Consider the following 538,022-nt stretch of genomic DNA (forward strand, 5'->3'; position numbering starts at 1 on the left):
TAAATAAAATCGCTGCCCATGCTCTGCTTGTAGCTCTGCAACTCTGCCCGCAGCTGTTTTTGTTGTTACTGCTTTGGTTAAACTTTGTGCTGCATACATACACGCAGAGACACGATTCTTATGTAAATGTATGCTGTTGAAACTGTACATGAACATGTCTTGAATAATTTGCATTTAATGTAAATAAGTAATTTAATGAATATAATTTCTTTAAATTAATTAAACATTTTTTTAATTTTTCCTTTTTGGTGTATCCTTTCTGCTGCACTTTTTTTGCAGTACTCGAAAAAAAAAAACAAAATCACAAAGTCTGTATGGACAGATATTTCTCTTGTTTGTATGTATTTATTTAATGTCTTGGCTTAACACCATAATTCCGCTTGCCGTACAATTCCCGCACTTGCTTCAATGTTGTCATGGACTCGACTGTCATGGCGCAGGGTGCTTCGGCGCCACACTCCTCACCTCTGCATGTCCCCGACGTACCGCTGCCATTGTTCTGGCAACCTCCCGCCCTCACCATATCCGTGCGCTGGGATATATTAGGGGTGTTGGTTGGCGAATGAATTTCAATATGCCGATTCGACTCGCTTATAAATTTAAAATAGGCGCAGCAAAAACATAGCGTAAGAAATATGGCCAGTACGACGATCGGCACGCCTATATAGAGCCAGGGTTCTGACTCAGCTTTCTGACACAAGTCTTCCAAAACTGCCGTGATATTCATTTTTAGTGTAAAGTACCGTAGGACCGTGCTTGGCAAAGTCAACAATCAAACTGATTGTAAAAAATTGATCTTTATGAGGGTTCCTTAACCACATATGTAAGTAAAATAATTTTTTATGCCAAGCTGCTGACCACACTCTTGATTCACAGTTTTTATCAGAATGTCATAAGTAGGTAGTGGACTTAATGTATAAATATGTATACAAATAAAAAGTTTTTAGACGTTTAATATGGAATTAAATTAACCATAATCCGAGTCAAATTTTCGATAATTTCTGCAGTTTCGATACTTAAAGCCCTATCGATTACCTGGAATTTATATAATTTTTTTGACTCTTATTTAATACTTATTTAAGAATTTTAATTTTAATTTGTTTTCTTTTATCTTTTGTTGCTATTTTTAGGTCTCCACTTCTTCTGTGTTAGGTCTAATAACGTATCGGACTACTCTCTGCTATGTATCGGGGCATAGCTGGCCGTTTGGCAAATAAAATTCCCCCACCTAGTCAGATTTTAAAGGTTTTTTTATTTTTTTAGTTTTTTTTAGCTTAAGTTTTCTATTGTATTGATTTTTCTTTTTTTTACATCGAGAGCATTGTTTGTCGATGAAATAAATAAATAAAAAATGTTTGGAGCTACTCGTCTTGTCAAGCTCATCAAGAACATACATACACGTACATATATACTCTGCGGGCTTTCTGAATGTTACAAAAACTAAATGATTCCATCATACTCTTTTATCTTTTAGCTGCAGGTTATAACATAACTCTCGATACAATCTCGAATAGCTCTTAAGCGAACCAATCGACCAAAGAATAATTATAGGCACATTATTAATAGGAAATTAAAAAGAAACAAAGCATTTTCAAAACCACAAGCCATGAACGGGTGTAAAAATATTTAGAAAAATTAAAAGTTAAAAATGTGCCATAATATGTTCAGTTTTTTCAATACTTTCTGTAACTTAGATGGACTATGGCTACAACAAGGTACATATATAAAGAAAAATTTTAAGTAACTGCATATAATTCATAATATCTTACTTTAATGAATTTCCATTTTCTGATTGCAGTGAAAATTTCTTCAAAATAACTCGATTGAAATGCTTAGATTTTTCACAAACGAGAACTTCTGCCCACGCTTGGCATTTAAAAAGCTTTGTATTGGAAAAATTGTTTGGCCAACTATGCCAGGCTGCCGGCTACTTTTCTTTTACTTTTTTCTTCCTTTTCGTTTCGGTTTTTTCCCCCCTTTTTCTCGGTGGAAATAAGTTGAACAAAGGAAATTTCCCATTTGATTCGGCAGGTGTTTTGAGTTGGTTTCACAATATCTGTCTGAGTGTGTTTGGGTTTGTCTGCCTTTGCCGATTGAAGCGTACGTGGTTTTCATTTAAGCGGATTCACACATATGCTAGAGAGATGTGCAATTGATAGATAAAAGACTCCGAATACACATACTCTTCTTTACTAAAAGATAAAATTCAATTAATGTATAAATTTTAATATGAAATATTTAATTAACACTAAACATTGCGCTTTAACTATTGTCTGTGCTATGAAAAGAATAGCTACCAGATGAGCAGCTATCTGTTGAAAGTGTGGAGAGACTGCTGGTGCTAGAATTGAGTCTATCTCTCCCAAGTTTTTTACAAACAGCATCTGGCAATCTCAGCAGATCATGTGGTTCGAATATGAGAAAATTCTGCAACGACTTGTCATCGTCCAATATCTCTTTAGTGGGTGATGCAGTTCTACTGCGCCAGGCTCTAAACTCAGATCCTCTGGCTGATAACAGAGAGTTATTTTCTTCAACAGACTGAGGTATAAAAAGCTCCGTCTCCCCCTCTCCAAAAATTGTACGAAGTAATCCACCAAGGCACATGCTGGGAACCTTAGCGTACACTCCGAAGTCGAGAAACTAACTGAGGTTTGAAAAACAAAACCCAAAGACCCGGATATTAAAAATTTTTTGCAACAAATAAAAATAGGTTTTGGCTTTGCAACGATACATTTTTGCTTAGAATACTGGGCGAGTTATGAGGAACAAATTTCCCCTACAATTTAAAGTTTTTATCGGATATTTTGATGTTTGCAAAAGGAGCTATTGGCATGATGAACGAATCGATTTAACATTTCCGTTTATATTTTTCTACTACTTCATTTACTTTTATTTAGAACAAAACATAATAATAAATCAAACGCTGACTATTTTTCAATGCCACCTGGTCTGTCAATTGGACTCCGAAGCCGTCTCCGACTCTGACTCCGACTTAGTTTTTGACTTAAATTTCAGCCACTGCTTCGTTTTTCTGCCTGCTCTGCTCCTTGGATTGCGACTACGGCTGCGACGGGGCTTTTGACAATGTCCTTCGAAGCTGAACTTGCAACTCCAATCGCCCGAATCGCGTTGAGAGCCACAGCACATCAGTAGAAGTTGATCAAAACACATCTCGAAAGATAGCTTGCAGTGTGATTCAAAATTGAAACTGATTTCTCCGAAAGCATCCCCATCGTTTTTATGCTCACCTGACAGTATGATTTAGGGATTATCCACCATACAAGTCGGGCTCTTCAACCCCTTTTCAGAAATGTACTTAATGATTTTTTTATTTTTTATGCTTTGGTTGTAGTTCCAAAGAATTAGTTGAAACATGGTATTAGTCCCACATATTTATTAGTTGGTTTTCAACCGATGGAGAAAAAAGCTATAAAAAACATTTTATATTTTCATATTTTATATATCAAACTTTCAGGACATAATTGTGTACTTGAATTGATGACCATTGATGGCAAAAAATATATTAAAGCAATACCAAAATCATTTATAGCAGACTCACCGATTAATATAAGATTTTGTAATTAATTACGCAAGAAAGCTGACCTCGACTGGTAATTTATTATTGTAGCTTGTTATTACTTTTGTTACTTTAGACAGTAATTACCAAGTTGTTCTTCTAGGACAAAGTTTTTTTTAGGCATTTTCTAGTCTAAAGAATATCTAGCATATCTATACGAAAGAATTGGTATATATATGTAGTATAAGGTATAACTTAATAAGAGACCAGGTCTCGACTGATCTCAGCTGATCTCAAGTCCCTATGCTATTCTTTTTGTAACTTTTGACAATAATTCTCAAGTTGCTCTTCCCTGACAACATATTTATGAGCTTTTGCTAGATTAAATAGTATATATGTAGTATTACTATATGAAATATCTGGTATTCATAGCATATAACATAGTATAACTAACTACTAAAGAGCTGGTCTCGGCTGTTATCAGCTGATCTCATGCTCTCTGCGGGAGCTTGCTATTCTTTTTATTACTTTGACGAAGATTCCCAAAATGTTCCCCCCCTTAGTGTAAAGTGCTAACTAAATCATTTAACTATATCGAACAGCTGTCATGGGAATGATTGATACCACAAAGTTCATTTTATTGCATGATTGTAGCAGGAAAAGCGTGGGTATTCAAGAGTCGAGCTGGCACAACTTTAACGCTAAGCTCGTAAATACTCTTAATTCTTTTAGCTTTAAAAAGGTCTTGATTTAATTGTTCTATTTATCATTTGGAGAAGAAAATTTGGTTGAAGCGCCTATGAAATCTCTCCCAACAAAATGTATTCCCTTTTAGATATGATTTTGAATTTGACGGTTTTTTTTAAGCTCTACCTATTGACTAATATGTATTCTTTTGGAATGTTTTACAGCGTTAGTCTTCATTGTTTTGTCCAACTCAGTAACTGGAGGCAGTTTAAAAATATAATAGCTTGATTTTTTTGTTTATTTTTATTTTATTTTTTATTTTTATTATTATTATTATTATGGAGTTATAGCTTCAGAAGGCATACATATATGTGTATGTATATTTGTGTGAGAATGAAAGACATACTATATATGTACATATATATACAAGTATGTATGTAGGTTGAATGCGTTACGGGGTTGGTCTCCCTATTATTTCACCTTAGATTTCCTTAATGGGAAATAAACACTTGGTTTAAGTTACAAATAATATATTATTAAACGTTTACTTCAGCGTTTAAATTTAACAAAATCCATGCGACAAATTCCTCCTGTCTTTACAACTCGACTTCTCTTTTTTTTCTTATACTATCGATAATTTGTCTTAAAGTTAGGGCTGGACGAACATTAACGTACCAGGGCTACATAGTCTTAAATAATACCTTATTCCTACATGTATGTACATATGTATATTGTAAGATCAGATATAGTTCAGAAATCTGTGTACTAATACTGCCAGCTGATATACTTGATATGTGCCTGAACCTACTACTAAGTAGTATGTAGATTCGCAAATAAATAACTTTGTGCTGCTTTTTGGCAATGGAATGCCATTGGGAAAAGCTATGCGGATGATAAACAAACTCGCTGACAAAGGCAGACAGTGGAGTCGACGTACGTCTCTGTCCGTCCATTCGTTCATCCATCTCTCTGTCTGTCTGTCTGTCTGTCTGTCTGTCTGTTTGTCTGTCAGACGACGACTCATTCGGTTTGCCAGCATCAGGCTCAATTCAATTCAACTTTGAAATTGTGCGATGACTGCTGCTGACGTTTCATATTTTATGATGAAGTAAAAACGCAAGCGCTGTGCCACCAACAGCAACAACAACAACAACACCAGGAGTTTTTCACACAAAACCGCAGCGGGCATATGCGATAAGTAAGATGACAGCCGAACAACAACACCAACAACAACAACTAGAAGCGGGTGCTAAATCACAACAACAAAAGCCAACTCACTTGCTGGCGCAGGAGCGACGACGCTGATGAGTAAAGTTTTGATTAATTTAAATTTAACCGCAGCATTCTCGCTGCCAGCAGGAAAAGGCTTTGTTTTTACCTCGCTTCTTATTATTAATTTTTTTATTCATTCCATGTTAAATTGTGTGAGAAATAAAGCATCGTTTTTTTAATTACCACTCTTTGGAGGCTGACCACAAATCGAAACTCTAAGTATTGGTTTAAAAAATTCTTAATTGTTATTGTGTTAATTGCTTATTAAATAAAATAAAAATAAACGTATAGTTGCAATTGTTTTCTATATTCCAACTTATATTTATTTTTTATACATATGATGGCAACGAAGATATCCGGATATCTTAATATTAATACGGGCAGGTGCCCTTCCTTTGAGTCCAAACCAAACAAAAAAAAATTTAAAGTGTGACGATATTAAATGATGATGTAGATGATTTCACGCCAAAGGTTTATTTTTTATAATCATAAAATATTTCTCCAATTTTGTTGTCTATTCTACTGCATTTAACTCTTTTCAACTAAGAAATTTCAATAATGCATATTTTATATACACATATACTTGTATTTTGTATTGAACCATTTTTAGTGGAAATTCAAATTCTTTTGATTATTCATTCTTATCAATTAATTATCTTGACGGTTTTTATGCCTTTTATGTAGTTTAAATCAATATTAATATTAAAAAGTGGAGAAAAGCTGATTGAATACAGTAACTAGATACATACCTAACGACCACATATGTATATTTGTATTTATATTGAATATTATTCATATTGAAATCACTAATTGGATAGGTTTTTAGTAAAATTTACGAAGTTTTTATTTGATTTGAATATGAAATGGTAGAACATTAGATATAATATGATAATATTCATCTGTACTATGGAACTTTTTTTATCAGTGTATATGCATATGCATTCCTGAACAGTACGAAAAGACAAGCAATGTCCGTCTGTCTGTCCATCTGTTCGTATGAACGCAAAAATCTCAGAATGTATAAAAGCTAGAGAAATCAAAATTGCTATCCAGGTTATCTTAAGGACAAGTTTTTTTTAATGCCCCCCCCCCCCCCCCCCTTTTTCCCCCGCTATTAGTGGTTTTCCATTAGTCCCGAATTTCTTTCTGTTTGTGCCGTAGGTTCAGCATTATATTTATCTTGAATTGTTTTAAATCGACTTCTGAAGATATTGTATGCCGCTACTGCTATTTGCAATAATGATTATTTTTATGAAACCTTGGGAAACGGACTACACTGTTAATCAATTCTTTCAGACCTGAAATGGTAAATATTTAAAACAATTAATGTCGGTTATTTTGGTTATTTTGATGTCAATTTCTGTTCCCTATTTGCATCAGCTTTTCCATCTTAAAAATCTAATTGAATTCATTTCCCACTTATGTAAATGGAAATAATTAAAGTGCTGCACTTTAAGTTGTTGTAAGAGCTACTTCATTATTGAACCGCTTTAGTTTCTGTGGTTAAAAATTTGTAACGCCGAATGGCCGCTCTTAGAGGAAAGGCCCGCATCTGAAACTTCTATAAGTTTTCGTTACACCACAGCTGCTTGTTTGTGTATTTATTTGTTTGTTTAAAGTAATTTGAAGGCAGGCACATTTACAGTCTACACACACACACACACACACACACACACACATGCACATGTGTCTTAACAGCTTTGGCAAACGTGTTGCATACTTTGCGGCTGCAGGTGCTGTTTGTTTGCCTTTTGCTGACATTTTATGGCGTCGCCATCACCGCCGCTGTCGCTGCCACCAATGCCAATGCTTGTTGATGTTCACGATAATGATGGTTGCCACAGACACATCAACAACATGCCACCAACGCCACACCAACAACTATTTTCAGCTCCACTTGTAATTAGATGCATAAGTTAAGTTCGTGTCTCTGTGCATGTGTGCATGTGTGTGTGTGAAATTAATTAAAACTTTCGCTGCTTAAAGTTTTTCACGTTCATTTAGCCACAAAAAAAACAAAAAAGAATAATAAATAAAATAATACCGTCGCATACGAGTACATATGGAGCGTGAAAATTTAAACAGTAGGAGCTGCTACAAACTCTCAAAAGAAAGTTATAGGAACCTTAACCTTAAGCAGCTCTACAAATTGGCCCAATGTGGGTAAGAAAAAAAACGAGAAGAGCGGGAAAATTATAGCACAAAGTCAAGGGCAAAGTGGCGAGCCGCTTACAACATACAAGCATGTGTAAATAAATAAATCAACAGCCGGTTGTGCCAACCGGGAGCGCTGTCTGTTGATTGTCTATCAGAGCGGGCCATCGCCAGGCCATGATGTGGCACAAGTTGCAATGCTGGCTTCGACAACTTTTCGCACTGGCATCCCTTTGGCGTTGTTTTCTTTGCTACTTTCCTGGCTCCCCGCTTACTGCCCTCCTGCCACTGCAGTCTGTGGACTTTTCGAATATGCTATGCAACGTATTTATGGCATGCCACAAACGTTTATCTGAACTACATAAAGCAATAAAAGTTAAAAGTCAAATAACTGTGGTACTTGCAGCACTTCTGCTAGTACTTTGTTTGTTGTTGTTGTTGTTACTGTTGTTGTTTTCGCTTTTTGTGCTTTAGGTGTTGCAAGTGGCGGTGACTGTCTGCATAGCCTCTGCCTGCCACTATGACTTGCGAGCACCACTTTCAACAGCAAAACAAGTTTCGCCAATTGGCCTGGGCATCGAAATGTTTTTGTGGCGACTCGAATGAATTACAAGACAGGTAGACATCAGATGAACGCACACATTCTATACTTATATATACATACATACTATATATTGATATAGATTACAAAAAACATGAACACTAGTTGGCATTACTAAAGTGATATAGCATTTGATTTAAACAATATTTGGGTCTAATTTTTGGTACTTACATTTAGTTTAAGCCTTTTCTGGGTCTGTATATTTTGGAAATCGTTGTAAATCTTGCTGAAAAAATGGCTTCAAGCTTAAGCTGATCCTTAATTTAATCTACAAGTATATTATCGAAAAAATGTCTTTGTTAGTGTTTTTAATCAAAACTTCTGGAAAAACAAACGATATTAGAAACCTCCTTTCTGTGGCACCGAAAAATGGTTTTGGGGCGAAACTTAAGCGGAAGAGATTTCTGTGGCACCCCTGATTATGTTTCTTTACAATTGGCATGATGAACGAATCGATTTATCATATTCATTTAAATTTTTCTTCTACTTCAGCTACTTTTATTTATAACAAAACCAAATAATACATCAAAAGCTGACTATTTTTCAATGACATTTGCAAAATATCGCAGCTTCTTCTTCGTTTTTTTACAATAGTTATTACATTGTACATATAATATTATGTATGTTCCTTAACACTAGCAAATAACCAGCAGCAAAGTTTGTGCCAAGTAAGTCACAGACAGAAGGAAGCATCTCCGACCCAATAAGGGACATATACATATTTATACAGTGAATACTCCCTTGGGCGAACATTCACAGTCGGCCAACTTTTGTCCGCCCAAGGGGATTAACGATAAAGGGATACTTAAATACTTAGTACAAACGAATGTTCTAAAAAAGTAACTAATACAGTATCCCTGTTATACAGTAGCCCTGCCTATGAACCAACAGTTCACAGATGAATAAGTAAAGAGACAAAGAGAAGAACAACGAAAGAAAACCAATTAGTGAGGGACAGTTGTTGAGGAAGGCTCAACTAAAATGAGATATAGAAGTGAGCAAATGTTAAATCATCATAATCCAAATTAATATTACTTACACAAATTAAGCATTGAATTACTAATTTACTTAAAGAAAAGCCCTCGACAACCCATGCCCTACAATATTGGGGCTTCAACTGTTTGTTGCCCTTAAACCTTTGGTAATCAACCGTTTGTTGCCCTACATAGATATATTTGTTAGACTTTAATTCTAACTAATAAAACATTTTGTAAATATTGGTGCTAATATTTAATATTTTTAATAGCCATATATTTGTATTTGTTTCCATACATGTTGAAAAAAGAGTCCCACATTATTTGAATGCATGTAAGAATGAAAGGATGCTTCGATTGGTAGAACAGCAGAGAAAAGCAGCAGATGAATGTTCTAGAAGGAGATATATAACAGTGGAAGAATGTAGAAGATCGTCAGTCCTTAGGAAGTGTTTGCAGCAGTCAGTCGTGAGAAGCATCCTGTTCCTGTCGTCAAGCAACACGTTAACAAAATCGTAGTCTTAGTCTGTTTTCGCAGCTATTTTATCCTTTTTATCCTTCTACACTACTAAAGTTTGACGGGACTGCATCATCTACCATGAGCTGCTTTGGAACTCTACTGTCAACAACTATACGACCTTGATTGGAAGGTTTTAATGCATCTACCATATATACCCTGTCAGGCGCAAAGTGATTATAATCTTTATTTTTATCAATCCAAATTTATTTGATCAAGGTTGACCGAGTGTTTCAGCAGCAAGAAACAGATATTTTGGATGAGAGAAAATTTGAAGCAACTCATGAACCAAAGGAACAACACAATCCTTTTTAAATATAATTAGAAATAGTGTAAAAAGGAACACAATTCCTCCCCTCAAACCTTATATTTGCCGAAATAAGATAATATTTTGAATAGTTGATTTAATCTGTTTATTTGTTAAACAAAAGCTAAGCTTCTTTTTATATAAATTATGCGAATAAAATAGAGTGTATAAATATAATTATTTATGTTTAAAATGACTGTCCGAATAGTACATACTATATCCACTTAAGATGTCTCTTAGAACTGCTCCAGAGAAATACGAGTACCATCATTGTTTGTCTGCGAATATATTTTACACTCAGCCCAAGATAAGTACAACTAAATAGCTACATATAGTATATGCATTGTTTAGTTCCTTGAATTTTATGTGTCTGTTTACACTTACACGCGTTCAATGTCGATGTCGAGCTGCTGATATGAAGCTAAAAAAAGACTCGCGTAGTCAGAGGGCGTATACGCAATGCATGATGTAGCCAGCAAAGCGCTCTGTCTGTATCCTTTTAATCCTTTTGCCATTGGTATTGAGTTTGATTTCGCACGCGAGCACAAAAACAATAATATTATGCCACAAACACTCGATGTGGTGCAGGTCCTTGGTGGTGATGGTGGATGAAGCTTCCGCTTCTGCTGCTGCCGCTGCCGCTGCTGCAACGAACATGGCCATGTAATCACACTTGAGCCGGCACACATACAAACACACACATACAAACACACACCTCACACACCACACACATGCAATTGCAGTCAACGAGATTGCGAAACTTCATTATATGTCCGTTGGCAGAATCCTTTAGTTCCTTCTGCCTCCCCCATCTCCTTTGACTGCGCCTGACCATTTCCTTGCTATTTTTGTTTTCCGTTTCTGTTTGGCTTTGTTTTGTTGTTGCTGTTGGTGTCGGCGTTGCATTTTTGCCTGGCATTGGACTTGAAAATGTGTTTATTTCCAGCCAGCATATAGAGCCTGCCACAACTGACTGCCGGCCGCCCACGGTTCCAAGTGCTGCCATAAAATCGCTGAGTCCTTGCGACGCAAACAAGCTGCCGAACAGGGACTCACCCACGTCATGGCATACGAGTATGTGTTACACCAGCGGTTAGTTCAATAAATATAATTGCTGCAACCATATTTTCTCCATTTGTGCCAACAATTACAAAACTCCTTTAAAACTAGTTCGAAAATTATAAAACTCATGTTAAAATTGAGAGGTTCGAGGTTCCTTTATTACAAAAGAAATACAAAACATAATTGATAAAGAATTTTAATCAAAATAGTTGGGAGTCTATCTATCTTAAACTAATTTATAAACTATAAGCTGTTTCAAAACTATAACAAGAAAATCTTCTTGCATTATTATAGAGTTTGAATCCAAAAATAATCTGGCAGAAGAAGCTTGTAATTCCAAGCAAAAAAATCTTCTTGCATTATTATAGAGTTTTAATCCAAAAAAAATCTGGCAGAAGAAGCTTTTAATTCCCAGCTTTGCTGGGAAAAAAAAGTACTAATCAAAAATGAAATTGATTTTTTTTACATTTTTAACTTAAAATACTTACAAGCTATATACATAATGCAGCATTGGCAGGACAATTTCTTGAGTGAAAACTTCGAAGTGCCAGTCGAAGAGGGAGCCTGAAACCATACTCTAAAAAAATATGATTGGCACAAAGAAATTGTTCGGGCTCTAATTCTGCAATGATGAGACTGTGAAAGACATCTCTACATGGGGTATCTGTGTGCATAATTTGGTGTCTCTAACATTTATAGTCTCTGATATCAAGGTGTTCATACGGACAAACAAAGATACGACCAGACAGACAGGCATCTTGTGCCAATTATTACCTTTCAAGAATAGTGTATAAATGGAGTATAAGTATATGTTTGTATTAAACAAACAAATTGTTAAAGAAATGTTTTACTTACATAAGTATGTTAGAGTATATAAGAGTATAATTCTATTTCCATATTCGTATTTGATCACAATTTGTCCAAAATATATTTTTCTAATTTCTCCAGCATTTAAATCATTTCATCATTTTTAAATAAAACCTGTAATTTTTCGTCCAAAATAATTTTGCTAAATTGTTTGATTCTTCAGCATTCAAATCATTTCTAACTTTCCCAAAAATAAAACCCTTTTTTTATTAAAACCTATAATTTGTTGTCGTAAATAATTTCCCTAAATTGTCAGATCCTTCAGCCCTGAAATCATCTCAAGCTTTCCCAAAAACGAAACCTTTTATTTTGTTATTAATCCGGCTCTATCGAATCAATCTTTAACTCATGATCTTCAATGTTATACCAGCCTCCATTAAAACTTTATTTATTCATGTTTTTTTATTAATACATTTACTCTATGTAATTTTTATTTATGATTTATTTTCTCTTAAAAGTAGTCACTGAGAAGAGAATCGATTCAAAATCGATTTAATCGATACTTGAAAATTTTTTTGGAAAATCGATTAATCGTATAAAATCAAATGCAAACTTAAACTTATATCACATCTTTTATTGATAAAGACGCATATGATGCACGAACGAACATGATTGCATTAATTTAAATTTGTTCAATTAACGATAAATAGATTTTTTGAGAACATTAGCAGCTCTTTTTCTTACGACTTGCCACAAAGGACTGCCAACTTGTCTGTCTGATCAGTGATCGCATAGAAATGCCAACCTTCTTACATATAATTGATACAAAATAAAGCACAAAGTTTTTCAATAGTTTCTCTTCCAATACTATGTACCTATTTAAGTGTTCATCACTGTCTGCCCACCTCGTGGCTTTCGATTGTTGTGCATGTTTTTGTTATCTGTTGGTGCGTCGATGGTTGGGTGTATAGCTGGCTGGTTGGCTGTAAGGAATGCTAATGCATGCCATAAGTACACCTCAGGTGTTGCCAGCTTCTGGCTATGTTTTTGGCTCTGTTCAGTTCTGTTCTTATGCTGATGACATTTCAAATGTTATTTCTTAACTTGCCTGTCTTGAAATTAAATTTAGTTAAGTCGAGACGTGTTGTTCAGAGCGTTGCTCAGACGCTGGCCAGAGGTCGAGTGGGAGCAAGTATTTGGCTTAGCTCCTCTTTAGCCCCATCATTATGGCCACTTGCTCGTATTCTCAGCATTTCCAGTCACGCTTTCGTTTGTGGCATTGGCCAATATATCAGCAGGCACTCAAAGTGATTGCATTTAGTAGCGCGTAGGGTCAATTTCGGGCATGGAAATGGGTATGGGAATTGCAATTCGAGCTTATCGTTGGGGTGGCAGAGGGAGGCGCTTATTATGAGCATCAGGCGTTGCAGCGGCACGTTCTGTAGCTGGGAACCTTGTTGCATCATTCGTTTGTTTGAACGTCTGTCCACTTGTTTGTTTGTTTGCTGGTCAAACTCAACACGTCGTCAATGGCCGGCATTGTCGTCATCAGCGTCAACACATGGCATTTTAATTGCTGCACAACAATGATGGGTCCAATAAGCGGGCAGCACCCGAAATTGTTCCCTTGTCATCGTCATCGCCAACGCCATCATCGAAGCCCCATATGATGACGCAAGGCGACAGCACCCATTCGAACAGCCCATGAATTGTGCATGACGAGCTGATTTAATGGACGACATAGTATGTAATCCGACACTCTGTCAACAGGCGCCTATTTGAAGGAAATGTATGCCTAAAGACTGATTCTCAACTGGGCATATGGACAGTAAAAACTCTCCATTAATGAACTACATTAAATCAAGCAGCAGAAGACGTCGACTGCTAATGAAAAATTCTTCTGGTAGAGCTGAATGGTTGCTTACAGATTGAAATCACTGTTTAATAGGCCTCCGGAGGCGATTACTTCGAAGGCCATCAAATAAGTACATTTTACTATGCAAGGAAATATTTTGTGAGTTACAATAGATAGTGCGGGTAATATTTGTACACAGTGAGATTGATTGAGATATTCTATAATCATACCATTAGGTAAGTCTCTGAATAGGAATTTCATTAATTATATCTTTCTTTAATTGTACATAAAATTTGCACATAAACTCCTATTACATATCGTTGAATGTTTATCCAAACGGGTAGTATTAGCCACCGCAGTATTTACTTTATTTTCAAAAAAGAGTCAGTCAAGCCCATTAAGTTTTTAAAATCCTAATTTTGAAGGAATACTCCAATATATCAACCGAACATCATATTTCAAAAGCTTGAAATTGCTGCAACTTTATTCTATTCTATATTTTTATTCATATTATGATAATATAATTCCTTAAGCTTAATTGAAACATACTATAATTTATTAGCTATAATTATAAATCACGAGATTCGCCAAAGGTCCAAAGGACCGCATTCTACTGAAAACAGTGTAATGTTTAATGGTCTTATAGATAGTCTTCGTATTGCATTGCTCCTTTTGAATTTATCTAACGTATTGCTTTCTAGTTCATTTAGGGAATTGTACGACTTAATACTCATCAGACGGTGTCCGGTTAGTTTCGGAATTTTCTAGCGATCTGTACATTTCTTACTTTACGTAATGGATGATATAAATAAAGAGGAGTTACCTAACGGACAATTTTTTAATGAACCGAAAAGCAACTCAAGGAAAGTGAAGGAGTGGCTTCGATCTCACAAAATTATTCACAATCGCCGTACCTTGTTTAACTTTTTATATTTCTGCATTTTCTTTAATTAAGTAGAAAAGTCTGTACTCTTAACTAAGTATGTAAAAATACCATCGATGTGTTGAGTATCGACGATGTTTTTACCACGATGCATCGATGTTTTCCGATGGATTTTTGCTTCGTCGATCCATCAATGTTTGTCCAAACATCGAACATTATTCATGTTGTGTTGGGCGGTCGTATTTCTTTGTGTGGTTTACCCAAGAAGATACATTTGTTTTAAAAAATATTTGATGTTTTCATTAAAATGTGTATTTTGTACTATTTTTAGATTGTTAAGCATTTGATCTTCATTTGTTCGTATATAATTAATATGCTTTAAAGGCGTAGCTGCAACGCGTCGTTGTTTTTAAAACTATAGATACTCTTTTTTTTTTTAGTACGCCACACAATGTCAATACTACGAGTAATTTATTGATTAACAACATTAAGTAAAATACTAATAAAATATGTAGATAAACATTTTTTATTTCAGAAATCTCTGTTGATTTTCTCCTAATATTCCTAAATTACCTCTAATATTCGTTTTTTTTCGTTTCTATGGGAAGTTAATTTTTTAAAATGCATGACCATGCATCGATTTTTTATAAAGAGACATCGATGCACATCAACATCGATGTTTTCCCTTCGACTTACATCCCTACTCTTTACACTATTATATCTTTACCTCACTTGTAAATTCATAATGTTTTTACGAAAAGTGAATAAATTGAAATTGGAATAAGAACGAGTGGAGTTTGCACTTTTGTTGTTGCTCCGAAAAGGCTGTACATATGCATATGAAAAGCGTAATTTGTGTTCTTGGCAGGCAGCTTCCACTGTCGCACAGTTCAGGGTTAAACTTTGCATATGCTGGGTCGGATTGGGGTCTTGGTATAAGCGCATCACTGACCGCCATCACTTTCATTTAATTACATGGCGCCAGTTGTTGTTGTTGTTGCTCTTGCTGTTGCATTCTTTGCTTTTTAAGAGCTTACCAACAACAACAAGAACTTGCACGCTCGCTCGCTCCCTCGCTTCTCAATTTGTTGCGTGCGCACGTAACTCAAATTCCAAACACCTGCAGTTAACACGTTCGCTTACACGACGCAAACACAGACACAAACAAACACACACACACACACACACACATACTCACAGAGAGGCACAGACAGGCGGGCGTTAAAACTGCACTTAAGTCAAACTTGCCAGACAAGTGAGCAGCTACCGAATGCTCTGGGGGTGGTGGCGGTGGTGGTGAGAGGTTTTCGTGAATGGGGGTGCATTTGACAGCCCGCTGAAACGACAAACTAAACGGCTGTAAGCTGCTGACGTGGCAGCTCGTCTCGCCGTTTTATGAGGAGGAACGCGCGCGCGCTCGCCCTTCGGGTGTAAAATTTCATTAGAAGCTAAATGATTTTCGTGTCTGACCAAAGGAGCCCTGTCTGGGCAGATCATCATACATACCTATGTACTTGTACGTACTGGCCAGGCTGTGGCTCCTTTCTTATGCTAATTCTTGGCGCTGCTCACTTAGTTGATTGGTTTTTGTCGTCATCTCCACATTCATCGTCATTCACCGTCGCAGTCAACGCAGTCGTTGACTGATTGGATTTTGGCCATTTGCGGCAGCAAAGCAGCTGCCACTTACGCAGCCATAATGACACACTGCTGTTGTTGTTGTTGTTGTTTTAGGCTGCGTTGCCTAATCAGGCACGGGTTGCCATTCTTCTAGAAGTTCTATTTGCTGGCAGTTTTTCCAAATAATATGTATGTCTGTACTCGTATGTGTATTTATATCCATTGGAAATGCATTTATTTGCATTTCCGTGGCTGCTGTGACCTTGGCCTGCTTTTCACCCATTTTTGTGCTGCCCTAATTGTATCGCATAGGGGCTATTAAACAAATTGTGTCAAACTATTTCAAATAGAAATAAAACATTGTCTTAATTATGATATATTCGTTCAAAATTAACACTTTTTCGTTAATCAAATTAATAAGTTTACATTTTTTATAGGTAAGCCAAAAATTGCATTAAACCTCTTACTTGTATTTTATAATTGTTTACCATCCTTTTTGTGTTGTAAATAAATTAAAAAGACCTCAAGGTTTGAAAACATTTAATTTAAAATCGAGTTTTGGAATTGGAATCTATGTATGCTTATTTAAATACTTCCATTTATTGTTATATATATTATTTATAATTAGGTGAGGTTAAAATTATTTACCTCTCCGAGCAGCCCTTTTGTAATGGGAATTTTGAAGCATAAATTGGCAGTGATTGTAGTATTTGCATCGCATTTATGTTTTATTAGTTAGTATATTATTAGTTAGTATATATTTTATAGTATGTATCTATGTACGTTCTTCGTACATACATACATTTATCTGTTGGCTGTCGAAATGGATTTATTGACTTGTCGCGATGAATATATTCGTCCCAAAGAGATATCTTTTGAAGCTACTTGTGTGCCTTTTGAATTGACGAGCTTGTTTAGGTCTTTCTTTTTAAATTTCTTAATAAATCTATTGTGTCGGCTCTTGCTTTTTAATATCCATTACAATATTATATTAAGTTTGTTTAAACAAGAGCATTAACTTGTAAGCAACTTCATTCAATGGTCATCAAAGTATTGGTTTTAATTGTACCTAAATTAATTTTAAATTGTCTGCTCCTTTTTGAAAACAAAAGTACGTAGAGAATTAGGAAATTACCTCAAAAAAAACTAATATACATATGTACATATGTATAAAATACAGGTTAATTAAAATCTAAAATTACAACGAATAAGGAAAGCTACGAATTTCTTAACACATTTATATAAGTTATAGCAATAAAAACATTAAAATGAATATAGAAAAGAATGAAATATCTTACGCTCAAATACGAATTCCATTCGTATCCAATAAAATATTGTTATAAGATTAATATAAGTAAATATTTAATCAAAACAAACTTATCTTATTTGTTTTAATGTTTTTTCATCAAACAATAAGGAAGCTGCGATATTTAATCAAAACAAACTTATCTTATTTGTTTTAATGTTTTTTCATCAAACAATAAGGAAGCTGCGATATGTCGAAAAATTGCTGTACATTTAAAAATATATTGAAAAATGCTCGCATGTTACTAAATGTCACCTGTATTACCTAGCTTTTGGGTCATTAATATGTTTTAAATTTGCATTTTAAGCAATTCCAAAAACTCAGCAAAATTCGCTTTACTTGTTTTTAGAACATCGAGTTCTATTTGCCAGGAGTCGATAAGGAAATGACCTAAAAACTGTTGTGTGCATTGTTTTGCCCATATTTATTGCTCGCAGGAATATAACAACTTTTCAAAGAAGCCCCCCTTCCCATTGAAGTATACTCTCTGCAGAATCGATAAACATTGAACTTTTTACAAGCAGCTGCAATGCCAAGCCCATCTCCGAACTCTAGCTCTGGCCAGGACCAGTCATATAAAAGAAAATTATCCTGGACACAAACATGCAGACCCTAATTTATTTGAATTAAAAAGCTCATTTTCAAATGATTAACAATCGCTATGTAGTTAGGACTTAATTACTTTAAATAAGAAAAATTCATTTTTCAAATTATTTTATTTCCATTGATTTGGAAAACCATAAAAATTTACATTAACTAGCTAACGACAGTTAATTTTTTGCTTTTCATATTCCCACTTTAAAATTGCCAATGTGCTTGATTTAATTTGATTTTGTATGCCCCTCATACCAAATTCAAATTTGTCATACTTTGCGCGCTTTTAAGCTGCCAACTCGCTCACAATAACCCCATTCCCACTAGCCTTTCTCTGAAAAATCGAACAAGCAACTTGGCAGTGCCAAAGATGCAAACGAAACGAAACGAGAAACGGAACGCGGCACATACAATTTGTTGTGTCTCTGCGGTCGTCTTAAACGCCAGCCGTTGGATATTTTGTGTTAAATTTCCGTTGCCCCACAAAGTGCAAAAAGTTAATTAATTAACAACAACCGATCCGAGAGTTCATGTGCAGTGCCAGCGAAATAATTGTGTAGTTATTTCTCCATTGGCATAAAAAGCAAACGCCGCTTTGCATTGCCAGCGCAACACCAATACCAACCAACCACCCCCCTTTCGCACAAACGAAAAAAACGTTTCGTCACGCTGAACTTTCAATTGCGTTCATTTGTCCGCTCTCTTCGCTTCTCTCTCGCTCAGCTGCAGTGCCTTCTGTGCTGTGGAATTTTAACGTGACTAATAGTATTGAAATTAAGGCTTTCGGCCCAAACTACAGCAAGCAAAGCGGTGAAAATCAATTATACATCTGGCTTACAGGGCGAACGGGCAACAACACGGAAACCATCATCCATATCTTGTGCCTGGTTTGTGCCAATTGGTTTTTAATCGATTTTGCCGAGGACTGTTGTGGTGCGGATACGGCGGCGACGACGACTGTAAAGGAAAAACAGGTTGGTTCTTGCCTATTCTATTCATTGTGATTGTTTATGTATTGCTGCTTCATTTAAATCTGTTTAACTGGTTCTGGCAAAGTTGTGCGTTGTTTCCCCATCGTATGTTGTTCACCCTACTTTAGCATATTTTAGTTGACTTTGCTTTTTAAACATTTTATTCGTTGCAAATCAGTGGTGAGCGCGTTACAGTTCGTGCTCAAAATTGATTTTGCAAATAACTCAAAAAACAATTTTGTAAAAACATAAAAAATTAAGCAAGCCAATCGAATTTTAAATAAATACATATAGTATTAGCTTTCTTTACTTATTTGATTAATAATCTCATACTGCATTGTTTGTCGATGAAAAATAAATAAATAAAAATAAAAAATTAAAAAAAAATATGTTTGCATATATGCATTTATTTATTTAAGAAAAATATAACTTTAAATGATTAAAAACATTTAGGTGTTAGTTAATTGCCTTCGTTTTTTTTTTTTTTGAGAATGTTTGGATAATTAAATACAATTTTCTTTATCAATTGTTTTTTGAAAGGTTAACAAAAATATAATTGGCTAACCATATGCATATGTGCAATCAAAAGTGCTTTGTTGCAAAAACATTTACATATTCGTAATGTTACGTGCGTGCTTTGTAAAAAACAACTCACGCCCCATCACTATATACGATGCAGAGCACGGAAATAACATGAAAACGAAATACCGGCTTGTTGTCGTTGGCCGTCGCTCTCGTGCTACGCTCTCTCTTATTCTCTCGGTGACTCAGTGCATGTGTTTGTAGTTGTGTGAGGTTATGCTGGTCACAGCTGGAAGTGGAACACGCATGTAAAGACAGTCACAGTGGCGTCAACACATATTGAGGCCACCTACCTCAGTTCACATGGTGCACAAAACGCAATTTTTGTATTGAATTGCAGTCCAAGTTCTTAATTGATACGAACTTCAAATGTTCAAACGTATTTCTTATTGGTGTTGTTGTTGTTGCTGTGTGCGCTCAGCCGAGCATAGTCAACTAGTTTCAATTAGTTGCTTTCTATAAATTTCACCGAGCTCTACTTGTTGTTGTAGTCGTGGGTGCAGTCGCGTCATTTGTGCTGTCATCTGTTATTGTTGCTGTTGTTGTTGTTGTTGTTGCGCATTTGCATTTCAATTGCTAACTGCAACTAGAGACTGAGAGAGAGAGAGAGAGACAGAGAGAGAGGTAGAAAGAAGCACATTATTCAATAGTAATTTTGTAAAAACTATTTGTTATTGTTTTTATTGTTGTTTATTTTTTGTGACTTTTATTGTTACTGTTGCTGCCTCAACTCATCACTAAGGTTAATTTTCTCACACTAATTTTTGAAGGTTAATTGTAAACAATTTGACCGCCATTTGTCGTCAATATGATGATTACTTACTCACACAAGTACTGGCTGCGGTTACCAACTTAGAGCCTAGCCAGTACAGATAGATTTCCAAACTAACAGTACACGCCAGAGTCGCGTGCACCAGAGATTTTTCAAATGCTATAGTAAATATATCTGATCTGCTAATTCAATTGATCAACGAACGCATTGATGTAACAGTCGTGCCATTTACACCTGACGCCTGACTCTTTTTATTGGCTGCCAATTTGTCTTTACAATTAGTGGCATCCGTTATTGTCCCACCCAGTACCCCTCTTCTCCCCTCCCCACGACCCACCTCTTTTGAATGACACTCGCTCGGTCATGTGAGAACGACGACACCTCCTCCTTCAATAGTCAATAATAAAAGCTCACGTGCAAGCGCCGGCTGCCTCCTCCTTTATTGATTTCATGCAATTTCAATTTCTAATCAATTTGCCTCTGTTTAAAAATAAATTGTTGTTGCTCGCATTGGGGTCCATTGTACTTTGGCCACGCTCCTCCGTGCACCACTCGGCAGAAATTCTCTGCAGTTGCTGATTAAATGGCGCCATCTGTTTGTTCTCGGGGCAGTTTAATTATTGAGTTGCCGCGGGTGGGACGATGTACGGGGACGTATGTACGTTCATTGTTAACCACACATACTTATACATACATATATATATTTACATATTGATAAGACCTCGCTCTGACTTGTATTGTGGGCCGTTACTGCTTCCTACAGTTGGTCAGAAGTCAATAATACACTCAGAAATATAAATTCTTGAATAATTAATTGCTTTTTTATACTCTGTACATGAAATGTACAAGAGTATATTAGGTTTGCGGGAGCTGAAAAATGTAACAGGCAGAAGGAGGCGTGGCAGACCCCACAAAGTATATATATTCTTGATCAGCATGACGAGACGAGTCGATCTAGCCCTGTCTGTCTGTCTGTCCGTCTGTCCGTCTGTCCGTCCGTATGAACACCTGGATCTCAGAGACTATAAGAGATAGAGACACCAAATTTTGCACGAAGATGCGTTATGTGTGTATTCTATACGAGTTTGTTTTATTTTTTTGATTTTCCCCCCCACTTCCCCCCTATGGGGGTTTTCCCGATTTTCCATTCGTATAATCGCCTATATCTCGGAGACTATAAGACCTAGGAACACCAAATTTTAGTCCCAGATGTCTTATGTGAATACGCAGAAAATGTATATTTTGGAATTCCCCTCCCTCCCCCCTCTACCCCGCAAATCGTAACTCCCATAATTCTTGGAATTTCGAACTAAAATTTTGGAAATACCCCCAGTTAGTTATTATGTGTCCGTATGCCAAATTTCATTATGATAGACCGATTTAACAAGAAGTTATAGCCATAAATATATTTGCTGATGCAGCGCTGCTGCAGCGCTGCTCAAGCGCTGCCCGCGGCTGTTGTTGATGTTGCTGTTTGGTTGACTGCGAAAATGCTTACACAGACACGAATAGATGCGCATAGGCATACATACACTCACACAGACGCAATTGCTATGTAAATGTGCAATTATACACCCTTTACGTGAGTTCGAATACCGAGAGAGGTAAAATCGATCAAATTTTTTTTTTATTTTCTTAATTTTTTTTATTTTCTATAATTATTGTAAACATATGTACAGAGTATTTCAAAGTCGGGACACCCGACTTTAGCTTTTCTACTTGTTTTAATTTCATTTTTTATTTCTTCACTGGAATCAAATCTAATCGTAATTATGTTCTGCAGAAAAAGGTCTATATTCCTGCCACTAATTGTTGAGAAAAAACGGGATCGTTTTCAAAAATTAAAAAAGATAAAATAAACTCGTGTTGTCGAACGACTTGGAGAGTTTGCATACAAAGATTTGGTAGATTTGGGCTCAGTCGTTTTCGAAATAAAGGCGTTCATTCAGACAGACGTACTTTTAGAATATATATACTTTTGAACGTTGAGATGCCTTCTTCTGCCTGTTACAGGCTTTCCACTAATCTAATAAGTTCCTTTAGTCTTCGATTGAAAGATATTAAAAAAGAGTTCACAATCTTAACAATAATTTCATCGGGAAGTGGAAATTATGCTACTTTCAACATATTAGCAAGCAAGCTTTAAATATAAATTAGAAGAAAAAATATTCCTGCACTGCGACACCCAAATTTATTTCACTTGGAATGTAGATTTTTTAAAACTATGGTCCGATGTGCAATTAATTTGCACACAAATTAAAATCAACTACAGTTCTATACATAACTATTGTTTTCTCCCCCAAAGAACCTTTTTGGAATTTAATTTTAATTTATTGGTTCGCAAATATCACTCAAAAATTCTTTCAGTGTACACGCCACTTATCTCTTTATCCGATTCACATGGCAAGTTTTTCGCATTTCACTCTCAGTTTAGCACTTTGGTTTAGTACAGTTATTGCCCTCAGCGCATTGTTGACATGAATTTCTGCAAAAAAAAAAAAAAAACCTTCAGATCTTCAGATGTCTGCTGCAATATATATGTAACCTAAAATACTAAAGCGCCCCTCCTGACCGCACACTAGATACTAAGTAGAATTAAGCCTACTTGCCATTTATTTATTAGTCTACGAATGTGTTGCCATAAATTTTCCTCAAAAGTGTTGCTGTTTGTTTTTCATGTCATATTGTTGTCCACAAAGATTAAATATTTAATGCGCTCTCTGTGGCAATTTCATCGTTTTGTTTTATAGCCAAAAATATATGTATTTATGTACATTTTTAATTCATTTTACAGCACGTGCCGCCGTCATTCGTTTTTCAAATTTTCATTCTTTTCTATGTATTGTTTCCCATTATTTTTGCAAATTGTTGCATCTGCTTTGTCGCAACCATCATGGCACTTAATAATTTTTTTTTTTTGCTTTGACTGCAGTTGTCTGACAAATTATTATTATTATATTGAACAAATTAGGCAAATGGCTCGTCGAACATAAATTATGTATTAAATGGAGAATTGAAATAGGGTTTGGGATTTCGATGCCACAAAAAGGAAACATTGCTTTCTTTAGCTTAATAAATTCTCAATTCTTCCGCTTAACCCTTTGGCATATCTGTAGAGGTAAAGTTTCCTCAAATATGAAATGTTACATCACTTCTCCGTGATAATATCTTCAATGAACTGGGTGGTATATTGGGAATTAAAGGACTCTGCTTCTTTCCACCTAAAGCTATTGAAATGTTTGACCCTATAGGCAGAAAAAAGGGCTCAGCGCAAGGCGGATGCTGACTTCACAATCAATTATACAGTTTTAAGCACTATAGCATTTCTATCACATTCCCGCCTTTTGTACACATTTTGTTTACAAAATAAGAAGACATTGTTTAAATCTCAGCAGTCGGGATGCAAAGGCTTCAGTCAAATAAATATTCCAACAATTTACAATCAATTTAGTCACATTTCCAAATAGCTTTCATTATCAATTTTTTCTCAAGTGAACTTTTAAAAGAAATTTTTGTATAAGTTGCTTTGAATTTGTTGCTCATTCTATTTAAAAAAATAGAACAAGTATTGTTTTTCGTTTTGAAAAAATGTCTCAGCCCGCAGATCCGAGCATATTGCGCGCCCGTGTTATAAAGGTCCTTGGCCGCATTGGTGCCTGCGGTACGACAGAGGTGCGTTTGGAGCTCCTGGGTTTTCCTCGCACCCAAATCCTGCACTGCGTGAAAGGATCTGTGCGTGTGGGGGATATTATCAATATTAAGGACAACGAAGTGCAAGACGAGCAGGATAATTGGCAGTCTTCAAATGTTGTTAATAATTCCAAATTTACATATCATTAAACCTTTTATAAATAGAATATGCTGGCAAAATTTAAATTTAAACAAACTGTAACTACTTTATTTAAATGAATGATTGACTGACGAAACCGCAAATTGCACAACAATAATCCGGGAAATCACTATTACTGGCTACTGGTATTTCTCTCAGTATTTGATGAACTAATCTGCATTCTTTTTGTTAGTACCCTATCTTAATATATTTAAGCTTTTATATCCAAGCGAGACCATTGTAATTTCTCTGATATCTCACGCGAATTCCAACAAACTGACTGTAGTAGCCAGAGGAGCACTGTGCTAGAATCTGCCCGGAATACGCGTTCACGGCTGTACCTCGAGTCTTGGCATCTTAACTCAGTAATCTCATCGTTCTATATCGGTTATATGTTGTTGTTCTATTGTTGCATCAAATTTGCATTCTGATCGTCAAACTTCTTCAAATGTGTCAAAAGTTTCATATACCTAGAATGCTATAAGCCCCAGATGATTATACTCTGTACATGAAATGTACAAGAGTATATTAGGTTTGCGGGAAGTGAAAAATTTAACAGGCAGAAGGAGGCGTGGCAGACCCCACCAAGTATATATATTCTTGATCAGCATGACAAGACGAGTCGATCTAGCCCTGTCTATCTGTCTGTTTGTCCGTCCGTATGAACACCTGGATCTCAGACACTATAAGAGCTAGAGACACCAAATTTTGCACAAAGATGTCTTATGTGTGTGGGCTATACGAGTTTGTTTTATTCTTTTGATTAACCCCCCCCCCCACCCCACTTCTCCCCTATGGGGGTTTTCCGTATCACCTATATCTCGGATACTATAAGACCTAGGGACATCAAATTTAAAGTCCAAGATGCCCCGCAAATAGCGATTTTCTCTAGCTCGAATACCGAAAGAGGTAAAATCGATCCAAATTTTTTTTAAATTTTCTTCATTTTTTTTATTTCTATAATTATTTTAGACATATGTACAGAGTATTTCAAAGTCGGGACACCCGACTTTAGCTTTTTTACATGTTCATATACTATAAACATTAAGAGAGAACATATAGCTCCCTACCTTTGAACCGCTTACCTCCACTCGGAGTTTACCTTAATGAGCATGCTTAAAGAATAAGAGTGGAGCAAATAAGAGTGAGCTCAAATGAGCTCCTTATGCTCATGAGCAGAATGTGAGCCTTCAGCATTGAGCAGCGAGTGTGCCTGGCAATACTGATTAATTTCCTTTCTTTCATGGCCATAACAAAGAAGTGAATCATTAAAACAAAATTAAACTTACTAATTCATTTAAAATTATTCTATAGTTCATTTATTTACTCTCTCAGTGCTGAAAGCTCACAATTTGCTCATGAGCAACTTTCGAGCATGAGCACAAAAATGGGCAGAATGAGACCCTGCCTCCTATTGTGACATTTATTTTATTTATTTGTATTTATTATATTTAACAACTAAAAATTGACTGTCGACAATGGAAAACTATATATAAAGATTATAAAAAAAACCTTATAAACTAGAAGAGCCTAAGGAGAAATCTAATTAAATTACAATAGTATCTAATAAACGCCTCCGCACCGGTGGGGGAATGTAATTTGCCTTTCGGGGCGTATTGTCTCACAGCCAAGTGTGGACGGAGGCGTCAATAGATAGACATAAACAGATCATTTAATGATTTATATTGGAACCAAACAAAAATGCTGGGCTACATTTTTGAAGAAAAATATTAGCAAAGTAACGTAAATATCATACAAGTATTAATTCATTAATCATTATATAGCTGCTGTTAAACTTTCAATGAAGCATCTCGCTTATTGAAATGAAAGTACACTTCAGCTTTTCAGCTGCTAACAACAACTATTTAAAGCAAATAGTTAGTCATTTATTATTTTGTTCATACATCCAGCAAACAGCATTATCTGGAGCACAAAACCATTTTATAGTTATAACAATCATTGGCTTGCCACATTTTAGGACCATCTCTGGCCATTCATCTCAGTCTATAGTTGCCATTAAAATCAAATTAAAATCTATATCAACAATTTTCCACGTGCGATTTTGCAAAAATTTATTACCATTGCGATAGGCGCGCAACCAAAATCATAAATAATTAGTGCACATAAATTTTGATTTGTAATGTACATATATAGTCGTAGTATGTATTGGGGCCGACCAAATGCATTTGATTTTATAACTTTTTTGGCTCCGACACTAAACAAAATAAATTTGCGTTTTTCTTTTGAAATGTGGTTGAGCTTATCTGCGGGCCAATAAATATCAAAATTTATCCAAATATAAATTATGAACCAAGGCAACAACAACACCAGCGAAAAGTTGTTGTGTCGATGGCGTCGATAGTTGCGGCTCATTAAGGGGGCCTTAGGAGGCGCGCACCTGTTGCCACAAATTAGGCAACAGGCCACGATGTCTCGAATCGTTGCGCCATGCCGCATCGCATTCGATGGCGTGCAAAAATTAAATAAACATCAAATAAATTAGGAATTTATCAAATGTAGCCTCAGCTCAAATTTATGTTTGCCAAAATAAATAAATTTTTATACTATACTCCTATAGTATAGCCGAACACACCACCCCCATACTAGAATAATGGGTTCGACTTTATTTGTTTTCTCTCTCAAAGATTTGTCTTGGTTTCTGTTTCTGTATTTATTATGATCATAATAAGTATACAAACCGAAAGATAAAGCATCAGCGTCAGCGTCTGCTGATGAACATGTGCTAAGTATTATAATATTTATTTGCCCATTTCGGTGACGTCTGCGCTGTTTAAATATTTCGACTCTCATTCTGTTTTCAATGGGTTGTGTTAAGTGTGTCAATAAGTCAACCAAATGGCCCGGCATTTGGAAACTTTCCAGGGCTCTGCGCATAATTCGAATATAATTACATGGACACATTATTAGGGTCACATTTCTCAGTAATGGGTGTGTAATGCAGAAATCAATAATGTCTGCCTGCATTTGTATGTATGCGCTACGTCTATGCCTATAATATATACTTGTATATATCAGGGATATCAGAGGGAAACCAAACAAAAAATGCGTCTCTTTTGATTAGGCTTCAGGTTAGAAAATGTACTTTTCCTTTCGTTGCCATGCTACGCAACGATGACGTTCAAAAAGGAGCTACCCTTCCCTATAAACGAACTTAACCTAAAATCTGCCAATGTCTTTATTCCACAATGAAGGATGAAGGATGAAATACAAGCAATATGCTTTAGAGTCTAAATAAGGAATGCATGCAATAAACAGGAGAAAACTGTTCTCTAGGTACACATCTGAATCGATATAATTCATCCGTCCGTCTGAACGTCGATAACTTTGAACCCTTAAACGCTAATGACACCAAACTTGGTATGTAGACTTGTTTTATCCATACATAAAGCAAGTTTATTACAAACCACATATAACATAATTATTTTCCATAGCTGTCATAGGAATAGGATCGGTGCAAGAATCAATTTAAGTAAGGTAACTTCTTTGTTTGTTAAGATATTCCGAGAAAAGTTGTTACTTTTGAGTTTTTTATTGTTTATGAAGATAATTTAAAGTTTGATCAACATCAGTGCATTATATCATATAGCTGCCATAGAAACGATCAGTGAAGTAATCACTCTTAGTATGATAGCATGGTTGTTTATAAAGATATATCTCAAGTAATTTTGTTAGTTCTACGTTCTCCCAAATGCATATAACACTATAAAGCTCCACTAAAATCATTGCAGTATACCCTATAGGAACAATTGGTGCACAAATAAAACCTAGCATCAAAAACGTGTTGCTTTGCAAAGATATATATGTATATTGTGTGGGTGGCATAGGAATTATTGATACAGCAATGTTTATTTCAGTTGAAAGGCTGTTTTTGGGGAAAAGGGTGGTTATCCTACTTGTATGTTTTAAAGATTTGGGATCACAAGTAATATATAAATATAAAATTTTAAAAAATAATAAATAATATATTCTTACGAATATTAGGAGTCCTCAGACGAACATAAACAATAATATTTGAGTTGAGTTGGGTTTTTGCATGCAGGGAAAATGGTGGTTATTCCAGGGTTTTCAAAAGTTGGGATCAGAAGTAATATATAAATAGAAAATCAAAATTTAAAATTAAATAAAAAATTTAATCTTAGGAATATTAGGCTAGCATTAAAATAAACAATAAACGAGAAAAGGGTGGTTATTCCAGGGTTTTCAAAAGTTGGGATCACAAGTAATATATAAAAAGAAAATCAAAATTTAAAATTAAATTAAAAATTTAATCTTAGGAATATTAGGCGAGCATTAAAATAAACAATAAACGAGAAAAGGGTGGTTATTCCAGGGTTTTCAAAAGTTGGGATCACAAGTAATATATAAAAAGAAAATCAAAATTTAAAATTAAATAAAAAATTTAATCTTACGAATATTAAGCAAGCATTAAATTAAACAATAATAGGAATTTGAGTTGTGTTGGTTTTTTGCTTGCAGCTTGACTCGTCACTGGCGTGGATTGGCGTTATAGCTTATAGAAATGATTTGTGTATATAAAAAGCATACTTGTAGTAGGTTGACCTTCAGTCGATATCTGTCAAGAACAGCGCTGTATAATTCCCGTTTATATAAGAGCTCGCACACCTGTTGTAACTCTATATTTTGAATGCAAAAAACGTGCCTATTCTCTAGATGTTATATGAAAAAGGAAAAGATTATTTATTATATTTTTTTCATAAATATGTATTTAGAAAACTGTGTGTTTATTTTGACTAATAAATCATTGCATTTTTCTGTTTACAGCTACAAACGGTTGCATTACTGCGGGTAAGTTACACAAAACCCACTCCGAGAGTAGTACATAGTCGGAATCACACTAGCTGACTAGTTTATGGCAGATTATTCCAGGCATTACTGGCTTCCTTTGTTTGCTTGGCTAAGATTTCAGTAATTTTCCAATTTAGACCCTTTTTGTTTGCCACTCCCCCATCAGTAGTCCCCCACACTAATTGCTTACAGTCGGAGATAAAAATCTGTATCTAAATTAAAAATCTAAACCACAATACTCACTCCCTCTCTTTCACTCGCTCTCTATCTTGTTGCCTTGTCTATCGAACGTGACAGACGGCGCTAATCGCTTCATTATCCACCAAGTTGATTGACCAAAAAAAAAAATAAAATAAATGAGAAAAAAAAGTGGCATGTAAAAATCTTCATACAAATATTGAAATACGGAAATATGTGGGAGGTTTTGAGGCAGCAATTTAATGAAATTTCCTATTGTTGTTGTCTTTTATTCTTGCTTTTTTTGCGACAATGCGCCAACGTTAATTAAATTTTTGCTTGCCAATTGCACGGCGCTCCCAATGGCAGGCAGACTTAATTTATTTGCATGCTCAGTCGAGCAGAAAAACAAAAACAAATCAACATTATGTACATGATCGTCCGCTACGGCTGATGATAATGTTGATGCCGATCGTCATCATCATCATCAACAACATCATTGGACTGCGGCTGCTCAATTGTTGTCCCAACTGACATTTACATTTATACGAGGGTCAATCCATAGGTATTTCTGCTTAAAAAATGTTTTTAATGCTCTATGAAGCCACTAGAGATTAATACATCGGTATTTGAGAAACTGATTATATTAAAAACGTATAACCCTTAAATAATTGTCTTATGTTCGGTTCAATGAGAATCTGCTAGACCTTCTCTATTATAGAAGATAGCTAGAGCCTTCATGAATAGGGACAACCCTGGAATATTGGTCTTACACGGGTTTAAATATGGATTTGCTAGGCCTAGAATACTTATGTCTGATCTCTGACTCGTAGTTGACGTGGAGATCTCTGTCGAATATTTCTCTGACGTGTCGACAAGTAGACAAATAAAGTATAGATAAAAATAAAGTATAGATATCTGATGCGTATACATATGACGTATACTCACGAAAAGCGTAGACATCTCTAGTAAAGATATCTGATAGCTGACGCGTACACCTCTGACGTGTAGATCTCTGACAGGTAGCCTAATATCGTTAAGTGTAGATATCTGATATGTGACGACCTCTATTGACATTTAGATATCTGACATGTGGATATCTGAAGTCTAGCCATCGCAAGAGTATGTATCTGATGCGTATATATCTGACGTATAGACTTCTAAGGCGTAGACAACTAATGTGTATGCATCTGATGCATATTTTTTGCTGGTCCTAATTTTTGTTATTCTGTTTTTACACGGTAGATTGGTTCCTAAAAAAGTCGTGTTAAAAAAACCGCGTAAAAAAGACATTGATCATATACAAAATTAATCGTGCTAAATGGAAAAAATTCGTGTAACGATATATAAATTTAATAATATTTTAATTTTCAAACCGTGCTAAATTAGGTGTACTGTACTTTGAGTGTAAAATACATCTGACGCATACACATCTGACGTGTAGAAGAGATGTCTTCTTTTGTTATCACACCCCATCTAAAGCAACAACAACATTAAAGAAAATCTGACAACGGCAACTTATTGATGAGCCCCCGTATATATGTACATACATATTTATGTGTACAACAGATTTGACTTTGAACTTGTTACTACTCTTTGTTTTGATTATTTGTTGCTGTTGTTGTTGTCTGTAATTTGCAATTTCTGCTACAGGGTCAGCATGTTGTTGCTGTTGGGGCTATTGTTGGGGTCGCTCGTTCGCATTGCTGTTCATCGGCAGTAAATTTCCTATACATATATGTACATACTATATGCATACATATGTATATATATGTGTATACCTAGTTGCCCACTCACTCCACTCGTACAAATGAAGTGACGTTTAATGTTTTAAATTTAGCAACAATAAAAACAGCAATAACAACAACTACAACAACAAACACGACCCGTACACCAGACTAACCAGCCCGGCCTGAGTCTGACATGAGGCTTTGGCTTTATATGAACCGACATTTCAATTGCGGCTGCTATTTTAAGGCATTGTCATCAAGCGAGCAAACATTTTGCTTACTTGTTCGTTTCTTTATGATGATGTGCATATACATACATAAGGTATATGTATACTTATATACATACTTATGTACTATATACTATGTATGTTGGCGCATGTATGTCATACTATGTATTTGCATATTGAGGAAAATGGCATGAATTGGAGGGCACCGAAACGTGCTCTCCCAGGCTTCGGTTTAAAAATAAACCGTGATTTTACGGCAAGGTCAATTGGACTAAACAGGCATTATTACATGGACGCAGACCCGAACTAAATATGTAATTGACATTTGTCATGTGACAATTGGGTGCGGGCCACACTCTGCTGGACTTTTGGGTGTGGCTGTGCTTGGAAAATGGCAAAATAGCCAACTAATTAATACTAATATGCAGACCAATTTTCCAAAATTGGTTGCTCGACTGAAATATGAATACTTGGCGGGCTAATTACTAATTACAACACACAATATTAAATGCCTTAATAGTGTTATTCTGGTTAACATATATTTCTAATTAAGTGGTTACAAGTATCTTGAAGCACAGGCCGCCTAATTCTGCACTGATGTGTTTGTTATTCAGAACCTGTTCTTAGTAAATACTACTTCTCTTTTTACACGGTAGATTGGTTTCAGAAAAAAACCGTGTAAAAAATACATTGATCGTATGCAAAAATCTCTAAAAAATATTAAAATTGGTAGTAAAATTAGTATTTTTTAAGAATAAGTTTTCATGTTTATTTTATTAAATCACATACATATATACACATAATTCTGTTTTTACACGGTAGATTGGTTCCAGAAAATCCGTGTAAAAACAGAATTGGGTGTAATGTGACTTACACAAATAGTTATTAAAGAAAAAAAAAAGATATGCACTCTGAGCTTAAAAGTTCAGGAACATAAAACAATTATGTATGTATGTATAGCAACTATGTTGTTAACTAAAAAAAATAGGTTAATCAAAAAAATTGAAATGATAATCATAAATACAGAATCACAAATTTAAGTGCTGTCATTATCAGTTAGTCGAATTCGTTTGCGGCGAATCCGTAGAAAATTACTATCATAGCTGAAATAATTTTAACTGGATTTTCTATTGCTCGTTCGGCATCTACATTTTTATTCCCTGTACCTGTGTAAAAAGTGTATATTAGGTTTGTGCAAAAATATGTAACAGGCAGAAGGATCTCCAACGCCATAAAGTATATATATTCAGAATCAGCACGACGTGAGAATTCCATCTAGACATGTCTGTCTGTCTGTATGAACGCCTGGATTTCGGAAACGGCTGAGCGTACATAAACCAAACTTGGTCCCTAGTCCCGAGTTTATTTTACTTTTTTGAATTTCCAGTAAACTCTGTAATGAGCCGTTGTTGGCCAATTGTTGTGTCCTCTTTGTGTAATTCCGTGTAACGCCCCATACAAGAATGGTTTCTAGCTGTTTCGGAGCTGTGTGTGTTTTTATTTATTTGTGTTATTTTGAATCGTGCTAAATGGAATAAAAACAGAAGTAGATGTAGATTCATTATCTCTTTGATATAAGTAATGAGACCAGGTACCGCACCTGCTTTCGTTAAGAATAGTCCAATAGAAGTAGGTGCTTAATATTGTCGGGAAATATAGATAAGTTTGGAGTATGATTTCATAAACCACCAACAGGTTTGGAACAGGTATAAAGCACCATCTTCCAGGTTCCTCCGTTGACACTAAAAATTAACATTTTAATAGAAAATTCAAAGATTATAATAATATATTTCTATGCTGAATAAAACATCTAGGAAAACCCTTAAATGAGCTTCATTTGGTTTATAATTTCTTGAAAAATTTATTTAAAAAATAATAAATTTACTTGTACGTATAGTTGCAGAATAATTTGAATATTTTTGCATAGCAACATTTAATAAATGAATAAAAATAAAAAAGTGATTATTTAATTTCTAGTATACATTTGGTATAGTTTTAAGATAAAGTAAATACATTTTAAACCTAATTGAAAGATGTGAAACATTCACTTTAATTGAAAGACCAGTTTCGAGCATAATAACAATAGAAAGGTGCTTTAAACAACACATATTCGTACAGAAATGAGTTCTTTTAATTCAAAATGTGTTTCTTAAGCAGCACATAATTCTGCACAAAACAGCTCAGTATAGGTGTATTGCTTACCAGTTCTTTAGAAGTATTACTAGTATTTATTTGTGCCTTTGAGCTCTAAAGTTAATTATCAAGTAAGTAAGCACTTAGTGTGGCAGAATTTGGGCGCCAGTGTGGCGTATGAGTAATATTTTAAAACCATTAGACCCTGGCAATGTATATATTTATATAAATGTGTTTAATTCATCGTGAATAACTCCCAGCTCTAGCTTAGCTCTCCCATCAAATAGAAATTGAAACCGAAAGCTACCGCCAATTTTTAATGAGGATGGTAACTAAATGGTCTGGAAAGTGTATGCCGCATTTTTTGGTTTTACCAAATAATATTATGTGTGCTTTAATTATCATAAGTAGCCGCTTAGTTTCGACAAATTTGGGCGTCAACGTGGCGCATGAGTATTATTTTCAAACCACTAGACCTTGGCGCCTTAGCACTGTATAAATTTGTCATAAAAAATCAAACCAGATGTTTGACTAATGACTAGCAAATGTCCTTCTAGAAACACCTGTATTAGACGACATTCTATTTATCAGCTGTCAAAAATTTTGCCAAAGCACAATGAACGAAACTGACCTCGCAATGCAAAATCAAAACAACAAAAAACGCACACAAATAATTAAAAACTAGTAGAAAACAAAAGTATTGCCCAGCATATTGAAAAAATGAATGCAAAATTGTTGGAACACCCACACAGATCAACGGACAGTTGTCCTTGCCTTGGGCGGGGCTGCTGACCAACAGAGTCAAATTATATACAATATTGCGCACAATATTTGTCCGGATTATGTTTTTTGCGCGCTTGTCGCATTTCTCATAAATCCAGACAGTCATGTGTTTATAACATTAGCCGATCTCTGCGAAAATAGAAACGAAAAACGCGTCGGAAACGCGCGCAAAACGCAAAAACATCTCAAAAATATTTACTGTGACGTACAGATCCACACATGCTATGAGCATCTTTGTATAGGTACGACTATATATACGAGCATATAGTACAGATCTTTAGTTTAATTGCTATTGCCTTCCTGTCAATCTTTTTGTTCATTCATTCAGTTCGTTGTCGTCGTCGTCGGTCATTCATAGTTTCGCCTTTCCATTCGATGTTCGCTGCGACTTTGGCGCGCGTGTGTGTCCGGCTGTCCGCATATCGGTCTCTAAACATTTACTTTAATTAAAGGCAGCAAATTATTTGATAAAAAGTGCGCCATTCCGGCAACCTTTGGCCCGCCCACGCACGTGCCATAAAAACGAGGTGCTAATGAAGAACACGCAGGCTTAATCTTAATTGTGTTGAATGCGATCAGTTGACTTGTGTGGCCAGTGCACATAAATAAACGCTACGATCTGCCTACCATATCACCTATAGACGGGACGCAATTCCGTATTTTCGCACATTTCGAGGCTCCTGGTAACTCAAAAAGTACAACCAATATTAACAAAAAAAAAAAGAAAGTCGTATTGTGTTAAAACCAGAAAAACGTTTAAAAATAGACTTGCAAATTGTTAAGAATCATAACTAATGTTGACCTGCTACCTACAAGTATATGCCTACAAAAAAAATTAAACAAAGCACTAGTAATAGTGCCTCTTAAAAGTATTCAGACAGCTGCGCATAACTTATTTACTTACTAATTTTAGCACATTATGCTTTTTAATCCATTAACGCAGCTGAGCGAAATTAAAAAAAATTTAATTTTAAAATTAAAAGTTCGAGTCGGTCACGACAAATGGCAGAACACGCTAGTGACGACAGCCCGACAAGTTCAATTATACAATTCAAATGTGAACAGTGTGAAGAGTATAGAGCTTTACACAAGAAGAATTATACAAATAAAATTTTGAGATTATAAGTTCACTAAATAACGTTGACAAAAACCAACAAAGTACCGCAAATGCTTATATACTTTGTCGAAATGTTGAAGCCTAATTATAAAGCATTCTAGTATTAAATAAATTAAGATCTATTTTCCCAGAAACTTAACCCATAAGTGAGAAAAAAGTGAAGTCAAGGGTAAAGAGAAACTTAAAACTTTTATAAAAAATTACACAAATAGAATTGTTAAATAATAGGAGGAATAAGTACCGATAAATTACAGTACAGGCTAGTGACGACCTAACATTGAAACAAATAAAAATATACCGAAAATCTAGTCTATCTTACTTTTGTTTTTATTAAGACTGTCCCATAGATTAATGGCAGTTTAGTATTAAATATATGTTCATTGATGTACAAGTAAAGAATGTAAAGCTTTCAGAAAGAGAAAGGCTTCAAGAATATATCGAAGCTAGTGGTGAATTTTCTAAGATTTATGTCATTCAAAGAGAACTTAACTAAGAAAATGAAGACAAAAAGGAAAACTTCAAAAAGCCATTGAAGTAGTGCAACTACTGACGAAGTCCCATATATTTTTCTCACAAAAAGTTTCGTTCAAGACTGGGTTATGCGATCCCTGAGTGGTAAAAAATGAAGATCTTATAGAAGAAGACCTTCTTATAACAGAAAACATTTATAGTTCCTGGCTAGCCTACAAGATATAAATATTAGCAAATATCTTCACCAAATAGAACGAATACCTTTGGATGAATTTCAAAATAAATAAAATTCCTTTTTCACGGATTAGTTCGTATTGACGAAAGTGGGCTAAAAATCCACGCTATAGCGATGCTGACAATCCTACTTTCTACACAATAAATGGAGTACAATAGAGACCTTAGATACCAACGACTCTTGACGATCGTAAAAACAACTACCGCCAACGCCTAGGCAACAAATGTTTTTTTTTCGCACATTTGCCGGTCACTTGTTGTCATTGTTGTTGTTGTTGTTGCCGCTGACGTGTTCCGCCATTTGTTTTTTTTTTTAACTTTTATTGTTGTTTATGGCAAAACGTTTTTTTTTTCGTTTTATTTTAAATGTTTGATTACAACGTTTTGTGGAGTTCAGTCGAATTTGTGATTTGCGAGCTGTAGGATATCTACGCGCTACGTTCGTCGAGCGGGCAAATGCTTTTGTTTTTGCCGAGCTACAATACTCGACATTGGGCGACAGCACTATCGAATGCGTGTTGTCCCTAGCTTATCGAGAAGTGCCACCTGAAGTGACTTGATTTAGTGCAATATACTCGTATACTCGTACTTACAACAAGAATATAATTTGAAGTGTCGCCTAAAATCGCAAAACGAACGCAATGCAGTTTCTCAATATGCTTTGCTTGAAACAAAGTTGGTTCATAAAATATTAATACTAGTTTTTATTGCTTAAAAGTGTTGTGTGTGTGTGCGTGCGTGTGTTAATTATGTGATTATAAAAAGAGCACACAAAAATTTGCATTTGCATGCTCGCTGCCCACACATTGTGACTAACAACATTAGCGGCATTATTTGTGCCGTTATCGAGGCTCTAAAAAATATTTCATACGCTCACATTTCGAGCATTTGTCATTCATACAATAAGCCAGCGAAAAGGCTCACTAAATGCAAATGGCAAACATAATGCATACATACTATAGTATTTTCTACCCAAATATGTCAAGTGTTAAGCATCGTGATTTGCCATAAATGAGATTGCCGCGAGTACATTCATATTAGCATTTTCATTTGTTTGCTGAAATTCGCATTGAAGGTGACTGCGGAAAATATAAAATGGGGAGCACAAATGCAAATGCAAATTGTCCGTGATAGTTAGATGGAAATTTATAAAATTGTATAACTGTTTAGATTGTGGTGGCGAACTAAGGCAAATGTTTTTCGTGTGCATTCACTAACACACCTGAATAAATCACGGAGCACAACTGAGAACAAACAAATGCAAAATTTACTTATCTTTTAGGCATTATGTAAAGCAAAAAGATTTAGTTAATTGCCGAGGATATCCCCTGATTGACTGCTTTATGCTGTATTCATCAAAACGGCATTTAAGGCTTAAAGATTGAGAAAATTAAGCCCCCAACTGGGGAAAAGTTTAAGTGCAGAGTTTTTAATGAAATATTTTTGCTTCTGCTCAACTTGTAACCACTTATGATAACTTCCAAGATGAAAAACCGTTCCTTAAAAATCTCTTTTATTCATCATTTATTCGGTTTTTGGAGGAATTCCGGCTTACTCGAATGAGCTTCCAATAGTTTAGAAAAGTTTTTCTAATCTTACTCCTTAAACTCCTTACTCGCTCAATCAGTTCTCAAGTTCCTTTTAGCGATTGTCAATTATATAAATGGGATCTTTAATATTTGAAAGACTGGGAAGTAATATTTGAACATCAGGATAAAATAATTAGTTGATTAATGAATACATTTTAATAAGAAAATACAAAATAAAAGTTCATTATAGACAGAAGACTGAAATATCTGTCAAAAATAGTATATCCAAGAAAAACAATTAAAAGTATGGAAAAACGTCTTCAGCATACAAGCTAACAAGTAGTTAAAAATAGTCATTACAGAAGCTTATATATTTTTTATTGTTTTAATACAAATTATTCACAGCTTCTTAAAATGTTGTTCTTCATCAAATATGGCATACAAAATTATAGTTTTAAATACTCCACAAGTATATGACATGTTTGTCGATTTGTTCGCCTGCCACTCTGTATACATATATGAACGGAACGATCTCCGAAAATATTGGAACTCGAATCACCAAAGTTGATATGCATGTTCTCCTAATGCCGGGAAAAAACAAGATAATGTTTCTTTTTTTTATGAAAATTAAATGAAATACATATGTGTACGCAATATTCGTGGCAAACTTTTAAAAGTTATAGAGCCTCACTGCCAGCTCCTTCCATACCTATCGGTATTTATTCCATTAAATGAATTTATTTCATTCAAAATTATTCTTCTATTGTGTGGTCAGCATACGGCTAACTTAATTGATTGCCTGCTGATGCCAAAGAATTTTGCTTTTACCTCTGATTGATGTACAACATGTTCCTTGCTAAATTCTGCACAAATACTGTTATAATATGTACATATGTTTTTCAAAAATCCTGCTATAATATCTAGATATACGTACTTATGTACAAATATTCGAATTATTAGGCGTCTGGCATGCTCACTGCATTTATCAAAGTCATCAAATCGTGTTGAAATATAGTATGTAGCTGCAAGTCATTGCCATTGCAGACAGATACATATCAATTAGTGTGCGAAACAACTACTACACACTGGGATATAAACTATAATCTGATGAAAAGCCATTTGGCACGTCTCTAAGACTAAGACTAATCTAAAGGCACCAGACTTGTCACGATTAATGAAATGAAATTGCAAATTTAGAAATGCAATTAAAAGTTCAACTCGTCGCTTCCATTAATGTGTCAATATTTTAGCAACAACTGCGGCGGCTATAACTACAAAATAAAATTCTATGGAATATGTTTCGGCTATAAATACAATTTTTTATATAGTATACTATTTATATAGACATATTTATTTGCTGTCGCTTCTTCATTTTTCTGCGGTTGCTGCCGCTGCTGTTGTTGTTGTAGTTGTTGTTCGCTTACAAAGTGCAATACACTGCAAATACGTTGTCGACTGCCCCCAGAGACACTAAAACACACACTGACATACATATATTTTCAACCGTCCATACATACATACATACATATGTATATCAATTTTTATTTACAATCTGCCGATGTGCACGCACAGACAACAACAACAACAAAAGCAACAGCAGCAGCCGAGCCGTGTCGTCGCTGCATTGGAAATGATATGCAAAAAAAAAAAAACGAATAAAAAATAAAAAACACGATTAGCTAAAAATAGACAACAAGATGAGAAATGTGCGCATGATTTTATTTTTAAAAGTCGACGGCGCATAAAAATGCAAAGCATTTTTTGCTTGTGGGGCACGCAGACGCCTCTATAATTTCCACCGCAGACACAAACACATCCACATACTCACTATAGCATTGATAGTGTAAATCTATATACAGTAGTAATCGTTTAAGTAAAAATTTTCTAAACGTAGCGAAAAGTATCTGGTACTATACATATTTCTAAAATCAAGAATTGTTTTTCCAAATTGTTATCCCCTTTTTTTTAGATTATGGATGCAGAGCTTCATCCACCTTTTCCAATGCTGCAGCTACTACTAAAAGGCTGAGTTTTGAACATATAAATATCGTTTTTGATACTAATATTGGTTTTTGTACCGATCTTTCTTATGGTAGCCTTCTGATATAGTTGACCGATCTCATCGATTGATGAGATTTTATTGAGACACAAAAAAAATCATAAACTCCAAATTGAGTTAAGATATTTTAATAAACAAAAATATTTGTTGTATGAAGATATATATAGTACCGGTCATTTCTAAGGCAGCTATATAACATAAAACATTAAAAAAAACATAAAACAGATATGTATGTTTTGTAATAAACTTGTTGTGCATATGGATAAGATAAATCTACATACCAAATTTCGTGTCTCTAGCTGTAATGGTTCAAAAGTTCTCGGAGTTCATACAGACGAACAGACACACAGGCAAACGTGTCTATAGTATACAGATTTATGTTGGTATGTTGATCATATACATCTGAACCTATAACTTGTAGTCTGCCACACCTCCTTCTGGCTGTTATTTATTTTGGTGTTAAGACTTTCTAGTACATATACACTTTTTCGTTTCGGCTACGGGGGATAAGAGCAATACTTACAATCATCTTCATTAGTGGAACGAAATGTGTTTCTCTAACCTTAAACCGAAACCTTCAATACTTGCTTTAAAACGGATGTAGAAGAACAACTAATAGATTTATGGGAAATGTATTCTCAAATAAACATTTTTAATATTCCTCTAAAAAATTATTGTGTTTTAAATTTTTGAAAATATTTAGCTAGATTCTATTTACTCCTAAAAATTGCAAGTTTTTATGGATTTTTTACTTATTTACTTAAAATTTAATGTAACTCATTGAAACAAAAACTCTCTTCAAATTCAATCAAACCTCCACAATTTTCAAATTATGATAAAAAAAAATATCTTAAAATATGAAATATTCAAGTGTTGGTTCAGTAGACTGCTTTTAAGCAATTGCCACTGTCTTATGAAAGTTTATTTTATCTATAAGCCTGCCATGCATTAAAATCATCATCTAAAAGTCAGACAAATGCGTCAGACGAAATGGCCATATGTTTTTCGTTTCCTTCAGTGGCTTGCAACAATTTTTTATGTCTGTAACAGGCAGCTAAAAAATGTTGAGTTGGTTTTAATACAAATTCATCTGGGCGGCATTAAATGGGGGTGTGGGAGTGTGGTTTGTGTCTGGCGCCTCAAAACCCATTCATGCATTTAGTCTCTGCCTCACTTTTGTGGTCTTATCGCCACTAATTGCTTTCGTTTGTCATTATTCCCGCTTTCCATTTTCCAATTTCATTTTCTTATTTATAAGATATTAAAAAAAAAAATTCTTAGAAAAATTGGAAAGCAACCAAACAACAGATATCATAACTTAACAACAACGAAAACATTCAAATTAACTCAGGAATTGTTGTTGCTGGGTTGCTAAATTAAATAAATAAAATGTTTTGAAGTTTTTAAAAATCTAGATATTTCAAAAATAAAATAAAACCCAGTATTAACTTGGCATACAATTTAGATTTTTACTTACCACACTGTTTTTCTTTATAATAATAATATAAAAATAATATTAATAAAAATAATTTCTACTCAGGGAAGTTTCAAGTCAAATTTATGTTTCCAATTTTTCATTTAATCCAAAAAATGAATATTAAAAAATCATTTTACTTGTAATGCCCTAATTAATTAATGAATGATCTAAAAACTTTAAAATCAATTCAATTCAATTCAACATTACAATACCGCTAGAAAATAAAATGAATATTTTAAAATGTACAACCACTTTTCCTGTCTACCTTTTGGTAACAAACATATTAAAATATTTTCTGACATGTACCTCGTTTAAAATTAAAAAAAAAACAATGACATAATTAAACCAATAAATAGTTTCTGCATTAGGAAAGATTTATAATAAATTATTACAATTAAATTGCTTTAAATGAATATTCCCACTGCATACATACATATGTATAAAGTTTCATTGATCAAAATCGCGTAGCATAAGACACTGTGCACAGTGTCATAAATGGCTAGAAAAGCAATTGGAAAAAGCTAGAAATAGCTAATCATATTATAATGCTATTTTATCATTTTTAATTTCTAACTTCGACACTTATTCGTTATTACATTATTTTAACAGGATCAATATCTTTACATTAAACACGTTTTCATGCAAAACACATATAATTACAAGGAAATAGCGATCTCATTTGGTCAATATTAATATGAATACACTTAAAAGTGCAAATGACGCCATTACCAACAAATAGTACGAAAGCTCCTGCACAGGCGAAAAAATAGCTAAATTGGCAACACTGACTGTGCATAGAAATGGCGCTCGCGCTCTCTTTTATTATTTCCACACTGCCTCTCAAACGTAATCACTGAATTCTCTCCCTCTCACACTCACTTGCTAGGCTACCCTTCCAACTCACCGAACACCACCTTCTTCATCGTTGATATTTACTCAATAAATTTATTTTTGTATTTTTATACTCTATAACCGCATGGTCTAAGGGTTCTTTTATACATACATACATACATACATATGTATATGTAGCCGTCATAGGACCGATCGATACAAAAATTACTGCTAGTACCAACCATTTTTTTTATTAATTTGCAATCAAATGTGGGATTTCTCACTATAGAAACGATACACACGAAACGTTGTACACCAACGATTTGTGACTGCTAGAGAAATGGGTACAGGGTATACAAAAGTCGCGCTGATGCGACGTCTACGTTCTACTCGTTCCTAATATACGTTTTTTCCCAGAAGAGCTCCCCTCAGTCGTTGGCGCACTTGCTGCGCGCCACTGTGGCCGCCGTCGCCGACGTAGGCGCCGCTGCCGTCATTGTGGCTTTTTTGTTTTGTAGTGCCTTCAATGCTGTGGAGCGCTCAGTTGTTGCGCGGCTTTGAAAGCGAGCGAAACGTCGAAAACGATACGAGTGGAGCGCGCGCGTGCGTTTTGCGTTCGATCGTCCCGTCTACACACCAACACACACATAGATAGACCAGCTTTTGCAGACTACGGCGCCATACAAACAAATTAACAAAATGTAATTTCTTTACTTTACTATTTTGCGTAAATTGTTTTGATTTCTTTTGCGTGAAATCAATAAAATCACAATAACAATAATAACAACAGCAACAACAATTGGCTTGATGAAAATTTATTGATCTCTTGTGATCGTTCGTTCGTTGTAGTGGCTCCCGAGGCGTTTCGCAAAAGAACCGTTGCTGCTCCAGCCTCGATCGGTCGTGTGACCAATAAAGTCGGTCACATAAGGCGCTTATCACTTGCGCATGATCGTGTGACTAGCGAGCGGGCTCCCCCCCACCTCGTTTCTAAAACCCACAAGAACCTAACAATTCATAGTTACGATTTGTTCATATTGATTATTTGTTGTATTTTTTCTACACCGCCTCACGTCTTTTAACCACTCTCCCTCTCTCTCTTATTTTTGTTTGATTTTTTTGTACATTGCACGCGCGTGTGTTCTTGTTGTTTTTATTATTACTTTTTTTTGCTTTCGTTGTTTAGCTATTTTAAAGCGAATTCTTTAAACAAATTTTATTTCAACGTTATTCTTAAATTAGCATATCTGCCTCCTCTACCTACTACCTACTTTCTGCTGCTTCTTCTACATTGTTGCCAAGTGTTTTGTTTGGTGTGTTGTTGCTGTTGCTGTTGCTGCTGTTTTCACCTTTTCACCACCTTCTTCATCGTTGATATTTACTCAATAAATTTATTTTTGTATTTTTATACTCTATAACCGCATGGTCTAAGGGTTCTTTTATACATACATACATACATACATATGTATATGTAGCCGTCATAGGACCGATCGATACAAAAATTACTGCTAGTACCAACCATTTTTTTTATTAATTTGCAATCAAATGTGGGATTTCTCACTATAGAAACGATACACACGAAACGTTGTACACCAACGATTTGTGACTGCTAGAGAAATGGGTACAGGGTATACAAAAGTCGCGCTGATGCGACGTCTACGTTCTACTCGTTCCTAATATACGTTTTTTCCCAGAAGAGCTCCCCTCAGTCGTTGGCGCACTTGCTGCGCGCCACTGTGGCCGCCGTCGCCGACGTAGGCGCCGCTGCCGTCATTGTGGCTTTTTTGTTTTGTAGTGCCTTCAATGCTGTGGAGCGCTCAGTTGTTGCGCGGCTTTGAAAGCGAGCGAAACGTCGAAAACGATACGAGTGGAGCGCGCGCGTGCGTTTTGCGTTCGATCGTCCCGTCTACACACCAACACACACATAGATAGACCAGCTTTTGCAGACTACGGCGCCATACAAACAAATTAACAAAATGTAATTTCTTTACTTTACTATTTTGCGTAAATTGTTTTGATTTCTTTTGCGTGAAATCAATAAAATCACAATAACAATAATAACAACAGCAACAACAATTGGCTTGATGAAAATTTATTGATCTCTTGTGATCGTTCGTTCGTTGTAGTGGCTCCCGAGGCGTTTCGCAAAAGAACCGTTGCTGCTCCAGCCTCGATCGGTCGTGTGACCAATAAAGTCGGTCACATAAGGCGCTTATCACTTGCGCATGATCGTGTGACTAGCGAGCGGGCTCCCCCCCACCTCGTTTCTAAAACCCACAAGAACCTAACAATTCATAGTTACGATTTGTTCATATTGATTATTTGTTGTATTTTTTCTACACCGCCTCACGTCTTTTAACCACTCTCCCTCTCTCTCTTATTTTTGTTTGATTTTTTTGTACATTGCACGCGCGTGTGTTCTTGTTGTTTTTATACCCTGTACCCGTAGGGTAAAAAGGGTATATTAGGTTTGTGCAAAGTATGTAACATGCAGAAGGAAGCATCTCCGACCCCATAAAGTATATATATTCTTGATCAGCATGACGAGAGAAATCGATCTAGACATGTCCGTCCGTCTGTCCGTCCGTCTGGATGAACGCAAGGATCTCGGAAACTATTAAAGCTAGAATAACCAAAGTTGGCATCCAGATTCTCCTAGGTCCGAGTAAGGACGAGTTTATTTTTTTTTTTTTAATTTCTCCCCCCTTCCCCCGCTACAGAATTTCGTCAATAGCGTCCACATTTCAAATGCTACCTAAACCAAACTTTGCACACATAATTTCTATACAATTATCTACTGTTGTTTAAAATTTTATCAAATTCGGTCAATTCTAAGAAAAGTTATTAGCAAAACAAATTCTCACCAGTACAACCCCCCCAAACTGCAGCAACAAGTTCGCTCTTCTTCTTCCTCTTTATGCTGCTGCTATGGGCGCATATAACTCAGTGACGGAAGTTTACCTGGGTACAGGGTATTACACTGTCGGGCTTGCTCGACTGTAGCGTTCTCTCTTGTTATTATTACTTTTTTTTGCTTTCGTTGTTTAGCTATTTTAAAGCGAATTCTTTAAACAAATTTTATTTCAACGTTATTCTTAAATTAGCATATCTGCCTCCTCTACCTACTACCTACTTTCTGCTGCTTCTTCTACATTGTTGCCAAGTGTTTTGTTTGGTGTGTTGTTGTTGTTGCTGTTGCTGCTGTTTTCATTATTGTTGTTGCCGGCATTAGAGGCGTTTCCTGTGCTGTGCGAACGGTTCGGCATTTGTTTGTTGTGTAAACATTATTCTGAAGCATTTTATTTGCCATACTCATTATTATGGCTTAATTTTTCCACTGTGTCTTGAATTGCAAAATTCGTTAAGTGTCGAGGTCGAAAAAAAAATCTATTTGCCTAAAATTCAAAATATGGTTTCTGGGCGAAGCTCTTGACATAATCGCTCGCTGGCCAAGCCCAATGACGTCTGTGGGTCATATGCAAACAGTCAAGCGGGCAGACGGGCAGAGAGACAGACACAAACACACGGACTAGATACTATAGATAAGTGGAAATGGAGGAGGATGGCAGCTTTTTTGTGTCAAATGGTGTTTGGTGTTTTTATCGCTCGCTGCTGTATCCCATTAAAGATAGAGGTCTCTTATCTACAAATATTTGGTTTCCGGTCCTCCGGGCTGTGACTATAAACATACATAAATAGTAGGTACATAGGATCCATGCAATGGAATTGTACAGTCCAAAGAACGAAAAAATCTCTTCTATAAATATTTATGTATAGTAAATATGTATATATGTACATACATACATATGTATATATATAATTTAATTTCAGGCTAAAGACTCGAAAATAGTACAGTCTTGACACTAAATACATATTATTCCTTATCATACATACATACATATGTATACATCTTTTGAAAGTCTTTAAAATTTATTGTGAACTTCTCACTTTACCTTTGAAAAATTTTTCCAAAAGTTTTGCAATCACGAGATTTAAATTTATCGAATCAATCTGATTGTAATCAAGATCTAGGAAGTGGTAGGATTGATAGGATTATTAAATTATCCCTTTAAATTCATTTAAAATCATTCCCCACTCCATTAGACATACGAACTTTACAATGTTAATACATAAATAATTTCTAATCTCGCTCTATACTGGTAGTAATAATTTGATCCAATATATTGCTTTACAAATACTTCAAGCTAACATCATTTCGGTAAACGGTCAGATCTAAATACTGTTTGCTTATTATAATGATATAATTATAATTTGACTGACTTGTGAACTGTTTTGGTTGTGTAGGGGTCCTCAAATTCCTAGAATCATTCTTTTAGTGCGAATAGTTTGAAATTTAAATAGCAATTGCTAAAATTCTGAATCCAATATCATCATTGGTTGATATAGAAAATCAACCACTGAGTTGCTCAAAAAATATTTTAATAATAATACGCGTATACCAGCAATTTACATATATTGATGAGTCATTCAGATATCCGTTTAGTCATTGTTGAATTTCTTCTGAAATGTTTTTAGAAGCTTCAAATCTGAATCACTGAAATTTTTTTTAATTTTGGAACCACTCTACAAACTTATCAATTAAAGTACGCTCATATCTACTGTTTTAGTGTTGACTGTTAGTAGAAATGGTGCTCTTCATATCAGCTGACAAATGTATTTATATACATGCACATACACGTATATGTATGTATATCTGTACATACATATGTATGTATGTATTTATGTGGCTTACAACATTCAAAGAGCAAACGTTTACCTATCAGCAACAATTTCAAATTTGATATAAACATTTAAACTCAACGACTAATTACATATTGCGCTGTTTATTGTTGTTGTTGTTATTATTGTTGTGTAGCTAAAAATAGCTGAATGCGTTCATTGCTGTACCACCTCCTCTCCCCTCCCTCCCCAACACTCGTCACAATCTCTCTTTTCCTCTCTCCATCTCACTTGCTCTCAGTCGCTAGGCGAGTAATCTTTATGCTGCAGCGTCGGACAGTCTCTTGATTAACGGTCAGACACTCGTGGACAGTCTCGTCTAAAATTATGTGAATAGTGTCGAAAAACAATACAAATTTGCGAGCGTCGCAGAATTTATTTATAAAACACACATGCTTTAAGACATATATTGTGAAATAATTAAACGGACGCGGTCGCTTATCAGCGATACGTGGAAAAATTCTACATTAAGCAAGTGTGCAACTTATCAGTGGTGCGGGGAGGCGGTACTGAAATCAGTGCTAGTATTGTGGGCATGTTTTACACCTTAAAAAATTTTCCTTTGTGTGTACCGAATGAATGAGGGCAATAACCGCACTGGGTGAGCTAGAGGGAGTTGCTATTCCAGGAAGCTATATACATATGTATGACTGTCGCGACTATAAAAGATGAACGAGAATCGCCGATTTCTCTTAAACCCCCCAATTGAATACATACATACATATACAAGTGTACGCTCCCTAAAATATAACGCTTTTAAACAATTTCTCTATTAATCGTAAATTGAATTGAATTACTTTTATAAATCTAAAGATTCTTTAAGCCTGAAGCTATTAACTACATTTGATCGCTTCGGTCTTTTGTAAGACTTTACTTAACTATAAAAAAATACTTTAAAATCAGTTTACGATTACTACTCTTCCTGGGAAAAGAAATAATAGTTGAATCAGTTTCATATTCACATTGTTGCGAAATATGCTTGTCATTAACAATTTACGTATGATTGTGAAGACTTGTAAAAAGAGTTTATATCTGTAGGAGAGAAACAAACATACCTTTCCTCTGGGAAGAAAGTTTAATGTATTCGTTCTATAAGTTATCGAAAGTATAGTTATCTTACCTTTCAACGGTTGCATGCTTAATCATGAATTGTAGAAGGATCCTTCATATTAGTGCTTCTTCTAGTTACTTTCTTTTGCAAATCTTGTTTCGTTATTCGCTCTCCCACACACACACACACACACACATACACACGTTGTTAAACAGCCGCAAGGTCTTACTTGACTCTTACTCTCTTTGCTCTATTGCAGAAGTTGCATATTTCGCCAACAACAACAACAACAGCAGCGACAAAGAAACGCAACTACAACAACAACAACAGAGCTCAACTGAGCAAAGTGAAGAGAGCGGCTTCAGTTGTTTTCGGCAGAAGAGCACATCAGCATCACAGGAGCAATCGCTAGAGCGCTCCGCGAACTCGGGAAGTTACACGGTTCAGCAGATATCGGGGAGCGTTGTGAGCTTGCAACCAAGCTTGCAGATATACAGACAGCACAGCGAGGAGAAGAATCGAACGCCCAGGGGGAACCACTTGAGTGGTGCATCGTTTCAGTCGACACCACAGCGTCGATCTCAAAGCCAGCCTGCCATTTCGCAGCAGCCGCGAAAGCGTCTCCCAGCAGTAGGAACCCAAAAATCTCCAGCCAGGAGCATGGCCTCAATACCCGTTGTATTATCGAGCAACAATGTGGCCGCCGCTGGCAGCGCCACCACGATAGGGGGCGCCACAACAGAGAAACAGCCGTGGCCGAACTCCAAGGATGATTACGAGCTGCGCGATGTGATTGGTGTGGGCGCCACTGCGGTGGTGCATGGAGCCTATTGCATACCACGGAACGAGAAGTGCGCTATAAAGCGCATCAATCTGGAGAAGTGGAACACTTCGATGGATGAACTGCTCAAGGAGATTCAGGCGATGTCGTCGTGTAATCATGAGAACGTTGTAACCTATCACACATCGTTTGTGGTGCGTGAAGAGCTGTGGTTAGTGCTGCGCCTCCTCGAAGGTGGCTCGCTTCTAGACATAATCAAGCATAAGATGCGCACGGCGAACTGCAAGCAGGGCGTCTTCGATGAAGCCACCATTGCGACGGTGCTAAAGGAGGTGCTCAAGGGTCTTGAGTACTTTCACTCGAATGGTCAGATCCATCGTGACATAAAGGCCGGCAATATACTGATCGGTGACGATGGCACCATACAAATAGCCGACTTTGGTGTCAGCGCCTGGCTGGCCACTGGGCGAGATTTGTCGCGCCAAAAGGTGCGACACACCTTTGTCGGCACACCCTGCTGGATGGCACCCGAGGTGATGGAGCAGGATCATGGCTATGACTTCAAAGCGGACATCTGGTCGTTCGGCATAACGGCCATTGAGATGGCAACGGGTACGGCACCTTATCACAAGTACCCACCCATGAAGGTACTCATGCTCACGCTGCAGAATGATCCGCCGACGCTGGACACCGGGGCGGACGATAAGGATCAGTATAAGGCATATGGCAAGACATTCCGGAAGATGATAGTCGAGTGCCTGCAAAAGGAGCCCTCGAAACGACCGACTGCCAGCGAGCTGTTAAAGCATGCGTTCTTCAAGAAGGCCAAGGATCGTAAATATCTCACGCAAACCCTGCTGCAGTCCGGCCCAAGCATGGAGACGCGCGTGCACAAGGCAGCTAAGCGGCAGCCGGGCGCTTCGGGGCGTCTGCATCGCACCGTAACGGGCGAATGGGTCTGGTCCAGCGAGGAGGAGGACAATGTTAGCGGCAATGGTGGACGCAAAAATCCCTCATCCGACTCAGAGTCCGAGGATCGTCCCATCAATCGCCTAGAGCGCGCCGACTCATCGGATAGCGATCGTGAGGAGACAACGCCCGAAATAACGCCCAGTGTCTCATCGGCCACGGTAACGCCGGGCACAGCTGGCGCTACGGCAGCCTTATCCCCCGATGAACTCAATGCAATGATGGCTCAAATGCCGTCACCGAGCAGTGAGGGAAGTGGCACCGCCGCCGCCGCTGCTGCTGGCGAAGCACCACCCGTCAATTTGGTGCTACGGATGCGCAATTTGCGTCGCGAACTTCACGACATACGATTCGAGTTTGTGATTGGCAAGGATACGGCCGATGGCATTGCCACGGAGCTGGTCGACGCTGGCCTCGTTGATCCATTGGACACACGACCGATGGCCATACATCTGCAGCAATTGATAGCACAGGTGGCTACCATGAAAACGATAACGTTCCAGCTGAGTTCGGGCATCCAGCCCGGCGAGGTGCCTGACGAGCGCTCCCTGGTCGGCTATGCGCAAATCTCTATAACGGACTAGGATACGGAGTTGGCGCCCCTAATGTCGGCGTCAGCGATTCCCTAAACGTGTGGAGAGCAACCCATTATCCTGCAATCCCTGAAACAAAACAAAACATAAATTCATACGTAATGTGTGCATTGCTACCCGGAAGGCCAGCGCCGCTTTTTAGTTAGCACTACTACTAGACTCTTAAAAACTAACTCTAAATGCTAGTGATAGGTCTAAAAGAAACATTGAAAGAAAAAAAAAAAAACATAAAAACGCGATGGAATGCAGGCTGCACTTCGTTTCCCATAGAAATTAAATTATGCATTGTAATTATTTCATATGATCCGCCCTGGTCCCTGTCCTATCTAGCTCCTGGGCGACAGCCCCCCACTAGTTAGTTAGTTGCAGTATCCTTGCAATTGAAAATTGTGTACTTATGTATTTCGTTATTGATTCCTTTATCGTTTTCTCTTTTCATTATTTTGTTTAAGTGGCGCTAACTGCTCTGTATATACATATACTATATATTATATATATTAGCCTCGACATCCAACTCCCCTATACACACCCACACACACACACACTAGCGCTCCCCCTTTATTTATTCTATTTAGATGTCTAAACTAAACCCATAAGTTGTAAATCGTAGCGCCTAAGTTGTTTTTATTATTATTTTCTCTTCTCCTTTTTAAAAACAAAAAACTGCAACCACTTTTTTTTTAGTTCGTAAGCACGTCGAAGCTGCACTTTAGTCTTAAATTTTTAAATGAAATTTTTAATGGAATTGCCGAGCAGTTGAATGGTTAAAAGTAAAACTTGTTTGTGTTGTCGTAAGCTAATTACCAGTTAAAATACCAAAATTGTAATCAATTAAAAAAATCCCCCGAAAAGACCACATAGGGGCCGGTTTGTCGTGTAACCCTTGGCCCGGTTTCATCTAATTTATTTGCTGGTTGGAATTATCTGCAAAATACGAAAACAATCCATACTCAGTTTAAAGGTTTTCTGCGCCCCCTGCCTGTACATTTTACTTTCTCCTAAGAACTTAAATTATTTTAAACAAATTTTGTAGAGTATTTAAAAAAAATATTTAAACAAAACTATATAAAATTGAAAAGAAGAACGCCTTTGGTACATACAAAATATTGAAAAAGAGTACATACTATTAAAAATACTTTGATAACAAAAACAACAAAAAACAAATTGATTTTGTGTTTTTATTGGCTGGTTTTTCTTCATCACGACTTTTGAGTTCAAATAGGCTATAAAAAGTATTAAAGACCTCATAGTATCTCGAAACTAGTTGGCATGATTCGAATACTGAATTCATTTTAGATATAACAAGTAAATAAAGCAGACTTTATAGTCGGAAATTGTGTTACATGCATGCATTACTAGCCCATTTTCATCCAATATTTCAGCATATTCTACAATTGAAGACGATTAGTTTTGAATCATAATTCTTTTCAAATAAACTTCATACTACTCTGAACTACTGCCCATGCTGATCGACTATTGTATTTAGAGGACTATAACATATAGTATATACAAATCGGCAGACCATAACATATAACAATAAATTACACATCATCGTCATATCGCTTTGAAATCGAAGTATGCTTTGTGTGTGTGTATATGAGAACTTATATCTCATACTATCATAATTCCGTAATTACATAAAATCAACTTAAATTCGGAACGTGTCTGCACATACCTATATGTATTTATACAGTTTTAAAACTACATATTTGCTCGAATTGCATTTAATGGAAATAAATATTGATTCTGCCCCAGACCCAACGTTAATTATCGTCAATATATACATGTGTCGTAATAATATAAAGAAACAACTACGATTTCATTTCCCCCTTTTTCGGCTTTTAAATGCACTTCTGCATCCACTTTCTCATTTCATCTTATTTTCTATATACATATGTAGCACATCTGTCAGATCTGTCTTTCTTTTCCCAGAAAGTGAAATTTATAGCAAACTGAAGAAAGCCAGTACATGCCTGCAATTTAGACTAGTGAACGTTTTAATACTAGCTAAAAAAAACCAACAAACAAACACTATATAACTAGACTAGACTACGTTTTAAATGCAAAGACCTCCTAGATACCTAGTTACTGCTCAGTTCTATTTTACTGATAAGCTCGAGTTCTGCAATATTGTATACGAGAATCTTAATAAATGAAACTTTGCATTTGGTTTCCATTCAAAACTGAGTTCTTCCTGCAGCAATCCATGTAACTCATGTCTATTAAAGCCATTGGCATTACAAAATCGAAATTATCTAAACTTTTCAGTCAACAAAAGCGTTTACAGCAAGATGGCCGACTACTTTGAGGAGCTAGGCCATGAGCCCACTGGTCCGGAAGGCGCCAATGACTTTGCTCGCCACTTCCGGCGCCTTCAGGTGTTGGCCATAATGAATGGCATCGACATGGAAATTGAAGTTCCAGAGGCTTCCAAGAAGGCCATAGCCGAGCTGCCGGTCCACAAGATTGCCGCTGAGGAGTTTTCTGACGAACTGGAATGCGCCGTGTGCAAGCAGCCCGCTGAGGCTGGGGAGAGCTACAAGATCTTGCCGTGCAAGCACGAGTTCCATGAGGAGTGCATCCTTTTATGGTTAAAGAAGGTACGTGCGGTCAAAAGTTGCTACCCAATTGTTTCCATTTTTAATCCTTCTCCATTGCTTGCTGTTTAGGCCAATTCCTGTCCCCTCTGCCGATACGAGCTGGAGACAGATGATACGGTTTACGAGGAACTACGGCGATTTAAACAGGACGAAAACAATCGCCGCGAGCGCCAGAACACCTTAATGGATTCCATGTTTGGCTAAATTTAATGCAAATCAAAAGAAAAATACTTTAACATATGTTTTTTGTATGTGGTTTGGGGTCTTCGGTGTAGTGTGCAAATAAATACATACATAAAAAATACCTAATATGTCCACTTTGTTGAGCTACTTCATCGAATTTGTATATCTGTAATGGTTTTGGAATAGTATAAAGGCAGGTCCCGCTTTAAACAGCACTATTAATAAAGAAACGAGTTTGTTGCGCGTACGTTACTTAGTATTTTCGACACTGACACATTAATTATCGGGATGAATTATCGAAATCACTCTATCGATATAGTCGCAAAACTGCAACGCATTCCCGTCACTAATAAAGTAAGTCGTTAAATTGGTAAGTGGGTTCAAGTTGGAGTATTATGTTGTGTTATCTTTATCAGAATATTATTCAGATATTCACTGCAATCAACAGAAAGGTTATTTTTAATTTTTTGAAGCAGCATAATCAACCTAGAACCTGGATTAATTTATTTTTTTGCTCTTGTTATATATAACACAGGAACAGCGTATAAGTCAATAAGTGGATTATTTGAAATAATTGTCTAGCGTGGATGCACAAAACATAAGTTTGGTTGTAATTATCTGATTAAAATAGGTAACAACATTAATATACCACTCTGAGTGGCCAAACGTATTTTATAATTTTGTATTTTGCCTATTACTATATTATCGATCTCATCGATATATAAGCTTTGCAGTATTTATAATTATCGAATTGGATTTACAAAATTATAACCATCTCTAGCTAGTTTCAGTTCATTTTTTTTACCGTACGGTGTTGTAAGCGTTAGTTTTCTAGTTTAATTTTGGCATTAAAATGGTCCTTTAATTCGAACAAAATCAGAGAAAACCTTAACGTAAATTAAAGAATAAACAACAAAATGATCAGCAGTGAGAGTGGGTTGACCATTTTTGATCGCAAATTCATTGCTGAACATTTAAAATTGTTCCTAAAATGCGCTAAATGTTCACACCATTTCTCAGACCGATATGAAGTATCAAGTAAGTAAATCAAACAGTTAATTACTCTTTTTTAGCCATTCAGTGTAAGTGCAACAACGACATTAGCATTTCCAATTGTTAATGCAGTTTGAATACACATATGTAGATATACATATACATATGTAATATGCATACCATATATTTCCCTACGCGCACAGGGTGTTTCACATTTGCATGCCGGCCGGCACAGTTACTGTATCGAGTTTGCTTTATGAGAAAATGGGAAAAATTCTTTGGCTACGCAAAAATCCGTTATTTGGAGTTCTCTTTAGAATGAGTTCTTGAAATGTTTTCAAATTGTCGCTTTTACTATGAATTATGTATGTGTGTATGTATATACTTCTCCGCCGTTAGTCTGTGTCATTGTTGTATGCCCGCTGCGATGCGTAGTTTTTTTTGCATTCCCTTTTACTCTACCATTTTAAACACAATACACACATACATGCATACATACATACATGTATATTAAAATAACGCCGCTTTACAATTTTTCTTAGAAAATAATTATAGTGGCCATCGTCCACTATTGCTTCCTTGCGGGCACAGTATGTGCGAGAACTGCATTTTCAAGCATCGCCATAATCTTGAGTGCGCTGTTTGCACCTCCCCAGCCCCGCCTACCATCGGGCTAAAGGATCCCAATACGAAATACAAATTCAATCCACGGGACTACTACGAAATTGATTACCACGCTTTGGGCGCTGCAAGATGTTTGGATTACTATCGCCGCTTCTCTGAGAACTCAATTAACAAGTCGCTGCAATGCACCAGTTCCAGCGAAATTGTTGTGCCCATCCAATGCGGCGAATGCATCAACCATCCACCAATTGGCAAGTGCAAGCAGTGCAACAGCTTCTATTGCAAGCACTGCTTTGAAGCGGTGCACAGACATAATCCGGTGCTCAAGGGGCACAAGTTATCGCGTATGGAAGACGAAAGGAATTTTGAGAAAGTTATACGCGTGGGAAAGGATGCCTTTCAAGTGCCCACTGTACACCATTGCAACATGCACGATAAGACTAAAGATATATTTTGTCTGAGATGTCGTCGCATCTGCTGCGAAAAATGCTTGCCCTGTTTTCATCGCAACCACCAAATATGCACTCTGGCTGAAATGGTAAGTTATGCTAAACTCATAACAATGTTATCAGTTAAACTGATGACTTAAAAGTTTCTATACCGACTCTCAAATATCATTTAAATATTTGTGCATCGATTTAAACAGTCACAAGAATTTCTGATAGAAAGTAGTCGTAATCTGTGTAATAAAGAGGTTTTAATTGTTCTCAAATTTGTTGTAATTATATGTACATGTAATTATCCAACATATTCGATAGTTAAGCATCAGTTTTATTTTCAAACTAATAACGAAAATTGAATAGTCTCAGTACGATATTACAAACAAAACATTACTATGTCTGTCCATACTCGCTACTTTCTGCAGACTTCGCTGCACTGCTTGGTTTGCCAGTGTGACCATCAATTGCAATTACAAACTATAAGTACTATAACTATTTGCAGAATATGCGCCATCTGACCGAGATACCGGCATCCATTAATTGTATCAATATAGCTCTATTCCACATTAACAATTCTCAGCAGGTAAGTCAGCAATTGTTACTTTCTACTCTCAGCTTTAATTCTATTCGTAACTATAGTATATCATAATTTTTTTGCTAAATAATATAGGTATACGTACATAGTCACTTACACATAATTATTATATACACAAGTCGTTCGTTAAAAAATAACAATTTAGGGCATACGACAAACGAACAATTCGAAGAATTCTCCTTATAAATATGGCAAGCTCTCGATATTCTCGCAAGTATAGTTGATCGAACTATTTGCGTGTTTGCTCGCTACTTTCTACAGATTTCGATGCACTGCTTGTCACGGGCATTAGTTGGCCAGTGTGACCATCGGTTTTAATTTCAATTACTTCCAGTCTTTCTACGCTCACTTTTGTGGTCTCTCGCGGGGGCGTTGGTTGTGCCACTTGTTTTCGTTGCTGTTGCTGTGCAGCACTCGTATCCCTCAAGTTTTGTAATTTGTCCTCCTCGGCGCTTTCGGGTCCCCCGGGCTCCGAATCCAGTTCTGGCTCCGGTGTTGAAGATACCACAATTGGCTTGAGACTGAGCGACAGTGTTTCGTGTGAGGTCGTTGGGGTGGACAATGTGGTTGGATGTTGCAACTCATAGTTGTCGTAAGTGCCGCGCTCCGATATATCATCAATCTCATCGTCGATAAGTAGATTGCGCTCGGAACTTTGCTCGTAAACTTGCGCATTGACGCCATGCTTTGGAAATGGCTTGTGATTCTTGGGCAATGAAGGCGTTGCGGCATCTTCACTAGCATCAGGTTTCTCTGCCTGTTGCTTACTTTTGCGCTCCTTCTCCAAACGCATTTTTTCCTCCATTTCTTGGAATTTCATAGCTAGGTATCTAGAGAATGAAAGGAGGTTTAGAAGGCAGCCAATAACATGAATATATTCTAGCTCATACTTATCCACAATGGGTCCATTGTAGTCCTCTGGGAATTTAGGATTAAAGGGCAGTATGTATTTATAGAGACGCTCATTGAGAACATAAAGTTGTGGCGTGGTTGAACACTTGACATTGAACCACCAGTCGCAAGTCAATGCAATCTGAAATGAATGGTTTAGTCAGTGATAAAATCTATGTAGAAGCAGAAGCAACACTTACTTGACTAAAGATGGTGCCATTGGGGCATAGAAAGGAAGCCTTGCCACCATTTAGATCACAATAGTGCCACACCTGGCAGTTCGTTTCGGGGTCACCAAAGAACCCCTTGTAACGCTGTTCGGTGCAATCAAAGCTAGTCTTCGGAATCTCTGCATAGTTGGGATAGTCTATGCCTGGACGACCAGTGCTGGGACCAGGATGCTTATCTGTAAAATGTTCGAAATTATAGTGAAAAAGAAAAACACACAAATCAATCTATTTATAACTCTATTAGCTCTGATTATTTTAAAGCAACGAACAATTCCGCATTCTTTCTGAACTAACTAATAAAGGCGGTACTTACTTGGCCCCGCCAATGGCACGAGTCCAGCCAAATCCATATCCTGTGCTTGGGCCGTCGTTGTAGAGTGCTCCTCAGTACCCGTATTATAATCGTAGTCCCCAGCCACTGCTGTCTCATGATCCTGAGGCGGGCTTGACGCGATGCTTTGCGTTTGTTTCAAGTTCTGCAGAATGCGTATTAATGTCTTGATGGAATTATCTATGTTATCAGGAGTCAAGGTTTGCGGCAGGTGATTGCTAGCCTGTAGCTTGTGTAGAATCTCTGCCAACGATGAAGTGCGTATGTCTGGTAGCTGATCCTCATCATTAGAATCAACATAGGTGGGCCTCGGTCTTGCTGCTGGAGGAAGGGGAACAGGGGCAGATGGAGCAGGTGGTGGACCAACAGTTTCATGCGCCGCCACATGCTCGTATTTGTGGGACGGCTTGAGCTTGATGGGTGTCGAGGTCGGTGGAGCTCTACTTCCAGGCTCATTGGTCACTGATGGCTTCCTAGTCACGTACACATATTTGGGCGTGATCTCGACCATTTGATGGGGTGTGGATGGAGGCGGCGTACTGACATAGATGGGGCGTCTGGTGGCCTTGTAGTTGTGCGGCGGCGTCAACGGTTGAAGACGCAGCGTGGACTGCTGTTGTTTATATTGGTTCGGTGGACGTTGAGCGGGCAACTCATGCAGCTGTGGTGGCGTATGATGGTCGGTGTGGGGTGCTGCTGTGGTTACCAAAATGAAGCCATGTGGTGATGGTGGCGGTATACTAGGACGCAGTAGACGTGTTGGTGCCGGAGGAGGCGGCGGCGGCCTACGCTGGGGCTGTTCGTGCTGATGTTCCTCATCCAGTGATTGACGCGGTCCATCAATGAGGTAGTCTATGAGTTGTGGAGGTGGCGATGGAGTGCTGCTTAATGAAAAACAAAGGTGATCAAATAAAAATGATAAAAGGGTCGTTTTTCAAAAGATCCAACCAGATCGCGAGTATTTGAAATACCATTTTAAACTGGTTAGAATTCGTAGAATAAGATAATTAAAAACTGGATGTGTATTGGATATGGTTTAATAGAGAATCCTTTATAATTATGATATTTTGTAGATAATTCTTATATAAAGTTTGTTTGGGCTTCTGTTGATAAGCGGTTTACTCCGGAATTATAAAATATTACAAATAACAGCTAGTAAGGCTTATCAATGGCTACCAATTGAACAGCTGTGTTTCAGATATTTTTTATTGACCAAAAAATTCCGCCATAGGTTTTGTTGATGCGGCTGTGGATATTCTCTTTAAATTGGAACTGGAATTCTACTTATCATCCATATTTTATAGATACAAAAACATTCTCTTTGAGCTATTTTTGAATAAATACTGGAACAATTATAGAAATAATGATATTATGCTTCGGATTTCAGATACAACTGAAACTGACTCCATCGATGTAATCAGTACTGGGAAGTAATTTTCTATTGCCTAGAATTGTTTATTTTCTCTCTAAAAGATCTTAAGGAGAAAACATTGAATGGATGTTGGAAAAAATTATGACCAGCACTTGTTTACAATTTTAAAACCCTTTCTTGTGCACTCAAGATGGCTACCACAAAAAAAAAACGGCTTATACTCCTAATTCTGTTGTTACTGGTAGATTGGTTCCAAAAAAAAGTCGTGTAAAAAAAGACAAATTTTATGTTACACCTAATACTGTTTCTTTTTTATCAAAATAGTGTAATAAAAAGACCGTGTAAAAACATAATTAGGTGTATTTTAAATCGTGCTAAATGGAATAAAATCGTATAACCATATATAAAACCTTTAATTTTCAATGCGTCTTAAATCGAAACCGTGTAAAAACAGAATTAGGTGTAATCTAATTACACCCAATTCTGTTTTTTCAAGGTCTTTTGAGGTTTGAAAATTAAAAATGTCATATATGTATAATTCTTTAGAGATAACCAATCGACCGTGTAAAAACAGAATTAGGTGTATACACCAATGTCACCAAATGGTTCTTAAATTTTATATAAAGCTGCTTTAACATTATTTTATGCTTAAAAATGATTTCTTTTTTATTAAGATTAATCTGTTAAAGATAAATATTTAAAACTTGGAGTAACTTTTGTTAATTTCAGAAATGTCTGAAACTTGAAAGCAGCAGAAACATAAATGAGAAAAAAGTTTTTTTTTGTGCATTTGTCGAAGTTTAGAAACGGAACCCCATATTTTGTATGGAGTCCATGTCTCGTTTAAAACGATTTCGCTTAACACGAGGTTTTCTAGGAACGCAAACCCCGTTAATAGCTACCACCTATTAACATTTTAATAGCAATAGCGTATCTCCATTGATAATTAAAATAAAAAAAAGGATGTTGCTTACCCAAGCGTCGCATCCTTGACAAACTCAAGGTGCGGCGTTTGCGGCTGCTGCTCATGTAAATGCCCCATGAGTGCCCGCAGGGGTATGTGAAGCACCTGCTCTCCAGGTCGCCCGTAGAGCGCATTGTACTTCTGCGATTGACCCGTGGATTGTTGTTGGTGTAAATGATTGGGATGTTGTGGCTGTTGTGGTGGTTGTGGTTGGTCGTGTGGAATATGGCTGTGAGAATGCTTGCCGGATTTCGTAATGCTGTGAACAGGCGGTTGATGGTACTCGTCAGGAGCTATGTGAGATGATGATTGATAAGATGTTTGTTGCTGGTGCTGTAGATGATTCTGTTGCTCCTGCTTGTGGAGCTTCATGCGCTGCTGCAAGTAGAGCACATATTTCTGTTGCATGGTCAGCTGTTGATCCGAGGGTGGTGCCATGTTGAAGTAGCTCTCGTATTTGCTGGAGCTGGAGCCATAGCTGTTGGGCGATTTGTGGTGTATAATCAAAGCGCTGGTCCCCGCCAGTGCCGATGACGCTGATGATGAGGATGCGGATGTTGTGGGGGGCCGCTCTGCGGGCTGCTCTTCATTGTAAACATGAAAAGTGATGCTGTGGTGTCGGGATGATGGTTTGTTAATTGGTGGGTTGACTTGTAAAGCTTTCTGTAAAGGAGCAGCCTGCCGTCGACCAAGACCCCCCCTGATAATTTATGACATGAATTTGCAATTACGGTCAAGAACGGACACCCCTTTGGCAGCGCCTCGACGCGTACATTGAAGTGCAATCGTTGTGCCACCCTCCCTCCTGCCCCCTCACCCATAATACCAATACTTCCCATTCTCAGTCAACCTGCTACTGAAGCTGGCCTTAATGCGGTCGGTCGCCTACGCATAAGTCTGGTATTTAATGCAATTGATTTTTGTGCCCAAGGGCTTTTCATACAACGAGTGCAACATCATTCTGTTGCTGCTGTATGAGTGACATACAGAGCTACATACATACATACATAGATACGAGTATTTCTTAAAGTTTCTTTTTCTGTCAGAGCAGCAATATTAACGTGGACGGGGCGCTCGACATGCTTCGGTTATGGTGTTGACGAAATACTCGTACTACAAGTATATTTTTGTATGTACGTGCAGCATTTTTAATTTCTGTTCGTGTGTTCTACATGCAACTGCCTCGTCGTCGCATGACTCTGATGATGAAGACGACAAGTGTATGGATGTTTCTTTTTTTTTCTGTGTCTGACGTCGCCAGGTGGGCGTATCTGTGAGAATGTGAACTGTCTACAACGAATTGCAAAGCATGGCACTGCTAATGGGAGCTGCTTCCTATACACTCGCCATGTGGGAGTATCTCGATTTTGTGATACCTCACATAATCAGTATAGCTATAAAGTACAAGTATGTAACTCTTAATGGCTTGGCTTTGAAACTTGGCCGATCACGATCATTGCTTGCTGACCTTCTAATACGCCCCTACACTACAATGATCATCATGCCCAACATGGAATCGTAAACGCAACAAAGCAACTATGTACATATGTATGAATATATTTTTTAAAACTTTCTTTTAAGTGCGCAATTACTAGGGAGTTTTTACTAAAAATTGCAATGAATGATCAAAATCAGATTCTTCATGGTCTAATGACAACACACGTTTAAAAACTTCACTTGCGCGGGTCTGCTTAAGCGAGAAGTCAATGCAAAGCATAGCGTCGGTATAGCAGTGCAAAATAGTACACCTAATTCTGTTTTTACACGGTCTTTTTTTACATGATTTTGATATAGCACTGTTTGAAAATTAAAAATTGCATATATACAAGTATTTCATCAGATATAACGAACCAATCACCTATTTTTGAATATGATCGATGTCTTTTTTTACACGGTTGTATCTGGTACCAATCTACAGTGTAAAAACAGAATTACGTGTATACGTACAGCCGGGAGGTGTTTGCCCAAAGCTCCGCGAATAATAAATAATAGTGCTTGTGTGGTGCGACACTACATTTGGGATTTTCTTCTTCTTCAATACACCTTATTCTGTTTGTACACGGTAGATTGGTTCCAGAAAAAGTCGTGTAAAAAAACCGTTTCAAAAAGATAATCAGTGAAGTTGATCAAATCAACATCATATATAATATTTTTAATTTTCAAACTGTGTATAAAAAGACCGTGTAAAAACAGAATATTCACATTAGCGCAAATGACACGATGTTTAATTTTCAAACTACCATCAAAGTATATAACTATATTTAAAAAGCTCTTCATCTTTAAGTAGTTAATCAGCCTTTGTCTGAAGAGCTGCTCTGCTTTACCTATTTTTTCAATCCTCAGTAAATTAGCTCTGAAATTTAAGCCTTTATATTGAGGCAACAGAAAAGGGCAGTTGATGGATAAGTATGCTTTCTAATTTAATTTTTGTGGGGTGTGTGTTTTTTTATACTCTGTACATGAAATGTACAAGAGTATATTGGGTTTGCGGGAGCTGAAAAATGTAACAGGCAGAAGGAGGCGTGGCAGACCCCACAAAGTATATATATTATTGATCAGCGTGACAAGACGAGTCGATCTAGCCCTGTCTGTCTGTCTGTCCGTCTGTCCGTCCGTATGAACACCTGGATCTCAGAGGCTATAAGAGATAGAGACACCAAATTTTCCACAAAGATGCGTTATGTGTGTATTCTATACGAGTTTGTTTTATTTTTTTGATTTTCCCCCCCACTTCCCCCCTATGGGGGTTTTCCCGATTTTCCATTCGTATAATCGCCTATATCTCGGAGACTATAAGACCTAGGTACACCAAATTTTAGTCCAAGATGCCTTGTGTGAATACGCAGAAAATGTATATTTTGGAATTTCCCTCCCTCCCCCCTCTCCCCCGCAAATGCGATTTTCTCTAACTCCCGTAATTCTTGGAATTTCGAACTAAAATTTTGCAAATACCCCCAGTTAGTTATTATGTGGCCGTATGCCAAATTTCATTATGATAGACCGATTTACCAAGAAGTTATAGCCATAAATATATTTGCTGCAGCAGCGCTGCTGCAGCGCTGCTCAAACGCTGCCCGCGGCTGTTGTTGATGTTGCTGTTTGGTTGACTGCGAAAATGCTTACACAGACACGAATTGATGCGCATAGGCATACATACACTCACACAGACGCAATTGCTATGTAAATGTGCAATTATACACCCTTTACGTGAGTTCGAATACCGAGAGAGGTAAAATCGATCCAATTTTTTTTTATTTATTTTTTTTTTTATTTTCTATAATTATTGTAAACATATGTACAGAGTATTTCAAAGTCGGGACACCCGACTTTAGCTTTTTTACTTGTTAAATGTATCTAAATATAAAAAACTGCAAAATTTGAAAGAATTTATGTGACATCCTATTTAACAAGAATGTTTAAAACAATATAACTTGTTTAACAGTCGCCTGAAGCTCTCCCACGTCGCTTACTGGGTCCATAACAGCTTAGGCACAGATTTCGCCTGTGCACCAATTAAACCGTAAAGAACTAGTTTTTTTTATAAATAGTATAAATAAATAAATGCGTCTCAGTGGAAAAGGGACACCTTATTTCAAAGATGATAAACCTTTCTTGGTCAAAACTATATGTGTACACCTAATTCTCTTTTTACACGGTTGATTGGTTCCAGAACCGTGTAAAAAAAAAACATTGATCATATGTTATTTTGAATCGTGCTAAATGGAATAAAGTCGTGCAACCATATATAAACATTTTAATTTTCAAACCGTGTAAAAACAGAATTAGGTGTAAACGAGTAAATGCCAGCTTCAAAGGGTGCGTCTACTTATTTTGCCCTTTGGCTTTTAGTTATTTTCTCTTGCAACTATTGCATGAGAAATTTGTAAACAGTAGCGCCCCCGATATATCTTTTAGACGATCTGATTCCGATTGGGTCTCTGGTAGAGTTTCGCACGGCCATCGCATTCAACTTACCCAGCTGTTGGCTGCACCGGCAGAGCAGCTACGGGTGCTGGCGCTGGTGCCTCATCCTCGCCAGCTGCCGGAGGTTGCTCCTCGGAAGATGATGATGCATAGTCCGTAACGATTTGTGTTTGATGGGAATTTTTATGCTGCTCGTATACTATTTCTGCAGGCTGTTGATTGTTGTTGTTGTTATTGTAATTGATTGTATTGCCATTATGGGGATCGTTGTTGTTGCTGTTGCTGTTTATGGAGTGTTTGGCACTAGTGGAGCCGCTACTGCCACTACTGCTGCTGCTGCTGCTGCTCACTGGCGTATAAATAATGGGTATAAACTGTCCCGGCAGCGTGTTCTGTGCTGTAAACGGTGTTAAATTGATTTTCGATTGTTTGGTGCGTTGCCTGTGGAAGTGTGGAGGAGGCGGGGAAAGCAGCTCGAACTGCTGTTGTTGTTGTTGATATTGTTGCTGATGTTGTTGCTGATGTTGTTGCAGTTGTTGTTGTTTTTGTTGATGCTGCAGCGGCGGAAAATGCTGCACCGTCTTGTGCTGTAAATTATGAATTTCACGATTATTTGGTTTCTGCTCAAATGCTCCTTTGCGAGTATGTATGTACAGTGGTGGAACAAATAATAGAAACGACAAAATATTCTTCGTTTATTCCAATTTTCTTCCATACAAATTTTTTCATTCGGAATGCAATTATTTTTACTAAATATTTATCAGATAACATGTTTAAATTAAAAAAAAAGCTTTTTGAAGATTTAGATCGCAAAAAAACGTATTGTTTTCTTTTTGGGTTGCACAAAAAAATAGAAACGATATAGTTTAAACTGAAAAAGAATTAATTTTTTATTTCCAAGACATAAACCATGTACAGAATTTGTTAATATTTGATAGTTTCACCATGGTTTTTGAAAGCTTCTGCACTTGGATGACCCATAGATTCCGCCAGTATGGACAACAAGTTGGGGGATCAATGGCATCCCATACGGTCTGCACATTTTGCCATAAATCGTCTCTGTTTTTGGACTTAAGCCCAAAAATATTCTTTATTTATATCCCCCATAGGGGCCTTTATGGGATTTAGGTCGGATCATTATGAAATCCGTTCCATCAAAGCACATTTAATTTCATGAAACCTTGCGAAGTGTGTTTAGGGGTATTATCTTGAAAAAAATCCACATACCGGCATTTCTTCCTCAGCATATAGTTAAGTATGTTAACGTATTGCATAGCTCAGATTTCGTCCTTAAATCAAAATATTGGACCAACATCCAAACGATGAAAAATATCCCCACTGACACTTCCATCTTGAATAGTTTATATATATATATATATATATATATATATATATATATATATATATATATATATATATATATATATATATATATATATATATATATATATATATATATGTATTCCGGATCATGAGCTTGCTTTTTGGGTCGTCTTGCCATCAGATCCCAACAAACTAAGCTTAGTCTCGTCTGATCAAAGCACGGGTTTGCAATTTTCTCGCCCTAAATGCCTTTTGGAAAAGTAATGCGACCTCTGAATTTTTTTTTAAGTCATAGTACTTTTCTCACAGAATGTGCTTTCAAATCAGCATCTATGACCTTATTTATTATTGTACGACTAGAAACAAGTCCATTTAACTGCTTTCATAGATCTCCTGATGAAAAGATCGGGTGTTTTTTGGACTGCTGTAATAGAAATTTGTACAATTTTTATAGCCTGTACCCAAAGGGTGAAAGGCTATACTAGTTTTGTGCGCATGTATGTAACACACAGAAGGAGGCGTGGCAGACCCCACAAAGTATATATATTCTTGATCAGGATGAGAAGCCGAGTCGATATAGCCTTGTCCGTCCGTCCGTCTGTCCGTCCGTCCGTCTGTCTGTCTGTCCGTCTGTCCGTATGAACGCAAGGATCTCAGAAAGTATAAGAGCTAGAATAACCAAACTTGGTTTCCATATTCTCCTAAGACCGAGAAAGTACGAGTTTGAGTTTTTTTTCGATTTTTAATTAATTCATTCATTCATTTTTTTTAATAATTTAATTTTTTTTTTTAATTTTTTTTTTTTAATTTTTCTTTTTTGTGGAGAGTACAGGCTATTTTACTGTCGGGCTTGCTCGACTGTAGCGTTCTATCTTGTTTAGACTTGGCTAGCTTTCTACTTTGTTTCTTCCGTTTTAGTTCAAAATGAACCGCAAAAAACACATTATTTTTTGTATCAATGCAATAATATTGCAACTACAGCCATTGGTTTGCTTTTATTTTTGAGTTTAATTATGATTTTCCTTTTCGTAGCTGTGAAATGATATCCCCGACCCATTCTTAACCTTATAACAATATTAAGAGGAAAATTGTACAAGAATTTTTACCCTTTACTTATAATGTTAAAATATTACCTACCTATTTTTCCAAAAAGTGTAAAAAATCAGAGCACACACAAAATATTTCTGCCAGAATACGTATTAAAGCGAAATCACAATGAAGTACCTTTAACCAGTTAACTTGTCCAGAAATTAAGGAATGAAGCTTTTAGTGAAAAGTGCAATGTCGTTTCTATTATTTTGTACGTCATTGTATGTATGAATGTATGTGTATGTATTTATGTGGAACTTGCCTTGTGCGTCGAGTGCAATGGCTTGTAGGCTATAAAAGTGGCGCCATCGGGCAATCTTGCCGGCGCTGCCGGTGGTTGTGGGGGCGGCAGCTTTGCCAAAGCTTCCTTCACAACGACAGGTGGCAGAAGCTGCTGTTGCTGTTGTTGCTGCTGGTTGCCTATGGCAAGGGCATGATAGACCTCGCCTGCACTCGTCTGATAGTGAGGCACATGATGATGCTGCTGCTGATGGTGAAGTTGACGATGTGGCGGTATTGGGGGCGGGTGTGGTCCATGCGGTTGTGGCATGTATGCCAGCGGCACTGGTATTCGACCAGCTGCAGGTGCCTGCAGCTGTGAACCGCCTCCGGCATCCGGTTGCTGTTTGGCATATTGTTTGTTGATGGGCAGCTCAGGTGCTGGCAAGTAGAATGCCATGTAGGGTATAAGGCGTCGATTACGCTCCGAGGCGCTCAGCTCAGAGTCCCCATGCGTTCCATTGCCGGCCTCATTGCTTGAAGGCAACAGGCATGCCACTGCCAAAGAAAAACATGTATAAATAAGCACAGAAATAATTTACTTGCTCAACAATATTAAAAGGTAAAGCAAAAGAAAAACATGAATAAATAAGCACATAAATAATTTACTTGCTTAACAATATTAAAAGGTAAATCATAAAGGTAACAATTGACTTAACTAAACGTGTTTTCTTTACAATGATGACACTGTCCAATAGACTTGTATGTGGCAAAAAAATGTATGTCTTTATCTAGGGTTTTAATTATTTCCACATTTCCACATACAATATTTATATATTTTGTCAACTTCTAAAATAAATGTAAAAAAAAAATCTCATTTAAAGCTTTTGCTTTGTAACTTTAAGTCATGTATGTAAATCTTTTAATACAGCTAGAGAACCTTAAAACTGGAAAATGACACCATTTCAGAGTTTAAACCCCATTGCCATATTGCTTTCTATAAATTTGGGGCTTCAGTTCAATTTTTGCTATGATATTTTACATTATATGGCAACAATTTAAAAATACATACATCCCATTTTTCGAAAACTACTGTTCATTTTATTTTCTTATTTGATTCAATTCAAGAATTTTTTTTTGCTCAAAAATTTGGCTGGCATCTTGTTTCTGAAGTGTATATTTCTAAAGCTGGAAATAATACAATGACTAAGCAAATGAATAATAATGCAACCATATTTCAGACAAGAAAAATAGGGTACTAAGGAAAATTCTACCTAATCTATACGAGTTTAAAACTTTTTGGTTTTATCGCTAATATTTAGCATCAAATCAATACTGATAATGATCCCTAATTAAGGACATATATTTGGAAAGCCCCATTAAGCAATGAAACCGCTAATGTTTAGTCACATTCACTTAAAATTGTTTTTTAAAAAACCCCTCAAATTGCAGTAGATCTATTTAAAACAAGAAACAAATGATAAAGTAAAGCGAGCTCGGCTCTTAAATACCCTGTACCTACCACAAAAAACAATGGAGAATTTGTATACCAAGTTTGATTATTTTACCTCTTATACTTTCTGAGATCCTTGCGTTCATACAGACAGACAAACAGACGAACAGACGGACATGGCTATATCGACTCGTCTTGTCATCCTGATCAAGAATACTTATACGTTGGGGGTCTGCCTCGCCTCATTCTGTGTGTTACATGTACACTCGCACAAAACTAATATACCCTTTTACCCTTTGGGTGCAGGGTATAATTGTCCAAACAGTGTCAGTCAGTTTTCATTTATACTCGATGCATCTAAGTAGCATTTAAATTAGTAGTCATTTATGAAATCGTTTTGTTATTTGTTATTTGTCTTTCCTCTTTCACATCGTTTGTTAATTTTGTCAAAATTTCTGGATTGGAATAGCAAATTTCGTCAGCTTTATATGATAGTACCATTAAATTCAAAGTTTGTGAAGTCAACCAACGCAACGGTAAGCATGCGAATGCACTCCCTATATATTTGATTGAATCCATACGCTCTAATATTTCGACAGTTGATCAAAATTTGCACACACACAGCACAACACAAAGGCCTTAGCCGATTCACTAAACCACATTATCATATTGAAATAATCGGAACTAAAACATTATGTCGAAATTTGCAAATAATACCGGAAATCGTCAGTTGAGCACACGCAGCTCGGACATTGACGCCCTGGCCCAGCGTGGCTATAACATCGGCCATAAGATTGGAGAAGGATCTTACGCTACTGTGATAACCGCTGGCTATGCCGACGATGCGGGCCATGGTGTTAACTTGGCCTGTAAGATCATTGACAAGGCCAAGGCGCCCACTGATTTCGTGCACAAGTTCTTTCCACGGGAACTGGAAATTTTAACCAAAATCGACCATCCTAATATTATACAAATTCATAGTATACTGCAGCGTGGTCCAAAGATTTTCATCTTTATGCGCTATGCCGAAAATGGAGATCTGTTGTCCCATATTAAGAAGTCGGGAGCCATTGAGGAGAAGCAGTCGAAGGCTTGGTTCCTACAAATGGCCAAGGCCCTTAAGTATTTGCACACTCACGATATCGCCCACCGGGATCTCAAGTGTGAGAACATTTTGCTGTCGAAGCGCCTTAACATCAAGCTGGCGGACTTCGGCTTTGCTCGCTACTGCTGCGACGACACCGGACGTGAGATGAAATCAGAAACATATTGCGGTTCGGCCGCCTATGCTGCACCCGAGGTCGTCTGCGGTCGTCCCTATGATCCCAAGCTGGCTGATGCCTGGTCTCTGGGCGTCATTCTATTCATCATGATGAATGCCAAAATGCCCTTCGATGACAGCAATTTGACGAAACTACTTGAAGATCAACGCAATAAGAAGTTCGCTTTTCGTCGCAAGCTCCAGGACTCTATAACGCCTCAAGCCAAGGCCACTGTATCCGTTCTGCTTGAGCCAGAGCCGCATGCGCGTTGGAACCTACGCGAAATACTCAATTGCACTTGGCTGCGTTCCTCCGATGCGGAGGCCCAGCCATCTCCATCGACTAACTGACGGGAAAATACCGAAATCCTAGCTAGCAACCAGCGCAAGAATGCATCGATCCCGAACTTAGTTTAAAAAAAAAACAAACCCCCACATAAGAAAACATATGAAAACAACAAACGAAAAATCTAAAACTTTAAGAAAAAGGAAAGGAGCATACGAGCGCGTTGATTTCACAGATAGTTGTAAATTGAAGTAAAAGAGAAAATCATTGGTATTCATCAGATAGTTTTGTGTAAAATTTCTCTCAACTGCTTAGAGCCAGTATTAAAATAGTAGCTACACATAGCTTGCTTATATATTTTATAATAGTCGCCCAATCTATATAAATAGTCCCCACATATTGTATCTATATATATGAATATTCCAATCTGTTAATGGAATTTCCCATTGTTCGAGGAATAAAAGACAAATTTTCATGTATTGATCGCATTGTTTGCTGTTGCCTTTTTGTGCCCAACCATGGCAAAGTTTAGCAATTAAATGCATCGCATATGCTCCAACATTCAACGAAGCCTAACCACCTATAATGTGCAGTCGTCGTCAACGTTAAACAGTGGTACCAAAGCTGTCAAAATCATGGTACTTTTACTTGTTATATTACTTATAGGAAAAATTATCGTTTTCCCCTCTTTGAAGGTAGAATTTCCAAAAGCCGAGCTCAACTGCGCTGTAAAGGAACAGTTGTGTTCAAATTTTGTAAAACTTCTTAGATGTTACCGTTTTGGCCTGAACAGTGATTTGTTGGGGAACATTTGACCCGCAAATGGGAAACAACCTTTTATGAAATAATGCAATTTAAATTTCATATGTTTTCTTAACTGCAAAAATGAAAATGGTTTATCTGCCGCTGTCATATGCCGTTTTTTGAAAGCAATAACCTTGTCGAAAGCGAAAGCTTATGGGCGGGATTTATGGGCATACTGGTGGTCAAAAGCAGAACTCTCTACCTTTGAAGGATGTATCAGAAAAAGTGCTATAGAGGTGGTTTTAGGTTTGAGATTAAAAAGATTGTCGGAATTGCCTTTGGGGTTGCAAGGAAAATGCTGATCTGCAACTCACTTTTTAAACCTAAATGCCGGAACCCCATGTATTATTTGTCTGGTCTAATGTTTATTAATATTTTTAAATAAACAAAATAAGGGGTTACGTTCCTAGAATTCGACAAATGCACGAAAACAAAACTTTTTTTTGTTTTTCTGGTGTTTTTAAGCTTCAAACATTTTCAAAATTAACAAAAAGTTGAGTGTTGAATATTTATGATTAAGTGATTTATCTTATTAAAACGGAAAATATTTGTAAGCGTAAAAAATGTTAAAGCAGCTGGCAAGTGGCATTGGCATATATTCGAATTATATGTAAGCCGTTTTCGTGGTAAATATGTGTGTGGATTATTTATTGGCTTTTAACGGATTTTTGTAGCCCATCTTATAATGTAAAAAAAAGTATTATTATCAACTGGAATGGTCTTTCCAAGCTATGGTGTAACAATGAGGTTTTCAGCGTGTTAAAAGAGAAAATGTAGAAAACTTTGAAGATATCGTGTTAAGCAAGGGCCAGGTGTACTAAGTTTGGTCATTTTAGCTCTTATGTATATTTCTATATTCTTATATTATTTATTCATCCTTCTATATGTTGGATATCTGTACAAACCAAGTGCATGTACCCATTTACCCTTTGGGTATAAGAAATGGTAGCTGAAAAATTGAAGTTGAAAGCAGGGCTGCCTTTGAATAGATTTCAAAGTTTTCATGTTACTGCTGCTTTCAGCCCACTGTGCAGTGTCGACGGCATTGTCATAACCATAGAGGAAAACTATTATAAAATAGCATTAAGCAGAATTTGCAAATTTTTCTTTATATTTTGTATATGGTGTGGTTTATTGTGCAGCAGCGGCACAGCTTAGTGAGGCGAGACTAAGTCGTATTGGAAGGTCCTGTTTCTGCCACTGCCACTAGCACTGCTGCTGTTGCTGCTGCTGCTGTTGCATGTGTTGCAAACAGTAACCATGACGACAATCTCTCAGTGAGTGTGCTTGAGTCAAAGCTATACACAAGCTATAATGTGGCATGGCCACGGAGTGCGCCTAAGTGGCTGCCAGGCTGGCCCCAAAACTTGCTTTAGATGTTGTCTGTGACGTGTGCTCTGTTTTCTTCGACACCCACTGGCCAGTATATTCTCTACATACTATATATGGGGGGTAGTGTGCATGTGTCTCGTGTCTATCCCAATGCGCCTTAATTTTGTATCTAAATGTTTATTGCTATTGTTTGTTGTTTGGTTGGTTGGTCGGTCTGTATCTGGCTGGCTGGCTGCCTCTGCCGGCTTCGTTAGTTTGTTTTCTTTATTGCCAAAGTGTTTTTATTTTACGACTCTTTTTCATGTGTTCGAGGCATGTGCCGGAATACGATATATAAGTATACATAGATGCATGGCCTGCCACAATAGCTGCACACCTGTGCGTATGCGTAATGCAATTTTGCATTAATTAATATATGTACATATCTATGTGTGTGTGTGTGTGTGTGTGTGTGCGTTCGTCCCAATGGCCTGCAGGCACTAAAATGTTTTGTGATGGCTCATCTGGCTCTCACCCCTCCTCCCCCCCCCCCCCCACGCTCCGTTGCAAATTAATTTCATGCAACGTGTCAGATTTATGCCCGCAACACTCGCTCCATTGTTGCTGTTGTTCTTGTGCAGCTCTATTAGGCTGCACATCTGCCGCTGCATCCAGATGCTCCTGCTCTGGACGAAAGGACACACTCGCTTCCATTTCGACCAAATACTTAAGTATGACAAAACGATTGTTTGCTAGTTGGTTGTGCCTTTGGCTTTTTTGCAATTTGTGAAAATTACTTTTGATTTCTGTTTCTGCTTTTCTCTTAATAATGACGCTGAGATTTATAAATGGTTTGCTTGTAATTATTGTGCGTTATTGTGGGGGTCAATAGATTTGCCGACTGCTGCTAATTTGATTGCCAATTCAAGCAAGTTGTCTGCTGCTGCACTCAAATTGAATTGCCAATCGTAGCAGCATTAAAACAATTAAAGCAAATGTGACTAAATCAGCATGAAAGTTAAACAAAGATTGGCTGGCAACCAGCAACATTCGCATGATTAATATGCAAAAAAAAAATAATAATAATAATGAAAAAAAAATTGTATTCAACGAACAAGTGAGAAACCACAGCAATGACTGACTTAGCCAAGTTAGCAACAACGGCTTTCATGATTGCCGTTACAATTAAGTCTTTTACAATTACCAACTCTGTAATTTTCCCAGGCAGCCAATACTAAAATAATTGCCATGCAATAAAAACGCAAGCGTCGTAAAACCGCATTAAAAATAAAAGAAGCAACGTATAAAAACGTAGCCGCACGTTTCTTATGCGAAGCAAAGACGTTTCAGTGCCTTAATTTTGTAGGCTTGGCAGGAAATAATAAATAAATAACTAGACGTATTTCGAAAATATATTTTTCAATTACACCCAAATATTTGGTCAACAAACTTAATTGGTGTGTATGCCAAAAATGCAATTAGGCGTTAAAACGGCGCACAATACAAATACTCTGCTCGTACAAAACCCAACACAATAAGTTGGCAGACTATGAGGCTGGCAGGCAGACAGGCATCCGTGTCATTTGTAGTTGTTTATACCCCAAAAGTAGTTTGAGTTTGATGGATGCCAAGCAGCGAGCGAACCGCTCAACAACCAATTCCATGACAGTCAAAATGCGCGAAAATGCATTGCACTAATCCCCCAATCCCTCTGCCCCTCCGGTCACATACCTACCCTACCAGTGTTGCCAATTTGGCATTTTTCCCGTCAAATCTAGTTCTTGAAATGAGATTGCGGGAAAATATTCGAAATTGCGGAAAGCGAGAATTCTGGCTTTTTAAAAATATATTTAGCTATTTTTCCGCTTTTTTGTAATTTTGCCAGCAAATACATATTAAAAAAAAAAAAGTGGAAACGGGGCAGCTTTATCATTATTTTTTTTATCATATGTGGTAAATGATGATGGTCCAATGAGCTCTTGTTGTACAAAAAGTGACTTATGTACTAACTAGCAGGTATTGCCCGTCTTAACCCGACTCAATATATAATGTTTCAAATTGTATTTATTTTGTGTGTGCATGACCTACCCATATGATTTCACCTTATTAGTTACCAGTACAAAGATATTTAACGTATTTAAATGAACATTTTCTGTTCTTGACAAAAAATTGTTTAGTAGTCCGTTACATTTTTGTTGCTGCCAAAATATTTCGTTAAACGTACACACACATGACCACTATAACAAATATTTTTAAAGCTTGTTTTTCCCCACTTGGAGCTCGAATTTTCCAAAATCCCTTCTTATTGCTCACTACACTATGATGGGATACGTGAGCTCAAATTTCAGCTTCCTAGCTCTTAGAGTTTGGACTGTGTGGTGTGGATTGTGTTTCAATTTTTCCACGGAAAACCCCCCTTTTTCATGCCCTAGGAAAAATGGCGAAAAACCAATGCAGTGTTTATACTCTGTACATGAAATGTACAAGAGTATATTAGGTTTGCGGGAGCTGAAAAAATTAACAGACAGAAGGAGGCGTGGCAGACCCCACAAAGTTAATATATTCTTGATCAGCATGACGAAACGATCTAGCCCTGCCTGTCTGTCTGTCTGTCCGTCCGTATGAACACCTGGATCTCAGAGACTATAAGAGCTAGAGACACCAAATTTTACACAAAGATGCCTTATGTGTGTACGCTATACGAGTTTGTTTTATTTTTTTTGATTAGAAGTGGTAGAAGTGGAGCCTACGTATTGACGAACAAACTGTTATGGTTATACTACACATGACATCACTAAAGATGGGAATGCATTCATGTCGAAAGAATACAATGAAAAAAACCGAGATGTTTGGCTCACTTACAAAGAAACACAGACGTTCTATGGATCGTTTTAGGGGAAAAACAAAATTGCTTTTGTAAAGCTGCCAAAGCAAGAAAAATCTTGGAAAATACATTTTTCTAAGCATTTCTTTTTACAAAAAAAGAAAAAAAAAAAATTTAGCTTTATTTACTCTCCTTCCCGTCAAAAACAGATTTTTTACCCTCTAAAACGTTGGCAACACTATACCCTATGTTGACGCCGAAAGCTGATATAAGTTAAAGTTACATTAATTCCTCATGGCCGGGAGAATATTTATGTAAATACCTTGTTATAATTAGTAGTATTGTAAACAGAATTGAATTACTCAACCGATATTTCGTGGTTTATGTAAATAGCTGAATGATAAGGAACCCACAAAATGTAATTGAAATGTAGCAGATATCGAATGAATTTGAGGTATCGATTGTGTGCATAAAAAAGACACACGCCCACCCCTAGGCTAAGCACATTATTATAATAAAATTCGTTTTCCGACTTAGTCGAGTCAGCAGCCATTCGGTTTTTTATTGCGAGATTTTTCGATCCGCACCTGACTCAGAAGTTGCGGAATCATTTGGCGCCCGAGCAGGGACTTCTTGGACAAAGTTCTAACCCGATTGGAGCTCATTGTTGGAGCTCTAACATATTTGGACATATATCAGCCTGGAGATTGGATGCTGGTGCACATTGGAGTGCAGCTTCAACTCTAACATTCGACTGTGAGTAGTTTTCTGCATGGTGCTCCTAGTATTTTTGCACGGCATATACATATTCTCAGTTTGATGTGTTGACTATTCAAATATTGTAAGTAAAATATAATTGAAATATTTACGCGGCATACAGTGGTACATTGGTGAGACACGTGTTGTGAAAAATTCGCGAAGAGGTTAATTCATATACATATGCTGTACATACATACATATATATGTATGTATACGTAAATGCAAGCGGCAACTACTTACCGTTTAACCTTGAATTGATTTTGAGTGCACATGTACTGAGAGCATCAAAAGTAAGGCAACGAAATTCTTGCTGTTCTTCTTGAGAAACAGTTAGAATAGCTGAAGCTGTTGCTGCTCTCAAACATTGTTGTTGTTGTTGGCGTAGATAGGAGTTGTTGCGGTATAATTAAACGCACATAAATACATACCTACACGAACATTAAATTTGGTCATATATTCGTCTGTAGGCTCGTACAGTTGGTACAGTGGGACTAATTCGTTGTTTGTTTGTATAAAAAAGTCAAAATTTCTAGTGGCTCCTATTAATCTGGTTAAGATTATAATAATATTAATATTAACTAATATTATTATTGAGGGGTAATTGAATAAAAATAAAATGGCTCCAAAAAGAAACATGAAAGAAATGGAGTTTTATTCTTCGCGCGAAAGTTTAATGAATTCTCTTAATCGTAATAAAGATTATGTTATAAACAATTGCCAGTCAATGACTGCAGCAGAGCTAGAGGCGCGCTTGAGCTTAGTTGAATCAATTTTCACGCAATTATGTGACATCCAGAGCCAAGTTGAGACAAAAATTGAAGATGCCAGCCAATACGAAACACGTCAAGTTATAGAAGATATGTATTGTGATATAAAGGCGAAGATTTTAAGCTACTTGACACAAAGGGGGCGTCATTCAGTAATCGGAACAGATCCATCGGCCAATTCAACATTGCTAAATGGTGCTGCAGTTTCCCGAGTAGGTAAATTGCCAATGTTGAAGCTGCCAGAATTCTCTGGCAAATATACAGAGTGGACTAGTTGGTACAACGCATTCACTACCTTGATTGAGGCAGACCATGACATTGATGAGCTGTCAAAGTTTATTCATTTGAAGTCATGTCTAAGCGCTGTCCCATTGAGAACTATAGAGTGCTTGGAATTATCTGCAGTCAACTATAGGAAGGCCTTACAGTTACTTAGGGATCGTTTTGAAAATAAAGCTATTATCGTACAATCGCATGTGAGTGAGCTATTCAATATTCGTCGACTTAAGAATGCAGACGCAGAGTCACTTGGCAGTTTGGTAGATGCAGTGAATTCGCAACTTGTAGCCCTTCGATCTCTAGGCAATGAAGGGGAAATTCTTGAGGCCCTCGTGTTCCATTTGGTTCGTAGCAAGTTGGACGATGAAACACTAGAGAAGTGGGAGAGCGAATATGATTGCGCCAAGCTACCTTCTTGGCAGCTGCTAGCACAATTCTTATGCAATAGAGGAATTAATCTAGCCGGGCGAGAAGTCAGAAAGGCAGTCATTGCCAAATCAAATGCTAAGGGTGACAGCAAAAGGGCCAGTCTAACTGCTGCATTGGGAAATACTGCAACTAACTTGTGTTATAGTTGTTCGAGTTCACATCACTTGAAGATGTGCCCAAAGTTTAAGTCATTGTCACCGTTGCAAAGATATTACGAAGTTAAAAAATTTGGAATATGTCTTGTCTGTTTTAGTAAGCGTCATCAAACAAAGGATTGCAGCGCGCAGCGTTGTTCGGCTTGTAACAAGCCACATCATGAGTTGCTTCATAGATCAGCAATGGAAGTGGAAGGTTCAAGCAATTGTCCTGTCAGTAGGCAAGCTAATCCTAGCTCACTGCATAGTGCGATACTGCCAAGTCGGACAACAAGCTTTTTGGCAACGGCGGTAGTTCTTGTGCAGAATTCGAACGGTAAATATTCGCAATGCAGATGCGTACTAGATTCAGGTAGTCAGTTGAATTTCATAACCACCAGTTTGGCATCACAGTTGAAACTCAATATAAAGGATGTTCAATACTCGCTAAATGGAATAGGAAATGCCAAGTCGAGAATTTTAGGTGAAGTTCAGACTACCATCAAGTCCAGGGCAACAAATTTCGTAGCTACAGACAAGTTCAGTGTATTGCAGGAAATAACGCGATACAATCCGGCAACAAGCGCGTCAGCAGAAGGCTTTTTCGTGCCATCAAAAGTAAAGCTGGCAGATCCCTTCTTCGATTCAGCTAATGAAATATCTATGCTGCTCGGAGTTAATTTGTTCTTTAAGCTTATCGTAGCAGGCCAAATTAAAATGGGCATAAATAAGCCATTACTTCAAAAATCTCTTTTAGGTTGGATTGTTGTAGGTGAATGTATAACAAGTGAAAGGAATGCCTTAATTGTTAGTCGAGTACCAAGTTCCGACCAAGAGGATACAAGAAAACTGCACAAGTTGGTGCAAAGATTTTGGCAGTGTGAAGAGATTTCACAGCCAGAAAACAGGTATACAGAGGCTGAGCAGACGTGCGAAACGCAGTTTGTCTCATCTGTGAGAAGGACAGCTGCTAATAGGTTCGTGGTACGTCTGCCCTTTAAAGTACCCAAAGAGGAATTAGGAGAGTCTTATAGTATTGCTCTCACCAGGTTTTTGAACCTTGAAAGAAAACTCATTCGTAATCCAGAACTCAAAAGGAGTTACACAGAATTCATAGAAGAATATCGGATGCTGGATCATTTAGAGGAGGTAGGGTCTGAACAGGTACAGAATGTTAGATACGTGATGCCTCACCACCCAGTAATTCGACCAGAAAGCTCAACGACTAAATTAAGAGTCGTATTTGATGCTTCATGCAAGACGAGCAATGGGCTCTCATTGAACGATATCATGTTAGTAGGCCCTACCTTGCAGCCGGACTTATTCGATATACTCACTCGTTTCCGGTTCTACAAGTATGCGCTTACAGCTGACATCTCAAAGATGTATAGACAAATCTTAGTAGAATCTGGTGACTGTAATTATCAGTGTATTTTGTGGCGACAAGAGCGTACTGAAGCTGTAAAGACACTGCGGCTGAAAACTGTAACATACGGTACAAATTCAGCACCATTCCTGGCAGTTCGCTGCTTATATTATTTAGCTGAGCAGGCTGGTCATCAATATCCTTTAGCTAGTGAAGCAGTGAAGCGCAACTTTTACATGGACGATATGCTCTGCGGAGCTGACTCCATTAATGAGCTAAAAGAGTTAAAACAGCAAGTGACAGAGTTGTTAAAGTTAGGGCGATTTGAACTTCATAAATGGCGCTCTAATTTCAAATTTGCCTCTCATGATGAGAGCACCGAGCCGTTGGAACTTAAAGTTACCGACGCTGCAAAAACGCTTGGGATACGTTGGGCGTCGACTAGTGACAAGTTCCAATTCGCTTACGGTGCGCAGTGCTCGGACGTGGTCACTAAGCGCGTAGTATTATCGGAGCTAGCGCAATTATTTGACCCGCTTGGGTTTTTGAGCCCCATTATTATATTAGGTAAAGTTTTCATGCAAGAGTTATGGCTATTGAAGCAGGGTTGGGACGAGGATTTGCCACCCAGTCATGCCATACAGTGGAAAAAATATCGTAGCGAGTTAAAACTCATACACGAATGTTCGTTGCCTCGAGCTGTCATCCCAAATTCAGGGGAAATAGACACGGTTGAGTTTTATGGATTTTCGGATGCGTCCTGCCGTGCCTTTGGGGCAGCCATATACGCTCGGGTTATAGACAAGCTAGGAACCATATCTGTCAATTTGGTGGCGGCAAAATCCAAGGTAGCACCAGTTCGTGTCACATCGCTACCTCGTTTAGAACTTGAGGGCGCCAGACTGTTGGTCCAGCTGATGGCCAAGGTTAAGAAGTGTGTTCCTAGATATGTTTCTAGCGTCAGGTATTTCACAGACTCTACCATCGTGCTTAATTGGATTGCCTCTCATTCTAGCCGATGGACCACCTTTGTTGCAAATAGGGTCGCTTTAATCCACGAATTATCTAGTATAGATGAATGGTTTAAGATAGAATCGAAACTTAACCCAGCAGACATAGTGTCTCGTGGTCTGCATACGAGCGAATTGAGAAACTCGTCGCTGTGGTGGAAAGGTCCTAAATTCTTGCAGCAGCCAGAAGAGCAGTGGCCCGCGGTGCATTGGAATCGCTCTGATTCACTTCCCGAGCAACGTAATTCTAAATTCACATTAGTAGCCAGTCCCCAAAGGCTTGTGGAGGATATCGTTAGCAAATGTAAATATGCAAGAGATTTTGTTAAGTTGACTCGCGTGTTTGGCTATATTTGTCGCTGGCGTCGGGTCATATCAAAAATTGAATTAGCTAAATCCAAGCCGCTGACAGCCTCTGAAGTAAAGGGTGGATTAAACTACATAATATTTAATTTGCAAAGTTTGAGTTTTCACGAAGAGATCGTAAAATTGCACGATGGCAAGCTTATTCGATCCGCGAAAATACAAGCGCTCAATCCGTTCCTAGACGTAATTGACGGGATAGAAATTATTCGGGTAGGTGGCAGGTTGTCTCAAGCTAATGTACCATTTGACACAAAGCACCCAATTTTATTGCCGAATAATCATATTGTTATAACCGCTTTATTTGAGTACACACATCGAACTAATATGCATGCCGGAGCGCATGCATTATGCGCTTTTGTGCGACAAAGGTACTGGGTCATTAATGCTCGAAAGCTAGCTCGCAAGACAGTGCGGAGTTGCTTGGCATGCTTTCGCCAGCGCCCAGTAGCGGCAAACCAGATTATGGGCTCGCTGCCAGCGAGCAGAGTACAAACGGGTGTGAATCCGTTTCAACGAGCAGGATTGGATTTCGCCGGCCCGTTTTGGATGCATTTCCACCAGAGAGGACGACGTCCAACCAAGATGTATATGTGTGTCTTTGTATGCTTCCTGACAAAGGCTTGCCATCTGGAGCTCGTGTCGGACCTTAGCACAAATGCATTTATTGCCGCCCTCAAACGTTTTTTTGCGCGCCGTGGACTCAGCGCAGAGCTATTTTGCGACAACGCCACAAATTTTGTTGGCGCAGCTCGTGAAGTAAAAGAGCTGACTGATCGTATGTGGAACGAAACTGGCAAACGTCGAATCGAAAACCAATGCAGCAGCCTCGGGGTTCAATTTCATTTTATACCCCCTCGCTCGCCCCATTTTGGAGGGCTTTGGGAAAGCGCTGTGAAGGTGGCTAAGCAGCTGTTGGTGCGGTGCTTTAATGGAACGGCGCTAGACTATGAGGAACTCGCCACGGCCATTGCACAAGCTGAAGCCGTTATGAATTCGCGGCCACTCTGTCCATTGTCTTCAGACCCAAATGACTTGGAAGCCTTAACGCCAGGTCATTTCTTAATCGGACGTCCGTTAAACGCTATGACCGAAGCGTGCGATGAGGATATTCTGAAATTATCAGTAACGAATCGATGGAAGAGAATCGTAGCGGTGCATCACTCATTCTGGCGACGCTGGTCGCTGGAGTATTTAACTTTATTGCAAGAAAGGAGAAAATGGGCATCGACGTGCAACAATCTACAACGCGGGACCTTGGTTCTTATTGGAGAAGACAATACTCCCCCAGGACAATGGGTACTGGGTCGAATCCAAGAAGTTCATCCTGGCGCTGACGGAGCTGTTCGGGTCGTCACGGTGAAAACAAAGGCGGGATTGTTTAAGCGGAATATACACAAGCTTTGCCCACTACCGATATCAGACTGACGAGATGATTGTTGGAAGGAGCTTCCAAGGCCGGGAGTATGTTGACGCCGAAAGCTGATATAAGTTAAAGTTACATTAATTCCTCATGGCCGGGAGAATATTTATGTAAATACCTTGTTATAATTAGTAGTATTGTAAACAGAATTGAATTACTCAACCGATATTTCGTGGTTTATGTAAATAGCTGAATGATAAGGAACCCACAAAATGTAATTGAAATGTAGCAGATATCGAATGAATTTGAGGTATCGATTGTGTGCATAAAAAAGACACACGCCCACCCCTAGGCTAAGCACATTATTATAATAAAATTCGTTTTCCGACTTAGTCGAGTCAGCAGCCATTCGGTTTTTTATTGCGAGATTTTTCGATCCGCACCTGACTCAGAAGTTGCGGAATCACCCTACCTATCTAACAGCCTTTCAACCAACTCTAGACCAAATAAAGACCAGCCAGCTCAGTTCACTTAGTACTACCAACGTTGTTGTCATTGTTTATTGTTGCCCCGTTGCCATTGCTGCTGAATTGTGAATTTTTGGTTTATGGCTAAAACACATTAAGCGAACCGCATAAAAACATTTTAGACTGACTGACTGCTGCTACTGCCACTGCCCCTGCCCCTGCCCCTTGTCTCTCCCCCAACTTCAGTTTCAATTTTTGACCAGCGTCCATTGAAGCGTTTGAAAAATGCGCGCACGCTTCTCCATCTCGCTGTTAATGTTGCACGCTTCGTACATCAGACTCGCAGGCACTGCCATGGGTGGCATGCCACGACTATATTTGCAAAACACTTTTGCATAAAATTTGCAAATGAATTGTGCGAGCGTCCGTATGTGTGTGTGAGGTGCTTCTTATTTTGTGCAGTTTTGATTTGATTTTTGGACAGGTGATGATTGTTCCCTGACCAGCTCATTGAAGCACTCTCTCAATCATTTGTTAATATACCTTGCCCCTAGGGTGAGGCCGAGCAAATTGTGGCAGGTGCGTGCATCTACCCTTACAAAGAGTATTTTCATTCCGTTAGTAGGCTTGCAATAAATATAACAAAGATTATAGATCAAATGTTTCTAGAATTATGTGACGTTTTGAAATTTAATTTTAATTTAAAAAAAAAAGGTATAATAGTTTAGTTGAGAAATGTTTCCTGATGGTTGATGAAATATTTCATTAACAACTTGTCTACAGTCGGAGGTTCGTTTAAAGTACGGCAGATTAATAGTGGATATAGAGTTTTTTTTATAAAATTAATAGAAGAATTATTAAGTTCGTTTGCTGGACACACCTATTGAAATATTTGCTTTTTATCATTTTTAAATAATATTTTAAAGTCGCTTTTATCCAATTTAAGCTTTAACCGACTCGAGCTTTTATTGATGTTTGCGCAATCAACAAAAAAAATAGTCTTAAATATAGTGTACATATATATTTCAATAGCAGAGTGAGTGAGGAAAAGTAGGAACATAATTTGCCTTTTAATATATGCCATTATTGATCCGGCGATTAATTTACAGAGAGCATATAATATTCGGCCAATCTACTGTTAATTGCTCCTTCCGCTTTTTTGTATTTTAGCGTATAATTTGATTAGATTTTTCAACATCGACATCATCACCATTGCAAATTGTTTTGGTTGATTTGACTGACAATGGCTGTCAGTTATTCTCATTGGTCTGGTTGGCAATACTTCCAATTGCACGGTGGCAGTTTTCTAATTTGATTTGATTTTAGCCAAATGTTTTGCGGCATTTGACGCGATTTGTGGCACAACTGCTGCCTGCCTGCCTGCCTTCCTAGCTACCTGGCACTGTGAAAATGCAATTAAATGCAAATTTATTGCGTAAATATTTACTTGAGCGTAAATGAATTTTAATTTTGTCATCCATTCGATTGAGGCACCGAATGCCTGAGGTTAAGCGCGCTAACTGATTTAGATAGATGGCATCTAATTGTTGGAGAGCATTATTTCCCACACCACTCTACCTCCCGCTCCAATATCCATGGATTTGTCTGTACCTGGCAAGGACTGTCTGTTGCGACTCTGTTGTCAGTTCTTTGACCATTTTTGGTGCAAATTATTTGAAAGCTACCAAGCCATGCGATTTTAATAGCGTTTTCTACAGACCATAAACCGTTCAGTGAGCATTCATTACAACAAACACAACAACAACAACTACTACTATATGAACAACGACTTGTACGTGCTCCCGAGGCCAAGAAGTCAAACTCAAACTCAAATTGTAGACTTTCAGCAACGGCCGCGCATGCGCCAACACGCTGCTGCCTTCTCGGACAATATCGAGACAAATTATAGGTGGCCATAAAGTACTAAAAGCCTAAGCGAAGGTGGCCAAGCATATTAGTGGACTAAAGTGCGAAAAATTGCTACTCTAGTTCGATTCATAAGATATATAAGAGCTGACGAGGTCAGATGTAATCTGCATGAAGATTATAAGCCAGCGATTGATTTAAGCCCTGAGGCCTTGCAATTTCCACGAAGAGTTTAATCAAATAATGCAAAACTTATGTTTCGGAGCACAAAGTGGAAAATTTAATAAGCAACATTTCAAAGATCGAAGAAAATCATTTTTAGGTGTTTACCAAACGTAACTACAAGATGCCAACTTAAAAATAAAGAGATGCGTCCTTATCGAGAATCCCGCTTGATTTGATCAAAAGATTATTGTACACAGTAGTAGCAAGTTAACCGAGTCAAAAGTATAAATATTTAAAACAAAAATAATTTTTTCATATGATCAATGAATAGCGCGTGATAATAATGAACGTGAGGTCAACTCTATATAGGGCAACATTTTTTGTAGGGGGGAACGGCTCCCCTGTCCCCTTCCTGCGTGCGCCCTTGAAAAGGAATGTTTATTTTAGTGCTCATTCTTTAAAATGATGATTTTTTTTTTTTAATTTGTAGTCTAATAAACCCAACAGTAAAATCCTTATCTTTATCAAATATGTAATTTAAAAAGGAAAGCAATGCTAGAGTCGAACTCAACTCTTTAACCACCCACTCCCATACAAAATTTTAAACTTATAAAACTTTTTATTAAAAATAAATTTATAAAAAATTATATAAATTAAATAAAAAATATTCAATAAATACATATATGTATAAGTAATGAGACACATGTTTAAGTACAGTTTTTTTACCCTTTCAGCACAAGGTATAAAAAAATATCGAATCGCATTGACTTTTGCGTATGGATTTTTAAGCTCTTTCATTTATTTAAAACGAATATATTTTCGAGATTGCAAGATTCCAGTATAATTTAAAATGGTGCCCTTACAAAAACCCCTAGGGACAGCGTTGGCGTCCAAAAAAACATTTACGAAGAGACAACTCAAAGCTGACTAATTTATGCAACACTTAATAATGCGTCGGGACTCTTTTTAAGGTCGTTATAATAGGGGATGCTTCATTAGAAAACAATTAAAGTGTACTATTTTAATGTATATTTATGTTTAGTTACAATTAGAAAGTTAATATGCTACTATTAATAAATTAAACTTGCCTTCCGAATGCTTCGATTGCACCAGATGTTCATAAATAATTTCTACGTCTACTTATCACATCTAAGCTTAGCAGCCTTATTGAACTGACTGATTAGTTTACTCTGGCGAATGCGCCCATTATCTTTGGATAACGCTCTATGAATATGTTTTATAAATTTGGCAACCAGTCTCCTCGAATGCCTACTTGGTTCAGAGAATCTTAGAACATAGAAATATGATAACTCTGGCGTTGTCATAGAAGATTTGGATTCGTCTCATCATGCTTTAACGTTGCCCAAAAGAAGTGAATTCTCATTTGTGATCAAATATCAGGTTAAATGCTGTTTCTTCTTCCCCTTCATAACAAAGTATGATCAACTGCCTTTGAATAGAATTTGAGCTCTGGGCGTGCGCTCTTTGCAGCTGCTGCCAATGATTGCTAAACAGCAAATCAATATATAGTTTGTATATTCATATTTCTGATCTAGCCGCCGCTACCTTGCAGGTGTCTCAAACGAATCAGTAACCGCAAATACAAAAACATGACGTGGACGACGGGCTCTTAGATCAAAAGAACGAACATCCGCCTCGAGCAAAATGGCTGGCAATTGTTTAAACTTTAAGCGCATTTAAAAAGTGCGCATTAATGCCGACGCCAGCGACATTACAAATTTAGTCTAGTAATACAAAATAATACAACAAATATCATTTGCAATTGTTTTGTTTTATTATTTTTTTTCTCTGCACGTTTTCCGCTCGACAATTGGCTGACAGAAAAGTGAATGGGTTTTTTGGTTTGCCTGCAAATGTCGCAATATTGTCCGTTTTCTGTTTAGTGCCTGCCTTGCCTGCCTGTGTGGGGGCACCTATTATAACTCTTTATAGAGTGGAGCTGGTGACGTTTGTCAGGCAGCCAACAACCCGCCCATTAAATAAACATGGAGCGATGCAATCGCCGAGCAAAGTAGCGTTGTTCATCAAACATACCATTCGAGTACGCGGTCACGTTGTCAAACAGAGTTGTAGAATTTCTGGCAAATTTGTTGCCAATCGCCAAGTGACAGGCACCAGTAGTTTAATTTGTAAAAGTTGCACAAATCCTTTCCCTCCTCCCCTACCTTAAAAAATAAATCCAAAAATATGTAAGTCACGCGACTAGTGAGCGAGTTGTTGGAGCATTGAATGATGGATGGGCCACGCCATTTTAAATTAACAGTAGAAACAATTGTTTTAACTGTTAATAATGCTGCTGCCTTTTGTTTGTTATCTTCATTGGCCGTAAATTGTATGCAAATGATATGCGGCAGTGCATTAACCTGCCTTCTTCGCCTGCTTTTGTTACACTTTCCGACTGACTTGACGGACTGACTGGCTGGCTGTCTTGTGGTGGTGGTATGTCTAAAAAATTTACATTTTTATATGCCGCTTCAATTTTGGGCAGCGTCTGCATCTCATTTTGTGCTTGCCTGCATTTTCACGGCCAACTTGCCAACTTCCTACTTTTTAGGGCCGCCAGTAACAACAACAGGGCTGGTCCATGCTGGCTCTTCAAAAATAAAAATGTAAACAAGTTTTAAGACTTGAATTAGCTTCTTACATGATTTTGCTTTAGAATTTGACATTTATTTTAGATTGGAATGAATAATAAAGCACAAATAAGTTCTGAGCTACATTACATTGTATTATCGCTGATCATTCAGATAACTGGGAAACAACTGAGAAACCAACTTTAAAATAATCTCAAATCAGCTTAAACTCTCTAATATTTACAATTGTCTACAATATTCACACTTGAATTTGAATGCCAGCTTACAAAGTCGCACTATAAACATATTTTCTCTTGATTAAAAAGTCTTTATTGTTTTTGAAAAAAACGACATATAAAATGGGAGTAAACATTCAGTTTTTCAATATTTGAGAAATTATAAATTTTCTAAAATGAATTCAACGTTTTTCCGAACGACATAAGTAGCTTGGTCAAGTTCTAAGTTCAAGTTCTTTTATTTTTTTCTTAGCAATAAATTCCTAGATATGTTATCCATTTCTATTAATCAAGCGTTTCAGAGTGAAGATATTTTCTCTTGATTAAAGAACAAAAGTCTTTATTGTTTTTGAAATAAAACGACATATAAATTTAATTTTTCAATATTTAAGAAATTATAAATTTTCTAAAATTAATTCAACGTTTTCCCGAACGAAATTAGTAAGGTCTGCGAAATAAGTCACCTTATCATGCTTATAACGTAATGCCACAGATTTACCATTTATGTTTTCCACTTCATTTTTTGCATAGTTTGCTTTCATCTAATTCTCTTGCTTAAAACAGTAAGGAGAAGCAGAAATCCGTTATTACTACCGTTATTTCTATCGAAAATTGCTGCTGCCTCTCTTTCCACAACGAAATAATTGAGCTGATCAAATCAGTTTTTGTCATTGTACCAGTGCATTCAAGGGCCATTTTCATCAAAATTTTGGGATTTATAATTAAAAAAATTAAATAAGTGAGTTTTGACTTTAATCCAGGCTTAGAATATTAGATCAGATTATAATTAACCATAATTTTAGTAGAAATGCATCAAAGCCGTTACCTATCTGATAAAGAAAGAGCTAAAATATTAGCATATCGAGAAACTGGAATGCCCTTACGTGAAATTGCTTCCAAAATACAAAGGAGCTTTTTTACTATACAAAAGTTTTTGAAAGACCCCGAACACCACGGAAAAAAGCCACGCTCCGGTCGCCCGCCATTGGTACAAAATCGCGATAAGAGGAGAATAAAATCGTTAGCACTCAAAGAAAACCTGAGCGCAGGCGAAATTTGTCAGGAATTGGATCTCTCAGTGTCAAAACGTCGCGTGCAACAAATTTTACGAGCCGATCAATTCATTTCATATGAAAAAAAAACCGTCAAATGTGAACTACTTCCTCGGCACAAAGTTGCCCGCATGAACTTTGCAGAGATGCATAAGTTTTGGGACCTGGAGTGGAAAAATATTATTTTTAGTGATGAAAAAAAAATTAATTTAGATGGACCAGATGGGTATCAATATTATTATCGTGACCTCAGGACCCCCAAACAAATGAAAGTGTCGCGCAATTTTCAAGGAGGATCACTAATGGTGTGGGCTGCATTTTGCTTTGCTGGAAAGAGTCCTATATGCTTTGTCTCACACAAAATGAACTCCGAAAACTATGTAGAGCTATTGGACGAAAACCTGATTCATTTTGGAGAAGAAATGTGTGGAGATTATTGGACATTCCAGCAGGACAATGCTCCAATCCATGTCTCAAAACGCACAAAACAATTTTTTGAGGATAAAAAAATACCACTTTTGATGTGGCCTGCAAAAAGTCCAGATCTTAATCCCATAGAGAACCTTTGGGGAATCCTTTCCAGTAAGGTTTACATGCATGGCAGACAATTTAGATCCTTGAAAGAATTAAAAGAAGCAATCGTAACAGAGTGGGCCAAATTGGACGGATCACTTCTTCAAAACTTGGTTAGTTCAATGCCAGATCGCATGTTAAGAGTAATTAATAGTAATGGAGGACATATCTAAACAATTACCGCTAAAAACACAAGTAAATCGAGATATAAATATAGTTTTTTGAATTTGATCAGTTCAATTATTTCGTTCGGAAAAATTTTCATTTAATTTTTAAAAAAGTTTCTTATAATTTCTTAAATATTACTAAACTGAATTTAAACTGTCATTTTATAAAGTTTAAGGAAAAATTACAATCATTTTAAAATATCGAAGATTTTTGTTTTAATTAAGAAAAATATGTTGATAAGGTGACTTATTTCGCAGGCCTTAGCTTGGTCAAGTTCTAAGTTCAAGTTCTTTTATTTTTTTTCTTAGCAATAAATTCCTAGATATGCATTCCATTTCTATTAATCAAGCGTTTCAGAGTGAATTTGGCCTATTCTACTTATTCTTTCAAGTAGCTTGTTTTTCTTCCAACCATATGTATAAATTTGGTTGGTAAGTATTCTTTAAAGATTCTTTATTTAATGAAGATCTGGACTTTTGGCAGGTCAAATCAAAATTTTTCTGAGAGTCTGCACATTTTCTCCAATATGAATGAGTTGGCTTCACTTGTTCTTTTTATTGCATGATGCTTTTACTCGTCTAAATTGTATTTGTTAATTGATTTTATTATTTTTTATTTTTATTATTTATATAGTTAAAAAGTTATTACGCTAGTCAGTACTTATTGATAACAATATTTCCTAATATTCATCCCTGAAAATTTTTGGCTTAAAAGGTGTGAATGCTATTTAATTATCTCAATAACAATTATTATTTGATTTTATTTGTTTTATTTTTACTATTTATATACATATTTTATTACTCTTTTTTATTTATTTATAAACATAACACTAGCGTTACAAGTACCAGATTACTTTAAAGTTATTACGCTAGTCAGTACTGATTGATAACAATATTTGTTAATTTTCATCCCTGAAAATTTATGGCTTAAAAGGTATGAATGCTATTTAATTATCACAATAATAATGGTGGTTCATGAACGGGGCCCAACCCTAAGTCCGCTCTTGTCCTAAAAAAAAGTCTCTTGCCTGAATTAGTTGATACATTTTCGGGCCATTTATGACTCATACTCATATAGTATCTCGACAGATTAGTCTTAACACTCGCATGCACACAGTTAGTTGCGGTTTGCAGCAGCCGCAACTGTTTTTGACCCCAACGCTTGACCCCGCCCCAGTCTCTCGGCAATAACGTGCAGCCCACGGGTCGTATGCGTCATGTTTGCGATTTGTGTGGGCCGCTCTATTCGCTGTCGAAGCCGCAGCCACAGTGCTGACAGTTTTTGCAAATGTGGCAAATTTATCGTTTCTTACATTCAATTTTTTGGCATATAGCTGGGCCAGCGAAGTGGCTGACAAGAAGACGGAAAGAAGGAAGGGTCAGGCGTTTAGTCAGAGGTTAGACTAATTTATTGCTCTGCGCTTGGCATTGAACGCTCATATCCTGGCTTTAATTGCATAATAATGAACCCATAAAGCCATTGAGAGATTATTATTACGCAAATTAAATTTAATTTCCAACGGCAGTCAGTCAGTCGTGGTGGGGGAAGTAAAAGCAAAGCCAAAGATGTTTATCTCTTAGAGCGCAACGAAGCTAAAAAACGAAAAACAAATTTAAAATCTAATTCACTTACATAAAAACAGAGATCAGAGTGGTTGCATAAAAATGATTGTACAACTTCATTTTACGCCCCAGATTGATTTGAAGCGGCCGGCCAATGCACAGAAATCGATCAGCAGAGTACAACTGATTCGAAACAGCTCGGACTTACTTCAAATTGGATTGCCACGTTACTTCGCATAATTCGCACAAGGTCGACTCGACCGGCTGGCCGCAAAAAGCGGAGCAACAATAGCCGCCATGTGATCCCAAGAGATTGTTTATAAAACGAATAGATATGCGATAGAACTCTCGCGTCTAATTTGATTTATAGCTTATAGTTTACAGTTAAGACTTGTTGGATTCAAGGCGGACACCGCTCAGATCATTCATTAGCCTTATTGTTTCTGCTAATAGCAGCTATCAATTTATAGTTTGCACGTTCATTTATCTGTCTTCCAACTTTAAATCGCCAGCTAACCAAATGCTCAGAATTAATCGCCCTACATTTTCAAAATGGATTGCTGGCTGGCTGAGAGCCCGCCCTCTAAGGTCGTTGCGTGTTGCATGAACTTGGCTGCTAATTTGGTGTCTAGGGCGCTGCTAATTAATTCCTATGGTCATATTTATTGGGAAATGAAATCATTATTTAAAGCCAATGCAAACTAACTTGTATTATTAATTATCATGTGTGGAAAATAAAAACTAAGGAACTTGTTTAATTAACCAAAACGAATGCGTCATTTTTTGATCGAATTAAACTTAGACCCGAAAGTTATTTTGATAAAATGGAGCGTGGCATAATTTTATTAAACAAAATATGTGATAACTGGTTTTCAAGATTCACTATTTTAGTGCCTAGCTAAGAAATTAAGTGTGGAATACTGCTGTAAATATAACAGTCTAGTTTGTTCATGTTTGTTCATAATGAATCGAGTACTATATTTATTCCTGTGTAAATTTAATCAAAGTAAAGTTTATTCATAACATGTTCACAACGTCTTCTCGAAGTCAAACTCTTACTCCCATAACGATATACATTATTAGCCTACCCTGGACTGACCATAGCGATAGTTCGATGATTATCTGCTGGTATAAGAGCTATCAAACCTACATACAATAAAAAAATTATTTTAAAAAATTTAAAATATTTAAATTATTACTGTTTTTGTAATTTTTGAACATTTAATAAGATTAAGAGCCATTCAAAATATACATATGTTTATTTAAATGCAATCCAAAGACAAAATATTGGGTTGAGAAAAAATAAATCTATTTTTTCTTATTGGGTTCAGTTTCTCATAATTCCTCTCCCATAAAAGCTCTTGTTCTTGCTGCTAAAAAATGCGACCAACCAATGGTGTCAGTCCTCCACTAAATGCGTTTTGTCACCCGGAAAAATTTGTAATCACACTAATCCACTAAATGGCAACCAAGCTTCCAAAGTTTCCGTCTTGTCATTACTAATAGTGTGATCTGGCAATGTTTTGGTTTAAATCAGACTTTTCCGTGGCCAATTCTGGTCGTTTCTTGGCTATCTCTAGCTTCAAACGGTCTTATTGTGGTAGTAGAGGAGCTAATGGTAGATGATTCCTTTGCAGTGCCATCAAATGCTCAAGAAGAATTATATTTCTGTCAGTCCTGGCTTGGACATCGCATGAACTGCTTCACCAAACTGGCCATTATTTGTTTGTCCATCGATTCCCAGATGGAAATTCGATTGATTATGTTCTTTAAAATTGTTATCGAGTCGAATCATTCAAATTAAAGCCTTGCTGAATAAATCAATGCAGTCTTAACTTATGATCTCTTGTAAAAAAATGTGAAAGTGTAGAATTGTGGCCAAGGCTGCAGGTCTATTATATACACAATAAATTTAAAAAAATAATAAAATAATTCGTGTGGTTCCTATTAATTGCACTTCTTTTATAACAATGCTTTTTGTAAACGATTTAATTCTGGTTTGTGGTTCATTTCAATTGTTGTTTTTTTTTTTCAATCAGTTTTACGATTTGTTTGAAATTTGAGCGACGATGCATATTGCATCTACCACATTGTAATTTCAATTTATATAAGAAATTTAAATATTTAAAACAACTTATCTCACATATGAGTTGAATACCATCACGATTTGAGGCACAACTTTTTGTTGCAGATGGAAGTCATGCCACATTTTCAATAAGGTCGAGCATGAATTAATACGAATTATAACATTATGTTGGGCCGAGAAAAACAGGATTCATTTTGATTCAACCCAATATGTATTTGTATTTTTTCAAACTCACTGAAATGTTATTAGAATCCTATAGAGTAACTAATAGCTACGCAGATGTAACGCACCTTCGACGTAGTTGTAGCAACGTTTAATAATGTAAATGTTTTTCTTCGAGCGAAGTACAGCTTGGGGCTACCACTTACTAATTGTGGACATGAGAACACCTTAAATACAAGGTAGAGACTCGCAGTTATTTATTTACAGTTCAGTCTAATTGCTATTAACAAGCAAAACATGAAGCCGGTCAAGGCGCACGAAACACGCCGACTGACTGACTGACCGACCCTGTTTGGAATTTCCCATAAACAATGACGAGAATTGTGTGGGTTTATTATTATGTACAAGTATGTATGTATTATTATTTTTTTTTTTCTGACCCAAGCCAAGAGCACCATAAAAGACAATTTCCTGCGTGAGCAATGTCTAAATGGCGTTGACAATTTTCGAGCAGTTTTGGTTGCCAAATGTGAATGCACGCGATGTTGTGTGTGTCGCGCTTAGAAAAATCTGCTGCCGAAGAAAAAACACGCGCAACCTTTTAATTAATTGCACTTACATTTAAGGTGGACTGGACAACTGGTAATTTATTATATGCAGTTTCGAACATGCGGCTTTTCGCCGCCGCTATTGTCATGTGTCACAGCCGCCTCTAAATGCCGCCCCTTAATTTATGGTCTTAATTGAGGCATACGCGCAGAAGTTAGTTGCCAACCGACTTGGCCAATACTTAATTGCTCACTCGAGATCGTTTGCATTCGATTGTGGGCGCCTGCCAATACATTAGTGTTAACCATGCTGTTTAAATACTACATATACGAGTATACGAGTATACGAGTTGCTTTACTGTTGTTTTACTGCCCAAAACAGAGACCCACAACCAATTTGCTATGATTGGCTAAGAATTTAAATGAAATCAATTCGAGTAGCAGCTGCCAAATGGCTGAGCTTAAAAGTTATGCAACCTATTGTGTTCAACTTTTGTTTTTATCTTTTCACATATTTTTCTGTGGCCATACAAGTATAATTAACATAATCAAGCTTGACCTTCAACTTGAGCAATTAGCAGGCGTATGTACTCGTATTTAGTTAAATTGTGCATAATTTTTACCTCTTCTTGCTGGTAATTGCTTGTAACTGAACAATATTGCCTTTCCATGCCGTTGGGCCTTCGATATTTGAAAGTGCAGACGCACATCCGTTCGGCAGATGAAGTAAGAAGACATGTAGGCCTATTATTGAAAGCGATTATAACTTTATTTGAAAGTTATTTGAAAGTTAATTGTTTATTGGCCACAATTTCAATTATTTCTGTGAAATCCAAGCAACTGGCCATTCAAATAACCTTGCCATATTTGACAAAATGCTTGGCAAGTTTTCTGCGATTAAATATGTTTGGTATGCGCCTCAAGTTAATTTAAATTGCTATAATCAAACAATTTTATTAACGTTGCCACAGCCGTGATGGGTCTTCATTCAATAATTGTGCCCCTGCCATCATGCCGCTTGCCTGCCCCTTCTTCTTCACACTCACTCCCAGAGCTGATTGTGCAATTGCCGGCAGCTGCTACTGCAACTTTCACTCCGGCAAGAGTCTCTCAGTCAATTCCATATATCACTCGTCTTATAATTAGGCTATTAATTAAAGCACGTTGTGAACAACAGACAACACTTCTAGGTGTAATTTTCATAACAACAAATTATGTCACACCGTTGACGTGCCTCTCTACCCATAATGCCAAGTGAAACGCGTGGCAGCGACTGCTTCATTACTTCAGCCAAATCCAACAACAACAACCACAATAACAAGAGCAGCCAGCAGTACAAAGCGCAGTCAAGCCCCCTGAACGACTCAGGGGGCTTTGATGCGCTTACGCACGAGCCACCGGCACGACGCACAGTGGTTGAAGATCGATAGCTAGGTAGAAGAAATATTGCTCTCTGTATAAACTTTAAAGATGTAATGAAATGTTTATGATCGCTCCCTATTTTATTTAATTTTTTTAAATTTATTTTATCGTCGATTTGAGAAAAAAAATCAAAACAATACAGAACTTATACTAGATAAGACTAAAGAAAAACAAAGCCTGTAGAAATAACAAAAATGTTTAATAATCTACATATTGCGGCCCCGTCAGTATTAAGACTACGCCACCTCTTAACAAAATATCTATGATAAGAACTCAAAAATATACAGAAACAAGTTGGTTTTAATTTTTAAATACGGATATCTAGTCCGGTGACTGTCATTTTCTTGATAGTATACCCGAGAAAATCTGTAAACCTATAAACTTTTCAGTTAGAATAAAGTACCGTTTTTCTATGTATTTTTTTTTAGCATTTTTATGTTTATTTATAGTTGGTACTTTTATCTTGTCTAGTTACGTTGATTCAGGACTGCGTGTTTTGTGGGAATTAATGACATCTGACGCGTACAATTCTGACGCAAATTTTGCGTTTCTTCTTATTTCATTCCCCATCCTAATCTACGTTTAAGATCATTTTCTTACATATTAATTTATTGATATTCATTTTCTATGATATAAAGTTCCCGGATATGTAGCAAAGATAATCTTTTTCTATTTTTTTGGCATTTAAAGTTTCTTTATAGTTGATTCAGAACTGTTAAATAGTGAGCGCCATTTGTGCCAATTAAGGACATCTGACGCGTACAATTCTGACGCAAATTTTGCGTTTCTTCTTATTTTATACCCCATCCTAATCTACGTTTAAGATAATTTTCTTACATATTCATTTATTGCTATTAATTTTCTGCGATATAAAGTTCCCGGATATGATAATCTTACTTTGTGTTCTTCATTTCCCTTCCATTTCTTGTACCTCTTTAAATTGGATTCCTAATTGTATTGATTTCCCTCATCAAGCTGAGTAATATAAATTGTTCACAAAGTAGGGACTACAAGAGGGAAATACGTATGCATCCAGAATACAGTCGGAACTACAACATTTGTTCACATGCAATTACAATTTCGACCACTGTGCGACGTCTAGACTTTGCTGACTTAACCAATTCAGAAATACAACAATAACAACAACAATGTCTAGTCTTGCCAAACGCCTCATTTTGTTTAAATTTTACATTACATTATCGTTTCATTTTTGTATCGCCCCCAGTGTCTATTTTATAATCAACTTCAAAATACAAAAAAAGGCTGTCTCATGTGTTGACACTTTTTCAGACTGTGCCAAAATGCGTGTAATAATAAGTGAAAAAATATTCACACACCACTTCTTTGCACCTCGGCGCACAGGTGCCCTTTTCCCACTCCAGTTGTTGGCCATATACTGGTAGTTGACTTCTCTTTCATATTTTGGCTGTTAAGCGTTGCATGAAATATTTTTACGTTACAGATTTTTTATTTTGATGGTAGAAAAGTCGAGCTCCACTGCAGGCGTTGTTTTCCCTGGCTCTTTGCTTTTGCTTTTATGTAATTGTTGGTACGTTTTGTTTATTACACATTTAGTTTGCATGTCAGGTCCAAGCAGAAAACTTACTGTTGCTAGCTGACGATGCAGCAGAAATAATAAAACAAATAATGTTAATATGCTGGATATAAGATTTGCTTATAAAACAAATTTCAAACTGCAGCTACGCCTTTCAGTTAGTAGTTAATGGCCATAACAATACAAGGTGCCGACAAAGTCGATATTGTTGGAATGCCCAAAAACTGAAAACAACAAAATATATTAATAGCAGTTATAAGCAATTTTATGAGCTTTGTTTCTGCCGTTTTATGGTTTTATGCCGGTTTAGCGAACTTTAAGCAACGACTTCTATAACACAACAAAATTGTAGTAACTATAGAAATATTGGCAATAACCGAAACGCCAACGGTAATTAAGTGCTTGATTCACATTGTTGGCGGGGGCGACACGTTTAACCAGTTTGTCCGATATAAATTGGCTGGCCGCTCCGTTTCTTTCACTCACGCCTGCATACTTGGCTGGCTAAATCTTCCGGACACACTCCGAAGAAAGACGGAAAAACACTTGACTGATGCAAAATCAGGAAAATTGTGTAAAATTGTGCTGGCCGAAGGCCATAAAGCAATCAAGCCGCTTGGGTGAAAAGTGTTGCAGAAATGCATGTAAATGAAAATGTAATTTAAATGAAAGCACTCTTCGCACAGTGGAATAGAAATACTTTTATTTAATTCAGCTTCCTATATTCTCCATCTTAATACACAAATGATTTAATGTTAATATATTCGAATCCATTAGGTGCGGCTTTGTTGTGATATAAAATCGCCAAATGAATAAACATTCTGAAAGCCATAAATATCAAAGGCCAGACACCTACGATGTAGTTATTTTTTCGACATATGCTAAATGACTTTAAAACATACTCGTATATTTAAAATGACTTGCGATTGTTATCGAAATTCATATACATTCTTTTCACAGCAGGTAGTAAGCCGATAATTCAGCAGTAAATAAAATATGTATATTATTTATTTAAAAGAAACTAGAAAGTTTAATGAAATGGTTTTTAAAAAACTGTCAAACAAAATTTATATTTATTTGGAGAAGATCCGGGTCTTTTGTTAAAATATCTTAAGTTTTCTCTTATACTTTGCAGTTGTTTAGAAACAGAAGAACATTATTTACGAAAGTATTTAAATTTAAATATACCCTAATAAAGATACCGTAATTTTTGAGCAGTTCTGTATAACTTTTTTGTACAGTAATTTATTTGAGATCAAATCAAAGAAATAATTATTTAAAAAAATATAAATTCCAAAATATTTTTTGTTAATAAAAAATATTAAGACCAAATTACAGCTTTCAGCCCCTTGATCTGTGCGTTGGTTCGTGTTCCAATTTTTCCATAGGAAACCCCCAAACATCAAATTCACCAAAAATGTTCCAAATTTAATGAATTCAATTTGTTTTGTATTCATGTTTAGAGTATACAAAATCAAGATTGAAATCAATCGCTCGAAAAATTTAGATTTTTCACACAAACTGTGGGGCCGCTTTCGCCCACCTTGGAGCTCGAATTTTCACATACACTGTAAAATAAAACTTTCACCCTGGGTCCTGCCGTTTGGCCGGTTTTACACATATAGTATATCTACACAAATGCTTATTTAAAATTCTGATTTAATTAATTGGTATTTTCAAAATTTTAATTATTATTATTTATTTTATTTTTATAATTTATTGTTATAATTTAAATCATTTAAAAATTTTTTAAATTATAAACAAGAGAGAACGCTACAGTCGAGCAAGCCCGACAGTGTAATACCCTGTACCCAGGTAAACTTGCGTCACTGAGTTATATGCGCCCATAGCAGCAGCAAAAAGAGGAAGAAGAAGAGCGAACTTGTTGCTGCAGTTTGTGGGGGTTGCACTGGCGAAAATTTGTTTTGCTAATAACTTTTCTTAGACCGAATTGAATAAAATTTTGAACAACAATAGACAATTATATATAAATTATGTGTGCAAAGTTTGGTTTAGGTAGCATTTGAAATGTGGACGCTATTGACGAAATTCTGTAGCGGGGGAAGGGGGGGGGGGGAAATTAAAAAAATAAAATAAACTCGTCCTTACTCGGACCTAGGAGAATCTGGATGCCAACTTTGGTTATTCTAGCTTTTATAGTTTCTGAGATCCTCGCGTTCATCCAGACGGACTGACGGACGGACATGTCTAGATCGATTTCTCTCGTCATGCTGATCAAGAATATATATACTTTATGGGGTCGGTATAAAAAGAGCATAATTTTATTAACAGACTCAAAACTCAAAATATTTAAAAATATACGAGTATACAAGTATTTGAAAAAATTTTTCTTTTCTCAAGTCTTCAACTCTGCCATCTTTCTGTTCTGATAGTGCCAATAAAAACTGAAGAAATTCAGAATTAACTGCAAGTATTCCTCTGCGTCTTTTAACAGCAAATTTTTATTTCTACTGCATTTCGTTTTCCAATGCTCCTTTGTTCCAAATATTCTCTCTAAAATAAAATCTGTAATAGTAGAAATGTTGACCAAGCTTTTCAATTCGTCCCTCGATAAATAAGGTATACAAAAATATTTGCTATCAAAAGAAAAATGCAATAAATTGATTAATCAATCAATAATTCGAGCATTACCTATATGCATGCATATAATGCACTTTCCCGCCTAAATTTCCAAATGAGATCACTGTGCCTCTTAATGGCAACACGCAGCATTGCAACATCTATCTGGTGGCCAGCATTGTCCAGTTTCTCGAGCGCGCATAATTGTGAAATTTGCCTGCAGGATAAAGCGAGCAAAAGAGACCAACTGGCTAGCTGGTTGGCTTGCTGGCTGGTCGAGGCATTTAACCAGTTTCTCTGGTACTTGCTCGTTACATGCAAAAACAATTTTATGAACAAATTTAAAGCGCAAAATGCTTAATTAATATTTGAAAAAGCTGCCAGACACACGAGAGGAGTGGTCGAAACAATCTGTATGGCTGTGTGCAGCATGTGGCAGGAAATGCAGCAGCAAATCGGATTTCAAGTAGGCCGTGGAAAAACCAGCATTGAACTTGAAAAAGTTGTAAAGACAATAACAACAACAATCACAAATAGTAGTTAAGGGGTCTGTAAATATTGAAAGCAAAAGTTGTGCAACTCGTTTGCGACTCACAAGATGTTGCAACACAGGCGATTCCCGTTTTATGGCCACAAATGCATATATACAGATATTTATTAAATAACGCAGTGTGCGCGCGTACCTAAAAGGTGCGATTACACTTTCTGTGACGTCACATAATTGGGTTAATTTATTTTAAGGCAAAATCAAGCATACCAAAATGTCAGTCAAAAGAGTATGTGAGTGAGTGACAAATAACTCTGATTATTATCGCAGATACTACCTGAATTGAAAACGGCACACTGAGCAGCTAATAAACCACATTCGAAAGTTAAGCCAGGCTTTCTTTTTCTTTGCTTTTTTTCTTCTATCATCATTCACATCTGATTATATCAATTATCCAATTGCTAATAGAGTCCACGTACGAGTACGAGACTGACCTGCCGCGTCGCTGAAATGGAAAACTCTCGTTGAAATCATTTCAAAGTCATTGACACACGACCGCGACGACCAACGGAACTGGCTCGCCATCGTCTTTATGTCTGCGTCTGACGGACGTTGCGGTTCCAAGAGCTTGTTGTTATTTTTTTTCTTTTTTTCGGCAATCATTTTACTTTTTCTTTTCACTCTCTCACTCTTCCGCTCTTGGGTGAAATATCTTGTTTTACAATTACAACATTTTCCTCGCAGTCTCCTTTAGGCGACCGTAACCTGATAATGGCCATCATTAAAACTGCTCACAAAAAATTACCATTACACTGATAAAAAAGTTCCATAGTACAGATGAATATTTTCATATTATATATAATGTTCTACTATTTCATATTCAAATCAAATAAAAACTTCGTAAATTTTACTAAAAACATATCCAATTAGTGATTTCAATATGAATACTTGTAATATTCAAAACAAAGTGTAAAACTTCGTTATTACAGTGTGTCATATTCAATTTAATGTTGAACCATATTAAATATTAATATGCACACACTTCAAAATACATACAACATATTCAATTTAATATTGAACCATATTAAATATTAATGTGCACACACTTCAAAAAACAAATAGTTTAATTTACTATATTCCATACTAAGTTTTAATATTTTTCTCAACTTTAATTTGACGTTTTTTGTAGTCGATTTAAATGTACTAGAAATATATTAAATTTCAATTGACCAGAATTCTCAAGTCGGTTTTTAGCGTTTGTGTGGTATAAATACAAAGTGTAACCCCTTGACATATACAAATGTGGTCGTTAGGTATGTATCTAGTTAGTGTATTCAATCAGCTTTTCTCCACTTTTTTATGATTTAAACTACATAAAAGGCACAAAAACCGTAATTAATTGATAAGAATGAATAATCAAAAGAATTTGAAAATTGCTTTCCACTAAAAATGGTTCAATACAAAATATATGTGTATATAAAACATGCATTATGGAAATGTCGTAGCTGAAAAAAGTTAAATACAATAGAGTAAACAAAAAATTGAAGAAATATTTTATGACTATAAAAAATAAACCTTTGGCGTGAAATAAACCCACGTCCACATCATCACTTAATATCGTCACACTTTAAATTTAACATTTTAATATTGAACTTGAATTCGAAGTGTGCACACTTTAAATCTACTAAAATATTGAAATTTCCGTGATTTTTTTTATCAGTGTACCCATGACTACTCGCCCAACAAAGTTGACAAAAGTGTCGCGACAAGGATTATGTAAAAGTGCAATTGTTTGCAAATCTTGCACAGCTCCGCTAATTTGTCAACTTAAACTTAGCTGATGCGAATGGAAAAAGTTGTTAATGGGAGGAAAGGGTGTGAATTTTTGAACAACTACGAGCATTGATTGTTAAATGATTCCACTTTGTCATTTGGGAAAACAGCTTTTCCCAGAAATTTTTAATGCTATTACAGCTAACTGCAGATTTTGCGATAGGTGTAGAGAAATCATCAATTAGTATTCTACTTAGTAGTTAGAACATCCAAATTTTTGAACAGCATTTATCGCAAAATTTTTTCTCTTTGTCATTTGGAGAAAGTGCAGATTTTGTGTATTTTGTATTTAAGTGGTAATATTTGAAATCATAATCACATGCTTATTTCTGGAACGTGCTCACATTTTCATTTAATGTCTATTCATTCCAATCAAACAAAGACATGTCCGTGACATATTTGAAATTTGTATTTTTACTCTAAAACATAAAATCCTACATTATGAAAAATGAATCTACATTCAATAAAGCTTGCGTTATGACATTGCAAGCTATAAGACTTTAAATTATTTACAATCAGGTCATGCTATTATTTGAGATTACTAAAATGTTGTAGCAAAGCCGATTAATATAGTAGAACGAATCATATCTAAATGCATATGAATTATTGGGTCAATCGCTGGCAAAACACATTTTTATTAGGGCATATAATTTAAATTCAAAATGTTTGTAAATAGCTTAAAAGTAATTCAAATTACAAATAAATATAATAATAAAATATAGAGAATATAAGCTGTTACATAGCCTTAGCCAAATTTGTAACAGGATAAATAATTACTTTATGTGATTTGCTTGTATGATCTGTAACGGAAACGACTTTTTAAAGGTTTCTGTCTGATTGTTTAAGTATTGAGGTAGCAGTATTGGTGTTGCAGAACTACCAGAAAATGAAAATGTTGTTCAAAATCTATTTTGGAATGCTCATAGTAGTTGGTTGTTTTGTGTGTGTCTGAGGAAGTGGTAACTCGTGGAGATTTATATTCGAAAATCAATTGAAAAACGTATGCTGGAAATGCTATTGATTTTAGGAATGTAATAATGTTCTGGTCAATTTTCTGGACAATTAGTGGGTAGTTAATTATTCCTTTAACAAAGTAAAGCACAACTTGATCTTCTTTCGCGATGTAAGTCAAAGTTGTAATTTAATACTTCGCTTACAATTATAAGTTTATTTACAATATGCTATTTCTCTTTGGACACTCTCTAAAGATTCTAAAGGAACTGCTAATAGCAAATTACTTTGGTACGTTCCGAAAGCTAGGGCACCAATTTCTTTAAAATAAAAATGATAATATTTTGAAATTAAATTGTGAAATTTCTGATAAATTAAATAAAAATATTGTGGGCGCCTTCCTCTGCGATTCTCATACCAAGTACTAATAATTAGCAAAAAAAAATAATAATAATATTGTGGAATTAAATTGTGTAATTTTTGATAAATAAAAAAAATTATTGTGGGCGGTCTCCTCTGCAACTCTCATACCAAGTACTTAAGCGCTGCCAAATTGAGAATTAAATTATTCAATTTCTGAAGAATTAAATAATAATATTGTGGAATTAAATTGTGCAATTTCTGATAAATTAAAAAAAAATACTTGTATATATTGTGACCGCCCTCCTCTGCGATTCTCATACCAAGTGCCTAAGCGCTGGCAAACGAGGATTATATTGTGAAATTTCTTAAAAATTAAATAGAAATATTGTGGATTTAAATTGTGATATTTCTGATAAATTTAAATTTAAATCTGACGCTTTAACAGAAAACTTGTGTCCAAATTTCAGCTTCTTTACGCTTACCATTTGGGCTTTGCGTTGATCGCCAATCAGTCAGTCACAGGACCAAATGTTTTATTTATATAGAGATTTTAAATAAATTGCTTTTTGTTTAAATATGTGAATGGTTCATCTCGATTGAAACTGAATAAGTCAAGTGTCTATCTGCTATCTGCCTGCAAAGCTTCTTATACCTGTAGGCATTACTTGTAGTTAGGCAACTCAAATATAAACACGATCTAAGTGGCTCAGCGGCTGTAATGTGTCCAGTATAATGAATGTATGCCCAAGAGAGTAAACGGTCCAGCTGGATTGTTGTGAATCGCAGCCAGAAATGGGCATATTTACACTGAAATTGCAGGCTGCATAAGTAGGCTTAAAAATTCAGCTGCAAATGCCGCGAACAGAAAATGGCGCACGTTTAGTTTCAATCCCTCACTTCCCTCTCTACTTAAATCACAATCGGCATCCTCCTACTGCTCCCTAAGTTGTTGTAAAGTGTGTTTGGTGGCTGCTGTCGATAATCAGTATTTTCAAGACCACTCCATCGTCAATAACAACAACAAACAACAACGGCAACAACAAACGGCAGCAGCAGCAGCCCCGTAAACCAAATGACAGTGCAACAGAGCAGCAGTTTAGCCGCAGACCCAGCAACAACAAGCTTATATCGACGAGGACGTCGACCAAATCCGTTGATGCGCGAATATTTTTGCAACAGACAACAACAACAACAACGATACACAAAATAAACGAAGCTCTGCGCACGTATTTGGGATTTTTGCCATTGTGCGTTGTCATCTCGACGGAAAGGTATTTAAACTTCATTTTCATATTGGCAGTTGGTGGTCGTTGTTAGCCATCTAGTAATAGGATGGAGGGAGGGAGGGAGGTTTGTTGACATTTCGTAATGCATTTGCTGCTGCCCTAAGGCCTGTCTGCCACTGGCCATTGGTCAGCAGCGCACATTATCGATCTTTGCCAGAGCCAGCTGTGCTCTGGAGGCTTCGATTGCATAATTTCAGTCAACTCTGTAGCCGTCCATCCCCCTTCCTTGCGGCTATTGCAATAGATACATTTTCCCCGCGACATTTTCTAGACGACCTTGCACTCGTTCAAACGAGTTTAATGCCGTTAGCTTCCAGTTTGGCGCTGTCTGACAATTTTTGACTGTGTTTTTCTACTTACCAAATGCCAATGGCAATATCCATTGGTTTCGCATTTTTTCGATTCCTTTGGTCGCTGGCTTCGTGTTATTTGTCTTTTTTCTCACTTTATTTTTAGTTATTTGCTGCAGAACTCATAGATACTTCAACTTTCAATTCTTGATCGATAAAAAAAACGAAAAGAAAAGAAATATTCAATAAATTCTATTGATTTATTTTCGAAAACTTGCCGCAGCCGCGAACCAAAACAATTTATACATTTTATTTGCATAGAAAGCAAGCATATCGTTGAAAAAAAGTGACTTGTTTCTTGATGCTGTTATTTTTGGGGTGTTGTCACCTTAGTGCATAAATTAGAGTAGTAGAATCCGAATCGCTAACAAAAAACAAAGAATCAAATAAAATAAAATTCTATGCTTGAGTGTAGTCGGCTATGGGATGCACTCGAAAACTTGAATGAAATATAAATCAAATAGTTTTCTAACTACTCCTATTTAAATAATGTAGAATTGATTCTAAAGTGAAGATAGCCTAGGTCTTGTAGGCAAATTTATATGTACTTTTCAAAAAGTTCTAAATTCAGTTTTTCTATATATAATGGGAAATATGAAGAGCGATTTGTCTTAGGGATCCGAAATATAGTCGTTCATACAATCGAACGTGTGAACAAATAAATAAAATTACATATGCAGCTCACTCTGTTAATTAAAGTAATCCCTTAACCATTTGGGTGCATACCGCTTTATTTAGTCTATATACTCGTATAACGGGAAATATAAAAAAGTGATTAGGGATTCAAGATGTAGACGTTCATACAGTCGAACGCCTAAACTACTAAACAACAAAATATTCTAGTCAGTCCAATCTGTTAACTAATGTACTTCTAATACCTTTGGATGTGAGGCTATCAAAAGAGAACGTCGACTTCGGCTTTTAAAATATATTTTTAATTTAATTTTGGGTGTGTTTCGTTAAACCTCATAAAAAGTAACCGTTTTGGACAGTTTTTATGACACCAACTCGTCTAATATGGATGCACTATGAGTCAACTATGAGCAATTAAGATATCTTGAAAGTAACACGATCTATCTTAAACAGCTGCAGCTAAAAGTTAGAAAATGATGATAATGAGAGAAAAAGGCAAGGAATTTGGAGTGAAATTTTAAAGCTTCTCCATATAAAGCATTGTACGATGCACATAAACCCACTGACACATTTTTGTTGTTGTATTGCTTTAAAACTTTAAAGCCAACTCTATATAATTGGCAATGCTTTTGTTATACGATTTTCAATTCCATTAGGCCTCATAAAGTGTGTTTTTTTAACACCTTTTGTAACTAATAAAAGCGATTAAACTAATTTGTTGTCGCTCTCTCCCTCACAGCCTGGCAGTGCCGATTAAATCTGCCAATATATGCAAAACGCCGAAGGGGCATAAAATATATAAAAAGTTTGCATTCGAAACAAATTAGTGCATAAATCTGTCACTTTTTTGTTGTTGTTGTTATTGTTTGTTGGCTGCTCAGTTCGAAAGGAGGGTCGCTTTTTTGTGTGAAGAAGTTTTGCAGGTCAGAGGTGTCGTTTTATTTTTGGCTTTTTCTATTTTACTTTATTTATTAACAACAAACGCGTCTCATAAATTTCATAAATCAATGCAGAATAATTTCACTTTTTCTTCACATCTTTTTATGTAAACGCACAATCCGCTTTGGCATGCAAATGGTGTATTGATCAAGAACTTTTAGTTGTTCAACTTTCACGAACATCTGTTTGTTTATTTAAATGGCAAATCAATATTGAACAATTGCCTATTATTTTTTCAAAAACAATGCAAAAAATATGCGCGCGTTTTCATTGCTCTCTCTTAGCAGTTATAGTTGATTATTTTACATGAACTACAAATTGTTATAACACGCTGCAAACTACCGTTAAATGCGCGAAAATACGTTCGAAGTGATGTTGGCCTTTTCGTTGTCGTTTTCGTTGCTCGCGCACGCGCAACGTTCCAATTGAAACTGAGCTGTTGACGCGACGCGTTTGTTTATTTGAACGACTAAAGTCGCGCGCAGAGCATGGCACTGCTTGAGTATCGCTCGCGCACTGCTTGTGGCTCTCTCGCGTTTCTGAGCAGCTGTTCAATAAAGTATACAAAATACGCGTGCTGCGATCACAAACGTTGTTGACTGACGACTGGCTTTTTGCATTGTCGTAGGTCAGGTTTGTCGCTGTTGTTGTTGTTGTTTTTTTTTTTTGTTTTTTCTCACTTTTTTCCTTTGCTTTTTGTTTTAACTACTACATACTTTGTTTTTGATTTTTTGTTTGTATTGTGACTTGCAGCTTATAATAAAGTCATTAACTGTCAATTGAAGCTGGGCTTAGATTTTGGATTAGAAATGCTGTTGAACCTTTTTAGTATTCAGTTCTACACTTACTTTTTCTTTTCACATTTGAACTTTTCCCTCAACCACAAAACACAATTTCATTTTCGAATTTTCAATTCAACCACGCAAACTCATATTTTAGGGAGTGCTTTATAAGTATATTTTCTTGCAATTTACGTTCAACATGCAATGGTGTTATAAAAAGAGTTGATGAGATCACAGTCTTTCACCCACCACTAAATAATTTAATTAAAAATTACATTTGTGTTTTATGGACAGGTGAAATTTTTGTGACACGCATGGCAGTCGGTATTATCGCTTTCATTTTTAAAATCTCATGACTTGTTTCACAAAATTTAAATATGTAGCTCGCTAGTTTTTCAAGTTCAGCCATAAACAGTCTTTTTTTTATTTGATTGCATGAATAAAATATTATGGAGATATAAATAAAAAATGAGCAAACATCAAAATATTGGCGTCAATGAAAGTGACGTTTTAAATCGCGTGCTAAAAGCTGAATTCGCGATTAATATCGCTGTAATTTTCTAGCTATCTTCACAACTGCTGCTGTTGTTATTGTTGTCTGTTTTTGTTTGTTGAGCCTTGCCATTGTCTAAGCAATTTGTTTTCCAGCAATTTAAGCTGCATTACATTTTCATAGCCATTTTTAAGTGCTCACAATCCTTGGCTCCATGGCACCACGGGCGCCGCCTGCCCGCCTCTTGATTACTTCACCAGACGAGTGGCCTTTGGCGCCTCTCTATTTTTTTTTACAACGTATTATGATTGTTTAAACACCCTGTCGCTAGAGGGTGTACTAAATGAGTTAAAATGTTTCTAACTGCAACTCATTTATAAACATATTAACGGTCAAGTAAATACTCATTTTTTTGAAAAGTTTGCTTTAAAAAATGCTAAAAAATTTTAAATTCCCTGAAAAGAATTGGACATTCAATATAAAAGGTTAAAGCCATACTATTTTAACAATTTTAAATACATTTATTAAAGTTTGTACGCTAAAGCTGCGGTCAGACATGCAGATTCGTCTGCTTGCCGACTCTATGGCAAGCGTCTGATAATAATCGGGCAGATAATTCCTGTTGTGTAGACCATGTTGTGTAGACAATGTTACATCAGACGATTACAGCTGCAAAATTTTTTTATCGATTTTGTCGAAACGGTGTGAATTCGCAGGCAGAGTTTATCAAAGACATTCACCAAAACAATCTAGAAAAACAACTAACAAATTAATAAAAGACCAGACGCATTTTAAATTTCAAAATAATTATGTTTTCTTTTCATTTAATTTGTTGTATTTTATTTTTAATTTTTAATCTGGGGCTAATTTGTTGATTCTTCTATACTTCTTACAAGGCAGCAGCAGACTCGATTCGGCAGATATTTGCTTACAGATTATTGGAGGGGGTTCACACGTGCAGCTGACGAGTCAGCGCGAGCTTAAATTTTCTGCGTTTAATTGGGTTTCTTTTGTTTTTGTGCAAACAATTATTTGGCTATCATCAGCACAGATTCTTGTTTGTTCAATGTTGCTTTTAAAAAGTGGCAACTAACTAAAATCAATTGAATAAGCACGATGTATGAGGTCATATTCCATAGACACTTGTTTGGAGCAAAACGATTAAATTGTTAGTTAACACATTAGTTTCGCTAATCATTGTGAATATGTTATTATTAAATTCTTTTACTCCTGTTACTCAAATAATCTCATTTGATTTGATGGAGGCACTAAATTTTTCTCTACGATGCGAGTTCTAGGTTTGGTTTTTTCCAATTTCTATTATAATTCAGTGAATATTTGAAAAGGTTGGATTACCAATAAATTAAATGGGACCTGATCCAAATCGGCTGGCAAATGTAGAAGTTATAGACATTTAAGTAAATAATAGATACCTTTTCCAAGTGGACAAGCTCTGTTAAATAAATTAGTCAGCTTTGTGTATCAGCTTTGTTCCCTTTCCAAGGAACTCAGGGTATTGCAATAGATGTCGCATCTAAAGGAGTAATAAGAGCATTAAACTGTCAGATTAACCGACTATGGGACTAAGTACTACCAGTTTTATTGTTTGGGTGGAGTGGGGGTCCGCCTGTCAGGCACTGTAATTTCGCCAAGTCAAAAAACACGTGCCAACGTAAAAACGTTTTATAATTTCTGTTTCGGACAATTTTTGCAAGTAAGAGCCGCTCGAGGGCTCGTAATGAGCAAATGGTTTGTAAACTACATATTTCCTATTTCTATTTGAAAGCCAATACACAGTCAGTGCAGTCACACAATAAACAGAAAGGAAAAAAAATAACCCATTACTAAATTCAATTTAGTCACAAAGCGCCACAGACAGACACCTTTGTAGCATTTTTCAATTATAAAGCTGGCCAAAGAAATATGCCGGGCAATATTTTTATTTGCTTCAAGCAGATGCTTAAAAAAAATCGACTGAAATATTTGTAGATGGGGAGGGGACAAGTGGTTGGCATTAGCAAAAAGGCAAACGCACAGCCAACAACTGAATCGTTGCCAAAGGCGTGAAAATAACCCGGTAAAGAGAAAAGACCATAAAAAGGGAGCAAAAACAAAGTTAGTGGCCAGCAGCAGCAATAACAACAAGAACAGGAGAGAACGCTACAGTCGAGCAATCGCAACATTGAAATACCCTGTAAGCTTCCGACACTCAGGTATATGCGCCTCTAGGAGAAGCAAAAGGAAGATGAAGAGCGAACTTGATGCTGCAGCTTGTGGGCGTAGTACCGGAGTGAAATGGATTCGCTAATAACTTTTATTAGCATTAACCGATTTGAATGAAATTTGAAACAAACTTAAATAATTATAGACCTAATTCTGTTTATACTCGGTAGATTGGTTCTTGAAACAACCGTGTAAAAATAGGTATTGATCATATGCAAAAATAGCTGATTGCTTCCTTATCTCTGAAGAAATAGATATGACATTTTTATACCCTTATATTTTTTAATTGCTAGCTATTTTAAAACTTAATCCAAAACATTGGATAAACAATATTTACTTTGTTTTTTCCATTTTGAGCATGAACAAACAAACGGCTGGGGGTGCTGACTCTGACAACATAAAGTTGGCCATGTGAAAAACATGATTCCCCCAAATTCACACCCCAATTCCCATCTGAAAAATGTTCAATTTGACAGAAAAATCCCCATTAACAAAATGATCCGCCATTTATTGAAGTCATTTGTTACAACAAATTTGATAAATGAACTTCACATAAACCATCTACTAAATGGTCCGAACAAAGCCTAAACATTTGGCTTGGATAGGTGAGTCCATTCTTGAGTTATAAAATTACAACGAAAAATAACATTGATTTATATATATGTACAAGTATATACTAGGTGGGGTGAAAAGTAACCTCCTTGACCAACACAATGCGGTACTATCGCAAAAATGATTATGGCGCCTTAAAGTCCATTCATATTTAGGTTGGCATGTCGTATTTCAGCACGATACAGATCTTGGTTGTGTTTTGATAGCTGATAGTTGTTGACGTGTTTCGCATCATGTTCAGAATGGAAACAAATTAATTTCGTTCTCTCACAAATCATTTTTTTTTTTGTTCAGAAGCAAAACTCCTAAGGAAACTAAACAAAAGTTGGATAAATATTATGGAGCTAATGCTCCTTCAGATTACACCGTGAAATATTGGTTTCGAGAGTTTCGTAGTGGCCGAAACTCCACTACCGATGAGGTGCAGCAGGCCCTCCGATGCGGTTACTAAGGAAAATGTCCAAAAAATACATGAAATGGTGTTGGCTGATCGAAAAGTGAAACTGCGTAAGCTAGCAGGGGCCACAAGTATTAGTGGGTGGGAATGGTAATGTCGTCGGTTTTCTGGGATTGTCTTGGCATACTCTTCGAAAAACGATCAACAGCGAGTATTACTGCGCATTATTGGAGCGATTGAAGGCCGAAATCACTGCGAAACGGCCTCACATAAAGCGAATTTTTATACTCTGTACATGAAATGTACAAGAGTATATTAGGTTTGCGGGAGCTGAAAAATGTAACAGGCAGAAGGAGGCGTGGCAGACCCCACAAAGTATATATATTCTTGATCAGCATGACGAGACGAGTCGATCTAGCCCTGTCTGTCTGTCTGTCCGTCTGTCCGTCCGTATGAACACCTGGATCTCAGAGACTATAAGAGATAGAGACACCAAATTTTGCACGAAGATGCGTTATGTGTGTATTCTATACGAGTTTGTTTTATTTTTTTGATTTTCCCCCCCACTTCCCCCCTATGGGGGTTTTCCCGATTTTCCATTTGTATAATCGCCTATAACTCGGAGACTATAAGACCTAGGAACACCAAATTTTAGTCCCAGATGCCTTATGTGAATACGCAGAAAATGTATATTTTGGAATTCCCCTCCCTCCCCCCTCTACCCCGCAAATCGTAACTCCCGTAATTCTTGGAATTTCGAACTAAAATTTTGGAAATACCCCCAGTTAGTTATTATGTGTCCGTATGCCAAATTTCATTATGATAGACCGATTTAACAAGAAGTTATAGCCATAAATATATTTGCTGATGCAGCGCTGCTCAAGCGCTGCCCGCGGCTGTTGTTGATGTTGCTGTTTGGTTGACTGCGAAAATGCTTACACAGACACGAATTGATGCGCAAGGGCATACATACACTCACACAGACGCAATTGCTATGTAAATGTGCAATTATACACCCTTTACGTGAGTTCGAATACCGAGAGAGGTAAAATCGATCAAATTTTTTTTTTTATTTTCTTAATTTTTTTTATTTTCTATAATTATTGTAAACATATGTACAGAGTATTTCAAAGTCGGGACACCCGACTTTAGCTTTTTTACTTGTTTTTTTTTTTTTTTTTTGCAAGAATATGCACTGCCACAGAAGATCATCGGAACCATGTTAAAAATCAACGATATAGCACTCCAAGTGCTTCCCCATGCACCTTATTTGATATGGCTCCCTCGGCCTATTATCTCTTCCCAAACATCAAAAGATGGCTCTTCAATAAAAAATTCAGTTCGCGCGAGGAAATCATCGACGCTGCAGGGGCGTATTTTGTAGACCTTCCGAAAAATTAATTTTCAGACGGGATCGAAAAGTTGGAAAATCGTTGGAATAAGTGTATTGACCTAAAAAGAGACTACATTGACCAAAAAAAAAAAAAATAATAATAATTAAAACCATTTTTTTCATGCCCAAGGAGGTTACTTTTCAGCCCACCTAGTATACTTGTAGATATATAGATGGGGTCGGAGATGCCTGCTTCTGCTTGTTGCATACTTTGCACAAACCTAATATACCCTTTTTACCCTACGGGTACAGGGTATAAAAACGAGAACAAGAACAACAACTACAATAATAATAGTAACAAAACGAACTCGGTTGCATTTCAAAGCGCTTAAATGATTTTGAATTGTGGGCAAACATCAGCGACGCCGACAAAAACGACGACGACGACGACGATGACGATGGTGGCAGTGTCGGCGGACGTTGTCAACGCCGATGGTTGGCGCTTGGCTACAATGTAGCGGCAGAAAATGTTGCGGTTGGGGCTAAAAAATAGTGCTGCTAGATGGGAGGTAGGGAGGGCGGAATTGAAAGTGGGTGGAAAGTGTGCTTGCGAGGCTGTTGGGCAGAGAGCGGACAAATCCCGCGCACAAGTTGCAAAATCACGCGCCGTGAATGGAAAACGCAATTGAATGGAACTGGGTGGGCGGTCCGAAACCGAACGGTCCGTCATTCCTGGTATCGGACTGTGCTGTGCTGCTGGCCTGGACTGAGTCAGCGTCGTCCGTCCGTCCGTCCATCTGTTTGTCGTCGCCGTGGCCTGACTTTGGCTTTGTCAGTTGAATTTGCAAAGCGTGTGCGGTTGATTTTTGCAGCGTTTTTTTTTTCTTTTTCTTTTTCTGCTGCTGCTGTTGCCGTTTGTTTGTTGCAACTAACAAGAAGAGTGTTGCGACTGGCGAGCAGAAATTGTGTGCGTTTTTATTTCCAATTCCCGATGTTTTTTTCTTCTTTTTTTTTACTTTTTCAGTCCACGGCAAAATCAATTGGCATTTGAAATTGCACGCCTCTTTGAGTTTTGCGTTTCGTTTGAGGTTTTTCATAATTGAAAATTGTTAAGATAGCGCATGCAACAACAACAACGGTAACAAATTGGTTAACAAAGATGCAGCACGTGTGGCAAATTTATTTCTATTTAAGCTGGATCTGCAGGTGTGAAGACAAATAGAGCCGCATAATTAATGCGGATGATGTTGCATTTAATGAAAAGTGGCAGTCAATTGATTTTAGTACAAAGGAAAGGCATATCTTACAATAGAAATTGTTTAAGGAAGTCGGAAATGTAAATTTCAGGAAAATTAATGATTATTTTTGTGAGTGCTTTATCATAAAATGCCTGCACTTTTTTGCTCAACAAATATAATTACTAATAAGATATACAACTAGTCCGCAATACTATATTTATGCTAATGAACAATTTTTATCATACAATAAGGCAACGGCTCATTTGTCTACATCATCTTTTTTAAAGTTTAATAAAACCTGAAAAATGATGGATCGTGCTTTTCTATAACTTACATTTAGTAATAGCTGGCTTCTTTTCTTGCAGCTTCTTTCCCAAAAGAGATCTTTTGAATAATTATAAAGTTCATTGGTACATAGAGATAGTAACTTTTTAAAGCTGATACATTTTATTATTCTAGTTCATTATGCCTGCAAATAGTTTTGCTTGAACTTATTCTTGGATAACTGCATTTATACTGGGTGCATTTGTTTTTGTTATTGATTCCAATTTCTACATCAGCTGGGATTTGTATTTGCCACTAACGAATGATAAATTCATGCTCTTAATCCGGCTCAAACGACCAAAATGTATTTATCACAAACAAATGGGAGTAAAATTCTCTAAATGCATGATCTAGATCCGGTTCAAATTAAAGTGGAATCAAAAACAAACAACGCGACTAAATGTTAGTCTTCGAAATTTGAGCCCTATTCTAATGTTCTAAAGTCCCGTGTAACATTAGCTTCTTTTTTTAGCGAGGGTCTCAAAGCCTTTTACATTAGTGCCTGGGTAAAATTTACATGTTTATACCTGAAATTCGTCAAGCCCTTGACAATAATGTTTGCGGACAATTGACTTGTTTTGTATTTAATTTATTTATTAATATTTAATTTATTTATTAAGATTTAATGTATTTATTAATATTTTATATTTAATTTATTTATTACTGTTTAATTTATTTATTAATTTTCAACTTATTAATATTTAATTTATTTATTTATATTTAATTTAATAATATTTCAGTTATTTATTAGTATTTAATTTATTTATATATTAATGCTTAATTTATTTATTAAGATTTAATTTATTTATTAATATTTAACTTATTTATTAATGTTTAACTTATATTTAATTTATTTATTAATATTTAATTTATTTATTAGTATTTAATTTATTTATTAATGTTTTTTAATAACAAGACAATTTTGCAAGCTGATTTTTTTCCATATGGGAAACTGCGTTTATATGAGATTATTTGAGTAAAAACCTTCTTACACTGCCCATAGTTGTGATGAGTAACAGGAATTGACTCGCTGGCTATGTGTTGCCAGGTCTGACACTCTGTCAATTCATATAGAAGAACAATGTATGGCAACAAGTTTCACAGGCTTTCTTTATTAGGCAGTCCACTCACAGGGCTGATGCTGGCAGACTGTCAGACAGACAGGTCAGGTCTAGGTCCATTAAAAATCTCATTTGCTGTGAACAAGCTGGCCGACCTGTCCTGACCTGTCCTGTCCTGCTGCCTGTGTCTAGTCGTCTGTATATTTGTCCAACTGATTCTGTCGCTTGTCTGCTTGTGTGTCTGTGTCGTCGTCTCATCATGTTTGGTTTTCCAGCTTGTTTGGTTGCATAAATAATTTTAGAGTAAATTAATTTATTCGCTGACATGTGTCCTGCGTTTATTCCAAAATTGCATTGTCATTATGCAAATGCTGCCTGCCTGCAGTGGGGAAGAATGTCGATTCTCTCAGCTCATTGCTGGCGTCTGTTCATCATTTTTGTGTTGTGCTGTGCTGTGCGTTGATTTATTTGTTTATGCAAACGAGTTATTTACACTTAATTTGACAAGAGGTGTAATGGCCAGCTATTTGCACAGAGCTACGAGTATGATATAGTATAGTATGTGACTGATTCTTCCCAGCATCATCATCGGGGATTACATATTTAATTTGTTGTTATAGCCAGCTCTAGAGGCTGGCTTATGAAATTCGAAATGTGACAACTGTTACGACAATCCCTGAATATATGTATGTATGTCTGCATGTCTGCCCAGCTGCTGACCAAGTAACCAACTTTTGACGCCAGCTAGCATTACATGCAGTCCAACTATCAAAGAAGTAAGTCTCCTACACCCTGGCAGCTTTATTATGAAACCCAACAATGCTTCGGTTGCTTCATTGCAATGGAAAAGTGGAAAATGCGCACGCTTTTCATTGCGCGCCAAGGCAATTTATGAATGAAAAAAAAGCAACAACAACCACATATAGTGTATATGTAATTTTACACTTGAATTGCGTGACTTGCCGCGATTCTCACATTTCACAGCTCGATATTTGTTTGCCGCCTGCTTTTTTCTGTCTCGGCCTCCGACGCTGATACTCTGAGCCCGCGATTCCGCAATCCAGCACGCAAATTGAAAAGGCATTGATAGTTTAATTAGCTGTGAAATAAGCTATAATTACTTAACTCTGGCAAGCACAAAGAAGTTTTGTTCAACGATTCAAATTGTTTGTGCATAAATAAATAAATAATAAATCGTTGTTATACCCTGAACCAGAAGGTTTAAAAATGTATATTAGGTTTGTGCAAAACATCTCCGGTCCCATGCAGATTCAGAATTTATATAATCTGCATGACGTGAGAATTCGATCTAGACATGTCTGTCTGTCTGTATCAACGCCTGTATTTCGGAAACGACTGAGCCTATATTGAACAAACTTGGTGTGTAGACTCTCCTTAAAACCATGCAGCACAAGTTTATTATTATTATTTTTCTTTTTATATATATATATATATATATAGATATATATATATATATATATATATATATATATATATATATATATATATATATATACAAGTACATATTTTGTATTCTTCGCCCCAAAACCATTGCATTGCTAAGTGGCCTGTGAAACAAATCAAAATCCAACCTGCTTTCACTTTCTTCGGAATTGCTCCTTCTTCTAATTCAGTCCACGGGCTATCTCTGTCATAGCAGCTCTTCTGGCCTTGTTTGAACTGACTTCCTAGTTCGGTTACGATATTGGTTAAACCTGATAATTTCAATGTAATATTATTTAAGAAAAGATCAAGATCTTTACAAGGCAAGTCGGGTATTCTACGTTGTTATATGATTATTTTTGAAGCTAATTTGAGTATCATTTGAGAATATAAATAACTGATTCGAAGATCAATGTTTTTCTTCTAATAATAATATTTAGAAAAATAAATAAGTAATTACTAAAACGCTTCAAAGTAGATTGCAAATTACAAATTTCAATTTAATCTTTAAATATGACATGAGTAATAATTTAGTGGCCTATTATTAAGGCGGGTGTTCTTTATTTTGGCTTACACTGCGCCCCCGTCCCCAAATATTACTTTCACTGCCACATCGATGCATTCACTTTCCGGCCAAATGACATTCACTTGCTCTGCTGGCCAACACTAATAAGCCATTTTGATTGTGCCGACTGACTTGACTACCTTCTCTGCTTATTGTCTGCCTGCTGAGTCTCGGCTCATTAAAAGCGTTTTCATTGCAACTGCATTTGGTGGCTGGCTGCCATTAAAAGTCATTAACAGTTACCAGAAAAACCACACCTGAGTGGGCCAAGTTAGTGATTAGTAGTCCGATCCGATCCGGACCGGCTCGGTCCAGTCGAGTCGTTGCTGGACAAGTACTCGTATGTATATATTTACAGTCTATAGTTGTTCGTGATTTGTAAAGTGCAGCGTATGGCAATCGTTCATTGATTTGATATCGTCGTGCCTTTTACTAAACATAAATGTTAAATATTACACATACGCCGTGTTGTGTTGTGATCTGAATTGCAACCTCAATATAGCATATAAGTTGTGTGTACTTGATTGTTGGTTTGTCTCGCTGTCAATACTTTTATGTTCCACAGAAACAGAAAAAGCAACAGCAACAGCAACAACAAGAGCACTGTCATAACTTTAAAAAGTAACAAGACGTTAAAAAAGAGTTGGCATAATATGCTTAGTAGTAGCAGCTCACAGCTGGCTGGCCGGCAAGAAATAAACACGGCAACGTGGCCAAATACCCCAGGCCGCTGTTAACTGACAAATGTTGTTGATTGTGGCTGCACTTGTTGGTGTTGTTGTTGCTGTTGTGGTTGCTGTTGTTGACTTTGCACAAATCGCAACGCCACCGACGTTTGTTAAGCCGCAAACATTTGGCCATTTTGGAATGGCTATAGCTCTTATTGCTTAAGCAGCAGCCATCGCCAGCTGCCTGCCTGCCTGGTAGTCGTCCTGCTTTGGTATTTTGGCGCGATGGCCATCATTTGACAGCACTCTGCCATCAAAAATTGCATATCTGGCGTTAAAATTGATGCTGCAATTCATTCGATTTGCTGCAACCAGTCGTCACAGTGAAAGTCATTTGTGCCGCATTATGTATACTATTTCTGGATGCTACATTTCAATCAAATTTGGTAACGAATTTGGTAATCAAATTGAGGACGTCGCGACGTCGTAATAGTACGTCCACGTCCATTAAAAATTATGAATAGCTGCCCGCTATTCTTCTACTATTATTGATGGCTGTGTGTGTTGTCGCTTTTCTATGCAGATGAATGCGAACAATATTTTTTATTCGGTTATATCATCATCGGGCCCAAAAGTTGCAGCTCACAAATCTTCTGTCATCATCTCACCACACATACTAGTCCACACACTAAATCTTCAATCGGCGCCCCCAGTCAACCAACCAACAGACTAGACAATTCATTGTTCACTTTTTCCCCAATTGTCGGCAGCAGTTTCGATAAAACGTTCCGACTTATCGTCGTCTCGGCAATCGCACACCTTCCAACTTGCTCGGCCAACAGGTTCTGCTAACGCGGTTGACGTCGACATCGACGTCCGTCCGTCCGCCCGGCCGCTGTCCTCTAATCAGCATGCAGCCATCGGCACATAGGCGGCTTTAAATAAAAATAAAAGAAAAATTGCATGCGGTAGCTTTTCAATTTCGCTCGCGCCATATCTTCATTTGCCAATCACTTGTTTGTTTCTTTAATTAAGCCAACATAGCAAGGCATTAAAAAAATAATAAACGCGATTAAAATATTTAAGTGCCGGGCTCAACCGGGATTTGAACCCGGGACCTCTCGCACCCAAAGCGAGAATCATACCCCTAGACCATTGAGCCGCCTGCACAGTGCACGGCCTGTTTCTATTTTATTTGCTCGCTCTCTGTCTCTTTCCCTCTCTTGGCCAACTTTATTTTGGCCCATGCTGTTGACGTATTTTTGTATGATCCGGTTTGCAACTTGGCTAAAATTAAATGTCCGCAAATTATTGTCATTATTTTATAATGACTAAATATTTAGCATTTCTCTTACGATTTTTTTAATATTTAATTAAGTTTTGTAAATGTAATTATTTTTATTTTGGGCAAAAAATACTTTAATGCTCGCCGTGAAGTATGCAGCACACTTTTCTGCAACTTAAAACATCATCTGCAAAGTATGCCACACAATTTTGTAAACTCTAAATAGCATATTCAAATATATTAGGGTACTCTCGACTTTGCTAAACGCTGCAAAAAAAACTTACTTTGAACAATAATTATATTTACTGCATATATCTATATATATTAATGTCTGATTAACTATTATTGCTCTGCGATAAGTTTTCCTTGCTGGTCTAGGCTTACTCTGCACTAGACGTGCCTTTGAGGCTAGTTTAACTCAAGTGGGGACAAGTTAAACAGAATTGCTGTTGTTTTTTTTTTTTCGCCTTTTGATTTCAAGCTCAGTTCGGTTATAAAATACTAGCGACCCGGTACGTGCTTCGTCGCTACGTATAAAGTGAAATATTGAAAAATAAAAAATTAAATTGCAACATCATATTCATTTGTTCAAACAAAAAAATAGTTTATTAATTGATAGCTATTTTAAAACTTAATCCAAAAAAAACATTTCGATAAAAAATATTTTTTGTTTTCCCATTTTGAGCATGAACAGGCAACATAAAGTTGGCCGTGTGAAAAACATGATTTTTCTAAATTCATACCACAATACCCATCAAAAATTTAAATTTTACACCAAAATCCACATTAACAAAATGATCCATCATTTATTAAACTCATTTGTTACAAAAACTTCACATAACCCATCTACTAAATAGTCCGAAATAGGACTAAGCCGAACAAATTTGGTTTGGTTAGATGAGCCTGTTCTTGAGATAAGCAATTACAACGAAAAGTGGCATTGATTTTTATAAATACTTGTATATAGAAGAAGAAGATGATAATCTAAACGATAAGTGTGCTAAAACGAAAAGAAAACAAAAAGAAGGCAGACCCTTTAAAATTGATCGAGTTTTGATCATCAAAGATTTAAATAAAATAAATAAAATAAATAAAATAAATAAAATAAATAAAATAAATAAAATAAATAAAATAAATAAAATAAATAAAATAAATAAAATAAATAAAATAAATAAAATAAATAAAATAAAATAAATAAATAAATAAATAAATAAATTAAATAAATAAAATAAATAAATAAAATAAAATAATTAACATCAAAAGTACTGAATTCGACAACTAATCGCCTAACTATGTGACCACGCCCGTCGATAAGGTTGCAGAAGAATTCTAAAGGGAAAAGGGATCCAAACCTAGCGGGAAGGTATAAAACATATTTAAGCAACGCGCATCTTTGGAGTTGGACTACAAGGAAAAATATTTACTGTGCTGCGATCCGTATAGCGGATTGGCGGATAGGAGCAGAAACCTAGGCCCCACCTCAGTGTATAAAGCGACAAGCGAATGTCCATTATGAATGCTGTAAATAGTGGACCTAGATTATGACGCTCGTCAATATTGTTAAATGAACGCACTGATAGATAAATCGGTACGATCGCCATCCTAGCATCTGGATTGACTACAAAGGAGAAACTGCCCTTCAATAAGCACGAATATAATCTGCTACCTAGTTCCATTAAGTTCATTAAGTATTCAGTATTTGTCTTAAGAATAGTTGTACATTTATTTATACAAATAATATTAATATATATACAACACTATATGTATGCAAATCTAAGTGTAAATAATTAAAATTAGGAATGAATGCAAATCCAAACTAAAAAGGTATTCTGAAGCTTGTTTTTTGCAAACTCCGATAATGAAATCATGTTAAAAAAATACTTTTACATGCGCGCTTAAGAGCACTCATATGTTAATAATCTGAAGGATATCTTATGATTATCGTATTGTTAATATTTTCAAGCAAAGACATTTTTCTGCAAACAAGGCAATGAAATGACCACGAATTGTAAATCTACAAACTAATAGGCGCCATCAATTTAAAACTATTTTAAATGCTGTATGGAATTAATTAATTAAATATATCATCGACCAGCTCCTTGGTAATAATGCGGTGCGGTCTCGTTGGATTCACCTTGGGGCGCTGATATAGTCGTGCATTGATGGCGTAGAGTCTCGGCGATAAATCACAGCGTACATTGAACCACCAGTCGCAGACGAAAACAGCCTGGGAGAATTGTGTGCCATTTGGGCAGAGGAAGGAGGCCTGACGTCCATCGATGTCGCAGTAATGCCAGCCTGAAATATCAGATTGTAAAGATATGATATGTAAGATGTGTGTGTACTTGCAAACAAATTTCCATAACGCGAACTAAGTATTAAGGTTGGGCACAAAACAAAACGGGTTTGTACCAGAACGTAATACGAACATATATTTAGATGTTAAGTTTTTAGGCTTTAGTTTTTTAAGTTTTTAAACCAACTTGAGAGGACTGTCAACCACACTGATAAAAAAAAACATCGATTTTGCACCATCGTGTGTTTTAGTAAGTATGAAGTGTGCACACTTAAATTTAATATTAAAATATTAAGTTTAAAGTGATGACGTTTCCACTTTTTTGTCTACTCTACTGTTTTTTTTTAACTCTTTTCAATATTGACAATTGAAATTTAATATACTTCTAGTATATTTAAGTCGACTACAAAAAACTTCAAATTAAAGTTGAGAAAAATATTATAATTTACTATGAAATATAGTAAATTTAACTATTTATTTTTTGATGTGTATGCATATTAATATTGAATATGGTTCAACATTAAATTGAATATGAAACACTTTAATAACAAATTTTTACACTTTGATTTGAATATTTTTCGTATTAAAATCACTAATTGAATATGCTTTTTAGTAAATATTTACGATTTTTATATTTGATTTGAATATGAAATAGTAGAACATTAAATTTAATATGAAAATATTCACCTGTACTATGTTACTTTTTTATCAGTGCTGTCACGAGGACTGAACAAACGGTTTAATAATAATAATCGAATTTTGTTACCCAAGCAAATTTTCACCACATTTTCGAAATGTAGAATTTTAGACATTAGTTTTGTAAATTCGTAAACCAACTTGAGAGGACTGTCAACCAGTAACGAGGACTACTACAAAAAAATATCGAATTTCGTTACCTAAGCAAATTTTCACTACATTTTCTAAATGTGATCATTGGCTTTTTAATAAATATTGAACTTTAAGGAATGTTACAAGTATATTGAGAAGTGTTTGAGCTCAGGAAGTTAAACCTGCATTTGTAATTATTGCACTCACCTTGGCATCTAGTCTCCATGTCCGCAAAGAAGCCGGGATAGGGCTGCTCATCACAATAAAAGTTTGTATAAGGAATGGCAGATAATATCGGATAATCGACACCGGGGCGACCTGTAACAAATATAACAATTTTTCCTCTGATTAATATTACTAGGCAATAGGACCTTCTAATAATTAATAGCGACATAGTTTCCTGCAGCGACACCCCCTGCAGTAGTCGCTGTTGTTGTTGTTATTGTTGTTGGTTTTCCAGATGCTATTGCTGTTATTGCAATTAGCGACATGAAACTATAAACAAGGCTTGAAAAAAATTATACGGTTTCCAATCAATTTCACTTCATGGTGTGTACTCTTAAAAGAAATCGCAGCCTGCGGTGTTGGACATACAAAAAAAAAAACAAAAAATAAATGAAACACCACATTGCCTGAACGACGCACCACCTTCCTCTACCCCTCTCCTCCCACCCCTACCCCTACCCTTTAGACATTGGCAGCAAAGTGTCAAATGCAGGCCAGGCGGCAGCAGCAAAAACGGGAAGCATAAACAAATCTGAGGCGACCGGCGCAGTAGTGAGCAATCGGAACGGCGGGACCCCACTCGCTAATAAATGAATTTACGAGTAGATGCACTTCTGTGCCAAATATTCAGCCGAAAAATAATTTAAAATGTTTTTTCTGTTGCCACTCACACAACACATACATACACATACACATATACATGGGTTGTAGCAAAAAATGCATTTGAGGCTGGCTGCTGCTCTGCTGATGTGAGACGCAAATGAAAAAAAATTTATTGATCTATCCTCAACCCCCTCAGCCCCCCAATAACTGTCCACGACAAGGCAGTTTCGGCTTTTAGTCTACAATAATACTCGACTTGGGTTGTGTGTGGTGCTGGCCTGGTTAATGACCAGGGCGTGCGCATATTGATAGACTTGTCATCAGCAAACAACAAAAACAGCAGAAACAACAAAGACAACAAATTACTGTCAATATGTTCTTTGTAGAGTTGTGCGCGTGATAAAAACGGAATGCACATCTCGCGTTCACCATTTAAAACATATCAATGTGCATTACAATGTGTATTTACATATTACAGCAAAAATATTACGTGGCTATAAATAAAATATTTGGTATAAATATTTATCAATAATAGGCACAACAAACCTTAAGTTTTATTAAAAACTAAAACTTTAACTAATAAGACTTTAGCTGATCTTCGATTTCAATAGTTCAAGTCTGCTTTTGATCGAAAACTTCTTTATTTTGATAAAATGAAGCAAAAACAAGAAAGGAATGCTAAAGTCGAGCAGGCTCAACTCTTAAATACCCTGTACCACCCCACAAAAAAGTAATTTAATTAATTAATTAATTTAATTTAATTAATTAACTAAATTAATTTAATTAATTAACTAAATATTAACTAATTAAATATAAAATATTCCATGCATGCATACATACATTTACATTTACATCAGAATCGTGCCTTATGCGTGTTTGTGTACTTGTACATATGTATGTATGTGTGCATTGGGCCTGGTTATATGGCTATAACTTTCTTTTTGATCATTCTATCATAATGAAACTTGGTATACGGATATATAATTACTAACCTAATGTGACTACCAAATTTAAGTTTAAAATTCCAAGAATTATGGGAGTTATAGAAAATTGGTAATAGGGGGGAGTGGGGGGTTGGATCAGAAAAAATGAACAAACTTGTCCTTTCTCGGTCTCAGGAGAATCTGTATACCAAGTTTGGTTATTCTAGCTCTTATACTTTCGGAGATCCTTGCGTTCATACAGACAGACAGACGGACAGACGGTCAGACGGACAGACGGACATGGCTATATCGACTCGGCTTGTCATGCTGATCAAGAATATATATACTTTGTGGGGTCTACCAAGCCTCCTTCTGTGTGTTCCATGTGCACTCGCACAAAACTAATATACCCTTGTACCCTTTGGGTACAGGGTATAATTAAATTTTAAAAATAAATAAAATAAAACAAGACAAGAATGCTAAAGTCGAGCAGGCTCCACTCTTACCCTGTACCACCCCACAAAAAAATTAATTAATTTAATTAATTAATTAATTAAAATATACATCAGAATCGGTTCTATTCGTGTTTGTGTATTTGTACATATGTATGTATGTATATGTGCATTGGGCCTGGTTATAGGAAGTTATAGCCATATATATAACTTCCTTTCTAATCAACCTATCATAATGAAACTTGGTATACGGATATATAATCACTAACTGGATGTGTTTTTTTTTAATTCCAAGAATTACGGGAGTTATAGAAAATCTTGAATAGGGGGGGAGTGGGGGGTGCATCGGGAAAAATGAACAAACTCGTCCTTTCTCGGACTGGATACCAAGTTTGGTTATTCTAGCTTTTATACTTTCTGAGATCCTTGCGTTCATACAGACGGACAGACAGACCGACAGACGGACATGGCTATATCGACTCGGCTTGTCATGCTGATCAAGAATATATATACTTTGTGGGGTCTGCCACGCCTCCTTCTGTGTGTTACATGTACACTCGCACAAAAATAATATACCCTTGTACCCTTTGGGTACAGGGTATAATAACTATTTAAAATATTATTAAAAATTCGGGTTGTTGGACTATATTTTTGTTAAAATAATGCCCAATAAATAATAAATTTAAAAAACGCCGAATAAGTCTAACTTTTGTTCCAAATATAAACAAAAACTACTCTCATTCCAACTTTGACATCGAAATTCTCTAAACAGCTATGTTATTATTTTATTTTATTATTATTATTATTATAATAAATTATTTTTATTATTATTGAATGCTTGTGGAGCGTAGACCAATATGATTTCTTTTAAAAATAGACAAGCTTTTTCGGTGTCTTTCTTTTAGATTCTTTTTTGAAAACAACAAGAACAAACTTCAATAAATATGCTCGAGTAAATATAAGACTTGTGTATATCCAATTATTTAAAGACAGTTAAGTTGCACCATAATATTTTTATTGCCGATTCTGTGTAACTGTTACTGTGAGTTTTAAGCATTTCGTGGTAATTTGTTTCACAGTAATTTGTCAGCTTAATAAGTAGTATCTCAATTACCTGGTATAGATTTGCCCAGTTCCAAATATTCGCGCACCGAGGGACTCAGAAAGTTTGTTGGTATTTCCGGCAAATCCTTCTCCTGACTACCGCTCTCATCATTCTCCAAGTCCTGCTGCGGTTCGGGCTCAAAGTTGACCGGTTCGGGAGCGCGTGGGCGTTTGGCTCGCTTCGATCTCACAGTCTCATGGCAGTCTGTAATTTAAACGGCAGCAAGAAAAAAAAAAATTTCAATTATTTTCATTGTTTGCTTTTGCGGCCAAGCCTTAATTTAAAGTTCAAGGTATTGGTAACAATCGAATTTCCTACAAACTGTACGAAATTGAATGCAAATCGCATTAATGTCAAGATTAAAAATTTGTTGTTGGCGTGTACCACACCCACTAATAACAACAACGAAAAAAAATCATGTTGCGAATGTTTTTAATGGCTTTACTCAACTTTAACCCCGACACATTGTCAACACTCCACGATGAGATTTTTGGCGCTGTCCGCTGTTGCGAAATATCCAACGGCTTCAAAATTACGCCATGTTTTGTCATTTGTTTAGCAATCAAGCTCGTAACAGCACGCAAGAAAAGTAATTGGACAGCTTGCTTTGAAGCAGAGCTAAAAATCTTCTCTGCACCTGTCCAATTCGGAAAATATTATTTGTTTTAAAAGGAAGGGACTGTAAACATAGGGAGAACAAAACTATTTAAATATTTTGTGCCATATAATCTCAAGTAACATAATTCTGTTAACCATTTAGAACGGAATGTTTTTCGAAAACTGGAATATTAACGAAACAAATTTTCGTATATTCTCACAGCAAGTTTAAAAATAAAAAATGATTCTGAATTCTGAGAATCCTGTTCTTATTCTTGCACATACTTGTATAAGAACAAGACAATTTAATATTGGGACTTATGGTTTCATGAGTCACAAGTCGGCAACTAAAATTGCGTGTGAAAGAGAATTTTGGGATTATATGTCTCTTTCAGATTTCACGAAATTATCAATAACTTGCCTTTTGTTAATTACAAACAGCTCTGAGTCACTTTATTTAAAGTATTTACGAAAAAAATCGTATATTTGTTACAAAAAATGCACACAATCTGATAAAATTCCAGCTCTAGTGAACAACTGAATATAAATCTAATTATGTTGCTTAATATATTGCTACTAATATATTAATATTAAATTAATACTTAGTTGTTTATTTTATGATGAAAATAGATAGAACGTTCCGATTCTCAACCATTATTTAACTTTAAAGATCATTCACCTCAGACAGTGGCTTGTCAATGTACTTTTGCCATCGAGTGTAGCTGCTGCGGACAAGTTCTATGCAACAAGCTGTGGTTGTTGACCTTGCTGTTGCAATTGCATCTTTCGTATGCTTATGTTTATATTGTTGTTGTTGGTGGTGTTGTTGTTAATGGTGTTGTTTATTTTTTTCGCATTACAGTGGGAAAATTCTTTTGCGGTAATTACTCAATATGTATTATTTTACCAAATAGTTCTTTTGAGCTCACTAACTGAATAAAGTTTCTGCGCATGCTATTCAGATACTACCATATGCTGAACACATTTTCGTGAGTTGGCTTTCCGCCATGAACTTAAACTATATTTACTGCCTTGAATCATTTAATTGCGTGCTTTATTTAAATCGCTTTTGAGTTTTTTCTCTTTATTTTTTTTTACATATGTATAGTTTGCAGCTGCAGGGCAGCAGAGTGCGAGTAAAACTCGTTCTTAATTTTATTCTACATTTCGCAAAATGTATTCACGTCACTCTGTAAATCTGTTACTACACGAATGTTTGTTGCCGTAATTGACCTTAACCTTGTTCCGCTGTCCTATATAGTAAATGTTTTTGTCGCTGTTGGTGATATAGGCACTCGTTTATTTATCGAACGTGGTCGTGCAATTCACATGCGCACTACATACCGCTTTTTATTATCAATGATATGAACTTAAGTGAATGACAGGATTTTTAAAACACAAACCGAAATCGAATAACTAAATTATAATTATTTGACTTGCCGCAAACTTAGTAACAAGTTGTTTACCTTTTAGATCGAATATGAAATGCTTTTTATTTTATTTTTTCTAAATATAAGCTCTTTTCAAAAAAGTATTTTAATGCATTATTGATGAAGAAAACACATAAGTACATATGTATTTGATGTATTATTGATGAAAAAAAAAACCTACTATATGTACAATTTTGCATCGTTAACTAACTAGAGAGACATCAAGCTTGAATAGAGTCATAGTCGCAATTTATTTCCCCTACCTGGGTATAAGACTTTCTCCATATTCAGTATCTCGGCAGTCTATATCAGGCGGAAGTAACAGCGATACAGGAGACCTCACGACAACTACGTCTAACCAATGTAGATAGCAGATCCATTGACAAATCCACAATCATCCCAGCTTGCCGTGGATTTCTTAACGAGGTAGCCTAACAGCGGAACATTTATGGTAGGGAACTCCATTGCTGAAGAGCTGGCAGGAGAGTGACTCTCACTGTCAGACTTGGCATTTCATGCAATGATTTCTGGATAAGCTTTAGAGATAATATTGTTGGTGTCCAGCATTTGGAAACTCACTTCCAAAATGATCTCACAGATATACTAAAAGTGGAGACTGCTAGACTAGTTAAATTTCAGTGCAGCCGAGTGGTTAAAAGAGGGCTTTTATAGCATCACAAAGAGCTCATTACTAAATGCAGACCTCTTATTATTATACCCTAAACCCAGGGGATCAAATGGTATACTAGTTTTTTGTGCGAATATAACACAAAGGTGGAGGCGTGACAGACCGCCAGGTCTGTCTGTCCGTTTGTATGAACGCAAGGATCTCAGAAAGTATAAGAGTTAGAGTTTACCAAACTTGCTAAAAAAAAAAAAATTCCCCAATCTGATCAAGTTCGTATTATTTTTCTTTACATTCTCGTAGAAGCATATCTTTAGAAGATATTGTGAATAAATCAATGTGTCGTTTGCTGTTGTTGCCATGAACTAAGGCTGCTGGTCTCAGTAAAATGATTTATTAATCTTTATTTTGCCAGGAAACGGACCCAACTCTAAAGAGTCTTCGCTATACCTGACTTTTTCTTCGAAGACAATGTGTTTTCTTGGGTGTTTTTTATTTAATTCCTATTTCATGGTTTGTTAATTTTCTCTCTCCCTTTGGTCTTATGTTTCTTTTTTAATAAAAATACAACTTCGTGACGGATCTATAAAACATGAAAGCCTAGAGATCTCTTCTTATGTTGTAATCATTATAAGTGTTATTAAAAAAATTACAATATAATGATTATTTTTTAATTTTATTCATTCGCTCAGAATTTAATGATTAATTTTGAGTTTTACTTTAAAACTTAACCAATAATCATTATTGATGAGCAAAAAAATAAAACTTATAAAATAATGATTTTTTTGATCAAAAATAAAACTCAAGCTGAAATTGTGTCTATTCCATGAGGATTAAGGACATAATTTATATATATCCTTAATCAGTGAGTCAGGGCGAACATTTTGAATTCCTCGCTTTCTCAAAGTTACTATAAGTGAATGATTTTTTCGTTTAAAAAAAAAACAAAATAATCATTATTTGCGGTCCCTGGTTTAAATAATAACAAGAACGAACAGATAAATGGGATCTTGTGTGTCATATAATAATAAAGTGATTAACAAAAATATAGCATAAGCATATAGCATTAACACATTATTAATTAGGATTATAATGAAAGAACAGTGTAGACGTCGAATGTGTATTAGCCTCAAGGATAAATAATGGCTTATGTAGTTCTTATATGCACTCTATTTCAACAAACAACTGTTAACTTCTCTAACAACTTCTTTTCTCTGATTTGACGACCGATGCGGCTAACTGCTAAGTACTGTCTCGACTGAAAACTTCAAACCAAGTGAGTACCGAGTAGGGATGAGGATGTTGATTCTGGGTGTTCCACCAATGTCCCTTTCCTACCTTCCCATCTTACATAACAACATGAATTTCTTAATCCCCTAATTGATGCATTTTCAGGTGTAAACCATAAATATTGTTGCTTTCACTAAAGCCAAGAACGATTGCGCTCTTAGTTTGAATTGGCAAGACAGGCAACATTTTTGTTTTTGAGAAACTCGAACAGGGACTACCTTTTTTTGGCATTAAATTAGGCAAATTAGCTATTAGTTGGTGTTGCTTTAGTTGTTGTTGCTGCTGCAGATTGCGGCCCAAAGCAAAAACCAATCAGCACACCCACAAGCACACACTCATAAGCCGCATAAACATGCAATTAACACACACACACACACCTACTATATTCTCACACACACTATCGGCAAAATTGCATTGCAACATGAAATTTCGTAAAAATGGCAACAAAATTTATTACAATTGAAATAATTACCGCGAAAATACAATCAAATGGTAATTAGAGTTGCGCCCCAACAACAACAATAACAACAACAACAACAACAACAAATGCGAACCATCGACGACAAATTGTACAACACACACAAAAAACAACAACAACAAAATTATTATCTATATGTCGGTGTCTGTCTATTCGCTGCTCTCGCGGTGAAAATGTCAAAAGCTGTGCGTAAGTAAAAACGCGTGAGTAAGAAAAAAGTATATATGTACAAGTATGTATGTATGTATATTTGTATTCGCGCAACACTTTGGGATTTTGCGGCGGATGCAGTGCGTCATGTTTGATGGTGGCACACCCCTATGCCACGCTAGGCGTTGGTCAACTGCCTGCTGCCGCCTGCCTACGTGTGGTTGTTTGTGTTGCAAGCTTTAGCAGCTAAGTGCTCCGCTACTCACCTCTATCATAGCCAAATGGTTGGGCTCTGGTCGCGGCATAATTAAAGCAATTGCCTTACGTACAGTTACAGTTAACGAAATTGAGGCAGCTTGAAAATTAAAAAGTAACAACAACCACAACAACACACGTTGCCCCGATATGCCGTCTGTTATGGCGGCAGTACACACGCACACGCATTTCACAATTGTAATTGCGATTGGTTTTTGCGTTTAATTTTGTGCAAACACACGCACACACACTTTGGCAATTGATACACACTTGTAAAAGGTATAAGAGGTTTAGAACTCTCCATTGAAGTAAAACAAAACGTACAAATCGTATGATAGTGACTCAAAAGCTCAAATCGATGCGAGCTTCCCTGCGTAGATCAACGATCCTAAATACCGCATAGACTTTGGTTTCCATCGGTTTGCCACCTCTATTGATCAATTATATTTCTCTTACTACAAAACTCTTGACAAGGCCCGGTTTTTCTTTTATACCCGATATGAGCAGTATATTAATTTTGTGCAAAGTATGTAACAGGCAGAAGAAGTATATTCTTCAGACATGTCCGTCTGGATGAACGCCTAGATTTCGGAAACGATTGAGCGCACACTAACCAAACTTGGTATGTGCACGCTCCTATACCTTTGACAACACGAGTTTATTTAATTTTTTTTGATTTACCCTCTCCTCTTCTCCCCGCTACAGGATTTCTTCAACACTATCAACATTTCCAATGACAAATAAACCACGCACACGTGATCAATACACATTTATCTACTTTTGTTTCAAATTCTAACAAAAAAGTTGATGCTGCAAGTTCGGTGTTCTTCTTCGTTTTGCTTCTGCCATAGGCGCATACAGGGTAAAGGGTATTTCACTGTCTACCTTGCTCGACTGTAGAGCTCTTTCATTTTTGCCTTTCGAAAGAATTACTCCAGCCAATGCCTGCATAAAGAATGTAAATATGGCTTTGCGCAAAAATATACGTGACTTTTGCAAAATAGGAACAAGAATTTGTATTTTCGCAATCTTATATTTTGTTTAAAATAATTTTCATTTCATTTCAAACGAGTATTTCAGAATGGCTTCTAAAGCTTCAAAAACCTTTTCCAGACCGAATTGGTAGAATTTGAGTTATGTAATTCAACTATGTACCATTAATTTCCCAAATCCAAATTGTTCAATTAAAATGTGATGAATCGTTGATTTGGAGTAAGGTTATTCAAATTCCATTAATTTATAGATTTCTATTTTTGGTTAGGCAAGATGTTCATCATTACGTACTTTGTGTGTTCGACTATTCTATTCATCCGATTGTCAAACAAAAGTCCTGTTTATTTATTTTGAGTTATATATACATATAACCAAAAAAAATTTTGGGTTTTCTTGAATAAGATCACCAAATCACTACTGACACTGTCCTTGGTTTGTTTGTCTTACAGATATATCCTCTAAGCTGATCACAAGGAGCATCATTCAATCCAAATGGGTCACCATATTTAGAACGCATTTCTGCACAAAATTCTGATCCTTTATGATTATTTGGTTCATTGGCTCTCCATTTAGTAAAGTTTACCACACGACCAGTTGAGATGGAAAGCCATTTGTCTTCTCCGCTAAGCATATTTAAATCCATCCAGTACCTAATTTCACTTTTTTTCGTCGTTTCTTTCGATCTTCTGATGACATTAACAATGGCATCGAATTCTTCCTCGGTTTCCAGGTACAACAGATAAGCTCCTAGTTTACGGCATTTATTTACCGCACTATACCAATTATATCGACTGATATGCTCAAAATAGTAATAATTAGTGCCAATTTGCGTAAACGGTCCCATATCTGGATGGTAATCATCTGGTATTCCATTAATTTCATCAACAATTGTATGGAAACCTATGTAGTAGGATGTTTTTCAGTTTAAAATTAATTATTAAAATTTGTTTAACATTTTTTACTTTCCACTTGCGCCAACAAAACTCGAACACTTAAGACTTGAAGAAGCAGATAACACGAAATTATTTCCCGAAACATTTTCCGCTTTGTACCATAACTACTAAAGTTCGCATAAGCAATAACGTTTGCTTTGCAAAAATTAAACAAATTTATACTTTGCTTCCTCTTAAAAATTATAAGTTAACCACAATTGAATCATACCAACATATGCAAAGTAAAATAGGACCCGGTTATTATTTAAATATACTATAAGTACATGGCTATACGAAATATATTTAAAGAATACATACGTTATATGCATAAATGGGAGCAAAATAGGACCCGGATATTATTTAAATATAAGTACATGGCTATACGAATATATATTTAAAGAATAGAGAAGAAAAACAAAAAATCAATTCGCTTTTGAACCAATGTTCGAATCACTTTTTTCTACTTAGGGTACAGGCAAAATGAGGCATCTCCGACCCCATAAAGTACACCTAATTCTGTTTTTACACGGTAGATTGGTTCAAGAAACAACGGTTTAAAAAAAGACATTGATAGGTGATTGGCTCCTTATCTCTAAAGAGATATATATGCAATTTTTATTTTCAAACCGTGTTATATCAAAGTCGTGTAAGAAAGGACCGTGTAAAAACAGAATTAGGTGTATATATTATCTTAATCAGCATGAAGAGAGCAATCGATCTAGACATGTCCTGACGGTATCCAGGTCCGAGAAAGTACAGTTTATTTTGTTTTCTTGAATTATTTCAGGGTCATATACATACTATATAGTGGATCCTATCCTACTATGTTATTTGAAAGTACGTAGCTCCCGGAAATTGTATGAAATGACTTTCGTCATTAACTCTTGACTCTTTGTGTAAATGAATAAAATAACACATCGGGATCAATGAGACAATTTAAATAGAACAACGGTTTTAAATAACGAATAGACGCAATTGATGAATTCTATACCTTTACCACACAACTACAGATATTGTACTCGGAGATGTTGATTTACAGATATATTGAAAAACATCCCAACAGTTGTGGTCACTCATTACAAATGCAGCTCCATTTACAGAATTTGAATGTACGCCATGTTTATCTCTCACAAATTTTTTATGTACACCATATCTGCATTTTCAAAAATTGTTCTACCCGGTTTCAACTGGTACCGGGAATAATGTGTTGCTATTTGCATACAAGCGCTTTATTTGCATTGTTTATAATAATAAGAATGATTTTACGACTTTTGTTATTTACAATAGAAATTGCCTTTACCAAACGGCTATTGATATTGTGCTTGGAGTTGTTGTTTTACAGATATAGAGACGCTTTAAATCACAATCCTCGTCATTCATTGCAAAACCATCTTCTTTATGAGATTTTAATTGTACGCAACGTTCATTTCCATGATTATTGGGTTCACCTTTCCTCCATTTTAAAAAGTTCTTTATACCACCAGTTGCAATTGAAGCCCATTCGTCCTTCTTAGCTAAATCACTAAGATCTATCCAATAGGCAATCCATCCATCTGTTTTTTTCCTCAATAACCTCTGTACGGCTTCAAATTCGTTCTCGTCATCTACATGCAGCAGATGAGCACCAAGTGAACGACATTTTTGGGCAGCAGCAAACCAATTAAGCCATTCATTATGTTCAACATAGTAATAATTAGAACCCATCTTAGTGAACGGCCCGAGATCCGGTTTGAAATCATCTGGTATTCCATTTATTTGCTTAATGATGGTATGGGAACCTATTGTTGTTTATTAGACAGTTAATAAACTCTCTCCCCATTGCATAATTAAATCGTTTTAATTACCTTCCATGTGGGCCATTAATGTCGAAAAGCAAAGTACTTGCAGCAGTACAGAACACAGAATTATATTTCGTTGCATTTTGTTCCGTAAATAAATATTTAAAAAGAAAATAAAGAGGTATGCTCACTTTAAAAGTTCGTACGTGTCTGATTTATTTCTATGTACATGAAGTCTTTTATACCTTTCTAACATACCCTTTCATTCGAAGCAGTCAAAAATATATCATAATATAACAAGAAAGGAATGCTAATGTCGAGCAGGCTCAACTCTTAAATACCCTGTACCACCCCACAAAAAAGTAATTAAATTAATTAATTAATTAAATTAAATTAATTAACTAAATTAATTTAATTAATTAACTAAATATTAACTAATTAAATATAAAATATTCCATGCATGCATACATACATTTACATTTACATCAGAATCGTGCCTTATGCGTGTTTGTGTACTTGTACATATGTATGTATGTGTGGTAATTAATTAATTAATTAATTAATTAACTAAATTAATTTAATTAATTAACTAAATATTGTAGTAGTATAAGTATGAGTATATACGTAAGCATATGTGATATCGAATGATCGAATGATATGTAACATCGAATGATTGTTAATACCAAAGGACAGTATTAAACAGATTGGCAAACAGAGCGGACGTGTTTTACTTGTGGTGCAAACCCCACCACAATATTAACTAATTAAATATAAAATATTCCATGCATGCATACATACATTTACATTTACATCAGAATCGTGCCTTATGCGTGTTTGTGTACTTGTACATATGTATGTATGTGTGCATTGGGCCGGGTTATATGGCTATAACTTTCTTTCCGATCATGCTATATCGACTCGGCTTGTCATGCTGATCAAGAATATATATACTTTGTGGGGTCTACCAAGCCTCCTTCTGTGTGTTCCATGTGCACTCGCACAAAACTAATATACCCTTGTACCCTTTGGGTACAGGGTATAAAAATGATGTGAGTCATTTACTATAAACGACTATAAATAATGCTGCTTAATCACAGAGAACTTGTATTTTCTTAGTTTGTAACTTTACCACATTTATCAAACATTACTAAGTCGTAACAAAAAGCTAAAAGTTCAAAATTATTTTAACATTTGGGATTTGATAATGGACACAATTTGTGTGAAGTAAGCTATGAGCCTGAAGTCTAGAGCAGTCTAGAATGGCCTCTGATATGAGCTTGATTAACGCTACACGCTTCCTTTTATAAATTTATCAAACACAATACCTTCTTGTTGAAGCATCTGAGCTGTTTTATGATAACTCTGGCATCTCAAGAAAAATGAGCTTTCTGTGCGTCTTACCCTTCGAAACATGAAGCGTTACAAGTGGCTGAATAATTAAATAAGAGAGATCTAAATTTTAAGTAGATTTTTGCTTAATATTTATTTCTTAATGTTAATTATTTTAAATAATTCGTTGTATCTTTCTTATAACTTTTCTTTTAATACCATTTAAATATTTTTCTTCATTGATTCAATATCGCGGTTGTTTACAATTTTATCTGATTATAAAAATACAACGAAATATATGAAATGTAAAGCAATGAAATATGGTCCCTTGACATTGATTTTGTAGTTCTTATCTCATTTGGAAGTGGATCTCACAAGAGAACAGCTAGATGAGCGCTGGTGCCGCTGCAATGTAGGGTCGAGCTTAAATTGAAGTTAAAAAGCAAACCAACCAGAGAAAAAAAAAAAGGAAAACTGTTCAAACATTTCATAAATCATTAACAAACGAAAAGATGTGCGCATCCTTTCATAACTCAAGCGCTCGACTGTGCCATAAGCACCAAACATAACGGCAGCAACAACAAAACACTGCAGTGATGACAATAAGAGCAACACATCAGTGAAAAATAACCTCAGCATTAACAATAAAAATGGCAATAACAACAACAAGGACTGATTGTGTCTCCACAACATAAATTCAGAGCGATGATCCGTTGCAGCACTCGCAAAATAAATTAAGCTCATTATATAATTGAATCCTTGATAGGCTGATTATCCACACGGCTTGCGTGTTCGCAATTCTGAATGTATGTATGCGTGTGTGTGTGTGTATGGACGCTTATTAAAAGGATAATGCCATGCGTCGCGCAGTCAAGCGCAAAGGATGCGCCAACGGACACAGCATGCCATCGAACAATTTTATGTAAATTAATTTCCTGTTGCATGTCGCTGCCAATGTCGATGTCGATGACGGCAATGGTGATGGCGATGAATGGCGCTTAAAGTTGTTGCCAGGTGTGTGTATGTTCTTGGCCAAATATCTGTGTGAAGTCTTAAATCTATATTGATAATTGGTCGCGGCATACCAAACTAACTCCTCATACATACGAGTATAATCGCAACAACGCCATCTTTGCCAAGCATCGGCCCGAAAATTGTCGCCCGTAAGCAACCAGAAATAAAAGTTATAAATAAATAAAGGTAAGGAAAAAATAATCGCCAGTAGAGGAGGTGGCAGCAGCAGCCACAACAGCTCCACCTTAAAATAATATTGCTGCAGTCTTTCTTGGTCTCTGGTAGTATATTTTAACGGCAACTTCATGCTGTCACGATTTGTTACAAACACACACACACATGCACATATACTATGTACATACATATGTATGTATGTACGTGCTCCTTAATCTTATGAACTAAATGCATTGCATAAACCAGGCAGCCTAGCCTAAGCGATTTAAAACAATGCAACAAACGAGTTCGACTGGCGCGGCTTTTTCATGCAACAACGACGACGATGTCTGTGGTTGCTTGCAAATAGCTCAAAGGCGCCTTTGTCTTGGCAGCTTTAAGAACCTGCCCGCTCCTAGTCGTACCCCGCCACCCCCCTCCTTCCTTCCTCCCATCATAAACAAATCCATTTGATATGCCAAAAAATATGGCCAATTGGGTTTTATTAACAAGTTTACCAACATAGAACTAACAAAGAATAATAATAATAATGAAAATGAAAATTGCCAAACAAAAAATTCAGCACAAAACCCGTTACAGTTGCTCGCTCTAACGGCTTTTCTGCACTTCGATTGTTATCTTTAAAGCTGCAGTTGCATGCGCACACACGTCTGTCATATAAAATTTAAAAAAAAATAAAACGCCCACGGTGAAACAAAAACTAGGCCGTGTCCGCGCTCCTATCGCACACAAGGGCGACAAAAGTCGCGCGCAAAACGCGCCTGCCGTGCGGCTTGAAAACAACTTAAATATAATGCGTAGTTGCAGGTGAAAGAAAGATTCTTTTGTTTTGCGTGTAAGATATGGGCTATTGAACTTTTCTATCGCAACAATAACATCAGTATTCATTTCTAATTGACTATAATGTACACATTTATTCTCCTTTTTTAAAACAATTGTTGTGTTTAACTGTCTTTAGGAAGTTCTGCACACACTACTTATTTTTGAATTGTGGTACTTGCCCTAAGCCAGTTTTTCCAAAACTATATTATATTTTTAGCTACTTGTCATTTTTACTTCAAGTTTACCTTTAAAATAGGGTTATCCTTTTTAGCAACACAATTTACAATTTACATAGCTGCATAGCATAGTGGATCTTTTTCTATAGAAATCTTCTCTGAACACAAAATGAAATTATAGATTAAATGTATAAAAATGTAGTCCCTGTACTACACATGAAATCAAAGACCCAAACCCGAAGCATATATACAAGTAGTAAGTGCAATTAAAACCGTAGTGTAAATGTGTAGTTTCTATATATAATTTTATTCTATATATAACTTATTTAAAAATGTGGAAAATACAAGTATTAAAAAATTAAGATTTTAATTTTTTATTGCCCTCGACTCCATCAATACGTTCTTGTTTCTTTGGAGAAAGTTTACACTAGCTTCTTTATGGTTATTTGGAATCCCGTTTAGTAGACGGGCCCACAACCGGTTTGAAATCATCCGGTATTCCATTAATTTTATCTGTGTTTGTTTTGGAACCTTTGTTATTGTTTATTAGACGTTTTACTAACTTTTCTATTCATAGTAAAGTTAAATGTTTACCTTCCATATAGGCCCGTAATGCTGAAAAGCGAAATTTCTTTAGCGCAATAGAACACATAACTAAATGCCCAAGCATTTTGCTCAGTGATTAAATATTTTATAAGAATAACAATGTCTGTTCACTTTTAAAATTTCAACTCGTATGATTTATTTCCAAGAAATAGAATTATTTTATAGTTTTCCCGAGAGGTGTCCCAGGAATAAAGAATATAAATCCAAATATTTACTATATATTGAAACCACTCAATTAATCACAAATCTATGGTTTTAGGAAAATAAGGTCAGCAATTAAAAATAACTGACTATGAATATGAATGATTTTGAACATTTTTAGCTTTCTTTTGTCTTTTATATATATAAAATATAATTCCATTCCAAAATATCATATATCTTTGCGTATTTGAAATCTAAAATTTACTTTAAACGGGAACTGCATCGACTATTATACTAGGACCCGCACTATTAATGAATAGAAATATATAATATATATATAATTTTTATTTATTTTTATTTATTTTAAATTTTGTATTATTTATATTGTAATATCTATTTTATTGCCTTATTTCAGATGTGATGCAATTTTACAAAAAAAAAAAAAACCTTTTCTGGAATAGCCTTCAATACCTTTTTCGATTCGGCTACCCGATGTAGTCTTTTTAAGTTATTGAATAGTCATAAGCCACTGCTAAATCAGTTAAATAAGGTAGTTTTGAAACAATAAACGTCTTGTTTTTTACGAAATGTTCACGAAGAACTATTACAGTGGTGCAATGTTTTTAAAACCAAACGAGATTTGACTTTTTCTCTTAAAATGATGTCTCGATTTTGAAGCTCCAAATTTTTGATTTTCTTAACGTGTTATTCATTAGTTAGATATCCTTTCTCGACCACTTTTGAACATTTTATGGGATTTACCAACTTGTATATTTGACCTAGTCTGTTTATTGAAAGCCATCAACCACATTCTTAACATTTCGGCTGCAGAAGCTTGTTCAATAATTTCGGAAATTGTAACAATCGATATTATTACATAACTCAAGCCATGAAGAAATTGTAAGGGAAATTTCACGAATTTGAATTATTCCTATGCTGCGGAATCGGCCTGCAGATTTGGCCGTTACACGACAATTTGACATTTTTTGTATATAAGTGTAAAACCACTTTTACAGAATTTTTTTTTAAAGCTGCAAGTCATTTTTATTTATGCTTTATGCAACGATTGTACAAGCGAACTCACGCTTTGGGATTTCAGTTAGCTCCTTGAGCCTCCCTATTGAAACACCCGCTCAAGCTTAAGGTCAAAATTCATGGTCATACTAAGTAGAAATGCCTACAAATTTTAAATATACAAGCACACCTATAAATTAATTCGCAGCATTAATTCTTCACATATGCACTTGTACAGATAAAAACATTTTTTAATAAGTTGCACGTGTATTATTCTTTGTATTTTTTTATTGCCAGTATATTAACAAAGTTTATTTAAAGTGCCTGCATTCAGAATTATGGTTGTTTTTGTTATGCGATTCACCTCAAACTATTAATATGCTCTGGCTCTATGTGCAATAATTATGCATTTTTATTTAATTTTAATTGCATTGAAAAAGCGCGACTGTCGCTATTTATCAACGCTTCTCTCCTGGCGGGCTCATAAATATAAATGAACGAATTTTTCCGCAATTTGTCGCATATACAAATTTTATTTTAATTGAAAATTATGCCATGGCATTAAAAGCGCGCACACACATACACACGCACACACACATACACACGCACACACACATACACACGCACACACACAAAGGCACACAGAAATTAATGGCAAAGACTAAAGCGAAATTTAAACGAATTTCATTTGCAAGCCGCTACCCCCTCACCTCTGTTTATAAGAAAATTTGTTCATTTAAGGCATTTCTGGTAACTTGTTAAGCGTCAATTTAACCAGCAATCAAATATGTTGGCATTATCCATTTTTATTGTTGTTCTTGTTGCTTGTGTTGCCAACAATTTGCATACGTGTGGTATGGTGTGTTGTGTTGTGTTGTCAGGCTGGGGCGGTCCTCAGTTTTTGTCGCTGCGGCGTGCCTGACAGCCGTATAAATTGTTTTCCCATGTGTGTGCCAAATGCTTGACTTACGCGCAAATATTTTTCAATTGCGAAGGCTGTAGGAACATAAAAACGTTCAAATAAAACTAACCATTCTTTTGGATTGCTTTGTCTGCCTATATCTGTCTGCCTGTCTGTCTGTGGAACTTGTTTGGCGCTTTTGTAATTTGTTTTTGTTATCCGCATATAAATCAATTAATTTTGTACATGCAAATGCATTTTCAAATATTATTGCGCAAAAATATTTGGCGCACACCTGAAATTTGCCGCTAGATCTATAAAAAAAGCATCTCAAAGATACGTTTTATAGCCACATACATACATACGTGTATATCAGCCGCTTGTGCCTACAAATACCGTCTATCATGGCAAAGCGTTCATAAAAGTTTCCGTTTCGCATTAAGTTCGAGATAACAACAAAAAGTCTGCTGCTCAAAGAGTTGCCTGATCATAAATCTGCCCCTGCCGTCGTCGCCACATAATTGAAAAAAAGGGGGGAAACATTTGCATATTAACGACAACTACAAATGTTTTGCCTTGTTGCATTGTATATCTTACTGTGGTTGCTGGCACTGCTGACGTTGCATGTGGCGGATGTGCAACAACAATGCCGATTGATAGTGAGACTGACTTTAAATAAATTAAGTATACGCGCCGAGGTACATGGGTGTAGAAGCTTCAGCTGAATTATGGTATAAAACGTAGATATTTGCATGAGATATTTATGCTGAGCGTTGTTAACACTTTTTAGGTAGAGTTGGCTGCATGTACGTTCATATGTAGATAAGATATAGGTGGATATATAATACATAAGTAGATAATGGACTCGTAGTAAGTACATAAGTAAATAAAATATGTAGGTAAATGTATATACATTTGAATAGATATGAATAGATAAAGATGTAGATAGATAGAGATATAGATAGATAGAGATATATAGATAGAGATATATATTGATAGAGATATATATTGATAGAGATATAGATAGATAGATAGATAGATAGATAGATAGATAGATAGATGCAGATAGAAATCAGTAGATAAGTAGCCGATTAAGCGCAGTATCGGTAGCCCTCAAAGAAAACCAATCAATCATATTGATGTACAGTGGCTGACAGCTTATTTTATGCAGTACAGATTTTCGCATTTAGAGATAACTATGAAGATAAGTATTGAAAGTGCATAACTTCTAGTATAATATAAGATTTCATTTATGAGCAGAAAATAATCACTAAATACCTTTAACATAAAAAACCAAAAATATTGCTTATTTTATGCAGCTAGTTCTAATAATTTTTTTTATATGAAAGCCCTTAGTACCCGATTAAAATCAGAATGTACCTAATTAAGTTTATCGTACTCCTCAATAAAAGCTTACCTTCCCTTGTAGCGCAGCAGCCGACAACAGGCCCAAACCAGGACGTTGCCATTAACGTGTTAAAGAGTTGCCTTAAGGATTTCTTCTTGAAACTAGAATTGCAGCTTCCGCCACACATTCTTAGTACCCGATTCTTGCGATTTTGTCATAGTTTTTTTTTTTTTAGATTTACCGAATTCTGGGGCTTGCTGGCCATATATTTCATCCGATTCTTGTGAAATGCAGTTAAATTTCATTACAGTTAAATTAATATTCAATATCTGTTCTCGGCCCATTTTAAAACTAGACTCTCCAAGTTAACAAATAAGAATAAAATTGTTGTAAAAGCAATTACAAAAGTACTTAAAGCAAAGGCACGGAAAAAGACACTACTCTTAATTTACATTATGTAATATTGAAGCACCATTCCACATTGAAGTATCTGCATAAAATAAGCTGTGAGCTAGTATTTCAGTTAACAATCTGTTTTCCTCATTTATCTGCATGGGATACAACTTTTTGGAGATCGTCTTGCGTTTTAAACAAGTCAATAAAAAACTGCTGTTTCGCACATCCTGCCTGTGGGTTTTTAGTATAAGAGGGCCTTAAAGAAAAAAGTATCTACATACTGCAGAACATAAGATGTGAGCCACTCGAAATCGAAAACATCAATTGTTTTCCAGCTCTAGTAATAAATAAAACGAAATCTTAACCTCTAGTGTTGCGAATAGCCTTCAAAGCGGCCGCCTTCTAGTTGAGCGCATATTGAAAAAGCGCTTTCTTAAAATTTGCATTTAAATGCTCACCTTTACAATAAAACAAGCGCAACAACAATTAGATAACATATTCAAATGTATTTAAATGCATACAAGTGATCGTAACTCTTGCTATGCAATAACAATTGTCAACACTTTGACATTTTCATCTGCGTGTGGGCATATATACTCGTATATATAGTAGTAGTAGTCGTACATATTTGACATCGCTAGCTTTATTAAAAGCTAATAACGTGTCGTAAAAAGCAAACAACGGCGGTTAATTAGACACAGACAGAAATCGCACCTCATAAAAGTGGCAAAACAATTTAAAAAAGATAAAGCAAATAAACCAAATGGTAAATAATAAAAGTTTGTATGGACATTGTTTTTGCATTTGTTGGTAATCTGGTATTGGTGGTGATGGTTGGTTGTGGCTGCAGCATAAAATGTCGTGCACGCTTTTCGATTTGGGTGCGGACGATGTTGTTTTGCAGCAGCAACAACAACAACGGTGAGGCAACCTTCAAATTTGCGTTAAAAGTGCTGCAAATGTCAAAAGGAAACGTTTGCATTAACCCATGAGTATCAGCACCTTTCCATATGATACTGAACTATACGAGAAAAATATGTATTTATTTGTATATAAGTATATGAAGACTCAATGAAATAAGGATTTTTAAAGCAACTAATTATAAAGCTCCTTAACGTTTCTTATGTCTTAAGTGAGGCTCCTAATTCTCACTGAAGAACTATAACACCTTTTCATCCTTTGTGTAGGCAGAAAGTCGGCTCAATTCGGGTAGTACTCGTAGTTTCTTCGCATAACTAGTTATAACTCTCAGACTTATCTTCATTTTACGTTGTATACCGCTTTTTCTGATAGATTTGCTATTCACTTATTTTGCTGTTTTTACAATACGAGTAATGGCTTGATATTACGTATTTAGCATATACGATCTTAAATGTTTCCTGCATGGGAGTTCAAAATAAACAATCAGACCAAAAAAGACATACCTTCCTGCAAATAATGAAGTCCGACAGGAGTCTAAGTTATGTGGAAAATCGATCACGGGAAGCACCGATTTTGATGTTCATGGTGGAAAATAGTTCGATTCTGACGGTGCTGATGGCCACCATGAACCCATTATGGCAGATCACTCGTGTTATGTGTACCATTAGCTTAAAGGCATTTCCGAAATATGCTTTGTGTTAATCGAAATTCATGGTAAAGGAGCACAATTGAAACAGCATACTATACCAAATTTTCCTGTGAACCAAATTATTAAATTATGCCATTTAATTGTAATTGTTTTGAGTGGATGTTTTGGAGTTTCAAAAAATTCCGCATTGGAGTTAAACTATATTTCTTCTCCAATAACCCCACAACATTATTTCCTTTTGCATATTTGCAGATTTTGAAGGGAGATGATATTTCCATCTTCATTTTTCATTTTAAAGTTCTCCAATAACCCCTCAACATTATTTCCTTTTGCATATTATCAGATTTTGAAAACAGATGATATCTCCATCCTCATTTATTATTTTAATGTTCTCCAATAACCCCTCAACATTATTTCCTTTTGCATATTTGCAGATTTTGAAGGGAGATGATATTTCCATCTTCATTTTTCATTTTAAAGTTCTCCAATAACCCCTCAACATTATTTCCTTTTGCATATTAGCAGATTTTGGAGAGAGATGATATAAAGTTTATTAAAATAAGATTTCAAAAGAATTTGATGTAGGTCCAAAATGAAAACAACACATGTGGAGCGTTGAGGAAACAAATCCAGAATTGCCTTCCTTAAAATCGCATGTGTAGAAACAAACCCATGTTGTTGTTAATGGGTTAACTGCGCGAGAACCTTATTGATGCAAGTAAAGGGGAGAGGACAGAGCACTGCATGGTTGATATTAGAAAGTCGCTTGAGGTGGCGCATCCGTTGCAATTGCAACACAACAGAAGCACCAGCATTTGTGAATGTAAAATTGTAACCAGTTTATACGTATTTTTTTGTTGGCGCGCCTTTGGGATTGAAAAAATAATGAAAAAATGGCCAAGTAACTAGTTGCGGCTGTTACTTTATGGCTCATAAATAACATTAACTATAGTGGCTGTGTTTCTGTGTTTCTGAATAATAAAACAAGTCGAAGATGACAACGCCAACGCTCATACATACTCGTATGCACACTCATATGAATGAATGAATGATTGAATGCATGATGCATGAATGATGATGCAAGGCGTCGCAATGTTTGTGCCCATTCGACTGGACATGCTAGCTGCCACGCATGCGCCAAGAAATGCCCATAAACTGGCACTCAATCGACACCCAAAGAGGTCTCCGGAGTCCGAACCATAAATACAATTTGGCCAATACGTTTGTTTGCTGAGCACGTCTGTAGTTTTGGCTTGCGTTCTAGTCCCACTACTCTTAGGTGCGTTCTAAAGTAAATCAAACTTCTTCAAAACAAAACTCTTTTGGAGTTTTACAGATCGATTTACACGATCTAAAAGCATATGTCACATGATAATGTCGCTTAATACGTTCAATCAATAATAAGCAAACTTAAGGAGCGGGATGTGGGTTGAAAATAAATGTTCAGTTTAAAACACAAAACCTCGGGCGCATTTACGACATTTTTTAGACATTTTTTTTTTTTGTTAATCAATTTGTACAGAAGAAACATATAAGTTGTAGTGTACTTGTAGATCGAAAAACGCACATTTTGGAACAGAATAATTGGGAATTTTATTTTCGAATCGTTCCACCTTTTAGTCTTTTACTATTGAGTGCAGGATGAACTGTTTATCCTACTTTTTCAATAAAAATTACACATGATAGGGCATCAGTTGATTTATCAGTACATTTTTTAACAGTAACTATTAATGTACGATCAACAGAAATTACATTGATCGAGTGATATGCTATTGCTTTTAAAGTCTGTTTACCAACGATAAACTCTGGTACGGAATTAACAATCAACACACTCCTTCAACAATGCTTTTAAGGTATTATGAAACTTGAAAAAAATTTGTTTGTTTATCGTTTTTTGTTTGAAGCTCATTTTTCTAGTTCTCTCTTCAGCCGAAACTTGCATCCTCGGTTCGTTCAGAATAAGTTCATTCGAAAGCTGCTGAGCTTGTTCACTGATTTCTGTTTAAAAATTTGGAAATGGATCAATGATATGAAAACATTATTATAAATTGGATTAGCTTTCGTGATTGATTTGTTAAAAGAGACAAATGAAAACTTCAAAAGAACAATTTAATAGATTTATAAAATCATGAAAAATATAGACGATAAAGAAGTATTTAATACATACTCGTACATATAATGTAGTTTTGATTTTGCTTAATTTGTATAAGTTTAAAAAAAAAAAAACAATTAATTTTATGTTTTTCACAAACAACTTCATTCTCGATGTCAAAGCCATGACTCGCAACCTACTTATTAAGTGACTTTAATTAACAACGTTTTTGGAGTGTATAGTTAATTTATATTTTAAAATAAAAAGAGTTGATGCCAAACTAGATCAGGGTTCCTAGTATTGATATACAATAATAATAAACCTATGAAAAAATGATTGATTTCTACAAAAATTCTCAACTAGCAACTCGAAAGTCACAAATCTTCAACTGTGTGTTGAAAAACTCTGGAGTTTTGATCGCCTTAATTATATTTCTAATTCAAAAAGTTTCGATTACTCCGAAACACACCTTGTATGTGACGTTGTCTGTTTGGCATCGTGTCGTCAAAGGTGCCTGTCGTTTGACACATCAAGGTAGTCCGTCGTCTTTCTGTTTTCTGTCTGTCGTGTAATCTGCTCGAAACTATTGCGCTTAGCTCGTGTTTCTCATGTAATTGAATTTGGCTTAAAACTAACAATTTGTTTAAAAATGGGCAGCAGTATTTGCTGTTGGTGGTTTGTGTTGTTGTCGTTATTCCGTTATGGCCATAATTGTGCTTGTCGCTACTTTTTTTCGATTTTGGTAATTGCATTTAGAAATTTGGCATTTAATAGTGTTCAGTGCGGAATGTTAAATGTATATGCCGTATAAATCATTTTAGTTTTGTGGTATTTATGAAATATGTACACTCAGCAAGAGAAATGTTTCAAATTTCAGAAAGCCCTAAAAATTGGAACATATTTTTCTAATTTTAAACTTTTATTGTAAATCGTTTCAGATGTACAAAATATTAGAGTTTTGTAGTTTTGTTTAAAACGGCTTTCAATTTTAATACTTTGAAAATAAATTTTAATTGCAATATAAAAAGCAAAGTAAAGTATTTGTTTAATTTAAAACATGATCTCGTTTTTAAGAATTGAAATTTTATTAAAATTTAAAATCAAAAGTTAAGAATAAAGCTGCCTTAAAGAAAAACATATGATTTCGATAGATTATTCTTAACTTATGAAATAATACTATTGCCGAATTTAATTTATTTTAAAATACCTATTTTCCTATCGAATATTTTTGATGACTGCATTTTTCGCGTAAACCCAATATCTGTGGGAATTTTGTAAACTATGCTAGTGATGAGTAAAAACCAAAAAGAGCCAAACTCTATACTTACTGTACTAAAACCAAGGCAGTTTCTTTTTCCCCTTTTTTTGGAATAAATTCGAAATATTAAGATATAGTATTTACCCCAAATTTAGTTTGTATAGATAATTTGGTCCCCCAAGAGAACACACCAAGTTTGGTTCAGCTTAGGCCACTAATTCATATAGCTGCCATATAACCGATATGGCTAACATTCACCGACTTTCGTATGTTTAACTCTATCAAACAAGATTCATTTTTTTTTTTTTCTGTTATGCTATATATTTAAAATATAAAATAAAAAATCGAATCGAAAAACAAGAATTGAATCATTTATATATTTTGTTGCATTCATGTATTATTGGTTTAAATGCATTCTAAAAATTACGAAAATTGTTAGATAAATTTAAATCAAATCTTTGTCTTTAGATTTTTTGCACCAATGGAGCAGCGTGCATGAGCAATGGAGTATTATTATTTTGGTTTTGTGCAAGCTCAACCGCACAATTTTAAAGCGATGACCTCCATCGTGGAAGATTTTTTGGGGTCACCTTCTGGTCCTTCTCACTAAAATCTATAACCATTTTTGATGACATTCAATTCTGGTAGGGTGGATCTATTTTTAATATTTCTACCGTTCTATTGCATTTTATATGCAATTGATTTACATAGGCCATTCCATTTTTTTCGCCGACAGGCTTTTTCATCCACATTTTTCAAATACAGTATCTGATGACAGCAGTTTTTCATTCTCAAACTTAAAGTTGTCTAAAAAATTGTTTTTCTCTCAAATCATGACTTTTACATACTTTTACAAGAATTATTCAAATTATAAATAACAACAGAAGTAATTAAAACATTGCTCATTTTGGTGGTACATGTAGATGTTTGGTGAATGGTAATCATTTTTGCAATTATAATATTAAACGTTACATTGGGCCGTTAACTTGTAGCCCCCACTCACCTGTAAACAGCAGGTAATAACCACAGATTAGTACCAATACGAATGTTATTCTTGGCAACATGTTGCTGCTGTTTGTTGAAATGTTGCTAGCGGTGTTGCGTGAGCTCCTCCTCCTTCGTTGAGGATGTTGATGGGATTTGTTGATTCGCCGTCACCTTTCAAAATGTTGCTGCACACTTAACGCTTTTTATTATCTTAACTAATTGGCTAACGTTATGCTTTAACCTTTTCGTGTTGCACAGACACACGCACACACAAATACACACAAAGAGTCAACACTCACACCCAATTGCCAAATGCTGTCAAGTGTTCGACTTTCGTTTCGTTCACTTGTTGAGGCAAGGTAAGTGAGAGAAAGAAAAATTTGTGATGTTGTTGGCTGCCTTTGCTACTTGTAAAAAGCGTTGGCGTCGTTCATTTGCGCAATGCTTTTGCAATTTGTTTTTGTTTTAAGTGCATTAACAACAAAAACAACAGCACTGCAATCGTTCCCTCTACACTGTCTTTTCACTTACAACACAAACACTATTAGCGGCTGGGGCGACAAATAAAACGCGTGCCACACGAATATCCAACTCGTTAAATTTGATTTTAAAAAGCAATAATTGTTAATCTCGTTTTATAAGCAACAGCAGCTTACGCTTAACAAGTTGCAATTGCGCTCATTTGTTGCTGTAGTTGTAGTTGCTTGTAGTTGTAGTTGTTGGTGTTGTTCGCGCCACGCCACGCCAAAAATAAAGTGAAACAGTTATACTTAAATTTGCATGTCACGAGAAGCGCGCGCGGGGTGCGGTGCGGCGGCAACTTTTTATTTTAGCCTAGCTTGCTTGGCCTATAAAGCACCCGTTGTTGTTGTTGCCTAATATGCCGCCAAAATAGCGGGCGGGCCTTCTCGGCTGTTGCAGTTGCAGTTTCAGTTTCAGCAGCAACAACAGAGGCAGCAACTGTTGCAGTTGCAGCTGAGACAATGGGGCACGAATATAGCACAAAAAAACACAAACAACAATTACACACACGTTCGCTTGTCGCTAGTACAGCACTTTTTTGGTATTGTATTATTATTATTTCTACTGCTTTGTCAATATGTGAAAATTTGTGCAACAAATCTCAGCCGAAACTTTTTATTATATCTTGTTTTTATTTTGGGAGTGGAGTCAAACACCGATTGTCTTAAATGAAAGCCCAAAGCCAAAGCAGCTGAACTAACTATTGTATTTTATTTTTCAGTTGGTAGGTTTTTTAATTTTTTTTTTTTAATTTATAATTTTTTGCCGCCGTCCACAAGCATTCGCTCAGACGTTTCAACTTCAACTGACTTCAATTGTTGTTGACTTTTTTGCAAAAACATTGCTGCTAGTCGCCTGAAGCTGCTGAAGCCAAGCTTTGAGTTAAGCATCGAATTTTTGAGTCTGAGTCGAAACTTGTTTGAGTCGTTTCGTTCCGTTCCGATACGATTCGATACGATTCGTAGCTTTGTGCTCAAGTCGTGCCTCCAAATTTAATCGACTGTCTTTGGAGCGCGTGCTTTTTAATTGCACTCTTAGTCAAGTTAACTAAAACTTTAACTTACGCAATTTCAAATCTGTCGTCGGTATTGTCGCTGCTGAATGACTGACAGCTGCTGATGAATCAGTTCAGGCCAGAGCCAAAGCTATAGGTATAGGTATAGCTATGGCCATAGCCAAAGCCAAGTAATGGCCATTAGGCCTAACCTTCGCCTGCCATTAGAACATTTAGTGCTACACTTAAAACTCTTGTTCATCGATTAGACGACATTGCCGCAAAATAAATAAACCTAATGGGAATCTGTCTATATTCTGCCTTTTCATTACTAAAAACCAACTCTTGTTTTTTTTTTAAATTTTCAAACAGTTTATGTGAAAATTGAAATACGCATTAGAGAAGGAAGATTGGCAGACCAAATATTATAGTTACATGTCAGTTACTACTCCTTTCAAAGTCTTAGAACTATCGCTATTAAATTACAAATATAATTAAACAAGTATATATTTTTTACAATTTAATTAAAAACACAGCCCTCCTCTGCGCTTCTCATACGACACAAAACTAATCGAAGACACTTTAAGCACCAATATTTCATTATTTCACTTTAATTACATAAATTAATTTTTGAATTGAATTTAATGGAGCACTACTGTGCGCTTTTTATACGATGGACCTTATGGAAGCCACATTTATTCACATTAGTTATATAGATATACGATGTAATTAAAAACACTGTCCTCCTCGGCGATTCTCATACGAATCGACTAACCGGAGCCCCTTCAGCCATAAATACTTTAGTATGTATGTTTTTTATTACAAAACTAGTGGACTTGGATCACTGGCGAATGGAAAACCACATCCCCCCTCCACATAATCGAAATACAAACGCTGACATAACTCAGCAAATATTCGACACATAGTTACGAAATCTGGTACATATCTAGCAGGGCGAGGAATGAGACTTGCTGAATATTATTTTGAAAATATGGGCGTTCCCACGCCTTCCTTTCCTTTCTTCATGAGGTTGTAGAATACATTGCAAATGTATGTACATACTTTCGTTTGGCACTGTTGGTTTCTAGTTCTTGAAAAAATTTTAAAAATGCTCATTCCTTGACAAAAAAATTAATAATAATATTACCTTTCTACGAGTATCAGAAAAATCGAAGGTATAAGTATATTCTCTCTCTTGTAAAATTACATCACAAATTTTGACCTTTTCTCTGAGTGTGGCCGCTGAACTGGCATTAGAGACCATTCTATAAGATTCGGCTAATTATACTTACTAAGCAAAGTTATATGTGTATGTGTATAGATATCGAGATAAAGAAAAACGAGCAGAGTAATTTTTAATTAATCACGTAATTATAATTTGTTTGTGCTAGAACGGAAAACCTTAGAGCGAGCGACAACTCATTGCTGCAGCGAATTGAACACAAAGTTGTTTCGGCCTTTCATTTTACAAATATTTCTGGCCTAATCGCCGAAACAAACAAACAGCTGAGTGTTGATGTTGCCTGCTGTTGCTGGTGCTTGAAGTCTAGACTTGCAGTCGGCCAAAAAGAAGAGCTGGCCCAAATGCACTAAACGACTATGCTGGCTGGCTGGCTGGCTGACTGAATGACCTTGTAGTTGCAGTTTCTGTTTGAGAACATGGGCTAAATGTCTTTGCCCTCAACTGGTTGACAATGTTTCTGTTGCTATTGTTGTTGTTGTTGTGGTTGGCTGTTGACAAAAGCGCTCTTGACGTCGGCCATCCGTGCATAAATTGTGCTTTGCTTATTGGCCGCCATTCGTTGTCATCGTCATCATCATTACCATCATTACCATTGTCGTCATTGTCGTCGCCTTTACTTTTGTTTCTAGTTGCTCTTTTTGCTTAGTTATTTTTTTCGGCCTGACAATGCATTTTAATGGCACATGGCGCCTGATTTATATGATCTTGGGTCAGCAGCATCAGCTTATTAGCCTTGTTGTGGCAACTAATTTATATAATTTTTCCCTATAGACTGCCTCTGATGCTCAAGGCCCACAGCGCATGCATAAATCATAATCGCATTAGGGCAATCAAAAATAGTGTGCAAAAAAAAAAAATACATTACGCTTCCTATTTACATTTCTAAGTGTGCATGAGCACCGCCCTCATTAAAACTCAATTGCAAAAGCTGCTTATATAAAATGATATTAAAAAGCAAAAGTCCATTTTCATATTAAATTCAAATGAAATCTCATTACAATTACACACATAAGTGCGTATTAGAGATGGAAGCGTGATTCAAAAAATAATCGAATCAACTAAGAAACAGATTTATCTGCCAAAAAAAATTAATTAAAATTAAAAATAAACGTTTGTCTGCTTACACCTCCGAAAGTTTGTCAACTATTGCTCTGCATTTTCTAAAAACAACCATTTTCTTAAATTCAAAAAAGAAGAAAACAGCTACATTTTACATTTATTTAGCGCCGTCCTCTGCGCTTCTCATACGAGTCACTTAACCGAAAGCGTTCAAGCACCTATAGCTGAGTTTTTTATATTATTAATATAAATATATAAAAATCGCGGCTCTTCTCTGCGCTTCTCATACGAAGTACTTAACCAAAACCATTGGCGCCAGCCATAGCTGCCCCATACCCGAAGGACTAAACGTCAATTGGCATACAAAGACAAAACAGATCCCATGTTGGGAGTGTACAGATCGAGGTATAGCCCAAAGGAAACAGTAATTTAAAAAATATCCCTTGGAGGCCAGTCAGTCAGCGTTAGTTATGTACATCTTTTTCTTAAATTCAAACAAGAGGGAACGCTACAAAATTAAACACAATATAGATTTGTTCCATAATAATAATCTAAGTCCAAAGGATACATTTATAGAGAATTCATTCCAGCTGTGAAAACGGTTAATGCTGTGTTTAATTCACCGTATTCCTATCGTAAAAAAAGGAAGTTGGGGCTTTTTTTGAAAGAACATTTGTATTTGCCCATAAATGGAAAGCGCTATAAGGCTTGTACCTCCATTCTGAAAGACATGCCCACCGATGGCCGAAATCACTCGTTCAAAGTGCTTCTTAATCGTGCAATCTCTGTTGATTCGGAAGGGGATTATCAGCAGGACGAAATGAATCGATGGAGATCAGCCCATCTATCCGTGCATATGTTTTAAACCTAACTAATAAGTTTATTGCAAACCATATAAAGCCTTATTACTGTAGGTCCAATCAGTGTATAAAACCACTCTTAAGGGAAACACTTTTTTGTTTATGAAGCTATCTTAAGGAAATTTGACATTTATATCATTTGTATGGTACCTCAAGGTATACTAAAGCTTCGGAAGGAGGATCGGTCAATCTTAGTACTAAACACTTCTTCTGTTTGTTTCGATATCTTATTTATAATCGGAAAACTTATATCGTAGCTGCCATAAAAAAAAGTGGTATTTAAGATTGGTGTTGGTGCGAAATTAGCGATCATAATATGTGCGATTTATATCTAAACTATCCATTATAAGCTTCAAAACTATTGGACTAATCGTTAACAAAGTTAATTAGTATTGATTTCTAGCAGCTGAAGAGCCAACATTCCTGCCAATCATTCATATTTTCAGTTACTCCTTACGCAATATAAATAGTCACGTTCATCTCTAATATGTACTATACGTATGTCTGTATGTGTGTGTATGTATGTATGTATGTATGTATGTATGTATGTATGTACAATTTAAACGGAGGCGGCACGCACAAAAAGGCTGGCTGGTAAGCTTAACTAACGAGCTGGCGAACGAATTGTCCAACTGCCTAGAGTTGTCGGCCAAACTACTACAAGAGTGTGCGTCGTGTATACTCGTAAGTGTGTTTGTTTGTAATTGATTAACTGGCCAAATTAACTGGCAAACTGACTGACTGACTGACTGACTGACGGCTGGACTTAGCTTATTAAATGCGCACAGACGGCAAAAATTTATTTAACAAAATTTATGATTAGGCCGCGCAATGCTGCCTGCGCTTTATGATTACTTTTCATACATGATTTTTAAAAATTTAATTGCTCGCTAATAGCTTTAATTTGCAGCTAAACGTTGCAACAACATATTAATAATAAATGTAAAAGCCGCATAGTTAAACTTTTCACTCAAACCGTTAATAAATGCACGAAACACAAACAGTTGTACTTCTGTGGTGACATAATGATCATGGGAAAATATTTCATGTGCATGTGTTGAGTTCCTAAAATTCTAGTTCTATTGCCAATTATTTACCATAAGGAGAGCTCAGCAGTAATCGGAAATGGAAGGTAATGTAGGAGTGTTTTTTGTTGAAGAGCCAGCTCCATTTGTTTTTTTTTTGTACATTTCATATGCCTATGGCAGCTGCAAGATATTTTTCAAGAATTTAAAACAAAAGAAAGTAGCATTCAAAAATGTTCAAAGAAAAATATAATTACTTGAGAGAGCAAAGGAATACAACACAATCTGAAGTTTCATCAAATCGCTACACTACATCTACCATAGAGGTGCCATCGGCGCAAAACCACAACCATATCTGGTAATAGTCTAACTGTCGGAAACAGCCTTCAGTCTATCCTTCACATTATTACAATAAATGAATCTAAATTGGTAAATATTTATGTATATTTGATAATCATAAAGATTTTGTAAACCTTTATTAGAACCGACATGCTAGACAAAATAGATTCAGATATATAAAAACATACATTTTGCGTAAAAGAACAAGCTTAGCAAACTATGAGATGTAAACTCTTCTCTTTTCTGAGATATTTTCGTTCATACAGACAGACACTTGAAACAGCCGCTTCAAATTTGCAAAGAAACGTTTATAAAACTTTTATCGAACTTTTGGGTGTTACATTAAACAGAAATCTCAGGATTTGGGATTGGAAACCTAATAATAGAAACCAAACAAAGTTGTTATATAACCTTTTGAAAACCTACCATACATTATTTTGTATTATAACGATTTTTTATTAATTGAAATAAAAGCAAATAAAACGAAGAACAAATTACTCAGCAAATATCCAGATAAGACTTCCAAATATCACTAGCATGTAAACAAAATTTAATCGCTGCTGCCCACAACATAAGCATTTACAAGTATAATTGTCACGTCATTTAATCGAAATATTTATAGGAAGTGTACAGCAGAGCCATGATGCTTCCTTTATTCTAACTTCCCCTTAAGAAGAAGAATGCTGAAGAGGGGGACATTAAATCAAATCTTCAGTTTTCTTCACTGTCGATAGCATTCGTTATACGAAGGCTGAACTGTACTAATAAATGATAAAGTTTTTTTTATATACATATATAAACATATATGGCTATAATTTTTACAACTTATGCACACACTTAGAGTTATGGGGCCTAAGTGCCTGCCTTTTGGCCAAACAGGCTGTGCTTCAAGTTGCGCCTTTTGTTTGTTTAATAATTGATTATTTAAAATCGTTTTAAGTGGCCATTATTGCTGCCCGCGCGCATTCAGCCGCAGGCCAAAAATATAAATTGCTCATATGGAGAACTATAAAAAGTATTTCAGATTTTGGCCATTAAAGCTCTAATTGGCCAATGCCAAAAGTGAAGCCCGTGACAGAGACAGGCCAGGCCGCGTACAAAAAGTAGATTTAATTTACCTTTCTTCGTGGCCGAGCCAAATCAAACAAACTGTCCGATGCTGTCTGATCTCTTTAAGGTCTACCTACCCATAAAGCTGTTTGTGCCACACAACACAAACCCTTGACAAGGTCAGGCGAATAATTTTATAATTAAAGCACTTCAAATGTTGCATGCATGTTAAACAAAATGTTTGTGTTTTAATAATTCGTGTAATGTGTCTGGCCCCCTCACTCACTCACCACCACCTGCGAGCAGAGTTTCGTTTTAATGATGTTGTGCAGTTTAGTTGGCGGGCTTCCCTCCGCCTCCGCCTCGCCCTCCCCCCTGCCCCGCCACAACTTCCTTCCTCGAGAGTGTGCGCGGCCCACTCGAAAAGCATCGCCTCGCCGTTTATGGCAGAACGAGACGCTGCGGCATTGGCGCGAACTTGCCTGTCATCTGCTCTACAAATCAGCTGTCAAACAGAGCCGCCAAGTCAACGACGCTGGGGTGCACACAATATTTTGAACATTTTCAACAGTTTGGTGATTTACAATCACTTTTCAAAAACAACAATAACACCAACCAACTCTGACTGATAATGATCATCAGAAGCAGCAGCGCCAGCAGCAACAGAGGCAGAAACAACAACACCAACATCAACAGTAACTGCCGAGCTGAAGAAGCTTTCAATTGACTGTTGAGGCAGTTGGGAAATGTCTGTACAAATATATACATACATACATACATGTATATATATAAACATCTACATATATAGTGTATCTCTGATGTATGTAAATGTGGTGTGTGCAGCACAATTAAAACTGCAAATTGTGAACGCCATTCACCCGCTTTTTGGGGAAACCGGCCAGCAATTAGAATGTCTTCAACGACGCTGCCTCTAGCCTCTGCACAATCGTTTTCATCTCAAATGGTTGGCTGCGCTACGATTTTCTTCTTTTTTTGTTGCCTTTCTTCTTCCCAAAAGCACCACCTACCTATACCATCATAAACTGTTTTTGAAAAGTACTTAAAGCTATGCGGAGTTTTATAAAAATAATCCCAGAATCCCTTTTTAAAGCTGTTGACTTAAAGAGCAACTGAAGTTATCGATAACTTTCAAAACAACAAATAACCCGATTGTAGTCCGTTTATAGAAATAAACTCAATAGCCTTTTAAAGAATAATCTCAAATGGTTGGCTGCGCTACGATTTTCTTATTTTTTTGTTGCCTTTCTTCTTCCCAAACGCACCACTGACCTATACCATCATAAACTGCTTTTGAAAAGTACCTAAAGCTATGCGGTGTTTTATAAAAATAATCCCAGAATCCCTTTTTAAAGCTGTTGACTTAAAGAGCAACTGAAGTTATCGATAACTTTCAAAACAACAAATCACCCGATTGTAGTCCGTTTATAGAAATAAACTCAATAGCCTTTTAAAGAATCATCTCAAATGGTTGGCTGCGCTACGATTTTCTTATTTTTTTGTTGCCTTTCTTCTTCCCAAACGCACCACTGACCTATACCATCATAAACTGCTTTTGAAAAGTACCTAAAGCTATGCGGTGTTTTATAAAAATAATCCCAGAATCCCTTTTTAAAGCTGTTGACTTAAAGAGCAACTGAAGTTATCGATAACTTTCAAAACAACAAATCACCCGATTGTAGTCCGTTTATAGAAATAAACTCAATAGCCTTTTAAAGAATCATCTCAAATGGTTGGCTGCGCTACGATTTTCTTATTTTTTTGTTGCCTGTCTTCTTCCCAAACGCACCACTGACCTATACCATCATAAACTGCTTTTGTAAAGTACTTAAAGCTATGCGGAGTTTTATAAAAATAATCCCAGAATCCCTTTTTAAAGCTGTTGACTTAAAGAGCAACTAAGGTTATCGATAACTTTCAAAACAACAAATCTACAGAAATCATCTAATTGTAGTCCTTTTATAGAAAATACAATAAACTCAATAGCCTTTTAAAGAATCCCTTTCCAAATCGGCATATGCGTTTTGAGATGGAAAGCAGAACATTCATTTTAAATTCCAAATTAAAACAAAAACGGTTTAAGTTTTTGGGGTTCAGAAAAAATTTTAAATTTTAGTTAAAATTTGGGCTTAAGAACTTGTGGCTAATTTGTAAACAAACAAATGTTATGTAAAAGCAGAATATTAGTTGGCCTTCTAAAAAGCACTCTCTCTCTGATTAATTTCCACAAAAAATGGCATTCCCATTAATATCATTTATGTTTAATTTTGGCAAAATAGCTTAAAGTCAATCCCGAAGATCAGTCCAGTCGTCATGAAGAATCGATCTGGAAAATAATAGCGATAATTTTTATTTCATGTTTGGCTAAAAATACAGTCATAACCTGGCTTGAATCACTTTTTGACGACCTCATAACAATAATAAGTTGAGCTCTCTATAGAGTAAACATATCTGCAATATTTTCGACGATTCCCATGGCCAGAACTCTCTCTCTCTCTTCTATAAAATTTATCCTTTATAGGTATCTCCGGGGGAAATCTCTGCCACTTACTGCTGTGAGCCAGGGCATAACTTGCCGGGCTGGCTTTAAAATTTTCCTTCACCGGGTTAGAGATGTCCCTATTACACTATCTCTTTATTCCTAATTAGCTGTTAAGTAGAAATACTTATCCTTCTGTAATTACTATTTTTTTTTGCCTGTTAGTATTTGTACCGACAGCACTATTTGTTGATTTTCTAAATAAATAAATCAAAATAAAACAAGAGAGAACGCTACAGTCGAGCAAGCCCGACAGTGTAATACCCTGTACCCAGGTAAACTTCCGTCACTGAGTTATATGCGCCCATAGCAGCAGCAAAAAGAGGAAGAAGAAGAGCGAACTTGTTGCTGCAGTTTAGTGGGGTTGCACTGGGGAGAATTTGTTTTGCTAATAACTTTTCTTAGAATTGACCGAATTGAATAAAATACAACAGTAGACAATTATATATTAATTATGTGTGCAAAATTTGGTTTAGGTAGCATTTGAAATCTGGACGCTATTGACGAAATTCTGTAGCGGGGGAAGGGGGGGAAAATTAAAAAAAAAACATAAACTCGTCCTTACTCGGACCTAGGAGAATCTGGATGCCAACTTTGGTTATTCTAGCTTTTATAGTTTCTGAGATCCTCGCGTTCATCCAGACGGACGGACAGACGGACGGACAGACGGACGGACATGTCTAGATCGATTTCTCTCGTCATGCTGATCAAGAATATATATACTTTATGGGGTCGGAGATGCTTCCTTCTGTATGTTACATACTTTGCACAAACCTAATATACCCTTTTTACCCTACGGGTACAGGGTATAAAAAATCAGCCGTAACTCCACACAATTTCTGGCAAATGCGTTCACTTTTTAAAATCATGACACACTTCATAAATGAACATTTTTTATCATTTAAATTTTTTTCATTTATCAGTATAACTTCCTTATAAATTGATGTTTGACCGCAAAAACTGGGGAAAGCATTAAAACTACGTTATTCAAATTTGATATTAGTCTTATTTAATTAATTATTTAATGTTTTTGTAAAAATAAGATACAATTTCTCCCCGTAGACATACTTGTATATTGTTAAGTAAAAGTTTTCAAATCTAAGCACGTTATTCCATCTACTTTTATTTTCAGATTGTAAAGAATACGAAAGAGAAGCTCAAGAGCTATGCCGCAGAGACCGAGGCTAATATATTGGCCTGTTTCCATCATTTGCATGGATTGCTGCAAAACGCTGAGCTGCGCGTAGTCGAGACCCTACGCGAGTCCAGCTTGCAACCGCAGATGTTGCTCAATGAGACCATGGGTTTGTTAGATGGCTATAAATCGGTCATCGAGGTAAGTAAATATATTATAACAAGTAAAACGGTCTGGGAGCTGAAACAAAGATATAATAGGTATTATGTAGAAATTTATAAAGCACAACAATTTAGGTAGACGCTGTGTTATCGTAAAGGTGCTGCAAATCGTACTTTTTACTTGTAGTTTTTAAATATCATAGAGAATTTTCAATTCAGAGAAATCCCACACACATGCTTCACACACGTTTGAAATTTTTGCTTGCCCAGGTACCATCCTAAATACAGAATCCACCTTTTTCCTTAGGGATATTATTGAACCGTCATTTTAGAGATTACCTTCGAGCTGTACACACGTGCGGACAAATAAGGCTTTTACTTAGATTTTCAATCGCGGCATATTTTAATTTACAATTTAAAGAACTGGAATTAGTAAGAGTAAGAATATTTTTTTGTTTGATCGATTGCCGTAGCTATGTTCAAACAGTCAAATAATTTGCATACAAATTCTTTTTTATTAAAAAGTATGCTTTTTTCTATAGAAGTTAAAGGTTGCATGTGTTTAGGGAAAAAAGTTATTAATTATGCAGACTATTTGTCCGTCTGACCAAAGCTTCTAATCATATTTTTATAGCCTGTACCCAAAGGGTGAAAGGCTATACTAGTTTTGTGCGCATGTATGTAACACACAGAAGGAGGCATGGCAGACCCCACAAAGTATATATATTCTTGATCAGGATGAGAAGCCGAGTCGATATAGCCTTGTCCGTCCGTCCGTCTGTCCGTCTGTCTGTCCGTCTGTCCGTATGAACGCAAGGATCTCAGAAAGTATAAGAGCTTGAATAACCAAACTTAGTTTCCATATTCTCCTAAGACCGAGAAAGTACGAGTTTGAGTTTTTTTTCGATGCACCCCCCCACTCCCCCGCAATTCGTGTTTTTTCTTATAACTTCCGTAATTCTCGGAATTTTGAAATCCGTGTGCCAAATTTCATCATGATAGGTCAATTCTGAAGAAAGTTATAGCCATAAGTAAAATCGCTGCTAATGCGCTGCCTGCAGCTCTGTCGGCAGCGCTGCCCGCAGCTGTTGTTGTTGTTGCTGCTTTGGTTCAACTTTGTGCTGCATACATACACGCATATAAACACGCATAGGTACGTGATGTAAATGTATGCTGTTAAAACTAAACATAAACATATATTCTAATTTAATTTAATTAATTAATTCATTAATTTTGTTTAATAATTTAATTTTTTTTTTTAATTTTTTTTTTTTAATTTTTCTTTTTTGTGGAGAGTACAGGCTATTTTACTGTCGGGCTTGCTCGACTGTAGCGTTCTATCTTGTTCTTAATAGAATGAAGGCTTTTCGATTTTGACACTACATAGTTCTAATTTTATCGAGACCTATGACTTTTTGACCAAAAATGCTAAAATCGCAATATTTTATTAAAACAGTCATCACAAGCGGTCGGCAGAGGCAAATCAACAATCGATAATCAAAAATCACAAATCGCAAATCGGTTCGACCTGCTGAACGCGCCCATTGCTTTAACCAATCATTGCTACAATACTTCAATTATAAACGCCAACCGCACCCAATCTCACATCAAAACTCCCGAACACTCGCAACAGAACCATAAAAATAAAAACCAACATCGTTAGCATTTTTCCAACAAAAGTCTCATCCGATAGCCGCGATGAAATTTCAAAGTAACTTTAGAACCATAAAGAAGGCTCCAAAGCTATGGCAGTTTTAGTTTAAGAAGATAATTGGAAGAATCCTAAACATTATTTGAGGCTGATCGATGACCTTTATAGGAATTTTTCAATGTATTTTCTTCCTCTTCTTTTTTTTTGTTTTCTTTTTAGAATCTACGCAAAGCACTGGTCTACGAAGATACAGACGAAGTGCCACAGGGGATATTAATTCAGAACGTTATTCAGCTAGTCTATGAGTATATGGAGAAAATTCCCAGCGGTATTGAAGTGACCAAGATAGAGTCGAATCCATTTATGTAGGTATTTGGCGGCTGTGTTCTTAAGATCTGAAAATAGCGAAAATATATTTTCATTACAGTTTTTCCTGCGGCAGAGAGAATCTGTCCGATCTATTTAGCAGACACTTCAAATGCAAATTCAAAGATCCCAACATTAAGGTACACCTCCTGAACGAACTTGACTTTGAGGACGACGCGATGGCTTCAAATTCAGTTGCAGAGCCAGGACGCGAGTTGTCAGCCGGCACCAATAACTTTGGAGTGCAGTCGAGCCCATCAAAGGATAAACAAACAACATCCAAGAAAACGAAGACCAAAAAACGAAATCTGTCGGCTATGAATAGAGGTTCCAAGCCCCACATAGACCGCTCCTCATCCAATGGAGAATTGGACAACGAGCTCATACACTCTTTCTCCGGCATAGACATTACCGCCAGGTCTAGCAACAACAGCTCCCATACCGTGGACATTGATGACTCGCCGAGATCGTTGTCATTCGGCGTCCCCAAGCCTCAGGTTCCGTCCTCGTCAATATCCAAGTCTAGAAAGAATTCCAGATCCAAGACGGCACAACTATCGACTTCTGCTGGCAACCAAATAGCCAGCTGGTTTAAATCCGATGTCATAGTGCAAGTGCGTGGCATAAAATCGCCAGTGGATTTTTACGTTCAGGGAGTTAATGAGATCCAACGCATACGAAAGCAGGTTGAGGCATGCGCGAACTCTTCTGACGTCGAAAGGCTGTCGCCCTCATCGATTATTGTCGGCCAACATTATCTAACCTATCATAACAACGTTGATCGCTGGCAACGCGCCCTTGTCAGTCAGAAACTGGAGGAACGCGACTGCTACATTGTGTTTCTACCGGACATTGGATTATACGTTACGGTTCATAGCTCGAGGTAAGTGGAAAAATGTTGAGAAAACTTTATCTGACTTTCTCAAATCAAAAAGGACATGATGAGGGAGTTTAAACAGTCTTTATTTTATTTTATTTTTATTTAACAAATCAACAAATAGTGCTGTTTTTACACAAATTAGGGTTTATTTAATATTAAAACATTGTAAATTAAAAGAAAGTTTATAATTTCAACTTAAAAGAAAAGAAACCCCAAGAAATAACTATACAATAACATCATCCGACATGTTGGGGGAATTTTATTTGCCATTTGGCCAGCTGTTCTCCGATTCACAGCCATATGTGGTCATAGACATTGTAGATCTAACAAACTAACAAAATAGTAAGCAGAGCAGGAAAATTTTATTCTACTTAACAGCTAATTAGGTATAACAAGAAAGGAATGCTAAAGTCGAGCAGGCTCAACTCTTCGGGAAAAATTAACTAACTTGCTCTTTCTCGAGCGTAGGAGAATCTGGATACCAAGTTTGGTTATTCTAGCTCTTATACTTTCTGAGATCCTTGGGTTCATACAGACAGACGGACAGACAGACAGACAGACATGATCAGGAATATATACACAAAGGGTTTTGTGCGAGTGTACATGTAACACTCAGAAGGAGACGTGGCAGACCCCACAAAGTATATATATTCTTGATCAGCATGACGAGACGAGTCGATCTAGCCCTGTCAGTCTGTCTGTCTGTCCGTATGGACACCTGTATCTCAGAGACTATAAGAGATAGAGACACCAAATTTTGCACAAAGATGCCTTATATGTGTACGCTATACGAGTTTGTTTTATTTTTTCATTTTCCCCCCGCTTCCCCCTATGGGAGTTTTCCCGCCAATATCTGGGAGACTATAAGGCCTAGGGATACCCCTCTCCCCCGCAAATCGTAACTCCCGTAATTCTTGGAATTTCGAACTCACATTTTGCCAAGTTTCACTATGATAGACCGATTTAACAAGAAGTTATAGCCATAAATATATTTGCTGCCCAAGCTATGCCCACAGCTGTCATTGATGCAGATGCTTTGGTCGACTGCAAACATGTTTACACAGACACGAATAGACGCGCATAAACCTACATACACTCACATAGACGCAATTGGTTTGGATATGTTCAATTATAGACCCTTTACGTGAGTTCGAAGAGAGGTAAAATCGATCAAAATTTTTTTTTTTTTAATTTCTATAATTTTTCTAAACATATGTATAGAGTATTTCGATGTCGGGACACCCGACTTTAGCTTTTTTAATTGTTTTTATGATGACTTCTTTGTTTCTAACAATTTGTTGCTGATTTCAACATTATAGCTTCTGTAAGCTACCCGAGTCCCTGGCCTATCTTCCGTACGCCGCCGTCCATTGCTCTCTAAAGCAGCTGATGCCGGGCGATGGCGGTTCGAAGTGGAGTGATCGTGCCAATGCCTTTTTTAAGCAAGTGGTGCAAAGCGAGTAAGTGGAACTTAGACTTTACTTTCTGCGTTTTCTAAGTCTAAATTCTTGCAGCAATCAAGTTTACGTGTCAGTGATACGGCCTGTGAATCCAGAAATGTACGAGGTGGACCTCATCACCTTCAACAATGGTGTCAGCATCTCGATACGTGAGTCTTTTTTATACACAGGCCTGGCGCGCGATTGCTCCATCAGTGGCAAAATGAAGGACTGCGCGCCATCCGTGGCCACCAAACAGATGCCCCTGATGGCACTGAAGCAGCAACGCATTCAGAAATGTGTGCCGCATGTGGGCACCGTCTTCATGGTACAAATACTTCATGTTGTACATCCAAATGAGTTCTACGTCGCTCACTGTAACGATGCGCAGAAGCTTGACACTATGCAGGAATCTCTCTCTCGATTCATGGATGACATGGCATTGGCCCAGCTGGAACAGATCTTTCTCGGAAGCCTTCAGTTGGCATGTGTGGTGCAAAAAGGAGATTCGTGGTATCGCGCATGTATCGAGGAACTCCTGCCCGAGGGTGAGTAGAAATATTGAAAATCAACACCCTACACCAAAATCCCTAAATGTAATCCATAATTTCTGTTCGTTTACCAATTTAGGCTTCGTTATTGTGCGTCTGGTCGATTACGGTAGAAAGCATCAAGTATATTGGGATCAATTGTTTGCCCTGCCCAAGTGCTTCTCCTCCTCCGAGCTAAGCATCCATTGCAGTCTGGCCGATGTGCAGACACTGCCGGAGCACTCCTACCGCTGGACACCGGAGGCGATTGAATGCTTTAAGCTGTACGCATCGAATCCCAATCTGCAGATGGAAGTTGTGGGCTCGCGCGAAGGCGTCAATCTTGTGGCGTTGCATTTTGGACGCGCTGGCAGCGAGAACAACAGCATCGGCGCCCTTCTAGTAAAAAAGGGCCATTGCATCTCCACTGGGCCGAGCAGCGACATGTATGTTGAGCCTAGGAATCAACGTATTCTAATGCCAGAGCTGCACAGATTAATGCACTCATTGAAGAACAGCCCGGATCAGTGTGGATCACGGACACTAGCGCGCCAGAAGTCACCGACGGATAGTGTTGAACGCGTGCCTATTGTGGTGCTATGGGTGGAGCACCCGGGCGAGTTCTATGCCACTTTACCTCACTTCGTAACCTCCATAGAAAATACAATCGACAAGGTACAGGAGCTGGCCAACAAGAGTTACAAGAGCGCCGCAGTAAACCAAAATTGGCAAGTGGGAGAGCATTGCTATGTAAATGCGAAGGCAGGACTTGATTTCGAGACACAGTGGCATCGCGGCGTCATCAAAGAGGCCATCACTCATCCACAGAAGATACTCTACAATGTCCAATTGCGGGATTTGGGACAAACACTGATTGGCATCGAGGGGAGCCAACTTACGGCCATGGATGAGCATAATAATAGCATCTCGAATGCGGCCACGCCTTGCCAATTGCGTGGCATACTGCCGGCTCGCGGTACGAACTGGAGCAGCAGGGCTATTGAATTCTTCAAGGATCAAGTGAAAGCCTTTGACGGACTGTCTGTAACGGGCGGTAGGGATCCCCTAAAAAGCGTGTTAAGCGTAACGCTCTGGGGCTCACACTGCGAAATATCGGGTCCCTTCTCACCCACACGCACCAGATATGTGAGCATTAATGAGTCGATGGTCATATCGGGCTTTGCCATTAAGGACGCAACCATTGTCGCCAACAAAACTAAGGATACTGTGGAGGTGGAAGAGCCTGAGTCCCCAAAAGTGGAAGTCAATCTAGAGGAACTGAAGCAGTACTTTGACTCTGTAGATAAAATAAGCGGTAAGTAGGCGCGACGTCTTGCCTGACTGTTTTAATTAACTCTCGAAAGAGTGAAAAAGCATGTTAAGAGCTGATGAGAGCTAGTTTTCCCTTAATCTGTTATTTGTTCAAAGAGTTAATCAGTATTGGATTACAACTCCAATATTAGGGAAAATACTGGCCAATTGCAGACACTTAATGAATGAGCTTTCATTCGCTGTTTGCTAAGATTCAAGTAATTTGGACAAATCGACCACTCAGTGGGGTAAAAGCTAACCCTAATCATAAGATGACATTCGAAATTTAATATTCTCTACATATGAAATAATGATGTGGTCGAAATCTAGAATTGTTATAGAATTTGTTTACTCCCTCTATAATATTTGCAGGGACATTTAGCTTAAAAAATAAAATATCGTGTTCAAATGATATAAAATTGTATTTGTCACAATGTACACAATTAATGGGAATTAAAATATTCTTCAATTGTCATTCCACAGTAAACAATTTAGCCCCCAAGTGGGAAAAATTTTAGTCAAAAAATATAAAAACCACTACTTAACCTTTTTGAGGATGAAGCACAATCGATTTTGAAAATTCCTCTCTCTTTGCAGCCACAGTTCACGCTAAATGCAAATTTAATGAGCCTTCGGAAACAACAGATTTTGAAGAGAATGAGGATATGCCGTGTTTGGAGCTGCTCGACAATTTTAACCTGGATACAGATACTATTGGCTGCCACAATGCTCCTGCTGCTTGGCTAAAGGAGCGCAGCTTCAAACAGGTTTTGTTCACCGCTCGGGCAACGTATGTTAATCATGATCTGGAGATCTTTCTGACACACGACACCGATCAGCCATTCTTGCGACGCATGCGGAATCTGCTCCAAAAAATATTCAAACCACTGTTTCAGGAGTTTTCAGGAAAGACCTTCACGTATGTCGTTGGCCAACCAGTAGTGGCGATCTATCATCACGATCAGAGTATCTATCGGGCCATTGTGACGAAGAAGAAGTCCAGAACCAAGTACGATGTGTTCTTTTTGGACTATGGCAATGAAGAGGACGTCGAGTCGCACGAACTGCTGCCCTACGCCCCATTCCCAGACCTGCATGCCATGTGCTGGCGCGTAACTCTGGATGGGATCAAGCCCAGAGACAAGAGCTATTCGCTGTTACAAATGGACATTGTACATGGAAAATTAGTAGAGCGTTTGAGCAGCGTGTGTGTGGTGAACAAAAAAGGCCCGAAAGGGTTACCATCTTGTAAGATACGAGTTAATAACATGGACATAGCCAAATTTATGGTCGAAAGCGGTATGTCCATATTCGCGCAGTCGAAAGCCGAACGGCGCTTCGATTCGCCGCCTCGTTTCCCAAAAGAGGTGCGTACATATTTAATATATCTTAAAGCACACTTTTCCAAATAAATACTCTGACCTCTTTTCAGACTGAAAAGGAATACGTGTTGGGCGAGGTGGATCAGAATAATACGACATCTAAGCCGCCGCCGCCGAAAAAGAAATTCGTGCTAGATTTGGAAGAAGTGGGACGTTTGGATTGTGTAGAAGATAGGGACTGTCGTGAGATGGCTGAAGAAATAGCACAACAGAATGCTGGATACTATCTGGTTGATAACGAGCCGGCCTCAGAAAGGGAGGAGGACAATACTGGTGGCCCCCCTGACTATTGGACAGATAGCGATGATATCGATGAAGACGAAGGCATAGAAGACATTGAGCTGCCCCATAATCCAAACGGTGTCGCTTGCGAAAATGTAAACGATTTTGAGCCACATCTACCACATTTCATCCATCCGCAACGTCTCTCCGCTATCCAACAGTTGAAGCAACGTGAAAAACTGTGCCACGAGGTACGTAATTTGATTGAGCTATGCTGTATCTACTATTTCGATCCATTTACAGGAAATGCTAATGAATGCAGACTTCGATCCGATGGAAACATCCACGGAGTTCTCGCACTTTGACGAAGACAGTCGCTTTGCCTCACAGAATCTTCCGGAAGGTGTCCTAAATTTCCACTGCACCATCGACAAAGTGCTGTCCGCTACAGAGCTTCAAATCACGCCAGACCTTTCCGAGCTCAGCAAGCGGAACCTCAAGCTGATTGAGACCATACGCGAGCTGGTGAAAAGTGCACCCCAATTGACTTCTGTAGAGCCTGGTGCCCTATGTCTAGCTCTTTACCCCAAGGATCAGGAATGGTATCGCGCTACCATCAAGGATGTGTGCGAACTCAAGCAGGAGGCCACTGTCTTATACATTGATTTCCACAACAGTTCAATCGTTCGACTTGAACATCTCAAGGAGATGCCCAAACAGCTGTATCAATTTCCTTTGCGTTCCTTTCGCGTCAGGCTACACGGTGTCAAGATGAACACAAAATTTGAGGAAAGGATGGTGCGTCAGGCATTGCTAAATTGTGTTTCCAAATATTCGAAGGTTTATGCACGAGTTCATTATCCTCCGAACTATCATAACACCAACAATGACGATGACGAAGATGCCAAAAGCCTCGAGGTGGATCTGTACAAAAACAAACACAGCGAAAAGCGTTTGTACGAGGATATATTTAATACATCGATGATCCAGCGCAGATAAATACATTTATAATTCATCAATAACGAATAAGCTTCTTTAATTTACAATTTACTTCCAAAATCGATTTCATTGAATGAAATCATATTTTTTTAAGTTTTTTCAAGTCTTTTCTTTTAACGCAACGAAACGTATGAGCATAATGTTTTATTTATTTTTCTTACATCTGAAGATGTATGTATATTTTACGTTTTCTTTACTCACCTTTTGGCATTTCAATAAAAATTCAATTTAATTTCTAATAAAAATACACGAATTAAACAAAATCTCGTAGATGCTACGTCATTTAAACGATGTCCGCGCTAAACGAATTTCTTTCATCTGTTCGTCTCTAAAAAATTGTACGACCGTGTGTCAGAAATGTACGCCTTTCTCTGAGAGACTGCCAGGCGGTCAGAAATCAGCAGCAACTGAAACGCAACCGAACCAACTAGCCGCCGATAAGAGCTACAGTTGTGTGCTTTCTTTGCCAACTACCTCTCGTGAATGGAGGAAGAGAAAGAAACAACAGCTGGGCTGATAAGGGCAGCTGTTGCCGCCTCTCTATTGAGTTATGTACTCGTATTAGTGCCTGCTGCTGGATGCTGTTCGCCGGGTGTCCCGTTAAAGTTTAACGTTGATTTCTTACGGGACAGATGACACTACAATTTTCGCGAATATGTGACATAATTTGAAGTGCTTTGAAGCTTTTCAATCAAATAATTGCTTTTTTTTTAATAAATAAAAATGCCGTTTGATTACTTTTTATAATTATTCATAAATTGCGTTTATTTCATCCACAAAATGATTCTGTGTATTATCTCATTAGTTCTCGTTGAAATTTGTATTGTAAGTTGGAATAATTTTTAATTTTTATATTTCGTTTCATTTCAGTGTTTTTGTTTTTTTGCTTTCATAACTAATTTCATTGTTTATGCTTATGTTGGTTTTTGTTTTATCTTATAATCTAGAAATTTTAACTAATTGCTTCTTAAATTGAAAACATTTAAAAACATTTCTTTGAAATAGCCTAGAGAACTTGCAACTACGATAAATCAAAGATATACTAAACCAAAATTAGTTTATACAATATGACAGTTGTGTTCGTTCGTTCGCTAGCAGAGAGGTTTTTCTTTATATGTTTATACTGCTTTCTTCAAGCTTTATTCCGATGCAATCAATACGCAGTAAAAATGTACTTTATAAATTATATAACAACTTATGGGGGAGACGAAGATTATAAAGTTTTGTTTTGTTTTACTTTTAATAGAATGTGCATAAGGTAAAAGAAGTGTAACTGAAATTGCATAATGATGAAAAAAATACCCCAATTGCAGCTACGTAGCTTAAATTAACTTTTTAACTAGTTTTTATTTTTTCTTGTATGCCTTCTTTTCTGTTACTTCTAAACGTAATGTGTGTATGAACTAAAAATGAGATGTTAATGCTTTGCTTTTATGTACTTACATTTAAAAGTAATTTATGTTTATTGCACTGAACTAGAAGACATATCAATTTACTAAAATTTAAACAAAAATTAAAGCGATTAAAACCAATTTGGAAGTCGCGTTTCAAGCAAACTTTTTTTAGCATTTGTAAAATAAAAGGGGGTGTGGGGGAAGGTGAGTGAGTTCTAGGGATCTGCTAACCACTAAGGGAAATAGTTTCATTTCACATTTAGCTAATTTTTTAAACCACATCGAAAATGTACAACGATTATTAAAATGTTATTGTTTTGATATTTGTTGTTGTTGCTGTTTTCAAGAATTGGCATTCGCATACGTAATCTATATATGAATTGTATATATAGTTGCGTTTGATAAGTAATACTAGTTTGTTAATGCATTTTTTTTGTTTTGTTTGTTTGTTTGTTTAACCACACGGATACGTACACAACATACACACACAGAGACATAGAGAGAGAGAGAAAGAGAAGAGACATGAATAACTACTAGTTAATTGCTGCATTAAACGATTATTAGTATTAGTATATTCATTCATTTCAAATCGATTTCCTCCCCTCTAGACCTCAACAGTGAAGGGATCCCGCGAATGATGTATCTTCAGATGCTTGTTGTGATTCGTCTTGGTGGTGGAGCTCTTGCCACATATGGTGCACTGGAAGGGACGCTCGCCCGTGTGAATGCGTCTATGCTCGATCAAATAGTAGTGGCGATGGAAAGACTTGTCGCATTGATCGCACGTGAACTTCTTGTTGCCGTGATGCTCCCGTCTATGCCGCATATAGTTGTACTTCCGTATGAACTTGCAGCCACAATATTCGCAAGTGTACGGCTTTATTTGCTTATGAGAGTTCATGTGGTTCTTAAAGTCCAGCTCCCTAACAAACGCCTTGGGACAGTAATCACACTTGAAGGGCTTCGCTGTGCGATTCGCGTGCACCCACGAGTGTATCTTAAGATTCCATTTGGTGGAGAAGCTCTTGTTGCAAATCGCGCAATCAAACTGCGGATCTGTTGAATGGGTCGCCATGTGGGCCTTTATCGAAGTTTTGGCAAAGATCTGCTTGCACATGGGACACTCCATGGGCTCGGCATAGTCGAATTTATCCGAGTGGGCGAGACGTATGTGACGACGCAGCGAATTGGCGTGCACAAAGCGATCGCAGCAATGGGGACAGCATTTGGGCTTCACATCGTGCGTCTCCTTGTGCCACAGGAAGCGAGCCTTGCTCGGCAGCACTTCGCCGCAATGGCAGACATACTCCTTTTTCCGCACCATCATCTTGGTATGGCGTTTGCGATGTTGTGTCAAATTGGAATATCGCTTGAACTTCTTGCCTGCTTACGATTAAAAAAAGTAAATTTTTAATAAAATATATTCAGTATTATGAGTAGTAGATTACGTTGAGGAATGAAAGGAAAATAAAAAGAACTCATGTTCGATATTTCTGTTAGTGTCAACTTAAGCCCATTTATTAAAACTTAAAAGATTGTGCTAATATTTTAAAATTTAAACTGTTCCTTAGACTTTGTTTTTGGCGAAAAACGAGTCAGGAATCGCTTCTTGATGAGCTTGACCAACTTCAACAAAAATCGAAGACATTACAACAAAAGGGTCAAAAGTTCCATACCTCCTTCTAACATTTACTCTTAGAGTTCCCCAAACAGAGTCTCATTTAACCTTTCTTGGAGATTACATGTTCCAAAACAGATTCTTAGTCTCACTTACTTCATAGATGCACTTTATTGTTTAGGATGTAGGTTGATCGCCAATTAGTCTGGCAAGTCAGTCAGTCAATCAGTCAGGACTAATTGAAGATAATTTCAGAAAAGAGGCTTCGGTTTAACACTCACCGCATATCTTGCATTTGAGCGGCGTCTGGCCGGTATGCATGCGCATGTGCTCGACGAGGGCACTGCGCACAACAAATTTCTTATCGCAGACATAGCAGCCGAACTCCTTCCATCCCAGATGGCGCTTCAGATGAAGCGAAAAGTTCTTCCAACGATAGAACTTCTTTCCGCAGGTGAAACACTCCGCCGGATGTTCAGTCAAATGGGCATCGTAGAGCTTGACGGAAGGGAAATCGGTGCGACACACGTAGCATAGGAATATAGATTTCTCCATGGCCTTCTGCTCCAGCTCGCTAATGTTACGATCCTGGCCCAGCTTGGATTCATTGTAGGCGATGAGCATGCGATAGAGTGCCGCCAATTTGGCAGCTGGCGTTGTCATGGCCAGTGGCTGTATATGTGGTGCTTGATCCAATTCAGATAGGACGACATCATTTGGTTTGATATCGGCAGCGCTGGGTTCTACCAATAGACCACCCTCCTCCACATCGGGGAGTTCCATTTTAGCATGCATTGGTTCCAGTGTGGTGTTGAGGGTGTCGCGTCGCGAGGGCATCAACTTCTGATCCGCTCCATGCTCCTGCTTAATCTTGACAATACCATCCTTCGAGTCCTCAACTAAACTTTCGCCAGCGGCGGTGGCAGCAGCTGCTGCCGCTGCGTCCACGGCATTCTGGTCGTTGCTGCTCCCCGACCCATGGGCTAGCAATTGCGGTGGAAAGAGTTGCGCAGCCACCGTCGAGCTGGCGGCCATGCTGGAACTGAGGAGTGCCGCCTGAGTGCAAATTAGTCGTCGATTCTGGCGTACATAGTTGTGCTCGCTAATCATGTGCGCGTTTCGCTCCTTCAGCTTCTCGAAGATGTTCTCGCAGTGAGGGCATTTATAAATCTTGCGTCGCGGCGGTCGCGTCACAGATGGGGCAGCTGTTGGTACTGCTACGGCCGCTGCCGTCGCTGGCAAAATGCTGCCGGCGGTGGCGGCAGCTGCTGCAGCAGCGGCCTTCGATGTCGATGCTATTGGTGGACCGGCCAGCAAAGCCGACGATGACGATGTGGTGGGGTGTGCATCCAGCAGATACGCATGCTCTGCGTAGCCACTGTTGCTGCTGCTCGCTATAGAGGTGGCGGCAGCAACAGCTGAGCTGGGCTTGCGCTTACCCTTTTTGGCATGGGTGGAGGTTGCGCCGTGCTGTTCTTGCTGCTGCTGCTCCTGTTGCGAAGGAAACATGTAGTCGGCCACCGAATTGTTGGCCACATCGACAGGTAGGCGGAAATCGAAGCTAATAATAAATGGAAAAACAAAATAGTGAAAGTTAAGGCGTGAGTATTCTAGACTAACCGCTTGCCCTCGCGCTGCTGTGAACTTAGATCCTGGGCCGGATAGTAATCCTGGCGCCAGTCCGGCATTTGATTGTACACGCCCGAAAATTGGTTTCTAAAGAAACGGGTTGATATGTCGCCATACATCTGCAACATAAATAGGGGAATAGTGATTGACTGGCAGCTTTGGAAATATTATCTTACTTACCGACTGACTCCAAGAGTTCTCAATATCGCAATTGCTCTCCTGCTCCGAAATCTCACCCTTGGCGGGCATCTTCTCGTCGGTGCGTATGTTAAGTCCACCCACCAAACTGCTCTCGGTGGCAGCGGCCGCAAATGATGAAGATGTGGTCGAAGCCGATGCTGAGGCCGAAGGTAATTGATGCTGTGAATTGTTGCTACTGCCACTCAACTGCTCTCGCTTGCAGGCATCCAAATCCAAGTACTTGGCATCGCTGGCGTCGCTGTCTACGGCCACGCTGCAGCAGTCGACGGCGGCCAAGGCGGCATTAAAGTTGGTGGGCTGTGGGCCGCCGGCGTCATGCGATGGCGTTGCCTGTTGATACCAGGAGGAGACGCCGATATGCTGTGGTTGCTGCTGCTGCTGGTGGTCTGGTTCTCGCGCTGCTTTAGCCACACGGAATGTGGCATTCATAGAATCATGATCAATGAGAGCTGAGGCGGCGGAGGAGGAGGAACTGGCAGAACTGGAGGCCAAGGTTGCTGCGTTAGTCGCCTCACTGGGTGGTAAAGCGGTCTGTGTCTGGTGCTGGAAGCCAAACTGCGTAAAGTTGCTGCCAGCAGCGCTGCCACTGACTCCCCCAGCAACAGCATTGGACTGATACAGAAAATTGAAGTCGTTGAAGGAGGGGTTGGTGGTGCCGGCATTGTGCGCCGATTGCTGTGGATTGGATTGCTGTTGTTGTTGCTGATGCTGCTGCTGCGGATTAGTAGGCAGTGGCGTAGAGGTGTAGGAAGACGACGAGGATATCACAATTTCATCCGCATCCAAATTATTATCGGGCAGTATATACTCCTCGGATATTGGTGTATGGCTGGATGTGGTGCTGCCGTCGCCTTTTACTTCTGCAGTGGCACCGTTCGTTGAAAACACAGAACCCGCTGACGGAAAACTAGCATTGACAACGAAAGTGGTGCTGCTGCCACCACTGACCAGTGGCTGCTTCGAGTTAGCGAACTCTAGTAGGACGCGTGCATCATCATCATTGACCGAAGTGTGTTTGCGTGAAGACGACTGTAGTGGATATTGATAGCTGGTCGTAAGATGCTTCTCCAGTATGCTGCCGCTACCGACTCCACCACTGGATGTGGTTGCTATTGGTTCGCCGTTCTCGCTCTTGATGTGCACTACTTCAGTGGATCCTGCTCCCTGTGCCATATATTGTGAGTTAGAGGTGCTTGCTAAGGTTTCTGTGCTGTGGCTGGTCCTGCTGTTGTTGTTGTTGTTGTTGGTGGAATTGTCAGTCTTTTTGTTTGTTTTGTTGGTGGCTCCGGCCGTTGTTGTGGTTGCGCTCGCCTTTGGTTTGATGACTAATTTCTTAGGTCCACGTTGCTGCGGTGGCGCACTAAATCGCTGCGGTGGCATCAACGCCGTCTGCTCGACTTCCACTTTCATGAACGGCTCCTCGAGCTGTGCCTGTGGGGGGGCACTCGTAGTGCTTGCCATGCGTATAACACTGGTAGTGGCATGGCTGCTGCTGCTGCTGCTAGCAACGCTTTGACCTTGCAGATGTAGTTGCTCCTCCAGGTTGGGCTTCTGCTCCTTTTGCTCAATTTCCTCGTCTTCGTGCATCTGCTGGTGCCCTGATTGCTGCGTTTCAGTCTCGTTGATGGAGCGCGTCATTTGCTCACTATCATACTCATCCAGTGGCTCCTCCTTCTCTACTTTAACTAGTGGTATGGGCGCTATAGCGGCGAACGGCCGTGTCGTGCCTATACGACTGGAGGCCACAATGTTGCCCACCAAATCCAAATACTCGTTCATATTCAGCGGCACATCGCTCAGCACAGTAATGCGATTCTTTTTCGACTTGGTGGTTGTGGTGGTGGCGGTGCTCGTGCTGCTCCCATTGTTGGAGTTGGCATCGCTGTTACTGGCTGAACTAGCGGCATCGGTGGCGTTGGCACTGGTCGATGGTGCCACACACAATGGTGTTGGAGCACCACAAGATGTTGCCGGCGTCTTTTGCTCCAACTCTTCACTCTCATCGCTGCTGCTCACACTCATACATTCTTCATCATCTGCTGTTAAGGACTTTGGGCCCGGACGCCTTACTGTTTTACTGCTTCGCCTTGATTTACTTGACTTGGTCTTAGATCGCTTTTTAGTTGTTGTTGCTGTTGAAGTTGTGACGCACGAGACGCAACTGCGACTATCGCCAGCTCCATGTTCCACCTGCTCTGCGGCCTGCTCCTCATCAGCATGCTCCTCCTGATGGTGGTGGTGCTGCTGATGGCTCTCTCCCTCGTCTTCTTCAGTATCAGCAGCATCGTTTTCATCGTCATCGTCATCATCGTCGTCGTCCTCATCGTGTATGTGCAGCACACTTGGCGGCGATTGATAAATGCGTTCAATGACCGAGAACTCGCCATCTTCTTTCTCCACGCACTCAACAATGTGCTTGGGTGTCTCCTGCACTATAAAGTCACCATTGTCCCGTTCCAGGTAGTGGGCCACCGGTGATTCTGCATAGCGCAGCACAGAGGAGGAAGGCGAAGCGCTGGCGGCAACAGCTGCGGCTGTCAACAATGCCCCAAATGGCGAATTGCTTTGACGCGCGCGCGCTGGAGAGGATTGGCAGCCGCTGCCGCTTGGCTTGGACTGCGATGACGTTGGCAACAGCGAGGCATAAGTAGATTGTATTGTAAGTGGTTGGGATTGATGTGAATGTTGCTGCTGATGATGCTGTTGCTGCGATTGCTGTTGGTGTTGCTGAGCTGGCTGATGTTGCAGTCTTGAAGACGAAGAGGAGGCGCTGGATGAGCTGCCTGAGGGCTCGCCAATATATTTAAGTGCCAGGGGCAAGACGCCACTTGCAAGCGTCGTCTGCGGAGGCGGTGGTGGGGGATTCAAGAAAATTTCCGTATTCTTGCTGCTATGCTTGGACGTCGTGGCGGTTGTCATCGGTGGTGCAATTTGGTGAATTGTTATTTGCTGGTGTTGTTGTTGTTGCTGATGTTGCTGCTTATTTTGGTTGTGCTGAGATCGAATTTGACTGATGGCGGCGCCATATGCGGGCGGTGGCTTCTGATGCTGTGTCGATTGTGACGTCCCCGTCTGCTGAGCAAAGAGCTGAGAAAAAACATGAAAAAAAAAAACAATTAAAAAGTGAGCAACAAATAGTGAAATGATTCCATACATTCAATACTATGGATGGTTATGACCCGCTTCCATCGTCAATTGTGTTTGAAAATTAATAATTAAAACCGTGTTAAATCAAAACAGTGGAAAAACAGACTTAAGTGTATTTGAATTGTTTAAAAATCTGTCCATTTCTTTTTGATTTTCAGATAAAAAGTGTGTGCCGTTACATTCTTGGACAGAGGCTTAGCATATCATAATTGAGAAAGAAATATGGCGAATATATTTCCGTCCTCCAAAGGAGATTGATATGCCACTTCACAGCATTTCAAAACACATTTTTCTTGTGTTATAGAACGGGAATTGCCAGCTGCGTTATTTCCTTAAACCGGTATACGTTCAGTTGAGCAAAGCATGGAATCATTTCGAAACATTTTTAACTGTTTGATGTTCTTAATACCATAGGACCAGTCATGGGTACTGTTTGTAATGTGTTTAATCGGAACTTGGACTTACCTGCAGTGGCGGTGGCGGCGGTAACGAATTGGCATAGGCATATTTCAGACTTGGCTGATGTGGATAGTGCGACTGCTGGGCTGCGAGGACAGCTGCTGGCTGACTATGCGCGTGGCGCTGCGGTAAGTAGTGGTGGTGCTGTGGCTGTTGTGTTTGTTGCTGCTGTCCAACGCCACTGTATGCTACTGTGGCGGCGGCAACGCTACCGCGCAGGGTATGCTGGAATGCATGAAGCGGTTGCGTCGGCGACACCGTTTGCTGGGACTGCTCAAAGCGATAGTCGGAGGCAAGAGCTTGCTGATAGGCGACGGCTGCAGCGGCGACGGTGTTTGTGGTGGGTGTGGCTGCCAGCGGATCAGGGACAGCGGTTGCCCCCTCATACTTCAGCTTGATCGGTGGATTGTTCAATTTGTTGTTGCTATTATTGCTAAGCGCTGTGGCTGATGTGTAGGATGAGGGTGAGGAGGAGGTGGAGGAGGGCGTGCTAGAGGAGCAGGCAGAGGATAGTGGCGGTGGTAGACAGCTCAAGCTTGGGGCGCCAGTTTTGGACATCAATGCTTTCGTTGTTGTTGTGGTTGTTGCTGCCCCTGCTGCTGACATGCCAGTTGTTCCAGCAACAGTTGTCGCTGTCTTGGCAACGCCAGCGCTGCCCATGCTCACAGCTGGTTTCACATCGGCGCTAGCGTCAGCTTCGTCCATATCTGTCGCAGCTCCAAACACAGCTGCCCTCAAAGCAATGCTCAGAGCAGAATTTTTTCCTGTTGCCCCAGCCGCCGATGTTGTTGCTGGGGCTGCTGATGCTGTTGTTGCTGCTGGTGCTGGCGGTACAGCCGGTGGTGCCGTGATTGTCATCTGAACAAGCGCCTTTATCACCTGCTCTTTGGGATGAGTCTCCAGATGATCGGAGAGATTCATGCCCGCATGCAAGTAGAGCGTACAGACGGGACATTGTACGCTGTCGACCATTTTGATGGCTTGAATCCAACGATGGGGTTAACGATGTGGTGAGAAAACTAATCCTCTCTGGCTGTAATACTCCACTGTTCGTTGCAAATTTCCACAACTATCATAGGTTCTAGAGTCATAAAACTGAATGTTTCGCTTGTGTTGCGGCCATCTTGCTCCTTAGCCAGCGGCACCGAAATCGAACGCTTCTAATTAAGAAAGGGGAAAAAAAAACAAAGTGTAAACGTTAATAAAAATACGCCATGATGAAACTCGAGAGTCTTCAGTATTGATAAATTAAGGTAAGTTGATATGCAGCCATAATAATAATAAAGACAATAAAGAAATAAGAATAAATGCAGATATATAAGCGACGTATGCCATGCAAAGAATGCGCGGATCGTTTACTAATCGGCGCCGACAACACCACCACCCAGAACTTCACTCAACTTCATGGTCGTTTAATCTATGGAAACGTGAATATTTCTTGCTTTGCAGAGCTTTTCACACTATTCGAGATGCGATGGGCCACACATGCAAATGTGGATAAAGGAGAGGATAAAGAGGAGAAAAAATGTTTGATAGGATAGAGAAAACAGAAAGCATCAGAATACAATCAGAAAGGAATAGGTTGGCTTATTATCAGCCGAAGCTAATATACTCTCTAATATTCCATCGAAGTAAAAGGATGCAAAAAAAGACGGTTTATCTCGGAATTAAAATGGTTTTTGGTTTTTTAAATGCGTTTGTACAAATTTAAAAAACAAAACTTCTGCCAGGCTTTCCTTAAGTAACTTTAAAAATCATAGAACAATTAATAGTTTATAGAGTAATTCATGTATTAATGTCTTTGATGCCAAAGTAAATGCCAGCTGATCAAATACATAAAAGAAAATGCGTTGTCAGCAAAATTTTCTGTATATTACACTCAGGTTCAACCACATAAAAATAAATAATGAAATTGGTTACACATGGCTTCCTACGTGGTACATACATAAATACATATATTCTAGATGCATAGGAACCCATGCAAGCCGAACAAAGCAAAGTTTGACATAAGTATTATAGTAGATCAAAATAAATTGTATATTGAATAAACATATAGAAACTGCAAATTTGTTCTTTTTTGTATACTATAAATACATCTAGTAAGTTTAAAGGTTTTCTCCTAAAAACCACACTGTTCAGTTATTTATACATAAATATTTATTTATGTACTTCGTAACAAAACAAAAATATACATGTACATTATTATTCCCAACTTATACATTAGTTTCAAAAATAAAATAAAAGTTTTAGAACTTATATTGTTTAATAACTCAAACGCTACTTCTAAGTATTAAGCATATGTACATATGTATGTAATATATATATTTAAAAAAAACACGCATACATATGTATCTATATTTATTTGAGACGTGGCGACAACAACTGTAAAACGCATAAGCTCTTCCAGAACAGGTAAAATCGGCCAGAAACCTACATACGTACAAGCAAGCAAACAAACAAACATAAGTGCACACACAATAAACATTAATACGTGTGTGTAAAGGGCATGGACATCGACATTGGCATCGGCACAGGCGCATGCAAAGGTATTGGGAGAAGCGGTGGGCAAAGCTTTAATGTTTCAGTGCTACGCAGTGCTGTGGTTGCTGCCGGTCCGAAACGGTGGCTGCTGTAGGGAAGAGCATAAAGTGGAAGTGGAATGGAATGCCAAGTTGCTAGCAACTTTTTGGAACAGCTTTTTGTGCAAGAGAAGGAGGAGACATCGGCATCGGTAACAGCAGCAGGAGCATTCACACGACGATACAGGCAACGGCAACGACCCTGCGTCGGCGTCGGCGACGGCTATGGCGACGACGATGACGAGTTGTTGCTGCTGTTGTCATTATTGTTGTTTTCGTTGTTGTTTAGCTGGCAATGACGTTGAAATGGGGAACTTTTGCTTTTTCACACAAAAACGGACACGCACAAATTTGTTTGTATGTATGACCAGTTTCTGCAACTGGCGCAGGAAATATGGTTACACAGAATTCAACTTGAAACAAACAAAAAAAAAAACGGAAGGGATGTCTGCCCACACAGCTGGTCATGAAATAATAGTGATTAAGCCGAAAATCAATTATCGTCCGCCCATACACCAAAAAACACACTGGCTGTAAAAAGTTCGCCATAAACTTGAAATTAAAATTGCGGCAGCGTGTTACTATTGATTTTTCCTTGAACTAAAACAGCGACAAAAAAAAAAAAGGTTATACAGAAGCACCAGCAGAAGCCGCAAATACCGCAGTGCGGGCGTATTTATGTGGGCCCTCATGCATACTCATAATAAGTCATGAATAAATGCATTTCAAATTAATTAAACCACGTTAACGTAAACCCCTACTACTATGGATGGTCGCAGTCGCAGCTGCTCCTTCTTACCTTTATTGGTTGCTTGGCTGGCTAGTTTGCAGGCTGAGCGAACTAGCAACAAACTGTTGTTGTTGTTGCTGCTGTTAGGTTCGATCTTCCAGAGAGCAGACGCTCTTGTTATGTTTGTTGTTTCTACTACTGCTGCTTTTGTTGCTCGCCCTTTTTGCTTTGATTTTCCACACACACACGCATATATATTACGCTGCAGTCGTCGTTACCGTCACTGCCGGCGTCACTGCTTTTTACACAACACGCGCACTCACACAGAAGTATGAACGAACGAACAATAAGTAGACACAGTTTTAGTGTATTTCCGCTTTTTTCAATTTTTGCTGCCGTACACTTGTATTTAATTGATTTCACTCAAGGAGAGTCCGTACACACGCACACACACACAGATACACACTGGCATACACAGCGAGAAAATTTTTAATGAGCGCTAATTTCATGTGTGTGTATTTATGTATGCACTTGTTCGTACTCCTTTGGCTGCTGCTGCTATTTGCTATTGCTGTTGTCTCTGCTCTTCCTCCTATTGCGTTCAATGAGAAAACAGCACGGATGCCGTTATGGTATCGATCGTTCCTCGCGTATATGTGTGGAGGTGGAAGTTGAATTTTCACTGGCAGTGACAGTGGGTAGCCGAATCTATAAATCCTTGAGCTATTGTTTTGCACCTGCAGGTTTTCAACAATTGGGAGACTCCTTAATGACGCTGTTCCCGTTCCCGTCGTCGTTGTTGTTGTCTCCCCCGTTCAATGACACAGAAATCTTTCTTCTCGCCGTCTGCTTTGTACGCTCCTTCTCCAATATACAACTGAGCTTTTATATATGCTGCGAATGCGAGGCCATTGCTGCGTTTATCTCCATGTGTGTATGTGCATGTGTGTGCCTCAGCTACACACAAAGTAAAATTTTCAACCACGTTTTTCATGCACTTAATGTTTACTTGTCCATACGCATTTATTAGAAATCAATGTACGCCTTCTTTAGCTACAGTTTGATTATAATTTTGTCGATTTTTGTGTAAATTTCACTATCAAATAGAAGCAATTTCGTCTTCACCTTGCGGACAAAATGAATTACAACACCAGGCGTCGAGTGCTGCAGCGTTTTTAACACTAGACTTCAGCACTCGGTACAACCCTGTCTCTGCACACACTCGACTACCAATTGTTATCGATATAACATATGCCAACAGCGGAGAAGAAGCAGATCGACTTGGTTTCTCTAGAAATATTGAAACGTTATTACTGTTTTTAAATTTATCAATTACATCAAAAAATAACTAAGATGGCTGATAAGGCACAGGAACAGAGCATTATGGATAAGTCCATGCGCTCAGTGTTTGTAGGCAACATTCCCTACGAAGCAACAGAGGAAAAATTAAAGGAAATATTTAGCGAAGTTGGGCCGGTTTTGTCGCTCAAGTATGTTATCATGTCTTTCCAATATAAAATAAACCAGTTACATTATTTACGTTCCTGTACAGACTGGTGTTCGATCGCGAGAGTGGAAAACCAAAAGGCTTTGGATTTTGCGAGTATAAGGACCAGGAGACCGCGTTGAGCGCCATGCGCAATCTGAATGGATATGAAATCGGCGGACGGACGCTGCGAGTTGATAATGCATGTACAGAGAAGTCTCGAATGGAGATGCAGCAACTGCTGCAAGGGCCGCAAGTGGAAAATCCGTATGGTGAGCCATGCGATCCGGATGATGCACCTGAGCTTATTACCAAAACAGTAGCGTCATTGCCGCCGGAACAAATGTACGAGCTAATGAAGCAAATGAAGCTCTGCATAGTGAGCAATCCGTCCGAGGCGCGCCAGATGCTTATGCTAAACCCGCAATTGGCTTACGCGCTCCTGCAAGCTATGGTGGTCATGCGCATTGTTGACCCACAACAGGCACTTGGCATGCTTTTCAAGGCCAATCAAATGCCTCCTGTGCTGGGTGGCAATCCGCACGCCAACACTGGCGTTATCTCTATGGTGCAGCCGCCGGTGCAACAGCCTCAACAACAGCCGCCTACGCAAGTTCCTGTTGTTGGTCCTGGACCCATGCAGCCTATGCCGGTGCCGGGTCCCAACTTTAATTCTATGCATCCGAACGATATAGATTTGCGCATGGTATCTTCTGGCCCCATTGACCCGCGCATAATGCAACGCAATTTAGACCAGGATATGCGTCAGGCAATGCCCAATCCAGTACCGCCTCCACTAATGGATCCACGCGCTCGCGCACAAATGCCACCACAACCGCCGCAAGGCCCACCGGCTGGTGCACCGGCCCCATACCCTAGCGATCCGCGTCAGCGACCAATGGATCCACGCCTGCGTGGTGCCATGCCTCCAGGGCCTGTGCAGCAGCAGCCTCCCTCAGCCGCGGTGCAAACGCCATCTCAGCAGCAGCAGTCGGCGGCACAGCAGCTACAAAGTCGTCTTGGCGCCAATTGCGTCCTGCCTTCGGATGCATCCGATCAAGAGAAGGCTGCACTTATTATGCAGGTTCTGCAACTATCCGACGAGCAAATTGCCCAGCTACCGCCCGAGCAACGTGCCAGCATATTGGTGCTCAAGGAGCAAATTGCCAAAAGTACGCAGCGTTAAGTTTTAATAATCCTTTATAATTGGCAACTTTTCGTAATAAAAAAGATAATATATATTTTGGAAATTTAAATCTAAAATTGCTCAGTTTGCAGAGACGAGAGTTTGATGAAGTTTCTGAACGGTGGTATTCAGTATTTGCCGCAACACTTCGTCTTCAGCACAGGTAACAGTCTGGAAGGAAGAATAAAAGAATATTTAAACAATTTAATTTTGTAGACAACAATAAAAGTTATTGAGAATACTTTAAAAATAGTTGGAATAGGTAATATTATTTCTTATTTAGAATTTAACAAATAGAGTACACACCAGTGTTTCCAAATTGATTTCCGCACATTTGCCGCTGACAGTTATTGGTAATACCTCGCCTTTGAACATCTTGGGCACACAACTGTCCCCGAATGTGTCCTGTAGAGTCTCCATAAGACATTCCCGAAAGCGTGACTCCTCCGACTTTGTTTGCTTGCTAGCTCCCTTGATATTTGTGCCACCCAGCTCGTTCTGCATAATACAGGCCAGCACTGCGTCCGCATAAACATCATTCACATGTGTTGCCTGCCATTCCATAACAATCATTTTTTGTTCCACTGTCAGCTCTACACAATTAAAGACACGTAGCTTGCGGTCCGGTTCGACAACTTCAACGCAACCGGCACCAATGCGATCCAGGAGCAGTTCCAACGTGCTTAGTGAACTGGACCAGGGTATGGACTGGCGTTGTGTGACCACAGACATGCTCATGTCAGTGTATTCTGCAATGCAATTGCACGGGGCGTGAATTAGTTTTCCAGCTAAATACTTAAAATAAATACTAATACTACTTACTTCCCAAATCGGAAGGTGCCAACAAGTGGTACTTAAAGTCCCGCTTGACCAACACACCCGACAGTTTGCTGCCCACCTCAGGCTTGGTGGCTGCTAGATTTCCCATTACTTTCGCCGTTTTTTCACCACGGAAATACAAATCAACTGCATGGGTGTTGCGTGGATTGTAGAACTTGATGTCCGTGCTTGCATCTGCCTCGTACTCGCGCTGCAGCGCCAACTTTAAACGCGACATCTCATTCTGCTCTCCGTGGACGAGGACTACATGAGCCGGTCGCAGTATGCGAATGAATTCGCTAGTTTGCTGATAGTCTGTGTGTGCCGAGAAAGAGATGTAATCCACGGACATGTTAAGGGGCAGTTTTTGTCCCGACAACGTTGTGATCTCCTCCGGTTCAGAGAGTATTGTTTTAGCTAGGGTGCCCTCTACACAGTAGCCGGCAATAATAACGCCATTCTTAGGATCGGTGCACCAACTCTCAAATAATTCTCGTGACAGACCCGACTGCATCATACCAGGCGATGCCATAACCACACATGGTCCAATGTCGTCAAAGTGGTCAATGCCCTTGAGATTTGAAATATGACGGAAGACAAAGGGATTGTTCACGGCTATCTGGCGGCGAATACGATCGTTCATGGCATTAATGTAAGTCTGATAGACAGCCATGCATTTTTTGGCCAACGAGGACGCATAGTAGATGGGAATTTCATGCAAATCTGGATTCTGTGACCAAAATTCATCCAATATAAGTAACAGCTCCTGGGCTCGACCCAAAGCGAATACGGGAATGAGGCATCGACCACCCTGTTGCACTGTCTTTTGCACCAGCGAAGTGAAACGATTCTCGCGATCTTCGCGCTTCTCGTGTATGTGCGTTCCATATGTGGATTCTGTGATAAGAACATCGGGCTTAACGGGCGGTACCTCGGCAGCCATCAAGTGACGATCCTCCTGCCGCGAAAAGTCGCCTGTGTATAGAATCTTAATGCCTGCTATTTCAATCATGAACATGGCCGCGCCCAGCACATGGCCAGCGTTATAGGCACAGAAACGCACGCCCATCACATCACGCTCTTCATGAAAATTAATCGTCTCAATTTTCTCCATGGAAGCCTCTAAGTCGGCCTCAGTGTAAAGCATCTGTTCGGTGGATATATTGCTGATTTTAATGTAATCTGACAACATCCAGCGGTAAATGGCTTTGGTGGCGTGCGTCATGAAGCAACGGCCACGAAAGCTTGTCTTCATAAGGAACCAAGGCAGAGCTCCACAGTGGTCCAAGTGAAAGCTGCAATGGAATTGGCATATTTACATATTTTGAAAACCATCTTGGTACTACAGCTGAAAGTATATACATCTATGAAGATACGTACTGAGATATAAACAGCAAATCGATTTCATCGGCTTCAATTAAATCCACATAAGGCAGCGCATCCATACCGCTAAGTCCTGGATGTATGCCACAATCCAGCATTATTTTTTTGCCTTTAAACTCCAGCATGATGCAAGAGCGTCCGACTTCTTGTCCAGCGCCGCTGCAAAAATAATACATTTATTATTACCTCACCTACAAACATGATTACTTACATACAGCGGTTTGATTTGCAGCAGATCGCTTTCCTCAGCGGGCATACGCGCATCATTTGTCTGTGCCATGATTTGGTTGAGATTTGCTACAACTTTATATTAATTAAAATTAAAAATTGCCGGCTCCAAAACACAGGAATGTTTCCACTAGAGCTGGTCTACTATCGATAATTTGATAATTAAAATATGACAAGGGCTGCGGCAACAAATAATAGCCGTGATAAGTTAGTTATCGGAGGTAGCCCCAGTCGTCGTCGTCGCAGTTTCTTGTATAAAAAATAAAAGCTTTTTAAAATATCACCAAGTAAAAATGGGTGGCACCAGCTATGATGGTGAGTCTATTTATGTCACCAGTTAAATCCTTGATTATTTACCTACGCGCGTTTTCATCCCTACTCACTCAGTGCTACGCAAGCAAGCGCGCTCACTGGAAAATGAAATTGACCTCAAATTAGTGGCATTTAGTAAGATCGGTGCAGGCAGCAGTACTAGCGTAGCGACTAATAATGCATCTGACACATCACCTTTACTGAGCGAACATATCTTTGACACCGTATCCGTGGAAATTGAGCAGATGCTGGACAAGGTAAGTAGCAGTTCATGATAAACTATGCCTCTCCATAAATATGTGTGTATACAAGTATATGTATATAGCATAACTAAATTTACACACATAAACCTTTCAGCTTTCCACGCTGAACGAATCCATGTCAGAATTGCCTGCTACAGGCGCAGCCGCAATGCACACGCTCCAGCGGCACAGGGAAATACTGCAGGGCTACCGGCAGGAATTCAACAAGATTTGTGCTAATCACACCATGCGCATTGAGCGGGAGGAACTTTTGCGTGGCTCCGGCCTTGCCCCAACCAGCAGTCCAACCATTTCCGGCTTGAGCCGACGCGACATGTACTTGAAGGAAAGTGGACATCTGCATAGTTCGAGCAGTATGGTGAACGATCAGATCAACATTGCCATCGAGACGCGTGATAATTTGCACGCCCAGCGATATGCATTCAAGCGTCTCCAAACACGGTTCAATGACATTTCCAATCGCTTTCCCTTGATATCGAGGTAACTGAAAAATCAACTCAGCATGTGGGTCGTGAACTGATTTTTCTGTATTTCTTTATTCTTCTGCAGTCTTATTCAACGAATTAATATCAAGAAACGACGCGATTCGTTAATACTGGGAGCGGTAATTGGCTTTTGTGTTATTCTGCTTCTGCTCTATGCCTTTAACTAACGACGCTGGACATCATAGATCCAAAGACGGAGCTCAATTTCATAAAAACTTCTACTTCTATTCTATTAATTCCAACTTTCCCTTGGTAAATAATTTATATTTGTCTGTATATTAAACATGTGATAGAAATAAAATATAGTATTTAAGTTAACATGTAAACATTTAATATTATTGTTCTAATCAATACTTTCACATACAACTAAATTGTGAATGTTTTAGTGGGACTTAAGTAGTTAGTTGCCTTTCTTGGAAAATTATAAAATGTGGCACAAAAGTTACATAAATTTAAGTCGACTTAAGCCTCCTGCTCGTCCTTGGCGCCATGCTTGAGTATGCGAGTGAATTCGATGTAATCAAATAGACCATTCTTAATAGGTGCTTCACGGAACATCTCGTCCACATCCTCATCCGTAAAGCGATCACCCATAGTGGTTAACAGCTCACGCAGACGATCCTCTGACACCACGCCTGTGTTATCCTCGTCGAAACAGCCAAAGGCGTTCTTGATCACATCCTCGGGGTCAGTGCCCTGCAAGCGCTCACCGAAGAGTGTTAAGAACATGGTAAAGTTTATTGGACCTGCTGGCGCTTCATTCATCATGGCATCCAGATACTCATCGGTGGGGTTTTTACCCAGCGAGGCCAGCATATCATGCAAATCGTCCTTTTCCACAAACCCATCGCGATTCTGATCGATCATATTAAAGGCTTCTTTAAACTCTGCGATTTGTGCCTGATCGAACATGGCAAAAACATTGGAAGTGGCACGCTGTGCACGCTTCTTCGTGGTTCCACGACGACCAGCAGCTTTTCGGGAAGACATGATTTCGTAGAATGGAAATTAAAATAAATTTGAGGACTATTTAATTATTAAACAAGGCAGCTCTTTTTTCTTCAAGAGATGACTACGTCGCTGATGAGTAATGCAAATGAAATTCGATAGATTAAACAAATGAATTGTATGTATCGTGAAAATGCTATTCGATAGCCCTTGATAGCCGATAACAGAGCTTGCAGAAGACGGCAACACTGGCGAGACAGCTGTTGGCGATGTGATAACAACCTTGCTGTTTCTTTTTTGTTAAATTTGCATTGCTTCAGCTTAGAATCATTTTTGAAATTTCTGTATAAAAAGTAGTCATTTAACACAAGGCAGCCATGTCCATAATGCCTGATACGGACGCCAAGCGCGAGGATGGCACGAAACCCCGGCTGTTTGAGAGTGCCGAGCTTGACAAGATGGCCATGCATTTTGTGGGGAATCTAAACAGATATCGTGAGAACATAGTGATACCCAAGTCCAATGGACCAGTGAAAATAAAAACAAACGAAGAGAAGTTTATCGAGACCGCCGTGGAGAGTTGTGGCTTCAAGTCGACAATGGCCTGTGTTATGGGCAAGTTAATCCCAAGGTTCCTGGTATTTCATAACTGATCAATCCTTCGCAGGTTACGGCTTGGGCGCCGCGCTAGGACTGTTTAGCGCCTCGGTAAATCCAAACATGTCGGATCCGTTTGCCAATGAGAAGAAACAAACAGCACGCGAGGTGTTGCGAGAAATGCGACAAACAACACATTCGTATGCCAAGAATTTTGCACTAATTGGCGCCGTGTTCTCCATTGTGGAATGCACAATTGAGAGTGTGAGTGGGACGCTGATAGCTGACAAACATTTTTAAATAACTATATGTTTTATCAATACATTCCCAACAGAAACGCGGCGTCACAGATTGGCGCAATGGCACCTACGCGGGCGGCATTACCGGCGGTTTGATTGGTCTAAGAGCTGGCATCAAGGCTGGAATAATTGGCGGATTAGGTTTTGCAGCATTCTCCTCAGCGATAGACTACTACATGCATCATAGATAGTTGCAGCCTGTTAATGTTGTTCTTGCATAAATGTTGTATTTTTAATTACAAATCTAGTTTTTTGTATGGGCGCGGTGCGGCGCCCACGGGCTGTGGTAACGATCAAGACAACGATGGCCAATTGACATGTGCGACCGTACTTCAGCGCTTCAAAGTGATGCCGCATTAACTTTTGACGCACGCGGCTTGATGCACAGGAAGTGCCCGCGTTGCAAATGACTCTTTAACGAGCTCGTCACGACAACGAAAGTAATTTCCGTTACTACTGCAACTCCAAACGTCGTTATCGTGAAGCATTTGAAGCTCTCTGACATTTAAGGCGCATTGCAAAGCCAGCAGCTGCCAGCTATAAATCTCCACCAATGAAAAGTGCGACAGTGGCATAAACAATGGTCTCAGTGCAGCTTCAAATTCGGCCAAAGGTAAGGCAGTACCAATAGCGAGCAGCAACAGGTTTAAGCTCCAAGTTGCTGGCGGGGGAGAGGCCTGTAGAAACGGGAATCGATACCCAGCATGATGACTGACTTGAGCTGGGGGGGCTGCCGACAAACGGCAACCGACAACCAAATGCCTTCAGTTTTGCTCGCTGCCACAACAGTTTCCAGTTTTAGTTCAATTTGAGCAACAGGCTGGTAAAGTTCGTGCGGTCGTACGTTTATCGTTTGTTTATTTGTACGCTGAGCGGTGATCGAGCCTTTCGAATTTCCGCTTTCGGTTTCAGAGCGCGCGCTGCAGCTTCAAGTGATTTAATGTTGCAGACGTCGGCAACGACGATGGCGATGAAAACGATCTTCTAGCAAAAAGGATGAGGATGAGCAGCGACCGAGGCAGCTGCAAAAGTGCGAGCCGCGTTACTCAAACGGGTTTTGTTTTGTATTTTTTTTATTTCTGCACAGCTTGAAAGGCACAGAATAACAAACGCGCGTGTGTGTGCTCGAGTGTGTTCGAGTACTTATAGGTTGGCCAGCCAAGAAGCAAGCGTGCGAACGCCGATCGCGTGCAGGTCTTGAAATGTGCGCGGGCAGCAACAAAATATTGCCTATTAAAATTAACAAGCGCTTAGGTCAAGCGACCAACCCATTGCCCAGACTCGACCGCTCATGACTCACAAGTGTCTCTGTCCTCCATATATTTGTTTATTTTTATAGTTCACAGTTTGTCAGCATCAATTTGCAATGCGTTTGAAAAACTTAATTAACTTGCCTTTTCCAGGGACCAATGCATCAATATCAAGCCGATATCAATTTCATATTCATGCAGTACATTCTCGATATATTAGTTTCACTGACTTTGTTCGGAGCCTCAAGTTCTTACGCACAGGCCATAATGTTGTAAAGCGTACATATATCAACCATTTCTGAGATATTTGGTTATAAGAATATTCCTTTTTTTGTTGGGATAATTAGTCTTATTGGGAAAATAACTTTCCAAAATTTAAACTAAAATAAGTAGATTCTGAAACTGCCTTTCAAAACATATTCCAAAATATGAGTGCACCATAATTAAAGCAATCTAATACGCACATAAAATAATAAAAGAAAATGTACAAATGGGATGCTTAGATGGGAACTTATGTTAAATTTTATATACAAACATAGTTTAACGTTTTTTGGGTTGGCCTCGTTTCGTGAATGTCAGTTTTTGCAAAGTTGTTCATATATTTAATAGAATTGTAATACCATTCTAGTATTACAGAAACTTTACTATTTTTAAAAGATTGTTCATTACCAGTGATATTTATTTATATGTATACCCTGTACTAGATAGTCTAAACGCCAGATAAATGTAACCGAATGAAAAAGGTATAGTAGGGTTTATTATATAGGCACATACATACGTATCGATTTAGACAAATCCGTTATGAACATCTTGATCTTTTTCATCATTGGCTTGAATTTTTAATACGCAGAGAATGCTTATTGCACACCATATACTTTAATATGCCATACATACAAGTACCTGAAATAATATCCCTATTAGTACCAACAACTCTTTCCCTACAAAAATATCTAAAGCATGTCATAGTTGTGAGTTTTACATATATCATATTACTATATCATATACATAGCTGTTATAGAAACGATATGGTATTTTTGAGTTCTTTACAGTGCCTCATTATAATGTGAAAATTCAGAGAAGTTGTATCATACAGTGAACGTATCATATGGCAGCCCTAGAAATTAAAGGTGCATTAAAGATTATTGTAGTTGAATGGCTTTAGAGCGGAATAGGATCCATTTACCTACAAACAATTAATTTGCCTTCGATTTACTGGTAAATTGTTTTCTTTAAATTTAAAAGAAAACCCAACAAAGAATCGTTTGCTAATATACATATGTATGTTCATTTTTTTATGATTAGTTCGTATTCAGTTTAATTTAACTCCAGAATAGTATTAAGAATTGTCAGTTGTAGCGTAGGGTTTCTATATCGAGTGTGGACTGTAGTCAGTCTTAGTCGAGCAAAGTTCAATGAAACGAGGAGACCCTTGCTGTCTGCTGCTGGATTTTGGGTCGCTGATTAGTTTGTATGAAAGGGAGCTCCATTTTAAATATGCACACATATGTTTGTATTTATGTGAGTATTTCCTGTTAACATCTTAACCCCAAGACGACGGCTCCCGCTGTTTCAAAAAATGAATCAAATGACAAAGAATTCCATGACTCAGTGGCCAACGCAGCTGAGGAACAAAACATTGTTATTAATTGAGAGCCGCCGAGGCGGAGAGCGAGCCAGAGTCGGTGCCCTGGCACATTTTGTTATCTTATCTATCTACATCGAGAACCAAGTGTACACAGTTTGTACAAAATTGTAATTTCTTATATAGTCAGCTGCATTGGGCCCACAACAATCACTTTGCGGCGAGCAAAACGGAGCCAGGTGTCGATTCTACGTCGACCTTGTAAGGGAGGGCCAGAAGAATTTCACTTTTACTTTGAGACGGGCCCAAGAGCGCGAGTGTTTGTGTGGGAGAAAACCCGATTGAGAGAGAGAAAGGGAGAGAGAGAGGGAGCGTGAGCGACAAATACAAGTTGGCTGCAGCTGATATCTAATCAAAACAAATAATGCCAATGGCCCAAGGCGGTTTGATTCATTAATTTAGTTCTAATTTAAAAGTGCCAGAGTTTGTGCGTGGCCGTGCCTAGAACAGGCCAAGTTTAAACTGAAAAAAAAAAACAATAATCAGCTCAGCACCAACAACAAGCAACTTTACTTTGCAAAATTAATATAAATAATATAGGAATACAAATAAAAGCGTGCATATAAAAAATATTTGCAACCACATCTACGAAATGAAACACAAGTTTTTGTTTTTGGTGAGTAGAAAAACATTATATAGCATGTACTATATTTGTACATATGTACATATGTATAGAATAATACTGTTCAAGCAAAATATTTTTGTGCTATATGCGTTAATCTTATCTCTTGCTTTTGACTTGCCACACGGTTAGGTCAGTCGGGCGGGGTGGGACAGGGTCCCATAACTGTCGCTTCATATGAATGCCTGTGAGTGTGCGTGTGGTTGGGAGACCTTTTTATGGATAGTGTCAGCTTAGACTATTGAGAATTATGTGTGTTATCAAAAAAAGAAGTTAACTATGTAATATGGAAGCCCATTTGTACACTAGATGACACCAATTTTTAGCGTCAAATACCCTGAGCTTATGATGAAAACTTTTGCTTTGAAAGTCTGGAAAGTTATTGCGTTCGAAAACCGAAATAAGCACATTGAATTGTAAGAAATTCAAAGAAAACAACGCCATTTCTTTACATCCTTAAATGACAACCGAAAGGTTTAAAGATATGTATAAACAGAATTAGCTTAGTTAAATAAAACTCATGGGTACTGCTTTAAAAATAATAAATTCGGTGAAAACATAACTATGCATTGAAAACTCTGTTAATGGACACCTCACTTAGGCAGACACGTTTTCTAAAACACTCGATCGGTGTATAAAGCATTTAAACATCCTTTTAGGATGACACTCCCCTTAGCCGACGGTATAAGCAAAGAATTTATAAATTCAATTCAAACTATATTTGCAAGAATATGGTTTGCTCCAGTTATGTGTATACAATTTTTAAATACAAATGTATATTTTGAGAAAAAAATAATTTAAAAAAAGGCACAAAAAAGAAGAAAAAAACTTTTGAAACCTTTCTTACTAAGCTACGCGCGCTGGAGACGCCGGGGTTTGAACCCGGGACTTCTCACATGCGAAGCGAGCGCTCTACCACTGAGCTACGTCCCCAATGTCACACAGGCGACCAAATGCGTTATGTGAACACAAGCACTGTTTTGCAAATTTTTACTAACTATCCTTTTTCTGGTTGTTGATTTCCGTTGCTACAGCTGGAGAGTGCAACGCTCTTAATTATTTGCGTGGGCGTAAGCGTGAAGGCGCAACACGAGGACATTCCATACCAGCCGGTGACAAACATATGCGAGACATGCGTGTGCCTGATGAGACAGGATGCCAATCGGCAATTGCATCAGACCCTTAATTGCGCCAATCAGAACTTTGAGCATATTTTGCCTCAGTGGCCTAAGCAGTTTGTGGAGCAGACGGCAGTGGAAATTGTTGTGTCCTATTCTGGCAACAATATTCGTGTGCTTCAGATGCTGCCGGCGTTGCCGGATCCAAATTCAAAGCTAACGCTCAGTTGTCGCCATTGTGGACTGCAGCAGCTGCAGGCGCCACTTTTCATCGACGTGCCAAATGTGGAGGGATTGTATCTCAGCTGGAACGAGCTGACTGCCGATGCGCTGAAGCCCGACCTATTTCGTGGACCATTCAAGAGCACCAAATATGAACCCATAGCTCTTAAGGATTTGGATCTCAGTCACAATCGCATATCCACGCTTGATCGCAAGTTGTTCGAGCACACACCACAATTGGCCAAGTTAAACTTGGCTTACAATAAGCTCAGTGTTCTAGATGCACCGACAGCCATGGCTCTAGCGGGCCTCACAAACTTGCAGGTGAGCCACACAGTACTTATATTAAATATATTCTTTACAAATATCGAGAAATAGAACTAATAAGTTTTTTTTAAATAATATTTGTATGCATTTTATATTATTTTTGGTTACACCTAGAAGGAAGAATTAGACCACAATTATACATACATAGGTACTTATATGATCAGCATATCAGTTCATTATATCATATGTCTCTTTTGCAAACGAAATCTCTTAAAAACTAGTTCAATTTTTAATATATGAGATCACATGTGATATTTAGAATGTTGTGGTCTTAGATAATATGATAGTATTGAAAAGTAGAGTATATAGTTCGAATAGTTTGAATAAAATGTTGGTGTAAGATACAGTAAAAGTAGCTTCACCGTTTTTGTAGTTTAAATTCCAAAAAGTTACATTTTTATATCTAAGAATTCTCAAATTCAAGAAAAAAAATAGGTTAGAGAAATTATGTTTTTAGGTTAAAAGTTTGGTTGCATGAGAAGGAAAGGCAATTTTTATTTAATAAATTGTATAGTTAACCGATGAATATTTGTCTCTTAATTCATGGCACACACCGAATGAATGTCTGCAATAAATACTGATAGTAAAATAAATAATAATAATAAGTTAAATATCTAAAAGATGTTAAATACATTTTTAAAACTATTGTGAGGTTGATTTAAAAGGAATAGATTTTTAGTTAAACAAAATTTTTGTTTAGCGTCCAAAATCTTTAAGCAATTATTGTGCTCTTTATAGTTCTGAATATTTTTGGATTAGTAAGTATGGAAATTTTAGTTAGGAAAAAAGTTGATCTTAAAAATAAATACCATTATTGTAAGGTGCCTACTGTCCCTACTAATTACAAATATTGCTTGCAGAGATTGGATTTGTCTCACAATGGACTGGTCTCTTTGCCAGCTGAACTGTTTGCGCCGACGCTTCGCAATCTACGGTCCTTGGATCTATCGGGGAATGCGTTTGGCGTAATTCCAACTGGCTTAGCTAAGTTGGGAAAAACGCTGCAGCAGCTCAATCTTGCGGGTAACGCCATGACCAGCCTCAGTTCGCAAAGCTTTCTGGGTCTGACCGCCCTGCGACGTCTTAATATAAGTGATGTGCCAACTTTACGCTCACTGGAGAATGGAACGTTCGCTGGACTCTACGCTCTGGAGCAGCTTGACTGCTCCCATAATCCAAAGCTGGAGCGTTTGGACTTTGCCAGTTTGCAGCAGAGTTCCAATCTCACACAGCTAGATCTCTCACACAATGCCCTGATGACGTTAGCCCTCAACACCAACAGCAGCAATAGCAGCAAAGCGGTGTCCTGGCCACGCCTGCGCAGCTTCAAAATTCAGGGTAATCCCTGGTTTTGTAGTTGTGAGTTGATGGTGGCCCTGGAAATCGCCGGATCATCTCCATCGGGTGACGCCCGCTGCGATACTCCCTATATATTGGCCGGCGCGAAACTGTCAAATCTGACTGCCGAACAAATTTGCAATATGGTTATACCGAAGAAGTACCAAATTGTCGAGGACGACACGCCACGCTTCCTGCGCCGGCGTTATATTATACTCACGGCCATAATTGCATCCATTGTCGTAGTGCTGGGCCTGGTAATTGGGTTTATTGTAGTGTGTGTTCGTCGCCGACTCAAGGGCGATGATTATGGCGTCCAACCCATACGCTACACCAGCGTGCGAGGCAGCAATCTGTCAGCATTCTCCCAGATCCAGAACGGCAATACGATTACCAGTAAATTCAATGCGGTTACCCCGGCTACAGGGGCCGCGAATGCCTGAGAGAGGGGACGATTTGATTGTCTGTTGCAGGACGGATTCTTGAGCCAAAGATGTGAAAGAGAGAGTATTTTTCAGCTGCTAACACCAACTAACGACTTTGTCGAGTGTGCTATTTCTTGTACATATGTTCCTAAATATATATGTACGTGTATGTATGTACCATATTCACTGGAGGCCAATGCCTCTATGTATTCCATGCCCAATACTTAGCGCCTAGTTTATGCCATTGATTTTTGTACTTAAGTCTGCTACTACTACTATTTAGTGTATAAAATTTGTATGTATGATTTGCTGAAGGTAAAACTTTAATTTAAGCGCTAAAAAAAACTTGAAAAATTATTAATAAAATTATTTGTATTACTTGTTGTTGTTGGCATTGTCCATTTCAAACATCATCGCTTCAAAGAGAAGAAAGAAAAATTAGAATATTTGAATAATCTTGTTATGTATGCTGCTCTCAAAATTGAAAGAAAAGTTTTTTTTGCGAAATATTAATATTTTGCAGAAGCTCCGTCGTTACTTGTAAATTTAAAACTTCAACTAGAGGATTGGAAACAACTTTATATCCATTTGGCGGTCCTATTTATCTGAATCGTATTATAGAAAGTATTAAATTTCTTTTACCTTAAGCAGTATGAATACTTGAATTGTTTGGAGGAAGTGATAATAATAACATATTTTAAAATAATACCAATACAAATAGTTTAATATATATTTTGTAAAAAAATAACCATTTTTGATAACGAACACTGGAGACGCCGGGGTTTGAACCCGGGACTTCTCACATGCGAAGCGAGCGCTCTACCACTGAGCTACGTCCCCGGTGCCACGATGCCGACCAAATGGCTCATTTATACATAAGCACATAATTACAACCATTATTGCGAAAATTTAAGATATTCGTCGTTCGATAAGTGTTTTCGTTTTGTCCCGGCAATTAAATAACAAATATGCATTCAAAATTTATTTACATAAATTACAATATTGTTGGTTTACAGATTTTGTACAACCAAAGTCTTAGGGAAACAAAACAGGAATAAAAAGCAACAAATGCTATTTTTAACTACCTCTGCGGCAAGGCTAAGAGGTTGGCGCACAGCTGTGCAAATGTGGCTTATCTTACAAACACCAGCTAGATAAAAGCTAATTAAGATAATACCCTTGGGCTACAACAGAGATACATAGATAAATATTAAAAGATTCCAAACTAGTGTTGTCTTCTTTTATTATGTAAGTTTTAACACCTTTTAGGTGGGTTTTCTCTAGCATTCGCTCTCCAGAAGCTCCTCCTCACCGGTCATTGGAGGCGGTATTTGCGGCTGCGTATTTGCCTCCAATTTGAATAAATTGATTGCCTGTTTTTGTGCCAAAAAGTTGCGCATTTCTGCAAAGTTATCGCGTTCCTTAACCTGCTTGCTACGCTGTTTAAAGGCATCCTCATCAGCTGAATCTGATTCCGAGTCGGATGCCTCACTATGCCTTGCAGCGTCAGTTAAACGATTATCCTGCTGCTGCGAGAGGTCCATGGCTTCCATTTTTCCAAACAGCTCGTCCACATTTATACCCTTGGCTGTAAGCACTTCACGCTCTTTCTCGAGCATAACCTGTCGTATTGGATCGATGCGATCCTTCAACTGTCTGAGGACCGGCTTAAATTTGCCCTTTGTGATACGTTTCTCGAAATTAAGAAGTTCTTTTTCGGGGGTAGGGTACGGCGCTTGTTGTTCGGCTTCATAATGCTGTGCCTCGTTCTCATCGTACATATAGGCATAGAAGTCGTCACACTGTTGCGGCTCATTGGGGTGCTGTGAGAACTCGACGCGCAGAATGCTTTCAGGAAACTCATCATTCTGTGCCGCAGAGCTTGGCGCACGCGCTGCACTACTGCTGGCATCGTCTTCATTGAGTTTGCTATGCAGAAACTTATTGTAGACCAGCATAAGGCGCTGAAAATCATCACAGCAAACGGCCAGCGCATTCTCGATGCCACGCATATTGTTGGCTACAGCCACGAGCTGCTTAGCATTGTCCTTTTGCGCTGCCTCAGTTTCAGTCAGACGTTGCAATGTGACATCCAGTGCCTGACATTCGCCTGCAACGGCGACCATACAAGCGCTCAACTTTAGCGATGAATGTTGTAGAACAGCTATGGGTCCGCTTAGCTGCTGGTGCGTCTTATCTGCATTCAGTTCAGCCAACTCCAATTGCTTTCTGTTGTTCATGGCTATAGCCAGATTCGTAAAATGCTGCTCTTCCTCCTGCACTAGCTGGCGTATCAGGCAATCAATTTTAACCATTTCCACACTAAGCTGAGATATCGAGGGCTGTGTGGTAATCGTCAGTGCTAAGCGTAGTAAATACTGGGACTGCACATATGCAAAAATGTTGTGAAAGTCCTGCAGCAAAACATAAGGATGTAATATTGTTTAGAACCAACACACACATTAGGAAGAAAGTGCTATTACCTTTATGTGCTTCGGACTGTAGTCCGTGACATTATTCTTAAAATACTCGCATTCACGTAGCTCCTCCATGGGCGCATAGTATTGAGAATATTTGGTGGGCAGTGGGTAGTCCGTTTCTAGCTTTCGTGTGGAGTCATACAGTATTTCGGTGACCTCCTTGGCTGCTGTGATGCAGTCCCAAGCGCGCTCTATTTGCCGCGATCTGTGAATGAGGAATATGTTACCCAACCCAGTTACCATCAGATCCATACTGCGCTTACTCAATAAGTTCAGCTTGCTTCATAATGATTATCTCCTGGAAATATGTCATATTCCGTCTGATGCAGTTGCCGAATTCATCTATGCTCTTGATTAGTTGCTCCAGCTTACGTTCTACAATTTTGTTGCGGCAAACAAAGACGCTTTTAACAGCACAGAGCGCGCCAAACGTGCCACTAAGCAGCACAGCCGGCAACAATGTCAGCCGCAGCCCACGTGGTGTTACAAAGTGCTCCACAATTGTACCGCCCAGCAGGAGGCACGCATTGCGCGTGGTCAGTAACTCGCCTCCGGTCACCGGCTGCGTTAATTGTTGCATGCACTGCTCAAGCGCTTCCACGTGGTCAACCAGTAGCCGCTTGGAGTAGAGTATTTGCTGAAGCAGATGGTCTGTTATGGCCTGCCGAATACATGTTGCAGTCTCATTATTAGTATCTAGCCTCAACATTACTTTACCTGTCTTTGCTTTAACTCGTTTGCTAGTTGACGGCGTCCCAAACGTTGCTGCGATGGAAAATTGGGCTGTGATTATAGGGCCAAGACAGGCGCAATTGATTTCTCTATATACCTTAATCTTATCCATGATTAGTCCGTGTTTATATGCTGCAGTCAACCGCTTAATTCCAATGCATAACTTTTTTGCATGCAAAGTGTACAGAATAGAGATGGGATGAGGTACTATCGATGTTATCGACATTACTTTTTCGCACTATTATCCGTTTGCCAGGAAAAGGTATTCTTAAACTTTTTTTTAGTTTAAACCTATGCAGTAAAATTAATAGAACAAAAATATTTTAAAAAATGACAGCATAACTTTAATTAAAATATTTTTTTAATTTTTGGTAAATCCGTAAATGGATATAAATGTATGTATGTAATAAAACTAGAGATAATAAAAGGCTGTTTTAGAATGCGAGGTGGCAAAGGATTTCAGAATTCAATAATTTTTTGTTTTGGTAAAATTTTAAATTCTTGTTAACTAAAGACTAAGATTGTTTAATATCAAAATTACTGAAGTTGTGAAATCTTACCAATAAATACAAAAAACGAAATGAAAAGCTCAACTAAGTTGGCAAGTCCGTTCGTGCGGTTAACAACTAAATTTGAATTCGAGCATTTCGTTTCCTCATTTGACTAAATATGGATATATAGTCAAAAAACAGTCTCACAAAACAACCCCATTGCTCAAATTAAACGTAATTAAAGTAAGAATGCAAGACCATATTATTTGTATTAACTAATGTAAAACAACAAAAAAGAAAAAACACAATGTATACAAACTTATACTATGTATTATATATGTACATACATTTACACCTAATGTCTATGATGACATATGGATGTATTTATATATGGCAGCGGCATATTTCAAGCCACTCTGGGTATAAATATACAAATACATAAATATTTGCATATTTACAGACAGTACTTGTTGTAACCAACCGATGACATCAAGAATAGAACTCCTTACGTAGTTGTAGGTGTAAAATTCGCACTTCAACCTTAAGGCGTGATCGGACAGTCCCATCCATCGGTTTGAAAACTCGCAGCCCCCAACATTCATGGTTTATACAATTCATACACCAACAACAGTTACAAAATCAAACAAAAATCGTACGCCGCCTAGTGTATACGCGTACTTACACACACTGTACATTCATACATATGTACATACTACACCTGTATGTATGTGTATGCATACACACATATACATACATATACGGTAACAATCCCAGAGACAACTAGCGCTTTTCAGTTATTGCTTTACAGTCGCTTGGACTAAGTGCATAACGCGGCGCACCGCAAAATAGAGATCGAGTTCAAATCCGTATAATCGTCTTAGAAGTGAGAAATATGCACTATTTATGCTCAAAAGTGGGATTCCTGCAACTTATTTGGAATTGTAATTGATTCGGTGGAACAGCTGTTTACAGATGCACCATATAAATGACGTACATAAATATGTAGTGTGACCATACGAATTAAGAAATCAACCTGTTGGCTGCCTTAAAAATTGATTGTAAGGATGGCCGTTTTCACTGCAGAAAATTATTGGGCCACCTTAATATTTCATTTAAACTCCAAAGTATACTGCAGTTTATTGAAACTTTAACTTTCTAGTTTATCCGTTCTCTTTGAAAAAGTAGATTAATATAATCCAAATCAAAAGCAGTTGCCGGAATACCACTAGTTTTACTGTTTTACTTTATTCGTTTTGTTTTGTTCGCATTTACTTTCATTGCCCTTGCCTGCATGTGGGTATGCCAGTGTCGAATGTGCTAAAATCGATAGTCGCCTATTTGCGGCTGCAGCTGAATGCTCTGAGCTTCATGTAAGTACAATTTACCAAGAGGGAGAGGGAATGGGGGCGTCACCTTAAGGCACACTGGCCTTGGCCAGGGTTCGAACGTCGGACACTACACGACGCACATACTTCTCGTTATTGAGAAAAACGCAGATGAACGCAATCCATCCGACAATATTAACGATCAGTAGTAACATCAGGCCATAGAACATTATGATGATGACCTTCTCCCGGTGGGAGCGCTCGCTCCAGGGCACATGCTCTCTGGAAAACTAGATGCACAGCAGCAGCGCCTCTATATATAGTTCAAGGGACCAATAAGTCGCTTACCGGCATTTCCAGTGCGTTGCTTCTTTCTTGTACTGGAGAAAATTTCCCCATTTAAAACAAAAATGGTACACTAGGGATTTAAAATGACAAATGACGCTGTGATTGAGATCTAAATATTTAACTTCTAAAAAGCTCATTCACATAATGGAAAAATTTGAAATAATGACATTCGTTGTTGAGCTTACGTTTCCATTTAATCGAAGATTTACTGTACAATACCCTGACGCCGCAAATCCGCAATTTCCGAGGGGCTATACTCCAAGAGGTTTGCCAGCACTTGGTCAGTATGTTCGCCCAGCATGGGTGGAGCTGTCCTCGCATCGTTCTGAGCCTCACTATAGACCACCGGTGGTCCCACAACCTTAACTTCTCCGCTCTTTGCATGTGGCAATGATTTCACCAGACCAATGGCATTGACGTGATCGTCCTCGAATACCTCGCGTATGCTGTTTACTGGGCCCACGGGAAAGGGTGCTTTATTAAACAGACCCATCCAATACTTGGATGTATGGCACTCCAATATCTCAGTTAGAATCCCCACCAGCTCGGTTCTGTGCTGCACACGATTTGTATTGGTGTTGAATTTGGGATCCGCCGAAATGTGCTCGATCTCCAGCAGTCGACAGAGCTCGACAAACTGCGCGTCACTCCCGGCGCCGATTGTTAAATACCCATCCAAGGTCTTAAAACTCTGGTATGGCACTATGCTGGAATGTGCTGTACCCCAGCGTTGTGCCTCACTACCGGCATTAAGATAGTTGCTGGCCACATTGATCAGCATGGATATTTGAGTGGACAGCAGGTTGACCTCGATCTTCTGACCACGCTGCGTGCGCTGCCGCTGATAGAGAGCCGCTAATATGGCGCCATGTGCGTACAATCCTGTAGCTATATCTGTAACAGCCACTCCCACTTTGCTGGGCGGGCCATCGTGCTCGCCCGTTATATGCAAAAGGCCACCTATGGAAGCTGCTATGACGTCGTATCCCGGGCGTTTGGCATAGGGTCCCGCGGATCCATAACCGCTAAGCGTGCAGTAAATCAGCTGAGGTGTCATCTCCCTAAAATGCTCATAGCCCAGTCCATAGCGCTCTAACGTACCCGGCACATAGTTTTCCACGAGCACATCGCTCCGCTTGGCCAGTTCATAGATCAGCTTCTGGCCGCGCTTCAAATCTATGCAGATGCTCTGCTTGTTACGGTTCACCGGCAAGAAGTATGTGGAGTCTTTGCTGTGCTTAAGGAACGGAGGTCCCCAATGACGTGCCTCGTCCCCATGATGAGGTCGCTCCACTTTAATAACCTCAGCGCCCAAATCTGCCAGCACCATGGTGCAGTACGGTCCGGCTACAATACGTGTAAGGTCCAGGATGCGCACACCTTTTAGCGGATGACGGTCAGTGGTTTTATTCGTATCTCCGCTATCATTGTTGTTCTTGTCGCTCTGACTGCTGCAAGATCTACGATTGCTGCTGCTACTGTTATTGACTGCAATCGCCAATGTTGTCCGGCTGTGGCGAACAGCTAGGTGCTGGAGGCGGCGTGTCAACATCACGGATAACGTGCGACTGCACTCAACAAAGCCTATTCTGTTTTGATTTAATGTTTGCGTTTATTGCGGTGGGTCTGTTCGCAAGTATGTATAGCTTTATGGAAAGTTTTCGGAGCGACTGATCAGAGCGGCAGCTATGATTGCTGGTTCTATCTATTCTCCCTATTTGTCCACTCACGCCATAGCTTCATACATACACATGTGTGTGTGTGTGTTGTTATCTATCTCTCAACGGTCTCTTCGCTACGCTCTTTTCCACATGAATTCTGCACACAAATAACATATGTGTGTATGTATATGAACATGACCATGTAGTGGCGAAGGCACCAGCCATATGGCTAAAGCACCGTAAGCTAATATTAGAGCTTACATTTTTAATTTAAATTCAGATTTTAATTTGAATTGTTAAGATTTTTTGGAAATTCGCATTGAATACAAGCAGTTATGTGAATTTTAATGTTGAAATTCATAAAAAAAAAAAAATTTTTATACTCTGTACGTGAAATGTACAAGAGTATATTAGGTTTGCGCAAGCTGAAAAATGTAACAGACAAAGTATATATATTCTTGATCAGCATGATAAGACGAGTCGATCTAGCCCTGTCTGTCCGTATAAACACCTGGATCTCAAAGACTATAGGAGCTAGAGACACCAAACTTTGCACAAAGATGTGTTTTGATTCCCCCTACTTTAATTTCTATAATTATTCTATGCTTTATATGTAAATTGTATTTCAAAGTCGGGACACCCGAATTTAGCTTCTCCACGTGTTTACGTTTATTGTTGTTTGGTAGAAAAAAGAAAAAACTGTTTTTCATTTTCTCAAAATAATATTAATTAATTTTTAATCACGCTGGTCCCAAAATTTGTTAAGTTGACCATTAATTCGTACGAGCAGTATACCCTTCACTAAAAAGCAGAAGGATATAATGTTATTGTTGTGCAATTTTGTATCCCTAATAAGTAAGAATGGTAGACCACTTAAAACCACTTAAACACACAAATTTTGCGAGTTTCGTCACTAAGTTTTTTTCCTCGTCATGAATGTTTTTCAATTATTATCTAATTAGTATGCTCATATGTGCGTGTGAATCTCACAAATCCGTCCAAATATTTATATAGTTATTGTTCAAAATTAAAACGTTTTCTTAATCGCACGCTCTATGACCATGACTTGCATAGTTAGGATTTATTTCTCAATAAAAATCAAAGGCAGAAAGCACTCTACTTCACTACAAGTTTCCAGAGCTGTGAAAGAAGACTTTGCCCAAGCTGAAGACACATCCCTTACTTTGCAGCCAAACTTTGCTTACGTATTGCTTTCGACCCATATGTATGTAGTTCCCATTGTTCGTTGAGACACATTCTATGACAAAGTGAGAAGCTTTCATTTTAACTATATTTCCACTGGCCTTTAACCGCAACTTTGTTATCTTGAGGTTTGCAATTAAGAAAACCGGTTTAGAGCTCATTTGCAACGGATAATTGTGTTCAAATTTCAGCTCCATTGGCGTCAGCTGTGCGTTCATTATAAATTAATCGGAAAATTTCTAACCATAAGTCGTTAGGAAATTTGTAAAAAGTGTTAAAAAAGCCGAACAAATATCAATCATAATGTCGATAAGGACGATAGGTGCAGAAAGGCAATCTTTTAAATATATATTTGATTTTTTACAAACCGATTCTTAAGTCAAAGTGTTGAAGGAGAAAGATATTTACTTTTACACCATTTTTAAAAAGGAGTTAAATGCAAACTTCGAATCCCCATTTTAGCAATTAGTTTCATGTTTCTGGAAGAAGCAAGTCTGCCTTTTAAATACTGACCCGTGGGTGTTCCCACTATCATAGAAACTACAATCCTTTCTAACTTTAGAAGCTTTGATGTTTTTTCGGTGTACAGAGCTGGCTCTAACACACAAATTTGTACTTTTGCAGCTCTTCAGGCCCCTTAATCGTTGTAATTAGTGGCATACCGTTCCTTTTCGGATTGAAGGCATGCGGTAGTTCCCTCCCTTGCCAGCTCCCTTCCCTTAAAGTGTTAAGAAATCTACGGCTGATCTTAAGTTCGAAAAATTTGAAACAAGTAAATCATTTGATCCACAAAAATCTTAAAGTAGCACAACTTACATCCCACCTATATCTATGTTAGATTTGATTTAAGAAATAGAAATTGCTTTTCAATATCTGAAATGGGTGTTATGTAGTAGCCGTAGAAATAGTATTATGACACAATAGATAATTGAATTACTTAACCATTATTGTGCGACTTTCGATCCATGCATTGTGTAAACAATAATTTTCCAGTGCTACCGATTATGTGATTATATTATTTATATAGTATAGTTGAATATGTGTTTTGTATGATTTTTACCTTTACTGCCCATGCGGAACTTAAATGGTTCTATATCCATTTGGCGCGTACTTAACCATTTAAATTAGCCGCAATAGATTTCAAACTGTGTTGTCATTAACCGCTAATGGCACGGCAATTAAAAAGCAATTTTATTGTCATAGAATGCTGGAATGAAATGTGTGCACAATTATTTACAAACATATTTTCTCTCCCTGGCCATGCTGACCATAATTATAAGGCGCTTTAAAAATGTTACTTTCAGCCCTCGCCATGCCTCTGTCGTTTGTATTTTGACATAAAAAACGAAAACAATATAGGCGTTGAATGAAAACAGTTAATTCCCATTTAAGTTCCATAATTTACGATGTGCGTGTGCTTTGCTTAAATTAAAGTTCTCAAAATGTTGTAAACAATCATTTAGAGAGAAGTTGCAATTAGCTACTGTCGTATAAAATAAATACATTGCTAAACAAACAAGGAATACTAGAGTCAAACGGGCTCAACTTTTGAATACTCTGAAAAATAAAAAAATAGAAATATTTTTGAAAAAACTAACTTCCTTTTCATTTAATGATCTATTCACATTGCCAAATTGAATTGATTTATGGAAATTCTATAATAGCGCGGAAGTCGGGCTTGAGAGAAACTGGATAGCAAGTTTGGTTTTAATAGCTCTTATACTTTCTCAGATCCTCTCAGACAGACGGACATTTACATTTATATCGACTCGTCTTCTCGCTGATTAAGAATTTATAAACATTGTGCGGTCTGCACTTTTAAGTGCAAATTCAATGTACTTTATTGAATTGGAATAGAAATACATACTACAGTCGACTGTCGTTAATTCGAAACTCGAGGGGCTCTTAAAATATTACGACTTATCGAAATATTAAATGGTTCAAAATTTGTGAGAGAAAACAAGTAAAAAAGCTAAAGTCGGGTGTCCCGAGAATTACGGGAGTTACGATTTGCGGAGGAGAGGGGGGAGGGAGGGAAATTCCAAAATACACATTTTCTGCGTATTCACATAAGGCATCTGGGACTAAAATTTGGTGTCCCTAGGTCTTATAGTCTCCGAGTTATAGGCGATTATACGAATGGAAAATCGGGAAAGCCCCCATAGGGGGGAAGTGGGGGGAAATCAAAAAAATAAAACAAACTTCCACAGCGTACACACATACTTGTAAGGCATCTTTCGACTCGTTTGGTCATGCTGATCAAAAATATATATACTTTGTGGGATCTGCCACACCTCCTTCTGCCTGTTACATTTTCAGCTCCCGCAAACCTGATATACTCCTGTATATTTTATGTACAGAGAATAAAAAGTGAAATTTTGGAATCTCAGACACGGTAAGGGAAGATTTTCTAGCCAGTCCGGTAAGCTATGTCCCGTCTCACAGCCGATCATGGTCAGAGACTTCGGAGATGGCTGAAAGGAGATACTTTTATTAAAGGAAGAGACAGTTCAGTTGAGAGCAGGTGAAAATACTCATTATATGGTGAGCATAAAACCCGAAAAGGATTGTGCGATGCATAATCACCTACTAAGGAGAAGGGGAAGATAATTTCTTGTCGTTCTGGAAGGAACTGAGAAATTAAGACGACCTAAAAGGAAAGGAGAATCAACGCTACCGGCAATCAGTTTGTGGAGAAATACAGCTCTAAGGACAGTCTTCCGATTCGCCAATGAAGGAAGGAAAATGGAGGAATTGTTTCTGAACAGACTCAATTCGATCCTCTTGGCCGGACAGTAACGGCTGGCCAATTTTTGTCCGCCCAAGGGGAGTGTCCGCTTAAATACTTTATACACCGATCGAATGCTTTAGAAAAAGTGTCTGCCGAAGAAAGTGTCCGGATAAAAGAGGTGTCCATTATGGGAGTTTTCACTGTATATAGATAAGCTGTAGCTGTGAATTTTGAAAAAAGAGGCTTCTAACTGCAGGATATTGGTATTTGCCGAGGACAGTCACATAAATACATAAAAGCATATACTCGTACATACTCGTCTGTATGTATGTATGTCAAGTTCAAAAGCCTGCGATTCGTAATTGGAGCTTAGCAAGAAATGCGGACAGATAGACAGATACTTCCACATAAACAAATTAATAGGTACAATGACGCAGATAAATAAATATGTATATACATAACTTGCAATTAAACTGACACTTAGTCAATGTTAACTAAGTTCAGTCATTTCCTGAAGAAAATGTGAAAAGCAAATGGGGATTTACTGCTGGACCTTAACACAATGCTAAGAGTAGGTGCGCACTCTTAAACGTGTTAAGAGCGGCGCACTCTAGCGTGTTCTCTCTCTCTCTCCCTCTATCTCTGCTTGATAGCCCCCAACAAGACGAAGCAAAGCTCCGCTTAAATGATTTGGCACAGCGCTGGCTTCGGTTATTTGCTCAGCACGCGCCGTTCGAGTCACAGCGTCGTTCTTCCATCGCCAGCTATTTGTAAATACAAATATATACACACACACACATATATGTATGTGCAGACAAAAAAAGTGCAGCTTAGAAATGAATTAATATTCATGTTGGTGTGATGATGTGATAAGCCGCCGCCACAACAACAAATAATCGAAAATAGAGCAAAATGAAAGCCGGAGGAACATTGAATATGCGGTCGCTCCGCTCCGAAAATCAAACAGAAGTGCAGCCGAAAACTAAATACGTTTTGGGGTTGTTGTGAAAAACTGGTCGCAGTCTCGCAATAACAACAAATCAGTAAAAACCCAAGCAAGCCGAACAGTAGCCAGCTTTGTAGTGTCGTGGTTATTGTGGATGTGGATGTGGATGTGAATGCTTCGATGCAGCAACAAGATGCAGACCAGCCCAGCCCAAGAAAGTGTTGCAGCAATTAGCTAACTGACCATTCAGCATTAAGCGGCGCTCATTGTTCGATACTGCCAGTTGCCAGCTCTCAAGTGAATTGTGCAACAAGCGTCGCAACAACATTCAACGCAGTTGCTGCTGCAGCCGCGGCGGCCGCAGAAGTTGCAGTTGCCAACAACAGCTGCAAATTGCGCAATCCTGTCGCGCACTCGCGAACCTGTTCATCGACGTCGTGGATACGTGTGGAATCGGAATCGTGGAATCGTATTGTAACCGAGTCGTGCTATCGTTTAAATCGAGACAAAAAATAAACATATGTACATATAGACATACTCGTTCGTAGTTTATAAACCTAAACATATCTAAAGTATCTAGTATACTTTTTTATTGACCCAGTTGTTACCACTAAGCCGTCAAAATTGCTGTGCTACTTTGTTCCAGAATTCTGGGATACATCATGCGGCGCTTCTTGCGTTCGGCCATGATTGTCTTCAGTTGGTTCGTAGTGCCCTACAGTCGTTACACCAACATAAAGGTGCTACGGCGAAAGCTGCCGCCCATACGCAGCCATCTGCTGGAAATACCTGCCGTTGACTTGGCCAAGCTGATTCGCACCAGAAAGGTAAGTTCAAATTGAATACCATACGAACCGAATCAACTTGCACATATATACGCACTATTTACGTATGTATGTACGTAGCTATTGCCAAGATACGAAAGCAACAAAATCAGCGCCCCAATTTGACTTTGTCTAACTATTTCTTTGCAAAACCACTTTGCTGGGGCTTGCGCAAAACTTCAATCAAACGTAATCGTGTACAACAACTGCAAAAACAACAACAGTAACACCAACAACAAGAAAAACAACAGTAGTGCCAAATAGCTGGCAAAACCTTACAAAATCAATGCAGCCGGCTATGCGAAAATTCTGTGAGGATTGGTTTTGTAAATGGCACTGCTTGACACTGCTTGCCACTCCACTAAATGGATATGGGTGGGAACCTTATGAATGGTTATAAGTGCCTTTGAATTAATCCGCTCGAAACGAAATTAATGAAAATTTTTAATGGGCATTAATGCATTAGGGTAGAGTCTCGAGTGCAGCGAGGCATCTTCAAATGTTAAAACTTCAATCAAATCGTGTAAGCAACAATGCAACTATTCGAAAATTCTGTAAGGATTGGTTCTGTAAAAGGAACTGCTTGACACTGCTAGCCACTTCACTAAATGGATTTGGGTGGGAATTTCCGCTCGAAACGAATTTGATGAGAATTTTAAATGGGCATTAATGCATTGGGGTAATTACATTTTAAATATAAATTCCAAGAGTCTCGAATGTAGCGAGGCATCTTCAAATGTTAAAACTACAATCAAATCGTGTAAGCAACAATGCAACTATTCGAAAATTCTGTAAGGATTGGTTCTGTAAATGGCACTGCTCGACACTGCTAGCCAATGGGTAGGAATTTCCGCTCGAAACGAAATTAATGAGAATTTTAAATGGGCATTAATGCATTGGGGTAATTACATTTTAAATATAAATTCCAAGAGTCTCGACAAATGTTAAAGCCGTAAAGAATCTGTCGCTAGCAGAGCCTGAATGCCAGGTTCGGGGACTGAAATCTTACTTTAATATATTCAGACAGATATGCTGATGCAAGCAACGGGTAAAAATATAAACTTGCTCCGCTCGGTTGGCAATTCGTGGGTACATCTATAGTAGGTAGCTAAAAAATTGTATAAACTTGTATGCACAGATTAAATTGCGCACTGCTTTTAATGTTATTTCGAGATTCCTGCTCAAATTTCGATTAACCACAAGCCAAGACGAGCATCTACACCGACTTGGCCAATCGCAGAGATGTGGCCTAGAGAGTTTCAAGCGACTGACTGTGCTCGGCTTATCGTACTTTATAGGTAACCTCAGACGACTGACAGCCAATTAGACATTACCCGGCCATTTTAATAATGCGTACATTTAACAATTATACGATATGCATCTCTATATGAAACATTACGGCCGTCTGTACCCCACCAGCACCGCAACGGTCGAAGATTTATAGACATTTTTATTTGCTACTTCCAAAGCTACATATGGGTACAAAAGTATACAGACAGTATATTAAAAACAAAGGGCAATTTTGGAGCTCGATGTTCATACATATGATACATATATACATATATATGTATATAGTGTATAAAGTTTATATTTTATTGCACGTTCGTCCGTTGCATAACAAAAATGTTGCTCGCTGTTTGTTTTGGCGCGCGGTGTTTATGAAAGCCAAAGTTATTACTTCATATATTTTTTTAATTAAAATATATATTTTTTATTACTATGAGCTTCATTGCCACACACCAAGTTTCAAAGCTGCATTGAAACATTGCTGTCAGATGCGCTGTCCAGTTGAAAGGCAAACATATATCCCGGCCACTCCAATCTAACATAACCCATCCATATCCAGGGAAGAAGAGGAAGAGTGAGCACACATTTTGTCTCCAATTTCCAGGGTAGAGCTTACCAAGGAGTGCAGAAAAACTCGAGTAGCTAGATGAGTTACCAGATCTACATCAAAGCTAAATAGAGCGTTGGTTGGGGACAAAATTGATTCCACGAATCGTTAACTCTGTCCACATGTACTTGTATCTACACACTATATATTTACATATGTACTTGTATGTACGTGATGACCAAACTTCGGGTATGTAGGTTGTTTTTTTTTTCTAACCCTCTAAGCTGGCCCCAAAAATGTGTCGTCTCATGAAGACGGGAACATTTTTCTTAATTGCGCGCACTTACAAATTGAAATTTATTTAGATACATATTTCACATTGGAACAATGAAATACATACGTGTGTATATATGTATGTGTTGGGCAGATTGCTTCAATTACATGTTTCTACATGTACAATGCATGAATTTAATTACAGATATATAGTATAAGTCTGCATGTCTTTGTGTGTGTTCAAGGCATAATATTTAAGATGCTTGTATATAGAGCTTTTCCGAAACTAAGCCAGTGTATGTGTGACGATCCAAAACGCAAGAGAAAAACAATACATACTAAGAAGAATGAGACTTAGAATATCATTAATGAAAAGGAAACTGGTGAATATCTAATTTTAAGCAAAACAAGATTTTCTTCACATTCTCAGCATAGACGAAGGCGTTACACCTGGTTCCAGAAACAACCGTGGAAAAAAAGACATTGATCATATGCAAAAATAGGTGATTGGTTCCTTATCTCTAAAGAAATATTTATGCAATTTTTAATTTTCAAACCGTGTTAAATCAAAACCATGTAAAAACAGAATACTTGAAAACGAGAAGAGTCCAAAGCAAATACTGGGGGATTATCTGTAAATACATGTTTGAAGCTAGGGTATACTGATGAGGATCCAAGTATGTCTAACTGCTTTCCAAAGCAGTGCAGCATTACTTGACAACTTTCTTCTACAACTTCCTTCCAGACGTCGAGTCACAGATTAAAGTACAATTATTCTGTTGGCCTGCTCTGCCAGAGTACTCCAATCAGCGGTATTTCTTCACTAACATTTGAAAGCATAACCTTTTCAATTACAAACACATATAGCTGCCAATCCATGCTATATTTGATGAAATATATTCGCGATGCATGAAATGAAATTTTAGCCCAATTCATAATGCAATTTCCGTCTTGTTTTTCCGAGTTTTATCTGACGAGTATTCAGTTCCAGCATTAAGCACGCTTTTCAATTTGTCTGACCATGCCACTCACCAAATTCTATATCTTAAAGTTGATAGGGACTGGAGAAGGGTATTAATTAAATTTGCATAAATCTGAAGCTTAAAAAATGTTTAAACATGTAATGCACTTTTAGCCAAATACCAAGCATCAACCGTCCGCTTCTTTGAAAATGAATGCAGCAATCATTTCTTACTCAAGCATTTTTTTATTTATTTATTTAATTGACAAACTATGCAGTCCATGTAAAAGAAAATAAAAATTTTATATACATATGTAAATACATAATATATACATAAAATCAATACAATAGAGAACCTAAACTAAATAAAACTAAAGAAATAAAAAAGCCTATAAAAATGACAAAAATGTCTAATAACGAATCCGCAATTTTTAAAAATCCAGCGCCAAAGCAAGTTAGGACGTAAAGAAGCAGTGTAAAGCAGTGACAAGCAGTTTTAAAGCCTTGCTGTTGTTATTTGGTTTCAATGGCCTTATTATCGAATCTTTTATTTAGTTTCATTTTATTGATAAAAAATAGAATTCAAATTAAAATACTTTCTAGAAAAGGTGTGCAATTAATTCCGCTACTGTCGACTACCGAAAAAATAGAACTTTAGGGTCGTTCAGCCACAGGCTACCAAATGCCAAAAGTGCAAAATGCAAAAAAAAAAAGATTGTCATGCACAGTTCGTTAGCTTTTCCGTTTCTGAAAATTAAAATGTGACCCTCGTACAGAATCGTCGTCTGTGTTTCCGTCTGTATTTCTGGCTGTTGATGCTTGTCTGTACATACATACATACGTAGTATGTACATAAGTACAAGTATATATATAGTATGTATCTCTGTATTTTTAAAAATTAAACAATTGTCTTCGTACTTGAGTCGCACAATTTTGGGCCGTATTTTTGTTAAGCTGCCGACGCTACTGCTGCTTCTTTTTGGCTTTTAGGGCACGTACGCTATAATTGACGTACATATGTTTATACTTACATACATACCTACAATGTACATACATACATAAATATTAATTTGTATCTGTGTGTCGCGATTTCTTGGCATGTTTCTGTTTTCCCAATGCTGCCAGAGCCAAACAACAACCACACTAGCTGTAGTTGGCGGCGCCAGCAACGTGTTTACTCAATTGCACATAAATACATACATACATATTGTATGCATGTTTGTATGTATGTATGTACATTGTCATGACTAGCATTGAATGAATCGCTGGGTTTTCGATTGCAGATTTCGCGGTAGTGTTTCATTGTTATTGTTGTTGTTGTTGCTGATGGATGCTGTCAGTGCCACTGTTGTTGCTTATCGCAACGCACACACATACATACATATACACACATATATATATATGTATGTACAGTAGAAATCGCGTATAACGACTTTGTAACCGATAGGCTTCGTAGGCGATATTCCCACAGATTTCTTCGTTTTTTAATAAGAATCCATATCCAAATTTATTCAAACTTTTTTTTTATAATCATAATAGAATAGGATTCATTTATTTATAAATGAGAGTTTAAAACGTTGTTGATCAAATAATAAAATGAAAAGTTAGTACGAATACTCTAAAATTTATTCAAACTTTTTTTTTGATATTCATAATAGAAGCACAATAAGTTTTATTTATTTATAAGAGAGTTTAAAAAGTACTTCTTCAAATAATAAAATGAAAAGTTACTATAAATAGTATATTATTTTTAATTGACATGCCCTCGATTAGACTTGTATTCATTAAAGAGCTCAGTATGCTATATAAATATATGCATGTACATACAAGTATACATATACATACATACATATATGCTGCTTTTTTTATAATATCAGTCAAACAGATAAATTTACGCGCAGTACCTCAACAACATAGCATGACCCTTCATCGACCTTATTATGTTTTTCAATTGGAAATGATTATGATAATCATTAGTTTAAACAGTTCATCAGTTTAAGCACCTAACAAAAGTATAAATTTTCACTAATATGTTCAAGCTTCTTCACTACTACTTTCTTCTCAACTTCTTTGGTCAGACACAATTTTTTTGGCCTTTGTTTAGGCGAACAATATCTAATATATTTCGGCTTTTTTCCTGTAAAAGGCTTACAGATAAACAGACTATTAGTTTTTATGAAACATTTAAAGGGGAAGCACAATACTCCTACAAATTAAAAACAGTGTTGGGAAGAAACAAAATGTGTGTTAGCCCTGCCCGTATTTGTACAGTTTGGATTTTCAATTCATTTTTGGTTTTGGTCGTTGTAACTGATAGCAATTTAAATTAAATTGTATGGTAATTATGGGCGCTATAAGTAATACATATATATGTAGTGGGGAAAACGAGCTTCAAAATTTGTTTGTCATTTTTTCAACCACATTTTTCAACCGATCGACCTAAAACTTAGTTTCCAAAATTAATAAATGAATAAAAATAAAACTGCATACTTATTTTTTTTTTTTTTCCTGGAAACTAAATAATTGGGGCTTTCAAGAGAAAACCGCGTCAACAGCCCATAGCTGCAACGGTAAGAGCTAGAACGCTGAAATTTGGGTTCAAGTATTCCATCATAGTGTAAGTGCGCACTCAAAGATGCTTTTAGAAAATTCAAGCTCCAAAGGGGGGAAAACGTGCTTGAAACAATTTTAGTTATAGTGGTCATTGGTGTGTACGTTTAACCAAATATTTTGGCAAGAACAAAAATGTAACGGACTACTGAACAATTTTTTGTCAAGAACAGAAAATGTTCATTTAAATACCTTCCTACTGGTAACTAATAAGGTGAAAACATATGGGTAGGTCATGCACACAATTTGAAACATTATACATCGTTCTAAGGGAAATGTCGTTATAGGCGATTTCACTGTACATATATACTAGCTTCGGCAGGCATCTTTGTCGTTGTTGCTCTGAAACCCACTCCTGCTGCTGACTAATTATTTGTAGTTGAAGTCATTGAACAAATCAAGTAACCTTAATTATATGATGATGTATGTATGTACATTAAGCTGATCTTTGATTCACGAATAAAATAAATAAGGGTTGTACAAGTAAGCAAAAAAACGCACCATGAAGGATGTGACCTAAAAATATTACTTATCCGCCATGTATTACATATTCTTATATAGCATGAAGAGTTCCATCTTTTAGAGTTTACTCTCGAATCTGGATAAAGGGATCAATGGCTTGCCGTCATTTTAGCTATATTGCGAAGTCTGAATATATTTATATATCTTGAAAAGTATAACCTTGGAACGACAAATCTTATACACCAAACTCGGTACTAGTTTTACTGCATCACCTATGTATCTCTGCTAGTGAAAGAAGTCTCCTTGTATATGAAAAAACTCAGATTGATTTACTATTTACTCTTTGTCTTCAATTCACCAAATCACATTGGGTGGTGTTTCAAACATTATGCTGAAAAAACTTGCAAGACTTTTGGACTCAGAGGAACTTCCTTTCTGGTTTAATCAATCGAATAGAGCACAGCAGAATATCATAATTTTTAAAACACATTGCAAATTAGTGTTATTTTTAATAATAAAATATAGTGTTTGTTTACTAAATAGGAGTAGCGATTAAGATATTGTCTATTCACCCTAAATTAATAATCATATAATAATCTTTAACGTCTTCGACTCCTGAACTGATGATACTCATAAGTCAGATCAACATCACATGACATATACTCTACATTTTTGTAATTCTTATTAAAAACGCCCATCATACTCCTACTTCATAAGTTATAAGGCGAACATTAAGAATGTCTTTAGGTGTGGCTTTTGAAAATTCGGCTCCCAAGTGGGGGAAGTTTGCGGATAAAGATAAAGCTGACTGCAATTACTCTCAATAAATGGCCATAAGCTTAACCATTAAAGTCAGTTAATACTTTCAAATACCTATGTACAATTAACTTTCTGGCGGCAACTAAGCCCAACCAGATTACTCATACGCTTCGTATAGCGTATTGTGCACATGTCCGAGTGGCCTTTATCGTTTGTAGGCAATTGGCATTGCCTGCGAGTTTTTATTGATCTTAATTTAACATAAATTGGCTTTGTTGTCATTCGGTTCTCACAAACAATTAAGCGAGTCCGCAACAAAAGCAATTCAACGCATATCTCTCCTGCTAAGAGTCTGCTTGGAAAATCGAATGGAATTTACTTACCCTGGTGAATTGATAGTTATCTATTTATTTATTGATTTTCCAGATCAAAAGCGAAGAGGTTGTCGAGGCGTACATCGAACGGTGCAAGCAGGTAAATCCACTGATCAATGCCATTGTACAGGATCGCTTTGAGGAGGCACTGGAGGAGGCGCGCGAGATTGACAGCGTTATTGCCATGGGCATTAATAGCGTTGAATCAATGGAGGAGCATACTCCGCTGTTGGGCATACCAGTAACCGTGAAGGAGAGCATTGCGGTCAAGGGTTTGACCAATCAGGCTGGTCGCGTTTTCAAAAGTCCCCAGATAGCCAAATCTGATGCGCCTGTTGTGGAGCAGATCAAGCGGTATGGAGGCATCATTTTGCTGGTTTCAAACACACCCGAGCTGTGCCTGCTCTGGGAGACGTACAACAATGTGACGGGCCAGACAAAGAACCCCTACGATTTGAAGCGGACGCCGGGTGGGTCTTCTGGCGGAGAGGCGGCACTGCTGGCTAGTGGAGCCTCTCTTTTGGGCCTCACCTCAGACATAGGTGGGTCGTCGCGTCTCCCTGCCATGTTCAGTGGCATTTGGGGCCACAAACCGACGCCGTATGCGGTCTCCTTTCGCGGCCATCATCCGACCAGCGATTTCCCCAAGTGGGGCGATTTCTTCACCATAGCGCCGATGACCCGCTACGCAAAGGACTTGCCGCTTCTGCTGAAGTGCATGTGCGATCCAACTGGTCCCAAGCTGACGCTCGAGAAGGAGATCAGTGTACTCGGCATACGCTTCTTCTTCATGGATAATGACGGTCCCTCTGGCATGATGCGACCGCTCAGTCGTGATCTGCATGCCGCGATCAACCGCGTCGCCAGCGACTTCAATGCAAAGCGCGTTAACATTCGAAAGATGAAGTGGTCCCTGGACATCTCCCTCTCAGCCATGCTGACCATGAAGAACATCGAGACCATCTACCACAAGACCGAAGAGGGCGAACAGCCCAAGACCGTGTGCAAGGAGACGGTCAAGTACTTCTTTGGCTGCTCGGACAGCATTCTGCCGTCGGTGATATTCGGCCATCTGCAGAACTTTATGAAAATCTTACCGAACTCTCGGCACAAGCACTTAGCCACCATAATTGAGGCGCTTAAGACTGAATTCAAGGAGTTGCTCGGCTCAGATGGCGTGTTCCTCTATCCGACGTTTCCGAACACGGCCCACCAGCACTACCAGATCTACCATAAGCTGCTGGAGCCCATGTACATGGCTATCTTCAATACACTGGGCCTGCCCGTCACCAATTGCATGATTGGGCTCGACAGGCGCAACCTGCCTATGGGTATACAGGTGGTGGCCAATCCAGGCCAGGATCACCTCTGTCTGGCTGTGGCGCGTGAGATGGAGCGCCGCTATGGTGGCTGGGTCCGGCCTCCTTCCGAGGACAGTCACGGTGGTGGTGGCGGTGGCGGTGCTGGCAGTAGCGGGGGGAAGCGCGGTTAGTTATTGATATTATCCATGTACATATGTATGTATGCCCTTTGTTTTATAATACATTTAATTGTTGTATGCATTTTGTTTAAGCCAACATCACATCACAACACATCACATTCTAGTTCAATTTGTTATATGTACAAGTATTAGTGTTTGAAGAACTTTGTCGAAAAATCATGTTTCATTGCATTAAATTATTGCTCCCGAACTTTTTTAAAATTCGAATAAAAATATCGTTAGATATACATATCTCTACCCTAACCCTGATATTGAAATTGATTCTTCTAGTAAATAAGTGCTACACTTAATAACACTAATCCAACTTAAAGCAAAGTAAGTACAGGATTTAAGCTCCTTGGTCCACGATGTACAAATGCAAATGCCGAACAACTCAAATTTATGAGAGTGTTGTTATTTATCTTTCCATGAATATTTTTAAATATACTTGTAATCTGATATTTAAACGTGATTTCAAATTATGGGAGTCTCTTTTCAATTTATTTCTGGTTCTTGAGAAGTGCTGTCGCTTAAGTTCATTTTGTTATTTATACTTTCAATGAATATTTTAAAATATAATCTTGTATTTAAACGTGATTACAATATTTTTGACATTTTATAGAAAATTCTACGAAAAAATGGGAGTCTCCTTTCAATGTATTTCTGGTGCTTTAGAAGTGCTGTCGCTTAATTTCATTTCACAAATGCATGTGATAATTAAAGTCTCTCTATATAATATAATAATGCTGGTTCAAAAAAAGAGAGAGAACGCCACAGTCGAAACACCCTGTACCCAGACAATCTTCCGTCATAGCAGAAGCAAAAAGAGGAAGAAGAAGAGCTAACAACTTTTCTAAGAATCAACCGATTTTGATGAAACAAAAGTAGATAATATATTATTATATATTAATTATGCATGCAAAGTTTGTTTAATGCAGCTTCTGAAATGTGGCCGGTATTGATGAAATTCTGTAGCGGACGGAAGGGGGGAAAATTCAAAAAAGTAAAATAAACTCGTATAGACTAGGGACTAGGAGCGTATGCATGCCAAGTTTGGTTTATGTACTCTCAGCCGATTCCGAAATCCAGGCGTTCATCCAGAGAGACAGACGGACAGATCGATTTCTCTCGTCATGCTGATTCAGAATATATGTATGTATATACTTTATGGGGTCGGAGGTGCTACGTTCTGCCTGTTACATACTTTGCACAAACCTAATATAGCCATTTTACCCTACGGGTACAGGATATATAAAGCTCTATTCCGTAAGTTCCATTTCTAAATTTTATTTAAAAATTGCAGTCTTTCTCTTTAGTGCTGGTTCTTGGGAAAGGCTATCGTTTAAGTTTGCTCAAATTTGCTTAAGTTTCAGTTTCTCTACCAATTTTAAATGAAAAACTTGCTTTCCAGGTGAAGTGTCTTCTCAGACAGTAGATTTGCTCAAAATATTAGAATCTCCAATCCAACAATTTTAGAAAGCTCTGACAATGGCTAACGGCTTCTAATTACAGGAAAAACTACTTCCGAACGAACACCATCTGTGGTTAGAAATAAAATTCAGAGTGAGGCAAAGAACGATATATGTATGTATGTACATAGATACAAACATATAAAGAACTGTATGTACCGATGTAAGTATGTAAGTTTGTATGTGTATTGCGTAACATTTGAAAAGAAGTTGACCGCCACTTTGAATTGTTGTAAGTTTCTTGCACAGAACCAAATGCAGCAGCAGCCTCAAGCTAATAATAAACATAATAATATATTATGCTTTAAACACGAAACACCAACAAAATGTGTAGTAAGTAGCTACAAACAATGTACATACATGTTTAAACGGTTCCACCTGACGGCCACCACAGAAAATATAAAGCCTTAAGCCGTGCTACTGGGCCTCATTACCTGGGTACATAGTCCAAGTGCAGCGCGGTTAAGGTATCAGGCATCTCTGTATATGCACTTATATACATACTTAAAAATATACATGCACATACATACATGTATATAAATACATATGTACGTTTCGAGGCAGTCAGTCGTGCAAAGACTGTAAACAATTTTAATCGGCACGGCAGCAAAACTTCGACGCTGAGATTGGGGGCTTGTTTTATTCATTCTGCCAAAATTTGTGCAGATTTTCATTGGCTGAACCAGTAGCCGAGTCGGCCACCGTTTATGTGAACATGTATTTGGTTTTTCTATCTTGGTGGCTATTGCGAAAATGTTCGTTTCATTTATTTTGTTTTTACTCAGCTTTTGGGCTGTGGTGGCATGCGAGTAGCTCAAGGTTTTGCCAGTTGGACTTGCGTAACATCAGAGCTGGTCTACAGTCTCCGATCTAAGTATATACTATATAGCATGTATGTATGTACATATGTACATACATATATGCATATAAAAATACGTGTTATTTTTTGTTTTAATCGGAGGTTAGGAACCAAATTCTGGTTTAAGAATGTAGCAGCCACTTAAGCACTTTGTATTAACACACATATGTATGTACATATATACATACGAGTACATATGTACGTATAAGTAAGTATATAATTGTGTTGAAATTTCATGATGTTACCTTCAGAAATGGCTGCAAAAAATGTTAACAGCCTGAACGTCCATCTGTTGATTTTGTCTACCTGTTGAAGCAACAACAGACACCTGGGCGTCTTTTTCTCGGTATGCCTGAGCGGCGGTGCTCACTGGAAAGAGATACAATATGAAAGGTAATCAAAAAAGAAACAGTTTTGAAAAGTCGCTCAGGGAGAGCAGCAAGAGAAATCGACTGGTCACAAATTTACACACACATATGCACGTGCACACACACACATGTACTTATTTATGTAAAGGAAGCGACTGTTTGAGTAAGCATACGTTATAAAAGAAACTGTTATCAATTGTTGGCTATTGTGTTTCCATTCTGCTTTCGGTTATGGCTATCGCATTTATATGAGAGTGTGTGCTCGGAGATTCCAGTTCTGTTAACATTATTCCAGTGTTTTACTGTATTTGGCTGGCACTCGAAATGGAATCACATTGCCCATTTCTCAACCAAGCCTAGCTGTGCCCATCCAGCCGAAAACTACATTCATTTGGAAACTGACTCGGACAGCGTCTGGTTGTGTTTTGCTCCAGCATATACCTACATATATAATATATATGTACATACGTATAGATATGTACATACATATGTACATATCTACCAGACTGTACTTTTTAATTCTTCAAACTTTTTCATTCTGCGCATTTGAGGTGACAAATCAAACTGTTATTTGTGCACCGTGATCTACGCAGATAGATTAAAATTGTGTCGATTACCGTGTTAAATCAACTGAAAATTAATTGTGATTTTAACCCCGTAAGACTCAGACACGTGTTGCTAAAGTTCCAGATGAATGTATGTACTTGTATGTACATACTATGTATGTGCTTCTTTGTAAGGCCATGCAAATATAGTATGTACTATAGTATGTACATAAATGTCCAAAGTTCTTTAGCTAACGCTTTTTACTATGTGCATATGTATTTACATACATATACATATGTATATGTATGTATGTACATATGTGCAGCGCCACGTGCTGGCTTTTCCAGCCCGGAATGGCTTTCTTAAAACTGAAAAAAGTTAGTGTGCATATGAATATGTATACATACATATGTAAATCTACTTCATGTATGTGGCCTAAAAAATTCATAGACTCATTGGTTCCGGTACATATAGCAGTAAATGGTCCCCGTTAGTTAATTTATAATGATTGAAAACTTAGTTTAAGGTAGAGTATAGGGCTGTTATTGTTTAGTAGAAAGTTTTCAGGTCTTCATTTTATTTATCTTTACGACGTAAGCTTAGAAAACATTAAAAAGGGGTTCTTTTCTTAAAATCCATCCAGAAAATTGTGGAAACACCTGCCTCACAATTGTACATAGCCGGTAGGAAAACTTGCATACTGTTAAAATGTAAGGGAATATTATTTTTTCCCCAGAAGGAACGATGGTTAATCACCTACATACTATATATGTACTATATGTTAGTTCAATATACTATGAACATATGATTTAAAAGTTTTTGTATTGCAAACCTTTTTGCGTATAAAGATATTGTATATATATAAGTCTGTATGACCAAATGCAAAGAAGCTATACAACATGAAATATAACTTAATATGCATGTATGTATATAAATTCTAATGAATGCAGATAGATAGCAGATAGTACGGACACAGTGGTGCGCGGCCCCTGGGCATGAAAGAATTCCATGAAGGGAAGCAGACAAAGTTAACAACTCATGTAGTTCTTTGAAAAGGATTTATGTATCTCACCCATTTCTTGTTACGTTTTGTATGGCGAAATTGTAAAGCCAAATGTATTTATTGCTGCCAATTTATTGTTCTACTTGTATGTGTACTATGTACATAAAATCTTGAGGACGATTCATCTATTTATTCACGTGTTAGGCCGGGTAGGCTTCCTAACGGTGAAAATAAAAACAGAGCACATCGAGAACATTTGTTCAAAACTTTAATTGAGCCGTAATAACAAAATGATGTCCACTGTAGGAGCAATTCAATGTTGAATTTTCTGCTTAACGTTAAATGATTCGCAAACATGACACTATGATTTCAAAAATGTGATGGCAATGGCGCTTGCGACTATTTATCTTTAACTGCCTGGGACTTGCGCGGCTTCGGCTCTGGCGGTTCAATAAGGTTGCCATGGCGCACCACGTCCATGTGTCCCAGACGTATCATTTTCTCCTCCCAAATGGCAATCGCTTTTCTGAAAACAATGATATTATAAATTCAGAGTTCTGAGCGTAAATACTGAGGATAGGTACTTATAATGGTCCAGCTCCTTTCGCGACTCCTGCATGTATATACCCTTCTCTTCGTCAGTCAAACGACTCCATTTCGCTGTGGCTTTTTGGTGCCAATCGCGATACGTTTGTTGTGTTGTTTGTGGTGTATTCGTGCGTTCACTCGCCACAAAACGCAAAAAGGCAGATGCTGGTTTCTTGGGGCGTCCCAGTTCTTTTACACGCTTGCGCAACTGTTTGCGCTCTTTCGCATCGATAATGTCTTGCTTAAGCTGCTTGATTTCAGCTCGCTGTTCATCAGTCAGCTTGGCATCGTATTTGGAGCGCTGCTCCACATAGACCTGCTGTTCCTTTTTGTACTCTGACTGCAGGCGCTCCTTCAACTTGGGGTCAACACCTACCCAACTCTTTGAGAGCTGCCGCACGATATCTACGGCTGATATAGTGGGGTTTTTTTCTATGAGCTTCGGCCGCATTTCTCGCATAAAGCGGAAATACGGAGTCAGTGGCTTCTTGGGACGACGCGGGAGACCAACCTGCTCCTCCAGTGTTTTGGATTGCTGCAAGGAGCTGCTGTTGCTAATGCTGGCCGCGGTTACCGGTCTGTTGATGTTTGTTGATGTGGAGGCAATGTGTGTGGGCGTAGGTGGGAGATTTTTGTTGATTTCGGGTATATCGGGTTGTTTTTTGACAACTTGCCTGACTTTGTTGATTAGCGAGCCGATGAGAGAGCCTCGGGAAAGCATCGTTGTAGTGAAAATCATTTTTATGTGGTTCTGCGCTTCTTGCAGACTCCTTACTATGTTCCCTTGCTTCCTGAACTTTTGATAGAATATGCACAGGCAACTTGTTGAACTGATAGCAAAAACTTTACGTAAAGTGAGCCGGCAAAGAAATCTTGAGTTGCCACCTAACTTGCAGCAGCTGAGAATGCTGCCACATCAGTCCAAAAGATTGCAGCACGATGCGTTAATTGGGCAGCTTCTCAAATCTCACAGGCTATAACGATACAAAAAATTCTTTTAAGGACGAACACTGAAGTATAACTCATTTGTTGCTTCTTCCTTGATTCAGTAGATCTGAAAGCAGTCAATAGTGGTAATAGAAGATCGCCGTTATAGCAAATATAAGAAGAGCATGCTATCGATTATCTACCATCTCTAATTTACATACATACATAATATATAACACATGTATGTGTGACATGCTTGCATGTCCACTTTAAAACCGGGGCCATGACCAACGACGAGGCAGTTGCATCCAGCTCGAATGCTGCGTCCGCGAGCGCAGCTATCACAGATAAAGTCCGCGTACTCTGCCTGCACGGATACAGGCAATCGGCAGACTCCTTCAAAAACAAACTGGGCTCGTTCAGAAAGTTTACCACAAAATATGCCGAGTTTGTGTTTATCAATGCTCCTCATGTAGCTCAACCTTTTGAGGCATCTTCGCCAGCATTGCCCGAGCAACGTAGTTGGTGGGCCAACAAAGACGACGGTAGTTTCAAGGGCACTAACAAAGGTGGCCCGGCATATGGATTTCAAGAAAGCTTGCGCGTGGTTGAAGAGGCGTGGAAGAAAGATGGTCCATTTCAAGGTCTACTTGGATTTTCGCAAGGTGCTTGCTTTGTGGGCTTAATATGTGGCTTAGCTAAAAAGAAATGTAAGTATAAATTGAATCTGCCTGGCTTAACAACATTTACTGTTTTTTTTTTAAATCGCAGTAACGTCAATACGTCCCGAGTTTGCGGTGCTCGCATCTGGCTTTATATCCGGCAGCTTAGTACATATGAGTGCCTATGAGGAACGAATCACAATACCAACGTTGCACATTTACGGTCTGACTGATGAAATCATATCTAAGGATATGAGCGAATCGTTAGCGGCACATTTTAAAAATGTCGAGGTGCTCGAGCACAATGGAGGCCACTATTTTCCGGCCACTGCGCAACAGAAGCAGACGTACATTAACTTCTTTCAAGATCGGCTACAGGAGTATTTGGAGCACTTAGAGCTGCAACAGAGCAGTAATGCATCGTACATTGATAGTGGCGAAGATGATGAGGTGGCCGATTTAACGGATGCCAATGATGCCGAAGTGGCTGCTATGACGGCGGCTGCCAGCTCAGATCTAGATGATAGCGACTAGATTATTTTCGTTTTTCATTTTTGTTTTTTAATAATAATGAAATCTTATTACAATAATAATTTGATTATAAATTATAATAAAATTAAATCCCAATATATTCAATATTCACCGTTTGCTCAATAATAATCAATTGCAATTGTTGTAAGGCTACAATATTAGATATTTCATTTTCTGTTTCATGTGCAGATGGCATTTAGTTATTATATTTCCAATTCATGTGTAGAATGTCCTTGAACATTCATTTCTTTTTAACAAATTCGTACAAATTCTGGGGCAAAAATAAAAATTTCTTAATACCAATTCAAATAATAATTGCATTAAAAAATAATGTGTATTTTTTCTCGCTCTATATAACGAATAAAATGCATCATATTTAACTGTTGTGTGACCACGCAGAGTAGAAATACATAGCACAATTTTAAACATTTTGCATTGTATTGAGAGTTGACTGTTTGGGACAGGACAAGCGACTCCACTTTTGTTAAGTTTTATAGATTTTTCGGCTGTTTTACTTTTCTGTAGGCAAATATTGATCTATGCGACTTGCTCTTGTCCGTTCGAGGCCTCTTGGTTTTTCATTACTTCAGGTAAGTCTGGTGGTGATGAGTATGGTGTGATATCAAGCGTCTCAAAGTCGCCCACTTCGTTCCTGAAACAGAGCATAGGGAAGTGTCAGGACAACGTTAATTTGACTTAGTAGTGAAGCTCTCCGTTTCCACGTTAGCTCGGTACACGTGTAGTGATAATAACGGAAGGGAGAGAAGTCTGCTTATCAGTAGATTGAACGGAAGCTCACCTTAATGTCAAGCCCAATTGTGCGGGCGCCTGCGCCTTTGCCGTTGAAACCGTCACGCCATAATCCTGCAACGTATTATCATCCTCCATTATATCGTTATCCTGATTGTACAGCCGCTGATCCACGGGCTGTACTTTCAAAATGCCTGCGGGAGTAATAGAATGACTTAGTAGGAAATTTTTGTGTTCATGCTAACAACATGTGCTAAAAATAGTAGCCCACGATTACCACAAACACATCACGGCCAACACTAACACACACTTACCTTCAATCATGCGTTTGAGTTCTACTACTGTTGTGTTCTCCTTAGCATCCGTGAAAATAGTTGTCTTTTGCCTTCTGATCATTAGGAACACATCCTGAAAGTGGGAAATATGCATGCGTATATGTATGTAATATATAGGCTGTAGCTTGTTTTTAGCCATAACATTACTAAGTTTTGGTCAAAGGTCGTTCATATTAGCAGCAGCAGGCAGTAATGTTGGCGGGGCACTTTTTTAATTTTCATGCTTATTCACCGTGCCCGCCCGCGTGTGTGTGCATGTGTCTACGCGTTTGTGTGCGTGCGCGTGTGTGCATAAATGACGCTCCCGTTGCCCGGTCACTGCTGCGTTGCTGCTGCTGCTAGTCCTTATGGCCTTACAGCCGCGCTTACCATGATGCCTAGTTTGTTTGTTATTCTTGTCTTTTGTTTACTGTGCCAAGTTTGAAGGTTACTATAACGCTGTTATTGTTTGCTGCTGCTGGCGTGGGCGAGTAGCGTTTCCTTTGGCGGTCGTTCGATCAGCTATTATATATTCTGCTTATACACCACTACCAGCGCACAACGGCGGTTCACGTTGTCTCTTAGACAAAAAATACAAGCGCGGCGTTATTTCTCGTTAATGTCGTGTGCAGTTGCTCCTTACACACCCGATTGCCTGCACTTGTAAGCCTTCGTAGTTAACTTTTTTTTTTTTTATTTTAATTTTCGCTTTTTTAACTATCGGGCTTATCGATATTTGAGGGCTGACATTTCCCCGAAACTATTGTGCAGGAAAATACACTAAAAAAGGCGAAATATATCGATAAAGTTCTCTATAAACTGACATTGACAGCGTCTGATAGTAACCAGGGCCCCTCGACTTCGTGGCAAACAGCGAAATGGTGTTGCTTGATAATTCCAGCGTAAATAAAAATAATGTTATTCATTTCATTAACTTTAATTAAATATTCCTTCCCTAGTTTATATTGCGGCTTGAGAAGATTGCTAATAACGCAAGAAATGATTCTTCATTCACGGTAACATTCAAACGGTGTAAGTATCCTACTTTCGCCCATTGAAGACTTTATTACAACGCTTTCATCTTCAGACGATGGACACGACCGACCCGAGCCGCGGGAAGGAAGACCACCATTAGCCAAGCCAAGTACTTATATGTGCTTAATGCGCGCCCAGTGCAAGTCAAAAAAGGTAAACCTTTAATGTGTTTACAGAATAGGAAACCATAACATATTTTCCAAAAAGATTTCTACAGTTCTGCGTCAGGAGGACGTACCGACCATGATGGCTATGTACTCACAATTTATGAAGAGCAAAATGGACGGTCTGAAGCGGGTGAAGAAAGTGAAAAGTAAAGCCAAGATTGCTAAAGGGTAGGCCTTTACGAAACAATTTGGATATAGTTAATGCTTTTTGTTGTCTTTTACCATATGAACTAAATACAAATTTTCCTACTGCAATTTGGTGCTTTTCTTTTTGTTGATGAGGTACAAAAATATTTGTTCATGCATTTGTACTTTTACATTATTGTAAATTAAAATTAATTCTAAATTACAATGTTACCTAAAGCAGCTAAAGCCGTCGGCTGATAAAGATCTTTTTGCTGGCAGAGGTCTAGTAGGCATTTGGGCAACTTCTGTGCTGTCAACCCACATACTTTTTTTGGTCTTATAAGTTGCAACAGGGCATATATTTGCTCATGTTCTGCTGTCTTAAGGGCATTCTCGCCCAAACTGTATAATTCATCGTTTATGTACACAATATCCATTCCTTCACGTAGCGCTAGGTGGAAATGGCTATCCGATTTAGGTAGGAAATCGAGACAACGACCCAGTTCGTCCGTTATCAAGGCTTTTACGTATGGGTCTGAAATACATATGTACATATATGATGAATTTGAAATGGGTTGTCAGCTGAGTCATTCACATGGCGCTTACTCCTTAAAAGAAAGTAATGTAGATCGTGGCCGATTTCGTTTTTTCCCGCTGGTATCAATGTTACCTCAACATAGCCTTTTTCTTCTGTTATTACCAGGGGGGCGTTTTCTTTAAGGGGAAAAAGCTGGAGGTGGCCGCTTCCTTCCACCTGAACCAAATGTAATCTTAATATTGGTACGATAAGGATATCTGTATATATGTATACACACTTCTCTTATTAATGTGTGGTATTCTTCGATCGCCGCTTCTGAACCCATGACTATGCCATTCCAGTTCTCAGGATATAGTATTCGTTTTTTAAATGCAGATGAGGTCAAAAGTAAAGGTCCATTATGCTAAAGGGAGACAATTTTAACAGTTGCTTCAATATGTTTGATGTGCGTGTTACTTACTTGGTCGTGAATGGTATACGGCCTTTCAGATAATATAAGTGGCTGCCAGAATTCATTTAGAAACATTTCAAATATCCGAGTTGATCCTACGCCATGAACATTTGCTTCTTCATTTGTATGTTTAAATGTTTGTGCACGTACTTCCACGAAAGTGTAAATCCGTGTGAATGGCAAATTAGAAAGCCGATAAATAATACAAGGTAGCCGTTACATTTTAAAATCCTGTTAAGTGATGGATTCGATTTCATTCAATATTAAAATTTCAGTTTATACAATTAGGAATTACTTAAACACATACATACAATTATTGCATTTTTCGTGTTTTAAATTAATAAACTATATCGGACTGTTGGCAACACAACACATTTGCTGCCTAGTTCTTCTTCGAAATCAAGTTCTGCTTCTTTAATTGCCGCAGGGCGCACTTCGCCGCCGTGCACTTGGCTATGCGATAGTTGCGTCCAATGCCACGGAACGTCCCCTTGCAGAAGACATCGACGGTCACACGCACACGACGCCCGTCGGCGAGCTTCTCCGGCTTGCCGAATTTGGCTGTTTCCGGTTCCAATTCGAGCAGCTCGCGTATGGGTGATTTTGGAACGGAATTGCTAAATTGTTCGATCTCCGGCTTCATCATATTACTGTAAACTTGCCACACAACATCCAGCGACATGTTACTATCGAGAAATATTGCACCGGCAATGCTCTCGAAAACGTCGCCCAAGGCCTTAGGCACCTCAACGTCCTCGGCATCGTCACATTCCTCCTCGGACAGCAGGTAGTACTGAAATGGGATAAATGTATTTTCCGATAACTAAAGCAAACGATTGAGTTGATTACCTCTTCGCTGATACTATGATCGTTTTCCTGTTGTATGCGCACAAACCGATCGATCACGTCGTTCAGGCCAGGTGATAAGTGTCGGAAGTACTTGTGAAAGCCATGCCGCACAGCCAATGAAGCAAATATTGTGTTGTTCACCAGGGCAGAACGCAGGTCGGTTAACGCACCCGGCGAATGCTGTCGTGGATCCTCGTACAGGTGTCGCGTTATCAGATAATCCAACACCGCATCCCCCAGAAACTCAAGACGCTGATAGCAGTCTGTGAGACGATTAGGGGTGTAACTTGCATGCGTCATAGCCTGCAGTAGGTAGGATCGATCGCGGAACCTATAGCCCAGCTTCGCCTCAAACTCTTCGAAGCCGCTGAGCAGGTGCTCCATTTCTCTGTGCGCGTTTGACGTGAAATGGAGAAGCGGACTACGTGGTGTGGGCCAAGCGCCATAAATGGTGACCAGGCCATCGCTATCCGGCTGCGTGCTGCCTGGTATCCGTGGCTCCGAGGCTGGCTGCTTGCTATAGGGCAGCACCCGCACGCCTAGCCAGGCCATGAAGAGGAGGGCACCTCGAGGACCGCACTCGATCAAGTAGGCTCCAATAAGCGCCTCGACACAATCAGCAATTGACTTAAAAAAGTATAAAGTATAGTATATAGTATGGTTGATCTATTTCCATTGATATCATATGTATTTGCAACAGATGCTTAGTGAATGAAAGATACTTAGCTCTCAAATTAAGCGCAAAGCTCCAGATATAAGCAACATTTCTTTGCAATTGGATGATTTCTTGATAATTTCTTTGCACAGTAAATCCGTTTTCTTATTAATAGATGGGTACTCCCTAGATTGTAAAGGACATTGAAACTCACTAATATTTCACTTGAACAAATGTACTTGCGGCCTATGCCTCGCGAATGGGATTATAGAAATACGAGTATACTATATGTAGATCCTTTCTACCATGAAAATGAAGTTAAATGTCTAATCAACAAACAGGAGGATCAAAAAAATTAAATAAACTCGTGCTGCCTAAGAACTAGGAGCGTCTACATACCAGTTTTGGTTAATCTAGACGTTCATCCAGACGGACATTCGCTTCGACATGCTGATTAATATATTATATATGCATGTACTTTATGGGTAGGGAGATACCTCCTTCTGCCTTTTACATACTTTGCAAAAACTTAAAATACCCTTTTTACCCTACAGATCAGGGGTATAAAATCATTAGTGAATAACTCGGAAGCTGGCAGTAAATCTCAATCGGACAGGAGTTAAATGAAAGCATTGAGCTTGATGTATATGATGCATTAATGATTGAGCAAATGAACACAGGATATTGATTGTAATGGCCTACCTTGTCGGGTATGCTGTGCTGTGAGACCAAGTTGTATGGAATAAAGCAGCTGAAGTCGTTGCTCCCGTTGGAGTCATCTAGATTGCCGTTGGGTATCACTGTCTGCGGATCTGCGTTTGGATTATTCTGCTCATCTGAATTGCCAACCAGACCCATTGCTTCTGCTTTTTCCCGCACCAAGGTGCAAATCTGTGAGCTGCTCATATTTTTAATATCCAACAGATCGACAAGTTTCCAGTGGTGCGTCGGTATTTTGGCTTCTATCAGGGCCTTTTCCAATTCCTTTGGCACATAGTAGCAGGGTGGTAGCCAATTATCGTGCGGCTCAAACTTAGTTGCTATCATATACTCGCCCAGCCTTTTTCTTCTGCCCAAGCGGTAGAGATTCAAATTGGCGACTTGCTTCGAGCGCAAGTGACTAAGCTTGCCCTCATGCACATTATCATAGGTGATATAAAGGTAGGTGGTAATGGCATATTTCAGAAAGGAGTCGCCGATGGTTTCCAGCCTCTCCAAGTTGATGCCATCGTTGGCATTTGACATGGTGAGGGCTTGTAGAATTATGCTTGGACTTGGACCTGGATGGCCAGCGAGTTCTGGCTGCCGATCAAAACTGAAACCGCTGGCTGGCAAAACTGTCATCGGTGGCACTAATTCAGAATGATTATCAGGCGGCATCGTCTGATCCTTCTGTGCAGTACGTTCAAATTGCAGTCTTAGCAGTTTGTCCCTCAGTTCTAGTCTATGATGGTCATTGTAATTATCAAAGCTGTCCCCGCACCCTAAAACACGGTAGGATTCGTCGGGGTGCTTCCTTACGTACTCCGCATTCAGGAGTGCTAGATCGGCCAGTTGAAACTTGCTGCTGGTACCTAGTTTTTGAAGCAGTTCTTCCTCCGGCACGTAGGGTACGAATTGCTTGATAAGCTCCAAATGTGACGTCGGCTTGCTTGGAACCGCAGCTGCATTTTGACTTCTTCTTATAACTAGTTCCTGATCATGCCGAACCAACATGCCGCAGCTTTCAATGTGATCTTTGAGACTGATTATCGACTGTTCGTAGGTTGAGTTGGCTTTATCAGAGGGATCGCTGTGACAGTTTTCCTCCTTGAAATTGAAGCCGACAAGAAGATTTTTCGTCTCCTGGTACTGACGTTCATTTGCATTTGTCGCCTGAATAATGGACAGCTGCTTTTGACGCTTCTCCATTTCCTGCGCCGTCTCAATAGTCTCCGCTTCGTTTTTCGACGTAAAAGCTATACGGCCGGCATCTATATCATCGTCAACGTCATCTTCGGCGGAGCTGTAATTGTTTTGCATGTTTTGCAGTACGTGCTCATCGTCGTCGTAGCTGGATCCTAGAGAGTTGTCGGAGTCGTAGTAGTAATAGCAGGGCTTGTTCGGAGTGCCTTTTTGTTTGCTGTGCGGCTGTGAGTTCTCTTTATTCTTGAAATTTTTACTGTTGCTTACATCCAAGAATGTTGGAGAACCGTACCGCATTTGTTGGTCGCCTAGGGATATAGTTAAGCGAATAAGTTTACTAAGCTCGTTGATAATATTGCATACTCACATAACTTAACGTTGGCGGGTAGTACAGGAACGAAAGATTCGTCATCTTCATCCTGTTCCGTAAATGTTGTAATATCGTCTGCCATGTCATTTGACCATGTGCCAATCTCAATGAAGTCCTCTTCGTCATTCAACTGCTGCTCGCCCTCAATGATAAGCTCATTGGCTGTCTTTGAGATCTTTTTAGCTTCACCTTCAACATCCTCTTTTTTGGTAGCCTCCTCTGCTGCAACAAAGTCTACACCGTTGGTGACAACTTCATTGGAATTGCTGTTGGTTGTTATTTTCTGCTTGGACTCGCGAGATTTCTTTAACACTTCTGACAAACTCCAACCAAAGTCTAACATCGGCCACTCAAACTCTGGCTCGTCGATTTGCTGCCGGCCCAATCCTAAGTCGCTCGACACTTGCTTGCGAATATCATCGGCCAACAGCAATCCATTGATGCGGTATAGTATGCATGGCAGACAGACGGCGGTGCGCCAAAGCGACGCCGGAAAAGGATGCACAGTGCAGAGCTCAGGGACCAAAATTTGCTTCTGCTCCAAGTTTTCGCGCTTGGCTCGCTTAGTCTCCTCTGAGCTAGTAGGCAGTGCCACACCCTTACGATTAACATAGCGTGGCGTCAAGAAATTCAAACGTGCACTTGTATGATCCACATCGAGCAGTGGCTGGCTACAATTTTGTATGTTCAGGCCGTATTTGACCGTATAGTAGTGCTTGAAAGTGCGATAGTTGTCCCCAGGAAAACAGCTAAGCGGCGACAGCTGTGGACAGATCTCGGCCACATAAAAGTATTGCGGTTGGTCTTGATTGCGGTACCACGGCATAACAACAGCATCCTTGAATCGATTTGCATCAAACGGCTGCGACTTTCGAAACTCTTCCGGCACAGCTTGCGGCATCATATTGGCATTAGCCTGTATAAGCTCGAGGAATGTCCAGTCTATTATTTTATCGTCTCCCATTTTTGTGGTTGGGACTATAAAGACACAATTCTCGGTTGAATCGGGATCGAAGAGCATCAGAAACTTTTGAAGGCGGAGCACATTCGTAAACGTGTAGTTAAGAAAACTGTTAATGCAGCCGATTTGCGAGGAAGTAAGCACAATTCTTTCATTGGCCAGCCTAAGTGACACTCGCACTTCGCCGGAGCGCGTAAATATGGAGAAGGCGCTTAACTTGGGAATACGCTTGAGTGTCAGTATTCCAAATCCCTGCAGTGCTTCCTCCGGAGGATAGATGCGCCGCCCTCGAGTGTTCTGCTCCTCTGGTATTGGACACTGCAGCGATAGCTCGATGAAGTAGAGGTAGCAGGGCACACCGGCTACGGGTCGACAATTGCAGAACTCGGAGGCAATGCGCTTGTAGTAATATTGCCGTCGTTTCGTAGTGCCCGGTCGTGGTTCGTCTGCCTGCTCGTCGTCCGGCTCCAGTTCAAACTCCCAGTCCGCCTCGAGTGCGCGAAACCCCTCCTTGCCAATGGGCTGCAGTTGATCGTCCAATTCGCCCATTTTGTGCAACTCGATGCATGCCTGCAAAGCCGCCAATCTACGTGCCAAGGTTTGTGTAGGCATGGGTAGACCCTGCGAACATGTTAAAGAGAAAAGTGCCATCGAAAGCAGATTCTGCGATCACTTACCACAATGTCACGTTTCAGCGGCGAATTAATGGGCAGGCGCAATGTATACTGGAAGAGGGAAACTCCTTGGCGTTCAGTTTGAGCACAGCGCCATAGGGGTGTTAGCTTTGTGAACGTGTCGCTCGGCAGCTTTGAACAGTACTTGTTGACCAGCGATATGGCAGTGCTCAGATCAACGCTGGCACCAGCTAGTAGCTGCGGCTGTGGACGATAAGATGCAAGACAACTGGTAAAGCGTTCCGCCATATATTGCTCCACCTCCGGGGGCTCGGCATTGGCGCACTTGGACAGCAGCATCTGTTAGAAGAAAAACAATTATTATTAAGATTCTCCTGAGTCGTATTGATTAGAAAGTAGACACATTTGGACTACGCAACTCTTCTCCCCAAGTCTATTAATTGTGACCATTATTTTCGCAATCGTTGTTATTTCAATGCTGAAAGGTGCAGTTTTTATATTCATATATTTGATATATTAATTGTAATAAGGAATTATTTGAATTCATACATTTTTGCACCGATTTCTCTCAAGAGTCTTGGTGATAAACAATAGGATACTAAAAGGAATTTGGGGCTTGCATCTAACTAAAATAAGTAGAGAAGGTAAAGTCGGGTGACTTTGAAACACTCTGTACATATGTTTAGAATAATTATAGAAATTAAAACAAGTAAAAAAGCGGGTGTCCCGACTTTGAAATACTCTGTACATATGTATACAATAATTATAGAAAATAAAAAAAATTAAGAAAATAAAAAAAAAAATTGATCGATTTTACCTCTCTCGGTATTCGAACTCACGTAAAGGGTGTATAATTGCACATTTACATAGCAATTGCGTCTGTGTGAGTGTATGTATGCCTATGCGCATCAATTCGTGTCTGTGTAAGCATTTTCGCAGTCAACCAAACAGCAACATCAACAACAGCCGCGGGCAGCGCTTGAGCAGCGCTGCAGCAGCGCTGCATCAGCAAATATATTTATGGCTATAACTTCTTGTTAAATCGGTCTATCATAATGAAATTTGGCATACGGACACATAATAACTAACTGGGGGTATTTCCAAAATTTTAGTTCGAAATTCCAAGAATTACGGGAGTTACGATTTGCGGGGTAGAGGGGGGAGGGAGGGGAATTCCAAAATATACATTTTCTGCGTATTCACATAAGGCATCTGGGACTAAAATTTGGTGTTCCTAGGTCTTATAGTCTCCGAGATATAGGCGATTATACGAATGGAAAATCGGGAAAACCCCAATAGGGGGGAAGTGGGGGGGAAAATCAAAAAAATAAAACAAACTCGTATAGAATACACACATAACGCATCTTCGTGCAAAATTTGGTGTCTCTATCTCTTATAGTCTCTGAGATCCAGGTGTTCATACGGACGGACAGACGGACAGACAGACAGACAGGGCTAGATCGACTCGTCTCGTCATGCTGATCAAGAATATATATACTTTGTGGGGTCTGCCACGCCTCCTTCTGCCTGTTACATTTTTCAGCTCCCGCAAACCTAATATACTCTTGTACATTTCATGTACAGAGTATAAAAATTAAGAAAATTTAAATAAAATTTGATCGATTGCAAAATTTGAGTTCGAAATTCCAAAAATTACGGGAGTTATGGAAAATCACTGATTGCGAGGGAGAGGGGGGAGGGAGGGAAATTCGAAAATACACATTTTCTGTGTATTCATACTATCTTGGACTAAAATTTGGTGTCCCTAGGTCTTATAGTCTCCGAGATATAGGAGATTATAAAATCGGAAAAACCCCCATAGGGAAGAAGAGGGGGGACATTAAAAAAATAAAGCAAACTCGTATAGCGTACACACATAAGGCATCTTTGTGCAAAATTTGGTTCTCTATCTTTTATAGTCTCTGAGATTCAGTTGCTCATACGGACAGACAGACAGACTGACAGACAGATCGACTTGTCTTGTCATGCTGATCAAGAATATTCATATATATATACTTTGTGGGGTCTGCCTCGGCTTCTTTTCATTTTCATTTCATTTTTCAGCTTCCGCAAACGTAATATACTCTTGTACATTTCATGTTGATTAAACTACTTTAATGATATGAACAGATGGACGGGCACACCCACCCATGGCTTTATATTACGTCCTACCTGTTCGATCTCGCGGTACTGTGCCATTTGGTGCACCAATGCTTTTGTAGTGCTTTCCAGTTTACAGACAGAGCTTGTTTGCAGATCTGGGCAGGATTCGGAGACGTCCAGTTCACATTGAAAGCGTACTTTCTGCTTCTCTGGTCCAGTATCACTGTTGTTTGGGACCTCAGCTGTCTCGTCGCTAAAGAAACTCACGGCCTCGTCGACGAAATTATTGTCCACTATGTCTTTTGCTGGCGCTTCATCTGATATCTCCTGTAGTTTGATATCGCATGTTGTGGGCGGCTGATTGCTAAAAACTTCAGGATTGAGTATTTTAACAGTACCACGTGCCGTACCGAATGTGTAGAGATCGGTGCTTGACGAGCTTGGCAACGCCGAGTCGTCCGAATCGCTCTCCACTTCCTCTCCCTTAGTCGGGTCGATCTCCTCCACTGCACAAATGAAACGATGGGTTTGCTGGCTGAGCTGCACTGCGTCGCATTTTGGTGGCATATAGCTCGGGGATACGAGCATGATATGATAGGCGGGAGCTGCGCGTGCTCGTCCTTTACACTGCACATAGCTCCGATAGGTGGTGGGCGCGTCCCAGCGCACTACCAAATTGCACTTAGGCACATCAATGCCTTCCTCTAGCACAGACGTTCCAATCAGTACGTTGCAGTCGTGCATGCGAAAGCGTTTGAGCACCTCCTCTTGCCGACGATGCTCGGACTCAGCCTCTTTGGGCTCGGTGGTCGGGTCGGCCACTCGATCTGTGGTGTATTGGCAGCGCAGGAACTTTAAATTGGGATCACGTCGACTCATCTCCGCCAGCAGCTCGAACAGGACGCGTGCCGTGTGGTTCTGGCTGCAATAGATTAGCGCACACAGCGTATCGTTGGCATCGTTTTGGTCACGGTTGTGACGACGAGTGTATACGCGCCGCCGTGTCCTTTGCTGGGGGTTGGATTTTGTTCGCTCCGACTTTGTCTGGTGATGTGGTTGTGGCTGTGGTTGGGTTACATATTTTCGCTGCTCTTTTAACTTATTCGTTGGATGCAACAGTTCCTGCAGGTTGTTTATTACTGCATTCGCGTCCAATTGCTGCCGCTCCGGTTGCTCCACAATTTGACACTGCGATTCCAGGGCATATGCCAGTCTATTGAACTCGACCCTCTCCACCTGATTGCACATTTTGCGCAGATTCTCACTTTGTGTGTGCACTTCATCTGGCTTAAAGCAGCGCAGCACCTGCAACAGGCGGCGTACTTTGGGGCTGGAAAAGTTCTCTATTGTCTCTCTGGGATCGTCGCACGCGTGCTTCTGAAAGGTATGTTCGCATAGCGCATGCACCTGCATTAGCGCGGTGTTAACCATACAAAAGAGCAAATAGTGGCGTTCGTGTGGCGTTTTAACTTTCAGCTTTTCATTGCGCTGGTGAAAATGGTGAGCGGCACGTTGCGTGCACCAGGGGCCCATTTCGTGCAGCACAACGAGTAGGGCGTCCATCACATATAGTGGGTCCAGTTTCGGATCGGGTATATCTACAAACACAAAAGAATGGTTAATTTCAATGGTTCAATTTACTACCATGTCCATGTACCTACCCTTTAAGTCATCCATGAACTGATCTGTACCGTATATTTCAAAGGGATCGTAGCGGTGATCCTTGAGAAAGGCCTTGTGCGTGTTTAGTATATCAGTCAGCACACAGGACAGCTCGTCCATGGCAAAGGGCGCACATTGCACAATGTATTCGTATGGCTTGGCGCAGTAACGCAATACTGTTACTATATCGCTGGCCGTCTCGGTCCGACTCAGTACCTTCTGCTCCAACGTGTTTAGCATAGCACTCAGTTCATGCAGCTCGCAGCCAGCGCTATGTAGCGGTCCCGCTAGGCCCAATATTCTCGGCCTATGCTCATCATCGGCCTGATGGATGTGCTCTTCAAAAATGGGCAAAATGTCGCGGTAAACAGCGCTTTCATGGCAATCCTCTAGCACAACAAGCTGGACTCGTGAAATTGGCAGCTCACCACACCGGAGCAGGTCGAGAAATGTCTGTGGTCGTATTATGCTCACATGATAATCTGACCAGCAATGTCCAAACGGTGTTTGTTGATTTGACTGCTCCTGCCACACTTTGAGATCTGTGAGATGAGTGAGCATTGTGTACATGGAGCTGCTTTCTGCAGCTGCCGGCCCACTGACCCCCACATGACTGCTCAAATAAATGCTAACTTTGTTACTGCGGCGTCCACATCGTGCCAGCTCCTGTATAAGCTTTAGAGCAATGAACTCCTTGGAAGACTTGTGGCCTAAGCAAATGATAGTGTTCCGTTCGAAGGCAGCCGCCAGCAGCTCCACTTGGAAGTCACGAGGAGTAAACACGGTGGTATGAAGATTGTTGTCACACCAATGGAAAGCCATGGTGCAACAGGCGTGCCTTTGTAGTTTTCCTTCCCTCGGTGGGGTTTTTGCTTACGCTTATCAAGTATAAACGCCGGCTCGTTCTCGATAACCGATAGAGGTCAGCGGATGTTTCGATGACATTTAAGTATTGGTGTCAACGGACTGCGGTGATTGCCAAACATCTGTGCGTGCCCGGAATTTTCAATAGTCGCTCATTTTATCTCTCGTGGACTTGGATTTTAATTCTAGCAGTTGTCGTTAAAAATGAGGCGATCCAAAGCACCATCTATACGCAAGATGGCCAAAAATACATCCTTTGACTCGAACGCAAATGTGAATAGTTTCCGTTCTCCAAGCCCGCCAATGCAGTGGGGCACATCTAATGGCTATCAGCATTGGGGTCCGAAAAACTATGAGGACAATGAAAACCCCCTTAAGGATAAACGTATTTTTCGCATTCTTTGGCGCAACATTTCCAACAGAAAGCATAAAATTTGGAATGGAGACGGCACCCTCGAAGTGACAGCTGCAGATGCAACTTTAAAAGACCACACAGGCAAAATAATGGGCGCATTAAAAACCTTTAACTTTAATCCAAGGGATTTTAAAGAACATGAGCTACTACAAATCGCTGGTAAGGAAGTGGAGCTGCAAGAGGAGTTTAAAACTATTGAAGAGTGTGTGGCACAACGAAAACAAGAGATAGCATTGGCCTTCCATGTCGAGAGCGATGACGAAGAAAACAACCACAATCGACCACAAAAGGTTAACATGCTTAAAGCGCCCAAACGAGCTCCCGTTGCCCGTGCCCTAACGGAGTATATTTGCATGCTGCGTCCGGCAGAACTGCAGCTGTGGGCATTAAAAGTTTGTGAACAGTATGCTCAGGCAATGCCTGCCGGCCACCAATTTTCGGATGACATTGTCAACATTTCGCGTTGGATTTGTGACCACCCCGCAATAGTCAAAAACCATGCCAATCCCACATCGCAGCTGATGCTAAGACTCTTAGAGCATCTGCCACCTGCGAAGGAAATGCAAATATATGATTCCGCTAAATTTGAATGCATTTGTTCGCTGTTAGACAATTTGGTTGTGGAACATGGCGAAAGGTGTGCTATCATTGCTACGAACGCGGAGATCTTGGACATAATCAAAGGTTATTGCGAATACTACGGCATAATTCATATAAAGATTGATACTAATATAGATGTCGCGCGCTTTAACAGATCCACATCAGATGTTGAAGCCCCTATGGTTGCTTTTTTAGATTCTCGCAAATTGCCTACACAGCGCTTACAGAACTGTGCAAATTTGATAGTTTATAATAATGATCTAACTGAAGCAGACAGGTCATTATTGATGCCGGTTCAAGCTGTTACTAAGATTTACACACTAATCACTACCGGATGTATAGAGGAGCGTCTTTTTCAGCGAAACTTCCATTTGGTCGAAGACGAAGACCCTATGGATATGCTGCTGCGTCCACCATTGCACCCAACACATGAGATGCTCGCAAATAGTAATAGTGTACTTGTCAATTTTTAATTTTTTATGTACTTTGGACAACATTGTGTTTATTTTCCTTTTTTTTGCAGACCCTTCGCAATTGGACCCAATGGCATCCACCCTATAGCGCTGAATTGTTAAAGGTATTATGATATTTTCATATAGTGTTGTAACACATAAGCGGCTTCCAAATTTGTATATTCTCCGGTGGAAGATTTAGTTAGGATTATTTGAATGGTAGATCATAGGTACATACATACTTGTATCATGCATATCATGGAACTAATCCATATTGTCCGTCTATTTTAATGCTTGTTTTTTAATTAATTTAATTTTTAATTATTGTTTATCATATATGTATGGAGTTTTCATACAAACAATATGATTTAAGAAGAGTTTTTGTTTATGTATTTGTTACAACTTCAGGTAAGACAGTATTTAAAACTTTAAATAGCAAATATTTTTCAGAATTTGTTATGGACCACGACCCTGGAGGAATATAATTTGGGTTGTACGACTTAGTAAAAGATAAATACCTTCGGCGCAGCCGAAGATCACCTTTTAGATTGTTTTATTTTAATAAAGTGTTTTATTTTACAGGCTGCGTGTGTTAATCCAGAGCTTGAATCTTTAAGCTGTGTTTTTTCAAAACAAACCGATATTGCATAACAAATGTATTCAAAATTGTTTTTAATGATATCAATAAATTGTACAAAATTACTTGTAGGGCATTCAAGATATAAATAAATCGTTATAACTATTGTATGTGCTATGGTCTTTTTGAATGTTTTGGCATATGCGGTCACACTAAAAAAAAATCTATCGGGAATGCGGCTAGAGATGGGCGTTGTTTCCAAACAATAAAATTGACATTGTTTTGGGGTGCAACTACAAGTATATTAAAGAATATAAAATATGGTTAAAAACGAGCCCAATTTTGTGGTGGAGCGCATTATTGACAAGCGTATCACTGCCGATGGTAAAGTAGAATACTATATAAAGTGGCGTGGATATCCTTCGGCTGACAATACTTGGGAGCCTGAGGAAAACTGCGACTGCCCAGCCCTAATACAAAGGTTCGAGGAGTCGCGAGCCAAGTCGAAGAAGCGTGGCGAAAAAAAACCAAAATGTGAAGAAATAATAAAGCCTCGCGGCTATGAAAGATGCCTAGAGCTGGCCGAAATTATGGGCGCCACGGACGTAAGCGGCGATATTAAGTACTTGGTCCGGTGGATGAATTGCGACGAATTCGATTTAGTCGCCAGCGCAGAGGTGTCTGAAAAAGACCCACAGATGTTGATCGAATACTATCAGAAGATGGCTCCGTACAACAGTTATATTGACAAGCGGATGCGCGGGGTTCCCGAGGAAATACGCGTAATAGCTGCTCAAACTGGTTACGCTGTGGTGTGTCCTGCCAACGAGCCCGTCGAGCCTGTCGCTGAGCCCTCCCTTACCAATTTGGACAACAGTCAGTTGGTTGAGCAGCCACAACTAAAGATGGCAGAGCAGAAAAACGATGATGTAGACACGGCAATGGATACCGTGGGCGTTTCGTATTCAATAACTGTGCCAGGAGTCGGAAATATTCCTATTGATGTACCCATGGGAGATGAATAAGATCGAACAGTTGTAAACAATAAATTTTTAATCACTAGCATTTATGTAATTAAAATCTAATTTATATTTAAGTGTCCATTGTACTCGTCCAAGTTAATGTCACCCAGTTGACCAGTGCGGAAGAAACTAATGAACTTTCGTGCTGCTGCCAATAAATTTGTCATCACTTCTACTTGACCATTGTACTGCTTGACACGATGAAACATTTCTTGTTTATGCGCATACTCTGCAAGCACAGAGCTGATGCTATCGTTTGGGCCGCTGCTCAATTCAAGCTTCTCCACGTACTCATACCGTTTGTGTTTGTTTAGCCAGTACAAAAGGTAATCGGCAATAAGTTCCTCACCAACTATGTGATCGGGCAGGCAGCCAACTAGGGCAAGTTTCATTCCCATTTCATCATCTTTTATGGAGGGCTGTAGAATTCCTGGTGTGTCGATCATATAAACAGGTGGATTCTGCTGTATTTTAATGCGTTCTCCCACAGCTCGTGTAATTCCTGCTTCGGCACCAACTCGGGCGGCACTTCGCTTCTTGAGGTGCACATTTCGCAGCACATTAATAATTGAGCTCTTACCTACATTAGGTACACCAATTATCATAATATTATGATCAGCACTCTGCGCACGATTGTAGCGGCTGCTTTCAGACACCAACTTGGTTGCTAGCGGTACAATATTCGAAATACCAGGGTAGCGTTGATCCTTGCAGTTGGAGAAGAGTATGTTTTTAAGTTCAGGCTGTAGTGTGCGCAGCTGCCTTACAACTGCATTACGTTGATTGGCCCCCAATAGATCTACTTTATTGAGAATCAGGATGTGCGGCTTGACACCGTTCCCTGCAAAAAAAATAATCAGCATTAAAATCGTATTTTTATTATTTAAGGATATAAGATCAACCTGTTATTGTGTCAAAAAATTGAGAATTGCGTCCTGAAATTGGTATGCGGGCGTCGTGTACTTCAACAATACAGTCCACATTGCGCAGTTTATGCTGAATCTGTCCCCTAGCTTTGGTCATGTGACCAGGAAACCAGTTGATTCGTTGTTTGGACGGCAAGTGGAAAGCCTTTCTAAACGGATTCAGTTGGGCCATGTCTGCCTGCCCCTTGATTCCGGCTGATTGTTTGTGACGTCACAGTTGACCGTGCAAGAAAAATGGGGCAACACTGGCAGCGCCGGTAGATATTAGTTTATGCTTGCATTCCAGAAATGCTGCAGGGCCGTGTGAGTTACCTCGTAAAATTCCGGCTCCAGCTGAGCGTCGTAGGTCATTAGCTTGGCATATTCTAATAGAAGTTGCCGCCAATAGCACTCAACATCCCGCATTTTCAAATGATTCCATATAAAATCGTAGCCCCGCTGCGCTATCTGCTCGGCAAGTTCATCGTTCAAACGCAGGTACAAAATTAATTCCTCCAAATCTTCAGCTGTGGCGTTGCTGGACACTGGCACATAATGCACCCAAGGTTTGAGTGCAATATAAAAAAATTCTTGCCACTCCTCGCCAACATGCAAAACCAAAGACTTGCATAGCAAAATGTGGCGGAACCGAAAACTTGCTGTAACTCCTCGAAAGTTGAACAAATATTTAAAGCCACAATGTCCGGAGAAGGGCATCTCGGGTACAAGTTCTGCGTCCAGCGACGACGTGGACTTGTCTGATGTATGCCTTGTGTACTGAGCATCAACTAGATCTGGTTTACGTTGTGAAAGAAGAACAAGACTATCACGCTCTTTGGAAGAACGGGACCCACGGAAAAAGGCAATCGGTTTTTTACTTTTCCAAGGCAGGCGCGAGGCTACAGCAGAAAGATGGTGACGCATTAAGTCCCAACGCCCTATACCGAGCGGATAAAGCTGCAGAGTAGGGCCTGATTCAGACCAAAATGACCATGCTGGATACATTATATCGAGATGTTGGCTGGTAATGGAATAAGAGAGTACCGGCCCGCTTAAACCAGACAGAAAATGGACCTGTGGCCAGTCGCACACATTTAAAACAAATTCCATATTGGGAAGCCCAGTCACGACATCGAGGAGAAAGTGCTCGACATTGGCACACCGTGACGGATAAGTGCAGTCCGGATGTCGGTACAGCCGTCCATTGAGGACCTTATATAATGTGCCGAACCGGCGAGACTGGTTAATCATTTTCTGTGTAATTCCTGTAACGGCATAGCTCTCCAGATCTCGCCTAATGTTTAGTACATAACAGATGCACTGGGTTTCGCTGCACGGTGTGTAATCCTGCAGTGCAACTAGTATGTTAGGCACCAAATCAAAGTTAACTGGGAAACGTGCAATGATTAAATTTTAGGTACACAAATTGGTGGCCCTACTTACACTTCAACCTATCTCCGCTGTCAGGGCATTGCGGCTGCAAATTGCTGCATTTATTCTCGGGCTCTGCCCAAGTACTACGTAACATGAGCAACAGCAGCAGCACCAAATCTAACCGAATTGTCCTTGTGCCGGCCATTTAAGTTGTATTTCTATTTAAACATAGTTTTCAAAAGAGGGTAGAAAATAGGTTGTATTTTAAATTACATACTAGAAAATTTTAAATAACTAACATTACAACTCAATCTTTGTGCTGCCTATAGGGATCAGCTTGTTGTCCCGTTGCACTTTGTACCTAAGCAGTTTGGAGTAGCGCATAAGTAGTTTGCGCCAATAGCATTCCACATCCTGCATCCTTAAATGCTGCCATATAAAATCATAGCCTCGCTGCGCAATTTCTTGAGCCAGAGCGTCATTTTGCTTGAAGTACATTATCAGATTCTCGTATTGCTCCTGACTGGGGTAGCTATCTAGTGGAATGTAATGGACCCATGGCTTCAACTGATCATAGAAGAACTCTTGCCATTCGTCTCCTACGTGAAATACCAGGGACTTGCACAGAAACAGATGTTTCAGTCGAAAGCTGGCTGCCACGCCACGAAAATTGAACAAGTATTTGTACTTGCAATGGTCCTCAAAGGACACTTCCTCCGCAGGTGGGGCATTTAGAGTATCCTTTGGCGATTTCCAAGCCTGGTTCTTTGTGTATTCTGCGGCCACTAACTCAGGCTTTTGGCGCGACAGCAATATAAGACTATCACGTTCCTCTGAAGTGCGTGAACCGCGGAAAAATCCAAGTTCCAGTTTTTTGCTCCACGGAATATTGGCTGCACTTATTTTTAAATGTTCACGCATTAAGTCCCAGCGGCCAATGCCCGTTGGATGTAGCTTGGTAGCTGGTCCACCAGCCCAAAAAGTCCAAGCGGGATACATTATGTCACGGTAGGCTTTGGTCTTAGAGAAAGAGAAAACAGGTCCCAGGTTATCCCAAGCGGTGTTGAGTTGTGGCCAGTCGCGCGTGTTCACTACCAGATCCATGTTGGGCAATATATTGAGCAGCTTAAGAAGAAAGTGTTCAATGCCGCTACAGCGTGCTGGAAACATGCAGCTTTCATCCCGGTACAGTTTCTTTTCATAGATCTGATATCTTGTGCCATACTTTTCGGAGTTTTTGATCATCTGTCGGGTGACACCTGTTGATTCAAAGGATGCCAGATCGCGATCGATCACCGCTTCATGGCAGGTGCAATTTAAGTCCATCTCATCTTCGCTGCAGGGTTTGTATTCCGCGAGAGCATTTTGTACGTAAGCCGAAATTTTACTGTCAACTAAAAGATAAAGGTTTATTTATATGTATGGATATTAGTATATGTACATTAGTTCATTGTTTTTTTTTACCATTGCGGATTGAGGGCTCTGCACTATATATCTTATTATCCACAGCAATGCTCTCTTTACTTAAGCAAAGTAATAGAGCAATAAAATAAACATTTATGTGCATTACTAAAAAAAATACATATACAAATTTGGCTGAATCAATGTGCATTGGTGTGGATACACTTACAGTCCAACTGGACAAACCTGTTTGGCAATTCAGCTGACCGTTCGTTAAAATTACATGCTTACCGCAGAAAAACAGCAAGCTATAAGTGGTAACAAGTCTGTACTGGCCACTCTAATCTGGTAACAGCTGCCAATCTGACAATCTCTTTATGGCAAAAAAATACCAACTAAATTTGTACACACTGGCAGATACTCATCGCGAAATATATCAAACACGTCGAAAGTTTCCTGTCCGTGAAGAAAAAATAAAAATACGAAATCGCCAAATTACTTTTATAAATTCAACGAAACGACTAATAAATAACTCGCTCTAATATAGAGTAAATGTGCTTAGCATGGAATATATATTAAACGCGAGTGAACAGCACAACTTCATTCCCATTGTTTAAAATTTACAGACCTATTTTGCAACAGTGAGGCGAATCTTATACGCTCATTAGCAAAATCTGGCTTAATTAAAAACATTTATTTATCTGTAAACTATCGCACAGCTGTGGAAGAGAAAATAAGTAATAAAAACGTAATTTGGCCACGAAATTTGTGCGTATATACATACATATGTACATATGCTACATACGTACATATATAAGCATGTATGCCTTCAACTCCAGCGTTCCCATTGGAAGTGAGTGGAGGTGGAAGCGTTGGCATCAGTAAAACACCAAAAGTAAGTTGAGATAATTTCTAAATACAAAACGCAAAAAGGTAATGTCATTAAAAATTGTGCATGCACCTTGTTAGTAGGTGTATATGCGCCTCCTAATGTTCAGGTATTACGTGGGTGTGTGCGAACAACAGTTAATTGAGTGTTCATCGATTTTTGGCAAGTGTGACCACCATTGTTGCGTTTTCCTCTTATTATTGGATATGAAGTAAACTTGAAAAGTCTCAAGTTGCACTCCGCTCTCCGAACAGAAATATTGTGCTCAAACCATGAGCAATCATTAAAATTTTAAGCCCACATACGTTTTCCTTTTAAAGCTGTTGCTTCTTTATGAATACATTTGTTGTTTGTATGCATGGGCAAGTCTCACATCGAGCTTTATTTTTGGTATGCAATTGTTTATATCGTTGTTAGGCGTATCCCTTACATGTAAAAAATATATATATTTAAGATTTGTTTGTTCAAAATGATGAATTATTTTATTTTCCTAACAATTATTTTCAACATTTTCAAGATTTAATACATATTTTTGGGTAAGTTAGCAACTTTGTATTGATTCCGGTTGAGCAATGTCTCTGATTTTTTGTAAGTTTACGAGTATACCATATGTACATATGTAAAAGAGTTGGATGTTTTTCTTCGCTTCTATATTTTCAATTTAAGTGTAAAAATGCGTTTTACTAGAAACATAAAATGTATGAAACGTCTTGCGCCTTTCTTCGATTTTTGATTCTTATCAATATTGATACATATGTACATATGTACATTGATACTGCACCAGTCCTTTCAACATTTTTGAAAATGCATATATAATGCATTCAAAAATAGGTAATTGACAATGTTCCCTGCTTTGTAATATACCACCTTTCCACCTTTTTAATTCATATACATAGATAATTGTTTAATTGTTTTTACCGGCCAATTCAAGTAAAATACACTTTGGCTCAATGATTGCTTTCTTAGCGATGTTTTGTCTTAAGAGCGCCTGCGTAATGGAAATGAACGTTTTTGTGGTGTTTTTTTTTTTGTTGCAGTTACTAGAAGCTTAATTTATTGTTTTTTATCTTTATAATTGTCATTAACATATTTCAGATCTAAGACTTAGTAAACTTGATTAATCCGCATACGTAAGATACGAAGATGTATTGTAGTAGTGGTTCAAAGCTTTTAAAGGGAATATAAATAATGAGTTATTTAACAACCAAAGTCTTCTCCATTCATCTAAATAATGTTTATTGATAAGAGAAAAATCAATATGTGTACAATGCTGCGCTTCAAGCTAATATTTTGGAATGCCTGTGTTCATAGTTCATATGGTGGCTCTTTGAAGCTCGTATCACACGCCCGTGCGCCCTCACAAGATTCCAATGTATTCCATGTTGGTTTACTTAAGGCACTGGAAAATGTTGCTTTCACAGCTGGCGTTGTTGCAGCTATCGCACCACTTTTATACCATAACGGTGGTGTGAGCGCCTCAATGAGTTTTAAAGCTTTGCACCACATTGACGGTTGGGACCGTACGCTTGCTCTGCTCTCTTGCTCTCGTTTATTTTGTATCTCGTTCGAACACATACTACAAAAAGCAAAAGCATTATTTTTATTGTGGTAATGAAGTTATGTGAATTTATCGGTCAAAAATTTGTATATACCCGTTATATCTTAGATATCACGTTGATTATCACGTTTTATTCAAATGCAGCAAATCGATAAATGTGTATAAAATGGAGTTAGTAAATGTCAAATGGTTGTGAAACTCACCACACGGTCTAATACTACATGAACCGACCCTTACGTTTGTGGTGTTTCATTTACCTTCCCGTGCGTTTTGTTTTCAGCCCGTAGTGCATTACGTAGAGACGGTTTAATCTGGTTTATACTAAGTATACAATAATGAAGGCCGCATAATTCGAGAACATATGTGTATTTTACTGTATTGATTTCAAAATTTAAAAAGTGATATATCTAAACGTATTTATATGGTTTTCAAACTACAAGTATATCCTATTTTTTTCTGTACATTAGAGTGCTGTCGCGGATTTATTTTAATCAGGTAATTGTTTTGGTGTGCTTTAAATATCTGTGAATATCTATCTTTAAATCTGTCTAACCATAAATATAACATTCTTTTGAAAAATCGATTTTATATATTATATGTGCATGTAATTCTCAGCTGGCGTTTGCTCTCTTTGTAGCACGCTTCCACAGTTATTGGGGGTTGGGTCTATCTTGTTGTTGTTTCTCCACACAGGCACGCAATTTTTACAGTGACGGGCCAATGCCAAAGACTCGCGCATCTAATAAGCAAAGTTTTAAAATTGAAATAAGATTTGCAACTTTCGCAAAATATTGTCTATTTTCAATGTAATTACTGAGACAAGCTATTTTATTTTATTGCTCGCCAAATTCTCCCACCTCTTTTTTCAATCCTCCTAAAAAAGTATAGAAGAAAGCAGCACTTGTTGACTAAGTACCTATTGTTTCCTCAGTGGACAATTAAAATTTTAGACGAGCGGCACATCCTTCTCTGTATAGTTGGAAGTACATTTAGGTCGTATAGTTGATAGGAAAACTTCCAAGGAATAAGATCAAAACACATGAGTCTTTTCATGTCCCACAATAAATTTCATTGAAGTTGAAAAATTGGCCGTTACTTATTTCTAATGTTCAATTGTCTATATAATCCACCTGAGAAACAATCAGGGTTGGCGAAGCTCATAAGCATGCAAGTATAAATAAACGTATTACTTTATTGCAACAATTTGTTAAATTAACATTTACCTTATATTTTTAGAATTCAATATCAATGCCTTATGTATTTAACATAACTTTATGTTGGAACTAGCTTTTGTGTGCATTCATTGTACGAATAATAATAAGAAAAATAAATGCATATGTGTGTATGCACAAATATCGATTTGCAGATAGATTTAATAATATAGATACATATATATGCACACATTCATTGATATATTTATTAACATTTCATTTTGCACCCATTGAAAAAGTCTCACATACAACACTCAAGTAGTTTGTTTGACACATATACTATAATTAGAATTCTTTTCTTTCTTAAATGAAGGGACAGATATTTTCTTATCCAATCTATTTGTCGCTTTGCTTTGCATACTTTATGCCTTGATTGGTTGTGCTCTGTGGGCTTAAATGTCTCTTTCAAGCAGATGAATCCCAGTCTTCACAGATCTGATTGCAAGCAGGTCGTACAACCACTTTTCACACACTTCGGTGCATGCAATTTATTTTATGCTTGTTGTATTCATCAGTAAACTAAACATTTATCGTCGCTATTCATATGTGTGCCGACTGGGCAGTTAAACTCCTTGCCGAACTCCTCTGAGTTGCTTAGCGGCCCATTAACTGCCCATCGTTCCGGTGTATGCTTGGTCAATGGTAGGAAATCCATGGCAGGCTGCTCGTCCTGTCGTGCAAAGCAGCGGGTCTGTGCAAAATATATGAAAAAGAGCTGCGTGTTTGTAAAGTCCATGCTGGGCAACGTCTCCTTAAGAAGCAGATCTCTCATCTTAGGGTCGGTCAGCTCCAACCATCCGAGATAAGCGTTGAAAGCCACATTTAGTGCACTGCTGTCAGAGATTAGTTCGCGCAGTTGCGTTGCATTCTTGAAAGTTTGAGGCTGGTTATACAGATAGTTGCTGTATTGGGCGCGCTGACACTCAGTGGCATTTCGGTAGCCACTCATAGTGAGCTCGTTCCATGGTGCGGTCGCTTGGGGGTGCTTGTTCCATCCCTCGTCATCGAACGCATAGAGCAGTGCGCGTGCCATTCGCTGTCCGAGAAGAGCATATTTTAGCGCACGTGGATAGTAGTAGTTGTAGAATGGAGTCTGCAATAAGCCCAAGCCCACTGACACGGCTTGTTGTCTCGGCGCTATTTCAGCTCTCACTTCAAAAGCATCCACCGAACCATCGTTGCGCCCGAAATCGTTGCCACGGATGCGATTTAGTTGTTGCGCAGCATTGTATCTCAGCACCGACTCGAACTTTTGCCAAAAACTCTCGCCTTTTTGGATATGCAGATCCTTTAGATCAACATTCTGATAGTCTGGAAATTGCATGTGGTACTGGCTGAGCTTAGTGCGGGCCGCACGTCTGTCGTTTTCATCCAGCCAATCTACTTTGAGCTGTTGCTCGAAAGCCTTAACAAGGTCTCTGAAGATTTGCTCTAGATCGTTCTGGGCATCGACCCGATGCACGTTGTGCTGATACATCTCGCCCAGTACTTGGGGGAAGAGGCGTTGCATTAGCTTCACACAGGATTGTGGGCGTCGCGTAGCATGTTCATCTGGCGGCTGATTAAGCTCTAGCAAGGCGCGATAGATAATATAACCGGAGATGGTATAGCGGTTGTACGACTTTGCCGTTCGCACCAGGTGCGTAAGATAGGTTTGCGAGCGCAGATACACCACTTCGGTGTAGCTGGCCTCGATGATGCTTTCAACATATAATTTGAAATCTATAAAATTGTCCATTTTGGCGGTTAGCTCAGCCAACATTATGCCCGGGTAGCGAGCATTCCCTACGCCAGGAGGTTGTTGTAGGCGCAATCGGTCCTGTCCAACACGCCCACGAGCTGTGAAGCCAGGTTGTTGGTGCAATGCGGTGTCAGGCAACGTTTCATCTTCACGCATGTGCTTGCACAGCTCAAACTCAAAGCGTACAATGTCGCCAGCAAAACGTTCTGCCTCGCCCCGTTCCATACCAAACCACACTCGCATATTGTTCGCAATTTCCTGTTGTATTTTCTCATAGACCTCATCTCTTACATCAGCCATTTGTGTGGCCATTGCGCTACAATATTCCGCTGGAATTATTGTTAGCTGCGGCTCTCCCAAATAAATGCTATTGCCGCGCTTCAGGAGCAGATTAAGATCCACATCGAAGCCGATGAGGATGTCCAGTCCGAAATTCCGTCGTAGGGCCGCCAGCATTTGGAGCCAGTGATATTCGTGCTGCCATCCTGAGTTCGGCAGCTGACGCAAGCCGCCATGATCCTTTACAATCTTCATGAGAAACTTGCGTCTTTCCACTCCGTTAGCATTCACAGTAAGACATGCGTTGTAAACGTCGCGCACTTTCCGTATATTGGCCATGCTCAGCTCGTTGTATGCGTTGGGATGGTGAGGGGAAGGAGTTGGTTGTGTTAGAAAGCGCTGAAGCTGCTCCCGAATGTTTGCTTCAACTAGCTGTTGCGCCGTGCCCAACTCACCTGAGCGGAGATGGCGGGTCTGATAACGAAACCAATTTCCACAGGCGTACTCATAGAAGTCGTCGCATGGATCCACTGTCAGGTTCATGTAGCGCTGCATGTCTTTGGATATGCTCTGGCGTACTTTATGCTCTTCACGGCGCTCCGTATTTGTTGTGGGACTAACGCCTGCCGCGAATGATGTGCTCATTTGAATACCACGCTCCATGCTACTATCATAAACACGTCGGCTATGCTGGACGTGTACACTACCCACAAAGAGAGAAAGCAGAAGTAGAGCGTTCGTGGTAGTTTCCATGTTCACGTTAAAAAATTGACTGAGAAATGATTCGGTGGAAGCTATTTGTGAGGTATTATGTGGTTATCAGCAATCGGGATGACCGTTCGCGCTCATGAACTTCATAAATCGGTTCAAGTGTGCGTTGGAGGTTAGTCCGCTGGGTTATCGCTTTTGTGTGTGAAAAATATAAATATTATATTCAGTTATAACAATGAAAACAAATCGAGGAAACACTATTTATAGGGGAATACAAATTCTGATGTACTTTTATTTCTTTTTGTTTATAATCCTAGGTCTTGACTACTCTATAGATTTTGTCGCAAGTTCATAAAAGTTAGGAAGTCTATTGTGACTGATTGCTCAGTAAATTACGCATTTCTCGTGGGGATTCATAGGTGCACCCAGTGGGCAATGAAACTCGCGTGAAAAATCTGCCAAGTTCCGTAATGGTCCGTTAACAACATGTCGCGTCCAACTGTGCGACTGTCGAGCACTGTATCTTGGCATAGATCGTTCATTTTTGCCCATCAATTGTGTTTTTTCGTGATGGTCCAAGCGACAATGCTGCTGTGCATATGTTATGAAGAAAAGCGCAGTATTCGAGAAGTTCAAGCCGGGGAGCGTCTCCTTCGCTAGTCGGGCAAATTCATTGTGCGGCTCCTGTAAGCCCAGCCACATAAGATAAGCGTGAAATGCCAAATTCAATGCAGCACTGCTGCCAATTAGTTGGACCTCAGCGCTTGAATTGTGCTGCAAATAGTTAGTCACTTGTCGGTTGAAGCACTTGCTCCGGTTGTTATACTCCCAAGCTGTTGAACTATCCCATTGATCACGTTCCATAATTCCAATCGACCAGTGCATGTCATCGAATGCAGCAGCTAGCTGTTGGGCCAACAGCGGACCCAGAGTCGCAAAGCGCACAGCATGGCCGTACCGGGGATCATAGTATGGCGTCTGTAGTATTGCCCAACCCAGTTCGATGCGCTGCTGCACGGGGCGCAGCTTAATTCGTGTCTCATAGGCCTGCACAATGACGCGCGGATGAGGTAGATTGCCCTCCTGCAGTCGCTCCAGCTCATGTGCTTGGGTTTGGGCTAACACTTGTTTTAAATTATGCCAATAGTTGTTGCGCTCCAGTTGAATTTTGTAAGCCATCGAGTCATGGTATTCAGGCAAGAAAACAGCCAGATTGTCGATCTTTCTTTCGGCCACTCGCCGCGTGCCTTCTGTTACCCAACTAGCCTTCGTACTCAGCTTGAGTGCATTTTTCAGGAAAACGTACATATCCAGTAATTGTGATTTAGTATCATAGTTGACGTATTGACGGTAATAAAGTTCGCCCAATGCTGCTGGCAAATATTGCTTTGTGTTGGCCAAACAGTAAGTAGAACGCCGATGCAGCTGATCATCGACCGGAAAGCTAAGCATGGACAACGCGCGATACATTATATAGTTTGCCACTTCACTTATATTGTAGGCTTCCACCGTACGAATCAGCTGCTGATAGTAGTTTGGGGCAGCCATGTACACAGGCTTGTCGACGGGTTGGCCGAAGCTAATGCGGACATACTCGTTGAAGTCTAATTTCCCCCCGAAGAGCCGTGAAAACTCAGCCAGAGTCTTGCGCGAGTAGTTTGCGCGATAAAGTTGCAAATCTGGATCCCAGGGTGTTGACCCCTCTATGCTCCCGCAGAGCTCGTATTCGAATGTTAATATGTTTGCCGCTAAACGTTTCGATTCGTTACTGCTGAGTGCCAGCCAAGCCTTAAGATGTGCTGCTATCCCCCGTTCGATGTCTTCATACGCAGCATCCCGAATGTCCACCATTTTTGTGCCCGCCTTGCTACACAATTCCGGTGGAATGAGCATGCTGGGCTCTCCCAGGTAGATGCTGTTTTCATGTACGTTGGCATAGTTATAGCTAATGTGGAGACCAATGAGTACATCCAGACCATAGCTACGACGCAGCTTTCCCACCTCGTGCACCCAGTCGTAGTTGTGGTGATGCACGGACCAGTGGGATCCAGGTACGGCAGGAAAACCTCCGTTCTGTTGAATGAACTCGCTCAGGAACTGTTGGTGTTGCTGGCTCTGATTGGATTGTACGGTAACACATGATTTGTAAAACTCCTTGGCCTGGCGAACCAATGCACTATCTTCCCGTTGGACAGGATCGTCTAACAAACGAAGCAGATCGCTGTCGATTTGCGCTTCCAATTGCTTCTGTGGCATAAACGTGTGCTCCCAATTACCGCATGCATACTCATAGAAATCAGTGCAGGGATCGGCACTCAGCTTCATGGATCGCCGTACGATATTTGCTTTATTTTGGCGTACGGTTTCCTCGGTCTGAAAGATGGGATGGAAGGAACTGGCGCTCTTGATGCCATTATTACTTTTCGGATCGCTCAATGTATCGCTACTGTGCGCGGCTATAAGCAACGACAGTATTGTGGGCCAAATTGAAACTAACATGCTGATGCAGCGTTGGGGCTTTGCTTACTGGTGGCATTGCTCTTTAAAATCATGTTGTAAAGCTAGTCAGATAAGCGGTAGGTGAACCGGGTTATCTGAAAAACATTGATTGCGAGAACTAGAGAGAGAGAGAGAGAGAGAGTAAAATAAATCTCAGATGAACACTCTAAAGTAATCGCTAAACGTATTTACGGATGTTAATAGTTTTATTATAAGTTGTTGGCAAAATTATACACCTGTCGGTCGAACTATCATATTTATGTCTAATTATATTTCAAATCGTATTACTTGATTACATATGGATTTGCATTAATGTGTTTAGTTACATATTTGAACGGATTTTAATATATTTTGCACTTGTGGCGTTTGTTGAGCTTGTTGTCGCTGGAACAACTGTAGATATTGGAAAACTCCTGTGTATTTGAAAGCGCTGCATTAACACGCACCTCCTCGGGCAGGTAATCGAATATTTCCAATGAATCAGGATAGTCTGAGCACCAGAGTTGTGCATATGCCAGATAGAAAAGCTGGTTGTGGGAGTAGTCAAGAAGTGGCAAAGTCTCTCGATGATAGGCGTGTGCTGTTTCGGCAGAATTCTTAAACCATTTCTGATAAGCACGGTAGCCGATGTTTAGAGCACCATTGTCGGCAACGGCACGGCTAAGCATGTTCGTGTCCCGCACCAAACGTTTTTGGAACTCAACAAAAGTCTCGTACTGCTCTTCAAAACACTGAGCGCGACGACTGTAGGCGTTTTCCGAATCGCGATCCCACCAATTGTTCTGATAGCCGTGTCGGTCATATCGACGGCCTAGTCCATCAAATCCACGCAACATTTGTTGGGCCAGTAACACACCTAAAGTGCCATACTTGAGGGCGTTGGGATATGCCGGATCCCAGAAGAAGCGCGCCTGCAGAAAGGTAATGGGTATCTGAATTTTGTTCGTGGTTAACTCGTAATGGGGCAGCTTATAAACCGCGTCCTCCAACTCTGGGGCCATAAGAAGCTTGGACAGTTGTTTATTTGTACGCCACTGCAGAACGTTCAGAAAATTTGTGTAGAATTGATCCGGACGCAGGGAAAGGCCATGGACTTCCTGGATCAATTCCCGTTCGTGGTGTCCCCGAAACTGTAACTCCATAGCTTCTAGTTTAACGATGGCCTTTTGACGTGTCTCCAGTGTCAGCCAATGGAGTTCTTCTGAGGCCTGCAGGGCCTCCCGAAACACTCTTTTTATGTCGGCCCATGTGGACTGTACTTCATTGATCATTTGCATGCTGTTGTAGTTGCGATGAAAGAGACTCTCCAGCTGGTGTGGGAAAAACTCCTGTACCTGGTGCACGCACCATGTATCTGGCTGCTCGTGGTGGGGCACACGTGCGCCATCAAAGAATTCTAGCGCACGCCAAATAGTGTAGTTGGCCAGTTGAAGCTTGGGCGTTAGCTTAATTACATTCACCAGGTTCGACAGGTAGTCGTCGGGCGTCTCGTATAATTCTACATAGAGGGTGTCGTTAAAAATGAGATTGAGATAGCGACTTATGTCCACATAGCTGCCGTATGCTTCCTTGAGAACGGCAACGCTCCTTTCGCGCGTCGTCTGATCTAGAGTCAGAGAGGGGTTATGCGGCAATCCTTTGGCCAGTTGTTGCTCAATAGTTAGTACCTGGGTCGCCACCTCCTCAAACCAACGAACGCTCTGCTGGGGGAAGTAGCTGCGCAGTTTTTGTGCTATGTCGCGAACGTACTGATCGCGTATGTCACGATACTCTGCATCCAGGTAATGATGTCGCTTCCCGAGCGGTAGATTAGGGGCTCCGATTTTAAGTCGGTGTATGTTCTCCTCTTTGTAGTCGAGTATGACATCCAAGCCAATAAGGATGTCCACACCCAAGCGTCGCTTTAGTGCGGCAATTGTATTCAGCCAATCGTACTCGTATTGATACCACGAGGGCACTCGTATGTCCGGCCATCCGCCGCGAAAATCAATAACTTTGAACAAGGCGGACAGCTCGGATTGTGTGTCATTGGCCTGAGCAGTGCAGGAGCCAAAGAAGTGCTTCAGCAAGCGATCGGCACTAGTGTCAAAGCTGTGCATGGAGCTCTTCAGCATTTCGGCACTCTTCCGCACGTACAGCACCTGAAGCTGTTCCAGGTAATTGGTCTTCGTGTTGTGTAAACGCGCCGGGTGTAAGCGTTTCCAGTTGCCACAAGCGAATTTGTAAAAGTTGTCGCATGCCTCGTGCTTCTCCTCCTGCATGTATGCCTTGAGGTGTGCGGCCTTAGCCAGGCGCAGGATGTCAATGGTATAGTTAGTGGCTAAAGGATGGCACCAGGTTAGAGCCAGGAAATGGCATGCAGCCAGAATGCCTAGCAAATTGCCAGCACTCATCTTTTTTCTTTTTGCGTGTTGTTGTGCACGATGTCGAAACGAAACTGATCTCTAATCGACCTAGACGTCGAATTTTTACTTGAGCGGAGACTATCACCGTCCCTGTCTGCTTATCTTCGAGGTCCGCTTGATTAGTTAATTAGTTCTATTAACCGTATTGCAGCAAATTCGTTTTCTTCTGCCCACGTTTTTGTCTACTCGTATTTGTGTCAATTATACAAAACTCATTGCAAGTTACGGGTTGACCTAAATTATTCATTTACATTCTACAAGTCGGTCTTGTAATCTGTTAATGAACATTTATAATATCTAGGTAGGCTTCTTCCTACCGCTCTCACTCTCACTTCCTCGGTAAAAGTCTCCGCCCAAATAATTTTCTTATTTGTTGTTTTTTTTGTTTTTTTCTTGCCGACCAAGGTTGCGTGCACAAATGAATTTCGCTTTAGTTTTGTTTTTTCTATACGTTGTATTAATCATTTTATTTGTTCTTTAATCATTTCAGGCAATGTTTTAAGTTCGCAAATCGGTACTAAGTATATTCGAAGCTTGACGTGTACTTGTCTAGATTTTAAAAAACATATTTTAAATTCATTGAACGCACTGAAACTACTTTTGCGGCTGCTACGAACCAATCAATCAAGAGAAACTTCGGACACGGTAAGTGTTTTGACGTTTATCTAAGCTAAGTGTATAAGTAGTATTTTATTTAAGTTACTTTAAAGATAATTAGTGTATTAAGTTCAATCTAAATATGAACCATGATCTCTTTCTCTTCAACGCCACTTAAGCCACTTATATCCAAGTCAGAGGAAGAATCATATTTGCCTTGATTTCATGGTTTCAAGGATCATTAGTTGCTGATTTTTAAAGTATGTGTGCAATGCAATATGCTTTTGAGTAAATCGCATATAAGTGAACTAATATTCCCATTCAACCAGTGGCTATCTTGAGTGTTGTGGCATGAAGACGCGTGTCAAGCTCGAATGGTACTAAACTGTAGTTGTATTTGACACGATATCCGTTTTTGTCGGCATTGTACACAGCCGTTTCCTTATAGATACAGCTCGAACCGTTGGGTTTATGGGACTGCAATATTACCGTAGAGGTGCGTGTGCCCGTGATAATCAGTTCTGGCTCGCTAGAATTTCCATTTTTGAGCACGCCCGTTTCATTTCGCTTGACATTAGCTTCGCGTATGCTGTTTGAGAAATGTTTAATATTTTACATATGCTGGTTTTTTTACAAGTAAATTATTGATAGCACTCACTGAAATTCGTACAGGACTGTGGTGGCGGCATTACTAGTCCTACTAATTACGATAAGGATAAGCATCGAGCTGAAAAGCTGTAAAGTAAATGGCTGATTCAATATATCGTACTTAGTTTGTTTACTATACTATATATTACCGCACACACAATTATTGATTTGATCATTCTACGTCTAGTTGTTAAATTGTACTGAGGCGAATAAAATTGCTCGGCTATATTCCTGGTATTTTATTGCTTTTATTTCGTTTGCTGATAGTTTTGGTACTACGACTAAATACATTTATATAAACAGGTTGAACCGGTCGCCATCTATGTGTCCGAGAGTTTTACTCAGCTATACTTGTGCAGTACTATACAGTATCAATTCCGCACCATTTATTCTTATGATATATTAATACATATGTACATTCACAGACAAATCTCGCACAAATTTCTGATGAGCTACCTGTCAGCAATTGTCTTGAACGGGTTTTGAGTAAAACACAAACGTACAAATATAGTACACATATACCTTGGTATTGGGTATTTACTGCGATTTGCAAATGTATTGACCAACCGATTTTCATTGGCGGCACTCGACCGCCCATGATTATTGACAGTAATAACAGTTTTAATTATCATATTTCGCTGATGATTGACATCCATGAGGGCGTTCTAAAAATGGACGTTATAAGCGTGACTATGTCACTATGCGTCATGGGGGAAGGCACACAAAGTATTGGAAAATTGAAAACTCTGTGTTTGTCCACACTATGTGTGTGGTCTTACTGAGATAGTGGAACGATATAGGTCTGTGGGACACGCGATCTTCACCGCCTCACTATAACATACTTGTACATTTCAATCCACTTAATGGATTGAGATCGAATTCTACTATTTCTTAAGAAATGGCCTATTACCAGTCAGGAATCGATTTATGGATTTTAGCCAAATTTACAATATACAATAACATTTTACCCTTGACCCATGACCCTTTTTGTAAACAAACGTATTTATCGCAGCCTCGCTGCTGCTCTTTATATAAAAATATAATGGAATGGGCAAGCCTTGGAAGCCATCTGGCTCACACGAAATTTATTTTAAGTTTGGTTGCAAAATTGCAGTCGAGCTAACTACTTTTCGAATTAAAAAACTTTAAAGCTTATTTTTGAGTATTTTATTTAAATTGGTTTCGGCCACAACTCATACATAATTTGGGCATTGAGAGTTTAAAATTGAAACTTTAACTACAATTCAAATTATTTGACATATTCCAGTTGTGCTATAAAAATGAAATATTAAAGTATTTTATTTATTTATTTTATTAAATTTGCATTTAGGTAATTGATTGAAAGTACTTATAATAAGTGGGGCATTCTCATTTTTTTAAGCAGATGGCAGATGTAGTCATCGTAGACTCTTCAGAATTTTAAAAAAAGAAGCAACAATTGTCTGATAAATAAATTGATGTCGAAATAAATTAAAGAGCTTTTACTGATGTGTAAGCATCTGTTTTTGCTGTAAACCATTAAGATCAACCACAAATTAGTAGATTTCCGTACTTTACTAGGTTTTATGGGATTACGACCGCTTTAAATCGAACAAAACTATCATTTTGCTGCACTACCGCCAACGTCTGACTAAAATGTACCCATAAAGATGGGAAAAAATAATTGGTAGCTTTACAGTTGGAAGACATTAATGGCTAACAATCGAAAATACATTTAATAACATGTTCAATACTAAATTACTTAAGGAGAAAATATACACAAGAAAAAAAACCACCATAAAATACTTTGCAAAATCAGGCTATAGTATGTATAGTTTAATAACTTTAATTATTTTTTCATCGCCTTGATAAATGTTTAACCTTGGTACGAAATTAATTGCTTAGAGAGTAATACTCAGAATTTCACGATCTGCTTTTAAATATAGTTAGGAACGGACTTTTAAAGCTATTTAATATTTTAATTTGTTATACTCTGTATGCTAGAGGTATGATAGTTTTAGAGGAATTGCATTTAATAACATGTTCAATACAAAATGACTTAAGAAGAAAATATATACAGGCAAAAAAACCACCATAAAATATTTTTCGAAATCAGATTATAGTATGTATATAATAGTTTAATAACTGTATTCATTTTTTCATCGCCTTGATAAATGTTTAACCTTGGTACTAAATTAATTGCTTAGAGAGTAATACTCAAAATTTCACAATCTGCTTTTAAATATAGTTAGAAACTGACTATTAATGTTATATAATTATATTTTAATTTTGTAAAATCTGTTTACCGGTTTTTTATACTCTACTATTAGCATACAGCTAAAGGAATGATAGCTTAATAGGAATTGTATGTAATAGTCAGAAGGAGGTATGACAGACACTATAAAGTATATATATTTTCCTTATTAGTATAACCAGGCGAGTCCATCTGTATGAAGGATCTTAGGAAGTAAAAGCGCTACAATATCCCAACGTGGTTTCCAGGTTCTTCTAGGTTCGACAGATTCCCTCACTCTACTTTCTAGCTTGCGTTATTTGTGGAATTTTAAGCCCAAATTCGGTTAAAACCTGCTGTTAGAGCTTATTTGTAATCATGATAGGTTATAGTTATAGTTCACAGTTGTTTTTTCTGCTGCTGGTGATTTGAACACAAAAAATATTGGAATAAATTGATACTATTGGAAAAGTAATTTAAAATTGAATGTGTGTAGGTGTTAAATATTCTTTGTTTATTTATTTGTAATTATTTTAAGTTTAAGAAAAATTACAGTGCTCTTAAAAGTTATACGCGCACAAATCAAACATTACACTATTGTTTGTGCTTTTGCAAAAGTTTGGTTAAAATATAATTGTGTAGAAATTATATTATTGAGTGTACGTGAACATTGTTATGACTTAATATTACTATAAAAAAACTTGAAGTTCTTATTGTAGTTGGTTGGGAATAGTTTAAATGCCAGCGCTGATTGTCTTTCAAGCTAGAATTTTCAGTATTTTGGCGCTTAGATGAGACACTGGCTCCGTTTGGGATCCTTGGGGATCATTAGGCGTAGATAATGTTCTCTTGAGGATTCCTGCATAAATGTTTTTATTGTAGATTGTCTGATGGATTGCCAACGCGGTGGAAACTTGGTTTAGACGAGAGTAAAGAAGAGGTTTAGCGCTGCTTTAAATTCTTGATGTCCTTCTGATGCAGTTATTTATAACTTTTCACAATTTTCTTTGCCTTTAACTGCTGTCACTTGTCTTGCTAGTTAGTTTGTACTGAGAACTTGCTAGATTTGTACTTTGGATTTTATAGTCTTGTGGGTTAAGTTGCGCGTGCGGCACACGTTGTTGTAACTGTGGTAAATACCCATCGTACTTATTCTCACCTATTTCTCAACTAACTGAAATAAAATGGGCACTATTTATAAATATGTAGAATAGTTTATTATAATGTCATCTACATATGTGTATATAGGTTGGCATCGGGCTTTGATTTTATATTTAATTCATTTTCCAGCATCTGATGATTCATGCAAACATTTTTTGTCTTATTGCATATAAGTTCATATACTTACGAGTATGATACCTTAAGAATCGTCTAAAAGTGTAATAAAATGTTTTAGTAAAACAATTTGTAATCTGGACTTTTGACTTATATATTAAAATTTAATTTTGGGTTTTTGTTTGTTAAAATGCTTATACTATTACATAAATTTTTAACCAAACTCTTCAAAAATAAAACAAACGAGAAAACGTTGAAAAATGATTTTGAACATAATTTTGGAGAGGGGATTGCAGTGGGATTCGATTTTTATTTCTATTGCGGCGTTTTAGTTTTAGCCTTCGTAATTCAGTTCTTGCTTAGTTTTTATTGTCGTTTTATTAAAAAAAAAAAATACAACCGAATATAGAGATTATAAAAAATATTTTTAATTTTTTTATGTAATGCGAAGCAAACTCACGTGTCCCCTCTTCAAAATTATTTATTTTCAGACAAACAAATAATTTGCGCGTCTGTCTGCCCCTTAAAAAAATATCAAAGATATTAATACAAACCCCACATGAATTTTATTTAATAACATACGACTAATAAAAAACGTCACGTCACTAAACCTAAACCTAACTAGTACGTCTATGCTCAACGACTATGGGTGCCAACGTATCTCAGCTGGAGCGAGAGATCGGGTCGGACCTGTTTCCGCCTAATGAGCACTACTTTGGGCTCGTAAATTTTGGTAATACGTGCTACAGTAACTCAGTGCTGCAAGCACTATACTTCTGCAAACCCTTCCGCGAGAAGGTCCTTGAGTACAAAGCCAAGAATAAGCGGCCTAAGGAGACGCTGCTCTCGTGCCTGGCGGACTTGTTCTACAGCATAGCCACACAAAAGAAGAAAGTGGGCTCGATAGCGCCCAAAAAGTTTATTACACGCTTGCGAAAAGAGAAGGAGGAGTTTGATAATTACATGCAGCAGGATGCTCACGAGTTTCTCAACTTTCTGATCAATCACATTAACGAGATTATATTGGCAGAACGCAATACAGGCAAGCATGTAGTTGGCGGTGCTGTTAGTGCCTCGGTTAGTGCCGGCCCACCAAGCAGCACTACCAAATCCAGCTCATCTAACTCCACATCGACGTCAACTTCAAACTCGACCACAACAAATGGTAACTGCAGCAACTCCACGGGGTCTCTCAATGGCACCAGCAGCGGCGTATTAGATGTCAGCGGTGGCAGCGTTACTGCCATTACTACACCCATTACGCTAACAAATGGCGCCAATTCGGAGCCTACCTGGGTACACGAGATCTTTCAGGGAATCTTAACGTCGGAGACGCGTTGCCTTAATTGCGAGACTGTGAGCAGTAAGGACGAGAATTTCTTTGATTTGCAGGTGGACGTCGATCAGAATACTTCGATAACACACTGCTTGCGCTGCTTTAGTAACACAGAGACGCTTTGTTCCGATAACAAGTTCAAGTGCGACAACTGCTGCAGCTATCAGGAGGCCCAGAAGCGTATGCGGGTCAAAAAACTGCCCATGATACTGGCGCTCCATTTAAAGCGTTTCAAGTACATGGAACAGTTCAATCGGCACATTAAAGTTTCTCATCGCGTCGTCTTTCCGCTTGAACTGCGATTGTTTAATACATCTGATGATGCCGTCAATCCGGATAGACTTTACGATTTGACCGCTGTCGTCATACACTGCGGATCAGGACCCAATCGGGGTCACTATATTAGCATTGTGAAGAGTCACGGATTGTGGCTGCTGTTCGACGATGACATGGTCGATAAAATTGAAGCCTCAACCATCGAGGATTTCTACGGCTTAACCTCGGACATACACAAATCTTCAGAGACAGGCTACATATTATTTTATCAGTCCCGTGATTGCGCTGCTTAAGACATTGCAATTCATGTCTAGTTGTGAGCTCTGTTTAATTTAAATAAATTTAAAATACAAACATTGTAATCCTGACTCATTGTACCGTCTGAATATTAATTTTCTATCATATTTAATAAATAACGTTATATGCAAAATATGCAATCATCTGCCCGTTTAACCCAGGTCAGTAAGTCGTGTTACCTCATGTGTTTGGAGTTCAACAAACCTGGCGGTGCGCCAGCAACTATTTAATGCAAAATAAAAAGGGGCTTAGAAATACCCAGCGCTAGAGAAGTTTCATTGTCATTAATAATAATAATACTTGAATTGCATTATAATTCTGTGATTTCGCCATATGCATTCTCACACATCAGTTGCAGGTGTCTCGTGCCATTAAGTGATACCTTAATTGGGTCTCATTATTGTGGCTTCAATCTCCATATCGTGGTTGTAATGTTGGTCATGGTTGTTGGCTGATAGTTGTTGCCGCAAGTGGCAAATGAATGAATGAGTCAGCAAGTGAGCTGTGGGTGCGTTGGGTCACTCCACGTAATTGTATATGTACAGTGAAAACTCCCCTAATCGACACCTCTGTTATCCAGACACTCTCTTCGGCGGACACTTTTTCTAAAACATCCGATCGGTGCATAAAGTATTTAAGTATCCCCTTGAGCGGACAAAAATTGGCCGACTGTACTTATTAATAGATATTCACATAAATATTGGTAGGCACTTGCGTAGAGATTCGTCACCTGCCAAGTTGATTAATTTATTTTTCAAGAAAGTATAACACGTCAGTACCAGTTCCAATTATTTCGAATTTATCCCAGCAAGTCTAAAGAAAATTTGTGGAAATTTGTCAGCAAAACTTTTATTTTTCGAGCTGTAATTTAATACAAATAATTAAGTTAAAACAAGTAACAGCACTCTTACTCAAATAATTGTATATGTACAGTGAAAGCTCCCTTAATGGACACCTCTGTTATCCAGACACTCTCTTCGGCGGTCACTTTTCCTAAAACATCCGATCGATGCATCAAGTATTTAAGTATCCCCTTGAGCGGAGAGAAATTGGCCGACCGTGTGTGTCCGGCCAAGAGAGTTTTCACTGTACTTACTAATAAATATTCACATAAATATTGCTAGAGATTCGTCACCTACCAAGCTGATTAATTTATTTTTCAAGAAAGTATAACACGTCAGTACAAGTTCCAATTATTTAGAATTCCACCCAGCAAGTCTTAAGAAAATTTGTTGGAAATTTGTCAGCAAAACTTTTATTCTTCGAGCTGTAATTTAATAAAAATAATTTACAAGTAGTTTAAAACAAGTAAGATTGCTGTTGGTGACTTGATTTTGTTTTGAAAAAGGTAAATGTTTTTATTGGCAGCAAAGTTTTTTGTGCTAACATTTATATTTTGATGTTGTACATTTCATTGTTTTAATTGGAATATTTGTAAAAATTAAATATGTTTGCCTTTAAAATTTAAGCTGCGTAGAATATAATTTTCTTCACTTGGGGGGCTTGGAGTGTGGTGTTTAACTTTTTGCGTCTTAGCTTCTGCGCAGGATTTGGCGCGCAGCGAGGAGAAATGTGCAGCCTGGCCGCTCAGTGGGAGAGCGCATGACAGCAGTTGCATAAAGGCGGCGGACATTGAGGCGCCAAACCTATTTCTGCATTCTGCCTCTCTCCTCTTCCTTGTTAAGTTTAAATACTTATTTTAATTTAACTAACATTTATTTTATGCCGGCGGCCACAAGCTGAGAAAGCGGGGAAAAGCCGATGTTTGCTCACAATTGGCATTTTAATGAATGGCCTAGACTAACTATTAAATTTGTTATAAGTATGATGAGTCATGTGTTAATTCAGATAACGACAGACGTGCGACAATAGTTTCGCAGTTTCGCACGTAATTTATTAATAACAAGCTGAACAAATAATATTTTGAACTAAAATGCAAACTGTTTTTAAGTTTTAAAAGTAATTCCGAGTTTATTTGCAAAAACAACCTGACAATTTGTAAAAAAGAGCATAAATATTGGTGTTTCAAGAGTTTCTTTTGTTATGTGGCGCCCACAAGGAGGTGTGGCTGGCCCCACATACATAGTTCTTTTCTCCTATTCGTATTTCTCCTAAAAGTATTACCTTTAACAGCTATTGAGGGAAAATTTATATTGAAATACATAAACAGCATCGAACGTTTGATTTAATATTATTATTATTATTTTTTTTTTAATTTTCCGAACGAGCCTCTTTGCTATATAGTAAATAATTATGACAGGATGCATCGATATAGCCACATTTCCAAGCCAACTAATTTGTAGCTACGAGTATTGAAAGGAAGTTTTGCACAAAGGTTTTTATTCTCTTGAACGCGTCCTGCTCTTGAAAGCAATCTTAAATCCCCACCGTGCCGGATTTGGTATTAGATATTTTTGTTATTATTATAGGTTTTGTTTTTCTATATCTACTATAAGTTCTGTATTGATTTGATATTTTTCCTTTCTCAAATCGACAACTATGTTTGTCGATAAAATAAAATGAAATACAAAATCGAAACTCATTCGTTTGATGGGTATAATTAATGATGCTGCAAAATTTTGATTGATTTTAGTAGCCCAATCATTATATTACTATGTATAACTACAATGTCTTAAAAAGTCTTCGTATAAACAACTTTATTGTTTACTTATGTTATAAAATATATGTAAAAGGTAAGAGTATGCACCAATTCTGTTTTTACACGGTTTTGATTTAACACGGTTTGAAAATTACAAATTGTATATGTATAATCATAAGCTTTTTTATGATTCCAAATATGCGAAATTATGTTGGCGAAATAATTGCAAAATAAGCGAAACGAAATTGTTCAATTTAAAAGATGTGCACAAATGTTTATTTTGCATAGGTAGCGATCGCCGAGATTTACAAAGTTTATGCTGGTAGACGGAAAGCTAAGCTTCTCCGTACCAGATGCGATAACGAAAAACGAACTTGACTTGCAGAGTTAGCGACAATAACTAGTACATATGTGGCGGCTGCGCAGCAGCCTATGCAAATTTATGGCAACAAAAGGAAACGTTAAGTGCTCGGCTTGCTATGCAAAGCAAGCGACAAGAAAACGAGCACTTTGCATTGAGTTATTTACGTTACTTATTAACTATGATGTGCTGCTGGTTTTGGCTGTTTTTGGCCGGATGACCAAACATACTCCCCCTGTTGAAGAACCAGGGTCTTCAACAACATCTTGTTTCGGCAGCGGGCATAATTTGCGAACGGCTCGCCGAATGGTTCCAGTGGAAGTCCTCAATTCTGCAACTCTCGACACGCCATCTGCGCCGCTGATGAGGCTGACCACCCTTGCTAATGGCCATTTGAGGGGCGGCAAATTCTCGTCCTTGACCAGAACGACATCATCAATGGAGAGTCCAGGCTGCGACACTCGCCATTTTGAGCGCTGTTGAAGAAGCGTCAAGTATTCTTCACGCCAGCGAGCCCAAAATATCTGCTGGTAGTACGTCACGCGCTGCCATCGATCCAGCCGATTGAAATTGAGCTTCGTCAGATCAGGCTCAACGTACGTTGACAGCGGAGCAGCACCAAGAAAATGAGCTGGAGTCAAGACATCGAGATCTGCTGGATGTTCTGAAAGGGATAACAATGGGCGAGAATTAATAATTGCCCCGATATGGCATACAAGCGTGCGCAGTTCATCAAATTCGAGCAGCGATAGTCCGACGGATCTGTAGAAATGATGCTTGGCAGTCTTTACAGCCGCTTCCCATAGACCACCAAAGTGAGGCGAGCGCGGCGGAATGAAACGCCAATCAATACAGTCAGCAAGGCAAAATTCTTGCACAGCCTGCAGGTGCTCGCTGGATTCAAAAAGACGCTTTAGCTCAGCCATCTCGTTCCGTGCGCCAACGAAATTTGTAGCGTTGTCAGACCAGATCCTCGTAGGTCGACAGCGCGTCAAAATAAAGCGTTTAAGTGCATTTAAGAATGCTCCGGTGGTTAAATCCTTCACCAACTCCAAATGCACAGCCTTGGTGGCGAAGCAAATGAAAATGCAAATATAGCATTTTATTGGTGCCTTATTGCGGACCTCGCTTTTGTAGAAAAACGGCCCACAAAAATCCACACCAGTGACCATAAAGGTATGTGAAGCATCAACTCGATCCTTTGGCAGGTCAGCCATAACATGCTCCACAAGACGAGGCTTGGCTCGAAAACAAATGGTGCATTTGCTGACTACGCTGCACACTGTTTTCCGACCGCCAATTGGCCAATACTGCAACCGAATTGAGGCCAGCAATGCACGAGGTCCAGAATGCAGATTACGGACATGGTAGTGCATAATGACTGAACGCGTGACTGGATGACGCCTTGGAAGTATAATTGGATGCTGGGCTTCAAAGTCGAGCGCAGAGTTACTTAGACGGCCACCAACGCGCATCAATCCAGAGCTGTCGAGAAACGGAGATAAAGAAAGACAGGAGCTAGACGATTTCAAAGTGTGTCCGGCCTGCAAGGTCTTGTATTCGTCCCGAAGCGTAGACATTTGAATTGAGCGCATCAACAGCAGTGTACCATGACGGATGCAGTCCACCGATAGCCCAGGAATTCGTACACGGTGCAGGAACTTGTATACATATGCAAACACGCGCTGCAGCTTTCCAAATGTGTTAACATATTTGCATTGCTGTGCAATGTCTTCGCACAGTGTGGTGCTTACAAACACTTTAGAGCGCTGCTCAGGAAGCGACGAGACGGAATTGCAAGACTCTGGCCAAGAAGATTTATCTTTCGTCAGAAATGCGGGACCATGTAGCCACAAGTTGGACTGGACTAATTCGCTGGGCAAAGCTCCACGTGAAAGTATGTCCGCAGGATTTAAATCGGTTGGAATATATCGCCATTCCATGCCAGAGGTCAACTCTTGAATAGTTGCGATGCGATTGGAAACGAAAATTTGAAACCTGGATGGCTCGCTGCGAATCCAAGATAGCGCTACTGCAGAATCAGACCAACAATAAAACTTGCAGTCGAATAACTCCATACGAGATATTTCGTTTATGAGTTGTGCCAGCAAAACGGCTCCGCACAACTCTAGTCGGGGCACGGTCAACGATTTGAGCGGCGCCACACGAGATCTGGAACACAGCAGCTCCGCACGAGATTGGCCTTGCGTGGTCGAAATGATGTACACGCAAGCTCCATAGGCATCTATGCTGGCATCACTAAAACCATGCACTTCAATGGAAACACCAACAGAAAGTGCAAGCCTTGGAAATTTCAGCTGCTTTGTGCGCTCAAAATCTGCAATAAGATTATGCCAAGATGTTGTCAATGATGCTGAAAGGCTTTCATCCCAATCAAGCCTTTCTCTCCAAAGCGCCTGCAGGAATATCTTAGCCTTTGCGATTACTGGTCCAATAAGGCCAAGCGGATCATAAAATCTGGCAATAGTTGACAAAACAGTGCGCTTGCAAATTCGACCAGATGTCAATGCTGGCAGAAACGTGAAAATGAATAAATCCGTCGCAGGATCCCACGACAGTCCTAGAGTTTTTGTTATGTCGCTGCCATCATCAAACTTAACTAGAGTTTCTTTGTCTTCTTCCGGAACTTGTTTGAGCACATCAGGATTGCTGGAGCACCACTTCCTTAGCTTGAAATTAGCCTTGGCAAGTAGCCCTGTGGTTTGTCTCATAATTTCTATGACTTCGTTTGTAGAAGCACCACCAGTGATTAAATCATCAACATAAAAATCGCGGCGCAAGATATCGGAGCCAATAGGAAATAGCTCATGCTCATCTTCAGCCAGCTGATGCATAGTGCGAACGGAGAGAAACGAGGCAGGCTTTGTACCGTAAGTGACGGTATCAAGACGGAAAACTTGAATAGGCTTTTGAGGCGAGTCACGCCATAGAATGCATTGAAAATAGCTATCCGGATTTGATACTCGCACGCAGCGGTACATCTTGCAGATGTCTCCTGTTAAAGCGATAGGAAACGTGCGAAATCGAAGAAGCGTGTTTGCGAGCTTTGACTGAATGGAAGGACCAGCCATTAGGATGTCATTTAAAGAATGACCAGAGGATGTGGATGCGGAACCGTCAAACACGACTCTCAACTTTGTCGTTGTGCTGTCCTCCTTCAGAACGCAATGGTGCGGCAGGAAATACTTGCACAAATTTAGCGAAACTGGCGATACAAGCGACATATGACCCAACTCTAAATACTCCTTAATGAATGCAGAGTACTGTGCTTTGAGAAGTGGATTGCGTTCTAACTTTCGCTCCAAGTTTATGAACCGACGATAGGCTTGCGTATAGGAATCGCCAAGCAGATCTGTGCTGAGCTTTACAGGCAATCGGACGGAATACTCGCCAGTACGCAGGCGCCTGTAATTAGCCTTGAAATGCTCCTCGCAGTCGAACTCTTCTTTGGTGAGTTTTACAGCCGGATCGACACCACTTTCGAGTTCCCAAAAAGAGCGAACCATCTGCTCGATTCGTGTATTGCAATCCTGTGTAGACGGAGACTTGGATGCAACCAAAGCAGATTTCTGACGCTGCGAGCCACCTCCAGTAACTATCCAGCCCAAACGAGTCTTTTGCAGAAGTGGCAGGCCATCAGCCAGTTTAATCTGACCTACGCACAACAACTCGTAGAATACATTGGCACCGATAAGCATATCAATTTGCTGTGGCTTGAAGAACGCCGGATCAGCTAAGCGGACATTGCTTGGTATATCCCAATGAGATATGTCAACCGTGAAATTTGGTTGGTTCTCAGTAATGGAAGGAGCGACCAAAGCAGTAATATTTGCGGAATAGTCAGTGACCAATGATTGCAAGCATAAGTGCACAGTGCAACCATCAGACTTGAAACTGACGTCACCAAGACCAGACACAGAGGCCGACGACTTGGTCTTTCGAAGTTGGAGCCGGTGAGCGAATCGCGAAGTTATTATGTGCAACTGTGATCCGGAATCGAGCAGTGCACGGCAGGGTACCCAAGTCCCGGCGCGATTTTGAATGCTGATGACAGCGGTGGCCAAGAGCACAACATCTGAGCCGAGATTTTGGGCAGGCAATGAAGCAAGCGATGATGGCGAAACAGCTGCGAGAGCGCTACGTGGCAGTAACAATGAAGACGGCCGCGAGTGTAAGTCAGAAGCGGACGATTGCTCAGGCATCAAATTTACGGCAGCTGAATTATTAAAATGCAATAAACTGTGATGTTTGGCACCACAGGTTCTGCACGATCCAGAATTGCAAGTTCTCATTCTGTGTCCCTTTCTAAGACAATTTATACACAGAGAGAGGCGTTTCGCTTCCTTTAAACGAAGTACAGGCGACAAATTACCAAAAAGTGGGCAACTGTATATTTCGTGTGCATTTATGTCACAAAACAGACAACCATTTGCGGATGGGTTAGTGGCGACAAACGAGCGTTTGGTGTTAGTGTTTTTGTTCTTTCCCACCTGATAATTCGACGAATATGATGCCATTGCATGCTCGATGTTTTCCAATTTTTGGCACCTGCTATCCAAGAACGTCGCAAATTGCTCCCACGACGGTATAACGTTTAATGGGGCGGCTTCCTCCCACTTTGCCTGCGTCGCAGCATCCACCTTGCCCAAAATTGTCTGAACGACGATGCTGCCAGCTACATCTTGCATATTGCCCAAACTCAACAGTGCACGCATATTTGCGTTGACTTTGTCGGACAACTCTCGCAGCTTGCTTGTAGTTTCAGCCTTTTTAATGCCCAAAATCTCGGAGATGTGTGCCTGGAAAATAAGACGCTTATTGTTAAACCGCTTGTCGAGTAGGTCTAACGCCACTGAATAATTTGCACCACTTATCTCAAGCGCACGAATCGTGCCCAACGCAGATCCTCTTAAGCTTGACCTCAAATGCTGCAACTTTTCCACATCGGAGAGATCTGGATCCTTGGCGATCACTGATGTGAACATCGAAGCGAAATCTGCATATTCAGTATATCCACCACTGAATGTAGGCAACTTAAGCTCAGGCAAACGAGACCGAGTTATCACAATGGTAGACTGATCATCTTGCCGAAGCGTCGAACACGGCGGCGCGCCAGATTGCATCCTTTGTATTGCATTTAGCAGGCGGCCCTCCAAGCAGACCACCAGCTCAGCAAAGTTGCAGCGCAAACTGCTGCCAATCTCGTCAAAGTCCAGCTCCTCTAATTTGTCATGCACCAAATTAAAAGAGGCCTGAATACTTTGCAGCATTTCCACACGTTTTCGCAGCTCACTTTCTGAAATATTGTCAATTTCACAATCATTTATTTTATTTTGAATAGAAAGCGCCCACGCATATAATGATTGCGCCTTGCGCTTATAAAACTCAACACTATTGCTCGTAGCTTGCACTGCATTGCCCACAGCTGTTGACGTCGAAGCTGTTGGCGCAAGCGTCGCTGCATCAGCTACGTCAGCAGCAGCTGATGCGACAGCTTGGAAGGCGCGCATTTGACCGTCGCTCTCAGACATTGTGAACGCGAGAGAGAACCGAAAACCGAAAATAGCAGAGATAAATGACGCGCGCGAATAACTGTTTTATCTGCTGATGTTCGTTGCCCTCAAAAACGTCGCTTCACACGGCTGCTTATTGGCGGTACAGTAGGCACTATGAACTTATATTTTTGCACTTATGTACTTGAATATTTTTTGTGTACAATGAGCTCAATTATGTACGCTTTTGTTTTTTAACGCGATTAAGCAAGGTTTTGTGGAATTATTAATCACGTCGGGGTCACCAAAATGTATAATCATAAGCTTTTTTATGATTCCAAATATGCGAAATTATGTTGGCGAAATAATTGCAAAATAAGCGAAACGAAATTGTTCAATTTAAAAGATGTGCACAAATGTTTATTTTGCATAGGTAGCGATCGCCGAGATTTACAAAGTTTATGCTGGTAGACGGAAAGCTAAGCTTCTCCGTACCAGATGCGATAACGAAAAACGAACTTGACTTGCAGAGTTAGCGACAATAACTAGTACATATGTGGCGGCTGCGCAGCAGCCTATGCAAATTTATGGCAACAAAAGGAAACGTTAAGTGCTCGGCTTGCTATGCAAAGCAAGCGACAAGAAAACGAGCACTTTGCATTGAGTTATTTACGTTACTTATTAACTATGATGTGCTGCTGGTTTTGGCTGTTTTTGGCCGGATGACCAAACAGTATATATGGTTGCACGACTTTATTCCATTTAGCACGATTCAAAATGACATGTGATCAATGACTTTTTACACGACTTTCTCGAACCAATGTACCGTGTAAAAACAGAATTGGGTATACTAGTCTTTATTTATTTTTTAAGAAGGTACTTGTACTTACAAGTATGTATAGATATGTATATTAAAATTTTTTGCACAATTTTACACGGTCTTTTTTTTACACGATTTTGATATAACACGGTTTGATAATTAAAATTGCATATATATTTCTTCAGAGATAAGGAACCAATCACCTATTTTTGATTATGATCAATGTCTTGTTGTTTCTGGAACCAATCTACCGTGTAAAAACAGAATTAGGTGTATTTACACCAATATAGCAATCTGATTTCAATTCGCATATAAACTGCATTCCATGTTTGACTTTTGTTTGTGCTTTATGTAACTCTGTCTTGGCAGTAACTGTTTATCGGCTCAGACAGTGGTTGTTGCTCTTACCTTTTACATAAAAACACAAGAGAGAACGCTACAGTCGAGCAAGCCCGACAGTGTAATACCCTGTACCCAGGTAAACTTGCGTCACTGAGTTATATGCGCCCATAGCAGCAGCAAAAAGAGGAAGAAGAAGAGCGAACTTGTTGCTGCAGTTTGTGGGGGTTGTACTGGCGAGAATTTGTTTTTCTAATAACTTTTCTTAAAATTGACCGAATTGAATAAAATTTTGAACAACAATAGACAATTATATATAAATTATGTGTGCAAAGTTTGGTTTAGGTAGCATTTGAAATGTGGACGCTATTGACGAAATTCTGTAGCGGGGGAAGGGGGGGAAAATTCCAAAAAATAAAATAAACTCGTCCTTACTTGGACCTAGGAGAATCTGGATGCCAACTTTGGTTATTCCAGCTTTTATAGTTTCTGAGATCCTTGCGTTCATCCAGACGGACGGACAGACGGACAGACGGACAGACGGACGGACAGACGGACGGACAGACGGACGGACATGTCTAGATCGATTTCTCTCGTCATGCTGATCAAGAATATATATACTTTATGGGGTCGGAGATGCTTCCTTCTGTATGTTACATACTTTGCACAAACCTAATATACCCTTTTTACCCTACGGGTACAGGGTATAAAAATGGAGTCGATTAGTTGTGGCCAGCTGCAATAAATAGCTTGGTAGAATTCTTAAAGTGTTTCGCCTAAAAGTATGCCTCTGATTAAAATGCCCGCCAATTAAGATCTGTCCGTCTGCCCGGTCTATTATTTTGAGCCTATGGGCATGATCGGAAGCGCTGCGGCAAGAGCATTCCGTCAATTTTTTTCTTGCTAATGTAGGCAGCCAGAGTTGCGGGCAAGCGTCGCAAAAATGTAATTGGCATATAGTACGACATACATACATATGCACACAAATGCAAACATATGTGCTTATATGCGGGTGTATGTCAGATGTATGTACATATACATACATATACAAGTATATAAATATAAGTAAATGTGTGTACATACATATGAGCAATACAATTGTTATTAATTGAAAGCCGCGTTTGTTTGTTTTTGTGTTTTTCGCTCGCTTGATTAAATTACCACATGATTAAACGAGCGTGGCATGCCGTTGTTTTGTTCCCTACATTTCCCCTTTAGTTGAATAAATGGTTTTAACATCTATGAACATTTGAAATATGTAGTTTCTTTATATATACATATATACATCTGATATAAAATTAAGTCTGCGCTCTGACTGCAGTTTCTGATGTTAAATGAGTCATGTCCCACGCACTATTGCCGTATCCGATTTCAGGTTTGTGTGGTCCTCAGACAAATGCATCCTGCCGGATGTTTAAGCACATCCTTCGATATCTGAAGAGGGGCTGTTTATCCGCATGCTGCTTGATTTATTCATTATAGGCAGAGCATGCATGCACATTTCTGATTACCACTTAAATGTACATATGTATGTATATGTATGTATGTACATATGCATGTACTACTTAGGCCTCAATATATGCGCATCTTTGTATCTAGGCATGAAATAATTGAACGTAGTCATCTGGGGGGAAGAGGCTTATGAAATTCCATCTGCTTTTGCGTCCCACATACTCGTCGTTAGCATCAATGCTAAACATTCTGATAGTTGCCTTGGCTTGCGTCATCTGCCACAGCGACTGTTTGCCGTGCATTGCACTTGCTGCAGGGAAAAGGCCACAGACGACTACTGTATCTATGCAGTTGTCGCTGCTCAAACTTTTTGGGGTTAATTCATTGTATAATCCGATGGAAGCGAGCGAGCTGCGTTCGTAGTGCCCGTCGTGGCACGGGCGCTTTTCATTCTTTCGATAGCGGCATATGCGCTGCGCCCCACACACACACGCACACTAACACACACAAGCGTACACACCCAGAGAGAAGAGACAGCCATTCGTTGGTCGTCGCTTTGTAGTCGTCGTCGTCGTTGTCGTCGTCGTCGCCATCGCCGTTGTACGCGTTTATTTTCAGTCAGTTTCCTTGGACTGGTGCAACTGTGAAAACGTGAGACGCGTTGGGTTTACGCTCGAAGAGCTTTAATGCGCCATATAGCAACATATACATACATATACATATATACATTTATAAAAATCGTTCAAAAACCAAACTTCAATTCCTATTCGTCTCGTTCTCGTTGGATAAACACGCGAAAAGACGTGCGACATGTTTTGCTTACAACTCAACCTAATCATGCACATATATGTCTATACATATATATGTACGAGTACAGATGCATATATAGTAGTAGTGCCTATATGAATTTGTTTTGTGCAAAGCAAATATAATTATCATCGCTCAGATACACTTATGATAAACATTTCACGCCTAAAACTGCTGTACGCGTTACCACTTGGCTTCTTCTTTATTTTTTATACGGCGAACAAAGCAACTCGAACTCGCCACTGCCGCCGCATTCCACATTTATTATAGCTAGTGTCTTATCTGCAACGCGGTCGATGAATCAACACATGGAATTTTATTATATATTTATAAGAGTAGTAAATGGTTTTTATAAGTATGCCCCCCTATAGTGATCTTCAACTGAAGTATATTTCGTTTTTTTTTTGGTTTGTTTGTTTTCATTATCTAATCATTCAAATTTGCTAATCCAGCTATAGCGCCAATACGAAATTTGTTAATATTTGAGTTAAATTGAAATAGTCGGCTTTTTATCAAAAGCCCTTTTTATTAATAGTAGCAAAAGTTATTTGACCTTTTCGTTAAAAGACTTCCGTATCAAGAATAACCAATTCCTCTCTCTCTCTCTCTCTCTCTCTTTCGGTGCGATTTCGTAACTGCAGTTTCTATTACTAGACCTAAATAGCAACAAACAAAAAAGCACAATTTTTAGCGAAGCTCTTTGTCTGGATCCGCTCTTTATAGTATGTTGCTTAATGCGAGGCACGAGAGAAAGCCTTATGCACCATTTTTATTTATATGTGGGCCACCAAGTACAATGAACTATCTTGCAACGTCTTATTAGAGGACTGTATTATTTGCCCAGCAAATTGTAAATTTTCAGACTCCTGCTCGTGTTGATTCAGCAGCCGGCAAAAACACTTAAATAAATAGCAGCAGAGTTCAAAAAGTGAACAACCTCAAGAGCCATATGCATTTGTTTGTTATTGCACTTGCAGCAGCCCTAGCTGTATATATTTACATTATGTTGAAATGGCGAAAGAAGAGCCTGCCTCCCAGTGCTTTAGTGCACTGTTTATCTTTGTGTTAAATAAACTCGTTAGAGCTAAAAGCTCTTCGTATTTAAAATCCTAAATGTTCTCTATTTTATGTGCTCGAACTAATATAAAAAATACATCGACGAAAAAAAGAAAAGAACGTACTTATAAATAGCAGAGAGAACACAAAGAGACCAAGAATGAAATTAAAAATGTACTGAAGTGAATATAAACAATAACAATAGAAATGTGTAACTTATCACAACAATAATAATGCCTCACCCTTAGCAAAAGGGCCAGGAACCAAAAATAATACAATAAGACAGAACCTTGACAATAAGTGAGTCATATCGCGCAGGGAATTAAATTTGTCAAAAACAAAAAAAAAAACACACACAATTTCTTGCTCGGCACTGCGTTGGTCGAAAGAAAAAGAAGGAACTATAAATAAAGCAAGAGCAACAGCATCGGGCCAAGTTGTTGCTGCAAAATACAGAGTGGAACTCAACTAAATGTTGTTGATTCTACTGGCCATACTCATGAGATACGTAGACATTTCCAAAGTGCAACAGAGTCAGCGCTGCGCCACGTGTGGCAGCGTTGGTGCTGATTGCGGGTGCGAGGACTGCAATGACGCAAACGGCAATGCTCCCTGCTGGCGACATGTGGCAGCCACAAGCAATTCCAGCAGCACCAGCAGCGGCTGCGACAGCAATTCATCATCAAAAGAAAATTATTATTTGCCACAACAACAACAACAGCAACAGCAGCAACAACAAAGGGCCGTGCTTCCTGGTGGCAAGTGTGAGCAGCTCGAGCAACTGCGCTACTACCAGCGAATGCAGCAACAGCAGTTAAAACTCTTGCAGCAACAGTTGCTGCAAAGACGCTTCTTGCAGCAGCAGTTGCTGCAACAGGGCGTGTCGCTGCCCCCGAAACAAAATCGGACAAGACCTACAGCGTCCACAGCGTCGATGACCTGCAACCAACAGTACCTGTTGCAGCAACGCCAGCAAAACTCTCCACATGCTGCCCAATTTAATTATGACAATAACAAAAATATTGACAACTATCAACACCATAATAATGCAGGTGACTATGGTAAAGGTACGATATCATCTTTGCATACATCCAATACATAGCTTAAATATAACAGGAGGGAACACATAAATATATACTACAAGTATATACCATATGCGTCTATATATAGTTGAAGTTTTTTTATGACCTGTTTTTTCCATCCACTCCATAGCTTAACTTATGCTGCATATACACATGCATACATATGTATATATTTATATGCATGCTTATGTGTATATACAAGTAGAAGGGAAGAAGAAGCGTACTAGACTGCCCATTAAAACGGAACCAATTTAGAAATATGAAAGAACCTAATGTTTACGATTGATTTACTTGTGCTTTCTACAGAAATATGACATGAAGGGGGGAATACGTTCTCTTTGTCTCTTATTTATTTATAAGCTGAGCACAGGCATTCGTTTGATTTTATACACGTGTCGTCACTTCAATGCAGTAAATAATCAAAAGAAGCTGCACTTGCTGGCAGATGTGCTTGGAAAACGATATTATGATATTTTTCGATCGAAAAAGCCTAAACTATCTCCTAGTTAGAATATAGTTATTGTTGTTTTCGGAAAACTTGCCTTCACACAGCTAGTATGTCTAGATCGACTCGTCTCCATATAATAGCGTCTGAAATGCTTCCTTTCGCCTTCTTTTAACTAATTGACATATTATTATTAGTATTATTATTTTTACCTCTGAGCATGCGATGTCAGCCTGTTTATTGCCTTCCTTCCTTGCTGTTCTTATTGTTCATAGACCGAAATGTTGATGAAAATATTCGTCTATTGATTTTTTGAATGAGCTAAAAAGCGTGGTGCATGCCTCTTCCGAGGCCAGACCATGGCATGGGTGTTAGGTCGTAAAATGTCCCTCACATGCTATACGTACTACATATATGAATGCATAAAAATACCATTTAAACTTTGGGACTGCAGATACATTAAATCGGCCGTTTCACACTATTTGTTAGTTGTGTCGTGGCATCATAAAAACTAATTGAATCATTATTTTATTCATGGGCCGCGTCGTGTTTATGTCTCTGAACTGATTCTGTGGGCATGGGGTGTTACCTTGGGACATTTATTGTCTAGAGCGCACGGAATCCAATTGTTTTATAAGTTGTAAAATGCCAGTCTCTTACCGAGGCTTATTATTGTCGATTGGCATTAAGTAAATTAGTCTTGAATGAGTGGATTTGAGAGCCAAATAAAGCGATCAAATTTGAATTGCAAATGAATAGCTTATCTATTCATTGATTATTGCGAGGAGTTTCTTAAGGCGAAAATAATTCAATTTCGGAATTAATTTAATTTCTTGAGATATAGCGCAGCCTATTTCTAGAGCTTATCTGTTGGGTTTCTAACTTACAGATACTCGTATTATCTACACAAAGAAAATACCACCTGTGTCTTATCTATTAGCCATAAAAGGATCGCATCTCGTTTCTAGTGTTTATCTGTTGGGTTTTCTACTTACAGCTACCCGTATGTTGTCTTAACTATTACCCATAAAGGGATTACTTCTTGTTATTGTTATCTTTTATTCGCCAATGATTGCATGCTGGTTTTAGCAGCCAGTTACTTTTAAATGGAGTTTTCAGATATCTGTATTGGTTTGATTGTCAACTAGATGTGGATTAAGTAGACCTTTGTTTAAACATTTTGTAAGGATTATAGCCTGCACATTAAATATGCTTTTGTTTATACAATTATTGATATGCTTTGTATTTGTTTGCACTTTCAGGACTTCACTTTCGACGTGGCATGACTGAGCTCTCAACGAACAACGATGACAACATTAACATCAACAGTCACAACATCAAATCGCATTTAATATCGCAACCTTTACAAAGCTCGCCCGTACATCAACCATATGCAAAAGCTCATCCCACCTCACTCTATCAGTACAATCACTTCTATTACCAGCAACCCCAGAAACAACCGCCTGCTTTCAACGCAAACTCAACCACCAGCAGCAACAACGGGAATAAGAACGCCAACAACACGACTGCTCACATAGCTCTGACAACTGAATCATCCGCATCCGCATCTGCATCCGCATCTGCATCCTCATCACCCTACAGGAATCCATTGAACAGTCCCAGCAATTCGCCCTTCATCACGGCGACCGCAACGACCGGAAAGAGGTTTCAGCAACTGCTGAACGATCGACTGCAGTGCCAGCAGCAGCAGTTACAGCTGCTAGCCGAAGGCTGTGATCTTAGCGCTGCAGATGAACTAAGCGATGAGAGTCTTAAGCAGAATGTGGCGATTGTGTTGAGCAACTTGGATCGCTACAATAACGCACTCCGCAGCGTTATACTCAACGAACAGATCATTAGCGGTAGTAATAGTCTCTTGCTCTGTGACGAAAGCTTACCTTACGACTTTTACAACGTTCTTGAAGACGTGGAGAAGCAGCACGGGGGCTTTGTCAACAGCAATAGCAGCAATAACAACAACAACAACAACAACAACTTTTTGCTCAATTATCGACCGACCATGGCAGCGACGAATGTGGCGGCAGCTGCCACGCCCGAATCAGACTATAACAGTAACGCGACCACGCCGGGTGCGCGCAACAATGAAATGCTGCCCCCGCAGCATGGGGTAGGTGCAATGTTTTGTGTTGGTGATGGTGTTGGGCATCTTAATGGGACTAATAGTATTGGTGGGAATAATGTTAATTGCTCCCTGGCGTCCTCGCACGACTTTACTCATGACAATTCCGATTATCAGTGGTTCCTGGACTATGGATATCGAGATGGCTGTAGCGGCATGCAACGCAGCGTCCTAAGCTCGCTCTCCTCATCGTATAATGCGATGGGCGATCTTATCTATTACGAGGACCTTGCTAAGAACTTGGACGCCAATTTAGCCGAAGTGGACATGGAAAGCTTTCGGGCAGAAGATATACATTCGCTATTGTCGCAGTTGCCCGCCTACTGCAAAAGCCTGGGTGGCACCAACAGCCGACTGCAGCAATCCTTGTTGCTGCAACAACAGCTGCAGCACAGCAACATGTTGCCAAATTTGCTGCAGACAGCTCACAATATGTCGGAGACCTCAACGACATCGACCAATGAACTGATTGACAACTCATTTTGCAAATCGGAGCTCCTCTTCTCCCCAGTCAAAGAGTCAAACATATCTGTATCTGACTCATTGGATATGGATGCGTATCCCGACGATGGCGATATCATACTCACATGCAAAGCCAATAAGGACAACTATACAATTGCATTTGAAGGCAGTGTACTTTACTCGGACGAGAGTTTTTACGGTAAGTTGGTGAATATCATGCTCCTGTGGGCCGTTCATTAACTGGAAATGCTTTTGCAGCGGAACCCAGTGAAACTGCTATCCGGAACAAACAGAACTGTATTAACTTGCACAACAATCTGGAGGATATTGTGAAGCGTAACAAAGCGTTGGAGGCATCAATGTCACGTTCGGCCCAAACCTTTCAGCCACTGTGCCTGTATTCGCACAAGGCTGAGCCGCAATTGCAAAGGTAAGTGAGAAACGACCGCATATCCAATAAGTCTAGGTATATGGTGAGAAAGCTAGCTTAAGCACTGTTAGTGTTTATCCTACGGATGTGGGTGTTGTTGTCAGCCAGTCCGTACCTGCGCTTTACTCTTCATGCATGGGGGTCATTTCAATTGACTTTAATTTAGTTTCATTTACATATGTGTCGCACATACTTAGTATATACGGCTAGCATTATGTATGTGCAGTTGCCCTGTTAGCTGTGGGTTTTACTTGCAGATATGTAGGCATGTTTTTAATCCTAAGGTCACTCAATCAGGGACTTTCAGGGCATAAATAGAAAAACCCAAACCGATAGCAAAATGTCCAGACATTTACATAAACGGGGGCAGGTACTCAAATAATTATACATCCATACACAGCTCTACCTAGTAGTCGATAGCAATTTATAATTTTTAACGGTCGATGTGTCTGCGCTTGCTAAGACGCTCGGTATGTTCTGTTCGGACTACTTGTAGATATCCCTCGGGTAACAATAACACCGGCACTGAGACCATCACCATCACACGCCATTTGCCGCAGTGCAGTGTGCGGAAAAGCAGCAGTCTTCCCAATCTGCATGAGTCCCGAGATGCGTTAAACAGCAGCCTGCAACAGGAGTCATCGGCACAGCAGCATCAACAGCAGCTAAACGTCTCGCAGGCTATAAGTACGTCAACAATGGAGTCCTGCACGACACGCAATCTTCTGCCCATGTGCCAAATGCCCATATCGATTAGTGTGTCAGTAAGTGAGCGACTACAACAACATCAGGCAGTGGAGGGGCAGCAACAGCAGGTGACCCCTACAAATCAGTATCGCCACAAACATCGCTGTAGCTGCACTTCATCTACGGCCAACGACAGTCAAAATTTCTGCTCCGCGGCCCACGCGCAGAAGCACGCACACATCTCCGGGTCCGCCTCGTCGGGCAGCTCCAATCCACCAGCCTTTAATCTAGTCAAGCTCTTCATTAAACAAAAAAGCAATAATTGCGCCGCTGAGGAGGCGCAGACAAGCACACATACCTGCATGGACGTCTCGTCCGGTTGCTGGCCATCAAGCGATGCTGCTGGCTCCAGCTCGAGCTCTTCACTTGAACAACGGCTGCGCAAGAAAAGCATGAACGACTCAGGAAAGGGTTCAGCCGTAAGTCGACATGAGGACGAGCAGGATCAGTGTCAGCAATGCAATGTGATGCTGCCCTCTACGCCCAAACGGCTGCAACGCACTCGCGAGGCACTCTTTTATGATGACGGTGCCAGCTCGAGTTCAGCTGGTTCCATGACCGCAACTAACTCACCGGCACACCGGCGCCGTAACACTCCGCTGCATAATCCACAGTTGTATCAAATAGCCGCCAATACACAGACCCAGACCAGCCAACAATTATCGGAGGCGAGTAACTCGTCTGAGCAGCTTACGCTCCTCTCCGTCGCTGGTAAGCGGCACAAGGACAATGGCCGTCCTCTGTCTAATGCGTGCAGCTCGGAGATGATTACGCGCTCCATGCAGACATCGTGTGGCTCGCTAAGCACGACACGCAGCAGCCTAAGCGACCGTTTTCGTTGCGTGCCACCCTCGTTTTTGGCCAAACTAAATAATCTGGGAGAGGAGCGTCAGGCCCCCATATATGTTATCTATCCGAACTATGCGCTGCCCGACTTGGGCTTCGTTAAGACGAATGTCTCTAGTACAGAGGTAATTTTCTCACCGTTCAACTATAAAATGACCATGGACGGTGCCACTGTGACCTCGACAGCATCCTTGAAAAAGCGCCAAAGCCTGAGTGCCGACGAGGATGAATTATTTAAAACGCTCGACTACAATCACATTGCCGATTGGCAGTCGCTGGCTATTCTACTTCCTAGTAAATACCGTCGACGCTTGAAAATCATTCCCGAGGTTCAACAAATGGTAAGTCAATTGGAGGTGGAGCTCTCGCAGCGACCACTGTTCTGTATGTCGCCGCCGATTCGTCGCAATCGGCCCAATATTTGCGACTGTGCTAAGTACATGCAACAGATGCAAATGGAGGAAGAGACAAGTTCTGGGTCCAGTCAACAGCCCAGTTCGGGCTATCGCGGCTCCTCTACGCTGCTCACCGATTCAGAGCTAGATCCGCTTTATATATACCAGTATGAGCAACAGCGCATGGATTCGGGTGCGGAAGCACGCCAAACACCACCGCAGCCAATGCCACGAAGCATTCTGCGCAAAACGCCATCAACACAGCCGCGATCCAAACGCAATTCAATGATCGAGGCGCAGCAGACACAAAAACTGGCCAAATTAGAGAAAAGACGCAGTCTACAGGAGCCACCGTACAACTTTACGCTCGCCTCCACGGACGAACTGGCCGAGGTGTTTGAAGAGGAGGACGCGGCGCCACAGCCCGTCACAAATCTACGCCTGTCGCGTAGGGATCTCGATGCGCGTGCGCGTGCCGAGAATTTCCTGGCATCGCTGCCACGCTCAGAGCTAAAGTATTATGCAGAAATTGCAGCTATCTTGGAGTCTTCTGGCGAGCTGGTGCAGTATGATGCAGCGGCGCTCAAGAAGGAGGTGAGTCGCGTGCTCAGCCAGCAGAAGAAGGTGTCCTTTAACGATGATGCATCAGTGGCGCTCCCGCTGCAGGCTAAACGGTTCACCACTCCACCAAATTCGCCGAACATTTCCATTGCGGCATTGCAACGACGGGAGACGCTCGATGCAAAGGAGCAACGCAAGATCGAGAGCAATCGCTTCAAGAGATTGCAAATCCAATGGGAACTGATGAGCAAAGACTCGAGCATGCTGAAGGAGCTGGTTAGCGAGCAGGCGACCAAGAGCGGCGGCTCCACGCCAACCTCGACAGCGACGGGTGCGAACTCGGCACATAAGTCTCGCATACCGCGACCAGTAAGCTATCCCGCTGGCAGGTGTGTATCCAATTATTATCTCCATCTATTTTTCTCTATTCTATTTATGGGTTTCGATCTACTTTTTCCCCTTTTATTTTTCGTTTTGCATGTCAACTGATTTGATTTCAATTCACCCCACCACCTCCACCCGTTTCGGTTTGTATTTTGATCATCAAAGAACTACCCCCACAAAACCCGCCAGTACACCCACCAAGATGGCAGCACACGCTTCTCCACAGTCTGTTACTAAAACCCGCAATACACACGCTATTGTCTCCTCTCCCCAAACGAACAGGGTCAGCACCCAGGATGCAGGTAGCTCCAAGTGTAACACTCGCTCGCCGAGTCGCATAGTGCCGCCAAAACGTTACAGTATAGCCACAACGCCTACACCCACAACCCCCACAGGACCTGCACGTGCACGCACGCCCAATGGCAGGATGGCTGTGACAGCGCCCAACACTCCAAAGCGTCAAAGTGTCGCCCAATCGCCCAGGTGAGTTTTTCTTTTTGCGTTGCCCAACACCAGCAATTATCATCTGTCTTCCTGCATTGCAGGCCCATCTCGCGTGTCCGTTGAGTCTGGAGAGGAGGACGAACCCAGCCCAATGGAATCGACCAGTGGATCGTGCATTACATCAAGTTAAACACAAATAAAATAAAGAGCAATGCAATTGTAAAATTATAGGCTAAGGCTATGATGGCCTTGTGCGGTTTTTCTGCTTAGCTGCTGGCCCGGAAAGTGATATTAAGCGAAAGGATTAGAGGATTGTACGGTTCCGCCTGAGGCCACACACTAGTGTTGGCGTTTTTTATTTATTTTTAAGTTGCGCATAAGTATTTACATTTCTTTTAATATCTGCCAACTACCGATACATTGCAAAATCAATGCCTACATCATGTATATACATATATAGAGAGCTATATAGAGCAAGTCGTTAAAATTCAAAAACGCGCCGGCTTTTTTTTTTTTAATTTGTGCAAGCAATGCACTCGAAAATCATTTCCGATGCGTTTTTAATTAAGAAACATTTATAAATTGTATAAAATATTTTCTATAAACCATATCGATATGAATTATTGAAAGGCATATAATTATAGGGCATATAGTGAATACTCCAGATCAGGTTAATTAACAATATATACATATATATACATACATGTATGCATACATACCTAACTATATAATTATCTATACTGACAAAACAAAAAAACAAAATGAAAAAAAAAAATAGCAGAAATACAAGCCTATATAGTATAGCTTCATGGCTCAAGAGCGGCGTTTACTGATATATGTGTTATACCTGTTGATGGCAGCGGTGCGTAGAAATAATTATTTCTGCTATTCATTTATGATTTGCAAAAAGCCTAAGGATATCTATCCCGAATTGCCTTTAATACTGAAGCGAAAAATAGAACGGTGCCGCTTCTGTTGCTTCCAATTTGCGATTTTTTGTTGCGACTTCTCTTTGCTATTTATTTCATTTTTCGAGAAATTCTCAATTTCTTTAAAACCACGTCGATTCTTAATATTCAGAATCAGAAAACATTCAATATTTCAATCGGATATATATCGATGCAAGACTTGCGTATGCTTACTACTTTGTCTAGACATAAGATAAGTCTGCATACTAAATTGTGTTTAAGGGTAACGCCAGGTTGAAAGAATTAATCACAAAGTGGAATAAGCGGAAGATATATACTAATTATGTAATTACCCGACAAAGCAAGAAACAATGTGTAAAAATAAATTCATAAAAATAAACAAGTAAAAAGTATTATCAAAACATAAACAAAATCCAGATACTTATTATTTAACAAAAACAAAATAAGATAAGTGATGTGGAAAAATGCCCTAAATAGGAAAATATACAGAAACACAATTTACTAAAAAGATGATGATAATACAGCTATAGATGTAGAATTTCAACTGTATGTTGGTGAAAATGTGGAACGACGAGCAGGCTAGGAATAAAAAAGATGAATTTTAAAAGTATTTAGAATGCCTATTTTAATCAACTAAATGTGGTTCCATAAAAAGTTAATGTAGTGTAGAATGTTAGAGTGTACTAAGAAAACTTGGGAGACGAAGCAATATGAGCCCGCAGCTGGCGTTTAGAGAGCGCAATTGATTCGCATGCCTTAGTATTAACCGATATGGATTAAATATGAAACAGAGAATTTAATATGCAGATGACTTGTCATCGGCTTTGCAATCAAGCGCCATTCCTAACATAATTTCGGAACCTGTCTATACAAAGAGAACAATTGGAGCTTGTCGGCAAAACGATAATTAAATTTGTCAGATACACCACAAATACATAACAAGAAAGATATGCTGGAGTTGGCACACGAGGACTAAGCAGATAAAATTTCCCAATTTTATTTAAGAACCCACGAATTACGGGAGCTATGGAAAATCACTATTAGCGGGGAAGTGAAGGATGGAGTAATATTTTAAAATACACGTATACTGCGTAAAACTTAAAGGCATCTGTGTGCAACATTTTTTGTCTCCAGCCCATATAGTCTCTGAGATCTAGATGTTCATACAGACGGACGTACAATCAAAGAGACATGGTTAAATCGATTCGGTTGCTAATACTGATCAAGAATATACTTTCTTGGGTATACTTGAAGTTTGCTACTGTCTGTTACATTTTCGCTTTTTACAAACCGTATATACCCTTTGCACCTTTTATAATGGTATAATGGTAAATATAGTGTGAAACTAAATGCATTTGCCTTATCGTGCCATTAATACGTGTTTGAATGCTACATTTTTAAATTGAACTTTTTAAAACATGAGACGAATGTAGTTATAAAGGAACATGAAGAGCTATTATCGTTTTGTAATTCACTTCAGCAATATATGGTAGAAGGAGTGGCTGGGTCCCTTAAATAATGTTTGGTAAGTCTGTTACTATATCTTATACATACTATATTTATTAACAACTGCAACTACTTGTACTTTCCCGAACCTAAGAGAACCTATGTACATACCATTGCTGGCTCTAGCTATTATACTTTTAGGGATCCTTGTGTTCACACAGACAGACATAAAACAGACGGACAGAATTTGTGGGAATTTTAGTTGTATATATTATTTTATATTGAAATGAAAGGAATACTATATTAATACAAATTTCAAAACATACAAAAATACATTTCATGTTTGAAATAAGTTTCTAGTAGTGTAGTTTTATTTTAGATCTTGCAGCGATCTTTACAAACAATTGCAATTAAATCGCTTAATGAAATATTTCTGTACAATCCGATTGTTCTGATCAATTTGTAAGTATTTAGATATTAATATATATATATTATTGAGTTTAGAATTTATTGTATTAATATTTATTTTTTTTATTATTTGTATACTTAAGTTTATTGGGGTTTTAAAATTATATTAGAATAATATTTTTTAAATTTTAGAGTATGTGAGTGGCTTTGGGTTTATCGATTTTAGTTTCTATAATTCGTACTCATGGAAATGATTATTTTCAATCTTTTAGTATTATATAAAAATCTTTGTCTAACAACTAATTCACAATTATGATTTCCCTGTAAAGGACAACATTAATATTCTTATCTTTGAGTTTGAAAGTGCGTTTAATTCATGTCGTAGTAGCATTTCGTTGGTTCTAACATTATTATACTTGAACATAAAATTTTAGCGCTCTATGCTGGAGATCGGTCTTATATTTGTGCTAAATTATTTATTTATTCTATAAAACATCGTATAGCCAAGGATTTAGAAAATTTGTTTTTTGCTATTTGGCCTTTGTGGAACAGAGTTGGATTTTATATAGTTTTTCTGTTGATCATATATGTACATAAAAGGTGAAAGGGTATGCTAGTTTTGTGCGAATGTATGTAACAGACGGAAGTAGGCGTGGCAGACCCACAAAAGTATATATTTTATTGATCAGGATGACAAGCCGAGTCGATATAGCCATGCCCGTCTGTCTGTCCATCCGTCTGTATGAACGCTAGGATCTCAATAAGTATACGAGCTAGAACAATCAAACTCGGTATCCGAATTCTCCTAAGACCGAGGAAATATGAGTTTGAGTTTATTTTTTCGATGCACCCCCCCACTCCCCCGCAATTCGTGGTTTTTTCCATAACTTGCCAAATTTGGCAAATACCTGACTATGATTATGAGTCCGTATGCCAAGTTTCATCATGATTGCTTAAATATGAAGCAAGGTTTAGCCATAAATAAAGTCGCTGCCCATGCTCTGATTGTAGCTCTGCCCGCAGCTGTTGTTGTTGTTGTTGCTTTGAGTTATTCCTGTACTGCATACATACACGCATATAAACACGCATAGACACGAAGATGTAAATTAATGCTGTTGAAACTGTGCTTTGTATGCATTGAATATTTTTTATTAAATTTAATTAAGTAATTTTATTTTTTTAAATACTTTTTTTTTTAATTTTTTTTTTTTGTGGAGAGTAGAGGGTATTTTACTATCGGGCTTGCTCGACTGTAGCGTTCTCTCTTGCTTTATTATTTAATCAAAATTTTAATTTTTTGACCCAACCTTGCGTGAAGCATTAAACTTTTCTAAAAATCGTAGAATTGTTTGTTATTTCATGTTTTTTTCAAAGTCATGCATTTAAAAAGTAGCTGCAGAAATATAATTTGTTTGGTCATCTTTATGTTAGATTTATGTTAGATTTTACGAAAGATCTGTTTGCATCGAGTTTATTTGCTTAGGGTTGTTCCATTTCTCGAAATAGAGACCGTTAAAGTTTAAAATCAGAATTCAATGTATGTACAGATATACATACAAGAACTAAGTATGTAAGTATGCTATATAACAGCACATACTTGCAAATGTATCCCAGGAAGCAAACAATTTCGAGCACAGTAGGCATCTACATTATTAAAAGTAATTGTAATTGTAATTACAACAACATATGTTGCAGTGTTTACAGTCGTGCGACTGTGTGTGTGTGTGTGTGTGTGTGTGTGTCGTCGTATTCGTGTGTGCGCTTCTCTGCATACATTTACCTAATTAAGTAAAATATTGTAAATGTAAAAAATTTTCCACGCATACTTACGCACAAATGTTGAAATGTCGAAATGTGAGTTCCTGCTGTTGTTATGTTGCCTTCAATTTTCGGAAAGCGCGCAGAAATACTTTTGCATATTTATTATACTTGTATGCATGGGGGCTTCGTAATTACTATTTGGATATGCTTTAGAATTTGTTGATTTGCTGTTGTTGCTGCCTTCTGCTTGCTGCTTGCTGCTAAGCAAATATTACAGGCCAATGTTTCACTTTTGAATTTCTTTTGCTCATTTTCGATTCGATTTAATTGTGTGTGTACTATACGAGTGCGTACCCCCGAGACTTGCTCATATAGCACAAAGTGCTTGTGCTTGAGCTCGAGTTCGAGCTGGCAACAATTTGCATATGGAATTCGATGCTGCCTAATAATAAAAGAGCAGGACGTGCACCAAGTACGAGTATGTATGTATGTGTTGCTGACTGCAACGTATGTAATTAAAAGTTGGTTTGTTTATTTGTTTGGCTGCTTGTTTGGAAATACATACATTTGCAACTCTCAAGAGCAATGTCGTGCTAAAGAAGAAGTCGGTCAAATAGATTTCATAGCAGCAATCGTGCATTAAAAATACAGGTGCCATTGCATGAGGTCTTAAGCTGTTCCGAATTTTGTCTCATACTTGTATATATGTATATATGCCAACAAATACAATACACCACACACTAGCTGAATATACAGCCGTGGGTACTCTACATAGTATCTGCATCATCAAAAAATAACAACTCAAAACAAAAACAATTGGCACATGAGGAGGAGCGTTGCACGAATATGGATTTGACAGTGTCAGGACATGTTGAGGCAATAAAGGAAGAGGATACGGCCGGGCACCTGTACAAACTGAAAATTTCATTGTCGTTGGCTGTTGTTTTTTTTTTTGTTATTTTTTTTTTTTGCTGTTTTTTTTTGTTTTTCGTTTTTGTTGTCTGAACAGCAGCAAGTGGTGTCATTAGTATGGCCTGGAACACGCGATTCGCAGACCGAAATGAAAGTAAACTATGCGCAAGTATTTAATAACAATTCATTTATGTAGATACATGTACGAGCAAGTGTAAATGTACACGCGGCTTTTATATTCAAAAGGCGAATTGCGAATAACTGCCAGTTGCGGCGAATTGGCGAGAGGGGCAAAATTTGTGTGCAGCGCATGCGCATCACAACATGCGATTGGGCAGATAGCCCACCCCCACCCTCGCTCATTGTCTGGAGGGGCAATGAGTTGCGGCGAATTTCGAGCGCCCGCGCACTCACCGAGGCCTGACCTACTTCAATGTGTCTCGACTAGGTTCGGCTCGACTCAGTTCAGCTCGCCTAGCCTCGCCTCGGCTCGGCTCCGCCGGTTGGTTGTCACTCACTCATTCCGGCCGTTTGCCTGCATATGGACTTTTATTTTATTTATTTGCACTGCATTTTTAATGTCGTCACGTTGAACGCCCCTCCCGCGGACGCCTTTGTTGTTGCATATGTTTTGTTTGCCTGCTGTTCTGTTTGTTTGCTTTGCGGTTGTTTGCTTCTCTGCGGCGGCGTTATTTGATTTAAAATATATATACACACACACACACACACATACATAGATACACTTATATAAACTATATTAATAAACTGCAGCTCACATTTCTCATACCAGAGAAAATTAATTTTTCGCTTAATTAGGTTGGCCATGTGAGTTAAAGTTAGTCACAGTTGTAAACAAAATAAAACACATTTACCAAGCTTTGTTATACTATATAATAAGTATGTGCATATATTTACTTCGAAATATTTCAAAAGTATTCGCGTCAGAGCCTGGACGTGCATTTTCGTTGCCGGCAGCTAGCAGCTTGACTAAAAAATATGCAAACAATTTTCAATTAAAAATCAATTTTGCGCTTCACCTGCGAGTTAGTGTTAAATATTTACTATGTTTGCTTGTTATTGCAGAATTGCCACTAAAGGCGCTTGTGGGCATAAAGAGCGCAAAATTTAAATCATTTAAAGCCTTACAGGATCATGCGTGCAAGGATATGTTTACATACATATGTACATATATATACAAGTATAGTCGACAAACTATGCCAGCTTCGTTTTAGTTCACTTTGATCGAAGAAAACTGACAGCAAGACGAAAGCCCTTTACTAATATTTCAACAACAGGAAATTGCATCTCTTGCCATAAAAATGATTCCAGATAGACTGTCTTGAATAATATAAGCATTGACAGCAATATATGGTTTTGTGAAAATCGAAACCTGTTGGTAAACAATCCTTAGCACGCACACATCTAAGTACATAGCACATACATGTATACTTCTATGTATTTATGAGAAAGGCTATACCGCTTTTTCTTCTTTGCGATGTACAATAAAATTACAAATTACAAATTAAGGCTAATTTTTATTTAACAGTTGCTAATTTATTAGGAACATATTAGGAACTTATGTTGTTGGTGCATAGGAAGGAGTGTTTAAATAGTAATAGGAATCGATAAACTTAAGTAGTCATGTCCTTTTGTTCGTCTGTCAGTATTAAAGGCAACATGTTGCACAAAGGCTTTTTATACCTGCAAGCAGTTAATACGCGGGGTACCATTTATATTTCAGTAATGGGAAACCCTGGTTGCTAAATCGGAAAAGTGACATTACCATCGTAAAGTTGGACATTTTTTTAGCATGATGTTTTGATGTACAAGTACCATTTGTTTCGTTTACAGTGAGTTAAGAAAATCATGTTGGCCAAAAAATGGAAATGTCAACAGATGGTTTTTATTTAAAAATTGTTGTTATTCCCCTCATACAAACTTGAAAACGGAATTACATTATTTTAAAGCTATAATTGTCATGTTAAAGACACAGCAAGATACTTAAAGATATTTAAGATTAGTTCTTATTGGATTGCGATGGATTTCTAAATACTTTCGTGCATTGGTTTTCTATATTTTTGTTATTTCTGAAGGCTCTGTTTTTCTTTAGTTTTATCTAGTGCTGTATTGTTTTGAATTTTTTTTTCACATTGACCGCTGTGTTTGTCGATCAAATAAATAAATAAAGAGTTCTTATACCGGCAAGCAGTAAATACTATAAATAGGAATTACATTATTTTGAAAATATAATTGTTAATTGAAACTATAAAGTTGTGAATGACCAGCCCGCAGTACCAATCAAGATAAAGATATTTTGGATTGGTTCTCAGCCAGGTTCTCATTTATTCGATTTACCTAATAAGGTAGCTGAATTGGGATGGGTTTCTTCTTCTGCTTAGTTCTCAGAAAATTAAATTAAACATCCTTAGACCTTTATGACCAACTAAAGTGCCTGAACGTTTGTACGGTGCCCATCAATTGTTACGGGGATACTCGTACTCGTAATATTGCTGCAACAGCATGGGGAATAGATACTTGAAGTTTTGTGGGAAACTTGTGCAGCTGTGCTGTTAGAGGCTTAATGCAAAAATTTGCAATAAAGTTGCGTGAAGCACCACTTTGACATTGTGGTTATAGCCAACCACCACACTGACAGGCCACAAGTGGCAGCAGCAACAGCACCAACAGCAGCTGTTTTGTCTTCGGAGTGCAGAAGCCGTGAGCGAAACTTGCCATTTAGTTGAAGTTGAGGCGCAAATAACGGCGACACAGCAGCCTGCTGCAATTATAAAAACGGAGCAGGCGCCAAGCACCAATTTATAATTCGAAAAATTCCACTCCAGATGCGCCACACACACCACACACGAAACATGTGCACACAAAGTTTTGACAAATTTATTGTCTACGCATGTACGGGTACGGGTGTACCCGTAGTCGATGCGCCAGGAATTGCTAGCTAGCTTATATATTTTTTTCATAGAATCCTTCATTGCTGTCATATGGCTGGCAATTGGGAAACATGGACATTACTCGTATACAATATCCTTGGAAGCCGCACAACGTTGTGGCAGCTTGTTTTGACATTAAATGAACTTGTTCGGTCAAGAGTCAGTCACACATTCAATTGGGGTTCTGGATACTATAAGGTACATGAAACAAAAAGTATATACAATGTAACGATAAAAAACGATGGACGTAGGAAAACCCGAAAAAAATGCAGAGGTCAAGTGAAACTAGACAAACATTTGTGCGGTAGATACTCGTATAGTATGTATGTAGTTTCAGTTTTCTGGTTTGGGTGCCAGATTGGCAGTGTCTGTCCTTACCAGACATGCTCGGCAGCTCATCGGTGAGTTTCCTATTGAAAGCTAAGGCCAAATTTGTCTGGATTTTCTTGGTTTCTTCCTGTCTTGCTGTCCGATTGAGATTGCCATTTTCTACAGCCAATTTCCAGCTGAAGAAGTTCAAGTACAGTGCAGTTCCGATAATCAATGCAAACGATAATCAAATCTGAAACATATATATACTAATAATACAAACATACTAATACTACAAAAAATGTTTCCACACGTTCATTATTATGGCGCACTATTTCGCCTTAGAATGGCACTGAGTTGGATTAGTTGTAGTTTTTTATTGATAATATGCATACATTATTATTTAAATGCATCGTGCTTTATTTAATCAAAATTTAACATTTTTGGCGCCCTCCTTTATGCTCCTACCTTGTCTGAGTTTTGGTTGATTCTATTAAGGTAGAAGCAGATGGACTGAAGTTCCTGGTCGTCCTAATTTAGCCCTAGTCCGCTCCAATATTTCATACACGTTGTTCTGTTCCAGGTTTAGAGACAATTAAGAAAGAAATACTAGTTCTTTATGACAAATCAATGAAGAAATAACAATAAAGATTGCTAAATTATTACACACTTGTATTAATAATGTGTATTGTTTTATTTAACTGAGAACATCGCTAATAAGAAGCATTGTCATACTTACACTAATGCCTCTATTAGCCATCTAAATAACAGAGAATAGTGGCACAGTAGTTTTAATTCGATAAACACACGTCTAAGCCAAGAATTTGTCAACATCATCGGCTGTGAAGGATACCCCCAGTATTTTCAAGGACAAATAAGCGTTTGGAATTTCTTTTTAATGTGATCGTATAATTTGCATTGGGAATGCACGTTTCCGGATTTGAACGATGAAGATGTTGTGCACTGACCTTTCAGGTCGCAACATCCAGTCTGAAGATGGTGTTAGGTTTTCTAGAAAGACCTAGCTAGGCAGGACCTTAGTAGTCTTTGTAATACCAATAAGTTACAGCAGTACAAAAAAGACAACGCTGACAAAAAAGGAGATGGAAAAGGGAGGCAGATGTACATGCGGCAGACGTGCAGGAACTAGCGAGAAATATCAATTATGAGACCACTCTCTTAGATAATTTTTTAAGACTGTAAGTAATTATTAAAATCATGCTTTTTTTCAATGATGTTAGAGTCGTCAACATAAGTCCGAGTTCTGTCGTTTATTTGATTTAGCATTTGGCTAAATATATATATATATATATATATATATATATATATATATATATATGTTTATGTTTATATATATATATATATATATATATATATCAGGGCTTTCTAAAATTAAATGTAAAATATAAATAATGCAGTTTCTGGGAGTGATGGCTTGCCTAAATGCCCAAGTTGCTGGTTTTTGTAGGGCTGGGCACTACTCTGGCACAACCAGAGCAGGGGTTCCGGTGTGTAGTGCAGTCCGTGTAATGTTTCCAAGTTTAAAAATTATGAAAGCAGAAAGCAGCAACTTGGCTAGTTATTATTAGGTTTGCGCAAACAGGAGTAGAAATTAGACTCGGGCGTATACTTAATGCCGTGCGTGTTTATTATCTGCTGCACGGTGTTTGTTGCCAGCACAGAACCGCACAGTACGGTACAGCAGAGAACGTCACGCTCGTAAATTAAAATGACACGTTTTGCATATCCATAGTACAAGTAGAACATGCCGGGCAGACGCGCGAACAATAAAAATTTTAATTATTCAATTAAATTACACTCGAAGGCGTCGCGTTGCGACGCGCCGTGAATTTCGCCACAATGGCAGGCGGCTCATAAAATTGGCACCACACGCTGATAATGCAAGTCAAGTCGCAGAAGAAATGGAAACGCAACAAAATCATAAAATCATGTTTATTTAATTTGTATTAAAAAGCGGGGATCGTTAAAATCGTCCCAACAGCCGTGGTGGTTGTTGGTGGCAGTTGTTTTCAGTAAAATGATTGACAAATAGGCCTGAAATAGGCGCACAGATATACTCGTAACTAACTCGGGTTGGGTTTGTTGCTGGCTTTTAGGCAGAAGGCGGAAAGTGGACACGCAACGGCAATTGCGCGGGTGGTTGGTAACATGCCTCGAGTTGGTCTTGCAACTGTCACGCAAGTCCTTATGGAATTGGGCGAGGCACGCATACTTAATTATCTGAGCGGTGGCACGATGCAGGAGGAAATCGTGCGAAACTATGGCGGCTAAGTCTTCAACTACTAACAACTACCCGTACGAGTATTTGTCGTGCAGTGTAACACAACCACAGGCAAGTAACGCTTTATGCGTATTGTTATCAGTGCTGACAGCTAGAGTGTCAAAGAAATAAAGCTAAAAAAAGCGAAATCCAAGGCAAAATAAGCTAAAAACCAAGCCGGTTTTCGAAACACTATTTTCTTGGTTAAATTTAAGGAAATATCTGTTTCAATGTTTTCATATTAATTCTATATTCTTGATTCATAATTTATAGTCATAATATGAGATTCTTGTAAAAATAATCATACAAAATTCACATTAAGTTCAAGCTAAAAATTTTTAATTCTACAGTTGTTCATCTAAACTCACTGCCTATTCGTCAGAATAGTTTTGTTGTAACGATTAAGTCCGTAACTTAAATTGAAAATAAATTAATATAATTATGAATATGGTTTATTCTGCTTACAAAGGTAGCCTTACGCTTAAAATGGGGTATAAAGCCTATTTAAATTCATCCCATTTCGTAATTTGGATTCAGCTGGCTGAAGACCCGATCCACTTAACAACCTCGCGAACACTTTGTTTATACACTTTAGACATATCTTAACGCAGCGAAGAAGAAGAAAAAAAGCCTGGATTTTGATAGATTTTATTATCGAAAGTCGTTTATCACTGATTTTAAGTGTTGACAAAGATAAGGAAAATAATATGTAGTGAAAAAAAGTAAAGTTCTAGCTTCTAGGGCTAAATCAATTTTTATACTCTGTACATGAAATGTACAAGAGTATATTAGGTTTGCGGGAGCTGAAAAATGTAACAGGCAGAAGGAGGCGTGGCAGACCCCACAAAGTATATATATTCTTGATCAGCATGACGAGACGAGTCGATCTAGCCCTGTCTGTCTGTCTGTCCGTCTGTCCGTCTGTCCGTCTGTCCGTCTGTCCGTCCGTATGAACACCTGGATCTCAGAGACTATAAGAGATAGAGACACCAAATTTTGCACAAAGATGCGTTATGTGTGTATTCTATACGAGTTTGTTTTATTTTTTTGATTTTCCCCCCCACTTCCCCCCTATGGGGGTTTTCCCGATTTTCCATTCGTATAATCGCCTATATCTCGGAGACTATAAGACCTAGGAACACCAAATTTTAGTCCCAGATGCCTTATGTGAATACGCAGAAAATGTATATTTTGGAATTCTCCTCCCTCCCCCCTCTACCCCGCAAATCGTAACTCCCGTAATTCTTGGAATTTCGAACTAAAATTTTGGAAATACCCCCAGTTGGTTATTATGTGTCCGTATGCCAAATTTCATTATGATAGACCGATTTAACAAGAAGTTATAGCCATAAATATATTTGCTGATGCAGCGCTGCTGCAGCGCTGCTCAAGCGCTGCCCGCGGCTGTTGTTGATGTTGCTGTTTGGTTGACTGCGAAAATGCTTACACAGACACGAATTGATGCGCATAGGCATACATACACTCACACAGACGCAATTGCTATGTAAATGTGCAATTATACACCCTTTACGTGAGTTCGAATACCGAGAGAGGTAAAATCGATCAAATTTTTTTTTTTATTTTCTTAATTTTTTTATTTTCTATAATTATTGTAAACATATGTACAGAGTATTTCAAAGTCGGGACACCCGACTTTAGCTTTTTTACTTGTTTATACTCTGTACATGAAATGTACAAGAGTATATTAGGTTTGCGGGAGCTGAAAAATGTAACAGGCAGAAGGAGGCGTGGCAGACCCCACAAAGTATATATATTCTTGATCAGCATGACGAGACGAGTCGATCTAGCCCTGTCTGTCTGTCTGTCCGTCTGTCCGTCCGTATGAACACCTGGATCTCAGAGACTATAAGAGATAGAGACACCAAATTTTGCACGAAGATGCGTTATGTGTGTATTCTATACGAGTTTGTTTTATTTTTTTGATTTTCCCCCCCACTTCCCCCCTATGGGGGTTTTCCCGATTTTCCATTCGTATAATCGCCTATATCTCGGAGACTATAAGACCTAGGAACACCAAATTTTAGTCCCAGATGCCTTATGTGAATACGCAGAAAATGTATATTTTGGAATTCTCCTCCCTCCCCCCTCTACCCCGCAAATCGTAACTCCCGTAATTCTTGGAATTTCGAACTAAAATTTTGGAAATACCCCCAGTTGGTTATTATGTGTCCGTATGCCAAATTTCATTATGATAGACCGATTTAACAAGAAGTTATAGCCATAAATATATTTGCTGATGCAGCGCTGCTGCAGCGCTGCTCAAGCGCTGCCCGCGGCTGTTGTTGATGTTGCTGTTTGGTTGACTGCGAAAATGCTTACACAGACACGAATTGATGCGCATAGGCATACATACACTCACACAGACGCAATTGCTATGTAAATGTGCAATTATACACCCTTTACGTGAGTTCGAATACCGAGAGAGGTAAAATCGATCAAATTTTTTTTTTTATTTTCTTAATTTTTTTATTTTCTATAATTATTGTAAACATATGTACAGAGTATTTCAAAGTCGGGACACCCGACTTTAGCTTTTTTACTTGTTTATACTCTGTACATGAAATGTACAAGAGTATATTAGGTTTGCGGGAGCTGAAAAATGTAACAGGCAGAAGGAGGCGTGGCAGACCCCACAAAGTATATATATTCTTGATCAGCATGACGAGACGAGTCGATCTAGCCCTGTCTGTCTGTCTGTCCGTCTGTCCGTCCGTATGAACACCTGGATCTCAGAGACTATAAGAGATAGAGACACCAAATTTTGCACGAAGATGCGTTATGTGTGTATTCTATACGAGTTTGTTTTATTTTTTTGATTTTCCCCCCCACTTCCCCCCTATGGGGGTTTTCCCGATTTTCCATTCGTATAATCGCCTATATCTCGGAGACTATAAGACCTAGGAACACCAAATTTTAGTCCCAGATGCCTTATGTGAATACGCAGAAAATGTATATTTTGGAATTCCCCTCCCTCCCCCCTCTACCCCGCAAATCGTAACTCCCGTAATTCTTGGAATTTCGAACTAAAATTTTGGAAATACCCCCAGTTAGTTATTATGTGTCCGTATGCCAAATTTCATTATGATAGACCGATTTAACAAGAAGTTATAGCCATAAATATATTTGCTGATGCAGCGCTGCTGCAGCGCTGCTCAAGCGCTGCCCGCGGCTGTTGTTGATGTTGCTGTTTGGTTGACTGCGAAAATGCTTACACAGACACGAATTGATGCGCATAGGCATACATACACTCACACAGACGCAATTGCTATGTAAATGTGCAATTATACACCCTTTACGTGAGTTCGAATACCGAGAGAGGTAAAATCGATCAAATTTTTTTTTTTATTTTCTTAATTTTTTTTATTTTCTATAATTATTGTAAACATATGTACAGAGTATTTCAAAGTCGGGACACCCGACTTTAGCTTTTTTACTTGTTTAGAGCTAGAATTTCCGCAACCCGCTCTTTTCGAAATGGCAGCACTGATGGTTATTGTTGCTGCTATTGTTGTTGTTGTTGTTGTTTTGTGATTAATTCGCGCAAAGAGTTGTGTGCTTCCGTTTCCGGTTGTTGCTGTTGCTGTCGCTGCTGCTGTTGCGCCACTTTTATGTTTAACATTTCACAAACTCGTAGCACTCGTATGTCCGCATGTCCGCGGGTCCGCGGGTCTGCATGTGCTCGAAGCGGAGGCTGAGGCGCATTGGGCGTGGCGCAAAAATTAATTGTTTTTTTGTTCAACATGTTCAACGGTGCTTGTTGCAGCGCGTGTTTATGTTTTTAAATCACACAATCACACACCACTCGGAGTGGCATTGCGATGTTTGACGCTTTACTCTGCTCCAAACATTTAAGATAAGAGGTGCACACAACGGCTATATAGGAATGTGTGTAGATATGTGTTAGTGCGTGTTTCTGTCGCAGCCATTAATATGAAAATCAGACACACTTATCTTAATTAGCTAGTCACATAAAAAGCGGGCCGGAGACCCCAGCGAAATACACATCAGTTACAACTAACAAAATGTACAACTGCAAAATCATTTGAAAACACACAGAAGGCACGCGACATGGCGTTTCCTATGTTTTTGGGTTTCCTGCACCCATACCGTTATATAGTACTTCCCCCCTCCTAGTACAACTACCACTAAGCCCATATTTGTGTGGGTTAGTTCGCCTCCATCGGCCATAATACTCATAATCTCTGTTGGGTTGTGTTGGCTTCGTTAACTACAAAAAGATATGTGGGCGGGCGTGCATATGAGAGTGCGAGTGCGAGTATGTTTTAAAAAATGTTCCTTTGTGATAATGTGGCAGTTTATACAAATTATGGCACTTAACATATAATAGTTAATTTTGTACTACAAGCGTGCCATTTAGTTTGAGGCTAGACCCAACTCTGTGTATATGTATATAGTATACTTGTATATATATGCGTATATGTGTGCGTGCATGTGCCGCATTGGCGTGGCCTGGCCATGCGTCAAAAGTCTCCAAAGCCACATTTAGCGCGTGAGTTAATTTGTGTTAAGTATACGCCATGTGGCTTGCAAGCAAAAGCTTAAATAGTGCTACTTCACAAATTACAAAAAAAAAAAACGTTGCTAGCATTTAAAAATTTCTTCTTTGTTAATTCTGTTGTTCATTTCTGTGCTCTGCGCTTTTATTTCGCTCGACATTTGAATATTCTTTTTTTATACACTGCACTGTGGCTAACTCGACCCACGCCCCTGACTACAAAATCTCTAGTAAAATACAAGTATGTAAATTGTTATTATTTCAATTTTATTTAGGAGTGATGCGAATATATCTAGACATTTTGCCACAAAAATATCAGTCGATGCCTTGCAATTTCCAGAGATTTCACTTTAAATAATATGGAAATGGAAACAAATAAGAAAACTTAAATTGCGGCAATCATTACGCTCTGCTGGAGGTACGGAATCGAGCTCTGGAGAACTTGGACTGCTGCTGATGCCTTGTCAGCCATTTGGAAAAACTCTTCAAAAAATGAACCTCTTAGACCTCTTTAACATGTGTATTAAAATTTAATATATCAACTGTTAACTTGTTATAAGAAAGTGTTATATTTTTGTAAATATTTAAGCAGTTGTGTTATAATGCTGGCGGATTCTCAGCTAATGTATAGATACTATATGTATATATAAATTGAAAAAAAGAAAATGATTCTTTTACTCCAATATGCATGAAGGAACCTGGAAGAACATGTTATTAAAAAGCTATAACTGTGTCGTTATAGTAAGCCCTTTTCTTATTTAGAACTTTGTTGTGTCAATTCGACTCATTGTTAGGCTAGTTAGAAGGTGCTGAGCCCCAAAAGGCTCTTCGTGTTGCCTTTTGGTTTAATTGACCGACTAACCCAGCTATAAAGGAACTTAGCTAATTTTACAGTCAGTCTTCTAAAAACCGAAGTCTGCTGAGAGCTAAACAGTAACAGAGGAGGTGCTCTGAACTTTTCTCCCTAAACCAAGTGCTCTAAGAATTTTGTTATACATTTTTCTTTAAAATATTGCTTTAAACTCCAACAAAACTTCTGTTTATAGTACAAATAACTACTCTGTCCAGTCAATTACTTAAACCTTTTCTTTATTAAGTATCAATAACAAGAATTTGCCTTGAAATGTATTCTGTTCCCATAGTGCCCATGTAAAGTAAATAAAAAAAAAATGCCTGCATAAATACCATGCATGTAAATACTTTTTGAGAGAGTTATTTGGCAGGACACACACACACACATACGCACACAAACGCAAATACAATGTACGGTTATATTTCTATGCAAATTTGCTTTTATGGAACAAATAACAAAATATACGGCCACAAAAATATTACTCGATTTTGAAACAGTTTTTCATCATTTTATTTGCAATCGTCCTAAAACAAAGCTATTACTCGCCTGCCCGGCATTTTTATTAAAATGAACATACTACTAGCATATATGCGAGGGTGCGGTGGCAAGTTTATCAACCTGATTCAGCAGTTATATATATTTTGTGTTATAGACTCTGCGGGTAGTACGTAGGAACCATATATGAGCATGTTACTGACTGACAGAAAATAGACAAATGAAAAGATAAGTGTTTGCCTCAATTTTGGGAGCATTTGCTCAAAAAAGGAATCACTTCTGAATTTATTATTATTATTTAGTTATAAAAACGATGAAAATATAATAATAATAATATTGTTTTCAATTGATCTAGGATGATCTATCAAACATTATGGGAGCTATGGAAAAATCCTTAGAGAAAAAATTCAGAAACAATTACTATACTTGACCTATCTAGCACTTAGGGGAATCTGGGTACCAAGTTTGGTTATTCTAGCTCTGGTACTTTCTGAAATAGTTTCGTTCATACAGACGGACAGATGTGGCTATATCGACTCGTCTTGTCATACTGATTAAGAATATTTACATATATTTAAATTTAAATTTACATTTGGGTACAGAATATAAAAATACATATAATTAGACTCTTCCTTCAAAGTCAGGCAACAGGCTTAGCGAAATGTCTCTAAAAGGCGTATTAATTATGTATATATCGATCTGTACGTTAATCACATGCCCCGTTTTTGTTACACATTAGAAATTGTGAGTTCACTCATATACTGTAAAAACATACTTTACACTAATAATTAAGTAGATAAGGTCTTATAACCGGACCTCTTTATTTTTAACTAATAATAAAAAACATGCAAATTTTTGAGCCAATTTTTTATAAATAAATGAAATTCCGCAGGATTCCTTAATACTGTACAATTCTAATTAAATCTCTATATAAACTAATTAGTAATTTCAAACAATTATTTTACAGATCGCTGTTTTTATCCTTCTTCATATATCGTGAATTTTGTTCCCCAAGTTGCTTATTAGAATTTTCACTAAATATTCGTAAATGGGTAACAATTTTTCTGGAACATTTTGCCTTACCCTCGTTAATATCGTATATAGCCTGTATTTGTTGCACCATGTCTGAATGCCATTTGTTTGAGCTCTGAAAATATTTATTTAAAGCATGTTTTCCATTTCTATTCAGCGGGTAGATCAGTGTTTTTTTTTTTCAAGGAATTACATATGTATGTACTAGCATTATGAATTGTTACAATAATAAACGGATAGAGGTCACTTGAGCATAACTTACTTATGGAAGAGGCTCGAAAGAAGTCCAGTTATTGAGTAAACCGCAGTTGCGCAATATTTTAAACCAGGCGAGGGAAGACGAAAATATCATGTAATTGAAGTGTAAGCGTAAATTGTGCTAAGCAAAAAAAAAAAAAAAAAATAAAACTAACAAGTAAAAAAGCTAAAGTCGGGTGTCCCGACTTTGAAATACTCTGTACATATGTTTACAATAATTATAGAAAATAAAAAAATTAAGAAAATAAAAAAAAAAAATTTGATCGATTTTACCTCTTTCGGTATTCGAACTCACGTATAATTGCACATTTACATAGCAATTGCGTCTGTGTGAGTGTATGTATGCCTATGCGCATCAATTCGTGTCTGTGTAAGCATTTTCGCAGTCAACCAAACAGCAACATCAACAACAGCCGCGGGCAGCGCTTGAGCAGCGCTGCAGCAGCGCTGCATCAGCAAATATATTTATGGCTATAACTTCTTGTTAAATCGGTCTATCATAATGAAATTTGGCATACGGACACATAATAACCAACTGGGGGTATTTCCAAAATTTTAGTTCGAAATTCCAAGAATTACGGGAGTTACGATTTGCGGGGTAGAGGGGGGAGGGAGGGGAATTCCAAAATATACATTTTCTGCGTATTCACATAAGGCATCTGGGACTAAAATTTGGTGTTCCTAGGTCTTATAGTCTCCGAGATATAGGCGATTATACGAATGGAAAATCGGGAAAACCCCCATAGGGGGGAAGTGGGGGGGAAAATCAAAAAAATAAAACAAACTCGTATAGAATACACACATAACGCATCTTTGTGCAAAATTTGGTGTCTCTATCTCTTATAGTCTCTGAGATCCAGGTGTTCATACGGACGGACAGACGGACAGACGGACAGACGGACAGACAGACAGACAGGGCTAGATCGACTCGTCTCGTCATGCTGATCAAGAATATATATACTTTGTGGGGTCTGCCACGCCTCCTTCTGCCTGTTACATTTTTCAGCTCCCGCAAACCTAATATACTCTTGTACATTTCATGTACAGAGTATAAAAAGTGATTGTCGACGCAAGGAAAACAACGGGCAGGCAGGCAGACAGACAGACCGACAGACAGGCACTAAAGATAAATGCTACAACAAACACAAAAAAAAAAAAAAAAAAAAAAAAACGGTCGGCAAGTTAAAATGCTTGTTTCCTTTCAAATCAGTACATTTCCTTTGCGCTGGGTGACGGCCTTTGCCGTCCTCTTACCTTGGCTGCTACAAATGTAGCCAAGACCAAGACCATGTAGCCAAGAGTTCCAGTAAAAATAAATGAAAATGAAAATCACTTGAAAATACTAACGAGCTGTTACGCTTGGCAAGAAAAATATAATCAGCAGCATCATGTCTGCAGGTGCACTTAAAAGGCGTTCACTTTTCACCCGCTGCTCCGAGTAGTATCTGCAAAGAGCAAACTGAATGCAGCATTTCTTGTAGTGCTGCGAGGCGGGGTGGTGTGACAGGAAAATAAAAAAGGGTAAAACAATTAAAAGTAACCTCTTTTGGAGCAGAAGAAAAAAGGAAGCGAAACGGACTTATGCGGACGTACGCGCAAAGGTGAAGGCGAGCCAAACAATGCAGCTGAAGTTAGATAAGCGACGATGGCCGCCTGCAGGAAAAGTGCAGCAAATCACAGCAGTCAGCTTTTGGCCCGCAGCTGGTGATTGCTTCGAGTACGCTCTGGTCTGGTCTGGTCGGTCACTGGCCAGTCGGCGCGGCAGTGACTTGTCGGACTACTTTTGAGCCAAGTTGCTGTTGATGTTTGCTCTTGAGTTGCCAGTTGGACTGACTTTGAGTGGAGTAAGTATTTTGGTTATGAAGGCCACGCGGATTCGTGATCACCATAATATATACGAGTATACTATGATTGCGTTTATAATGAAGTTACAGTTCATTATTAAATTTGGCTTGTAAGAGTGGCGCGTGCTGGTTTGTGCTTTCTATTTCATTCCTTGCTGCCATTGCTATGGAAAATGACTTTGAACTTTATTGTTTTCCTCAATTTTTGTTATTGCCTTCGGTACGAGTAGTTAGTATTATGGCTTAGCCGGTTTACGATTGCGATTTGCTGCTGTTTTTCTGGGTTTCCATCATTTGAATTGATCGCGTAACTTAATTCATAAATACAGAGTGAAAGAAAGAAGTGGTCGCTAGGTTGTGGTTGTGGGGTTGTCATGCTCTCTACTACTAGTAGTTTGTATAAACAACAAAAATATTCAGCAGCATTGCAAATTGTGTAATGCTGGCTGGCCATTATTGTGTTGTGTCCTGCTGCGAACTGAGTTAGATATAAATACGCTGGTTGAATGCAAGCAAAAGCCATTTCAATTGCAAGCGAGCAGCCATCGAGGTCGGTGTCGGTACAAAATCGAAGCCAACCACACCAATTCTAAACAGGCCCAAGGAAAATGGCAAACATAATATGGGTGAGTGCCGTTTAAATGTTCTGTAATCCAATGGCAGGCACAGAGAAATGCCAACAAGTCGTCCAGTACTATGTAGATACAGTGAAAACTCTCTTGACGGGACACACGTGGTCGTCTAATTTTTGTTCGCCCAAGGGGAGTGTCCGCTTAAGGAGATACTTAAATATCGATCGAATGGCTTAGAAAAAGTATCCGGATAAAAGACCTGTCCATTAAGGGAGTTTTCACTGTACACGAATATAGAATACAGTGAAAGCTCTCTTGGCCGGAGGGAGTGCCCGCTTAAGGGGATACTTAAATACATGATTCACAGATCGAATGGCTTGGAAAAACTGTCCATTGAGAGAGTGTCCGGATAAAAGAGCTGTCCATTAAGGGAGTTTTCACTGTACACGAATATAGAATACAGTGAAAACTCTCTTGACGGGACACACATGGTCGGATAATTTTTGTTCGCCCAAAGGGAGAGCCCGCTTAAGGGGATACTTAAATATCGATCGAATGGCTTTGAAAAAGTGTCCGGATAAAAGAGGTGTCCATTAAGGGAGTTTTCACTGTACACGAATATATAATACAGTGAAAACTCTCTTGGCCGGAGGGAGTGTCCGCTTAAGGGGATACTTAAATACATGATACCCAGATCGAATGGCTTGGAAAAAGTGTCCATCGAGAGAGTGTTCGGATAAAAGAGCTGTCCATTAAGGGAGTTTTCACTGTACACGAATATATAATACAGTGAAAACTCTCTTGACCGGACACTCGCGGTCGGCTAATTTTTGTTCGCCCAAAGGGAGAGTCCGCTTAAGGGGATACTTAAATAGCGATCGAATGGCTTAAAAAAGTATCCGGATAAAAGAGCTGTCCATTAAGGGAGTTTTCACTGTACACGAATATAGAATACAGTGAAAACTCTCTTGACGGAACACTCGCGGTCGGCTAATTTTTGTCCGCCCAAAGGGAGTGTCCGCTTAAGGGGATACTTAAATACATGATACACAGATCGAATGGCTTAGAAAAAGTGTCCGGATAAAAGAGCTGTCCATTAAGGGAGTTTTCACTGTAGCTGAGTTTGGCTCGGGCTCACACAATACTCGATAGCGCATTTGCATTTTAAAACGTTTCTTGTTTCCACACCAATCCACATCCACAGCACTTCCTGTTCGTTGCCACATCTGCAACCATTCCCATTGTCTGCAGCGGTGCGGCAGTTGAAAAAATTTCGTCAATGCCAATACAGCTAACTAGCATAGCTGGCAAAGGCGTGAAGGCGCAAGTGCATGACAGTTATGGCCATAACAACATGGCGATAGAGACGATGCTGTATGATAATCGATGGGCCCCGGAGCCACCACCATCAGCATCTAGAAAGCAGCCGTACAACTCGCGGTATCATTACACGACCAAGTTTGATGAGAATGGAGGAGCGTTAGTCACAAAACGGCGCAGCTATAGCGAATCGTTGGATGGAGGCAGTGCCGGCGGAGGGGGAGGCGGCGGAATAGCGGCCGTTCTTAATGGGCTCACAAATCTCTCGGGCTTGGGTCACATTAGCAACGGCTATGGCTCTGTCGCACCCACGCGCCGTGAGACTTTGGCCATCGCATCGACGAAACAAGAGATTCCAATTTACGAAGAGCAGCATGAAGATGCTTCTATAGCGGCATTAGCAGTGGCAGCAAACAATTTGGGCAGCTCCGATGCCGGCAGTGGCGGAGATGGCGGTGAAAACAATCATCAGCACTCAAGTGCCGGGGTGCACACAGCGATTTACGATTTCCCAGCTGGCAGTTCTTCTGGCTTCTTGCCCTCTTCGTACGGCACTGGCACTGGCAGTGGCACTGGCAACCTAGACCACAACAGTTGGACGCCAACGACACCTAAACGCGATACGCTCGGCGAGGGCGTCGAGTACCAATCAGGCCATGCGCACGCCTTTGATAAAATCTCTGTTGGCAATTTTTTGCACCATTACGAGCATAATTCCGGTTACGACGAGCATCAGCATCCTGCGGAGCAGCAACAGCAGCACCAACAGCAGCAGGAAGCCGACCATTCCTCCTACTATACTCCTCAGTTGCACGCCATTGCCGAAGCAGCGTCCAGTGGTCCGAGTGAGTATCAGCAACACCACAACGACGGCCACGACGGCGAGGGTCCCAATTACTTGCCAGAGACAGCAGGCAACCATGCACAGCTTCAGCATTCCCACCACACAGACATCATAAACTATCTGCCCTATCCGGTGGTCAAGAAGCAACATATACCGGTTGAGAAACCTGTGCCTGTTCCCGTATCCCATGCGGTCATTGTGCCCGTGAGAAAACCCGTCCCCATACACATTCCCATAACCAAACAGGTGCAGGTGCCTGTTGAGCAGGAGTTGAAAATTCCCATTGAGCGTGTCGTACCCTATCCAGTGGAGAAGCTTGTGCCCGTGCCAGTGGAAAAGCGTCTGCCCTACCATGTGGTTAAGTATGTGCCGATCAAAATTCCTAAGCCGTTCCCCGTCAAAGTGCCCGTCTTTAAGACTGTGCTGCACAAGGTTAAGGGCTGGTGGTAGGGGGTGGCAGGCGGAGGGAAAGGAGCAGAAGGAGGGGCCAGGAGCCAGTAAGTCAGCACATAACCATGCAAAAATAACAGCCTTCTGTCAGCACTCACACATTTTTCATATTCTCGTAAATAAATTACCGCACGTACTTTAGATTATAAATGTATTACGCATACGATTCACGACGAATCACGCACATCAACAAAACAGAAACGCTCTGTAAATTTTTGTGCAATTTAACCACTTTATGGCCCTACTTTACTTCACTTTATTTTTAGCATAAATATAAATGTACTGGTATTTCACTTTTTGTGCATCCAAAAGTTGTGTAATGTACGACAATTTTGTGACTCATTTAACAATACAACCATTTACATACACATTTTATTCAATATAGCTGACATTTTAACTCATTTGGCTTTTTGCCTTTGTTTCCTTGACTTTTATACGAGCATATACTATACTTGTATATGTATATATATATATTTATTTTTTGTCCTGCCTGAGATTTTATTTCGCATTTATCACAGGCATTCCGCAGCACCATTTATTTAACATCACTTTAAGCGCACAGACTGAAAAGTGTGTTAAATGAAATGAAATTCATCTTCGTGAGTTGTGTTGCATAAATACAGTATATAGAGAGTGGAGTCCTTGCGTTTCAAAGGAAGACAAAGATGAGTACTTTCCGTACCATTGAATTTACAGTTCCAGTTCGTCGTTCGGCCACCTACCACCTACCACCCGGATGCCGGGTCGCCCAGGGCCGAGCATCCTTTGTCCGGAGCCCACCCACCTGAACGCAAGCGACCCGCACGCAAACTCTAATTAAATTGAGTGCACGCCGTTGTCGTCCTGGTACGCGCTGGCATGTCTTCACGAGCCATCTGGTGTTTCGTGTATTTCTACATATTAGAGTATGCCATAGCCTTGATTTGTTATTGGCAGGGTGGGGTATGCAGCTGCCCAGCTTAAGCCTGCCTGCTTGCATTTCAAGTCGGCCGCACATCAAATCAAGAATGGGCTTCAACGGTCAAGGAGCGCTCGCAGACCATTAACGGACTATTAACCATCTAGATTGTTGAGTCACTAATACTAGAGTAAGTCCGGAAGACGTCAAAATATCGCTAAGCTAAAAGAAAACTTTATTTAAAAGCCGATCCACTAAACACACCAATAATAGTTGGTTGCAACAAAAGACAGGGACTGTAATCATTTCAGTTTTATAATAAAAATTACAAAATTAAAAAAAAAATCTTTTTTTTAATTTTGCTCACAATACAAGTATATTGATTAATTTTGAGTTTTACATTACAACTTAACTAATAATCATTATTTTTGTTCAAAAAAAAATCATAAATAAATGATTATTCTTAAATATTTTTTTTTTCCAAAAATAAACCTCAAGTTGTATTTGCTCCTGCCTTTTTCATAGCGAATAATGCAAGGGGGTAGGCAGCTTTTTCCAAAGGGAAACAAAAAACAAATCCTACTTATTTCCGTTTTAAGGCGAAAAAGTGGGCCATAATAATGAATGTTTAAGGCAATGTCCGTTAAAAATATTGATTATTTGTAAAGTTTTAAAGTAAAACTAAAAATTAGAAATGAAATTTTTAGAAAATGAATAAAAATAAATAAAAAAAATAATTTTTTTTTATTATTTCTTTTAAATTTTTGGAGCAAATTCATAGATAATCCTAAAAAAAGATATTGGTAAAATCGTCGCTTTCTCAAAATGAATGATTTTTTCGCTTAAAAAAAAATTATCATTATTTGAGGTCCCTGACAAAAGTTTATTAAAAAACGGAAGAGAATGCTACAGTCGAGCCAGCCCGATAGCAAAATACCCAAACAACAATGACCAGAAGATACATACAGAAGAAGAAGAGCAAACCCCCTCCTGCATTTAATGGGCCAAAAGTGGAGTGAAATTGTTTCGCTAATAACATTACTGAGAATTGTCAGATTTTAATGAAACTTGAAACTAAAGAAGATAATTATACATGTATTATATTAATTAAGTTTAGTTTATGTTGTTTGGGAATTGGGATATTCTGTAGCAGGTGAAATAGAAAAATAAAATAAACTCGAGTTGCCTACGGACTAGGTGAGTCTACAGCCCCAGTTTCGGTTATGTATGCTCAGCCATTTCCGAAAACCAGGCGTTCATCCAGACAGACGGACAAACGGATGAACAGACATGTCTAGATTGATTTCTTTCATCATGCTGATTTAGAATATGCTTATGTAATGATTCATGGAGTTGAAGCTGTTGGCAGCTGTCTGTTACACAGTTTGCACAAACATAATAACCCTTTATACAGTGCGGGTATAGGGTATAAAAACCATCTAGCACAGTTTGGAATAATGTTAAGAATGTGATTGTTAAGATATATTCGTACATAAGTCAAGTGGTGGAGTACTAATAAGTACTCTATGTATGTATACAATTTTCTGACATTTGAACAAGTTGTAATTCTGAAACGTAATACCAACAAATGCATGTTTTAAAGTCCATGAAATACTTATATATAAACGGATTAATTTTCAGATGTTGGGGAAGGCTGTGTGTGGAAGGCTGCATGCCAGATGTAGTCATCGCGACGCAGATTTGGCTCATTGTCCTGCATATAAAGCATCATTAAGTTACAGCCATTTGTTCATTCGTTATGCAAAGAGATACAGCAAGAAGGCACACATACATACACACACACACATACACACCCACACACACACGCACTGACAATCACATTTATCATACTTCATTTGTATGGTACTACATAGAGACAAGAACTCAATTCCTCGACTGTGCCAGTCGACCGCAAGATAGTCAAGTTCTCATTGCTCATTTGGAAGACTCGCATACATGCGAGTTCTCGTTTAGTCGCATAGTCGCAGGATAGGTTTTTTCTTGGTTTGTCCTCCAACTGTCTCTCATATGTCGGTTCGGTTGGGTCCTTTGGTTGCCGCGTGTCAGTCACGCGGATGTCTGCTGCCGGGCGAGCTCTTTTGTCGCTGTTTGGAGCTGCGGTTGCGGCTCGTCGGCTGTCTCGGCTGTCTGCCTGTATGGCTGTCTGCCTCAACATCTCTCTTGCCTCTGCGCGCGCCATTTACTGTGTATTTTTGATGTCTAAATTGCATTTTATTATGTTGCTGGAAAAGGAGCCACACCGACACCGACACCAACACCAACACCAACACCAAACATTTCTTTGCCAGCCACATATGTTCGTCTGCCCCCCACTTGCCCCCTTCACTAACATATCAGCACTTGGCGGCGACTGGTGACTGGGCCTGTCGTCCTCCTTGTTGTTTTTGTTGCGGTTGTAAATTTTATTTATCATTTAACATTTTTACGCTTTTTTTTTGCTGCGCGACAGCAGCCAACAACACACTTTAAGTGACTTTTGAAGCACTTTATTTTGCATACAAAATACCAAATATTTTCCTTGTCGCCATGTGCATGCTCGTGCATGCACACCCGCACATAATATTGCTACCAACTTGAACAGCCGTGGGTAGCTACATACTTGTGTATGTGTGTGTATGTACATAAGTATATACCCGTATATCGACTCTGTTCCCTTTTACTGGCTGCCTTAGGAGGACTTTACGTTACATTTTTATGCGTTTCTCCCCTTTAATTAACCGCTTTAAATAAGTATTAGTACAATATTTTTTATGAGTCCAACTTGGACGCCGAGTCGTGACAATTTACATATTTTAAATATTATTGTTTAATTTAATGCATAATGCATTATGTATTTGCTTTACAATGCGCCGGAGTTGCAATTTCCGCAGAGCAGTAGAGGAGGAAAAGAAAATTGTTAAATGTTTTTTTGCATGCAAAGCTTATTTTAGAAAACATGCCTACAGTTTTAGAAAGGTAACCGTTCAGCTCTTAAATACCCTTTAAGTTTCGAAAAAATACAATAACTGTATAATTCTGATTTAAGAAATCATGTACAACAAGGCTCTATTTCAGGCTTTTATACTACAGACTGTCTGTCTGTCAGACTCTCGGCCAACAGATTTGAAACCAACAGATGGCCAAAAAACTTGCAGTACGTATTGCAGCTTGTTGGCTACAAATTTGATTTGTATCGTCAATTTGTAATTCACACCATTATCTTTAGCTTTGGTTCAATGTTTCATTTAAAGTACGAATCTATTTAATGTTGTTTATTGATTTCTTTTCGCACCTTAATATCCTGAAATACCCTTCAAAGAATTAGAAATCACATACTTCTATAATTATTTTTTTTTCTATTTTTAATATAAGCATTGAATTCGTGCATACAGGTTTAACACCTTAACAATACATTTTAACAAATATAAATAGCCTAACCTCGAGCACTTCGGCGCGAGGATTACCAAGTAAGTGGTGGCTTATGTTTATATAATTGTTTTGAAAAATCCTAATCGTTTTAGCCTTCGCAAAGGTATGGTTAGTTTTTTTTACAAATTCATGACAACATTCATGTCTAATTCCAGTAAAACTTATAATTTTTTGGTAAGTGTTTAAAAGCCATGCAAAATGTCAACATCATAATAGTTGGTCCATTTAGTGGCGAAAATAGTAGCACATATTGTAATATAACAGCTAATTTTAAGTTCTTTATTGACTGTACCGATCATTGGAAAAATATGGAAAACAATTTTAAAAATGGGATCGCCATTTTAAAGGGTTTTCAAAGTATACAAAATATTGTAAAGCATCAGCTTAAGAAAAATGCTAATTAACTTTACAACAACTTTGCCGTCAAAAGCGACAAAGTTAAAAGTGGCTGAGAATTTGATAGTTTTAAAAATTATGTTTAAATTGTTAAATAAATAAATTGCGCAATACTCGCTCCCACTAGACTTGCATGACTTTCTTTTAATCGATCGATCGTTTTCGATCCAGACGCACCTTTTGTAGTTAGGGCTAACACGTTTAAATCAAAATCTGGTTATTATTGTGATGCGAAAATTTTCAGTTCAATTTTTTAACTGTAACAAATTTTTAGTCTGTGGCAGATCCCACAAAGTACGAGTCGATATAGCCTTTATCCATATATACGCCTGTACGAACACAAGGAACTCGAAAAATAGAAGAACTAGAATACACAAACTTCGAAGCTTCTACAAGTATTGTCTACTAGGCCGGGAAAATGAAAATTTGTCTCTTTTTTAATTGTAAATTTTGGTTCAAGCATTCTTCATTTTACTTTTGCTTTCCTTAAGCTCTATAATTTCCAAAGTTCAACAATACGCGAGTATTAAACAAAAACTCGACATATTATTGAGGCGTGAAAATCTTCGTTGGCTCCCATTTTGAAAGATCATGTTTACTTAGGGGGTCTGCGGCGTCTGCTGCTATAACAGTCCAGTACAGGGTGTACTTAGCTTCCGAGTGTAGGGTATAAAAGCACTAAATAAAATTAATTAATTTGAATATAGAAAACAGTATACAATAAACACACACGACAAATGCAGTAAACACACTTATCAACTCAATAATCAATACAGTTGCTTTTAATGTGGCTTTGTGTGAATACCTGAATGTGTGGTTGTGTGTGTATGTGCGTGTGTGTGTGTTAGATGGTAAGTAAGTGTGTGTTTATAAGTGTGTGTAGACTGGTTGCCGGCTGCTGTGTTTCCACGTTTATTAAAAAACTTTTGCATGAATGAAAGTTGCCGCTTGCTTTCAAAATTGCACACTTTATGTGCATGTATGTATGTAAGTATGTAAACATGTATGCATGTATGTATGTTTGTATGTATGCGTGTGTGCATGTATGCATGTATATATTGCAAAAAGTTCGGCACATTACGCTATTTTCGCAACAAACAATTGCACATAGAAATGAATAGTTTGCGAAACTTTTGCAAAATAATTTTTCAAGTGTTGATTAGAGGGAGGGGGGCACCAAAAACAAGTGGCAATCGTAAATTGTATGCCTAGGTTAAAATAGCGTTTATATTAAATATGTATATAGTATATGTACATAGCCCTGTACAAAATCAAAACGTGCCATAATATGTATTTTAAAACTTAAGCGTTAACTTCACACAATTTGCAAAATGCCTGCGACGCTTAAAGGAGCACACTATTTAAAAGAAATGCCGTTAGATGGCGAGACAATTTGTTGATGTCTAAAATATTGGAAAATAAATGCTTTGTTTTCAAATCGCATCTGGTAATCGTTTTAAATAAGGTTAACAGAAAACTAAGCAAGTTGTACTGGCTGCTGGGCTATCGTTTTAAATAAATTATTGCAATACTTGTGCGTTTTACACAAATGTGGTATATTGATTTAATTGTTTAGTTTTAAATGTACAAGTATATTCACCAAATGACTTACTTTATATTATAGAATTGCTTTTAGTAAATTGCACCATTGATGGACGATTGAAGATTCAATTTATGAGTGACGTATGTTCTATCGAATGATATTAGTAGTAGTACGGAACTAGTCTTTTATTTGTTATTTCTTCTCTCTTTAATCTTTATTTAAGATCTGTCCTAGGTAGGGGACAATTATTAAATTGTATGATAACTTTGAAAATTCTAATCATGTTTCTGTCATGACGGCTGCGGAAATCACATTGTGGGATTCCTGCTACAAGTCCTGTACAAGTCTAATGTTCTACATACTCACAAAGTAAAAGGCCATCTTAAAGCCCGTCCCGACCTATGGCCGAGGTTATATTTAGAGGTAATTTAAGTGTATTCTTTTATATGCGAAACAATTACGTACACAGCCCATGGTCCAAGATATAATTTAATTTACTGGCTGCAGAATCACTTTTTAGAAGGTATGATATAAGTATCTCTCTATGCCATCACATCTCTCCCTCTCTCCATCCATCAACTCGATTTTGGATATTTTAGCTTTAAGCTCCTTTATTTAATAATTGTCCTAAAATCTGACACTTTGTAGGTAAAGCCAATCTGAAGAAGAAGTACTTTACGAGTACATAAGGATATATTTTCCTATTTGACTGCTAGATCCATAGTTATAGAGTAAAACAGACAATTCTGTAGACACAAGCTAATATCAGAAACTACTTCTGAAGTACAGTTTTACTTTCGCCATTAGGTTTTTTACTTGTACTTCGTCAAGAGGTTTTTTGTTCTTTAAAATTTTTATTTGAAACGAGATAAATTCAAACTGAATAAGTCTAATTAATTAATTTGTTAATGTTTCTCCTTTTTTTTAAAACTCCATTCCAAGTGTTAATCAGAGACACTGGGAATCAGATCCTTATTTATGGTGTGTTACAAAATTTTAATTTTCAATGCCAAATCGTTAGTTGGAATGCCCAGTGAAATTTTTCTCTTCAAATGCGTGTATTTTTGGTGCTATATTATAGATAGATACCATAGATTTACTTAGACAGTGATCAATACATTTATAGATTCTGCATAAATGATTTTATGATGCCTGCCATTTACTGTTGCGCGTTCCATCATGTATTATTTCCACAGTAAATCTATTAAGTGTCAAAGAAATGCCAAGATATAATTTACTGAATTGTTTTGATATTGTCTTGTAATATACTTGTATGTAAAATATGAATAACTACTAATTGAATCGAAAACCATCTTAAATACACAGTAGCAAAGTGAATAGTAAATTAGCATCGTAGATGATTTTATTGCTAGGCATTAAAATGTTCGAAATATTGTTTACAATAGCCACCGAATGGCAATGGGTAAGGATATAAAATCCTTCAGTGAGTTCAAAGTTTGCTGGATGGGGAAAATCCAGCCGCCTATGCTGAATTTTTTAAGTGTGCGTGCGAGAATGTGGCTGTGCGCGGCATATGTTATGAATTTTTTAGGGACCTTTGCGCCACCAGACAATGACAGAGACGTGAAAAAAGTGGGGCACTTGTCGGGGCCAGTACCAGCACGAATCTTGTGTGTTGGTCGATTATGTCTACGTTAGTCTGTAATGACCTACACGTGTTGTCTGGATTGGTGTGGCTGGTCTATATCGTGTTCTTTACGTGTCGTCTTGCCTACTTATTGGGGGCCAGCTGCGTTTCATATTAAATACCAATTACCAATTGGTTCCACGCATTTGCATATTTCCGCCCACCGGAAATTGCTTTTTCTTTACAATAATGGCGCGGTGCTTGCTTCTGCATCTCTTTTAAGATACATCTTTGCTTGATGCTTGGTAATCCTGATTCAGAAACTATTTCCAATTTACAAGCTTTCAGCAATCTCTGTGAAAATCTGGCTTGGAATCGGGAAATACATTTTCCCTGCTAATGCGTTTGTTGCTTGCAGGATCAGATTGAGTGAGTTCAGAAACCAATCCTTCCTCCTAGCAGTTAAGATAAAGTTTTTCTTTGACATTTTATGATTTATTTGTTTAGAGGAGCTGTAATGCAAACATAAAGTCATGTATTACGACAATTTAAAACCTCAATTAGTGAGAGAGATGGTTGGGCCATCCGCTGGGAAATGTGTTTGCCTCTGACTGTTACATTCCTTTCTCTTTTTTCTCCTTTTTACTTGCCACCTTTACTTTTGCAAATTCATTTTCCGTCGCTGACTAATCGCACAACTGTCCTTTGCGTTGTATTTCTCCTCAAATTTTCTCTGCCTTCCAGGTCATCTTAATTTCCAGTTCTTTGCTGAGTAAAAAAAAGTATTTCTCTGCTTATTATGCATTGCACAATCTTTTGCGGGTTTCCGACTTCAATTATGACTATGACGTTCTCTTTTCACCTGTTTGCCTTTGGCAGAATCTTTAACCACACATGGTTGTGAGTACAAGTGCATATCTTGCCGGATTGGTTAATAAGACTTTCATTTGTTTTTTTTTTAATCTTTAATATTTTTTTAAGATCTGTCCTAGGGGAAGACTTTCCTAAGACTTTTTTATTACATGTTTTTATACCCTGTACCCGTAGGGTAAAAAGGGTATATTAGGCTTGTGCAAAGTATGTAACATGCAGAAGGAAGCATCTCCGACCCTATAAAGTATATGTATTCTGAATCAGCATGACGAGAGAAATCGATCTAGACATGTCCGTCCGTCTGTCCGTCCGTCTGGATGAACGCAAGGATCTCAGAAACTATAAAAACTGGAATAACCAAAGTTGGCATCCAGATTCTCCTAGGTCCGAGAAAGGACGAGTTTATTTTATTTTTTACTTTTGCCTATTAATTTTATTAGGTTAGCAATAGGCCTTCAAGGCCTAAATGGGTGGGTGATTATCTTCACCCCCGCCATTTCAACCTAACCTACCTAACCTATTAGGTTAGCTCTATCTTTCCGATGGAGACTGCCTAGCTTAAAGGCTTTGTTATAAAATAAAACGAAACAAGGATGGAAAGCTAGAGTTTATCAGTGCTAAGTCTTATACTATATATACTACACCCGCTTCTTAAAAAAATGTCTACATTTTATCAATTAAAAGAAAATAATAAATTTAAAATACAATTAAAATTATAAAATTAAAAATACCAATACATAGAGCATATTTTTACATATAGTTTCAGATGCATACATTTCATATTCATACATAATTTTTCATATATTTACATCTGGATTGTGTGGATAAATCAAATCAGCAACAATAGCTAGGGGCAGAGCTTGGGCAGAGATAATACTTATGCCTAGAAATTATCTACAAACGCGATAAGGGCAGATAAGCACTAACTGAATGCGATTGTCGAATGTGAGTAAAAAATTTCAAGCATTGCGGAAGATGTGGGAAAAGATTTTTTGCGGGGTAATATAGGCGAGGGGATGTGAGTAAAAAAAAAAGCAGAAAGTTGTCCTTCAACGGACTCAGCAGAATCTGGTTACCAAGTTTGCTTCTTCTAGCTCTAATACTTTTCGAGATCTTTGCGTGCATACAGACAGACGGACGGACGGACGGACAGACAGACATTTCTATATCGACTCGTCTTCTCATAATGCTCAAGAATATATACATTTTATGTGTGTTTCATACACTCGCACTAAACTATCTACCTATCTAGAAGTGTATTTACCCTTTGGGTAGAGGGTATAAAAATAACTGTAACTAACAAGCTCAACAAGTGCAAATGCTAACGTCTATACACAATTCTAAACAGGATGTGTAAGAAGGACTGCGTGTGGATATTTTGTATGCAGTTTGTTTGAGCTCACAAATTCGAGTTAAAAAATTGTTAGAAAGTTGTCAACTTTGTTTTGTACACTTCAGATTGGTTTATTGTGCTACATGCTCGTATAATTGTGCTGTTTGCGTGAAAAGCTTGTTTTTGTGTTAGATGTTGTTTTTCCTTTTTAAACATTCGCACTCATTAGGTTTCTCCATTGCCCAGCTGAATGGTTGGAGGGGGGGGAACAGTTTTTGAAATATGAGTAAGAGAATGTGTCGGGCCATGTACCTTCCGTTCGCCGACTGCTGTCAACGGCAGGTGGCATTGTTATAGCCAGTCCAGCATAATATCTGTCTTGGAGCCTTTGCTTCTGTGAACGTAAACGTCAGTATCCGGTGAGCTAGAACTACCAATCTAAATATAAGTAGTGTGTACATAGCTCTCTGTGCGGCTGGTGAGCAACAAAATACACTCTGGGCGGCGTGAAATATGAGCGCACATTAGCAGAGCTGCACCTGAGAGATGGCTATGAAAGGCATTTGGACAGCCATGGAGTGGAGCTGTCCACAAATGATTAGCAGTCTGTCATTTGTGGCGCACTAGATGGTTGCTACAGCCTGAGCTAAACATGACTTTGAATGTTCCGTGTAATTAAAAATTCCAAGTATTACCCTCATTAGCAGATTTTTAATTGCTGGTCTTTTGAAATATTGATACGAGTATATATGTACTGTATATGTGTATGTATAGTATGCGATCATAATTTAAACATCGAAGCGCTCAACCGTGATTGCTGAATAGTAGTAGCAATTTCAAGAGACTGTTGGTCGGACGCTCAGCTCGTGTTGAGCGCGCTTTAAAGGCAATTATACGCCTGAGTTGATGTCTCTGTTGAAAACTTTACACAGGCACCCAGAGGAGCTAACGATTGGGCGGAGACCAACACACCGCAGCATGTTGCGACCCAACATAAATCCTTTTACGTATTCGTATATGTATATGTGTACAAGTATGGTAGGGTTTTGTGTGCGAGCTAACATTTTGCAGCTGCACGAAGATTATTAAAGTTCAGCGTAAATAGTTTATGGTAATCATAAAAGATAATGCTAGCAGCATTTGTTCTTTACGAGCGTAGACTTTACACGTCTATGAGAAGCACAAGAATCCATCTTTGCCAGCTCCACACCTACGCACCCTTGCGCCTACCACTACTTTCGTGTGGAGCGTTGCATAAAACTTCAGACATGAAATATCACTCATACGCAAATTTTTGTGCAGTAAATTTGAACACTTTACCTTTAGTTCACAAAATGACGACCACAAGGATGCTGAAGGATGTTGCTTTGTGTGCTGGGCAACAATCGATAGTATGTGGCTGTGATCCTTGGTCAACTTTTTGGCTGCACTTAAAATGAACAACAACTTTTGCTGTAACATAAATGCTAGAGAGGGGAATCGCGCTAAGAAAACATGAAACATGAAAAATAACAATTTGCCACCTGAGTCAAGAATTTAGTAATCCAGCAAGCATAAGAATAAAGGGTGGAAATGTGGAAATGGGTTAAAAGTTTTAAAACATTCCACGTCGACACCTGCAGGCCTGAAACGGTTTCCGTGTTGTTTTTTTGAAGCCCGCACCAAGCCAATGGGGCGTCTGCTTAAAAGGAATCGGGTTGTTTTTCATTGTTCTTTCAGCTGTACAGCACAATTACCAAACTTTCGAGCTAAAAGTGCTGATTAATTTTTAATTTTTATCTTACCATCGCTGCTTACCCCATTCCCTTTGTTTCTCTTGCCTTTTAGCCAAGCCGGCAGCATCCACTCGTTGGCCAAAAGTGTGACATCATTTGCTTAATTTTGAATTCGTTTTCCTGCCAACCTGACGCTTGCATAATTTTTGAGAATGCATGGCACATTTATAAATTACATGACGTCAGGAGAAGCATGTGCATTGCCCAGTGCTGCTGGAACGCAGCTTAACTTATGAATAATATTTGTGTGTGTGCCGTATGTACATACATATATGTATATCTATATATGTATATCTTGTATGTAGTATGTATTTATTTGATAACTCTAAGCACCCGCCACAATTTATAGACACAGACAGTCAGTTTTCACTTGGGTATGGTGGTGAGCTCAGAAGCAAATAAATTCGTAAACGAATTGAGGGATCACGAACTATTTCAGTATTTCATCAGTACGACCTAGTCTTAAGAAGACTTACTAAGAAGTTTTAAAAATAACAAAATTCTCATTATTTAAATAGTATTAAAAACAGAGGGGGTCAAAAGTTATTAAGCAACAGAATGCAGCTTTTTTTTGTTGTTTTTGCAATTTAGTTAAAATAAGAAAGGAACGCTAGGGTCGAGCGAGTTCACCTCTGAAATACCCTGTACACACTCCCAAAAATAAGAAAAAATTTTGAATTTTAAATAAATTAATTAATTAAATAAAAATACATAAGTGGAAACATTAGTGTGATGTACAGAATTATGCCAACAAACATCATCAACAACAACAACAGCTGTCGAGCTTGGGCAGAGATTATATTTATGGCTATAACTTTCTTTCTATTTGATCTATCATAATGAAACCTAATAAGCCGACACATAATCACTAACTAGATGTGACTACAAAGTTTTAGTTCGAAATTCCAAGAGTTGGGTGAGTTAGGGAAAAGAGAGGGAGTGGGGTGTTGCATCGGGAAACATGAACAAACTCGCCCTTTCTCGGGCTCAGGAGAATCTGTATACCAAGTTTGGTTATTCTAGCTCTTATACTTTCTGAGATCCTTGCGTTCATACAGACAGACAGACGGACAGACAGACGGACATGGCTCTATCGACTCGGCTTGTCATGCTGATTAAGAGTGTATGTACTTTATGGGGTCTACCACGCCTCCTTCTGTGTGTTCCATGTACATGGGTGCAGGGTATAAAAAGAGCAAAACAAAGAATTTTAAACGATGAATATATATGAAATGGAAAACCCGTCCTTGCTCGACACCTTCCTTATTCAACTTGGCGTTAAATTCATTACGTTTTGGAGCATTGGAATGTCAAATGTATCCCCCTAATAATGGTTTCTCTTTACTCGTTTAGAGTTACAAATTGGCTTCCGTTGGCTTAAACCCGTTTAGGCAAGATGCCCCAAAGACATTGTATCGGATTTAAGTCCGGGTCGGGTGTTGTACACTCTAAAAGGGCAAATTTTTATACCCTGTACCCGTAGGGTAAAAAGGGTATATTAGGTTTGTGCAAAGTATGTAACATGCAGAAGGAAGCTTCTCCGACTCCATAAAGTATATATATTTCGAATCAGCATGACGAGAGAAATCGATCTAGACATGTCCGTCCGTCCGTCCGTCCGTCTGTCTGTCCGTCTGGATTAACGCAAGGATCTCAGAAACTATAAAAGCTAGAATAACCAAAGTTGGCATCCAGATTCTCCTAGGTCCGAGAAAGGACGAATTTATTTTATTTTTTGGACTTTCAACAAGTTCGCTCTTCTTCTTCCTCTTTTTCTGCTGCTTTGGGCGCATAATTCGCGACTCAAACTCGTTCTTTCTCGGACTTAGGAGAATCTGGATACTAAGTTTGGTTATTCTAGCTCTTATACTTTCTGAAATCCTTGCGTTCATACAGACAGACGGACATGGCTATATCGACTCGAAGTGTCATCCTGATCAAGAATATATATACTTTGTGGGGTCTGCCACGCCTTCTCTGCCTGTTACATACATTCGCACAAAACTAGTATACCCTTTCACCCTTTGGGTACAGGGTATAATAACTAGATTATTGTCTACGTACCTGTATTTAGTTACTTTGGTGCATTGGAGCATTGGAAAACCTCTTCTTTGTAGAGACTACCTTATGCTGGCTGTAAAGGTCTCATGCAAAATGGCTCTGAAAACGCACTGAGAACAAACAAACAAACCTACATAAACTTTTAAATTTGCATAAAATGCACACTCGCACTCACCTACATACACTCACCCACATGTTGGAGCATTACGCATAATCATCAGGAACGGCGTTTCAAAAATGTTGACCGTGTGAGTATTTATTGTGTGTTGCGGTTTCCGTATTTGCCAGTTTGGGGTTAGGAGTTAAACGAGTTATAAAATTCTTAACTAAGCGGTTTCTGCGGGCACTGCAATTATGAATTTATATACATACACACGAACACTGTGTGTGTGTGTTTGTGTGTGTGTGTGGGCGCTTATCTCCCTGTTTGTCTAACCGAGTTGTGCGTATATTTAATTTGATTTTTGGGTGGCGTTCAGCCATTTTGCGGTTACACTGCACACAGCCCATGAGATAACAGAACTGCATCAATGGCGCAGAATTTGGTGGGAATTTGAACAAATGTTCGTTACGAATTTGTTGTCGTATGGCGTATTAGATTTATTTATGTTTTTTTCTCCTTTTTTGGTTTTTGCAATGTACTTGTAGTTTTCAATTCTACGGGATTTAAGGTTTGAAGCAGGCTTCAAGCCATAAATGACACGAGGCAAGAAGCGCTATTGTTGTAGCCAAAAAGTTGCACGCCAATTAAAGTAAATTTCATTAGAAGGCAATAACTCGGAGCTATTTCACTGGCTCGAGTCTCACTGCTGTAGCTTCCTCGAGCACTTCACTTGTTGGCCCCAAAAAACAAAACAAAACAAAAAAAAAAAAAACGGGAATTTTTGTTGTTTCGCCATCGCTTCAGTGAAGTTGTTCGTTACGTTAATGCGCGCCATTGTTGCTGATTCATGGTGTTGTTGCTGCTGCCACTTGTATTATTGCTGTTGTTGTTGTTACATTTAGCAATTAGCCGCTGAAATTTGTTGAATTTTGCTGCACTTTTGGCCCCCTGCATCGCCATCTACGCACTTCAATACATATTTATTAGCCGCATTTGTTGGATTTTAGCTCAATTAAAAAGTTTTACTTGGCTACTTTTTCTTCATTTTGAGAGTCGCCTTCTGACTTCCATTCCTTGTTTCGGTCTTCCAGGGTGAAAGTTTTTGACTTGCTTTGTAGTTTTGCCCTCGATTTTGGCACTAATTGCAATTACTTCAATGGAGCATAGCCTGCGGTAGTAGTGCCAGCCAAATAACAAAGAGACCGTGACAGAAACCTACAAATATATATATATATATAGAGAGAGAGAGCTTGATGATGAGGAACATAAAATCTTTATCTATGAAAATAACTGCTCGTCCATGCAGCCAACAGAGACAGAAGTTAGCGCCTCTATTTGTGTTTACCAAGCCTCTGAAAAGGCCACCTAATTATTTCTCGTTTTGGTCATCAATTACAATTGCGCCAGAAGAAGTCTTTCGCTTGTGCATCGGGACTTGCTGACTCTAGCTTCACTGGAGATGATTATACCCCCAGCACCTGCTCGCTGCCTCCAACCTAATAATCACGCCCACGGGTACGAGTGGTGTAATTATGGACGTAGGTACATACATTTCGAGCTGCCAGTCTGTCTGTATGAACGCAAAGAATTCGGATTGTATAACAGCTAGAGTCGTTATAATTGGTATTTGTACTATTCCCGAGATCGTTTTTATAAATTTGTATCTTTCTACAAGTACACTGATTTTTCAAGACATATAATATCTAGAAAAACCAGAAATTGAGTTTTTTCCAATCAAAAGATTTTAAATCATTTCCATTGCGGACTTTATTGTTTATTTTGAACAGTCCTATTATGAAAAAGGAACCCTTTTTAGTATTTTGCAGGGACTGTAATCATTATAAGTGTTATTAAACAAATTACAAAATAATGATTATTTTTTAATTTTATAAATTCGCTCACAGTTTAATGAATAATTTTTAGTTTTACTTTAAAAATTAACCAATAATCATTATTGATGAGCAAAAAAATAAAACTTATAAAATAATGATTATTCTTTGAGTTTTATTTTTTTGATCAAAAATAAAATCAGTGAGTCAAGACGAATATTTTATATTAATTAATTTTTAATTAACTAAATAATTAATTTATTAATTAATTATTTTTTAAATCACAAATGCGAATATATGTAACAGGCAGAATTATATTAAATGGTATTTTGTAATAAATTGAGCTGTCCGTTGTTTATGGCTAAAAAATTACGTTGATCGTAATCATTATAAGTGTTATTAGAACAATTACAAAATAATGATTATTTTTAATTTTTAATCATTCACTAAAAATTTATTAATTATCTTTGAACGTTACTTTAAAAATTAACCAATAATTATAATATAATTAATTTTTGAGCAAAAAAATAAAACTTAGAAAATAATGATATGCTTTGAGTTTTATTTGTTTGATCAAAAATAAAACATCCTGTAATTTTAACTTTTTCCTAAGGTTTAAGAACAAAATGTATATATGTATGTTAATCAGTGAGTCAAGACGAACATTTTTCATTAGTTAATTAATTTTTTTTTTAATTTGATAAGTTCGAGTGTATGTAACAGGCAGATGGGGGCGTGGCAATATACATATTCTTGATCAGTGAGTCAAGGCAAACATTATAATATATGTAAGTTATATTACATAATTTCCCTATATTTTTGAACATTCAAATACACTATCATTTTAAAGACGTAGTTGTTTGTTGGTATTGTGTTCTGGTAGGAAGTGGGATCAAATCGACTGACACCAACGAATATTTTGCGAATCTGGTTGTTCCATTTTAAATACATATTTTGGATGAACAAATTTTTCGAAGTTGCCACAAATTTGTAGTAAGGATGGGGTGCAGTGGTGCTTTTGATGCTTTGCTTTTTATTTATGTCTTGGCAAAGTTGTAAGTATTTGTTACTGGGATAAAATACTATAATACTTAAAAAAGAAAAAAACTATGGCTGTTTATTCGAACTTCGCTTAAACTCTTGTTAAACGGGCCCTTTAAAATGTTTAAATAGCCAACTTTTTGAAATTGTGTCAGTTAACATTTTCGGACTAATTGTGCTAATTAATGTATTTTAATGTACAAATAATTAACAACAATTCTCTGTCCAGGAGACATAAAAAGCTCGTGGCTTACACATTTATTTCATTAAAGCTAGAGTTCGATATTTTAATTTGTTTGAACTGTTTTGTTCGAACTTTGAACAAAATTCAAGCTTTTTTTTTGGTAAGGTGGAGTATCTATTACGAGAATGTTGTGATCAAAAAATAAACAGTAGTGTATGTATGTATGTACATGTGTGTCAGCCCAGCAGGTTTTTGGCAGAGCTCCAGGCACTCCCGATGCCAACTCCTTGTGCTGGACCAGCACCTGGCCACACAAAATGCGGACGCGCCGGCAACGACGAGTGGGCTGGCAAATGTTTGTGCACAATCGTGCGCACAACTGGCACTTTAATTGGATAGGGGTAGGGCACGGATATGGCCACGGGCTTCTCTACGCGATAGGGTACACGGCGCTCCACCACAAATGGCACCGGCCGCTCCACCGGCACTGTTCGCACTTTCTCAATAGGAACTTTGACCTCCTGAAGCATGGGCATGGCAATCGTTTTAGTAACCGGCACTTTGATGGGCACCGGTCGCGGAACAGTTGTGATGACGTTACGCGGAACGGGCACCTAAAGTAATTAAATTTAGAGATATTGGTTATAGGAGCATCGCATTGGACAAGCATAGAACAATCACCTGAACCGTTTGCTTGTAGGGCACATGCTGCTTTTGATAGTGGGTGATCGGCACGTGTTTTGTGATCTCGATGTGCTTGGCTAGGGGCTGGCCAGCAATTGCTTTGCTGCTCTCCGGCGTATGATGAACACTTGTGGTGATGGCTGGTAGCTTGTTGTTGTTGTTGTCTGCAAGCTGGGCTTGGTAGTGCGAGTAGAGATGTTGCTGATCTTGCGCCGATTGCGAATAGTAATGCGGTGGCAGTCTCTCAGGCTCCGGTTGCTCACGCTGCGAATGACTAACCAAACCATTCCGCTGCCTGATGTTCGAGTAGAGAGCGGCACTTTCTTCGCGCTCGCTTCGCTTCTGTTGCTGCTGTTCCCGCTGCTCCTGCTCTAGATTCTCGTCGAGCAGGCGATAATTGGAAAATTGTTCAATATGATAATCGGGCAGGAGCGACGAACGCAAATGATTTGGGTTGGGGTAGGCGGGCGCATAAGTGGGAGCCCTTAGCGCGTCATAATCGTAGGCGGCGACGGCCCCAGCATCGGCCCCAGCTTCGCTCTCATAATTTGCCGTATTAATGACAAAATCGATTTTGCTAGACTGCCTGCTCCCATCAATGCCGCCAGCGTCGTATTCGAGCTCATGCGGCCTGTTGTGGTAGAGTTGCTTCTCCTCCTCCTCCTGTTGTTGTTGTTGTTGAATTATATAGTTTGTCGTTGCTGTTGTTGTTGTTGCTGTTGCTGGCACAAAGCCGCTGGTTGAGCTGCCCAGACCACCGCGGTGTCCGCCATTGGTGTGGCCACCATAATTTGCATATGTTGCCGTTGCCAAGTTAAGACCCGGTCCCAGACTGGAACTATCAACGTCAACTAGCGACTCGCCCGGTAGCGCCGCAATGCCATAATAATTTCGTGTGTATCCTGCTAATCCTTCCAACGCCTGCGTTGCCGGGTCATGGTAATTGCTTTTGGCATGCTGCAGCTGCGCCGTTACGGCCGCCGCTGGTGGTATTGTTATGGCCAGCAAGAAAAACAAGTAAATTAACGCATTGATCATTAATGAACTGTTGGCATGCCGGCCATTCGGGCGTGGTGGGTGTAGACGGATACGGAGCTGCCCCTGAGGACGCGAGTCCTTCATCTTAAATGACTTGTTATGGCTTCTCGTTAGCGTGCACTAGCTTCTGATTTTTGTGCTTTCCTATCCGTTCGAACAACTTAATTGTTGCAGCCACTACGCTGCAATGGAACTGAACATTTGTGTGAGCGCATTTGCGTTTTTATAGTCACGCCTTTTGAAGACCAAAACTCATACTCGTATGCCTGGTAATTTGATACGAAATTGGCCCTTTGATTTAATAGTCAAGTTCATTGCCTCCCTGAATGCCCGTTAAATTGCCTGAACTCACTTTTACTTTCGTCTCAAATGTTCATTCATACAAGTATACGCTTATTCGTACCGCCTTGTAGACTGTTGTCGACAGTGGAATGGAAAATAAGTGCGATTGCGATTTTTTAAAATACTGAAAATTTCATTTGCTCCAAAGATATTCAATTGAGTAGACTAGAATTTCTTTCCATTAGAGAGTTTATATATCCTGTACCCAGAGAAGAAAAAGGAAAAACACATTTATGTATATTTGAGGCTTTCTTATTTTGTAAGTTGAAATTATAACATCTCTTTTTTCTAATTTAATATATTAATATATTATTACTGTAAAACATTTTTTAGCAATCAGTATCGACAGCATAATTTGTTGATTTAAATAAATATATATAAAAAAGAAAGAAAACACGTTCAAGGAGGTATTGTGGACCCCAAAAACAAATATATTCTTGATTAGTATGATGATAAGCTGAAAATACTCTTTATAATATGATATTCTTCTATGTAGCCAGGATCTCAGAGAAAGTTTACTTTTGTACATAGATCGCATAAAGCACTGTTTAGCCACCATATCAGAGAACGTTTTTTTTGTAGATCAGAAGATGATGGGTTAAGTCAGAATAGAAAGTTTCGAAGCACCACAACTCTTTTGCTATGTGTTTTTTTTTTTGTTATAACTGCCATAATTTTGGATTCTTCATAACATATGGCAATAATACTCTGTTTTGTTTATCAATATAGAGAAGAAGACGAGCACAGATCGTACTTGTTTTGTGTGTTGAGATTTTGCTTTATGTTTTTTTTTTTGAGAAATACTATCTATTTGACCAATATTTGTTGTTCCATTTTTTATATGATTTTTTTTTTTTTAATTTTTGAGATCAAACATTTGCCGTACATTTCTCAGCTTAGTTGAAACGCAGAAGTTGTCCTTCTTTGCTCGAATGGGGGGAATTAATTTTTTGAATAATTTTCACAGAAATACTATCTGTTTGACCAATATTTGTTGTTCCATATGATGTTTTTTTTTTTTTTTTTTTGAGATCAAACATTTGCCGTAGATTTCTCAGTTTAGTGGAAACACACAAGTTGTTCTTCTATTGCTTAGTCTCGAATAGGGGGAGTTTATTTTTTGAATAATTTTCGCAGAAATACGATCTTTTTGCCCAATATTTGTTGTTCCATTTTTTATGATATGATATGATTTTTTTTTTTTTGAAACAAGCATTTGTTATATATTATGTTATATATTTCCCAGTATAGTTAAAACGCACAATTTGTTCTTCTGTTGAAGTCAAAATACTACCTGTTTGACCAATATTTGTTGTTCAACCTTTGATCACCTGTTTGGCGAAGCAAAAAATACTGGGGTCGTGTGATTCTGGCCAGAGCAATTACTTTTTATCCCACCCACGGATATGCGAGTGTACGCGTACTTGTGTTTAAGTGTATGAGAGACGACCGCAAAGGCATCACATTTCGCACAGCAGCAAGCACTGCGACCATTCGATGTTTGATTGCACAAATGGAGGTGTGACGGGATGAGCACGGACGGGATCTGAATGGGATGGGCTTGTGCCAACGCCCCCACTTCCTCGCCCGGCTTTGTCTTTGGCGTGCGCTTCACGGTACAGCGCCAGAGCTCTGCTCTGCTCTGCTCGGCTCGGTTCGGCTCTGGCAGTGAAATTTGAAACCAATTTCCTGTCTCATGTTGCCAGCAAAACTTTCAATTTCGATTGCAGCTTTATTGCACTGCATGTGCACTTTTGGGGTATCATCGCAGACGCGGCAATTTCGAGGGAATTGTTTCGAACTGCCTGCATAATTTAGGATGAGGCCGACAATGAGGAACAAAGCATTGCGCAATATCTATTTCTTGATGCTAGTTGGGGCGCTAGTTACTCTACCTGAGCAGAGCAGAGCTGAGCGTGAGCCTCATTCATCATTTTGTCTTGCATTAAAGTTTGAAAAGTTCGCGGCAGTTTGCTCCGCCAGCCACATCTTGTCAGCTGCCGTTTGCTTTTTATACACGAGTATTTTTTATATTTTTTGTTCGTCTTTGGCATAAAGTATTTGCACAATTGCTGCTCGACTTGCGCCCAAAATGACAGCGCAAAGTACACCTAAAGTGTATTTTCACATTGAATGAGGTTAAGCTTCGTTAAATTTTGCGCAGCGTCGCTTCCAACCCGAAATGCTTTCAAGTTCCTTGGAGCATATTTAAGCAAAGTTCCATAGAATGAGCCGGGAAACGTGTTTTTGTTGGCTTGCTGCTAAAATCAACGAAACGCAGCTAAAGTTAAACTCTTGCTTGCACACATACTCTCACATACATACACACACACATGCATACATACACACATACATACATACATACATACATACTTGCTCGCACTTATTAAAGTTCAAAGCTGTTTGTGTTCTGTGTGCAAAATCCATCAAAACATTAGCTACGAGCATGCAGGGGGTGAGGGGAAATTGGGCCCGAATAAGGGGTGACACTGAAACTTCATTAAGTCACGTTGAAATGAAAAATACTGAGGAAACAGCACACCAGGAGCTCCCAGCTAGCAACTGCCAACTGGCAACTAGCACTAACAAAATGGTCAAGTAAGGCCATCGTCATTATATTTACTTGGCCCGTCCGTCAGTGCGGGCTGCTTTAGTTTTTTCTTTTTTTTTTTTTTATACAAGTATATATGTATTTTTTATTTCGCTTGCTCCGCACCCCATGTAGGAGGACTAGTGTGGCAGGCAAACGTCTAGGCCCAGCGGTTTCGTGGTGCATGCGAATTTAATCAAGTCATGCAATAAAATTTACGGTTGCTGCCAACCATTACCTTTTTCGACATTTCTAGCGAACCGTGCTCTGAGACCTTTGGCTTTGGCTTTGGCCGTTCGCTGCTCTATTCGGCTGAAGTGTATCCCACGTCCTTCCTGCTGGACTATTTTTCAATGGGCACTCATATTTTTTTAAAGTTTATGCGTTGTTTTTCATACAGTTGGTTGGCTGGCTGGCTGGCTGGGCTGGGCTGACTTGGGTTGGCTTGAAACAATTTGTGGTGGTCGCTAACTTGGGGCTGAAAAAGTTTTAAGAATTTCTTTGGAATTCTTTCGCAGAGCAAAAAAAAAAAAAAACTTGCTGACGGGTAATGCCACTGATATTTTGATTTGCTTTGTTTTATTGTAAGGCAGTTGCTGGCTGCTTGGGTTTGCGAGTTATGCACTAGCCATTCGTATCGATTAAAGTGTGACTAGTATGGTAGTCTTTTTAGGTAGGCAGAGGTAGCTAAAAAATACAAATCTTCTTGTATATACGAGTAGTTATGCATGCATAGTTACAGCATCTATTAACTTAGGACGAAGTTACGCTTGGACTGGACGTCTAGTTTAATAGTCCCTCCCACCTCCGGCATTTGAAATTTGCAAGCTGCAATCAAAATTCCGCTCCGCGTAGCCTAATTGGACTTTTTTCTTCTTCTTTCTAGGCAACAATGTGGAATGGTTTTTGCTTTCGGTTTGTTTTTCTTTGCCGTAGCGCAATTTTATTCTCCACATCGCACACAAATGCAAATTTCAATTTTGTGCGCTCTCTTGTTCTTTCTGGGAAAAATTGAAATGCGTTTGAAAATATTTTTGGAGGGGCTCGCGGTCATAAGGAATGCATCGTCGGCTCAACCGAGCCGGCTTGAACTCTTGAGCCCGCGCGTTGCTTGTCAACAAAAGCGTGCATTTCATTTGCATATTCAATGCGCGGCAACTTCGTCCGGGCTTGAAATTTATTTGCTAATTTTGTAACATGTGTCTGTCTGTCCGTCTGTCCGTCTGTCGGCCCTCTGGTCTGTCTCTCTTTCTTTCGGTCTGTCTGTCTGCCTCTTTGTCCAGTTGTAGCAAGTTGAAAAACTTTCCACTCAAAACTTGGCGAGCAAAATCACTTTGGGTTTTGTGGTTAATGAAAATTTCATTCGTTTTACAAAAGTTTGCCTGCGGCTCAAAAGACACACAATTCCATTTGCACAGGATATGGGTGGAAGAGCATGTTCGTATTGGTGCGGTCATAACGGTTATCAGCAATGATGGCTCCTCCTCTCCACCTCTCCACCACTCCACCTCATCTCACATCTCACATCGTTCTGTTCTGTGGTCCTCCAAAATACAAATTTTATTTAATTGTTCTTAAATTATTTAGTATTAATTAATGTGCTTTAATTGCTATTTCCACACAGTCCCACTGTCCAACTCATTAAAAACACATCAGCCAGCAGCCATCCTCTATTATTAATCTTAATAATATTCATATACATGTACATATATATGTATATATATATATATATATTTGTACATATCTTTGCATAGGCGTACGGGTATTTTGCTAAGTATAGTAATGCGCTAAATTACTAAAGAAAGACCGCGACGTGAAGTCATCCCCAACAGCCCTTGTTCACAATAGTTGGCCCTCGTTATGGGTTGTGTTCGGATCGGATGGGATGGGACAGCAATGCCGCCAGGCGCTGACAGCAGCAGCAGTGACAAACTTTTATCCCACTTTGGTTCATGATTACATATAAACATTTATGTATATGCATTTATGTATATATTTGTTTCCGCCTCTGTTAATGGCCATCACATTTGTGCTGCTGCTGCTCTACTTGTTGTCGTCCCTTCTGCAGCTGACATTCTTTAACTCATGATCTCAGTAATGAATTCAAATACCCTTCCAAAGCTGATTAACTAAGCTCTCTCTCAAATTATTGAGGTTGACGAAAATATTTCGGTTTGCGGTAAAGCTGCGTATAATTAGATAATGCGGTGGAGTCTACGCCCGCGCCACCCAAAGGGGTACGTGACTTGTGTATCCAATTGTAATTCCTGTGGACATGTCTTACCAGCAATACAAATTCAATACAAAACACAATTGTTCTTCAACTCGTACTGACACTCTATAAGGGTCGCGTGTAGACGAATTACAACTCCGTTTACTTGGCCAGCAGTTATCAATAGAACTAATGCACTTAATCCGAAACTGAAGATAATACAAATACTTTATACTATGGCATACTATATACGAAGGCATTTTGTGATTTCAAGGGTAGATATGGTAGAAATAAGAGGATAATTATGATGGACAACAACAACGAGGAGCATAGCAGTCAAAATTTGTTAACATTAAAAATATTGGCATTAACAGCTCCAAACCAAAGACAGTGAGGATATTTGAAAGCAATTCTTCGACTAGGTGCTTTCAAGAAGCACAAGCATTTCTAGCGCTTCTGTTCAGATATCAAATATTTTTTCTACTACCCAACATAATGTTGCTGTACTATAAATTACATAATGACAATCGGGTTTGAGATTTCTTAATTTTCATATGAACAAGAGAGAACGCTACAGTCGAGCAAGCCCGACAGTCTAATACCCTGTACCCAGGTAAACTTCCGTCACTGAGTTATATGCGCCCATAGCAGCAGCAAAAAGAGGAAGAAGAAGAGCGAAGTTGTTGCTGCAGTTTGGGGGGGTTGTACTGGCGAGAATTTGTTTTGCTAATAACTTTATTTAGAATTGACCGAATTGAATAAAATTTTGAACAGTAGACAATTATATATGAATTATGTGTGCAAAGTTTGGTTTAGGTAGCATTTGAAATGTGGACGCTATTGACGAAATTCTGCAGCGGGGGAAGGGGGGGAAAATTAAAAAAAATAAAATAAACTCGTCCTTACTCGGACCTAGGAGAATCTGGATGCCAACTTTGGTTATTCTAGCTTTTATAGTTTCTGAGATCCTCGCGTTCATCCAGACGGACAGACGGACGGACAGACGGGCGGACATGTCTAGATCGATGTTTCTCGTCATGCTGATTCAGAATATATATACTTTATGGGGTCGGAAATGCTGTACAGGGTATAAAAATCAGACTCTACTAGGTATGCAGGGTTGGCAGCAGATTATTATCGAACTACCCCTACGGGCAGTCCCGGCTAAGTGTATCGGTAGAGTAGTAAGAGTTTGACCTCGGAAAATTAACTTTACTAATTTTACTACTACTAGTTTTATAAAGCCAAATAATAATAATAATGGCGCACTTTTTCGCCTTAAAATGGAATTGAGTTGGATTTGTTGAAGTTTTTTATTGATCATATGCATAAATTATTATTTAAATGCATCCTGCTATATTTAATCAAAATTTAACATTTTTGGGCCCCCCTTTTGGTAAAAGCTGCGTACAGCCTTGCTTGTAGGGAACCCACTAAAGATCCCCACAGGTACTGAGTAACTTAGTACTTAGTCATGTCTGTATGAATGCACATGTTATCAACAACCCCTTATACCTTTTACACATTTTTTGTTTCTTACTTTCTTTGGCTCTAGTGCAGCCTAACTATGCCTATTGGTTTAATTCATTGTTTTTCGGCCTACGCTCACTAATCAGTGCTTCTCTGTTAGGTAGTCATCGATATCTGATAATAACAAAGGATTCGATTCCTATTCACTGCAGACGCCAGCACGTTCCGCAGATATTTAAACGATATTCCAGCGACTCAGCCAGCAAAAACGCTTAAGTTTCAGGCCAGAGATTGCCGCATAACTGCAGGGAATAGCTCGAAGAAAAAAACTTCTACCTGACTGCTCACAAAGACCGTGGGTGTGAATACTTTTATGCGTACATGCACTCGTGGCCGAGGCATGAAGAATAGCCTTGAGTGACTACAATGTGGCAAGGGAGGAGTAGAGAGCGCAGAAAACAGCATTTTTGTGTGGAGAAAGAAGAGCTTGAGGCAGCTGATGGCAAGCAATTGAATGTTGGAAAACTGTTTGACATTGCGACGACAACCTTTTGAAAACTGAACGCCCCTCAGATAAAGCGAATAAAAAACTTGAAAAGAGCTGCGGTTTTTTATCCCAATAGCTTATGATATTCGTGAAATTTTTTTAAAACCACAATTCGGTTTTGTATCCTGTGTAGCAAGTTGTTTATACCACAAAAGGTATTGATTCTTATCTGGACTTATGCTATATAGACTATATAAACCAATAAAAAAAACGGCAAGGCCTTTTAATAAATGTTTATTGTCTACTTAGTGGATTGAATATTATTTGAAAATCGATGCAAAGAAGATATACAAGGTGTGTTTCAAAGTAAACAGGACTTTAAAAAAAAAAAAAACAGAACAAATGGTTTTTTCGACATAATCAATTTATTTTATTCAAAATAGTCTCCTTCTGCTTCAATACAGCATTTTGCACGATCCAAAAGCATGTCGAACGATTGTTTTAGCCCCTACGTCTGCATATCGCTTTCCTTTCATGGGCAAATGCATTTTTCCGAAAGGGTAGAAGTCGCAAGGTACCATATCAGGTGAATACGGCGAGTGGTTAATGATCGAAATGTGATTTTTAGTCAAATAATCGGTCGCAATCGGTTGAATTCTGAGCAATTTTTGGTCGTCAGTCAATTTGTGCGGAACAAACCGTGCACACACCTTACGTAAGCCCAAATGCGATAAATCGATGTTTTGGAGATGTTCAATTCCATTTCCATCAATTTCAATGATGATTTCGGCTGATTTTTAATGAATTCACGCACAGTTTCGATGGAATTTTCGGTAATCACGAATTTTGATTGGCCCACATGTTGATCGTCATTAATGTCCTCACGACCACTTTGAAAACGTTGAAGCCACTCGTGTTGAAACTACTTGTTCCATCAATTGAAACGTTTCGGTAAAAGTTTTACCAATTTTAGAACAAAATTTAATGTTGGCTCTTTGTTCGAAGCTCATTTTCGCACCGATAACACAAACATACTGACACTTAAAACGCATAACTCCACTTCCAATAGATGAAATGTCATGAAATTCTCACTGGACAATCGATATAGATAGCAGGTTCTAACGCACCAGTCGACATATAGATAGCGCCACCAGGGGGCGCTAGATTCAAAAAGTGCTGTTTACTTTGGAACGCACCTTGTATCATTACTAATAATATATTTGAATTGTTTTCTCAATAACTCATTATATGTTTTCATTTCCATTTCTAAATAACCTTAATTATAATATAACTATACGTATCAGTAGCACGCACAAACAAATAAAATTAAAATTAAATGCAATTGTTCAACCTCAATTCAAAATTAAAATTAAATCTAATTTTGTAACTTAAATCAAATTAAGCTGAATTCAATTGGAAATGAATATGTATTGTGATGACTAGCGTAATAACTTAAAAGTAATCTGTTACTGGAATAAAACTAGGATAAGTTGATAAATAAAAATAAAATAATGTTCTCCATTTGCGTACATACTTATTTGTGAATGTAGTCATTTCTTTTTCAATTAAAATTATTATATATCAATAAAATATTGATTATAATAAACGTGATTTGATTTGATGAACATAATTTCATCATCTCATTATTCCATCTATCCATAAATGCATTACGGCTGCATTGTTGTCACCATAAATGCTTCCATTATTTCGAATCCATTGGTCTCTTTATGGTGCTGATTTAGTGTAATATTTTATTCTCATGCACATCACTCATACATGTATATAAGGGTATGCATGTGTGTGTGTGTGTATGTATGTAGAAGCAATGGCAGACAGTCGGCAAGTTTCACCAAACATTGGTGGTCATCATGACCAATGTAATCGCAGTAAAATAGAAAAAACGTCTTGTTTTTGTTTCATTTTTGGCAAACGTACTGGCAACAGTAAACTCGTGCCGAGACACACACACAGAGATACACACATACACACACAAACCACACACACACACACAACCACTTCCAGCCACATGGAGCCACAAGCAAATGCATAAATATACTCGTATTCGTAAAAGCAGAGACCGTCAGTCAGTCAGTGTTGCGTTTTTGTGTGTTTCGCGGCTGCATCACAAAAATTTAGTATTTTATTGAGTTGTTTGGCTGATGGTTTTTTAATGAAGTGCATTTCAATTTAACTCACTTTACTCGACTCGATTCGACTCGATTCGATTCGACTCGACTATTGAAGACACAGTGGCAGCGCTGGCGTTATGCAAATGCACGAATGCGTGCAGTTGATTGATTCCTGGCGCATATTAAGCATACGCACCATTGGCGCTAAATACGTGGCACATGCAGCAGTCAGCGTTCAGCTTTCAGCTTAGCTATTGTTGTTTCCCACCAGAGTGAGTTTTGTTTTCGCTCCTGTTCGACTACCAAAATGCATTCAATTTAGCGCACTTCAGTATTATATTGAGTGCGCGTTATGCGGTAGCATAATAAATCAATTTCAAAGTAACCAAACGACCAAATCCACATGTGTGCGGACATTAGGTTGCCTATGGCCTCGACATATAAGTATATAGTATACAAATAGTATATGTGGCCAGTGCTATTTGGCCATTAAGCGTTCGTATCCACGAGCAATAGTTAATGTGCATGCTTGTATCTTGTTGCCTTAAGCTTCAAGCCAGAATCGAGTAGATCGATGCAAAGGATGCACAAATTTTGTTTTGAATAACATACTATACAGTTCGTATGAGGCGCAGTCTCATGCTCTTAAGATAGACCCAAAAGCTGCCAAGAGCTTATATTGAATTTGTCTAAACTCCTTGATAATGTGAAATGGATCCGCTGCAATTTTGCAATGACTGCTTTGTGCTCATTCCTTATACGTTTCTGAGAAGAAAGACTTTCCTTTTACATTTTTTTCAAATATTTCTATTAGAGCTTTTAAATTTATTCGCCACTCATTCATACACTTTGATTCAATAATTCATATACTTCTGTCCTTCTTAGGATAGATCTTAAAATAAGAAAAAGGATTTTTAAAAAAAATTTAATATTTGTATTAGAGCTTTAAAATGTATTCGCCAATCATTCATACACTTTGATACAATTATTCATACCCTTTGATCCAATCATTCATATACTTTTGTTAGGCTCGAGAAAAGCAATTGCTTTCAGCTCCTTCAGCGATTTCTCGTTGATCGTATTAACAGTGCTTTCCCCTCGCAAGAACTTAAGTTTTAGGATGAGGAAATAACTCCTTGCAGTTATATCTGAAGAATATGGGGCAAGCATATTCGTTGAGTTAAACACTCTACAAATGTCAAAATACTGGGGTTTGTATTCGCAAACATATTTTTGGAAATAATTCAGCGACGTGTGCCCATAACTTCAATAAAAGGTGTTCTGCAGATCGAATATCGACGAATACCGACACGACGATTTTCCAGCACCCCTTTTTCACTTTATTTTCAACATCCTTTTTGAACATTGGCACATACAGTCCATTCTTGAAGGCCTGTGCAACATTTTAAGTGAATCGAGACATGAAAATTTCTTGTAATGTTCGTTTCTAACATTATAAAAATCAAGGAGCGTCCTTTTTACAACAAACAGTAATACTTAGCTGTCTAAGCAATAGTAATAAGCAGATCGCGTCTAAATTCTCGAATAAAGTCAATATAGTAATAGGTAATAGACAATATAATAAAAAAAAAACGATAATGAGCGTGCAATATAAATAATATGTTCTGGAAACAAGGTATACCGATACAGATTTACAGGTAACCTGGTGAGAAAAACAGCCCTTCGCTTTAATTGAGTTACCAGGAAGTGCCATGAGGTCATAGCTCGGTAGTTTTCAATGAAATGATGATTGCCTATATAAATGTTTGAATCAAACAAAACCAAGGATGAGTAAGTCCACTCTTGAGCGCATAATAATTATGTTTTCTTAATTAGAAGAAATAAATACAAAAAGTTCAACAAACAAAGACTTGGAGCATGTAAATAAATTCAATTAATGGCTATAAATAGTCTTGTAACTGGCCCATCCTTAATGTGAAGACAAGGAAGCACCAATTGGGTATAAAGTTCGAAGCACTTCGAAGGGTTTCGAAGTGTATAGAGAAAAATACGTGATTTTGAAACTATTAAGTTTAACTTCCTGAAATCTCTATATATTCATGTAGAGGGCTGGACAAACAGCCATGACTATATCGACTAGGTACGACAAGAATAGATATATTTTATGCATTACTCTAGCATCCTTAATCCTTAGAGGGCATACAAGAACATATATACTTAATGCATTAAATCTAGTACGCCCTTCATCCTTAGAGGGTATACAATCCATAGCTATTGGTAAAGCAGTGAATGAATGTATCGGAACATTGCTGTTGATGAGAGAATTTGTATTTTGAATTTAGTTTTTTGTTGATTGCAAATATTTGTGAAGTTTTTTGTTGTTGTTTCAGCCTAATGATGGGCAAGTTTGTGCAAATAATGTGTCTGCAGGTGAAAAGGCATTGCTGCATGTTATTATTTGCAGGTTCTTTACATATAATCGTTCCCGTATTTATCTTCAGTGTGCCTTCCTTTTATATACATTAAGATCCTTATTATTTTTAGCTTTCTGCGCAATTAAAAATGTTTTTCTCGCTTCAATTAAGTTTTCAGCCAAGGTAAAATGTTGTTCCGCAATTAGTTTTATTATTGCCAGCCAGCCAGTCAGCCAACAAAGGGCATTTAAAAGCAAATTAAATGCAACCCTTTAATTAGGTTCCAGGAAGTCAGCGCACAGTTTCCACTTTGTGCCTTTTGTGGGTGCACCACCTAATTATGAGTAATTAACAAGTTGAGCCGCATCAGTTGACATGCACCACGAACTTCTGAATGTTGTACACATACTTCATATACTTGTATAATATGTATATACTATAGTAGTATACACGTGAATGACATATCGTTGGTATGTACTATTAATTTGCCTGAGGTATGGCATTGTTTCGCCCACATCGGATGAGAGTTTTATGCCAAAAGGGCAAATGTTGTATAATTCATAACGTTAATATAATTAATGAGTCAAGGGTCAGCCAGATAGGAGTACGAGTACGAGCACGAGTATACTACCAGTTTATACCTACAAAGAAAGCGACGGGTTGCTGCTGCTGTCAAATAGATGATTTAATGAAGTCATTAACATAATCTGAATACCGTCTTCCATCGATGACTTTTACAAGTCGATGACTGGGGCACCATAAATATTCATTTTGCGTCTGAGTACAAACGTATGTAAGTACATGTGTATGTGTGTGGGTGCGTATATGTGTGTGTGTGTGTGTGGGCTCCTCTGTGTGTTGTAGAGGCGCAACATGTAAGCACAAGGAAAGTGCTATAAGCGGAAATCAATTTCGTATAAATGAAAGTCACCACAAACGAACACACACACATACACGCACACTCACACATGGACGCGAGTATATTTGCCCTCTCATACCCGTATTATTGCCACAGCAGGGCACGACACTCTGGCGCATTGAGAAATGAAGTAGAAGTTATTGAGCAGCAGGAGAAAATGTTCGAGCACCAAGGACTACAAGGATGGTGGGCGATGGCGGACGATGTCGTCTGTTGCCTGCCACCATCTACCATCTGGCTTGCTGTGAGCATTGCTTTCGCGTGTGTGTTTGTGTGTGTGTGCTAGATAAATTGACTTTATTGAAATTCAATGACACATACACAAGCGCCAAATACTATTGCTATAGCTTCCACTGAAATTGTACATACATAGCTATAAGTAGTTACTACTTACATATATGTCTGTGTGTGTATATTATATATATATATATATAAATAGATGGCCACAACAAAGCTGTATATTGTCTTAGGAGGATGAGCCAAATCAACAACTTGTTGTTGGTCGGAAGTACCGGGGCAAAAGTACGTAAATAAGATTATTTGTAAGTGTGCAACTTGCTGCAACTTCCAACGCCAGTTCGAGCTACGCAATAAAAAAAATATGAAGTGTTATTTGAAACTCATTGGAAAAACTCCACTTGAAGCTTAAAGCAGCCCTCACTATAATGCGGCACCAGCACAATATTTAAAGTCTATGCCAAACTCTCAATTGGGAATGTTTCAATAGAGTATAGTGAGTATGGAGTGATGCACACCCCGGGCCTTTTGAAAAATTGAAAGTGAAATTATTTACACGCAATAAGAAAAAAACAAATTTAGGTATTCAGGAAGTCTGCACGTTTTATTTATTTATTAAGTTGCGCTTCGTGGTAGAAATTGTTGCGGTCGCTTCTAAGGCTCATCTCAATGTTTGCCCTTTTTTGTTTTTGAGTCTCCGCTTTTGTTTTCATGTCCAGCTGCTGGGTATTTTCAATTTAAACCTTTCAGCGCAGTTGGCGCGCGGATTTGCAAAGCTGCTAAAATTTGAATGTGCATATAGTACAGAAGTCGACCCTGCCAGTTCATTGCTGCTCATCGCTGTCCGTGCCTTTAATTTATGGCCTCATTCTGTTTTCTCGGTAAATTGCTTTGTGGCTTTGGACGCCGTAATACGAGTATGTACTATATAGTACTATACTTATATAGTACATATGTACGGGTATGTATCACTGAAAGATAAGTTGAATTGCTTACACGAGCCGACCTTTTGGCGAAAGTTGAAAATTTAATGACTTGCTCGGAGAATTGAAATTTTGAGCCAACACCTGCAAATATTTAGCTCAATTGCAGTCATGTGTCTGTCTACTGGGGGATTAATATTGCGTGCTTCCTAATCCGCTGGACACTCCTTTTTATTGACAGTGACAACATTTGTATACCCTTGTAAGAGTATACGTACGAGCAGAGTATTACATGTGTATGGCTAAGGTCCGTCCAACTGTTCCTATGCCAATGCCAGTATTAAGGTCATGGAGGTGTAAAGGTCTAACGTATATCGATGTATATCGAATTATCGATATATTAATTTCAACGTATACGCTATATTTGAAGGGAGTAATTATTGTACGGCGTGGGCGTATGGACACACTGATATGAGAAGAAGCAGAGAATAGAAGCAAAGTGTGTGAAAATAATATAAAATAGTTTTAAAATAAAGCAGTCCGTAGCTATTAAAACTTGCAAGATATGAGAGGTTTACAGAGGTTATATTTTCTAAATTCTACTCAGATTTATTAAACGCCAGTTGTTTGTGCAAATAATTTTATATCAAAAATGAATATTTTCATATTCAATTCAATCTTCTAATGGTTCGTATTTAAATCATATACAAACAATGAACATTTAACTAAAAACATATTTAATTACAGATTTAAATATAAATATTAATGAGAACGAAGTGTAAATCTTTGTATTTCAGTAATGTCAATCTTAATATAATGTTGAACCACAAATTTACAATTATAATTTGTGTCCGATTTAAATAACAAATATTTTCAATAACTATATTCCATTATAAATTTTAATATTTTTGTCAACTTTAATTTGAGGTTTTTCTAAGTGGATTTAATTTAATAATAATACATTGTTAATAGTTAATTCGAATATCTTCAAATGTAAAATAAACATTGACTAGAAGGCCCAAGTCGGTTTTCAGCGGTTATGTCTTACAAATACAAAGTGTAATATTTAATCCCTAGCCATATGTGGTATAATAATAATAATAATAATAATAATAATAATAATAATAATAATAATAATAATAATAATAATAATAATAATAATAATAATAATAATAATAATAATAATAATAATAATAATAATAATAATAATAATAATAATAATAATAATAATAATAATAATAATAATAATAATAATAATAATAATAATAATAATAATAATAATAATAATAATAATAATAATAATAATAATAATAATAATAATAATAATAATAATAATAATAATAATAATAATAATAATAAGAATAATAATAATAATAATAATAATAATAATAATAATAATAATAATAATAATAATAATAATAATAATAATTAATAGTAATAATAATTACTAGCGGAAAACGTCAATATTTGTAAAATTTTAATACCAATTTCTAATAAAATTATTCTCTTAAATAGCTGTATTTATATCATATGCATTTACAAAATGTTTTTATTAAAACCAATTGATACTGTGGTTAGAAGAGTAGTCAAAAAAAATGGGAAAAGTATTTTATAATTATAAAAACGAAACCTTCGGCGTGAATCAAACCCACGTTCACATCATCACTTAACATTAAATATCGTCCCAATGTAAATTTAATATTTTAATATTTAACTCAAACTATAAACACACTGTGTTAAAAAATCGATGGTAAAAATATTGAAATATTGAAATTTATGTGTGTTTTTTTATGAGTGTAGAAGGACAGAATGACTTTGGAGGAGAAAAATAATCGCCCTGCAATTGTTAACGATTATATTCGAAATGCTCTTTCGAATAGGCTCTGTTTCATTTATTTTTTTATGATGAAGACTTAAATACCGCATGACGCTCTCTAAATTAGTTACTTGCTTCATTTAACATTATATTTTTGAATAATTTCATCTTATACTCCTTGAAGTCAACCACAGAGATAAGCACTTAGCTGATTAGTTTAACTACTTAGCACTTTTAAGTACTTTATTATAATTTATTAATTTTTAATTTCATTTTAAAGCTGTACGAAATCTTCTCAACCCTTTTTTTTAATTCGTTCAAGCAGTATTTAAGAGTTAGCCGAGTCGGATCATTTAGTCATATACTAGTTGCTTTAGAAAGCTCGACTTGTTGTTGGGAACGATTCTTTGTTTGTAATAGCATAAATATTTGATGATAAAAGGATGTTATAGAAGGGTATATGTATAAACATCGTAAGTACTTGTTTAGCACGCTTTTTGGACTAGTTATGGGTGTGCTTCGTAGGCAAGTTATTATGCTCGTCGAATTCATGTCAACGAAGTCAGAGCATTTTGGTGGCCTCTGGCGACAGATTTGTAGTCTCCTTCTCTGGCAGCAATTGCGTCATTTGGATAGCTGGGTTGGAATGTTGAAAAGTGCTTTCTATGCCAACGATTATACATATTTGAGTCGAACTGCATACGAGTATGCATGCTCGTATAAAAGGGGTGCTAATTGGTTCGCTTTGTGATAGAAATTGGTGCTGAAGAGAGCAGTGCAGTCACACTGCCTTCATAATAAAAAACAATTCGTATAAAGTGCAATCAGTGCAAAAAAGGCTTGCATACAAATGGGCGCGCTGGCTGTGTCATGAAAGCAATTTCTATAAAAATGTGTTTAACAGCAGCCGTGGTGGCAGTCACAGGCGCAGTACAAAGCAACACAATTGCTGCATTTATTGCGATTTCCCGTTAACTTGCTCACACACTCGCACACTCACACACACATTCTCATAGAAGCACAATGGCTGCTTTTGCTTTTGCTGCAGTTGGTGGTCCTTTGTTAGCAACGATCGTTACTGCCATTGCACGCAGGATATCGCTTAAAATCTCGCGTTCGAGTTCACGCTTGGTGCTACTTTCATTGCTGCTTTTGCTGCTTTTTCAGCTGCTGTTGCTGCTGCTGCTGCTGATGTGATAAATGGATCGGAAAATACGCGTATTTAGCAATGAACGCAGTGTTTACCATTTTCTGTAGGTACTCATGGCTGCCTCACCTGCTTCCAAGTCAAGTGTTGGCCTTTGTTTATTCGTATGTGTTGTGTTGTGTTGTGTTGACGCTCAATTTTCTCACACATACAAGTATGTACATACTCGTACTTATTTATATTGCATTGGCCCACGAAACAGGCAGTTGTGCTATGTATAGAACACATATTACCAATAATGGACCTTATATGTAATGACCAAAACAAGGCGTCGTTCAAGTCCTTACATTGTTATTTGAAATATAATCAATAGTCCGTGCTTCCACAATTACTCTTCATTTATTTGCAGTTACAGCCGTAAATCTTGGCGGCAGTTCCGTGCAGCTCTTGAGATATAAGTATATTTATATGTTTATCCTGCAATCACATGTGTGTGAGTGCGCCTGAGTGTCGGCTCATTGCGCTCTGAATTCAAGCGGTAAACCTTTACACCTCAGCAGTTTATAGTGCTGCTGCTCTCATGCGGCGAATACGTGTCAAGGATTATTTGGTGAAGTCGTTCCATTTGCTTTGGATGCTGCTCAAAATTTATTCACTTTTTTCGCTTATTTACGCAAGCACCTCCACCTCTTGCAGCATTGTTACCGGCAAGTAGAGCCTGGATAATCGCTCGCACATTGCAATCCGAGTGAATCACATTCTAAGACTTGAGACGATTTGAAAATAAACCTATGCTCGGCAACTACATATCAGAAACAACAAAGATGCGTTCATGTCAGTGCAAACAGAATCCTGATCTGATACATCATGCATCTTTTTTTGATGGACAGCCTCTTTGATAAACCATTTGAAATTAAGTTTGTAATGAACTGAGGTGGGTGGCACACAGGTGCAAAGTTTCTGCTTCACAATTCTGTTGACCTGGTTTGATTTAATCAATTGAACAAGCCATTTCAATGTGTGTCTCAGTTGGCAAGTGCAAGTGGTTTGAAATTCATTCAAGGATACGTTCTTCTTCTTCTTTTGAAATGATGGACAGTAGGCTAGCAGACATACTCAGGTGAATAAAATGAATAGCTCGCAGAGTATGGGGAAATAAATAAATATTTTTAGTTGTATAAGTATAGGCTTCGAGAGCAACATTATTAAATCATAAAATATGAAAGAGGACTGCAAATTTTCAAAATATAAACTGTTTCATTCTTGTGAAATGTCATAATTGCAAAATCTATACATTCCATTTAGACCTTGTAAATAGGAAAGCCTGGAAAATATTCTTACAAATGTGAAATAATGTTTACTAATTCCTCCGAGAAATTGGGGGAGATTTATTTGTCATCTAGTCAGCTATGCCTCGAACTATGTACAAATATTTACTTGAAAGTAAGTAAGTAGAAGAAAAATACCTTTTTCTAATTAATAGATAGAGATAAAAAATATATAAAAGGGAAATCTCCTATCCGTTGGGGGAAAAAAATGTAGTCATCTAAATATGATATGTGAAAAATAACGAACAGAAAAGTTAAGTCGTCCTAAGAAGGAGTCTAGATCACCAAAAATCAGCTTGTGGAGAAGCAAGAGTCTGCTGGAATACGATGGCCAGCTTAACCCATGAAGAACAAAAACTGTTTCTAGGCCGATTCAATTCCTGATGCCTTTTAAACTGCCGACACCAAAGGCAAGAGCATGTATAAAAGCTTTGTTTCAATGGTTTCATTAAATTGCTTGGACAAGCGTTTGATGAATCCAAGTACACCCTTAGTCCTATTCATAGCAGTAGAGATGTGAAAATTGAAGCTCAATTTTGAATCAAAAAGTACCCCAAGATACGTTGCAAATGGAGCATAGTTTGATGAAAGGTCATGAGCTTACATTTAGAGCAATTGAGATTGCAGATTCCTCTAATGAAGGGGATCTTGATATGTATGATAGAATGCGTTTTCAATTATGAGAGGGGAGGTGATAAATAAATAATGTAAATAGTAAAGGGCTCTGCTGCACACCTACTCGACCTTCATAATCTAATGAGGTGGTGTGCAAAAATAATTAAAACTATAATAATTTGTGCTTTAAGTAAGGACAGAGGTATTAGCATTAAATCTGAAATAAAACAACACAAAATTTGGCTAAAATAATTCAAGTAAAAAATATTGCAAGCTTCTCACTTACAAGTGGTGTTTTTCTTTATGAAGTGGCGCTGAAACCATCGACAGTTACTGACAACCAGCGATTTGTACATATGTTTCCATATATAGAGTATATATTCGTATATCAAACATATAAATTAAAACATGAACAATACTATGGATTTTGTTTACTCACTGTAGAAGGTGTGTAATCGGAGCAAGCCTTGGAAACTACAGCAAAATGTAAGCCCGCAAATAATAGTTATTTTAATTTTTTTTTTTTTTTTAAGTGATATCATTCACTGATAATAACTTTGAGAAAAAGAAGAATTTAAACATTTTTATTTTAATACATTCTCTCTCTTAAATTTAATAATTAATTTTAGGTTTTACTTTACAACTTAACTAATAATCATTATTTGTTGAGCAAAAACATAAAACTCATAAAATATTGATTATTCAAGCTGTAATTTTTCATGAAACGTTTTTTTTAGCCCAAAACTGTATTAATTATGATTGGATTATTGCTTAAGGATATATATAAATTTTCTTCTTCTTCCCTATTTTAGGTATGTTTTTGATAAAAAGAAACTTTAAAAAATAATCATTATTTAACGACTTTTATTTTTTTCTCAAAAAATAACAAGTTGGAAGGTAAAATAAGAAGTTGGAAAGTAAAACTAATTATTATATTGGGAGTGAATGAATAAAATGTTTGGTCAAACAATAGCAAGTTGGAATGTAATATAATAAATTGAAAATTAAAGTTGGAAAGTAAAACTTAAAACTATTTACTATATTGGGAGGGAATGAATGAAATTAATAAATAATCATTACTTTGTAATTTGTATAATAACTCTTATAATGATTACAGTTTCTGCTATAATACAAGTATACATATATAGTATTGAATAAGTGGTTCAATATGTTAGTTTTGAGATGGCTTTTTTAAGTAAGTAATCGTTAAATTAAGCACACAAAGCCAATATTGAACCTCTTGTCGCATCCATAAATTTGCGCAGCAGCTTTCATCGTCATTTTTTTGAGAAGAAGTATAAAAATAAAATTGGTGGGAAAAAGTTTTCTAGTCGAAGTTTAGGGAAGTGCGTGTGGGAAATGCTGGCAACTAACGAAACTTACTTTTTTTTGTTAGTTTCTAGTGTGCGATCCATTTTTGACGTGGCAAGTTAATTTATTTCGTTATTGACATTTTTATACTCACCATTTTTTTGTTGGTACGCCGGGCTGGGCATCAATTTTCTAGGAAATATACAAAATTTGGTCTACAAGTATTTTTGTTTTTGCGCCGAAATTGTGCGCATTTAAGGGCAAAGTTTTAGGCCGCAGTCTAAAATTTGTTTCATTTCAGTTTGCCACGCTTGGTGGCCGGCCTCGTTGGCGCTTTTTATTCTATTTGGCTTAATATGGTCGGTGCTGGAGTGACCCAGACAAGTCAGTTGGATCGTTATTCAGGCAACAGTCTGATGGCAGTACTCTCGAACGTACGTCGTCATCTGGTTGTTTCTTTTATTGTTTGCTTAAAATTGTCATCAATAATAATAAATAAAGTCTGCGTAGGCGGCGGGAGGCTTTGATAACAATAGGCACCCAGTCATTCAGCCATCGGGCCATCGGACCATCTGGCCATCTTTCAGATACACTCGTACTACTTACTGTGTGCCACTTGTTATATAATAAATATTGCTATTTGCTCTTCTGCATCAGCACTGTGTTCACGTAACACACTTTAACATTCATTCAACCGCAACTAAAAATGTTAGTCGTCGACTTTTTCCTGCTTTTTTATTTGTTTCTCCCACTTGTGTGTTAGTTCCTGCTCGTGGCTGTTGTCCTTTTCGTATATAGTAGTATGTTGTATGTATGTGTGTTTTGTTGTGCTTGCATTTCTTTATGCTTGCTTTTGATTACATTTTAGCTTCGGCTTCTCAATTGTGGGAAACGTTGTGCGAGCATTTTGTATGGCCTGTCGACGATGGACGTATGCCGTTTGGTCATATCGTCGAATTAAATTGAGCTCTGGGCGGAAACTTTTAGAACTTCGCCGCCTTCAAGTGTCTTTTCTGACTTTGGCTCTGATTGAATTAGCTAATGAAATAAGTTTTGTTGGTCTATTTGGTAGTAATGAGCACAAGTGTGTCACCTGACATTAATCTCTAGAAGCCAAAGAAAAAATTGTATACTTACTTACTTTTTCAGCTATCGAGGTGTGACGAAGTGCTTGCTTTCTGCGGTTGTTGCTCTCCCAATACATTGCAATTACCAAATGCCATTAATTACGTCCAGACAGTCAATCAAAAGAATTGAAGCAATTCTATACTAAGTACTCGCATTTACAAAAATGCATTTCAATGTGCAGCTAGTTAGCCATTGGTTAGGGAAATTCAATAATTCTAATAATAATAAGTATAGTAATTGTATGCGGTCGGCGAAGCGATGTTTATTTAATATCCTTTACTTTTACAGGTTGTTCTTATAAAAGTACTGGAATAAGCCTTTAAGCCTCAACTATTCAAAATACAAAATCATAATCACACCATACATACAGCTTGATGGTTCACCCCTGAATATTACTCATACGATTTGTCTCCTGAATATAAGCATTTTCAACGTGTAATCAAAAGGGACAGCAGTCCTTGAAGTGGCGAAGGCCCCAACCACATGATGTTTGCACACTTCACTAATATTACCGATATATTTCAGCTTTTGGACCCTTGATTTGGATTTTTGTTGTTGTGCAACTTGTAAAATAAATATTTTTGAATTTGTGGACTTTTATTTGATTTCGCTTGAAATACGCATATATAGTATTATATCTAAGGTACATTCTTGCATTATGTTTATAATTTCTTATGCTTGGAAACTGCTCCAATTAATGCGGAAATGGGCTGTAAGCACAAGATGGACACCAATCTCTGCTTGGGAACTGCTTTAATAAAACACAAGATGTACATATGTATGTATGTATACCTACAAACAAGGGCGTAGGCAGGGGAGCCCGAGAAGGGCGCCTTCTTCGCCGCACCCCACAAAAAATTTTGCCATGTAAAGTCGCCCACACGTTTATTATTAAGAAGCACTATTTCGCCTTAAAATGTAACTAAGTTGGATTTGTTGAAGTTTGTTCAGTGATCATATGTATAAATTATTTTTTAGATGCATCGTGCATTATTTGATCAAAATTTTAATTTTTTGTATATGAAGTATACATATATGTTTAACCGAACAATAGAACATAACTGATTATATAGTATGTGTTTAACAATCAGGAAAAGTAAATTAAGGTGGCTTAGTGTCCATGTATTCAGCAAAATTATCCGTCTTTAGCTGCAGGGAACCACCGTATATTACAAACAGATAAGTATGTGTATCTATTTATGCCACCATATGTATGAGTTGAATAGGAAATTATTACCTTTGTAATTTGAATAATAGAATAGTGTATGGTTTATAAGATTTTTATAAATTTTTATTATAATTCCTTGTACTCTATTCTTTTTATATATGCGCCACTTAGTCTCTTACCTCGTCAATAGGTTTCTGCCATTGACATTTTAACACATCAAATAAAAGGTAATGCCAAGTAGCACGAATAAAGAAGGGCTCGATATCCATTATCACTTTTACATTAAAGCGAACGGAAGTGGAAGTGTGGGCAATGGACAGCGAGAAAATAGTGTAAAAATCCGTATTTAAATTTCTTTTCCATAATATTTACCTACGAGTCCCGCTTCGACACCTAACTTCCGCACGAACGGCACGACATCCACTGGCCGGGAGCCATGGGCCGCGAGCCATGAGCCATGTCTTTGTGGGAGAAGCCGAAGACAGTAAGATGGTCTGGTCTGGTTGCGCACACTGTCAGCTACTTCCGTGTGAACTAATTCGCTTGCACTTCTGTTTCCGCTTTGTGTTTTCAACAATTCCTTCGACATCAGCACACGATGGAGTGTTCGGTCCCATCCCACCCACTTTTTATTGTTATTGTTTGTAATTGAAATGGTGTAAACGTACAAGCGATAAAATGTAAAACTGAACGCAAAACTGAACACGGAGCTTCCATTGAGTTCTTGCACACACACACACACACAAACACACACACAGACACACCCACACCAGTGGCAATCATCCATCGATTGCTCCATTTAACCAATTTTAAATCTGTTTCAATATTTTGTTTAGAGTTTTAGCTGAGATTTCTACTGCTGTAAAAACAAATTTGAATTCCTAAGTATATGAAAGCGTGCCACATTTGCACAAAACTTATTTCAGATAAAAATCAAAGGAATTTTTAAACTTCCTTTGGCACGACAGTCGTTTAACAAATGTCCAACTTGAAATTGCGATGGGATCTGAGACGAAAAGGACGAGCAGGTAAAACTACAACTCATTATGTGTAAGCAACATCGAGAACTGGCTATCTTTTTATCTTTTTTCAATATTCTATTTATTTATTTCATTGACAAACAGAGATATCAATTTGAAAAGGAAAAACAATACAATATAGAACTTAAACTAAGCAAAAATAAGGAATAGTAAAAAAGCCTATAAGAATTAAACAAATGTCTAATTTGATTCGGTGAGGAAATTGTATTTGCCAAACGGCCAGCTATGCCCCGATTCACAGCAGAGAATAGTCATAGTCAAACAAAAATAAAATAGAGAAGAAGAAATAGCAATACAAAATATTAAAGAAGTGTAATTGGATTAAAAACAAAATTAAAATACTTAAATTATAAAAAATAAAATATAATTAAAGGCTAAAAGATGGAGAAGAATCCAAACTAGTGGTGGAGGAATATCGATAGTCGGCACCATCGATATTCAACGATAGTTTTCAGAAAACCATCGATAGTTTTCGAAAGTAAACTGATTTAAACAAATATATAGGATTAAATTAAACGGCAAACTAAAATTTAACAAAAAAAAGTAATATTTCGTTATTATTAATGAAAATACGGATTCATAAACATTATTAATTTAAAAAGAGCAACAAATTAATATTTACCCCAGTTTCAACGAACAAGCGTTCGGGTTGAATTTGATGGATTGGTTACAGGACTATCCACGCCTGGGTTAAAGCTTTATAAATAGTCTTATAAATTCGAGGTGTTTCCGCTCGTCTTATATTCCTTTCCACAGATTGGTAATATTTTTATCAACTGACCCTTTAAAGCGTTTTTAAGTTTCGGTACATTTTTTGTGGGTATATTTTATCTTTTTAATTTATGGTACTCACATTCGACAAAACTAAACGTTATTGCTTTAACATTTTAAAACAATTCTTAATTCAAATGGAATCAATTAATTTAATCCATTTTTTCTCCTTTACACATACACATATGTTGTAATAAATTGCTTTAAAAAGTTTAATATACGCTCTGAGCTACAATTATATTGTGTGCCATTTGTTAGTGTTTAGTAAAGCTTTCCAGAAAAACTATCTAAAACTATCGATAGTGCACGGCTACCAACGATGGTAGTTCAATAGTGCCCCACCATCGATATTACCGATAGTTCTTCACCTTTAATCCAAACGGCTCCACTTCGATGACATTGTGATGATGGCGCTAGACTGGAAGAACCCCCAGGAATTATCCCAGAACAACACCACTTCGGACACAGCTAGACAGGCGGCTAAAAATAGAGAGTTAGTTAGTTCTTGTAGAATCCCTAAGCTCCCAAGAGTAAAACGAAGCAAAAAATAAAATAAAAATAATAATAAATATGACTGGGTAGTGGAAGGTTTATTTGCAAGTACGGCATTAAAGTGTAACATTTCTGATGCTGCTTAGGCTCTATATATAATAGATTGTATTTTTGTCAACATTAAAAATTGATTTCATAAAATCACTTTAATTTAAAATACATTGCAGACGCATGTTAAAAATATTGGTTTAGTGGTTCTTGTGCTATTTATTAGAGTATGGTGGACCTTGAACATAGTCTAATAACCATTTGGCAATGCCAGAGCGTATTTTTCGTGTCCGTAATTGTTTACATTAGAGTTGTAGTACATATGCGCCTGAGGTCCTGCTGCCCATCTCGGGTCTCTCCACTGCTGGTGGTGGTGAACGACAACGACGATGGTGAGCTACATTTTAATTTGTCCTATGAAAATATTTGCTCACAACTAACTTTGGGCAACAAATATATTTGAATTAAAATCTGAAAAGGCATGCTGGGCCTGCGGCGCCGGATTTGTTTTTTTTCTTCTCTGCTTGAATTGAAGTCGTAGTCGGTAGTCCCACGGAACTTTTAAAAATACGCGTATTTCTGCTCGGGCGCTGTCGCTCATGTATATTTAAAACCCTTCATAGATTTTTGGCTTTATACATTCCGTGGAGCGTTTATAAATTGAATTAAAGAATGAAATAAATGTAATACCAAACAACTTTTTCAGTTCATTTATGAAAATGTATAAATGTTGAAAAAAAAGAAAGCTTGCCATTATTATTAATGAAATAATGAGCGAACGATTTGTACGTGTAGGGGATTAAGGCTTTAAATCATTTGTGTCATCTGCTTTCCATACAGTTTACTGAAAAGCTGGCTGAATTCTGAGAAGTGACACAAGGAATCTTCCTTGCTAAGGTAGGCTGTCATAACTGGTTCAGGCTGCTAAAGTGTTTTATTTCAAGTGTTAGGTTGTTATCGAAGAAATGTTATCTCTATTAAAAACATTAAATTCCCTTTTCGTTTGCTCTGGATGCTAAAAAGTAAAGAGTATTTGTTGTGTGTTTAAAATTAAATGCAAAGTGTAATATTTTGCATATCCATTAAAAAACTATAGCACATCTATATAACTGAAAGAATTGCTTCAACAAAGCAAATCTGCCAATTCACTGATTCATTTATTCAGTCAGCAGCTTCTATCCGCCTATTTATGCATATTTCCCAAGTCTAAGACTATATTTTTTTTTTCAACATTTCTTAGCTTTCTTCACTTAATGTGATTTACTGGTCAGTGCAGATCTTCGACTAGCTATTCTTCTTTAATTCGATACTGTGAGTTCCACATTAAAGAGCGCCATTCGATAGGAGCTGGATGTTGCGCTGAAATTAATTTTATCAGTCATTTGAAATACCTGTTTTATTAGACAGTCAGAGTTAAAATATACGGTCCCATTTTATGTTTAATTACATTTTTCATATTAATTTCTAGACTATTATCTATAATTACTCGAAGGTTGAAATAGAAAGTTTATCAATCTAGAAATGTATGTTAGAGGCAGAAAAAAGTGTGGTAGTTCCAATCTAAAGGTATTTAGAATTATACCAACGTTAAAGAAGAATTAGGTGTGCCATGTAAGTATTAATTGATGTTTTTTTTTTGGCATTTTCTTATGGTACTGAAAAGTTGTATTTTGAAACATAAAATTACATTTTATATATGTACAATAGTATAAAAATATGAATTATTGTAAACTGAAAAAGCATACAATTGAACAAGTAGGTTATATTAAAAATCCTACCATAAAAATTAAAGGCATTGTTAGTATAGTTTAAAAAATTAACTTAACTAAAAATTAGAAGAGTCTCTTTACCAAGTTTGGTCCAAATGGGCTTAGCCGATTCTGAAATCCACGCGATCATACAGACGGACGAACGTATGGAGATAACGATTTATTTGATTAATTCCTCAATAATGATGGAGAATGGTTCGTCAGTGTCGAAGCCATTTCTTCCACAATTACGAAACACTTGATATACAAATAATTATAATGGTTTTTTAAATGTCTAATAAGAAGTTAGTGAGCTCTTTAAAGCTTATTTAAGACTGATTGGGATGTTGAATGTGTTTCTGCTACTGCACATAAAAATGTAGCCCCAAGGATATTTAACACTTCGTGTTAAACTGTATATATATGCATGTGTAAGGAGAGACTTTTAAATGGCTCATTTTTACTGACATACTATGAATGTGGTTCACACATACATACATACACGTATATGTTTGAATGTGTGAATAAGAATCCGTTAATAATTTTGTACAATACTGTCAATTCTCTGCAGTCTTGATATGAATATGCAATAGCACGACGCAAATGAAGAGAACTACACATGTAGTGCATATGTAGAGTGTTCAAATATGTATGTATATGCTTAAATGTATGTATGTATATGAAGAATAAAAGCCAGATATTTATTGACAGTGGCAAAATATGCAGCACCAGCACCATCAGCAGCACTAGTGCTCGTAAAATATCAGACCTTGCACAATTATGAACGAAAAATAAAACAGAAAATATGGTAAACCAATGCAAAGCGACTAAAACTGAGCAGCTCCACCACAGGAAGGGGGAGGGGGGTTGAGGAACGTTTGCCACAGACGGTGGTGATGACAACGGTGCTGGCCATCAATCTGAAATAGGGACAATTGGCAGACATGATGGGTGGCATTTGAAATAGAAGGATGGCGCTAAAAAGGCGAGGAAGGTGCCAGCCAGAAGAGAATAAAGAAGGAAATATGTGCATTCAAACGACATACGAGTCGAGCAGGTTTTGGTGGCGTTTCTGCTTTTTCATTAGAATGACTAACATCCACAGTCATGGATGGCGTTTGTATGTATGTATGTGTGTGTGAAATTTTCATCTATACTAAGTATTGTAGTACGAGGAGCATACGCTAGTCGGGCCTTACCTTTGCCAACTGTGAGGCAAAATAATTTCCGAGAGATTTACATAAATACACAAGTTAAATGCACATTTAGCATTTTGAATGTGTAATATTTTTGTAGTTGACTTGCAGCTGCGATTGTGGGGATATGTGTGTGTGTGTGCTTAACTAAATGTGTCTGTCTGTGAGTCTCCGTGTGTCTCTGTGTGTGTGACCTGCATAGTTTATTTTTTTAATGTATATCAACGGCCCGTTTCATGGTATTTTTGGACATGTTTTAAAAGGCTGCCACGTTTGTTAGTTTGACGATGGGCGGGTGAAGAAGGGGTGAGGTGGGTGGAGGGTGGGGGTGGCTAGGGGTGCATCTAGTTGGCTATGCAAATATAAGCCACAGAAATTGTCGCAGCAGTTCCAGAGCCATACCTATTCTTCTCGCACCACTGTACAATTGTTTGGCTCCCCCTTTTCCTCCAATGATTTTGTGTAGCATGAAGAGTAAATTTTAATATTTCGCTAAAGCACATTTCAGACTAGTGCCCGCGAGGTCAGGGTCTATTGCAGGACTTTAATACACAGCTTTCCGACATTTGTTGTTTGTTGTTGTTGAATTGGTGAGTAAGGTATACGAGTTCGTAGTACAAGCTACACCACAAGTCGTTTGCATTCGTTCCATTTTTTTTTTGTACATTGTTTTTTGTGCTCTTGGTTTTGCCCTTTGTTTAAACATTAAAAATTTTGCTGTCTCTCCGCTTTAGATCCTTTTCTGACCGCATTTATTATTTGCATTATGTATACACATTTCTGCTGTCATTTTCTCGTAGTTTTATATTGTCTGTCATCAACAACCAAACTCATTTTCCACCACTGTCCGCCCAGCTCTGATTATTATTTGGAGCTCCTTTCTGGCTGTGTTTGCTGTGTGTGCTCAGCTGTGTCTGGGTTTAGTATTCGCCTTTGGTTGAATTTCCCAATATTGCTGTGCGACACTTTGTTGATTCATTTATATTTATCTGGATCTGAGCACCAAGTTATAAATCATGGTGATATGATTTTCTCATTACCGCATTACTCTTCTGTTGGAAGCTGTGGGACCTGGACACTCCCAAATAATTGGCGAAACGATGACTCTTGTGCTATGGATTTAGGCCAAACAAACATACGATTATATGAGGTCTGTACAAATTGTTTATGTTATGTTTTTCTTAATGTGAATACCTGCTGAATCCACTTAAATACATAAACCACACTTAAAGAGCAAAACAGAGACTCTTGAAAATTCAAGTTAGACGACCTAAAATCTAGATTTACTTGTATATTCTTTCTGATTGCACTTAAACTCAGCTAGAGTATATCAAAGAACCCTGTTGAAATTGTGGCTTTAAATGTACAATTGTATATATATTGTAATGAAGCTTGTTTGACCTTAAAAGGTAGAGCTAGATATGATTCGAAATAAGCGTTTGAGGAACTACATTCTTTAGGCTAAATATTGCTTTCAAGGCTAAAATCAACATAGTATTTCCCTATTTACTAGTAGTAATAATTAATTCGAGTGCCTCTTCAAGGCTAAAATCAACATAGTATTTCCCTATTTACTAGTAGTAATAATTAATTCGAGTGCCTCTACGGAAAGTATTTCAGCGGCGTCAATTCAAACGATCTTGGCAGACGCCCCTTTCTGGAAAGTATGTTTAAATCAAAGTCTTTCTTTTATATCATCCTAATCTCAACTCCATAAATTGATGGATTTCTTAAAAACTATGATCTGTGTTCAACAAGATTGAAATCAAAGGTCTTTAGCATTTTTTTAAATGGCGCCTTAATGCCACTATAGTATCAACTGCACCAAGCAATGCATTTTTGCCGAAATTGTTGCGGCAGATGTCAGCTTCAAATTTAAATATCGGTTTAAAAAAATAGGCAACTGTTCAGTTGAATATTCAAATTACAACGTTTCTATGCATGGATTCTTGAATGAATTTAAAGAAGCAATCGTAACACTTCTTCAAAACTTGGTAAATTCAATGTCAGATCGCATTTTAAAAGTAATTAATAGTATGGGACTAAATATCTAGGAAATTAACGTTAATAACACAAGTATATTTAAATAAAAATATAGTTTTTTTTTTTTTTAAATTTGATCAGGACTATTATTTTGTCACAAAAATTTTCCATTTAATTTAAAAAAAGTTTCTAATAATTTATTAAATATTAATAAACTGAATGGTGGCTGGCATAGCTCAACGAGCTAGCCGGAATCCCACAACCATCATGACATAATTCCAAAAGGTCAAAGTTATCATAAAATTTGATAATTGTCCAATATAGGACAGATCTTAAATAAAGAATAAAGTTTAAAAATGAAAAAAAAAACTGAATTTAAACTGTCATTTAAAAAATTTAAAGATAAATGAATATTTTTTTAAAATATCGAAGATTTTTGTTTTTATTGAGAAACATATGTTGATATGTTATTATGTGTTATTATGTTGTCTTATAATGGCGTAATAGAGGCTTTAAATCTTCCACCAACTTTTGGCACAGTCTTCCACAACTTCGATGGATGTGGGCTAATACTCGAAGAAAGAGCTGTAGATAGTCTGAGCGCACTCTGTGTACTCTTCAATTCACAAGTTTCTTAATTGTTATTTGAATAGCAGATTAATAGAGTGGAATATTTTGACGAAGCACTTTAATTAACCTATTTTCAAAATGAATGTTGCCGCCATTAAAAAAGAACTTATTAAACAAAATTCTATAAAGTCTCACAAACCACACGAAAGTAAATATTGCTTGAATGTGGCAGCCATATACTTGTTCCAGACATATACTTTAATTTGATCGGAGCTTTGACTCAAGCTGTAAATTTTAAATTAAATAGCAATAAATCAAATGTTGAAGTAAGATAATTTTATCAAGGAAGACAATGAGATAGTATTGAAGGCAGGAGGAGGAATAAGGAATTGCATTTCATGAATTATATATATTATTGAAACAGAAAATTTCTCATGTTGTGTGGTATATAGAATACTTATTTAAAATTCCTGCGAATAAAATTACGTTTTTCCTAATTAATATTTGTTTGTATTTTGATTAGCATAGATAAAGTCAGGGACGTAATCATTAAAAGATTATTATTAAAATTACAGCACAATGATTTTTTTTAATCTCATTCATTCGCTCACAATATAATAAGAGTTTTACTTTTCAACTTAATAAATAATCATTATTTGTTAAGCAAAAAAATAACACTCATTAAATAATGATTATTCTTAAAGTTTTATTTTTTTTAATAAGGAATAAACCTCAAGTTGTAATTCAAATCATAGGGAAAAAATATATTTATATCCGTAAACAATATGCCATAACCAACCCCTATAGTACAGTTTTGGGTTAAGAACAACGTCGTTAAAAAAATATGTTCAGGCAAAATAAAAGCTTGAGTTTTGTTTTTTTTTTTTTATCAAAAAAAGAAGAATACTCAAAGAATAATCATTATTAAATGGCTTTCATTTTTTGCTTAAAAATTATCAATATTTGTTAAGTTGTAGAGAAAAACTCAAAATTAATCATTAAATTGTGAGAGAATGAATAAAAATTAAAATGCATAGATAATCCTATAAAAAGGAGTTACTAAAAGTGAATGATTTTTATGTTAAAAAAAATAAAATAATCATTATTTACGGTCCCTGGATGCAGTGATAATGGTATACTTATATACTTACTATAAATTACCAAATTATTTTGTTTCATTTTATTTCTTTTATCGACAAATAGTAGTTATTTTGGTGATGCCACAGATTTATAAATGAAGCGTCCAGTTTTCTTCCATTTTTTCTTTTGTTGCACAAAGCGGAAAATAAAGGGAATAGAATGTGAATTTTTGAAAAAACCTCGAAAATAATGAATTCCTGAAATAAGTGGAGAATGAAAAAGGAGTTCTTGTATTGACATTTGCAGGAGCTTACCAGCACAAACGGAATAATAGTGTAGTTGGAATCACGCCATCTGCTTGCTCTTTTGCCGCCTGATATTAGAACAAAAACTTGGCAAATACATGTATGTACATATGTATGTATGTAACTATGTATGTGGTGTGTGTGTGGAATAATGTGGCACTCGTATGCCATAAAGAGCCACGCCAGCTTAGGAAATGCGCCAATATTTATATGGATGTCGCGAGACCTCAATTTGTGGTTACAAAAGGATTAAGAGTCGCAGGAAACTGACTTAGTCGCATGGACGCACAAAGGGAGCCAGGAATCTATTGAAATTCTAATAGTTTGATGGGCGCGGTCTGACACTCCCACGCAACAAACGTTGGCAGAGAAACCCTCATTAACGTAAAATATTTTAATTAGGCGAGACAAATATGTATGTAAACGACAAAGACTACTTACTCCTACTTTTCGAGCGTGTGTTCATGTAATTACGGGTCTGCCTGTAGAAATGACCGTGACATGTGTTTGCGACTCGGGAATTTAATAAATTTCATGCAAATTTGAAAGGGCGAGTAAATGCTTGTTTCCAGCCTTACATTGATGTGTTGTTGTTAGGCTCCCCGAATGGTTTAAATACCTTAGTTGGTTGTGATTATGTGCCATGTTGTTAGTTTAAATAAAAAGCAATTGCTTCCCTTCTATGAATTCCTCTCATAACAATTACTACACACTGATAGCAAAATGGCGTTTGCAAATCGCTTCATTTGTATTTAGTTTCCACCTTCCAATGGGTACTTCATTGCAACAATAAAGGCCAAGTGCCAGACAACAATAAATACAACAAATAATAAAGTAATTTCAATCGGAGGAAATATTTTGTATCCAGTATACAACTGTTGGCATTTTCTTTGAAGCTAAAATAACTGCAAGAAAAACAAATGATTTACAGTATAACAAGTTCTGCCATAATAGTAATGTGAAGAATTTTCTGAATTCACAATTGCTTTTACTGCATCTTTTTTTGGACTGAAAAATAATTTCAAATAAATTTCTTTTGAGATTGAAAACGCTTAATTAAAAGACTGAAGGTTTCCGAGCTGGGGATGAAAAGGCAGCAAAAAGGCTGAAAAGGCTGAATTTATTTTTAATTGGTTGGAAAATGTAAATATCGATAAATACTTGTAGTTAGTCGCTTTAGTATGTCGACAAATAAGCTTTGGTTCGGATTACCTTTTGGCTCCAATGATTTTTTTTTAAATTTAATCTTAATTTAATATCTTTCTTAAGTTGAACAATTATTAAATTTTATGATTACTTTGACAATTTTTAAATCAATGAGGAGTCTTGAATGTATTTTAAACATCAGTTGTATACCCTGTGCTCCAAGCGTCAAGAGTATGCAAGAAAATGTAGGGCAAAAGGAGGCGGTAATCAAGGAGGATTTTGTAAAGGTATAATCAGCAAATAGAGATAAATCAATAGAGTCATGTCCGTGTTACAGTTTGTCCAAATTGTGCTCAAATCAAGCAGCTCTTGAACGAAACGCTGAGTAGTTTTTTCTTTTTGTTTTTAAATATACTTGTATTTATCTACATAATAATAATAATTATGTTGCAGGTTTTGGCCATAACTCTACAGCTGACTAGTACAAAGGACCACTCTTAACTAAATATAAAATGGCAGATGTTACATACAGGGGAGTACGAATCACATATAAACAATTAGTTGGTGACATATGTTTGCTTATCCTAATAGGTCAGCTGGTAGCTTATCCTTATCCTCCGCCGATGCCCCTCTAAAAAAACATTTGGCAAAAATAAAGCAGACCACATATTCATTAATATGGTGCACTATTTCGCCATAAAATGGAACTGAGTTGGATTTGTTGAAGGTTTTTCATTGATCATATGCATAAATTATTATCTAAATGCATCGTGCTTCCTTTCAAATCATGTATAGGTTTTGGAAGACCAATCTACTAAAGGGATAAACAACGCCAAATAGGGGACTTGGCATAAAGTGGAATGAAATGTGAATGTGGAACGGAATAATATATCATACTATTTTAATGATACGCTTCACTTAATTTTGTGATCATGATAACCGATCATTGCATTCCCCAGCTACTGATCAGAGATCAGGAGTAGAGGTGGAGAAATATCGATAGTCGACAGAAAACCATCATCGATAGTTTTCGATAGTAAACTGATTTAAACAAATATGTTTAAAAATACAAATATAGGTTTAAATTAAAAAGCAAACTAAAATTTAACAAATAAAATGTAATATTTCGTTGTTATTAACAAATTATTAATGGTATTAAATTAATTAATGTAATATATGGATTCATAAGCAGAATTATACATATTTTGATATAAGCCACGGGTTCTTATTTAAAAAGAGCAACAAATTAATATTTTCCCCAGTTTCAACGAACAAGCGTTCGGTTTGAATTTGATGGATTGGGATCTGTTACTACTATTGCATTGATTCGGTTACTCACATTCGACAAAATTAAACTTTAATGCTTTAACATTTTAAAATAATTCTTAATTCAAATATAATCAAATTATTTAATCAATTTATTTACTTCTATTCACATACATATATTTTATAATAAATTGCTTTAAAAAGTTTAATACATAATTGTAGCTCACTGGCAAATATATTGTGCGCCCTTTGTTGTTGGTAAAGCTTTCAAGAAAAACTATCTAAAACTATCGATAGTGAAAGGCTACCATCGATGGTAGTTTGATAGTGCCACCGATAGTTCTCCAACTCTACTTAGGAGTGATGACTCGTTGTCATCTCCAAAATTATTCTTTAGGAACTTTGGTCTTTAAATTCAATCAGAACGAAGCTGTTCCACAAAAGTTAGTAAATTCTTGGATCGTGATTTGATTTCGTCACTAGCTATTGCCTAAAAATGGGCTCGTAATTTCATATTTAACAGTTAATACGGACTATGTAGGAAGTTGCCAAAATATTTGCGTATTTTTTTATATAACTTTCGAGCTGACTGTGCCATTGTCTGGAGTTGGTTTGTGAGGGCGAGCAACTTTTATTGAAATATTATTCTTTAAAGTTAAGGACGTAGTGTTTGTCGTCAGTAGTGCTGTGTTGACCACAAAATTACGTGCCATGCCACATTATTGCGCGCACACATTTCCAATTAAGTTCCAAACGGGCACACTCACTGGCACGGTCTCCTCCTGCACAGACAAGCATGCATGCATGCGGGGACATACAAATGTACACGACTATATATATTATATATGTATATATATGCATATATACAAACAGACAAACAAACATATAGTAGTACATACGTCACACGGTAAATTAAATTACTCGTGCTCTCGCGCTGGCCGCATGCAAACGTTGCTCACTTAAGTGTCACAGCGAGGAAGTTAAATTAAAAAAGCAATTGCGATTCATAAAATAATAAATACAAAATTTATTTACGCCATTTCTGTTGTGGACAAGGAAGCCAGGTGGGTTTTCGAATGCGAAAATCGTGTCTGAACCGAACGAAGTGGAGGCGAGTTAAACGGCAGAGTGAAATTTCAGAGACAGCCTGCCTTACAATGATATCAACATCTACAAAAAGAAAGATTTTGTCAAAAGCAGGAATTTATGCATATACATACATATATATAGTAGTGTGTGTGTGTATTATATACTCGTACTCGTACATGTGTATGGTTGTGCGCCACAGTGAATTCGCAATGAAATGATTTTTATTTAAAAAGAGTTGTTGTGCATTACCCGTCCCATATCAGCGACATATACTCCCATATATACAAGTATAGTAGTATTCGCAGCAAGAGCCAAGATATCTGAAAAACAAGAGCAACATCCCCATATATCCTCACCAATACAAACCAATACGACAGCGTGTCGCACAGATTGCAAAATATTTGTCATAATACTTTTAAGTTCATGTCAAGCGGAGATTATGGACATGCTGTCTGATTGACATGTGCCAGTCGGTGGGTCGGTCGTTCTGTCCTGCTGTCGGGAGCGAAACACATGACGTGTTGGTGCCGTGCCAAGCGAATTGGCGAATTGAGTTGCATGGTGATGGTAAAGCCGTTGGTTACAGCAATGGAGTCATTCAATTCGGCTATTCCTGTTCCTGCGCCATTCTTTTCGACTTTAATTTTTCATATTTTTTTTTTGGCAGGGGCCCTGTCATAATTCGCAGCCTTTTTCTTTTTTTGTTGCTTTTTTTGGGTCAGTTGTATCATCGAACATGCAGATTCTTTATTCAGCAAACACACTCCGTTGACGAAGGCAAAAGGTGTGCTGGTGTCTCCTGTGGCTTACTGCTCAGCGTGCTATTCGTGCATTATCACATATCCTGTCTAGCCATAGAGCTGTGCTTCCTTCCACAGCCTCAAACATCGCACTACGCATCGATTTTTGGCCAACACACCAAATGATAAATGACTGACGAAAATAAATTGAGTTACAAGCGGGCTTGACATTTTTTTAATCGTATGTTGTGACTTTCATCGTGAAAATTTTATATACATATACATTTTTTATATATTTTCTTTGCAATATGTGTGCTGGAAAAAAAAAAAAACGCAAAAAATAGGGATTTTAAATAAAACTAAAAACTGTAATACAATTATTGGTATTATTATTTAATTAACGTGTTAATTGCATTCCCCTTATGTATATGTTGTTGCGGTTAATTCTGCTTAATACTATACGCCCCAGTCCAACAGAATGAAGTGGCACGGCTTTTCGGACTCGCTGAGGCAAGGGGCACAGCAGACGCAAATGAATGTTGCCAGGGAATGGATGTATGTAGCTTGGAATTCGGAGTAAATGTTGACAAGCAGTTGGCAACAAAGTTGACGTAATCAGGACGAGCGCTAATGGTGTCGTATTTCAATGAATTTAAATCTTCAGTATGATGAGTTGATTGCAATGTGAATATTGTTTTAATTAATATATTATATGTTTGTAATTATAGCTGTACTTGTATGTATGCACAATGATGTGTCACGCCATATGAATTAAGTGATGGTCGTATAGCTGGAAAGTCAATTAGCGGTAATCGTAATTTAAAATGAATATGTATTGACTTGTTAATACATTTAACGGCTCTGAAATATACAAATAAACGTACCGAGTAATTTTTTTAATGGTTTAACTTTTATACTAATTGCGTTGGGCGTCTGTACTCATGTACCAAAGTGTCAAAAGCATAGGTAACGCTGTATTATTTGATTTCTATATTAATTTCGGTGTTTTTAGCTTTTGTATAAATTATATTTTATTAAATTAATTACACATTTTTCGGGTCTCTTTTGAGTTTGTTACATTTGGTTGGAGGTACAAGTTGGCTTTCAACTCCCCAATACATAAACCACTGGAAATTATTAATTATTTTAGTTATTTTAGTATATTTAGTTGTCAGAAACATGAAAGAGTTTAAATAAAACATAAATTAAAAAACGCCTCATTCGCCCAAGGGTTAGTTTTAACAGTAATACATGATTCGAAGAACTAAATTTAAAGGTTTGAGCATGAAGTGTTTATTTAAAAGGCTTTAAAGGGGACTGTTGGAATATATATTGCAGTGTAATAACTGAATTATATTGATAAGCCCCGCTGTTGCATAAAGAAGGGGGTTTTGTTGACAAATTTCTCACAGCAAAAGGTTAACAAACATATTACAAATGAATTTCTTATAAAACATTAGCTCAGACCACAAACAAGTTTTATGTGCAATAACAATGTTCGTAAAAAATATCAATAGAAGAAAAATATTGTAATTTTCGGAGAAATGCACAATTTATAAAATTCAGTGCAATGTTGTAATAAAATATTAAAAATTTTCCACCAGCTTTTGAATGAGCAAATTAAATGCACGCCATTAGGTATAATGGTTGTTTATGATTGCAAATGGATTTCGCAGGATCTGTGCTACTATGTTACTAAAAAAAAAAAGAACTACACAGGTCGAATCTGCATACAATTCAGACTGATGTTTGGAAGCTATCTATCTTTATTTTACACAATGGTTTCCAAGTTATTTAAACACTTACACTTGCCACAATATAAAAGTTGATATACGACGAGTATATATCTTAGAAAAATATGTACTTTGAATTGGAAAAGTTGCACATTGGTAGGGAAATAAAATTTGATTTCCATTGTTATTACGTTTTATATCCTTCCTTGAGAAGTGTAAGGCTATATTGTTTATTCAAATGTATATGAATTTATGTATTTTTGCTCTTTTTTTACAGTTAAAATCAAGAAAACTTGTATTCATAACGAAATAATAGAAGGAAATAGTGAAAATCAAATAGAAACAAAATAAAAATTGGGTAGATGGTTCAATTTTAACAACAAAAGAAATGTGTTACTCTGAAAAAGGCAACTCGAATTGAGAGTAGCTGAGAATTCTTTGTAATAAAAACTAAAAATATGTTAGTTTTATTATGGTTATTTAATTAAATAATGCCAGCCTTAACATTGTTTTAAATTAAGGACCTTTAAATATGTGTTTAAGCACACACTAAATAGTTGCTTTCAGTCGGATGATTGAAATCGTCATTTACGGGCCTGGGGCGTGTTAATTAGGAGCCCAACAATATCCAGAATTACCGCGAACGTATCAATCGTCCCCAGAGATAAGCCTGCAAGGTTTTATTCTTGAACAATGATGCTGTTATAGATATCCTCCTTGCAGTGCAAGTATAGCTTTCTGTTATGGTCGAGCATCCAGTCGATTCTGGCCATCTTCATCCTGCATTTCGTTGCTACCGAAATATTTAACCTCATCGACAGATATTAGGTTTCCGCCATTGGGCCGTATTGCTGGCACAGCTCCTCGTCCCAGCTTGTCACAAGAAATATGCTCGAAACACGCTATTTCTATGAATTTAATTGGATATGCTTCTCCTTTATTTCGGATAACTTAAGACTTTAAGTTCTGTTAAATACACTTAATAGTTATTGTTGTGTAAAATACAAAATGTGCAGCAGATTGGAAAATGTACATCCAATTGATTTTTTAACAAATTCATTTTTTCATCTAGATAGTTACTTCCAGTTGCCTGCTGCTTTCAGCTGCGACTAATATCTTCTCCACATACTACTTCAGCATATCTCAACTAAACTAACACCTAATTTGCCAAACCATACTGGAAACAATGTATATCAGTGCAAAGAAAATATTTGAACGAATAGCATACTGCACAAGTCTATTGGCAAAATGAAAACAAAATGCGCAGCTGACAAGAAAAAAAGTGTAGCTATCTTACAATGTCAGGAGTATAAATAGTGGTGTACGGTGTCCTTCCGTTGGCTCACGCCATATTAATGTGGTTCATATGTCAAATCCAACTATTCATCATCATTATATGCACACTGGCTGGTTTGTTGGCCAAGGCACATACACAGTACTACATAGTACGAGTACATGAACTCAACTAACACACGAACGCACGGTGGCGCAGGCTGTCCTCAAATGCTATAAAATTCCCATTGTCTATTATATGCTAGATACATATTTTTTACTTTTCACAATACATATTTTCAAAAACTATTGAAATTTAAATTAAAAATTGTTTTACTTGGTTTCTTGGATTTGTATACAACATTATTGAATTCGATCTCTTTGATTCTTTCTTTTATTATATCAGCCTAATTGCCTTTCTCACGCCCCGTTTATTTACTAAGCTAACGGTAAATTTTCTCTTGTATAATTGCAAGCCTGTGAGCAGGAAGAGAGCTGCTTTCATGTTGCTTGTCAAATGAATAACTTGTTAGTGTGGCAGGCCAGTGGCCTCTCTTTAAATACTAAACTAACGGCATATTCTCTCTCGAATAATATTGCAAGCTTGTGAGCTTTAAGAGAGCTGCTGTGAGCAGCGAGAGTAAGACTTACGCATACGATCAAGTAAGCTGGACATGTAGAGCGATAGTGCAAAGCCTTTCTGTGTTTTACTTTTTTTTTTTTTCTTTACTTCAAAGATAATAGTAATCTAGATAAAAAAATGGAAAATTTGTTTTCTAAATTTGTTGACATATTTGAGGAATATTCTGAAAATTGATCCGAGCATTCACGGCAAAAGCATCGAACAACCTGCAGATAGGTTCTACATTGCTTTGGGGTTGATTTTCTTTGAGAAACAATCTTAAATATTCTGCTGCTTGTAAAGATTTTTAAAAATTTATATTTTTTGAACAAACGTATATGTTTTGAAATAGTATTATCGCATACAGTATACTTGTATTTCAATTATTTCCGTATTTCTGTGTGTTCTGAAACTCATTGTCAGCATTCAAGAAACACTGGAATGTACAATTTGAACAGCTTTTACATTTTCCAACTATCAAATAAAATATCAAATATCCATATCAATATCAGATATTTAAACTGAGTATGCACTGAAACTATATATCATTAATTATAAATAACAACAGCTTTATTTCTCCACGGTTTTATAACTTGCTTAATTTTTTTTTTTTTTTATCAGAAAGCACTTTATATTAATTCCGTAATTGGGGATCATTTGTAACTTATAATACAAACAAAATACCAACAAAATACCAACAAAATACCAACAGAAATAACAGCAACAGATAATATGCCTTAAATATGTTTCTATTTAAGTCAAAATTGTCTCGACAGCATACGAGAATAATTTTTCCACGGGATTTCTTTAACCCTAAGAGAAGAAAAGTGTTTGAAAAAAATGGATGGGCATCGCTATTTTGGTTCATCCCGGCATGCTGGCTATATACTACATATATGTACATTATATACATATATACCTTAAAAAACCTTATAAGCTTATATTTTGCATCTTTCTATCTGTCTTCGGAATTGTTTGTACGAAAAAACCGTAACATGCAAGGGTGTAGGCAGCTTTTACCAAAGGGGTGGGGTGCGGCAAAGGCCCCCTTTCCGGGCGCCCCTGCCTACACCTGGTCACATGTTTACATTTTCCGCTGTGTTGGATTCACGTGCCACTGTACTAGGTCGCCTGAAAAATCGTCACCAGTCTCAGCAACTACGAAATGTTTTTCATTTTTTCATGGCATTGTTAATATATAGGTAATTAGTAATTATGTTGGAAAAAGTAAGGCACACTGCTGAGGAGTCGAAGATATTTAAAAGAAGATATAGCTTCGAGCGATTTTTTACTTAACTAACTGGCATTAAAGGAGTTCCTAGAACTTAAAGACTTAATTTTTGCAATACCTTTAACTAAACTGCGTAGCGATTGAGGCGATTATATTTCTCACAGATGGCGATATTCGCTGAGTAAGTAATTGGGATTTGGAAATTAAACATCAACTAGTGTGAGGGCTGCAAACATGTATTCCTGGGAAAAGTTAAAGCCTCTACTTATACGACTATGCTTTTAAGCCAGCGAAGGTCTCCATAGACAACAGGAATGTGGAACCAAACTTTGTTATACAACCAGCACGTTAAGCATGCCTATGCTGTATGCATGAATTTATATATAGTTGAGGATTGGTACTTACATTAAAACTTTCTAATACATTGGATTCGCTCAGTTCATCTGTAGGTAGGTATTGCACATTGTCGCGCAACGCTGAACATTTTAATCGGCAGGAAATGATGTGAAAAAGTTTTTAATCCTTTTAAATGACAACTTTTTGAAAACCTTTAAGCGCTAGCAGCGAGTATTGCCAGACCTAAAATGGCTTAAAGAGTGCAAAAGTCAGAAACTCAATTACGCTTCACCAGCAACCAGCACACATTCACAGTTAAGCTTCGCTTATGTAAATTAAAGACGCCTTAAAGTATGCAGCAGCGCCAGCAAAGTGTATTGCCATGCCTGATAAGAAAAAAAAAAACGATTCCTCGTCCATATTTTGTGCAAGAATCCTCCAATTGCTCGTTATAAATGCACACGTATGCATGAATTCAGATTCGAAAGTTGAACCAAGGGGCGGACACCCCCCTCCCCCATATTCCTAGCTAGAATATCTCCTGGAGCTGCTGGAGTGGCCCCGTACTAGCTTACAGATCGGAGGCGCCCTTCTTAATTCATGTGCGTTATGCCAAAATTCAGTTTAAACAAATAAGTGCCTTTCACATAGGTGTGTAGGTGTACGAGTATGTATAAACGCATGGATCTTGTGCGTATTTGTTTTTTGTGATGATGCATAAGTGTGTGGGAAACAATATTTTCCACACTACACGTCCAAAAACTATAAAACTGCATAATTTACAAATTTAAATATTGCTCAGTAAATTTGTGAATAGTTAGAAGCCCAACTATTCTACACACAGAGAAAAAATTAAGGATTATGTGCTTAAATCAATTCCATATAGCGACAAAAGTACGATTAGCTACGAAATTCTAGTACATTTTTTTTTTTAAATTTTAAGATATTTTATTCTTTGCTATATTTATTTTACTGATATTATTGAACAAATTCAATTCACTAGAGAAGTTTGTTGAGTCTGGTACAACGCAAGAAATATTTTTATTCTTGAAAAATTGTGATTTTAGTTCTGTTTAGGTTAGTGATGTAAATCTTAAATAAACATCGATGTTTTACATCGGAAACGAAAATCGCCATGACGAACATCGATGCAGCGATGTATCGAAAAATTAAAATCGATACATCGATTTGTCATAAAAATTTGTAATAATAATAATTTTGTTTTGTCATGTTTTCTTAGCAGTTCTTTAGCACTTCTTTTCAACAAGCAATATCACAGTTTTATTACTTGTGTGTATTTTTTGGGAGATTCTTAGAAATGTCCGTAACATCGATATTTTTATAAAAATCTATCGAAACATCGAATCAACAAACATCGAGTAAAAACGTAAACAGTCGCTTACGTAAAAATTGATACATCGATGTATCGATGCATACAAGTATTTACATCACTAGTTTAGGTTAAGACAGTTTTTTTGGGTTTTATAAAATTTAAAAGATTCTTTTTTAATTTTCTTTAAATTTATTTCATTTCATAATTTTATTTCAGGAACAACGCCGATAAATATTATTTTTAACTCAGAATAATTATTTTGATTCATATACACACTATTTATAATATATGTATTGGAATAGAGCACAATTTGAAATATTACAGTATCAGAGAAAATGGGAGCAGCTGAGCCGTCTTGGATGTTAGACCGACATTATTCTATCAATTGCTTTGTATGTGTGCAATTACGTGAGTTCGAATATCAAAAGGGGTAAAATCGATCAAATTTTTTTTTTTAATTCTCTTACTTTTTTAATTTCTCTAATTATTCTAAGCATATGTACAGAGTATTTCAAAGTCGGGACACCCGACTTTAGCTTTTTTACTTGTTATTGTACATTTTAATTTCGACAGATTAGCTACAAACATTGCAACAACAACTAAAAGGTTTTCTAAAAACGGAAAAGTTGCTCAACTTTAAAGGTCAAGCAAGATGCTGCCAATTATTTGACTAATAATACGAAATTAATTGAGTTCATATAATATTGATGAACCGCTTTCAAGAAGTCATTGATAAAGGACTCTTATGCTATGTGTGTATAAAGCTGTAAGCCACGACCGCTGTTTATGAATCTTTTAGTGTTGACCTTTAAGCTACTTGTATAAACAAAAAAGTACATCTTTTACAAAATGCTGTTTGCTTTTTAAAGCCACAATATGCGGGTATTCTAAAGGTCAGCAGTAAAATATATACTTATATATACATAATAAGCGATGGCGTCTTGGCTCTTTAATTAAAGCAAGTTGCCTTTGGTTCACAAATGAGCGTGTCCTTTTTGTTAAAATAGAATTTAGTTGACGCACAGTGCGTGGGTCCAGTGTCTGTTATATGCGCCCACCCGTAAGTTACATCCTGCGCTCAAGTTTCCTGTTTATTTTTATCGCACTTTATGTGTACAAAGTTTCCTCTAGAACAAGTCAAAAGTTTCATTCCTTGACAAGTGCTCGAGTGAGCACAACTGCAAGCACATGATATGTAAATGCATATAGTACGGGTAGATACATATATAACTTTGATTTTTGAAATGTGCAAGGGGGAAGGTAGTAAGTAGTTGTTCACACTCCTTGCTGGCACTAAAATCGATTCAGTTTCGAAAACTGTAAACCTACAAACGAGAGCTTTCAGAGAGACTTCCACATAAAACTCGTAGGATAAGAGATTACACAACTCCAACAATGTTCGTTCCACATTCAAATCCTCTTGCATTGGATCTCTAATCCACGTTTCAGGTAACAACCAGGCAGCCCAGCGACAAAATTTCTCAGTCGGGGTCGAATACAATTCAAGAGTTAATTGTAAAAGATATTAACATTAAATTAAAATAAGATTTGATTAACTATTCATACTGCCTGAAGGAAACAGGCTGAGATTCAATAAATAAACAAAGATAGTTACAAAAAAAGATTGTTTAACAAACAAGATGCTGCATAGAGCTCTAGGCTGCTTTATTAAACGTCAGTGTGGAAGCTCTTCTCAATTGTTGGAAGGGTAATACGGCCTAGACTGTTGCTAATATTGGCCGAGAGAAGTCGGAACGCTAAACACGGTTTTGCATTTTAAATCCATTTAAACAAACATCCTATTGCAAACTGTTTTTAAAAATGAGGCCAGATTCTTTTATATTATGAACTCGACTTATTTTTCATATCAAATTTAAGGTTTCGTGCAACACTTTTTAAAAAAAAAATTAAAGAAATGTTAGAAAATATAACAAACATCAACAATTCTGCATTTAAAATAAACGTAATGGCAGACTTCTTCTAAACCGATTTTGATATTCTGTAGCACATGTTGTTGGTGAACGAAAAGGGATATTCTAAATGTGAACGTCGATTAAATCGCTTTTGCTACGTCCTTTCTAGGAGTAATAGAGCAACATGCAATTAAAAATTTCAGAAGGTCTTACTTTTATTTGCAAAGTGTAGTGCAATGGAAATATTGCGATGAAAAACAATTTGACTACCAGGCCTATAAGCTGATACATACATGTACTTATTTGCATTTCTAAGGCAGTTGCAGCTTAGAGTATGGCCGGAGCAAAAAAACAAAAACAACAATAAGCTTAAGATTTAGCAATAAAGAGCAAACCAACAGTCATAAACCAGAAGCCAGCAACGGTGATTTAGCAGCGACCTGTACAATGACAAGTTCATGTAAATGGTCATGATAGGTCATTATAAATAGGCCTTACTATACTACTATATAATGGTTCAATTTATATTCAATAAACCAGCAAAGGCACAACTGATAAAGCAGAAGGTCGTCAAGTTCATGCCAACAAACAAGGTGAGAGTTCAAATCCATATCATCAGAGATGACTCTATTCTGACTTAACTCTATTCTGAGGGACATATTTTTTCTTCTGTAAATTAATTTCTCAGTTCCTTGGGCATTTTTTCCATTCATCCTTTCGCCTAGACTCACAACCAATTACGCTGTGAACAATTTTATGAATTTATTTCCTCCAGATTTCTCAGAGAGAGCTGTCCTTTATAGTTGTCTCCGGCGAAATAGCTTTCCGGACTGGCAATAAAACTTCGCCCAGCGGGTTGGAGATTTTTCTTTTCTGTGTCTGTTTCCTTAATTATTATACACCTAATTCTGTTTTTACACGGTCTTTTTTACACGGTTTTGATTTAGCACGGTTTGAAAATTAAAAATTTGATATATGGTTACCGACGTCATTCCATTTAGTACGATTTAAAATAGCAAATGATCAAAGTCTTTTTTACACGACTTTTTCTGGAATCAATATACCGTGTAAAAATATTGCTTAGATTTTGGTTTTCCCCTCTACTTACTGTTTTGTTAAATCTATAACGTCTATGATAACATTTGGCTGAGAATCGGGCCATGACATGAAAAGTCCAGTGATTGTCGAGTAAAATTGTACTACAAACTATATGTGTAGCCCATTTGTTGATTTAATAAAACAAATAAGTAAATGAATAAAAAATAAACTGTGCACTTACTAAACCCTGCAAGGATCAATCCAATATATTGTTTTATTTATGCAATCAGTCATAGCGAATAGTATTGCGTGTTAAAGACATCCTTTATACCATAAACAGATACAATGCTCCCTCAAAGAGTTCATCGTGCATCTGACATCCTTTATAGCTCCAATATACAACATACAAGTAGAACATACCTTCGACCAGGTGACAGTGCAACCGAGACTATCATCTGCAGCTCAGCTGAACGTCCCTACAACTACATTTGCACTCCGGCCAGCCAGGACATCAGGTGACTCCCTAAGCCGTGAGTTGTAACTTTAGTTGCACATCTAGGCAGCTTTATAAGCAGCTTTCTGACAATGGAGCAAAGTGTATTCAGAATTCGATGAAGAGGGCAGCAGTGCAGAAGCTAATAGCTAAGAGACTAAAAGCATAAAATGTGAAAAACTCATGAAAAACATGAAAAGTCCAGTGATTGTCGAGTAAAATTGTACTAAAATCCATATGTGTGTGTGTGTGTGTGTGAAATAACAGTTAAAGGACGCTGCAGGTACATACATGTATGTAGTACACACACGTGTGTGACAACAACAAGAACTGCCTAAAGGGTCTACCGAAAATAGCAGTTGTTTTTGTTATCACTGGGATTGGGAGCCTGCGATAAAATTCGGAGTGCTTCTGTTTTGCTTGCCTGCAATTTAAAATGCTGAGCGTGCTGTTTTTCTTCTTCTATTTTATACAACATACCTTAACAATTTATTTTGATTTGGCCATAAAAATGATTGAGGGGGCGATGCAAGGCCGGAACATACAAGTATATGTACTCGTGTGTAAGCCACAGTGGCGACAAGTAGCTATTAAATGGGAGACGTGTCAACAGCACATCTGTACAATATAGATAGCATTTGAGCGAGGCCTATGGATTTATTTTTTTTGATGCGTCCCGAACTACGGTCCCGCAGCACGCTGATGAACTCGCTGCGACTGAGTATGCCATTATTATCTGTATCGAAGACCGTATAGATGACATCAATCAGATGATCGGACAGACTGACGCCGACCACCACATGGGACACTTGTCGCAGCGTACTGCGAGAGATATTTGCCCCAGATAGGTAGTAGAAGGTGAGCGCTGTATCGATTGCAGCCATATCCTTGACAAATTTAAAGAACATCAGGAACTCAGTCAGCGAAATTCCTTGACTGTTCTTGGTGAATTTTTTCTGAATACGCTTCAGTATTTCCGTCTTCTCCGCTATGGGCATGCGTGCGTAGCTGAGCAACATTTTAGCGAAGGCCACTTCGCCGATGGCTTTCTTATTATTCGCCCCAGTTTTCTTGGCCAGCATATTAAACTCCATTTTATGTACCTCCTCATGGACCTGCTGCTGAAATTGTTGAAACTTCTCTATGCTGCACGTTTGATTGTGATTCTGCCCAAAAAAGTAACGGCTCAGATTATGGTTCGTAAGCACACCATCGCCATTGCCAACACTCTCCGTCATGAAACGTAGGTCTTCTTTGGTGAGGTCGCCATCCCCATCGCGATCGAATAGGCGAAACCCGATCTCAAAGTAACGCTCGCTAATTGACATTAACATTACTAGGAAAACGTAGTCACCAAAAGTTAACAGGCCATCGGAACGAAATTTGTAGAAAATACTATCCTTTGGCAGGAGGGGAAGCTGATTAATATGGCTCTGGTCTACCTTACGGAATCTGTCTAAGCCAAGGTTTTCGGGTTGTCGTAGACCTGGTGTTATAGCGCGTAAGAAATCTCTCGGTGTCATGAATATTTCCCATCGTCCAGCTTCGTTCTTCATCTTAATTGTGGCAAAATATCGGAAGATCTTATCTGGCATCGAGTATGAACGCAATCTGTTCTCATACTCCTGTATGGTTATGTCGCGAAATGTGGCTCGATGCCCCTTATACCTTTCACTGTTTGCTTCACACGGTTCGGCTTTCGGGGAATTTCGCACCACAATGCGCTCATAGAGAAAAGCGAGTATTCTTCTTAGTGTATCGTAGGTGTCCTTCCGCTTAGTTGCGACCTCCTTCTCATCGACACTGGTGCAATGTACCGACCTCATCCATTTGCGCCACCGGATGTTAGCCAGAGCAAGGATCGCACACACATTGAGAGCGCTCAGACATGGGCAAGGAACAAACGAAAAGGCGAGTTTTCTGTGGCGAAGCCTACAGGTCCTGTGATTATTCCATTTACACACGAGAACGGCGTTGATAAGACGCGTATAGTACAACAGATTCGGCATTCGACGGCACATACTGTTCGGTCATGCTTAAAACTATTGCTTTTTGCCTAGCCAGGAAATTACTATGTGGAGGCTATGTTTGCTATATATTGTTTATTTTTTATGACAAAGTTGGCAGAGCAGATCAAAAGTTGTGTCATGTCAAGAAGAAAAGAAAGGAGCAGCTGTAACTGGTTCGCTCATATCTTAGAATTCAATTCAATTCTGGGGGTATTCAGAAAAAAACAAGATAGAACGCTACAGTCGACCAAGCCCGACAGTAAAATAGCCTCCACAAAAAGGAAAAATTAAAAAAAAAATTTTTTAAATTAAATTATTAAAAAAAAAATTAATTAATTAATGTACTCCACAAAACGGGAAAATTAAAAATATATTTGTTTATATTAAATTATTAAAAAAAATTTAATTAATTAATTAAATTAATAAAGAAAATTTAATTAATACATACATAGAAGACATGTTCATGTACAGTTTGAACAGCATACAGGGTGCGCCATCTTTTATGTCGGTATGTAAACATTGAATATCTTTGAAAATAAACAACCGATTTTCAAGTATGAGATATTTTTATTTAATTTGGTTCTGTACAATTTCTTGAAGTGAGGTTTTCAACACTGGTCTACTCAAGTCAATCGGTTCACTAATGACAAAGTTATTCAATATTATTCAATATGGCGCACCCTGTACATTTACATTTGTCAATAAATTAGTAATAAATGTGGGAATGGGTCTGGCAACGTAGTGCCAACAGGCCACCAAATTCACCACATGCATGAAGAATAGATGAAGTCGAACGATGAGAGAGGAGTGGAAAAGAAGATGTGAAACAAGACCGTTGCTAAATAATTCAATTAGACATTTTCTTGTACTACAAATGAATAATTATATTCATTAAAACTATTAAAACATATTAAATTGGAGCCTTGGATCCTTTATTTCCGTTAAAAGTATCCCAGGTCCCACATAAATGCTGCAGGCCAGTGGCATCTCTCCAATTATGACATGCTAATTGCCTCTCTCACACCCCGCTCTGTTAATAAGCTTACGGTAAATTCTCTCTTAAATAATATTGCGTGAATAAAATTGAATAGTATAGTATTGTGAGCTGCAAGAGAGCTGCTGTGAGCAGAGAGAGTTAGTCATAAGCAGACGATCGACTCGGATAGATGTGTGGAACGGCAGTGCAAAGCGTTTTGTTATTGTGGTTTTTTTCTGGGGCACCCTTTCTCTCCTTCCACATCAGTTAACTCAACCCCACGCACGGCATTTGTAGGAACAATTCCTTAAGTGATTATTTCAAACTAAAAATTATTGAATATACGCATAATACATATTTTATATGACAACATTGCTTATAAGTAGCAGCAAGCACAATTGAAATTCCCACGTGAGCGCACAACTAGCTAACCATCGAGGACTAGGAAGGCGGAATAAGCTTGTGCCGTTGCTTTGAAAGTCAGTGAGCCCGTTCGTTGCATTGTAATGGGATTATTGTAGAACTGATTTGAGCGCGAGTGTGTCTGTCTATATGTACGAGTATGTACGAGTATGTATGTATGTGTGTATGTCCTCGTTTGTATCCGTATCTCAGTTATGGTACACCCTCACGCGCCCTTCATAAACAACAATCATTGGATAAACAAAGGCAGAAGCGGGCGAGAGGGTCAAAAAATTAACTTCGAAAAAGTCAAACGGAAACGAATACGCCTCCAGGCGGAATGGCAGAAATTGTCACGTACCAGTTCCGTGTGTGACAAATCATGCACAAAATAAAACGTGTTTATTTCCTTTATTCAACATCAGTTGTAAACTGCTTGCGTGTGAATTGCCAAGTGACTCGTGAGGACTTGTTTGCGCTGCCGATGGGCTTGTGGTGCTTATTTAAATTTTTGTATTACAATGACGGCTCAACTAAAAATTAATCTGCATCTACTTACATAAATATTGCTTTGCATAAGCAAATTTGCAATAAGTACTAATAGCGCTTCAAATACTTTTGAGGGTGATTGGAATTTGTCAGGGTTGTGATAAGGTTAGGTTGGAAATATCTTCATTTCTGCAATCAGGCTTAGAGTGCTTAAATAAAATGCAACATACTTGTACTTGTATAGTGTGGTTTTTATACTCTAAAGAATGCCAAGCGTTAATTATTGGCACTACAGATTTGGCCCTATTTTAATGCCTTTTTTTAGTCGCTCATCTCTGATTAGCACTAGTAGTTGCTACTGAATAAACATAAGTTGCCAATGGAAAAGCAGAGTTGAGTAGCATTCTAATTTGTTCTGTTTATTTTCGTTTTTTTTTTGGTATGCATTACAAAAAAAGTAATATTAAATGAAGATTTTTTGTTTCTATAAAATTTTTGATTTGATGTCAAAATATCGGCTTTTGTGGCACAAAGTGGAACTGAACGGATAGGCGGATATATTTAAATAAAGAATATATATACTTGTATTTCCACCTAACTACATAAAATATAATATTCACTGTGGTTTTAATATAAACATGATGAATTGTACTGCCAAGTATCTGAAAATTAAAAATGATTGACATTCAATATTTTCAAAACATTGCTCAGCTTTTCCAACCCAGTTGCAAAGTTTAAGAACCTAGAGTTTTAAAAAATAAAATCAGCTCCAAAATTTTATTCATCTTATAAAGTCGTATTCTTATTTTGAATCCTCTTCTTTGAGATAAATTGGTCCCAAATGTTTAACTTTATTTGGAGCACAAAATTTGATTGGATATAAGTACATAATTAAATGAATTCCAGTCGCGTTTGATTGTGAAAAAAAATACATATTTCAATAAAGCCCAACGAATTAATATAAGAATTATATTTTGCCGGAAGTATGAAATTTATATCTTCCTCTTTCTTTATCTCTGCAGGACCTAAAAGTAGGAAATCAAATAGCATTAATTTTTTTTAAAGCAAATTTGTTGATTCCTAAAAAGCACTCAATCATCCAATTGAAAAGCAGTAAATAAAAGTAAATAAAATAAAAATAAATATCCACATCTTTTCCAATTTCGCGAGAACAGCCCCGCTCAAATAATTATGATATTCAATTTCCGGCTAGTCCGCGCTTTAAGCACGGGAAATGCCTCGCAGATGTTAGGGATCGGAAATGCTGTAAACTATAAAGCGTGTTTAAGCCCGAACACAATTGAAGGTTGTAGAGAAGGCTCAAACGTTCTCCCATATGAAATGTAATGTGGAGTAAGCGGCAGACCAAACAGCGAGTGATTCAACTTTCCATAAAATGTGGCTTAAATGATATTGCTTTCCTGTCCCTGTTTTTTCCTGTTTTTTTTTTTTCATTCTTGTATGTACCCGTCTGCTTGGCAATAATTTGAGATTTATGAAAATTGTTTTACCGTTAATGCTTGCAGTGTTTTCGACATTTTTATTGTCGTCGGGCTTTGCCGGCTAGAACGGCAAGTGAAATTTGGGGGAGCACTCTATATATATACGAGTATGTACGGGTATGTAATATTTACAGGCTGAACCACACTCCATTTTCCTTGGTATCTTTTGAATACAAATAATTCAAGTACATCGACCAATACCATTTGGGTGCTCGGCATTCTCGTGTGTGAAATGTTTTCTGTGTTGTTCCCCCATCGCCAGCCGGTAAAATGAGACTTAGACGCAGACTGTTTGCAAATTTGAAATTTGATTTTTTTTTTTTTTGTTGAAGAAAGGGCTGTTTTGTTTGATTGAATTTGTCACAATCTTGTTGGCTGACGCATTAATCTTCGTGAATGTTGGGTCCGAAACAATCAGCGTAAATATATTAGTTTTACTGTATTATATACGTGTATATATGTATGTGTACTACTTCAAACGAGTCGCCATCGTGCTGAATGAGCACGTTTGTGGACTTCAAATACCACTTGAAAGGCTCGAAAGGTTGGGAAGACTGACGCCATGATAAATGCTCCGAAAAAGAAGTGTTGCAAGTTGGTTTTCAAATATAGATATTGGGCAGTAAATATTATTGTAAGTGTTTATAGTTTATATTACATTTAAATATATTTTTATGTCAACAAACAATGACTCTGTCGACATGAGGAAGCAATATAAGAGTTATAAAAAAGCATTATAAGCACCAAGTTGGAGCAATAGATCAAGATCTACCAAATAAAAAGAGAAAAGTTTACAGAAAAGGTAGCTTAGAATCAGTTAAAAGCGAATTATAAAAATTAAATCAAATTAAAAAATATATTTCCATTCACAATTTTTGCTTCTACCATCAATTAAAAATTGGTGTATTGTAGATATGTACTTACAAATCAAGCGAATGAATATTGGTAGATTATAATTCCAATTATTTGCAAGCAACTTGCTACAAAATGTAGCTCAATGAATTATTTTTTTGAAGTGAAACTTCATACGTGAGAGTTTTGAATGCTGGATGGGCAACCTTTTCTGAAATGTTTGAAAATCTGAAATGTTAACAAACTTGGTCAAAATACATGGCTGCACGACAGTACATTCAAATAAACCCACAATCCTCAGCAGTATATTTGTCTAAAAAAATAAATAACCATAACTTTTAAGTCTCTGTTTTTTGCGGTTTTCGGGGTTTTCAGGAATATTTTTAATGCGAATTAGAACTGCGTTGTCTGACGGAGGGTTTTTCTATATATTTATAGCAGGTTATATAGTCATTTATAGCGGGTTTTCTATCCTTTTTTAGTGGGATTTCTAGTTATTCCCTGGTGGATTTTTTGCGGTTTTCCTACCTGTTCTCTAGCTAGTTATGTTTGTTTTTCTTGCAATTGTTTAGCCATTTTCTGTTAGTTTTCTAGCTCAATTGCCGAAGTCGATAACCATTTTCAAGCCAAATTTCCATTAGCCTTACAATTGTTGATGAATAGTTATAGAGGCTTCTCTCACCAATCTAAAACAAACATTAATTTCAATTAAATAATTCCATACACACACATGTTGTCTATCAATTTTGATGGGTGTATGACTTAAGTATATTTGACAATATCATTGCAGATAGATAGATAGACAGACAGGACGACTTTAGCTGCATGAGAAGCATCACTGACTGATCAAGAATGTACAAGCTTTGTGGGTTCTTCCAAGACTTTCCTTAACACTTGTAAGGGTGAATAACATTTATTTACTAGTACAAGTATTAAGTTTAAGTATTAAGTTTTTATTAAGTTAGTGCACTTAACTTTTTCTCCTTAGCCACGCAATCTTGAGTTGCCAGGTTGTCATTCTTTTTAAGATGTTACTACATTTTTTGCTTAAACATTATCTTAAGTTAGAGTAGTATTTTGTAGTATGTATAATTATTCTTAATTTATGTGGTTTATAATTTATTGCACAATGTCCAAGTATATATCATTGATTTGATTTAAATAACAATGATTTGATTACACACTTAATTTAAGCAAAGATCCTTTTTATGTTCGTATTGAGAATTGGTTCAAGCTTTTACATAATTATTTACCTAGCGGTGCTAATTGTTGAACTGAAATCAACCATAGTGTTTGACTTGAGTAATGAAATCAGACACGCACTCGCACGAATGTGTAGTGTTTGTGACATTTCCAACCACAATTTGTGAATTGAACTTAATCTAGTGTAGTGGTCGGTTGTCTGTTATTTAAAATGCCAGAGTAAGTGCAGAGTAAAAACAACATTTTGAGCGTATCGAAGATGGTAATGGCTTGCCTGTCTGCGAACTAGACAAACAAATATCGATTTTATATTGTGCTGTATAGTTTAGTTTTCTCTGTTTGGTGAAATTGCAATATCCTCGAGCGCCGGGGGCATATTAAAGCCCGAAGTGACTTGCCTCGAATGCTATTGTCAGGCCATTGGGTGGCAGTCATCTTCATGTAAATATGCTATTCAAATACAAGTATACATATGTACATACATATATACTTGTATTTGTACATATGTGGTATGTGTGTTTTACTGGACTGGCCAGGCTATTACTGGCCTCTGTTGTTTGCATTGCCATTGCAGGACCACCCGAAAGCGCTTCTCACACATTCGCCATTGTCCTGTCCCGTCCCGTCCCGTCCTGTCCCGTCCTGTCCACTTGAAAAAGCTGGCCCGGTTGGCATTTGCTTCGGGTATCAAATGCATAATGTTACAACAGTTTGTTGCCTGTGGCATGGCCAGAAAAGGCATTCCACATTTTCACATGAAACAACACCGACCGACGCCTGATCGATGGTTTGCATATTTTGGTCTAAGCTGATTTTGCATTTACTATACAAATCAGCCAAACATTTCCATTGCTCTTACTATTGTTGATTTTGTCCATGCTCCATTACGCTGTACCCTATACTCATGCGGCACTCTCACTCACGTATCATATGGGTACTCGTATATATTTTTTTCCATTTTTGTAATTCGCTTTCAGCTCAAGCCATTTTCTTTGTTGGCTGACTACTGCGAACTGTTCTTGGTATCTTGTTCAATTTTGCGTTGAATTTCTATTTGCTTTAGTGCACTTTTGTTGCTTGTTGGCTGGAACTTAAGGTACATCCATGACTCGCACGTTCACGTACTCTATCGTTCATATTTATGTTGCTTACGTGCCAGCCACTTTTTTTCCATGCAACTTCGACTTGACTTTGCCATCAAATGCATATGCCACATTTGTCATATTTGGCATGACGGCGCGCCATGATGGTGGTAACTACTTCCGTGTGTTGTGCGACATGTTCTGTCTTTGCAGCCGTAGTCGTAGTGGCAGCAATGGCAGTGGCAGTGGCAGTGGCAGGAATGGTTGCTGCATCTTGCACCATCGACTGAGCCGGCCCACAGTTTTTTGTTCGATTGAGCACGTCCCCATTCCTTGTGTGGCAGACATTGCTGTTGATTTCTCCTGACCTGAAAACAGTTTCAGGTAGCAGTTTTCCCATCCTCTAAATTAAATTTAAACAGCCGAGACGTGCAAGGACGGCGCACTGCAGAATTTGTTGGCGCCATTGCTACTAAATTTTTACTCAACATGATTTGCCAATAAATAGCACAAAGATATGCATGCTTTGCTATTCCAATAAACCCTCCTATGGCCAGCCAGTTGAATGAGTCTTTAGTGTTTCCACAGATTATATTTTGAGAAAAAGAAAATAAAATCTTGTCTCTAGTATGAGCAAAAAGTATGCAGACGAAGAAATGTATTTAACTGGTCGAGGAATAATAATACGCATGGGGTCACATGTAATTTATTTTTACCCCATAGATATGCTGTATTTTGAAAGGAGGAACAGAATTTCTTTCAAGCCATATACTCGTACTTTCCCTGTAATCGTTGCCTCATGGCACTACTGGTGATATTACATATATTTAAAAATCTGAAGTGCTTCCAAAGAATGTGAGAGCATGAATCAAACATTCAGGAATATTTTCTAGAAAAAGCTGTACGAGGGCTGGAAGAAGATAAAATCTTATGAGAAATTAGGATATAGAAGGACAAATGTATTTAACTGGTCACGGATTAATAGTTAATACTGCTATTTTAGTATAGGATATAATTTGTAAGGAAAAACATAATTTCTTTCATACTTTCTCTTTCAATTGGGACTCATATCACTACTGTTGACACCAAATATAAAAATATCAAGTGTTTCCAAAGATAATGGATACAACTTTGATAAACATTTTCCATAAAAAGCTTGCAAGAATATAATTTTTTGTCCACAGAAGAACAAATGTATTTAGCTGGTTGAGGAATAATAATTCGCATTGCTATATTGGCATGAAAAGGGTATAGATTGGAAGAAATGCGAGAATTTCTTTCTAGCCATATTCTGATGATTCTTAAATTGCAAACCTTTTCGGTCGTCAGTTGGAAGGTTTCTTCATCAGACCAACGGATGTCCATTAGTTACAACTACTACGAGTGTACACTGGAAGAAGTACATTGTCTCATTGCTTTTGGTATTCCGAACCCAAATTGCAGCTGTCACTTTGCAGCACAAACAACAATTACCTAATGATAACACAGCCGAGTCCTGAACAGCTTTTGTGATTGCTGTGAATATTTCGGCTTATTCGTGCTCTTGCCGTTGATTGTTGTTCTTGTTCCAGTTGGCGTAATGGCCAGGCTTATAGATTGCTGTTGGATCAGCTTGCACTGTCTGGCGACCATTTGTTTTGGGATGATATCGCTTCCCCCCCGCACACTTCTAAAGCCTTTAGTTTGACAACCTTGTAACAGTAGCCATGCAGTTCTGGGCATTGTGGTGGGATGGAAACTAGAGGCTAGAGGCAAGAGGAAACAATAGGAAATGTGCCTCATTTATTTATTAATTTTATTTGTCATGTGGGCTGACAGACTTAAATATTTGATTCGACAATTTTCAATTTATGTTGTATTGGGTTGTACTTGTATGTATTCGGTTTGCCACTCGGTTAGATTTTGGTTAGTGCGTCCAGTTGCCCTACGATGTATCCGATGTGATTTCCAAAGTTCATACATAATTGATTTTGTGGTCAATAGCCCAGTGGTTGGGCGAAAGTGTTCGCAGTGTAATCTACTATGATGCTGTTGACAAAGACAGGGCATTTAAACAACAATTGAATTGAATAATAATTACAAAATGTAGGACAATTGACATGAACTCGCACAGATATTTAGGAAATAACTCAAAACTTGTAAATGTAATTTATGTGTAGCGCTAATGTTAAAGGATGCAACACTAGTTATTATAATAATTTATCTATTCTGAGCAGCTCTTGTTCATTACAGCACTAGGAAAAAGAATACCCCTTTTTTGATAGGAAGATTTTCCATATCTTACTCCAGTATCGTACTTGAACATAAATTGTTATAATATTGGCTTAGATTATATTTTATATTATATAAACTATCTCAAAAGCAGACTTTATTGAGGAGCAACAACTGAGAAGTTCAAGGATCGAATGTTTTGGGATTGTAAGAAGAATACATTTTGAACCAAGTGTTCTGAGGACTGATGTAGAGACCGAACATGCCTGATCACTACATCATGAAGCTGTTATAGAAATTATATGGTTTCGAAATAGTTTTTATATCAAAATATTGTTTATTTTTAAACACATGCGAAAAAATTGCAAATGAAGAATATGATTGATATCTGAAGGGTTTTAAAACACTTGAGGGTATAAGTTGGCAGCCCAAAGCCAGAAGGAAGATCGCATTTGTTGTAAACCGCAGTGAATGGTCTTTAAATAGCTTCGATGCAGGTGAATATAGCTTTCTATGCCAAATAAATTGTGATATACAAATCAAAAATAAAGGTTCAATTACAAATTGCAATAAAGGATTATTCCGTGTGTATTGTTATTGTCAGCTCTTGCGTTTGGTTTGACGGATGCATGGCAGAGCAACTGTTCAAGATATACATACAAATGAGGAGCATGTCGAAACAAATTGGGTATCCATCTGTCCTAAGGTTAGGTTAAACTGGCTTTTATACTTAGGGTAATAGCAAAAGACCAACATTTGTGACTTAGATATGCGATTAGTTCCCCTACAGCAATAAACCTGCTAAGTCCAGGACATTTACAGAGAAGGTGCTCTAGATTTTCCCCTCTTCTTCGTTGCTGTAGGCTGTGGAGGAGTCGGGGAAGTGAAGCCATTCCTAGCAGCGAAGAGGAACAGTAGATACTCCTTTTTTCGACTGGGCTATTCATGAGGGAACCAGTCAAAAATGGGATTTTATTTTGATCTCAGTACTTTTAGGCCAGAATGCCATTTCCTCTTAATCTTATCTGAACACCATCAAACGCCATCTAATGGCCTAATTGTAAAGCCAAAATCAGTCAGGTTAAGGATAACTAAAGCTAAAGCCCTGATTTCTGCATTTGTCGAAACTAGTCCGGTGTACTACTACTAAATAAATTATCCGCAGCTTTTGAAATAAAATTTCAACCAACGTGAATACTTTAAAAAAAATGTAAATGTTTTTTGAATTTAGCAGTAATTACTACATTTAAAAGCTGAAAATTATACAAGTATTTGCAACTTTTTTTTTTTTGTTTTGTGTAACTGTTCGAAGCTTATCCACTCCGTTAAACGATCGATACTTAATAACAAATTGTTATTATTATCAGCTTTTTATATAACCGATTTAATACACGATTGACGTTTCATTCCACTTAACACGACTGCCCCGAAAATGCTGTGTTACTTAATGAAGTGCCTTTACCTGCCACACAGGAACTGGCAATTACCAGGCAGCAATCTACGTAAGTCTTTTTAGACCAAAATGTAATGCTCAGAAGGATGCTTTCAAACCCACTCACACTTACGAGGCTGCGGTCATAAACTGCCATGTTGTTTGTTTAGACGGCCAGGTCTGGCCTGGTCTGGCCTGGCCTGACTGGTGAATCGTCAAGGAGCAGCTGCTTTTTGAATTTTGATGTTCAGCTTTTAGCGCCTAAAACTATGCTTTAGTGGTCAAGTGGAACACACAACGCTAGGTCGGACCGACACACACGAAACACCAGCACCAAAAGCCGCCACAATAACAATGGAGACCACCATCAAGACCAACATCACCACCTCCAACACCACCACCTCGCCATCGCCACTACCACCACCTACAGAAATGAGCCTGACAACATGGCCGTAAATAACAACTAAGGGCAGGCGGGCTAATGGAGGACTCACGTCTGGTCATTTGCTGCATGCTTTTTGCTAAATGCTTTCTCCACTCGATGTGAAGCACATATGACCATGCACATTTGTGGCTGTTTAGGCACAACATTTATAGATATTTGGCTGGAATTCGAAAATTTTAATTAACAGACATTCTTGTAGCCAATGTTAAAATTTTCGACATTTCCTATAATGTTAATTGGGCCTAGAAATAAAATATTATGTACATGAAAAGGTGGTCAGCTGATCTGGCAATTCAAATGAGTATAAGGATCTTGAATAGTCTGAGAAAAGGAAGCTGTTTGCTGAGATCATCAGAGCTGATAACCAACGAGTGGGATATTATGTACTTAGAAAGGTAGCTAACAGATCTGGCAATTCAGAGGAATATAAGGCTCTTGAATAGTCTGAGATCATCAGATCTGATTACCAACGAGTGGGACAATCATGCATTGCAATTAATAGCTAACCATATCTAACTAACTATATCTGAAAAATCGGCTTATATGCGACCAAAAATGGTTGGTGAAGTGGTGAATTGCAATTAATAGCAAAGGACGCAATATTTCTATATGTATACCATATCTGGTAAATCGGCTTATATGCGACCAAAAATGGTTGGTGAAGTGCACATAAATAGAAGAGAAAGGCACAAATGACAAGGACAGAAAAGCAAAAAGGACACTAAGTGCTGGATGAAAGCTTCCACCCAAAGAGCAAGGAAAAAACGTAATTTGAAAGAGTAGAGCACGAGTATACTATATACTCTTATGCCTGGGGAGCTAAAATCTGAAGTTGCTAAGAAAGACAAAAGGTGATGGCAAATGTAAGAAGGTCGAGATTGTGTTTTCGACTGCTTTAAGTCATTTGAATAGTTGATACACTTTTTCGAGAGCATTTTTATTCAACTTGTGTGCTCAAGGGCTGCATATTTAATGGCCACCATCAGCCCCCAATCACTGCAATCCATGCTGCAATCGGTTCAATATTGACTTTGGTTGCAAATTAAATTGACGAAAAGCTAGAGTCCAGTGGCCCCGTGCCTAGCAATTTAAAAAATTCATTCTCAACTAATTGACTTACTGGCCATCACACATCTAATTTTGGAGTAAAGTGTGAAGCACCATTCCCAGCCCCAGCCCCCACCCCTGTCCCAGACAAAAACGGCACGTTGTCCAATTTAGGGAAAGGAGACTCGAATCCGAGCCCCAATGCCAATGCTACGTACATCGCCAGGCGTTAGCAGCGTTTCATTTCCGTACTGTCTGTTGGCGTGTTAATTGCATTTGCGTGCCGCAGACGGTCAGGGAGGAAAAAGTGTTTTTGTTGTTGCTGGCTGGGGAGGAGGGGTTTGGCCAGCAAAAACAACAAGAACAGCAACAACATTGTAAATGCCAGCTTAGGGCACAACAGACACAGATGCTGGACACATTGCCAGACTCACTCGTATAAGTGACTTCCGCTCACGAGACATTTGCACACACACACACACAAACACACACACACACACACACACACACACACAAACACACACACTAACACACACATAGAGGCACGCAGGGGCAGACTGTCATCGAGCTGCATCATTTACTCATGCGTTGATTCGGCAGCCTGTGATTCCCCGTATAATGTGCCATACTTGTATTTTGTTCCGACATTGAGCTTATTGCACTTTCTTCTCGTCTCCCACAATGACAGTGACAGCGACAGTGGCTTTTGGGCTGAGAACAGGATGAGCTGCAGCTGTTTCCGGCGATCTGTTTGTTCTTCTTTCTCAAGCATCAGGCGTAGCAAGTGCTCGTAATTACTTTTCAAATGATGCCAAACTATGAGCTAATGAAAGCCATGAGTGGGAGTCTGGGTAATGGTGTAATAATACCTCTAGGGTAAGTGGTCAAGCATCGTGACGACGACAATGCCTTCATTAGGCCTGGTTGTGTCTTGCGCCAGAGCTCCCATGCTCCCACTACTATGTACGAGCTTGGTGAGCTGTCCGATGTTTGGAATTCTATATCTCTGGCGTTGCCATGAGTAGGTGGGATATTGGTTCACGTTGTGGGCTTCGAGAAACCTTTGTTAGCTGTCTCTCTAAGCTATTCGTATAGTGGCTGTCACTTAATTGACTGCCGTTGAACTTGCAACTAGACCGGCCAGTCTATTTTTATTTAAAGCAAATTGGTATGCCCGGCTCTAATCGGAGAATGCATGTTTTCGTCAGAAGCATTCAATTTGTTTGCAATTACTGCAGATAAACGCTTTCGCTCAACAGTTTGGTTGCAGGTTGAAATGCTCCATGTTGGCGCTTTAATTCCGTGCTTGCGTGTGGCAGCGCACGCACACACACACACACACACACACACACACACACTCACACACACACAGAGACCCCACACAGTAGCTATATATCAATATATCCGGTACGTATGTGAGTTCAGAAAGTGCTGCAAAATTCAATTGCAATTGCAGCATTAAAATAGAACGAAAATTGTCTCTAACGGTGCAATTTCCAGTGGCTCATGGTGGGTTTGTGCTCTGATATTGGTATCCTCGTGCATGAAATGTCTAGCAAGTGGCTTCAATTAAAAATTTATTGCTATTCAATGTTTAAAAATGGAATTTATTTATTGAATTGCAATCGCAGTAATTGTTCTGTGGCCTTTTAAGAGCAGGTTTGGGCAAACAATTCTTGCAAATGCTGTGGACTCGCTTTAAAGTCAGCCACTTTCGATATCAATAGATTGCAAAAGGAAATACAAGTAGAATGGCAATGGTTCGTGTTTCTTTTATATTTTACAAATTGTTTATATATATTACTCTCTTGGGTCATTTTGAACATTCGCAAATCATATGAAAATAAGTAAGCAGGCTTCACTAATAAGTGTGTGTCCTTGATGTTGACGTTGCCCCTGACGCTGACGCTGACGCTGATGCCGACGCTGGCGATGATGGCGATGATGGCGATAATATGCCACACACGTAACATAAAATGTATGCCGATAAATTGCGCAAATGCGAGTGACGGAAGCGCGCACGTTACATACTCGTACACTCTCTGGCAGGCGGCCTCACTTTTTTGGGGCACGAGTAAAAGTCAGAAAATTATGCTAATCAGTTGAAAAGCTAAATTTTCGATACGCTTATGCCGCTGAGGTGGGTGCTGCTGATACTGATGTATTGGAGCATTGCATTGCCGCTTCCTCTTTATGCAAATCAGACATAACATTGGGCGATAATAATGCGCCAAACAAGCAAACAAGATGAAATACGCGCTCCGCATGCGTAATAAATTTGATCAACAACGTTGTGGCTCTGCCTCTGACTCTGAGTTTGAGTTTGAGTTTGAGTCTGAGTCTGACACTGACTCTGACTCCGACTCCCCCTATCCGCCTCCATAGCATACATATTTAATGAGTAAAAGTTGGTGGGCGGTTGAATTGGCATTCCGAATTCAATTTTTGTTAGTTGAAGTGGATGCGTTGAAATAATCTATTAGTGAGACTCTCAGTTTATCAGCAGCAAAATAAATCATGTGGTCAGCATCTCTGTGGATTTGTTGAGCCCTCAAGTTATGCCCTCTAATAACTTAAGGCTAAAACCAATTGTTTTGTGGAGCGAGGGTGGGCTCAAATGTTTTTAGCCAGTTGTTGTGCCAGTAGGCTTGTTTATCTTTCCACACGTTTTCAAACTACATTTGTAATTCGCTGCACAACTAAATATTAACAATTTTACCAAATAACTTTAAACAGTTGAGTTGCACACTTTAAGTGTAATATTGGGCATAGAAATCAAATACGTGGGCTCATTCAACAGTTTCCACATTACACATTTTTCATCTCAAATGAACTACAAGATTTTTGTAATAACATAATTTGAATTGTGAAAAGAAAAAAGACAACGAGAAAGAGAGACTTTTTTAAGGGTAAAGAATAGTTTAGTTAAGTCTTGCTATCTGCAAATATAAAAGTTGACTTTCAAAGACAACGTTGTAATCATTTATTGTAAATCTCCATTGACAACAGAGCAAGAGCGCTGCCGAATTACATAATGTTATGTAACAGCAATTTTTTATGTAAATGGCAAACAATAATGTGTTATGAATTTACGTTACAAATTAAAGGCAAAACTTTTAGACTAGACTTTGATGAACGTCAGGCCCTAACACTCACCTGCATTTGCAGATCTGCCGCTGCAATGAGAGCAAGAGAGTGCTGCGAAATTAAAATGTTAATTAGAGTAAGATAGCGCTGCCGATTTACATAATGTTATGTTACAAATTGAAGGCAAAACTTTTATACTAGACTTTGATGAACGCCAGGCCCTAACACTCACCTACATTTGCAGATCAGCCGCTGTAATGAGAGCAAGAGTGCTGCCAAATTACAATGTTAATTAGAGTAAGAGAGCGCTGCCGGTTTACATAATGTTATGTTACAAATGGAAGGCAAAACTTTTAGACTAGGCTTTGATGAACGCTAGGCTCTAACACTCACCTGCATTTGCAGATCAGCCGCTGCAATGAGGACAAGAGTGCTGCCAAATTACAATGTTAATTAGAGTAAGATAGCGCTGCCGATTTACATAATGTTATGTTACAAATTGAAGGCAAAACTTTTATACTAGACTTTGATGAACGCCAGGCCCTAACACTCACCTGCATTTGCAGATCAGCCGCTGCAATGAGGACAAGAGTGCTGCCAAATTACAATGTTAATTAGAGTAAGAGAGCGCTGCCGGTTTACATAATGTTATGTTACAAATTGAAATCAAAACTTTTAGACTAGACACCTACATTTGCAGATCAGCCGCTGTAATGAGAGCAAGAGTGCTGCCAAATTACAATGTTAATTAGAGTAAGAGAGCGCTGCCGGTTTACATAATGTTATGTTACAAATGGAAGGCAAAACTTTTAGACTAGGCTTTGATGAACGCTAGGCTCTAACACTCACCTGCATTTGCAGATCAGCCGCTGCAATGAGGACAAGAGTGCTGCCAAATTACAATGTTAATTAGAGTAAGAGAGCGCTGCCGGTTTACATAATGTTATGTTACAAATTGAAATCAAAACTTTTAGACTAGACACCTACATTTACAGATCAGCCGCTGCAATGAGAGCAAGAGAGTGCTGCGAAATTAAAATGTTAATTACAGTAAGAGAGCGCTGCCGATTTACATAATGTTATGTTACAAATGGAAGGCAAAACTTTTAGACTAGACTTTGATGAACGCCAGGCCCTAACACTCACCTGCATAAACAATAATGTGTTATGAATTTACGTTACAAATTGAAGGAAAACTTCTAGATTCTTACTTTGACAAACGCAAGGCCCTAACATTGCAGCATTTGCATTTGCGGATCAGCTGTTGCAATGAGAGCAATTAATTACAATGTTAATTAGATCAAGAGAGCGTTATAGACTCAGCCGAATTACATTATGTTATGTTCTGCTACAACGAACATATTTATGTTATAATTTACAGCGCTTCTTGCCACGGTTTTCAGAAAGATGTAGACTTAAAGCAACAAAGTCCTTAACATTTTGAATAGACGTACATACTTGCAGTGAAACCTTTCTTTTGTAGATAGGCCCTAACCCTGGTACCATAATTGTAGAGTTTTATTGCCTGAATGATTTTAATTGCACGCTCTGTGAAGTGTGCACCATAATGCGGCACAGAAGGTTTAAAAGAGGCATAAGCTGACGCAAAATGGAACCCGGTAGTCGCTTGTCACACGTACTTAAGCATTAAGTTAATTTATATGCGGAGCAATGACACACACACACACACACACACACACACAGACATACGCATCCGTTCACCCCCCTCCTCATCGCCAGCTCCATCCCCATGCCCATGTTCACATTCCTCCTATGTTGTGCCTAAGAAATGTGAAGTGACACAGTGCCGCTTTAGCCGGAAGTCGACATAAGGAGTACCTCATATGTATGTAAGCGCACAACGCTTACACTACACACACATGTAGTGTGTGTATGTATGCGTATCTGTGCGTTTGCGTCTGGGAAATGGAATTTATTTTGCTTTTTTGGCATTCGTGAAAACTCTAACACATGGAGCTACTAGTTCACAACCAGTCAACCGCACCTTTACATTCAAATGTACAATACATACAAACAGTGCACGTGCAGAGGCATCAGAATATGTGCCTGTAGATGGCAGGAAGCCTGGATTTCAACGCTTCCTTGACGCCTCGTTGCGATGTCGCGGCGATCAGCTTTCCCACGCTTTTCATTTTACTCCGCAACTGACACTTCACAATGCAAATAAATTTTCGCAGGAGGTAACCTTCCCCAGATAAATCTCTGCCAGACTTAACATAACTAGAATTTATCGGTGACATGCCTCCTTTTCGTGACAGCCGCACTTCAACACACAAAATGTCTGCTAGTTTACAGTCTACATGTATGTATGTACATGTAATTGGCATATAAGTATATATTTTGAGTTGGAACTTGTCTCTCGTTCAATTAATTTTGATTTCATGCCAATTGGAATTGGATTTAATGACGGTCTTATTCAATGATAAGGAAACTTAGCGTAAAGTTTTATTTTTTATTGAACTATATTCCATATATAAGAGCAAAATAGTTTTCTATCTTGTTATTTTCAAATTTACGAAATAAAAATATCCCATTTAGTTAGTTCCCACTTCAGTAGGCAGGCATCTGTGCTGAATAAGTAATTAAGAAATCCCTTTTAAGTTATATACTTGTAGTAATTTACATAAATACCCTTATACTTTTTCAATTTAATGGTACATTTTTTAGGAATACAAAAAGAAAATGTAAAGATATAAATATAGATATTATTATTATTTAGCTTTGGAATCATTATAAAGACCGTGTAAAGGGTCTGCACTTCTCTTGTCTGTGGGGATTTATAAAGTATAGTTTTGCTGGATTCCTAATGATTCTTTTCGATATATTTGATATATTTATTTACTTAAAAGCAATCAAATTTTTGGGGGATAATTATAACATGAGTACATAAGTTATAATTTGGCTTCATGGCAGTTCTGTGAATGTTTGTTCGTGTTTATAAGAAGTGTTTTTCGTTTGCATGAACGTTACGGTCTCAGAAAGTATAAGGTCTAAAATAACCCTACGTTGTATTCATCTATGTACATATTTATAAATGCAGACTAAACAGCACACAACGTTGCACTGTAAAAATTCTTGAATACTTTCGATTAATAATTTAAGTCATTAGTCTTACAATTTCTTAGCTGGCGGCTGAGTGGCAATATTTTCACTTTTTAGATTAGTTGCAGGGAAAATGTATAATTTGAGTGTAAAACCGTTTGAAACATAAGACATCAATTTGAAAAGCCTTAGCTACATTTTATTGTTAGTCGAATAGCAACAATCAAACAAAGGGGACAACAAGCTGCGCCTAACGACCCCTTAATGAAATATAGGGTCGCATAAAGCACAACACTGGACCACTGACTGCCTCTCTTTTATTTCCCGAGTTTGCGGTCGGACGACGTCCCACTCGTATAAAGAGCAGAAAGGTACGAAAAAATAAAAGGTAAAATTACAGACAATGGCCGCAATATTTCTTACACACAAAGGCTACGCTCCTTTGCTTCAAAATTTCCGAATATAAATTACAGTTTGTTAAAAGGACTGACAGATAATTATTATTGGTACAAAAGCCAGTACCAGTCTAAACTTTAGACAGCACAGCCACCTTTAATGACAGCTAATACTGTTTAATAGGAAAAAAAAATGCCTTACAGAAATATATTAAATATGTCAGCATCAGATTAAACGCGATTCGAGTGGATTTTAGAAATCGATTTCTTAAATCTGCCAAAGAAGCTGCAAGTCATAAAGCGTGACAAAGGAATTTAAAGCATTGCACAAATTGAAAATTAAATAAGGAGGAAACAGGGTTTCGGTGTACGGATATTCTATACATATAGAAGAATGTCATCAACTCTGTGTTAGTTTTGTGAATTTGCAAACCTCACAAGCTGATTGATTCCTGCTCTATACTCACACGATAAAGTTCGCTATCGATTCGTTTGATCAGCGTATTGCAAACACATACTAAGTAGTTAACAATATAGTTAACAAAATTGTTAATCAATTCGAAGTTATCTCATTTTCCCCACCTAATTGTGTTTGCCTTTCTTCGTCTTTATCCTTTCTACCAACTGAATAAAATTCATATTTCAAGGATGGTGAACAAATTTCGAAAAAGGACGAAACACTCTGATAGGGAAAATTAATACCGCATTGATTCTGTATTGATGACAGGCGACCAAATTTGAATAACATAATAATATTATTGAAATGAAAAACCATTGCAATTGGGGGGCGAGCACACACCCCTGATGAAAATTTAATTTGTGGAAAATGTATTTTCGTATAATGCACTCTGACAGTGGCTGTGGTCAGTATTTCTGCTGATGCTGATGCTGCTGATGCTGTGTGTCCGGCACAAACTTAATGCATAATAAACCTTGCGTCATTAATAAAACGTGCACAAATGCCAAAATATTGATATGTCGCCCAGAGCACGACCTGGGCATAAATACAGCCCCTAGGCAAGCTCCGGCAATGCGATGTGCTCGTGCTTGTGTTCATGCTGCGTGTTTGTTATGAATAGCTGCAGACGTGCAAATACATCCACTTGCTCCGAAATTATGAGCAAGTTGTACTCGCACAGTGTCCACCCACCGTTGTTAGGAACTTTTGTCTCTTCGGCTATTTTAGGCTCACGTACTCATACTCCCACTTGTATAGTACACATTGGCCATGTGTTCGTTCGCTCTAACTAGCTAACCCATTTTCAGAATGGCCAGCAGGATGGAAAGTCGAGCCCGGGGCTTGGCCCACACGTATGTAAGTTCGTTGATGGCCATAGAAGAGTGCGGCCGGTCACAGTGTAGACCAACTCGTGATGGGAGCGAACAACTGACAACGCATTTATGCATGAACATGAAGTAGGACACGTGATTATTTATGCCGTTGTTGATTGCGAAGTTGATGACCCCTTTAAAGCGAAAGAAGCCAGTGGATAATGCAGCAAAGTTTATAAGAGCGGACGGAGCCCGAATCAATAAGCTTTTTTATAAAGATAAATAACAGATACTCGTACACTTTACCCAATGATTACTAATCACCATGAAATTCCCGATTGAGTACGATACGAGCACCATCATTAAATACCCAACGCTTAGTTGGCTGCACAAAGATAACTTGTGCTTCAAACAGTTGCTTTGGCTTCAGACATATCTAGCACTAATGAATAAATTGATGAAAACATTATTCAGATTGTCACAACACTGCACCGCAATCCCACACTGGCATACTTGTATGTAGGGGGCACACGCTCGTTAACCACAACCGCCACTCGAAGATATAGATGCAGGAAAATTGATAATCACATATGTACATACACGTTTACGTATGTATTAATACATATGTACAAGTATGAGTGTTCGAATAACTACACACATTGGGACGATGGTCATTAAATTGGCATTGGAATTATCAACTTTTTATTAGCTTCAGCTATTGCGTATTGATTGCAAAAATATCAAATTAATATTTATAGCACACTTTATTTTTTGGATAATTTGGACGTGAATTGCATTGGTTTAGGTACATACAGATGCGTTTGAATATATGAAATCATTAAACACACTAATTTATTTGCAATTTTCGTAAAATTGTATTTCTATTGCACAAATATTATTGTTTCAATTAACGAAGCAGTCGTTTCGATTAGTGTGAGCTGTTTCTGAGGTCACCACACCCTAAAAGTAGGCAACGGAAAAGTGTTGCCATTATCCAGTTCGAGTCATTCGAGAAATCAATTCTTTGTCAATATCCAACATCCTTATAGCAGTACAAATTGGGCCTCATAAGATCTATTTGCAATAAGTATATATTTGTTTATTCAAACGACACACCTGCGGTAGTTAAACTTTTTTTTTTTTTTTAATTACAATTACAATTAAATATACAATTTATAAAATTATTATTCTGCTACCAATATGGCAACTTAAGCTAGTTAAAAGTTAAAACGAATACACAAATTTTCCATATTATGCTTGTATATCTATAGGACACACTTAAATCTATGTATATATACAATGGAATATTTACAATATTTTTGGATTTTTAGATGAAATGCGGAGTATGTTTTATGTTTTAGATCCAGAAAAAAATGCCTAAAGTGCTTAATTTTGTTGTACATTAAAGGGGTAAAAATAAATTATTTTTAAAATACTATTGAATGTAAAATATAATTGAAGATTATGATGTGATTTAAACATGGAATCTCGTGGAGATGTTTTGTGGGTAATACCTTTTCAATCTTTTCTTTCTTGGCCTAGAAAGCAGTTGCTAAGGTGATATCCAATGCGTTTCTTCCTCTGGTATACGTACTTAGAAAAGCCTTAATAATTTGTCTGAAATCTCTTTAGAGCGGGAATTGTTTAGTTTACATTAAAAATGTTTAATACCTTACATAATTGCATAATTATACATTTCAAGCAGTTTTCAACACGATGACGGGCTTTTGAGTTTTTTTTTCGATTTTGTTAAACGGTTGACCCGTCACTTTATATAACTCGTGAGCCCACCGTGCAGTGTGGAGAAAGTTTGGAATATCTATAGGCGATCCGTTTGTGCGCCTCATCAGAGCTCCACGCGCTGGTTGCGTGCTATGGCGCCATATAATTTACCATGTCAAGTGAACAGATTTTAATGCATATGTAAACGAGAGGCGGCCTCGAAGCCTGAACGTGTGCATGAGTACAGTTCAAATCAATGCGCCGTGCACATTATTCGATTTACGTTTTAATTAATTTAGCGAAATTAATTGGATACATGCCTATTAGACGGAGATTTTGTGTTTGGTATTTCAACATGTTGTACATGTTTCGGGGCTCATATAGGGGAAATTTGCATAAATTAATTTAGAAATTACGGCATTTACATCTGTTTTCATTTAATTGCAAATGCTATTGATTTGCCGATAAGGGGAGTCATTGAATTTAGCAGCCGCATAAGTCGGACCATTCCGGGCCATCCTGCATGCGCAATGCAAGGCTTAGCAACTAAAGTTATATAAATTCTCGAACGCTCGTGTAATTGAATACAAAGAAGCATTCATTTCAAAGACAGTCGATACGAGTATGTGTTGTTTTGTGATAGAAAACCACATCGAGACAATGAAAGTTGATGGGATTCGAAGGATATCAGGCAGCCACACGCATCCTGCGTACACTCATGCATATACTTGTATTGCTTGTGTTTGCAACCCTCCGAGGAAGACTAAGCTTTTCCATTTGGGTTGAAGTTTGGACAAAAAGTTATGTATAAGAGCGCAGGCCAGACCCTCAATACGATTTGGTCAAGTACGGAATGACGGACATTTGTATTTATTGCATCTTTTATGGCTAAAAATTACGTGTGAATATTTTTAAAAGCTGCGAATGGGAAACCCTTAAAACGTTGGCAGAGGGGGCCGAGTGAGGGTGATGTGTGTCTGGCTATTGCTGACTACCAACTGTTTATTATTGATAACGCAATAATAAAGTCAGAAACTGTAAAAATGAAGCACAGTTGCAAAATATCTTAATATATGTACGCACTACTATGGTATATAGTATAGTATGTATGTAGTTGGGAGAAAAACTTTTGTAACCCAAAACAATTTTCAATGTCTTTTTGCTCTTTGCTGTTGCCTTTTTCGTTTCTTTTTCGTTTTCGTTGCAGTTTGCACATCCGCTGTCTCTGCCACATTTGCACACACATGACATAGAAATACAAAACACATACACACACACACACTCACATACATGTGCACTCGCAAATTTGTTGTTTTTAGAATATTTCTGTTATTTCCGCTTCAAGCTTTGAAAAGTTTATTGCGCTGACTTCCGTTGCTTTGTGCCTTTAGGAAAAGCAAAGCATTTCAAACTACGGCGCTGCGCTAACATCTACATACATATACATACACTCACATATATAGTGTACATATATATTTCAAAAGTTACGAAATAATTTTTGGTATTTACATTGGCATTGAAATATTTGAAATGTGAAAGCACCAAACAATAGCACAAATAGGAGTACTTCAGAGATTTCTGAGTGTTTACCTGCTAGAGAATTTTTAATTTATGGCCATAAAGACGCCATGCCATTAGTCGCTATATATAGATATGTATTTTTCCTACATTTTTCAGTTGTATTGAGAGACCCTATTTTATAGCATAATTGGCTGATACAGCCAAAAATAGGAAATAAATACGCAAACAAATAGATATGCTTAAAAAATAGTTCGAGTTATTTTTCTGTCTGCTTTCGAGACTCTGCAAATAGCCACATTCATCATTTCGTATCAAGCTATTTTCTCTTGATACTGTTGCATCATAAATTTAAATTATTGGTTGAAATCGTTGGCCGTGTTAATCACTGCTACTAGCTGGGTGGGGCGGAATAAAGGCCAACTAAGATTGCACGAATTTAAAATTTAATGCCATATTAATACAAATTATGTATAGAATTCTGCATGCATTAGCTTTCTACAACCAATTTGGAAGAAGTATAAATACTGTTAGCAAAAGTATTAGAAAATGACTTTCTGTAGAAGTAAATATATTTTTTGTATCTAGCAGAGTGTTTTTCTTTAAAACTGTCCATCGTGGACAATCATTAAATAGGTTAAATAAACTTGACAATTAATTTATTTCATTTATGACGAGCTAAGATTGCAGTATCCGGCTAGACCCAGGGTAGGCCCAGAGGATGGGTCCTGAGCAGCCTCCTGGTCCGTTCACTGTTGTAGAAATAAATAAATGTCGAGAATTGAGAATACGTATGTGAGAAGGAGGGCTCCTTTTCCCTTTTGCCTTCCTAGACAGCAGCAAGAAAGAGATTGAATTCGACAGACGTGTCGGGCAAAAGAGGACGAGTTCGGTATTTGGAACGCTAAGCCAAGCCTTGCATTTTTAATTTGATGTTAAACAACTTTAAGCGATGCAAACCAATTTAATTCTACTCTTTCAAACCATTTAATTTAATAAACATTGTATTGCATTAAATATTAACCCACGCATGTAAATATCTTCAATAATAGAAAACCAGAATGTAGTGCAGGAATCGTGCGGATCGATCATAAAAACTGTGCATCTTTTTCAAAAGAACTGTTTTATTTCTTCAACCCATGTAACGTCGCTCTGGCGACCGTCTCAGGGTGTCATCACTAGAGAAGGACGGCGAGGTGTAGTTTTAAGGAGAAGGAAAGATGTAGTATATAGACGGAATGTGAAAAACGGAGTTTAGTGTTTGTACAGCCACGAAGGCGAGCAGTTGCACTGCCAACAAATTATTGAAATACAATTATTGTGGTTAAGTTTCCCCTAACCCCTCTTCCTCACCGATTATGCCAGCTGCCACTGGAGGCGGCATACCTTTAAATAAAACCAATAGTGCAACAAATTGAAGACCAAGTGGATATGGTGGATGGATATGGTCTATATCGACTCCTCTCATCATCCTAACTAAAAATTTCTTCCCACAACTAAGCGAGCTATGGATAGAGCATATAGGAAGTTGAATCAAATGATCGACATTATAAGAATTAATCAACTGCTGAATCATGTACTTCAGGAGAGTACTTAAGGAGCTTACACAACTAGTCGTATTTAATTTTTTCTGAGTGTACAGAAATGTAATTTGCACATTTTTGCACTGGGTCCCAATTAAATTCTCACCTCCCTTTACCTGTTTATTAATACTGTTAAGCGGGATGATATATCTGCAAAACTGACGGATTTGCTGCTCCGCACATTTCGCAGTTCACAGTTCACTTCAGCGAGGTGATAAAGTCATCGCTTTTTTGCAGCAACTACTTGCCTAAGGGTTGCGACTGTTGACGAAATATTTTTTGTTGCTACCTGTTAAAGGCTAAGTCCCCTTAAAGCCGGCTCGTCTATTGTCCTTTTGGTGCAGTGCTTGCACCCGGCTAGTTGGTTTACGAGGCTGCGGTTTGTGCAAGTGGCTAAAAATGTGAACGGATGTTGCTATTTAACTTTTAATTCGCAGCAACAACATCAGTGGCAGTGGAAAAAAGTTTGGCCCCACAACTCACGAACGATTCTAGCTTGTATCTGTCATGCGGCAACTCACTTTACACTTTTTACTACAAACACTTTATCCCGCCGACCCGTCAGCCCTTCTTGTGCACTTCTTGAAATTTTCCATACGCCACATTGCCTGAGAAAACGCTGCAAACAAATGGAAGGCAACGTGCAACACGCAGAAATAGTGTCGAGCGCAAAACCACACCGAGCCACAAAGCAAAAAGGAAAAATAGCCAACAAGCGAGAATAAAAGTATGAATGGAAACTTTAAAAACATTAGACAATTAAAAAGTTAAAGTTGGGTTGGTTTAAGGTTTGTTGTATTTCACTTTCAATACAATCTGCCCCCATCATCCATACATAGCCCCTGGCTATGAGTCCTCGTTCTTGTGGCCGCTGCTGCAAGCTCAGCCTTTAAATTGCAACCGAGGAAACAGCACACAACACCAAGCTCGTAATTATAAGCTTATTAACTGCCTTTTGTAACTTGAAAATATCGGATCTCGGTCGGCAAACAATTAGCCGATTATAGTATGCCCTTACACGCACAGTTTCGCATTTCAGAGGGCGAGCATGTGCGAGTATGTGTGAATGGGCCGTCAATATATTGTGCCCATATTTCAACTATCCTTGCTTAAAATGAAGCTGTTGTGTTACAAGTGTTTTGCCAAAACACAAAAGCGCTACGCTTCTACACGATACGAATCAATGGGAAGTGCCAAAAGGCTCATTTGAAAAAGCTGTTAAGCGGCCCGAGTTAACAAAGTTTGCCAGCAAGGGACGGACGTTAAAGGAGCGATTTAAATAAGGCGCTTATGAAGCGATAAGCAGTTTGATAGTTTATTTAAGGATACTGCAAATGAGGCATTTACAGCTTTCTATCAAAAACAATTACTGCCAATTGGTTGATAAATTTGCAAACCAACAGCAGTTGCTTGAGTTCGATGTAAGCTTTTGCCAGAGCTAAAGGCAAGTTATCATTTTTTTCTTATTTTGAAAAACAATGTTTATATTATTTGAGCAGGCCTAAATAAATACATATATGTCTGTATGAAGAGATCTAAAAATCCCTAAGATTTAGAGTTACCAAACGAGGTATGTGCGATCATTTATGTTGGGGAAAGGAAACATTTATAGCTGCTATAACGATTTCCATTTAATTAATTTTTCGATATAATTCCAAAGTGTCCCGACATTTAAGATCCTATGATATAGGATATAGTAGCACTCGCTACATTTCATCATGCTGTCTAGTCTAATTCTTTGTGTTGCAAACATTAGAACAATTACAGCATGTCCTTTGCAGGAGTAAGCAAATCAAATTTTTATTTATTTACATATTTCAGCGACAAACAATGCTATCGATGTAAAAAAAAAGAAAAATCAATACAATAGAAACTTTAAGCTAAATAGAACTCAGGAAATAAAACAGCCTATAAAAATGACAAGAATATCTAATAACGAATCCGACTCGATGGGGAAATTTTATTGTCAAACGGCCAGGTATCCCGATTCACAGCAGAAAGTCGTCAGATAGGTTATTAGACCCACCAAAACGATGTGGAGATGAATAAATTGAAATAAAAGATAAATTAAAACAATTAATAAAACATAAAAAATAATTAAAAACGAAAGCTGAAGAATCACTGATTTATTATAATTATGATTACATTTATGGTAGACTCATATGTTTGGATTAATTATTTTTTAAACTTTTTCCCCTCCATTTTTTTTACAGTACGAAGCTGCATTTACTTTTTCAATAGCCATTAACCATTGGGGGCAGCTGGAACAATGGCACATCCTGTTTGTTTCGCTCTTTTTGTAGAACACACCTGCGGAGCCTTTGCCTTTAATTGCTTCTGGTTGCAATACGATCCATGTCCTGGCTGCAACCGGTAGATGCATAGTTGGATATTAACAGTAATGACATCTCATTGAAGTGTGTATTGGACCTGGCACAGCTGGTGGTTGTTCAAAATAATTTAACATATGGCCACAACCGACTCTCCATATCTACAGTTATAGGCAAATTAATAAACTAAAGGAATTTAAATAGCAATGTGTTCGTGTATAAGTGGGCTTTAAATAAGGCTTAACATTGGTTGCCTATTTGTATTAGAGCAATATTGTTGCCTAAGTTCTTATCTGATGTGCCAGATGAGATTGAAGCCATCGGTTAGTTGCTAATCGAAGACGCGTACACCCACGACTATATTCGATATTTGCCATTTGAAGCTAACCCATTTAGAAGCCGCAGGGACGAATGGTTAATGGCCCTTCCATCTGCCACAAGTCGATTCAGAAACACACAAGTTACTGAGGTTGGCTTAAAACTTTTTCAATTTAACGGCAAACCAAAAAATAAAAAATAACCTCCATGTACACAATTGTGGGGTTGTGCTGGCCATATACTCTACCATATGTGTGAGTGGCTGTGTGCACGAGGATGTGTATGCATGCGGTTTAATTTGCCGTTAAATTATGCTCCAAAATCCAAATGTTACCCACACAAATGCACATGTGGAAAGTTGCAACTCGGTGCGGCACTTCATTTGGGGCCCTGACGTCCTGACGTCCGGATGTCGTCCGCGAAAACGAATACACGAATAACCGACGATTTTATGGGCAAAAATGGGAATATTTTTCATTTGGTGCTCGCTGCTCGCTGGCTTTTGGTCTTTTCAACATCATCATCATTTTGCATTTGCCGAGCGGCAGACGGCCCTGCAAATTTCGTGAGCCCCTCTCCCCTCGCACCTCTCCCCCCCTCGGTTTGCAGTTTGAAGTTTGCATAACGAGCACCGCTGCATGTGGTGTGTGTGGCGCGTGTGGCGTGTGTGGCGTGTGCTTCCCCACATTTCTTTTCAAGTGGCTAAATGTGTACTTGTGCAACGATTTGTGCATGTGCATTCATAATTGTCTGCGAGTAAATTAGTTTAAGTTGTTGGGGTGCAACAAAAAACTGCAATTTGAGCCACAGCCAGTCAGAAAATTGCTTAAGTGGGTTGTTTGTTTGTTTATTGAATGGGTTATGGCATTTCCTAAGTAAATACTTACTGGGTGCCAGTCGTAATAGCCTAAGTCCGATGTGTTCGTCAAAAGTTTCCCAAAAAAAGAAGAAGAAGATATCATGATTTTGTTGACACGCGTCAGGATGTTTTTAAAATTCGGAATAGTTTCAACAGTTAATTTCAAATTGGTATCTAAGTACTACTTAAAAGTTCAGTCTATTAATTTAATATGTATTTAAACGATTTTAAAAACAACAAAATTAAATTGAAGCTCAAAGTATTATCATGCTTGGAATGCTTTAACAAAAACAGGTGAAAGATTATGGAAATTGCAGTTTTCAAATTTTATAAAAATAGTTAAATGTTTTTATTTGATTTTTTGCATTTTTTCTTGTAATTTACAAGCTGACTTGATTGTGGATGAAATAAAATAAGATTTAAAAAACTAATAATAAATGAAATGTAATATTTTATTTATTTATTTAGACATTTATATGGAGCTTAGGCGTTCTTAAAATTACATATAAGCTGTGTTTGTCTAAGATATAGCGACGTGGGCTTAAGTTTAACTTAAAAATAATATGATTTATTATGATGAACTTATTTTATTTACAGCAGTGAGAGAATGGATGAACTAATAAAGAAATTGTGGAATATTAATACAAGTAGAACTATAACATATGAATTAGATTTCATGTTTAAAGGAGTTTTACGAGCATTTTAGATGATTCCGACAGACAAAAAAGAGAAGTAGATCAGTCGAGTGCTATTATTTATACATTCTACTTTAAAATATTGCATGCTTCCACAATATGTATAAGAATAATGCTCAAGTATAAGCATTTCTTTGTACCATTGGACACAGAGCATTTATCGAGTTACCAAAGGAAAACCACCCTACCAAAGCATTGGTGGAAATATGAAGATTAATGTCTTTATAAGGACGCTGGCTTAGCTAACACATAGTCCTATTTTAGAATCGTGTTGTGAACGCATGTAATTTTTAGATGAAAATTGTTTATTTATTACAATATAAAGCAAAATGAAATTTTCGATTTAGCCAAAACAAGCTCCTTTTTTTTTTTGTGGCAATGACAAATACACTGGATTTGTTTGATACATTAAAAATAGTATTATAAATCGGTATAAGAATATGTGTAACACCATTATTTTTACTTATTTAACTTAAATTTTAAATCGGTAAATCCTAAGTATTAGCGAAAAACATTTTGAAATTGTATCTTTTCATTATAGATTTTCCTATGTGTGCTAATAACAATGCAGGGTATTTCACAGTTAAATTTGCTAAACTGTAATATTCTGTGAAATTAAAAAAAAATTTTGGGTAGGCCCTCCCACGCGAGTCTTATCTGGAATGCTTCTTTGTATTTAAATACTGGTCCACCAACCAGCTCGTGCCGTAGAAATAATGGATAGTCGATCTGACCCCAAATTGTGGGGAATGCAATGCGAAAAGCGAGGAGGAGTTACGTAACAATAATAAATGCTATTTTCTGCAACTGAAAAGTAACCTTGGGGATTAAAGTGCACTTGAAAATTAAACACAGCTTGGCAGCTTAATGCAGAAAAGTAGGCAACACAAAATTAAATACCAGTTGGATTGCCGGGAAGGTGGTGAAGGAGGGGAAGGAGGAGAAGAAGGAGAAGGGGTGTAAAGGCGGCAAAACGATGACTCGTAGAAATCTTATTAAAACTTACAGCTGCAATAAATAAAATAAATGTATTCCATTATGTTAACCAAACACGATTTGCGGATTATAAAGATGATTTATAATCAGAACCAAACACATAATCCACTTGCATAAACATGCTAAGGCAGAGCCAGCAACAGCAGCGCTAAAAACATGAAGCAGCAGCATAAAAAGCAGGCCAGACTGCTCCGAACAGACCATGGCACCAGACGTAGCAGACATAGCTGGCCTGTACCTGGGTGCGATCCAGGCTAACGGAGAGGGCGAGGATGACGATGGGGATGAGGGTAAGGCTGAGTATGGGCGGGGTGGCTTATGAAAACTGAATCGATTTCAATATTTACTCAGAACCGTGCCAGTAGGAAAACAACTCAAAAAGCGATAACAGACGAAAGCCAACGAGACGTTGCAGCGTCTGCTGTCATCGTCGTCGTCGTCGTCGCCACAGCACCATGGCCGTTGCCGTTGCCAATCGAGCAGAAGTCTGAGCACGGAAGCGGAAGTGTATAATTTAAAATTGACCTTAGTGTAGTAAGCAATGTAAAGGAAGCGGTATGCGTAAAGGTAAAGGTTAAAGAGGTGGAAAATATGTAAAGCAGCAATATTTATCTGCTTGAATATATCACTTAATAAGCTCTGCTCGTTTCAAATTTGCGCTATATGTACGAGCACAACAAATTTGACCAAATCGTGTATCTGATTGTCATATTAATCAGAGACAATATATTCTGTTGCCTTTCCCACCAAACAGCAAAAGGTCTTTCAATCACAGCACTCCCAAAAAACCAGAAAAGCCAGAGACTGACAATAATCCGCAATCGTGAATATTGTAAGTTGGGGGATGCGTAGGAATATCATCTGTATACCATATGTACAAGAAAGAATCTCTGCTGCTATTTCATACTCTTTAAAAAAATTATGTAACCTACATATACTCGTATATAGGACGAGCTGAAATAGAACCAATTGCTTATAAATTTAATTAATGTATATATTTGGAGAGAGCAGCGCTTGTATTTTAAATTGTTTACCCTCTGTATAATGAGCTCTCTAGATATATCTCAGACCAGTATTTTTGGCGCCCGAATGCAACTCGATTCTCTGTGAAATGGTCGATTTGTCCAAGAGTCCCGTGCTTCGTTTGAAGTCCAACCATGTGACAGAAGCTTATATGTTGCACATAAATATTTATTTTGTTGAACAAGAATTTTCCAGAGTTTTGACAGTCCCTGCAGTAAACATATGATATAGTTTTATCTTTTCATGGTTTCGGTGAAAATCTAGTGCTGCACCTATGCTATGAAAGCTGCTTTTCAGATTTTCTATATTCAATGCCCTGATAAGTTGCGGTGTGTAATTTTTTCAGTCGATAACCACCAGCACCACTGACTACAATATATCTCTATGCTAGGCTAGAAAGAACTCTGAAATTTAATTTCACTTTTCATTGCTGTTTAGTTTAAGATGCAGTCTATGAAATGGGGAATTTTTTAAAGATTTTTTATGCCGGAGAAACATAAGAGAGTGAGTTTGTCTTGAGGATGGGTGATTTATATAATAGTTTCTCCGTTAGAATAGAAGATCGTGACCTCCAGTGGCGATGTTTCGCATTATAGTCAGCTGCAGCTAAAAATAAATCTCTTTCCGCAAACACAGATAGAGAATTATGTTGAAAGCAATTTATGAATACAATGCCAGTTCTGGCTTGTTTACTGAATGATTCGGAACAAGTATGGCTCGAACTATTTATGTTATTGTCAATTATTTCCTCTTCAAGCAAATGAAGTTTTATATACATTTGGGATACATACAAATGCATCTAGTCTTGCTTATTTGTTCCTAAATCGACTGGATTAGAAAGGCTTTCCCTTAGATAAGTATATTATATTATCCGTAAAGCTGTCACGCCATCAACTGAAACGTTTTATTGCGCCTTTCCACAATTACATTTGACGGTCATTGCTGAGGCAGCGAAATGGCTTAATTACTTAGTTCATTTCTGTTTAATTGAAAATTTCCTACAAGAACGCTTGCTTGAGGCATTCAGGATATAAACTCAATTTGCTTCCAGACATACAATGTCCACAAATCGTTTTGAAAGCATTAAACAAATCAAATACATTCAGGACAAAATGTTAGTGTGAATATGAAGAATGTTTATTTTATACAATCATTGCATGAACTAATTGAATACGTACATGTATGTATATATAACAAGAATAGTTCAGTTAAACTATTTCAAATGCTTCCGATTGCTTATTTTAAATCAATAGAAAGAAATAAACAAGCCTACCTTTTCCCAAACTGAGAAGAGCACGCATTCCAGCTCATGTACTTATATTTAGAAAATATATATTCGAAGGAAGTGGGATAGTTTGAGAGAAAATTCTAGCGATGCCTAACACTCACCGGAAAATCGGAGATACCAAGGGAGAAGTGGAAAATGGAAGGTGGACAGATGTGTGACTAGAAACTTCTGCACTCTAAGAGAGCGAGAATTCTTTGATTTGGTTAAGAGGAACAAGAAGGTGTATTCGCAATGCACTTGCGGAAATAACTTTAATGTCAATTATCTATACTAATATTATAAAGAGGAAAGATTTTATTGTTTGTTTGTTGGTTTGTTTGTTTGAATTGAAAAGGCTCCGAATCTACTGGACCGATTTAATGGATTCTTTCACTGTTGGGAAGCTACACTATCGACGGTGAACATGGGCCATATTATATTTGCACAAAAGAATGGAATCCTTACTGAAACGCCAATAATGTAACCAAAGGTGTACAAAAATTACCTTAAAAAACTCCTGAATATCATGCTGTTGGTTCATAATCATCCTCGAAACATTGTCACTTTAAATATTAAGACAATATTATTCAAAAGCCCCCAGCCAAGTAAAAAATTACAAATCGATCTACACCGTGATTAATATTGAAGACATTTAAATTCACTAAGCCCTTCTGGACTGACGCCACATGAATTGACGGTAGAATTGGGAATTGCAATCATGCTTTTGAGAAATTAAAGCCTTCCAAGCATGTGCAATGGCATGTACGAGGATAATTTAAGTGTAGTAACTAATATCAACTAGCTTATATAACGAGGATACCGATGATCCCATTTGATCATTTATATGGCTTCAATTTCCGGTAGTGCCAAGGCCAAGCCTATGAATTAGTAGGGATCGACGTACGAAAGCAATCACGGGCCGGAACTCCTGAAAATCAATTTATATTGCTACCATAAAATAAAACATCAAATATCTTTCACAGAGAACCTCTGACCTAATGAAGAATAACAAACAAATCTAAAAACCAACAAAAAATCATTAAAATAATAATATCCAAAATAAATTTTAATCCTTCTTAGTAACTCATAGCAAAAAGAAGGGCATATGTATTTTGTAAAAATAACCGTGCGAAGCAGGGGCAGGACGCTAGTATATATATTTTTTTTATATAATTCAGACGCAGATGGCGAATCCGAAATTGTTGACGACTTTCTGGAAGATGTTCTACCTTGTGGATAAGCAAGTTTTATGTACAATATAACGGATATATATAAAAAGTAAACTAAAAACTTTGTTCTTTTTTAAACTTTTTTTTAAAACAACAAAATTTAATTTTTGGTTTTAAAGCTTTATCTTTAATAAGTTAGTATACCTAGTTAAAACTTGATTATTTTCAAGAAATATCTGAGCAGGGAGGGAGGTATTTCAGATAAAAAAGGGGGACTGATTCCATCTTAATGACAACATTCTTTCTATAGAGGATCATGCAGTGATGATGATGATTTAGGACATTTGTATAATCTATGATAATGTTTGTATTGTGTGGATTCCCTTTTAACAGCGCAATTCCTAAAAAAATACGCTATTCGTGCCAAATGTGAGAGTATACAGCGAATTAAGTGACAAGATGAGGTGCTTAAGATGAAGGAGGCAATAAGTGTATAAATTACGCACAAAAGGTGCACAGTTACTCAGTTGGAAGCTTCGGAACTCGCCTGGGGCCAGAGCGAGAGCCAGAGCCAGAGCCAGGGCCAGGAGCAGGCTTATACTCGCAACTGTAATGCGGAGCGTGCACAATTTCCGGTTGCTGCCTTAGTTAGCCGGCGGTAGGCAGTTTTTGTTTACATTTTTATTTTCCTTTTCTTTTTTTTTTTTTGTGCAAACGTAATGGAAACGCAAATCTGTGTGTGGAATTCAAAACTAAACGCAATTCTCTGGGGCCAAGCCAACGATATGCCCCGACGCTGGCTGGCAGAGCTTATCATGAGCTTCTACGCTGCTTACGGTACATGCTCGTGTGTATATAAATACATACATACATAGATATACAAGTATACATACATGTAAACAAACATCTTGCGCCTACATACTGTGAGTTTTTAATTTGTGCGTTTTGCCGCGCAATTTAGCAGTGTTGGAAAGTTTTCAGAGTCGTAAAGGAGCCTAAGGTTTTTAATAACGGAAATTACATTTTTTATATTAGACTGTCAGTTTCGGGTCAGGGTGTTCGGGGCACAGACAAAGGATGCTGGCTGGCTGGCTGGCTGGCTGGCGGTTGGTGATCAACGGTGGTGCTGTTTAGCTCGCAGACTGCAGCAAGGTGCGTGGCAGCCACAAAATGTGCAGAAATGTGCAGCAAGCTACACGTAATTAGAAAATCACAGCGATAACCCACAGGGTTGACTGCCACAACACAAAGAGCAATATTTCCAAATACTCGTACATGCTGCAGGTTGTTACGACTAGCAGAACAGAACAGTTATGCAGTACCGGCATTATTCTGTTATGAGTGTGCAGGCCACAGTCGCGACCACACTTGCAACATCTACCGCCCCTCGTAGGAGGCATGGCTGTTGCATTAGCGCTAAATTATTTTTTAACACAAACCTTGCATCATCCTCCATGCTTACAGGCTGCAATGCAATTAGCGTATAATATGCAATTTCGTTCACCGCCCATGCCGAACCGGAATATAGATGGGTAGTTAGTTGCAAACGCGTTCTATAAAAAGCCGCGAGAGAAACCGCACCATGGTGCATTCTGGAATCAGTTGTTGCCACGAAACGAATTAATGCTTCCATTAACATGAATAGACAAGATAGACATTATTTATTTCTGAGAGCTATATCAACCCGATTCTATTCTTGTATTATTGGATGGAAGTGCGAGGATTTCTTATATAAAATGTACTTGTAAGTAGAATGCTCTAATTAAAATGAATAGCTTCTTTTCTCTGCATTTACTTAACAGTCTAAGGAGTTTCTAAGTTTTTCTGCTACTGCGACCCACTACTCGTACTAGGTAGAGCTGTAAAAACATAACCATTTAGCCTTTATTTGTTAGATCAGTATTTTTGTTCAACAATAACAAGTTTTTTAGGATGTTGCTTTTTAAAAAGCTGCTACTTTGTGTTATACTTGTAATTTGGCCAGCTTTGTTCAAAGTGAGATTTCAATGATTAATCGCTGCTTGCCTAAACAAAATAAAGTTAAGGATAGTTCGCTTTAATAAGGCGATTTAGAATAATTACTTTCCAAAATTGGATCGGGTCGCATTTCCTGGAGTCGTTTGGTAAAAAAGAATCATGGCGTTGCCCTTAGTTTTAATAATTGCAAATAGAAGTTGGAGAATCGTCATCACTCCTCTTGTGGCTATCAATGTTTTTTTCAGCTTTCATAGTTGTAATTATAAAGAGGGAAACGCTTATTGAAGCTTCAAATTCGCCGAATTCAGGGCAAACTTTCACTATTTATTTTAGTTTTGTGCTGGCACTTAATATCGGAAAAGTCAACAAAAATACAACTTAATATTAAAACATCGAGATGCCTTTTTCTGCCTTACTTCAGCTAAATATGTAGCTCTTAAGTAAAATTAAGTTTTCTCCTCCACTATCTATTTTTTTAATGGTGTAGGTCTCTAATGGCAAATAAAACTCCCCCAACATTACTTGTTGTTATTGAGACTTTCTTATTTTTTAGAGCTTAAATTATAACTTAAAATTAGTCAGCTGCATTGTTAGCATAAATTGTTGATGTATTAAATAAATAAATAAAGAAAAAGAACTAATTTTTTGATATGTGTTGAACACAAAAACATGACTCGATCGTCCATTGAGGTGACATTTGTTGTTCTTTCTCCAATATTTATAACAATATTTATTTAAAACATGTGTTCTTTCGTCAGTATATGACTCGCTACCATCATCGCATAAAGCGTGATTTAAAAATTTGCTTACAGCCTGACAATTCTCTAAGGGTCGACTCATTTATATAAAAATGTCGGACCGATGCGCCACATAATAATAATAATAATACAAAATGATGTATTTTGTAGTAAAATTTTTGGCAAAGCAAAGTTAAGCAAATTGTTGTTTTTTCAAAATGTTAGATACGAACATGTAACCCAATATCTGGTGTGTTGTTGCCGCCAAATTAGTCGTTGAGAGGCCAACTTAATGCCAGCATTACACACCATGTTGTGCATTAGGTAACGAATTTGTTCCACGCTGCAAAACCAAATATTTTATGTTGCTCGAAACCATGGCCAACAGCCAACAGCAGAGTTGGCGGCCATTTCAACTTGACATTAACGCGTTAATTGCATTTTCATGTTGTTTTGCGTGGTCAGTTATTTGGCGGGCACCAGATGAATAGGCAGCGCCATTCCCGACCCTCATAACGCGACAATGAGCCGCACACTGCCGGAGCCACCCCGGGCTCTGTTGTGCTCGTATAGCCGTAAGGCTGGCCTAATGGGCTAATTTCGACAGCGGCCGTACACACAAATACATATACGCGTATACTCGTACATCAAAATAATAACAGTTGTCAATGTATCATTAGCCTCGCCACGCGATGCGTCGGCTATGTTGTTATTTTTTTTTCTTCCGTTTTTTGTTTTTTTTTATGCAACGCGCTTAGCACCCTTTTTAGCAGTCGGTCCAGGCCAATAAATAGCTTTCACTGCGGCAGCTGGTGGTTTGAATTAGCCATAAGTATTTGCAAAAACCAATTGTCGGTTCAAAAAACAAAAACATCAGATTGCGGCGCTCTGGCAGCAAACACCAGATGCAGGCACAAACACCGACACAGATACAGATAGAGATGGAGATGCAGATGCCCCATGGGGAATTGCCGATTGGGATGTCACTTGCCACTGCGACACTTAACAATTCTATTTTGTGCCTTATGGCAAATTTTCAAACTTCAAGTGATGAATGGCTGCGAGCCCACTCCCTCAATTTGTGATGTTTATGTCAGTTTACGTGCTCTGAACTGTTAGCGTTATGATTACAATCGTTACCTACCCTTTTCCCCTTTTCCCTTTTCCCAGCCGACCCAGGTCGATTTATCTTTCGTTTGAAGCCCTCACTCGTGCCACGCTTCAGAGATACGCTTATTAAGGATTCAAAAGTACTGCGAACGTCTCTATCAAAGCGCAGATAGGAGCCAAGCCCCCTCATCCACCCTGGCAACTGTTCACTTCATTTAGTCCGCCGCCGCCCCCCAATACCCTTCTCCAATCACATTGGCATTTCTGCCTGCTAAGCGTTGCCCATCTATACATATTTGTTCCATCTGAATCCGCTCGCTTCTATTCACGTTACATTTCATTCAAATTGCCGCTGCTCCTGCTCTTGCTTCTGGTCCTGCCGCGGCTGCTCCTGCAATTGCTGGTGTTGTCGATTTTCACGTATTTGGCGTACTAAACACTAAAATAGCTTACGGGTGTTTTGTACTCTGCCGTACAGTGTTTGATGCGATTTTCAATTTGATTTGTTTCGAATTTCAACTACACTCCTGAACTTCTGCACCCTATTTGCGATTTGCATGCTCGCGGGTATCCCAACCAATCGCCCGACCTTATATACACGTGCATATAGCACGAACATGCATGTATTAGCGTGCGTGTGCGTGTGTCTGTGTGTGTCTGTATGTGTGTGTGTATTGGTGTGCGTTGGCGGGCCTTGTTTATATATTAATTATGTACGCGTCGTGTTGGGCCACCCCCACATGTTTGACACATCGCCTCGGAGTTCAAACTCAAATTTAAATTGTTTATTTGCATTTCATTTGCATATTATTTTGGCCATATGTCATAAAAACATTTCATCCCATTGGCAAATAGTACGCATCTACTACGAGTATGTGTTGAGTGAGAGATGTCGCATTTTCAAAAAGCACTTTGCATCGTTTTGGATTCATAATTTTTAAAACCTTCTGAAGCAAAACAACGCTTTCCGATTTCTAGTTGAGTACCGAAATGGTTAGTTGTAATGGACTTTTACAAACTCATTAATGGATTTCAATTAGAATCGGCCTCATTTTTTTTCACCATTATTAAGAGCCCTGCCCCGTCCCTTCTATCTTGTCATCTGATCTTTATGGTCAAAATTCGATAACAATGTACTGACAACAAAATTCTCAATATTGCGTCCACTGCTATACCGGCGGCATGCTGCCATAATTTTTGAAGTAAAACAAGCTAAATTGTCCAAAAAAAATAAAGCTAAAACAAGCTAAATCCAAAGCAAAATAAGCTTCAAAAAAGCTGGTTCTCAAAACAATATTTTCTTGGTTAAATTTAACGAAATATCTGTTTTAATATTTTCATATTTATTCTACATTCTTATTTCGTAGTTTATGATAATAATATGGGATTCTAACAATAATAATAGAAAACTCATACTAAATTCAAGTTAAAGTTAAAAATTTTTTATTCTGTACTTATTTTATGAGTTCATCTAAACTCACTGCCTCTTCGTCAGGATAATAAACGCGGTCGCTTACTGACACTTTGTTTAAACACTTTAGATATTTTTTAAAGCAGCGAAACTTATAAAAGAAACAGCTGATGCTCAAGCGTCGAGGTGATTTTGATAGATTTTACTATCGAAAGTCGTTCATCGCTACTACTTGACAAAGATAATAAAATATATGGTGAAAATGTATTCATGATTTTGAGTCTTGACAAAGATTAAAAACTTAAATTAACTAAAAAAATTAAAATTAAAATCGAAAAAAGCCAGATCTGGCAGATCTCTTGGTTACTGGGCCCACGCTCAAAGCTGAGTTTAAACAATAAGCTCATTCTGCTTACTGATGAATCCCATTTGAACCTACTTACGTGATTCAACTGGGGGTTCGACCAGTCTCAGTAACATCGAATTGCTGCAAGGGTTTCCAAATCAATATTTACGTCTAATAAACGGCATAACACTTGGATGCATGAGATCTGGCCAGAGAGGGTTCGAGACTATCCAACGAATTGTGGATCGTCAAGTCCAGCGGCTCCCAGCTTACGTTAACGTACTTTCCACAAATCTCATCGATAATAGCGACCACAGATGTCTCAAATGCATCCACCCGCTTGCCCTTCCATTCCAGATATTTTTAATTTTATTCTTTTCTTAACTTTTCTTTTCAACGACTTATTTTCGAAGCTCCATGTTATATTCGACAAATTTATGTAATCTTGTTCTGTGTAAGATGTGACTTCTGAAGGCACATTAACTGGTTTTCCAATTTTCCTTTTAGAACAGATCTTAAATAAAGCAACAATTGGAAAAAGCGTTCTCATAGTGATCTGATCAGATCTGTTTTGATATTATTATTCGCTATTTTTACATATTTTCAATTTTGTCTTGTTTTTCGAGTGATTTGTTCAAACGATTTTATCCCACATGATGGAGTTAAATAGAGAGAAGAAATAAGTTTTGAGGTAAACTTGAAGGAATAAGGGATGCAATAATTATCCCCAAATACTAAATTGGGGAATCAAGACATTTTTCAACCAATTTTAATACAGTGTCACCTCTCTTGGACAACTTTTGTCTGCCAAAAGGAATAAGGGATGTAATAATTATCTTCAAATACTAAATTGGGGAATCAAGACATTTTTCAACCAAATTTAATACAGTGTCACCTCTCTTGGGCAACTTTTGTCTGCCAAAAGAGAGTATCCACCTAAACGGATATTTAGTTACTTAGTAAGCCAAAACGAATTTTCTAGAAATGAGTCCGCCTTAGTTGCTCTGTCTAAAAATTAGCATTGCAATTTGGCATAAGTTCTAAGTAACAATAATGTAAATGTATATATATTCGGCACAGGGTCTGTATACGAGTATGGAACATATTATTAAAATACATGTAGCATGCAATTTTCTAAAAAAAAAACATCAATGCAGTCAAAGTTTTTGGCTTATACATATATAAGTCTAAGAATTTGAAAAGACAACAATTATAAGTAGGACTCTTTTGAAGTGCAGAAAATTGATGGTATCAGTGATTTTAAATATATATTGCCCGATTCAACCCAAATTGTAGGAATATCGAATAAATATTGATTTTGCTTACCCAATTTCCCATTCATAAACAGCGTATTTCGCTGCAATTGTTTTAAATTATTTAAAGCATGCAAGGCGAGTTGCTAAGGACAACAAAGAAATTTCACAAGTGCCGTCCAAAGTGCGTGAATGGCTGAAAGGACACATTCTCCATTCCTCCATTGTGTGGACAGCATATGTGCGAGTAGACACGTGGCTTTAGCTCAAGCCGAGCGCACACCCTGCCGTCTATAAATATAAAAAGGGGAATTGACTGGATTTTCCGAGCGGTTGCATTTAATAATAATTTCAAAATACTTTAAGCTTCTATTGTTGGCAGCGTAAGGATGCATTGGTCTTATCACTTAGCCAGCCACCGTGCATTTCCCAACGAATGGGGTTGCGATTCAATTCAAATTCAGTAAAGATTTTCCGCGGCCTCTGAGCCATGCTGCAGCCGGAAAATTTTAAATTGGAGATTGTAGTGTTTTTATTCGGGAGGGTGGCTCGCAGTCGCACTTGGCAGCTTACAGATAAGGAAAAAATCTGCAGAGTGATAATTGATCCAGCTGGATGGCTTTAATTGGGCACGGATGCTATAAAAAAAAGGCAGGAGTCTGGTGTACTGGCAATAAGTGCATCTTCATTATCCCTCCTCAGGATCAATATGAAAAGTAGCCACGTTGACTTAATTTTTCAATTATTTTTTGGTGTTTTTTGCTTGACAGTTTTCAATTCATATTTGCATTAATTTGCATTCATAGATATTATGCTGTTTGGGAAAGAACCCATAACTAGTGGCATAGATAAAGGCATTCAAGGTACAGCCTGACACTCAATAGGGTGACAACAATTTTTTTGAGCGTTATTTAAATTTGAAAATGTATTTTGTTTTAATCGCTGATGGAAACGGGAGCTATATAAAAGGGCAGAAATCTAGGCTCTTAATTATCACAATAAAAAGTAGCCATGTTGACTTTATTTTTATTTTGTTCGACAGTTTTTAATTCATACGCCACTTGGCTTATTGAAAATAGTCGAAATTCGAATCATTTAAATTTACATCTGGGAAAGATTCTAGTGGTAACTAGTGGTATAGATGTGGGCATTCAAGGTGCAGCCTGACACTCAATAGGGTGACAACAATTTTGTTAAGCGTTATTTAAATTCGAAAATGTATATTGTTTTAATCGCTGATGAACACGGATGCTATAAAGAAAGGCAGGAATCTGATGTCATAGTCAACATGTGCATCTTCTTTGTACCTCTTCAAACGAAAAGTATCCATGTTGAATAATTTTTCAATTCTTTTTCAAAATTTGAATCATCTGTACTGAGATATTTATACAAGTATTGTACAGCTTAGATCCCTGGTAAGTAATGGTATAGAAAATCAATAGCGTGATAGGCATTTTTTAAACGTTATTTAAATTCGAAAATGTATATTGTTTTAATTGCTGATGAACACGGATGCTATAAAGAAAGGCGGGAATCTGGAATCTTCTTTATACCTTTTCATTATCAATGCGAAAAGTATCCACGTTGATTTCGTCTTTAAATTCTTTTAAGGTTTTTTTTTTTGAAAATTTGTAATTTATACAGCACTTGGCTTCTTGAAAATAGTCAAAATTTGAATCATCTGCACTCAGATATTGTGCTGCCTTTGAAGAGTTACTTAAAGTTGAAAATGTATATTGTTTTCATCGCTGATGGACACGGATTCAATATAGAAAGGCAGGAATCTGGTGTACTGGCATAGGCATCACGTGTATCTTCCCTCTTCAAAAGCAAAGTATCCATGTCTTAATTTTTAAAATCTTTTTCGAAATTTGAGCCATCTGCACTGAGATATATTGTACAGTTTAGATCCCATAAATATATATAAAATAGTAGGTATAGGCATTCAACCTACAGCCTGACACTCGAACAATAACTGAAAGGAGCACAGAGAGGGTGACAACAATCTTCTGAAGCGTCATTTAAATTTGAGTCTGGATATTGTTTTAATCGCTGAAGTGTATGGGTGTGTGTGTGTGTGTGTGTGTGTGTGTGTGCGCATCAGCCTGTGACGTGTCAGATCTGACGTCCGGCGGCGCTCGTCTCCTCCTCTCCTGCTGCACAAAACCGATAAGCTGTGCTTAGATTAACGCCTTTGCTTCCCTCTTAAAATTTCAGGCACTGTCATCGCTTTTGTACTCTGCAAAAACTCCTGTCGTGCGCAATATTCAATTGCTGATGGTTTCTCTGCGATAATATTGAATGTCAATGCCAGTTTGCTTTTGCAGCGACATGACATTAGCGGCGCGTGTTGAAGTTGTTTCTGTTTCTGTCTCTGTTCCTGCTCCTGCTCCTGCTCCTGTCGCGTGTCCTGAATCGATGCTGCAGATGCTGTCGATGCTACATGCGGACGGCCGGTCCCGTTGTCTGCACTTTCGGAGCAGTTGCGTTTTGTACATGCCATGTTGTCGAGCTTATCAATGAAGAGGGGCTATTTTCGAACGATTTGTAAACGATTGCTTGCAATTTATTGGCCAGGGGTAGAACAGTCTCATGTGTGCACAGCGCGTTCAGTTGTCAAAGAGACTAGCTACAAAGTGATTTTCGTGTCTTAGGACACGCGTTCTGCAATCCTGAGCGAAGTTTTTATTGATAATACACATGAAATTTTATACTTATTGTAAATACCATAACTGTAGCAAATCCCTTAACGAGAATGAGATGAGCTGGCCAGAAACGGGCAAGAGAAGGCTAGCTTCAAAAGGTTTATTTAGAAGGATATGACTACGAGTAGAAGCAGATACCCTTCTCCCCAAACTCCCAACCCTTTCTGCATTACCTTTGTAATGGAGCAGAAACACGTATAAAGAGTGTGCGAGCCACTCCAAGTTCAGTTCTAAAAAATAGACATTCATAATTCAAGTACAGTTTTGCTACCAAAAGTTCAATTTTCATTTCCATAAAAAAGGCAAAATATGCAGCACCCACACATACTTGTACATACATATGTACTCGCAATAGTACTTATGTACTTGTATGTATGTTTGTGCAACCATATATGTAAGTTGCAGAGCTTTTTGTATTTATTTTATTGACTGTTATTTGTTTTCTAAACAACCATCAATGTTTTACACGGGACCAAGGTAGCCAGCGTTTCAGGGATATTACCATCTGCACTTAAGAGTATTGGAAATTATTGAAAAACATAATTGAATTGCCTCAGTATTCTCGAGAGTTTATTGGACTTCTCGTGGTGCGCCACATTCGAATTCATATCGCACGGCTTCTTTTTGGTTATTTTTTGCGTCTAGCCATTTTTGATTTATTTTTTGTGTTTTTTGAGGGAAAATGTTCGAATGTGTTTGGTTTGGTTGGGTTTGCTTTGAATTTTAGGGGTTTTTTGCTCCGTTCCCGATGGGCGTGCACAGGAATTTTCGTTGTAGAATTTTCGCTCTTTGAGATTGTGTGCAATTTGTTTATATTGTTTTGGCGCGCAACATATTTGCAATCCTTTTAGCCAAATTGCAAAATGAAATTTGAAAATGCCTCGCTTTTCTACTTTATGGACATACATTGCCCGATTATTGGACATCACATTAAAATCTTATTCGAAGCATATTGCTAGCCTAATGGGGCCCGATAATATTTTTTACCGCTCTAGGATGGCGTCAGCCAAGCGGCGGAATTAGGGGGCCAAATTGGTTGGGAGTAGCCCGAGTTTATCCCCACTTTGCAACCCATTTCAATTTGTTCGAGCCGTTTTTTAAAAATAATATATGAGGGTCGCCCAACACACATACTTCGAGCGTTTATGCTAAGCGTAGGGCCAAAGGGTTGAGCCACTAAATGATTTTATGGACGCCCAGGGACCACGGACCCACGCAGCATTGTACAAGTAATGTGCATGAGAGCTGCTAAAGGGCCAACACATATGAGTGTAATTATCGAAATACTGGGGGAAATGGAAGTATTAGTTTTAATACTTGGCAAGACTAATGAGACCTCCATGAGAGTCACGGTGGGTCGGCACTGCTGATAATATATCCAGTCCATCATTTGTTGGCTAGGCAGTGCAGTCTACACTATCTCTGGGAGTCGGCATAGGTGCAGCTAAATGCTGAATGCAGCTTGTGGGATTGGCACTCCCCGTTCTACCACTACTACTTGTAGTACCAGGACTAGTACCACCACCACAACCACCCGCTGCGAGCCGCATTTGTGTTTATTATCAAACGGCAACAATCAACGTCCCTTTTTGGTGGCCATAGTACTAACGAGTGCTGTGACTAATTTTTGTATTTTTGTATTTGGGGCAGTTTTATGAGGATGTCGTGTACATGACCCATTCATTAAGTTTACAGGAAGCAGGATAAGCAAGGGGGTGGTATGCGAGTATAAAGTCATATAAAGTCCGTCTCTATAGTTTCAATATTTCAATATTTTGACAAGTATTGTGGAAGTCATAGCCTTGCTGGGTGCCGCCCCCACCACATTTGAAAACATTCTCACACACCCAATTGTTAGCAAACCCACCCCATCTCCCCCCACCCCTCACCCCTCTCTGAACTCTGTGCTCAGCCCTTTACCATTCGCGCTTACACCCCTCATTAAGTTCTGTGACGTTCGATGCCACCACGGGATATGATTGCTCCGGTCCTCTTCTGTGTCTCAGTCTGTGGGTTGTTCGACTGATTGTGCCTCTGCCGAAATTAATTTTAAGTAGGTGGACAGCTTTTGCTGCCGCAATAACTCTTCATGTAACTGGTAACTGGTAAATGGCCCTGGTCCTGCTCCTGCTCCTGCTCCTGGCCCTGCTCTACTGATATTATTTTTTCGCCGAAAATTTATAGCATTTTCTTTTTCGGTCTTTTGGCATGCCGTTCGCTTTGCGTAATGAATTTTTATTGTGACGAGGCATTCGGCTTCACTTCCCGTCTGGTCTGGACTGCAGTCGCCGCCGCAACTTAAAGCAAAAGCTCCGCGTTTAACTCTGGCCATTGCATATTCATGGTCCGTTCTTCTTATTGTCTCGCAGCTGGGGACGCTGCTTTTTATTTTTATGTCTGCGCTCCTCTGAAATAAACATCTTTCATTTCTGAATACAAGTACATACAGTCCGGCGCTTCCCTTCACCAACCATCACCATCCATCGGATAATACTTATTCGTATTTGCGAGGCAACAATTTTGTATCGGCATTGCTTGGTTTTTTTCGGTTCTTTCGGCAAAATATCGTTTTAAATGCTCATTTATGTTTCAAACATTTCCTGTTCAGTAAAATGGAAGGCGCCTTTATTTTATTTATTATTTAAAAACACTTCGAATGAACGATGATCATTCAAATGGTGTGAACACTTTTCTCGGATTTTGCTACAAAACTAAACTTTAAACAAATATGCAGAACTATGCAAAAAATGTATTAAATAATGATCTGAATTATCTGGTGAATGCGACAAATAGTAATGATTCATAAACTCAAGACCTGCTTCTACAGAAACTACTACTTTTAGGCTACACTACAATGTGATTAATTAACTTTTTCCTATTTGAAGAAAACTTGCAAAATGTTCAATTTGAAAGACCAGTTCTTTGTATCGTAACTTTTAATGGGTCTGTCTCAATCTGTCTCAATTGAGGTTTTATTCACAGGTCCTAAGTTGAGTTCAAAAATGTAATTTAAAATAATCAAAGCCAATTCGATAATGGGCATTGAATTGAACTTATATGAGCATGAATATCGAAATGAAAAGATATGCGTTGGTCTTAGAGTTTTTCTTCTCTTGATACCCAGGGAAATTAGTAGAATAATATCAATATCTGATCAATTGGAAACTTATAGCCGTACAACCGCTTCTGATCCAAAACACAGACATTAAAAGAATATGCTATATTATACAGCTGAAAAAACATCGATGTTGGCGACAATCGATGTTTTCGATGTTTTTGTAAAATCAGGGAACAAAACAATTTTTTAGTTCAAAAACAAATGCTCATCCACTCTGTTTGGTTTTAACGAACATCTGCGATCTGAAATTATTTGTCCAGCTTTGCTAAACATTCTTTCAGATTCGCACGATGCTGGGACATAAAGGAACTTTGTTGGTTTCCTAAAAAATAATATAGTAATTATTTTTGTAATATAAATCACAAATTGTTACCTTCCATACCACAGAAATTCCCCTCTTTGTCCTGGGCATTTCTTCAAAAGTGAAAAACATCGATACATCGATAGTGCCATCGATTGTTTTTCTAGCTCTACTTCATTATCTTTAAAGGGATGACAGACTCGTCTTATCGACATCGAGACCTTCTGTCCATCCGTATGCCTGTCAGTATGCATGAACAAATCTACCAAAGTACTTGTATTAGATAAAACTTGATAGGACCTCCTAAGATCGAGAAATGAGAAGAGCTTATGATGGAAAGTTGTCGCATATACAGCGAAAAGAATGGAAGTTACAATCAACAAATTTTGATTCATCTGGAGTTTATTTTCGGTTCCGATGCCTGCATTACTTTCCCTCTAATGGAGATTGTAGCTTTACTACTACTTTTGAATGTGTAGTACATACTAAGTAGTATATACAGTTCTTTTTTATTGTGCTGTTCCGGGCTTGGAATAGCAAGGTTAGTGACTAGACCTTATGCTTTCGAAGATTCTGGCATTCTTGTAGATCAATAGAGAGATGAACGACTTTATAATATTTTATTTTAATTAAGTTTTTTCCTCTTTCATCTCTTTCCATTTACATGTTTGTAGAACAGCATTCGTTTTACTTTTGCAATTCGTTGGTATTGAAAATTTGTAAATATTTTCCAGGAATTCAAGGAATATATATGTAGCTTTAAAGGAAAAGTGTGGCATGTGGTTGTTGCTGCAGACCTAGCTGTGATTAAACAGACGCAATGCCATTGACGAGCGAGTTGGTGTTGTTGTTGGAGTGGAAGGATTTTATTGAAGCGCAAGTTATAAATGTCGTCCTTGAATTGTGGAGGGGTGGGGGTGGGGTGGGGGGGCGGCGTGCTGCCTGTCACGTGTCGCTCATTAAACGCATCGCTTGAATTTTGAAAAATCGGCTCAACTTCTGCCTGTCCCCCTGTCTGCCTCACATGCGGAAGTTGGCGACTTTTCACCAACTGCCAAATGGAGTCGAGTGCTGCTCGTCTTACCGAGTTGTTTGTTTAATTACTGCCGCCATCTCATAAAAAACAGCGCGCAATGCCAAATCTGTGGCTTCATACATATTTCCAACTTACTGTGGCAGCAGTAGGCAGAATAGGCCGCCCGGTTGCCCCCAACGCAACGAATCTAAAGCAAGTGGTGGCGGAGGCGGGGCTGAAGGCGGAGGCGGAGGCGGGGACGAGGGCGAGGGCAATGGGACGGCAGCGGCTGTGTAAAAACACGTTTAGAGTTGAAGTGCGTTTGAGCGCAAATTAATTAGACCAATTAAAACGGCTTAATTGAGTTGTTGCGTGCCTGGCGCGAGGATACTACAAGTCAGAGTCAGCAGCCGCTGTCGACAGCAAGGACATTTTCACAGTCCTCGACTCTGCCGCCAGTTGAGGAGACGGACGCGACGTCCCCCTCCGCCGCGCACAGATTTGTTGAAATTTGCCTTTCCTTCTTTTATTTCATTTAACTTGTATTATATTTTTGGTCTTCTTCTGCCCTCGCAGGTGACATTTTTGCGCTTTTTCCCCCCAGCATTTCGACTGACTCTTTTGTTGTAAGTTATGTTTTTGTTTCTGTTTCTGTTCTTCTTCTTGTTCTTGCTGGCTAGAGTATTTAAGTGATTTGTGAATCAAATCTGTTGAACTTGCATATCACTTATTGTCTGCAGATAATGGGCTCGTTGCCTAATTGTGTGCATTCCCTTAAGAAACGCAGATCGCTAGCTCGGGGCCAGTTTGTGATGAGATTCTACTTCTATTTCAATGAATGCGCTTTATTTATGAAAGGAGAAAGGAAGACTAAACATTGGTTATCTAATCTTTCACATTTGCAATTTGGTTTTAGAATGTCTTCAGATAATGGGCTCGTTGCCTAATTGTGTGCATTTTCTTAAGAAATGCAGATCGCAAGCTCGGGGATATTCTATTTCCAGACAAGTTATTTCTAGTACAAGTTATTTATAATAAATGCTTTATGTTTATGAACGGAGAAAGGCAAGACTAAGCATTGCTTATCTAATCTTTCACATATGTGATTTGGTTTGAGAATATTCTCCCAATTTGTCGCTACGCTTCGTTTCTTTTTTGAATGTGAATGCCAAGTGCGAACATACTATATATCTAATATAGTTAGACATTGTAATTGGAACTGATCAATTGTGTGAGTGGGACCGGGACCAGGGGACAGGCCACATTACAGCATAAGTGGAAACAAGCAGAGTAGTGCAAAATAATTCAACAAATGTCAAAGTATTCCGCAACACTGGGCCGGGGAAGTTTTTCTGGCTTTCGCTATCAATATCAGCAGACTCGGTCGTCACATTAACTCCAAAGGCAACTGCACTAGACAGAGGACCAAACGGGAAAGTTCTGCGAAAGAAAGGAGCAACTCAAAGCAAATGCGTTATAGAAACCAAAGAACGGGTTGAAGGAATAATGTGAAAGGAGTGAGGAGGAGGGAGTGGGGAGAGGGGGCCAGCGCCAGTCAGAAATTCCCAAAAGTCACATAACTCGAAGAACAAAAAGGCGCGTCGAGCTACTCGTATACTACGTACAAGAAAAAGAAGTGACTTCTAACGAAAGGAAATGTGAAAATGGGAAATGTGGCGCGACTCTTTTGGCGGCCAAAGCATTCAGGACACGCTAGAGTATCAGTCAGAGGAGAGGTGGAGTGGTGGAGTGGTGGAGTGGGGGCTTTGGGGGTTTGTGTGCTAAACTTTTGTTGTTGGGTCTGTGTCTCTGTCTCTGTGTCTGTTATACTGCCGTAGAAAAATTGTTAAACGAACTTTTCACATTATTTTTGAGCCATTTCAACCTCATTGAAGCCCAACTGAAAGAGGCGTCAGACGCAAAGGAGTAGAAAGTGGAGAGGAGCTGGGCTGAGAAATCTATATGTGATTTATATTTTGTGAGTGCCACTTGGGCCAAAAATGTTTTGAGGGGGGACTGTGTGTGTGTGTGTGTGTGTGTGCGTCCTTTTGGGGTAAGTTGGCCACAGCAGCCTCAGGACCATGAAGTGCAGGTTCACTTGCTCAACACTTGTACTTGCTTTTACGGTTTTCGTCGGTCGTCTAACGACTTGTGAAGCAATTGAGCTGAAAGCTGAGCCGAGCGGAGCTGAGCTGAGCTCTGCCCTCCTGCTAAATTCTTTGTGCAGCAAACCTACCGTTAAGTTCAGACAACTTTTGGGATGGCAGGGCAAGACGTCCCCTTGTGGTAGTTGCGACATGATTGCGTTGCCATTTCTGTTTATGCAACTCAATAAATCATGGTCACCCCAGAACCGCCACAACCAAACCAAACCGAACCGAACCGTACCAATACGTTTACAAATACATATATACGAGTATGTGTGTATCTTAGAGCTGCAAAAAGTCCGAGCAAGGCGCTCCAAAATGAAACAATAGCCAGCCATAAAAATACTCGTAGTATGCTAGGACAATGACGGGAAAAATGGCAAATGGGAAACGCATTGAAAACTGAATTTCATTTCACGCCGTGCGAGTACCGATTTCAAATTTGCCGAGCCCACAACAACAATAACAAAGGCCGGGGATATGGCTGGTGTCATGGCGACGACAAGGCGGGAACAAACAGCACACAGCTTGAGCCGGAAAGGGTTGCCAATGATTTTTCTCTTCTTTTCTTCTCCCTATTGTTGTTGTTACTGTTACTGTTGTTGTTGTTGTTATTGTTGCAAGTAAAAACCGTGCTTGTTTGTCTATCCTGCTGCCCTTTGGCCTTTCATTTCGCGGCTGGCCACGCGTCTAATGAAACGCCGAGCCAAGCCGAATGTACGGGGAGTCCTTGGCAGCTTTTGCGGTATCCTCGACCACCAGTTGGTTCAAGTACGAGCACTCGCACACGCGTTTGTTTATCATAATTTGTTTGACCTCTCCACGGAATTCAATAAACAGTGCTGCGAGGCTCTGACTGGGGTCGAAGCCTCTGCCGCTGCCTCTGCCGCTACTTCTTTTGCAATTTCCGTTTGTTGCCACCAGCGGCTGGTCACGTGTCCTTAGAAACAGACAGTCGCCAGAGTGCTGTGCTGCCCTAATGGCTTATGCATTAAATAAATCTGAATGTAGTTTCGAAACAACGCATTTACCATGGCTGTGCCCCTGAATGCTACCGTCACGCTATCGCATATCGGTTTCAGCCAACGTGTGACTTGATAAGTGGACGGCGGTTATTCAAATCAGTTTCTTTCCTATAGCGATAGACAAAAAGGACGGTTCTCTGAACTGACAATGTCTGCGTTTATGTGCCAATTGTGTTTGCGGTCGACCAAGAAGCCAGTTGGGCATACACTCATAAAAAAACTTCCCCCAACTACTTAAAAGTACTTAAAAATTGAGCAACTTGAATTTATTTTCGAAACAAGGCACAAGCTCAGCTCATATACTACTATACTTGTAAACTAGTTTCGACTGCTCTTAAAGTCTTTGCAATGGGGAAAACAAACGATTTTGTTTCTGCTTTACTTGTATATTTTAGTATCTTCCAAATGGCTCTGAGGAATTTGTTTTCAAACACACACATCAACATTTTTTGGGCTACAATACCACAATGCTTTCCAAAATTCAAATAAACTATAGTTTATTTAAATTATTTTTATTCCATCAATTTCTATGCCACTTCAAGTTCCAAATTTAATACCAATTAAGTAACGTTAAGATTTTTTTTTCTTCTTCTTCTTTGCACTGCACAACATCCTTTTCCTTTAGTTGTATTCTTAAGTTGATTTTTTTAATTTTTTTATTTATTTATGTCAACAAACATATGACTGTCGACATAGGAGGAAAATATATAAAAAGCATCTTATAAGCTAGAAAAGCCTAGGAAGGAGAAATCTAATCAAATTACAATAATCTAATTTTAACAAGTTTATACAACTTCTCGAATAATATGAAAGTAAATTAAAACTTTTCATTGGCAACATTGCTTGCGTTGATAGATTTAAAGAAATAATATTGAGATTTAAAAATGAAATGATGTTTCGATCTTTGGAATCCCCGCTGTGTCTTAGGAAACTAAACGTTGCAATTAAAAATAAATGGTTTCTGTACTTGTGTGTTTGATTTGTTTAAGAAAAGAATACTAGAAGAAACAGAGTGGAGTAGGATAAAACTTAACTTTTCGTTTGGAGATTTTGTTCAGTTTCTATCAAAGTTTTAACACAACACTCGTACAAAGCAGCTCGGTGGCGAAACGAGGAATTTAAGACTAATCTACTATCGTATTTTCATGGCAATACTCGTAGAAGCTTAATTCATTCAACTTTCGTGCTTTCTCTCTACTCTTTCGCTTTTTAATTCATTGGCATCGATTGGTGTACGGAACTATTGATTTGTGCTGTGGATGAACGGCTTCAAAAATGCATAGTTATGACAAATTTTTCGCTTTGGCACTGCACAGGACAGTATTGAATGGTAATGAATGTAGTTTGGCGCGACTGGCAGCCAAAGTCATAATCTTTATGTCGTTTGGCTGGCAGCTTTCCAAAATGTGGCTTCGAGTATGTGTGTGGCTATTAAACGACCTCACAATGTGCCAATAATGATGCAAAATTATAAGCAATGAAAAGTGAATGGCGCTCGAATGTGTGACGGAATGGGAAACGTGGGGGTTCACTCCTAGGGCTCCACAAATACATACGAGTATCCACAGACCGACTCACATTCTATATCTATCTAAAACGTCTGCTTGTGTGTCCATCTGTTGGAGTGCATGAACGTCTTGGACGAGAGATTCGCGAGGGTTGAACATTATTAATAAATTTCGTTTAAAGGACATCACCATAAAACGGACACCCGGATGTTTTATATCTACCCTATTGATTGTTCGCCTTTTGAAGAAGTTTGTAGAACCCTGCCAGATAGTTTTTCTTGGCCTAAAAGGCATGTGTTTGGGATTTCGACGTTAAGAGCAATGCTCCCCATAAATACCTTAAACAGAGCAGGACGTCTTCGAACCCCAAGCTCGTTCATCAGATACAAATATAAATGCCAACATTTCTGTCTATGGATCATTCGAAGGTCTGAACTGATCTTTAAGGGTCGGGATCTGCACTTGATGGGAAGCAGAGAAATTAAAGGTTTTGGGTTAAGCATTAATATTAAGTAAATACAAGACAGAACGCTACAGTCGAGCAAGCCCGACAGCAAAAAATCCTGTACTCTCCACAAAAAAGGAAAATTTAAAAAAATGTTAATTAAAAAAATTAAATTATTTAAAAAAAGTATTTATTTATGGGCATAACTTTTGTCCTAATTAACCTAATCTTAATGAAACTTTGCATGCGGACTCATAATCACTAACTGGTGGTCAAATCTGCCAAATCTGAGTACAAAATTCCAAAATTTACGGGAGTTTTGGAAAAAAACACGAATTGCGGGGGAGTGGGGGTTGTATCAGAAAAAAACACAAACTCGTCCTAACTCTGACTAAGGAGAATCTGGATACCGAGTTTGGTTATTCTAGCTCTTGTACTTGCTGAGATCCTTGCGTTCATACAGACGGACAGACGTTCAGTCGGACAGTCGGACAGACAGACGGTTATATCGACTCAACTTAATCAATAGTGTATACACTTTGTCGGGTCTGCCACGCCCCCTTCTGTGTGTTTCATACATTTCCACAAAACTAATATAGCCTATACCCAAAGGGTAAAAGGCTATATTACAAATTTAAGCTTTAAAACAATTATTAATTCATTAATTTAAAAAGATTATGCTTTGATTGCATTCTGTAGAGTTGGCTGTATTTTTATTTAAAACAAAAACTCCAGTTGTATATTTTTTGGCTTCTCGTGTGACTTTCCTGTACTTGTAAGCCTTATCTGGTACCTGTTGCGGTCATATGCCACACAACTTACCCTCGATGCACAAATGTTATTCAGTGTTGTACGGTTGTCACGTTTGTGGCTCAGTTGGCATGAGTTTGAAGGTTCAAGTGTGGGTTAGAAACTTTTTTGTCTGAGCTACATGCAACGGTAATTTGTTTTCATTTAGCTTAACGCTCATGTTTGGCTCTCAGACATGCAAACGACTTGGCCGTGAGGGTTGTTTGTTCTGTTCTGTTCTGTTCAAGCAGATCTCTAGTTTCCCTCAGTGTTTTCGTCAACGTTGATTTCTAAATGCTTTAAATTCATTTTCTTGTGATTATCAACTGAATTGGAAAAGAGTTGAGTTCAAAAACACAATGGAGAAGGAAAACTTTTTGCTGTTTCGCGCCAGAACTGTTAAAAGCAGCAACAAAGCAAACGCAGGGGAGGGGGATTTTGTGTCATTTTATTAAGTTTGGAAAGCAAGCAGGAAGTTGTGGCAAAAAATATAAATATAAACTTGCAGGCATTTTTTTTTTTGAGATCCTCTAAAATAATGGCAAGAAGCAAATTTATAATACGGTCAACCGAATCATTTACTCGAAGGAAAGAGAGCATTGCTTTTGTGTGAATGTTTGGAAATAAATATATTATTATGTTCTGGCACGAATACTTGTATTTCGGGCTAATAACACCTTCAAGAAGGCGGAGCAGATGTTTAAAACAAGGCTGTTTAGTTGTACGAAATGGATCCTAATTGGTTGAAATACTTAAAAAGGCGAAAATCTATTCCTATTTCTCATTAAATCAATTAAAAGGAAATAATACTAAGTTCCGCGTAGATTAGGTCAAAAATTATTCCGTTTGGTAACTTAGCAACTCTTCAAACTTTTAACTAAATCCAAGTGCCTCTGATTAGAGTCAGATTATAATTTTGTGGCTCTCTATAAATACAAACCCAAACAAAAGTAAGTATAATCTTTCAAGAACAAGATTTAAACCGGGCCTTGATAAATCGAATGCTAACAATCATTTGCGTATACTCCTACTTTTTACTCATAAACACATATTTGGTTTAATTTTATTGAAGCTTTGACTCTTAACAATTTTGAAAAAAAAAAAACAATTTTAAAACTGCCGTTGTATTTTTGTTACACTTTTCATATTGAAGCTAAGGTTTGTGGGCGTTTATTGATGGCTTCGTGATTTTTTTTATTCCTAGACCCCCATGTCGCGTTCACATTACTTATTGCGAAATAAAATAAACCAAATTCAAATTGCTGACCACAATTTTTGGTCCACACAATAACATTGTTAGGGCTGGGGGTCCCTTGGCTGATATTTCGCTTTCGTAAAAAACATGCTGACAAAACAACCACTCCATTTTACTGTCTGGCCTACGGACGCACAGTGGCTCATTTGAACAAAACTTGTGGCCAAAAAATAAATGTTTCAATTGGTGAAATGTGGGAAAAGGTATCTCACAAGGGATTAGTTAAATCATCCCTCTTTCAAACAAAATAAATCAGTACTCCTGAAGGGTAAATGGATCAACAGTCTGAAAGCCTAACGGTTACAAGAGTATGAACACCAAGTTTTGTGATTCTAGCTCTTATACTTTCCGAGATGCTAGTGTTCAGTGTTGCGAATAGAATAACGCACTAATCAAGAAAATATAAGCATAGTGTATGCAATGTCTGTTATATAGTAAGTAGTATACCTGTAATAATTATGACAATCGATGTAATAATAATAACGATGAACGATAGTTTTAAGAAAATTCTTTCTGCTTTATCGTAGGTCCTATCGACTATGTAGCGTGCATGAAGCAAGACGCACATTTAAATAAAGAAACTTTAATCCTAAATTTAACAAGTAATACTTAATACAATACCTTTTGGCTTTTTATGTATAGGGCAGAAACTGAAGGTCTACAAACGACCGTCGCTTCGGCTAAAGCAGCATTCCACTTCATATAATATTTCATACACATAGAAGAGATTTGAGCTAAGAAGTGCTAAATGTTTCACATAAAAGTGTCTTTATTTTCGCATCGAAAATCTGCAAATTAGCCATTGTGCGACCTGTGGGTTATTTCCAGATTGACGGTGGATGTTTTAAATATTCTGACAAATATCCCTTATCACGCCACGTACTGGGATGCTGCCTTTGTTATTGTTGCAGCGTGGCTTCAATATACGTAATTTATAGTTGATGATACGGCAGAAATTTTTCGTTTCGCCATGCCATCGTATTTTCCTGGCAGGTGTCGGCCACTGTGCATATGCGTGCCGTGTGTTATAGACAAGGTCTACACTCAGAAAAATAGACGATCAAAAATTCGTCCAATTTTGACGAAGAGTCAGTAAAAGCTAATCTTAAAGAGCTTGAAAAACTACATAAATAATGGTGAATACTCCCGAAAGACATTTCAATTTATAAGAAATTTAGTCTAGCGACCATTTCTCATGCTTGTTAATTGCAAACAAAACTAATTATTTTCCACTAAGGAACTGAAAGTAATTAAAATAAACTTTTAATCAGCGTCAAGGTAATTTTTATTATTTTTTTGGTCACACTGTTCTGGAGAATTTACAACAGCAGCGCCGACTTTAAGAAGAATGCAAGCTCCTTGAAGTTGGTTGCGGTTCAAGCCTTGTAGTTGTTAGAACAGCTGATTTGTTTGTGTCGATAGGCGATGAAATCCCAATTTGCCTTACAATATTGATGCTTTCTAACACTATGTTGATGACAAATTTCCGGCTGTCTAACCATAACTTGAAACTGTTAAAATATTCACAAGCTATAAAGTACATTTATTCTTAAAAGAAAGTAATAGAAACTGCATCTTATATCACGCCCTTTAATTTTTCAGAGTGTAATTTTGCAAGAATGTAATTTCGCTTCCAGTAAGACCGCATAAGTAAAATTTTAATGCAAGAGTCGGCTATTGGGTCGCCATGAAATGCATATTTTAGCCAGGCTGGCGGAAGTGAAACGTCTACTTAACATTAATATGCATCAAGGCAGGACGACTATTGAAAAAGTCCTGAAAAATACCGGTATTGATAATGAATACTTCCGGCCAGAGATGAAAAGAATCCAATTGAGGGGAAAACGCTGAAATACGCTGCCACATTATACATACATATGTATGTATGTAAGTACGAGTATATACAGTATTAGCACTTTTGCTTCAAAGCCACAAAGCTAATTAGCTTTTCTTGGCGAATTTCCGCACGTTTAAATTTCCCAATTTCCCTTTTGATTGCTTTGCAGAGCAGAGCAGCGCACCGACACGGCTGGTAATCTAATGGCTTCCACAGACACCCACACACCCATATACCAGTATATATAGTAGCTGTATGTACTATGTATGTGTGTGTGTGTCTGTAAGTTGGCGGCAAACTTGTTCAATTTGTATTTATTTTCTGAGCGTAAAATTGTGGAGATGGGCGGGCACATCAATTAAACTTATCGGGAAGCTATTTGCACAAGTGCCAGCCCCCAGCCCCAGACGCAGCCATACGTCGGCTCCTGCATGAACTCTTACATTTCCCACATGACTTATGTATGCATAAATGGGTATACATATGTATGTATGTTTGTATGTCTGTAGTATGTATTTATGTTTTCTTCCGATTAGCGGGCACACACACAAACACACACACACACATATCCCAACAAACAATTATGCGAAGGCACTTCGATTCGAGCTTCTGGGCTCCTTCGCTCTCATCTGCATTTGCAAAATCGCAATTCGAATTATTGATGACGAGCTGCAGTTTTATTAGTAATTATAACACAGATACTGCAAGCTAACCCAATTCTTCGGGGATTGACTAGACCACATACAAGTATTATTCTTTGATATTAAACGAACTGAAAGCAAATCAAAGCCATCCTCAATTCTGTTCGCAAATATATGTAGATTGTTGTGGGTAGCATGAAGAGGAGCAATTTCTCTACAAACTCCCCAGTAACTTGTCTACCAAACCTACAACATACATATGTACATATATAGTTCGTTTGTTTCTTTGTTGTAATATTCACAAACTCATACTCATATGTACAATTAAAATAATTAAATTATTGATTTATTGCGATTCTCTTCAACTACATAAGAGGCGCTGAAAGGCTAAAGCAATTGCAATGACTTTGTTGTAAAATATTAATACGTACATATATGTTTAAAATATTGCATGTTTTCCCAACTGCCTACTTGTTTCAAACTAGCAATGGAATTAAATGGACTTAGCCAGTCGATTACAAAATCACAAAATAGTGGAATGCCTTTGCTGAGTTACATAATTGATATGAAGACGTGAATATATGTATATTTGTTTCACCTATCTTTGTACATGTATGTATGTACTTCAATTCTAATAAATGGTGAATAAAATGTATTCAAGGCCTTTTAAAATATACAAAACAGAAAAAGATATCGTCGTTTATCTTTTAATGATGTTATTTATTCTTTTTTACATAAAAATTGTGCCATTTTAACACTGTAATTTAGTATGTACTTGATGTAATATTTCTTACTTATATTTATTAACAAGTGCAGGATAATGTAATAATAGGTGTTCACTCTCTCTATTCACAAGCACTAGTGATTAATATCGATAACGCAGTTATCGTAGTTCAGCTTACGTAGATCTCGGCGAACTAGGTCATTAGTACAAAAGAGCGAACTTTACTTTACCACAAACGTATATAAAGTAAGACAATTAAGTTATTTAACGTGCCCTACATACCTCTTCTAGTATGTACAACATACAACATGTCTCTTTTCTGAAAAATGGATTTAAAGGTAAAAATAGGAATATTATCGGCCGCCATTGCAGCATCTCTTTTGATCCATTTTTAGTTTAAATTATCCTTTGAACGAAAAATTAAGGTCATATGATTTGATTTTTGGTTTGGTTTTAAAAACTTTTGCATATCATTTGCTTTGTAAAAGTTTTTATTGTTCTTTAAAACACAAAACATAGAATTGTCATTTGTTCTTAGTGCGGGAGATAATCCATATTTTGTATTCTTCCATTTTAGCAAGTCTGTTTCAGATTTCGATTAAGCTTGCTTTTTTTAATGCAAGATAATCAAAATGTTTCCCTTCAAAAATACTTTGGGGGCTAATGTAAAAGGGAGAAATGTGCGGAGAGAAATGATTGTCATAAATAAGTGCCACGTCCCAGAATGACTTTGCAGGTAACGCCGAAAACTGAGGGATGCAGATGCTTAACGGTTTTATCGCACACATTTTTATAGCCCGGCATTCGGCTTACTCAGCACATTAATCACAAATCGGTGGTAAAGGAAGTAAGTAAGCGGGAGAAACCACTTCCAATTAATGTCGATGCAACATATTTCTTCAACGCTGCCGTGAAGATTTGCAAACTAGATCGTCCTAGAATGCAGTCAACGTCTGGTTTAAGGACCTTAACTGTAAATAAAACACACATTTCTCGCGCTCTCCACGCGTACATTTTAAATGGCGAGACGGTACATGCACAAGTATGTGTGTGTGTGCGTGTTTGGAAGACTAATGCACGTATGTCCGTGTGAACAAATACTCACTGACTCTTATAAACATTTGCCCTGCTAGCACATATCATCAAGGACACACAGACAGACAGTCAGACAGACAGACACACACGCGCAAATGTCCGTGCAGGAGACGAAGATGGCAGCAGACAGGAAAACATTGAAATCTTCTCCTTAATCTTAATTGAAGCACATTAGCAGAATAAACCAAATGAATGACCAAACATTATCATAAATAATATAAGAGTTCGCCCAGGCTGAGCGCAAGGTAGGAAGCCTCAAATCGTCCTTGCTTCCGGTCACTTTGCCAGAGACCGGCACCTCACCGCGCCGTCCACACCGTGTTGATGAAGAGCTGACGACATGTTTGCCATTTTTGTGTTGTCCTGTTGTCCTGTTTCCCATACTGCCTGCCTGCTGCAGTCCTTGATTTCATTTCCAAATCAGGTTATGCCGGTCTCCAATTTGCTAAATCATTAATATATATTATTGCACTATTCCTATGATACGAGTATGATGATCTCCTGCGGAATGTTCCTGCAAACAGCTGGCGAAAATGTAATTCATGTGCCTGGGAAACAATGCGAGTTATCCGCCCATATAGACACACACACATACAAACACACGAGCACACACACACACACACACACATGCGTGCAATAAATTTATATTTTAATGCAATTCTGCATGCCTGCGCCGTCTCCTACTCGACTCCTGTTTCCGCATTCAATTAGTTATATCAATAATTCAGCTCCGAGCCCCGCCCTTCCAGTTGTCATCCAAACAACTTGGCCAGCACATGCCGCCTGTTTTCTTATTTTGCGCACGCCGGGCCCATCACAATAACCTATAACCTATAGCCGAGCAGTTGCATTAATTGTTTGGCCAATTTGAGGATATTTGTGTTTGAATGCCGACGTTTCCGGTTGCGCGTGGCCAGCATCGGCCATATTATTAGATCGTTAGTTGATTGATGAATGCGAGCAGGTGGGGGACACGACGCCACAAATACAAGTATACTTGTATTCTCTCGATATCACGGATAAACTTTTACACCAAGGCTGAATACTGCTTAATCCGTTTGTGTGCAAATATATATCTGTTATAAGCGAAAAAGTCAAAGTCGCGCAAGGACGGCACTGTTTGCTTAGAACTGGCGCAAAAGTGTTTTATTTCTTAGCATTAATAGATGTTAATGAAATTTAATATGGAGTCAAAGAATTGCATATTAATTCCATTTAACTCCTGCTGATTGCCTACGGATTAAGACACTCTGCTTACCATGTTTGAAAAATGTGTGCTCAGTTCTGATCGAACTCTCAAACGGACAGCAGGACCTCATTCTTATCTGAAAGAAATCTACTTATTGGAGTCGAAGATGCTTTCTTCTGCCGCTTACATCGAAAACGATCGGTGCGTGAGAAAAAAGTGGAATTGTAGAGTCATGTGGATGGCCAAGATTTGCTTTACGGGGTAAGGGCAGGATTTCTAATGCACTATTCAGCAATATTCAGTATTCAGCAATTGTAAGTATGTTAATCTTCTGATTAAACTTGTTTACACTCTATACCACAAAACAAAATCTCTTTTTTTTTTTCCTATATATTGCGATGAGCACTTTTTTCCTCTTTAATTATACCGTTATTCCTAAACCTTTAACTAAACTTATACCTAAATACAAATACAGTTTCAGTCTTAATTAAAATTTTACATTTTTAATTTATAAATTTCTTCTAACTGCGATGAGTACGGTTTCTTTTTTAAAAGGCTAATCACTTCCTGCCATACTATATGTAAGAGAAATATTGAATCGCATGATCCAAACGTTTTAAAACACATTTCGCAAATAAAGTTTGAGTAAAAGCCTGCAATTGTATCTCGAAATGCTGAATGCATCTGTGCAGTCAGAAGATATGAAGCCCAAGTATGGGACTGACCCAAAAACAGGTTCCTTGAGAATCCAGATAGCAGGAACCCGATTAGGAAATCAACTACTTTTGCAAAAGTAAAACGGTGGCAGAAGCAAGATGAAAAGCTGTCCCCTTACTTTTGAATGCGGCTAAGAGACTGTGGACTGTTGAATATACTTATATTGTGTAGAAGGGCTTTCCCTTTCAAATAATATCTATTGATCATAGGCAAATTCTTAATCGATATGTACAGACTTGAACGCAACAAAAAGGATTATTGACAAATGCAGATGTCTTTAATATACGTTCCAAACTTTCACTCAACGTCTTCTAAATAAAAGATGCAAAAACCATATTAGAATTTTAATAATCATACATGCTGTAAAAAATACCATTTGAAAACTAAAGAAGTACTTAATAGTAATGAAACGTAAAAATTCAAATTCAAGAAGTACCTAATAGAATTAAAATATTCAATGCTATGGACGCCTTTTAATAGTTGTATGTTTTTTTCGGATATTAAGCGGATCAGCTCCCCGTCTGTCACCCTTTCCTACATCCATCCGTTTAAAGATCTATTATTATTTTTGTGCTTTTTTGTTACTTTTGACCGACCTGGTTTGACCGACCTGGTTTGTTAGCTGATAACCTTTTTTTAGAAACCCAGAAATTCAATTCAGATGGACGGACGAACAAGCTCAGATCGATTTCTCTCATCATGCTGGTTCGGCAAATATATAATACTTTATGTTGTCAGAGATACTCCCTTCATCCTGTTTTTTTACATAAAATCTTAATAGACCTTTTTTATCCTTCTGGTACGGGTATAAAAGTTCCATGCATTTTGCCCACACATATGGAAAACATTTCTGAATTTCCATAAAAAGTAATGGGAAGTCAAAATTCCAAAATATTTTGCATTTCAAAATCCACAGAGTCAATAATGGGTCGTGATAGATAATGGTACTGATTATAGTACTAATTGAAGAATTTGTTTTATGTTTTATATTTGAAATATATTTCTGGAAATTGTTCTATGAAAAGTAATGTCGTATTCGGAAAATTTTAAAATAAGTAATAATGAAATAAATAAATAAATTCTAAATGTCAAAATGCACAGTTATGGGGCTGATAGAAGTTATAGTAATAATATAAAATTATGTATTCATAAAATATTAACAACATAAATAAAAAAGCATGCGAACGCAAATCATTGCACGTATTTAAAGGCATAATCATTTATCATTTAATTATATTGTTTTTTCGTTGTTTTTCTTATGCTTGTTGATTTTCCCAAATGCGCGCAATAAAAAGCTGTATTACACGCTTATAGTTTCGCAAACAAATCTGTTTTCTTTGTGATTTGTGTGGCTGTTTACAATATTGTGGGTTGGGGTTTTTTTTATGCTAATACTTGCGACTTTTGGCTGCATTAATTACGAAAAGGACTGTATATTTAATGCTTTGTAGCTGCGGTTACATCGCGAATTACTGGGCTAAGTACAATGTGAGACCTTTCGGACTCTGGCTAATGGCGAAGATATATTTATGGCGGGCTTACACAAATGTACTTTATTTAATGGATTTTTAAGATGCTTTAATTATATAATGATAAAGTTAGCATTTAAATATGGGTTTAACTTTAGTTTATAGAACGTAATTGAGAGTTTGAAGCACTCTAGACCAACCACAGAACTGAACTTGTGGCCTTCACGGACTTGTAACGACTTAAAACTGTTCTATCGAATTATAATATCGTTTTCCATTCCCTTAATACCCTGTACGGTCCAATTCTTACCTCCTGCCTATATCCTACCTCACCGTTTCGTAGTCGGACTCCACATATGTATATTAACTGACTTATATGTTGCAACCTATTTTATTTATTAACTTATCCTATATACAAGTAGTTCAGCTTAATTGTTGGTGATCGACAGATGGCTTAAACCAAGTCGATATAGTTGAAATGTAGCTTTATTTTTAGCTTAACTATAAAATTAAGAAACTTGTTTGTTAACCTATTTTTATGAAAATAAAGCTTCTACTATTGCAACTTTATGTATAGCATGGCTCGAGATCTGTATTAAACAGTAAATAAAGTTTTTACCGAATTGCTTCCAAAATTTAAGGAATCTAAACTGTCTACAATTGTCTCCAAGGGCGTACGCAGGGTTACAAGGAAAAAATTTTTCCATATAAAGTCGACCACACGTTCATTATTATGACGCACTATTTCGCCTTAAGATGGATCTGCGTTGGATTTGTTGCAGTTTTTTCATCGATCATATGCATAAATTATTTTTTAAATGCATCGGGCATTATTTAATCAAAATTTCAATTTTTTGGCCTTCCCCTTTGGTAAAAGCTGGCTACGCCCTTGATTGTCTCTCTTTTGGAACCGCCTCGCTGAAATTTCAGCGACAGCGTCATATACTTTTTTGAATGCAAGAAAGAAAATCGTCTTTCCCTTACCAGTTTGAACAGTTTTCCCTTTCCTTGTAACCAAAAGATGTTATAAATGCGTTCCTTAAATATTTCTGTAACTGAACAATTTTAATATTTTAACAATTTTTCAACATTGGCGGAAGGACGTTTTTCTTTTTCTGTTTACTTGCTAGAATCAATGCACTTGGGCAGATGCTGGCAGTCTTTAAAATGCTTTACACAACTATTTATTAAAATTAAAGCTGACTTTCTGACATCCTGCGGCTCAGACTGAAGGTGTAACAGTAACAGTAACAGGAGCAGCAGCAGTAGGGGTAGGGGTAGGAGGAGGGGCAGGGGTAGCAGCTGCGCCCACAAAGGCCGAATCGGATTAAGAGAGACGCTGGCCACGGTGCGTCACAAATAGGCAACAGTTGCGTAAGTGCTGAGAAGGCAAACAAAAGTGACAAACAGGGGTACTGGCAAACAAACAAATAAACAAGCAGCAAGCACCAAGCAGCTACCAGCAAACAGACAGACAGACAGACGGGCAGACAGACGGACGGACGGACAGACAGGGCTCTGTGATTGCAGGACATTTGCGCAAAAAGGCAAAACAATTGAATTGGATTCGTGACGGTGTTGGGGGAGGGCGAAGGGAATGTGTGTGTGGGTGTGTGTCCCTGTCCGTTGGCCGGTAATGGTGTTGATAGCATTAAACATGCCTCGATGAAGTTGCAGGATGTGCGTGTCAACCGCACGGCCAATCTGTGTCTCCTCTCTCGGTTATTTTTTTATTTTTTTTTTTTGCTGCGGCTCGGCATTGTTTTCTGTGCACTTGAATGCTTTTTACAATGTATGTTTACATTGGAGTCGTCCACATCCCACCAGCCGTTCGAATACATACTATATAGCATATATGTAGACTTGTATACGGGCGTTTCGGTTTTTTCGTTTTCTTTATTTGCTCTGCTAAGGTTATGTTTGGCTTTCGTGGTGGTGGTTGGCCTACAAATTAGTTTAATTTCACTGTTGTCGCTACAACTTTTTGTTTGGCACTTTAGTGTAAGCCTCAAACACATGTGCCGCCCCAGCCCCAGGACCAGGACCAGAACTAGGACCAGACCACCCCTGTGTGCACTCACATGTCCTTTAAAAGGGCCTGACCAGCTGCTTGCCTCGCCCGGCCTTTGTTGCTGTTGCCGCTTAATCCGCTTAAAAGTAAAGAGTGCTAATAGTTTTTCATGTTGCAATCGTGACTTTTTTGGCAGGGGAATTATTCCACCACCACCGATTACACATACACCCAGCACCCAGTAACTGCGATCTTCTGTACTATATTCCTACAGCACAGAGAGGTGTTTACAGCCAATGATTTATTTGTATATTTGGAAATGGTAATATTGTTTTGCGTTTTCTTTGTCGCCATATTGTTTGCGTTGATGTAAGTGTTTATATAATTAATTTCATCCATGGCTTAGAGAGGGGGACAGAGACAGAGGGAGATAGTTGCCACTATTTAATGCATGCCATTTCCATTGTTCCAGCTTATGGCGGAACATTTCTTTAGCGTTTACACAATGTGTGGAAATGGAACACTTTTGGAATTAAGAACGGCATACTTTTAGGGATCACATTTTACATAATTCTGTTTTAAAGACCAAACATAAAATGAAGCTCAGTATTAAATATTATTTTTGTAAATAAGTTAAATATTGTTTTGTAAGTATAACCTATTTTAAGGTAAATGTTATGTTTCGTTTGTTACTGCTTAAGCTGAAAAAAACGATTTTTTTTAAAATTATTAATCAACAATATTAATTTACAGTGGAATTGTTGCTGCAGAGTACTAGAAAAAATGATGGACTCATTTATGCTTCTAACGCATCTCGCATTATCATAAACAAAAAGCAAGTCGAAATATTGTAAATTTGTAACGGGAAAACAAAGTTTTTATTGTATAAATACATTATGCGCATTATGCTCGCGTTTGATGAAAATCAACAACAGCAGCAAGTTGGATGGAAAAACAAATTTCAGGCGTAAATGATAATGTTTATAAGCTCGTTCGTGTTGGCCTGGTGGGGCTGTATTTATACATTTATTATTTAAATTTTATGCACAGAGAGGTAAATGCTGTATTTTTAATTTAGAGGTTCTTTTTTTCTCTGTGAAGCTAACTCGCATAACAAAGTAATTATTTTTTGCTGACCCTATAGCTTTTAAGGCGAAATTGTTTTCAATTTTCTGCCTGCCGCCCCACTGGACTCGCTCTACTGCTATTGTTCATGTTTCCGGAAAAGACTATTTCCCTGTTGCCAGAACCTTGCAAATAAATTGAAAGCAATGTTGTGACAGTTGACTCAGAATTTTCCGCCGCAGCTTAAGAGCAACTGCTTTGCAGAATTTTTCATTTTTTTTATTGTGGATTATGAGTTCATATTTCTGGATATTTCGCTGACTGGTAAAGATGTGAAATAAAATAGATGTTATGTGTATATGTGAAGACAACCTTGACAATCTCACAGGAAGAGACAAAAGGAAAGAAAAAAACAGATTTCTTTTTTTTTACTGACTATTAGTAATAGCAGCGCGATAGGACTAATCACAACTCCATTCAGAGCTATATAGCTGACTAACTGGAACTTTGCACCGGAGCTTCCTATTCTCCTATCGTGGCTGACTATCCCACTATATATTATATTTATTGGTTTCAAAATGTAGGGGAATATTATGGTGCACCATTCCGATATTTATTAATCATGCCAGTTCTATGATTTACATTTTTGGCAAAACAAAAAGGCCCGTGGCTCTTTTTTTTGTCAAAATCAGTGCAATTGGCTGCGAAACATTTTATGTTGCAGCAACAGTTCCAGCCAGCGTTAAACAGTGCCAAAATTCGGAGTAATTGCTACGGCGAATTAAGTTGGGAACATCGCAGGGGCATATTGAGTGAGAGGGAAATATTCGGAGTAGTAAAGCCTTCTCATTGTTGACATTTCAACAATATGCGCTATTTATTTATATGTATTATATATTGCAATACTTATAATGCTATTAAATAAAAGTTGACAAATGCCAGCCAAAACACTATAAATAGTTGAAAATGCATAATGAGGTGTTGAGAATATTTGTAACCTACAACAGGCTTGTCTGGCTTTATAGGCAGTTGAACTGTTGAATTCGCCGGTTCAGGGCACAAAACTCAAGTCCTTTCCAGTTCCCACGCAACACGCAACACGCTCTCGCCGAACTGAGAGTGGTTGGAAGTTTTTCCCAGCTCGGTCGAGAATACGACGCGTGCCTGCTGGCTCAGCAACGAGCATAAACGAAGCTCGGCCGAAGCGCTTTGTGTTAAAGTTGGCAGGCGAATAGGCAATCGGCAGCCACCACTGAGGAATGGCGTTTAGTTGAAAGTGAACCCTTCGGCAGAGCTGTCATGCGTCGCGCGCGTCGCCAGTTTCTAACAGTAGCAGACAAGCAAGCAAGCAGTGACAGAAATTGTACAAGTTTGTTCTTAGAAAATGATTTGAGCGATGTTATGATAAAATGCGATTATATGGAGAGTGCAAGCGAGTGAAACTGTTCGAGCCCGTTAGACAATGGGGAATGAAATCTATTTTTAAACAAAGTGATACAAATATTTAAACTTGAATATCAAGCCATACTGCCAACAAATCGAAAAACAAATATAATAATCACATTAAGGAGTGCATTTCAAAGAGGAACCTGCAAACCTCAACCCCAACAAAAACAACAACAATTCCTACTGCGAGCGATCTTTGCTTCTGCGGAGCCAAGGTAATAAATCTTAAATGACACTGCATATATTATCGGACGCGAAGAAAATATTAGCAAGTCGTGTCTAACAAAACATACTCTTACATATGTACATACATACATACTTATATGTATGCAATGGACGATCCCCTGTGAAAATGCGAATGCGAAGACAGTTCATGTTGGTATTAACGAAATAAGCGCGTACGTGCTAGAGGGACAAACGCCGTCCAACCCAGTTGAGCGCCAACTGAGGCGGACAGACCAGACCGGCTGCCCGCCAGTGTTTACACTTGCAATAATACTTAACACCATTCAAAATACTTATACACACACACACACACACACACACACACACTACCGTAGTCGCACACAAAGAAAGCCACACGCCAAACCTCCAAAAACGGAGAAGAGCAGAGCTCGCGGTTTTCTTATTTTTTCGTGCCTGCCAAATAAATACAACTACAATAACACAAAGCCATAAAATGCCGTCGCAACAACGAACGTTTCCCACTGAAAGGCAGAGGCAGAGGCAAAGGCACACGAAATGATGATGGTACGCCTGCCATCAAAACAGTAATGCAACAAAACCAATTTTCATTGTTTTGCGGTGGATTCGAGTGAAGACTGGCTGGCTGGCTGGCTGGCTGGTCATGAAGTTCGGAGGCACCATGCCAAGACAGCGCGAAAGTATAACGAAATTTCCATCAACACACACGCATTCACATAAATACGAATGTACATAGCATATATGTAGTATATATTTTCCACATACTTACAGACATGCACGAAAAAATGGCGAAAATTGTAAATGTGCCAAAATGAAATGAAGTAGAACTCGGAACAGTATACAGTGTGTGTGTGTGTGTGTGTGTGAGGATGTGTGTGTGTGTGTGAGTGAGTGTTTGTCTGAATGTTTGAGTATTGTTGAAAATAAGGATTGAAATAAACACATTGAGCTGCATATGGATAAAGCTAAACAAAAAGAGGAAAAAAACTTTCTTTGAACGTTTTGGATTACATTTTTCCAAAGCGTCTTTCAATTGCACACAATGGAAAATATAAAATAAACAGCGAAGAAAGGGGTTTGGGAGAAATTGCTATTTCTTATTTAGTTGGTTTTTTATAGCTCTATCGTAGTAAGTACATTTAAGGAATTTGCATAGATAGATGAAAGAGGCATTTGAAGTGAAACGCAGGTCTAGACTCACATTCTTTAAAGCTTAGACATACTAAAATTTATAATAATTTAATAATAACTTGAGCACTATATTATAAAAAGAATGCTTTTTACTATTATTAGATAAAAGAATCGTTGAATTTGTGATGAAATTGCATTGTCATCTGAGCTCAGACACCTGCTCCCCGAGCTCTAGGGCTTCCAAGAGTATTACAAGACTTCCTGTGCAGGCATCTTCGGTTTCTGCAAATCTTGTCAGCTTTTGTGAAATGATAATCCTTGATAGCAGCTTCCCAGCTCCTCCCACAACCAGGACAGAATTAGACGGTTGTGTTGGCGTAGTTAAGTATCATTTGAATACATACCCGTATATAAGTAAAATGTACGTTGATACGATATTCCGAAAACCACAACATGCCCAAACAAGTGAGCATGTACAGTGAAACCTCACCTCACGACCAACTTTTGTCCGCCCAAGGGAAGTTAAGTTAAGAGATACATTTGATAGGATTTATGTAAGTACTTATGTACATATAACAATCCAATATGAAACAATGAAGATCCAAATGTATTAAATAGCTTTACATAAAAATATATATATACATATACACAAACATACAACTATATTTTGAACCTTGTTGTGGGTGTTTTTCCCTTTAAAAAAATTGTTTGAGTAAATGTACGCCATTCAGAAGTGCAGCGCTTGGCTTCAGCCATAGCTGAAAAAACTACTATTGCGATCTAGAGAGTGTTCGTCTAAGAGGTGTCCGTAAGGGAGTTTTCAAAGTATTTAGGTAATGGCAATAAACGCAAGTAAGATATACATATATTTAGCACATTATTAAGGCATTCGATTTAGTTACATTAACTAATTGCTATTTATTTTGATGTGATTCTCACTGAGCTAGTTGTCACTTGCTACAATTTATTTGCACTAATGCTTCCATTATTTCGTTAGCAAAATAGCAGTTGCTATTAAAGTCGGCTTTTAACCAGATTGCACAAGCAGGGAATTTGGCAGTGTCCGCTATCTCCGATGATTCTTATCTTTGCTACCAGTTCGTGCTTCTAGTTTCGATGAATAGAGCCGATGTAACAATGTCTGTCCGTCCGTCCGTCTGCCCGTTCGTTCGTCTGCCCGCCCGTTTCTCTGCAAGCTAGTTCCTTTGTTTTGAAGTCTTTTTGCCTGGAATCTTTGGAATTGAAATGCCCCTAGCGATAGGTAAAAGCATTTTACTATAACAAAGCAGTTGTGATGGTCTAGTAAACAAGCAGGGCCAAGCAGTTCAATTCAATCATCGTACTTCCACAATTCAACTTTAATGTTATTTAAAATAAATTATGCGAACATTTAAATAATCTAGTAAATGCTAAATTGATTCAGTTGTAAAAGCAATATTTTTCGACCAGTGTAAGCAATTAATAGGATTTTGAGAGAAGCCTATGTGTGTCGTGCATGCAATTTCTTGTCTAAGTATGTACATACTTTTTTGTTGTAGATGTGGCTCGGATTTTCTGGTACATGATATACTGCCACCTATTTGTCGACATGGTGGGCGGCTCATGGAACACATTATAAACCATCTGAGTGTGAGCAGCACGAGCTGACGTGTTTGGTTTGGTTTTCTTGGATCCTGTTCAGTCGAACAAGTGTATACATACATACATGTATTACCTAACGATGTACGCTTTCTTTTGTCTGGAATTAAGCTGTTTAAGTAATTTATAAACGCTACTCGCACAACAACAAAAGCGAGAGCAGAGAACCAGCAGAAGCAGCAGCAGCAGCAGCGGCAGATGCAGGGAGGCAATAGCAACATTATTGGATTTGTTTTTTTACACTTTGCTAGAAATCGTCTGTGCTCGCATGGGCTTCTTTTTAACAGTCTTACATATACTTGTAGTATACTAGTTGGATTGTGTTTGAGGGTTGATTTCATTTTAATTGAATGCTATCAAGAAATTAAGGTGCTCGGGCTAAACTGATTAGCTCTCCCTACATAGCCACTCATACATTCAAGTCATTTTCCTCGTATCTGTCCAATTTTCCGCTTATCGATTGACTGTGAAAAAGTTCATAGAACATTAAAGCACACACTCAGCCCGCTAACGAGCCCTTACACCGAGCCAAAGCACCATTTCCCCCCCAACCCACGCTCTTTAATTTAGACACTTTAAAGACTCTTGAGTCGTTTCGGGCTCCTCAGTTCAGCAGTTGGCTTGTTTCTTATTAGAAATGTAACGCGGTTGCGATATCTTGCACGCCAACGCCCATAAAACTCCATCTGTCTGAGCACGACTATATAAGTACATACATGCATAAGTATATACAGTATGTTTGTATATATGTACACTGGTCGGCACAATTATTTTGACGAGAAGAAAATCATACATTTTTGTCAATAACTGGTTATTGGTTTAAGATATCAAAGGAAACTTTTTTTCTCAATTCCATATTGGTATTACAAACTTAAAAATAATTCAAAGGATATATTTTTATAAGAACTTTTAAAATTATAAATCAAGGTAATTTTCATGGGTTGGCATAAGTATTTTGACAATGGATATTAACAAAAAAAACAAAGCTTAATACTAAACAAAACATAAGAAATTGATGGTAGATTAATAAAATGTATACCCGCCTTTGGCTTCGATAACTTTTTGAAGACGTCTTGGAACTGAGTCCACTAAATTTTGAAGGACCTCTAATGGTATCTCTTTCCAAAGAGAAGTGACCTCGGAAATAGTTTCTTCTTCGGTTTTATGCAAAGACGCATTTCTTTTACGTTTTACAAGAGACCACACATTCTCAATAACGTTTAAGTCCGGACTTTGTGGTGGCCAATCCAGAGTAGTAACACCAACATCGCTTAAAAATGCTCTTATCATTTTGCTTTTGTGGCATGGGGCGTTATCCTGTTGCAGGATAAATGATTCTCCAATCAGCCTGTCACCGGAAGGGAATGCGTTTTCGTTAAGGGTACTCAAATATTGTTGCTGGTTCATTGAGCCGGTGATGGGAACGAAATCACCTAACCCATTGTACGCAATGCATCCCCAGAACATGACTGAGCCTCCGCCATGGCTCACTTTTTGACATACGGGGATATTTTTTTGTCTTTGAAACTGTGGGAGCCTTACAAAAATCTTTGTTTTTGATGAATTATATTCAAAGGAGCTTTCATCTGTCCATAGAACGCTTCTCCAAAACTCTTTTGGCTTATGCAGATGCTCCTTTGCAAAAGCCAATCTTTTGAGCTTGTTCACCTTTGATATGTAAGGTATGTCCTTCGCTTTGTATGTCTTAAAATCTTCTTCTTTTAGGCGTCGCCGAACAGTACGCTCACTGATTGGAGTCTTGGTCGACTTATTCCATTGATCTGCAGCAGCTTGCGGCTTTAAATGAATATTTTTTTTAAATTCCCGCAATAGGACTCGATCTTCAATGGGTGTTGTTTTGCGGTTAGCACCTGATCTAGGCAAGTTTTTGACGTCATTGTGGGTCTTATATTTGTTAATTTGATAGTGGACTGTTTGCCGCGACAAATTATATTCATTTGCAATGTCTTTTGGTGCTACGCCGGCATTAAACTTCGCCACTATTGAGGCTCTAACAACATAACTTAATTCTGTCTTTTTTACCATTGTATCGATTACTTTTGAATCAAATTTTAATGAAAATAATGTAAAAAGGTCAACAAAAATTGTTACACCAAAGTTATTTTAGTATCACTTGATAAAACGTACGCGAAAACGGCGACAAGGTTTGGTCAAAATACTTATGCCGTGCCTGAATCCGCAGTCAACTCACATTGTCATTTGTAGAAAAAAGGTGTGAAGAGTAATAGACAAAATATTTTGCCTACATATTGTTGTTGCTATGAACTCAATATCCCGTATGAAAATTGTACCGTTATTCCTTGAAACTAAAAGCAACCAGCACCGATAGTCGTGAGTACAGTTCGTCAAAATAATTGTGCCGACCAGTGTATATACTAGTATGTACGTAGATTTTTTCGGAGCCACAAGCACCGAAAATGCGTTATTAAATTTCGTTTGTAGAGAGTACTTTGACCGCATTTTAATTAAAACTATATAGAGAGCTGCCTTCTGTTGGTAACTAAATCATTTTATATTTGAGAAAATGCAAATTTGCTTACATTATTTATAAATATTTTATGTGCTTTTAAAATAAGAGGAGCTCATTGCAATGTCTGAATATACTTTGCGCTTGATAGGAGAATTTGTTCTTCACTATTGAAATAAAGTTATGAAAATTAGAAATGAATGGCATAGCCAAAGAAGCCCTTAAATGTAAGACTGATTGGTTTGAAATGGTTGAAATATAATTTTCTTTAAATTGTATATATGTAACTACTTAAAACTCACAACTTTAATCCATAAGTTCAACATTATTGTCAGATACTTTAGCTTATAACAAAATCGAATGCTAACAAATCATATTTTTGGCATCCGCCTAAGAATTATAAACATTGTAGAAGCAATTCCCGTTCTCAATTTTTACTCTAGCCTTTTTCTGCATCGATTAGACTACAGTGAAAGCTCTCTTGGACGGACACTCACGGTCGGCCAATTTTTGTCCGCCCAAGGGGAGTGTCCGCTTAAGGGGATACTTAAATACTTTATACACCGATTAAATATTTTAGAAAAAGTGTCCGCCGAAGAGAGTGTCCGCCGAAGAGAGTGTCCGAATAAAAGAGGTGTCCACTAGGGGAGTTTTCACTGTACATAATATAAGATGATTGCAGCCTTTTTAACATGACAATTTATATGAATATGGTCCCAAATTTTTTGGATGAAAAGTCCTCCCTTTATACTTGTAGTATCCCTCGTTCCAGTATTATTAAAAAAATATTTAAAAGCTGCAAGTTTCGGTTCCAAAATGTTATTATTCACTGATACACAAGTAACATCTTAGTAGCTATTGATAGACCGCACACACTGGGTCCAGCCATTACAAACAGGGTCTGGCTAAGATTTGTAACAGTACAGTTTAAGATTTGGCAAAAAACGCTTTAAGTACTGCGTCCGCATCTAAATTATTCGGTCCGCGCCCTTCAGTTCCTTCAACTGTGTGCAACACTTCTAACTATGCTAGCATTTACAGCCATCTGCGCCTCCGTTTTAGAAGCTTCGAAAGTGATATATACTCGCATTGTGAGGACTTAAGTTCAGCACAAAAGGGCAGAAATTTCATGAATTTCATTTGAATTCGTAATTGCTTTCTGGCGTGCCTTGGCCCCATCCCGCCTCCTTGGTTCACCACCATCACCCAGAACTAAGATAGCTGCAATAGGAGCTTCGAACTCTATTCCACAGCAATGGCTGGCATTTTATTTATTTTCATTTGTACTGCGGCCGAGTTTTACTTTTGTAGTTCTTGGAGTGCTCCTCAATATGTTTCTCAAATTCAAGTGACTCGACATTTTTTAGATACTGCCTCAAGTGTGCACTAAATATTTATTATGTTGGTATTTGCCGTTGCCCAATAAATTCGCATTTAAATATTAATTTGTATACATTTTAAAGAGAGAGAGAGAGAGAGAGAGAGAGATTCGACATCCGAAACATTACAAATTCAAACCATCTCCAACAAAACCAGCTCCTTTGGCGAAGTAAAACATGCTCCTTCATTTCCAAAGGCGGTACGTCTGATGTCAAGGCGGTACGGCCTCGTAGTTGTAGCAAACTTTTTAATTAAATTTATGTTGACTTTTGTGTTCCTGCTGATTGGCTGATGTCCTGATGTTCCTTCTCATAATGTATGCCGCCTTTTCTTCCACTTTAAGAATTTGCAAAAAAAAAAAAACAAGAAAGGAATGATAGAGTCGAGCGAGCTCAACTCTAAATGCCCTCCCATCACTCCCTAAAATTGTGCATTTTAAATTAATTAATTGATTAAATAAAAATTATTCAACACATACATACATAAGTGTGAAGTACAGAATTATGTCAACAACAGCTGCAGAGCTTGGGCAGAGATTATATTTATGGCTATAACTTTCTTTCTAATTGATCCACTTGTATCATAATTAAACTTAATATACGGACATATCATCACTAACTGGATGTGACTGCCAAATTTTAGTTCAAATTTCCAAGCATTGGGTGATTTAGAGAAAATCGTTAATAGAGGGGAAGTGAGGAGGTGTATCGGAAAAAATGAACAAACTTGCCATTTCTCGAGCTTAAGGGAATCTGCATATCAAGTTTGGTTATTCTAGCTCTTATACTTTCCGAGATCCTTGCTATCATACAGACAGACGGACGGACAGACTGACATGAATAGAGGGGAAGTGAGGAGGTGTATCGGAAAAAATGAACAAACTTGCCCTTTCTCGAGCTTAGGAGAATCTGCATATCAAGTTTGGTTATTCCAGCTCTTATACTTTCCGAGATCCTTGCGTTCATACAGACAGACATGGCTATATCGACTCGTCTTGTCATCCTCATTAATAATATATATACTTTGTGGGGAGTGCCACGCCTCCTTCTGTGTGTTACATACATTCGGACAAAACTAATATACCCTTTCACCCTTTGGGTACAGGGTATAAAAAACTACATGCTTTTTGGCAACAACAGCACGAACGCTGAGTTACCATTTTTGGATATTTGTATATGTATATTATGCATATAGTATTACGATAATGAACATCTGGTTTATGCAATTGACACAGAATATAAATATATCAAAATATTTGCGACGAAATTGTTTTTATTGAACACAGCGGGCGATTGAGTTTTGTAGAAAATTAAATGCGAAAAATGAAAGCTTTAATCTGGAAAATATTAGCAGCGGCTTCAAATACTATTTGCTTGCTTTCCTTATTTTTATTTTTTTCCCTTTCCGCATGAAAAACAAAAATGGTCATTTTTGTTATTGAAGAATACAATGAAGTGCGCCTTGTTGTGCTCTTTCACTTTTCCGTTTTGTTTGTTTGTTTTCGTATAGAATTGTTGCTGCTGTTGTTGCTATTCTTGTTGTTGTTGTTGTTGTTGTGTGGTCGCCATGTTCATTGTAACTTGTATTCCATTTATTATGCTTCTTTTCTAAAGTTTTGCTGCACGTAGCTTTGCAAATATTTGCATTTAAATTGTTTTCCAGTGTATTCCAAAAATGTGGGCAACCAAGTTTCCTTATTTTTCGGCGTCGCACAGTGGTGCTGAATCCATTAAGTTGACAGCAATTTGCGTCTGAAAAGCATCTCTTGTGCTCTTCTTAAAGGTTTCTATTCTCCTTTTCACAATAGAGTTGTTTTAAATGGAAACTACTTGTTGAAAAATAACAAGATTTTTTTCCACATTTTTGAGAAACTTCACCTTTAGTTTAAAAAAAATTTCAGTAATTTGTAATATTTTGAACAGGTCTTGTTATCTCCTCCTATTGGTTGAAAACGTGGTAAGACATTTTTTTAACATTTAAGAATGTTATGAATGTTGTACAGCTATTTTTTTTTTTAAATTTAGTAATGCTATGTTTTTTGATATTTTGAACAGGTCTTGTTATCTTTTTCTTTGTCTCAATTAGTTCTTTGCGATATCAGATATCGTGATATTGCCAGCAATTGTTATCACATTAAACGCATTAAATTAATAATGATCACAAATGCAAAGCTTAAACATTTTGAAACTAATATTTGACTTGTATAGACAGAATATTTAATTTCTTCGCTCACTTTTTTTCCCCATAAAATACTTTGAACTTTGCTTCTTCGAAAGAAAATTCAACAATGCTTGATTGCCGTTAAGTTGTCCTCTCGCTGCGATATGGAGAGGGCCGCTGAGCTGACTATGGTCTACTATATATGAGTTATACTTGAAAAATTTCAATTACCAAAAAGTCATTTTCGTATCTGCTTGGCTGGCGCTGCGCAGAATATAATAAATTCGGAATTAAAGTGAGAAATGTTTCGACAAACAAAGCCAGAGCAACGGTCCCTTAAATCTCCTGAGCCTTTTAAAAAAGTTTGCCACTTCAGCGAGGACCCGCTCCGACTAACTCATTTTCTATGATACTTAATTTTTGAGCATTTGTGCGCCAGACTGTCTGAGCAGCCCCAGCAATGGGGTGTTAAACGGGTACGGGGCTGGTTCCCTACCACTTTTCTTGTGGTTGCCTAAGGTGTTAAATTGATTTAATGAGTTTTTGCACAACAAAACTTTTACGACTTAAATAAAACCAACAGCGAAGGCGTTCGAGTGCAAAATATTTCCATTTTTTTTTTGATCCACCTCAAACCCCACTATGCAGCTGCCTGTCATAATTGAAGTGAATTTGCTCGACTGCCATGTAATACGACAGCCCCAGGGCTTAATACATACATAATGCTGAAGCGTTCTATGAATTTGTAGTACAGCTTGTTAAAATAGCGAGAAACTTTTCAACATCCATTCATATACTTAGTAGTAATGCTCCCGGAGCCGTTGGCGTTGATGGCAAACCGATTTGAAATTGTATTTGGCAAGCACATACTTGATATCTGGCTGGAGGTGAGTTGCTGGTTTGCCTGGGGGGGCCGGAACATTGTTTTTAATTTGACCTTGTTTTAATTAGTTAAAATCGCTTGTGGCGCCTAAATGGAAAAGGAAGTCAAGGCAGCTCCTGCCGTTTGATGTGGCAACTATGTGCAAACTTAATTAGCTGGCCTCATATACATTACCCAAACCTCCTATTAAAGCCCAAGCATGCGCGCGTAAAAAACATTTCAGTATCTGTATCTGTACTCGTATCCTCACTCGTGGTCGTATCTCTGCTCGTCATGGCTATGTACTTATAGTGTGTGTGTGTAACGTAGCTCTGCCATTTGCATACCAAGCTGTAATTACCGAAGCACCCCGCCTGGAATGGCAACTGCTTGTAAACAGTTAAACGCTCGTTGCCGTCGCTCCTGTCGCTGTCTGTACGTCTGCACGTGAAGTGTCCTTGCTCCTTGCTTCTTGCTGTAATGAACAATAAAGGCGCAACAAACTGTCAGGTGTCCCCACCACCCACCGCCCACAACTCATCACACGCTCGAACCTCGTTGTCATTATACCAGTGTGTATGAGTTTCTGTCTGTCGAAGCCCACACTTTGTATTGTCAAATAATTGATATTATAATTTAGCCGTCGCTACCGTTTAACTTCCCACACACAACACATCCCCACAGATTAAATGTTTCTTAGACGCGTTCTGCACGCGGCAGAGGTACTACAATTTTTTCATTTCCACTCCACAATGGGCCAAATCGCAGTTATTGTTGGCATAGGTTCCAAATTGGGAGGTGTCGTCTTCAAAATTGGCGCATACAACAAAATTGATGTTGTTGGATTGTATTAATATGAACTCGATAACTAACCGACAACTAGTATTTAAGTCCGATTGTATTTAAGTCCGATAGCATTAAAGTCGTTCCGATGAATGAACCAGCGGAACTGGAGGATGAACTGTGATTGAGGACCTCGAGAGAGCAGACGTAAATTAGGGAAATCGGTAAAAATTAAGCCAATCTCAAGACAAATTAACTTAACAATGTTATTAGAAATTAATAGTAAAAAATTTGGGCGGATTGGACCACGCCCACTCCTACTCCTTCTCCATACGACTCTATCAGCCTGTGAGCAGTTTCAGTGTATTAAGTTATGATTTGTTTTGTTTTTATTAGAATAGTAATACTAATATAATTTCATAAGTACATATATGCATGCATACACAGATTTCCCCCCTCCCCTCTCTCCGTACGCTACATAATTTCGTCAATACTGTCCACCTTTTAAATTGCATTCCTAATCTATATACAATTATATAAGTATCTTTTTTTTCGAATTTCATTCAAATCGGTTAATTTTTGGAATAGTTATTTGCGAAACAATGTCACTCCAGTACTACGCAAATAAAGTTCGCACTTATTTTTTCTGCTATAGCCGCACTTAACTCAGTACCGGAAGTTTGGATGGTTACAGGCTCGATTGTAGCGTTTTCAATCCAGACCCAAAATGACCGTCAATTTCAACAATTATGTTAGAGGCAAACATATTCGAGTGCTTTTTTTTAATCTGTTTAGAGTTCGATTAATGGGCGGCGGTTTTTATTTTTTCCAATATCAACAGTGTAATATATTTATCCAAGATCTAGTTCTACTCCATAAAACACATAAAAACGCATAACAAAAACTCGAAAAATACACACAAGTAAAACAATGAACAACAACAAAAATCACATACATATATCACATTAATAGTAATATTTAAATTTTCTACATACTTGGAACAGTATTATCCATATTTAAATTTTGCTTTTAAACAAAACACAAATTTTTGCCATTTAGGTAAATATTACAAACGATTTCGCGCCAATTTCAGCAAAGTTAGAAAACCTGATACTCCTGACTTTCAAAGGCTGTCAAAAGTGTAGAATTGCCGTTAGACTTCTGTTTTTTGAATTTCATTCAGTTAATAGGTATACTTTGGAAAAAGTGTGTAGGTTTATGCCACAAAAACGGCGATTTGGACCATAGTGCACTCAGAAGTTGTTGCCATCGCAATCCTGCTTGTCTGCCAATTTAGCCTTTATACTAAAAACTGAACAATTTGTGCCGCCCTGACTCGTTAAGTGTTTTACGCACAAATGCCAAAATATTCTCTCTAACTTAATTAAAGTCAGCTTTTCTGTGGAACTCTTTGGCAGGACTTCCAAATGTTGTCAAGTCGATAGGTTAGAGACTCCAATCTTTGGCAACTTCAACGGGCTCTGGGACCTAATGGACGAGTGTACGTATTGCGGGAGCTAACTTCCTTTATTTTATTGGTAAATCAATAAAAATAACTTTTGAGCTCCTGCAGGACACACATAACATAACATATAGTATAGTATGGGGCGACATACGAGTACGCAGGCACCCCAAAAACCAAACACTCGGTATTCCTCGATACATATAGGCCATTCAAACATGGAATGCATTTACAGAAACAATTTGTACGCACTTAGGCAGACATCGTTAAAGGCCGTAGGACATAGAGCCATCAATAACATTAATAACAAAAGGATAGGCAGGCAGCTCCGGCGATAGAAAAACTTTTTCAATAAGCTACGGAGAGCACAAAGCCCGTATCGGCAAATGGCCGTGCATTTATAAAAATAAGGAAAACCAAAGTATAAGTATGCGGAAGAAAAATTGTAATTGGATATTAAAACACTTTGCCGTTTAATGTGGTAATTACGAGAAGGAATTCCAAGAAAAGGAAAAGGACATGACATGCAAGACAATTCCGCGCTATATAGAACTATAAAAGGACTATTATACTTGTACATACCCTTTGCTGATATCGATACAAATTATTTACGATTGTTTCTTGATTCCCTCCATGATAAAATCCAGCCTGTTTATAGTTTTGAAATGCAAGAGTTAGAGCCTTCAGTTTTTGAAATCATGTTACCCGACACACAAGCATAGTGGATTGCATTCCATCCACATCACATCTTAATACACTTTCAGGAAAGTTATAGCCGGAAATCCAATCTGTGGCAGCAGCTATTGTTTCTGTAATTCAACTTGTTGCCGTGTTCGCATTTACATATCCATCTAAAGCTCGTCTCAGCAGTCGATTATCCAACCGGTAGCAACCATTTGTAGCCATTCTGACTTGTCCTGTCCTGTCCTGTGTCGACACTTTAATGACAGTTGCTTGACACACTGTTTGTTAATGTCCGTACAGTTCGTGCTAATCAATAAATTAAATTGTGCTGCCATTGAAGTTGTTTGTGTGCTGTTAGCAAGAAATGTTTCCCTTAAACTAACTAGTGCAAGAGGAATTTAGACATTTTTCGGATTAACAAGCTGGAATATTGTAGCCTTAAATAGCGAGGAGCCTTAAATAAAGGAGCAATGAACAACTTACCTGCCATTACGTTACACGCAACAGGAGTTAAATCACAAATTATGCTATATGCTATCTATATACTAAAAACTATACTACTTTGTACTAGTAAAAGCGTTAAAGCGGGGGATAAGATTCATATATTCATATATCTGGAGCTCCTAATATTAAAGGAACTAATCAGTTTCCCAATCCACCAATTATAATAGGTATAACTATAAAAAATTACATTACAATTACTGCTCCTGGATGTCCTAATTCTGGTCGAATTTAAATTCTTAAAGAAGTACTAACTATTCCTGCTCCAACACTGAAAATAAAATATAAAGTTCCAATATCTTCATGATTTGTTGAAAATCGGATATAGGGATATCCAAGTTACTATTTTAAAACGTTGGTCTATCTGGAAAGAGAGTGGCTCCTAGTCTCCTATTCCCATTTAAACCATGCACTCTGGTCGAAATCGCTATTTTTCTGGCATAAATTTAAAACTTTTGTGAAAACAAATTCTTATTTTGATATTATTTTCGTAAAACACATAACCTAACAACAATCAAAACATAAATATTTTTGATCGTTATGCAACACTGTAATATTGATAGCACTTCAAAGTCAGTTGTTCGATCTGCAAGGCGTTTTGGTAAAAAAGGCGCGAAACTTTTTATCAATTTCTTAATTATGTAAAATAAGTAAATGTTAATAATGGAAATTAAAGGCCCGGGTATGGAGAGTTTATACAAAAATAAAATAATTTGTTCGAATTTGTTAATTTGTTTTTTGTGTTGTTCATATTTGTATAAAACTTAACCAAACTTAACCCGTTTAATAGCTGAGATTCAATTCTGCTCAATATTTGGATGCTGACGCGGTTTCCAGCTGGATATTTGAGCAACTGAAGAAATGTAGCTTAAGCCAAGAGAAAAGAAGTTAATATGAATTACATCCTGAGCAATTTACCAAAATGTGTTAGAAATATACGAACCTATCTCTAGGCGAGCACCAAGAATTTTATGCAAAATGGCAATATTTCAAGTTTGAGTTTTGAGTTTTGCATTGGTTTGTTTTCTTTAAATTTATTATATAGTATTATTTGTAAGTTAAAGCACAAATAATCATAAATATATTAGTTTGAAAAACAAGTGACAACATCTGTGTCTTATATGGGCGGTAGGAGTGGTCGTGGTCGTGGTCAAATCGGTCCAAAATTTAACACAGTTCTTACACATGTCATTACACGTACAAGTACCAGTACCAAATTCCAGTCTCTAACTTCGTCTCTCTAACTTCATTTTTCGAATTTACGCCAAAGAGTCGGCTGGTCAAATGTGCCATGATCGGGGGACAAGCTAATTCCTTCAGCAATTCAATTCTCATCCCATCTAACTTACTTATACTTGTACTTAGCATTTATTTTGGCTATTAAGGTGTAATGCTTACAGCATTAATGCAACGACATTTAACCGCAACACCGCAGAGCCGAGTCCAATGAAAGGAAAACAGATGTAATGGCTGCTGTTTGGATGTATTCCATTTCCTGTCACTCAATGCCAATGAACATATTTTATTAATGTTGCTCACGCACTTAATGGTTAAGTGAATGCTGACCACCACCCAGCCAGATCATTTCTGAACACATACAAGTAAATGGAGATGAGGGCGGGCGAAAACCCAATTGAATAAGTCAACGAAGCGAAAGCAAGTGTTGTACTGTATTACAACAACAACCCTCCAGCTAAAGCCTCCTTTCGAACCGAATAAATGGTCAATCGTCTGTAATGAAATAACATCATCATTCGCTCCCATCCATAACTTGACAGACAATAAAAAATACTTGAAAATAAATAGCTATGAAGAGACATATACAAATTAAATGAACCAGCCTCTATCTTATGTTTTGTGTAAGTTTCTGGGCCTAACATCTAATTAATTTTTGCTTTTCCAATACGTAAAAAATAATGTTGACGCCAAAAGCTTAAGTGAACCTCAAATGATATACATATATGCTTTGTGAAGCAACTATCTTTCACTCCATTAATTATATACTTGTACATATATTCTTTATTGTATTGGCAAGCTAATTTCCGGCTCTCCTCATCTCTAGGCAGCAAGGGAATATTTTATTTTACTTTTTTATCAATTATTTAATTATTATTTTATATTTTAATTGAGTTAAGTGCTCATACTGTGATGTATTTGTATTTATTGCATCTGCCAGTGGTCCCATCATATCCTTTAGAATTTCACTCGAAACACACCTGCTCTTATTGTGTTTGGCTTCGTCTGCAAAGCATTTACGCCTGTCAACATGCATAAGCCTGTCAAATGCATAAAGATTTCTTATAGCATGTTGAAAAATCTGAGCACGCGCCACTGTCTTTGAGGCGAAATAAAGCAGGTTAATACTAGCAATCAATATTCCCAATAACATATTATTATTGCCAATGTTGGTTCATCCGTATTCTTGTATTCTTGCAGTTGTGGTTGTGGTTGTGAGTGTGGCTGTGGTGGTGGTGGCTGTGGTGGTGGTGGCTGTGGCTGTGGCAGTAGCTATTGCTGTGGTTGCTGTTCTTGCTGTTGTTGTTATTTTTCAGTTTGGCTTTGTTTGCACATGTTACGCAGAGAGCCATTTGCTATCCGGCGTACTCCCCCGGTTGACGCAATGACAACTGACACAGACAGAAATATTACTAATACGCCAAGGAATCCTTTCGTTTAGCTATTTTCCTATTTTCTGTTATATTTTATGCGTGCTATCCGTATGTAGTATGCGATGCATATTATTTTTTTATGTCGTGCAAGGATTTTCATTCAATCCGGTATTGTGCTGTGCTGTCGATTCTGCTCCGCTTTATGGCGGAGTCAACATTCCTTTGTTGGACACACTCACACACACATATATGGGTATGTCCTGTCGTAAGATGGCGCTGTTTTTATAACTATCCCTGTCACATTTTTTATTCGTTTGTTGTTTTGATAAAGCAACATGTACTCTCTATCTTTATTTATCTAAACCTTTAAACCTCATGCGCTTTGCACTCCTTTGGGATGCTCAAAGGTCCTGCGACCCAAAGATATTTACACTTCATAAGAATTTATCTTCAATTTGCAAACGAAGAATTAAGAATCTGGTACACAGCATTTGTGGTCCTGGTTTAACTCCCCATTTAAGTTGGTAATCAAAGAATAAATAAATCAATATTAAAATTAAACGGAGTTTCGAGCTTGTCGGCAACTTTTTTAGCAGCAGGAACATGGACATATTAACGAATAACAAGGAATATATTTAGGTTCCAATTTCCCTCTAAGGCTTTACTTACAATGCAAGCTTGTTTTCATTTTTGTCCTTAAATTATTTATACATTATTATTGAATATGAAGTATAATCATATGATATTTCCCACTAAAGAGAGGGCAGAACGACTCTTTTGTTATTTGGTGTCGTGAAGACTTTCCTCTCGGCAGAACTCCCTCTAAATTCTATCAGAATTATCCTCTATACTTATCTCCGGCGAAATCTCTGACCACTTTGGCTGTGAGTCGGGACATAGCAGGCCGAAATGGAAATCAAATTTTCCCCCCACCGGGTTGCAGATTTTCCGTTTTTTTCCTTTTTTCTCTTTCTGTCTCTTTCTCTCTTTCTGCCTTACTTCACCTAGATAGCTCCTAAATAGAATTCAGTTTTCTCCTCTACTATCTATTTTGATTTTTGTAGTATAGGTCTAAGTGCCGGCCAAATGGTAAATAAAACTCTCCCAACGTGTTGGAGGCATTAATAGACATTACTGAATAGTTAATAACTATTATGGATTAATGAGGCTTTCTTATTGGTTTATGTTTAAATTAGAACTTAAAATTAGTAAACTGCATTGGCAGCATCACTGATACATTAAATAAACAAATAAAATAAACACAATATTATATGCTCAGTTCTTTAACGATTCAGACCTTAAGTCTTAACTTCAAGCAAGCCATTCCTGAGATAGAACCGAAAACCATTACTAAGGTCTACGAAAACTAGGCGGTCAATTAAATTAAAACATGTTTCATAACTAATGGGAATGTTTGCTTTTCCGAAAAAATAATAATATCTAAAAAATATATATTTTATTTAAAAAACCTTTATATAAGCCGGACTTGTATAAGTTTCAACCATCAGATTATTCGAATATTCATAAATATGTGTTACAAGTATTATGATTTCTAGGTTCTACAAGTATTTTATCTGATAACATCTGGAATTGGAAGGCGTTTTTGCCTTTCTTTTGAATTTTTAAAAAGAAACCACTTTATGAACCCTTCGTATTAGCCTGGTTTGTAAAAATCTGAAGCAAAAGGTTCCACCATCTGGTTATTCGAATGTACAATCAGTATTGTAAATGTAATTAAAATGCAAGTATTTTTTAAAAGCACCTTAAACATAAAAGCTTGTCTGTACATACCTATATAGTGCTATATGTATTCGAGTCTGCTGCCAATTCAAGCTGCCTGTACACATCGAACTCGAGGCAAGTGTTCAACTTGAACTTTGTGAGTCCTGAATTCAGAATTCAGAGTTCAGTTCAAACTTGGCCATTGTACAAGTAGTGTGCAAAGTTAGCAATATTTTGCCTCCTTATAAATCAATCTGTTGACAATGTGTGGTGTTTGGAAAGCTGTCAATGCCGTCATGCGCGCACTTTTGGCTTTGGCCTAGAATTGGCAATATTGGGAGCACAGACATCAACGCCTTCAACTTAAATGCCTAGTAACTCATACATCGAAAGAAATAAATTAAATGTTTTTTATATTTAGAACAAAATGTATGCTTGCAAAAAGAGTCTTATTTCATAAAAAGTCGACGGGCTAGTTACAAACTTGATTGGCATCGAGGAATGCGGAGCCGCTTTTAACGATTGTATCTACATATAAGTATGTATAGTGTGTTAGCATATTTGCATATAAAAGAAATTGAAGGGCAAAACACATAAAACAGATAGCCTTGGCAGACAATTGGAGGCGGCTAATGCCGTAGCCAAAACCAGCAGAAGCGACAACAACATAAAATGACGTCGACGGTTGCCAACCTGCCGCTCTGGTGCTATCATTTTGTTGCCTTTTTATATGTATGTGTGTGTGGTGGGGGTCCTTATTTACTACCATTGGCCGCCTACATGATAAAATCCTTTTGGGGGCACCAGCAATGTTGGCAAAACACATAAAACACCTCCAGGCCGTACGAAAGTAGTATTTTGAGAGTGTGGCAACCGCTTTTTGAGTAATTATATTGCTGGCGCAGATTTGCAGCAAATTGTTTCACTGCCTTTTGCCATTGCGGCGTTTACTACACAGCACCTAGATAGATACAAATATTTATTGTTCCTCGAGGACGTGGGGCACGGCCATAGAACATAGAAATTGCTGGCAGTATACGAGTATGTCTAATGGCCAAGCGTGGACAAGTAGACTTATCGCTGATAATAATGAATATGACATTAAATTATTGCCGGGTAAGTGAACCATACAAATGAGTTGCTCGTGCATGACTTTTATCCCATTTCGGGGTCAAATTTTCCGATAATCACTTTCGCCATTAAAGCAAACTCCATCTAAAGTGTATTTAAACTCTTCCGATGGAATACTATCGGCCAGACATTTATTTCTATAAGTAGCTTAAAAAGTATGTCGAAACTAAAGCAACTATCGCCCCTTTAGTACAGCATGGAAGGGCATATAAGTTTCGAACATGCACACTCGATTTCTCTACCATTCTTTATTATGAGTCATTGGCTTCTAAGTCTCCTGCTTGGACAGACTGCAGATTATTAAAATTATGGAAAACTTTGCCATTAAAAATGTATGCCCTGCGAAAGTATACGACTACCTTGGTCATGGGCTTTGTGGCTGCATAAGAGATTTGTATTTGGCTTTGGATTTGGATTTCGAGTGCCTTCTGCTCGGCTGGGTGTGTTGCGGCAATGTGCCAGACTTTTGTGTACAAGAACTTCAAATAGAAATTTTAATAATTTAGCTTGAGTTGCTTAATTGTGCGAGTACGTCGAGTATTGCAGACACAGTTAAGGTCATAAAATCTAGTTATGGTTCATGTTAAGACATCGCTCGTAAAATTGTGTAACTTATACTAACTAACGCTTTTCATGTATTTTTCAGACTACTACGAATACTAGAACAGTTTAAAGCGCAGCTCAGAACTAAGTAAATAGAAAACATTGCAACGAAGCAAACAATTTAACCAATTTAATGTGTTTAAGACCAATAGCATAAATTTAAAAAACAAAAAGGACCATCGTTCGTGGCCGTGTAAGCAAATGAGAATAGTCAAATGTTGTGCGATTAAAAAAGATTGTCTGCACAAAGTATTTCTATTTAAAACTGCCACAAAATAAAAGAGAATTAAGGAACGTAGACGCATCGCAGCCCACGAACAGCCCAGTCCCGGCCAATGCCTCCCAAACCTACCCCACTGGAGTAAGCAAAACAATGGAAATTATTTTGTGTAGCATACGTCACAGCATCGCAGCTGAAGCACCCAGTTCTGCTGGCGTTGCCACCTCGCCAAGCCGTCACAGGCGCACGTCGCTGAAAATGAATTGCCCCATTTTGATTCTAATTAGCCTCGGATGGCTGCTGCACGCGCCCTGTAACGCGGAGGCCGCCATTTCAAATCGAGGTAAGTGATTCGTTCTTTTTGTAGTCACGTTTATTTCTACTCTACTTCACTACCATTCCGTGCCAGAGCCCGTGCCTGTGCCAGTGCTCGTGCCCGTGCCTGATCCCGAGCTATGCCATGCAACGGGGCTCTGGCTAAAATGTGCATTTAACATGCGGTATATTCTTGTATTTATTTCTGCATCGTTTCGTTGTTTTGCTGTTTCGCTATTTCGGTTTTTCATTTAGCATAGCCAAAGCACTCAGCATAAGTTGTTTTTACATAATAGGGAGAGCGAAGCGCGCTCAAAAAATACACTTCCCGTTATTCTGGCGTTATTTTTAATGCCTATGTAACGCCGCATAAATCCCGGCGCCATGGCCCCGAAGCACGTGGCAGTGTTTAATGCTAAGCCTGTCTGTGTTGGACCGCATGGCGGGTATTAAATGCATAAGAGCAAAAAATTAAAAACTCGCATCATATAGAAAAGGACCTGGAAAAAATTAGCGGTCTGGTGGTAGCTAAGCTTTTTTTTTCAGACTACTACTCACTACTAAATATGCAGAGTGTGCGAGTGTGTCGCCGTTAGCAACAAAAAAAAAAAAGAAGACCGCAGCATTTCCAGATGACTTAAATAAATGTTTCTAAAATTTATCAAATTAAAATTTTAATATCCCACACATACTAAGCATATACACAGAAATGAAAAGCTCTTACACATCAAATTGATGTTCTTTAGGTGTCTAAAAGAATGTCTGAACTGATATAAAATTCCAACTCTTGTCTATATATGTATGTATGTAGTTCAATGGGCGAACTGGGGAGCTGGCCGACCTGCACAATACATATATTATTATGGGAGCAGTGTTGCGTTTGTATGACAATCCGGCAATAAAATGCTCCGAATTGTTGCCATGCAACGGAACCAACTTTAATAGATATGGCCTTAAAAGGATGTGAATAATAATAAAAACACACACAGAAAACAAGAGAGGCAATTACAGGCGAGCAAGCACGACACTCAAATACCCTGTAATCAAAATAGAAAAAATCCTATGTTATATGCGTTTTTAGAAGAAGAATAGATTGTTTCGCAAATTTTCATTACAGGTTGAAAACTAAAGTTAAACTTCATTAAGAACTGTATCAAAAAAAAAAAAAAAATCCTCCGCTGTGTTATATGGATTATTAGAAGAAGCATTGATTGTTTCCCAAATAACTTTTTTGGGGTTTAAGCGATGAATTAAATTTTAATTACAGGTTGAAAATTAAAGTTAAACTTCATTAAGAACTGTATCAAAAAAAAAAAAAAAATCCTCCGCTGTGTTATATGGATTATTAGAAGAAGAAGAAGCATTGATTGTTTCCCACATAACTTTTCTTGGGTTTAAGCGATTAAGTACACTTGGGAATTAAATGTTGGGAATTAAATTTAAGCTTAATTAAGCACAATGGAAGGGGGAACTATAAAAAATATGAAATGAAATCAACGTGTGTTTTCGAAGAGCTCGGAAAGTCCACAACTTAGCTCAAACGTATATGTAGTATATAGTTAATGGAATCGAAAATGCTTCCCTCTGCCTGTTACACGCCTTGTGGAAATCTAAAATATCCTTCGGGTAAAGGGTATTAAACGTAAGCCTGTCGCCACATATAGTATATAGTATATCTAAATGGCAGCCATTGGAGCATACTCGTATGCATGCTTTTGTCGCTGATCATAAATTTTTGTGTTCACGGTCCACACGACGTGTGACCGTTACCTTTTTTCCACTGTGCGTGTTCCCTTTTTCTCGTGTTTATTCGTGGCATAAGAAAGCGAAATAAAATGAAACAATTGACATCGATAAGGGAGAAAAAAGGTGAGTCGCATGGAGAAGTACAAGTATTGGAGAAATAGCAAATTGACATCGCCTCTCCCCCTGCAGGGCCCATCCAACTCACTCCACTATACTCGTATAGCTCAAGCGGCGAAGACAAATGTTTATTGAGCTACATGAGCCATAAACAGACGCGACCATACACCCGCACAGAAAGCGTCTCAGCCCAGCTTATAGTATGTACGCTGCCTCCCCAGTATCAGTAACGCTGTGGAACTTAAACTTAGAAAAGAAAAAAAGAAGAGAAAATCGCATTGCTTTCTTTCTGGGGCAGGATTTTTGTTATTCGGTGAAGCTGCCACCCATTGTTTGGCAACCATTTTTTATATTCCCTCCTTGATGCGACTTTATAAACCGAAAACGTTGTCTCATAAAACGAAACACAGTCAACAGATTTTTTGTTTGCCTCAGGCCCTAGACAACACCGGGGTGCCAATTTGGGTTTGGCAACCACTTCCACTTTGCATATCTCTCAGTTTTGTTTGGCATTTTTAGTGATTTCACTTAAATTTTCATAACAACATTTGCGGAGTGTGTGGATGCTGCAAGCTGCATTTTGGATTAGCATGGCACATGCATTCTTCAACTACAATGGCAGGCCGTTGGAGAGGGTGGAGCCAAGGCAGGCAGGCAGGCAGGCAGGCAGGCAGGCAGGAACGTATTCCAGCTGTCATATATTTTTTAAAAGATTTTTACAGATTTTTGCTCGCAGCTGTAACCGCATTTTACATGCTTTGCTGCTCGCTTTAGGATATTTTTCATAGGTTTAGTTTTGCACCACACCTCCCAGCACCAGCACCACCTCCCACCACCAGCACCACCACCACCTCCCACGCACGCATGTGTCCATGAGTGTGCATTCTGCATGTACCATGTCGCTGGACTTATGTACGAGTATGTATGTTAGTAGTAGTATATGGCCAACACGAACTACAAACACTTTAGCATACTAGCGGCAGCAATTGGATTGACACTGGGGCGAGAGGGGCAGGAGGGGGCAGCGCGAAGAGCCAACAGCAACGTACAGGCATTTACTGTACGTGTTCTCCATTTCTCCATCTGCCGGCATGCTCCCACATTTAAGCGGCATGGAATCCTTTCGGGATGTACGAGTACATACTCGTATTTGTATGTATGTACCGAATGTATGTCAGTAATAAATTTCCATCAGTCATCGTCCTCCGTACAACGGTCCGCCAGCAGCCTCCATGTTCACGTATATACTATGTAGTATATTTATTTCTTTTTCCTTACTCTTTGTACCCAATGCTATTTTGAGAGCCGTGCAACAAATCTTGTGCCCAGCTGGTGCGCATAGTTAGTTCTGTCGCGGTTTTGTGAATACCACTTGATTTTTTGACTTTTCTCCTCGTTTTTTTTGGTCCCATATATGGAGTTTTGAAAAGGAGGCCCAAGTTGGATTAGGAGCTGCCAAGCAGTCAAGTAGAATACTTTTCATTTCCTTTGTTTCTCAGTTTTCCCCTTCAATTTACAAATTTTGGCCACCAAATGCCAATACAGTTTATTGCCACGGAAATGTTTTTTTTTTTTTTTTTTCATCACACACCTTACTCAGAGCAGCCATAACTTTAAAGTTCATCGGGGCAGGACTTTGTATATACCCGTACACAGAGAAAAACATAAGAACTTTCTGCTTGAACTAATACCGAATAGTGGCGAAAGTACGGCACGAAAACAACAGGAAAACTTTATTAATTTTTTTTCATAATACCGATATCTTTACGTTGTTAGCTTAACTTAACATTACTGTACAGTATTGAGTGTCTTCCTAGTATAGACTGTGGAGAAAGCAGTCATCTGTAACTTCCATTGCCTTCTTACTTAAACTTTCTTTTTTTGTAAACTTTTCTCTAAGTGTGACCTACTTGTACTTCTATATGCATATTCTCAACTAGTTAATAAAACGTAAAGTAACTTTTCTCGGACGCATAAATACTATATTAGATAATTATTAGTTTACCGGGTTTGCTGCTTATGCTTAGCAGCCAATAAGGGATCTCTGGTTGAACAATTTTGTGAAAACTACTTAATATGTGTCAACAGTAATTTCTTGCATTTACAATTCGTGTACTGGTCGCTTAAGAAAATAAATCTTTTTAATATGGAAACAACAACAATAAAAACAAAACGCATCAACCTGAGTTTGCTTTCTAAGCAGCCTTTCCCAGACTGAGTTTTTAATGCAAGTGACGGCATTAATGGTTTACTTACTTTCGTTTGCGGTGGCTTCTATTTCTCTGCTGGCTGCATCCAATTTTTGGTATGGTTTTGTGGTTGAGTCTACATTCCAGAGCACCTTTTACAATCAACTTTGGCTGAGCTTGCCAGGAACAGAAAAATACTCACACCGTCAACACCAAGCAAGCTTTGTTTTCCAAAAACTTTTGCCACCTATGCAAAGCACATATGTGCACCCTAAAGGTGCCCTGCAGTAGACTCTACCGCACTATGTACGGGTAAATAGAATAAACAACAAACACTCTAGTTATTATTTTGCATTAATAGTTACCTTTCGTTTGCTTAGTAGTTACGATTCGAATTGTCTTTCTTCTTTTAGTGAAATAACTTTTTTGCTGAAACAGCTCTTTAATTATCACAAAATGGCTAATAATAGGTAATAATAACCTCAAACTCCCTCATTATTGAGTTGAATTTTTCGATAGCTGTGATGGCGTAAGAAATTAAGAGTAGTCTTGAACACGATATGTCTTTGACATTAAAAGAAGAGACTCTATAACGATATACGCTAACACAATTTTTAACCTGAACCTTAACTCTTGAATTACACATAGAGCACTAATTTTCATGCACAGAACCATTATTTGTACGACAAAATATTATTTAGTTCATCACGAAGAAAGGTTCTCTTCGTCTGTGGCACAATAAAATAAAAATAATCAGCAGTGAAACGTATTTTGGAATTAAAATTTAAGCACACTTGCAAAATAATAATTAAATCAAAGTAAGCTAAAACTGCTATACTATACAAATATATATTTACTCATTATAACAATAATTAAAAGAGCCGAAAAAAAACTCTAAAGTATATAGAAGTCAAAATTGATTTAAGAAAATGTTGGGTTACATTTAAATTGAACGAATAAATAAAACATTAAATCAAAAATATATTTGGTTAACATTAAATAATATATGCTGTTAAGCTATATTGATATCGATCTAAATAAGTATTTAATGACTAGCCTAATAAATAAATAATTTTCATTTCATCAATATCGACACAATAACTATAATCTATAGTAACGATTTTTGCATTAAAGTTTAGAAAATTTAAATTTCAGAGTTATCCATTGGTTATAGAATTTGAACTAGTTCTTGAATGTTATGCTATATTGATATCGATCTAAATAAGTATTTAATGACTAGCCTAATACTTGTAACGCTAGGATAGAGCATACAAAATAAATAAATAAATAATATTCATTTCATAATCTTTAGTAACGATTTTTGCATTAAAGTTAAGAAAATTTAAATTTCAGAGTTATCCATTGGTAATAGAATTTGAACTAGTTCTTGAATACTAGATCAATCATAGTAGCGACAGCCTCTTCTGCACTGCGGGGCGTGTGCACATCTTTGGGATTTCGGTATTTATTTACGGTTTACACTTCTACACCAGAAAGTTTTTACCGTTAAGATAGTTGTACTGCTTTCTGTGCACTTACATACTAGTACACACACATACATACATACACACTGCACTTAAGTGAAATTTAAGTTAGGCATGAAGAGGGGCTGAAAGAAGCAATAGTGGGCGCATCACAGTGCGCTAAATTTAGGTTGGACTTTAAGTACACTTCGCCTGTGGCCTGCCTTTGGCATACTTAGTTAGTTAGTAAATGCGTTTATCCAGGCCCTCCTTAATGCACTTCAACTCGAAAATTGCACTCGTGCCGGTGCTAGTGACAGCGCATAATTGACTGCCACTTTTCGCTTCCAGTCTCACGCTCTGCGTGGTGGCGGAATCAACATCCGCATCAACACCTGCACACACACTTTGGCTGCTATTTCAGAAAAACCAGGCAAATGTCATTCAAACAGAGAATACTTTTTACCAACAAATTCCAACAAGCTGTGCGTTACGAGGTTCTGGCGCAGCTTTTCGACAATATGCAAATATTTAGCTTCTGATGCAGACCTTACTTACTGCTGCTGAGCCTGTCAAACCTTTTCGCCTGTCGATAGCGAATCCATTCATCTTTCTAACTGGCTCCACATATCAAAGCTGTCATTCATTTTAAGTTCTTACCTGCCTCGTCCTAGCTCGTCCTGGCCTTCCCTCCTAGTTCAGTGCATGCTGCAAACGAACCTGCTGGCGAAAGCTCATGTGTATGGGGCTGTCAGAGGTCCCACCGATGGCATATCTGCTTAGCATTGATGCACACACACACATACATACATATAAGAGCATGTACACACACACGTACATAGCATATACATACATATGTACATATGCAGGTGTGCATATCATTTGCATATTTGCGTTAGGCAGCTCACCACGCTCCTTCAATCAGCGCATTAAGTCTTAAAATGCAACGTAACTTTGTAAGTCAAATATTTTTTGTTTGCGCCATTTTCGTTTCCTATTGCACTTACGGGAATGCACGACGCGCTCCATCACATCGCCAGGACTTCCTGTGTACCATGCCGATTTAGCTCTCGCTCTGGTTGTTTGGTCCCGCAAGGACGGCTTCAGCTGAGCTACATTTTATTGAAGATTGAAATTGAGTTTTTGCCGAAGCACTGCCTACTGAGAATAATAGAGGAAACAAAACGGGGTCATGAGTGCTATATCAATAAGGTCCATGTAGAAAAGTAGTGTAGGCATGATTTTAAAAATCTGGAACTTTGGGGGGCGATATGTATGGGATAATAACAATAAGTGCCCTTTTCCAAGAAAAAAAAAAAAAAACGAACATTAATTCATATGATTATTTGTTCTAGTTTCTCTTTCGTTTTACTACTGATTTGAAAGCATGAATATGTAATTCAAACCTGCGATAATTCGAACCTCTCTAAAATTCCAAGTTGTCACGAGTTCCCTACAAAATCTCTTTACATTTCGAACTAAATCAATACATTTTTATGCACTTGGTAATTCGAACTAAAAAATCATTGTTATATAACAAAACGATACGTTAATTCGAACTCATCGGCGTCCAACAATCGACAATTCAAAGTTGCATAGAGAGAGAGAGGCGGAAAGATTGTATGTACATAAGTATATTTTGCGACAAGTTCAAACTTGTCAATTCCCAATGTCCCAATTCTCAAAAAACAAAGACACCATATGTACAGATATACAGACTTTCGCATGGACTCCTTTCCAATATATTCGCGCGTCTTAAACTTCCATTCCCTAAATTGTTAAAGTGTGCATGTAACTTTAACAATGAGATATGTATTTAAGCAACTACCCCTGGAATATCTCCTTCGCAAATCTGTGCCAACTTAGGCAGAGAGGAATGTGAAAGCTGTTGAAGCTGCCACAAGATTATCATAAATTATGGCCATCTCCTCCACCCTTACGAGTATATCAAACACTTTGTGAAGACATCGAGGCGCGTAACTGAGCGTGGTCATTTGATTTGCATTTTCATACATAATACGAATATAATGAGAAAACGTCACATAAAACTTGTGCTATTATACGTATAAATGAGTGTCACAAGCGAAAGAAGGCGCGACAGATTCTGTACAGTCTCCATACTATATTCTAGTTGTCAGCGTTCTGAGACGGACCGATCAGGGCTGAGATTGGCTCAGCAGACTTGGCGGACAGGCTCTCCGAACTATTGTGAATAATGGACGGCAAGCAGTGCCTGTGTGGTGCAGCCTGCGGTTGTTGGTGCTGTGCATGCTCTTATGGGCACTGCTGCCATTTTAGCTCTTTACCACCAGATCTGGCTTTTTTAAATACCAGTGCGAGAAAAACTCGAAAATAAAGGATTGCAGAAATTCTAGCTTTAAAAAAATGTATTGCGCCCTTTTTTAGATTTACTTTATTTTTCACCATTATCACCATTATCTTTGTCAAGACTCAAAATCACGAATATACATAAGTAGCGATAAACGATTTTCGATAATAAAATCCAATAAAATCACCTCGAGGCTTGAGCATCAGCAGTTTCTTTTATAAGTTTGTCTTCGCTGCGTTAAAAATTATGAATTAAAAATGTTTAACTCTAACTTGAATTTAATGGGAATTTTCTATTATTATTTCTACAAGAATCTCATATTATTATTGTAAATTATGAAATAAATAAAAACATTAAAACAGATATTTCCTTAAATGTAACCACGAAAATAATGTTTTTTAAATCAGCTTTTTAAAGCTTATTTTGCCTTGGATTTAGCTTTTTTAGCTTTATTTTTTTGACAATCTAGCTTGTTTTGCTCTAAAAATTATGGCAGCGCTGCTTATGGGTATCAACTCAATTAAACATCAAGCAGAGCCTTTACCATTGGTTTGATTACAGAAGCGTGGAAAACACACACACAAGTGTTTATATATGCACTTGTACATATATAATGAAAACTGTATACACATCATGTTTATACTACTATATACATGCTGATTTTATTTATTTCGTGGCTCAACTTAAAATTCCAATTGGCATGTATTTCAGTGCCAGCAGCATTCACCGCATATGTTAGTTTTTAAATTTGAAGTTTTCCAGCAGCACAGGAGACTAGTAGGTCGTGTTTATTGTGAACTACCAAAGATTTCAGGACATAAAGATGGCTATATATATCATTGTAATATAAGTTTGTATAAACGTAGCTGGTAATTTCTGTAATTAAATTAACTCGGTAATTAAAAGTTAATAAGCAAGCTGATCTCAATGTTCTTGCAAATTTTGGAGCTACTTCAAAATGGAAAGTCGTTGTCATATTTTCGAGTTCTAGATCTGAATCAAACCCTATTCCAATGCAAGCACAACCCAACCACAAATTCCTTGAAAATTAATTATATATTTAAACTTCCTACCCACAGCAAATTCTATAGTTTTTATAAAAGTGAACTTGTTGCTGAAACTATGGATGGATATTTTTAAATTACACTCTTTTAATCATATGCATATAAACTACATACATCAGAACTAACTGAACCGCATTTGCATTATTCATCATAATTATACAACAATACATACATACATAGGTATGTATTTGCAGTTATTCCTTTAATTTGAAATATGTGCGCCAGACATGCAAAGCTAATTTAGCTCCAGCAAAGTATACCCATATACCAACACGATATTCATTTGCATTACAGTGCAGGTTGTAGTGCTAACCATAGTTTTTAACGTGCTCCTTTGTTTTCGATTCAAGTATAAGATTACAAACGAATTTTTTATGCCAACTTTTCTGGTCGCTTGATGTGTATGCTTCATTTATCAAAGCAAAAAAAAGAAGAAAATTATGTTTTTTATGTTGTTGCGAAGGGGTTCAACTGTGGGAAGGCAGCTGCCTGCTGGGTGCGTGTGCTGCACGCAATAAATCTCTCGACTAGAGGGTGACACTCATCTATTAGGCAAACAGTTTTATACCCTGTACCCGTAGAAAAAAAGGGTATATTAGGTTTGTGTAAAGTATGTAACAGGCAGAAAGAAGCACCTCCGACTCCAGAAAATATATATATTCTTGATCAGCATGACGAGAGAAATCGATCTAGACATGTCAGTCCGTCCGTCTGTCCGTCCGTCTGTCCGTCCGTTCATCCGTATGTCTGGGTGGAACGCAAGAATCTCCAAAACTATAAAAGCTGGAGTAACCGAAGGACAAGTTTATTTTATATTTTGGAATTTCCCGCCACTTCCCTGCTACAGAATTTCGTCAATACTGTTCACATTTCAAAAGCTACATAAACCAAAGTTTGCACACGCTATATACTTGTATAGTTATCTACTTTTGTTTCATCCAATTTCATCCAATTCGGTCGATTCTAAGAAAAGTTAAAAGCGAACCAATTTCACTCCGGCATTACGTCCACAAGCTGCAGCATCAAGTTCGCTTTTCTTCTTCCTCTATTTGCTTCTGCTATGGGCGCATATAACTCAGTCTCGAAAGTTCGTCTGGGTACAGGGTATTTCACTGTCGGGCTTGCTCGACTGTAGCGTTCTCTCTTGTTTCGTTTTAGAGAAGACGAAGAAGAAAAATAAAAACCATCGGCCTGTTTTAATTTAAAATTTATTGTTCATTTGGTGTTTAATCATTCATTCACCATTCTCGTAACCAATTTTTTAATATAGACAAAGAATAAATGTCTCCTCCCTTTTCATTTGTTGATGTTAATCAACCCACTACAAGTATATTTATCTGTGCACTTTCAAGTTGAAGGGCTTTAAATGGTGACCAGGCTTGCGAACGCAACGGGCCTACATGCCAGCCAGTCTAGGTTAAAAAAATTAGCGTCTCCCATCCAAGGACATCTTTTATATAGTAAGTCTTATGTTTTAGTTATGCCATTACCAGCAACATTCTCATTACTAGCCCGTTTCCCTATGCACACCTTGGACATTGAAGCTGTCGCTGTCGGCATGTTTTGCCGCTTATAGCTCTCTCTATTTGTTTGTTTTTGTTTTGTTTATCTTGTTTGTTTTTTCTTGTTGTTTTCTCTTCGTTTTTTTTCGTTTTTTGTTTTTTGTTTGGCCGTCGCCCATCCTAAGTCAGTTGTGAAAAACAAAGGGCGCTTCGTTTGTCAACCTTAGGCCGGCTCGGTGAAGCTTGCTGGCCCAGCTGGGTTTTGTTTCTAACAAGAAACTTCAATATTGTCGTTTGTTGCCGCACAGTGTACAGCCAAATGGCAAAAAAGTAAACGCTTGAAAGCAAGCAGGCGTGCAAGACAAATATTAACCCTAGGCTATTCATTAAATAGTCCTTTGCTCATATGTTTTGCTTTTATTCTCTGCTCACCGTTTTTTCTGTGCGTCTTTTCATTAGAAGAAGAAGAAAGGGAAAAAAGTCCCCCCTTATACAAGTAGTATATAGTCGTAGTAGCAGTAGAATGTGCATCCAACACATCACTTCATCCAGCTCTCATCAGGCACTCGAAAAAGCTGGCTTGAAGCGCCCATTGTTTGGGCCATTCTCTATGATGTGCCTCCGGTTGACACGCCAGCAGCTAGATGGATGTTTGCGAGCAGGCAGTTATGAATATTTACGAGTGCATACACACATACATACACACGAGTTCGAGTGTGTGTGTGTGTGTGTGAGGCAGCCGCAATTTTCATCCTACAAGTAGCTGCCGCCAGTTTAGCAGCTTGTGCCTTTTTTGTTTGTTATCCTAACCGTGCAATTGTCTGGAGCGTCTCCAAACTACGAGCGAATTCAAATTTTCATTTAATTTTCAACATTCGCCTGCCTTATTATGTCTTGCTCGCAGTTTCCCGGCCCGATCCCACAAAAATTCTTATTGCAAGCTGTCAGCTGGCTGTTGGGAAAATTTTCACATTAAAAAGCTTAACGACGGCTCCTTTTGTTGTCATTGTTCCTCTTTGGTCGACACCCCCCGAGCAAGGCCATGTTGTTGGTGTTGTTGGTGTTGGTGTTGCTCTGCTCCTAATGTCCTTTGTTTGCTTGACGAAGTGACTTGCACGCATACTCGTAAAATACACCTGCTGTGGCAAAATGTCTTAATTGAACATATTAGCCGATATTACTTGTCTCTGGAGGTGATACTCGTATCGATTGGGGCTAACATTATACGAGTATGGTATGGCGGCGATAGCGTGCGTCTTAAATATACAATGATTTTTCATTTGGACAACTGGTGGCCGCCTTAGGCGTGTATGCGTACGAGTATGTCCTTCAAATGCAGGTATGTACAAGTACAAGCCCGAAACGCCTTCTTGCCAATTTATTTTACTGAGCTAGATATATCGCCAGAAATTTGTTACCAATTGCCACCTCAGATAGCCAGAACAGAACCAGTAGAAATTCGTACAGCAATCATTTGCACAAAGGCAAAAATGTGCCTTCGTCGAATTTCGTTTTAAGTACTAAAAATCCACCGGGGTAACTAATTCGAATGTTATCTCTGGCGGTGCAGCAACGACTATTTTATTCGTTCATTTCTTCGTCGCTTTTGACTTCCAATGGCATGAGATACGAAAAAATTTGTGCAAAGTTTTATCTTCCGGCAGTCATTCATTCAAGACTGTGCTGCCGCCACCAGAAGTCCATTGTTCTCGCGCATTATTTATCTATCGCAATTGTCTCGGGATGCAGATGCTAGCGCGACTCTTACCGTTCGCATGGAGTCGCATGGATGTCTCAATGTCAGCTCGGGGTGAGAAGTTGGTGGGGAAATCACACCGCTCCGCACCGCTCCACACCGTGCCGCTTTGCATTTCAATCTTGCTTCGGTGTTTTGCAAGATTTCGAAACCACCACCACCACCACCAGACCCCAGCACTCCACACCATTGGGCTGATAATGGGGACAGCAATCCCCTGCTCTGCCGAGTCTCAGGGGTGCGACTCTTTACGGCTAATGAGATAATACAGCACTTAAGATTTGATTATTCCCAAAGGGTAAAGGGTGCTATGAATCGTTCAGCAGAATGCTATAGTTATATATTATATTCTTAATCATAATGATTCCAGTGATTCCAAACATATCTATCCGTATAAATACATGGTGATTTATTTGCATACATGGTGATTATTTGACTTTATAAAGAACAAGCGTCCCACTCCTGCTTTGCACGGGTATTTAACAAAAATTTCAAAAATTATAAACTTTAAAACACCAAAAAGGAATTCAATTATAAACATAGATTGGATATTATCGGAGGATGATTTTTATCATTTTTATATATTTTCCTCCTATGTCGACCGTCATATGTTTGTTGAATTATTATTTTAATGATTTTTTTGTTCTTTTTTATAATTTATTGCTATTCTTTATTGAGTCAGAGTTGCTTTGTAAACGGTATTTGATGAAATATTATTGTGGCAGCAAACTAAATTGATTTTCAGAAGATCCGACCCGCGTTAGGCCAGCATACAGCAAAACATTCCTTTCGTATGTCGATCATTTAATATTTGAAGGTTTGGCCATGAGACTTTGTAATAAGTATTTAACGCGAATGAAGTTGTAACCGGAAATTGAAGCCGTTTAAATGGGATGGCCAGATAAGTTGGGGCCATCGGTATATAAGGTAGTCGACCAATTTCCTCCAATTCTTAATAAGCAGCCTCGTCCAATTGCACCTACTCAGGGGTCTTACATTTCTTAAAAGTATGATTGGAATCCCGAGTTTTAACTTCAATTTTTGTGTGCAATGAACTGTGTCTTCGGTGTTATTCAAGGTGTCGATCGATTTGTAATTTTTAATTTCCTTAATATTTAAAGTGACATAATGTTTCGAGGATGATTCTGAACTAACAGCATTCAGTTCTGGAATTTTTTATGTAATTTTGTTACACCTTGGGTTACATTATTGACGTTTTAGTAAGGATCCCAATTTTTTTTTGCAAATATAATATAGCCTATGTTAACCGGGGATAGTGTAGCTTCCCAACAGTGAAAGAATCCCTTAAATCGGTCCAGTAGTTTCGGAGCATATTCGATTCAAATAAACAAACAGACAAACAATCAAATCTTTCCTCTTCGTAATATTAATTATAGATAGACAAACGCCTGTCATCAGCAAAATATTATTTATTATTGAAAAACAAAATTTGTAATAGAAAAAAATTCCACAATGGTTCCTCTTAGTATTTAAAGTTATTTTACGCATTTCCCCAACAGCATTTTTCATCAACTGATTTGTCCGTCTGGCTGAATAAACAGAATGTGAATAGCATCCTCGATTTGTCAGCTGAGTGGTTCAGGATATTCGAATCCTATTTATACATCATATATTTACCACTTGAATATGTACATTCAGTTAAAAAGCACTGTACAAATAATTAAAAAAAAAAAAACATAGATATATGAAGAACTACTAATATAGTAGAGCGCATGAAGGAATTTGCCAAAGAATGCAAGTCATTGACAATACTGCTCCAGTTGCCAGAACTTTTTTAAAAGAAATTCAATTTTTCCTGGCTTTTTTCAAAATTGTTGTAAATCCGATTGCTTCGAGCTAAATAATATAGCAAGATGCCAACGGATCAATGAACCGATCTCCAACACCCGACAACACCAAGGACCAACTAGGTCTATGCGGAGAATATTTGAAGTGTTCGCGAATGTCAGTTTGAAGAAAATTAATTAATCAAGCATTTAAAGTCATTAGAAAATTGTTAACAGAACAATCTAGACAACGATACTAATTTCTGTAGCATCGTGAATGTTTCAAAGTTGATTTTTGGTTATTAATGACTAACTTTTTATTAAGCTGATTGATAGGCTAGATTTTGAAATGAAAGTACGACGCTGTTGTTGTTCAGCACAAATATGAAAACTTGCTTCTATTCGGACAACTCGTTTTCAAGTATTAACTAAAATGTTTGAAGAGAATGTGCCTGACCGCAGGTTGCCTATATATTTGTTGAAATCCCTAGAATCTGACAACGGCGGTCATAAAGTCCGCTTTTTTAATTAGAGTCACGAGTAAAATAAGCCAATTAGTAACAGTGTCGGAGTAATCCTTTTTTTTTTTTTTCGTTACTCTCCTGCTCATTTCCGCCCGAAGGCGCTGTATATTTAATTTCTTGCCTTATTTTCGTGGGATTTTGTCTGCGCTGGCGGCAAGTAATTTATTAAACAAGCAAATTATGTGGAAAATGAGAAAATTAAAAATTTGTGAATGTCTGTGGTGCTGCTCTGACTGAGTTCTAATTGTATTTTGAGAAGCTGCGAACTAAGTAACAAGTTGTGCGAATTTCATGGACATCCATTTTCCCTTCCCCTCTGCCCTTCCTTATTCGTTTTATTAATAAGTTAAGCTAGCTTTTAAAATTGCCAAAAACAGTATAGTGCTAAAGGGGAAACATGAAATGTGATTTACTCGAACACCCAAATAAAATCAATGCTTCTCTTGATGGATCATCTGATCCATAATCTGATTGATCTGTGGATAGACCATCGTTGAGTAGCCTTGACGTGTATGTTGTAAGTCTATACTCAATAGGTAATTACCACATCTGTTACTGTTTTCTAAACAGCCCCATTACGAAAACTCGTATACTGGAAATGTATATGCGCTGCAGCTTCGAGTTGATTTCAGAATTAAACGACCGGGATAATATTATTTGTCCGAATTTTTAGATAAGATCCATAACAAGTTATTCATTTGATTCATTTAGAGTTATGCAAATGTGGCATGAATGAATTTAATATTAGCGCTATTAGTACACGTGAGCCTATTTATCGGCTTAACTAAGCTTAGACTTTGACTCCGAAACATCCGGTCGGCCCGCCAGCTCCTGCTGCTTGCGCGGCTTGCGTATGTAAGTCTTGTAGTAGAAATCGGAGAACATTATAAGCATGAACGTGTTTTGGATCGTACCCATGAATGCGATGAGCATGGGATGGTTGCAGGGATTGCGGAAAATCACAAGCGTGAAGTGCAGGGCGAGGACGCCGAACTGGACTAGCTGGAGCTGAGTTATATGCCGTTTCCACCAGAGGGTCTGCTGCAGGGCGCCGATGGAAGAGGCAAAGTAGTAGGAGTACATGACAGTATGGACCAGAAGGTTAAGGACACCCAGCATTGAGGCATGTGAGCCTCCCAAAAACGTAATGTATATGAAGGAGGCAAAAGCCATTCCAGCATGATGATACACATGCAAGAAGCTGATCTGCGAGTTCTTCTTCCTTAGAACGATAAAGACCTAAAGAAATGGAAACAAGAAGATCTTAAGCCAGTCATAGTTGTTGACCTGCAGTGTTTACTGACCGTGTCAAACAAATCCAGGTATTTCAGTAAAAAATAGCCATACGTTGAATATAGTAGTCGCATCATCCAGGGCTGGGTGTTGGAATGATCTGCAACCTGGCAAAGTATACTATATTCTGACTGAAAGACACTGTAGTACAAGCCGTAAACGAATAAAATAGAATTAAACACCACTTGTATGACGTCATAGATTTGCATGACGAGCTTCAGCTCGAACGGCCTGCGATTCTGCATCCACTTGGGGCCATAATGCAGCACGAAGGCCAAATAAACGCCCACAACTGCCAGATTAGCCCCCAAATTTCCGACGAGTGGCAAATGCGCGACTCGGGGATCACTGTAACGATCAAACAATTCACGGGTCAGGCTATAAAAGTAAGCAATTATATTCGGCGCCATCGCGTCTCAGGATCCGCTCGAGTGGTTCTGGAGCTCGAATTCGCAACAATTTCCGCGACTGTGCGACTGTTTACACTTGAAGTAGGTCTGATGTCTTCTAAACTCAACTTTCGTTTCAATACTTTCAAGTGCATGGCCATTGTCCAATTAATACATCCACCGTATTCTATATGTTAATGACCGCTTAATGCGACGCACCACTCGATTCATTAACCTATGCAAATTGGCGGCTGTTTCGGCATTTGTGGAAGAGGTAGCGCCGGCACAGTCCACAATAATTAAAGGGCCTCATGCGGCAACGATAAGCGTATAGTGAGTGAAAAAAGCTGCCGCACACCAACAAAAAAAATGTGTTAAAGAATGTGAGAATTGTAACTAAATTAGATGAGGGGAGAACACTACTATTTTTTTTTTTTAATTTGATGGCTGTAAATCGGAGCATAGCTGACCAAATTTTAAATAAAATGCCTGAGACATTTACAATTTAGTTATTTCTGAGGCTTTCTTTTTTTTTTTTTTTGAATTGATAATATTCTTCAATATCTTTACTGCAGTATAATATATTGTTGGATTAATTAAGTAAATAAATAAATTAAATAAATTAAATAACAATGTTTAAGAAATGTACGTTTCATCAAAATTTAACTGGCGTCTTCTTTCGTCTGCTGACCAGTTACATCTCTGTTATCGGTTACTATCGATTATTGATTACTTAGCACTACTTAACTATTTGGTCAATGCCTAATTATTGTTAGTGAGTAGTCTGTATCGATTGCACAGAAAATGAACAAAGTTGTCCTTTCTCGGGCTTAGGAGAGGCTGATTATTCTAGCTCTTATACTTGCTGAGATCCTTGCGTTCATACAGACGGACAGATAGACAGACATACATGGCTATATCGACTCGTCTAGTCATACTGATCATACTTTGTGGGGTCTGCCACGCCTCGCACAAAAGTAATGTACCCTACGGGAACAGGGTATAATTAAAAGGCACAGCTGCCCCCGAAATTGTAGTTAATACACGTGTAGCCCTGAATTTGCAATCGGCAGACAATTTTTGTCAACAACATTTGTCGAGTACATGGAGCCAGTGGTGAATCGGAATGAAAAAATCTATTTTGAATGTTTATACTGTTTCGTATGCGCAAGTAGCTGGCAGACAAAAGGCACCTCTTTCGCAACATTCTGCTGTCTAGTTGCAATGAATTGAACGCACTTTAGTTTGCTTCTAGGAGTAGTAGTACAAGTAGTACCCATATGCATCTAAAAACGCTTATAAAGCATGCATTTTGCTATCGGGACCTCAAAACGCTGTGATGATAAGTCGCTGTCACAGTTGAGTGAAAAATTGCATTTTCCTCAACACTAGAGTGCCAGTCACTTGAAAGTCAAAAGCATTGGCAGCTTCAACAGAACATGTGCACGATTTATATTATATACTTAGAGGAGTGTGTGTCAGCTTCAGCGACAGGTTCTATACACGTATACCACATGCATATTCATATACTGTTTGAGTGAACTGTGCATATATACTTGTGACTTGTATGCAAGTGTCTCGCTCCACTGCTACTTCTTGCTGAAAGCTGATGGGATCTCGTCAAAAACTTATGACATATTGCTACCGGCTGGAAACTTGATGAATGCAACTTATGAGTATGTGAGGCGTACAACTCACTCATGTGTGTGAAGTGGGCGAAAAGCTCTCCCAGCTCCTACTACATAGTTGGAGAAGGGACTACAAACAGGGAGTTCGAACAGGAATGTGCGGAGCCAATGATGAGATCTAGATGAAATACTTCAGCTACGATCATAACGAACGGCCCTTAAAACACTCATAATATCCTTATCCAAGGTAACTGCATGAAAGTAATTTGGATTAAAATTATTGATTGGCGGCATTACTTATATACTGACACACACTCTCACACATCGGCCCTTGAACGTATATGTAGGAAGTAATCTATAGAGCTGCCATGGCCTTAAGCCTCAATGAAAAGGGGAAATCCCCATTGGCTGTCTCGACTGTGTGTGGTTTCCGCGACCTTGATGCTCGATGTTTTGGGTGTATCCTGATTGCTGTTGTTTCCAACAACTGCTGGCCAAAACAATCATTTGCATTTCTCTCACTACCTTGAAACATGACAATTACTGAGGAATGGCTCATTTGCACAAAAAAGCCATAATCACATGTCGGTCGACAGCCATTTTGCACTTACCTTGTGATGAAATATGCAATAATCGTATACGAGTATAGCCCATTACCGGAAAAGTGATGGCAACGATAATTATTACAAACACGTAAGAATGAAATACTTTCCCAGATTGTGGATACTTTGCCAAGCAAGTCAATAACTCTTCTCCACACGCAACTTCGACGTTTGTCTGACAGTCTGTAAAAGCTGCAGCATTTTGGGCTTAGTTGTGTATATAATTATGTAGGTGAGTGTGCATTCGAATTATAAAGCGAGCCCTATAGTACTCAGGAATGTCGTTTATACTATTTGTGTTACGTCAGTATTTGCCGAGCTTTGTGTACTACTTGTAATTAAAAAATAAATTAACCACTTAATGAATAATACAACACACAAAATATCGATTCAAAAACTATTTGCAATGTCTTTCCTAATTAAAGTTACAGTGCAGAAAAGTTTTCGCAATTAGATTCTTTAGATATATATACCCGATAGACGCATTCTTTCGGAAGCTAATTTGCGATGTTACGCAATGAATCCCAAATACTAATAATATGAATAATTAATCAGCCCAAGTGTTAAGGTGGTCATAAATACGTAGCAATGGAGCTATGGATCGATGGCTAACTAAACAGAAAGCAAAATCGATTCGGAAAAGTGCACAAGGGCTAAATTTTGATTAGCTCCAACGAACCATTCGCCAAAGCTACGAATAACTTATTGGCAAAAGTGCACTTTTTGAAAATCAATGTTCACGTTGAGTGGCGGGCAACGAAAATGAAAACAAGACAGGAATACCCTGTATACAATCCCACAAAAACAAAGAAAACAGTTTTTACATATTTTTTTAAACTAAATGAATTGAATAAAAGAAATATCACGTACATGTAGTCGTATAGTTTCAATAAAATACATGTACATCAATATTATGGCTATGGGAGTCTATGCGTTTCGTGGAACAACAACAACAACAACAGCTGCGGGCAGAGCACGGACAGAGCTTACACTTAGCTATGGAGCTATTGAAATTTACTAATCGCGGAGGAGAGAAAAAAAACACACCCTCGTCCTTCTCGGACCTAGGGGAAACTATATACCAAGTGGTCTTTTTCTAGCTTCTACATATACTGAGATCCTTGGAGATGCATCCTTCACCCTGTTAAATACTTTGCAGACACCTAATATGCCCTTTTTATCCTTCGGTTTCAGGGTAATATCTTCACCTATATGTTAACATACACTTCGGAAAAAGGTTTATTATATTCAAATTTAAAAAAGATTCTATGTTAAGCCAAACTTGAAAAACCGACAAAAATCATTTCTTTGTTTGTAGTTTGTGTTTTTGGACTGAATTGAAAAACTCAAATTCCCACAAAGCGTTCATTCAGTTTGTCAACCTTGAGGTTAGGAAACCTTTGGTGTTGTTTTTATTTAAATTAATAAATATAAATTCAAACTTGAATGCCGGTTATTACAGCCTGTAAAGGCCTATTTGTCATAATGTCAAGTGTAATCGTTTAATCTCTGCCCACACTTGCTGTTGTTGTTGTTGTTGCTCGCACAAACCCTACGTCAGGATCGGTTCAGAATTAATTGCTTTTGGGATCCCTGCCTGCTCAAGCAGACTCCAGCTTGTAACTCCTCCGCCGCAGAGCGATTTACAAATGGTTTGCCCTTTTAGGTCGTCCTAATTTCTCAAGCATTTATTACTTTTATGTAATTGATTTGGAATATTTCCATTTCCTTTTTTTGTTTTTCTGGTAAAAAGCTTTATTTTGACTTTTGTATTGATTCGATCGATGTCTGCACCAAGTGCTTGTCGACTTCCTAAATAAATAAATAAAAACACACACATATGCATTGACCAAATAGTTCAGTGAAAAATATGATGTATAAATAATTGCTTCCCATTATTTTCCAGGTGGCAACAGTCGGTCGCTCAGCAACGTGCAACAAACAGCAGCTGCTTCGTCTGCCTCTCTAACAGCACCACAGCCCCGATTCCTGTCACGTGGACACACATATCGGGCGGTTGTCGGCGATACTCTGGTCCTGCCCTGCCAGGTGGAAAATTTGGGTACGTGCATAATTTGATTAATGGGACTACGTTCTCAATATGAGGAGCCCATAAAATATTAACACCAAAAATTATGTGTATTTCGCAAATATGCTAATCCGCTTAGGCCAAATGTCAAATAACCTGAATGTTACGATTATAGCCAACGACAGGCACATTGACAGCCTTGGCAGCTTGTGGACACACACACACACATACACAAGCACACATACACAGAATATATTCAATGTAAATAAATTTACACGCACATTCGTACAAATAAACCGATTTGAAAATGGCTTTAATTGAAAATGTCCGATTTTTATAGCCTTCTCCGGAAAGCGCAGAGGTGTATTGTTTTCCCATAGAGAAGAATAGTTGACCCCATGATATAGATTTAATTAACATCAGCATTACGATGTCCGTCTGTTGAAATACTACCCGGAAGCAATTAATATAGTATGACCCAGCCATAGAAACTATATAATTTGAACAGACATTGCAGCCAAATTGCACATTATTGGACATTTGTGTATTGAACGTTTATCTTTAAGAACAATTTATTAAATTATCGATTAAACATTTAAAGGCTACATTTCACTATAATGAGCAGTCATATACATACTCCTATGTGAGTATTTATTCAGTTTTAAAAAGTTTTACACGTTTCTCTTAAATAATAAACCCATGTCCATCCCTATCAGTTTTTGTAGACAACGTCTGGGCGTTCCTTAATTAATGTGAGGTGTGCAGATGGGCTGCTGGATGAAGATTGTTATTTGTTTTCAAATATATTCGTCCTATTTTATTTGCTGTTTATTTATCTATTTATTCCGATTATTCGTATGCTTATTACAAGTATATTATAAGCCAATTCACAAGCCACTTTATTGCACTATTAATTAGTAATTGTATATTATAAGCCTAAGGTTGTTTTTTTTTATAACAGCCATACACATCGTGCAAACGAACATTTATAATATAAAGATATAAAAAACAAACCAATCGAAATGAGAAAAAGCCAGGCGCTGCCATCAGTGCACATAATTCCTTATACTTAGACGCAGTCATGCGAACACCAAGCTTTTCAATAATACATAATCGAAAGCAATAAAAAGATTATTGCTGCCGTTTTATTTGTGTATGCCAAGGCCCGATGTAACAAAAACAAGTTGATGTTCAGCAGATTGGTGATGGGACAGATTTGAAAAGGGCCAGCTCCTAATGTTGCATTTTTAGATACTTATTAGAAGAGAGTATGGGATTGTTGTTTTTAGCGTCAGAGATTGTATGACCCATAGAAAAGCATTGTCCGTTTTAAGAAATTTACTCCTTCAAGAGTTTTACAGAGAATGCGATGATAGAATGCGCGAAGGCTGGTTTTTTTGACAGACATAAGAGATATAATATCGTAATACGCATGTCCGAACAAACCATTCAAAAACACTATATCATATATGGACAAATTTTTATTTAATCATCCACAAACAAAGTTGTCGATGTAAGCATGACATCAGAGATATGTACAGAAATTAAAACGAGTACGTATATATATCTGATGCATCACCCCTAGAAGATTAATTGCCAAATACGTAAAAACTAATTTCTATTATATAGTATTGTATTGAAACAGTGGGAGATATAATTCGCAACATACTTGTATGACCATATTAAATACTCTATAAAATGTTCTATACACTTGATTCCATTTTTACACGGTCGATTGCTTCCAGAAAACAAAGATATTGATCATATGCGAAAATAGGTAATTGGTTCCTTATCTCTAAGTCCTATTAAAATCAGGAAAAAACAAGGATTTATGTTTATTTTTAACCGACTTCAAAAAGTAGGAGGTATTATTATTATTTGTTTGTTTTTATTGAATTATATATATAATGTGCAAAACGATCTAAATAAGAATGGTTTCTAGCTGTTTGTCAGCTGTCTGTGTGTTTATTTATTTATTTTGTGTTATTTTAAATCGTGCTAAATGGAATAATATCGTGTAACCATATATAAAATTTTAAATTTTCAAACCGTGTTAAATCAAAACCGTGCAAAAACAGAATTACCTGTATATACTATATAGTATTTCTTTAATTTTTTTGTAATTTTAAAGACCAAGAAATAAAAGTACACAAAAAGAAAGGTGTGTGCAAGTTTCCGATCTCCCTTGATTCTCGATTATGTAATTTGGGCATTACATGCCTAAAAAAGTTCTAAAGGTTAAATACTTAGCTATTTAATTTCTATTTTTTGTCCATTAAAGGCAATTTCGTCTTACTTTGGCGTCGCGGTGCAAATGTGCTCACTGCATCCAACATAATGGTGACCAGAGATGAGCGCATAAGACTGATAGAGGGCTACAACTTAGAGATATCTGACTTGGAGCCACAAGATGCCGGGGACTATGTTTGTCAAATCAGTGACAAAGTAAATCGTGATCAGGTCCACACAGTTGAAATATTGGGTAAGTATTTCTAGGGCCACTTATGTAATGTAGAGTGCCTATCAGACCTAAACAATGCATTCCATGAAAGACAAATATGCACAATACTAAAAGCTAAATAAATCATTTTCCATACCATATAGTACCGCCTAGTGTTCGTGCTATACCAACATCTGGTCAGTTACAAGCCCGGAAAGGTGGACCCATAACGCTGGAATGCAAAGGGTCTGGGAATCCGGTGCCATCCATCTACTGGACTAAAAAGGTATTTTTGACATTATTTTTGCTTTTAACGTAATAAATAATTTAAAGCCTCACATCCAAGCTAGCAGAGCTTTGTCTTGCAGGGTAGAAATCTGTCAATTCGTGTTGAAAAGTCAGCCCGAATGGATTTATGTATGTATGGATGTGTAGTATAGCTTTCAGTTTTGTTTACAAATCAACATCAAATGTCATCCTTCAAAGTTTTAAATAAACGAAAGCAACTAACCTTTTAATATCTACACACCAACGAGAGAAACAGTCAGTCTTAAGCAAGCATAAAACGAAATGATAAATTGTGCGATAAAAGCAGCCACAGGAATAAATTAATGGGGCCAGAGGAGGGGGAACCAATCTACAACTCACACATGTGACTGTAATGGAGGCAATTATGAATTCAACAAACACATAATTTTACGCATGAAGCAACAAAGGGATAACATATTTGCCAGCCATTTATAATTAGGGATTGTGTGGGGCTGTGGAGCAGCGAACGAGATGGCAGAAACACACACACACACACACATACATAAGTACATACTATATTTGGTTGGCTAAGGAAAGGAGGCCAAAACAATCTGAGCCAACAAACGAATTTTCGTTGACTTGGCTTGCAAATGTGCGATTGCCGAGTGGCTTCGAGTGTCATTTTAGTAATTTTAATTAACGCAAAAGCGTGAATTCTTTGCCATATTTAAATGGAAATATTGAATGCTAGAATTGTGTGTGAGCTCCTCACCTACACACAGACACAATGTAGCCACTTGAAAGGATATTTGAAAATCATTCGTGAATAGCCTCAATAATTTGCTAGACGGCATAACGCTCCAAAGCCCCGTCTAATAGAGATGTCGGCCACTCACTCTTGTCACGTTTCAGACAGATATATCGATTATTTGTTTCATGTTAAATTTTAGAAGACATATGCAAATGATTCTCTCATGAGAAATTACTGTGACAAGTGGCAGCCAATGCCGTGTAGTAAATATATGTAGCTCATAGTTATGTGAATTGGAAACATATACTATTGAGTAACTAGAATAGAAAGCAGAACAAAGATTCTTTTTGTTACTTAGATCGATTAGTGTTTATAAGTACTTGTATTACAAGCGAATTTGTATAATACCTCATTGTTATCATAACATATAAGTACTATTGAGTAAATAGAATAGAAAGCTAAACAAAGTTTGAACTTTCTTTTTGGTAAAGTCCTTAGATCGATTAGGGTTTATAAGTTTTACAAGTGAATTTGTTAAGGGAGACTTTTGGCTTAGTTAAATTTTAATAGAATGAAGCAAATCAAATAAAGTTATTCTTCTATTGCTAATGCCGTTTAGTTAATAACTCATAGTTATGAAAGCATATACTATTGCGAAAACAGAATAGAAATCTAAACAAAGATCTATTAATTTTTACACGTTGTACAAACGAATTTGTTTAGGGAGACTTTCAGCTTAGTCAAGAAAGGGACACAAATTAGTTGCAAATCTACTTGCAATTTATGTGAAAAGGTTTTTTTTTAGTAGAATGAAACAAATCAAATAAAGTTATTCTTCTATTCCTAATGCCGTTTAGTTAATAACTCATAGTTATGAAAGCATATACTATTGCGAAAACAGAATAGAAATCTAAACAAAGATCTATTAATTTTTACATGTTGTCCAAACGAATTTGTTTAGGGAGACTTTCAGCTTAGTGTAGAAAAGGACACAAATTAGTTGCAAATCTACTTGAAATTTATTTGAAAAGGCTTTTTTTAGTAGAATGAAACAAATCAAATAAAGTTATTCTTCTATTGCTAATGCCGTTTAGTTAATAACTCATAGTTATGAAAGCATATACTATTGAGAAAACAGCATAGAAATCTAAACAAAGATCTATTAATTTTTACATGTTGTCCAAACGAATTTGTTTAGGGAGACTTTCAGCTTAGTCTAGAAAAGGACACAAATTAGTTGCAAATCTACTTGAAATTTATTTGAAAAGGCTTTTAGTAACGATGCTCTCCTGATATTGTCCCGGCCAGAGCTCGTTATGTATACGAAGATGCACACTTTTTGTGGGGTAATTGCACAAGTTGGGCCAAAAATATTGGTCTGTGCACACCACTAAAATGCGATATATAGTACTTGTATTTGTGACTGTGCAATAAATTGCAGAGCGAGTGTGTAAAGTGCTCTCAGGTAGACAAATGCGGGATTGTCATCGAGCGCGCAATCAATGCAGGAATACTTGTACAAGAGAACTAAGACACAGCACAGGGTCGGCTCTGTCTTCAAATAAATGAGTGTGTGCGTACTATACTCGTATGTACTTGAATGTAATAGAATTTGTGTTCTCCTTTTTTGTGTGTATTGCTACAATCTGGCTCATTTGACACGCCGTTCGATTTATTTGCATACAGTAGTAGTTTCTTTTTCTTCGCAGCGGTTTCTTCATACATGGATGCTCGTCTACCTGCATTGCTTGAGCTCTCTATGCATCTACGACAAACTATACATATATATACGTATATATACATACATATGTATAGTATATACATACATATGTATGTATGTATGAATGTTTGTGAATTGCGGAACACACTGTCAAAATATGTGTCATTTTATTTCTATTAAATTCACTCTCAATGCTCTCAAAAGGCATCGTACCGCTTGCTTAAGCAGTTGTTGACATCACTTCCCCCCGGGGTTCCCCTCTGTTGATTTTCTGTGACGAAGTGGGTGCTCCACCAAAAGTTAACCTCTTACATTTGTAGCCCCAGAACGAACTTCCGCTTCTGCTCCAGCACCAGAGCATTTTCTGAGCTGGATGCTTATATAATTTTTTGTTTGTTTCAAAGTTGCTCTGCTTTTCCTTCTGCCCGAACAGTGTGTGTTTGTCTCGTCTTTTGACATTTCATGCTGCCAGGACGAATATGTAAAAATATCTCAGCCTGAGTACGCACCAAATGCACATGAGTGGAAACATGTTGAAAATGTATTTGAAATAAATTGGTTAATTAACAGTCTTTAATAATAAATATAACAAATGAAAACCTTGAAAGCATTAGGATTGTTCACATTTTTTTCTAGAAATTGTCTGCTGGACATAGGAATTCATAACGTCTATATGCTTTGTATAGTTTGAACTCAAAGCGTCCATTACAAATTATATATCGCTTTGATATATGTTTGATTCCACCGACTCCTTTATTTTTATTTTATTTTTTACTTTTTTTTAATTTTATTTTTTATTTAATTTTTTATTTAATCAGTTTACGTTAGTCATTATATATTTATTCTCCCACTTTTAAATTAAATTTTAATTTCAAATTTATTTTATTTTGCAATAAATATTATAACTATTGTATCTGTTTTTCTAATTTTTATGTTATTTGATTTTATTTATATTTTTTATGATTATTGTACTTTAGAGAGTACCTTAGTAAGTTACTATAGTTCTATACGAGTAAGATTTACGACGAACTCTTCTTCTTTCTCCTCATTGCAGAGTGGTGCTGGAAAATCATCTGCTCGCATCGGCGATGGACCTATTCTGTCTCTCGATAAATTGGAGCGCCAACAGGCGGGCGTCTATCAGTGTACGGCTGACAACGGCGTAGGCGATCCTGTGACCGTCGATATGCGTCTGGACGTTCTATGTGAGTAGTGCACCAAGACTATGAAAATGAGTGCAAAGCGATATTATGTAAATGAATCTTAGAGCTGTACAAGTATATTAATTATTCAGTTATATACAAGTATCAAGCTAAAAAATAGTTAAGCTATGAGAGAAATTTCGATCCGCCTCAATTGGTTCCGCCAATAATATTTCGCACAGTGTTGCGCGACATCCGCATACATCTCGCCCGCTGCCTCAGGCTGCTCATCCTCCTTTGGGACATGCTCTGCGTCCTCTTCTGCTCCATTGACACAGTGCAGGCACTCAAGGCTATTTTCGTGTCGAAGGCGGTGGATTTACGCACGAAGAAATCCGTGCCATCTGAGTGGCTGCGTCAGGTGGAAGTTTATAGGTTCATGATTTGTGCGTACTCAGGAACCAGGCTGGGCGTCCGCCTTCCTGCTGTCCAGCCTGGCCTTCGCTAAAGCTACACGAAATGGAAGTCTTGATATACTGCTTCGTTTCCTGCTAAGTACTTTGGGGCATATTGGCGCACACTGGAACATAGTCAGTCTTATACTAAACATTCCATTCATTTAAAGCTCTTAGATAAGAGCCCGCTATACTTTAGATTGTTTGTATATTTAATTATAAGAATTGACAATAGCCAGATGCTTATGTTTACAGATCCGCCAGACATACAAGTTGAGAAATCATGGATACACTCGGGCGAAGGATTCGAAGCTAAGCTCGTCTGCATCGTTTACGCTGATCCAGTTGCCACGGTTTGTAACCTTTCGATATCCACATACAATGTCTTTTCACCAATCATTTTGTGTTAAAATAATAATTTTTAATGAGTTAAAAACTGTATTATTTATAAACCTTCTTTATTGCATTTAAATGTTCTAGATTTCCTGGTACCAGAACTCATTCCCCATCCAAACGACAGATAGACGCATAATGTCAACAAGGAACAATCGACATACTTTAACCATTCGCCACATCCAGCAGGAAGATTTCGGCAATTACAGGTAAGTCAATCCTTTCTTTTAAAAAACAACATTCCTACGTCGCTAGCTATCATCAGTTAGTAACTCTCTTCCATTTGCATTAACTCGCCGTCCATACTATAACTTCAGTTCAAATCTACCACCAGAAGAATTGTTACTTCCTCGTAGAATATAAAATTTAAAATTAAAACTTTCTCAATTATTATCTTGCGAAAACTGCATTTGTATTTAAGTATATTATAGCTGTATGTGAGTTTAAATTAGAGGGGGCGGTCGAAAATAGAAATGAATTATGGAATATTTCACATCATCTATGATTAATGTAAAATAAAATTACATTCATTCTTAAACAGCTGTGTCGCTGATAACTCATTGGGACGATCTCGTAAGTATATGGAGCTTTCCGGTCGACCCGGACCAGCTGAATTCTATTCACCCAAATGGGGCCGCTCGTCCGATAGCTACAATCTGACTTGGAAAATCGATAGCTATCCACCGTTGGAGGAAGTGCGTCTTCTCTATCGTCGAGTGCTGGTAAGTAGCGGCCACGGGGACATTTATTCGCGAGTGACAAATTACAAAGAAACAGGGATATCTAAACCAATTGTACGCTCCTTCTTATCATTATTATTATACAGATGAACGACACTTTTCAACAGCCGGGTAGATGGCACGATTTTATTCTTACACCCGAACACCGTCCAGCCACGGAGCCACTAACACACATAATGTCATACACTATTAAGAACCTGCATCCCGGAGCTTACTACGAAGCGATTGTGCAGGCCAAGAATCGATACGGCTGGAATGAGGTAAATGAGATTTCTTTAAAGAGAGATTCCTAGTTTAGTGAATATGAAGAAAAAGCTTGTCAGTCGAGGCACATTCATGAATTAATAGCCGGATTCCAACAACGGAATCCATTTGTGGATGAAACCGGTTTGGTGTTATTTCGATCAATCTTGTTACCGATCATGGGAACTCAATTCATTTGAAATCATTTCTTGAGAATCAGGCTATTAGTTCGGTTGGATGCTGTTTAAGTCAACACACAAAGAAGCTACGAAGTGCTCTGTTTCTTTGTTTTTCTGATCCAGGTCAGCGATATATTTCAATTCATAGTCGCTAGCAGCAGCATTGATATTGCCCCCGAAGATGCCGAGGTGGTGGCCAGTTCCAAATCCCGCAGCAACAGTGGTGCCATCAACGACCTTCACAGCGCCCTGTTTCACTTCCTGCTGCTCATTGTCGTCGCTTTAAATAACTGTCGACGAGAGAGGCTGCGATTGGGCTTAGGATAAGCGTTCACTTCCACCTAAAAAATAAACTGTGAACTAAGTGGTGGTATACTTGATCGATTCCTTCCCCTTCCCTGCGAATAATATAGGAGCGAAGCGGTTGGCAAACGTTATTATAAACCATGGAACCATTCTGTAAAGTTTTTAGATTTATTTAAATTTTCACTTAACATATTTTTTACAACTACCTACCTACTATTCATTAAGCTATTTTTGTTTTCTTTATTTTTTTAGTTTACTACAGCAAACTAAATATAAATATGAAATCTGTTTGCATATGATTTTCTTCAAAATACTCGTCAACATAGAGAAAATATGAAATGAATTATGTCTGTACATAATATTTTTAGTATTGATCAGCAATTGAATTGAAATCTAGCACCGCATATATTAGTAACTTAAAAACTCAATCTACGAGTAGGTCATGTACATAACTATGTATTAGATGTTGAACCGTGAAATTAATTTTGCTTTATCAGACAGTATGTATTCTAAGTAATTAAAGTTTAATATTTAGGTGTGATTTTTATTGTGAATGAGTTTTGTTTTTATTTATTATTTAAAGCAAACTTACATCTTAGGCAACGTAATGTAAACTAAATTATAAGCCCAAAATATTGTACCACCAAATCGAGAAAATTAAGATTAAGTTGATAAAAAAAAAACAGAGCAAGCTAATTGTAAAATTTTGAACTTTATAAGGGAAAAATAAAAAAAAGGATACATATTTACATATATCAGCAATATTTGTAAATACTTACATACTAATAATGTTAGAGCCAGGCACTTATCCAACTTACGATCTGCATACTGCGGCTAAGTTCAATTCGATATGATCGTATTTTGTACGCATGAGTTCAAAATTCTGGTCTCATGCCTAGTCAGCACACCAAAGATTTAAAACTCTATCGACTCCTCTACAAGTGTATTTTCGAGGAAGATGGATTCTACGTAAGCCATGTACAAACACATTTAGTTACTCGATGGAGAGATGTTCTACTCCCGACTAAAACTCATTATGAATATCTGTTCCAATCCGACTATGCGAAATAAGTCAGTTTTATCGACTGTTTCGAGTATCCTTGCAATGCATTTTTTCGGATCGATTGTATTAGATATATGCCCCCTTTCCCACTTAGAACCGAGAAATAGGACATTAAAGCGTTGATAACAAATACATTGATGTAAGTGGTTGGGTACGGCCTATTATAATGAGCAATACAATGTTATAGAAACATTTAGCACATAAACAGAAGATACGTGTCTAAAATATACATATAGTACGAGTACATACTAATCATAACCAAACTAGCAGTACACAGCAAAGAGTAACACTAATTAAGTATAACGAAAGTATTCAAATGAGATCATTTAGTTCCATGAACTTAAAATCAGCCAACAAGATATGGCAGCTTATACAAAACCAAAATGACTTATTTGCTAACATGTACGTATTTGATGCAAAAATTATGTTTAATGATGGTATGGTTAATGCGCAGAAAATACTAATATGAAGCCCAGAACAGTTCGAATACCAAATAAAGCATAAGACGCGAAATTAAAATAATCATGTTGTTTTATTTTAAAATATCATTGAATTGTCACCGAGACTTTTGTCAGCTTTTATCCTGCCAAGGTTCTTACATTGGGTTAAGCTGGAGAGAATATTGAACACTCTTTGTAAATGGTTGGAAAGGAGAAAAAGGCTGTCCCACAAGTAAAACACAAACGAGCTCCCCACTGTCGTTCTACACATCCATTTTACTCGATCGTGTGCTTAAGACTAACTCTCGCTGCTTACAGACAACTCTTTTGCAGTTCACACCAGTGTTGCCAACTCTTCAGAAGGAAAATAAAACGGAAAATCGACGGAAAGAAGAGTGAAATAAAACTAAAAAAAAAATGTACAAAATTTGCTTGGAAAAATAAATTGAAAAATGTTTTTTATCAAAAATCAAATGGTGAACATTATAAATGATATTTGCGCAATTTGTTCTGTGTGGTCGTATGCGTCTTCAAAAAAAGTAGTGCAAAAGTTACTCAAGAGGTGAATCTTCGATATTGCTGTATCCTGAGAAAATAGGCTCCGATAGCTTCACGGGCCAGCAACAAACTAAATTTTGTTTTTTTGCTTAAACGCGCCCATAGAACGTGTGCTTATGGGTGACCCTAACATACCTGCATAAAGCTGGTTTAAGCTAGCGCTGTTATGGAAACGTATTAATAAAAAATAATTATAAAGCTGTCATGTTTCCACTTTTTTTTAACAGAAATCTTGTCAAAATTACAAAAACCGCAAAACAGCTATATGTATTTTTAAAAGGCTAGAATTCCCGCTTCCCTTATTTCGATTCTTTTCCCGTAAATAGATTTGACTGGAAAAAAGCCAAATTGGCAACACTGCACATTTGCAATATTATTCGAGAGAGAATTTACCTTTAGCTTAGTAGGAGAACGGGTCAATTAGCATACTGCAATAATGTACTACTTAAAAAAAAAAAAAAACAAATTAAAATAAATTAATATACCGAATCGAGAAACGTACTCCATTATCATAAACATAAATTTCATTTTCAATTTGGTTACAGCTGTAGTAAAACTTAATATTTTCACCATTTTATGCAACAATACGACTCTCTCGTTTTAATGCAAACGTTAAAGCACAAAGCCGACGCTCATCGCATGAGTTGTCAAAGCTAGACCAAGGGAATAAAAACTAGTTGCAAAGTTCACAGTGCAGCAAATAATTTAAAATTAATTAGTAGAAATATATCTTCATCCGGGCTGTACTTTTTGAATTCATGGCAGCCAAATGCAAGCTGCCAAGAATAAACTTTGCACAAAGAGTGATAAAAACTGCACGCTAAAAGTTCTGCAAATTGAATTATAATTAATATTGCAGGAATTGGCAAATCGCGCACTCGCATGAATTGGTTTTGGCCTTCTGAATCATATCTGTATCCAATACCGCATCAACCACAAAATTGAATCTAATAACAGTCAAAATTGTTGGCATTGTAGTTCTCTGCCGGTGTACAGATGGCTGGCAAGCAGGCGTCAAGCTAAAACTTTTATAATTAAAATTTCGCTGCTCGGTTGTTTCACCCAAAAAAAAACCAAAAACAAAAAAGGGAGCGAACTGAAAAACTATATGAAAGGAAAAACTTTGCTGGCCAAGTGGGAATTAAATTAATTTTCAACTGATTTGATTTGCGCGAACTTCGCAAGAAGTTATTATGGCAGTATATTGTGCATAAAATAAAGTTGAAATAATTTACATTAGCAGTTCATGTCAACAGAATATTTTGACTTTACGCACATAAAAAAAAGAACCCATTTTGTTATTCAAAAGCCATCATAACGAAAAGCAATGCCAATGCCTTTTAAATTTAAAGGCTTATTGAAAGGCAGTGTTATCCCGGTTATTGAATATTTAACTAAAAACAGTAAACATAACAAACTGTTTCTCCGTACATCCTCCTATCCGCTTGTATTCTTCACCTCCCTTTTCAGCCTTCTTTTTTCATGCGCAGAGCAAGTTTATTAAAAATTGTATGCAGCTTCCATGTCTATTTCGATATTGTAATAAAATTTGCTCCACTCTGACCCGAATTGTTATTAAAATGCCTAGGAATGCCTAGGACAACAGTGTTTATTTTAATTCAAAGCTTGTAGCAGGAAATGAATGCATGTAGGGTACTCAACAGTCGGGCTAGAACGACTTTAATTACCTATACGTATAACTTATATATAAATGAATTTAAAAACTATTTTTGTGCACGTTAAGCTGCTCTACTGTGCAAATTTTTTATCTGAGTGTTGAAGTTTATGAAATTTTAAATTAAATTGATATTTAAGATTTCAATTAATCCGCAATATTTTCACCTTTAATGGGAAACAAATCTCTATAGTAGCGGCAAAAATGGGAAATGTGAGGATTGCAAATTATATAAAGTAAATTCGTTGGACTTTGCAAGAATACAAGTTGGGGAAAGCGGGTTCAGGTACGCTCGTTCTTCATTTTTATAAGTTTTCGATTGTTCTGCCAAAACATATTACCGAACTCTAAATTCAAGCAGCGCAGCTGGCAGAGAATTTGCATTTTTCTCAACTGGTTAACGGAAAGTGTGTACAAAACAAAAAGCGAAAATTGTCTGGGAGCAAGTTAAAATTATAATGCAGCAACAACAAAACTTAACAGCACCATCACACACAAGAGGACAAAGACTAAACACGACAAAGTTCAAGCAGAACAAAAGTTTATCTCGTACTTTGTTTGCATACAAAACGCCATCCAGCCAGCCAGCCAGGACACCAAGTGCTGGTGAGAGGCTGACGAAACTCCTTTTTCAACGCAACACAAAGAGATATGGGTGGCAGCCTTAACCTGTGCATATAGAACAAAGGTTCGTGCTAAGTATTGAGTATAACCAAGATGGGACAAATGATTTTCTTTCAACATTATGTACACACTTGTACATATGTATGTATGTGTAGTCCATGTAAGACCAGGAACTTCCTATAAATTCAAACCAACGGAAACTAACTGCATATACAAATGTTATTCTTGACAATTAGAGACTGGCCCCAATACATTCTTAAACGTAAATATTACTTTAAATCTTGTTCCTGAATGTCTAGTTCTGGATGATATTCATCCAAACAGTGTTCCCTTTGTTCAAGCAAAACGCAATTACAATGTTTCCATTTAGCTTTGGAACGTTTCTGTGGAAATAGAACTGGAACACAATTTAAATCTGGAAAAGCATACTTTCGGAGCTTGTTTCTGCAGCTCCTTTTATAAGTATTAGTGTTAAGATAAGACTAAGAAGCAGTTGAAGTACAAATATTTAAATACTACAAACATATTTTTGGAACCGAAACATAAATAAAAATCAGATATACTCCCATTTCCAGAGGAGGAAAACTTTTCCGTTTTACCTTTTCGCAAAACACAACAAATTTGTGAACAAGCAATCAACTTTTTTTCTGTTGATACATGTTCGGTTAACAAATTCCAAACAATTTGTAATCCGATCACCTTAAATTATGTATAAGTCAACAGACTAGGATAACAACTTGCTTTAAATGATTTAGATTTTACATAACAAATAAATACGATATATGTGAGTTGTCTAATATAAATTCATCATTCAAATTATTGCTTACGAGTTCTAGTTATAATGAATTTTGCCAGCTACAGCGATTCTGTTTCTTCACACATCAAGACTACAAAAGTTCTCAATTTAGGAATTCGAACATTAAAGACACAAATATTTGGGTTATTGACAACGTTCTTCCTTGGTCTTAGGTAAAAGTTTTTAAAAGTTATTGCGTTACTGAAGTAATTGTTTTTGTTTGACAAAGAAGGAAAACTGATTTTGGTTATCGTACAAGTAGAAGTGGGGAAAAACAAACGGCATAATTTTTGAAAAAGTAATTTTAAAAAATTAAAACCTAATAAAATAATTTTTCATTTGGCTTGGTTTAGGTCCTGTCCTGGCCTATTACAATACCTTTTCACTGTCAAGGGTTCTCTTATACCCCTTCTTTACAGTTGAAGAATATACGAGTAGCATAGAAGTTCATTTAAATTTTAAGCGGATTTTTGTTTGCAATTCGCTCAAAATCAGACAACTTGAAAATATTGAATTTAATATTGAAAAGCCCTGAAAATAGTGAAGAAGGTCATCACGTCAAAAGCTAATTATGATTGAGGATTATGCACACGCTTACACAATGAAAAGTGTACATAAAAGTTACAGGTAATGGTTTGGTTTGGCACGCAACAGCCAACACGAAAACGAATGCTATCCGAGTCCCCTGACAAATAGGTACGGCAAGCACAATTATTCATATTTAAATTAACATTTCCCGATGACGATAATTCTTTCGAGGCAAACTACGCTACAACAGACCAACAAGTAGTAAGCAAAGCCTAAACCTATGTTACAAGAACTCCCCATTCCGAAGCACATACACGTTCATACTCGTATCCTTGTAGTACACAGGTCAAGACACACGCAAAGTTTTGAAAAATGATTTCTATGCGACGCGAAATAACCACCGAGCATAAAAATGGAGAAATGGAATGAAAATTAATCAAATTAGCATCTTGTAAAAATAACAAAACATTACGAACTTTATGGCAATAATTTGTAATGTAAGCTACTAGGCTCCTTTTGGATGACGGCAGTTACGAGCGGCAGGTATGCCAAAAATTCAAATCTCATGAGTCTGAGAAAGTCAGTGCAGGAAACAGCAGCAAAATAATACCAAGCGAGCAATGCCTCCCGAAACAATAGCATAATTATTCAAGAAGAAAAAGAGGATGCATTTGAGTTATTATTTGAATTCTAATGTATGCTGAGGCGAACCCCAATTTACACAAACAACCTACAGTTGAAAAGTCAGTCTTAGAGAGAAAGTCTTCTCTGAAAGGTTTTTAGAAAAAAAATATATTATTCTTCAATACAATTAGCTAGTTCAAGAGAGGTATAGTATATAACTAGAATTAATAATTTTTTGCGCATTTCAAATGTTGATTGTATGGATTTATTAGTGTTCTTTCCGGATTGATTATCAATTTTTATTTATTTAATTTACAAACAAATATATAATTAATGTTGTGTAGATGTCCAACTGATTACGTTTTGCACACTTACTATTCTATAAAAACTGTTCTCTTTAACCATCTCTGGGGAAATCTCTGACAGCCAGGTTGAAAATTTCATGTTTCTCATTGTTCTCCTTTAGTAATCTAATCAGATATTAATTATATTTTTGTTTTCTTCTTGTTAAAACTAACTATATCCAGACGACTATATTTTTCTGTGAATCGGGGCATAAAATTCGTTGAATGTGTCGGAGACGTTATTATACATTATTGTCATAGGCGTAGATAGGATTTAATCCAAGGGGGGACCTTTATTTTTTTGTCCGATTGTTTACCATCAAATTATTTGCCCTTCAAAAACACATTAAAAATATGAACAAAAAGGGAAACATTCAAATTCAAAAAAATTCAAATCTGTTCATCTAAAGATTTCGAATGCAATAAAATAAAAGAAAACTTGCTAAAACAATAAGAAGATTTGTAATCGTGGATCTAATATAAAGTTGGTCCCGTGCTACATCGAGAGTGTGAAATTTAATACTTGTAATTTGAAATGTTGTTTTTTTCACATAAATGATAAATTTTTATATAGTATATACATACATACTTTAAAATTGCAAAGCTGCCTGCTTTGTACCCCCTCGCTAAGGCTATGGTTATTGTTTAATTATTTTTTAGATTATTGAATTGTGCTTTGTAATCTATGTCCACATAAATCGAAATTAAATAAATAAAATAAATTAGCATCCCCCACACACATGTACTTCATCGTACATTTACTTAATATATTCGATTTATTTGAGCAGCTACGAAACAGCAATGTTTTGCAATTTCAGATATAGTTGAAGGTATTCTTATCTCGCTCACTCGGAATCGTGCAATCAAACATAACTGAACGTGTTTACTTACATATTAATTTCATGTGAATATTATTCGATAATTTGCAATGCCCGGGGCTTTTAATGTTTACTGTTCACAAGCAGTGTCGGTTGTGTATGTTTGTTTGTTGTTTCAAGTTAGCTGGTCAGGGCTTTAGGGTGTGTCTGACACTTTGAGTGTTAGAAGAAGGAAAACAATAATACAAGTATTACATCAACGAGTATACATATGTTAGTATAGTTTGTCAAGAAGACCACTAGTCCACTAGTCTGCTCTTATTTAATTGTTGCACAATTCCAAATTTATATTACATATGTACATAGAAATATAGTAAATTTTCTATTTTCATTACCACACCTCACGGCAGCGTCCCCGAAAATCGGGCAGGAAGCCCGGCTGACATGGAAAGTCGATCATCGCTATTTCCATAATGGTCGTCTCTGTGGAAGATCCCGATGCCGTCTTGTAAACAGAAGACGCCCGTTCCTCCTCATATTCGGCCAGCACTTGGGCCTCGTCCAGCTCCACACAGTCAGTGGGCTTGCCACGCACCTTCACATTGTTGGGGCACTCAGTCTGCTTCACGCAGTACTTGACACAAGGTCGTGGGTTTGGCAGCTGCGTCAGCTTCTTCTTGCACACAAAGGTGGCGGTACAGCCCGCTTGCAGGCTGGGCACATTGTTGTTGATGAAGAATGGTCGACTTGGCTTTGCCGTTGTCGTGGTCGTAGTGGTTGTTGTTGTCGTTGTTGCCTCCAGATGTAGCAAGCGTTTGAGCAGACCCCCGTGCGCAACGCTAAGCAACACCAGCGCCACAAGTAGCACGAGCAAAGATTTCATTCCTAATGTTTTCACGGATGGCGCTTTTCAGCAAATGAGCTGGCGAGACTTGTTTGTTTTTGTCACCAGCTAGAGCACAAACAATACACGACCCCATCGATAACCTTTAAGTCGCTCCGATTCTATTTCTTGCAATCACAAGGGTACACAAAGCACCGCACAGTGGCTTAGAACCGTTTTTCATCCGTCAAAGCTCAATCCTTCAACTGCAGGTGGAAACTCGCCAAACTGAACTGGCTCTTTGGTGGCAACAGGAAACTGCCACTTAGATGTAAACTTACTGTAAGTGCATCAGTCGGGACGACTTGGAGTTTTGGCATTCAGAACTTGCTAAGAAATAAGAAGATTTATGATCGTGGAACAAATATAAAGTTTGTCTCGTGCGATATCGAGAGTGTAAAATTTAACAATTTGAGATTTTGTTTTCTTACATAAATGATCAATTTTTATATACTCGTGTATACATATATACTTGTACATACTTTAAAATTATTGAAATCTAGATGAATAATAACGGCGGCGAAAAAAATAAAAAGGCGTTGAAACTGAGAAAAACATATATGTTGTTGGATTGTATATGCACTCGATAACTAACCGACAACTAGTAATTAAGTCCGATAGCATTGAAGTGGTTCCGATGAATGAACCTTTGGAACTGGATAATGAACTGCACTTGTAATTCAGCACGACAAGAGAGCAGACGCACAATAAGTTAATCGTGTAAAATAAAGTCAATCCATATAAAAATTAACTCATCAATGTAATTTTGCTAATGGGAGCTGCTCTGAATTTGAAAACCAATTCATAGTATCGTCTAGTTAATTTCCTAAAAAGAACTTGGATGCTTGTCAGTTGAATAGAATTTTTTTTGCAAGCTCACATGGAATTAGTGCCGTATCTGGGGTCGGGGCAGTTATCAAAAGGAAGTTACGGCAGATAAACAAATCTAAAATCATTTTGCCTCGACAGTTCAGAACTTACAGTAGTTAGGACTGCATTTGCTGAACTGCATTTTCTGAAAAAACCATACTTAATTTTACAAATATTGTTCACATTTAAATCTGTATTTGTTTATTACATTTATATTTATTTATTTTATTGTACATAAAGATTGTTTGTTTGATATGTAGTTTAGTCTGATATTAATATAAGTATGAAAATAAAAACATTGAATGTTTCTGTTAAACCAAAACCATTTTTAGAGACACAATAATGCACAGCGTTTTAAAATTAGTCGCATTAACATATATTGCCTCAGGTTTCAATGAAATCAGCCTCTGCCCGCTTTGCACCCCCCGATATACTCGTCTATTCTGAAAATAAATATATACTCGAATATACCTGAGGAAACCATATTTTTGAAAGGATGAAGGGGTATTACAATTTATTTGCTTTGCATCAAATGCATTTCCCTGGCCCTAATTTATGATAATTTATATCTTAATTTCTAAGTGTAGTTTTAAAAAGTTTCAAAGCCATTAACTATTCTCTATACTTTTGTCCGATGAATTTGGATGCTGAGCCACTGTGCGTTGTGTCACTCTCATGAAATTGTTTTTAGGTAATAATTTTTTGTCAATATTCCCAATTGGTCTTGATGTTTATTATTTGAGAGTTTTTGTCGCGGCAGTTTAAAAAATGGCATGTCTACTCAACTAATTCGTTATTTATGTAATCTATTTAGGTAATGATGCAAAAAATTACGGAACTGTGTGGAATATAGTATAATGCTTATGTATCGTTATTGACAAGTGCAAAACAATAACTGCTGTCACAAATTACAAATTAACTTTTAACGAAAAACTAATTTTATTTCATTGTTTTAAAGCTTTGAAGCTTCTCCTTCATACTATCATTAAAAAAAAAACATGAACATATGAACATGTGTACGCACAGTTTAATTAAATACTGGCATACCCGGGTTGCCTTTCTGCGCCTCGATTATAGTGTCAATACTGCTTGAGCTTATCGGTTTTGGCAGAAACATATATAATACGAATAAAATAATATATATTTATGTATAAAATAATATGTGCTCGTGCATGTCCCATAAATACTTATGCTTGCATTATTTAATCATAATTTTATTTTTTTGGCACCATTTTTGGAAAAAGCTGCCTCCGCCCTTATATGTTTGTACATATATGTATGTATTTTTCTCATATGAAGTTTCTACAGGGTATTACTATACGATAAAGAGTAAGGAAATATCCCTAAGTTTCCTTAAATAAACAGTGTCTCTTAAATTGGAACCAAGATAAAGAACAAGCAAATACTATGCAGTTTAAAACATTTTTATGTAACACTTAAAGTATATGAAATTCCAAGAATTACGGGAGTTACGATTTGCTGAGGAGAGGGGGAGTGGGGGAAATTCCAAAATAAACATTTCCTGCGTATTCACATAAGGCAATTTGGTGTTCCTAGGTCTTATAGTCTCCGAGATATAGGCGATTATACGAATGGAAAATCGGGAAAACCCCCATAGGGGGAAGTGTGGGGGAAGATAAAAAAAATAAAACTCACTCGTATAGCGTACACACATAAGGCATCTTTGTGCAAAATTTGGTGTCGTGTAGCTCTTATAGTCCCTGAGATCCAGGTGTTCATACGGACGGACAGGCGAACAGTCGGACAGACGGACAGACAGACAGGGCTTCTGTACATTTCATGTACAGAGTATAATAAACACTATATCAAATAAATTGTTGCTTGTTATGTTTGTATTGAGCTTGTAAGTGTGGGGCCCGAATATTATATTATAATATATTATATACTATATGCTATATTTTTATTTCTGATGATATAGTCCCAGCAGAGAACAACATACATACTTGAATGTACATTTGAGAAGAAAAGAGAAAAATAGTCATTCTTCTAGCTGGTAATTCCTCAGACTGCCAAACGGTTTAATAAACAATAAGTTGCATCTAAACTTCGTATCGAAAGATAAACAATTAGTTTTCATTATTGCTAATGGGCCAACAATTACAAGTATATACTTTTACTATCTATCTGATGCAAAAGACATTACAAATGCAAAGGCAAGGGCTGAATGTTCATTAAACTTCTCATTTAGTTATGCAATTAGTTTTTTGCAGCAATTTTAAAAACACTAATTTGCCCTTAATTTCTTTCTCATTTCTCATGAAGTACAGTGAACGAATTGTCTTCGGCTATGGCGAAAGTATAAAAATCTCCACTAACAACAAGCCTTCTATATAAATTGACTTTTATGCGCAGCCTCCATCGTCCTTTAAAAAAAGCACTTAAAGGCATATCGGCTAATTGGAAATACATATATAACAATTTATTGTCCATTAAATGAGACGAAATTTCAGCAACATCGAGCCGAGTTTAAACTGCTGAGCTATTTATTAATTTGCCTTCCAGTCTTCCAGTGTGTGGAGCTGTTAAATATTAATTATGCAGAACAAAAAAGATATTGAAGTTTATCGGAAGCTTTGCTTAACTCCTCTGTATGAGAGGAATTGAGCGCTGAATTTATCAAACATCCCATTAGCTTTTCTTAATAAATGCGATCTTATTTAAGTACAGCTATTATTATATTTGCAAATAAATACATTTTGCAATGTTTCTTGCCGACTTCACTCTAAGTAGACTACTGATTCGAACCTTTTCTCAAACACAAAGCCTATACGACTTTTTCTATTTTTTCTATTTTCTTTCAAATAACTTTATTTAAAAAGTAGAATCTCCAACAGAATTTCTAAAAGTTGTTCGAATGCAAAAATTAGCATTTCAGTTCCAGGTCAAAAGGCTTGCGCCTACCAAAATGCTCTTTCACCAGAGCTAAAGGGTACAAAGAATAAAATGCAAAAGGAAGTTAAAAATGAAAAGGAAAATGCACAGAGCCATGACAAAATAAAGGCGTTTAACTACCGCCAGTTCATGTTGAGAGTTTTGCCTACCACTGGGCCAGTTCCAACAACAACAACAAAAACAACAACAACATCTGCACTGCAACTTCAATGCTTGACATAAGATGACGTTGTAACAAGATTTGAGTCATTGTTGTGTGTCTTAAGGCCATCCCATCCTTATCTGCTTTGCTTCATTAATATTATTACGCAGTAACCGCAAGTGATAAATAAAAAACGAAACCTTAGCAAAATACAACACTACACTGGAAAAAATGAATTGCAAAATTCGAAATGCATCACAATTTTCTTCAAAGAAAATAATAGAAACAAACATATGCAGCTGTTGTAATTTGTTTGTTGGCATTTGTTGTTGCCAAAACTTAGAATTAAGTGTTTTGTCCAAATAGAAGATTTTAAACTATTCCAAAATTTATTCAATTTCAAGTGAATTAGTATTACAAGTATTATTATTATTATATTATTATTAAGTTGTAATAGATTACCAACTTGATTAGAAAAGAATTTGATCCTGAATATTAGGTTTAAGCTATGAACTTGTTGTATTATCTTGATATATTTATGTTAAATTTCACATTATCAGATCCAGGGCAGTGGGTGAATTCGAAAGATGCCGCATCATTAATAGGAGCATGTCAAAGCGTACACCTCTGTATAATAATTATAAGGAGTAAATTTAATGGGAATTTAAGCATTTAACTACTCTTTTATTGTGAAAGATATTCAACGCATTCAATTTTTAGGACTCAGAAAAACTTCTGGATTCCACTTAATAAATGTATTTAAAAACTATATTTCTTTGCCAGTGCATAAAAGTGCAATAGTCAGTTGGCTTTCATTTCTATGCAATTAAATACAGTTTTCTGCTTTCTTTGTATTCAGTTGTTGCCAATGCCGAGCCGCGTAAGCTTTCGTAGTGCCTTCAGCTGAGAGAGTCCTTTGTAAGCCAACAGAAAATGTATTTAAACAAAACTAATTGAACATTTTAGAGCTAATCCCTTGTACACTTCGCGAACAGTCAATCATTAATTTTGATTGCAGCTAACAGCGAATTATCTCATTTGACAAAACTAAGCGTGTTAAGTCCTTTAAAACTTTTTTGAAAATCAATTACTCTTAACAACAACAGCAAGCCATAGAACAATCAAATCCGCTATAATTAGCTCACAGAAATGCTTTGAATTAATAAGATGCCTGATTTCACAAAAGGAGTAAAAGAAACTTTTTAAAACTTTTTGTTAAAATGGTAAGGTTTTGCATATATTTGTTTGTATCCATTTAATTCCTGTTGGATTAGTATTATACTTCAGCACAGTGGCTGAAGAAGTTGTGCCAACAAATATACTTTAATTACAACAAGTTTTCATTAAATGTGTCAAATGCGTCAGTATCTGAAAAAAGACGAGTACACAACTGGCTTACGACGTTCATGCTGTAACAATATCAACACAAATGGCCACTGGCGAGGACCTTATACTCGTAAGTATATCAACAGAAATATCTATTTTATTTTCATCATCTGCAATGAATGGAGCCGTATCCACCCAGTACCACAACTGAGATGTGGCTTGGAACTCAATAGATCCCCGCGGCTGCTAATTTTCTTATTTGGAATACTTTTCTTTTTTAGAAACTTTAACTTTTCCTCGCAGTTCTTTAGTGCAGCGGTGACTTCATCGGTCCGATAACGCAGTTTATGCACTGCTTGAGCAAAAATATGTTATTCAACTTGGAGTATTTATGTACTTAAACAATATTAAAAAAGAAACTAAATAAATAATTGGAGATATTATTAACAAGCTAAGAAGTTACCTTCGCGTCGAAGCTATTTTTATACCCTGTACCCGTAGGGTAAAAAGGGTATATTAGGTTTGTGCAAAGTATGTAACATACAGAAGGAAGCATCTCCGACCCCATAAAGTATATATATTCTTGATCAGCATGACGAGAGAAATCGATCTAGACATGTCCGTCCGTCTGTCCGTCTGTCCGTCTGGATGAACGCAAGGATCTCAGAAACTATAAAAGCTAGAATAACCAAAGTTGGCATCCAGATTCTCCTAGGCCCGAGTAAGGACGAGTTTATTTTATTTTTTGGAATTTTCCCCCCCTTCCCCCGCTACAGAATTTCGTCAATAGCGTCCACATTTCAATTGCTACCTAAACCAAACACATAATTAATAAATAACAAGTAAAAAAGCTAAAGTCGGGTGTCCCGACTTTGAAATACTCTGTACATATGTTTACAATAATTATAGAAAATAAAAAAAATTAAGAAAATAAAAAAAAAAATTTGATCGATTTTACCTCTCTCGGTATTCGAACTCACGTAAGGGGTTTATAATTGCACATTTACATAGCAATTGCGTCTGTGTGAGTGTATGTATGCCTATGCGCATCTATTCGTGTCTGTGTAAGCATTTTCGCAGTCAACCGCGCGGGCAGCGCTGCAGCAGCAAATATATTTATGGCTATAACTTCTTGTTAAATCGGTCTATCATAGTGAAACTTGGCATACGGACACATAATAACTAACTGGGGGTATTTTTAGTTCGAAATTCCAAGAATTACGGGAGTTACGATTTGCGTGGGAGAGGGGGGAGGGAGGGAAATTCCAAAATATACATTTTCTGCGTATTCACATAAGGGATCTGGGACTAAAATTTGGTGTTCCTAGGTTTTATAGTCTCCGAGATATAGGCGATTATACGAATGGAAAATCGGGAAAACCCCCATAGGGGGGAAGTGGGGGGGAAAATCAAAAAAATAAAACAAACTCGTATAGAATACACACATAACGCATCTTTGTGCAAAATTTGGTGTCTCTATCTCTTATAGTCTCTGAGATCCAGGTGTTCATACGGACGGACAGACTGACAGACGGACAGACGGACAGACAGACAGACAGACAGGGCTAGATCGACTCGTCTCGTCATGCTGATCAAGAATATATATACTTTGTGGGGTCTGCCACGCCTCCTTCTGCCTGTTACATTTTTCAGCTCCCGCAAACCTAATATACTTCTGTACATTTCATGTACAGAGTATAATTATCTACTGTTGTTTAAAATTTTATTCAATTTGGTCAATTCTAAGAAAAGTTATTAGCGAAACAAATTCTCGCCAGTACAACCCCCACAAACTGCAGCAACAAGTTCGCTCTTTTTCTTCCTCTTCTTGCTGCTGCTTTGGGCGCATATAACTCAGTGACGGAAGTTTACCTGGGTACAGGGTATTACACTGTCGGGCTTGCTCGACTGTAGCGTTCTCTCTTGTTTTACATAGCCTCTATACTGCCTTACAACAAATACCTTTATTTGTTTAAGGTCACGTTCTCATAAGAGTATAGTGCCCGTACTTTCTTACCCTTTCCTTAGAAATTTATTTAATTATTGTGTATGTGGCCAACCATTATTTATTTATTAATTAATATTTCAAACAAAAACTCGGTCAGAGGTCATGTCGTTTCTGCGACAGCTATATGACAGTATATAATATGGAATTAACGGAATTTTGTGTTATTTCCACAATCATAACATATAGCATGTTTAACAAACAAATAACAATCAAAAATAAATTATGATTATAAGTAGTACTACATAAAGGAAATCTTGAGATAATGTTAAGATTATTTGCAATCTACACGCAGCGTTTGTTTTCAACTTAATCGCTAGCTCTGGGGAAAATACAATTTTCGAATGTCTCACGAAAAAACCCAATACAAAATCTGAATCTGTTAGTTTTTATACGAATTAGTTAATGTCTCTGGTGTGGCAGATAACTCATTCTCGTCCATATTATCGCTACGCTTAAGCCAAAGCGGTGCGAGACGCAGCATTAGGATGGCTCCTAGAGGCGCAGTGAATATAATGGCCAGGACGGAAATTATGAGGACATTGCTGGCAAGTGCCAGCTGAGATTCGTTTGGTGCGAGTGCAGCTCGGGCCAAATCTAAGGCAACTGGACCCAGGGCAGCCTGAAAGTGACAAAAAAATATATTCAAAGATTATTTAACTGCATTGCCTGTATTTATTTTAATTAGCGCAGAATAAAATAGCAGGCAACTAAGTATTTACACCAAAAATAGACAACCCAAGAGCCATGCATAGATATACACATAGACAATAAAAAAAAGCAGGAAGACAAATGGCAGAGGTAGTGCGGGTATCCAAGCCAGCATAACATTTAAATTTCTGCCAACCGCAGACACAGACACAGCAACAACAAACGACGCCAAAAGCCTGTAAGCTCATGATTCACACTTGGGAACTTGCACCACGTTGCAACGACATACACACGATACGAGTATAAACAAAATGTCCGCTTGCGGTCAAACTGCAAACAATGTATGGTGGCTGAGCGGCTCTGGCAACTGCAGCGACATCCTGACCTGCAAATATAACTTAGCATGTTTTGGAAAAAAGAGCACAGAAAGCAGCCACGCCCTAGCAAATAAATGAAAGTAAAAAAGTTGCACTGACCCCGTATGGCAGCCCCACACGACCCATACAGAGTGTACAGATGTGCAGATGTACAGAGAAACTTACTTGGACAGTTGCCTTGGGGAAACCGGAAACAGCAATGTAAGCACGTTCCTTTCTCGACAGATTTCCGCCATATGTTGATAAATATGCAAAGAGCAGGCGGAACTGGACAAAATAGAGAGAGAAAATGCGCAAAAATTGTCAATTGTGTGTCAGTGTGTGTGTGTGTACTAAGTATATGGTACACTAATTATAATTAAGGTTCACAGGTGATGTTTGCATTTCATTAAGAACCTATATTTTAATTTCAGATTCATTCGCTGACAGTTGCCTCTCTTATGTATTAATTGTGTTTTTTCTTTCGCCAAATAACTGTGCAAAATAATTGCTTTAATTACCAAACTTCCGACCAACACAAGTAGGGCTCCGTAACCAATTACCCGACCTTCGAGTACACCAAAGTTAATTTCCTTGCCAATGAGAGCAAAGGACACTGGCTTCAGGAATTTCCACAGCAAGTCCAAGCGACTCGTCACACTATCCTGTCAATTAAAAGTATACACAACCACAATTATTTACATTAAAATTCAGCAGACTATGTGCATATACTTACGGTTTTATTAACCAGTGCTTGATGCGGCGTCCACTTGTGCTCTTCCCGCTTCCAGCCTATGTTTGCGATAAATACCATCGATACGCAGCCCAAGGCCCCAGCCGAGGTATACCCAATAGCTCGACTGCCCATGACTGCTATGGTTCCACCCAGGATGGTCAAAACAAAGCGCAGACTGTTGACATAAACCTGAAGAAAAGTTTGTGTCCAAGTTCAAAAGTTTTCATAAATTATAGTTTTATTTTAACACTCCAGAACTTTAAAAACTCTATCAACACACTAATAGTTAATGCAGAAGTCAACGCAAAAGAATTGCAAAGTTTTTTCTAGTTGGTGGGACACCAATCCACCTAACGTATACTCTTTACTGTCTGTCTATTGCATATGTATATTAACAATCTGAACCCTTTTGTATAGCCTGTACCCAAAATGGCAAAGGGATATACAACTAATTCTGTTTTTACAAATTTTATATGTTGTCATACGACTTTATTCCATTTACCGCGATTTGAAATGACACAAAATAAATAAATAAAACAAACAGCTAGAAACCATTCTTATATGAGTCGTTGTGCACATTCTTTTATTTTCTGTGCCTAACTCGTTTTCGCGGTGCATTTTAAATAATTATTTATTTTAAAAACCAAAAAATCTACATAATAATTCAATTTTTTTTCTGGAGATAAGTGGGGTTGACATGTATGATGTGAAAGGATAAAATGCATGACCAGGGATTCTTTTAAATTCTAACGGTACTGGAGATGAAGAGCTGATAAGAAACGAATGTATGAGAAAGCAACACAAAGTAAAAGAGAAAAAACTCGTATACACAAAACATTAAAACATATATTAAAGAGGTATACAAGTATGTGATGATTTCGCTGATTTTAATAGGTTTTCGAGATAAGGAACCAATTTTTGCATATAATCAATGTAATTTTTTACACGGATTTAAACACTTTTTCTTATCGGATTTTTCTGGAAGCAAAGTATATACATTCTTGACCAGTAAAAAAATCCATCTGCCTGCCTGACCTCAGAGAGTATAAGAGCTAGAATAACAAACTTCTTCTAAGTCCAAATAAAGACGAGTTTCTTGTTTCTTTTAATTACAAATCTTTCAATTTTTCTTAAAGCAATACTCGTATATAGGGTACGATGGGTATGTATTTGTATGTATTTTGGGTATGTATTTTGCTTTCCTTCTTCTAAGATTCAGGTGTACGATATGTATACAAGTATATTCAGGTGCTTAGAAATTTAAATTTCCAAATTTAAATATTGAAGGGTTTTGGTCTGTTATTTTTTCCAGCAAAGACATATGTATTTACAACAATTTAGTGCAAATTTGTTATTCAAAACAAAAAGTTGTGCAAAAAGCGTTTTTCACTGTGAACGGCATGAAATTTAAGACTCGGTTCACAAAATAGTAAATAAATAATGGAAACATTTTTATGAATCACTACAATTTCTAACAATTTATTATTTTCAACTAGCTTAAGCTGCCATATTGGTAGCAGAATACTGGTTTAATAAATTGTATATACTTTGAAAAAAAATATATAAAAAAATTATCACTTTAAAAAATGTAAGCCAAGCCTGGCGCTATTGCCATAAAATGCATTTATATGTTATAGTAAGTTTGATCTTTCGATTCATTTAAAGTTTTAATTAAACAGGGTTCCAGTGAAGGTTTAACTGTTCATTAGCTGGGGTATTTAGTGAATGAGTGAAGGGTATAGGAATAAGTAAGTTTGTCAAGCGAACATACATATAGTATATGTAGAATGAGGCGACGTCCACTTGACTGAGCCCCGAATGTAAAATCGATATGGGCCCTACTGAGATAGAAAGACGCACGCACACGTCTTCAACCGCAATTGTTAAATGTGCAAAAAGTGCTGAGCGACGGGTAGCACGACTGTGTGGCAGTGTGGCAGTGGCAGAGTGTGTGCATAAAATATGCAAGGTTGAAAGTGCCGCAACTTCATCGATGCGCAGCGTGAAATTTTGAACAAACTGCAACGCTGCATGTCTGCCTGACTACAAGTATAAGGCTATAAGGCTATATGACTGCATGGCTGCCTGCCCTGGCTGGCTGGCTGGCTGGGTGGCTGGATGCGTGGCTAAGGGGCAAGGAGAAGGAATTCAAGTTATGAGTAGTTTGTGGATGTGCTCGCTTGTACTATACTACTTGTATAGTGTGTGAGTGTTTGTGTGCCAGCACTCAGAACTCAGCACCACCCACTGCGTTTGATTATGCGCACCATTAGCGGTGTAAGTTGCGGCAATGAGTTTTGTGGCAAGCTTCCACGGCATGCTTGCAACTGGGCTGCCGTCATAACTCCCGCAGAGGCTGGCAGTAACTGTCGTCACAAATGTCGCCTGCGTTGTAAGTATCTTTTTATGCAAAATGCGCACCGAACCCGCCAAAACCCAACTATCACCATATGCACCATGTTGTAAGGGTGCATGAATGTTCTTATGGCGACAATAGCGCCATAGCACCATCGCTTGACGTCCGCTCGCGTTTTACATCATTAAATGCGCTGATTGAGTGTCTAAGTGTTCACCGAGTGCGAATTTTTAGTAGAGTCGTACTTTGCTGCTTTGTCTACTTACCGCGTTGCGCGATGGCAAATATTGCAGCATCATGCCATACAGATAGCCAAAAACAACTCCAATACCAATGCCAATGGGGCCCTGCATCACTTGCTGTAAGAACGATCCTGTAAAGTGAAACAATCATTATTTTTCCGCACGTTGTGATGTTACATTCAGTGGCCAATTATATACGTGTATGTACTTGTGTATATACGCACCAGTGGAGAAAATGACACTTATTACGACGCCAAACATAAATATGCTGGCAACATCGTTGCAGGTTGTCATTGCATAGATGAGAGTGTGTATGCCACTGTTTAGGCCCAGTCGCTCCTCCTTCAGCTTAAGCATAACCGTGACGACCACATTGGGGGAGACTGCGGTAATGACGAGGCTGCACACCCCACCGTCAATACGAATATACAATAAGGTTTGTGTGTCAGTTACTTACCCCAAGGCAATGCCCCAGAGCCAAGACATTCCCAAGGTAAAGCGAGCCAATGAAGCAAGTACCGCCACCTCAGCTATGGTCGGCAAGAGCGCCAAACGCATGATCATTAGCCACAGCCGTCTGAAGGAGTTACCATCTAGTCCCAGACCTGCCAGCAACATAATGTTGACCAATGCCATTTCCCTGCAGGAAAATATATTATATTATATAATATATTCGCACTTACTGTTTCAAATAAAACATGCTCAATGTATTGTTAAGATCAGGGTTCGTAAAATGTGAGCAAAACTCATTCGGACACACGACATGTTCTGCCGCGAGTCGCGGTCGCTCGCTGCCGACTGAAGCAGAGTGTGGTCTGAGCCGTCTGGCAGAGGCCATGGGTCGTGCGTGTCGGCCGTGGGTCTCCGTGGGTCGCCGTGGGTAGCTGCCGACAGCAGCAGAGTGTCGTTTGAGCCGGGCTGCAGAATTCGCGCGCTCGTTCGTGGCAGGCAGGTTTAAGGCGAAAAGTGCGACAGCGACCCACTAATACCCGCGGCAGAATTTCTTATGGGTAACAGTGGGTAGTGCGCACAGTTTACGAACCCTGGTTAAGATCAGATTAAAATGTAAAATCTCCAGGCCAAACCCTTTGCCGTCCCTTTGCAGAACGTTTAAATTTAAACATGCACAATTGACCTATATTTTATCCTTTTTTATTTAAGTAATTTAATTTGTTATTTTAATTTAAATATACGTCTTCTCTATCTTGTATTGCTATTATTTCTTCTCCTTTTCTTTTTGGTTAGGTCTAATAACTTCTCTGAATACCGTCGGGACAAATTGGCAAATAAAATTCCCCCGCCGAGTTGGATTCGTTATTGGATATTTTTGGTATTTCTTTTCTTCTTCTTCTTTTGTTTTTCTTTAGTTTTATCTAGTATAAGTTCTACATTGTCTTGATTATTTTTTCCTCATCATCAGCTCTGCTTAAATAAATAAATTAATTAATTAATTACCTCAAAAACAGCTCCACGGCCTGATATCCCTCGAAATTGGCCCAACCAACATTCCCGTAGAGAACGCCAAAGAACAACATACCCAACATATCCGGTAAGTTAAGGAATGTCACCAGAATTCCCGACAACTGCGCACCAACAAACAACAGCACTATACGCATAAAGACCGTTGACGGAACAGCGAGATCTCGCAATAGAACCCATGTCATTGACCATAGGCCCAGAAATATTGCAAACATCGCAACATGCTCGGATACAAGAGACCAATGAGCCACCAAGTGACGCCACCTGAAAAACATTATTTTATTTTATTTAATAAATCAACAGATAGTGCTGTCGATACATATCTAAAAGCTATGATTTATATAATATTATAAAATAAAATAAAGATATGTAATAATAACGTTATAATTTCAACTGCAAAGATAATAAGCCTATTAATGCCTCCGACACCTTGGGGGAATTTTATTTGCCATTTGGCAAGCTATACCCCGAATCATCAGAGACATTATACAAGTAGACCTAACAAACTAACAAAAAAGTAAGCAGAGGAGGACAATTAATTATACTTAACAGCTAATTAAGCATAAAGAGAAAAAAGGAAATCTTGCTTAACGTGTTGCTCATTAATTGATGTTCTTGGCCATTTTGGAAGGGTTCGTCTTTACGCTGTATCGACCCTATTTGAACATTTTGTGTCATTCAGAGACATGGGCTTTCGACAAGATTCTTTACGTTTTTGCTGCAGAAATTTCATTACTTTCACAAAATTTAACATTATATTAAAAAAAAGCTCGAAATAAATAGAATACCGATTTCTTACCAAATATTCTTTAATTTAGACCAAGAATTGGTGCCAACTGTACAAAATTTCAGTTCGTTAAATAGGACTTTTAGTCGTATAATATAGTATACATTATGTATACGGCGGTGTGGAGAAAAATCAATTGCATTTAGTTAGCTCAAGACATAATGGAACTTGAAAAATCTTTGATTTAATGTGCGTGACTATTTAAAGTGGGTCTTTCAAAGGGTTAATAACAACTGCCTCTATTATGCAAACAAGTAAATTATTATAATTGTTTTGGTTGGTAATTAAAAAAATAAATACCCAAAAGAAGAAGAGCATGTAAGAGCTGCAAAAGACCAAGTTATTAATTTGTTTATAAAAGCAGTCACTTCCATTATAAGTTCATTTTGAATCCTGGATCATGCCGATTATGGCGAACTCAACGGATCGGATAGCGGCCGTGAGGACGTTACTAAAAATTCTATGCTGGATAGGCCTTTGGAAGTGGCAAGATGAGACCGGATTCCTAGGGATAATAAAGCGCAATCTTCGCTTCGTCCTCCACCTGCCTCTAAATATAACCTATTTAGCGCTTATGTGGCTAGAAGCGCTAACATCAACGGACTTTGAACAGGCTGGCCAAGTGCTTTACATGTCACTAACCTTGCTTACCGTGGTAGTGAAGTTAATGAACATTTGGCAAAAACGGGATATGGCTTGGAGTTTTATTAACGAGTTGAGCTGCGACCCAAGGTATGAGTTGAACAATCGTGACGAGCTCGAGTACTGGCAAAGCGAGCAAATCAAATTTAGGCGAATCTTGTACACATATATGGGATGTAGCTTTGCGGTGGGCTTGTTCGGCTTTTTCAGTGTACTCTTTCAAGAAAATTACGAGTTACCCTTCAGCTATTATGTGCCATTCGAATGGCGTAATCCTGAGCGCTATTACTATGCGTGGGGCTACAATGTCCTGGCGATGGCACTGGCTTGCTCCACCAACATTATGCTCGATACCATAGGCTGCTATTTCATGTTCCACATATCACTACTCTACCGTCTTTTGGGTCTACGTCTCGAGGCCCTACAGAAAACGTCAGATCAGGAGGCAACCCTGAAGCTGCGCCAGATTTTTCAAATACATGCTCGACTCTTCCGATTGACGCATGACTGTGAATACCTGGTGTCGCCTTACGTGCTCTCGCAGGTGGTGCTCAGTGCATTTATTATTTGTTTTTCCGGATACCGCCTTATATACATGAGCTGGCAGCAAACTCCCGGCCCCTTTTTTACTACGATACAGTTTGCCGGCGTTATGGTACTGCAGATCTTTTTTCCGTGCTACTATGGAAATGAATTGACCATCTATGCCGATCAGCTCACCAACAGTGTATTTAAAACGAACTGGTTGGAGTTTTCGGTGGAAACTCGGAAAACACTAATCATTTATATGGAAATACTCAAGCGCCCAGTAATAGTACGCGCAGGAGACTTTTTCAAAATCGGTTTGCCAATATTTTTAAAGGTGTGTTTTGCATTTCAAAAAAGTCACAAAAAGCATATAAATAAATATATAATTTTTATTCTATTTTTCAGACTGTGAACAATGCCTTCAGCTTCTTTGCGCTCCTCTTGAACCTCTCCGAGCGACAAATTTCTATTAAACCATAACAACAACAAACATTAAAATCAAGGATAAAATTATTGCAAAGCGATTGGACTAATAAAAGCTTTACAACGGAAGAAAGTCAACTGTTTGTTTCAAACTTACAGGAACCCCACAATGTGAGTTGGTTCCTAAGTATATGACTCGGTTCGAATCCCGGCGCTAAAAGCATGATTTAAAAAGATACTTGCTACTGATATCTAAAAATATAAACTGTCGTGTTATGGCCAAATAAAAAATAGAAAAATAAATAAAATAAATATAAAAAAACAACAAATATCTCCATATTTAAAGACATTGGTTGTATGTATTAAAAGCAAGATCTAAAAATGTAGTAAACTTTCTAGAAAAATTCTCATCTCATCAAATGAAGACCTTTGAAGAAGTCTAAAAGCGCTCATCTTCAACTAAATGCTTTCATCTAAGTGATTAAATGCATTGCTTACACATTTGGGCTAAGAGAAGCTCAGAAAACATTTTTAATTTCGGCCAGGAAAATATGGCGAACACAGTGAGTTCCCTGAACAACTAAATAAATATCAATTCGTTAAATATAATTCTTAGTCGTACAATATAGAACACTATATATACGGCGGTGTGGAGAAAAATCAATTGCATTTAGTTAGCTCAAGACATAATGGAACTTGAAAAATCTTTGATTTAAATATGTCACTATTCATATTTATAATCGTAATGTGCGTGACTCATTTAAAGTGGACCTTTGAAAGGGTCACAAACAAGTGCCTCTATTATGCAAACAAGTAAATTATTATAATTGTTTTGGATGGTAATTAAAAGTATAAATACCCAAAAGAAGAAGAGCATGTAAGAGCTGTAAAAGACCAAGTTATTAATTTGTTTATAAAAGCAGTCACTTCCATTATAAGTTCATTTTGAATCCTGGATCATGCCGATTATGGCGAACTCAACGGATCGGATAGCGGCTGTGAGGACGTTACTAAAAATTCTATGCTGGATAGGCCTTTGGAAGTGGCAAGATGAGACCGGATTCCTAGGGATAATAAAGCGCAATCTTCGCTTCGTCATCCACCTGCCTCTAACTATAACCTATTTAGCGCTTATGTGGCTAGAAGCGCTAACATCAACGGACTTTGAACAGGCTGGACAAGTGCTTTACATGTCACTAACCTTGCTTACCGTGGTAGTGAAGTTAATGAACATTTGGCAAAAACGGGATATGGCTTGGAGTTTTATTAACGAGTTGAGCTGCGACCCAAGGTATGAGTTGAACAATCGTGACGAGCTCGAGTACTGGCAAAGCGAGCAACTCAAATTTAAGCGAATCTTCTACACATATATGGGATGTAGCTTTGCGGCGGGCTGTTTTGGTTTTTTCAGTGTATTCCTTCAGGAAACGTACGAGTTGCCCTTCAGCTATTATGTGCCATTCGAATGGCGTAATCCTGAGCGCTATTATTATGCATGGGGCTACGACGTCCTGGCAATGACACTGGCTTGCGCCACCAACATTATGCTCGATACCATAGGCTGCTATTTCATGTTCCACATATCACTACTCTACCGTCTTTTGGGTCTACGTCTCGAGGCCCTACAGAAAACGTCAGATCAGGAGGCGACCCTGAAGCTGCGCCAGGTTTTTCAAATACATGCTCGACTCTTCCGATTGACGCATGACTGTGAATACCTGGTGTCGCCTTACGTGCTCTCGCAGGTGGTGCTCAGCGCATTTATTATTTGTTTTTCCGGATACCGCCTTATAAAGATGAACTGGCAAGAAAGCCCTGGTCCCTTTTTTACTACGATACAGTTTGCCAGCCTTATGGTATTGCAGATCTTCTTTCCGTGCTACTATGGAAATGAATTGACCATCTATGCCGATCAGCTCACCAACAGTGTATTTAAAACGAACTGGTTGGAGTTTTCGGTGGGGACCCGTAAGATACTGATTATTTATATGGAAATACTCAAGCGCCCCGTTATAGTACGCGCCGGAGGTTTTTTCAAAATCGGTTTGCCAATATTTGTGAAGGTGCGTTTTGCATTTCAAAGCAACAAAAATCATATATATGTACAATGTTTTTTTTTTTTTTTGCATTTTTCAGACGATGAACAATGCCTTCAGCTTCTTTGCGCTCCTCTTGAATCTGTCGGAGCGTTAAAAAGCTATTAAAGCATAACAACATCAAGCACTAATAAATAGTGAAAAGAGGATGAAATTAATGCACAGATTAACAAAAGCTTTACAACGGAAGAAAGACAACTGATTGGTGCATGCTCACAAATAGCCCCATATTTATAGGCCAGCAATAATAGTACTATTTATTAATAGCAAAATCTAAATATTGAATTTAAATCCAACAAAATGTATATTTTTTATCCCTTTTAAAAGCACTCATCCTCAGCAAAATGCATTCATCTAAGTGGCTTAAAGCAAATTTTAAATTAATAAAATTTTAAGATTCCTAAGAAATGGACGGATTTAGAACGGAAATCCAAGACGCTATTTTCTCAAAGATTACTCGGAGTGACAAGCCCGAGACAACTCCTATAATCTGCTGCCCCAACATAGGCTGCGATGTGGCAAGTCAGCATAAATGACTTCCATGGCTTGCCACGGGCCATCGTGCTCACAAATCATGGAAAAAATTTAAACTAAATATCATATATTTTGGCTTTTCGTTCATCACAATATAGCTTTTTAAAAAAAAAATAATGTTGCCATACCAATTAATAATGGTCAAAATATTTCGTGTATTATGAAAATTGTCTTATTTAAATTGAGTTTTATAACTTTGTCGATATGAAACGTGTGCATGTTTTGATACGAAATTAAAGGATTCAAGAATTCAATGACCTTCTTCAAAAGTATACATTTAAATATAAGTCGTTGAAAGTTGCACTATCGAAAAAGACCTAGCCGTACCAATTAATAGTGGTTAGGGCTCGTATAGATTTTATAAAATGGGAACATTAAGGCAAATGAAAATTTGAACTAACTAGGTGAAGGTCTGTACCCACTGGGACTAGTGGAAGATCCCATTAGCAGAATGCTCCACAAATCAAAAATTATTTTACCATACCAAAAGTATAAACTGCCAAAACGTGCAATTCTGGGAAATAAAAGATTACGCACCACATGCAATCATAATAAATATTAGAAGCATACAAGTACAAGTATGAGCGGAAAGCTGATCTTTCAGTCAGCAGTTTTATTTTTTTTTTTTAGTTTACGATCGCAGTGCATTTAATTATTTAGGTGCGCACATACATACTATGTATGTCTGTTTATATCTTCACGACCATATTACTTACCATTTGGGTCCTTTGTACTCCTCATCCCGTGCTGGAAATGCCGCACCATTGGTATTTTGCGTTGCATTTGTTAAATTTAGTGATGGTTGTGTTAAAATTATTGTTGCAACGTTTTGTGGCGCGTCGCCACTTCCACCTTCAGTGGCAATGCCAGTGCCAGTGCCAGTGCCGGTACCGTCGACACCATTGTCACCATCAAAGGCAGCATTACTGTAGTCCTCCGAGAATTTTTGTATGTCTAATTTAGTATGCAACGACGTAGTGTGGGTGCCACTTTCTGCGTCCGACGTTGCATTGTTGCCGTTTTGTGTCATGCTGTCACTTTGCGAAAGTACTTTGTTGTTAGGCTGTGGCTGCTGTTGTTGTGCGCTGGGCTTAGCTGTAAGTAGCGAACAGATTTAAATGTTTTAATAGAAATGTCAGCCGCAGGGGAAAGTTGCCGCCGGTGGCTTCCATTGTGTTGCAACGCCAACCAAGAATCAACTGTTAAAATTGCTTATACTCGTATGCAAGTGCTAACGAGCTGCATTTAACCTATTGTGCATGTTTTTCTTAAACTCGTCTGCGTCTAGCGGAAAGGGGAAAGACAATGACTCCAGTAGGTCCACAACCCCACCAACCCAACCTCTTTTGAGCCCAGTGTATATCATAGAGTACTCTAACTTATTCGCCACTCAAGGCGACCTGACGATGCTGCCAACGAAAAGGACAGAATGTTGATGGCGAAATAGAGATTGCTACAAAGATTAACAGACGTTGATTGCACCAAAGGACGGTGCTCTACCAGGATCCGGCCTACAGGTGCCTGCTGCTTGTCGACTACGGTCGACTATCGCTGCCGCGCCATAATTGGCTTTATTGTCCTTGCGACAACTTCACACCTTCCATAGCCAGGCCGGATGGGGCGTCGTGGGTGGGCCACATAAATAAATATTTCCTCTGGCAATTAGCTCTGTTTACCTTGACTCCTTTCAAAAGCGGCAACTGATGCAAATTTCTTCTTATTTCACATCTTCTTTAGACATTTTTTCTTGAATATCTATTGAGGTGGGGGCGACGTTTTCAAAAATTGTATACTACCCGTATATACAAAGAGGCAATCAGTTTAATACAGATGTTAATAATCATGTTTTTACATCGCACAGTTTGAATACTAGTATATAAATTGGAGGAATTATTTTGTCAAGTATTTGTACTTGATTGGACATCTTCATCATCATTTATCACTAGGCTGTTAATTGGGAGCAAACATTTAGTGTCAATTTTGAAACAGCTTGCGTCTGCGGATCACGTGCAAAGTGTCACATGTTTTCATAGAATATATAACAAATAGACATTTGTGTGTATTCGATTAAGTTACATTATGTATTACATTAGTGAAAGGAAACCAGCCAGAACTTTGTTCTATATCTTTGCTCTATGCTCTCACCTCCTGTCGAAATAAAACTGCCATGGTCTGGCAACGCTGCACAGCAAAGAAGCAAGAAGCAGCATCAATACATTCAAGAAGTAGAGCAGAGTAAGCCGATGAGAGATATACTCTATGTACTTTAAAATACATTTTGTAAATTAATTTAAGCAGAAGCAATATTCAGCAATATTCCCACTAGCTTAAGTAGAACTAACTTTGGTGTTATTCCATTCCACTTTTCCACTCACTCGAATAATCTAGATAGATAGTTCAAAGTTAACACATGTCGCTCACATATGTATGTATGTATATGTTGTTTCAAAGTAATGGTCAACGTAGATATTCTAGATATACAATATGTACTATTTTCACAATACACATGTACTATTCACACAATTGAAAACATATGTATATATCTATGTACATATGTATTGAAAGAATTCTGTTTGTAAATTAAAGAAGTCTGAAAGCAGTGCTTGGCAAGCCACATCAAATGCAGTTGATAATTCAATTGCTCACAACTTTAAAGCGAAATAAAAAAGCCATGAGGGTGCTCCTCAGGTAAAATATTATCCTCTATACAATACATAACTGATTATTCAAGCTGTGATCCATGAAATGTGTAAATTTAAAGAGATACAAGAGTTATATTTAGCATTTTTTGCCAACACCAAATAAGAAAACTAATCAATCGGCATCAAAATGTTTTTTTTACTGAAAGTTGATTAATTTTTTAGGTAAAATAGAAAGTAAGATCCCTAAATAACAAACGTGCAACATGGTCGTACTACTTGTAGTGTATGTGTGGTTACACTATTAATCAAACACGAAAAAATGTAGAAAATGTTGCCTGCACGATCATTCCCAGGATCAGACGAGTTATACAAAAGTCTCGTATTTAAAAAATGAATACAAATTTCGTTCTTTTGTTTCAAATATTAAAAAGATGAAAATTTCATAGAGGTAATAATTTTAAAATAATAGCAAGAGCATTTTCGATCCTAAACATACATTCCTATAAGAGTCATTTCCTATATACGAGTTTATTATTGTATATTGTAAGTACTGCCGACTGAATCGATGAATACAAGTATAAAAGGAAGTAAAAGTAAATGCAATTGCGACTAATTCTGTTGCATTGAGTTATGAAATTTCCCATCAGCAATCATTACTTAAAGCTGACTGGAATCCAATAACTATGTAAGGGAAACGAACTAGAAATGAATAATAATTAATGCAATTGTTTTATTGTTATAAGCTTTGATGAGTTTACTGAATATGAAAGCAACTATTGCATATACTTGGTGGGCTCAGAAGTTAAGTTCAAACTATTTGAGTTCTCCGAATCAGTACAAGTGTGTATAAGCCACAAGGACACAGGAGTCTGTAGCTAATTTATGCAGATGGACAGGATTTTGTACATACATATATTAGTACAAATGGTTGTTATATGAAACGAGCGGCGCCGGTATTTCTTCCCTTTTGGTTTAATTTGAATACTTTCTTTCAATTCAGTTATCAATAACTATGAAAGGGAAATGAACTAGAAATTAATAATAATTGTTGTTGCAATTGTTTTGTTGTTATAAGCTTTGATGAGTTCACTGAATATGAAAGCAACTATTGCATATACTAGGGGGGCTCAGAAGTTAAGTTCAAACTACTTGAGTTCTCCGAATTAGTACAAGTGTGTATAAGCCACAAGGACACAGGAGTCTGTAGCTAATTTATGCAGATGGACAGGATTTTGTACATACATATATTAGTGTAAATGGTTGTCCAATGAAACGAGCGGCGGCGGGCACTTCTTCCCTTTCGGTTTCATTTGAATACTTACTTTCAATTCAGTTATTGATTAAAATAATGGCAAGTTTTCTCACAATATTTTAATTAGCATTTTAGTCTCCCCTTATTTTAGACACCTTTGAGCTTCCACTGGAATATGCGTTAGCGCATACATCTAATGTTGGAAATAAAACCACAAGTAACTTTAATACAAATCCAAATTTAAAATTCACTGATAAATACAAGTACTGCCGACGTTTTCCCAGCCACCTACCACACCGAATCGATAAGATTAACCGTCAAAAGCTTACTAATACGGCCGAGATCTCGCGAATGCACCGCTCAGTCTACTGCGAATCGCTGCTCTCAAGTTCCCCACAAGCCAACTCATTTCAATGGAGAGCTTGGTGTTCATATAAAATACATATTGAGGTATATATTTACCTACATACCTACATACATCTACTATATTTTTTATCTTGTGCTAATAAAAACAACAAACACGCGACAGTCAATATTGCTCTCGCGCTAGCTAGCTCTAGAGAAAAAGAAGAATTTATTTAACAATTTTAAATTAGAAAAAAACAAAACCAACAATTATAATCCAGCGGTGCTGAGAACGAGTTGTGTTGATTACAAACAATAATAATGTAAATAAATACACTGATAAAAAAATTACGTGTTTAAAATGTCGAGCAAATGTATTTTGATATCAGGAAGCTTACGAAGGAAAGCGAGTGTTAAACCTCTGGGCGGTTCTTCTTGCCTACGGCTTCAACAGAAGTGCATAAAAGGTACTTCTAGTCTCTCTAAATATCCTATCGTTCTTCTCAATTACTATGTCTGCTTCAAGCTTTTGTCATCGAACTTTTATCGCCATTGTATTAACATATACAATTCTTGTTTTCGTACTCGTACTATAAAAAAACTTGGCATGCAAAAACATATGTCTAGCTTCTGTTTCTCGGATGAATAAATAAATCAGCGTGCGAATATGTTCAGTAGCTCCATGCTATTAAGATAAAAAGAGTCTAAAGAAATGGGAAATGCCAAGGCGAAATCTTGAGTCTATATAAAATATAGATGGCAAATTTTGAGACAATTGCTTTCGTGCCTTTCGATATATGTATATATATATATATATGAATTGGTAAACTTTTAACCAAAAGCTCCAAGATTTCGGAGATCTTAGCATTCATACAGACAGACGGACAAGAGTGACTTACTCTGTCAAGCTCATTTTTGGTGTTACAAAAACTGAAAGATGGGAGGACTGAGTAAAATAATAATAATATAATAAGTCGTCAAAAATGTATATTAATTTAAAATAAAGTTGTAGTAAAATAATAGAGTGGTATTTGTAATAGATACATTTAGAAGAGTTGCCTTTTCTAATATCGAAAATGAAAACCATTAATATACTTTTCCAAGCGAGGCTTTTACTTAAGCACATCTTTTTGAATGAGAATGTTCCTAATAAACTTTGGTATCACCATCGAATATCGAAACTTGATTGGATTTCGCCTAATTATGCTTTTTATAACTTTTACATTGTTTCCGTATGTCCAATGTTTGGTGACATAAAAATACAATAACAAATTAATTAATTTCTCCCGTCGTTTCACAATTGATATATTCTTTGTCGAAAAGGTTAAAAAATCATTCCACGAAAAAGTTCATTATTTTATACCACTTTTATAGACGAATGTAAATGGCAAATCGTTTCTGCTAACACCTAGTCATATACAACCCCATAATACCTTTATTTTTCGATGATGTTGTAAGTTTGGCAGACCCATGAAGTCGAGGAGGAGGCAAAGGGCGTTTAAGCCGTTCAGTGGTTGGTGTGGATGCGCCCAATAGATGCTGGACTTCCGGCTCGATATCGCCCAGAATACTCTTGTTCACCGTCTCACTTGCTCTCCTCAGTAATTGCAATGGTACATGATTTCCGGGATGTTGATCCTCCAAAGGTACTGCCGGTCTTCCTTGTGGCATATCAAACGAGCTGCTGTTGCGAAAAGCCTGCAGCGGCGGCTTATCGTCAGAGGCCACAATATCGGAAATATCTACAAATATCACCATTGCCACTAATGAGTCTAGCACCTTCATACTTGTTTTTTATTTCTATATTTATTTTTTAAATGGAGCATATTCCTACTAACCAAAATCAGTGCTCATGTTACGCAATTCAATTAAAAGTGCTAATCAGATTTGAGTACGAAACGTGTCTAAATTAAGTAATAATCGAAAATTATAAGCGACGCAAACACCGCACTCATAAAGAGGAAACAAACTGTAAAGAGACCAGAAAATACCTGCGAATTTCAAGCAATTTTTGTAATCGTATGAGAAATTCGATTTAATTATTTATACCCAAGTAAATATAAACATATATGCCGATGCAAATATTTGCCTAATTTATAATTAAAGAACCGATAATATTGCTCTGCCCAACTGCTAAGCAAACACAACCAAAAATTCAGCTGCAATGCTTCTCGGCTATCACTAATTAACAACATATAACGCCTCTAACAAAATAAATATGGAAAAGGCAAACACAATCGCCAGCAGCGCGATTGGAAACATGCATCTTAATACAAATCGCTATATATACAATACTTACAAGTATTTGTACATATACTTGTATACATTTACGGGTATGTACCTAAGACAGAAACATAACTTAAAGATTTGATTTTTGTTGGCATTATTGTTGTCTTAACAACTTTATTATACCACTCTAAATACTAGATTAGATTGTGTAAACAATACCCTATACACAAAGGTAAGAGTGTATGCTAGTTTAGTACTTGTATGCATGTATGTAACACACTGAAGGAGCCTTGGTGTAAAGGGAAACTAGAAAGAAATATTATGAAAGCAATTAAAAAAGTTAGGTAAGCCTGTTGAATGTTAAAAGCATGTCATGAAAGTTTTATTATTTCAAATAAAACTAATAAGAAACTATATGTGTATCTGTATATATAAAAATCAATGCCACTTTGCGTTGTAATTTTATAACTCAAGAGCGGGCTCACCTATCCAAACCAAATATTTAGGCTTTGTTCAGACTATTTAGTAGATGGTTTATGTAAAGTTTGCACAAAATCGGTTGAGCGGTTCTTCATTTATCAAATTTTTTGTAACAAATGAATTCAATAAATGGCGGATCATTTTGTTAATGGGGATTTCGCTGTCAAATTGAAACTTTTTATAGCCTGTACCCAAAGGGTGAAAGGCTATACTAGTTTTGTGCGCATGTATGTAACACACAGAAGGAGGCGTGGCAGACCCCACAAAGTATATATATTCTTGATCAGGATGAGAAGCCGAGTCGATATAGCCTTGTCCGTCCGTCCGTCTGTCCGTCTGTCTGTCCGTATGAACGCAAGGATCTCAGAAAGTATAAGAGCTAGAATAACCAAACTTGGTTTCCATATTCTCCTAAGACCGAGAAAGTACGAGTTTGAGTTTTTTTTCGATGCACCCCCCACTCGCCCGCAATTCGTGTTTTTTCTTATAACTTCCGTAATTCTCGGAATTTTGAAATCAATTTTGGTAGGTACATCCAGTTAGTACTAATGTGTCCGTGTGCCAAATCATCATGATAGGTCAATTCTGAAGAAAGTTATAGCCATAAGTAAAATCGCTGCTCATGCGCTGCCTGCAGCTCTGTCGGCAGCGCTGCCCGCAGCTGTTGTTGTTGTTGCTGCTTTGGTTCAACTTTGTGCTGCATACATACACGCATATAAACACGCATAGGTCACGTACCTATTTACATCACGATGTAAATGTATGCTGTTAAAACTAAACATAAACATATATTCTAATTTAATTTAATTAATTAATTCATTAATTTTTTTTTAATATTTTAATTTTTTTTTAAAATTTTTTTTTTTTTGTGGAGAGTACAGGCTATTTTACTGTCGGGCTTGCTCGACTGTAGCGTTCTATCTTGTTTCAGATTGGAATTGTGATGTGAATTTGGAGGAATCATGTTTTTCACATGGCCAAATTTATGTTGCCTGTTCCAGAGTCAGTAAACAAAAAAACTGTTTATCCAAATGTTTTGGATTAGCTAGCAATACATAAAATATTTTTTTGTTTGAATAAATGAATTTAATGTTCCAATTAAATTTGTTTGTTATTTCACTTTATACGTAGCGAAGCACGTACCGGGTCGCGAGTTAGTTATAATTTTTAAACGTGTAAAAATAAATTTGAATGCAGATTATTTGCATGTGTGACCATAGCTTAAGATGTTCTTCCTTATAAGCACTACCGCCTGGTGGGAAATTTATGTTTAGGAATTAAATTTGCAATATTCACACTAATATTTTAGGCATAACAATTTGTTCGTAATAAAATACAATTTCCTTTTTTGTTTATTTTTAGGAATAAAATTTGTAATATTCACAATAATATTTTAGGCATAAAAATTTGTTCGTAACGAAATTACATTTCCTTTGGTCAACATATTTGAAATTCAACTTCCAAAATTTGTTATGTTCTTGCTAACTTTTTTTCTTAGGTTTATAGCGTAAAAGATCCGGCGCTGTTTATCAACAACCGTTTTTACTGTCTTAAAAAGTAATGCTGTTCTGCCAATGCTGTTCTATCGCTTGAGCCTGGAAGCTTTTCTAAGAGGCCTTTCATTCTGCTCATTTTTGTGCTCAAGCACTGCTCACTGGTCAAGTGTGTAGCACATGAGCAGCTCTATGAAAAAGTATTGCTAACCCCTATTATTATGGCAATCGTTTTTCTGACGAGCAATGACTAGAAGCTTGGAGATTGTAGTAGTGAATTAAAAATATTATTCCGAAAAAACAAAAATAAACTTCCATCATCCTGAATTTGGGGGAAACCGCAAACAGGTTGATTATCCAGTTCTTAATAAGGCAAATGAAATGATAAGCCTTTTGTGATTTTTGAATTTCCTACTTTACTAAAATTTGCGAAATTACCAAAATGAAACTCCCGCATAAATGGAAACTAATCGACTGTTGATTAGAGCAGGATGCAATGAATGATAGATTTTTTGGTTATCATGCTTGGAAAAGGTGAACCTGTATCAGCACTTACAACATAATAGAGAATACTTATTTATTTATATTTACAAAAAAAAACGTGAATACAATAGAGAACTTACACTAAATAAAATTAAAGATTAAATAAAAAAGCCGTTGCGGGTATTTAATTTCACAAATGTCCCGATCACGGCAAAGAGTAGTCAGAGACGTTATTAGACCTAACAAAAAAGAAATAGAGATGAAGAAATAGCAATAAAATATTAAAAAATTAAACTAAAATTAAAACTCTTACGTAATTAGAGATAAAATAGTCAAATATATCAAATGCTGAATAAGGAATATTTTACTATGCTGCAAAAAAATATATATTCTACGCGCATAGCTCTTTGTGGTAGGGACAATTTTTTAATTACACCTGCCGCCAGATTGAAAATTGAAATGATCGTTAGAACTCTGCCTTTTTTATGCTGCAATAATTTTATCCGTAATTCTGACAAAGACTGCACAAGCTCGCCAATAAATTAGTTCCATTTGGCTCTGGTCGAAAGAGTACTAGCTGTATTTTTAATTTAACAAATGTGGCGAGTAGGCGTTCCCACTCATCAACGTCACATTATTTGTATACATACACATACACACACATACACACATATGCATGTGTACATACAAAGACACATAGATCCCGGTCCGTACAGAGTCCATGAGAAGCTGTCGTATGCAGAATTTTTAATTTATTTTAACTACTTTTCGTGCAGAGTTATTCCTCACACGCAATGTCGTCCATCAGGCTTCAACTCAGCCATCAAAGCAAATGCAGGCGACAACGTGAATATATTGCAAAAAGAGAAGGCTTTTTATGCCGTTGTGTTTCAAAATTGCAGCCAAAATTAAATTCCGGTTTTGCTCTTTTTGTGCCAGCCTTATCCCCTCTACAAAAGGAGGTATTTCGTATTTTGTATTTTGTATTTGACATGCAAGTTTGTGACGCGGCACATCGATGTGTATGGCTTTAGCAACTTGTATGTACATATGTTTGAATCACTATTTGAGTTCCGAGGCTATCAAGGTTTTAAGTCTTCCTAAATCAACGCGTCCAGGATAGAGGAACGTAGATCGTGAAAAACTTTATTGCGTGGAAAATACAGTCGTCACAAAAATAAAATGTATGTAGTGTGAAAACTTCATTTACCATTGCGTGACTAAAGCGAAATAAAACCAGATACGTTTACTTTTTGGAAAACAATTATTTAAAATGAACCAGAAAGTATTAAAAAATGTACATTAACAATTTTTATAACTTGATATTGGGTATAGTAAATAAATTGGAGCTAATTATTAAAAGACCGTTTTCTATTACACCTAATTCTGTTTTTACACGGTATTTTTTTACACGATTTTGATATACTTGTAAGACGGTTTGAAAATTAAAAATTGCATATATGTATATTTCTTCAGAGATAAGGATCCAATCCAGTATTTATGCGTATGAGCAATGTCTTTTTTTACACGGTTGTTTCTGGAACCGATTTACCGTGTAAAAACAGAATTAGGTTATATATGTTCTATACCTGTACCTCAAAAAAAAAAAAAAATTTAATAAAAATACATTCAAACAAGAAAGGAATGCTAAAGTCGAGCAGGCTCAACTCTTAAATACCCTGTACCACTGTACCACCCCACAAAAAAGAAATTAAATTTATTAAATTAATTAATTAATTTAATTAAATTAAATTAATTAAATAAATTAAATATAAAATATTCCATGTATGCATACATACATTTACATCAGAATCGTGCCTTATGCGTGTTTGTGTACTTACACATATGTATGTATGTGTGCATTGGGCCGGGTTTATGGCTATAACTTTCTTTCCGATCATTCTATCATAATGAAACTTAGTATACGGATATATAATCACTAATCTAATGTGGCTACCAAATTTTAGTTCAAAATTCCAAGAATTACGGGAGTTATAGAAAATCGTTAATAGGGGGGAGTGGGGGGGTGGATCAGAAAAAATGAACAAACTCGTCCTTTCTCAGTCTCAGGAGAATCTATATACCAAGTTTGGTTATTCTAGCTCTTATACTTCCGGAGATCCTTGCGTTCATACAGGCAGACAGACGGACAGACAGACGGATCAAGAATATATATACTTTGTGGGGTCTACCAAGCCTCCTTCTGTGTGTTCCATGTGCACTCGCACAAAACTAATATACCCTTGTACCCTTTGGGTACAGGGTATAATAATAACATGTCAGCTACATAGGTTTGTCGCACACATTTGTTGCAGCATTATGTTTATATCGTGTGCAGTACAATTGATCAAACTTCCTTCAAATAAGCACTAATAGTGTTTCATTGTTAGAGAGGACAAAACTTCAAGAACTACAATTGTAATTTATAATCACTTGTATCGTGAAGGTAAAACTCCGAAAACCCCAAACTTGTCTTGTTCAGAGATTGGGGAATCTTGTTTATTCTAGTTCGTGTACTTTATAACGTCCTTCCATTCATAAAGACGTACGGACAAAAAGAGATATGACTACTATATATCAAATATATATGTATTCAACTTGTGGGGGCGGCATACTTTGACACTAAACTAATACACCTAATTCTGTTTTTACACGGTAGATTGGTTTCTAAAAAAGTCGTGTAAATAAAACCTTTTAAAAAAATACATTGATCATATGCAAAATGAATCGTGCTATATGGAATAAAGGCATGTAAGCATATACAAGGTGTGTACCAACGTAAACACGACATTAAAAAATAACAACAAATGGTTTTTTCGGCAAATTCAATTTATTTTATTCAAAAAAGTCTCCTTCTGCTTCAATACAGCTTTTTGCGCGATCCAAAAGCATGTCGAACGAGTGTTTTGCTCGTTGGCCGGTATGGCCGCCAGTATGCCGGTGCAAGCCTTTTGAATGGCCTCTACGTCTGCATAACGCTTTCCTTTCATGGGCAAATGCATTTTTCCGAAAAGGTAGAAGTCGCACGGTGCCATATCAGGTGAATACGGCGAGTGGTTAATGGTTAAAATGTGATTTTTGGTCAAATAATCGGTCACAAGCGTCGATTGAATGTTGGATTCTGAGCAATTTTTGGTCGTCAGTCAATTTGTGCGGAACAAACCGTGCACACACCTTTCGTAAGCCCAAATGTTCGGTCAAAATGCAATAAATCGATGTTTTGCAGATGTTCATTTCCATTTCCATCAATTTCAATGGTGATTTCGGCTGATTTTTGATGATTTCGATAGAATTTTCGGTGATCACGAATTTTGATTGGCCCACATGCTGATCGTCTTTTATGTCCTCACGACCACTTTGAAAACGTTGAAACCACTTGTGCACTCTGCTTCGGGATAGGCAATCATCGCCATAAACTTGTTCCATCAATTGAAACGTTTCGATAAAAGTTTCACCAATTTGAAAAAAAAAAATTTACTTTTGGCTCTTTGTTTGAAGCTCATTTTCCGACCGATAACACAAACATACTGACACTTAAAACGCAATAACTTCACTTCCAATCGATGAAATGTCATGAAATTCTCACTGGACAATCGATAAAGATAGCAGATTCTAACGCACCAGTCGACATATAGATAGCGCCACCAGGGGCGCTAGATTCAAAAAGTGCTGTTTACTTTGGAACGCGCCTTGTATAACATTTTTAATTTTCAAACCGTGTTAAATCAAATCGAGTAAAAAAAGAAGAAGAAAAAACAGAATTAAGTGTATACGCTTTTACTCACATTCAAATATCTGGTCATGCTGATCGTATACTTACAGTATGAATCTATTAATTCCTTCAGTGCGTTACAAGCTTACCAATTGTTTATGGAGTACCCGTTCAATGTTCAAAATAATTTTTGTTATTTATTTGAATAAAGTGACTGCAGATCTCAGAAACTTTTTGATTTCAAATATGTAAAATAATGTGAGTAGTAAGTGCAGTAAGTCAGACAGTTCATTAGGCTCTTTGGGGTAAAAGGTAGTTTATTTTTGGATATAATTAAGTTCTGAGTTCTGAGAGTATTTGTCTTTAGATCATACTTGTATGTAGAGTGTTTGTTGAAAGTTATTGAATATAATGGCAACAACAAGGCAGTAATTGTCTAACTATCAGATTCAATAAGACAAGTCTATCACTAGTTAGTAGCCCCCAGTCGGTTCAATTGATTTATTTGACTACTGCTAATCACAAAAACCATAAACTTTAAATTATGATCAATTTATAAACACACCATTGTCCCATTTGGGAAACAGTAAGCGCTACCTATAAGCCCCCCTTCCGTAATAAATCCAGTAATTCCGCTGTCATATCTACTTGTATATCATCATGGGTATCTACTTGTAGAGTATTACTTATGTAGCTAGACCTTGGCGGCCCAGACTGGTTGGCGCCAGGCCACTATTCTTGAGTATAATACAAACATTGATTCCAAAAAAATTCGTAACGTCGCTATTATTCCTATCGAGGATGCCGGAAATAATTTTGTCTTTCAAAACTTCTGCGCACAGCCAGTTCGTATAGTTTAGGAGGACGATAATGCTTTTTAGAAACTATTTATTCAATAGAAACGAACACAAATTTGTATACCTTTATAAATACGGATATACTTGTAGATCAATCCATGCGAATGGGTATACCTTTAGCTGCAATAGGTGGGGAATACATTCTGAAGACAACTTACAAAGTGCTATCTGAACTTAATGGCCAAACTATGTCCATTAGCATTCCCCTTCTTACCAAACTTATTACAAAATAAAATAAATTTGCTTAAATAGAAATCGAATTTCATAATAATTTGTATCAATAATAATTTGTACATGCTACTGCTAAAGAAATCTCCGGCCGTGCTACGCTGCTAAACTACCTCTTTCCAAAAACTGTGAACCAGTCTAAGCCCAATTTTAATTTTCTTGAATTTTACAAATATTTGTAAAGGTATATTGTATTTATTTATATACTTGTAGTATGTATTTAGTTGTAGACTGATACAATCATTTCTAGTACTGTTGAGGCTCTTCTGATAGACTTGTAACCGGCCCTATGCCGTCTGCAGATGAAACAGTCCACTGTAACTATATCTTTGGTTGTTGTTGTGTGGAATCCGTGAAGTTATTTTGTTGCTGCTTCTGATTTCATTCGTTTGTATTCCGATGCATCGTATTTGACAATTTGTTAGCTGCTTTCAAAAGTTTCACGTAGTTCCTGTGACTGCTATTCCTGTCTGATTTCCCAGTCGGGCAGTGACAATTTCGGCATTTCTGTTGGCCTCCGCCTTGCTGTTGGACGCCATTATTTACGTTTTGAACCTCAGCGCAGTGCAATTCATCTTGATCTTAGCCTGTAATCGTCCAACTTTTCTTGCTTAACTTTCACTTTGGCTTAACGAGTATATTGTTGATTCTTTATCACTGCTCTCTTGCACCTTCTGCACCTCCTGTGTATATGTATAGTATGTATGTACATAGTACGTACGTACGTAGCTATCTGTTGCCTATGAAGTTAACGGTTCACAGACAACTTTCCTACTGCTGTTGCACTTTATGGTGCACTGCTCCAATCCACTACTATTGCCTTTCAGCTGCTCCTTTCTGCTGATGTTGACATTATTTTGCTTATCTGTTGTTGGTAGTCGCGTGCTGTCCTGCTGTTCCTGCTGAACTTGATTGACGTCCAAGGACTCAGCAGCTCGAGTTGCCTCCTCGTTCTTAATTTTATGGCACTGCTCCCGGATTTGCAGACTTTGCCTGCCTAACTTTAATAAGCTGTGCGCCAGTTTCGGTTGATGATAGTATGTGGTATCAGGTTTTAGTTTCTTCTCACTGTTGCTCTGACTTTTCACTGCAAAGAAATGTTGTAGACGGTTTTAGTTGATACATTCTATAGAGGAGGTACTTGTATTTTATGGACATAGTTGAAAGTCTCAATAAATATTTGAAGGCTATTACGAGTGGTCACCACTTGTTAATGCTCGAATGCTTGCTTCCTACTACAGTGTATAGTTAACTTAATCTTCTGCGTAAGTTTGAAGCACTCTTGGGCTGTTATGAAAATGCACAGATTGAAAATGGCAGTGGGGGCGTGGGTGGGGAGGGGGAGGGGGAAAAGTTTAGTGCTGGTAAGCTATGACAACAACAATATGTAATAAAATGTCAGCAGCCAGCGCAAAAGGCGAGCAGCAGCATAAAGCGTGAAAACTTTAGTAATTTATGTTACATAATTACGCCATAAAAAGAAAAACAGGAACAAAATGGAAAACAACAGCATCAACAGCAGTCGGTGGCCTGAAATTGAAGCGCTCCGGTTTTTCTTTTTTTGTGGTTGTTTTTCCTTTTTTTTTTTTTTTGCTTTAATCATTTTTGCTTACAGCAGAGATTTAAGTGAAACATTGACACTTGTTCATTTTTAGGCAAGATGCTGCGTGCTGTTGTCGTTTGAGGCTTAAAACTTTTACACAAAGTAATTGACGTGTCGCAACAGAACGTTTTGTTCATTTGAAGCCACCAGCTTCAAAGCCGTCCTTTTTTTATATTATACATACACTAATGACACTGCTAATTGAGACGCACTTAGCCAAATACGAGTTTTATAGTCCTTTCTTGTTATTGTTTTTCACAAAGCTGCGGCATTATTCAGAACAATTATGTTCATACATATATGTATGTATATACATACTGTGTATACTATATACTCGTTTACAAATTTATGTGCAGCTTTGCTTTAAACATGCTTACAACTTTATAATTAAAACAAAACATAAATAAATCTTACCTCTATCGCACGGGAAATTCTCTGCCAGCAATGTAAATAATTTATCGGAGAGGAGGCAACGTCCCCGCGGTCCCAAGGGCACACGACACACAGGACACTTAATCGAGCGGCTGCGGCAATTGTTGCAAAGTACGTGTCCGTTACAACACTGCCAACCAGGGGGCTTAACGACCTTATTTTCGCCAAAAATAGTGACGATGAAAAGCGGTAATAAAAACGAAACATAAAGATAGTATATAATTATTAGATGGTTAAATAATTAAAATTCCTTGTTAAATGCTAGTTTTAACTTCACCTGCTTGTTAAGATATATATAAAAACGACAAAATAAATTTTTATCTCACATGCTGGTCGAATTATGACTACAAATAGGATTGTCTTTTGTTACAACGATCAATATCTATCAATATTAGAAAATATTCCAACTTATAAATGGTTTGTAATCGTATTGGCAAATGGTTGCTTAAGCACTTAAATTTACGCTTTCCATGCTGTAAATAACTTTATTTTGTAATATTGAATTCTCCATCTTATCGTGCCGAAATTTAATTATTTACAAACAACTATTCACTGAAAATCATTTGGAAAGGCTTACTATACATGACACACTCCAGCAGCATATTATGCTTATTGTGCTTGAGAAGGGCAAATGCATTGACGGAGATGTTGCATCGTCTAGTTTTTGTATCGATTTGAAATACAAATTATTCATTGAAATTGCAATCAAATTGATAATAGTGCAAGCAGATTTAAAATACGAAAATTGTATTTTATGTGCAGCAAAAATTGCAAATATCTCTTGCCCATTTCAAGTTGCCTTACCCACAAGAAACCAAGTAGAAGCTGCCTCAGTGTTTAAAAAGTAACAAATACACAGACAGAGACATAGCCAGAGAGAAGCTCAGTTTTCGTTTTCCTATGTGTTGTAAACACAAATGAAGCTGAGCATGAAAAACAGAAAAAAATATAATATTTGAATCATTTTCCTTTGCCTTTTATTCTGATCAATTGCAATCGAAGTACCACAAATATAAAGCGATTTATTTGCAATCAATTTCCAGCTGAAAGCAAACAGTCATGATTTTATTTGATTTGGGTCAAGCAAATGCAATTGCTTCTTGACTTCTCAGATATAAAATGTTTAAAAGTACGTATTTTGTTAAACATTCATTTTAATTTCTTCATTTGTGCATAAACAATATCTTCAACTATGTATACATACATTTGGAGATTTTTCTTATGTGAGCAAAAACCATTAAGAGTTTTATTTATATAAACATGTATGTTTGTGGCTTAAAAGCAGAACAGTTCTGTGGTATATGGTGTGAAGGAGATAGAGGATTTAAAATAGAGGGCCAGACGTACGTCATTATACTGAGACTTCTCGTCATACTAATTATAAGTATGTACTATATCTAGTCTATCATTCTTCCTTTCGGGTACAAAGCTTTCAAGCCACAAACAATAAGTGCATTCCCCAAAAGCTCTTTAAAATATGCTGCTTCATACAAATTCTGCATGTTGCTTGAGGGAGCGTTGTTTTTGTGGTCAATAATTTGTTCATTTATCGCCATCTTTGCTTTTAACATACAGGGGGGGAATAGGTCTGGCAACGCCGTCCCATTAGCCCACCAAACTCACCACCCACCTAGAGTTAGCTGAAGACGAACGAGCGAGAATTAAGAAGTCAAAACGGGGAATGCAAGACAAGGAAATTAGGAGTGAAGAGCCAGAAGTTAGGAGCGGCGTTCGAGAAGAGGCAAAACGACGCTGTTATTCAATTAAACTCTTTTCGTAAAATTTAAATACATACCTAATATTATTAAATCTATATTAAAAACTACATATAAGTAAATGAATATGTTCACATACATACGGGCGACTACTTACATACATTATGTATTTTGATTAGATGTTTCATATTCAGGATTTTTATAAATTGAATAAATAAATATGTACATTCATTATTTTAAGTATATGTATGTATATACTATATCAGCTGATTAGCTTGCTTCGCTTTTGTTTCTGTTAGGCGCACAAAAATCAACATTTTGAAGTTAAGAATTTAAACCAAATTAAAATTATCTCACAATGGATAACATTAATTTAGATACATACTTTTTCGATCCCTGATATAAAACCTCAAACATTGATTTCTGCCGCTTCTAAGTCAATCCTAACATTCAAACATAATTTAACAAACAACATTTAATAACAATAATAAGGCATTATGCCAAGTTCTTATCAACCATAAACGAGTATGTGCACGATTATGTGGGATGATTGGTGTGAGCATAGGACTCGACTTAGGACTCACTTTCCACGTTCTTACCTTACGCTAGGAGCAGCCCCCAACTACCTAATTCTTAAAGAAAATCGAGAGGCACATATACAAATCATTCTTTACAAAATTTTGTAAATTTGAATGAGTAATCCAATTGATATGTTGCCTCAAGGAAGCACAACTTTCATTCAATTTGTAATAAAAAGATGTCGCCAGGCATTCCACATCCTGTCCTAGATTTCATTTCCAACGCCAAGCTACTTCAAACATATTAAAGCATATTAAAACTTATTGCAAAAAAGAGAAAAATGTTCTACTTATATATGTACGGGTATGTATGTTAACGCTCTGCCGTTGACTGCATTTAATGAAGCACTTCCATGGCGCATATGTAAATATCGCCTCAAAGCTTCTAAGGATCTAGGAGTTAACGAGAAGCGACGTACTGCATTGTATTTTAAATTTAGAAAGACGAAATCCCTTAATAACTTAATGGACTTGTGTGTTTGCGTACATAAATGGACGTACATATGCAGACACAAGCTCAAGAATAATGCCCTATTCGTGCTGTAATAATAATTGCGAATATGAAGTCCTGGCCAGCAATGTGCCACAGGCTAACCCACACGTACGGGAAGCAAAAGACACAGGCTAGCTTCAACCTAGCACCAACTGATTCCTGGTTGATAAACAAATTATTCAGTGAAGCATGAGTCGAGCTGCAGATTAGAAGCAGTTGGTCAGTTTTAAGCTGTAGGTGCTTATCGTTTAAAGGTGCTGAAGGATATATTGTCCATACCATGAATGCTGATTACAATTAAATGGGTGGTGAAGTGGTCTACATTCGGATTCAAGCGAAGTATCCACACGTTTATTAAAAGAGAACCATTTAATCTGACTAATTTTTTCATACTTCAATAAAATATATGAATAAATATTACCAGTTTAATAAATAGAAGCAAAAGCCACTGGTCTTTGCTTTAAATTTATCCAAATGAAATTTGATCTGCGTTCGCAAACCAAAAGCAATTGCATATGAATTTTTATTTTATAGATTTAATTGTCAGTATTTGACTTTTAAGTGCACTCATCAATCATGCACACAAAGCATCGCAAAACTAATCAAACAACATGCTTTGGCAAACATTTATCAATCACAAAAACGGAAAAATGGGTTGTTGTTTTTTTATTTATTTTTTTTTTTTTGGCTGCACCGAACCCATTCACCCTTCATTCTCTTTTTTTAACAAAAAAAAATGAACCCAAGGCTATGAACTGCACTTTACCTCTGCAATATTTGTTTCGTTATTTCTATCAATAACTACAAGCTCAGCATTAGGGCTTTTAAACATTTTATTTTTTATTTTAAACACCGTTGGATGTACAATTTTCAAATATGTATGAACAGATTTTCATAGAAAAGTGGTTTTAAAAATCAGTTTGTTATTAAAAAAAAATCTTTTCAGCTTGGATGAACAAACATATTGTAGAGTTAAAAATTACTAAACTTGTTGAAAAAGTTTTAAAACGAAATTATACATATAAGCATACTTCTACTACTGTTTTATATGGTATATTTTGTTCTACCATAATAAAACATGCTTAAGAATTAATGTTACTGACGGATCAATGTACCCTGTCACTTAAGTGTAGGGTATGGAAACACACTTGGGCACGCATGTACACATATCGCTCGTATGTACTCGCATAAGCACTGCCAATACAAAGGTAATCTATGATGGGTGTGAGCCTATCAGGGCTTCACCACGCCCCTCAAAAGCACACTGAAATTGAGTATGTACGTTGAACTTTTTTTAATCGCAAAAACTGAACAGAGAACGATGTTTATAAAAAATGTACACAAAAAATGAATGCACCGGCAACGTGGCAAGCGTGGTCTAGGCACAAACTAACGATATGGTGATTGCTAACTTATCAAGAACGGATGTTTCTATGACACAGGTCCAATATTTGCAGTTTCTGCAAACAAAAGTGTTTTTTAAACACTAATTGGAGCACGTGAAGCGCATTAACCTACAGGCTTATATTGCAAACATCATAAATACAGTGCGTACATGAAATAGTGGACATTCGTAAATACAAACATTTTTTTAGGAATAGCGCTGCCAAAGTCAAGGATATATATATATTTTTTTTTGAATTTAACAAAATCTAGTTCTATAGCCCTGCTTGTGGTTACTAAATTTTATAAAGAATTTCTTTTTATTTCTCTCATTCGTTTAAAAAAAGTCAATTTAGTAGCTAAAAATTAATTTTTAAATAATATTTACAGAAAGTTTCTTAAAGTCAGCTATAGTCAAGGAAACCAAAAAGAGAGCCCCAAAGGTATGCTTCTTAATTCTTCATTTTAAAAGTGTTCCATTTTCACTCAATGCATAATTGCAATAGGAATGTTCTGAATACATTTGAAACAATCGACATTCTTTGCAGTTGGAGACCGGAATGGCATCCGTTCTACTTTTCAAAAAGTTTCTTAAATGGAAACAGACCATATACTACGAGTAGAACACACGAGTACGTAGATTAGCTAGAAACTTACAGCAACAAAATCAACGCATGCTAGCTGCAGATAAAGGCAAACATCCAGCAACTAACAACTAAGTTTGCAAGTTCAGTTCAACTAGATAATGAAGAACAAAACTACGCGAACTACACAGACTCATCGATATGCAACACACATGTGAGAAACACAACAATAGCCATACTGGTATATGGCGACATGGTGCTACTTACCTCTAGGCAGACAGGACACTCCAGTAATTGGGCAATATGTTGCAGGCATGTGGCAAACTTTTGCAACGATTGCTGATTAATTTCGTGCTGCTGGAATAGAAGAGTGAAGACAAAATCCATTACTTTCTAGCTGCATAATAAAACAAGAAGGCCAAACTTTAGTTGCTTGAAATTTATATTGAAGTTGATTGACGTAGAGACGTCACCAATCCGGTGCTTTCAAGCTAATTGCTAGCTAATAATGCTCTGAAAATATGTTACCTCACATTCTTTTAAGTCCTGCTTTAAAACAATCTATGCAGCAACCCATATAGTACATATGTACGTATTTGATCTAAGCTTTGATTTATGCATAGAATGTGCATTTAATTATCGAAATAATGCATGTATGCAGAACTGTATGCAAAGACACGCACGTTCATGTGTGTGTAGATATGCATTTGTGTGTGTCATTGTTATTGTCCTAAGAGCATTAATTAAATAAATAGGCAGCCGGCGAAGTTAACAGATAGAATCCCTGAGTTGTGAGTCTGACTGAATTGGCACGAGGTGAATTGCTTTCAATGCTAATTGATATTGATACGAGTATACCATGAGGGCTTTGTTAGTTAAAGCGGCTTAAAGTATAGGAGTTGCACTTCTGTTCAGTCCTATACCTCTCAACTCTCAGTTGAGTGATAATAATGAATCGGAAATGTTGCATTGAGTCTAATGCAAGTACGTATAAATAAGACATAACTATTTTATAATTTCCACCTGAATATATAAGTAGTTCAGCTTAGTACTACAAGTGTGTGTTGCAACATGCAACATAAAGTCAATTAGTTGCAGTCTAATTATCCCAACAAATCTGCTATCTGGCGGGGAATTATAAAATTGCATGCAGCTTATACATACTTAGATCGAAACGTTACATAGTCAACATGTTGTCGCACGCATGGTCTGCGACAATGTCTTTATTTTTTTTTTTCGCTTAAATAAAGTTTCAGAAAACATTCCAAGTGCTCGTACCGATATCAAAGCATGCCTGTACAAGTATGTACACTCAAAAACAAGTTGCGTAGCATATATGAATATTTTCATATTCAATTAAATGTTCTACTACTATTTTATATTTAAAGCAAATATAAACATCGTAAATTTAACTAAAAACATATGCAATTATTAATTTAAATATGAATAACATTCTACACAAAGTGTAAATCTTTCTCATTTAAGTGTGTAATATTAAATTTAATGTTTGACCATATTTAATTTTAATATACGCGCACTTCAAATAACAAATAGTTAAATTTACTATATTCCATACTAAATATAATATTTTTCTCAACTTTATTTTTAGGTACACAGAAACCTAAGTCGATTTAAACATACTAGAAATATTTTAATATTTTGAATAGTTAAATCGAAATATTTTAAATGTAAAAAAAGAGACAAGCAGAATCCTCAAATCGGTTTTCAGCGGTTGTCTGGTATAAATACAAAGTGTAACCCCTTAACATTTGTGATCGTTAGGAACATGTCAAGTAAGTGTATCTTATCGGCCTTTCTCCGCTTTTAGTATTAATATTGATCCAAACAATATAAAAGGCATAAAAAAGTCAAAATAATTAATTTAATAATAACAAAAGAATTTTGAAATTACTTTCTGCTAAAAATGATTCTATACAAAATATAAAAGTGCCATTATTGAAAAGAGTTAAATACAGTATAGTAGACAAAAAAGCGGGAAAAGTATTTTATAATTATAATATTTTTTTATAATTATAAATAAACCTTTGGCGTGAATCAATCCCACGTGATTTAATATGGTCACACTTTAAATTTAATATTTTAACATTAAACTTTAAATTGAAGTGTGCACACTTTATTTTTACTAAAACACACTACGGTGAAAATTGATGGTTCAAATATTTAAATCAACGTGTAAATATTTAAATTTACGTAGGTTTTTTTTTTATCAGTGTAAGTACTTCAGGGCTGTGCGCCAACGTACTATTAACCTTAAACCACACACACGCAAGAGCACTCAAGTATGACCGAAGACTGCCCCTCACTTACCATCGCATGCTCCGTTTCAGCGGCTCCCAGGCTCGGCTGTTGGCGCCACATCATCATTGTTACGCAGTTAGCGCCGCTCTGCCAGTGGTCCCGCAATCGGGTGGCCAGCTCGCTAATTCGCAACCCCAACACATCGAAACCGTTAAGCTCGAGTAACGTATCTCCCAGGCAGACACCACTCTGTTGTGCATTTGAGCCTTCTTGCACGCCGCTGACCCACGGATAAGGGTCCCAAGGCGCGCGACTCAAATTTAGACCCAAAGTGCCATTGGCGCCGCCATAAATAGTGCACAGCTGCAACATTTTGAAGACTCTTTAAATTATTGAAAAACAGAAAACAATAAATTAAATTGATTTAGCGAATGGCGTTTCTTTCATTCAATCTTAAGCATGTTAGTATAAATGTTTCTCAATAGGCGGAAGTATTTAATTCCTTTTGTTATAGTGGATTTAGTTATTAATTCACTATTCGCTTAATGAGCGTGGGAGCGCAGGTGGATATCACACACTTAAATTTCAACATTTTAGTTGGATTTGATATATGAGTTCACGACTCAATCAACCTAATTAGTATTTCTAGCCATTTAACAACTGAACTTCTGTGGTGGCGAAGCATTTATTTAAGATCTTTTTAAATTCTATTCCTTATTAGAAACCAAAGAAATCATGGTTGAACTGTTTGATTATTTTTAATTAACCCAAACTTTTATTCCGATTAATGATTGATCTTTGTTTGGGTTAACTTTTAGGCGTTTTCTGGAATGTACTTATTTACATCAATTTTAAATTTCATTTAATTGCCATTAAATATTTTTTCCTCCTCTTAAAAAAAAACGGTCCTCACTATAAAACCTACGGCTGTAATTAAATTCATAAAAGTTCATATTTCATTTATTTTTTTGGCTTTTATATATATATATATTTTTTTTTTTTTTTGAGCTACGTTCATTTCAACGCCCCAATTGAATTTATTCTGAACGTAACGACCCAACTCCACACACGCCAGATTTGCCTTTCAAATGCGTAGCACGTAGCCCTACCAGATGAGGCAACACCTTCACCCTCCACTAACCCTCAGTTCCTCACGTTATTTATATCGGTTTCAATTCCTTTTGAAATTTGTGCCGAAAAGCAATCATTTTCTCTAGTTTCTTTTACATGTAAAAATATATAAACCTTATCAAAGCAGTCTTGTGAGCATGAACTAAAATGATTTGATAATAATTTTAAATCAAGGCGCAACGTTTGATAAGTAATTTGATTTGATGTTGTTAATTAAAATAACTTACACATAAATTTACAAGTGATATATGCATTTTTAATTCCTTACAATATTAATAGGTATGTGCAACACCGAGTGGAACCAAGCGCTCAAGAATTGCTTTTATGGCTATAACTTCCTTCAAAGATATTCTATCATTAGCCTATATTGTGCTGGGCTTGCTTACATGCTGCAACTGCATACTGATATATATATGTACTATCAAATATATATACTTTGTGTATTGCATATATTTCCACTAACCTATCATCATTCGAACATTCGTTCGAAAATTAAGACTACAAAAAATGTGCAAATCCGATTTACTTAACTGCTCGGTAATTGCAAAACTTTATTGATCAATTCTAGTACAGTAATTGCGTTATTTAATAAAAAACGAACTAAGAAATTACCTTCGTCTGCGCCGAAGCTATACACCCTTCACGCTGTCATTGATCTGCGCCATTAATATACATTCTAAATATGAATTTGAACAAACATATTTTTATAAACAATACTATTTGTGATGCAATAACTCTTTCCAAAACATATTGTTATCCTTTGACTACTATATATACATAATAATAATATAGTGACCACCATCTCATGAGCCTCAGTGCAAATTAGCAACGCTCTAAAATGTGGGAAGCAGTATTGTATAAAACAGACAGACTTCTCAGTAAAGGGTATACAAATGAACGGAATCCAGAATAGCCACGATTACCTTTTAAACATCCGTAATGCAAACAATTAGTCAGATGTGTTGCTGTCACTACTAATTCTAACAATATTTTTTTGCTCTTAAGAGCACCATTCACATCCGTTTTCGGTAGGTCTCTTATTGCAAATTATTATTATTTTTTATGTACGCGGATGTTGTTGATATGAGTCAATACACGCACACTTCACAACTTCTTGACATTGGTCATGAAATTTTTTCAACGTTTGCACAGTACGAGTATTTGTACGTACTTGTATGTGTGAATGTGTTGTATGTTTCAAGTGTTTCAAATCAATTAAAAACCATTTAGAAAGGCGGGAGCAACAAATTATACAAATGCTGCAGAGTTCTAATTGTGTTGCTATTTATGTGGTTAATCCATAGATATAGTATAATATAATGCATAATAACGGCCATATGCTTTTTTTGCAAGTAATTTTCGTTAAGCCCCCGGAAGTCACCTTAATATTGTGTTCTAATTCGTGTTCATTAAAATAATGAAAATACTTTTGGCATATGCGGAACTCCCTTTTAATTTAGAAGGAAATGAAAAGCCGCACTTTAATCTAAAAGCTTACCGTATTTCTTGTCACTTAGATATCTAAACTATTTGATTTTGTACATATGTATGCGTGCGCATTTGTGCGTTCTTTACGGCACAAAACCGAACTTGATATAGGCGCGTGTGATTGAAAACTAACCAAATGGCAAAGCGAATCATCTAAACAGCTGTTTCCAGTTTGCGCAACATAATGCAATAACAGCAATACTTGTAGTAGCAGCAACAACAAACAAGAAAAACACAATGGAGAGCTGCAACTGCTGGCAAGTTTCATTTTCAGGCAATAAACAAACTGTAAAACAAACACAAATGCACATAAAATTGCGTCACAGCCACACATACACACATGGACACTGAATAGCAGCCAAAAACCTTGCAAATTCAATTTACGACAGAGACCCAGAAACCTCAAACCGGTCAAAACTGTTGCGCATGCAAACACATTGCTGTAAAGTTTGCGCAAGTGTCACTACCGTGTTGCGTTAATACGAGTATCGCTCTCTGTGTTGGTTGGTAGGTAGCAGCTAGTATTTAGTAGCTGCAGCAATCAGCACTTAGGCCCGCTCATGTTTCGGATTCACGCATTTGCACAATTTCAAATCAATTTGATTCAATGCTTTACGTTAAACCTACACACTCCAATGTACATACAATCGCTTGTCTATTTCGCTTAGAAATAGGAAACGATAAACAGGTTTTTCTTTTCGATTTTAAAATATGCGTTCAACTACACAGCTTCCACGTTTGCTATTTTTAGTTAATTGCTTAAACTAGCTGTTTGGGTATTGTTGTCACTATTTTTGTTGTTGTTTAATATCTTAAAGTTTTTATTTAGACTTTTATTGTTCAATAATTCAATAATAAATAGCAGCTTAAGCACTTAATTTAGTGATTAGATCTGTAAGAGAACCGCATCAATATCTGCCGCTTTACTACCTGGCACACTGATTTGCTTTTAAAACGCCAGTGCACGTTACAATGATCACCAAGACTATATTTTTTTTACAATACACTGTGCATGTACCGACACGTTAAGCTGGCGGGCAGTGCTGGCGCACAGCACAACTGTTTGAAGTACACTGTCTCAAGTAGCGCAACAGTTTGCAGAAAGCTCGAAACTGTTTGGCTCTGAAGCGCCACCTGTAGGCAAAGCTTTTTTCGGTGCACTAAGCCGAGCTTCAGTATAAGCCGCAAGAGTCCATGGTTTTGTGACAATGTGTCAAAACATGTCTATATTTTAGACCGAACAAAAAAAGTGTTGCATAAATGTTTCAGAAGTAATAAATAGTTAATAGTAAGTACATAAAAATAATTACATATCTCTAAGACTAATGTAAACCACCCACCTTTGAAAATTTGGTAAAATGTTTCAAACTGTGTTCAGACTTTTTAAAAATCCAAGAAGCTCAAGAAAAGAGCCATCGCTTAAGAGCTTTACATTGAACACAAAGCAGTTTAAACGGACCTACAATAAGTTTTTTTTTAAAATTAGTACAAAAACGTAATGCACCGAATTTTCATCTGCGAATCGTTGGCTAAATCAAATGAAATCAACGCAACTCTTAAACGAATGATGACTGGTAATGAAAAGACCAGTGTTACCATTTCAGCCCTTTTCCGGATAGATTTGTCCTTTTGCTTCACCCTGAAAAAAAGTCAAACATCCTCTATCCGGAAATCTATTCTTTTTTCCCCGCTTTTTTAATGTTTCTTTGTCCTTATTTGGGACGATGAGCTGGCAACACTGCATAAGACACTGTTCTGTGTAAACAATCCTGGAGAAAACTCGGTAAAACAGCTTAAACGATTCTCAAGTTTGAGCTAACAACTGCCAAATAGCAACCAATACAAAAAAGCGCTGTTTTTACAAACACAGCACCAGTGCCCATAAATTAATAATGACTCGCCGGAAACTCAGAAGGCTTGGTTGGAAAGTTTCAAAGCATGCACTCTATAGTAGTCCTATTGCCGTTTTTGTCATTTGTAATTATTAATAAGGTTAGCAAAAATTGACTTCTCCCCCAACTCAATAGCATTATATGTATTCCATATTGTCCAAGCAAGCTAATAATGCTTTCCTTCAGTAAGAGTAATATAATTCGTACACTTCTCGAAGATATAGTTCACCAAGCCCTTGCTTTTAATATATCCATACAATTTATATTTATATAGACTTGTCAAAATGTAAGTAGATACGTGTCTGTGTTTGTAAATTTTAAGCATTAGAT

General features: G+C 37.8%; 42 protein-coding genes and 3 non-coding genes across 65 annotated transcripts; 20 read left to right on the forward strand and 25 right to left on the reverse strand.

Moving 5' to 3' along the window:
• The first annotated feature begins 18,592 nt into the window (after positions 1-18,592).
• Positions 18,593-52,951, forward strand: LOC115620537 (E3 ubiquitin-protein ligase RNF181 homolog). Of its 3 annotated transcripts, XM_030513817.1 has the most exons (5): positions 18,615-18,715; positions 19,000-19,133; positions 29,117-29,140; positions 52,311-52,642; positions 52,712-52,951. In XM_030513817.1, exons 1-5 carry the CDS (start codon positions 18,690-18,692, stop codon positions 52,844-52,846), a joined length of 651 nt encoding a protein of 216 aa, XP_030369677.1. In that variant the 5' UTR covers positions 18,615-18,689; the 3' UTR covers positions 52,847-52,951. The 3 variants fall into 3 exon arrangements, with proteins under 3 accessions (XP_030369675.1, XP_030369677.1, XP_030369676.1); XM_030513815.1 differs by lacking the exons at positions 52,311-52,642; positions 52,712-52,951 and adding an exon at positions 47,959-50,254 and having other exon boundaries at positions 18,593-18,715; XM_030513816.1 differs by lacking the exons at positions 18,615-18,715; positions 19,000-19,133; positions 29,117-29,140; positions 52,311-52,642; positions 52,712-52,951 and adding exons at positions 47,235-47,249; positions 47,959-50,254.
• On the forward strand, positions 24,073-24,430 carry LOC115621864 (40S ribosomal protein S28-like). The gene has a single exon (XM_030515685.1). It carries the CDS (start codon positions 24,073-24,075, stop codon positions 24,322-24,324), a length of 252 nt encoding a protein of 83 aa, XP_030371545.1. The 3' UTR covers positions 24,325-24,430.
• Positions 52,952-53,622: 671 nt separating the features above from the next.
• Positions 53,623-165,307, forward strand: LOC115621672. The gene is made up of 12 exons (XM_030515383.1): positions 53,623-53,863; positions 54,361-54,980; positions 55,385-55,465; positions 156,101-156,304; positions 158,135-158,280; positions 158,343-159,164; positions 160,481-160,621; positions 160,676-161,148; positions 161,231-162,445; positions 163,039-163,808; positions 163,874-164,296; positions 164,349-165,307. Exons 1-12 carry the CDS (start codon positions 53,743-53,745, stop codon positions 165,042-165,044), a joined length of 5,712 nt encoding a protein of 1,903 aa, XP_030371243.1. The 5' UTR covers positions 53,623-53,742; the 3' UTR covers positions 165,045-165,307.
• Positions 55,707-66,899, reverse strand: LOC115621865 (mediator of RNA polymerase II transcription subunit 15). The gene is made up of 9 exons (XM_030515686.1): positions 66,893-66,899; positions 65,864-66,378; positions 63,241-63,776; positions 59,533-59,875; positions 59,276-59,406; positions 56,912-57,810; positions 56,569-56,774; positions 56,368-56,510; positions 55,707-56,307 (listed from the first exon to the last, which is right to left on the reverse strand). The coding sequence occupies exons 1-9, from the start codon at positions 66,897-66,899 to the stop codon at positions 55,707-55,709; spliced, it is 3,381 nt and encodes a 1,126-aa protein (XP_030371546.1).
• On the forward strand, positions 67,678-69,100 carry LOC115621674 (testis-specific serine/threonine-protein kinase 1). Its single transcript, XM_030515385.1, has 2 exons — positions 67,678-67,809; positions 67,873-69,100. Exon 2 carries the CDS (start codon positions 67,968-67,970, stop codon positions 68,883-68,885), a length of 918 nt encoding a protein of 305 aa, XP_030371245.1. The 5' UTR covers positions 67,678-67,809; positions 67,873-67,967; the 3' UTR covers positions 68,886-69,100.
• LOC115621673 lies at positions 71,018-80,633 on the forward strand. Its single transcript, XM_030515384.1, has 3 exons — positions 71,018-71,023; positions 73,116-73,118; positions 76,588-80,633. Exon 3 carries the CDS (start codon positions 76,791-76,793, stop codon positions 80,292-80,294), a length of 3,504 nt encoding a protein of 1,167 aa, XP_030371244.1. The 5' UTR covers positions 71,018-71,023; positions 73,116-73,118; positions 76,588-76,790; the 3' UTR covers positions 80,295-80,633.
• On the reverse strand, positions 116,337-116,408 carry Trnap-ugg. Its single transcript has one exon. It is a non-coding gene; the product is annotated as a tRNA-Pro (tRNA).
• LOC115621675 lies at positions 118,486-145,628 on the reverse strand. Its single transcript, XM_030515386.1, has 4 exons — positions 145,336-145,628; positions 122,973-123,167; positions 119,863-119,973; positions 118,486-118,829 (listed from the first exon to the last, which is right to left on the reverse strand). Exons 1-4 carry the CDS (start codon positions 145,394-145,396, stop codon positions 118,603-118,605), a joined length of 594 nt encoding a protein of 197 aa, XP_030371246.1. The 5' UTR covers positions 145,397-145,628; the 3' UTR covers positions 118,486-118,602.
• Positions 165,308-166,473: 1,166 nt separating the features above from the next.
• On the reverse strand, positions 166,474-178,046 carry LOC115621653 (serine-rich adhesin for platelets). Of its 2 annotated transcripts, none has more exons than XM_030515356.1 (6): positions 176,871-178,046; positions 173,499-174,652; positions 169,866-172,973; positions 169,677-169,804; positions 168,338-169,617; positions 166,474-167,824 (listed from the first exon to the last, which is right to left on the reverse strand). In XM_030515356.1, the coding sequence occupies exons 2-6, from the start codon at positions 174,462-174,464 to the stop codon at positions 167,043-167,045; spliced, it is 6,264 nt and encodes a 2,087-aa protein (XP_030371216.1). In that variant the 5' UTR covers positions 174,465-174,652; positions 176,871-178,046; the 3' UTR covers positions 166,474-167,042. The 2 variants fall into 2 exon arrangements, with proteins under 2 accessions (XP_030371216.1, XP_030371217.1); XM_030515357.1 differs by having other exon boundaries at positions 166,474-167,821; positions 176,871-178,044.
• Positions 178,047-178,072: 26 nt separating this feature from the next.
• LOC115621655 (cleavage stimulation factor subunit 2 tau variant) lies at positions 178,073-179,537 on the forward strand. 2 transcript variants are annotated; one of them, XM_030515359.1, is made up of 2 exons: positions 178,073-178,291; positions 178,354-179,537. In XM_030515359.1, the coding sequence occupies exons 1-2, from the start codon at positions 178,155-178,157 to the stop codon at positions 179,471-179,473; spliced, it is 1,257 nt and encodes a 418-aa protein (XP_030371219.1). In that variant the 5' UTR covers positions 178,073-178,154; the 3' UTR covers positions 179,474-179,537. The 2 variants fall into 2 exon arrangements, with proteins under 2 accessions (XP_030371219.1, XP_030371220.1); XM_030515360.1 differs by lacking the exon at positions 178,073-178,291 and having other exon boundaries at positions 178,552-178,559; positions 178,608-179,537.
• LOC115621654 (cleavage and polyadenylation specificity factor 73) lies at positions 179,470-182,033 on the reverse strand. Its single transcript, XM_030515358.1, has 5 exons — positions 181,891-182,033; positions 181,673-181,834; positions 180,296-181,587; positions 179,780-180,222; positions 179,470-179,644 (listed from the first exon to the last, which is right to left on the reverse strand). Exons 1-5 carry the CDS (start codon positions 181,953-181,955, stop codon positions 179,555-179,557), a joined length of 2,052 nt encoding a protein of 683 aa, XP_030371218.1. The 5' UTR covers positions 181,956-182,033; the 3' UTR covers positions 179,470-179,554.
• Positions 182,034-182,125: 92 nt separating this feature from the next.
• On the forward strand, positions 182,126-183,345 carry LOC115620814 (Golgi SNAP receptor complex member 1). Its single transcript, XM_030514241.1, has 4 exons — positions 182,126-182,218; positions 182,291-182,472; positions 182,573-182,958; positions 183,028-183,345. The coding sequence occupies exons 1-4, from the start codon at positions 182,197-182,199 to the stop codon at positions 183,128-183,130; spliced, it is 693 nt and encodes a 230-aa protein (XP_030370101.1). The 5' UTR covers positions 182,126-182,196; the 3' UTR covers positions 183,131-183,345.
• On the reverse strand, positions 183,272-184,015 carry LOC115620815 (myosin regulatory light chain sqh-like). Its single transcript, XM_030514242.1, has one exon. It carries the CDS (start codon positions 183,951-183,953, stop codon positions 183,426-183,428), a length of 528 nt encoding a protein of 175 aa, XP_030370102.1. The 5' UTR covers positions 183,954-184,015; the 3' UTR covers positions 183,272-183,425.
• A 184-nt stretch (positions 184,016-184,199) lies between these two features.
• LOC115621483 (mitochondrial import inner membrane translocase subunit Tim22) lies at positions 184,200-185,050 on the forward strand. The gene is made up of 3 exons (XM_030515143.1): positions 184,200-184,526; positions 184,579-184,772; positions 184,843-185,050. The coding sequence occupies exons 1-3, from the start codon at positions 184,289-184,291 to the stop codon at positions 184,996-184,998; spliced, it is 588 nt and encodes a 195-aa protein (XP_030371003.1). The 5' UTR covers positions 184,200-184,288; the 3' UTR covers positions 184,999-185,050.
• Positions 185,051-187,876: 2,826 nt separating this feature from the next.
• LOC115621161 (leucine-rich repeat-containing protein 70) lies at positions 187,877-192,079 on the forward strand. Its single transcript, XM_030514721.1, has 3 exons — positions 187,877-188,315; positions 189,356-189,985; positions 190,849-192,079. Exons 1-3 carry the CDS (start codon positions 188,292-188,294, stop codon positions 191,767-191,769), a joined length of 1,575 nt encoding a protein of 524 aa, XP_030370581.1. The 5' UTR covers positions 187,877-188,291; the 3' UTR covers positions 191,770-192,079.
• Trnaa-cgc lies at positions 189,183-189,254 on the reverse strand. The gene has a single exon. It is a non-coding gene; the product is annotated as a tRNA-Ala (tRNA).
• Positions 192,080-192,519: 440 nt separating the features above from the next.
• Positions 192,520-192,591, reverse strand: Trnaa-cgc. Its single transcript has one exon. It is a non-coding gene; the product is annotated as a tRNA-Ala (tRNA).
• Positions 192,592-192,718: 127 nt separating this feature from the next.
• On the reverse strand, positions 192,719-195,208 carry LOC115622019. Its single transcript, XM_030515875.1, has 5 exons — positions 195,061-195,208; positions 194,949-194,996; positions 194,495-194,892; positions 194,235-194,436; positions 192,719-194,165 (listed from the first exon to the last, which is right to left on the reverse strand). Exons 1-5 carry the CDS (start codon positions 195,187-195,189, stop codon positions 193,032-193,034), a joined length of 1,911 nt encoding a protein of 636 aa, XP_030371735.1. The 5' UTR covers positions 195,190-195,208; the 3' UTR covers positions 192,719-193,031.
• On the reverse strand, positions 195,074-198,779 carry LOC115622021 (succinate--hydroxymethylglutarate CoA-transferase). 2 transcript variants are annotated; one of them, XM_030515878.1, is made up of 3 exons: positions 197,128-198,779; positions 196,868-197,069; positions 195,074-195,254 (listed from the first exon to the last, which is right to left on the reverse strand). In XM_030515878.1, exon 1 carries the CDS (start codon positions 198,677-198,679, stop codon positions 197,333-197,335), a length of 1,347 nt encoding a protein of 448 aa, XP_030371738.1. In that variant the 5' UTR covers positions 198,680-198,779; the 3' UTR covers positions 195,074-195,254; positions 196,868-197,069; positions 197,128-197,332. The 2 variants fall into 2 exon arrangements, with proteins under 2 accessions (XP_030371738.1, XP_030371739.1); XM_030515879.1 differs by lacking the exon at positions 195,074-195,254 and having other exon boundaries at positions 196,675-197,069.
• LOC115622020 (fatty-acid amide hydrolase 2) lies at positions 196,270-213,509 on the forward strand. Of its 2 annotated transcripts, XM_030515877.1 has the most exons (4): positions 196,270-196,337; positions 196,761-196,824; positions 204,315-204,495; positions 211,818-213,509. In XM_030515877.1, coding segments are annotated over exons 1-4 (1,686 nt in total). In that variant the 5' UTR covers positions 196,270-196,336; the 3' UTR covers positions 213,258-213,509. The 2 variants fall into 2 exon arrangements, with proteins under 2 accessions (XP_030371737.1, XP_030371736.1); XM_030515876.1 differs by lacking the exon at positions 196,270-196,337 and having other exon boundaries at positions 196,701-196,824.
• Positions 213,510-217,736: 4,227 nt separating this feature from the next.
• Positions 217,737-218,951, reverse strand: LOC115620309 (transcription factor A, mitochondrial). Of its 2 annotated transcripts, XM_030513494.1 has the most exons (3): positions 218,753-218,946; positions 218,075-218,656; positions 217,737-218,016 (listed from the first exon to the last, which is right to left on the reverse strand). In XM_030513494.1, the coding sequence occupies exons 1-3, from the start codon at positions 218,815-218,817 to the stop codon at positions 217,890-217,892; spliced, it is 774 nt and encodes a 257-aa protein (XP_030369354.1). In that variant the 5' UTR covers positions 218,818-218,946; the 3' UTR covers positions 217,737-217,889. The 2 variants fall into 2 exon arrangements, with proteins under 2 accessions (XP_030369354.1, XP_030369353.1); XM_030513493.1 differs by having other exon boundaries at positions 218,075-218,951.
• A 301-nt stretch (positions 218,952-219,252) lies between these two features.
• LOC115620310 (esterase GA18864) lies at positions 219,253-220,303 on the forward strand. Its single transcript, XM_030513496.1, has 2 exons — positions 219,253-219,715; positions 219,777-220,303. The coding sequence occupies exons 1-2, from the start codon at positions 219,289-219,291 to the stop codon at positions 220,199-220,201; spliced, it is 852 nt and encodes a 283-aa protein (XP_030369356.1). The 5' UTR covers positions 219,253-219,288; the 3' UTR covers positions 220,202-220,303.
• A 210-nt stretch (positions 220,304-220,513) lies between these two features.
• LOC115620311 (elongin-B) lies at positions 220,514-221,902 on the reverse strand. The gene is made up of 4 exons (XM_030513497.1): positions 221,653-221,902; positions 221,263-221,356; positions 220,998-221,142; positions 220,514-220,850 (listed from the first exon to the last, which is right to left on the reverse strand). The coding sequence occupies exons 1-4, from the start codon at positions 221,653-221,655 to the stop codon at positions 220,736-220,738; spliced, it is 357 nt and encodes a 118-aa protein (XP_030369357.1). The 5' UTR covers positions 221,656-221,902; the 3' UTR covers positions 220,514-220,735.
• Positions 221,903-222,140: 238 nt separating this feature from the next.
• On the forward strand, positions 222,141-222,719 carry LOC115621896 (signal recognition particle 14 kDa protein). The gene is made up of 4 exons (XM_030515726.1): positions 222,141-222,164; positions 222,222-222,294; positions 222,350-222,450; positions 222,505-222,719. The coding sequence occupies exons 1-4, from the start codon at positions 222,141-222,143 to the stop codon at positions 222,634-222,636; spliced, it is 330 nt and encodes a 109-aa protein (XP_030371586.1). The 3' UTR covers positions 222,637-222,719.
• Positions 222,720-222,726: 7 nt separating this feature from the next.
• On the reverse strand, positions 222,727-223,672 carry LOC115621895. Of its 2 annotated transcripts, none has more exons than XM_030515724.1 (4): positions 223,589-223,672; positions 223,406-223,531; positions 223,197-223,344; positions 222,727-223,125 (listed from the first exon to the last, which is right to left on the reverse strand). In XM_030515724.1, the coding sequence occupies exons 1-4, from the start codon at positions 223,652-223,654 to the stop codon at positions 222,806-222,808; spliced, it is 660 nt and encodes a 219-aa protein (XP_030371584.1). In that variant the 5' UTR covers positions 223,655-223,672; the 3' UTR covers positions 222,727-222,805. The 2 variants fall into 2 exon arrangements, with proteins under 2 accessions (XP_030371584.1, XP_030371585.1); XM_030515725.1 differs by having other exon boundaries at positions 222,992-223,125; positions 223,186-223,344.
• LOC115621894 (endoribonuclease Dcr-1) lies at positions 223,671-233,590 on the reverse strand. Of its 2 annotated transcripts, XR_003995307.1 has the most exons (8): positions 232,719-233,590; positions 231,127-232,655; positions 228,997-229,293; positions 227,356-228,940; positions 225,786-227,296; positions 224,429-225,055; positions 223,891-224,372; positions 223,671-223,810 (listed from the first exon to the last, which is right to left on the reverse strand). XR_003995307.1 is itself a non-coding variant. In XM_030515723.1 (7 exons), exons 1-7 carry the CDS (start codon positions 233,539-233,541, stop codon positions 223,962-223,964), a joined length of 6,783 nt encoding a protein of 2,260 aa, XP_030371583.1. In that variant the 5' UTR covers positions 233,542-233,590; the 3' UTR covers positions 223,796-223,961. The 2 variants fall into 2 exon arrangements, 1 of the variants encoding a protein (XP_030371583.1); XM_030515723.1 differs by having other exon boundaries at positions 223,796-224,372.
• Positions 233,591-233,747: 157 nt separating this feature from the next.
• Positions 233,748-235,752, forward strand: LOC115621408. Of its 2 annotated transcripts, XM_030515052.1 has the most exons (3): positions 233,748-235,053; positions 235,122-235,175; positions 235,633-235,752. In XM_030515052.1, exons 1-3 carry the CDS (start codon positions 233,788-233,790, stop codon positions 235,699-235,701), a joined length of 1,389 nt encoding a protein of 462 aa, XP_030370912.1. In that variant the 5' UTR covers positions 233,748-233,787; the 3' UTR covers positions 235,702-235,752. The 2 variants fall into 2 exon arrangements, with proteins under 2 accessions (XP_030370912.1, XP_030370913.1); XM_030515053.1 differs by lacking the exons at positions 235,122-235,175; positions 235,633-235,752 and having other exon boundaries at positions 233,748-234,682; positions 234,753-234,940.
• Positions 235,753-235,889: 137 nt separating this feature from the next.
• On the forward strand, positions 235,890-236,824 carry LOC115621271 (chromobox protein homolog 1). Its single transcript, XM_030514871.1, has one exon. The coding sequence runs from the start codon at positions 235,948-235,950 to the stop codon at positions 236,650-236,652; it is 705 nt and encodes a 234-aa protein (XP_030370731.1). The 5' UTR covers positions 235,890-235,947; the 3' UTR covers positions 236,653-236,824.
• LOC115621270 (mitochondrial GTPase 1) lies at positions 236,663-237,769 on the reverse strand. The gene is made up of 2 exons (XM_030514870.1): positions 237,552-237,769; positions 236,663-237,490 (listed from the first exon to the last, which is right to left on the reverse strand). The coding sequence occupies exons 1-2, from the start codon at positions 237,745-237,747 to the stop codon at positions 236,709-236,711; spliced, it is 978 nt and encodes a 325-aa protein (XP_030370730.1). The 5' UTR covers positions 237,748-237,769; the 3' UTR covers positions 236,663-236,708.
• Positions 237,714-239,161, reverse strand: LOC115621267 (O-glucosyltransferase rumi). 2 transcript variants are annotated; one of them, XM_030514866.1, is made up of 3 exons: positions 238,998-239,161; positions 237,888-238,942; positions 237,714-237,820 (listed from the first exon to the last, which is right to left on the reverse strand). In XM_030514866.1, exons 1-3 carry the CDS (start codon positions 239,131-239,133, stop codon positions 237,725-237,727), a joined length of 1,287 nt encoding a protein of 428 aa, XP_030370726.1. In that variant the 5' UTR covers positions 239,134-239,161; the 3' UTR covers positions 237,714-237,724. The 2 variants fall into 2 exon arrangements, with proteins under 2 accessions (XP_030370726.1, XP_030370727.1); XM_030514867.1 differs by having other exon boundaries at positions 237,819-238,942.
• LOC115621268 (O-glucosyltransferase rumi) lies at positions 239,161-240,635 on the reverse strand. 2 transcript variants are annotated; one of them, XM_030514869.1, is made up of 2 exons: positions 240,621-240,635; positions 239,161-240,322 (listed from the first exon to the last, which is right to left on the reverse strand). In XM_030514869.1, exon 2 carries the CDS (start codon positions 240,252-240,254, stop codon positions 239,229-239,231), a length of 1,026 nt encoding a protein of 341 aa, XP_030370729.1. In that variant the 5' UTR covers positions 240,255-240,322; positions 240,621-240,635; the 3' UTR covers positions 239,161-239,228. The 2 variants fall into 2 exon arrangements, with proteins under 2 accessions (XP_030370729.1, XP_030370728.1); XM_030514868.1 differs by lacking the exon at positions 240,621-240,635 and adding an exon at positions 240,393-240,577.
• Positions 240,636-244,134: 3,499 nt separating this feature from the next.
• Positions 244,135-251,628, reverse strand: LOC115620290. Its single transcript, XM_030513467.1, has 3 exons — positions 249,573-251,628; positions 247,219-249,174; positions 244,135-246,801 (listed from the first exon to the last, which is right to left on the reverse strand). Exons 1-3 carry the CDS (start codon positions 251,608-251,610, stop codon positions 244,499-244,501), a joined length of 6,297 nt encoding a protein of 2,098 aa, XP_030369327.1. The 5' UTR covers positions 251,611-251,628; the 3' UTR covers positions 244,135-244,498.
• A 506-nt stretch (positions 251,629-252,134) lies between these two features.
• On the forward strand, positions 252,135-280,487 carry LOC115620956. Of its 5 annotated transcripts, XM_030514475.1 has the most exons (7): positions 271,362-272,277; positions 274,000-274,865; positions 274,995-275,538; positions 275,598-275,769; positions 276,233-278,707; positions 278,868-279,185; positions 279,248-280,487. In XM_030514475.1, exons 1-7 carry the CDS (start codon positions 271,683-271,685, stop codon positions 279,267-279,269), a joined length of 4,992 nt encoding a protein of 1,663 aa, XP_030370335.1. In that variant the 5' UTR covers positions 271,362-271,682; the 3' UTR covers positions 279,270-280,487. The 5 variants fall into 5 exon arrangements, with proteins under 5 accessions (XP_030370336.1, XP_030370332.1, XP_030370334.1 ...); XM_030514476.1 differs by lacking the exon at positions 271,362-272,277 and adding an exon at positions 252,135-252,267 and having other exon boundaries at positions 274,000-275,538; XM_030514472.1 differs by having other exon boundaries at positions 271,361-272,277; positions 274,000-275,538.
• On the forward strand, positions 252,145-258,396 carry LOC115620958 (ubiquitin carboxyl-terminal hydrolase 12). The gene is made up of 2 exons (XM_030514477.1): positions 252,145-252,267; positions 256,846-258,396. The coding sequence occupies exon 2, from the start codon at positions 257,000-257,002 to the stop codon at positions 258,257-258,259; it is 1,260 nt and encodes a 419-aa protein (XP_030370337.1). The 5' UTR covers positions 252,145-252,267; positions 256,846-256,999; the 3' UTR covers positions 258,260-258,396.
• LOC115620959 lies at positions 252,275-253,071 on the reverse strand. Its single transcript, XM_030514478.1, has 3 exons — positions 253,017-253,071; positions 252,878-252,954; positions 252,275-252,808 (listed from the first exon to the last, which is right to left on the reverse strand). Exons 1-3 carry the CDS (start codon positions 253,041-253,043, stop codon positions 252,541-252,543), a joined length of 372 nt encoding a protein of 123 aa, XP_030370338.1. The 5' UTR covers positions 253,044-253,071; the 3' UTR covers positions 252,275-252,540.
• A 19,280-nt stretch (positions 280,488-299,767) lies between the features above and the next one.
• On the forward strand, positions 299,768-302,345 carry LOC115620291. The gene is made up of 3 exons (XM_030513468.1): positions 299,768-299,785; positions 300,936-301,793; positions 301,860-302,345. The coding sequence occupies exons 1-3, from the start codon at positions 299,768-299,770 to the stop codon at positions 302,343-302,345; spliced, it is 1,362 nt and encodes a 453-aa protein (XP_030369328.1).
• Positions 302,346-319,634: 17,289 nt separating this feature from the next.
• LOC115620294 lies at positions 319,635-321,204 on the reverse strand. Its single transcript, XM_030513475.1, has 3 exons — positions 320,812-321,204; positions 320,080-320,745; positions 319,635-320,012 (listed from the first exon to the last, which is right to left on the reverse strand). Exons 1-3 carry the CDS (start codon positions 321,202-321,204, stop codon positions 319,635-319,637), a joined length of 1,437 nt encoding a protein of 478 aa, XP_030369335.1.
• A 45,944-nt stretch (positions 321,205-367,148) lies between these two features.
• On the reverse strand, positions 367,149-368,829 carry LOC115621427 (calcium uptake protein 1 homolog, mitochondrial). The gene is made up of 2 exons (XM_030515079.1): positions 367,243-368,829; positions 367,149-367,186 (listed from the first exon to the last, which is right to left on the reverse strand). The coding sequence occupies exon 1, from the start codon at positions 368,781-368,783 to the stop codon at positions 367,353-367,355; it is 1,431 nt and encodes a 476-aa protein (XP_030370939.1). The 5' UTR covers positions 368,784-368,829; the 3' UTR covers positions 367,149-367,186; positions 367,243-367,352.
• A 66,173-nt stretch (positions 368,830-435,002) lies between these two features.
• Positions 435,003-484,670, forward strand: LOC115620194 (neural cell adhesion molecule 1). 2 transcript variants are annotated; one of them, XM_030513325.1, is made up of 11 exons: positions 435,003-435,260; positions 454,447-454,966; positions 475,234-475,389; positions 477,638-477,838; positions 477,961-478,082; positions 481,571-481,721; positions 482,369-482,466; positions 482,594-482,715; positions 483,048-483,228; positions 483,333-483,506; positions 483,792-484,670. In XM_030513325.1, exons 2-11 carry the CDS (start codon positions 454,777-454,779, stop codon positions 483,993-483,995), a joined length of 1,599 nt encoding a protein of 532 aa, XP_030369185.1. In that variant the 5' UTR covers positions 435,003-435,260; positions 454,447-454,776; the 3' UTR covers positions 483,996-484,670. The 2 variants fall into 2 exon arrangements, with proteins under 2 accessions (XP_030369185.1, XP_030369186.1); XM_030513326.1 differs by lacking the exons at positions 435,003-435,260; positions 454,447-454,966 and adding an exon at positions 471,496-472,972.
• LOC115620195 (elongation of very long chain fatty acids protein F) lies at positions 470,038-471,242 on the reverse strand. Its single transcript, XM_030513328.1, has 2 exons — positions 470,720-471,242; positions 470,038-470,654 (listed from the first exon to the last, which is right to left on the reverse strand). Exons 1-2 carry the CDS (start codon positions 471,116-471,118, stop codon positions 470,196-470,198), a joined length of 858 nt encoding a protein of 285 aa, XP_030369188.1. The 5' UTR covers positions 471,119-471,242; the 3' UTR covers positions 470,038-470,195.
• Positions 484,671-491,506: 6,836 nt separating the features above from the next.
• LOC115621188 lies at positions 491,507-492,369 on the reverse strand. The gene has a single exon (XM_030514764.1). It carries the CDS (start codon positions 492,325-492,327, stop codon positions 491,836-491,838), a length of 492 nt encoding a protein of 163 aa, XP_030370624.1. The 5' UTR covers positions 492,328-492,369; the 3' UTR covers positions 491,507-491,835.
• Positions 492,370-499,626: 7,257 nt separating this feature from the next.
• LOC115621796 (sodium/hydrogen exchanger 9B1) lies at positions 499,627-516,517 on the reverse strand. Of its 4 annotated transcripts, none has more exons than XM_030515570.1 (11): positions 516,491-516,517; positions 516,086-516,394; positions 511,130-511,508; positions 505,380-505,667; positions 504,382-504,564; positions 504,149-504,324; positions 503,949-504,055; positions 501,327-501,515; positions 501,112-501,255; positions 500,777-500,878; positions 499,627-500,205 (listed from the first exon to the last, which is right to left on the reverse strand). In XM_030515570.1, exons 1-11 carry the CDS (start codon positions 516,504-516,506, stop codon positions 499,966-499,968), a joined length of 2,133 nt encoding a protein of 710 aa, XP_030371430.1. In that variant the 5' UTR covers positions 516,507-516,517; the 3' UTR covers positions 499,627-499,965. The 4 variants fall into 4 exon arrangements, with proteins under 4 accessions (XP_030371430.1, XP_030371434.1, XP_030371432.1 ...); XM_030515574.1 differs by lacking the exons at positions 516,086-516,394; positions 516,491-516,517 and adding exons at positions 514,378-514,500; positions 514,600-514,617; XM_030515572.1 differs by lacking the exons at positions 516,086-516,394; positions 516,491-516,517 and adding exons at positions 514,378-514,500; positions 514,569-514,592.
• LOC115621867 (odorant receptor 94b-like) lies at positions 506,591-507,840 on the forward strand. Its single transcript, XM_030515687.1, has 2 exons — positions 506,591-507,694; positions 507,766-507,840. The coding sequence occupies exons 1-2, from the start codon at positions 506,591-506,593 to the stop codon at positions 507,838-507,840; spliced, it is 1,179 nt and encodes a 392-aa protein (XP_030371547.1).
• On the forward strand, positions 508,743-509,976 carry LOC115621871 (odorant receptor 94b-like). The gene is made up of 2 exons (XM_030515696.1): positions 508,743-509,846; positions 509,920-509,976. Exons 1-2 carry the CDS (start codon positions 508,743-508,745, stop codon positions 509,974-509,976), a joined length of 1,161 nt encoding a protein of 386 aa, XP_030371556.1.
• Positions 516,518-524,356: 7,839 nt separating the features above from the next.
• LOC115621459 lies at positions 524,357-533,553 on the reverse strand. Its single transcript, XM_030515116.1, has 4 exons — positions 533,251-533,553; positions 531,190-531,279; positions 526,152-526,323; positions 524,357-525,221 (listed from the first exon to the last, which is right to left on the reverse strand). Exons 1-4 carry the CDS (start codon positions 533,551-533,553, stop codon positions 524,875-524,877), a joined length of 912 nt encoding a protein of 303 aa, XP_030370976.1. The 3' UTR covers positions 524,357-524,874.
• Between the last annotated feature and the right edge of the window lie 4,469 nt (positions 533,554-538,022).

This window comes from Scaptodrosophila lebanonensis, unplaced genomic scaffold (assembly GCF_003285725.1).
Source record: "Scaptodrosophila lebanonensis strain 11010-0011.00,11010-0021.00 unplaced genomic scaffold, SlebRS2 tig00000024-arrow-pilon, whole genome shotgun sequence".
NCBI lineage: Eukaryota > Metazoa > Arthropoda > Insecta > Diptera > Drosophilidae > Scaptodrosophila > Scaptodrosophila lebanonensis.

Excerpts from the sequence above, each read along its gene's own strand:
- LOC115620311 (XM_030513497.1), bottom strand. Across the intron at positions 221,143-221,262 it reads ACTCAAACGCATGATTGAAG|GCATTTTGAAAGTACAGCCC; the intron begins GTAAGTGTGTGT and ends TTACTCCCGCAG. Across the intron at positions 220,851-220,997 it reads CAATTGGGCTTGACATTAAG|GAACGAAGTGGGCGACTTTG; the intron begins GTGAGCTTCCGT and ends GCTCTGTTTCAG.
- LOC115621675 (XM_030515386.1), bottom strand. The coding sequence starts at position 145,396 with ATGTTGCCAAGAATAACATTCGTATTGGTACTAATCTGTGGTTATTAC. Across the intron at positions 119,974-122,972 it reads ACTGGGCAAATCTATACCAG|GTCGCCCCGGTGTCGATTAT; the intron begins GTAATTGAGATA and ends TATTTGTTACAG. Across the intron at positions 118,830-119,862 it reads CATGGAGACTAGATGCCAAG|GCTGGCATTACTGCGACATC; the intron begins GTGAGTGCAATA and ends CTGATATTTCAG.
- LOC115621267 (XM_030514866.1), bottom strand. The coding sequence starts at position 239,133 with ATGGCCGGCACAAGGACAATTCGGTTAGATTTGGTGCTGCTGCTGTTG. Across the intron at positions 238,943-238,997 it reads CAGCGGAGATAGGTTGAAGT|TTAACTTTGATTTGGTGCCT; the intron begins GTAAGTAGGGCC and ends CACGTTTCCCAG. Across the intron at positions 237,821-237,887 it reads TGGAGCCGGAATTTTACGAG|TGTTGCCCCATTTTTCTTGC; the intron begins GTAACTCACACG and ends CGGCGCTGCCAG.
- LOC115620309 (XM_030513493.1), bottom strand. The coding sequence starts at position 218,817 with ATGATTTTCACTACAACGATGCTTTCCCGAGGCTCTCTCATCGGCTCG. Across the intron at positions 218,017-218,074 it reads AAGGAGCTGGACCATTATAA|AAAAGCGATTGCCATTTGGG; the intron begins GTACCTATCCTC and ends CATTGTTTTCAG.
- LOC115621427 (XM_030515079.1), bottom strand. The coding sequence starts at position 368,783 with ATGTGCCGTCGAATGCCGAATCTGTTGTACTATACGCGTCTTATCAAC.
- LOC115620291 (XM_030513468.1), top strand. Across the intron at positions 301,794-301,859 it reads ACGACGAGCATCAGCATCCT|TTGCACGCCATTGCCGAAGC; the intron begins GCGGAGCAGCAA and ends TATACTCCTCAG.
- LOC115621673 (XM_030515384.1), top strand. The coding sequence starts at position 76,791 with ATGCTGCTCGGAGTTAATTTGTTCTTTAAGCTTATCGTAGCAGGCCAA.
- LOC115621271 (XM_030514871.1), top strand. The coding sequence starts at position 235,948 with ATGGTTAAAAACGAGCCCAATTTTGTGGTGGAGCGCATTATTGACAAG.
- LOC115621895 (XM_030515724.1), bottom strand. The coding sequence starts at position 223,654 with ATGTTTCTAAATGAATTCTGGCAGCCACTTATATTATCTGAAAGGCCG. Across the intron at positions 223,345-223,405 it reads ACCACACATTAATAAGAGAA|GTGGAAGGAAGCGGCCACCT; the intron begins GTGTGTATACAT and ends CATTTGGTTCAG. Across the intron at positions 223,126-223,196 it reads ACATTACTTTCTTTTAAGGA|ACCCATACGTAAAAGCCTTG; the intron begins GTAAGCGCCATG and ends TATGTATTTCAG.
- LOC115621894 (XM_030515723.1), bottom strand. The coding sequence starts at position 233,541 with ATGGCTTTCCATTGGTGTGACAACAATCTTCATACCACCGTGTTTACT. Across the intron at positions 232,656-232,718 it reads GTTCATGGATGACTTAAAGG|ATATACCCGATCCGAAACTG; the intron begins GTAGGTACATGG and ends TTGTGTTTGTAG. Across the intron at positions 227,297-227,355 it reads ACCCGCCAACGTTAAGTTAT|GCGACCAACAAATGCGGTAC; the intron begins GTGAGTATGCAA and ends CTATATCCCTAG.
- LOC115620310 (XM_030513496.1), top strand. The coding sequence starts at position 219,289 with ATGACCAACGACGAGGCAGTTGCATCCAGCTCGAATGCTGCGTCCGCG. Across the intron at positions 219,716-219,776 it reads TGGCTTAGCTAAAAAGAAAT|TAACGTCAATACGTCCCGAG; the intron begins GTAAGTATAAAT and ends TTTAAATCGCAG.
- LOC115621867 (XM_030515687.1), top strand. The coding sequence starts at position 506,591 with ATGCCGATTATGGCGAACTCAACGGATCGGATAGCGGCCGTGAGGACG. Across the intron at positions 507,695-507,765 it reads GTTTGCCAATATTTTTAAAG|ACTGTGAACAATGCCTTCAG; the intron begins GTGTGTTTTGCA and ends TCTATTTTTCAG.
- LOC115621896 (XM_030515726.1), top strand. The coding sequence starts at position 222,141 with ATGGTGTTGCTTGATAATTCCAGC. Across the intron at positions 222,165-222,221 it reads TGTTGCTTGATAATTCCAGC|TTTATATTGCGGCTTGAGAA; the intron begins GTAAATAAAAAT and ends TTCCTTCCCTAG. Across the intron at positions 222,295-222,349 it reads CACGGTAACATTCAAACGGT|ACGATGGACACGACCGACCC; the intron begins GTAAGTATCCTA and ends TTTCATCTTCAG.
- LOC115621653 (XM_030515356.1), bottom strand. The coding sequence starts at position 174,464 with ATGGTCGACAGCGTACAATGTCCCGTCTGTACGCTCTACTTGCATGCG. Across the intron at positions 172,974-173,498 it reads CGCCGCCACCGCCACTGCAG|CTCTTTGCTCAGCAGACGGG; the intron begins GTAAGTCCAAGT and ends GTTTTTTCTCAG. Across the intron at positions 169,618-169,676 it reads CAGCAGCGCGAGGGCAAGCG|CTTCGATTTCCGCCTACCTG; the intron begins GTTAGTCTAGAA and ends ATTTATTATTAG.
- LOC115621796 (XM_030515570.1), bottom strand. Across the intron at positions 504,565-505,379 it reads GCCGTGGAGCTGTTTTTGAG|GGAAATGGCATTGGTCAACA; the intron begins GTAATTAATTAA and ends ATTTTCCTGCAG. Across the intron at positions 504,325-504,381 it reads CTCTGGGGCATTGCCTTGGG|CCTCGTCATTACCGCAGTCT; the intron begins GTAAGTAACTGA and ends TGGGGTGTGCAG.
- LOC115620290 (XM_030513467.1), bottom strand. The coding sequence starts at position 251,610 with ATGAGTGCTGGCAATTTGCTAGGCATTCTGGCTGCATGCCATTTCCTG. Across the intron at positions 249,175-249,572 it reads GCTCAACAAACGCCACAAGT|CCGCGCACAGTAGCGATACA; the intron begins GCAAAATATATT and ends CGTTGCTTATAG. Across the intron at positions 246,802-247,218 it reads CAGTGCTCGACAGTCGCACA|CTTCCACCGAATCATTTCTC; the intron begins GTTGGACGCGAC and ends CCTCACAAATAG.
- LOC115620194 (XM_030513325.1), top strand. The coding sequence starts at position 454,777 with ATGGAAATTATTTTGTGTAGCATACGTCACAGCATCGCAGCTGAAGCA. Across the intron at positions 482,716-483,047 it reads GAAGATTTCGGCAATTACAG|CTGTGTCGCTGATAACTCAT; the intron begins GTAAGTCAATCC and ends ATTCTTAAACAG. Across the intron at positions 483,507-483,791 it reads ATCGATACGGCTGGAATGAG|GTCAGCGATATATTTCAATT; the intron begins GTAAATGAGATT and ends TTTCTGATCCAG.
- LOC115620959 (XM_030514478.1), bottom strand. The coding sequence starts at position 253,043 with ATGATCAAATCAATAATTGTGTGTGCG. Across the intron at positions 252,955-253,016 it reads AATCAATAATTGTGTGTGCG|CTTTTCAGCTCGATGCTTAT; the intron begins GTAATATATAGT and ends TTTACTTTACAG. Across the intron at positions 252,809-252,877 it reads ACAGTCCTGTACGAATTTCA|CATACGCGAAGCTAATGTCA; the intron begins GTGAGTGCTATC and ends TTTCTCAAACAG.
- LOC115621268 (XM_030514868.1), bottom strand. The coding sequence starts at position 240,540 with ATGCACATTGATTCAGCCAAATTTGTATATGTATTTTTTTTAGTAATG. Across the intron at positions 240,323-240,392 it reads AGAGCCCTCAATCCGCAATG|TTGACAGTAAAATTTCGGCT; the intron begins GTAAAAAAAAAC and ends TTTATCTTTTAG.
- LOC115620195 (XM_030513328.1), bottom strand. The coding sequence starts at position 471,118 with ATGGCGCCGAATATAATTGCTTACTTTTATAGCCTGACCCGTGAATTG. Across the intron at positions 470,655-470,719 it reads ACCTGGATTTGTTTGACACG|GTCTTTATCGTTCTAAGGAA; the intron begins GTCAGTAAACAC and ends CCATTTCTTTAG.
- LOC115620294 (XM_030513475.1), bottom strand. The coding sequence starts at position 321,204 with ATGAAGGACTCGCGTCCTCAGGGGCAGCTCCGTATCCGTCTACACCCA. Across the intron at positions 320,746-320,811 it reads GCAGCTCAACCAGCGGCTTT|GAGGAGGAGGAGAAGCAACT; the intron begins GTGCCAGCAACA and ends CAACAACAACAG. Across the intron at positions 320,013-320,079 it reads CCTACAAGCAAACGGTTCAG|GTGCCCGTTCCGCGTAACGT; the intron begins GTGATTGTTCTA and ends TAATTACTTTAG.
- LOC115622019 (XM_030515875.1), bottom strand. The coding sequence starts at position 195,189 with ATGTCGATAACATCGATAGTACCTCATCCCATCTCTATTCTGTACACT. Across the intron at positions 194,437-194,494 it reads AAGCAAGCTGAACTTATTGA|ATCGCGGCAAATAGAGCGCG; the intron begins GTAAGCGCAGTA and ends CCTCATTCACAG. Across the intron at positions 194,166-194,234 it reads ACAGTCCGAAGCACATAAAG|GACTTTCACAACATTTTTGC; the intron begins GTAATAGCACTT and ends GTTTTGCTGCAG.
- LOC115620956 (XM_030514472.1), top strand. The coding sequence starts at position 271,683 with ATGTTGTTGATTCTACTGGCCATACTCATGAGATACGTAGACATTTCC. Across the intron at positions 275,539-275,597 it reads CTCGGACGAGAGTTTTTACG|CGGAACCCAGTGAAACTGCT; the intron begins GTAAGTTGGTGA and ends ATGCTTTTGCAG. Across the intron at positions 279,186-279,247 it reads AGTGTCGCCCAATCGCCCAG|GCCCATCTCGCGTGTCCGTT; the intron begins GTGAGTTTTTCT and ends CCTGCATTGCAG.
- LOC115620537 (XM_030513815.1), top strand. The coding sequence starts at position 18,690 with ATGTGCAGTGCCAGCGAAATAATTGT. Across the intron at positions 18,716-18,999 it reads AGTGCCAGCGAAATAATTGT|GGCGAACGGGCAACAACACG; the intron begins GTAGTTATTTCT and ends TCTGGCTTACAG. Across the intron at positions 19,134-29,116 it reads CGACTGTAAAGGAAAAACAG|CTACAAACGGTTGCATTACT; the intron begins GTTGGTTCTTGC and ends TTCTGTTTACAG.
- LOC115622021 (XM_030515878.1), bottom strand. The coding sequence starts at position 198,679 with ATGTTGACACGCCGCCTCCAGCACCTAGCTGTTCGCCACAGCCGGACA.
- LOC115621270 (XM_030514870.1), bottom strand. The coding sequence starts at position 237,747 with ATGGCCCAACTGAATCCGTTTAGAAAGGCTTTCCACTTGCCGTCCAAA. Across the intron at positions 237,491-237,551 it reads ATTTTTTGACACAATAACAG|GGAACGGTGTCAAGCCGCAC; the intron begins GTTGATCTTATA and ends TTTTTTTTGCAG.
- LOC115620958 (XM_030514477.1), top strand. The coding sequence starts at position 257,000 with ATGGGTGCCAACGTATCTCAGCTGGAGCGAGAGATCGGGTCGGACCTG.
- LOC115621161 (XM_030514721.1), top strand. The coding sequence starts at position 188,292 with ATGAAACACAAGTTTTTGTTTTTG. Across the intron at positions 188,316-189,355 it reads AACACAAGTTTTTGTTTTTG|CTGGAGAGTGCAACGCTCTT; the intron begins GTGAGTAGAAAA and ends CCGTTGCTACAG. Across the intron at positions 189,986-190,848 it reads CGGGCCTCACAAACTTGCAG|AGATTGGATTTGTCTCACAA; the intron begins GTGAGCCACACA and ends TATTGCTTGCAG.
- LOC115621188 (XM_030514764.1), bottom strand. The coding sequence starts at position 492,327 with ATGAAATCTTTGCTCGTGCTACTTGTGGCGCTGGTGTTGCTTAGCGTT.
- LOC115620814 (XM_030514241.1), top strand. The coding sequence starts at position 182,197 with ATGGGTGGCACCAGCTATGATG. Across the intron at positions 182,219-182,290 it reads GGGTGGCACCAGCTATGATG|TGCTACGCAAGCAAGCGCGC; the intron begins GTGAGTCTATTT and ends CTACTCACTCAG. Across the intron at positions 182,473-182,572 it reads TTGAGCAGATGCTGGACAAG|CTTTCCACGCTGAACGAATC; the intron begins GTAAGTAGCAGT and ends TAAACCTTTCAG.
- LOC115621864 (XM_030515685.1), top strand. The coding sequence starts at position 24,073 with ATGTCTCAGCCCGCAGATCCGAGCATATTGCGCGCCCGTGTTATAAAG.
- LOC115621483 (XM_030515143.1), top strand. The coding sequence starts at position 184,289 with ATGTCCATAATGCCTGATACGGACGCCAAGCGCGAGGATGGCACGAAA. Across the intron at positions 184,527-184,578 it reads GACAATGGCCTGTGTTATGG|GTTACGGCTTGGGCGCCGCG; the intron begins GCAAGTTAATCC and ends AATCCTTCGCAG. Across the intron at positions 184,773-184,842 it reads TGGAATGCACAATTGAGAGT|AAACGCGGCGTCACAGATTG; the intron begins GTGAGTGGGACG and ends CATTCCCAACAG.
- LOC115621654 (XM_030515358.1), bottom strand. The coding sequence starts at position 181,955 with ATGGCACAGACAAATGATGCGCGTATGCCCGCTGAGGAAAGCGATCTG. Across the intron at positions 181,835-181,890 it reads CTGCTGCAAATCAAACCGCT|CGGCGCTGGACAAGAAGTCG; the intron begins GTATGTAAGTAA and ends TTATTTTTGCAG. Across the intron at positions 181,588-181,672 it reads GATTTGCTGTTTATATCTCA|CTTTCACTTGGACCACTGTG; the intron begins GTACGTATCTTC and ends ATTCCATTGCAG.
- LOC115621674 (XM_030515385.1), top strand. The coding sequence starts at position 67,968 with ATGTCGAAATTTGCAAATAATACCGGAAATCGTCAGTTGAGCACACGC.
- LOC115621655 (XM_030515359.1), top strand. The coding sequence starts at position 178,155 with ATGGCTGATAAGGCACAGGAACAGAGCATTATGGATAAGTCCATGCGC. Across the intron at positions 178,292-178,353 it reads GGGCCGGTTTTGTCGCTCAA|ACTGGTGTTCGATCGCGAGA; the intron begins GTATGTTATCAT and ends GTTCCTGTACAG.
- LOC115621871 (XM_030515696.1), top strand. The coding sequence starts at position 508,743 with ATGCCGATTATGGCGAACTCAACGGATCGGATAGCGGCTGTGAGGACG. Across the intron at positions 509,847-509,919 it reads GTTTGCCAATATTTGTGAAG|ACGATGAACAATGCCTTCAG; the intron begins GTGCGTTTTGCA and ends TGCATTTTTCAG.
- LOC115620815 (XM_030514242.1), bottom strand. The coding sequence starts at position 183,953 with ATGTCTTCCCGAAAAGCTGCTGGTCGTCGTGGAACCACGAAGAAGCGT.
- LOC115621865 (XM_030515686.1), bottom strand. Across the intron at positions 59,407-59,532 it reads ACGAGTACCATCAACCGCCT|AAGTACAATGCGCTCTACGG; the intron begins GTTCACAGCATT and ends GGTCAATCGCAG. Across the intron at positions 56,775-56,911 it reads CGTGCCATTGGCGGGGCCAA|ATAAGCATCCTGGTCCCAGC; the intron begins GTAAGTACCGCC and ends AACATTTTACAG.
- LOC115621408 (XM_030515052.1), top strand. The coding sequence starts at position 233,788 with ATGAGGCGATCCAAAGCACCATCTATACGCAAGATGGCCAAAAATACA. Across the intron at positions 235,054-235,121 it reads TGCTCGCAAATAGTAATAGT|ACCCTTCGCAATTGGACCCA; the intron begins GTACTTGTCAAT and ends TTTTTTTTGCAG. Across the intron at positions 235,176-235,632 it reads ATAGCGCTGAATTGTTAAAG|GCTGCGTGTGTTAATCCAGA; the intron begins GTATTATGATAT and ends TTTATTTTACAG.
- LOC115622020 (XM_030515876.1), top strand. The coding sequence starts at position 196,754 with ATGCCAGTGTCGAATGTGCTAAAATCGATAGTCGCCTATTTGCGGCTG. Across the intron at positions 196,825-204,314 it reads CTGAATGCTCTGAGCTTCAT|AATTCTGGGATACATCATGC; the intron begins GTAAGTACAATT and ends ACTTTGTTCCAG. Across the intron at positions 204,496-211,817 it reads AGCTGATTCGCACCAGAAAG|ATCAAAAGCGAAGAGGTTGT; the intron begins GTAAGTTCAAAT and ends TTGATTTTCCAG.
- LOC115621459 (XM_030515116.1), bottom strand. The coding sequence starts at position 533,553 with ATGTTGCAGCTGTGCACTATTTATGGCGGCGCCAATGGCACTTTGGGT. Across the intron at positions 531,280-533,250 it reads CTGAAACGGAGCATGCGATG|CAGCACGAAATTAATCAGCA; the intron begins GTAAGTGAGGGG and ends CTTCTATTCCAG. Across the intron at positions 525,222-526,151 it reads GAATTTCCCGTGCGATAGAG|TGAAAAGTCAGAGCAACAGT; the intron begins GTAAGATTTATT and ends ATTTCTTTGCAG.
- LOC115621672 (XM_030515383.1), top strand. The coding sequence starts at position 53,743 with ATGATCAGCAGTGAGAGTGGGTTGACCATTTTTGATCGCAAATTCATT. Across the intron at positions 55,466-156,100 it reads ACATTAACAATTCTCAGCAG|ATTGTAAAGAATACGAAAGA; the intron begins GTAAGTCAGCAA and ends TTTTATTTTCAG. Across the intron at positions 158,281-158,342 it reads ATAGAGTCGAATCCATTTAT|TTTTTCCTGCGGCAGAGAGA; the intron begins GTAGGTATTTGG and ends TTTTCATTACAG.